General features: G+C 40.5%; 9 protein-coding genes and 5 long non-coding RNA genes across 26 annotated transcripts; 6 read left to right on the top strand and 8 right to left on the bottom strand.

The window, feature by feature from the left end:
• Window positions 1-7,494: 7,494 nt before the first annotated feature.
• On the top strand, window positions 7,495-9,362 carry LOC124260460 (transient receptor potential cation channel subfamily V member 5-like). Its single transcript, XM_046694786.1, has 3 exons — window positions 7,495-7,687; window positions 7,774-8,381; window positions 8,787-9,362. Exons 1-3 carry the CDS (start codon window positions 7,495-7,497, stop codon window positions 9,360-9,362), a joined length of 1,377 nt encoding a protein of 458 aa, XP_046550742.1.
• A 5,229-nt stretch (window positions 9,363-14,591) lies between these two features.
• Window positions 14,592-28,381, bottom strand: LOC124260459 (D-beta-hydroxybutyrate dehydrogenase-like). The gene is made up of 10 exons (XM_046694784.1): window positions 28,179-28,381; window positions 26,866-27,027; window positions 26,247-26,314; window positions 25,601-25,633; window positions 25,386-25,508; window positions 19,050-19,153; window positions 17,685-17,757; window positions 16,336-16,397; window positions 15,943-15,996; window positions 14,592-14,718 (listed from the first exon to the last, which is right to left on the bottom strand). The coding sequence occupies exons 2-10, from the start codon at window positions 27,012-27,014 to the stop codon at window positions 14,626-14,628; spliced, it is 759 nt and encodes a 252-aa protein (XP_046550740.1). The 5' UTR covers window positions 27,015-27,027; window positions 28,179-28,381; the 3' UTR covers window positions 14,592-14,625.
• Window positions 28,382-101,812: 73,431 nt separating this feature from the next.
• Window positions 101,813-103,578, bottom strand: LOC124260462. The gene is made up of 2 exons (XR_006894086.1): window positions 102,897-103,578; window positions 101,813-102,774 (listed from the first exon to the last, which is right to left on the bottom strand). It is a non-coding gene; the product is annotated as an uncharacterized LOC124260462 (long non-coding RNA).
• Window positions 103,579-105,331: 1,753 nt separating this feature from the next.
• On the bottom strand, window positions 105,332-114,385 carry LOC124260461 (transient receptor potential cation channel subfamily V member 6-like). The gene is made up of 2 exons (XM_046694787.1): window positions 114,251-114,385; window positions 105,332-107,585 (listed from the first exon to the last, which is right to left on the bottom strand). Exon 2 carries the CDS (start codon window positions 107,567-107,569, stop codon window positions 105,428-105,430), a length of 2,142 nt encoding a protein of 713 aa, XP_046550743.1. The 5' UTR covers window positions 107,570-107,585; window positions 114,251-114,385; the 3' UTR covers window positions 105,332-105,427.
• A 41,883-nt stretch (window positions 114,386-156,268) lies between these two features.
• LOC124260463 lies at window positions 156,269-157,490 on the top strand. Its single transcript, XR_006894087.1, has 3 exons — window positions 156,269-156,485; window positions 156,951-157,007; window positions 157,396-157,490. It is a non-coding gene; the product is annotated as an uncharacterized LOC124260463 (long non-coding RNA).
• A 33,655-nt stretch (window positions 157,491-191,145) lies between these two features.
• LOC124260455 (mid1-interacting protein 1A-like) lies at window positions 191,146-193,182 on the bottom strand. The gene has a single exon (XM_046694781.1). It carries the CDS (start codon window positions 193,040-193,042, stop codon window positions 192,554-192,556), a length of 489 nt encoding a protein of 162 aa, XP_046550737.1. The 5' UTR covers window positions 193,043-193,182; the 3' UTR covers window positions 191,146-192,553.
• A 33,547-nt stretch (window positions 193,183-226,729) lies between these two features.
• Window positions 226,730-282,157, bottom strand: LOC124260466 (LIM and senescent cell antigen-like-containing domain protein 1). 4 transcript variants are annotated; one of them, XM_046694799.1, is made up of 13 exons: window positions 282,059-282,157; window positions 252,032-252,142; window positions 241,625-241,738; window positions 239,029-239,074; window positions 237,388-237,454; window positions 235,076-235,268; window positions 234,089-234,166; window positions 232,868-232,963; window positions 232,522-232,576; window positions 231,214-231,306; window positions 229,844-229,892; window positions 229,093-229,168; window positions 226,730-228,659 (listed from the first exon to the last, which is right to left on the bottom strand). In XM_046694799.1, the coding sequence occupies exons 1-13, from the start codon at window positions 282,067-282,069 to the stop codon at window positions 228,545-228,547; spliced, it is 1,104 nt and encodes a 367-aa protein (XP_046550755.1). In that variant the 5' UTR covers window positions 282,070-282,157; the 3' UTR covers window positions 226,730-228,544. The 4 variants fall into 4 exon arrangements, with proteins under 4 accessions (XP_046550755.1, XP_046550753.1, XP_046550751.1 ...); XM_046694797.1 differs by lacking the exon at window positions 282,059-282,157 and adding an exon at window positions 271,963-272,101; XM_046694795.1 differs by lacking the exon at window positions 282,059-282,157 and adding an exon at window positions 263,554-265,513.
• LOC124260467 lies at window positions 246,577-250,058 on the bottom strand. 4 transcript variants are annotated; one of them, XR_006894091.1, is made up of 4 exons: window positions 247,497-247,656; window positions 247,213-247,234; window positions 246,861-247,088; window positions 246,577-246,723 (listed from the first exon to the last, which is right to left on the bottom strand). It is a non-coding gene; the product is annotated as an uncharacterized LOC124260467 (long non-coding RNA). The 4 variants fall into 4 exon arrangements; XR_006894090.1 differs by lacking the exon at window positions 246,577-246,723 and adding an exon at window positions 247,733-250,058 and having other exon boundaries at window positions 246,809-247,088; window positions 247,497-247,543; XR_006894089.1 differs by lacking the exon at window positions 246,577-246,723 and having other exon boundaries at window positions 246,809-247,088.
• Window positions 272,207-275,894, top strand: LOC124260468. The gene is made up of 3 exons (XR_006894092.1): window positions 272,207-272,535; window positions 275,222-275,400; window positions 275,835-275,894. It is a non-coding gene; the product is annotated as an uncharacterized LOC124260468 (long non-coding RNA).
• On the top strand, window positions 277,156-278,637 carry LOC124260469. The gene is made up of 2 exons (XR_006894093.1): window positions 277,156-277,190; window positions 277,769-278,637. It is a non-coding gene; the product is annotated as an uncharacterized LOC124260469 (long non-coding RNA).
• A 5,985-nt stretch (window positions 282,158-288,142) lies between the features above and the next one.
• On the top strand, window positions 288,143-357,067 carry LOC124260464 (sodium/hydrogen exchanger 9-like). Of its 7 annotated transcripts, none has more exons than XM_046694791.1 (19): window positions 288,149-288,432; window positions 292,319-292,563; window positions 294,294-294,371; window positions 295,321-295,397; window positions 296,102-296,199; window positions 297,695-297,800; window positions 298,184-298,322; window positions 299,061-299,166; window positions 301,125-301,213; window positions 302,272-302,391; window positions 304,512-304,623; window positions 304,847-305,000; window positions 305,755-305,815; window positions 307,086-307,175; window positions 314,197-314,276; window positions 315,340-315,448; window positions 317,192-317,329; window positions 351,821-351,839; window positions 354,875-357,067. In XM_046694791.1, exons 1-18 carry the CDS (start codon window positions 288,174-288,176, stop codon window positions 351,836-351,838), a joined length of 2,079 nt encoding a protein of 692 aa, XP_046550747.1. In that variant the 5' UTR covers window positions 288,149-288,173; the 3' UTR covers window position 351,839; window positions 354,875-357,067. The 7 variants fall into 7 exon arrangements, with proteins under 7 accessions (XP_046550744.1, XP_046550747.1, XP_046550748.1 ...); XM_046694792.1 differs by lacking the exon at window positions 351,821-351,839 and adding an exon at window positions 352,094-352,153 and having other exon boundaries at window positions 354,875-354,960; XM_046694788.1 differs by lacking the exon at window positions 351,821-351,839 and having other exon boundaries at window positions 288,143-288,432.
• Window positions 357,068-380,607: 23,540 nt separating this feature from the next.
• LOC124260458 lies at window positions 380,608-471,767 on the top strand. The gene is made up of 16 exons (XM_046694783.1): window positions 380,608-380,999; window positions 433,840-433,988; window positions 441,533-441,663; window positions 447,411-447,543; window positions 447,762-447,830; window positions 448,503-448,597; window positions 449,287-449,368; window positions 453,041-453,208; window positions 458,696-458,782; window positions 466,960-467,054; window positions 467,701-467,785; window positions 468,493-468,661; window positions 469,323-469,386; window positions 469,883-469,954; window positions 470,598-470,767; window positions 471,587-471,767. Exons 1-12 carry the CDS (start codon window positions 380,879-380,881, stop codon window positions 468,526-468,528), a joined length of 1,251 nt encoding a protein of 416 aa, XP_046550739.1. The 5' UTR covers window positions 380,608-380,878; the 3' UTR covers window positions 468,529-468,661; window positions 469,323-469,386; window positions 469,883-469,954; window positions 470,598-470,767; window positions 471,587-471,767.
• Window positions 471,768-495,829: 24,062 nt separating this feature from the next.
• LOC124260457 (ankyrin-1-like) lies at window positions 495,830-498,528 on the bottom strand. The gene is made up of 2 exons (XM_046694782.1): window positions 496,218-498,528; window positions 495,830-496,025 (listed from the first exon to the last, which is right to left on the bottom strand). Exons 1-2 carry the CDS (start codon window positions 498,299-498,301, stop codon window positions 495,905-495,907), a joined length of 2,205 nt encoding a protein of 734 aa, XP_046550738.1. The 5' UTR covers window positions 498,302-498,528; the 3' UTR covers window positions 495,830-495,904.
• LOC124260454 lies at window positions 498,360-504,446 on the bottom strand. The gene is made up of 5 exons (XM_046694780.1): window positions 504,290-504,446; window positions 504,182-504,253; window positions 501,405-501,458; window positions 498,528-499,422; window positions 498,360-498,396 (listed from the first exon to the last, which is right to left on the bottom strand). Exons 1-5 carry the CDS (start codon window positions 504,399-504,401, stop codon window positions 498,360-498,362), a joined length of 1,170 nt encoding a protein of 389 aa, XP_046550736.1. The 5' UTR covers window positions 504,402-504,446.
• Between the last annotated feature and the right edge of the window lie 6,392 nt (window positions 504,447-510,838).

Genomic DNA, 510,838 nt, shown 5'->3' with positions numbered 1-510,838 from the left:
GGAGGTATAGAAAGCTATAACGTATGGCAACATGGAGAGTGGTGGGATGTATAGAAGGCTTCAACGTATGGTACCATGCAGAGCGGTGGGAGGTATAGAAGGCTATAACGTATGGTACCATACAGAGCGGTGGGAGGTATACAAGGCTATAACGTATGGTATCATGCTGAGCGGTGGGAGTATAGAAGGCTACAACGTATGGTATCATGCTGAGCGGTGGGAAGTACAGAAGGCTACAACGTTTGGTACCATGCAGAGCTGTGGAAGGTTTTGAAAGCTACAATGTATGGCACCATGCAGGCGAAGGGAGGTATGCAAGGGTACAACGTTTGGTACCATGCAGAGCGGTGGAAGGTATAGAAGGCTACAATATATGGCACCATGCAGTCCGGTAGGAGGTATGCAAGGTTATAACGTAAGGTAGCAAGCAGAGCAGTGGGAGGTATACAAACCTGCTACATATGGTACCATGCAGAGCTGGAATGTATACAAGGCTACATAATATGGTACCATGCAGAGCGTTAGGCGGTATAGAAGGCTGTAACGTATCGTAACATGGAGAGCAGTGGAAGGTATATACGGCTATAACGTACTGTACCATGCACGGCAGTGGAAGTATACAAGGATATAACGTATTGAACCATGCATAACGGTAGGAGGTATGCAAGGCTATAATGTAAGGTACCATGCAGAACGCTGGAAGGTATACAAGGCTACAACGTATGGTGCCATATGGGAGTACCTATGGTAAGCATGCAAAGGCACTAACGTATGGCACGATGCAGAGCGGGGAAGGTATTCAAGGCTATCGCGCATGATACCACGCTGAACGGTGGGAAGCATACAAAGCCATAACATATGGTACCATACAGATCGGAGGAAGGTATACACAGCTATAACGTATGGTATCATGCACTGCGGTGGGAGGTTTTCAAGGCTATAACTTAATGTACCATGCACGGTAGTGGAAGTATACAAGGCTATAACGTATGGTACAAAGCAAAGCGGTGAAAGGTATGCAAATCTAAAACGTATGGTACCATGCAGAGCGGTGGGAGGGTATAGAAGGCTCTAACGTATAGTACCTTGCAGAGCGGTAGGAGGTATGCACGGCTATTACGCATGGTACCATGCAGGCGGTGGGAGATATACAAGGCTATAACCTATTGTACCATGCACGGCAGTGAAAGTATACATGGCTGTAGTGTATGGTACCATGAAGGAGGTAGGTATGGAAACAAGGCCACAACTTATGGTACCATGCAGAGCGGTGGGATGTATTCAAGCCTATACCGTATGGTTCCATACAGCAGATCAGTGGGAGGTATAGAAGGTGATAACGTATTGTACCAAGCAGACCGATGGGAAGCATACAAGGCTATAACGTACGGTACCATGCAGAGCGGTGGAAGGTAATTAAAAGGTTATCACGTATGGTACCATGTAGAGCTGTGGGAAGTATACAAATCTATAACGTATGGAACCACGCAGAGCGGTGGGAGCATACAAAGCTATTACATTTGGTACCATGCAGGCGGTGGAAATTATACAAAGCTATAACGTATGGTATCATGCAGAGCGGTGGGGAGGTATGCAAGGCTATAATGCATGGTACCCATATAGATGGGAGGAAGGTATACAAGGCTATAACGCATGGCACTATCCAGAGCGGTGGGAGGGTATACAAGGCTATAACGCATTGTACCATGCAGAGCAGTAGCACGTATGCAATACTATAACGCATGGTGCCATGCAGGCGGTGGGAGATATAAAGGTTTATACCCGTATTGTTCCATGCACGGCAGTGGAAGTATACAAGGCTGTAACGAATAGTGCCATGAAGGACGTTGGGAGGTATACAAGGCCACAACGGATGGTACCCATCAATAGCAGTGGGAGGTATACCAGGCTATACCGTCTGGTACGATGCAGAGCGGTGGGGGTTTTCAAGGCTATAACGTATGGTACCATGCAGAGCGGTGGGGGTATTCAAGGCTATAACGTATGGTACCATGCAGAGTGGTTGGAGCTATAGAAGCTTTAACGTATGGTGCCATGCGCAGAGTGGTTGGAGGTATAGAAGCTATAACGTATGGTACCATGCAGAGTGGTGGGAGGTATAGAAGGCAACAAAGTATGGTACCAAGCAAAGGGTTTGAGGTATAGAAGCTATATCGTATGGTACCATGCAGAGTGGCGGGAGGTATAGAAGAATATAACGTATGGTACCATGCAGAGCGATGGGAGGTATATAAGACTGTGACGTATGGTACCATGCAGAGCGGTGGGGGTATAGAAGGCTATAACGTATTGTACCATGCAGAGTGGTGGGAGGTATAGAAGGCTATAATGTATGTTACCATGTAGAGCGATGGGACGTATAGAAGGCTACAACGTATGGTACCATGCAGAGCGGTGGGAGGTATAGAAGGCTATAATGTATGTTACGATGCAGGCGGTGGGAGATATAGAAGGCAATAACGTATGGTACTATGCAGACTGGTGTGAGAATTATACAAGGGTATATCAGTATAGTACCATACATATGGCGATTAGGTATAAAAGGTTTAACGCATTTATTATTGCCATGGAAGAAGCGTTGGGGAGGTATAGAAGGCTATAACGTATGGTACTATGAAGAGTGGTGGGGAGGTATAGAAGGCTATAGGGTATGGTACCATGCAGAGTGGTTGGAGGTATGGAAGGCTATAAGGTATGGTACAATGCAGAGCGGTGTGAGGTATAGAAGGCTATAAGGTATGGTACAACGCAGAGCGGTGTCAGGTATAGAAGGGTTATAACGTATGGTACCATGCAGAGCGGTTGAAGGTATAGAAGGCTTTAATGTATGGTACTATGCTGAGTGGTGGGAGGTATAGAAGGCTATAACGTATGGTGCCATGCAGAACGGTGGGAGAGGAGATAATGAAGGCTATAATGGGAGATATAGGGGCTACTATGGTACCATGCAAGCAGCGGTGGGAGATATAGACAGGAAGCTAGATATGGGTACCTTGTGAGAAGTAAGGTTTTAATGGTATGGTACCATGCAGAGCGGTGGAAGGTATAGAAGGCTATAACGTATGGTACCATGCAGAGTGGTGGAAGGTAGACAGACAGACAGACAGACAGACCGACAGACAGACAGACAGACAGACAGGGTTTATTTATATGTGGGCCATGAGGCCAATAGTACAAAATGACAACTTAGATTAAATTTTTGCAGAGCGCATGGACATGATTTTGTTTACAAAAATTGCTTGACGGAGTATTATGTTATGGTTCTGGATGTATTTAGAAGATGTACAAATTTTATTTATTTGGGTTCATAATATAGATACTTGGTATCTAGTGAGTTCTTACCGCTGCATATAAAAGGACATTTCATTAACACATGATACTCATCTTCTGGTACATTTTACAATAATCGCACATAGCTACACTAATGTCATTGTCTTTAGATCTTCTGTACGAAACTATTTTCAAATTGGTGGAGCCGCATCTGAATTTTGTTAAGACTCTGCGCAGATGTAACGAAGAGAGTACGGTCAAATACAATTCAGGAACAATATCAGATTTAAAGGCAGAATAAATATGTAATGATTTTGAGTGTCTTATATCTTGTGTCCATTCTTTATAGTAAATATCTTTACAACGTTGTTTGAAAAGATTTAAAACAATTCAGAGTTTCCCACATTTTGATATATCCATACATAAGCAAATCCATGTTGAAATAATATTGATCTTACTGCTGAAGCCCAGTTAATATCTCCATTGTCGTCTAAACGTTTCAGCATATCATACGAGCGACGTGGGTAACGTGTGTCTGGTTGCCGAAGCAGACGTATCCAGAACGAAACAACTCGTGTCATATAATTTACATGTAAAGGGTATCTACCGCATTCTGCCTTGTTCGATGTGCGATAGCCAACGTTTAAAACGTTTTTACATAATTTTGAATGTACTTTTTCTATTCCATGGCGGATAACAGTTCCCCAAATTTCTGCCCATATAATAATATAGGTTGTATTTTACAGTCAAAGATTTTGAAAAATATATCGAACGGAATTGTTTTATATCTGTACATACAATTTCTTAATAGGAAATAATGCTTTCTCTGCTTGCTTACACAAAACACCACAAGCTTTTGTGAATACATTTCTACAAGATAACGTTAATCCCAGATACTTATAATAGGAGACAGTTTCTAGTTTCTCTGTTCCAATTGACCATTTTCTCTTTCTGCTAATCTACCACCTTTTAAAAAACTATGACCTTTGTTTTATTTGTATTTATTGACAATCCCCATTTCGTACAATACTGTTCTAAGATATCTATCTTTTTCTGTAGGTTCACAACGCTGTTCCAAATATAGCGACATCGTCCGCAAACAGAAGAATTGACAGTGCATTTATAGTCTCATCAATAAAAGCGCCACTATAGTCGCTGTTTATGATGTCGTTAACTAGTTCATCAATGTACATATTAAATAGGACTGGAGATAAGATACAACCTTGTCGTACTCCAGTCGCTGGGTTAAATATTTCAGTCATACTGTGCTTCGTACATCTAAGAGCTGCTCTTGCATGAGTATACATTGAACGTAAAACAGTGCTAATTTTACCATGTAGACCATTGTTGAGAAGTATATATAGGAGCTTGTTTCTGTCAACGGTATCAAAAGCTTTTTAAAATCAACAAAAATACAGTAAAATTTTCCACGTTTTTTCCTTATGTACTTGTGGATAATCGAATTTAGAACAAATATTTGGTCAATAGTACTGTAGTCTTCTCTAAACCCTGCTTGCGACTCGGAAATGATATCCTGTGTTGAAGCCCAAAGTTTTATACGTGTATCTAGAATACTTGTGAATACTTTGCTAATTATATCAAGTAGAGCAATACCCCTGTAGTTATTGGGATCCTCTCTATCCCCAGCTTTATATAACGGAACGATAAGACCAAGGTTCCAAGAGTCTGGAAAATTACCAGTGTTGAAAATCTCGTTGAAAAGACTTTGGTAGAAAGGTAATAATATCAAACAAGTTTCCTTAATTGCCTCCGTCGGAATACCATCAGCCCCAGGAGATTTACCATTTTTCAGATTCTTAACTGCATTCAAGATTTCATCATTTGAGATCTCGTCACCCAAGATATCGTCACAGTCTCTACATTGTTCACAATTAACAACATCATGGTTTTCAAGAAATGTTCGTACATGTATATCAAACTGTGTGCAATCTGTTTGAGGGTCAAAGAGGTTACTAAAGTGCTTGTAGCAGTTATCTGGAGTGATGTTTGTATGTGTGCTGGCAGTGTTACAGTACTTTTGATTGACTTCCAGAACTCTTTGCATGATTTACCTTTTGCTGCGTTTACAATTTCCTCCGCTATATTCAATATATAACAAGTTTTATGGATAACAACTTCTTTATTTTCGTGAGTGCGACGTTTCGATACAGATTCTTGTACCGTTGTCAAGCAAGAGTGATACATGAAGTGTAGGAGCTGCATATATATACTGTATATAACAATGAAACAACATAATAGACAAAGGAAACAACATAATTGCCATGATTGGCTAAGCAGTAAGCTGATGAAGCCAGTAAGTACATAAAGGATAGTGAATGGAAGCCAGAGATGTAGTTACAATGAGATGTTTATACAATGGATGCGATGTTTATACAATAGACTGGGCTTGGTGGAGGAGTGGATCATAAGCAGATGGAAATGAAGTATCCTTGGTCACGGTTGATGGTAGGCTTGTGGCGTTTGATGTGAATGGCTTCTGTGAGCTTGCGTTTAGTGAAGTCCGTTTGGTTGCTGGCGAGAATGGTGATGTCGGACCACTCTATTTGATGATTGGGGTTGGCTTTGATGTGTTTCTGATTATTTTGGCGATACCTTGGCACATAGTCCCGACACACAATGTCCTCAGGCCAGAAATATTCGTCATTGATCATGACGTCATAATCATTTAGTGGCAGGTTAACTTGTACAGTATATGTTTCTGATTTATCGAAGCGTGTCCGTTTCTTCATGAGGCGGACATACGTTACACGGACGTGACGTTCTTGGACATAGTGGGATATGACGCTCTTCAGTTCCTCAAAGGACTTGTCTACCTTGATGTTAGACAGAACAATCCGCTTCGTTCGAATATGCGACACACCTTCCAGAGTGTTATAGGATTTTGCTGAGAGATCGTATGGGATAGCCTTTGTTTTGTGGATTACTCACGATATTCCGTTGGATAGATTCCTTCCTTGATCCACGCGTGTCGTACTTGGTGGTCTCATTACAATCTCCATTAAATTCAAGGCCATGGGAATTCTCTGTGTATAGTTCCCATATATATTATATAAGTTGTGATTGCATGATGTCTGACTCTGAGCTTGACTTCTTGCGTCATTGCTGGAAGTTGTGATTGCATCATGTTTGGTTCTGAGCTCCATTTCTTGTATGGTATAGTATCATTACTGGAAGTTGTGACTGCATGATATCTGGCTCTGAGCTTGACATCTTGTATCATTGCTCGAAGCTGTGACTGCATGATATCTGGCTCTGAGCTTGACATCTTGTATCATTACTGGAAGTTGTGACTGGAAGATGTCTGGCTCTGAGCTTGACATCTTGTATCATTACTGGAAGTTGTGATTGCAAGATGTTTGGCTCTGAGCTTGACTTTTGTATTATTACTGGAAGCTGTGATTGCATGATGTCTATGATGTATAATAACAATACCCGACGAAAGCATCCTGTCCGATTAATGTAGACCAAGGAAGTTTCCTATGATTGAACGTTTTATTAATTTCTATTAAAGAGATCCACGACTGTATGCCAGTGTCCTCGGTCATCCTAATTGTCTGACGTGTGGATAAAGTTTTAACGGGATGTTTAATCCTTTGATATAAAAAGAAATGTCAATGGATTCGTTTTGTTTATGTTTGTTCCACCTTAGACAGTGAGTGAGTTTAGTTTTACGCCGCACTCACAAATATTTCAGCTATATGGCGGCAGTCAGTAAAAGATCGAGTCTGGACCAGACAATCCAGTGATCAACAGCATGAGCATCGATCTACGCAACTGGGATACGATGACATATGTCAACCAGGTCAGCGAGAGCTGACCACCCGATCCCTTTAGTTTTCCTCTCTTACCAGCGGGGCGGTGGGGTAGCCTAGTGGCTCGACACGCCATAGACCCGGGTTCGAATCCCCACATGGGTATAATGTGTGAAGCCCATTTCTGGTGTCCCCGCCGTGATGTTGCTGGAATATTGCTAAAAGCGGCGTAAAACCAAACTCAGTCAGTCAGTCAGTCCTCTTACCAGCATGGCCACAGAAAAATCTGTATTAGACATTTCTTCTTTCTGTAACCCTCACATGTGGGCAATATCCAATTTTCTTTCATGAACGTTAGGAAAGGGATATGACAAAACTTACCGGCTGCTGTTTGGTTTATTTCCAGAAATTACAACTCTGAACGGGAAAGATGTCACGTAAGGGAAGAGATTTCATGTCGGACTTTGTATCGGAATTAATGGACAAGACTGTGGAAGAAGAAGATTTGATTAAATCTTTAAGTCAGAATTTGGGGAAGAACAAAGAAAAGACTAAGAACAGAGACAGACTAACCAGCTACAGATTTAATGGTAGGGAGAAGAAAAGCATAAAAGACTACAAGAGTCAGATTCCGAGAGTCTGTGCTTCATATTGCCGTCAGCTGTCAGAGGAATGAAGTTGCCAAGAAATTATTTAAAATGTGATCCAGGTTTTATCAACTGTGATAGAAAGGATGAGGACTATCGTGGACAGACGCCTTTTCACATTGCCATAGCCATGGCCAATCCTTACACGGGTGATGGGCAAGATCTAGTGGAAGCCATGATTGACACACTTGAACGTAATGATATGCTCCGAGAGACGATGGAATGTAGAGTTTCCGGAAAGAAATTAAGAGGTACTATTATGTTAGGAGGGACGCCTTTGTCCATTGCTGCTTTGGATAATAATGCAACTGTAGTTGACCTTCTTCTTGGAAAAAAGGCTAATCTAATTGACACGGACAGTTGTGGGAATACAGTTTTTCACTCGATGGTCCTGTACGCATCTTTCCACCCAGAAAAAGTGCCTGATATTCTGAGTATGTTTGACAAGTTGGCAAAACACGATCAATCGAAGTACAGACAAAATGTACAACGAGAAAATGCCCGAAAACAAACTGCACTCCATCTTGCTGCTGAACTGGGTCTGGACAACGTGTTTAGTCACATCCTTGAACTGAAGGATGCATACAAGTTCTTCTTTAGTCATGACGGTGTTTTTGAGATCTACGAATGTGATATAACAGAGCTTGATAAGGCAACCTGGGATAGAGCCGTTCTGCAGAAGTCACCCTGACAACAAGAACACAGAACACAGAGCTGAAGGATTGTCTGAAGGCAAGCAGGACACATGGATTGTAAGCTATTGCAAGAATCGGGGACAAAATAAGAACCAGAGTATTTTGGAAAACATTTGCAGTTTAAAGTCAACCACGGCCTGTGCGTTTCTGAACAACTACACAGTCCGAGAAGTTTTGTTCCTGAAGTGGCAGCGGTTCTCCCGCGTCTACTACCCTTTCCTCGTTCTTCACCTGGCACTTATGAGCATCCTAACCTGGCATTTGGATCTGAAAGTTGACGCCATCATGAATCCAGACACGGCACAGAAACAAACCTTGGTGGGTTTGAGTATCTTCTCAATCGTCATAAGTCTCCTCTATATAATTCTTGAGTTCCACAGGAGTTGTATTTCTTGGCAACCCTTCCATCTAACAAAACTGCATCACAATGGAGTGTACCGATGCATTTTGTGCTATTTGGTTTTGCATTACTGATAGACGCGTCGTGGAATGTTGGAACTGTTACAAACAATTATTGTCTGGTAATAGCATTGATCCTTGGTTGGTGGTCAACAACCTTCTTCCTGCGTGGAATCAAGCCTTTGAGCTACATAACACTGATGTTACAAAAGGTCCTCTTTGGAGATATGGTAAAATTTATACCAATCATTTTAATAATGATAGTGGGATTTACAAGCGCATTGCACAGCTCGTTTGCGGAAACTCGTCCTGAGATGTTTGGTAACTTCTCTGTCAGCCTACTAACCACGTTCAGTCTGATGACTGGTCAAGGACAGTTAGAACAACTTGAAGAATCGAGCAAAGGGATCTGTCGTTGTTTTTGCTGTTTCGGTGATAGTCATCCAGATATTTCTCCTCAACATCCTCATCGCCATTATGTCCACCACATGCGAAAGTGTCGAGAATTCAAACAAGCTCTTGTGGCTTCAGAGATTGTCCATTGTCATATTCATTGAAGGGATATTACCAAAATGGCTGGAAGCCACCCATGGGGAGAGAGGGTAAGACAGATTATGGCAGTACCAGATATCTTCTCGAAATTGACCGCTTAAGAGATGAAGACTCCAATTACAACAATACCTTTGAGCAGAATGGCAATGCAAATATTACAGCAAAACTGCGCAACCTCCTGAACCAATCCAAAGTAGGGGAGATAACAACACGCCCTGACGACGGAGCGCCCCCTGTCCAGTATCTGGACATTGATATCTATGGAACGACTAAATGAACAAATAAATATAAAGGAACAGTATTGTAAACATCGTTCTGAAAAGTCACTAGCAAAGTCAAAATCAGTATCTGTGGGGAAAACCTTGATATGGCTGAACACATGCTCTGTCGGATCGTCGTCAAATAGAAGTTCTCCCAGCGATCGCGTACAGTTATTTGACTCTTACACATTCAATGTTCTGAGCCTATTACAATCTGATTGATTCCATATGTAGTATCATGGTTCTAGACCTATCATTTGTTTAGACATTTGAATCTCATTTTGCAAGTTATTTGTGAAAACGCCATGAGACATATGTTGTACTTCAGTATATTTACTTCACTAGATTCATAATGATTTCATTTAAATAATAAAACCTATGGTGGTTTCTTCAACTTAGAGTTTGAACCGGAAATTACCAATATTTGTATACTCTCCCAAAATGAAACGCATCATGAAAATAGCAATATCATGTAGCAATGAATTAAAACCTGATTCATTTTACAAAAGGTTTTGCTCTGTTTATGAGTCCTATGGTGTTGAGGTTTTGAATCCTCACAACAAAACTCACCATCCGTAAAATACCCGTATTTAACAGCATGATTCTCAATTTCGGCTCGTAGTGTCACAGAATACGCATGTGAAATGCATGTGAATGCATGTGAAAGTTGGGGATCAGATAGTCTCAATGATGGGTAGAAAGGGTTGATCGCTGTCTGTGGATTATTCACTGTATTCGAATATTGTTGACGAACGCAAAACGCCACGTTTAAGTGAAGCCATCCGTCATATCGCCATTGGTTTGCTTGAAGCGGGCCAGTCTCAACGTGCAGTTGCCTGACGCATAAATGTTCACCAAAGCACCATTTCACGGCTCTGGGAGATATCGCCGGCAGAATGCGATAGCAGATGCCCCTCGTAATGGGCGACATCGAGCGACCACTGCGGCGCAGGATCGCTACATCCGGGTACATCACCTGCGTCATCGAACAGCTACGGCGACCAGTACCGCTCGACAAATAGGAGGCTTTCTGCACAGACCGTTAGGAACAGGTTGAGAGAGGCTGGTTTACGTGCCAGAAGACCTTATTTTGGCCCTGTGCTTCGACAACATCGTCGACATCGAGTTCAATGGTGCACCAACGTTCAGGCCTGAACCTACCGAATGGGCGTAGAATCTGGTTCAGTGATGAATCACGATTTCTATTGGAACGACGCAATGCGGGTGTACAGACGTCGACGTGAACGTTTCGCCGACGCTTGCATTCCCAGGTGAACAGATTCGGCCGTGACAGTGTTATGATGTGGGAACGATCACCTGCCGTAGGAGAAGTGATTTGTTGATGGTCCAGGGCAACCCTGACAGCTCAACGGTACTGTGACGAAATCCTACGCCCACACCTCCTTCCAATCATTGATCGCCAGAGGGAGTTGTTTCAACAGGACAATGCCAGGCCCCACACAGCACGTCATACTAGAGACTTCCTCCAGAACCACAACATCAATGTGCTCCCCTGGCCCTCAAGATCACCGGACTTAAACCTGATCGAACATCTGTGGGATGCCCTGGACAGACGGGTGCAACGCCGTAACCCTCAGCCCCAGACACTTCAGCAACTCGCACAGGCACTAGGCAGGCAGAGTGGGCTGCGATTGGGCAACACGAGATTCTGAGACTTATTCGTTCGATGCCGAGGCAATGCCGTGCAGTTCTGGATGCCCACGGTGGTCACACGAGGTATTGACTTCAGCGCCACCACACGTCTCCATGTGACACTCAAACTGACTTTCCTCGAGTTGGTGCCAAAGACGGATAAGTCTGCATTCCCAGTGTGAAATTTCGCTGTATTTCATTGACTCATAAAGCCTACAAGATAATTCAAAATTTACATAAAAATACAGTTGGAAATTACTATATGAGTTTCTTTTTTTTGGGAGAGTATATATATTTGAAACAAGGGATCACAAACCATTACGCCTTCACTGTCAAATACTATATACTTATAAATACAGTGTTTTGCTAATACTTTAGGTTTTATATTCTTCTGTGGGCACAATGTGTGAAGCCCATTTCTGGTGTCCCCGCCGTGATGTTGCTGGAATATTGTTAAAAGCGGCGTAAAACCAAACTCAGTCAGTTATATTCTTATGCAGTTGAAAGAACTGAGTTATGACAATTATCACAATTATTATTGTCACTTTGGTGTTGGTTTGTACTATGCCATTTCAAAATGAATATATGTACACAAAGAATTTAATGAAGCACACCCTGTTTTTGCAATGAAAGGTTTTCAACACGTACATAAAACCTCTCGTGGTGACCCGTATAATCCTTTGACTCATTAAAACGACAACATGACTGGAATCCATGTTGATTTATGATAAAAATTGCTCATTTAAAAAAAAAAAAAAACCCACTGATTTTCATACAAAACCAGATCTCTACAAGAACGGCATTGGAATGCTTAATGTTGAATTTATTAGTGAATGTGAACATTCAAAATATTATTGTGCATGTCTTACACGATTCAAGGTCAGTAGTAACCTCCATTAGACTGTATGACAGCCTGCACTCTCCTCATAACCCTATGTCCAGCCTCCTGGTCCCTCTGAAGGGGCAGTCTACGCCATTCCCTAGTGTAAAGCAGCTTCCAGCTGGGCCAGGTTATGTACAGGATGATCCCTTCAGCTTTCTTGCACACGACGACCAATCATGTCCCAGATATGCTCCAAAGGGTTAAGATCGGGGCTCATTCAATCGTGAGATATCTCAAGGGGTGCTTAACTAAGTTCTTTCTGTATATATTATCGATAACAGCTGTAACTTCCTTGATTCCTGTAAATATGTATTTAATATCTCCTGCCTGGTCAGGTCACAAGCTCCAGTTCTGGGACTTTTCTGCCGTGTGTGGCTAGCAATAGTTCAAGTGGACAAAGCTGTGTTGAAGATACAGAAGGCTTCATTCTTTCGGGAAGAGACAAGGACACAGTGATCAGAATGCACTTAAAACTGTGATGGAATGTGGCTCCTTTGGACGTATTTCACATTTTGGAAACACAAGGACAAATTTCTCACAGTGATTGTTGCAGAGATCGGTATTGAATGAAAGTTGTCGCCATAGTGTTGACGCCTGTGGACTTTATATGACTTGTGAGCTATGTGCAAGTTCACGATGGGTATACTTTCTCCATGTAATGTTTGTACGTGAAACTTCGTTCATCGTTATGCTTGTAATGTGGTTAAGAAATCAAATATTTTTGAAAGACGTGGAATATGTTTTCAGTGTTATGGAATACGATACGATGATGTTTTCTTTTTAGATAGCTCCCAAGTGACTACATAATTGTTGATGATGCGAGGATGTTGGAAGAAGGGAAGGTGGAAGAGAGTTGTAGGGAGGGAAGAAAGGAAGGTGGAAGAGAGTTGTAGGGAGGGAAGAAAGGAAGGTGGAAGAGAGTTGTAGGGAGGGAAGAAAGGAAGGTGGAAGAGAGTTGTGGGGAGGGAAGAAAGGAAGGTGTAAGAGGAGCTGTAGGGAGAGAAGAGAAGAGGAAAGTGGAAGAGAGTTTGTAGGGAGGGGAAGAAAGGAAGGTGGAAGAGAGGTTGTAGGGAGGGAAGAAAGGAAGGTGGAGAGACAGTTGTAGGGAGGGAAGAAAGGAAGGTGGAAGACAGTTGTAGGGAGGAAGAAAGGAAGGTGGAAGAGGTAAGTGAGTTGTAAGGAGGGAGGGAAGAAAGGAAGGTGGAAGAGAGTTGTAGGGAGGGAAGAAGAAAAGGAAGGTGGAAGGGAGTTGTAGGGAGGGAAGAAAGCTGAGAGGTGGAAGAGGAGTTGGAGGAGGGGAAGAGATGGGAAGGGAAGGTGGAAGAGAGTTGTAGGGAGGAAAGAAAGTGGAGGAGAAGAGAGAGTTGTAGGGAGGGAAGAAAGGAAGGAGAGGTTGCTTAGGGAGAAAGGAAAGGTGGAAGAGAGAGGTTGGTAGGAGGAGGAAAGAGAGCCAGAGGAAGGAGTTGTGGAAGAGAAAGGAGGAAGGTGGAGAGGAGAGAAGAAAGGAAAGTGGAAGAGAGTCAGGAGAAGGAAAGGAAGGTGGAAGAGAGTTGTAGGGAGAGAAGAAAGGAAGGTGGAAGACAGCCTGTAGGGAGAGCCAAGAAAAGGAAAGGTGGAAGAGAGTTGTAGGGAGGGAAGAAAGGAAGGTGGAAGAGAGCTGTAGGGAGGAAGAGCTGTGGAAGGAAGGAAGGAACAACGGAAGGAAGGACACCAACAGCCGATAATGTGTAGATAATCACGAATGGCCCAGAAACACACAGGACACGAGAATGGACCGAGACACACGGAGGAAGAGACAGAACAAGGAAGAGACACACACCACACACACGGAGGAACAACTGAGCACGCACACAGACACAGGACAGGAAATCAACCCAGGACACACGGACACATGGAACACAGAACACCAGGAATGGAACAACCCAGAAGACACAGGAACACAAGACACACGGAGGAAACGACCAGGAAGGAACACACAGGGCCGAGTGAGGCACAAGGAAATATAAGGAAGGAGCACTGAGACACAGGCATGTAGAATCACAGAAGAACGTGGACAGACACACACACATGACAGTGGATGGCCACACACACAACCAACGTTAAAACTATACTACTATACTAACTAAACTATACATTCCCTCACTGAGATACTCAACAAACATTATACTTACCCCGAGCCGACTAGTCTTCTAGTTCTAGGCAAGGCAACGACAAGTGCCATCGTTAAACATCTTTGGTGTGACACCTACGGGGATTCGAACAACCTTCCTAGTGGTGTACTTGGTATCTAGATACAATGGAACCCCAATGACCCGTACTCTTAATGAACAATAATGACAGAAGAAGGCATTGCGACTGTTCAGAGCAAACAGGCGTTTCACCTCTCGAAACTGTTTCTTTCTAAAGGCATTGGTTGCCCAGGAATATCTAACTGAAAATATTCCTCGCTGGCAAGGGTTCGCGTCATCGTTGTCACTGTGACGTAAACCCTGCATCAACGAGGATGGGTGCACCGGTCATGTTGCAAGCTGAAGAAGAGCAGAGGAACTCCACTAGACCACATATCTGAAAGAAAACCCGGCGATCTATCAACTCAAGACTACAGCTTCAAAACGGCAAAACTCAACTAAGTGGTACTCATATCCAATGTGGGCGGTGGGGCAGCCTTGTGGTTAAAGCGTTGGCTTGTCACGCCTAAAGCCAGGTTCGATTCCCCACTTGGATACAATGTGCGAAGCCCATGTCTGGCGTTCCCCGCCGTGATATTGCTGGAATATTGCTGAAAGCGACGTAAAACCACACTCACTCACTTAATTCCAGTGCAGGCCTAGACATTCAATAAAACCACTGTGTCCCGTTGGGTCCGGGTTCGATCCCCAGCACCCTATATTGCTTGGTATAAGTGGTGCCACTACTGAATCAGGGGTCGGGGGTTGTGACTCGCCTGATAGCGCGTCATCGCGCCCAAACCACAGTGACGCTGCTCATAACATCAACCACTGGTTTGTCTGCCCAATGGCAAGCATGGGATGTTGCAGTTCTACATCCACGAGGCACTTCACAGGGTAGATGCCGTATGGGCATTCAAGTCGTGATACCCGTGAAGATCCGGGTTAGGATTGATCTTCAGTAACCCATGCTTGTCGTAAGAGCCGACGGATCGGGTAGGTCAGGGTCGCTGACACACATGTCATCGTACTCCAGATCGATGCTCATGATATTGATCACTGGATTGTCAGGTCCAGACACGATTATTTACAACCCGCCGCCATATAGCTGGAAAATAATGATGAGTGCGGCGTAAAACTAAACTCACTTTAAGTCGTGATATTACTTAGGACTTAACAAGCTGAAACTGAAAAGATGTCACTCAATGTCATCTTAATGTCATTGTTAGTGTCATTGTATAAACAAAATACATGGAACTTTTAAATAATTTGTGAAAACAGGTGTAAGGAATTATCTCCCCTTACACTGAAGTTGTAAGGTGATACAAATAAAGCCTGGTTAAGTTGTCCCCCTTGACTGTTGTTATATCATTATCACAACTTGAAATAATGAATGAGTGAGTTTTAGCTTTACGCTGCTTTAACCAATATTCCAGCAATATTACGGCGGGGACACCAGAAATGGGCTTCACCCATTGTGCCCATGTGGGAATTGAACCCGGTTCTTGGGCGAAGGCTAAGATCGGAAAAGCAGAGGCAAGATCGTGATCTTGAACATAGACATAGTCGAGGCCAGTAACATAATACACCGTGTGGAGATATGATCAGTAAACAGACGTACCTCATTAATTTCCACCGGTTTCTTGGTTGGGTTGTTCTTCTCTACAAATACTTGCTGAAATGGTAACGTAGATCTGTTTACAATCTTAGTTGTTATAATATATAGGAAATACCTACAGAGAGAGGAGAGAGAGGGTGGAGAGAGAAAGACGGGAGAGGGGACAGAGAGGGAGAGAGAGTGGGAGAGAGAGGGAGAGAGAGGGAGAGAGGGGACAGAGAGAGAGAGGAGGAGAGAGGGAGAGGGAGAGAGAGGAGAGAGAGGGAGAGAGAGAGAGAGATAGAGAGATACAGGGGAGAAAGAGGGGAGGGAGAGGAGAGAGAGATAGAGGGATGGAGGAGAGAGAGAAAGAGTCATGCAGCAAAGCTCCTTTGCTGGCGACATTTTAAGACATACCATTGCTTCGTCAAACGTTAGATTATTCTTGTTAGCGTAATCCCTTATCAGCCCGTGGCTCACTGAAACAAAACAAACATGCATCTAATCAAAGCTATACCATTAAACAGAATTGACATGACGTCTACCGTCCATGCTCAGAACCTGTGAACAACCGGGTTACAATTGGTCTTCAGTAACCCATGCTGACTTAGTTGACACATGTCATTGAATCCCAATTGCGTAGATCGATGCTCATGCCACTGATCACTGGTTTGTCTGGTCCAGACTCAATTATTTACAGACCATAGCTATATAGCTGGAATATTGGTGAGTGCGGCGTTAAACAACAAACCAGCCCTGACTTAATTCTCGACTATAGTGCTATTCTGTAGCTCCAGCTGATGACTGAGTGAGCGAGTTAGCAATATTCAAGCAGTATCACGGCAGAGGACATCAGAAATGGGCTCCACACATCGTACCCATGTAGGGAATCGAACCCGGCGTGACGAACGAACGCTTTAATTAGTAGGCCCTGCGCCCTGTTTGCGGTGAGAGTCGGGTTGATGGTACATGTATTCGGGTGTTCGGCGTGGCTTCAACCACTGAACTATCTCACCGCCCAACCACTGGACTACCTCACCGCCTACAGCTCCAGATGTACGTCCAACGAAAAATATTTCACTCCTTGATACAATAATAACACAGATTAAGGCTGTGCAATATAACCGGTTTACCGGTATTTACCGGTTCAGTCATGAAAACGATACGTATTGCGATACGTTGATTGAAAACCGGTATTTTGACATGCATTAGGAAATCTTAGTAACACTCCGAAATCTTCTGATATTTCCGTTTTTCACACCGGAAGTCATACGATTGTTGTAAAATGGTGACACCCAACAACGAACAAATACTAGGACAAAGGTGTAAGCATGGCAGCATTTTGGGTTGAAAATGTTCACGGTTTTTATTTTGTCATGATTAAAAGTTGTTATTAAAGCTTAATCAAGCATTGTGAATTTGTTGTGGTTTTGCTTTATAATAAAGCATTAACTCGATTATGAGTCATTTTTTGTTAAAAGAAACTTCATGCAATATATTGCAATACATATCGCAATATATTATTTCGCATCGCAATAGATCGCAATATGAAAATTCTCTGCAATACTCACCCCTAATACTGATCCAGGTTAAATCCCCCAAATGACAGGGAGTTATAATCCTATATCTGGTGAGTGAGTGAGTTAAGTTTTACGCCGCTTTTAGCAATATTCCAGCAATATCACGGCGGGGGACACCAGAAATGCCTTTATCTGGTTTAAGGCACTGGATCAGAAATACATTACATCATCATCACTATTACTTACTTGGCGCGTTGGCAAAGCCAGGACAGATGGCGTTGCATGTAATTCCATAAGGAGCTGCCTCCAGAGCTACGCACTATTAACACAGTCAGTATATATGGGTGAGAGGGATGGTGTTTATAACCACTTGTTAAGTAATTTGGTTGCAGAATTGGTTTGACGTTGGTAATTGAAGATGGTAAGTTATTCTCGCCCCTTTTAAACCATATAAACGTTACATTTGTATTGTAATGCTTCCTATCTGTTGCGCAACGCTATTAACATTTTTTTTTGTATATAGATCTTCGTGTGACAATATCATGAAGCTTTTGCGGACGGACTTTTAACACCTTAATAATTGACTACATCATATTCATGTGCATTAAATCAAGAACAAATTATCTGAACTTTTCTGCTGGCTAGTCGGGATAGCTTTAACAATATGTTGCTGGCCCGATTCACAATCAGCTAGCATTTGGCATTTCCTTAAGTGGCATTTAGAAGCTGGTATGATGAAGTGGAACACTTTTTATGGATAGACAACGTCTTTGTTGCAGTAGTAGTTGCGACGTTTCGGTGTAGATCCTAACACAGTCATCAACATCAAACGACTCAACCCGGCAATCAACAGAGATCAAGGTTATTACATCCCCACGGCTTACGATCAACTAATCAAGCCTAATCAAGAATAACCCACCCTTTGTCTACTGGCACAACAAGTCTCATGTCAACACACCGTACATCAACCTCTTCTATTGTATAAACCAATACCCGCCATGTATATATTTCTCCTTGTGCAAATGTTGTGTATCATTTGCTTGATAACGGTGTCAGGATCTACACCGAAACGTCGCAACTACTACTGCAACAGAGAAGTTGTCTATCCATAAAAAGTGTTCCACTTTAGCATTTGGCAGCTATTTCGAACGCTGATCAGGGGTAAGGCACAAACTGACAAGTCGTCGTAGACACAGTTTGGTGAAAGTCGCAGGCACAAGATAAAATGTTGCTCGTGGACATAATCCTCACCCGCCCTCAAACTTGTACACTAACCACTTGGGGGAGTGAGTGAGTTTAGTTTTACGCCGCTTTTACCAATACTCAAGCAATATCACGGCTGGGGACACGAGAAATGGGCTTCGCACATTGTACCCATGTGGTCAATCAGGTCTTCGGCGTGATGAGCGAACGCTTTAACCACTAGGCTACACCACCGACCTTTTTTATCTTCAGAAAGACAACGGGTAACGAATGATTATATAAAAAAAGTTTTGAAAAACAAAGCACCACAAAGCCTTGAGTGTAATGTCATGCAAACGTGGTAGCGAATTTTCAGTTCAATTTCTAATTACAAATCGGTGATAAGGTGATCACAAAACACGGAAATACCCGAGAAAGACCGATTAGTCCCGATCTCGAGGCGCAGTACGCCGAGCGACCAGCCAGACTGATGACCCCCATCTGTGACGACATGTTGATGATGCGTCCCCAACCTGCAACATCACGGGAACGATAACTGATATATATATTGCAAAAACCCAAACATCTTTTGTTGAATCTACATACAGAAATGTCCAGTTACCCCAGACTTGACCCCTTTGGGTGGATATCAATCGCACAGGTCTGGACGAATCGGAAGCGACAGTGAATCAATGTCGTAACCAATCCCTCTTACGCATGCGCAGTACAATTAAAAGTACAAGATTTTTGTGAACGTTCAGCTTAAAGAACCCTAGAGCCAAATTATAATGTTGAACTAAAGTGAGTTGAGTCAGCGATATTCCAGCAACATGGCGGCGGTATGTAAATAATCGAGTCTGGTCCAGACAATCCAGTCATCCACAGCATGAGAATCAATCTGCGCAGTTGGGAGTCGGCTCTTGACAAGCATTGGTTGCCGAAGATCAATTCTAACCAAGTAGTTATATAATGATGGTTCTATTACAGGGTACATTATAGGCTTATTTCTACGTAATTCCGCTCCCAGCGCCTAGTCATTTTCGAGCAGAGACATCATTCGATGTATAGCCGTGTTCGCTAGCCTAGCCTATACTTAGTCAAAAAGAAACTTCACATTTTTCTTCAGGGCACTTTTAAAGAACAAGAGATGATAAGATGGTTAAATTGTTATTATTTCATTGCTGATATCTGTGTGATATACTCGATACACTGACAGTGCCAGAATCAGTTTCATTAGGCTACACCGCCGTTCCAAAACATTGGTATACAGAATGTCAAGTCACAAGAATAAAAATGCGAAATTTCTCAGTTCAATATCGTATGGCCGCACCGCGCATTCACCACTGCCAAACACCGTCTCCTCATCGACTGCCTGATGCTTGTGAACACGCGGTTGGGAATTCTGCGCCATTGCTCTTCAAGGCAGCGCCAAGTTCCTGCAAATTCTGAGGTTGGTTCCTTAGACCACGAAGCCTTCACCCAAGTGCATCCCAAACGTGCTCTATTGGATTAAGGTCAGGGGACCTCGATGGCCAGTCCATGACGTTGATTCCAGCGTTTTGAAGGAAATTTCGTGTCAACATCGCGGTATGCGGCCGAGCATTATCATGCTGGAACTGTAGACCTGGGCCAGGAGCGGCCATGAAAGGAACAAGTTCAGGAATGAGCACGGTAAGCAGCAGCTGTGAGGTTTCCACGGATGACCAGAAGTCGGGAACGGTTGTTCCCACAGAAAGCACCCCACACCATTCAACTTTCGCCCCCGAATCTGTCGACTTCCTGTACACAACATTGGGCATACCGTTCACGACGTCGTCTCCAGACTCTATGCCTGCCGTCCGCGAATCTGAGGGTAAACCTGGATTCATCGCTAAAGACGACTCGATTCCAGTCTCTCTGGGTCCATCGGAGGTGACGTTGGGCCCACAGCAGACATTGACGTTGATGAAACGGCGTCAATATTGGCCCACGATATGGACGTCGAGAATGGAGATAGGCAGCCCGCAACCGATTTTGAATGGTCTGTGAGGACAGTCGACCTCTAAACATCTCAGCCCTGGTTCGTGTAGCCGGCAGAAATCTGTCACGTAGGTGACGTAGGACGATTTGACTGTCTTCTGCTCGTGACGTCACACGTGGACGACCCGACCTTAGGCGATCAGAAGTGGTGCCTGTTTGTTGTAGACGACCTCGCAAGTCATACACAGAACGACGGCTGCATCCCATTAGTCTTGCGACGTCAATAACTGATCTTCCTGCTTGCAACATGCCAACGGCACGTTCACGTTGCACATTTGACATTCTTGGCATTTCAAGTACCGTTAGAACTGTGGTTTAAAAGTGTTTTTCAATTCTTGAGGCCAATGTAAACACGTGCATATGAAGAAAACTTCGATGCGAAGATCACGTGATCGACTGCACGTGCAAAACCTGATTTGGCACGAACGTCATTTGCACGACGAATGGATGGGCTTGAGTGGGTTTTGCTAACGTTTTTCTAGAGTCGAAAGATAGGGATCCCATTTCGGATACATAGATGTATCATCAGAGAAAAATTATTCATTATTTTTCAAATTACATTTTGTGAAGTTTCTAGTTTGACTCAGTATATAGTTAAACTCGCAAAGTGTCTATCATATTTTCAGCAACCACTGACTAGACCTTGACATGCCAAGGTATATCCCATCCGCAAGCAGTAACATTCATTTAGACATTTGACTTTCATAAGCTATACAACATGTGGCCCTTTGGAACTTATGGTTGTAAGTGGGTATTGCTGGGCAAGCCCATGCAATACTGAAAACGCGGTATGACTGAATATTGTCACATACATGCCCAATGCGCGAGAAGAGGTCATGTCAATTACAGTGCAAAATATGCGGCATAAGAGTCAAAGGTCATTATGGCTTGTGTAAAGCACATGGGGCTGACAAAGCAAGAATGAAACCCATCAAAAGGCAGACAGATTTTATCAGTGAATGTAGGAGGCTCAGGAAGATTAACGTGTAAAACAAATTCATATAGTATACAATCAATTAGCGAAACAGCTTTCATATGGTATTCAACCATGTCTACCGTCGGGGAACTGAAAGCGTTGGATAAGAGTGAGTGAGTTAAAATTTAAAGTCACATCGGCAATATTTCAGCCATATCGTGACTAAAACTAGGTCTAAATGTATAATACATACAGGTAATATATATAAAACCCTGTCAACAAAGGACAGGGTTGGCTAAGAAGCGTAGTGTGATTGGTTATTCTCGCATGAGGAAAGCCGAATTGCTCACCTTGCTCGACATGAACTATGACAAGCCCCCAAATGTACGAGAGCTGAAAGGTCGAGCTAAAGAACGTTGATTGACTGGTTATTCTCGCATGAGAAAAGCCGAGCTGATCGAACTCCTTGAAGACACCGAGTCGGTTGAGTTGAGATTCGTGCCGATGGACCATGCGGTGGGTAAGTATCTCCGAGGTTGGAAAATGGTGGTCGATTCTAATATCGATACCGATAAAATCAAACCCTTAATCGACAATAATCTTCGCGAAGAATTAATTAAACGATTTGAAATGCATCAAATACCCTTTAAAATGTCGCTCCAAAACCTCTGTCGGACGGCAGTACCGAGTCCATCATGCCCTATTTCAGAGGCAAACAGGAAGTCCACATGGGCTCTGGATGGGTGGTAGACAAAATCAACACCGTTTATCTCGACATACCGAACTACATGCCGCTCAGAGGTGGATTACATACCGGTGCCCAAGCATTTCAGAGATAAAAGGCCCTCGTTAACCCCGAAACCAAAGGCGATGATGTTAATAATTATTGCCATGGGCACAATGTGTTAAGCCCATTTCTGGTGTCCCCGCCGTGATATTGCTGGAATATTGCTAAAAGCGGCGTAAAACTAAACTCAGTCAGTCAGTAATAATTATTGCGCGGTGGTGGCGGTCATAGCACGAACCGACGGGCAATCCGTGCAGGCGTTCCAGCTATCCCACGCTAGAAGCATCCGCGTTGGACCAGATTCGAAAACAAAACAAGACGGCTGTCAACGTGTTCGGCCACGAAGGCGACAAAACCATCGTGCACAGGATAAGCTCTGTGAGTGATAAAACCGTGCGCAGAATCAATTTATTCCTCGTTGAAAAGGCGACCAGTATCACTACACGGCGATTAAAAGCCTGAGCCGATTGTTGTACGACCAATCCAAACACGCCAGAAAGAAACATTTCTGCGAATGGTGCCTGCATGGGTATTCTAGCGCTGATTTATTAGAATCGCACCGTGAGGATTGCCGAGGCGTGGGAGAGACGACGATCAGAATCGATATTCCTCAAGAAAATTAAAACATCTTAAAATTCATCAACCACAAACATCAAATGCCTGTGCCCTACGTCATCTACGCCGACTTCGAAGCTCTCATCAAACAGGTGAACACCGTCGCGCCATCCCTGGAAAAAAGTTTCACGTACAAAACGCAAGAACACCAAGCCTGCGGGTTCGGGAAAAACTGAACCACCGGTGATTTACCGAGGTCCTGGCGCGGCCAAAACGTTTCTCACGTTTTACAACGCGAAGAGAGAAACATCGGGGAAGCTTGTCGGATCGGTGAGAGATCATTGTCACATCACCGGTCGATACCGAGGTGTCGCTCACAACGCGTGCAACTTAAAACTTAGAATCGATCCCCCAAAATCAAAATCCCGTGGTCTTCCCCAATTTGAGAGGGTACGATGCTCACTTGATCATGTAGGCCATCTCGAAGGTCGATGGCGATATCAAATGCATCCCAAACAAACATGGAGAAATATATCTCCTTCTCGCTCAACGGTCTGAGATTTATCGATAGTGCTCAGTGTCGTCGCTCGACAGTTTGGTCAAGGCCAACGATACCTTCGCCATCACCCATCGATACACCAATGAGGCGACTCGACCTCTGCTGCTCAAAAGGGCGTGTACCCGTACGAGTACATGGACGATTGGATCAAGTTCGACGAAACCCGATTACCCCCTCGACCGATTTTACAGCAACTTAACCGAATCCTATACCTGTCTACATTAAGTGATCGCAATTTTCGCAGAAAGAAAAGCCTCTGTTGTGCTATCCTATGTACACGATGTGAATTTGATTTCCATGAAGGTTTATTATCAATGATAGTACCCAGATATTTATACTCTTCTACTCTTTCTACTTCCGGTCGATCAATACAAACAGGTTTCAGTTTGTTTTTTTCCGCTTCGGAAGTCAATTATCATTTCATTTGTTTGATTTATGTTCAGGGAGAGGAAATTGTCTTTGCACCATGAAGTAAACGCATCAATATTTTCCTATACTCTAACCCGATTGACGAATAAACCCAATCAAAGCGGCATCATCAGCAAATTTGAAATTCAAACAGATGGATAAATGAGATATACAGTCATTTGTATAGAGAGTGAAGAGGACAGGGGACAGGACGCAGCCTTGGGGAGTACCGGTACTCACAAGATTAAAGTCAGAAAGCGTTGAATTGACCCGAACACGTTGAGGTCGGTTATTTAAGAAGGCCTCTACCCACTTTGATTATGTTACTATTATTCATGCATTCGGAAAACTTCGTACTTTCGGCAATCTTCGGATATTTCCGTTTTTCACACCGGAAGTCATTCGTTTGTTGTTGAATGGCGACCCCAACAACGAACAATGTATTGTGGTGCCAAATACTAGGAAACAACTTCAGTATGGCAGCATTTGGGGTTGAAAAAGTTCACGGTAGATGGAACTATTAATAAGTGTAAAGCGATATGTGATGTGTATTGAAGTGAAATTCTCAGGCGGGACGATTAAAAGTTTTTATTCAAGCTTAATCCAGCATAGTGATTTTGTTCTGTTTTTTGCTTTACAATCAATCATTAACTCGATTATACGTAGTTTCTGGTTAGAGAAAACCTCCTTGCAATATATTGCAATACATATCTCAATATATGCTTTCGCATCGCAATATATCACAATATGAAAATTCTCTGCAATACCCACCCCTACCAGAAACGAACACTCCATAACATGTAGGAATCATTGCAACATCCAGGAGTAAGATTACAAAAATCCACGCTATTAATTTTCAGGTTTTCTGGCCGAATCGGGCCTCAGATCAAAGTTACACCCCTTTACTTTTACCTTTGACCCGGAAACGAAAAAGGAGAATATAGTGCCTTGTTTAAATGGGCTGTTCTGTCTGTGCTAATTTTTTCAGGGCGATTTGTGGTAGCTTAAATGAAAGGTGAGACATTGTACTTTATTGCAAAATTTATTGGTCCACAATCTGCACATGGTATTGACACCAGCCTTCCATGATTTGACCCCAAGTTCATAGTTGTTTAGTGTGTTTCGGGCTCGAAACCTCCGGTGGCCATTGTTGACAGTGTATACAGCAATGAGATGTCGACCAAGGCCAATATTTTGCTTTTTAGTGGCAAGAGGCAGGTTGGTCAGCATGCATCAGGAGAACAGCCTACGACCGATATTAATTATGGTGGACTGGCATGTAACTGTAGATAGCCAATAAGAAAAATAACTGTGGTCTGGGTATCATCCAATTTAGACACACAAAATCGACCGGTAACGAGGAAACAAAGTTAGTTATATCAAAGGCGACCTTACATCCTCAATTATGCACATAAATATATATATTTATGGCAGTAAAAAGTTTTATATTTATTAATTTGGCTCAATGAATACTTTAAAAGGCTTCCGCATATTTAGGAAAGCTGTTATCACGATATTCACCTTTTTTCTTCATTCCCGGGAGGAAGTGTTTGATGAGGAGAAAGGGTGACGTCACAGACACCGCCATGACGTCATTCCACTTGTCAAGAGGTAGCTCCTCTACCGGCGCGTTGTAGATAGTTCCTGCAAGATGGCAATATGATTTGGGATATTCTAAAGAAAGTAGCTGTGGTAATAAGGTAACATTCAATACATTTCCTTAACATTACACAGACTAGACTTGACAGCGGCCTTGAGACAAAGGAACACTAATCGAGTCAACCGATATTGTGAGTAAGTGAGTGAATTTAGTTTTACGCCGCTTTTAGCAGCATTGCAGCGTCAATAGAACAGTGCATCAGTTAGCCCTTAATGAGGATTGTTAATTTAGGTCACCGACCCCGTCGCTATTATTAAATTTGGCATCTTAGAAAAGAAATACAGTTCGCTCTTCCCCGATGTATAGTGGAATAAAGTACACTTTTGCCCTGAACTATTATAGTTCTCGTGCTTTAACTATAATAGTTAATTGATGAAGTAATGCAAAAGTGTACATTATCGTCTGATAAAGAACTGTCGGCGACTTTGATCTTTCACCGAAGCACCAAACCGAAACATGAGTCTCATTCACCTATTCAGACAATGACTTATTTTTCAGCCGATCCGAATTTTCTCGTGTGAAAGTGAAAACAGACATCACAAACAACTATGGTTACACTGAATTTCAATTCCTGGTTTCATAAGAAAATGGTATTTACACATGAATTTCAATTGTTAACTTTAATAACATCGTAGTTCTATATTTTATGGCGAAGTGTAGGCAGCATGACCTTAACTAAGACGTCACAGACTGCCACAGATGAGGTCGTAAAATGATATCACAGAATCCCTGCACCGACTCGGCCATCCTGAGATCGACTGGGACAAAGTCTACTCTGCTTGTGTACTTACTGAAAGAGGCCAAACTTTGCATATACTGATCAAAAAATATTATATTTAAAGAAGTAAAGGACCGTGTAATTCTCTCATAATGCGATAGTTAGTGTGTAATGAAATGAAAGAATACCAGTAGCAGTATGAAACAGTCAGATGTTCCTTCATGCATTTTGCGTAGTGTTTAAGATCCGTTTAAGATCCGTGAAGATCTGGCTTAGTATTAGTTTTCAGCAACCTATGGTTGTGGTAACGGGATCGCATAGTCAGATTCGCTAACTTGGCTGACACATGTCATCTTTTCCCAGTTGCGTAGAACTATGTTCATGCTGTTGATCACTGGATTATCTGGTCCAGAATTGACTTTTTACAGACTGCCGCCATATAGCTGGAATATTGCTGAGTGTGGCATCATCTGAAATGATTACACATTCGTATGAACGTTTCTCATAATTTGAATAATGATATTTTGTTAACTTTGATATATAAAGACATTTTGATAACTTGTATAATATTTATACAATTTTTTAAGCGATGCTGTGTGTAAATTCTGGAGATTTTTATTCACCTTTTGAAATCGTTGACAATAGAGTCTATCAACTCTTGACTACCTAGTCCAGTAAGAATTATCGAACATCCTTTCGCTGCAAGCTGATTGGCTATGCCTAAGCCGAACCCGGATGTTGACCCGGTTACCAGCGCAACCTTGCCTTCCATGACTCCAAAAGTTCTGCATACGAAACAAGTATTGTGTGAGTATTTTGAGTTGGCATCTTATTCATTTCAAACAACGGACCAAAGGATGAAGAAAAGAACAGTATGCTACTTGCAAGATAACCGCTCCGGTTCTTAGTTAAGTGCCATGAGATTAGAATAAATCTCCTTTAACCAATGCGTGTCAAAAGAGACGACTAAATGGATCGAATGATCGGACTCAATTAAATGATTGTGTGGCTGACACACATGCTGACATCATGGAGCATTGTTTATAATATCACTGATCGGATTGACCTCAATACTTACAGACCATTAAGAATATATACTGAACAACATTAGAAACGCACCACACTAAAATGCACCGACGATGCTCAGATATCATGGGTACATTTCAGTCTGAAGGGGATATTTCATATTATATGGGTGGTGCGTTTTTAATGTTGTTCAGTATAGTTGTAGCTGGAGTGTCACTTTGAGTGAGTGAGTGGGTTTGGCTTACGCCCCACCCCACCCCTTTGCTGTGTGTGTGTGTGTGCCTGCGCGTGCGTGTGTGCGTGTGAGTGTGCGTGCGTGCGTGCGTGTGAGTGAGTGTGTGTGTGGAGGGGGTGCACTCTGTCTGTGTTCGTCTCTCTCTCTCTCTATCTCACTCTCCTCTCTCTATCTCTCTCTCTCTGTCTTCTAATATCAACCAGCCGATCACATTTGTCAGCTCTTACGACCACGGGGAAAAAGTAGACAAAACGAAAAAACGGTGTAGCAAAAATAAGCAATTATGAGTCAGTGGTTCCATCCCTGGCGGCATCATACCAATACACTTTTAGAAATGGGACTTGATGTTACCAGTCCTGGTGTCCGCCATTTTGGTGCTAAGATAACGACTGTTCGGCTCTGTGTCCCTGTACTGTGTTTGAGGGGGCTAGCACTATAACAACAGCACAAGTACAGACTTGTAAAACAGGTGCACTCACGTGCATGCACGTCTTGATATTAAAATAATGAAGTTGAAAGGGACGTGAATTATGTACCTCACCTTCACACATGAAGCATCGTGGACAATCAAGAACAGCGTGCCAGGGAAAATCACCCATCCTTCGTCACTCGCAGAAAGAAGGTTCACGAATCCCCTTAAATATTACTGAGACTTATAGTTAACGAAACACGTACCGTGTTGGCGAAATAACTGCAAAATGGATGTATTCCTCCCACAGTCAAAACGTGCCACCAAAATCAGGCCTTCAGCAAGATAGCGCCCTGACCTTTGATATCTTTGTCCGACTTTCTCCCATACAAATTGTTCTATATGTAAATACAAGTATTTAACGGTTCGCTTGTACAAACAACGTGCCTCATTTGCGTATATATTTACATATATTACTTCGAAAATGCAAGCGTTTTATCATTTCAACTGTAACGGAGATGAAATCTATCATCAAAAATTTAATTTTACTCCTGTACCGACAAGGTGGTATTTTAGCCTTGTATATTGGTGTATAGCGTTGCTCACAAAATTCATCTTGTTTACTACTATTACAATTAGTCGTCTGTCTATCCCTCTTGCAAGTGCATCACTGCGATAGTTTAATCAGGTTATAGGGAAGGCTCATTCTGGTTTTACGGGTAGTCAGGTTATACCATTTACGCGTCATTGTTTGACAGAATTACTGAAAAGCTCTTTGTCTTGAATTGACGATTTTGAATACATATGCCACAGCCGTGACCATGCATTTCAGTACAGATAAATACGGCCCCAGTTCTCAGGATTTTATCATGGGTTATCAAAACGTAGTCTGTTGTCTGAACGTGTATTGTCATGAGCAAGTGCACGGAACAGTTGTCGGTAATATACTATTTGTGACGCCGTAAACACTGGTTTCCTGAATGCGGATTTTATTGACGTGTTTGGTTATTGCAGAGAACATATATTAATAAACCTTTATTATATGGTATCTGGTTATTGTGATGAGTGCGTGTGTACTGTTTCAGTGTGAATGCAATTTGTGAACTTGATCTGTATGTTTAATATTATTAATAATCAGGAGTGTTACATTATAAAGCTATTGAGGAAACGTATATATTGTCTGCATTGTGTATTCGTGATCAACTAATTGTTTCACAGCATACAATGTAATGTGCCGAATAAGCTTATTGCACATACATTGGAGTGAGTGAGGTGGAGTTATGCTTGTCGAAAGCGGCGACTAACGGGATCGGGTGGTCAGGCTCGCTGACTTGGTTGACACATGTCATCGGTTCCCAATTGCGCACATCGTTGCTCATGCTGTTGATCACTAGAGAGTCTGGTCCAGACTCGATTAGTTACAGACCGCCATATAGCTTGAATATTGCTGAGTGCGGCATAAAACTCAACTCACTCACACTGACTCACTCACTCTTAATGAGCAGACCACAAGAGACTCTGACGTGATTCAGTTATAATGGAATAGAAATAGTACAAATAATTATCAATGACTTCTTCCGTGTCCGATATCTTGTTATTCATGAACAGGATACAGAACAGAACGACCGACTCCGTGGTGCGGAAGGTTGCGGATTCGATCCCCGACCGCGTCATACCAAAAGACGTTAAAATATGGTACTTGTTGGTCCCTTTCTGGCGCTCGGCATTAATGGGTACAACAAGGACTGGTCGGCTCGGAGTCAGTATAATGTGTCTGAGTGGGGTATTCATGCTTCACTGCGGCATGGTATCTCAGTGGGCTAGCACTATAAAACCAGCTTCAGTCTAGGCTACAGTCCGTTTGAGTCAGAAACGGACTGATGAATTGCAAATTTTATCATTGTACAAAATTGCCACATAAATATAAATAGTACACATGTTTATTATTTACTAATACCCAACCGCATTCTGGTATTTGAAAATTTTCCGGACTCACCAAAAAAGTTGTTAAAGAAACTATCATCACTGAATACGCAAAAGCTGTTACCTGTCGCGGCGGGGTGAAACCGCAGAAACGGAACAGCCAGTCATGGCGGGGGACACCTCAAAATCTATCCCGGTTCCTCGTCTGTCGTAGTGTCATAGTCACGACTTAAAGGGATGACAGGTGGTGCCACAGTTGCCTGTTGTAAGCCATCCCGAGACCAGTAACCTTGTTCAATGACGTTAGCTACCTTGTTGACACAGTTTTGCCAAGTTTCAGGCGTGATTTTGTTAAGGGATTCCTAAACCAAAACCTCTACGTCACGTAATCGAAAAGTTGTGTTTGATCTGGCAACATTTCCTTCGACAATACCCCATATCATTTCAGTGGGGTTAAGGTCACAGTGATAGGGTGGAAGTCGCAGAATATCGTGCCCCTTAATATTTATGCAACTGTCAACTTTGTAGAAAGATTCACCTTTGTGGGGTTTTATGATCTCATATAGCTGAGGCTTCGTTGCCTTTGAAGGGCGTGCGATCTGAAATTTGTCGAGCCATGATATCATATCACCTTTTCGACTGTTCGATGTCGGGGATTTACTGTCGGGGTCCTACACGCTGTGGTATGGGCCATTGTCCATTACGATAAAAGACTTCTCTGGTAGAGCTGGTACCAACTTGTTTTTAACCCAATCGAGGAAAACCGCACCATTCATCTCGGAATGGTAGTCTCTGATATCTGTGGACTTTGCCCTGAATACCAAGTCGCAGCCTGGGAGAAAGCCTTTGGTGGAGCAACCAGCATGGAGAATGATTAGTCTCTCTCCTTTCCCTAGAGGCAGCTTTCTACGTGATCCCTTATCAGCCCCATCGGGTACCCACTGACTGCTGGCAGTGTGCGAGTCATTGACCCAGATCTCGTCCAAGTACACTGGCTCGAACCCTTCCTCGCGCTTCTTCTTTATAACCCTGAGAAAATTATTTCTCAAGCGAACGATATCAGGGCGTTCACAGAGTACTGACCTGTTCTCCCCCGAAATTTTCTTATAACGATACCCGAAAGAGTGTAAGAGTCGCGAGAGTGTGTACTTTGATACTCTGAGGTTGTGTTCTTGCTTCAAATGCTTGTTTAAAATTTTCAGCGACATGTATTGGTTTTCAGAATAGAACTTGTTGATAGAGGATCTTTTGAAAGTTGTCCAAATGTTTTAATTTGTGTGATTTTGACACGACCCCTACCTGCTTCGCATCACCCTCACAATGTTTGTGTTCAAGACCATTTGTCAGTACCCTTGCTGATACTCCTAAAGCTTTTGCTGCCCGCTTACGGAATGTATTAATGGCATAAAATGGTTTGCCCCTTTCGGCTTCAGCACAGAAAAAATCGTACACTTTAATCATCAACTGTTTCACGTCAGCATTCAACTTCATTTTTCATCAGGCATGTGTATCCCGTGCACGACGAGATAGTGGCTGTTCCGTTTCTGCGGTTTCACCCAACCGCGACAGATAACAACTTTTGCGTTTTCAATGATGATAGTTTCTTAAACAACTTTTTAGGTGAGTCCGGAAAATTTTCAAATATCAGAATGCTGTTGGGTATTAGTAAATGATAAACATGTGTACTATTTATATTTATGTGGCAATTTTGTACAATGATAAAATTTGCAATTCATCAGTCCGTTTCTGACTCAAACGGACTGTAGTACAAGCAGCCGCACATACACATACACACGCATGTCGTCATATGAGCGAAATATTCTCAAGCACGACGTTAAACCCAATTCCACCACCACCACCACAGAACAGAAAAAACTTTTATTACGCCAACTACTGTCAGAGATCACAATAGTGATAGGGATGTATTTCTAGTTGTTTTACAAGGTACTAACTACCATAACAAATATCACTCCAATGTCTATTTGAAAGGTATGGAATATGATACAGAAAATCAAAGGCAAAGGGTCTAAGTGTAGTGTCTAGCATCTTAAGGACGGTGACAATGTTATAACAGACAAAGGTCAAATTGCGAATAAATTAGGCGAAACTTTAGCGAGACATTCTTCATCATCCAACTACACACCAAATTTTCAGAAATTAAAAGAACGGGAAGAAAAAAAGAATTTTATTTTAATTCAGATAATGGTGAAGAATAAGGTATTTTTAATGATGGTTCAAACACATATCTTCATCCTGCAACTGGTTCATACTCTTCTCTGGACTTATCTGTAGTTGATTCCAATGTATATTATGAGTTTGAATGGTCAGTCCATGACGACCTTTCTTGGAGTGACCATTTCCCCACTCTTCTCTCAGCCAGAAACCCCACTGATGGTCCACCATTAGCACGGTGGAACTTTACAAAGGCCGACTGGTCTTTATTTCATGCCTTATGTTGTGAAAGATTAAAACCTGAATTATTTATGAATGAACTTAATCCTATTCAAGTATTTTCTGATGAATTAAACATAATTGCTGATGAGTGTATTCCAAAGTCCTCTGTGGTACCGGATATACGTAAACCATGGTTTAACGTTGATTGCAAACAAGCTAGAAAAGCAAGGAAGAAGGCGGGAAAATATTTCCGCCGCCATCCAACAGTTCACAACCTAAATCAGTTTAAAATTTTGAATGCTAAGGCTTGCCGTACGTTTAAACAAAATAAACGACAGTCCGTAAATCATTGACTGATAAGAAATCTTCAAGTATCTTTCCTTTTGTATTGGTGTTGTTACTACCCCAAAGTGGGTTATGACCATTGAAATCCCCCATGATAACGCAAGGTTTGGGGAGTTGGTCATAGAGCGCCAGAAGATCAGACTGCCGTATAGAGGATGATGGCGGGATATAAATTGAACATAAATTAAAAACGATGTGTAGTGTTAATCGGACAGCAACAGCCTGCAGGGGGGTATGAAGCGAAATAGGACTGTGAATTGTGCCCTGACTCACCAGAATAGATGATCCTCCAGTAGCTTTATCACCTGGGGGAGAAAAACAGTGATAGGAAACGATCTTCTCAAATCGAATTTATCTGTGGATTTCAGCTATATTTCTTGTAAACATAGTGCTGATGATTTTAAATCTTGAATCAAAAGCTGTAAATCGTTGAAATTGTTTCTGAGTCCTCTGCAGTTCCACTGTACTATGTGCGAAGACATTATCTTTTCGGGGGATTAACTGGGGATCTACCCCGCCCTTTGTTTGAGGGCGACAAGCTTTGTCCTCTGATTATTGTTGTCAGACACATACTGTATGTCTTCAAGGGATCCGTATTTATTATACAACTGGATCTTGTTATTGGATCTTTTTGACACCCTGCCACTTGGAGGTTTTTTGGACAATTCTGTCCTTGGTTTGCTTTTGCCTGTTGACAATTGTTGTACATTTATTTCTGCGTGTGTGTTTTGAGATGATGGCTGATCTTCCGAAATGATTGTTTGTGAAGAAGTAGTTGCAACAGTTGTTGAATTAGGAGACAGCTGAATCATCTCCTGACAGTCTGTGTTTGTCCATGTGTAATCTGTTTGACATGCAACAGCTACACATGAAACAGGAACACGTTGTGGGATAGGCTGTGAAACACTTCCTCTGCAGTTCCACTGTACTATGTGCGAAGACATTATCTTTTCGGGGGATTAACTGGGGATCTACCCCGCCCTTTGTTTGAGGGCGACAAGCTATTTGTCCTCTGATTATTGTTGTCAGACACATATACTGTATGTCTTCAAGGGATCCGTATTTATTATACAACTGGATCTTGTTATTGGATCTTTTTGACACCCTGCCACTTGGAGGTTTTTTGGACAATTCTGTCCTTGGTTTGCTTTTGCCTGTTGACAATTGTTGTACATTTATTTCTGCGTGTGTGTTTTGAGATGATGGCTGATCTTCCGAAATGATTGTTTGTGAAGAAGTAGTTGCAACAGTTGTTGAATTAGGAGACAGCTGAATCATCTCCTGACAGTCTGTGTTTGTCCATGTGTAATCTGTTTGACATGCAACAGCTACACATGAAACAGGAACACGTTGTGGGATAGGCTGTGAAACACTTCTGGAAACAGTATCAGAGTAGGAATTACGAGTAGATTGTTCTTCATTTAGAACAATCTTCTTAGCATCCTGAAGTGAAATGTTCCTTTCGTTTTAATTTAACGACTCTACTCTCACGCTCCAGGAAGGACAATCTTTCGATGAAGAGGCATGTTTACCGCCACAGTTCACACAATATGGATCTTTAACACAGACAGCACTCTCAGGACATTCACCACCACAGCGATAACAAGCAGCTTGCTTGTCACATGTCCTTGAGCCGTGGCCATATTGCTGACATTTGTAACATCTCAGTGGATTTGGGATGTACATATCCACTTTGATTTACAATATCCTGCTTTTATAGAATCTGGAATTTTTGGAAGACCAAACGTAAACAGGTACATATTGGTCTTAATGACCTCACCATTTCTTTTTGAAGTAAAACGTCTGACTGATATTACATTTTGGCTTTTTAATTCCTCAAGAATGTCGTCCTCAGTCATATCACTCAGGAAACGACCTCTATCCCGAACTAACCCCTTACAACTGTTGAGGGATCGATGCGGCGAGACCACAACTGGAACGTTTGCTAGAGTTTTAATGGACAGAAGACTAACCGCTTGTCTGTGGCGCTTGCATTTTATTAACAAACAGCCACTGCGTAATCTTTTCGCATCTTCAACATCTCCAGCTATGCCTTGAATTGCCTTTTCCACCGCAAATGGATTCAGCTTCAAAGGAGTGCCATCTGAAGCAGAGACGACCAAGACACGGGGCCAGTTTTCGAATGTAACAGGAGTTGTCCTCGGACTATCATTCTCATTATCAAAGTGATCTTGAGATTCATGAGTACGTTTTTTTCATTGGGGGTTCCATGTTGGTAGTGATTATGTTTCACCCTCCTTACTTGCAACGCCATCTGTCCTGGATTTGCCAACGCGCCAAGTAAGTAATAATGATGATGAAGATGATGATGATGTAATGTATTTCTGATCCAGTGCCTTAAACCAGATATAGGCATTTCTGGTGTCCCCCGCCGCGATATTGCTGGAATATTGCTAAAAGCGGCGTAAAACTTAACTCACTCACTCACCAGATATAGGATTATTACTCCATGCCATTTGGGGGATTTAATATGGATCTGTATTAGGGGTGAGTATTGCAGAGAATTTTCATATTGCGATCTATTGCGATGGGAAATAATATATTGCGACATGTATTGCAATATATTGCATGAAGTTTCTTTTAACAAAAAATGACTCATAATCGAGTTAATGCTTTATTATAAAGCAAAACCACAACAAATTCACAATGCTTGATTAAGCTTTAATAACAACTTTTAATCATGACAAAATAAAAACCGTGAACATTTTCAACCCAAAATGCTGCCATGCTTACACCTTTGTCCTAGTATTTGTTCGTTGTTGGGTGTCACCATTTTACAACAATCGTATGACTTCCGGTGTGAAAAACGGAAATATCAGAAGATTTCGGAGTGTTACTAAGATTTCCTAATGCATGTCAAAATACCGGTTTTCAATCAACGTATCGCAATACGTATCGTTTTCATGACTGAACCGGTAAATACCGGTAAACCGGTTATATTGCACAGCCTTAATCTGTGTTATTATTGTATCAAGGAGTGAAATATTTTTCGTTGGACGTGCATGGTATACGTCTGTCAGGAGCTGTAGGCGGTGAGGTAGTCCAGTGGTTGAAGCGTTCGCTCGTCACGCCGAACACCCGAATACCCGAATACATGTACCATCAACCCGACTCTCACCGCAAACAGGGCGCAGGGCCTACCAATTAAAGCGTTCGTTCGTCACGCGAGGTTCGATTCCCTACATCGGTACGATGTGTGGAGCCCATTTCTGATGTCCTCTGCCGTGATACTGCTTGAATATTGCTAACTCGCTCACTCAGTCATCAGCTGGAGCTACAGAATAGCACTATAGTCGAGAATTAAGTCAGGGCTGGTTTGTTGTTTAACGCCGCACTCAGCAATATTCCAGCTATATAGCTATGGTCTGTAAATAACTGAGTCTGGACCAGACAATCCAGTGATCAATGGCATGAACATCGATCTACGCAATTGGGATACACTGACATGTGTCAGCATGGGTTACTGAAGACCAATTGTAACCCGGATGTTCACAGGTTCTGAGCATGGACGTTAAACGTCATGTCAATTCCCGATCCCGTTAGTCGCCTCTTACGACAAGCATGGCCATGGGTTACTTAAGGTTCATTCTAACCCGGACCTTCACGGGTACAAGAGTGAGTGAGTGAGTGAGTGCTGGTTCCCAACCCCTTTATTTCAGGCGTCCCACCTCCCTACAGCTGGAATATTGCTGAGTGTGGCGTTAAACAACAAACAAAACAGACAGACATGCCATAGCGGTATGTCCAGAATCAAGCTGGGATGCAGCAAACTGGTGATGGACAGCATGAACACGATTCATGAATACATGTCACTCGCACTGACACCTCCAGAGTTACATATATACATACATACAAATATTTATATAGCGCTAGTTTCTGGCATCTGCCACTCAAAAGCGCTGGAAATGAGTCTGGAACGACATTGGTCAAGTTCGGTAGGCAGCACTGAACAAATGAGTTTTCAGTTGTGACTTAAATGCAGGTAGATTCTCTTGCGATCTCAGGTGCATAGGTAGACTGTTCCACATTACTGGACCAGCTTTTGCGAATGAACGGTCGCCAAATATCTATGTTCGGGTGGTTGGTACCTCCAAGAAATACTGGGAACCAGACCGTAAGGATCTGGGAGGCTAGTGTCTTTTAAGAAGATTTGAAAGGTAGCTGGGGGGCAAGTCCATTCACACACTTGAACACTAACAACAGTATTTTGTACTGGATCCTGTATGTGACTGGCAACCAGTGTAGACGGTGGAGTACAGGGGTGATGTGGTCGTATTTCTGGTGACGGGTTATCACCCTCGCTGCAGTGTTCTGCACACGCTGAAGCTTGCCAAGTAGATGCTCAGATGTTCCAAACAGCAGCGAGTTGCAGTAATCAAGTTTCGACGTGATGAAGGCTTGGATAAGAGCTGAGGTGGTCTTGACATCGAGATACCTCCTGATCGTGCTGATATTGTGAATATGGAAGTACGCACGCTTGCAGACGCTATTGATATGTGATTCCATGTTCAGGCACGAGTCGAATATCACACACAGATTCCGTGCTTCCTTGCTTACAGAGATCGCACTATCACCAATGCCGAACTCTGGAAGGGTGAGAGAATTTTTACTTCGTTTGGAACAGAATACTAGAAGCTCTGTTTTTTTCCTCATATATCTCATTGATGTTATTAGTATCCGGGGACGGTGGGGTAGCCTAGTGTTTAAGGCTTTCGCTCGTCACGCTGACGACCGGGTTCGATTCCCTACACGTGCGCAATATGTGAAGCCCATTTCAAGAATACTGCTAGAAGCGACGTAAACCAAACTCACTCACTCACTCACTTCTAGTATCCGCTACTTTGTAACTTCGAGCGTCCGTCTGTGACGTTATGGGGCGGTTGGATAGTCCAGCAGTTCAACGTTTATTCGTCACGCACAAGCTCCCGGTTCGATCCCCTGTGTGGGTACTATGCGTGTACCCAACACATTTTTATTTAACTGGAATATTGCTCAATCTTCCCTTGCTCTCTCGACCCGTGAAGATCCGGGGTAGAATTGATCTTCAGCAACCCATGCTTGCCACAAAAGGGGACTATGCTTGTCGTAAGAGGCAACTAACGGGATCGGGTGGTCAGGCTCGCTGACTTGGTTGACACATGTCATCGGTTCCAAGTTGCGCAGATCGATGCTCATGCTGTTGATCACTGGGTTGTCTGGTCCAGACTCGATTATTTGCAGACCGCCGCCATATAGCTGGAATATTGCTGAGTGCGGCGTAAACCTAAACTCACTCACTCACTCACTCACTCGGTATCTCTCTCGGGTGTTTACAGAGAGTGGATGATTCATCTGCCTTGGCCATGAACGTTTTACTATTTTGTCCGTTGGGATCTTGTTTGCTTGTTTGTTGTCTCTTACCGGCTTTACAGTTAACAGTGGTTGATAACGAACTCGAAACGGAACGTTTTAATATTTTGTTCGTTATCTTGTTTGTTGTTCATTGTTTCATTTCGACTGAAAATATACAGCATGTGGCCCGAAAAAGTAATTACAGTTCGTTATAACCGTCACTTCGTTACATCTTCACTGTTACAGCATGTGGCCCGGGAAAGTAGTTCGCTATAACTGTACATGACATCGGTCAGTAAGTAATCGAGTCTTTTCGCCCCTCCTCCTTCATAATAGATGACTACTACGTCATAGTTAATACAAAACTGTCTCTTTTGAAAAAATATAAATGTCTTGGAGCAGGATCCGTATGATTTAAAACGTGACGTAGATTGTTTACGGGTCACATGATGAAGCTGTTGTCGCTGTTGTCGCAGACCTGAATAGTTGATTAATAACTCTCGGTTGTGAATAACCCACGTATTACTCTGTCACGTGACTCGACGAACAGAGGAATACTGATGATATCGAATACACCTGTTCTGCGTCACAATATGATGATACTGGGGCCCCATCGTGTTGATTACGAACCCTTAACATGTATTGTTATCAAGCTATCGGCCGACATGGCTTCTCATCGAAACGTAATCTCCCCATGTGATATATCAACATCACGGGACCTATGACTACTAAATGGCTGATACACATTTTCTAGGTATGTAAATCTCATACAGTTCAGCGAAAGGAATCTCCACACATCACGGCTTGAAATACAAGGTAAAATACTATAAGATGTTTTGTCGTAATTTTCAGGAAAACGGGATCGCTAAGTGAGATAACTTTGTTAGACATTATTTCAGTTACAGCACGACATGTCAGTAGAAGGAAAGTCCGAAGTGATGAACACAACGGATATCGGACAGACCTAGAAACATTCAGGGCAGTCTTGCTAATCATAGGAACATCGTCATTGGGACGCAACGTTGTCGACATTAACGTCGATGTTGCTGTTGCTGTTACTGCAGTTGTTGTTGCTGTTGGCTGAGAGGCATTGCCATAACTACTTCTAATCTTGCTACTACTACTACTACTACTACTACTACTACTACTGCTACTATTACTACTACTACCATGACTACTGCTACTATTACTACTATCATCACTACTGCTACTATTACTACTACCATCACTACTGCTACTATCACCACTACTACCATTACTACTGCTACTATTACTACTACTACCATCACTCCTGCTAATATTACTACTATCATCACTACTGCTACTATTACTACTACCGTCACTACTGCTACTATTACTACTACTACTACTACCATCACTACTACTACTACTATTACTACTACCATCACTACTGCTACTACTACTACTACTACTACCATCACTACTACTACTACTACTGCTACTATTACTACTACCATCACTACTGCCACTATTCCTACTACTGCTACCATCACTACTACTACTACTACAATCACTACTGCTACTGCTACTATTACTACTACCATCACTACTGCTACTATTACTACTACCATCACTACTGCTACTATCACTACTACTACCATCACTACTGCTACTATTACCACTACCATCACTACTGCTACTATTACTACTACTACCATCACTACTGCTACTATTACTACTTCTATTACCATCACTACTGCTACAATTATTACCACTACCATCAAAACTGCTACTATTACTGCTACTACCATCACTAGTGTACAACTACTACTACTACTACTACTACCATCACTACTGCTACTATTACTACTACCATCACTACTGCTACTATTACTACTACTACCATCAATACTGCAACTATTACTACTACCATCACTACCGCTACTATTATCACTACCATCACTACTGCTACTACCATCATTACTGCTACTATTAAAAATACCATCACTACTGCTACTATTACTACTACCATCACTACTGCCACTATTACTACTACCATCACTACTGCTACTATTACTACTACTACCATCACTACTGCTACTATTACTACTACCATCACTACTGCTACTATTAAAAATACCATCACTACTGCTACTATTACTACTACTACCATCACTACTGCTACTACTACTACTACTACCATCACTACTGCTACTATAACTACTACCATCACTACTGCTACTATTACTACTACCATCACTACTGCTACTATTACTACTACCATCAGTACTGCTACTATTAGTACTACTACTATTATTATCACTACTGCTACTATTACTACTACCATCACTAGTGCTATTACTACTACTACCATCACTACTGCTACTACTACTACATCACTACTGCTATTACTACTACCATCACTACTGCTACTATTACTACTACTACTACTACCATCACTACTACTACTACTACTATTACTACTACCATCACTACTGCTACCATTACTACTACTACTACCATCACTACTGCTATTACTACTACTACCATCACTAGTGCTACTATTACTACTACTACCATCACTACTACTACTACCATCACTACTACTACTGCCATTACTACTGCTGCTACTACCATCACTACTGCTACTATTACTACTACTACAGTCACTACTGCTACTATTACTACTACTGCCGTCACTACTGGTGCTACTACAACTACTACTGCTGCTAGTACTACTGCTATTAGTAGTACGACTACTACAGCTGCTACTACAGCTACTACTACTGCTAGTACTACTGCTTCTAGTTGTACTACCATTACGGCTACAACTAGTACTACTACTACTACTACTACTACTACTACTGCTGCCACTACTACCGCTTCTACTACTGCTTGTACCATTAGCATTACTATTTCTGCTAGTATTACTGCTACAACAACTACTACTGTTGTTACTACCACTATTACTGCTACTACTACTACTCCTGCTACTACAACTACTACTACTGCTACTACTACTAATTCCAATACTGCTGCTGCTGAGAATGCTACTTTAAGCTGTACACCACATTTCACTCTCCTTGTCTCTGTTATACAGGATGTGGTCGTGCCCTTTGGGATCTTGTCCCGGCATCAAGTGTCACCCGCTCCTGTTGTACGTGTCAATCATTGTCATCGTTTCTCTGACAGCATACCTCAACGTGTCTAGTTTCAAATTCGGTTACCATAGCAACGACATTGACGGCGTTGGTCAAGCGGCAATCTCTGACGTGGCAGGTGACTTTAACCCCGTCGTGTGCAGCACCTACAATGTGACGTCGGCGAATCCGATGAACATTTTCCTCGTGAAAGGAACGCCAAAACTCGAATATGGAAATATTTCCACATTAACAAGACAAACAAGTGATTTACTTCCAGGAAACATCGTGAACAGGAATTCCTTCTACCTTCTGGAAGGTTCAAAGGTTAAACTGACAGCGTGTATTGAGAATGGAATCGTGGATGAAGATGTACAGATTATTTTGTTCAAGGGAACTAACTCTTGGAACGAATGGACGTTAGGAATTGGTTCGTGTAGTGATTGTTCATTGCGTGTTATTCCCTTGAGAACAGAATGTAAAGACGGGAATTTAATTTTTCAGTATGATGTCGTTCACAGAGACACATATTATTTCACTATCACGAAGGATAACGACCACACTATTACCTCCCTTGACGTTTCTGCGCAACTTGAAGTGAACCGCACGACCTTTGACACCAGTCATGCGCAACAGGTATGTCTCTCGGCAACGCAATGTGTGCTGGATTTGACTGCCGGTGACAGCGAAGACGTTGTCATAGATTCTGACGAACTTATGTCCTTCGGCACAGAGTGTGGACAGCGTGTTGCGTTCTGGTTTGGAGTTTTTGCCGTGTTGCCTCTGGGTCTTATCATAGTAGGGGTCGTGGTGTTCCTCTCTTGTTGTAAAAGGAAACATCCTGCCACTAGTACAAGGGGAGGCAACTCCGAGTGTGATGACACCATAAAACTAGTCCAGGGAGACCGAACATTCACATACAATTCCGTTATTAAATCGACCAACGTTCAAATATCATGATTTAATGGTGCGGAATTTTAAGGGTTGGCACCCTCGTTTGAAACTGTTATACATGTTTCTTCTTGAATGAACAAATGAATTTTTTGATATTTCATGTATGTTGAGCCAGAAAAGATATCAACGAAATCGGAGTGTGTGAGTTTAGTTTTACGCCGCACTCAGCTGTATTCCAGCTATATGGCAGCGGTCTGTAAATAATGTAGTCTGGACCAGACAATCCAGTGATCAACAGCATGAGCATCGATCTGCGCAATTGGGAACCGATGATGTGTGTCAACCAAGTCAGCGAGCCTGACCCACCCGATCCCGTTAGTCGCCTCTTACGACAAGCATGAGTTATTGAAATTCAGTTCTATCACGGATATTCATAGGTCCAACGAAATCGGAACACGAATGGTGGGGTCTGCATGATTTCAGAAATAATTACAACAAGCAAAAGCTGAGACCTAGGTATGAAAGCTAAGATGTCTGCTGATAAATGCGAACCATGCTAGTATAAAAAAGTTGCATTTTTTTTCACTTAAATAAACAAATACTTGATGCTTATGAATGACCATTGTTATGTGGCAGTATGTGAAGTTCTAGCTGCCAAAATTGCCATAATCGTTTGAGTGAATGAGTATGGTTTTACGCCGCTTTTAGCAATAATCCAGCAATATCACGGCAGGGAACACCAGAAATGGGCTTCACACATGTGCGCATGGTGGGAATCGAACCCGCGGCTTTGGCGTGACTAGGGAATGCTTTAGGCTACCCATCGTCCCTGTTGTACAAGACACTACTGTTCAACTGACACAATTGTCCACCTAGATGCTCTTTTCCCGTCAAAATACAGCTCTAAATCCCCAATATGTAAGAAATGCATAGAACACGTTAATATTCCTTGACAAAATATACCATAGATTCCGCAGAAAGGTAGACATGAAAGTTGTGTATACCAGTCAGTGCATTGGGATGGAGATACAGTCAAACCCCGTTTGTGTCGAACTCGTCGGTGCCAAGGGCACAGTTCGACCTATCCGAGTGTTCGACACATCCGTCTGCCTAGAAATAATGATAAATATAAGGAAATCGGCAGGGACCGAGAGATGAGTTCGACACGGGTCATTGGGTTTCGATTGTATCTAGATACCTAGTACACCACTAGGGAGGTTGTTCGAATCCCCGTTGGTGTCACACCAAAAGATGTCGGCTCGGGGTCAATATAATGTTTGTTGAGTATCAATGTTAAACGATGATACTTGTTGTTGCCTTGCCTAGAACTAGAGGACAAGTCGGCTCGGGGTCAATATAATGTTCGTTGAGGATCAATGTTAAACGATGATACTTGTTGTTGCCTTGCCTAGAACTAGAAGACAAGTCGGCTCGGGGTCAATATAATGTTTGTTGAGTATCAATGTTAAACGATGATACTTGTTGTTGCCTTGCCTAGAACTAGAAGACAAGTCGGCTCGGGGTCAATATAATGTTTGTTGAGTATCAATGTTAAACGATGATACTTGTTGTTGCCTTGCCTAGAACTAGAAGACAAGTCGGCTCGGGGTCAATATAATGTTTGTTGAGTATGAATGTTAAACGATGATACTTTGTTGTTGCCTTGCCTAGAACTAGAAGACAAGTCGGCTCGGGGTCAATATAATGTTTGTTGAGTATGAATGTTAAACGATGATACTTGTTGTTGCCTTGCCTAGAACTAGAAGACAAGTCGGCTCGGGGTCAATATAATGTTTGTTGAGTATGAATGTTAAACGATGATACTTGTTGTTGCCTTGCCTAGAACTAGAAGACAAGTCGACTCGGGGTCAATATAATGTTTGTTGAGTATGAATGTTAAACGATGATACTTGTTGTTGCCTTGCCTAGAACTAGAAGACAAGTCGACTCGGGGTCAATATAATGTTTGTTGAGTATCAATGTTAAACGATGATACTTGTTGTTGCCTTGCCTAGAACTAGAAGACAAGTCGGCTCGGGGTCAATATAATGTTTGTTGAGTATGAATGTTAAACGATGATACTTGTTGTTGCCTTGCCTAGAACTAGAAGACAAGTCGGCTCGGGGTCAATATAATGTTTGTTGAGTATGAATGTTAAACGATGATACTTGTTGTTGCCTTGCCTAGAACTAGAAGACAAGTCGGCTCAATATAATGGTTGAGTCAATGTATAATGTTGTTGCCTTGCCTAGAACTAGAAGACAAGTCGGCTCGGGGTAAATAATGATTGTTGAGTATCAATGTTAAACGATGATACTTTGTTGTTGCCTTGCCTAGAACTAGAAGACAAGTCGGCTCGGGGTCAATATAATGTTTGTTGAGTATCAATGTTAAACGATGATACTTGTTGTTGCCTTGCCTAGAACTAGAAGACAAGTCGGCTCGGGGTCAATATAATGTTTGTTGAGTATGAATGTTAAACGATGATACTTGTTGTTGCCTTGCCTAGAACTAGAAGACAAGTCGGCTCGGGGTCAATATAATGTTTGTTGAGTATCAATGTTAAACGATGATACTTGTTGTTGCCTTGCCTAGAACTAGAAGACAAGTCGGCTCGGGGTCAATATAATGTTTGTTGAGTATCAATGTTAAACGATGATACTTGTTGTTGCCTTGCCTAGAACTAGAAGACAAGTCGGCTCGGGGTCAATATAATGTTTGTTGAGTATCAATGTTAAACGATGATACTTGTTGTTGCCTTGCCTAGAACTAGAAGACAAGTCGGCTCGGGGTCAATATAATGTTTGTTGAGTATCAATGTAAAACCGCGACATGGTATCTAGGTGAGGGAATGATGAGTATAGTTTTAAGATATTCCAGCAATATCACGACGTCCCAATTTCACAACCAGAAATGGGCCTTCACGTATTGTACCCCTCTTGGGAATCGACCCCGGGTCGGCGTGACGACTGAACGCTTTAACCTCTAGGCCACCCTTTCTATCTCGGTGTTCTGACACTATGAAACTGACATGAGCCCTGTGCAGGGTCCACATACTTAAATATTGAACGAGACCCATGACACCCTAGCCCATGTTTGTAGAAAACGCCGACTGAAGCGGGGATCAGGTATTCGGACTGTGACTTCTCTAAAAGTGATCACTGAGTATCTTGGTTTCTTGGTTTCATAAACATCACTCCATAAACATCACTTCATATACATCACTTCATAAACATCACTTCATAAACGACAATTCAGAATCTTCATATATTTCTGTTTATTCCTGTCGACAGTCGAGTTCATAGTCCTTATACAAGTAGATTCTCTTAGTAGATTGACTGCAATACAATCGAAATATAGCCAAATTAAGTAACAGCAGTAGATGTTACATTCGAATACAAGCTCTTCACTTCTAATATAAAAATTACAGTTTACCAGTTAGAAAATGAAATGTCTAGCACATGGAAAATATGCCTTATATCACTGGACATATGGAAGATGATAATTTAATAGTTTTGTAAATAATGACATACCGTTTATATGCTGCAAAGTCTAAATTAGCGTCTGAAGCATGTCGAATCGAAACGTGAGAAAAGACAAACAGAATTATCTCCCTTAGAGAGCTATAATGCATACCGCCAATGAAATTTGTGAATCGAAGGAGATTTTTTTGTAGAAGTAAATAAGATTAAATTCAAAATCCTACAGAGTACAAACAACGGATTAATTCTAATTCCCATTCACACATGCGGTCATCCGACGCCCCCTCCCCACAACCCCCAAACTCCCATAGCTCTACAGATTTACACAAGTCAAAACATTGATTACACAACAGTCTCGTTTCCTGTTGACTGGGTTCCGTCCTATTGCGAAACTTCATACAATAACCAGTATAGAATTTTGAGACCAATTCATTTAACTGGATACATAAATATCGATCAGTACTAAATGATACATCTAAGCACTTGTATAATGCAACACCACGCTCCTTATAATCCTTGCAAACATGTCGTGCAGCGAGCTCTGACAAACAGAAACCTGGAAATCGAGGAAATCTCAAAACGAGGCTCTGCCGCTAGAAAGGTTTGGCGGTCTGGTACGGACTTGATATTATATCAATCACATTGTGCCTTACAGAACTACACTGAATAAGCTCAAAAACACATAACAGGTGTAACCAGTGAGCCAGATGCATTGTGAATCATTTTACGACCTCATCAAACTGGGGCAGTCTGTGACGTCTTAGTTAAGGTTATGCTGCCTACACCTCGCCATAAAATAAGAAATACGATGCTATTAAAGTTTAAAATTAAAATTCATGAGTAAATACCATTTTGTTATGAAACAAGGAATTGGAATTCAGTGTAACCATGGTAGTTTGTGATGTCTTTTCTCAAAAAGTTGGTAATTGTCTGAATAGGTTAATGAGACTCATGTTTCGGTTTGAGGGTGTGGGTCTAGCTCTTTTGCATGACATCTACAACTGTGTCCAATGATACGTACACATTCCTTACTCTTAAGATGACATGGAACACAATCAGAAGGGATTCCACTGATAAAGGTTTATTTCCAGATGTTTTCCAGACACTAACTATTAGAAATTACTCCATTCATAAAGATGTATTTCTAGATAGTTAAGATGATATCAATTAAAAATCACTCCATTGAAAAGGTATATTTCTACATGTTTTCATAAGACACTAGCTGCTATTAGAAATCAATGCAATCATATGAATATATTTCTAGTTGATTTACATGATAACAGTTACTGTTAGAAATCACTTCCGTGATATTATACAATTATTGACTTCTAGTGAGGTTGATCCAATGATTTATCGACCTTGGACATGTGATATTCACCGAGGCGTTGATCATGATTTATCGACCTTGGACATGTGATATTCACCGAGGTCCGAGGTGAATGTCCATGGTCGATAAATCATTGGATCAACCTCACTAGAAGTCAATAATTGTTTTATTATATGACAATAGTACTGAATACTGACACAGTCATGAATCTTCGTAGTGTCGTGTCGTCTGCCATTTTGATACAGATGGGACGTAAACCAACACGGTCACAGGGACAAAGCGATGCCTATCGCTTCCTTATCTAGCGTTACGCACGCAGTCTTGGCGTTGTTACACGTGGACGTCCAGAACGTGGCCGATCGATGACGTCATTTGTGTTCTGGTAGCGTCTCACCAGTGCAGAAATGGTGTTCCGGTGGCAGTGGAAATGTGCAGCCACTTGTCGTTGAGACATTCCCTCACGGACCATCCCAATGGCCTCATGACGTTGTGCCGACGTGAGCCTTGGCATGCTATGCGTTTCAATAGCCGTTTAATTTTTTGAACGATCGAAAGGGCAGGGGTTGAGCTTTCCAAAGTGACAGTATTGTGTGGCATTCATTTGCTCTGTTTCTCTTTCCCGGACTGCACGTGCAACAACGTCTTGCACGTCTCAAGGACGAAACCACTGACATCACGGAACGTGGCACGTGCATGCATGTTGGATACATATCACTAATCTCTGAGTTTAAATCCCTATGTGTCTACACAGATTTGCTAAATTTAGATTTAAATTTTTGTATGCACAGTTTCTTTATGTGCCTAGTATATATCCTCTATATAACTCTAGATGTTACATATGACACAGTAACTACTATTAGAAATCAATCCAGTGATAAGAACATATTTGTACCTGTTTACAAGACGCTATTATAATTTTTACATGATATCACTCTATTGATAACGATACATTTTTGTTTGTTTACATGATAACAAGTATTAGAAATCACTCCAGTGATAAGGATATATTCTTTTTTGTTTATATTACACAACTACTGTCACAAATTATTCATGTGATAACGATTTATCTCTGCTTGTTTACATTGCGCTAAGTACTTTTAGAAAACCCCACCCCCTTGCGAACATATTTCTAGGTCTTATTTACACGACGCAAGCTACTATAAGAAATTACTCCATTGACAAGGATGTATTTCTAGTTGTTTTACATGACACAAACTACTATCAGAAATTATTCTAGTGATAAGAATATATTTCTAGTTGTATTGACACAAACTACTGTAATTATTCTAGTGATTGTTTTACTATGAAATTATTCTACATAACATGACAAAACTACTATCAGAAATTATTCTAGTGATAAGAATATATTTCTAGTTGTTTTACATGACACAAACTACTATCAGAAATTATTCTAGTGATAAGAATATATTTCTAGTTGTTTTACATGACACAACTACTATCAGAAATTATTCTAGTGATAAGAATATATTTCTAGTTGTTTTACATGACACAAACTACTATCAGAAATTATTCTAGTGATAAGAATATATTTCTAGTTGTTTTACATGACACAAACTACTATCAGAAATTATTCTAGTGATAAGAATATATTTCTAGTTGTTTTACATGACACAAACTACTATCAGAAATTATTCTAGTGATAAGAACATATTTCTAGTTGTTTTACATGCTTTTTTTTATCTGTGATAAAACGTTTTTATTGTTTAGCCTTTTTCTGATCCTTATTTTTTAGCCTTTAAAATATTTTATTCTCCAATTTGAATATGTCCAAAAGAGCCAATTTCCATCATATTTTAAAGGTCATTCTGATCAATGTGTCCTGTTCTGATCAATGTGTCCTGTTCTGATCAATGTGTCCTGTTCTGATCAATGTGTCCTGTTCTGATCAATGTGTCCTGTTCTGATCAATGTGTCCTGTTCTTATCAATGTGTCCTGTGTTTTCCCAAAAGAATGAAGTCTTCTGTATCTTCCAAAGAGTTTTGTCCACTTGAACTATTGCAAGCTAGCACTGCAGAAAAATCCAGAACAGAACTTCTGACCTGACCAGACAGGAGGGATGATATATATATTTACAGTAATTAAGGACGTTACAGCTGTTATCGATGATATATGCACAAAGAACTTAGTTAAGCACCCCCCTGACATATCTCACGATTAAATGAGCTCAGATCTTAAGGCTTTGGAGCATATCTGGGACATGATTGGTCGTCGTGTGCAACATGGGGATTATCCTGTACAGAACCTGGCCCAATTTACACGAGGAATGGCGTGGACTGTCCCTTCAGAGGATCAGGAGGCTGACAGGGGTATGAGGAGCAGTGTGCTGGCTGTCATGCAGTAACACGGAGTTTACACTCGGTTTTGACCTTGAATCGAGTAAGACACGCAAAATGACATTTTGAATGTTCACATTTACCAATAAATTCAACATTAAACATTCCAAGGCCATACTTGTGCAGACATGGTTTTGTATAAAACGTTTATAAGTATGGATTCCAAAACTCAATATGGATTCCAATCATTTTCTCGGTTTTTTTTATGAGTCAAAGGATCATACGGGTCGAGAAGTCTTATATACGTGTGGAAAACCTATCATTGCAAAAATACAGGGAGTGCTTAATTAAGTTCTTTGTGTATATACTCATTTTGAAATGGCATAGAAAACATACCACACTAACAAGAAAGTGACAATAAAAAGTGTAATAATTGCTATAACTCAGTTCTTTCAGAAGCATGTAGTAAATCTAAAGTATATACAAAACACTTAAATTTACAACTGTATTATTTGACACGGAAGTTGTAATGGTTTGTAATCCTAACTTCTGGCATTTAAATATATACAAACATTGGTAATTGTCAAACTCTAAGTTGAAGAATACCACCAAAAGACGTTATTTAAAGAAAAATCACTATAAATCTAGTGCAGTAGGATATATTGAAGTACAGCTTATGTATCATAGCGTTTTCACAAATAACTTGCAAAATGAAATTCTAATTTCTAAAAAATGGTATTCTAGAACCATGTACATAAACACCATATTTGGAATCAATCAAATTGTTACAAACGCCTCACAACATGGGATGTGCAAGAGTCAAATAACTGTACTTTGACGACTATCCGACAGAGCATGTGTTCCGCCATATCAAGGTTTTCCCCACAGAAACTGATTTTGACTTTGCTAGTGACTTTTCAGAACGAAGTTTACAATACTGTCCCCTCCTATGTATTTGTTTATTTGCTCTTTCCATAGTTATCAATGACCAGATACTGGACAGGGGTCGCTCCGTCGTCAGGGCGTGTTGTTGTCTCCCCTACTTTGGATTGGTTAAGCAAATTGAGCAGTTTACTGATCTTCCCAACTTTGGATTTGGACAGTGTTGCTGTAAAATTCGCATTGTCATTCTGTTCAAAGCTACGATTGGAGTCTTCATCTCGCAAGCGGTCAATTTTGAGAAGATATCTGGTATTGCTATGATCTCTCTTATCCTCTCTCCCCATGGGTGGCTTCAGCCTTTTTGGTAGTATCCCTTCTATGAATATGACAATGGACAATCTCTGAAGCCACAAGAGATTGTTTGAATTCTCGACACTTTCGCATGTGGTGGACATAATGGCGATCAGGATGTTGAGGAGGAATATCTGGATGACTATCACCGAAAAGACAAATATGGGGACAGATCCATGTATTGTTGCTCTCTCAAGTCCCTCTATCTCGGCCTGACCAGTCATTAGCTTAAACATCGTAATCAGACTGAAAGTGAAATTTCCGAATGAGTCAGGTTCAGTCATGGCCATCGAACTGTGCATTGCACTTGTAAATGCTATCATCATTATGAAAATGATTGGTATAAACTTCAACATATCTCCAAAGAGGACCTTTTGTAACATCAGTGTTATGTAGCTAGAATGCTTGATTCCACGCAGGAAGAAAGTTGTTGACCACCAACCAAGGATCAATGCAATTACCAGAAAATAATTGTTTTTAACAGTTTCAAAATTCCACGACGCGTCTATCAGTAATGCTAAACCAAATAGCACAAAAATGCATCGGTACACTCCATTGTGATGCAGTTTTGTTAGATGGAAGGGTTGCCATGATATGAAAATCCTGTGTAACTCAAAAATGATATAGGGGAGACTTATGAGGATTGAGAAGATACTCAAACCCAGCAAGGTTTGCTTCTGTGCCGTGTCTGGATTCATGATGGCGTCAACTTTGAGATCCAAATGCCAGGTTAGGATGCTCATTAGTGCCAGATGAAGAACGAGGAAAAGGTAGTACCTCTTCCACTTTTTGTGTACCAAAGTGTAGACCGTGTAATTCTTCAGAAACGCATATGCCGTGGTTGACTCCAAACTGCAAATGTTTTCCAAAATACTCTGGTTGGTATTTTGTCTCCGATTCTTCCAAAAGCTTACTATCCAACAGCCCTGCTTGCCTTTTGGTAATCCTTCAGCTTTGTGGTCTGTGTTCTTGTAGTCAGGTGACTTCTGCAGAACGGCTCTATCCCAGGTGGCCTTGTCAAGCTCTGTTATATCACATTCGTAGATATCAAAAACGCCGTCGTGACTAGAGAAGAACTTATATGCATCCTTCAGTTCAAGGATGTGACTAAACACGTTGTCAAGACCCAGCTCAGCAGCAAGATGGAGTGAAGTTTGTTTTCGGTCATTTTCTCGTTGTACAGTTTGTCTGTTATTTCTTTGGTTATGCTGTGCCAACTTGTCAAACATCCTCAGAATATCAGGATCTTTTTCTGGGTAGAAAAATGCGTACAGGACCATCGAGTGAAAAACTGTATTCCCAAAACTGTCCGAGCCATTTAGATCAGCGCCATTTTCAAGAAGAAGGTCAACAATATTTTAATTATTATTCAAAGCAGCAATGGACAAAGGCGTCCCTCCTAACATAACAGTACCTCTGCGATATATTTTAAATCATTATTTTTTATTGCAACTGAAAGAAATATTATTCTAAAAACCGTGGTCCTGGAATATTGCTCGTCCTGGAAACACTTGCTGGTGACGAATACATGCTGCAGAAAAGGTAAGGGACAGGATGTCGCAAGTTTTGTTCACACCTCAAATGACCTGCGAAACTAGGTTCCCAAATATAAACATTTTTTAAATATGAATTTAATAGAACATTTTGATGGAAAACCATCCATTTATAATCATCAGTAGCATGTGGCTACTTACATTTCTTCGTCAGACAACTACCATTGACATATCTGCAGACCGGATTCGTCCTAGAAAGAGAGTACCACAAGGCACGAGTTCCAGCAGGACACAGGAACCTGTTTGATTGTTGCGAAACGTAACATTCTGATATTTTCTATCTATTTGAGGGCTGTGGTACGGAGGCCTTTTAGGACCACTCGTTTTTTTATATATTTTTCTTGAAATTTCAACATACCAAGCTGATGCTAAGTTCAAATTTCAAGATACATAAACTAATGTCCAAACGACATACCACGTGTTTGAAAGGACATTAGAGAAATACAAAACGATACAGACATTTTAGTTTGGTATATACCATTTTGTTAATTTACCACATGTACCAAACAGCATTTCAATCATTAGGACACGCCAGCAAAGACGAGAGGGGCCCGAAATGGGCAAGGGCAAGAGTGGAAAAATGTCAAACGTTGCGATTCATCAAGGAGCCATTGTTCCAATTCAGATAGATTGACTGGAGGCACAGGGCGATTTCTGAGTTAGTGATTCAGATGTTCGTATAAGTGTTAGATTGGGTTCATATCCGGCGTGTCTCTCTCTCTCTCTCTCTGACATTATTGTCATAAGTTTAAATTTCAAGAAAATCATTTTGAAATTTCAAGATAACAAGTTTAAATTTCAAGTTAATATCATGGATTTTCAGCTGTATATCTTGAAATTTCAAGAAATAATTACAAAATAACGAATCGCCATAAAAGTTTCCGTAGTTTCGTACTTATGAAAAAGTGGGTGGTGGTTGAGTAATGCTCAGGTGTATAAAATGGGATAAGTGGTTAATAGCGAAATTGAAATGTCATTAATATGATCAACGCAGAGTGAGAGATAGTCGAAACAAATACTTCAAGGTACTGATATTAGATGATATATCTGTACCATTGCTAAGACTTGTGAGACGTTGAAACATACAGTCTTATACAATGTAGTTATCCCCTCTAACTTGCCATAATCAAACAGAACCTGTTTAAACTGCGCATGCACAGAAATATGTACCCACATGTTGCTTGTGGCAACTTGCCTAGCTGGGTCCCGGTAAGGTTCTTTGTTGGACACGCTTCATTCCCCGGGAGTGTACAGCATTCTCCGAGAATAGGTGATTCCACATAGAAGAAAAATGTTATCTGACAATACAGTCTGATCGGCCTTTACTTTCATCCTGGATGGGTTTCTGTGAGGTCCATGACTTGATTCTCCTGCTTGTATAACAGACCGCCGTCACATGGCAGAGAACTGCTGGTAAGTGCTATGCAACAAGCAAGCAAACAAACTCTTTATGCAAACTGTGTGGAAGGAGGTGAGAAGTACTGAAATTGAAAATAATCTCTGGCGTTGATGTTGTATATTTCTCTCGTTTGAATGTCGTTTTCTGCTGCATACGTCGTCTTTTTTTGCAATGTACATTCTCAATACTTCATTGATATTTCACTAACACGGGAAGATTGTCACATGTGGTATGGAGGAAGAGGAAATAAACGTTAATCAGGCCAATCAACGGGTTAACAGTACCGGTTTGTTTGTTTGTTTGTTGTTTAACAAAGCACAGTAATATTCCACTTATATGACGATAGTCTGTAAAAATCGAAACTGGACTAAACAATCCGGTGACTCACATTATGAGCATCCATACGATTACATCTGTCATCTACATCATCCAGCCTGACCAACTAATCCCGCTAGTGGCATCTTTCGATACACACGGGTTAGTGAAGACGAATGCTTACTCGGATCGTCACATAGATGCAAGATTTATTTCAAAACATAACACACGTATATGCACGTTAGTCTTATTCAAAATCAGATCCGGATAAGAATTGATCTTCAGTAACCCATGCTTGTCGTACGAGGCGACTAACGGGATCAGGTGGTCAGGGTCGCTGACTTGGTTGACACATGTCATCGGTTCCCAATTGCGCAGATCAATGCATTATTTGTACAGGATCTAATTTTCAATACTACACGGAAGAAATTCTATCGTTTTAGTAGCAAATCGAAAAATGTGACACCGAGCTCCTTCCGGCTGATACATGAATAACTGCCATAAACGGTAAAGATATGCAGTGTATGTTTAGCTCTGTTTCATAAGAGTATAGTGTCACATTAGGTGAAATGAATATCCTGTGCTCGATGCACAAATACTTGTCACGCAAGGAAGAAGAAAATATCTCTAAGGGTAATATAGCCTTGTTTATACATCCCACCACTCGGCATGGTACCATGCGTTATAGCCTTGTATACCTCCCACCGGTCTGCATGGTACCATACGTTATAGCCTTGTATACCACCCACCTCTGCATGGTACAATATAGCCTCTAGCCTTCTATACCTCCCACCGCTCTGCATGGTACCATACGTTATAGCCTTCTATATACTCCCACCGCTCTGCATGGTACCATACGTTATAGCCTTGTATACCTCCCACCGCTCTGCATGGTACCATACGTTATAGCCTTGTATACCTCCCACCGCTCTGCATGGTACCATACGTTATAGCCTTGTATACTTCCACCGCCGTGCATGGTACCATACGTTATAGCCTTGTATACCTCCCACCGCTCTGCATGGTACCATACGTTATAGCCTTGTATACCTCCAACCGCTCTGCATGGTACCATACGTTATAGCCTTGTATATACCTCCACCACCGCTCTGCATGGTACCATACGTTATAGCCTTGTATACCTCCCACCGCTCTGCATGGTACCATACGTTATAGCCTTGTATACCTCCCACCGCTCTGCATGGTACCATACGTTATAGCCTTGTATACCTCCAACCGCTCTGCATGGTACCATACGTTATAGCCTTCTATACCTCCCACCGCTCTGCATGGTACCATACGTTATAGCCTTCTATACCTCCAACCGCTCTGCATGGTACCATACGTTATAGCCTTGTATACCTCCCACCGCTCTGCATGGTACCATACGTTATAGCCTTGTATACCTCCCACCGCTCTGCATGGTACCATACGTTATAGCCTTGTATACCTCCCACCGCCCTGCATGGTACCATACGTTATAGCCTTGTATATCTCCCACCACTCTGCATGGTACCATACGTTATAGCCTTGTATACCTCCCACTGCCCTGCATGGTACAATACGTTGTAGCCTTCTATACCTCCCACCGGTCTGCATGGTACCATACGTTATAGCCTTCTATACCTCCAACCGCTCTGCATGGCACCATACGTTATAGCCTTGTATACTTCTCCACCGCTCTGCATGGTACCATACGTTATAGCCTTCTATACCTCCTACCGCTCTGCATGGTACCATACGTTATAGCCTTGTATATACCTCCCACCGCTCTGCATGGTACCATACGTTATAGCCTTCTATACCTCCAACCGCTCTGCATGGTACCATACGTTATAGCCTTGTATACCTCCACCGCTCTGGCATGGTACCATACGTTATAGCCTTGTATACCTCCCAACCGCTCTGCATGGCACCATACGTTATAGCCTTGTATACTTTCACTGCCGTGCATAGTACAATATGTTATAGCCTTGTATACCTCCCACCGCTCTGCATGGTACCATACGTTATAGCCTTCTATACCTCCAACCGCTCTGCATGGTACCATACGTTATAGCCTTGTATACCTCCCACTGCTCCTGCATGGTACCCTTCAATATTCCCAATGTTATAGCCTTCTATACCTCCCACCGCTCTGCATGGTACCATACGTTATAGCCTTCTATACCTCCCACCACCTGCTCTGCATGGTACCATACGTTATAGCCTTCTATACCTCCCACCGTTCTGCATGGTACCATACGTTATAGCCTTGTATACCTCCCACCGCTCTGCATGGTACCATACGTTATAGCCTTCTATACCTCCAACCGCTCTGCATGGTACAATACGTTATAGCCTTGTATACCTCCCACCGCTCTGCATGGTACCATACGTTATAGCCTTGTATACCTTTCCTGCCATCGTTATGCATGGTACAATACGTTATAGCCTTCTATATACCTCCCACTGCATGCTCTGCATGGTACCATACGTTATAGCCTTCTATACCTCCACCGCTCTGCATGGTACCATACGTTATAGCCTTGTATACCTCCACCGCTCTGCATGGTACCATATACGTTATAGCCTTGTATACCTTCTCCACCGCTCTGCATGGTACCATACGTTATAGCCTTCTATACCTCCCACCACTCTGCATGGTACCATACGTTATAGCCTTGTATACCTCCCACCGCTCTGCATGGTACCATACGTTATAGCCTTGTATACTTCTGGTACCTCCCAACGCTCTGCATGGTACCATACGTTATAGCCTTCTATACCTCCCACCGCTCTGCATGGTACCATACGTTATAGCCTTCTATACCTCCCACCGCTCTGCATGGTACCATATACGTTATAGCCTTCCATATACCTCCACCGCCTGCATGGTACAATACGTTATAGCCTTCTATACCTCCCACCGCTCTGCATGGTACCATACGTTATAGCCTTGTATACCACCCACCACTCTGCATGGTACCATACGTTATAGCCTTCTATACCTCCCACCGCTCTGCATGGTACCATACGTTATAGCCTTGTATACCTCCCCACCTCTCATATCTGCACCGTTCTGCATGGTACCACTACCCTCTTATAGTCTTCGGTATAGCCTTGTATACCTCCCACCTGCATACATGTACCATACGTTATAGCCTTCTATACCTTCCATCACTCTGCATGGTACCATACGTTATAGCCTTCTATAGCCTTTTACCGCTCTGCATGGTACCATACGTGCATTGTATACCATACGCTCTGCATAGCCTTAATCTTTATTTCCTCCAACCGAAGATCTGCATGGTACCATATGTTATAGCCTTACAGAGTATACGAAAACGTGTTAACATCTAGCATGTCAACTAGTGACTCAATCAAAGCGTTTCTACTACTTTGTATGAGAGTACAGTGTAGAAATACATGTTTTACAATATCATAGGCAACTATGCCACATTCACACTCAAGAGACTGAATGTGCTAAGTGTGCTGATATGTAAAAGAGCAGCAATATTATTGAAACATTCTGGCATTCATAGCATGCAGACCATAGTCTATGAACATTTTTTAGGATATCTTATAGTCTGATATCTTTCAAGGTTAAGTCTCAACCGCGTTACAGAAGCAACATGTTTATCCTCAGCTTTAAGTATCCTTTCTTTAACCAGTACAGGCCACTCAGCCTTCGTTAAGAAGGAAGATTGGTTTACATAGTTGTACAAATGCATATCTGGGTCATACATTGTTACAAGATTGAGCATATGGAAGATTGGCGATGACTTGCTATATCGCTCTTTCTCCAGTGATGAGGTCTGTCTGTACTGGCAGAGTCTATGCACAAGCACTTTCTTAAAGACAAATTCAGTATTGCTGTTACATAGTTTACCAAGAAATAGCAAGGACTTCTGGTGCATATGTCTTCGCAGTCTGACCAGGGCGAGACTGTCTCTAGCTATTGTGGATGATCCACGTTTTGAAAGGCCTTGGATACTCTTACAAAACTGGTTATGTACAGTTTCCAGCATATCATATTCCTTTTCAGGTAAACGGCCCTATACATTACAAGTGTACAAACCGCATAGCAGAATAACTCTTTCCCAAATACGGACACAACAGAGTGAGTTAAGGCCACCAAAACACAGGCGGTGGTTCTTATTTGCATTAAGGAGTATCCTAAGCCTTTCACATACAAACTGCGTACGTTCTATAGTTCTACCGGATGAATAGATTTGGAGATCAGCAAATTTTACATGGGTATTGGAAGGTATTTCCTTCTCGCCAATGTATATTTTAGGATGGACATTTCTTTTTGTATCTCCCAATACAAGAAATAAACATTTTGATGCATTAAAACTCAAGTGCCATGTATGCGCATATTTATGTACAACATCAAGCAAACTTTGAAGTCCACCTGGGTATGCACTTAACAAAGACAAGTCGTCGGCTAACAGCACCGCTGGTGTTTTACCCCATGGTAAACAAATGCCTTGCCCAGAGTCAACGATGCTGTGAAGTAAGTCGTTTATATATAGAGTGAAGAGCCAAGCTGAAAAAACACGACCCTGACCTATCCCTTGTTTTACACCAAATACAATAGAAATACAGCCACCAGTGCTAACACATGATTTCATTGATGTGTACATAGTGTATATAAGTCGCCACAGTTTACCTCGAATAACGAAATTGTAAAGCTTATAGAAAAGTCCATTCAACCAAACTCTGTCAAACGCTTTCTCATTATGAAGGAAGCCACAATAAACATGTGAATTTCTTTCGACATAGTAGGCAATACTTTCAGTTAGAGTAAGCGCTGCGTTGTAGCCTCGAATATCTCCCACCGCTCTGCATTGTACAATACGTAATAGCCTTCTATACCTCCAACTCCTGCATGGTATGGTACGTTATAGCATTCTATACTTCCACTGCCCTGCATGGTACCATACGTTATAGCCTTGTATACTTCCCACCGCTCTGCATGGTACCATACGTTGTAGCCTTGCATATCTCCCACCACTCTGCATAGTACCATACGTTATAGCCTTGTTTACCTCTTTTATACATCCCACTGCTCTCCATGATACTATTAGTTATAGCTTTGCATACCTCCCAACGTTCTGCATGGTACCATACGTTATAGCCTTTTATACCTCCCACCGCTCTGCATGGTACCATACGTTATAGCCTTTTATACTCCCACCGTTCTGCATGGTACCATACGTTATAGCCTTCTATACCTCCCACCGCTCTGCATGGTACCATACGTTATAGCCTTCTATACCTCCCACCGTTCTGCATGGTACCATACGTTATAGCCTTCTATACCTCCAACGTTCTGCATGGTACCATACGTTATAGCCTTCTATATCTCCCACCACGCTCTGCATGGTACCATACGTTATAGCCTTCTATACCTCCCACCGCCCTGCATGGTACCATACGTTATAGCCTTCTATACCTCCCACCGCTCTGCATGGTACCATACGTTATAGCCTTCTATACCTCCCACCGCTCTGCATGGTACCATACGTTATAGCCTTCTATACCTCCCACCGCTCTGCATGGTACCATACGTTATAGCCTTCTATACTTTCCACCCACTTTGCATGGTACCATACGTTATAGCCTTCTATACCTCCCACCGTCCTGCATGGTACCATACGTTATAGCCTTCTATACCTCCAACCGCTCTGCATGGTACCATACGTTATAGCCTTCTATACCTCCCACCGTTCTGCATGGTACCATACGTTATAGCCTTCTATACCTCCAACCGCTCTGCATGGTACCATACGTTATAGCCTTCTATACCTCCAAACACCCTGCATGGTACCATACGTTATAGCCTTCTATAGCCTTGTATATACTTATAGCCCTCCCACCGTTCTGCATGGTACCATACGTTATATCCTTTTGCATATCTCCCACCACTCTGCATGGTACCATACGTTATAGCCTTCTATACCTCCCACCACTCTGCATGGTACCATACGTTATAGCCTTCTATACCTCCCACCACTCTGCATGGTACCATACGTTATAGCCTTCTATACCTCCACCGCTCTGCATGGTACCATACGTTATAGCCTTCTATATTGTTACCAGCGGCGTAAATGGTAAAATACAGTCATAGCCTTCTATACCTCCAACCGCTCTGCATGGTACCATAGTTATAGCCTTGTATACCTCCCACTGTCCTGCATGGTACAATACGTTGTGGCCTTGTATATCTGCAACCGCCCTGCATGGTACCATACGTTATAGCCTTCTATACCTCCCAACCGCTCTGCATGGTACCATACGTTATAGCCTTCTATACCTTCCACCGCTCTGCATGGTACCATACGTTATAGCCTTCTATACCTCCAACCGCTCTGCATGGTACCATACGTTATAGCCTTCTATACCTCCCACCGCTCTGCATGGTACCATACGTTATAGCCTTCTATACCTCCCACCGTTCTGCATGGTACCATACGTTATAGCCTTCTATACCTCCCACCGTTCTGCATGGTACCATACGTTATAGCCTTTTATATCTCCCACCACTCTGCATGGTACCACACGTTATAGCCTTCTATACCCTCCACACCCTAATGCATGGTACCATACGCCGAAGAACCATACCTCCAACCCTGCATGGTACCATACGTTATAGCCTTCTATCATGTCCCCACCGCTCTGCATGGTACCATTGCTAAAGCGTTAACCAAACCGCTCAGTCAGTCAGTCATATATCCAACCGCTCTGCATGGTACCATACCTTATAGCCTTCTATACCTCCCACCGCCCTGCATGGTACCATACGTTATAGCCTTTTATACCTCCCACCGCTCTGCATGGTACCATACGTTATAGCCTTCTATACCTCCCACCGCTCTGCATGGTACCATACGTTATAGCCTTCTATACCTCCCACCGTTCTGCATGGTACCATACGTTATAGCCTTCTATACCTCCCACCGCTCTGCATGGTACCATACGTTATAGCCTTCTATACCTCCCACCGCCCTGCATGGTACCATACGTTATAGCCTTTTATACCTCCCACCGCTCTGCATGGTACCATACGTTATAGCCTTCTATACCTCCCACCGCTCTGCATGGTACCATACGTTATAGCCTTTCTATACCTCCCACCGTCCTGCATGGTACCATACGTTATAGCCTTCTATACCTCCCACCGCTCTGCATGGTACCATACGTTATAGCCTTCTATACCTCCCACCGCTCTGCATGGTACCATACGTTATAGCCTTCTATACCTCCCACCACTCTGCATGGTACCATACGTTATAGCCTTCTATACCTCCCACCGCTCTGCATGGTACCATACGTTATAGCCTTCTATACCTCCCACCGCTCTGCATGGTACCATACCTTATAGCCTTCTATACCTCCCACCGCTCTGCATGGTACCATACGTTATAGCCTTCTATACCTCCCACCGCTCTGCATGGTACCATACGTTATAGCCTTCTATACCTCCCACCGTCCAGCATGGTACCATACGTTATAGCCTTCTATACCTCCCACCGCTCTGGTACATACGTACATGGTTTCATACCTTATATACGTTATAGCCTTGTATACTCCCACCGCTCTGCATGGTACCATACGTTATAGCCTTCTATACCTCCCACCGCTCTGCATGGTACCATATGTTATAGCCTTCTATATACTTCCACCGCTCTGCATGGTACCATACCTTATAGCCCTGTATACCTCCCACCGCTCTGCATGGTACCATACGTTATAGCCTTCTATATACTTCCCACCGCCCTGCATGGTACCATACGTTATAGCCTTTTATACCTCCCACCGCTCTGCATGGTACCATACGTTATAGCCTTCTATACCTCCCACCGCTCTGCATGGTACCATACGTTATAGCCTTCTATACCTCCCACCGCTCTGCATGGTACCATACGTTATAGCCTTGTATACCTTCCACAGCCGTGCATGGTACAATACGTTATAGCCTTCTATACCTCCCACCGCTCTGCATGGTACCATACGTTATAGCCTTCTATACCTCTCTGCATGGTACCATACGTTATAGCCTTGTATACTTCCCACCACCTCTGGTATGGTTATAGCCTTCTATACGCTGTGGCCTCACATACCCCTCCCTCCCACCGCTCTGCATGGTACCATACGTTATAGCCTTTGTATACCTCCAACCGCTCTGCATGGTACCATACGTTATAGCCTTCTATACCTCCCACCCGCTCTGCATGGTACCATACGTTATAGCCTTCTATAACCTCCCACCGCTCTGCATGGTACCATACGTTATAGCCTTCTATACCTCCCACCGCTCTGCATGGTACCATATATGTTATAGCCTTGTATACCTCCCAACCACTATGCATGGTACCATACCTTATAGCCTTCTATACCTCCCACCGCTCTGCATGGTACCACACGTTAAAGCCTTTTATCACTCCCAATGCTCTGCATGGTACCATACGTTATAGCCTTCTATACCTCCAAACGCCTAGCATGGTACCATACGTTATAGCCTTTTACACCTCCCACCGCTCTACATGGTACCATACGTTATAGCCTTCTATACTTCCCACAGCCGTGCATGGTACCATACGTTATAGCCTTCTATACCTCCCACCACACTGCATGGTACCATACGTTATAGCCTTCTATACCTCCCACCGCTCTGCATGGTACCATACGTTATAGCCTTCTATACCTCCCACCGCTCTGCATGGTACCATACGTTATAGCCTTCTATACCTCCAACCGCTCTGCATGGTACCATACGTTATAGCCTTGTATACCTTCCCACCGCTCTGCATGGTACCATACGATTTAGCCTTGTATACCTCAAACCCCTCTGCATGGTACCATACGTTATAGCCTTTGTATACTCTCCCACCGTTCTGCATGGTACCATACGTTATAGCCTTGTATACTTCGCACCGCTCTGCATGGTACTATACTTTATAGCCTTGTATGCTTCTCAACGTTCTGCAAGGTACCATACGTTATAGCCTTGTATACCTCCCACCGTTCTGCATGGTACCATACGTTATAGCCTTGCATATCTCCCACCGTTCTGCATGGTACCATACTTTATAGCCTTCATACTCCCACCGATCTGGATGTACAATGCGGTATAGCCTTGTATACTTTCCATCGCTCTGCATGGTACCAAACGATTTAGCATTGTATACCAAACACCCCTCTGCATGGAACCATACGTTATAGCGTTGTATACCTCCCACTGCCCTGCATGGTACCATACGTTATAGCCTTGTATTATCTCCACCTCTCTTCGTGGTACCATACGTTGTAGCCTTGTATAGCTCCCACCGCTCTGCATGGCACCACACGTTTTAGCCTTGTATATTTCCAACCACTGTGCATGGTACCCTACGTTATAGCCTTGTATACCTCCAACTGCCCTGCATAGTACCATACATTGTAGCCTTGTATACCTCCCATCGCTCTGCATGGTACCATACGTTGTACCCTTTGTATACTTCCCACCTCTCTGCATGGTACCATACGTTGTAGCCTTCTAAACCTACCACCGATCTGCATTGTACCATACGTTGTAGCCTTGTATACCTCCCACCGCTCTGCATGGTACCATACGTTGTAGCCTTCTAAACCTACCACCGATCTGCATTGTACCATACGTTATAGCCTTGTATGCCTCCAACCGCTCTGCATAGTACCATACGTTATAGCCTTGTATACCTCCAACTGCCCTGCATAGTACCATACATTGTAGCCTTGTATACCTCCAGCCGCTCCGCATTGTACCATTGGTTATGGCCTTGTATACCTCCCATCGCTCTGCATGGTACCATACGTTGTACCCTTTGTATACTTCCCACCCCTCTGCGTGGTACCACACTTTGTAGAATTGTGTACTTCCCACTGCCCTGCATTTTACAATACGTTGTAGCCTTGTATACCTCCAGCCGCTCTGCATGATACCATACTTTACGCTATAACGTATGGTGCCATGCAGAGAGGTGGAATTGTACAAGGCTGTAAAGTATGGTACCATGCAGAGCGGGTGGAGATATACAAGGCTACCGCTCTGCATGGTACCATACGTTATAGCCTTGTTTACCTCCCACCGGTGGCAGGTATACAAAGCCACAATGTATGGTACTATGCAGGGCAGCTGGAGGTATACAAGGCTATAACGTATGGTGCAATGCACGGCTGTCGAAGTATAAAAGCCTATAGCATATAGTACCATGCAGAGCGGTCGCAGGTATACAAAGCTATAACGTATGGTACCATGCAGAGAGGTGGAATTGTACAAGGCTGTAAAGTATGGTACCATGCAGAGCGGGTGGAGGTATACACGGCTACAACGTATTGTACCATGCAGGGCAGTGGGAAGTACACAAGTCGACAACGTGTGGTACCACGCAGAGGGACGGGAAGTATACAAAGGGTACAAAATATGGTACAATGGAGCGGTGGGAAGTATACAAGGCCATAACTAATTGTACAATTCGGAGCGGCTGGAGTTATACAAGGCTGCAACGTATGGTACCATGCAGAGAGGATGCATGGATGTAACGTAGGGTACCATGTTGAGCGGTGGGAGATGTACAAGTCTTTAACGTATGGTACCATGGAGAACGGTGGGAAGTATAGAAGGCTATGATGTATGGTGCCATGCAGAGCGATGGGAGGTATACAAGGCTATGACGTATGGTACCATACAAGGAGGCGGGAGGTATACAAGGCTATAACGTATGGTACCATGCAGAGCGGTGAGAGGTATATAAGGTTACAACGTATGGTGCCATGCACAGCAGTGGACGGTATGCAAGGCTACAACGTATTGTACCATGCAGAGCGGTGGGTGGTATACAAGGTTAAAACGTATGGTACCATGGAGAACGGTGGCAGGTATACAAAGCCACAATGTATGGTACTATGGAGGGCAGCAGCTGGAGGTATACAAGGTTATAACGTATGGTACAATGCAGAGTGGTGGGATGTATACAAGGCTATAACGTATGGTGCCATTCAGAGCGGTGGGAAGTATACAAGGCTTTAACATATGGTACTATGCAGAGCGATGGGAGGTATACAAGGCTGTAACGTATGGTACCATGCAGAGAGGTTTGAGGTATACAAGGCTACAACGTATTGTACCATGCACGGCAGTGAAAGTATACAAGGCTATAACGTATGGTACAATGCAGAACGGTGGGATGTATAGAAGGCGAGAACGTATGGTACTATGCAGGGCAGTTGGAGGTATACAAGGCTATAAGGTATTGAACCATGCACATGGGTGGGAAGTATACTCGGTTATAAGGTATGGTACCAAAAAGAACGGTTGGAGGCATACAAGACTATAAGGTATGGTACCACGCAGAGCTGTTGGAGGTTTACAAGGCTATTCATGGATCCGCGCATCTTCGCTAAGCCCCGCGCCCTTGGATACTGTCGCGAGGCACCCCACGCTTTCTAACAAAATGGCCGCCGCCGAGCAAAGCAATTGTCTCGCATGCATTCCTGAAAACTTTTCTGTGTCCTTTTTACCGATTGCTGATCAAATATCGACTAGGAGCATGCAAAAGGGACTTAATTATTACCAGCAAGGCTACATTCATGAGGTGACACTTCAGTTCCCGACCGTATCCGCCAAGTGTTGGCCATCACTCAGGAAAAACAACTCGCCTCATCGACTGTCACTTGACCTTGATGTCGACCGAATCAAATATGCTTATTGCTCTTGTAAAGCTGGGTAAGTTGCTATTTTCGCAGATGATTTTATACCTGTTACAAAAATGTGTGCGTACGATTTAATTTATTGTGATGCATAGTACAGCCAATCTTGAAAGGGTCTAGAACGTAGAGGCCAGGCTCGTCAATGTCAAAATACCGTTGGTTTTAATTATTGTGAGAGGCCCTAAATCAAATGTTGTTTATGAAGCTTTAGTCATTTCTAATAATATAATTCTCAAAGTGAATTAATGCGAATATACCACAATTTTTTGCTCCAGCATTTTCCCAATAAAACCATGCTTGAAGAAAATCTTAAATATTAGGTTAAAACATTTGTATGGTCATGGCATTATTTATTAGAACCAGTCTACTGAGTATCAAGTAAACAAGGTAAACTATAAAATCTACTCATAATCTGCTAAATAAATTTGATCTTTGCTATTTCTCTTTCAGATTAAGTGGGAAGTGTTCCCATATAATAGGTCTAATCAAGACATTGCAGGGATTCAAGCTGCAGAAATTCCATCTGATTTGAGTTCCACATCCGTGCCACAACAATGGAACAAGCCAAGGGGAGACAAAATCTTGCCAGTGCCTATCAGCCAGGTTGTGGTTGCTAGACCAACTGAGCAACGCAAGCGGAAGCCAATACAATGCCACACCAACATGAATTACAAGTATAGTTTTATTCTTATTTCATCAGACATTTTGCTAAAATTGATAATTCAAGATATCCATGAAACATATGTACATTTTTACTTGATTACAAGTTAAGAATGAATGATAACTGCCCTTATGTATCAGAATGAAGGAATTCTCTTTTCGTGATAGAAAATCTGCATTTTTAATGATGTGTAATTCATGTTACAAACAACTGTAAGATGTTTTTTTGTATATGATCTGTATGTATATCTGTGTATTTCAGGCTACCAAGGGTTGATATGGCAAGTCTTCTCAAACTCTACAGGGCACACCACCTCTGCATAGAACAGCACAACATGATTTGCCTTCGGTGCAAACTCCTATGGGAGATGTGCCAATTGGATCTGCACTTCATCTTATCAGGTATATATCTACATATCTATGTCAAAGAGGTGCAACTAACTTAAAGACATTTCAGAAGAGTTTGAAAGTTTGTTTTATTACGAGTTGCTGTATACAGTAGTAGCTTGACCTCATTGAACAACTTAGATATGCACCATTACTTAACAAAACATCCTGAAATAATGTCAGGTGGCAACAAACATACCAAATCTTGTTTATCCTTGAGAATAGAGATGTTGGAACACAATTTGACAATAATTTATATTGTTTCACCTTGTTAATAAGTCTCCCAATGTGAACTCTGTGCTTTGCTACTTTTTCTGTACATGAATTTTCTCCCATGTTGAATTGTTTTCCTGTCTTTCCTTTTGAGGTATATTCAGTTTCAAACCTAGTTTTTCAACTTCATTCTTGATAGAAAAACCTTTGTCAACCATGATGCCATCACCTTCATTAATGTGTCCAATTTCTTTCATTGACTTAATGACATCTTTAAACCCAGACTGTTCAGTGATTGCTTTATCAGATATTGAACCAGTAAATAGTTCTGAAACAAACATTAAGCTTCCATTTGATCACATCCAATCAAACCCTTAAGAGTAGAAGAGGACTTGTAATCACTGTAGACTTGACTTTGCAAACTTACAGCAATATGGGGTCTGTGTTTTGACTTCTGTCCCATCAATGATAATTAATGTTGTTGGATAGTCTCTACGGTATTTACAGGCATATGTTGTATTATATCATCCCTGTGTGGCCATATTGGAATCTGCCCTAGCTTGAAATATAACAGATCAAGCCATGTGTTGAAAATGATACCTGCTGACTGAGGACTTAGTCCAAAGCGAACTGCAATGTCTTTAAGTCCAAACCCATGCCTTAACCGACAGAGAGCAAGCACATACATCCTGAGGTTTAAGTCTCTTGATGTCTTTTTCTCCCTGATGAATAATCAATGTCCTCTCCTGGGGTAGCAGAAATGTTATTAGTGTGAGAAATCTCACATATGTAACACCTGTATAGTGTTTGAATAAGTTTTTGATCATTTTACCCCTGGTGATCACAACATCTATGGAAAATAATGATGATTGTTGAAGCTCTCTCTGTAATTCCTGAATTGTCTTCTCATGTGATGCCACTTTGATGTTCAACTCTCTTATTTCTCTTGACTTGTCTTGTAATTGTTGCTCCAAATCATGTTTCTCTGCTGCCGGAGCTAGTATGTCCATTGCTGATATCCCTGAAACGACAAAATATTTGAATGATTTATTTATAATTTCAGATCAAACACATCAAGAATGCAACACCAACTACACACATATGTGGAAACACCAGTGTTATCTTGCCACCACCAGTGAAGCTTACCCAGGAATTTGCTCATCTAAATGATGAAGATACAATCTGTAAGGAAGTACACAAGGCTATAACTAATGGTACCATGAAGAGCGATGGGAGATATACAAGGCTATAACTTATGGTACCATGCAGAGAAGTGAGAGTTATATAAGGCTATAAAGTATGGTACCATGCAGAGCGGTGGGAGGTAAACAAGGCTATAACGTATGGTACCATGCGGAGCGGTGGGAGGTATACAAGGCTATATCGTATGGTACCATGTGGGGCGGTGGGAAGTATACAAGGCTACAACGTATGGTACCATGCAGAGGGGTATGCATGTATGTAACGTAGGGTACCATGTTGAGCTGTGGGAGATGTACAAGGCTTTAACGTATGGTACCATGGAGAACGGTGGGAAGTATAGAAGGCTATAATGAATGGTGCCCTGCAGAGCAGTTGACGGTATACAAGGCTGCAACTTGTGGTACCATGCAGAGCGGTGGGTGGTATACAAGGTTAAAACGTATGGTACCATGGAGAACGGTGGTAGGTATACAAAGCCACAATGTATGGTACTATGCAGGGGAGCTGGAGGTATACAAGGCTACAACGTATGGTACAATGCAGAGTGGTGGGATGTATACAAGGCTATAACGTATGGTGCCATTCAGAGCGGTGGGAAGTATACAAGGTTAAAACGTATGGTACCATGGAGAACGGTGGCAGGTATACAAAGCCAGAATGTATGGTACTATGCAGGGCAGCTGGAGGTATACAAGGCTATAACATATTGCACTATGCACGGCTGTGGAAGTATACAAGCCTATAACATATAGTGCCATGGAGAGCGGTCGCAGGTATACAAGGCTATAACGCATGGTGCCATGCAGAGAGGTAGAATTGTACAAGGCTGTAAAGTATGGTACTATGCAGAGCGGGTGGAGGTATACAAGGCTACAACGTATTGTACCATGCAGGGCAGTGGGAAGTACACAAGTCCACAACGTGTGGTACGACGCAGAGGGGTGGGAAGTATATAAAGGGTTCAAAGTATGGTACCATGCAGAACGGTGGGAAGTATACAAGGCCATAACTAATGATACAATGCGGAGCGGCTGGAGGTATACAAGGTTATGACGTATCGTAGCATGCAGAGCGGTGGGAGATATACAAGGCTACACCGTATGGTACCATGCAGAGCGGTGGGAAGAATACAAGGGTATAACTTATGGTACCATTTGAAACGGTGACATGTATGCATGGATGTAACGTAGGGTACCATGTTGAGCGGTGGGAGATGTACAAGTCTTTAACGTATGGTACCATGGAGAACGGTGGGAAGTATAGAAGGCTATAATGTATGGTGCCATGCAGAGCGATGAGAGGTATACAAGGCTATGACGTATGGTACCATACAGGGAGGTGGGGGTATACAAGGCTATAACGTATTGTACCATGCACATCGGTGAGAGGTATACAAGGCTATAACATATGGTGCCATGTAGAGCGGAGGGAGGTATACCTCCGACCGATCCCCATGATACCATTAGTTATAGCCTTGTATACTTCCCACCGCTCTACATGGTACCATACGTTATAGCCTTGTATACTTCCCACCGCTCGGCGTGGTACCATACATTGTAGCCTTGCATATCTCCCCACTGATGTGCATGGTATGATACGTTATAGCCGTGTATACTCCCACCGATGTGCATGGTACAATACGTTGTAGCCTTGCATATCTCCGACCACTCTTAATTGTACCACACGTTATAGCCGAGTATACTCCCCACCGATCTGCATGGTACCATACGTTATAGCCTTGTATACCTCCCACCGATCCCCATGGTACCATTAGTTATAGCCTTGTATACTTCCCACCGCTCTACATGGTACCATACGTTATAGCCTTGTATACTTCCCACCGCTCGGCGTTGTACCATACGTTGTAGCCTTGCATATCTCCCCCACCGATGTGCATGGTATGATACGTTATAGCCGTGTATACTCCCACCGATGCATGGTACAATACGTTGTAGCCTTGCATATCTCCGACCACTCTTAATTGTACCACGTTATGAGCCGAGTATACTCCCCACCGATCTGCATGGTACCATACGTTATAGCCTTGTATACCTCCCACCGATCCCCATGGTACCATTAGTTATAGCCTTGTATACTTCCCACCGCTCTACATGGTACCATACGTTATAGCCTTGTATACTTCCCACCGCTCGGCGTTGTACCATACGTTGTAGCCTTGCATATCTCCCCACCGATGTGCATGGTATGATACGTTATAGCCGTGTATACTCCCACCGATGTGCATGGTACAATACGTTGTAGCCTTGCATATCTCCGACCACTCTTAATTGTATCACACGTTATAGTCGAGTATACTCCCCACCGATCTGCATGGTACCATTAGTTATAGCCTTGTATACCTCCCACCGATCCCCATGGTACCATTAGTTATAGCCTTGTATACTTCCCACCGCTCTACATGGTACCATACGTTATAGCCTTGTATACTTCCCACCGCTCGGCGTTGTACCATACGTTGTAGCCTTGCATATCTCCCCACTGATGTGCATGGTATGATACGTTATAGCCGTGTATACTCCCACCGATGTGCATGGTACAATACGTTGTAGCCTTGCATATCTCCGACCACTCTTAATTGTATCACACGTTATAGCCGAGTATACTCCCAACTGATCTGCATGGTACCATACGTTATAGTCGAGTATACTCCCCACCGATCTGCATGGTACCATACGTTGTAGCCCTATATGCTTCCCACTGCTCCTTAGAAGTGCATTCGTTCAGGGTACTCTGAGATTACATCAGACAGTGGACCGCGATCCAATGATACTATTAAATTGATACATTCATATTGTATGATATTGTACAACCAGTGATATAAGAATACTTTATATAATTAACCAATAGAATAAGGACATATTTTAATAACCCAATGGTATAAGGAATCTGTATGTAATTACCCAATATTATAAGAACACCGGATACAATTACCCAATAGTATAAGGAATCTGTATGTAATTACCTAATATTATAAGAACACCGGATACAATTACCCAATAGTATAAGGTATCTGTATGTAATTACCCAATATTATAAGAACACCGGATGCAATTACCCAATAGTATAAGAAATCTGTATGTAAGTACCCAATATAATATGAACACCGGATGCAATTACCCAGTAGTATAAGGATTCTGTATGTAAGTACCCAACATTATAGAAACACCGGATGCATTTACCGAACAGTGTGAAGAAACTGTATGTGATTATCCAATATTATAAGAACACCCGATACAATTACCCAGTAGTATAAGGAAACAGTGTGTAATTAAAACAATATTATATAAACGCCGGATGAAATTACCCAATAGCAAAAGGAAACTGTATGTAATTACCCAATATTATAAGAACACCGGATGCAATTACCCAATAGTTTAACTAATCTGTACATAATTATCCAATATTATAGCAACATTGGATGCAATTATAAGAACACCGGATGCAATTACTTAATGGTATAAGGACGCCTTGTAATTACCCAATAGTATAAGGACACATTATAATTACCTAATAGAATAAGGACGCTTTGTAATTACTCAAATTAGGACTCTCACAAAAGGGTGTATCGAAAACCCTGCAGAGAGGTATGCTGAAATATTTTTTTAAAATCTTGCTCATACCTAAAGCGGTGTCCTCCCATTTGTGAGAACTCCCAGTTGTGAGACACATCAATTAATGGTTCAGTGCACATAGGGGGTGTTTCCACATCCCTACAATGAAAGTGGGATCAGCCCAGCCCAGTACCCACAGGAGGCATAGTTCATTGATGAGTTGATTAATGAAATTGATTATCAAAGATTATATTTACACAGATAAAATCCTACAACAGCTGTAACATTATTATTATTGATTAATGAAATAGATTATCAAAGATTATATTTACACAGAAGAAATAGTTCATTGAATATTTTTTCTATTCAGAAGAATATGTAATTATGATAACACATTTTTGTTGACTATTGTGAAGTTTGAAAGTCATTTTGGTTTAAACATATTTTACTATTAAAATTCTTTGAGACTGCATGACTCTTTGGAATTTGGTAGGGCATTCCATAAATTTATTGTGTCGGGTAGAAAGGGTTTGGCATAAGGGGCATTTCGACTGTAAATTTCAGAGTTATTTCAGAGTTATTTCTTAAACTATAGCTTGTAGTTTCGGGAGACGGATTAAATCTAAGTAGGTAAATTAATTTCTCTTTGATCACGAAGTTACCTACACAAAGTGTTTAATTATTAAAGACATTTACCTGAGTATGTTAATCAATTTATCTTATAAAGTTTCATTAAAGGTCATATGCAACCAAAAAATCAAACATAATTAAAACACAATTATCACTTAGTCATGACATATAATATACATTGCTGATTATGAAAAAACATATAAACAAAATTATAAGCGTATAATCGCAAATCAAAAGTGCAATATTGTGTACTTCGGTTTACTTCCCAAGAAACGAAGCAGCCGGGATACCGAACCCAGTCAGAGCGGGTGGGTGTGCACTCAAGTGTAACGGCTGGTTCATTTGCATATGCCCTCACGGCTTATTGTGTGTGTATATGTAGAGATGTTGGGTTTTGTAAATACATGCTCATTTTTTTGTGTATAACATTTTGCAATCAACAGACATCAAAACATGTCATGTGTTCAACTATCACACCTGCCTGTCAGTGTAATTACATAATGTGACAGAGACCGAACTGCATGTGGTCAGTGATAGCAGTTGTGTATTGAATATTGTCATTAGCAGACAGGCAGGCAGACACACAGGTGTCAATAAAACAAGACATTGAGTTTTGTCTGTGACAACGACATATCTATATCACAGTTAGAAATTGTGTCAACGCTAAATAATGACATTGCTTTTAAGTATCGAACTGAGAAAGTGACTCGGTAAGAAGAACGTGTGGTGAAATTATATAAACAGTTAATTTACTGTCATAACATACAAAAAAGCTCGCGCCTGTGAGATATCAACAAAACATTAGAAAAATAACTCACACCAAAGCCTTCACCGAGTATTCACCGGACAACCCACTTCCAAGCTGCGCGAACCTATTTCACTGCGCGCGTGCTATGAGCGCAGCCCAGCTGTTGAAACCCATTTTCCCCAGAAAAGTCTGGGGAAAATTAGTGAAACGTTTGAACTCCGATTTCGCGCGGTTTTTTTTATCGCGTTATTTTTCAACTTTATAAGTTCAATTTGCATTTTTGACGATTTGTTTTGGTAAGTCCATACCGAAAGGTATCAGAATCTGCAAAGTTGTGTTTTACGTTGCATGTGACCTTTAAGTTACCTCCACAAGATTCAGTTACATAGCAAATCAGTAATTAGCTAGGGTGAATCCATTCTATCAGACAGGGGAGTATGGTGTATTTTCGTTGTTAATTACCGACTCCACTGTCTCATAACTGGGAGTCTCACAACTGGGAGTTCTCACAAATGGGAGTAGACCATTCACTCAGCACCCGTGCAGCTCTAGCTGATTATAGGGATTGCCCTGCAGGTATGTCTTGATCAACAGGTGCTGTTTTCTAAAGTACCCGTTAACTTGCCATAACCATCGATATATGACCTGTCTACAAATAGACTACATATGTACCCACGTGTTGCTTGTGGCAAATTGCCTAGCTGGGCCCCGGTAAGGTTCTTTTTTTGAAAATGATATTCTTAACACACACTTCATTCCCCGGGGTTGTGCAGCATTCTCCGAGAATGGGTGATTCCACATAGAAGACCAATCTTATCTGACAGTCTGATCGTCCTTATTTCCTTCATCAAAGTCAGTCCCTGGATGGGTTTCTGTGAGATCAATGATTTAATTCTCCTGCTTGCATTACAGTCCACCGTCACATGGCAGAAAACTGCTGTTAAGTGCTATAGGCAACAAGCAAGCAAACAAACTCTTTACGCAAACAGGGGCGTTGGGCTAGCCTAGTGGAGGGATGGCCGGGCCAAAGGGTTATCTCCCAATTGACAGACACCCATTTGACAGACACCCAATTGACAGACACTGAACTAGAAGGTTAATTAGGGTAACACCTACGGGTATAATGGAACATTCCACTGTCTTGTGAGTAGAGCAGAGTGAGCCTGAAACAGGTTCGTTACTGAGAAATTTGATTGTGGGTATATAGAGCTTGTTATGATAAATGATTCTCTTCTCAAAATTGATACGACAGTGTCGCAATTTCTAATAGCTAAGCTAATGTTTTCAATAAAATGATGGCGACTCCCATTAGGCTAGACGGTTAAACCGAAATGTTTATGAAAATAAACTGTTTTTATATTGCAGCAATAAAAATTCAAATTACTGTCTTTTCGTCCATCTTTCAAATAAATAATATAGCTTCAGTTTGTTCCTGTGTTTTTATTTGGACTATTCCATTATAACGTGTAGGGAACAGGTAGTAGATAATCTGTTCACTGAACCGTAAATGTTGTTGTTTTAAGGTGTCTGCGAACTGGCTGTCTGCGTAATGGGAGGACACCGGCCAAAGCTGGGCAAATCTATTATTAGCTAATAAACCCATTAACGAAAACCATGCCTGCAATTGATTAATGCAACATACACTCATGGCAAAAATGATCAATAGGAAGCCACAAACGCGTACCATAATAAGTTTATTCCGAGTACATCGGCTAAAACTCAGGAAGACGAGAAGCCTGTGAACTGGCTGACCGAGGTTACGTCCAAAAGTGGAATCGTTAAACGAAAAGGATTTAAAACGTATAAATACTTCAGTCAATTCCGATACACATTTCCGTTGACACAAACCACCCCATAAATTCACTATTCATCGTATTTAAAGCATGCCCACCTTTAGATGATACGATCTCTTCCCCACACTCTCAACATTATCTCGGCTACAATTGTTCGGTCCAGCTTGGCTCAAGCCGTCAAAAGCAACTTAAACCTACCACACGTATCTTGAATTGTGTTTAAATCCATAGATTGGTATTATATCTACCTAAATATTACCTTTGTAATGTTATAAAATGCAACATGTAAAGAAAACTTCTCGGTTAAAGTGAAACCCTTATCTCTCATTTTTCAACATAGCCTAAATCAAAAGTGTTAAGTCTCTTTTCGGCCCAACTTGGCCCGAGCTGTCATAAACAACTTAAACTTCACACATGTATCCTGATTTGTATTTAAATCCATGGGTTAGTATTCTATCTACCTAAATACCTCTTTATTGAGTCTCAAAACGTAGTATTTGAAGCAAACACCTTGATCAAAGTGATGCCGGCTTGGCCCGGGCTCTCAAAATAGCTTAAACCTCACACATGTGTCCTGATTTGTATTTAGATCCAAAGATTAGAATTCTATCTACCTAAATCCCTCTTTATATAGTCTCAAAGCGTTGTATTTGACGCAAACACCTTGCTCAAAGTGAAGCCCTATTTTCTATACATTCTCAACAAAGACACAGTGTGACCAGCTTTCGGTCCGGCTTGGCCAGGGCTGTCAAACGCACCTTAACTCATTAAGCCCGAGAGACACTTCACTACTCAACACCCTGAACCCCTCGCTGATTGCCCACTCGCTGTGCCGAGACTAATTAGTGCTATTCACACCTGATTTCCCTGGCAGGTTTCGGGGATGACAGGAAACTGTCTAGTCGTACAATCAAGCTCTGATCGTTAAATTGTGTCGTAAAAAAAAGCAGGTGTGAATACATATCATGTATTGCAACGTTAAATGTAATTTTATTGCAAATTTCTCGTGTAGACCTTTGGCGGCGTGTACATTTATATTTTATCAACATATGTATGTATTTTTTTGTATGTAAGAGATGAGAAATACATAAACAAATTCTTTCTCTATATCATTGTGTGAGGTTTAATTTTACAAAACATCTATGACAGACTGTAAAGAAGATTTCTACTTACATGCTTTGTAATCACACATAAAAATTGTATAATACATATTCCAAGTATAGACATAAAACAAAGAGTCATGTGATAGGTCCCGAATAGAACGTTCGGCACCTCAACTGTTCAATATAGTGGCTGATCATTTGTTTTCTGTGACCTGTCGTATCATGAGATACCTGTCACAGAGGAAGGGACAGGTGATGGGGCGTGGGCGAAATTTCCGAAGAGCACGTTTGGTCACTCAACAGCTTGGATAGAGATTGATTATTGGCTATATCGTTGACCAGTTCATATGCTGGATTTCGGCTTTATCAACTCAAGCTGTCATGTAACACTTTGTATATTGTAAACATACATAATCGTAACGATCTATGAAATAATACACATAAGACAAATAGGAATAGATAGATCTCAGAGATCGAAAACGCATTTTAGTGTTTTTCGATAAGTAAAACAAAGTGATTGAACTCCAAACATTGAGTAGAGATAGTATTTATTTTTATATACATTTTACGCACAGAACAAGTACATACAAAATAAAGGTTTGCTGTACATGTAAATATAATCCTCACCTTGATACAAATGAATATCCAAATTAAAGTACACGTTTAAAGAATTCAAAAAGTGACACGATACTGAATTATTATAATGTAGAAATTTGCAATTTAAATCCCCAAATATTTATATGAAGATGGGCGTGCCTATATTATAATTACACCGGATCAGATAATTACAGAGATCACATATAAAAGTTTAGTACACAATGATCATGCGTAAATTGCATAGAAATATGAAATATCACTATGAAACTTTCAACAGCTTGAACACAATGCATGAAATACCTTTATATGGTTTACATGTAATAACATATTACATTACTTCTATCTATGTCTAAGAATTTTGAATTACCAACTCTGTTTAGTAACAAACGTAGAAAAAGATTTCAGTGTTGTAATAACACTGACATGTACATATACATGTATTATGTGTCGATGCAAAGGCGCGAGTTATCACTTTATATTTGATTAGGTAACATTATCAACTTTACATTATGAAAAGAAATAGTTACAATCCAGTCAGCTTTACATTGGTAACTTAATTCATGCCTAATCTATTCTATTCGAGCTTGCATGCAGATATTTGTGTTTACGATACATTATATAAAATATGACAACGTAATAATACCTAAAAATTAAATTCAAACTATTGAGTTTTGAATTCTTTTTATGTCCTTGAAGGTTCGTACCTTTTTTCGTATTTTTTAGGTAGTTGAAGAAAATATATTCTCCAGTAACCTCTAAACCTTTACATCTAATTCAATCAATGTGTATAAAAAGTATGTTAGTATCCCAGACATGTGTTCATTTGCCAAACGCTGTATAAGCCTGCTCTCAAACTCACCTTAAACCTCACACATGTATACTGATTTTTGTTTATATATAGACTAGAGTTATATTTACCTAAATACCTCTTTATATAGTCTCAAAGCTTTGTATTTGAAGCAAACACGTTGCTTAAAGTGAAGCCCAATTTTTTATACATTCTTAACAAAGAGACAGTATCACCAGCTTTCGGTCCGGCTTGGCCCGGGCTCCCAAACGCACCTTAAACCTCACATGTGTATCTTGAAATGTGTTTAAATCAATAGATTGGTATTACATCTACCTAAATATCACTTTGTAGTGTTATAAAATACCTAATGTAAAGAGATCTAGTCCGTTAAAGTGAAGCCCTTTTCTCTCTCCATTCTCAACATAGCCTCAATCAAAAAATGTTAAGTCGCTGTTCGGCCCGACTTGGCCCGGGCCGTCAAAAACAGCTTAAATCAGAATAATTCACGTTTAGATTGCTATGCTTATCAAAAGGAAATATACGTAAGAGAGTGGGCGAAATAAGCTTTGACGTTGAATTTACCTACAGATATTCATGTCAGTAGAAGAACAAACCTGTGAAATACAACAAACGGGTGACACAGTATTATCATTGATGCCTTATGTCTGTTACCATTTGTCCGAAAACAGAGTAGATATTTAAATACACATCTGTACTGAAAGCAAGTAGACGGTAAATGAAGGTTCTGCATCAAACCGGAGACTTGACCATATGGCACATTAATAAAGTAAGTATTGAATGAATGCAAACAATAATCCCTATCTGAATAATATACCACGGAAAGAGCACAGATAATATCTGTCGAAGCTAGCTGCTTCTGTCCTGCTGGTCTCAGGTGAAGCCATCGCAGGCAATGAACTCCTGCCTTACTCTCCCGGAAGACATGAAGTTAGGGTGGCCGACATAGGTCAATCCATTCTCACCACAAAGGTGTTTCACTTTCTAGTTGAGGGTGTAAGCCTTCTCGTTGAGTGCATCATGATTTCCACGGCCTTGTCGCCATCTATTCCGATATCTTGGGGTGACACCGGAAAGGGGTACCACAGCTCTGTGTAACATAGTATACAAACATTATGTGCATCCACCAGATCTTTTGCCCACCCGCTGAAATATGAAACATCGAATTTATGTAAAAAAATAATCTGTAGTCGGACACTGCCTTGGACTTTTGACCTTACTTTGCAACCGCTCGTATAAGTAAACGTGAGATTAAGAACAAACTTTATGGATAACAACTTCTTTTTATTCGTGAGTGCGACGTTTCGATACAGCTTCTTGTACCGTTGTCATTCTAAAATGCCACTCAAAGAAGTCAAGAAGAAGTTGTTATCCATAAAAACGTAACATATATTCAAATGTCAGATTGAGCTTCAAAGTTTTTAAACGGGTGCATAAAGCTAGATGACATACCTGTTTGATTGGCATTTAGAAGTTGGTGACTAATAAGAAAGTAAGAAAGATGAAAAGGAAGTATAGCATAGTGGGGCATGTATAAGACTGCAGGTAAGCTGCATAATTAGTATAGGGGGATTTAATAAAGAAAGAAAAATGGGTTAAGTTGGTGGGGGGTGGGGATTGGGGGTGAGGGAGCGAAGAAGGCTGTGGGTGACGGGCCGAGGCTGTAAGTGAAGGTTGGAGGTAAGCTGGCTTGGGTGGATGGCATTGACCTTACGTTAGAGGGGTTGGGCTGGTTTGTTTATGTTTTAGTGGACTGTGATTATTAGGGATAGGCGCGGACCTCGCAGCGGATTTAGAGCACCGTTGATGAATGAAATTGACTCCCAGGTCTAAATGTGTAGGCTTGTGCTGGTGATAGAGTGATAGTATGATTGAATTAAATTTTTGACGCCCGGTCTAAATATATAGGCTAGAAGTGAGTGAAAAGAGGGGTTTGTTTGGGAGGTTCTAAATTTTTTTGGATTGTTAGAGTTTACAAGGAAGGTGGCTATGGCTTGGAATATATTGGGCGGGTTGTGGGGTTGAGAAGGAGGTGGATGTTATTGTGGTATTTGGTGGGAATGTTGTTATGTAATTGCTTAATGTTTGTTTGTTGCAGCTGGCAGTGTGTGAATATGTGATTTATGTCTTCTTGTGTGTTGCAGTGAGTGCATAATCCGTGCGGATGTCTGTTTTGTTTATAGAGTGTGTAGTTTAAGTTAGTGATGCCTGTGGTTAGTCTGGTTATTGCCGTGTCAATGTTTTTGATGTTGGAATATGTGGGAATTTTTCTTATTGGGGATTTAATAATGGATGTGACCCAGGTGGATTTGTTTGTGTTGAAAGTTGGTATTTGATATGTTTGTTTTAATGAGTTTTTTTATTTCTGCTTTGGAAGTGTGGAAATTGAGGTTTGGTGATGTATGGGATGTGGCGAGTTTAGCTGCTGTATCGGCGGTGTCATTTCCTGTGATGTTTGAGTGGCTGGGTATCCATGTGAATGTGATATTTTTGTTTGAGCGTGTGAGTGAGTCGGTTTGGATAATTATATTGTGTATGAGGTCTGGGCGCGATTTAGAATGCATGTTGTGAAGTTGTTTGATAGAGTTGAGTGAATCGGATAGTATAAGGAAGTTTGTTTGGGGAAGGGAGGGTAGGCTGCTATTGCCCAGCTCGGCCAGTTTTATAAGGATACATTTGGAGAAAGTTAGGTGAGCTTTAGTGGATTTAATGAAAACATACTTCTCCCACTGCGCTCTCTAATACTTCTATTGTCTGTATGTGTGTTCAGGGAAACAGGATTATCTGAAACGCTTGAAGTTTACAACATCCAGAAACAGCATCTCCAAGTAACCTTTGCGTGGCAAAGCTCTCACAGTGACAACAAATCTCTCCTGAGCCTGAGCTGGACAACACAGTGTCATTGCCGTGGATGTGTTTTCATACTTTCGTATGTTCAAATTATATAACCATAACATCTCATACGGCAATTCCGTAACATGTCTCATTTTAGCTGATACTTTCTGATATTTATTAAGTTACTGATATGTATAAATCATGTCATGAATCGCTTCAGCCGGCTATCTATATCTGCAACTGTGGAAACTGTACGGAGAACATCCTGTATTCTGAACCACTAAAAAAAACCTCTTTCAAGCATTTCATGTCATATAATTGGGTATAATATCTACTGATATTTATTAAGTTAATTATATGTGTAAATCATATCACGAAAAGCTTCAGCCTGTCGTCTATATCGGTACTAGTATTCATCAATGTTTATACTCTGGAAAATGTACGGAGAACATCCCACATGCAGCAAAACACGAGCGGATGCATAAATAATTATATAATATATATATATAATAAAATAAATGTCTCATTTTAGCATTTCTAATTTTGTCAGTGATTACATGCCCATCTGTGAAAAACGTTATGAAGAAACGGTGGAGCAATCAATAACACGGAAGGCCCCTACCAGGTAATTAAGGGCAACAATGGAGTATGTTAATTGAATCACAGCACCTAGCTGATTGCAATTAGACAAGGGGCAATTAAGCAAGCTGGATACAGGTGTAATTTACAGGTGTATTAATTTCATTTGCCCGCGCAGAGCCAGACTGAACACTGGCTTCACTTTAAGCAACGTGTTTGCTTCAAATACAACGCTCTGAGACTATATAAAGAGGTATTTAGGTAGATATAACTCTAGTCTATAGATATAAACACAAATCAGTATACATGTGTGAGGTTTAAAGATCACATATACCCTACGGGGTACAAACACATAAATCACTAACTGGCATCGTTATAAATGAAACCCCGTCATTAAAACTACTCATTTCGACCTTTAATTGACTTAAATCGACCTTTTTGACAACAGTGCACAGTTCTCATCCGCGAACGAAATTTCAACCAATCAGAGCGGCGCGTCTCTGTGACGTCATATGAGGAATAGCTTTGAGGGCCGATGCAGAATTCATCTACATTTTAGGGGGTAAATTATCTTGTTTACAGGCTTGTATAAACCTGAAATCGTGAAAAGTGTTGTGGAAAATGAAAGCTATATGCTCTCACAATCTACTGTCATTTAATTTTGTCTCCTGCTTTGCCTAGTTTCCGAGTTACAACTTGTTTTCATAGACGATTCTGTCAAAATCGCTTGGTGTCGTTAGGCCCTATTTGTATAATGACTGATCTAAATTGATCCCATTTCTGTGTTTTTTTACCACGATATTTATTCATGTCATGTAAAAATCTGTTTGTATTCTCAAAACAGTGTCGGCCCATAAGTTTTCACATGTAATACATGACAGCAATTAATACTCCCTTGTTGTAACCCGTGTTAGGTGGTATAAACCTACACATATTATTTGTCATCATTCACTTGATGGTCAGTTAATGAATTTATAACAGGTATAATTAGTGGGAACACACTTAGATTACCCGACAAAGCTTCCCATTTGGCATTTCTTGTGTCTGGAGTAAATATTCAACATTATACACATCGATCAAAGGATTAACCGATAACACGCTGATTGATGAATTACTTTTATCTTACACAGCGGAATTGTCAAAAGGTAGTGTTTATGTATGTAGATTTACTAATCTATACTGAATACACTCTGTCGTGTCGGTGTCTGCGTAAAAACAACGTCCTTCTTTCAAAGGATTAACCAGCAATACATGGATTGATTGCCCATTATTGGCTATCTAAATTACTGTTTTCTAAGAAAGGCGGACATTATGCAATTAGTTGCCAGGTGTGCTATCTTGGGTGACCAATAAGACTATACACCAATACCTGAAAAGATTTATCACTTTTTCGTATATTAAACTGTTAAAAGACACATCATTTGGAACAGTTTTGTGGATATTAATGGATACATTCCTAGAACAAGGTAATGACCTGATATTGTTCCTATAACTTTAATCTGTTTTGATTTTAATATTTGCATTTTGTGTTTTATTCATTTGTCGTAGCATTCAACAGAATCATTGTTTTCGCCGTGAAGTGTAATGAGACAGACAACATACACTAGGGTGTGTGTGCGAATTATGATTCACATTGGCAAACTATAAAATGTCTAGATATTACAGTTCTGTTATAAATTCACAATAAGTATCAGCAGGGATACTCTACAACAGGGATAGGTCACTCGCTTGCTTTCTTTACCATTTGTACTAATTAACGTGTGCCTCGTCATGCTCCAACGCACACAGTGACTTGGTTCGGTCCCAGCGCAACTTCGGCTGCGTTTAACAGTACTTCAGCCAGTGTATTGTATCAGTCGGAATTGTACAATGAATGAATGAATGAATTAATTAAGAGCAAGAATTTTATGTGAATGAATGAAAGAAATTAAGGAAAAGAACAAAAGAAAAAGAACATATGTGAATGAATGAAAGAATAAATGATACACCACGCCCATCCCTCCCCAAACATGTTAAAGAACGCAAAATTATCGGTAGAACACATATGTTAACATCAGCTGTCCTTTTTAAAAAAAAAATTACTTTGAGACATGTTTTTACATTAGTAACTAATTCAGATATCTTATTGCATGTGTGGAATGATATGGGCATTGACAGAATGTTAACTGACACTGTCACAGACCCTCAAGAACAGAAAGTTTAGAACTATCACAAAGCGTTATAAACACCTTTCCAGTTTTGTCAAATACTAAGATCAACAAGAAAGAAAGAAGTTTTAGAACTATAACACTCAAGCATCACAAGCACCAATGGCGATATGTCATATTTTTCACACTTCAAATACACACTAACAAAAAAATAAATAAAATAAATAAAAAGTATCAATGTTACTTGCAAAAACCTTTCACCTGATGGTATATTCCCCTCATAAAAATTAAAGGTGTATGTGAAAGATGTTTTTGAACACTAACTAGAAACACTCAAACAACGCCCTGTAGTATTTCAATGGCAGATCGGCGATATGTCATATTTTTCACACACCTCAAATACACACTAACAATTTTTATTAAATTATAAAACTATCACTATTACTTGCAAACACCTTTCACCTGATAGTATATTCCCCATAAAAATTGAAGGTGTATGTGAAAGATGTTTTGAACACTAACTAGAATCACTCAAACAACGCCCTGCAGTATTTCAATGGCAGATCGGCGATATGTCATATTTTCACACACCTCAAATACACTAACAATTTTTTAAAAATTATAAAACTATTACTATTACTTGCAAACACCTTTCACCTGATGGTATATTCCCTCATAAAAAATTGAAGGTGTATGTGAAAGATGTTTTGAACACTAACTGAAACACTCAAACAACGCCCTGCAGTATTTCAATGGCAGATCGGCGATATGTCATATTTTTCACACACCTCAAATACACACTAACAATTTTTTAAAAATTATAAAACTATTACTATTACTTGCAAACACCTTTCACCTGATAGTATATTCCCTCATAAAATTGAAGGTGTATGTGAAAGATGTTTTGAACACTAACTAGAAACACTCAAAACAACGCCCTGTAGTATTTCAATGGCAGATCGGCGATATGTCATATGTTTCACACACTTTCAAATACACCCTAACAATTTTTTTAGTTGTAAACTATCACTATTACTTGCAAACATCTTCAACTAAAGGTATATTTCCTTCTAAAATTAAACGAATATGTGAAAGAAGTTTTTAGCGATATAATTTAGTCTTTCTTCGCTGTGTTCTGAGAATTGAAGCCAGTGAGCTACAACATGCCCACTTGAAACTTTACTACAAAGCTACTGTACTTATACTGACACTTATAACAATTATTTGACTTGAAATGAAGTGACAGAATAGGTAACTTATCTTCTACATGTAGGTTTCAGTTGTCACAACACTCAGCGTATGTAATCAGCTGTTGAAAATAAACCGGGCTCAATCTTAAAAACTACGCTGCCGCCATATTGGCTACACTGGTCACGTGACGAGCCGAGGCATAGCTTAGGAGCTTTCCGAGGAGTGACCACTCCCACTATAGAGTCTCCCTGGTATCAGCAGATCATCTGCTTTTTATTTAGTTTCAAAATGCATACAAGTATGATAATAAACTAATTAGGATTATAAGACCAAATATAAAGACGCACATTGACTAGTATCTACATACTGGTGAGTGGACATTAACCATGTGAATGTAGTAAGAAATTTATCGCGCAGTATTGTGACTTCGACCCCCACCTCGCTTCCGTTGAAGAAATCGTTATGTTATAAGTTGTGTCATGCAAAATCCGTTTGGTTATGATTCCAATACATATCTAAATACGAGTAGAATGTAGTTTTGATTTTCTAACTTGATGAAAACAAACTATAATCTCATTAATTCTAACAGACTTTACGATTTTCAAAAATGGCGGCGCCCTGTCGGGAACCTCCGCCAGTGTGAGGATAAATGCTATTTAGGTTTGTTTTCACCGAGTTACAAAATCAAAACTACTTCCTACTGGTAGTAAAATATGTATTTTATTGATGGCCAATAGGATTTTGCATGACATAGCGTATAACATAACAATTTCTCTCCTGGCAGCGAGGTGGGTGTCAATATAATACTACTTACAATATTATTGTTACTTTGACCACAACCTCACTTCCGAGGAAGAAATCGTTATGTTACAAGTTGTGTCATGGAAAATCTTTATGGTCATCAATCATATACATATTTTACTACAACTAGTAAGTAGTTTTGATTCTTTAACTTCCGTGAAGCGATCTGAACACAAGTAAGATATCGTTTCAGGCTTCCACAACGCTGGTTTCGCATGGTTTATGCCCGGACTGTCGACAACAAGAAATAATCCGTCCAAATTACTTGTCGACAATCCGGGAAAAGGGAGGTGATGTTCTCCATGAGTGACTTCACTCCCAGTGTTCTCGAAATTAACAAACCAATTACAACAGAGTGTGATATATATAGTAGACAGTATATTTATTCAGTCAATATAACAACATCATGCTTGTATCATATGTCACACAATATAACATATTTGTATATATATTTCATAAAGCTCACACAATATATTAAAGTGTGTGTTTTATATAAATAAGTGATTTCTGCAGGTGTATAAGTAATAAATATATAAAAGATGAGTCCAGGAGCCGTATTAATAAAGATTCTAAGAATTTTCTTAGAAACAATCTAAGAATCCTAAAAATCACACTTAGATAAAAGTTATTCTTAGGAGTGTAACTTTTAGCTAAGTCTGACAGACAACTCTGACAGACAGAAAATTCTTAACTTGCTAGGAGTACATGCTGAGGACTCCTAACTTTTTGTAAAGTTAAGAGTAATTCTAAGAGTAAAATCACTTTATTAATATGACTTAAGAAAAATCTTACATTTAAGATTAAAAATGGATGTATTCTTAGAATTAACCAGAGTTAAGAATTATTTTTCACTCTTAAAATCTTTATGAATACGGCCCCAGTTATTTCTTCTTGCCAAAACTCCTTTATATCTGCACTAAAGTAATCAGAATGCTCAGCCAAGATGGAGCAACTCTGACACATGGTCTGTGTAGTTCAAGTCAGTTAGTCTGTCGGCAAGAAGGTCGGCCTTCAAGGATCGAATCCTAGCGTCGATGATTCGTTAGCGACGTCTACGGACGGGATCTCTCTGCTGTCCTTGGATCTATATATTCATGATCTATATACCCAAATGCTAAATGTTACAACAGCATTTCGATAATCCTTCTACTCCCAATATCACAAAATAATTTGTAAGCTCTCTGTTTCTTTCCGGATGTTGTTGCATGTTAAACTCCAAAATGGTAATCCTTCCACGCGCATAACGCAAACTAATAGTCTGTTTTTGCAACCTTAATTCTCTTGCAAATTGTTAAAAAGATATTCTCTTTAATCAACTTAATTCATTTACTCGTGATACGAACATAGCTGTAGCCGCCATAGCCACTTGCAAACCACTAAGCAAACATTCTCTTTCATTAATTAACACCGTCACGGTATGTTGACCACACGATGTCGACACTCTGGGTTTTTTGTTTTGTCGACAGTTAGCAACATCCTATTGTTTATTTGTCGACAGATCGGGCTGACACCCTTCGCATTCATAAACATAACCCATTTAGCACGAACTGCGGGGTCCTGTGGAAATCTGTGCATGGTGACACCATCGCCCGACCCCTAGGAGCAATTGACGACAAAGCAACGATTCGGCCTGTCGTCGTTGATGTCGAGAAATCATCAAAATGATGAGCGTGCAACACATTTTCTATACAACTAACTGAAAATCGTTCCTCATATGACGTCACTGCAGTGCTCTGGCGACAGAGTTACGTAATCTGTCTGTGGTTTCGTTGGCGGGCGAGAGGGAAGCAGGCGACTTTTTGGCCACTTTTATTCGCTCGGTATTAATTAACCACAAGTTTTTAAAGAATAGATTGAGTGTTCCGCATAAGACTAACCACAAATCTTTCATATGTAATGGTTAAAAGAGTAACAAAAAACAAAGTTTATTGGTTCTGTAACAGTTTTGATTGAAGCTATGTTGAGAATGGAGAGAGAAAAGGGCTTCACATTTTACGGACTAGTTCTCTTTACATTAGGCATTTTATAACGTCACAAAGTGATATTTAGGTAGATATAATACCAATCTATGGATTGAAATACAAATCAGGATACATGTTTGAGGTTTAAGTTGTTTTTAAGAGCTCTGGCCAAGGCGGACCGAACGCTTGTGATACAGACTCTTTGTTGAGAATATGTTGAAAAGAGAGCTTCACTTGAGCAACGTTTTTGCTTCAAATACTACGCATTGAGACTCTTTGCTCATGTAGGTTGATATAATACACACGTCACAATTTAATTCTGGACTCACAAAAGTCCAGAAAATCTCCGCACTGTGGACACTTTCTGACAAGGGATTCGACAAAATTAAACATGCAGTTGTTATGAATATATGCAAAGGATGAAAAAATGAAAATTTTTTTTTTCGAAAACTCAAAATTTAAACTCGCTCGCCAATATCTAACAGTGGCCCATGGGCCTGCCCGTGGGCTAGAATGTTTAAATTCGCTCAGAATTCATGCTTTGGAGATTGTACATGAATGAGTGTATGTTTATAAGCATCATGACACAAATTTCAACTAATTTTGACTTAATTCGACTAACTTACAGCGATATTACAAAATCTCGCCCATGGGCGAGAAACATTTTGGCCCATGTGCGAGAATATTTACTTTAACTCAAAATACTTGTTTTTCCATGTTTTGAAGGTTGTAAATGAATGAATGTATGTTTATAAGCATCATGGCACAAATTTCAACTCATTTTGATTTAATTTGGCTAATTCAGAGCGATATTAAAAAATCTCGCACACAGATACTACCTTGTGTTGGAAGCTGTGTATCTGACATACTGCTTCAATGATACATTGATTCATGAATCAGAACAGAAATCACAGCAAGATAAACCTTAGTACAGTAGCTTATTTATTCATTTGTTAACGTACAACATTCGCAATAACTCAGTGCAATTGGAAATGTGGCTCGTCAATGGTATGCGTGTAGGTACAGATAATATCAAAACATACGAGTCGGAACAGTCAAAAGTAAGAAATTGTTGAATATGAAATATTACTTTTCATTTGCAATTCTTGTAACATAAACAGCATTGTGAGAGCTTTAACTGTATTGAAATATGTCTTGTCAATCCTAATGACATTCGCCAATAACCACTTCCAAATAAAATAAATAGTCTGTGCTGCTTCAGAACAAATACAGGTTATTTAGGGAGCCCCAACTGGGTAATTAAGGAAAGAAGTCAATACACTGTCACTTCCTGCCCAAGACGTCACACGTCACCACTCACGAGCTAAGGGCCTTGTCAAACGTTCTCTCAAAGGAAAAAAAAGTGTTTTTATTCTACGTGACACTCGGTATGTCGTCATAGTAGTCATTGTTGAATAAATTCTATCGCGGGCAAAACCCCACACTTGCGACGTGTACCTACCCAGGTTCGCACGTTTCGTTTTACTATTTTGTGATCCATTTTTTGTAATTCCCGTTTGCCCGTCACGGCTTTTCTTCGCTAGAGGTTTTAGGGAGTACCCCCACGTCCCCCAAACCCATATTTAAATAGAAAAAATGAGGTAATTCCACATAAATAAACATACAAAGTACACACAATATGGCACAATATGCTAACACTGAGACCATTCTGATTTATCGTGTAGAGTATTTAGTAGCTTTTTAGTTTAGAGTTTGAATCTTGGCACTATTTTACCGGTTCTGCCACTTTTCCACTCTACCTTTTTACCTGAGGTGTGCAGATTTTTGGTGCTTTTTAGTATTTCATTCATTTGTTTGGACTGGTTATTTTGTTGTTTTTAACGGCTAGGGCCCGCTGAGTGAGTCTATTATAATAATTGTATTTTTATTGTGGTGTGTAACGAGCTGGACATGGAGTGCTGTTATCATGTATGTTATCATATATTAGTGGGATGAAAACTTATAAGAAGATATTGTCCCTCAACATATAAACCTACTCCGATAACTCTCATCGTCACTCTCATGTCAATGCATTGTGACTGTTGCAGTCCTCATGTACATCCTGTATATATAAGAAAGTTGTTTTTTTAATTTAGGATTTATTATTGTTAAACACACATTTAACCGAGATGAAGAAGGGGGTCTCCAATTGCCCGTTTGCTGCTTTAAACACTTGCAAATTTATTCCATGTATCCTTTTGCTCTCATAAGTTAGACATCCCATTTGTCAGACACGCCAATTATAATGCAACTTTGGATCATTCAGGCGTGACTGTGAGTACAACCTCGTCTTACCCACTGACGTAATAGACCTATCCCATTGACAAGCATGATGTTTTCATATTAGTGGTTAGTGGTATATTTTAACACTAATTATGAGTTTGTTACTTTTTGTGCAGAAATACTTTGATCAGAATACTTATGTTTATTGACGGCTTCTCACAGTTTGTGTCCATAATGTTCACTTTGATCAAAACAGGATTATAGATTTCTCATGTAACTAATTGAGTTACTCCCAGAGGTACAGAGGTGGATACGACGGGCTGTTGGGCTTCCTCTGCTTACCCTATGAATAACTGACAAGAAACCTAAAACCAAGATCGAGGAAACTCAATGAAACTGCAAGTCTGCACCTAAACAATTAAAAAAATCAAAACAACACAAATATTTAGTAAGAATAAATAACCATCACTAAACTATCGATAGTCACACATACTAACGATGCATCGAGAGTTTTTCATTTCTACCATCGATTAAATGCTATCGGAGACTCAACAATTGCAATCTATCGATAGTTACAGCCATATTAATTATATAGCTTAAAATATTCTTATACATATGTGGCAGAATCAAATATATATATATATATGTACATAGTTTTAATTGAAGTTTGGAAGATTATATTAAGTATTGAGGTAGATGGCATTGTTTCCATTTAATTACTTATTCTAACATCTGTAAGAATATTAGGTAAGTTTTATATGGTAAAATGATGAAATCTTAGTTATGTTTTATACTTCATTTTATTCTCATGCCATAGCTCTGCATAGTAAGCCTAGTAACTCTCAGTCTAAACTCCACTAGTTGTCACACTACATGCTTACAACACTCCTTGCCCCAGCATTCAGTCAGTTCTGTTGTTTCACTGATAGGCCAAGCTGGCCATTTAAACTACAGTGTGAAGATTTTAAACTCACATGCTGTCCTGTACTTCGTAAGGAAGGTTACATTTACAACCAGGGGATCTTTATAAGATTTTAGGTAGGTTCATATTGTATAAATATATGGATGGTTTCTTGTTTACTACAATAAGAAATATAATTTTTTGTGTAAGTCAGACTTGGTTTACTTGAAATATAATGTATCTTATAAATGTGTATATTTGAAGATGAACTATCAGATCACTGTGTTATTGTGAGTTAATGTATTGAACGCAATTCTAAACATATCAACTAAATATATGGCAACGTTTAGGTAATGTCTAGTCAGTATGAATGCATGCGTATATGTTTGGTATGTGTGATTGATAAACACACACACACACACACATATATACATATATATATATATATATATATATATATATATATAAATATTATATATGATTCCATGTTTGATTAGTGTGGCGAATGCAATTGTATCTTATTTTATATCATATCACTTGTATATATATATTGTTCTCTTCATACATATTTATGTCAGGTATGTAACACCTGACCAGAAAAAACCCTATATGTATACCAGAAGTGTATTTACTATTAGAATTTCCTAAAGGTACCTACAGTATGTCTGTATGATCGTTGTATATTTGTATTAATATTATGTAACATTATAACTTGTGACATATCAGATGTATTTAACCAGGTGTATTTAATAGGCTTAACGAGTGATTCGAGCATGTACATGTTTATGTGATTCCATTTAATATAGTTCCTTATGTTCTTTCAGGCTTTTTAACACGTAGATCCAGAAAAAATGTATCAGCATCACAACCCACAGCCGTTTGTATTCTTTTGTATGGATGCAAACAAGGCGCTGTTGTACATATATGGCTTAGTGTGCTGAATAAGATCATGTTTGTACTGCTAAACATCATTGTTAAATTATCTTAATTAATGTTGTATCACACTGGGCTAGGTGTGAGATGTACAGGTGCTCGTGAGGGTATTTTGTTGAAAAAAACTGACTGCGCATAACGCGCAGCCAAATATCGCACATTCTAAGGATATCTCGAATTGACTGTTTTATAAGGTGTTGAGCTGACCAATTGGAATTCTGTTTGGGGTTAATCACTCACACATGTTTAACAAAGTAAACAAACATGAGGCCATGGGCCAAAATGTTTCTCTCCCATGGGCGAGATTTTTTAATATCGCTCTAAATTAGCCGAATTAAGTTAAAATGAGTTGAAATTTGTGTCATGATGCTTAGAAACATACACTCATTCATTTACAACCTCCAAAGCATGAATTCTGAGCGAATTTAAACATTCTAGCCCACGGGCAGGCCCATGGGCCACTGTTAGATATTGGCGAGCGAGTTTAAATTTTGAGTTTTCGAAAAAAAAAAATTCATTTTTTCATCCTTTGCATATATTCATAACAACTGCATGTTTAATTTTGTCGAATCCCTTGTCAGAAAGTGTCCACAGTGCGGAGAGTTTCTGGACTTTTGTGAGTCCAGAATTAAATTGTGCCGTATTAATAGTAATCTATGGATATAAACACATTTCAAGATACATGTGTGAGGTTTAGGTTGTTTTTGACAGCACGGGCCAAGTCGGGTCGAACAGAGACTTAACACTTTTGATTGAGGCTATGTTAGAATGGAGAGAGAAAAGGGCTTCACTTTAACGAACCAGTTATCTTTACATGTGACATTTTGTAACTTCACAGAGATATTAAGGTAGATATAATACTAATCTATGGATTTAGACACAAATCAGGATACATGTGTGGGGTTTAAGTTGTTTTTGAGAGCCCGGGCCAAGTCGGGCCGAAAAATGACTAAACACTTTTGATTGAGGGTTTTGTTTTCCGAGGACTTTTTTTCCTACAATCGTTGGGAATGGAGAGAGAAAAGGGCTTCACTTTTACTTTACTTTATGAAGCGGTATTTAGGTAGATATAATACCATGTTGTGTTTCATGTGTTATAGTAAATATAAGCATATGCATACGCGCTGGCTATCTGATTTGGGCTGGTATTGTTTACAATGAAAACACATAAGAATTTTTGCGTTTGTGAATGCATACTTTGTTTGATCCTTTATAACATATTACAAAGGTTGTGACTTAAAATATTCCTTTCAATATATATAATCATGTCATATTTGCCCATTGACACTCGCCAATATCCACTTCTCTTTAACATAAACATCCTGTGCTGATTCAGCATGAGACAATAAAGGTTAATTAGGGAACCCCAATATCTTAATTAAGGAACGAAAAGCAGTCAAAACACTGTCACTTCCTGCCCAGGACCCCCGGATGTCACACGCTAAGAGAAGTAAGCAACCTTCCCTCATAGACATATCAAGGAAAACACATAACAACAAGACGGTGTTTTTCTACGGGAATCTCGGTAGGTAGTCATTCTTGTTGTAGGTTGTTTTCATCGTTAACCAAACATTTTCAATCAAACTATGCATTTGTGAAGGCAAGAAGTGTATCTACCAAAATGTGCAGATTTCGTTTTAATATTCTACAATCCATTTTAGTATTAGCCGGTGGCCCGGCCCGGCCCGGCCCGGCCCGACGTTTCTTTGCCCGACTTTTAGGCCATCCCCCTAGTGGGTAAAGCGTTGGTTTTCGTCACGCCGAAGACCCGGGTTCGATTCCCCACTTGGGTACAATGTGTGAAGCTCATTTCTGGTGTCCCTCGCCATGATGTTTCTGGAATATTGCTAAAGGCGGCGTAAAACCAAACTCACTCACTCACTTTACGCGAACTGTGTGAAAGGAGGTGAGAAGTACACATGTACTGAAATTGAAATTAATCTCTGGTGTTGATGTATATTTCTCTCGCTCGAATGAAGTTTTCTGCTACATAAGTCGGCCTTATTTCCGTTATACCTTCTTAATGCTTCCTTACTACGGGAAAATTGTCACATGTTCTTCTCGAATTATGGAGGAAAAGGTCAGAAACAAGAGACACACTAATCAACTGGTTAACAGTACGGGTTTGTTTGCCTGTTTGCTTGTTGGTTGAAAATGAAACATACAACTTTATGGATGACAACTTCTCATTTATTGCATAGAGCGACCTTTCGAAGTAGATTCTTACATCGTTATCAAGCTAGAAGTGAATACAACCAGATGATGAGAAGTATATATGCACAGTATGTTTTGACAACAGCGGATTGACATTAACAACAACATGTAATTGAATAACAACTAGAACATAATTATGAGAGGCCAGTGGGAGACTAAGAACAACAAATGAGACTGGTGAATAAAAAGGGTGGTTAAGTTGTAATAACAAGCTGATTGGGTGCTTTTATAGAGTCTATAGTTTGATTAAATCTTCATAGGCCGATGGTATGTAGTATCCTTGGTCTCTGTTGATCAAAGGTTTGTGGCGGCGGATTTCGATGTCTTCCAAGAGTTTTCTTTTTGTGAAGACCTGATTCCTGGTTGATAGGATTTCATATTTGATAATGCGGATATCAGCGGGACGGGAGGTTTCACCTATACAGGAGTCACCACATTCACAATTAATCTTGTAGATCACTGCTTTATGGAGGGTAGGTTACGGCCATTGGCTTGGAGGGTGGTCCCGAGGGTTGGAGAGCCAGTGCAAATGGTGTCGATGCCTCCTTAGTGCTTTAGTGGGAGTGATTTGATGGGAGGTCTTGCCGATGTAGGGTATGGTGATTCTGATGGGGCAGATTCAGGCTTGGTCAGTTTGGGTTTGTCATGGAGGGTGGTGGGGATGGTCCTCTTGACTAAGTTGGTGGGATACTAGTTGAGGCTCGTGAAGACATTTGTTGGTTGGTTTAACTCAGCAGTCAGCAATATGCCAGCTGTATGACAGCGGTCTGTAAATAATCGAGTCTGGACCAGACAATCAGGTGATCAACATCGTGAGCATCGTTCTGCGCAATTGGGATACGATGACATGTAAACCAAGCCAGCGATCTTGACCACCCGATCCCGTTAGTCGCCTCTTACGACAAGCAGGGGTTTTTGAAGATCAATTCTAACCCGGATCTTCGCGGGTATGATGCAGTGAAACAACACATGCACCAACGTGCACCAAACCATACATGCATTAAAATACCCGCCACCTACCCGGTTGTGTAAAGATCATTATTGTCACTCTGAATATCAAGCCAAGGTGTTTTTTTCAGGCTGGATCATTATTGCTGTTGGGGAACATTATTATCACAGGCTTTATCGTTATTAACAAAATTCATTTGGCCGACATATTTGCAGACAGTCATATTCAATAAAAACATACGCTACAGAAGTGTGTACATGTGGACATTGTTCTTATGTATTATCTTGCATGAGCAATACTAGTAATTGTTGAACATGCTTGGCACATATTAGAACACATATTAGAACGCCACGACTGGCCATTCGTAGCTAATCGTGGAACTTCCCTGAAATTTCAGGTTTGGATACGAGGTGATGCGAGTCGATACGTTCTGATACGATTTGTTGCGCTTGGCTGCGATATTGTCACGATTGGTCAACTTAAGGTGACACGATCTATCACGATCTGGTCTCCCGTTCAGATACGATCACATACGTTCTGATAGTATTGTCCGATCGATTCCATGATTGGGTCGCGATCTGACACGAACATCACGATCCGGGTCCCCGATTTTGGACGATCTGTTCCGTGCAGGTACGTACCGATACATTCATCACGAACCGATGCGCTCTGTTGCGATAGGATACGAATGTTGTCACGATGTCGTTCGCGATCACGATCGAGGATGATCACGATTTGAGCTACAATTGGACCCCGACGGTTATATATACAGCCCGACTGACCATGGACTTCATTGCTTCTTGAACTTCTACAGGGTGAACACTACAACCCACAACCATTAAGGAAGGAGGAGTTGAAGATGATGACAACGTGACATTTGCAGCATTACTGTATACTTACATTATCGCCAGAGAGGCGAGAAACAGCCAGACCAACTATAACTCCAACCACAGGAGTGCCAGGAGAGCTGGGTTTGTTATTGCTATTTTACATTTGTCTATGGTTAGCTCCATCGTGATTATATTACCTTTATCATCGGTATGTGTACTTTGCAGTCTGGGCATTAAATAGCGATCCCTCTAGAGTGAGGACCTATTCGATTATGCTAAACTGGTTTTACTTTCTGGAAAACTATGAACTAGATTATGTCGAAACCTAAAACTGGGTTCTGAAACTTGGAAAGCATCTTAGAGGCAGGTTTCGCAGTTTCGGTTTCACGTTCTCTCACAACAAATAAACAGGGCAGAAACGAAGTTCAGCAGATCTTGGTAGCAAAATAGAGCAGCATTTTCTGAAAACTAGGAATATATACTTTTAAAACCAAGTCTATTGAACATGACTATTTTATGTAATTTGTATACATATAATTACTTGTAACAGTATAATTACATATACGCAAATATTTAACTCCAAAAGCATCTCATCTCTTTGTTATTTGTTAATTCCCTGATAAAACGGCAACGCTGTCATTCAATTCGTTCCACATATATAGTAGCGGAGACATTTGTTTTGTGTCCAGTTTGAAACCGGATGGTTTATAAAACAAGAAACTAGTTTCACTGTGACACCATGTATCCGAAACTAGATACACGTTTATAACAGGTTTATTATAACCAGTTTCAGAAACCAAAACCAGTTTCGCAATAATCGCCCTTACTCTTAAATGAAGGAAACGCACTGGTTATGACCCAACTCTTCCTTTACAGTTTGTTCCTCATTAAAGGCACAATGACAGACAATTTCGACAATAGTTTGGCCTATATTTTATATATTGGGGCATATGCACCCACTTTAGCTTCCTACTGATGCAATAAAAGAGTTTTTATCCCTTACGACTTGCCTGAAATCGATAATTGAAACTTCAAGGCGAACAGCTTCCAAACAGATAACACTTGCCATATATGGAATGTAAACGATTGCTCCGTACATTGAAAATGTCGCATGCGGTGTTGTCGGTCTCTGCCAAACTGGTTTCAATCACAAGTTGCGCGTAGGATATTCGTAAAGAGCGATCAACATTGCATTAATTCATTAGAACTTTTTCATTTAATACTGTAATCTAAATACGTAACATTTTTTGGAATAAATTATACGGCAGCCTCCCTGAGGGTTGATAGTTAGAATTATTGAGAGAAATGCATTATGTATTTTTTGAAAAACGTGGTATGACATTGGGCCTTTGATATGACTCTCATTAAAACAAGTCATGTATCAATGTCATTGTGATCAGCCCGGGACTGCCTAAATGGTTTCTATTAATGCCGCTCCATGACACATGAATAGGTTTACATTTATGCATAATGTTGTACACAATCTCTACACATGCATTCGTTATTGTGACGAAATTATTTGGCTAAATTTTGCAATAAATACTGTTGTTTTTTTATTAATAGCTTCTCAGAAAATCTAGTTAAAACCATATCAATGAATCTCACTTTAATAGAAGAAGAAGAAGAAGACAAAAAATTTTTTGGTGTCACATGTTATATATAAAACATACATAAACTTTAAAACATTCAGTAAAATATAACATCCGGCCATATGGCCTATGAGACACAAGGCACTACCGGTACATGTATATTATATCTAAAACAGATAGTAGTAAATAAAATATCACAGCTTTGTAAGCAACATTGGAGTGTGGTATATATATTTAATTACATGACTACAAACTGCGTTTACAAATGGTTACCAAGAAGAAAGAGTGTTATAATTTGTGTTTAACATGTTGCACCATAAGACTCTTAATATAACATCTGGCCTGTGAGACACAAGCCACTACATTCTACCTAAAAAAGAATAGCATCTCACAATTCTCTAAGCAACAGTAGAGTGTGGTATATTTAATTACATGACTACGTTTACGTTTACATTTTAGTAACTAATGCAGCTAAGGGTTTTATTAATTTAACATTACCTAGCATATATTTGGCCTGGTCGGAAGGTGGCAAGAGAGAAAAGAAGGGTTAATATTTAGTACATTTTCCCACAAATCATATCGTAAATCCGAATATAGTGGGCAGCTGACCAAAACGTGAACTTTGTCCTCAATCGTATTGCCATCACAGCATTTACAAATTCTATCGTCTAAAGGTGTTTTAGGGCGTGTAAATCTACCGACCTCTATTTCAAGAGGTAAGGTGCCACATCGTAACTTGCGAAATGTACTGCGATGAGATCTAGGCAGAAGTTCAGTGACATATGGTTCAGCTGTTAATAGTTTCTTAAAGAACCAATAAACTTTGTTTTTTGTTACTCTTTTAACCATTACATATGAAAGATTTGTGGTTAGTCTTATGCGGAACACCCAATTTATTCTTTAAAAACTTGTGGTTAATTAATACCGAGCGATTAAAAGTGGCCAAAAAGTCGCCTGCTTCCCTCTCGCCCGCCAACGAAACCACAGACAGATTACGTAACTCTGTCGCCAGAGCACTGCAGTGACGTCATATGAGGAACGATTTTCAGTTAGTTGTATAGAAAGTGTGTAGCACGCTCATCATTTTGATGATTTCTCGACATCAACGACGACAGGCCGAATCGTTGCTTTGTCGTCAATTGCTCCTAGGGGTCGGGCGATGGTGTCACCATGCACAGATTTCCACAGGACCCCGCTGTTCGTGCTAAATGGGTTATGTTTATGAGTGCGAAGCGAGCGTTGTGGAAGCCTGAAACCATATGTTACTTGTGTTCAGATCGCTTCACGGAAGTTAAAGAATCAAAACTACTTACTAGTTGTAGTAAAATATGTATATGATTGATGACCATAAAGATTTTCCATGACACAACTTGTAACATAACGATTTCTTCCTCGGAAGTGAGGTTGTGGTCAAAGTAACAATAATATTGTAAGTAGTATTATATTGACACCCACCTCGCTGCCAGGAGAGAAATTGTTATGTTACACGCTATGTCATGCAAAATCCTATTGGCCATCAATAAAATACATATTTTACTACCAGTAGAAGTAGTTTTGATTTTGTAACTCGGTGAAAACAAACCTAAATAGCATTTATCCTCACACTGGCGGATGTTCCCGACAGGGCGCCGCCATTTTTTGAAAATCGTAAAGTCTGTTAGAATTAATGAGATTATAGTTTGTTTTCATCAAGTTAGAAAATCAAAACTACTTTCTACTCGTAGTTAAATATGTATTGGAATCATAACCAAACGGATTTTGCATGACACAACTTATAACATAACGATTTCTTCCACGGAAGCGAGGTGGGGGTCGAAGTCACAATACTGCGCGATAAATTTCTTACTACATTCACATGGTTAATGTCCACTCACCAGTATGTAGATACTAGTCAATGTGCGTCTTTATATTTGGTCTTATAATCCTAATTAGTTTATTATCATACTTGTATGCATTTTGAAACTAAATAAAAAGCAGGCGATCTGCTGATACTTATAGTGAATTTATAACAGAACTGTAATATCTAGACATTTTATAGTTTGCCAATGTGAATCATAATTCGCACACACACCCTAGTGTATGTTGTCTGTCTCATTACACTTCACGGCGAAAACAATGATTCTGTTGAATGCTACGACAAATGAATAAAAACAAAATGCAAATATTAAAATTAAAACAGATTAAAGTTATAGGAACAATATCAGACCTTTACCTTGTTCTAGGAATGTATCCATCAATATCCACAAAACTGTTCCAAATGATGTGTCTTTTAACAGTTTAATATACGAAAAAGTTATAAATCTTTTCAGGTATTGGTGTATAGTCTTATTGGTCACCCAAGATAGCACACCTGGCAACTAATTGCATAATGTCCGCCTTTCTTAGAAAACAGTAATTTAGTTTGCCAATAATGGGCAATCAATCCATGTATTGCTGGTTAATCCTTTGAAAGAAGGACGTTGTTTTACGCAGACACCGACACGACAGAGTGTATTCAGTATAGATTAGTAAATCTACATACATAAACACTACCTTTTGACAATTCCGCTGTGTAAGATAAAAGTAATTCATCAATCAGCGTGTTATCGGTTAATCCTTTGATCGATGTTTATAATGTTGAATATTTACTCCAGACACAAGAAATGCCAAATGGGAACATTTGTCGGGTAATCTAAGTGTGTTCCCACTAATTATACCTGTTATAAATTCATTAACTGACCATCAAGTGAATGATGACAAATAATATGTGTAGGTTTATACCGCCTAACACGGGTTACAACAAGGGAGTATTAATTGCTGTCATGTATTACATGTGAAAACTTATGGGCCGACACTGTTTTGAGAATACAAACAGATTTTTACATGACATGAATAAATATCGTGGTAAAAAAACACAGAAATGGGATCAATTTAGATCAGTCATTATACAAATAGGGCCTAACGACACCAAGCGATTTTGACAGAATCGTCTATGAAAACAAGTTGTAACTCGGAAACTAGGCAAAGCAGGAGACAAAATTAAATGACAGTAGATTGTGAGAACATATAGCTTTCATTTTCCACAACACTTGTCACGATTTCAGGTTTATACAAGCCTATAAACAAGATAATTTACCCCCTAAAATGTAGATGAATTCTGCATCGGCCCTCAAAGCTCTTCCTCATATGATGTCACAGAGACGCGCCGCTCTGATTGGTTGAAATTTCGTTCGCGGATAAGAATTGTGCACTGTTGTCAAAAAGGTCGATTTAAGTCAATTAAAGGTCGAAATGAGTAGTTTTAATGACGGGGTTTCATTCATAACGATGCCAGTTAGTGATTTATGTATTTGTACCCCCTTGGGGGATATGTGATCTTTGAACTTTCTGTAAGTACGGAGTTTATTCCCGTTAGGTTTCCCTCGGTCGTTCCAAAGTTCTTTATTCCAGCCCTGACAATCTAATGATCGTATCCACACTGAGGCGTAATAAAAGTCCATTTTAGACATATTATATAGGTCAACCACGGGGAGATCCAATTTGTTAAGAATATTTACAACAATTTTATTCCAGGATTTTGGAAAAGTATGGACCATCTGCATACAGCACTAGGTATTCTCGACTGCTCAGTAGAACACAGCTTACTCCAGAACTGCACAATTTAAATTTTTTGTTTAGAAAATGGAGTTGTCCAACCTATCTCTCCCGGACCGCTAGATTTGGAGTCTTACTGCCAACGCCCAGGAAGAATCTACAGGCCTTGTTTTGTACTGCATTTATACAATTGAATTGTTTTGTGCCCCATATAGCTGACCCATAGGATAAGATCGGCAGGAAAAGGTTATTGTATAAAGTATTAAAGATATTATAAGCCAAACCACCACAAAATCTGAATTTACACATGATAACACCAAGTGCTCGACTAGCAGATTTAGCGATTTCTTTAGCTGTAAAGTTCATATCAATGTTTTCCTGCAACCAAACGCCCAGATATTTATATGCATTGGTATAGTCAATAGTGACATAGCCAATTTTGAATACAACTTGTGATCTATTGAAACAACAGGGTCGGTAATGAACGACATTAGTTTTCTTCTTAGGAATAGTTAAACGCCAACGTTTACACCAATTATCAACGCAATCTAACATCCGCTGTAGGGACAACTCGTCTCCTGCTATCAAAGCAATATCATCAGCGTACAGTAGTGTACTCAACATAACTCCGTCAATGTTTACACCACAGTTGAGAGCGTTGATTTCTTCTGCTAGGTAATTAATGTAAATAGAAAACAAAGTCGGTGACATTAGACAACCCTGCCTAACTCCGGAATTTAATTAAATAAATCAGTGAAACAGTTGTTTATACGTACACGAGCGTTAGAGTCATTGTACATAGATTAAACAGCATAAAGGAATTTCCCTTTGATTCCAAGTTTTAACAGTTTAAACCATAGACAATGTCTATCTACCTTATCAAACTCTTTCATTGAAAGATGGTAAACTGTGCCTGAGGGGTCTTCTTTAGATGTGGGGGTTGGTCTGCCATTGGCTTTTAGGAGGTTCTGTATAGTAGTACCTCTCTGGAACACAACCTCAATGTTGACTTGGTGTTTTAAGAGTCGGCTGATCTGGTGGTTGGACCAACCCCCACATCTAAAGAAGACCCCTCAGGCACAGTTTACCACATAAAGTGTGACTGTGGAGACTCGTACATCGGCGAAACCTCAAGACCCCTTCCTGTAAGAATCAAAGAACATCAAGCCTCTGTGAAGAAGAAAGACTCTAAATCCGCCATCTCTGACCACACCCAAGCTCACCCAGACCACAACATCCTATGGAACAGCATCAATGTACTCACCAGCAATCACACCCACTACAAGATCAGAAAGCTGCTAGAAGCCATTCACATCAAGAGACTCCAACCGACCATGAACAGAGACCAAGGATATTACATCCCCACTGCCTACAACCAACTCATCACCAAGCAATCTTAATCCTATTATTCTCCTGTCTGTCATATCACTGGCTTCCTCCCTTAATCCCCCATAGCTTACTATGTTTGTGTAACTATTGGCCTCTTGTGTAAACATCCACCACCTTGTACATCTACCTCATTAATTGTGTAAACATCAATCCTTACTGTTCAACTTTAAATATACCTTGCATCTAGTATTGTACATCATTTGCTTGATAACGGTGTTAGTAGCTACACCGAAACGTCGCTCATATCATATTAAAGAAGGTGTATATCCATAGAACTCTCCTTATTGTTCATTGTGTCTGGCCCTATGACCCATAACACTCAATGAAACGACACTTCCGGTCATGTGTGCAACTGCTTCTGTAGATGTGCGGCTGAAATTGGTAGATAACACATTGTTCAACTTTCAATATCTTGTTGTGAAGATATTAACTGGCAAAAATTTCGTGGTTTGGATAGACCCACAAAAAGGTCAAACAAGCAGAAAGGGACATTCATTCCTCTTCCATGAGCTGTGTGAGAAACAACGACACTTTCAATAATTCGGGCAAGATCCTTTCTATTTATAAGGTGTAATGCATATGTTTCCCCTTCTAATATTGTTTTATAACAGGAGTACTTACAGGAAAGCTAGTAACTTTATAATACTAAATTTGGAACCGTATATCATTACACGTGGTGCAAATTGCTGAATACAAAGTCTACATTTTTACGATCACAACGTCAACATTTCACGACAAATACATGACGAGACTATTATTTATTTCTAAGACATCACAAGCACAACAGCATGCAAAGGTTATGAGTACGCAAAGCCAATGAGTATGCAAAGTTAATGAGGCAATCTTAAGAAATAAGCAACAACAAAAAGGCCAGTGGCAACTTGCACTCCACATTTCTCAAACAGCTGGTAGCATTGCGGTTGTGCAGCAACTGCTCTGGTCAGATAGTTTACATGATATGAAATACTATTAAAAATCACTCAAATGAAAAAGTATATTTCTACATGTTTTCATAAGACACTAACTACTATTAGAAATCACTCTGATCATAAGAATATATTTCTAGTTGCTTACATGACACCACTGTTGACACCAATAAGGCGAGGAGACAGGCAATTCGGTACCATTCAGAGGGACCAAACACTTAAAGTTGTGTTTTTGAAGTTGTTATGGTTACCACATATCACAAGTGTATGATGGCCATGTCGGTTTGGAAGCTTAAACTCAGAGCGAGGCTAAATCCAAAATGGCTGCAAAACCCCCCAAAATGTAATTTTCTAGATTCCAAGCTTTAATCATGAGTTAAGTTCAACAAATAGGTTAGAAGTGAAAAACGGGATGTAAAATTGTGCCAACATGATTAAAAAATTTCATTTAGTTGATTTAACCAAGTTGTGTTATTTGATACCTTTACATCATATTTGTTCCTCTTTTTGTAAGAGTTATATTTCTGCATGTGTTATATGGCACCAACTACTATCATAAAGATGTATTTCTAGTTGTTTACATGATACCAATTACTGATAGAAATCACTTCAGTGATGAGGGTATACTTCTAGAGTTATATAAAATACCTATTACTATTAGAAATTACTCCAGTGATGAGGATATAACTGTAGATGTTTCATGTGACACCAAATATTATTAGGAATCACACCAATGATAAAGATATATACTAGTATCTAGTTATTGTACATGACACAAGCTACTTTTAGAAATCAATCCATTAACAAGGATATATTTCTAGTTATTGTACATGACACAGACTACTGTTAGAAATTAATCAATTAACAAGGATATATTTCTAGTTATTGTACATGACACAACCTACTTTTAGAAATCAATCCATTAACAAGGATATATTTCTTGTTATTGTACATGACACAGGCTACTGTTAGAAATTAATCAATTAACAAGGATATATTTCTAGTTATTGTACAGGACACAAGCTACTTTTAGAATTGAACCCATTAACAAGGATATATATCTAGTTATTGTACATGACACAACCTACTTTTAGAAATCAATCCATTAACAAGGATATATTTCTTGTTATTGTACATGACACAGGCTACTGTTAGAAATTAATCAATTAACAAGGATATATTTCTAGTTATTGTACAGGACACAAGCTACTTTTAGAATTGAACCCATTAACAAGGATATATATCTAGTTATTGTACATGACACAAGCTACTTTTAGAATTGAACCCATTAACAAGGATATATTACTAGTTATTGTACATGACACAAGCTACTTTAGAAATCAATCCATTAACAAGGATATATTTCTAGTTATTGTACATGACACAAGCTACTTTAGAAATCAATCCATTAACAAGGATATATTTCTAGTTATTGTACATGACACAAGCTACTTTTAGAAATCAATCCATTAACAAGGATATATTTCTAGTTATTGTACATGACACAAGCTACTTTTAGAAATCAATCCATTAACAAGGATATATTTCTAGTTATTGTACATGACACAAGCTACTTTTAGAAATCAATCCCATTAACATGGGATATATATCTAGTTATTGTACATGACACAAGCTACTTTTAGAAATCAATCAATTAACCTATTAACAAGGATCAATCCATATATCTAGTTATTGTTCATGACACAAGCTACTTTTAAAATTGAACCCATTAACAAGGATATATATCTAGTTATTGTACATGACACAAGCTACTTTTAGAAATCATCCATTAACAAGGATATATTTCTAGTTATTGTACATGACACAAGCTACTTTTAGAAATCATCCATTAACAAGGATATATTTCTAGTTATTGTACATGATACAAGCTACTTTTAGAAATCAATCCATTAACAAGGATATATTTCTAGTTATTGTACATGACACAAGCTACTTTAGAAATCAATCCATTAACAAGGATATATTTCTAGTTATTGTACATGACACAAGCTACTTTTAGAAAGCAATTCATTAACAAGGATATATTTCTAGTTATTGTACATGACACAAGCTACTTTTAGAAATCAATCCATTAACAAGGATATATTTCTACATGTTTTACATGACACCAACTACTATTAGAATCCCCCCAGTAACAAGGATACATTCATGTTTGCTTACATGCCACAAACTACTATAACAAAATATTCTGGTGATAACGATATATTTCTGTTTGTTTACACGACACACACTACTATTACAAATATTCTGGTGATAACGATATATTTCTGTTTGTTTACACGACACACACTACTATTACAAATATTCTGGTGATAACGATATATTTCTGTTTGTTTACACGACACACACTACTATTACAAATATTCTGGTGATAATGATATATTTCTGTTTGTTTACACGACACACACTACTATTACAAATATTCTGGTGATAACGATATATTTCTGTTTGTTTACACGACACACACTACTATTACAAATATTCTGGTGATAACGATATATTTCTGTTTGTTTACACGACACACACTACTATTACAAATATTCTGGTGATAACGATATATTTCTGTTTCTTGAAATCACCCAACCCCCTTATAATGATAAGAATATATTTCTAGTTGTTTTACATGGCACAAACTACCATTAGAAATCACTTCATTGATAACGTTATGAGGATTTGGTTTTGTTAATCATGTCACATTAGTTATCTTTTGGTTTGTATGGGTCACAAAATTTAAAGCGCTGGGTGTGGTTTTTCTCATACCTTGAACTTAGGCTGTGTATTTTCGCTCGGGAGTTACCTCCTCTTTGTTGTTGTTGTTGCTTCCGGCGGAGGGAATAATTGTGATAATTGTCATAACTCACTTCTTCCCATTGCAGAAGTACGTAGTTATAAAACCTAAAGTATTACAAAAACACTTTATTTACAACTACATTATTTAACACTGATGACGTAATGGTTTGTAATCCTAATATCTGGCATTCAAAAATATACAAACATTGGTAATTTTCGGTTCCAACTTTAAGTTAAAGAAAACCACTATAAGACGTAATTTAAATAAGAATCGTTACTAACCTAGTGCAGTAAGATATACTAAAGTACAACATATGTATCATGGCGTTTTCCCAAATAATTTGCAAAATGAGATTCTAATTTCTTAAAGATGGTTTTCTAGAACCATGTACATTAACGCCACATTCGGAATCAATCAAATTGTTACAAACGCCCTCACAACTTGGAATGTGCAAGTGTCAAATAATTGTACGCGACCGCTGGGGGAACTTCTACTTTGACGACGATCCGACAGAGCATGTGTTCAGCCATATCAAGGTTTTCCCCACAGATACGGATTTTGACTTTGCTAGTGACTTTTCGGAACGATGTTTACAATACTGTCCCCTCTTATGTATTTGTTTATTTGCTCTTTCCATAGTTATCAATGACCAGATACTGGACAGGGGGCGCTCCGTTGTCGGAGCGTGCTATTGTCTCCCCTACTTTGGATTGGTTCAGGAGGTTGCGCAGTGTTGCTGTAAGATTTGCATTGCCATTCTGCTCAAAGGTCTTGTTGTAATTGGATTCTCCGTCTCTCAAGCGGTCAATTTCGAGAAGATATCTGGTACTGCTAGAATCTGTCTTATCCTCCTTCCCCATGGGTGACTTCAGCCTTTTTGGTAGTATCCCTTCTATGAATATGACAATGGACAATCTCTGAAGCCACAAGAGCTTGTTTGAATTCTCGACGCTTTCACACGTGGTGGACATAATTGCGATGAGGATGTTGAGGAGGAATATCTGGATGACTATCACCGACAAGACAAATATGGGGACAGATCCATGTATTGCTGCTCCCTCAAGTCCCTCTATCTCGGCCTGGCCAGTCATTAGCTTAAACATGGTAATCAGACTGATAGCGAAATTTCCGAATGAGTCAGGTGCAGTCATGGCCATGGAACTGCGCATTGCACTTGTGAATGCTATCATCATTATGCAAATGATTGGTATAAACTTCACCATATCTCCAAAGAGGACCTTTTGTAACATCAGTGTTATGTAGCTCAAAGGCTTGATTCCACGCAGGAAGAAGGTTGTTGACCACCAACCAAGGATCAATGCTATTACCAGACAATAATTGTTTTTAGCAGTTCCAACATTCCACGACGCGTCTATCAGTAATGCAAAACCAAATAGCACAAAAATGCATCGGTACACTCCATTGTGATGCAGTTTTGTTAGATGGAAGGGTTGCCAAGAAATGAACATCCTGTGTAACTCAAAAATGATATAGAGGAGACTTATGACGATTGAGAAGATACTAAAACCCACCAAGGTTTGCTTCTGTGCCTTGTCTGGATACATGATGGCGTCAACTTTGAGATCCAAATGCCAGGTTAGGATGCTCATTAGTGCCAGATGAAGAACGAGGAAAAGGTAGTAGACGAGCGAGTACTGCTTCCACTTCAGGAACAAAACTTCTCGGACTGTGTAGTTGTTCAGAAACGCATATGCCGTGGTTGACTCCAAACTGCAAATGTTTTCCAAAATACTCTGGTTGGTATTTTGTCTCCGATTCTTCCAATAGCTTACTATCCAACAGTCCTGCCTGCCTTTAGGCAATCCCTCAGCTCTGTGTTCTGTGTTCCTGTAGTCAGGTGACTTCTGTAGAACGGCTCTATCCCAGGTTGCCTTATCAAGCTCTGTTATATCACATTTGTAGATATCAAAAACGCCGTCATGATTAGAGAAGAACTTATATGCATCCTTCAGTTCAAGGATGTGACTAAACACGTTGTCCAGACCCAGCTCAGCAGCAAGATGGAGTGCTGATATCTTTCGAGCATTTTCTCGTTGGACATTTTCTCTGCACTTCGATTGCTTGTGATTTGCCAACTTTTCAAACATCCTCAGAATATCTTGCTCCTTCTCTGGGTAGAAAGATGCGTATAGGACCATCGAGTGAAAAACTGTATTCCCAAAACTGTCCGAGTCCTTTAGATCAGCGCCATTTTCAAGAAAAAGGTCAACAATATTTTCATTATTATCCAAAGCAGCAATGGACAAAGGTGTCCCTCCTAACATAACAGTACCTCTGAATTTCTTTCCGGAAACTCTACATTCCATCGCCTCTTTGAGCATATAATTATCTTTGAGTGTTTTAGTCATGGCTTCCACCAGATCTTGCCCAGCACCCGTCTTAGGATTGGCCATGGCTATGGCAATGTGGAAAGGCGTCTGTCCACGATAGTCCTCATCCTTTCTATCACAGTTGATTAAACTTGGTTCACATTCAAATATTTTCTTGGCAACTTTATTCCTCTGACGGCTGACGGCAATATGAAGCACAGACTCTCCGGAATCTGAACCTATTCGTTTATCATGCTTGTTCTTCTCCACATCATTAAATCTATAGCTGGTTAGATTGTCTTTGTTCTTAGGCTTTTCTTTATTCTCCCCAAAGTTCTGCCTTAAAGATCGAATCAAAGTATCTTCCTCCACAGTCGGGTTCATTAAATCTGATACGAAGTTCAACATGAAATCTCTGCTCTTTCGTGACATCTTTCTCGTTTTAACACTGAAAATAAATCATAGAGACAAAATAAATCGTATAACGAATGCATTATTGTTACACCTGTTTTAAACAATCTGTAACGTGAGGATCCACGTCAGAATTGGTCTTCAGCAACCCATGCTCGTCGTAAGAGACGACTAACGTGATCGCGTGTCAATGGATCCCAACCGATCGATGCTTATGATATTGTCCAGACAAAAGCATTAAGAGCTTAAAACCATATTGCTGAGTGCGCCGTTAAACAATAAGCAAACATTTAAACAATCTGTAAACAAGATAATAAACAAAATACATCAAGTAAAATTAAACTTGTATACATTGCCGCCAGGTGAGGTTTCAGAAAGAAAGAAAGGGTATTTCTGTCCCAGGTGGATCGCAGACCAATCAGAGGTGTGTGTGTGTGTGTGTGTGTGTGTGTGTGTGTGTGTGTGTGTGTGTGTGTGTGTGTGTGTGTGAGAGAGAGAGAGAGAGAGAGTGTGTGTGTGAGAGAGTGTGAGCCATGGTTTGGACACTGACAATTTCTACTGGACGTAGTCCATAGCACACATGGTCGACGGTACCGGACAGCATTATCGGGACGAGATTTTGTCTCCTATAGCAGTACCATTCCTGCAAGCTATGCATGTGATGAAGGCAAGCCGGTTGGGTAGAATGACCTTTGCCCTTTGGTAACATGACAGCTGTGGGCTTCTCTTTGGTAACATGACAGTTGTGACCTTTGCCCTTTGGTAACATGCCAGCTGTGGGCTTCTCTTTGGTAACATGCCAGCTGTGGGCTTCTCTTTGGTAACATGACAGCTGTGGGCTTCTCTTTGGTAAAATGACCTTCTTGACCTTAACAACTACTGTGTGACCTACTTTAATTTGTCTGGGTGGGTTTGATGTAATTTAAGGTCATCAACTACATGGGTAGTATAAATACGTTCGATTTTTTAAATCAGTTTCAGCTGACAGATTTATATCGATTGAACTGGTAGGTTGAGACCCCTAGAACTGTGTGATTGTACTAACTGACATGACTAGGGTAAAAGACAAAAAAGAAAGTATTTAATCGAAATCTCCGAGAAAACCCCCAAAGTATGGGTTATTCTCCGACCCTGCCTCACGTATTATGTTGACTGTCCACGTCCGGGGTGACGCCTACGCTATTTCGAATGTAGAAGACCTTTACATTACACCTGACATTTTAAGAAATCAGTGGTTCCAAAAAACAGGTCTTATTTTGTCTTTTCGTTTGTATGTTTTCTTTTCTTTTCAGAATAGAGATATCTGCAAATTGAAATAGGCATACAAACAGTGTTTTGTTAATGAATGGCATATTTATGTAACACATGGTTTTATTTGTTTTCAGAGTTTTCAGGATTTGCTGTGGAACAATCGATATTGCCCAGAAACATGGGGTGAAGAAGTCCGTGCCAATGGTCGAGTGAACGTTGTTTTAGCACTGAAGATGGACAGAATGAAGGCAAATATGCATATATACGTGGGCTGGATGACCAAGATTATGATCAACCAAAACACAGAACTGCTTATGCTATAAAAGATGGATCAGTACTGACGATTTGGATGCAATAGTTCACAACTTTCCCAGGGGAAGAAAATGATCATGGAATATTGATAGATCAGCTGGTTTAATCCGGTTTTAGATTTTAAATCTAAGCCCTTGATTGTCCATCAATTCATTTCTGATTTCACAGACGGCATCAAGCTTTAATCTCTCGTCTCTCACTGTTGGTTGTTTATCTTGAAGATAGAAAAGGGAAGCAGTTCACTGTGATATTCTGAGGAAGAAAGGCTAGTGTTAGCTATGCAACATTTAGAAGATGTGGTCGACAAGCTGGTGCAGTTGGTTGGAGTCCATTCTATCTTTATGAAAGCTGAAATTATCGAAAAACCTCAAACCTCCTTTGACTGCGGCAGAGAACTCCTGTCTGTCTTACCTTGACGGGGACCAGAAGCTTACGTCATAATATGCAAAGATTTTGAGGAATGTGGAGAGACAGACACCATGAAATTATTAGGTCTTGAGACACCTGACTCTACTGACAAGTCACTGACAGAGTTATAGGATCAGTAGTGGACAGTAGCCTTCCTCTGAGTAAACCTCATACAAGGTTCCAACAATGGTTGAATTCCTTTCAGTCTTGGTCTGTGCAGATGAAACAGAGTCCTAGTCTATTGGCCCAGGCAGGATTTGTGTACTTAATCAGAGGGGGACGCTTGCAAGTGTTTCCAGTGTGGTCTCGTTCTAAAGAACTAGGAAGTAGATGATGATCTCTGGGTCGAACATGAAAAGTGATCCGAATTTGACACTCGTTGGGAATACATCAGAAAGAGGTGCCCCGCCGGGGGAGTCATGTGGATTTACATATAACTAAGAGTGTATTGTTCATTGTAAAATACCGTATATTCTCTATCTGTTATTGGTAATAAATCTGTATAAATACAGGTTTGCTCAAATGCTAATCTCATTGAGATCCTAACCACGATAGGAGTAAGAGCTTGTTTTCTAGAATTATTGCAAATGGCTTGAAACTTTAAGGTTTTAAGGTTCATGTTAATGTTTGAAGACGTTGAGAAGATTCAACAAAAGTTTTAGAAATGAACAGAGAACAGATTCTTGCCGTCGATGGTATTATAAATAGATGTTACGAAGATTAGTTCACCCCCTATGGACTACAGATGGTATTTGTAAGAGTCTTTTTGCCTGTTGCATTCGTTTTGAAACCACAGTTTGTCAATGCGCTAAGAGATGAGGCTATTCAATCAATTGTTATTAGATAAAGCATGGGCTTAGTAGTTTTTGTATAAATAGACCCGCCTTGACAACCCAGGTGTAGTTAGTCATTACCGTGGGAAGAGTATCTCCAGCGTATTATTATGACCCCAAACATCCTAGGAATGATGCCAGTCCTGTTAAATTGAAGCAGTGAAAGCAGACACTCAATTAAGTCTGTGGATAACTACATAAAGGGCCACGAGGGCAAACCAGATGGGATGGTGGCTACGAGGGAATTTGTCTGTGGACCAATGACTGTAACACTTCACCTCAACCTGCTCGCGTTTTGGTTTTCATCATGAATACCCCCCAGTGGAAACCAGTCATAACAAGTAGGATGCTACTTGAAATCTCAAGGATTGCTGGCGCCTTACATTCATCTGAATAGAAAGTATATATCCATTGATGCTATATTGGCTGCATACGATCATGGTCAAGGGATTCAAAACCAAAAAGAACTTTCATGTGAGCAACCCAAAATTGTCATAATATCACCCTCTGAACAGGTGCAGAAGACAATAAAAGAGGCATCTAAACCTTGAGAAATGGAAGATAAAAGCAGCTAGAAGACAGGTTCGCCATCATTTGACTCACACCGCCACGCAGTCAACAACAACGTGTCCCATGTGCAATCGGACCTTTTGAGAAGGGATGCCGTGCTCAGACATCTGAGGAATTAACACAGACGAGCACCACCACCACCACCAGACCTCCAAACCAAGACAATTCAGTCCCAGTTTGAGTTTCGGTGTTAGCAGACCTCTGACAAGAAAAGAGGTCTAACCAAGGAAGTGACAGAAGACAAACTGAAGAAATTGACATGGAGCACTTTTAAAGAGACGTATGCACAATTTATTGCTTATCTGTATCTTTTGCAGTGGGGTCCAAAGAAATACTGAAGCATGTACAAGACACGAATGATTTTAGAACTGTACTAGGGTGCGAAGACTTGATTGAAGATGATGAGGAAGGCATGATATCTGTTACAGAGAGTGAAGTATCTGGACAGGAGGGGGAAGAGGGATAATAAGACAATCACAAAAGAAGTACACTTTGGGAGTGCTCCTATCCTAATGTCAACTGACTGAAATGGAGCTGATAAATAAATATTACATTAAATCAGTACATCTTCCTTGTTTATTATTTTGCAGAATGTCTACAGATTTGTGTTGTTGTGCCTTATTTGTACATTAAGATTTAATGTGAATGAGTTGTTTTCACGTGGCATTGTCCGGTTTATGTGTTTGTAATTCTGTTAAAGCTCATACATAATGACTGACAATAAGGGAAAACTTTATTGACTCTTAGGTTCATGTTAATGTATACCTACCTTGATATTGACCCACTTGATATCCAATAGTGTTACATGTATTCAGTAAAAGACAATTATACCCTTTAATATATGCATTTTTTATGTTAAGTTGAAATGTTTCATTTTGTGAATGTTAAAATACATTATAGTTAAAAGGTATACACTGAACGGGTCAAATAACTCATAGTAAACCCATAAATATGTAAATGATATAATGAATTTGAATCATAAAACAATTTCGAAATGAGATTGAACTCACTCCCAATTCTTTTTATTTACCCTCAAGCACCGACAACGTTAGCTTGTTTCACAATCCCATCAAAGTCAAGAACATACGACTGGCGAACTGCGAGAGTCAGAGGCGAATTCCTCAGGTTTTATCGTTAAAATCAAAACCAGATTAAACAAGTTGATCTATCAATATTCCATGATGTCATCCTATTCCTGTTGCTATGCACCTGATTTAGAACAAATACCCCTGAGAAAGATCCATCAACATTCATAACATTATTTTCCCCACGGTCACACAGTTCAGGTCATTGTCCCAAGAGCAACGTCGGACACCCATGTACCTGATCACCTGAAATTAATCAAAACCCACCCTGGCAAAGTAGGTCACACAGATGTCAAGATCACCACAGATCAAAGGTCATTCTATCCAACTGGCCTGCCTTCATCATGCATGGATTTTATGGTCGACCCTCTTTGCTGCAAGGCTAGGCCATGCCTGGGATGAACTTGGTTCAGGTGTGTATACACGTCACCCAGCACCAGTGGATGTCCCAGCAACTGATGTTTGCTAGTGCTGTTTGAACTTTTTGTCTGTATGACACGATGTGTCAACATATTATACATTATGATGACACTCTTAGTTCTATTATTTCTGAGACTTTCTTCTTTACATGTGATATATATAATTTTACCCTTTACTAATGACGCCTAGTATATAAGAGCATGTTAAAAATTGAATAAGATCAGCGAGGCATTGCACGGGCATGTGAATCAGCGTCTGGGTCCACCAAAGCGTTTGTAGCGCTTAAACATTCGTAATTCTACATAGTTACGACAGGTCGTAACGTTACGAACGCTTTGTGAATAGGGACCCAGGTCTTGACACAGGTGGTGAACGGTCATTCTGTAGGGTTTTCTTTTATTTGAGTTTTTACAGATCTGAATAACATGAAACTGAGTTTCAGAAAAACATGAAAATTCCTAAAACTCATACCTGTATGGTAATTACTGATGGGGGGAAACTAAAGGCATTGGTTCCTGAAAGAGTGATGTCCTTAGAACTGAATTAATAACATGTACCTCACTGTAAGCGTTGTTTCAATTCATATTCCTTGACCACATTTACCAAAATGCTGTTCTTTAGAATGAACTTTCCAACAAACTGAACTATGCTTAGCAGAGGAAAGTATTGAAATGAACTTAAAGGGTTGTCCAGAACTCAGCACAAATGACCTTGGCGCACACCTACTTTTTGATTTGTCCTTTTTCTTTATTATGTCATTTCATATCTCGTATATATTTTCATCTGAAATCTTCTTGCTCCTTTCCCCCATTATATACGGGCGGTGGGGTAGTCTAGTGGTTAAAGAGTTCGCTCGTCACGCCGAACACCCGGGTTCGATTACCCAAATGGATACAATGGGTGAAGCCCATTTCTGTTGCCCACCGCCGTGATATTGCTGGAATATTGCTGAAAACTCACTCATTTACGCTTACGACAAGCGTGGGTTACGCAAGGCGAATTCTAACCGGATCTCCACATTTACATGCATGTCATCGAGACAATAAGGACATGGAATATCGCAACTGCTGGGAACCTGATCACCTTGGCAGGGGTCCCCTTCAACTCATGTTTCGTAGTTAAGTGAGTGAGTTTAGTTTTACGCCGCATTCAGCAATATTCCAGCTAGGGGCGGCGGTCTGTAAATAATCGAGTCTGGACCAGACAATCTAGTGATCAACAGCATGAGCATCGATCTGCGCAATTGAGAACCGATGACATATGTCAACCAAGTCAGCGAGCCTGACCACCCGATCCCGTTAGTCGCCTCTTACGACAAGCATAGTCGCCTTTTGTGGTAAGCATGGGTTGCTGAAGACCTGTTCTACCCCGGATCTTCACGGGTCTCGTAGTTAAGACACCATGTACATTTGCATACTACCAAAACAATGGGCAAGCGGACAGGGCATGATGGAGCTTATAAACTATCCAGTGATATACTCCAATAAAACGGATAAAGTTACAACGTTTCGTTATGCAAACAACATTTACTGAATAAAAAAATATTCAGGATGAAAAGACCAATGTCTTTATGTTTTCGTATGCACTGTAGCATATTTCCGAGTCAATATTGTTACGAATGGCAAGAAAAAGACATTTATCAAATTTCCATCAGCATTACGTGACAAGTGACAGCCATGGACTGTTGATGAAGGTAGAGGTTAGCTACCTACTATCTTGTTTAACACGTAGAAACATCAGGTTATAGCAGTTTTCTAGATCTAATACAACGCCAGATTTATATGTAAGAACCCAAGCTAAATGTCGTAAGATAAAATGCATACCTTTCTTGGATACGTCCGAGCGAGCGAACAGTCTGAGCCGATCGTGACGATCGTTTAGAAGTGGATCGTTAGCCTCGTTACGTAACTTGTTTATGTTGATATTGTCTCTAAGGCAATATCGATTTTGTCTCATATTGGTAAACAGGTTTTCCAGAGAAGCGCTGATTCCAAGAAACATCATAATTGGTTGTAACTAAAAATGTCACTGTTGCGTGTAACGCCACACATAGTTTATGGTTATTTGCCTCCGTTCCATTTGGGACGAACAGTTATAATCAATATTGCCACAGAAACCGATATGGTCTAAATGGTTGGCATCGACTGAAGTAATGAATGATTACTATCACAGGAGGGTTGTAAATGGTAACAGTCTTTTTGGACGACGGGAAATGCATCATTCAGGAACGACCAAGTAAAACATATGATATCATAATATTATGGTTGACAGATGACTTCAGTGAGTGAGTGAGTTTAGTTTTAAGCCGCACTCAGCAATATTCCAGCTATATGGTTTCTTTCTGTAAATAATCGAGTCTAGGCCAGACAATCCAGTGATCTACAGCATGGGCATCGCTCTACGCAATTGGGATATGATGACATGTGTCAGCCAAGTCAGCGTGCCTGATCCCCCGATCCCGTTAGTCGCCTCTTCCGACAAGCATGGGTAACTGAAGATCAATATTCTAACCCGGACCTTCACGGGTAACAGATGACTCCAGCTTAATGAGACATATTTTATTCATCTCCGTGGCATCATCTTTTGGGAGTCTGTGGAAAGGCTGGCATGTATCGAAACGGCTTGTTATTAAATATTGCTACGTCTACCTTTATCTGTATATGTTTGCAGAATAGGCAAAAGGATTTAGGAAATAAAACGCACAAAAAGCATAAAAATGTCAGTAAAACCATCCCGGTGAAGACAAGATCATGCAGCAAGAGCTGTAAATGAACGTGGTGTCCTGTATATATGACTGAGGGGCTGGTGGGGTATCCTAATGGTTAAAGCGGTCGATCTTCACGCCGAAGGCCCGGGTTCGATTCCCCACATGGGTACAATGTGTGAAGCCCATTTCTGGTGTCCCCCGCCGTGATATTGCTGGAATATTGTTAAAAGCGGCGTAAAACCCAACTCACCCACTCACTCACTCACTATATGACTGAGGGTATCTCTTTAACCCTGCGGCCATTAGTCAAGGGCCAGTCTGTCAGGAGTGTTGACTAACGCACCAGACAATCTGTCTCCTGCTATGGATTTCTGCCTGGGCTTCTGTATTGATTAGATAATTAAAAGTGACCTCGATCGTCAATCGACGAGCTTTGAAGCAATGTTATTGTAAATGGGCAATCACGCATCCTGGAGACCACTGTGTGCGATGATGTAATTATGTACTGCTTGTAACGCAAATGAAGTTACTATTGTATCTTTACTGATCACGGGACCACTGTATACAAATGTGTGCTTGTATTTGGTCGGATTTACACAGGTGGTGTGAATGAGTAAAGTCTTACGCCGCCTTTAGCAATATTCTAGCAATGCTGCGGACTGGGAAACCCGAAATGGGCCTCACAGACTGTAGCCATGTGTCCGTGTGGGTAATCGAATTCGGGCCTTCGATATGACGAGCGACAATACGTAACGTGGTAAGAAACAACAGATTGATTGATTGATTGTTTGATTGATTGATTGATTGATTGATTGGTTGATTGATTGATTGATTGGATGGTCGGTCGGTCGGTCGGTCAGTTGGTTGGTTGGTTGGTTGGCTGACCTTCGGTGTTTACAATCGTGGAATGGAACGTCTTCACCATTGGCGCAGTCATTGGCGCGTTGCCTTACCTCATCTCATTCGATCATTTGACCTGGAACTCCCTCAGAAGTAGTCTGCCAGGTTGATATCAACCGTCGGGATAGCGAACATCCCTGTTGGGTGATGCTGCTTCCCCAAATTTACGCCATCCTTTCTGTCAAAAACGCGGCGTTCTTTGCTTGCGCCAATGCTGTTGTCCTTCCCTAAACTGGTGACGTTTTCAGTATTCCCGGGTGATTGTCTTGGTGAGCTACTGCCAATATGTTAGAATGAGTATCAGTACTATTGTTTGTAAACTTTGCAGCTTCAACTATACGTCCAACATATTGTATTATATATGTATTCGGTTTATGATCACGGATACATGGAATGATCCCCTATGGTAAGTCAATAATGTAATTCCGTCAGCGCTCCCCGGATTAACGTTATTTCTGATTAACGGGGTTTCTGTGGCCATGGTCATGTGCCATTAGTCATACGCCCATTAGTCCTTCTCCCACTAGTCATACAGCAAATGAGGGATTAATTATAACAACAACAGGCATATACCCTTTGCGCAAAATGGACTAGCCCGCTAATTAGAGAGCTTGAGGTTAGTTTCATCTCTAACACTGAGAATGCCACATATTTGTTACGCGCATATATCCATGCTAAAGCATGCTCAAAGCACACAAGATAAAGATGAGATTAATGGTAAAGAGCTACAGTTCAAAGGCTCTCTTGAACATGTGTGCTTTTAGATTGGATCTAAAAGAATTAAAGTCACAACAGTCTCTGAGGCTCTGCGGGAGACTGTTCCAGGCTATAGATCCTGCATGGACAAAGGACCTCTTTCCATACATCACTGTCTTTACTTTGGGAACAACAAGCAAGTTCTTTTCCTGTGAACAACAAGCAAGTTCTTTTCCTGTGAGCAGAGAGATCGGGAAGGCGCATGTTTAAGGTTAGATTCCAGATGTATGATAGATAAGAAGGTGCAGTTCCAGTGAGACAGCGGATTATGTATGTACAAGGCATAAGATCAGATTATGTATGGATCCTGAACGCATTCCAGTGTACTTTGCTCAAGATATGTATGTACTGTGTACTATGCTCAAGAACAGAATATGCTCAAGATCAGATTATGTATGTGTACTATGTATGTATGTGTACTATGCTCAAGATCAGATTATGTATGTATACTGTGCTCAAGATCAGATTATGTATGTGTACTATGCTCAAGATCAGATTATGTATGTGTACTTTGCTCAAGATCAGATTATGTATGTGTACTATGCTCAAGATCAGATTATGTATGTGTACTTTGCTCAAGGTCAGATTATGTATGCGTACTATGCTCAAGATCAAATTATGTATGTGTACTATGCTCAAGGTCGGATTATGTATATATATTATGCTCTAGATCAAATTATGTATGTATACATGCACATATATACTTATAAACAGCTACATATGTGACGCCTAAGGCTTTCCATTTCATAGCTGTTTTTAAGCAACATTTATGGCTAGATTTTCCAAAATCAGTATTTTTGCCACCGTTACAGTAATGACATTTGATTGACAAGTTGAAACGTCACAATACATTTTATGGAAAATTCTCGTCTGCACTTCTCTGCTGATGGAATACACCAAAGTACTAGAAGTTTACATGAAGGCCTAAAATATACAAAAAATACAAATAAAATTTTCAAAAGCTGAATTGCCCTTTCCCGTAGAAAGACCATTAGCATGTATCATTTTATCTCAGAACATATGTTATCATATGTTAATTAAAAACATCAACGAGAATATAGAAGCTGCCCATCATAAAAATATGGTAACTAAACAAGTCACAAAAACAATTTCAATCCAATTGTGATCAATGGGTGACGCTAATTTGAGAAAACGGTAATGATTCCCTTACTCAGTGTGGCTTTCGCGGCGATTCGCGGCACCGAGGTTTGTACTTAAAATGTGGCTTTAGCGGCAATTGGTATTTTTCAAATGTGGCTTTCTCGGGTGGACAGGGCTGAAGACAGATTGTGAAAGTTCACTGATGTGAAGCTGTATTTTTGTTTCTTGGATCATTCCATTTTTACAAAGGTATTACAAAGGTAGATGTTGGTGCAGTCAACCATATCATATGTTGTTTTAACCCGTATGACAAGAGGGATGTATGACTATGGTGGCTGATTAGGGCCTCCGATTAGGCGAGAAAGCGATGGCCCTAATCAGCCACCATACATGACTAATGGGAGGACACCATGGCCATCAGTTTATGCATATTGACATGTACACTTTTTAAATGCACCATTCTCCTTCACTACTGTCATGTTCTCGGAGCGTATGTATGTTTTGGAAACACCAACAAATGATACTGATCGCATTTTGATGTGATGCTGCTTAGCAAAATAATTGTGAAAAATTTGATAAAAGCACCAAACTTGGCGCAAATATTCACTAATATGTAGTGATCATTTTAAGATAAGGAGGAATTAGAAATAATCATTGTTCTGCGCATGCGCAACATTTCAATAATAAAATGACAAATTTCACTGAAACTAACAATTTTCATTTCAAACATTTTCTTATGTTTTTGAAAAGACTTTGACTTACAATCACATCAATGCTGACCCTTTCTAACGCCTTGGCACAAACACAATAATGAATACTTAAGGGAGGCTTTTTGCAGGTACAGCGATTGTTGCAGTCTTTATTGTATTTGCATGAAACCAATTCTGGGCATGATTTGCTGCTTCTGGAAGTGTTGTCCCAAAGAGTTTGTAGAGTCCTTCGTCGTTCCTGATCCAACCCGAGCCAGTTGAAGATGGAAGTTCTGGCTGGACTGTAAAGTGTGCCCCCATACAAGTCCTCCTTGCTAGACGGCTCTCTTGATGTGCTGCTCAAGGACAGCGCGCTTTGGAGGTATGGTCGGTAAAGAATTATTCCTCACGACCATAGACTATCTGGTACTGTTGATATGAGTATCCTTGCTTGCTTTGCCATACATCTTGATGACAAACCTATCAAATGCTGGAGCAGATGCTAGTGTCAACAGGGCGTCAGTCAGCTCAGGCACCAGATTCCACGCTGTCAAAGCAGATTTCACCCCATGTCTGGCAAAAGATTATATTATTATTATAGGGTATTTATATAGCGCACATATCCAGGCAACTAGTGCATGCTCAAGGCGCTGGTATTTTTCCCCTCGATCATTGGATGTCAATCTCAACGGCACATCGTATTATCAATCTCAACACCCTGGGGAGTATACAACTCTTGCAGCCACTAGGCACACCATGTTATTGTGGCATTCTCATCCTAACGAGGTACCCATTCACAGTTGGGTGGACTGGGACACATATTCACAGTACTTTGACCAAGTTCACTGCACGTTGCTGTACCCGCAACTAGGTGTTTGGGTTCTTTTAACAGCACAGGGTTGTGCACTGTACACTAGTGGTCGTGACAGCACTGAAAGAGTCTGCACACAAAGCTGACACCCGGTCATAGGTAGGCTCGATCCCAACACCTCAACCTCGCTGGATCACTAGCCTGGCGCCTTAGCCAGCTCGCCCACCGCGCCCTCGGGCACAAAAGATGACACGGTGTCACACCTTGTGGGTGCATGGAACATCGGCAGGGTTCTTGATCTATCTGGTCCCAGGGAGGAAGACATTTCGTGTGCTGCCAAGTAACGAAAATGCTTTCCTGTCCCAAAGGCAATCCAGAGTTCAGAGCAAGGCTGGTTTTCATGGCAAAAGAATTCATATCGATTTCCATCACGTGTTTGGCACCCAGTGTACAATCGGGAAAACAGTTCAATGTCAGATTTCATTGACATCAGCTGATTTTTGCCTTTGTTTGCAGTTTCTGGCACTGTATTCACAAACAAAGGTGGCTTGTACCTGGAGATGACGTTGTGAATAGGTGTTGTTCTATCAATGAGACGCTCCTTGGTAAACTGGTCAAACTGGTCCTTGCCAGTTGAAAATGCAGATTTCATTGCTGATATGGTCACTAGCTCTCTTGTGTCCAAGACAATCAAATCCTTCCTGAAATCTACAAAGGGATTAAACAAGCCCCTAATGGTGAAGAGACATACTTAACAGAGGACTGTTGTATGCTGACAGTTTGATCGTGGTGTTGAGTCTTCATGTCTTTCTTGCCATGTTGTGCTTCTTCAATTGCTTATTCAAAACTTCTGGGCCATCATCTACCATCCATCTCCTGCCTGCACCAGGGGTGTCAGTTAATCCAACGGCTCCTCGATCTCCTTTGATACAAGCGTTGTTTTGTTCTTGACTTTCATCTAAAGGCATTGCAAAAAAGAACCGCTTAGTCTTTTGCACAGTAAAGTGGTCGGAACGGAATGCTTCTGCCACAGCAGGATCTTTGTGTCCAAGTTCACACATGCCTCGCTAATGCACGGGTATCCATCGAACATATATTGTGTGGTCCAAAGCAAAGAAACCCATAGAATAAGAGATTCAACGTACAAATCAAAGTTGGCTTCCTAATATACTGCACAAAGGTTAAAATGCAGAACTCCAATTCCAATACTGTGTCCGAGTAATGAAACATTGGATGACGTGTTCTGTTGGCAGCGCGCCAGGTTTCAACTACCTGAGGAACTTCACCATTGTCATGAGCTGTTTCAGTGGACATAGGCTTGATGTTGCAGGTTGTACGAAGCAGCAGTCTAAGTAAACTTAGGCTCAGTATTATTCGTTACACTGCTATGCTGAGTCTATCAAAACCTTGTATTGTGGAAGAAAAGTCCTCCAAGAAATTGGAATGCCCAAAAATATATTTGTGCACATAATATGTAATGTGAGGGATTTATTCAACATGTTTGCACTCTACCACAATTCGACCACCTCCTCCCTCCGCTCACGCACATACGCACAAACACATAACAAGGGCAAACAATTACAGACACACCTGCAGTCATACACACAGACAAACATGTTACTAGGCAAGCACATGTGTGTGTGCATGTGTGTGCTTACGTGCGTGTGCGAGTCTCTCTCTCTCTCTGCCTCCCTCTCTCTCTTTCTCACTCTGTCAAATAATACTATGCAAAAGACAACATGTCCCTCAGACTCTAACGCGTTCTTAATCTATGCATGAATATTGCAATACTTTTTAAGTGTATATATTATAATGGTTTGGTGGAGGATAATTAAGATGCTAAATACGTCTTTTGGAACGTGTCATTTTACTTTGCAGAAACCGCGATTCGAACTCGAAACTTTCACTGTCAGCCGTGTCGCAGCGAATAAATTTCCGTAATCTCACTTTGTTACTATAAATAACTCCCCTACCTGTCTGTCGCTTTAAGTTTTCATACGATTAACCACAAAATGGAAGCCTTGTTTGAATATAGGAACCAGTTGTTTATGTGATAGCATTGTCAAGATATGTACAAATCATTTAAATCACAGATGTGCAGATGTTGGGATGTAGGTATATACACCTACAATCTCGTCGCGTAAAGCTAGGTCGGCCCAGTCATGTGGATACTTCGGTTTGATATGGTTCAAAATAAGTTTCAGGCACTTACTCTAAAGGGTTCGAATCCCTTGAGATCCACAGGCACCATACGGCCTTTTTTCCATACCAGATTTGAAATTCCACAAAATAGATTTTACTGGATGGGTTGGACCTAGTTTAAATTGTATAACACTGACAATTAAATCTTATGAGAGAACGGAATATCCAGTAGTAAACAGATCCCCTTGGTTTATCTGATAGCGAACGATCTTGTCCACGGATTGTGTTTTCCGAGCCATGCCTCAACGTTGTACGCTTGCTTATAAAGTTGCTGTAGATATCTGCATAAAGAAATATTGGGCTTAAAAGGGAAATAGAAAAGAATTAGATCTGTAACAATATATGCATTACACTCTGTCACGCAATCATAGTACTCACAATATAAATTAGACGCATATTTTGTCTAGCTATGTATTGTGTTCTCACTCCATATAATTACTTTAATATCGGTAAATATCAGATAGGTGAACAGTTCATGGGATAACATGCGAATAGGATTAATTTAAAATATTACAAGTTTATTCTTTCAAAAAACATTTCGTTTGCAGATCCCGGATTCGAACCCACAGCCTTCACCATAAGCGACCACCATAGAGTAAAGCACACCGTCACGGCATGCGCAGTAGTTAAATCAATATGTTACTATAAATAACCCCATACCCATCTATCGCTTCAACTATTGTTCATCAAAGTCTTCCATGGCCTTAGTATTGGTTAAAAATGAATGATCCACCTGTTTATGTGATGACATTGTATATTTATATGTATTAATGTCACAGATGTACTTGTCTGGACTGGAAAAGTTAGCTATAGGTATATAGGCTTACAATCTCGCCTCTCGTAGCGAGGCCGGCCCAGTCATGTGGATACTTCGCTTTGAATGGTTCAAATTAAGTCTGTCACACTTACCTTAGAGGGTTCGAATCCCTTAAGATCCACTGGCGCCATCCGGCTTTTTGTAATGGTAGATTTTATGAAATTCCTATAATTACATTTCACTCCATTTTGACAGACTGAAACGAGTCGGAATGGTATTGATGCTGGCTTGACAAATAATTTGGGTTAGAGATGGCACTATCTAAATAGATACCCTCGGTTTATCTTGATAAATAATCAACTTTTTCGAATGTTCATTATTTTTGGAGCCACACCTGAATGTTTGCTGGCAATTTACTTCTGAAGTCGACAAATATTTGTATATAAATAGGTTCGCCAAACTCCATCGAAAAGAAATGTTTGCCTATTTGTTGTTCAACGCCGCCAGTACTCAGCAACATTCCAGCTATATCACGGCGGTCTGTAAATAATCGAGTCTGGACCAGACAATCCAGTGATTAACATCAAGAGCATCGATCTACACAACTGAGATATGATGACGTGTCAACCAAGTCAGCGAGCCGGACTATCCAATCCCGTTTGTCGCGTCTTCCGGCAAGCTAAAAATATAAGATAATCAAATATATTAAAATATATGTATTACACTTAGTGATACGATCATTGAACATGCAGTGAAAATTTGACGTATATTGTGTCTGCAGCTTTAAAGTATGTTTGTATTTTGTCTTTCTTCACATGTTCCCAATTGAATTTTTCATTTTAATATCAGTAAAAATCAGGTATTCCAGATTCACAGGACAAAAAGCACAGGGAGATTAATTTAATAAAATTGATTCGTTCTAAAAACCATTTAGTTTACAGACCCGCGATTTGAACCTCAACTTTCCCCATCATTCTGTTTAACTGTGCCCATATTCCCTTACCGCATGCGCAGAATCAAATCAATATTACTATAAATAACATTTGCCCCGACAGTCGCTTCGGATTGACCAGTTGGTATCGAAAGCTTGCACAGTCTGAGAAATTATTACTTGTGCATACACAACTTGGTTTCTTGGTGCTAGTGTCAAAGGTCTGGGTGACAGATAGGCAGTTAATTAGATGTCGATATATAAATTGTCAAACTCTCACATCAGATCGAGGCTGGCTCAGTCGTGTGGGGTACTTCCCCCTGTTCGGTACGAGATAAGTCTGTCAAGACTTACGATATGGGTTCGATTCCCTTAGGGGTCTTCCCTCAGGCGCCATCCAGTCTTTTACAATAGATCTCTTTAATGACTCGGTGACGTACACCAAGTTAATCATATACGGCAAAGTAACTGTGTTCACAAACAATTAGTGATAACTAAAACAAAACAACATTATTATGTTGCTGTTTATATGTGTTTTACAGTTAAATGTGATAACCGAGTGTACAGGAAGTTCAATAATGATTAAATCAAAACAAGGACAAGCTAGGTGATCGTCAGAAGTTGAATTTGATATTTAACATTTATGTTAAATTCTACATTATTAAGGTCCACTAAACCACCAAAAAAGAAGAAGAACACGTGGGCATGCAAAGAAAAGTATAGGCATAAATCAAATACATCTAAAAGACCTGCATTATATGCTTCTAAAAACCTCATCTCATGAATAAGAACACTGTTACTATGTTTAATATCATGAAAGATTAAACATGTCCAAATTGCATATGATCCTGTTTATAGTTTTCATTTATCACTTTCACATAATTTTGCTCATCCTCACAATACTTTATATGTGTGTCTGAAGGTGTATCCGTATGCTTGTGTTCCTACATTAATATATATAGTCTATCTTAAAAACATCTCAAGTGATTGGAAACAGTCCTCAGCAGTCGTAGGACTCACACTGGAGAGCGCCAAACGTACAAACAAATCTTCGACCACCTTTTGCCCTGAGGACATACAACCCTCATTCATCCACAAATAAACACAAACCATGATCATTCACAGAAACGAACACAGACACACAACGAGCGAACGCGAGCGCCCTGAGGGAGAGCGAGAGAGAGGAGAGAGACGGGCGTATCTCTTCTCTGATAGTGTGTGTGTGCCTTTGTTTCAGTTTTTATGCATGTGTTCGTGTGTACGTGCGCATCTCTCTCTCTCTCCCTCTCTCTCTCTCTCTCTCTCTCTCTCTCTCTCTCTCTCTCTCTCTCTCTTCTCTCTCTCTCTCCTCTCATATATTATATTCCATTAATCTTTTGGATTCCTCTCATATCTTCTTTTCTGATTTGTTTTTGCCATTTCGGTTTAATATTAACTTCGGTTTGTTCTTTCCTTTGAAAATCATCTTATAAATTTTCTGATTCATTTACATTTTAAAAAAAAGTTCTTTTGTTTTCTTTTTATGGTGAAAGTATATCTGTTTTATTCAGCCCAGATACAAATAATAATTCAGGATTCATCCAGTAGTAAAGTATGAACCCAAAGAATATGATTGATCGTAAACTATTAAAACACTCCTCAAAAAGCTAAGAATCACATTAATTCCAATTCCAGTTGTATGTGTGTATGTACGTCTCTGCCTGCCTGCATCTGCCTGTTAGTGTGTATGTATATATATTTTGTATCACTTTACGCCCATTCGCTCATTCCCACAACTCATCCTCTCTCACTGCCCCCGCTCCTCAACACACTCACAACACAGTTAATCACGGGTCCTAGTCAAAATGGCCACACGTCAAAATGGCCATAAAATATCCAAGTCAAAATGGCCACAAAAAAAGTCAAAATGGCCACAAACCCCTAGTCAAAATGGCTATATCAGAGAGTCAGAATGGCCATACAAAAAGTCAGAATGGCCATACTTTTTTTTTCTTCATAACATTTTCACATGTGGTATTATTTGATATCAAGGTGTAAAAGAAGTTATATCAGACAAATTTTGATGTTTAATACACATGAACAAATCATATTTTCAACAAATAACAAGACATATCAATATATAAGCGGCAAATCGTGAATCAAGCCGTCAAAATCATATCTGACCGTACTCACTACTTAAATTCGGAATACAGCCTCCTCCCTTCAGGCCTTCATCCTTTATTCCAAGTACCATATCTCTCTTAAACAAATGTGAAGATACCTAAATCAATGAATGAATGTAAATATATTTTGTATCGCTCTGATGTGTCAGTAACTCTGCTGATGTAACACAAATTCTTGAAAAGGCATTAAAGTATTATTCTATTCTATTCTGTTCTATTCTATTCTATATATATATATATATATATATGTAGGTTCTTCCTTCATGTACATGCACGTTTGTATTATTTACTACTACATGACATCCATGTAGATCAGTTACATCAAGTCAGAAACAGTTCATACCACTGGTCCAGTCACAGGGCTCAGCTTTCCGTCCTTGTAGAGACGCCAGGCTGAGAATACCTCCTCCTGGTTGGCCATATATTGCTGTGATTATGTTGCTGTAAATATTTCATGTACATGTTTATAATGATCTTCGGAATATAATCTGGAGGAAATAAAGAGACATTCATTCATTCATTCATTCATTCATTCATTATTAAGCACACGTTGTGGTGGAGCTCTGTATTTCTTTCCCTCGGAATATGCAATTAGATATGAATAATAATGACGTATAATCTCACCACTATGATTTCCTCATTTATTTGTATGTTTATAAGTGTAATCAGTATATCATGATAAAAATATCACCTTCATTCTGTTCTTTCATTTGGAAATCTTCTCTTTTGAAATATTCTAGTTGAGTAACTTTTTCAAACTAATTCAGTTTTATTCTATTTTTATTTCATAATCAAGTCAAAGTTAGTGATTTTTATTCAGGACAGATACAATTGATAATACATTATTCATCCAGTAGGGTAGTATGAACCCCACAAATGTGATTGGCTGTAAACTTTAATAAAGGAACCCGTCCAAAGCAAAGAATCACCATATATTCCTATTTCAGTCGATTGCTTCAGTGTCATATTAAACCTGTGCATATTCAAATTTTGGGTAATTAATCAGATTCCATAATTGTTTGCATTGCTCTTTGTATAATAGTGATATTTTGAATTTCAAATGTCCTCATCCATTAGCTTTAATGGGAAAATTTCAAAAATTCTTATGTCAAATCAGAAAGATAGGATTTATAACATGATAGAATATAACACATATGGAAGAGACTTTTATGGATGTCAACTTCTTTATTATGAGGAACACAACGTTTCGGGGTATATCCTAACTTTGGTGATCAGTGTTCCAGTGAGGTGAACATTACCATCAATGTCATTGTATCTATTATCACTGTTATTGTGTTATACTGCCTTAGAACTTGTACTGTCGCTGTAATTGGTTTAAACATACTTGTATTCATTAGAATGAATTGGTATTGGTGAACAAGCTTTACAGCTTATTTTAATCCCGCTCCCATACAACATATAATACAAAATGAAGGATGTGACGTCATCGATATTGACTATTATATAAATAATATATGTATACATATTACATCAAAATAAAACTATTCTCTAAGTACACATGACCCGTGAAGGTCCGGGTTAGAATATTGATCTTCAGTAATCCATGCTTGTCGTAAGAGGCTAACGGGATTGGGTGGTGAGGCTCGCTGACTGGGTTGACACATGTCATCGTATCCTAATTGCGCAGATCGATGTTCATGCTGTTGATCCCTGGATTGTCTGGTCCAAACTCGATTATTTACAGACCGCCGCCATATAGCTGGAATATTGCTGAGTGCGGCGTAAAACTAAACTTACTCACTCACTCTAAGTACACATAAATAGAGAATTACGGGTTTGTGTGTCCAACAAGCCATTTGTAGAAATATAAATCAATAATGAGAAGGTTTTTATTGAGTTGATTTGATTATTTACTTATTTAAAGCTGTGTGTGTCTTGATCATGCACTGCTATTGTGATACCTTTGTACTGATTTGTAGTTGCATGTAAACTTAATTAACTTTACAATACACTGGTTAATTACATCACAATAATGTTGTTTGTTTGTTTCACACCGAATTCCTTTAGGATTGATTTCCGGTTGTCTTTTAGTTTCCAATCTGGAATAAACACGTACCACATTAGGAACGTGACCGTTTAAACAAGTAATGTGATTATTTGGCTATTAATGTTTAAAAGTTCCAAAAACATTTTCAAGTATGAAAATCTATGGCCACGTTTCTGATCTTCATCTCAAGAACTATTTCCATAAGGAAATACTCTCGGGATTAATGCTCATTTCAACTATCAAATTTATGAAGGGCTTTAACGAAGTGTAGATGCTCAAATGATTTTAAGATCAATAGATCTAGATTAACCAGTGATTATAAACAACTTCGTATAAGTTATTTACCTGCATATTATTAGAACTACATTTATTTTCATTTATTACTTACATTTACATTTGCTCGTCCTCACGATACTTTATGTGTGTGGCTGATGCTGTATCCGTATGCTTGTGTGTGTAATGTGAGGAATGTATTCAACGTGTTTGCCCTTTGCTCAAGCACATATGAACAAGCATACACAAACACAAACACACAACAAAAGCAAACAATTACAGACACACATGCAGTCATACACACAGACAAACACGTTTGCTAGGCAAGCATGTCCCTCAAACTCAAAACATATTCTTAATCTATGCATAAATATTCCCATACTTTTTAAGTGTATTCATTTTAATTGTTTTCTGAGGACAATTAACATGCTAAATACGTATTTTGGAACGTGTCATTTTACTTTGCAGAAACCGCGCTACGAACCCGAAACTTTCACTCACAGCCGTTTCGCAGCGAAAATATTTCCTCAGCGCCTGCGCAGAGCGTAATCTCACTTTGTTACTATAAATAACTCCCCTACCTGTCTATCGCTTTAAGTTTTCATACGATTAGCCACAAAATGGTAAAGCCTTGGTTGAAAAAGTGAAGGAACCAGTTGTTTATGCGATGACATTGTCAAGATATGTATATATATAATCACAGAGGTGCAGATATTGGGATATAGGTCAGATGTATATAAGTATATAGGCTTACAATCTCGTCGCTTGAAGCTAGGCCGGCCCAGTCATGTGGGTACTTCGCTTTGAAATGGTTCAAATTAAGTCTTAAGAACTTACTCTAAAGGGTTCGAATCCCTTAGGATCCACAGGCGCCATCCGGCTTTTTTTCCATACCAGATTTTAAATTCCACAAAATAGATTTTACTGGATGGGTTGGACCTAGTTTACATGGTATAACACTTACAATTAAATCTTATGATAGAACGGAATATCCAGTAGTAAACAGATCCCCTTGGTTTATCTGATAGCGAACGATCTTGTCCATGGATTGTGTTTTCCGAGCCATGCCTGAACGTTGGTTTTGGCAACCCACGCAGGTACGCTTGCTTATGAAGTTGCTGTAGATATCTGCATAATTCCTTTTAAAATCCACCCTAAAGAAATATTGGGCTTAAAAGGGAAATAGAAAATAATTAGATCTATAACAATATATGCATTACACTTTGTCACGCAATCATAGGACTCACAATGCAAATTAGACGCATATTGAATCTGTAGCTATGTATCGTGTTCTCCTCCATATAATTACTTTAATCTCGGTAAATATCAGATAGGTCAACGGTTTCATGGGATAACATGCAAATAGGGTTAATTTAAAATATTACAATTTTATTCTTTCTAAAAACACATTTCGTTTGCAGATCCCGGATTCGAACCCACCTTCACCATAAGTGACCATAGAGTAAAGACCCGTCACGGCATGCGAGTATATATATGTTATATAATGTCACATCTATGTACATGGTTTGACAGGTATTGTCAGATGTTTGTGGTACATTTGTATATAGGATGTACTGTCACTGGAAAAGTTAGCTATAGGTATATAGGCTTACGATCTCGCCTCTATGATCCACCGGCGCCATACTTCGCTTTGATTGGTTCAAATTAAGTCTGTCACACTTACCTTAGGGGTTCGAATCCCTTTCCACTGTACCATCCGGCTTTTTGTAATGGTAGATTTTGCGAAATTCCTATCTCCATATTTTACTCCAGACAGTCTGAATCGAGTCGGAATGGTATTTGGCCTGACAAATAATGTTTGTAAGAGATGGCAATATCTAAATAGATACCCTCGGTGTATCTTGATAAATAATAAACATTTTCGATTGTTCATGATTTTTGGAGTCATACCTGAACGTTTGCTGGCAAGTTTGCTTATAAAGTTGACAAATATTTGTATAAAAATTGGTTCGCCTAAACTCCATCGAAAAGAAGTGTTTGTTTATTTGTTAGTCAACGCCGCCATACCCGGTAACAATCCAGCTACATCACGGCAGTCTGTAAATAATCGAGTCTGGACCAGACAATCCAGTGATTAACATCAAAAGCATCGGTCTACGCAACTGAGATACGATGACATGTGTCAACCAAGCAGCGAGCCTGAATACGCTACCTCGTTAGTCGCCTCTTCCGGCAGGCAGGGGATCTCCACGGCCTGAACTTTAAGGCTTAAATGGGAGATAAAAGATGATCAAAAATAATTATTAAAATATATGTATTACACTTAATGATACCATTATTGAAGATGCAATGAAAACTAGACGCATATATTGTGTAAATTATGTTTGTAGTTTGTCTATCTTCACATGTTTTCATTTGAATTTTGAATTTTAATATCAGTGAAAATCAGGTATTCCTGATTCATGGGACAAAAACCAAAGCGGGATTAATTGAAAAAAATAATCATCCGTTCAAAAAAACATTTAGTTTACAGACTACAGTTTCCCGCAACTATCCCCATCAGTCTGTTTAACTGTGTCCATATTCCCTTAACGCATGCGCAGAGCGTAAAATCAATATCACTAAAAATGATATTTGCCCTGACACACAGGGGATTGTAACGCTAAAAACTGCCATCAAGGTATGTACTGTCCCTAACGGGGTCTTAGCACTATATAAAAGGAAAGGGATGTAACGAGGTCAACACACCAAGTTCGTTTCAGGGCGAATTCAACAATGCTCACTGTATCTATCCCATTTAAAGTATGCACACATTTCAAACCAATAGATTTACCTACAAAATAAGACATGCACGTTCGCCATTGACGACCTCGGCCTTAACCTGCCCCGTACTGAAAGGTTGCACTGTCAGAGACATTATTACGTGTGCATACACAACTTGGTTTGTTGGTGCTAGTGTCAAAGGTCTGGGTGACAGATAGGCAGTTAGATGTAGGTACGTTGTATATAAATTGTGAAACTGTCACATCAAATTGAGGCTGGCTCAGCCATGTGGGTACTTTCCCTGTTCGGTATGAGATAAGTATGTCAAGACTTAAGATATGGGTCCGATTTTCTCAGGGTCTTCTCTCAGGCGCCATCCAGTCTTCTACAATCCAAGATCTCTTTAATGAATGTGTGTGTGTGTGTGTGTGTGTGTGTGTGTGTGTGTGTGTGTGTGTGTGTGTGTGTGTGTGTGTGTGTGTGTGTGTGTGTGTGTGTGTGTGTGTGTGTGTGTGTTTGGGTGTGAACATTTCTGTCTGGGTATATGTGCGTGATTCTGTGAGTTTGTTTGCCTGTGTGTGTTCGTGTGTGTCTGCCTTTAATGGTGTGTGTGTGTGTGTGTGTGTGTGTGTGCAGGTGTTTCTGTAAAGCTTTCTGTGTGTATGCTTGTGTTTATGATTGAGAGAGAGAAAGAGATCGTCACACACACGCGCGTCTATCTCTTCTGTGATAGCGTGTGTGCCTGCCTTTTATGGTGTGTGTGTGCATGTGTTTCTGTAAAGCTTTCTGTTGTGTGTATGCTTGTGTTTATGATTGGGAGAGAGAGAGAGAGAACGTGAGAAAGAGAGAGTGTGTACGTTAGGAGATATAGGTTTTCTAAACCTCAAGTGATTGAAACAGTCCTCAACACACTGGAAAGAGCCAAACGTACATACAAATCTTAAACCACCTTTTGACCTGACGAAATACAACTTTCATTCATCCACAAATAAACACAAACCATGATCATTCACAGAAACGAGCACAGACACACACACGCGCGCGCACGCACTGAGAGAGAGAGAGCGTCACACACATGCGCGTTTATCTCATCTCTGATAGGGAGTGCGTGCCTTTGTTTCACAGTTTTTATGCATGAGATTGTGTGTGCGCATCTCTCTCTCTCTCTCTGTCTCTTCTCTCTCGCTCTCTCTCTCTCTCTCTCTAACTGCACCTGTCGCAGTCTCTGTCTCTTCTCTCTCTCTCTCTGTCTCTCTCTCTCTCTGTCTCTTCTCTCTCTCTCTAACTGCACCTGTCGCAGTCTCTGTCTCTTCTCTCTCTCTCTCTGTCTCTCTCTGTCTCTTCTCTCTCTCTCTCTCTCTCTCTCTCTCTCTCTCTCTCTCTCTCTAACTGCACCTGTCGCAGTCTCTGTCTCTCTCTCTCTCTCTCTCTCTCTCTCTCTCTCTCTCTCTCTCTCTCTCTCTCTCTCTCTCTCTCTCTCTCTCTCTCTCTCTCTCTCTCTCTCTCTCTCTCTTTCTAACTGCGCCTGTCGCATGTGTGGTTGTCTGTGTTTATGTGTATTTTCGTTTAATGACCAACATCACTAATTAGACTTTCACCTTCCTCATATCGTTATATTCCATTAATCTTTTGGATTCCTCTCACATGTTTTCTGATTTTTTCCCCATTTGGGGTTAATATTAACTTCATTCTGTTCTTTCATTTGGAAATCGTCTCATGAAATATTATGATTCAGTTACTTTTTTAAAAAAAATAAGTTCTTCTTTTTTTTCTTTTTACGGTCAAAGTATATTGATTTTATTCAGGCCAGATACAAATGATAATACAGTATTCATCCTCAAAGAGTTTGTTATGAAATGATAATCTCAAAGAAGTTTGTTTGTGCCGTAAATGATAAACGCAGTGCGGTGAAAAAGCTAAGAATCACATTAATTCCAATGTGTATGTGTCCATGTACGTCTCTGCCAGTGTGTATCGGCCTGCTAGTGTGTATGCCGCAGCCTCTCTCACTTGCTCCACTCATGAACACTCTCACAACACAGTTATTCATGGAGTCACACAATCATGCGTCCATCCGTCACTAGACAAGACTTTAGTATGCGATGAGTATAAATTTATTATGTGTGTGCGTGCACGCGTGCGCCCGTGCGCGTATGTGGTGGGTGAAATTGGCTGCATCAGGGATAATCTACAGCATCTTCTATTCTCCCTGGCTGCATCAACCGTCATGCAGATGGCAACATTTGCCTTAAAGGCGGCTGATTAACGCGTTCGTTCGTCACGCCGAAGTACTGAGTTCGATTCCCCACATAGGTACAATATGTGAAGCCCATTTCTTGTGTCCACCACCGTGATATTGCTGGAATATTTCTAAAATCTCTCACACATTTCCCTAAAAGGATGTGAACACTCAAGATATGTACTGTAGTAAATCATTTACATTAACAGCGTATCATTTTTAAAATTACATGTAATAGTTTTGTGGAGGAAATTTAAAGTACAAAATACGTCTTTTGGACGCTGACATTTTACTTTGCAGAAACCGCGATTCGAACCCGTAAATTCATCATCAGCCGCCGTTGCCAACAAACATATTCCCACTGAGCATGCGTGGAGCGTAATCACATTATGTTACTATATATAACTCCCCTACCTGTCTGTCGCTTCAACGTTTTATACGACTGTCACAAAATCGTGCAGGGAACCAGATATATATGTGATGACACTGTCAACATACGGATGTATGTCACAGATGAGCATGTCCATTTAGGTATGGTCAGATGTATATAGGTATATAGGCCTACAATCTCATCGCTTAAAGCGGGGCCGGCCCAGTCATGTGGATACTTCGTATTGAAATGGTTCAAAATAAGCTTGAAACTTACTCTAAAGGGTTCGAATCCCTTAGGATCCACAGGCGCCATCCGGCTTTTTTCAGTATCAGATACTTTCAAGTCCATTAACGCTTGTTTTATCTTGATATTAATCGTATTTACGACTGTTCGTGATTTCCATTCTTTGAGCCACATTTGATCGTTATATGTTGGCAAGCCGTACAGGCAAGTTAGCTGGTTAAGTTGCTAAATAACCTGCTCGGGAAAAAACCCTGAATAGAGAAATATGGCTGATAAATAAAAATATATGCATTACATACCTGGTACGCGTCTACAGCAAAGAATCACCATTTATTCAAATTTCAGTCGATCACTTCAGTGCCATATTTAACCTGTGCATATTGAAATTTTTGGGTAATTAATCAGATTCCATAATTGTTTTATGTATTGCTCTTTGTATAATAGGGATATTTTGAATTTCAAATGTCCTCAACCATTAGTTTCACTGAGGAAATTTGAAAACTCTAAAGTCAAATCAGAAAGATAAGATTTGTATCATGATAGATTAAAAAGTCATAGCAGAAAAAAATTAGCTTTGCTTGTTGTCAGTGAACCAACTCTAACTTTTATAGTTTAGTTCCACGAAATCAAGGTTTTGCATTTTATAGAAATGTACATTATGGGTGACTTATAAATGTCCAGACTAGTTGAAGTGATGGAACAAATTACTGCAGCTTCTTTGTCATCACCATAGTGTTGAAGCGTGTGTTCTTACGGCAGGGTCATATTCAATGCATAATTCTGTCCTTCATAACTCGAATCTGTTACATTGTAATTTCCAGTTTGATATATTTTGTACCTTTTATTTGAATTTAATAACTTTTGAAAGAAAGTGGCCACTACCCTAGCATTAGTTGTATATGTGGAAATGTACTATATATTCCCTATTGATTTCTTGTTGTGCTGAGGCGGTGGGGTAGCGTAGTGGTTAAAGCATCCGTTCGTCACGCCGAAGACCCGGGTTCGATTGCCCACATGGGTACAATATGTGAAGCCCATTTCTGGTGTCCCCGGCCGTATTATAGAAGGAATATTGCTAAAACTAAACTCACTCACTCACTCTTGTTGTGCTGACGTCATCTAGTGCGTGTAGATACAAGAGGGGCAGGTATATATCTCCTCCCAAACTTCCTTATATTCACTTCACTTAACACCCCAAAAGCTTAAATAATTATTGGTTATTATTGCATACTTTGGAACTATCCTCTTGAAGAATATACGAATAGGAACACAGTGCATATTTCTGTCTCAACGACTGTGAAAATACAAGTTCGAATCCTGTGGGGCACACCGACGCCATACAAGGTTACTTGCATATATTTACAACTTAATCTTCAAAATGGGTATATGAGTAAATGATGGCATAATATGATTTAGATGATTTTCAGATTTCCACATTTCTCTTGACATATTTAATTTCGTAATTCATCATTTCCGTCGGACCCTGCCAGTAACGCTGAGAGGGGGTTGTGGCGACAGGGCCCCCCAGCATCTCCATACTACCCGCCCAGGCCTGCACCTGGAGAGGCCACTCCAGCTTCGCTGCACCAGGGTATATGAGTAAATGATGGCATAAAATGATTTTGATGATTTTGACATTTTCACATTTTTCTTGGTATATTTTTGTAATTCGTCATTCGATGTGTTATCGGTTAACAGTGTTATCGATTTAGGGTCACGGGATCGAAGGTCCTGCACCTTTATCGCTTCAAACTGAAATATTCTCTCCGCAAGAAGACTGCAAAAATACACAAATTAAGACACAGCAATTTGTATCCAGTGTCTAAGGCCTACGTAGAGGTCTTGAAAAAAAGACCATATATTACTGAAGTACGCCTGGCCTAAATGGTTCATACGTTTAGGTTGAATGTGTTCTCAAGAATAAACTCACTCACTCACTCACTCTCAAGAATATATTCACTATTTAGAAGGAGCAGTGGGGTAGCCCAGTGAGTACAGGGTTTGCTCGTCAAGATGGAGACCCGGGTTCGACTTCCCACTGCGGCACAATGTGTGAAGCCTTGGTATTCCTGGAATATTGCTTAAAGCGGCGTAAAACTACACTCACTCACTCGCTCACAGTTTAGAATGTTTATGTGGCAGCGTCCTTCATTGTGAGACAATATTCCTCGTTTAATACATTGTATATGCGGATAGCCATGTTTAGACAGAGATCTAGGATGTTCTATAGGTGGGACACTCCAACCCTGTGGGTTTCCATTACATTCTGACCCAAGCAGGTGGAGAATCTTTGGGAGCATTTTTCTATTTTAATGGGAGATAACTCTTGCCTCTCATCTCACATTTCATCTCAATTTACAAGATGACCAGCAATGAGATCATTCTTAACCTAGATATTCTGTCTACTTTGGGATCGTGATCAGTGTTACAGTGGGATAAATATTACTGCCATTGTCGTTGTAGCTATAATCACTGTATTATATACATGTACATGTATACCGCATTGGAACTTGTACTGCTACTCTGCTTTTAAGTGATATTGTAATACGGTATATAAATACCTTTGTACTGATTTGTAGTAACATGTAAACTCAGTTAACTTTACAATACACTGGTTAATAACATCTGTATAAGAATCAGTTGTTCAGAGACAGTAAGTTTTATCAAGTTGAGTGCAACTCGCTGCTCACAGTAATTTTGGTATCAAGGGGAATAACTCTAATAGGAGACATTATGAGCGGAAGTTGACGGTTGAGAGAAAGCCACGCGGTGTGCGTCATGAAGTGATATTTCTGAAGGTTTGTTTTGCTGAAAGAGGCAGGTCAAAGTCTGTATTCGCCAGTAAAGTTTCACCTAACGTTTCAAATCACTTTAATCTGTTACTCGCGAATGTTATGCTTGAGTTTCAACGCAGTTGCATCTAATTCTCATGAGTGTTTCATCACGTCGCAACTGACTTTCATCTACGTGTTGGAAGCGTGTTGTAACAGTGGAGTTCTGGATTAAACAATTGAGACTCCGAGTTGATATTCCATGAATACGAAGAGGCTTAGCCACACACCCACATCGCAAAGCAATACAACATCACAATGGTGTTGTTGGTTTGTTTCCCACTGAATTCGTTTACGGTTCGATTCCCGGTTATCTTTTAGTTTCCAATTAAGAAATACACTTCGCTCTACCACCATGTATAGTGTAATGAAACACACTTTTGCCCTGAACTATTATAGTTAAAGCACGAGGACGCTTGCGCCCGAGTGCTTTAACGTTATAATAGTTACAATATATGTATTTCTTTTCTAAATGCCAAATAAAATACTTTTTAAAGATAATTACGATTAATTTAAGGCAGAAAACAAACGACGGTGTCGGTGACCTAAATTAAGAATCCTCGCACAGGGCTAACTGGCGCGCTGTTCTATTGATTTGTCTGCCCCCTACGTTAAGACGAACGTTACCAGAAAAAAACAAATGATAACAGTTTGATGACGGTTTACGTTCGGATTAAATACCTTCTCTGAATTATTTTAATTACATCTGTCATTAACGTAAACCATGTGGGGCAATATGAACGTTGCATTTCTACTACCAGCGTAAGTTTAGATCAGTACATCCAGAGGAAGTTGAGTAGTCAAGCGACATTCCACAATTGCATTGTGGGAATGTAAACATTACGAACGTTACCGTGTCGCTGAAAACTTGTGAGTCAAAATGACACATTTTAACCGTCGTAAAACATGAACGTAATGTTTCCATCTCTGATGTTAGCTGCGTGAAGCAACAGCAAACCAAGAAACGGGATGCAACGGTGTAGTTTACTGTAGGAGGCCGTACGAGACGATGACAACTGACATGCATCGTGACGTCGCCTACATTGTGACGTAATGTAAAATGGTTCGATTACGAGGGGGCACACTAGAATGGCGCAGTGACGGGATAACGTCATTCAATTGTTACGTCATAAAAAAACTAAACCTTTATTGTCTTTCAGTGGCATTTAGAAGTTGTACATTGATGTCCAAGATATTTTTTATGGATTAAACTGCTTTTTTAATTTCTCTCACAACGTTTCGAGAATGGTTTGGAGAATGGTCTCGAAACGTTGTGAGAGAAATTAAAAAAGAAGTTTAATCCATAAAAAATATCTTGGACATAAACCTTTATTGTCTGATAATGTATTTATTTTTCGATTGTTCTAACCGCTAGGCATCTTAGAATTTGGAATAAACACGTAACACATTGGAAACCTGACAGTTTAAACAAATAATATGATTAAATTCACGATATCTTTAAATCTATTTTTCAAATTGAGCGTCAACATTCAGCCTTGAGATTACTTGACGATTACTGTCGAGTATCGGGTTCATAAAATTATTCATTTGAACCAAAAATGGAGGTATTTTCTTTGGATTGACTGGTCTGGTTAATTCCATTTTGGGCTGGTAACAGTAATTTTAAAGTTACCAGCCCTGATGTCTGGCTGGCGTTTTGGCATATTTCATACACTGTTACATGTCAATGTTTGTTTTAAAATTCCAAGAGCATTTTCAAGTATGAAAATCTATGGCCACGTTTCTAATCTCCATCTCAAGAACTATATCCATTAGGAAATACACTCGGGATTTAAGTTACATTAGGAAATACACTCAGGATTTAAGTTCAGTTCAAATTTAAGAAGGGTTTTAACGAAGTTTAGATGCTCAAATGATTTTAAAATCAATAAATCTAGATTAACCAATGGGTCTGATTTTACTGACGCTTTATGTGAATGTTGTATGGCGGGGGAAAAAGATGAATACCTTGTAATGCTAATATCATTATGATCACTGTACTATTGGTCTCACGGTCAAAACATCCGCAATCAACATCCGCAATAAATTCAGTGAGAATTAGTTGTGAGGATTAGTATTTTTATGTCTAGGTTATGTCATGTCAGCATAATGTTTGAGGTGAGGTGAAATAGGGTTGAACGTCGTACTTAAGAATATTTCGCTCATATGACGACCTGCATGCGTGTGTATGTGTATGTGCGGCTGCTTGTACTAGCCCAGACTTAAGCTGGTTTTATAGTGCTAGCCCACTGAGATACCATGCCGCAGTGAAGCATGAATACCCCACTCAGACACAGTATACTGACTCCGAGCTGACCAGTCCTTGTTGTAACCATTAATGCCGAGCGCCAGGCAGGGACCAACAAGTACCATATTTTAACGTATTTTGGTATGACGAGGCTGGGGATCGAACCCGCAACCTTCCGCTCTCCGAGCGGACGCTCCTCCACTACAGGTGGTGCATAATGTGTGGGGTCGGCCCGAAATGATAAAGGATGTGCAAGTTATTGTGAAACTCACAATAAGGATATGTTTGGGATTCGAACCCACGATGAGTGGTTTCAAGCACACCTTAGGCAAGGCCCCACTATAGAATGTTTCGCAAGAGCCAGATAATATATAGACCACCAGATCCACAGTAGAGTTGTATGATCCCATGGGAGTTGAGATTGATGATACAATGTGCCGTTTGAGTTTGACATCCAATGATCGAGGGAACATCAAAGCGCCTCTGAACAGCTGAGCTACTGAGATGTGTTTCATAAGGAAATGTTTCAGACGGTTATTTCCTAAAGGAGACAAAAACGTGATTTATCTTACTGTGAAGATATAATTCAGGAACCTGACAAAGTTAACATGACATTTGTTGACTGACATATTGTAAATATTTCCGTTTGCTGTCATAGATCACACAGTGGCAAATAACACGCATATTTCGTCTTCAATTGCATTGTGATGCTTGTATAAAACGGTTTGATCACCACAGCTTACTAAACCCATACGAACAAACTGGATACCAAGGGTGTTATGACCTCTTCTAAGCTGGCATAACTTTATGGATGATCAACGTCTTTATTTTAACAATGGCGACGTTTCGGTATAGATTCTTATACATATGCATATTCTTGAAAACGGTATAAGAATCTATACCGAAACGTCGCCATTGTCAAAATAAAGAAGTTGATCACCCATAAATTTCTGTCATCTCTATACCACCAACTTCTAGAATACCACTCAAACAAATCTTCTAAAGCTACCAGTCCTTTATCCTCACAAATGTTACTATTTAAAAGATAATGCTCACAAGTTAAATTACATTTACAAGACTTGTACTGGTGTGGTATCGAGCTATGCATGCCCGTATTGAAGAGCGTAGTCATAAACTCTTTTCCTAGATTAAAAACGAGTGACTGAGTGAGCGAGTGAGTTTAGTTTTACGCCGCACTCAGCAATATTCCAGCTATATGGCGGCGGTCTGTAAATAATCGAGTCTGGACCTTTAAAAACGAACATAATAGTATCTTCCATCCCTTGTGCAAACTAGCCATAGTCAAAAACATAAAGAAATAGCTTCATTGTTTCACCTAAGTTGACCAGTTTGGGCATTTTCTGTCCGCCGTTAACAATAACATTGTATGAGAGTGAACTTGATATTTACGCAGGTAATATACTCAGCCAAGCAACAAAAGTACTAGAATCTGTACTTTACTGAGAAAGTGTATTGCCTCATATGACATATATTAGATTTGACCACTTTTTAAATGGTATGGTGTATTCATAGGTGGTAACAATTGTGTGATCTGGCGGAATGTGTGTGGTTGTACACAGCTGCATGAACACTGCCAAAGCTCTTCAGTCAGGGCATGCTGCTCCGGAAATATCGTCTCCGGACAATGGAACTTCTAAATACGTATACGAGGTGACCTTGACCTCAGTAACCGTGATTCGTTCATCCAGACGTTTTCAGTGAGAATATTATACTATCTGGAATAACGTTGCCTGTCTACGGCCATGCGTAGTGTATCAAGTTTCAATTAAACACTATCGAAAGCAGGGATATTTGCGGGACATTTGGGTATTTTCATACGAAACTATCTTTTTCTCAAAGAAAGAATCGAATCGTTCCTCTTCGGGAAACTTCTTGCGATGACAGTTGCGTCTCACTGACTGTAAGCTAACACGTTTCATTCAATACATTCATTAACTGTATTCATGAATTGGGGTCTAACGAGTGCTCGATGCTTCTGTAGAATCATGCAGAACGTTATTTGTATACTCTCCCCAAAAAGAAACGCATATGGGAATTTCAACTGTACAGTGCACTCTGTCTAATTCGGACCAGCTTGGGACCGACTAAAAAGTCCGAATTATACAGTAGTCCGTAGTACACAGATTTCAATGGAGTTATGGAGTTATCTCTCTTTGACGAACATACGATCGTGCATGAAACACATGTTACATGAATGCGTATAATAAAGACGAAACACTGACAAAGTACATTTACATTTGTTTATTACATACAGCTTCAGTTTGTGAAGAAATCAGTCATCAAAGACTGTGACTGGCTTTTAAGTGATTGATTTAGAATCAGTGTTTCTGTACTGGCTTCGAGTGTAGCCACAGGGTTCAAGAGTTCAGGTGAGTTTTGCACCATGGCAAAATGTTTTATTTCCCCAGCATCTCTGGATATGTGAGGTTTGTAGCGAGTGAATCACTTGCTTCATTGTCATTGTCACACTCTTCATCACAGTCTTCCTCGGTACCACCACGAAGTTTCTTCAGAATTTCCGCTTCCCAGTCCTTACTATCCGGGTCCTCTGTCGGAATATCAGAGTCACAATTTACAAATTCTTCCACCTCACATGTGCTACTCGTCATGTTTGCAACAAGCACAGCCAAAGGAATGTCATCTTCTTCAGTGTCCGATTCTACAGAATCCAGTGCACATGTTGAAAACCCGCATGCACTAAAACACTTCCTGATTGTCAAAATTGTTGTATCCTGCCACGATTTGTTAATCCAGTGCACAGCGTCCAACACATTAATGTTTTGGAAAGTTTTATGTTTATTTTGAAAACATCTTGTAGGCTTTATGAGTCAATGAAATAAAGCGAAATTGCACACTGGGAATGCAGACTTATCCGTCTTTGGCACCAACTCGAGGAAAGTCAGTTTGAGTGTCACATGGAGACGAGTGGCGGCGCTGGAAGTCAATACCTCGTGTGACCACCGTGGGCATCCACAACTGCACGGCATCGACTCGGCATCGAACGAATAAGTCTCAGAATCTCGTGTTGCCCAATCGCAGCCCACTCTGCCTGTAGTGCCCGTGCGAGTTGCTGAGGTGTCTGGGGCTGAGGGTTACGGCGTCGCACCCGTCTGTCCAGGGCATCCCACAGATGTTCGATCGGGTTTAAGTCCGGTGATCTTGAGGGCCAGGGAGCACATTGATGTTGTGGTTCTGAGGAAGTCTCTAGTGTGACGTGCTGTGTGGGGCCTGGCATTGTCCTGTTGAAACAACTCCCTTTGGCGATCAATGATTGGAAGGAGATGTGGGCGTAGGATTTCGTCACAGTACCGTTGAGCTGTCAGCCCTGGATCATCACCAAATCACTTCTACGGCAGGTAATCGCTCCCCACATCATAACACTTCCCGGCCGAATCTGTCTACCTGGGGAATGCAAGCGTCGGCGAAACGTTCACGTCGACGTCTGTACACCCGCATTCTTCCATCGCGTCGTTCCAATAGAAATCGTGATTCATCACTGAACCAGATTCTACGCCAATTCGGTAGGTTCCAGGCCTGAACGTTGGTGCACCATTGAACTCGATGTCGACGATGTTGTTGTCGAAGCACAGGGCCAAAATAAGGCCTCTCAACCTGTTCTTGACGGTCTGTGCAGAAAGCCTCCTCAATCCGGGTATTTGTCGAGCGGTACTGGTCGCCGTAGCTGTTCGATGACGCAGGTGATGTACCCGGATCCTGTAGCGATCCTGCGCCGCAGTGGTCGCTCGAGGTCGCCCACTACGAGGGGCATCTGCTATCGCATTCTGCCGGCGATATCTCTCCCAGAGCCGTGAAATGGTGCTTTGGTGAACATTCATGCGTCGGGCAACTGCACGTTGAGACTGGCCAGCTTCAAGCAAACCAATGGCGATATGACGGTTGGCTTCACTTCGACGTGGTATTTTGCGTTCGTCAACAATATTCCAAATACAGTGAATAATCGACAGACAGAGATCAACCTTTATACCCATCATTGAGACTATCTGATACCCAACTTTCACGTGCATTGCATGTGAATTGTGTATTCTGTGACACTACACGCCGAAATTGAAAATCATGCTGTTAGATACGGGTATTTTACGGATTGTGTGTTTTGTTGTGATGTTTCAAAACATAAACACCATAGGACTCATAAACAGCAAAACCTTTAGTAAAATGAACAAGGTTTTAATTCATTGCTACATGAAATTGCTATTTTATGATGCGTTTCTTTTTGGGAGAGTATATTTTAACATCCTTAGTGGAATGGTTCTTTTGGGAAAGACCACACACATACCATACCTATATATGAAAACTCCAAATACAGTTTGCGTTTATTAAGTATTGGTTTGGTTGGTTGGTTCGTTGTTTAACGCTGCACTGAGTAATATTCCAGCTGTATGACATTTGTCAACCCAGTAAGCGAGCCTGACCACCGATCCCGTTAGTCGCCTCTTACAACAAGCATGGGTTGCTGAAGACCAATTCCAACCCGGATCTTCAAGGGTTTGTTTATGACTGTAAGCATAATAAATTAAAAAAACATTTATTCACAGTGAATATAACATGAGTGGTTTACTAGCGAATGAGTACATAAAAATGTATTGAAAAAAATTAAACCATCTCTTAACCAGAATGAAAAGAATTAAAGGAATTCGGGGCATCGATGAGCAAAGGGGATTACTTCGAATTTTGAAAAGATCCTAATCATAAATGACGTCTTGGACGCGCTATGGTCTGGCCGTCGGAGCATCTTTTACAGAGCGAATCTGTTGTTCTTGCACACACCATCACTGTCATCTGACGCGAAGGGGAATAACTCTGTTTACCCTAATGCTCGTAGCCGCCAAATGCTTACTGAACACAGGCGCTCGCACAGAATCTGCAGTAGTTCAATGCACTCTCAATGCGTGTCAGCTAAGTGTTTGGGGGAAAGCGAAGTGAATCAGGTCCAGGCCGTTTACCAATTGATTTATGATTTAGCAATACTGGAAACAGCTGCGAAATGTACAGATCCGTTTGGTCTGCCAATATATTTCTATTTATGAAGGTGTAACAGATTTATGTTTAATAATATAAGTGCCACGATAACGCAGAAATGATCGAGAGTTTACTTCATCTGAGCCCATGCTTTCCTAAACTAAAGAGTGTGAGTCGGATCTGACGTTGGTTGGACCACGTGTAGTATTAATATAGGAGGAGGGCCACAATCAGTGTGTGAAATAGTGTCCGAATTTTGCTGGCCAGTCTGGTTTGCTCTTCTCGCCTGAAGGTCACTAGCCCACAAAATAATTCACTAGCCCGAATGTTTTACAGATTACTTTTATGCATCAAAATATTTATACAACCCTCTTTTCACATTGATAGTGCCCCCCTTATTAAGAAAAGTTGACTACGGCCCTGGTTACAAAGAGTGCAAAAATACGTACCATTGTCCTCACCCCACCCCAACCCCCGCATCGTGGAACTGTTATCGATACTGGTTAATGCCGGTTTGTCCAATCCTTAGTCATTTTGTAATATTTCTGGTCGATCGTGAAACACTCACTCACGCACTCACTCACTTAACAACGCTCCCAAGCAGCGCCACCTGTGTCTATGACGTCACCAGACGGGAAGCGCCAGGTCGGATAGACTTCAGTCACTGAATGAAACGCCTGCACGTTCTTGGATCAGAGGCAAGAATTCCTGGAACTGAGCCTTCGGCCCAGTTCCACCTCACAAGTAATGCGGTTGATGCCAAACTTTCTCTATAATTAGACCTAAGTCTTTCAACACTGCACTCGGCTGATCTTCCTTTCCAGACGACCGTCGAAGTCTACAGATTTTCTAAGCACGTGTCTGAAAGTGTTGTTGAATCAGTGTCTGAACCAGCTGATTAGGTTTCAGATATTCATCTATGGTCAATTGAAATTTATAAAGTTCTAGCGTTTCGCAGTTGTCTCTAGTGGGTTAGGGCGCAGAGTTGCGTCCCTTAGCGCTAAATGGATCCTGTTAGAATCAAATATTTCCCTGATTCTCTGGTGATGCTTGCCTCGCTCACCACAATATCTAGCCTATGAAACGCTTAGAGTTGCGTCCCTTTCCCCTGCGAATTTCCGGGTTCGAATTCTAGATTTCTCCTCGATTCTCTTGTTCAGCTTGCTTTTTCACCAAAATATCCGTTCTAATGCATAAAAGTTGCACCCGTTGCGCAATATACCCAGGTTCGATCTTCTCCCTGATTGTGCCAGGTTGTTTTTTTCACATCAATATCCGTGGGTTATTGCTACGGTTTGCTGGGTTTGCTACGGTCTCCGTCCCGTTGGGTCTTCCTTCCACCTGAAGTCTAGCACGCCCTATGGACAAACGGCATTATAAACATTCACTTCATACAGGACTACAGGTAGATCCGCGGGATGAAACTGATCTTCAGTAACCCATGCTTGTCGAGAGAGGCAACAAACGGGATCGGTGGGTCAGGTTCGCTGACATGGTTGACATGTGATCGCATCCCAGTTGCGTAAATCGATGCTCACGCTGTTTATCACTGGATTGTCTAGTCCCTGACTCGATTGATACAGACCGCCGTCATACAGCTGGAATACAGCTGAGCGCGGCGTTAAACAACCAACCAACCAATATGATTGTTTGCGGAAACACAACATGTATTGTTTTCAGGAAAGGTTTCACAATGATTGACAGTAGCATCTAACTGTTACAACATCTTTGGTGCACTACAAAATAAGTTAACCGCCGATTGTGATTCCAAACCCAGCCACGTTCACAACCCGTGCATCCCGACCTGTATGTGAACATTGCCACCATTACTGTAACATATACTCTTAATAAAGTAGGGGGACCCGTGCATCCCGACCTGTATGTGAACATTGCCACCATTACTGTAACATATACTCTTAATAAAGTAGGGGGACCCGTGCATCCCGACCTGTATGTGAATGTAGCAGAGACATTTTCATGTTTTAATGAAATCAGTTTGGTTTGGTTTGATAGAACTATTTTACAATTATTGAATATAAAATGGTGTTATAGTGTTTTATTGTTTACAAGTAAAAATAAGAATAAAAATATTACATAAGTCATAAAAGGTCACTAAAAATATTGAAGGTTGGTGGTAGTGTTCTAAAGTTTGTGGTTTTATGCATATGTCAATCATATTGATATTTGGTTGTATTTGTCAAGTATTTCCAGCTGTATGACATGTGTCAACCCAGTCAAAGCGAGCCTGCCCCACCGATCCCGTTAGTCGCCTCTTATAACAAGCATGGGTTGCTGAAAGACCAGTTCTAACCCGGATCTTCAGGGGTTTGTTTTATGACTGTAAGCATAATAAATTAAAAAAACATTTATTCACAGTGAATATAACATGAGTGGTTTACTAGCGAATGAGTACATAAAAATGTATTGAAAAAAATTAAACCATCTCTTAACCAGAATGAAAAGAATTAAAGGAATTCGGGGCATCGATGAGCAAAGGGGATTACTTCCACCGAATTTTGAAAGATCCTAATCATAAATGACGTTTTTGGACGCTATGGTCTGGACGTCTGAGCATCTTTACAGAGCGAATCTGTTGTTCTTGCACACACCATCACTGTCATCTGACGCGAAGGGAATAATTCTGTTTACCCTAATGCTCGTAGCCGCCAAATGCTTACTGAACACAGGCGCTCGCACAGAATCTGCAGTAGTTCAATGCTCTCTCAATGCGTGTCAGCTAGTGTGTGGGGAAAGCAGAAGTGAATCAGGTCCAGGCCGTTTACCAATTGATTTATGATTTAGCAATGCACTGGTAGAAACAGCTGCGAAATGTACAGATCCGTTTGGTCTGGCAATATATTTCTATTTATGAAGGTGTAACAGATTTATGTTTAATAATATAAGTGCCACGATAACGCAGAAATGATCGAGAGTTTACTTCATCTGAGCCCATGCTTTCCTAAACTAAAGAGTGTGAGTCGGATCTGACGTTGGTTTGACCACTTGTAATTTTAATAATATAGGAGGAGGGCCACAATCAGTGTGCTTGAAATAGTGTCAGATTTTAGTTGGCTAGTCTGGTTTGCTCTGCCTGAAGGTCACTAGCCCACAAAATAATTCCACTAGCCCGAATGTTTTTACAGATTACTTTTTCTGCATCAAAATATTTATACAACACTCTTTTCACATTGATAGGTGTCCCCTTTATTAAGAAGAGTTAACTACGGCCCTGGTTACAGGCAAGAGTGCAAAATACGTACCATTGATCCTCACTTTAGCCCCCTCCCCCGCATCGGTGGAACTGTTATCGATACTGGTTAATGCCGGTTTGTCCAATCCTTAGTCATTTTTGTAATATTTCTGGTTGTATCGTGAAACACTCACTCACGCACTACCTCCTTAACAACGCTCCCAAGCTTGCGCCACTATGTGTCTATGACGTCACCAGACGGGAAGCGCCAGGTCGGATAGACTTCAGTCACTGAATGAAACGCCTGCGTTCTTGGATCAGAGGCAAGAATTCCTGGATCTGAGCCTTCGGCTGTGGTCCACCTCGCCAAGTAATGCGGTTGATGCCAAACTTTCTCTATATAATTAGACCCTAAGTCTTTCAACACTGCACTCGGCTGATCTTCCTTTCCAGACGACCGTCGAAGTCTACAGATTTTCTAAGCACGTGTCTGAAAGTGTTGTTGAATCAGTGTCTGAACCAGCTGATTAGGTTTCAGATATTCGTCTATGGTCAATTGAAATTTATAAAGTTCTAGCGTTTCGCAGTTGTCTCAGTGGGTTAGGGCGCAAAGAGTTGCGTCCCTTAGCGCTAAATGGATCCTGTTAGAATCAAATATTTCCCTGATTCTCTGGTGATGCTTGCCTGCTCACATCAATATCTAGCCTGAAACGCTTAGAGTTGCGTCCCTTTTCCCTGCGAATGTCGGGTTCGAATTCTAGATTTCTCCGATTCTCTTGTTCAGCTTGCTTTTTCACCAAAATATCCGTTCTAATGCATAAAAGTTGCACCCGTAGTCTTGCAATATACCCAGGTTCGATTCGAGATTCTCCCTGATGATTGTGCCGCTTGTTTTTCACATCAATATCCGTGGGTTATTGCTACGGTTTGCTGGGTTTGCTACGGTCTCCGTCCGTTGGGTCTTCCTTCCACCTGAAGTCCTAGCACGCCCTATGGGCAAACGGCATTATAAACATTCACTTCATACAGGACTACAGGTAGATCCGCGGGATGAAACTGATCTTCAGTAACCCATGCTTGTCGTGAGAGGCAACAAACGGGATCAGTGGGTCAGGTTCGCTGACATGGTTGACACATGTGATCGCATCCCAGTTGCGTAAAATCGATGCTCACGCTGTTTTGTAGCAGAGACATTTTTCATGTTTTAATAAATCAGTTTGGTTTGTTTGTATAGAACTATTTTACAATTATTGAATATAAAATGGTGTTATAGTGTTTTATTGTTTACAAGTAAAATAAGAATAAAAAGATTATATAAGTCATAAAAGGTCACTAAAAATATTGAAGGTTGGTGGTAGTGTTCTAAAGTTTGTGGTTTTATGCATATGTCAATCATATTGATATTTGGTTGTATTTGTCAAGTATTTCAGATGAATTTCATTCATCTGAAACGTTCTTATTATGTTTAGGATTCACAAAATATGCTGGATCTAGAGTATGGTCTCATTCTGGATTATTGTTTATCACATGACCCTAATTCCTAGCTTTTAATTGGCTAATTTCAAATTCCCATAATTCCCAAGCACCAATATGAGCACCCCAGTAGAAACACTTTAGCACAGCACAGCACCCAGGCAACAAGGCAACAAGGTCTACTAAACAGCATCAAACAGGTTAGTTAAATACTTTAACACTAAATTATGCTTAAGTGTATTTGTTCTTTGACATCTCCATTAAATTAATTGCAGTCTAAATGTTATTTGGTAATTTGTAATATATGGTCATGTTGTAAACCTACTAAACTTGGTTAATTACCTTAAAGCCAAAGTTCATGTTGTATTGTATTATAACTCATGTAAAACCAAATAGCATTGTAAGTAATGTTCTGTTTTTTACAACCATTTCCCTCAGTTTTCTAAATGTATTTAAGTGCAATGGTTTTCTGTGTGTTCTGTGAGTGGAGAGCAGAACAAATTGTGAAAGCATTGTCATGTTGGTGAATGTTCTGTATGAGCAACCATGGTGCTCAGCTTTCCCTTTGTATGTGCTTACAATGGTTTTCTTTGTATTGTGTAAACGGAGATCGTCAGTGACGGTGAATGTATTGTCACAATGATGAACGATGTTTGTAATTGGCAGGTCACATATGTATCAGCTCAACACGAATTAATCCGTAAGGCTCTATTCCACAAATGGGTAAGATGTATTTTAATATGTCAATGTATATCCTTTTTTTTATGTACACCTTTCGGGTAACCTTTAAGGGTTACCAAATATTTATCTGGTTGTATGTCATGTTAATTGTGAACTTTATTGTCTGTCAGATATGTGTACATATTTTTGTAATTTAACATTATTTGGGCAAATGTGTTATTTGGCAATGAATTATCTCCCTTGGTGTCACAACCAACGTTGTGCATATAGTTTCATGCTATTAATATTTCCTTTAACAGTTTATAATGTGGTATAATTCACATGTGTAAATGTTAGACTACAGAATTAATTGTGGTAAGCTAATTGTGATACCTATGCAAAACATTATGTAATGTGTACATGTTTCTAAGAATGTTATGTGTGTTTCAGGGCTTGAAGTATGATATATAGTATCTGAATAAACCGCACCTCACCCCTACAGCGAGTCATGTGATCCTTTGACATTACTTGGCGTTTAACCAGCTGTAACATTTGGAGCCCCCAGTGAGGATTATTCAGAAAGGACCATGAGCTGTTGTCTGCTGGAACAAGAATGTTGACCGGAAGTTGTAATTCAACTGCTACGGCTTGATGTGACCGTGAGTGACTTTGCCTTGTGCCATTTTGCCTTGTGATACCTATAATGTGCCTGTGTTAACGTCAACTGTGCTGTGTTAAACACACTGCTGTGCTCTTACACCAGAAACTCTGTCTACATTGACTTTTTATTCATTTTATACACAAGAATTTGACTTTTATATGTGTGCAGCAGTGAATCTACAGAGGTATTATATGGTGTTTGCAATTTACAGATTCTGTGATATTATACATTGTCTGATTTATAGCATGTTTTAATATATATACTTGTATCTCAACACTGATATTTGTATATTTTAGGGGTGGTGAAACACAAAATGAACTTAGTCGTTGCCCATGTGTGTCAATTATTGCCCATGTTTATTTTATAGGTTCATTTTTGTGCCTGTGTGATGTGTGGATTTTGTATGTTTATCTTGTGACATGATTGGGTGATTGCACGATGAGGTGACATGAATGAGTAGTCCTTGTGTTGTAAATTCCTTCAGTCATTTTTTTAGGTAACTAGGTTCCTACTGCTATATCTTATTAATTCAAATACCAAATCCAAACTAAGGTTATATTAACTAAATATTTAAAACAGTACTGAGTTAATTCAATTCTTAACTACATTTAGCATTAACTATGTAGTAACATAGCTTACTTCAGGTCAATAACTGCCTTAGTAAATTTGTTGTTGCACGTTTCTTTCTTCTCACATAGTTAGGTACCCTCTACTCAACTAATTCGTCACATTGCCCTCTAGTCTGTATAGTTGTGTCGACTTTTATTTTAAATTTTGGTTTCTTCTTTATAGCTAGTAGTTCTTTTTATAAACCATTCACATTGGTTAGTGTCATTTTGTGGCTAGGCAGTTGGGTCTGTTAGTCATGGAGGGAGTGTCGGCTATCAAGGAGGAGGATCCAGAACAGGGTGATCCGAAAGGGTCAGATTCTATGCCAGAGTTAGAAGATGATCCAGATCTCACTGGTCTTAGTGACACTTTGAAGCAGATGGGTGTAGTGCCTGTGGTAGATAGCCCTGAACATTTTCAGGATTGGATGGTTTCCTATTTACAGTCGATAGGGAAGTTGTCGGGTGATACTCAGTCTAACCCTGAAGGTACTTTGGGTGGAAAAGGTTTTCAGCCTAAGCCTGATAGCAAGTCAGTAGTTACTTTAAGTCAGACTCCTAAATTGTCATCTTTCTTTGGGGAAGCTGGTAAAGGTGAGGCTCCTTATGATCTGTGGCGCTATGAGGTAGAGTGTCTATTGGTTGAGAGTGCTTATCCTAAGAATGTCATATTTGAGGCTGTTCGACGTTCTCTGAAAGGAAAGGCTGGTAAAGTAGCTTCACTCCTAGGTCCACAGTCTACCATTGATTCATTGTTAGCTAAACTTGCAAGTGTTTATGGTAGTTGTGAGGAACGTGAATCCTTGATGGCAAGATTCTATAGTGCTAAACAGATGGCAGAAGAGGATGTTTCTTCTTGGGGTTGCAGACTTGAAGATCTATATGCTAAGGCTAGACAGAGTAGCAAGTCATCACCAAGTGAGACTAACCAAGCCCTTAGAAGTGTTTTCTGGCAAGGTCTTAAACCAACTTTGAAGGATGTGTCTGGTCACAAGTATGATGCTATTGAGGACTTTGATGAGTTACGTGTAGCAATTAGAAGGATTGAGTTTGAGTTGAATGAGAGGAAGCCCCAAGAATGTTCCAAGAAGCCCATCCCCTCTAAAATGGCTGCTCGTTCTTCTGACAAAGATTACCAGGAATTGAAAGGCATGGTACAGCAATTAACGTCAGAGTTTGGTGCCATTAAAAAAGCAACTAGCTGACATTCCTACCCTTACTCATAGTCCATCTCCTTCCGGATTTAGAGGAAGAGGCATACCTAATCGAGGCTCAATTTGTAGTCATGGCAGATCTAATTACTTGTCATCTTGGAACCATGTAGGACGAGGTCAAGTTAGTACAAGAGGTCAACCCAGATACAGTCCTATATACTTACCTTACAAGGGAACTGTTCCTCATGATGGCAGCCAGAGCATTGTTTGTTGGAAATGTGGACAAATAGGACATTTGTTGCGTGGATGTAGGGTTATTATGGACCATAACTGGACTTTAAACACAGGCAGGCCCATGGAGACTGGCAACACATGGGCCAACCCACAAGCACGCCAGGAACGACGTCCAGCCCACCTCCAGAAGGATTGATTGGAAAAGCAAATGAAGCCAGTGTCACAGTATGTGGTACAGTATGCACAGCTTTACTTGATACAGGATCCACAGTATCTACTGTAAATGAATCTTTCTACAGGAATCACCTTTCTCATCTTTCATTGCATCAACTGGAACGTATTTTGGACATTGAATGTGCAGATGGTGGAACATTGCCCTACTTAGGATATGTTGAGAGTGAATTGTTTGTCCCAGACCTTGATTTACCGGACACTTTACCTTGCTTACTACTAGTTGTAGCAGACAGCAGATATAACTTGTCAGTGCCAGTATTGTTGGGTACCAATGTCTTGTCAACCTTGATGGAAAGATGCAAGTCAACAATGGGTCCTAGGTTTCTACAGAAAGCATCAGTTCACACTCCTTGGTATTTGTCATTCAGGAATATGGTCATTTATGAGAAGAAACTAGCAAAGAATGATTGGAGATTAGGACTTGTCAAGAGTGCCGAACATAGGAACATAGTTATTCCAGCAAACTCACAAGTTGTTGTCCAGGGTTATGTTGATAAGGAACTCAATTATCCTCAAGCTCTTGCCACACTACAGCAAAGTCAGAGTGCAACTATTCCATCAGACATAGATGTTTCCCCAACACTCATGTTGTACAAATATAAGAAGCAGGATCCTATCCAGGTACACTTGTCAAATGTTACCACTCGTACTGTTGTTATCCCGCCAAGGTCTGTACTTTGTGAACTTCAGCCAGTATCAGTAGAAGAGACAGAGCTGAATCAGTCATCCAATACCGAGTCAATTTTAAACCTTATTGATATCAATGACAAAGGACTTACCCCAGAGGAGTTGGATAAAGGTGTTAAGCTCATTTCAAAGTACATTGATGTCTTTTCAAGTGGAGAATTAGATCTTGGTCATTCAACTGCTGTACAGCATCGTATTGAGTTAGTGGATGAAACTCCTTTCAAACAGAGGCATCGACGTATTCCTCCATCAATGTTTCAGGAGGTGAAAGATCATCTTAAACAGTTGCTAGCATGTGGAGTTATACGTAGATCTCATAGTCCTTGGGCTTCCAATATAGTTCTTTGTAGAAAGAAGAATGGAAAACTTAGAATGTGCGTGGACTTTAGACAGTTAAACAATTCCACTATCAAAGACAGTTTTGCTCTACCAAGGATAGAGGAAACGTTAGATTGTCTCGCGGGCAGTAAGTTTTTCACAAAGTTGGATTTAAAATCTGGATATTACCAAGTTGAACTTGCAGAAGAACATAAGGAGCGTACTGCTTTTACAGTTGGCCCCCTGGGTTTCTTTGAGTATAATAGGCTCCCGTTTGGTCTATGTAACAGTCCTGCAACATTTCAACGTCTCATGCAAGATTGTCTTGGAGATTTGCATTTGTCGATTTGTGTGATATATATTGATGATCTAATCATATTTGCTGATAGCTATGAGGAACACTTGGATCGTCTTGCCAAAGTTTTGGACCGCTTACGACAATGCAATTTGAAATTGTCACCTGACAAGTGTGAATTCTTCAAAGAGAAAGTTGCCTATGTTGGACATGTCATTTCCAAGGATGGAGTTGAACCAGATCCTACAAAAGTGGAAGCCATCAAAAACTGGCCACGACCTACAAACCCTTTTGAGGTAAGGAAGTTTCTAGGTTTTGCAGGATACTACAGACGATTTGTAGAGAATTTCTCCAAGATATCTAAGCCTTTGTCACAATTAATGCCTAGTCCAAAAGACAAGAAAGGAAAATCTACCGTGGAATGGATCTGGGGAGATTCTCAGGAAGCAGCATTTCAGGAGCTGAAAGATAGACTTTCATCACCGCCAGTGTTAGGTTACTGTGATTATTCTATCCCATTTGAGCTCCATACTGATGCCAGCCAACGAGGTTTGGGTGCTGTCCTATATCAATGTCAAGGTGCCAAACAGAGGGTCATTGCCTATGCCAGCCGTGGATTGTCAAGGTCAGAGCAAAATTATTCAGCCCACAAATTGGAATTTCTTGCACTGAAATGGTCAATTACCGAGAAGTTCCACGATTACCTTTTTGGGAACCAATTCACAGTATACACAGATAACAACCCGTTGACCTACATTCTGACAACTGCCAAGCTCGATGCAACTGGTCACAGATGGCTCGCTGCCTTGTCAGCTTACAATTTTGATGTGAAATACAGACCTGGAAAATCTAACATAGATGCGGATGTGTTGTCACGAATTCCAGATAAAACAACAGAACCTGAAGTTAGTCAGATTTCTTCTGAATCTGTTAAGGCTATCTGTAACTCTGTTTCTGCATCCAATTATGTTGAGTGTCTAAGCATGTCCCCCGAGTCAGTTGATGTTGGTGATATAGGTCATGATCTGAAGAGCATGTCACCTAAGGATTGGAGACGTGAACAGTTCCATGATCCAGCCCTTGCAGATATCATCAAATGGATCCGAACAGGACAAAAGCCAAGACATGACTACATGCACTCCAGTGAATTTACAGCCCTATCTCGAAGCTTTGACAACCTGAAACTGAAGCAAGGTGTATTATACAGAGTAACTGCTACAGATGATGAACTTACTGAACAGTTGGTAATACCTTATCATCTCCGTCCACAAGTTCTCAGAAGTCTTCATGATGATATGGGTCATTTAGGACGAGACAGAACTTTGGTGTTGGTAAGAGAGCGATTCTTTTGGCCTGGAATGGCAAGCCAAGTTGAGAAGTGGGTCAAGGACTGTCCGAGATGTTTACGTCGAAAGTCAGCAACTAATACAAGAGCTCCCTTAGTAAACATTGAGACTACATATCCACTGGAACTAGTTGCTATGGATTTTCTCACTTTGGAACCTTCAAAGGGAAACTATCAGCACATCCTTGTGATCACTGATCACTTTACCAAGTATTCTCAAGCCATTCCCACTAGAAATATGACTGCTCGTACAACAGCTGAAGCATTTCTGAACCATTTCGTTGTACATTATGGTTTACCAGCAAGAATCCATTCAGATCAAGGTGCCAACTTTGAAAGTCGTCTTATAGAAGAACTTTGTACAATTACCGGAATGAAAAAGTCAAGAACAACGCCGTACCATCCCATGGGTAATGGTCAGACTGAGCGCTTCAACCGAACACTTTTGAACATGCTTGGAACTCTTCAACCTGACCAAAAGAAGGATTGGAAAATGCATGTGTCTCCTCTAGTTCATGCCTACAATTGTACCAAACATGAAACTACTGGGTATTCTCCGTTTTATTTGATGTTTGGACGTCATCCACGATTGCCGATAGACCTTGCATTTGGAATTGACCGGGATCACACCAGCCAGTCATTACAATCCTACACAACGTCTCTTCGTGATAGACTGAAGAAATCTTATGAACTAGCCACTAATATCACTCAAAAGTCTAAAGGAAAACAAAAACAGAACTATGATCAAAGAGCAAGAGGAGCAGCTGTACATGTTGGTGATAGAGTGCTAGTGAGAACTCTTGCCTTTGAAGGTAAACATAAGCTAGCAGACAGATGGGAAGTGAATGCTTATGTTGTCAAAGGACACCCAAACCCTACTATACCTGTATTTGTTGTGGAACCTGAGTGTGGGGAGGGTCGAGTAAGAACTTTGCATCGGAATCACCTTCTCCCCATTGGAAGCGTGGATACAGGACCAGGAAAACCACAGCCAAAACCACGAAAAAAGAACCAAGATTCAAACTGTACCAAGTAACATGAATGGCATACAGCAACAGGATTATGATGACGAAGTCATTTTGTCTGTTTCAGCCAGTGATACTCCCACAGGTAACATGACTGGTGCTGAGGTTACACAGATGGAAACAAAGAAACAGGATGAAGGTAGTTTAGTCCTTGTTGATGACGTTATGCCAGATGAAACTGAGCAAGTAACTGGAACAGTGGAATATATCAGTGGTGATTCCCCACCAGAATCAGAGTCCACATTATTGATTGAAGATCAGGATACCACAGATCTTGTTGATGTCACTTCCATTAGAGATAAAACTGTCATTAATGATTCTGACGTCACAGAGCTTGCTGTTGCCCCTGACGTAGACAACGTCACAGATGTTGCAACTAGTATTGACAGTGTTTCGGATGATATTGACACAGAGACTAATAGTAGTCACGAGAATGCACCAGTGAATGATACAAGGATTCAAACTCCTGCTCAAGACATTCCACATGCTCAGATCAGACGATCAGAAAGAGCTAGACGGAAACCTGCATGGCAAACTAGTGGTGAATTTGTAATGTCACAAGCAGGTCGACCACCAGATTGGTTGGAGAAAGCAAGATTTTTGGAACATCTTGCAACCAGTGGAACTTACTACACATTACCTTCGAAAGTATCAGATGTTCTCTTGTCGGTTGTCAAGGATAACTGAGTGATGACAGGGACGTCATTTTTTGATAGGGGGGTAGTGTGTAGCAGAGACATTTTTCATGTTTTTAATAAGTCAGTTTGGTTTGTTTGTATAGAACTATTTTACAATTATTGAATATAAAATGGTGTTATAGTGTTTTATTGTTTACAAGTAAAATAAGAATAAAAATATTATATAAGTCATAAAAAGGTCACTAAAAATATTGAAGGTTGGTGGTAGTGTTCTAAAGTTTGTGGTTTTATGCATATGTCAATCATATTGATATTTGGTTGTATTTGTCAAGTATTTCAGATGAATTTCATTCATCTGAAACGTTCTTATTATGTTTAGGATTCACAAAATATGCTGGATCTAGAGTATGGTCTCATTCTGGATTATTGTTTATCACATGACCCTAATTCCTAGCTTTTAATTGGCTAATTTCAAATTCCCATAATTCCCAAGCACCAATATGAGCACCCCAGTAGAAACACTTTAGCACAGCACAGCACCCAGGCAACAAGGCAACAAGGTCTACTACACAGCATCAAACAGGTTAGTTAAATACTTTAACACTAAATTATGCTTAAGTGTATTTGTTCTTTGACATCTCCATTAAATTAATTGCAGTCTAAATGTTATTTGGTAATTTGTAATATATGGTCATGTTGTAAACCTACTAAACTTGGTTAATTACCTTAAAGCCAAAGTTCATGTTGTATTGTATTATAACTCATGTAAAACCAAATAGCATTGTAAGTAATGTTCTGTTTTTACAACCATTTCCCTCAGTTTTCTAAATGTATTTAAGTGCACTGGTTTTCTGTGTGTTCTGTGAGTGGAGAGCAGAACAAATTGTGAAAGCATTGTCATGTTGGTGAATGTTCTGTATGAGCAACCATGGTGCTCAGCTTTCCCTTTGTATGTGCTTACAATGGTTTTCTTTGCGTTGTGTGAACGTAGATCGTCAGTGACGGTGAATGTATTGTCACAATGATGAACGATGTTTGTAATTGGCAGGTCACATATGTATCAGCTCAACACGGATTAATCCGTAAGGCTCTATTCCACAAATGGGTAAGATGTATTTTAATATGTCAATGTATATCCTTTTTTTTTATGTACACCTTTCGGGTAACCTTTAAGGGTTACCAAATATTTATCTGGTTGTATGTCATGTTAATTGTGAACTTTATTGTCTGTCAGATATGTGTACATATTTTTGTAATTTAACATTATTTGGGCAAATGTGTTATTTGGCAATGAATTATCTCCCTTGGTGTCACAACCAACGTTGTGCATATAGTTTCATGCTATTAATATTTCCTTTGACAGTTTATAATGTGGTATAATTCACATGTGTAAATGTTAGACTACAGAATTAATTGTGGTAAGCTAATTGTGATACCTATGCAAAACATTATGTAATGTGTACATGTTTCTAAGAATGTTATGTGTGTTTCAGGGCTTGAAGTATGATATATAGTATCTGAATAAACCGCACCTCACCCCTACAGCGAGTCATGTGATCCTTTGACATTACTTGGCGTTTAACCAGCTGTAACAAACTAAAGAGTGTGAGTCGGATCTGACGTTGGTTGGACCACGTGTAGTATTAATATAGGAGGAGGGCCACAATCAGTGTGTGAAATAGTGTCCGAATTTTGCTGGCCAGTCTGGTTTGCTAGCCAACAAAATAATTCACTAGCCCGAAATTTTTTTACAGATTACTTTTAATGCATCAAAATATTTATACAACCCTCTTTTCACATTGATAGTGCCCCCCTTATTAAGAAAAGTTGACTACGGCCCTGGTTACAAAGAGTGCAAAAATACGTACCATTGTCCCCACCCCCACCCTTCCCCGCATCGTGGAACTGTTATCGATACTGGTTAATGCCGGTTTGTCCAATCCTTAGTCATTTTGTAATATTTCTGGTCGATCGTGAAACACTCACTCACGCACTCACTCACTTAACAACGCTCCCAAGCAGCGCCACCTGTGTCTATGACGTCACCAGACGGGAAGCGCCAGGTCGGATAGACTTCAGTCACTGAATGAAACGCCTGCACGTTCTTGGATCAGAGGCAAGAATTCCTGGAACTGAGCCTTCGGCCCAGTTACACCTCACAAGTAATGCGGTTGATGCCAAACTTTCTCTATAATTAGACCTAAGTCTTTCAACACTGCACTCGGCTGATCTTCCTTTCCAGACGACCGTCGAAGTCTACAGATTTTCTAAGCACGTGTCTGAAAGTGTTGTTGAATCAGTGTCTGAACCAGCTGATTAGGTTTCACATATTCATCTATGGTCAATTGAAATTTATAAAGTTCTAGCGTTTCGCAGTTGTCCCAGTGGGTTAGGGCGCAAAGAGTTGCGTCCCTTAGCGCTAAATGGATCCTGTTAGAATCCAATATTTCCCTGATTCTCTGGTGATGCTTGCCTGCTCACCACAATATCAAGCCTGAAACGCTTAGAGTTGCGTCCCTTTTCCATGCGAATTTCCGGGTTCGAATTCTAGATTTCTCCGATTCACTTGTTCAGCTTGCTGTTTCACCAAAATATCCGTTCTAATGCATAAAACGTTGCGTCCCGTAGTCTTGCAATATACCCAGGTTCGTTTTTTCACATCAATATCCGTGGGTTATTGCTTTACGGTTTTGCTGGGTTTGCTACGGTCTCCGTCCCGTTGGGTCTTCCTTCCACCTGAAGTCTAGCACGCCCTATGGACAAACGGCATTATAAACATTCACTTTATACAGGACTACAGGTAGATCCGCGGGATGAAACTGATCTTCAGCAGCCCATGCTTGTCGTGAGAGGCGACAAACGGGATCGGGTGGTCAGGCTCGCTGACTTGGTTGACACATGTGATCGCATCCCAATTGAGTAAATTGATGCTATTGCTGTTTATCACTGGATTGTCTAGTCCAGACTCGATTATTTACAGACCGCCGTCATACAGCTGGAATACAGCTGAGCGCGGCGTTAAACAACCAACCAACCAATATGATTGTTTGCGGAAACACAACATGTATTGTTTTCAGGAAAGGTTTCACAATGATTGACAGTAGCATCTAACTGTTACAACATCTTTGGTGCACTACAAAATAAGTTAACCGCCGATTGTGATTCCAAACCCAGCCACGTTCACAACCCTAGCATCCCGACCTGTATGTGAACATTGCCACCATTACTGTAACATATACTCTTAATAAAGTAGGGGGACCCGTGCATCCCGACCTGTATGTGAACATTGCCACCATTACTGTAACATATACTCTTAATAAAGTAGGGGGACCCGTGCATCCCGACCTGTATGTGAACATTGCCACCATTACTGTAACATCCCGACTCTTGAACATTGCCACCATTACTGTAACATGCACTCTTAATAAAGTAGGGGACCTGTGACCCCGACCTGTATGTGAACATTGCCGCCATTACTGTAACATTGCCACCATTACTGTAACATATACTCTTAATAAAGTAGGGGACCTGTGCATCCCGACCTGTATGTGAACATTGCCACCATTACTGTAACATATACTCTTAATAAAGTAGGGGACCCGACCTGTGCATCCCGACCTGTAATGTGAACATTGCCACCATTACTGTAACATATACTCTTAATAAAGTAGGGGGACCTGTGCATCCCGACCTGTATGTGAACATTGCCACCATTACTGTAACATATACTCTTAATAAAGTAGGGGGACCTGTGCATCCCGACCTGTATGTGAACATTGCCACCATTACTGTAACATATACTCTTAATAAAGTAGGGGGACCTGTGCATCCCGACCTGTATGTGAACATTGCCACCATTACTGTAACATATACTCTTAATAAAGTAGGGGGACCTGAACTTTCCATTTGGATTGGAAGTATAAGCGTTAAGAACTTTTCAAAGACAGACATCTTATGAACACGCCACCATTTCTATTTATCACCACCCCTAAACACAAAGCATGGGATGCAATGCACGTGCATGGGGTGTCATTCTTGATTTTGACGGTTTTCAAGAAGGTAGATTAATCACTGTAGACCATTAATTTTGACAATCATCTTGCATCACACAGTTGTTAGTGTTTCTGGTCGTTTATTTTTTATTGTTTGAAAATGAAATCGTACACATACAAATTTCACGTCAAACACCAATCATCTTTCAAGAGCGATTACTGTACAAACAACTATGGTCATAAGGAAGTGCAAGTGGTGATGCACTCTCATATCATATCAACATATATCTCCATTTTTTTAAATCGTAAATTAAAAATGATGTTCCCCTACTTTTTTAAAAGAGTATATATGTTTACCTAACGCCTGGCTGAACTGTCATGCTGAATAATATAACCACATACGTCAATGTTGACACTATAGTAACAAGAACTCGTGCGTTTCTGGTTCTTTTGTTGTGTCTGCTGCAATTTCTGTACCCATTAACAAGCCACCTCACGCCATATGTCACGTGATGTCACGTGACACCGGTGACAGGCGCGTTAATGACGAATCGAGCGTCTTCGGTAACAGGTGACAAGGCAGTTTATGAAGTAGTTAAAGTGACTGTCGTTTATGGCATAAGTGTTTCAAACTATCGAAGCATATGGTTTGGATTTCAGATAAATATTTGTATTTATTTTCCACACTTGATTCTAAAAGTGTGTATGTTGAAAGAGAATCGATTTGTTGCTTAGTTACATTAAAAGTCGTATATATTTGTCCGAATCTAGCACATGGCTGAAATAATGTTGTCACATTGAAATATTGAATATGTTGCCAGTAGTTGTGGTGGACAGTGATGGTTGCTATGGCAGCGTGGTAGATGTAGATAGATTTAATACAATTAAGGTCATCTAAACCAAGGTCATCTAAACCAGATTTATATTTGGTTCATTATAATGTTGTCATAATCAAAGTTTAACTTTTTTTAACTGATCAAGAAAATGGAGTGTGAGACAGATAGAGACTATGTTGCTCTCACACTTGCCCTCAGTGATACATTTCTGGAGTAAGGCCAAGAAAGATTTAAATGTTTCACATCATTGTGTTGGGGATTTTTGCCGGGCCTGTTGTCTGATGGTTGTTAATTGAAAATAATAATGAAAATCAACTCTTTTTTAATATTATTTTGAATTATTTGTGATAAATATAGACTTGAAAATTGTTTAGAAATATGCGCAATATATTAACTAATTGCATTCAGAAACACTTTATATTGTTTCTCGCGCCTACATCAAGCTGCTGTCCAGAGGTGTCCAACAGAGCGTCTAATTGCGTTGCTGTTTCATGGACAGAGCCCAAAGTGAATTCACCTTGAAGAGTGTATTGCTTGCTATGTTGAGCCAACGGTGGCCCGACGGTCACAATTACGTTGGCCCAACGTCAGAATGCTATCTGGGAAATACTACTGACGTAGTTGTTGCAGTACTTGTATTGTTCACGAATTGTGAGTTTGTACTAGTACGCGCAGAATTGTCATCCATTCATTCATAAAAACGTATTGATTGATTGATTGATTGATTGATTGATTGATTGATTGATTGATTGATTGATTGTTTGTTTGTTTGTTTGTTTGTTTGTTTGTTTGTTTGTTTGTTTGTTTGTTTGCTTGGTTGGTTGGGTTGGTTTCATGGGTTGTGAGTGAGTGAGTTTGTATTACGCCGCTTTCAATACGTTCCGTCGATTTTAATGTTCGTGTACGCGGAATGCTAAGTGAACGCTCGCTGTTCACACAGTACCTGTAAACAGTATTTCAGTAATACCACGGTGTGGCGACTCAATGATGGAGGATAGATTGAAGTGACGCAGCTGTCTCGTGTACCACTTCGGTGAAGCCAGTTGAAAAAGACGAAACTTTGAAAAACACTCACAGCTCTCAGCTAGTAAACTCCACATAAGATATTATTTAGAAATCGCCACCGGCACGTTGATACATTAAGCCTCGTCGAGGTAACGCAATGTGTTACAAACTGTAGCGGTTGCGCACTGGTGATAAAAACCCGTCATCTTGGAAACTCCTACATCGTTGGCGGTCATAACATATACTATCATACTTTACTTCCGATTGTAATGTGTTCAAAATGTGTTCATTATTTTCATACAACTATTGCTGTTTTTAGAAATTAATATCTGTTAATTTTTTGAAATATTAAGTTGTGTCCGATTGTCCCCTACTTTTTTTCGAAGAGTGTAAAAAGTAATGCTTGACCATGTATTCTTCTACTTAAGCCATGTAATAAAAAAGCACATTTCATCACCCCATCAAATAAAGAGAAACAACCGTCCCGTTGTCATAACAATTCACACCGGGTTATCAAACATGACACAAACAGGCCAGCAGACCTGGCCAATCAGGTGCCTTAGTCACCAGAGACCTGGTGCAAGCTCATGACGGTGAGAGGGATTCACTGTGTGTACAGCTTAGCGTATGGTATGTCCACCCACGCGACTGCTGGGGTCACAACCACGGGGCACATGACATCACAGGGGGTGTGGCTTTTCTTAATGGTCATGCTATTTATAACGGAGGTGGGAGTGGCCGAAGTACATCAAACTTGTTTAGTTTTATGTCTATGTTTTGTTAAACGACGATGAATTTTATACTTTATAATCTATATACTTGAAATGAGAAATTCAAAATGGAATTGAGTACGTTGCCTGTTTAACTATTGTAAGTCGGCAAGGTTTAAATACAATAATTTTTTCAGGGGAGCTCATGTTGAAAGTGCACTAAGTTGCCTGTTTAGGGGTTGTAAAATATAGTGCTTTATCATGTCCGTGGTTGTGAGGAAAATGATTTTTTTTTCTCGAAACAAATACGTTGACAACAGTGAGTGTTTGAGCTTGGTTTAAGTGTTTATATGCTGTGTTTCTAGGGTGCAAGCTTGATGGGGGAAAGCGTGTTTCTAGAGTGCTAGCTTGATGGGGGAAAGCGTGTTTTCTAGAGTGTTTCTAGAGTGCTAGCTTGATGGGGGAAAGCGATTGGGGATAGAACGGTTAGAGCTTTGGTGAAATCCACGTGTTATTGGCGGTGGGGTAGCCTGGTGGTTAAACCGTTCGCTCGTCACGCCGAAGACCCAGGTTCGATTCCCTACATAGGTACAATGTGTGAAGCCCATTTCTGGTGTCCCCCGCTGTGATATTGCTGGAATATTGCTGAGATCGGCGTAAAAATAAACTCACTCACTCAGCGTGTTCGGGTGTGATGCGGACAAACCTTGGCTGAAAGTATACACTTGGAGTTTGTTTGTTTGTTGTTTTACGCCGCACTCAGCAATACTCCAGCTATATTGCGACTGTCTGTAAATATTTTAGTCTGGCCCAGACAAACCAGTGACCAACATCATGAGCATCCATCTACACAATAAGAATGCAATGATATGTGTCCACTAAAGGAGTGTTCACACGGTACGACTCTTCGCAACATCGTTAACTTGTAGCATACAACTTGTTTAGTCTGTTTGCAGTGAATACGTACCGATGAATTCCAAATAGAGTGAAATTAAGATTGCGAATCCTCATAATTTTACCTTGCCAACTGAACATCTAAATCTCAGAATTTTATTCAACTTAGGATAAAAGTTGTTTAACATACGGTCATACATTCAAATCGCTATTATTGGTTTGTATTACATGGGTGTAAGCGCAGTAGTTGGAACAGTCAAACAAATGCACGTGCGGTACGTGATGAGCGTTAACTAAGACCAACTCTACTTCTTCTCGGTGTTTCATTTAATGTGTATACCCCCTTGTAATACAAACCAATAGTAGCGATTTGAAACTATGATCGTTTGTTAAACAACGTTTATCCTAAGTTGAATAAAATTCTGACATTTAAATGTTCAGTTGGCAAAGTAAAAATATGAGGATTCGCAATCTTAATTTCACTTTATTCGATTTACCTTTTTGTTTAAATTGATATTCATCAGTACGTTTTCACTGCAAACAGACTATAATAACAACAAAGGTGGTATCGACTGTTATTTGTGTATGGAGTCGCATACAACTCGTCTCTCGCGAGATTCTCACGTATTACTCGGCAACGTGGATGTGTCGAGTGAAGAAAAAAACGCTAACGTTACTGTCAGTCTACATATCGCAGTCACACGAAAAACCTGACAATTTATCTATGATAATGCACCTAATAGCTTGAGTTCATAGGATCGTATGATAGAAAAGTATTCCAATGAATGATGTAAACCTTAGCTGGCATTAAAAACAACACCGTACTAAACTCCCTGGGAAAAAACGGGTGGTAGTCGCCGAGTGGCCGCCATTTTGGATTTTGACCAATCCGGAATATCGGTGACCAACCCCAAACTGCCGGAGCACGCGAGATTCTCACGTATTAAGTGGCAACGTGGATGTGTCGAGTGAAGAAAAAAACGCCAACGTCAATGTCAGCCTACATATCGCAGTCACTAAAAAAGAAAGGAAAGTTTAAATCGAAGTTGGTCGGTTTCTTCTGTGGTAAGGTCGATTTGTTTCAGTCGTGTCACCGACATGATAGCAACATAAACAAAAAGGGACGTCACTCTGAGGTGGACACAGATCTAAGCGATTTGACTGGTAGAGAGCGCGCGACGTGTAGCAGGAATTAGGACAAATACTATGTATTACAACTCGGCTGCGTCTAACGAAGTTGGCGATCTTGACCACCCGATCCCATGAGTCGCCCTTACGACAATCATGGGTTGCTGAAGGACAATTCTAAACCTGATCTTCACGGGTGGTATACACTTCTTCATTCCTATGCTCTGTGAAATTGCAATGCCGTATTCCTTTAGACGTCATGTGCACGTCACGTGATATTCATTGATATGAGACCCGTGAAGATCCGGGGTAGAATAGGTGTTCAGCAACCCATGCTTGTCGTAATAGGCGACTAACGGGATCGGGTGGTCAGGCTCGCTGGCTTGGTTGACACATGTCATCGGTTCCCAATTGCGCAGATCGATGCTCATGCTGTTGATCACTGGATTGTCTGGTCCAGACTCGATTATTTCCAGACCGCCGCCATATAGCTGGAATATTGCTGAGTGCGGCGTTAAACTAAGCTCACGCACTCACTCACTCACTCACTCATTGATATGATGGATGTAATATCACCTATGGTACCCGTATCACATACAGCACCATGGAATACCCGTTAGTTTTTGGGATATATTTAGTGTCAAATATGGGTGCTTGCTTTCCTTTGCCCGGAAGTTCCGATACATATTCGGGACGAATCTAAGACTCGACCCCAATGTCATAGGTTCCTGGCACTTCTTTGGGAAGCAACTCTGCACAGAAAATTCAGTTGCCTGGGACGACGGGGAACCCTCGTCATGACATTCCCTAAATAACAATGGGATTTCTGCTTAAGACAGAATATATTTTCTGGTATCGGGCACGTCCAGTGGACATTTATAATGGAACAATTTATTATATATAAATATATTTTTTAAATCTCATCTCAGACGCAGGTTGTGACGGTGCCCTGACACTTGATTGTTTTACTTTCTGAGAGGAATGACATTGCTGGAATGCTGCAGACAATGATTCTCTTACACATCGTCGATGTGGCCGGGTAGCCTAGTGGTTAAAGCGTTCCTCGTCATGCCGAAGACCCGGGTTCGATCCCCCACATGGGTAGAACGTGTGAAGCCCATTTCTGGTGTCCCCCGCCGTGATATTGCCGGAATATTGCTAAAAGCGGCGTAAAACTAAACTCGCTCACTCTCTCACTTCATCAATGCTTGAATATGGGAATTAGGAAAACAATGCAAGAAGTGTAGGGACGTGTGAGTGTTCGAATGGATGACTCCAAACGGTGAAACTAGTGAATAGACGCCCACACTTTGGAGAGGTAGTTTAAGGTCAATAGCATATATATTTGACTGCATTTTAATATGGAATCAGCAACGTCATATTAATATCGTGCTTAACAATACAATAAAGGTACCGTTTGACAAGGGCTGACAAACAGTAACCATGCAATATATCATGGCAGGTTGCCTTTCATCCCTGAATAAAACTGTTTGTCTGTTGAAACAACTCATTGGACATATTGATATGATGGGGCGGTGGGGTAGCCTAGTGGTTTAGCGTTCGCTCGTCACGCCGAAGTTAGTGATTGAATGAGTTGAGGTTTACACCGCTTATAGCAATAATACAGCAATATCACGGCGGGGGACACCAGAAATGGACTTCACACATTGTACCCATGTGGGGAATCGAACCCAGGCCACGGCGAGACGAGCTAACGATTTAGGCACTGGGTTACCCCACCGCCCTCGTCACCCCGAAGACTGACTGACTGAGTTTGGTTTTACGATTTAGGCACACCAGAAATGGGTTAACACATTGTGCCCATGTGGGGAATCGAACCCGGGTCTTCGGCGTGACCAGCCAACGCTTTAACCAGTTACGCTACCCCACCGCCCCTCACCCCGAAGACTCGAGTTAGATTCTCTACATGGGTACAATACATGAAGCCCATTTCTGATGTCCCCCGCCGTGATATTGCTGTAATATTGCTAAAAGCGGCGCAAAACCTAACACAAAATTTTGAACCATCGGCTCAATTCACACTTGATACCTTAAAAATGGCGTAAAACCCAACATTCACTGGCTAAAGGGCCAATGTCATCCTGGAACGTTATACTTGACCTTGACCCAAGGAAAGTGCATCAGTGCATATATTCATGTAATGGGACTGTGTCGAAAGGCGTGACGTGTTCCGTGATATCAGGATACTGGCTTGTGATATGTATTGACATAATTACACGTGTCACTGGGAGTGACGAGGTCGTGTCAGTTGGATGACAAGGTCTTGTCAGTCATATCATAGTTGGTTATCAGAAAGTACAGCAATCAGAGTTAATGATTATTGACCTGGCTGTTTTCGTGTTTGAAAAAATCCTTTTTCATCCTCCAAATAACCAAATTTTAGCCTAGACATTCATACGTACAAAATGTTGTGATTTACAATCAGTTACAATCAAACACTGTTCGAAATCCGTACGTTATTTTTCGGAAAATATTATCAAAGCACCATGTGTGTACTTTCTTTTGCACGTCAGTTTAGTTCATTAATCAGTTACACCTAATTAGTTTCATTATTATACCCGGTATGCAGATTTAGGTTTTAATAAATATACATACTTACAGTTTCGTAAATGATACATATACAGAGCCATGTGTGAGTGATACCATCAACCTCAAACATGACTCAACCAGGACAAGAACTCAAACTGGACACAAACTGGGCATAAACAGTACTCAAAACAGACACAAACAGGACTATAACAGGATTCAAACTGGTCTAAAACAGCACTCAAACAGGACACAAACAGGACTCAATCTGGACACGAACAGTACTCAAACAGGTCTAAAACAGGACTCAAACAGTACTCAATCTGAACATTCAAACTGGTCTAAAACAGGACTCAACCAGCACTCAATCTGGACATTCAAACTGGTCTAAAACAGGACTCAAAAAGGACACAAACAGGACTCAATCTTGACTCAAACAGGATTCAAACAGGACTCAACCAGGACACAAACTGGACACAAACAGGACTCAACGAGGACACAAACAATTCAATCTGGACATTCAAACTGGACTCAAACAGGACACAAACAGGACTCAAACAGGACACAAACAGGACACAAACAGGACACAAACTGGACTCAACCAGGACACAAACAGGACACAAACAGGACACAAACAAACTGGACTCAAACAGGACACAAACAGGACTCAAACAGGACTCAAACTGGACACAAACACAAACAATATAAAACAGGACTCAAACAGGACACAAACAGGACTCAATCAGTACTCAAACAGGATTCAAACAGGACAAACCAGGACACAAACAGTACTCAATCTGGACACAACCAGGACACAAACAGTACTCAATCTGGCCACAAACAGGACAAACAGTACTCAAACCGGACACAAACTGGTATAAAACAGGATTCAAACAGGACACAAACAGGATTCACACAGAAATATAACAGTACTCAAACTGGACACAAACAGTGCTCAAACTGGTCACAAACAGGATTCACACAGAAACAAAACAGTGCTCAAACAGGACACAAACGGGATTCACACAGAAATAAGACAGTACTCAAACTGGACACAAACAGGACTCACACAGAAATAAAACAGTACTACTCACAAACTGGACACAAAATAAAACAGGACTCACAAACAGGACACAAAAATAAAACAGTAACAAAAACTGGACTCAAACTGGACACAAACAGGGACTCAAACTGGACATAAAACAGTCCTCAAACTGGACACAAACAGTCCTCAAACTGGACACAAACAGTCCTCAAACTGGACTCAAACTGGACACAAACAGTCCCAAACTGGACACAAACAGGACACAAACTGGACACAAACAGGACACAAACTGGACACAAACAGGACACAAACAGGACTCAAACAGGACACAAACAGGACACAAACAGGACACAAACAGGACACAAACAGTACTCAAACTCTGGACACAAACAGTACTCACAAAACAGGACACAAACAGGACACAAACAGGACTCAAACAACAGGACACAAAACACACACAAACAGGAAACATTACTCAAACTGGACACAAACAGGACTCAATCAGGACACAAACAGTACTCAAACAGGACACAAACATGACAGAAACTGGACTCAACCAGGACACAAACTGGACACAAACAGGACACAAACATTACTCAAACAAGACACAAACAGGACACAAACCAGGACACAAACTGGACACAAACAGGACACAAACAGGACACAAACAAGATACAAACAGGATTCACACAGAAATAAAACAGCACTCAAACAGGACACAAACAGGGTTCACACAGAAATAAAACAGCACTCAAACAGGACACAAACAGGGTTCAAACAGAAATAAAACAGCACTCAAACAGGACACAAACAGGGTTCACAGAAATAAAACAGCACTCAAACAGGACACAAAAAGGGTTCAAAACAGAAATAAAACAGCACTCAAACTGGACACAAACAGGGTTCACACAGAAATAAAACAGCACTCAAACAGGACACAAACAGGGTTCACACAGAATAAAACAGTACTCAAACTAGACACAAACAGGGTTCACACAGAAATAAAACAGCACTCAAACAGGACACAAACAGGGTTCAAACTGAAATAAAACAGCACTCAAACAGGACACAAACAGGGTTAAAACATAAATAAAACAGCACTCAAACAGGACACAAACAGGGTTCTCACAGAAATAAAACAGCACTCAAACAGGACACAAACAGGGTTCACACAGAAATAAAACAGCACTCAAACTGGACACAAACAGGGTTCACACAGAAATAAAACAGCACTCAAACAGGACACAAACAGGATTCACACAGAAATAAAACAGCACTCAAACTGGACACAAACAGGGTTCACACAGAAATAAAACAGCACTCAAACTGGACACAAACAGGATTCACACAGAAATAAAACAGCACTCAAACTGGACACAAACAGGGTTCACACAGAAATAAAACAGCACTCAAACAGGACACAAACAGGATTCACACAGAAATAAAACAGTACTCAAACTTGACTCAACCTGGACTTAAACTAGACACAAACAGGGTTCTCACAGAAATAAAACAGCACTCAAACAGGACACAAATAGGGTTCACACAGAATAAAACAGTACTCAAACTGGACACAAACAGTCCTCAAACTGGACACAAACAGACTACATTCATCCACTTCACGCACCTGCACATCACATAGAGCAAGTGTACAAGTTATTATCATAGCCATAGCCCGTCATGGTGTTCGCCGGTCCATGTCAAACTGACCTTACACTGATCCATAATTATCTATTCACAAAACTTCACGTACAATGTACCGCAACAACTCACTAATCTCCCGGATTGTCCACGTTAATCCATTCTATATGCCGCCTTGTAAATTAGCCTGTTTAAACGTTCAGTTAATACCGACTTGCTTTGAACTTCAGTGGTGGGAACGACTTCACAGTGGTTGGCTCCTAGTTAGCACCGTTCGTGAAAGGTTATGCTCGTCCAGTGCCAGGGTAGTGTGTGTTTATTTTCACATTTGTTCATCACGAGGACTTTGTTCTGTTTTGTTGATTGCATTGTTGTCTATTGATGTTAGGGTTAGAGTTGATTAATGCATGTTTTGTTTGTCGAAGGCCGTATGCAGGTTTGCCCAAACTGATGGCAACATGGAAATTATCTGCAATTTATCGTGATGCAAACATGAATATGGTGTCACAATATATACAGAGGGACCACAATGTCACATTTAAACACAGAGGGGACACAGGGTCATATATTATACTCATTGATACAGGGTCATATATGCACTCGTTGATACAGGGTCATATATGTACTCGTTGATGCAGGGTCATTTATTATACTCGTTGATACAGGGTCATAAATATACTCATTGATACAAGGTCATATATTATACTCGTTGATATAGGGCCATATATTATACTCGTTGATATAGGGCCATATATTATACTCGTTGATATAGGGCCATATATTATACTCGTTGATATAGGGTCATATATTATACTCGTTGATATAGGGCCATATATTATACTCGTTGATATAGGGTCATATATTATACTCGTGGATATAGGGTCATATATTATACTCGTGGATATAGGGCCATATCGTTATACTCATATATTATACTCGTTGATATAGGGTCATATATTATACTCGTGGATATAGGGTTATATATAGGATATAGGGTCATATATTATACTCGTGGATATAGGGTCATATATTATACTCGTTGATATAGGGCCATATATTACACTCGTTGATATAGGGTCATATATTATACTCGTTGATATAGGGCTATATATTATACTCGTTGATATAGGGTCATATACTCCTTGATATAGGGTCATATATATCATACTTGATACAGGGTCATATATTATACTCCTTGATACAGGGTCATATATTATACTCCTTGATACAGGGTCATATATATACTCGTTGATATAGGGTCATATATATTATACTCTTTGATATAGGGTCATGTATATACTATCGGATACAGGGTCATATATGTACTCGCGGATACAGGGTCATATAACAAACACACAGTAAGAAATGTATACAAGTAGAGACAGAAAGGGAGGGATGTACTTTCATTTCAGGAGAGGTTCGGCTGAGACTAATCCACTGCTTCACGTATAACGCGCTCGTGATGACATTGGATATGTCAGTATCACCTTGATATGTCAACATCTCGCGAGATTAACCGGTGTATGCGTGTGAGTGTTGTCTGGGCCTACTTCGCTGGCGTTCGACTCACTGACCCTCAGTTTTGTGGGTTTACCTCTCAGCTAGTGACGTCAACTTACCGAGGTCAAAGTGAATCTTTATATATCAGATTAAATACCACCAGTTGACCTTTAAGGTCTGTTTTTAAGTTCTACTTTTAAGCAACATATCAACATTCAGTTATAAGACGTGTGTTGTGTTATTTAATCAGCAAGATTGATTGCTCGCGGCTGCTAACAATTAGGGGGTGTAACTCCATAATACATCTTGTTGCTTCTTATTTCATTTTTCTTGTTTGATGATGAAGATGTGGCTGTGATAGTAACAATGATGTTGAAGACGACGATGAGTGAATGAAAATTTGACGTTGCATTGTGATTGTTTCAGCCCTATAGCGACACGACGACGATGAAAAAGAATAATAATAATAATAACAATAATAATAATAAGATGATGATGATGATGATATGATAAAAGACAACAGGAAGCAACTCACGTTTGGAAATGCTTTCACTTGGAATCGTAATCCTTGTTATTTTAAACGCTGTATGTGAGATCCTATTATTAATATGCACATTATAAAAAGACACAAAGTAGCTGGAAAAGACGATAGGCCATTAAATGAGTAATACCGCTGTTGTTTTTCAGCTTTTTCAGCACAGACTTGTTCCATTGTTTGACATTGTCTAGGTGATCTAGGTGCAGCTGATCCCCCTAACACTGCTTTAGTTGACCTCAACCAACAAGGGATCTCATGACAAAGTTTGATGTAAAGTCTTGGAGGCCCAGAGAAAACGTTGATAAATGAGAGAATATGCGAGTTGGGTTTTAACGCCAATTTCATCAGTGCTGTTTTCATGACGTGTCAGCTATGCGGGAGTAGCGAGTACCCATGTGGGGAATCGAACCCTGACCTTCGGCGTGATGAGCGAACGCTTTAACCACTAGGCTACCCCACCGCCCCTGTGTCCACGTACATACATATGACACTGTGTCCACGTACATACATATGACCCTGTGTCCACGTACATACATATGACCCTGTGTCCACGTACATACATATGATCCTGTGTCCACTTACATACATATGACCCTGTGTCCACGTACATACATATGATCCTGTGTCCACTTATATACATGCGACCCTGTGTCCACTTATATACATATGATCCTGGGTCCACTTACATACATATGATCCTGTGTCCACGTACATACATATGACCCTGTGTCCACGTACATACATATGATCCTGTGTCCACTTACATACATATGACCCTGTGTCCACTTACATACATATGACCCTGTGTCCACGTACATACATATGATCCTGTGTCCACTTACATACATATGACCCTGTGTCCACTTATATACATATGACCCTGTGTCCACTTACATACATATGATCCTGTGTCCACTTACATACATATGACCCTGTGTCCACATATACATACATATGACCCTGTGTCCACGTTACATACATATGATCCTGTGTCCACTTACATACATATGATCCTGTGTCTGTGTCCACTTACATACATATGATCCTGTGTCCACTCCTACATACATATGATCCTGTCCACTCCACGTACATATACATATGATCCTGTGTCCACTTATATACATATGACCCTGTGTCCACTTACATACATATGATCCTGTGTCCACTTACATACATATGACGCATGCCGTGCCCGGAGTTCGAAAACATGACCCTGTGTCCACGTACATACATATGATCCTGTGTCCACTTACATACATATGACCCAAACGATGTCGACACTGTGTCCATGATCTGATGTCTGCCCCCTACGTTAAGACGACGTACATATGATCCTGTGTCCACGTACATACATATGATCCTGGGTATATAGTTTTACGCCGCTTTTAGCAATATTCCAGCAACATCACGGCGGGGAACACCAGAAATGGGCTTCACACATTGTACCCATGTGGGGATTCGAACCCGGGTCTTCGGCGTGACGAGCCAACGCTTTAATCACTACGGCGCCTTTGATCTTTCACCGAAGCATCTTAGAAACAGATTTATTTTACCGACTTTCACTGCTTTATTTAAACTATTTTATACATTGAGAGGTTTGCACACTTACATATGATCCTGTGTCCACTTATATACATATGACCCTGTGTCCACTTACATACATATGATCCTGTGTCCATGTGTATACTATTATCCTGTATCTTCATGCATACATATAGCCCTGTTTCCACGTGTAAACACACGGCACTACTTGAGTCTGTTTCTTAAATCCTAGAGAAAAACAGACAGAAGGAATCAGAGTCTATTTTTGACTGGCAAGTCTAAATGACATAAAGCATTGGTCTGTTCTCAATCTGGATACTTTAATGTTGCAGATAGATAGTTTTAAACAAGATAACTCTATTTCTGGAACTAGAGGTTGGTCTGATATGATTCTCACTGAGTACTGGCATGCAGGGGGAGCCGCTGCAGGTCACGTTGGCCTGGTATTCTGAAGTTGCTGCTGCAGCAGGTTGGTAGTAGTTGACGAGGTAATCAGGCGTTCTCACCAACATCACGGCAGCCTCAGTACGCTGACCTTTCCTGGTGAGAATGTGGACCATTATAGTTGTTATAGCGGTTGGATAAGTGCCACTTATCTCGATCAGCTGCCTTGCAATCATGTCGACAGGGAGGACAGCACAATAGTTGTGTTTGGTTGTGTTTGGCTGGGTCTTCATACTTGGTAGTAACTGATGTCAGAGGAACACATTATTATTACCATAGCAACCGGTTCTACACCTGATAATGGTTTTGTGAGAGTAAACTTATAGATGTATTCACTGGTATTTGAGCCTGCTTTGGTGCTGTTCGAAATGACTTTAATGTTGTTTGTTGTTTGTGTAAAAAGGTAGACTCTGACTTGCTTTCGACTCTAAGACGTTCTACTAAAGTTCGTGTTTTGGGGTACAGGTTTACTTGGCTGTCGCCAGGAGGTACCATGAGGAGAGCCTCTGTACCGATATCAACTCCTACACGCCCCAACCTGCCAAGATCTTCTTACCCTACTAACCAACCACAGCCCTCACCACAACTAGACCATAGTTATTATGAATTACCAACTTACATTTTATACACACTCAACCCACATTCCATCACGACACACCACACCACACCACCACACTCTATAACGACATCGCCATACCATCAGATTTCACTGTAACACGACTACGCCACGCCACTCCATGCCATGACACGCCACGTACCATCTCGTCACTCTATGACAACATAACGCCACGCCACGTAACGACACCACCATACCATTTCGTCCCCCTATGACAACATAACGCCACGCCACGCCACGCCACGACACGACACGCCACGACACGAAACGCCACGACACCACATTACCACACTGCCACGCCACGTGGAACACCCACCATTGTACCGAACACATCAACATGTCCCCGAACCGATAACCCAACACAGTATCAGTGTACATCACCACGCCGATTATATGGCACAAAATGTTATTCAGGTTACCATGGCAACCACCAAGCACAACGTAATAAAACAGGTGTATTAAAATGTCCCCAGTGTGTCTGACATATAGTTGAGGTACAGATACAACGTACAACGTATCGCTAAATGGAAGCACCATCTATGTAATCCAACTGAAGCTACATAATACACACCTGATCAGTCTAAAAGGACGTGGTGTTATTTGCGTTGGGCGTCAGACAAATGAACGGGAAATGAATTGCAATGAAGGTTAAATCACTTGTCTGATGAACACGGAAACACATTAACAGGTGTCTCGGTATACTAACCCATTGAAGTCACATATATCTACACTCATTTGCATTTTTTTTTTAAATCTAAAAATGTTATTTCTTCATTGTGGTATTTGTCTGTCAAACCGATTTTATAGGAAGTCAAATATGCATCGTCTAGATTGAGTTCTAAGTATATCCATTAATATCCATGTTTTTGTTTTGTTTAACGCCCCACTCAGGATTTTCCAGCTGTATGCCGGTCTGTAAATAATCGAGTCTGAACCAGACAATCCCGTGACTGACATCAAGAGCATCGATCTACACAATTGGGAACCGATGACATGTGCCAACCAAGTCAGCGAACCTGACCACCCGATCCCGTTAGTCGCCTCTACGTCAAGCGGGTGTTGCTAAAGACCAACTCTAACCCGGATTTATAAGAGCAGTTGTGTTGCTGTGTGCTAATGTTCATATGCGTGCGAGTGAAAACGATATCGTATTATTCGTGCAAATTTATGCGTGCGTGCGTGCTCAACTGCGTAAGCGTACGGTAAGTACTTTTGTCCCTGTGTGTGCGTGCGTGCGTGCATGCATGTGTATTTGTCAGCAACATAACCCCAAATAGTCTACATCTGTATTTGTACGGCCAGGCGATATTCCCTTTTAAACAATTTATGCAGTCGTACAACGCGATATGTTTACACAAGCAGATATAGATATGGGTCAACACGTACCTTGTTTAAAGCTCTGAGCCAACAGCTGACAATACAAATCAAAAGGCAACGCGTGCTTAGATTAACAGCATTATGCATGTGTGTGTGCGTGCGTGCGTGCGTGCGTGCGTGCGTGCAGGAAGGCAGAAAGGATGGATGAATGGATTTAGGCGCGTGCGTGTATGCGTGTGTATGTTTGCGTGCGTGCTTGCGGGCAGGTGAGCGGGCGGGCCTGCATATTCTGTTCTGGATTCCCAATGGAGGGCCAGCTCAAAAGGATACGGACCTAGGTGCTGTTGTAAACAACCTTAGCGCTGCGACTACCTTAAGTCTATGTTACGGTATGGAAGTTACGGTCGACGTCACTTTAACGCTAAGATCGCTTTGTACAACGGCACCCTGTTCTTCGCCGGCTTCAGCCGATGCTTCCTTGAAATAAACATTAGACATTGAATATAATAAGAAACACGCTGTTTCGTGATGGTTCACAGTAAAACTGTACAGACGCAGGACGTTTGAGGACAGGTCTGTTTAATCAGAGAACCGCACACAGTTTGTGTCTGATGCACGACGTGACATTATTCAGCATTGTTTTGTTACCTGGGTTTCGATAGGTAACAACCTTCGGCCATTCCACGAAACTAAGCTACTGGAGCATAGAGGCGGTCCTTAGAGATGACCGTTCGTTGACCCTACTATGATAAGGTTGGGTAGACTTGATGGGAACAAGACGTCCAAGCGCGTTTGCTTAACACAGCGATCTTCGTTTGTTTTGTTGTTGTTTTTTGTCACGATCTTTTCACGTGTATTTTTCACGTGTATTTTTCAAACTAAACTGAAGACCAAAAGAAAGCATACACACATATGTGACAGTGGATTGAAAAAGCACAAACACGGAGCGCTTACTCGATGGTCATATGTATGATACGTGTCTCAGGGTCGTGTTTTGAACCTTAGATGTCAGTGTTTTCAGACTGCTTTCAACCTTGCAACCTGTTGATAAAGTCTGTAATAGTTTGTTAAATACAGTTTTCAAGTGGATAGTTTCTTTTGCTCGACATTGTATTGGATTAACAGAAATACGTTATTATAGTTGACACTGGAAATTGTGCCTGTCGTGAGATTGATTGATTGATTGATTAAGTTTAGTTTTACGCCGCACTCAGCAATATTCCAGCTATATGGCGGTGGTCTGTAATAGTCGACTCTGGACCAGACAATCCAGTGATCAACAGCATAGGCATCGATCTAAGCAATTGAGATACGATGACTTGTGTCAACCAAGTCAGCTGGCCTGACCACCCGATCCCGCTAGTCGCCTCTTACGACAAGCATGGGTTACTGAAGATAAATTCTAACCCGGATGTTCACGGGTAGCCTGTCATAAGAGCGAAGTGGATACGTTGACGAGGCTCGGTGACTTGCTTGCGTGTCATTATATCCCGTACAAGGCTTTGCTCATCACATCAACCACTGGTTTCTCCACTGTTCACATAACACGTCTAGATCTATACTCAAACTGACTTTACAATTTTGTGCCGCTTTTAGCAAAATTACAGCAATTTCGCGGCGGAGGACACCAGAAATAAGTCTGTACCCATGTGGGGAATAGAACCTGGGTCTGTAGCGTGACGAGCGAACGCTTTAACTAGTAGTACTCTACCACACCGTCCCATTTTCTGCTTGTACTAGTTCGGATTTATGCTCCTGCTGGCATACTGAGATTCGAGGTGTCACTGTAACATGGATAGTTAATTCAGATACATTACACTGGATCCTGGTGTGGAAGCCCTTGTTTTGACTTCATCCTACCGGGCGCCAGGAAGGGGAACAACATGTACCCTCCGTTACCGTGTTGGGGCGGTGGGGTAGCCTAGTGGTTAAAGCGTTCGCTCGTCACACCGAAGACCTGGGTTCGATTCCCCACATGGTACAACGCATGAAGTCTATTTCTGGTGTCCCCGCCGTGATATTGCAGGAATATTGCTAAAAGCGGCGTAAAACTAAACACTCCTTAACCGGTATGACGTGGCCCAGACTCCAACAATAGACCTTCCTCGCTCCGTGATAAATGCTCAGCACTGCTCAAAATAAGCAAGGAGGAAAAACGAAGAACTTACGTAAACATAGTTATCATTATAAAAATCCGCATTGCTGCACAAATTGTATTTGTTGTGTTGTTTGAAGCGGGTCCCAGTTACAGACCAGGGGGTCCTTTCACGAAGCAACCTTTACTAAGGTTAACCTTAACTCCCATTCTTTAACATTGCACTAAGGTTAACTAAGTGACTTACGATCACCTTAGCGCTTTGTGAAAGGAGGCCCAGTAGGATATGTCTCGCATAATGATGGGCAAATACTGTGGTTGGGTTGCTCTGACCCAGGACGTGAGTACATAACAACCACATGAATATCACGTGATTTCTCAAACTGTGTCAGATGACTGATACCATATATTATTAAGATAATAATAGAATATCTTGTTACACACTATGGGCAGATGACTGCACTCAGCACATCTACCCGTCCCATGATCAATAGAGTATCGGTTACGGTTACATTAGGACCACATATATGGTGTGACGGCGCTGAAACTCACCTGAATATGGTGTCTTCAGTTTATAATAAGAACGCCTGTCTGTTGTTTAACGCCGCACTCAGCAACATTCCAGCTATATGGCGGTTTGTTAATAATCGTGTCTGGACCAGACAATCCAGTGATCAACAGCGTGAGCATCGATCTCCGCAACCAAGTTAGCGAACCTGACCACCCGATCCCGTTAGTCGCATTATATGACAAGCATGGGTTGCTGAAGACCAACTCGGACCCGGATCTGCACGGGTTGCCATATAGTGATCGACAGCAGGGTGCAATTCCGGATCTTCGCGGGTTTAAAACATGAACAAAAACATCAACTTAACAGAAAATGATGTCAGTGTTGATATTCCTGTCATTTCTGCCATATCACTGAGGACAATCTGACATTAAAATCTGGGAATGTCGACATTAGGAAGACAATCATGCCAAACTTCGCCTCCTTCAGTACCACAATTTCACAGATGAAGTTCACAGAGCCAAAGATTTAGTTCCGGAGACTTTGACAGCAGAGTCAAGGTCAAAATTTCTCACAACAAAACGGGGCGGTGGGGTAGCCTAGTGGTTAAAGCGTTGGCTCCTCACGCCGAAGACCCGGGTTCGAATCCCCACATGGGTACAATGTGTGAAGCCCATTTCTGGTGTCCCCCGCCGTGATGTTGCTGGAATATTGCTAAAAGCGGCGTAAAACCAAACTCAGTCAGTCAACAAAAACAGTGTATGTGATTGAGATGAATCCCGTTACTAACTAATGTATTAAACAAAAATATATACAATCAGAGAGAATATTATAGCACAGTAAAAAGTCAAATTTATAATAACATGGATTTGAGTTAAATCTCACGAATTATGTTCTTAAACGTGTGTACCAAATTTACATTGAGAACAAAAATGAGTGATGTTGCGTGTAGGCTGAAAAATATATTCGAACCGCTTGAAATGGTTTCTTTGTGTCATTATTCGTGAGGGAAAACACGTGGAGTTTCGGCCTCATTGGTCCAGTGGGTTTAGACAAAAGGAGGTTTACCGTACAAAGAAATGACCTTTGATTGAATTTAGGATCGGGGGCAAATTGCAAAGGTCAGATAAAGGTCAGTATTTAGAATGTCGCAAAATCGGAACATATCAATATGTTTAGTGTCACTATTAAGTACATATTTAACAAATGCCGTTTTCTTGAACACAAATGGCCATGAAACGGCCATATTAAGTTTAAGTCTTATATGGACGAAGAGCAAAGGTCAAAGGTCAAATCAATGTCCACATTTTGAATATTTAATATGATATGAGCTGAAAACCTCAGACAACTACACATGTTTCATTCCTGTTGAGGTAGGGTGGTAGCCTAGTGGATAAAACGGTCGCTCGTCACATCGAAGATCCGGATTCGATTCTCCACATGGATACAATGTGTGAAGCCCATGTCTTGCGTCTTGTGCGGCGTTAAATCACACTGGGGTCATAAATGGAAGTTACATTTATCCGTACCTGTATGCATGAAGAGAAAATGTTGATAAAGTGCTCAAAGGTATGGTATACTGGTTGTCAGGAGTTATGACTTCGGCTATCACCGACTGGGAAATCACCACATTGAGCCGCAAGGCACAAGTCCTCGCATGGATTGGACACTCGTGAATCCGGACTGCTGAAGTGCACGGAAAACTGAATAACTGAAATGCGACTCCAGAACGATTACGAGTGTGGCTATCTGCACGAGGAAAACGTTTGCCCCGCCCAGCTAACACACAACGTTTTCGCAACGCTGTAGAAAGGTTGTAGATTGGTAACGTCATGACACAACGTTGTGGGAAGGTTGTAGATTGGTAACGTCATGACACAACGTTGTGGGAAAGTTGTAGATTGGTAACGTCATGACACAACGTTGTGGGAAAGTTGTAGATTGGTAACGTCATGACACAACGTTGTGGGAAAGTTGTAGATTGGTAACGTCATGACACAACGTTGTCACAACGATGGTATTACGTCATTTATTACCTACAAGGGCGAAAATTTCGGGGTTCATATTTAATAACGTTATGTCAAAACATAATAACAACGTTGCAAATTTGCGTTGAGGAAACGCTATGCTTTGAGATCCTCACAACGTTGTAACAACGTTTCTTATAACTCGGTGTCACGATAGAGTTTCACTTTGAGATTCCTTTTCACTATTCGGCTACAGCTTCAGAAAACATGCAAATCGACGGATTAATATTGAAGTGAATTTCTGTTTTGTTTCTTATGTACTGTTAACGTTGAATAGAACGTTAAGACAACGTAAAATACGTAAGCATCAAACAACTTTACCTTGTGGCGATGTAAAAATGACGTATTACAACGTCAAGCCACAACGTTGTGACAACGTTGTGACAACGTACAGTACAACCAGAAATTATTGAGAATTTAAAGATTGTAATTTTCTTAAAAATCTTCACTCATTACTCACGTATTAAATGTGAATATTAGCAGAACATAACTCCAGATTCAAAGACAGGTGAACAGTTAGTATTTTGTCAAGTCACCATTGGCAGCAATGTAGGCTTCAATGCGGCGGGGCATTCTACTGATCAAAGAAGTTAGAAAGTCGTGGTTCATGCTGTCCTAATATCGGACCACCTCTTCTTTCATTTCAGCTATATTTCAAATACACAGAGGGGCGTTGCCCCTAACACAGATTTGCCACCCCGCACGTTAAATTACTTTGGGCGCTGATACAAAGGTTTTTCAGTTTGTTTGGTCCAGAATTTCAGTGTATTAGGAAACAGCCACCGAGAACTTTCATCTGAGAAAATCACATTGTCCCAGTTAAAATTTCTATGCTGTAAGCACCAGTTCAGCCTTCGCTCCTTTTGTTCAGGTTCCATGATCGGTGACGGAATTCCACGACTTTTCTGCCAACCAATTGCATGCAGCTCAGTTCTAATTGTCTCCTAACAGACAGCCACAGTTCCTCTATCAATCATATCCAGCCTTAAGTTTTCCTCCTTCGTTTGTTTTTAGAAACAAGAATACAAAGCCACCTCCTGTCACCAACAGTCAATTTTCTGGGCCTTCCTGCGCATCCCTGGTGCTCAATGCCATATCCATTTGCAATATTTTTCAAAACACGATAAACAGTGGACAAAGGGATGCCTGTTCTACTTGAAATCACTTTAGCTGATCTGATGTCCTTGTTATAATACTCTAAAATCAACTTCCCCTTCTCTAAATCATCCATACTGAGGATCACTGAAAATGTCGTCTGCTAGCAAGTAAACAAAGGGGGATAACGCTTCACAAACTAATGAAAAAGGATTAACGGAGTTGTCTCTCTTGAATGAAACCAAGCACTTGATAGCTGGTCAAGGTTGTTTATACAAGAAATCAAATAAAACATATTCCTAAAATTCTCAATAATTTCTGGTCATACTGTATATGTGAGTCCACAGAATAACGTTGTAACAACGAAAGCATAATGCAATGACAACGTGAACTTGTTAGCTGGGCGAACAGGATACTGAAATAAGGTTCTGCGTGAGAAAACCAACACGCAGCTAACAAATCAAACTGAAAGATATCACCCCCACAAACAACATTTATGTATCACCTGTCAATGTTATCTCTTTTAACAGGAATGTTTAAACATAAACTATACACTTTAGGAGTCCGGTCGCAATAGCGTTGTGCAGACCTTATCGATAATTTATACATTTCCTGTTGCAATATTCGAACTAACTTCGGGTGAATGAACATGAATGTCTGTGCACGTGCTGCCATTCATCGCACGGGCTGTCACCCCACGCTCGTCAACAGGTGTTCACAGTAATGCACACTGAGACAGAGGCCAACAAGGGTGTGACGATTTTATCCATACCGAGCATGCGCTCGGGTCCTTCTCCACAGAGCGATCTCAGCAATATGACTGTCTAACTGAAATAACTTAACATTGGTTTGACAAGGATAGAGCTTAAATACTATGCGTTTGTGCGATGAAACGGACTTTTGCTGGATGTTAATTAATCTGACTTAACTCTTATTCGGGCCACATGTAATTGATTGAGTGTGTGTGTTTGGTTTTACGCCGCTTTTAGCAATATCACGGCGGGGGACACCAGAAATGAGCTCACACATTGTACCCATGTGGGGGTTCGAACCCGGGTCTTCGGCGTGACAAGGGAACGCTGTAAATATTACCCCACCGTCCCCCAGAAGTGATTGGGACAACATGCCTTGATATGTGATCTTTAGATAAAGTCAAGTGTATCGACGTCATTTATTCTGTACTACTCATAAGTATCGACAGTTGAAATAATATCGTAGGATATACGGAGTACACTGTTTCCATGGCAACTGTCATGCATTACACTGATCTCGTCGCATACACATAACGTAATGTCTGTGTTATGGGTTGTTGGTCAGTCGTCTATGTGCCACAGTTCGCCACGTCGCAAGCCGATCAATAGATCGTAGGTTCGAATCCCAAATTAGCCGAGAGGATGAATTATGGTTTATAAGAACATACTGGTACTCTTGGTCACTCACTCACTCACTCAACCACTCACTCAACCACCCACCCACCCATCCACCCACCCTCCCACCCACCCACACTCACTCACTCACTCACTCACCCACCCACTCACCCACCCACCTACTCACTCACGCACCCACCCACCCACGCACCTACTCACTCACGCAATTGTAAGATAACCAGGTCCAAAAGCAAAGGTGAAATCTAGTAAGCGACAAAACCTTCATTGCACGTTCATTGACATTTTATCATTCGAGGTCAGTAACAATTCATAATCGATCCTTCCATTTATTGACCTTTCGTTTGACAACCAACAGCTTACTGAGCGATAGCACTGACTATATATGTGTCAAGCATACTGAGTTGACTTCATATTCGATTATTTGAAAACCGCACTAACGGATTTTGCCGAAGTGGCCCGAATTCTACCGAAACATCGACATCGCAAACTGTCGCGGATATTGTGATATGAAAATCTGATAACAAATAACATTTATTAATGATATTACATAGTGCATTGTGATTGTACAAACCACACAGACGTTATAAGACGTATGCATTCATGCATAACACTGTATCCCAGAAACCCGCAGTTTCGTCATGATCTCACATCGATAATTATCGATTAGTACACATTCAACCTAGCGTGTGTGGTTTCACGTAGTGCACGAGGAGCACGCATTATTACGAGTTGCCTGTACCCCGGCCTCATTAGTACCGGGGCACAGTTGCCGATTGCAGTATTGTCGGAAAGTAGGTCGCGATGTAACTGTATATTACGGGCTTCGCAGATAATAGATTGACAAAGTCAATTACAATATCACGTTGCGTCTCCGTAGAGATTGAAATCGACAGTTGTCAATTTCAACATTCGTGTCTTCGAATGAGGTCTATTTCAGGATTGATGTAACTTGAGAGACAAGCTAGTAGTTTCTTGTTTTGAATATGACAACTGTTATTGTCAACAGTCGTATCTTGATATCTACAGTTGGTAACTTCTAAATATCTAGAGTTGCTAATTTCATAAATATGGAGAGAGAGAGAGAGACAGAAAGAGAGAGAGGGAGGGAGAGAGAGGGAGGGAGAGAGGGAGGGAGAGAGACAGGAGGTATGTACATACATACACGCACATACATACATACATACATACATACATACATACATACATACAAACATACATACATACATACATACATGCATACAAGCATACATGCATACATACATGCATGCATACATGCATACATGCATGCATGCATGCATGCATGCACGCACGCACGCACGCACGCACGCACGCACTCACACACACACACACACACACACACACACACACATACATACATACATACATACATACATACATTCAGCCTTCAAGCGTCTAAATATTTGTTCAGGAAGTTCAGGGTCAACATAACAGACTTGATAACACGCAATAAGACAAGTCACTGAAAACCCTCCAATCCTTTTTAGGAGCGGTAAGGTGGCCGAGTGGTTAAAAGGTTCACTCGCCACACCGAAGGCCTGGGTTCGATTCCCGACATGGGTACAGTGTGTGAAAGCCATTTCTGGTGTCTCCCGCCGTGATGTTGCTTGAATATCGTTAAAAGCGGCGAAAAACCCAGCTCATTCACTCCAATCCTCTTCAATGGCCTTCAGTAAGGTATTCGTGATAAACTTCCCGCAAGGGTTGATGACCGGGGTTGTGTCCAGATAAATCACAAACCATCTACCTGGGGGAAGGGAGTTGTTTTTCAGTCTGGAGTAAACAACATGATGTATGTTGACCACACTGAGCTGACTCGGTAGTAAACTATATACTTATCCCGTCTGTACGGCATTACAAAACATTACTTTATTGTTTTCTCCCGAGTGGTATATCGGCTACTGCTTGAGGCTGTCTGATAAGTAACCCACATAAACATACCGGGTACTGGTATATACGCGGTAGCTTCTGGGTTACTACCGAACTCAGGAAAATACCGACCATTGTGAATGTCCTCAGATTTAACAATATGACATGAATAAATTGTCAAGCTCTTCCTTGTAGCATAATTATGTTATATTTGAGATTACGGTTTCTCAGTAACGGAAACCATGGTGGCTGAGTGGGTTAGATGGCTGACTCGGAGAGTGTGGATCGAATCCCGGATGGAACCTGTACTTTACTGAGAAAGTGTAACAACAATTGCAACTATATCATATGTTACATTTGACCACTTTCTGTCTGACAATGTATATTCATAGCTCTTCCCTGTGCAGTAAAAAGCATCTTTTATAGTGTCAGTGACAACATGTCCTGCCTCCAAATATATTTCCCAACCCAACCTTAAACCCTAATCCATCCCTCAGAATACCAAATGGTGGATCCAAAACATGGCGCTCCAGGAAACTATTTTCCTAACAACATACACCTACTAACAACGAGTGTTTCTGTCCAGATTTCTGCGCAGTAACCTGTTTGGCCAGACTCCGGATATCCGATAGTTTAATTTTATAATCACTTTGAACAGGGAAAGGGAAATTGTATGTGTTTCTGTTTTGTTTTGCTTTGTGTTTTTCCCGTTACAGTACGTTATATTATATCCTTGTCCAAGCATGACCAAGCATCCGAGCCACAGTGAGTGTGGCTCTGACGGAGAGCAGGAACATGTTGACGATATTACCAACATTACTCTACGACTCTACTGTCACACCTGAACATCCAATGTCTTCATCTACTTGTGCGGGTTCGAATCCCGCGGATGAGGCTCACAAGAAATGGTAAAAGAAAAGAAAAGGAAAAGAGAAAATTCTTAAAGGTCACATGCAACGTAAAACACAACTTTGCAGATTCGCATACCTTTCGGTATGGACTTACCGAAACAAATCATGAAAAATGCAAATTCAACTTATAAAGTTGAAAAATAACGCGATGAAAAAAACGAGTTCAAACGATTCTCTAATTTTCCCCCGACTTTTCGGGGAAAAACTGGTTTCAACAGCTGGGCTCCGCTCATAGCACGTGCGCAGTGAAATAGGTTCGCCCAGCTTGGAAGTGGGTTGTCCGGTGAATACTCGGTGAAGGCTTTGGCGTGAGCTATTTTCCTAATGTTTTGTTGATATAATTTCATTTGTCTATTTCACCACACGTTCTTCTTACCGAGTCACTTTCTCAGTTCGATACTTAAAAGCAATGTCATTATTTAGCGTTGACAGAATTTCAAACTGTGTCGTTGTCACAGACAAAACTCAATGTCTGTTTTATTGACACCTATGTGTCTGCCTGCCTGTCTGCTAATGACCATATTCAATACACAACTGCGATCACTGACCACATGCAATTTGAACTTAACACCAATTAGGCTATACACCATAAACAAAATGCACTGATTTATGACCCGAGTTCGGTCTCTGTCACATTATGTAATTACACAGACAGGCAGGTGTGATACTTGTACACATGACATGTTATGATGTCTGTTGATTGCAAAATGTTATGCACAAAAAATGAGCATGTATTTACAAAACCAAACATCTCTATATATACACACACAATGAGCCGTGAGGGCATCTGCAAATGAACCAGCCGTTACACTTGAGTGCACACCCACCTGCTCTGACTGGGTTCGGTATCCCGGCTGCTTCGTTTCTTGGGAAGTAAACCCAAGTACAAAATATTGCACTTTTGATTTGCGATTTTACGCTTATAATTTTGTTTATATGTTTTTTCATAACCAGCAATGTATATTATATGTCACGAATAAGTGATAATTGTGTTTTAATTATATTTGATTTTTTGGTTGCATGTGACCTTTAACTGAGAAAATGTAATCGCAAATAATTGTGTTAGCAACCCATGCTTGTCGTAAGAGGCGACTAAAAGGATCAGTTGGTCAGGCATGCCATAGTATCCCAACAGCGCAGATCAATGCTCATGCTGTTATTCACCCGATTGTCTCGACCAGACTTGAGTATTTGCGGACCGACCTAATATAGATGGAGCGAATTTTTAAAACAAACCAAATTTGAATACTATGTCTCAATAAATCGATGTTCACCCGGACGATTTCAATGGGACGGTAATGTCTGTTTAACGGGGTCGCACACGCACACGCACACGCACGCACGTACACAAGCACACACACAGATAGATAGATAGATAGATAGATGTGTCAGAATCGCCTTAGGGGTAGACTAATGCTTAGTCTCTGAATATATATAATTTTATATACAAGCCCATTTAACTTGAAAAGGAGCCCCAGGGAGACCAGAGATTCAGAACCTTAGGAAATCTAGACTTGCCTTATTTAGGGCTTTAGCAGTGCAGAGAGGGCTAGGCAGTAGGGAAAGTAATGTGGTTCAGGGACTGTGAGACAGACTACCTTACGGTTAGTCTGTCGTACAGACCCTGAAGCAAATATATCCAAGAAAGCCCACGCAAGTCTAGAAAATGTGGCAAGTCTAGATTTCCTGAAGAAAGTCTCAGGGCTCCTTTTCATTACATTTTATGTTTTGTTACTATGAACTTTTTTCAGTAAAATATGTTCATTTCAGAGACTAGTTGTTAGTCTACCTTACGGGGTACATACGTGTGTGTGCGTGCGTGTGTGTATCCCCTCTAACACATTTTGCCAATAGCGTTTTAAATTTAATTTCATTTACCCCGACGCGTTTACTGTCACGATACGTTATCACGTTTCAAGTGTGAATTGAGGAAATCCAGCTCCTTTAGCCGCCTTGGTGAGGGTGACCTAGCTACAGCCTGCTAGCTTACAGGGGAATACAGCTCTTCACTGATCACCTCCCCAGCATGACTGTCGTAATCTCGGCGGTGTGGGCGGTTCGTACCTTCACCATCGTGTTACGGAATGCTCACAGAGGCGTTAAGTTATTTAGTCCCGTATGCCAGTGAGTAACGTGTTTTCGTTGTAGCTGAATCATCGTGTCATCATGTACATGGGGTATATATAAAATATGTCTTGACTAATAGTTTATTTTGAAAACCTGTTTCCCCTGTATTTTGTTGTGGAGATTGCCGGTGGTCCTTATGCGGGGCTTGGAAGGGGAGGGAGAGGCGGGGTTGATTTGATCTCTACCACGTTTGAAATGTTGTAAATTTGTGTCAAAAATGTATTTCTTTATTTTGAAAGACACCATTCAGCAGCCCTATGGAAGTTTTGGAACTTTTAACAGTTTAAACCAAACAATATTAAAACAAATAAAACCACGAGGAGGTATACTGTCTAATACACATATTGTTTCCATCAAATATTGCTGACTTTATTTTCAGCTGAGGAACAAACTTACTACATACAGATAATTACCACATTCCTTTCACGTACGGGTCTAATCGTTTCAGTTATTCATGATTAAAAATGAAACTTAAGATGCCTCAGAAGGATATCACAGATTCAAGTGTACATGCTGACCAGTTAAACGTCTCACGGGCTGTTTGGATTGTATACTTCCCAAGGAGTTGAGAATGCAATTTCTACATTCCTCCGTGGTAGTACTTGTACGCGCTGTCAGACACCATATAATATGGTCTATTATATGGTCTCTGGCGCTATGAACAAACTTTGCATGGAATTGCAAAGTACAAATGTACTTTATGAGTAATAAGTTTAAAACATATAGTCGTACGTGACATCCAAAGATACAAAGTGGGTCATGTTTGTTGGGTTGAAACGAGACGCGGCCCTTGTGTCATGAATTACCCGACAACCTAGTCCAGCGTATAACTAGACGCGACCCTTGTGTCATGAAGTACCCGACAACCTAGTCCAGCATATAACTAGACGCGACCCTTGTGTCATGAAGTACCCGACAACCTAGTCCAGCATATAACTAGACGCGGCCCTTGTGTCATGAAGTACCCGACAACCTAGTCCAGCATATAACTAGACGCGACCCTTGTGTCATGAAGTACCCGACAACCTAGTCCAGCATATAACTAGACGCGACCCTTGTGTCATGAAGTACCCGACAACCTAGTCCAGCATATAACTAGACGCGACCCTTGTGTCATGAAGTACCCGACGACCTAGTCCAGCATATAACTAGACGCGACCCTTGTGTCATGAAGTACCCGACAACCTAGTCCAGCATATAACGAGACGCGGCCCTTGTGTCATGAAGTACCCGACAACCGAGTCCAGCATATAACTAGACGCGACCCTTGTGTCAGGAAGTACCCGACAACCTAGTCCAGCATATAACTAGACGACTTATACCAAGGTGTGCTCGATGTAGGCCTTGGCTGGAATACGAGTTTATTCATATGAACTACCGACAACCTAGTCTGTCTCACAGTCCCTGAACCACATTATTTTCCCTACTGCCAAGCCCTCCCTGCAATGCTAAATCCCTGCAATGCTAAATCCCTGCAGTGCTAAATCCCTACATGAAGCAAGTCAAGATTTCCCCAGGTTCCCAACTCACTGGGGCTCCTTTTCAATTTTTAATGGGTTTATTTGTTACTATCAACATAATATATATTCAGGGACTAAGCATTAGTCTACCGACAACCCAATACAGGTGGAATCTGGTCGCTTCAAACAAATGTGACCCGACTGTATGCTACATACATGCGTGTCGGTCGCAGTGGTTGTACATACGAACACATGCATGCATCTAGAATGTCCCGTCATGCCATGGATTGAATCAGGGCTTGTTGTCGTTGTAACGATGACAGGACGCCCTCGCTATACCGCGCCCAGTTACCCGGTGTTGCATTGTGCATGTCTGTCGTTGAGGAGAGTTAAGACCTATGCTGTTGAGCTGTTTTAGTGTGCCGGGTTTCACCATCATCATCATCATCATCATCAGTTCAAGATGTAAGTAATGTAAATTTCCGATTGGAGATCAATGTGAACTTTTCATATTTGGTCGAATGCCAGATGTTTAGTTCAGTTTTTTAATAAAAACTATTCATCTGTCAGTACAGATATTTGCCCCTGATATTTTCAACCATTAAGTTGCCTGTCCACGACGTGTGTATGAAGTGTGTGTTGTTGTTGTTCATGCTGTTGCTCTGTAACCATGGTAACACGTTGGTTATAAATATAGGCGTCCTCTAAATAACAGTCTGCATAAGAGGTGAGGTGAAGTGAAATTGGGTTTAACGTCGTACTTGAGAATATTTCGATCATATGACGATGTGCATGCGTGTGTATGTGCGGCTGCTTGTACTAGCCCAGACTGAAGCTGGTTTTATACTAGCCCACTGAGATACCATGCCGCAGTGAAACATGAATACCCCACTCAGACACATTATACTGACTCCGAGCCGACCAGTCCTTGTTGTACCCATTAATGCCGAGCGCCAGGCAAGGACCAACAAGTACCATAGGTTAACGTCTTTTGGTATGACGCGGTCGGGGATCGAACCCGCGACCTTCCGCTCTCCGGGCGGACGCTGTAACCACTACACCACGGAGGGGGTTGCGACATGACAGACACATATGTAGCATCGACAGTCGAAAGTCGAATGAAACATTTACTCATTCAGATCAATACAGTTCTCAGGGAGTTGGGTTATCGGTAGACTAACCCCTTAATCTCTGACTATATATAATTTTGATAGTAACAAACAAACCCATTTAAATTAAAAAGGAGCCCTAGGGAGACCAGAGATTCCTGGGGAAATCTAGACTTGCTTCATTTAGGGCTTTAGCACTGCAGAGAGGGCTAGACAGTATTGAAAATAATGTGGTTCAGGGACTGAGACAGACTAGGTTTTAAGCTTATTTGAATGTTGTTCCAGTTATGTCACGGTGTGTCTGCTTGTGGGAGAAAACCCCGAAGTAATGCATGTCTTAGACTTTTGTCACTTTGGTAAAAGTGGCGATCACGTGTATGGTGTTGATGGACCTAGAAACAGTTGGGTAAACTGGGATTCGAACCCAAAATCATAGTTTCTGGCGTACCAAGGGACGCAACTCTGCACGTCGATTTCCGGCTTCTGAGGGAACTGGGCCACCCGTGATTAACACTGATTCATGACTGTCGCAATAGCTCATACCCATGATACAATCACTGTTTGCGGCGTGTTCGTGATTCATGATTCAGTGTCGGTCACATGTATGCTTGCCCCTTGATACAATCAATGACTAACTTCTCAAAATCCTTCAATAAAAGTCAAAATCCTTTCCACTTTTACAATGAGTGAGGGAATAAGGTTTTACGCCGATTTAGCAATATTCCAGCGGAACACTACGAATGGGCTTCACACATTTATCCATGTGAGGAATCGAACCCGGGTCCTCGGCGTGGCGAGCGAACGCATTAACCACTAGGCTATCCCACCGCCCCTTTGCACGACGCTTGTCGTATCTGCTTCGGTTAAACAAACGATGCTAATTTCGTTCAAAATATTTATTTACAAATGGAATTAATGAGACGAGTTGCGGCTCCACATCACCGGGATTGCACAAGCCTGAGATAAAGATACATCCAGAAGGGCGCTGGTCGCACTGACCAGTCCACACTGACCAATCGGACACACCCATGGTTCATAAATTACTGTATATGTACATACGACAGTGTAATACACGTTTACTTCACGACTGTCTAAACGGTTCAGTATGGCTGATTCAAACACGGACACATTAGTGAGTTCAGGTGTTGTGTAAAATATGTCTGCCCGAATAGTTAGTATGGTTTAACACCGCTTTTAGGAATATTCCACCAATTTCATGGCGGGGGACACCAGAAATGGGCTTCACACTGTACCCATGTGGGGAATCGAACCCGGGTCTTCAGCGTGACGAGCGGACGCTTTAACCACAAGGCTACTCCCACCGTCGTCTGACCGCAAGCTGTACACGAGTTACAACATATGATAAACTATTCAGTGAGATGGATAGTGCTGTAGCCATGGCAACGGTTTGAATCAAGTTGAAAACAACGAAATTTACAGCAATTTTCAATTTATAAACTGCTTTCAGAAACCATTCCAAACAAATAGTTACCATGGCATCGGTTTTAACACCGAACCATTTAATCCTCAATATATGCAAGTGTCAACTGTTCTCCTGGAAACTCTGCCAAACGTCAGTGTATACGAATCAACCATACCAGCAGTTGAGCATGTTCTAGACAGAAAACAGTTCAACCCGCCCTGTTCAACCAGTGCGGGAACACGCCTGCAGTGAAATTGTTCTAAATGTTTGTTCAACACACATTACACTATAGGACCGAGTCCATCTGGAACACAGTTCTGTGTCACGATTCTGTGTCGCCCAACACCACCACAGACACGACCTCGACTCCATCACAAAACGTTCTAGAAAAATACTTCCTTTACACCCGATCACACAAACGTGGGAATTTCATCATATCCGTTTCCAAATAATATACATAAAATGTTTCAAAACAATTCATTAATGAAACCAACTGCACGGAATAAAAAATATACAAATTAAGTTTTTAGATATTACAACACCAGTCCTTTGAATTATTTCGTTTCGTCAGTTCATAGGAGGAGATGTTCTGCTGGCTGCACACTTGGTTCGCGTCCTAAAACTATACCGAGATATCGTGGCGTGTATCTGGGGCGTGCCGATTGTTGATGCCGGAGTTAATAGCGGCGTTGCATAGCACCTCGCTACCATGCAGGACACATCGGGTGGCGTCTGTCTATTCAATTGCAATGTTTTGCATTTGTTCGCCTAGCGACGTCGCCCTCCGTCAGTTGCGTTCGATCGCCTCGCTTCCCATTATGATAATGTTCTGCAGATTCCAAACACACACATACCTTCCAAAATCCTCACAGCGCAAACGATGAAACTGACGAAGTTTGCGTGACATCGTTCTCATACCTGCTAGACAAATATCTAGCGGTTTCTGTCAAATGATGCAACAAATCGAACAGACCTTTCAAGTGATGTCTAAATGCAGCTGCCGTTTTTCTTGAATTGTTGCCATTATCGTCCGACTCGCTTTCTTCTTTCGTTGCCTCTTCGCTCACACCGGCCGGGGGGCCCGTGATTATCTCCTGTTTGATAGCGTTCAGCATTGAGTAGAAACTGTACAAGTCCGCTCCGGCAGGTAACGTGGGTAAAACAGCTTTGTTGTTATTTTCCACTGTTATTTCAGGCCTAGCTGTGACTTCCATGTCTCGAAGCCGGCATGGTATCATAACCGTGTCGTCCATTGCATTTACAGCCTGCACGAATCTATTGAGTGCCGCTAGCAGTGACTGCTGGTTACTGTCGCTAGAATGATACACTGTGTTCTCACGTCTGTCGTTCTCCATGGCGAATGTTTTCTCTCAAACGAACACTGATGAATGCTAGCAAATAGTCCACGATCACACTTTTATAAAGTATGTCTGTCGTGCTGCTTCGTACACTCTCAAGGTTGCCGGTATCCACTGTAAATTGATTATAGCAATACTTTGTTCCGGGTAGGTCTATCGCGGCATTATGGAGGGGTGATAGGTTGTATCAATATTGTTTCAAACCAATCGGTAAAGATACATAACATCCCTAAAACATTTACATCAAAGACAGATGTATTGTCGGACTAGTAAATAAATTTGATTTTACTGTGTGATTTGTTTGCAATTTTGTATCAAGAAATATAGATCGCCTCGCCCCCACAAAAATAATGGACTATTCGCTACAACAGCTGAGAGGTTAGGTCAAAGTACGGCGCGCCGATTGGCTATTGCTGATCATGTTCTCTTGAAGTGATTCAGCCTCGAAGGGCGAGGTTGAACGATCACATTGAAGCGGAATTCCACATGTTTGTGGAGCAAGAACGAGTAGCAGCTCGCGCATAAAGCCGCTGATGAAATCGCCTGTGTAAGCCGGTGCGTCGGCCCCCGAGTAGCTGCCGTAACGACCGAAGCGTTGCGACCAGCATTCCAAATGCACTCCTGTCACGGAAACTGTCGACTTTTCACGACTTTGTGTGGCATGGTCCACTGACGATGATCTGTTATGAATCGGACAATAATTAACTGTTTTCAAAAGTTGGAAGGTTGAGACCTATTATTAAGAACAAAGCCTTTCTTAAGCCTGCATTGCTTTATGTTTAATTCAATAAACTTAATAAGATGAGAATGAGTACTTAACATCACGTGCATTAGGTGTGATAAGATTAAGAGACGTGTTATAGATGTATGACACCATGCGTCATTAGTGTAATATTGATGTACTGAAAACATCAAGGTGACAACGCTTATCTTTTTTGCATATTTTCACATTTTGTACTTTTATTGTTTTTGAAAGAAACCGCTCATAATCTGAGGTTAATCAGTCTCATTTACCCATAACCCACCTACATAATATATAAAAACGTTTTATGAGTGAGTGAGTGAGTTTAGTTTTACGCCACACTCAGCAATATTCCAGCTATATGGCGGCGGTCTGTAAATAATCGAGTCTGAACCAGACAATCCAGTGATGAACAGCATGAGCATCGATCTGCGCAATTGGGAACCGATGACATGTGTCAACCAAGCCAGCGAGCCTGACCACCCGATCCCGTTAGTCGCCTCTTACGACAAAAAACGTTTTATGAATAATTATGCTATGTGAATACTTTTAAAAATTCCTACCACAAACTGCGTACCCATCAAGACAGATTCATCTTTCTTCAGCAATGTTTAGGGGGTGGTAGGGTAGCCGAAGACCCGGGTTCGATTCCGACATGCATGGGTACCGTACAATGTGTGAAACCTATTTCTAATGTCTCCCGACGTGATATTGCTGGAATACTGCTAAAAGCGGCGTAAAACTAAACTCATTGAGAGAGAGAGAGAGAGAGAGAGAGAGAGAGAGAGAGAGAGAGAGAGAGAGAGAGAGAGAGAGAGAGAGAGAGAGAGAGAGAGAGAGAGAGAGAGAGAGAGAGAGAGAGAGAGAGAGAGAGAGGAGGTATGTGCATACACACACACGCACATACATAGAGAGAGAGCCTCTTAATCAGTTACTAGACCTGTCCTGATTTTAGATATATTGGAAAGGATGTGAGTCAAATCATGTTTATTTTTGTGTATACACGTACTAGTATGTTTTGGTCTGTATGTGTTCTTGTGTTATCTGTGTTATTGTGTTATCTGTGTTATTGTGTGCATGTTTATTGATAAATGATTTGTTGTTTAACGCTGCTTTCATCGATTTTCCGGCTGTACGATGACGAGTCGGGCATGACAATCCAGTGATCAACATCAAGAGCATCGATTTACGCAACTGGGATACGATGACATGTATCAACCAAGTCAGCGAACCTGACCACCCGATCCCGTTAGTCGCCTCTCTAAAATGGTTTTCTGATCATTGTGCTATATGTCCTTCATGATAAGCCTGTTCTCCGTGTGTACGTTGTTGCCTGTATCTATATGTCTGTGTCCACCTGGATGTGTGTCTGGCTTCCGTTGTACGGTTGTCATTCATTATAAATCTTAGGCGAATATGTGAATTTGTTTATCTTGATATGTGTGTTCTTTACAATCATGTATTTGTGTCTGTTTGGTTAAAATATGTGTGTGATTGTATGATTGTATATTCGTGATTGTTGGTTCTGCAGCTTGCTGTCACGAGTTGTCTCCCTTGACGCTATGCGGTTCTCGGGACTGTTCCCTGGGCTGTTCTCGAGACTGTTCTCGGGACTGTTCCCTGGGCTCTTCTCGGGACTGTTCTCGGGACAGTTCTAAATAAGTAAAGGAATACCTATGACTTTACATACTGTATCCATGCGGGGAATCGAACCCGGGTCTTCGGCGTGACGAACGAACGCTTTACGGTGCTGACTCGGTTACCTGAAGTTTAATCTCCCTGACTCCTTCACTATTTTGTCGTTGCTATATGGCTGAAATAATGCCAATGGATGCGACGTTAGATTTTAACTCACTCACTCATATGGTTGATGCAGTCATCGTATCTCAGTCGCGTAGAGCGACGCTTAATCACTGGATTGTGTGGTCAAGATTGTTTACAGATCGCCGTCATATGGTTTCTAAAATGCTGAGTGCAAAGCTTAACAACAAACAAACACAAATGATGAAAACTATGGGAAAAACATAAAAATTCGTTCACATGTAATTATACTGATATTGGCATTCCGAGTAGACATGACTGACATTTGTGTATGTATCATTTCAACAATAACATCTTCCCCACGTGGGCGTCATAAGCGTCACGTGTGTTTAACAAGTAGGTAACAATGGCCAAACTCGAAATGAGGGGCAACATAGTGTGTTTATTTCACTTTGATTTGATGACAAATTAAAACATGACAATAAAATCATAACAAGTTATTCGACACCATACTGTGGGCTCCAATAGCACTCACAAACAACGCACCCACCGCCTGCTAGAGCTATTTGGCACACAACTAGTGTTTTATTAAATTGCTGACAATGCACAATATTATCGAACACCTGACCAGTCAATTACTGACAGTAAACGTTTCCTTGAAACTCTATCAATCTATTTTTTTTATTAGATTGCTCTGGCTTCCCATTTTAGACAGAATCCAATACAAACTCATCGTTCTTGTTTTAAGATGTCTCAGTAACCTAGCTCCAAAGTATCTATCTAACCTGATCACCAGATCTCAGCCCAACCGAAGTCTCCGATCTGAAGAACATGGTGTTCTTGTTGTCCCACACTTTGAGTCCAGTACCAAGTTTGTGGATCGATCATTTAAGATGGCAGGACCCACTCTCTGGAATCAACTTCCACCAGAAGATTTTCAAATCTAAACTGAAGACATACCTTTTTAAGAAAACATACAGTGTCTGACTTTTAATTCTCGAGCTGTCCGGAGAGTGCTACTGGGCGGTACTTTTGGACTGGAACTGGCGCTATATAAATCTTTTTATGATGATGATGATGATGATGATTATATTTTCCTGCTGATAAAACTTGGAAAATGAAACAAGTACATACAGCTAATTAATTACATGATAAATTGTCTATGAAAATATGCACTTAGAAATATGTAGAATAGAAGATAATAGAATTATTGTATAATTAGGAATCTATATACCTTTCCGAAATGATGATTACTGAATTGTAACAGTTAAAGTACATTTCAATGCCACATGTAGGTTTCATAAATATATATACACTGAATCTGGAAGCGTCAACGCTAAAGAATTATCAGTTTTAAATATCTGACAGATTCCAAGGGCAATACATGAATGGTAATATGATACAATTTCAAAAACGCTGGATTTGAATGTTTACCACTTTTCATGGGAGCATGAATCTCAAACACGTGTATTTTTTTTCCAATGTAAACAACTATCATGTGCTCAAATAAAAAAAAGGGTAAATAACGCTTAAGCAGTGTCACGGCTCGCCGCAAAACACACGTCTACGTGCCGTGGGTATGCTGCAAATAGAAATTGTTGAGAACGATGTAACCAGACAATGGAATGGTCATCGAAACACAACATCATTTCTTAGGACACAGCAGGGCAGCGCTCATGATTTGCCGCGGGCCGTTCATTCAGAAAATAACCATATTCTATTGGTGCATCTAGGGAATACAAACCAAACTACCACATTAACAGCTCGATCCACCCAATTTTGCTTCCACGCCACCTTAAAGCACGCCTAGCCCAGCATCAGAGATTCAGATTGAGTGAGTTTAGTTTTACGCCGCTTTTAGGAATATTCCAGCAACATCTCCGCGGTGGACACCAGAAAGTGTCTTCACACGTTGTACCAATGCGGGGAATCGAACCCGAACCCGAACTCTTGAACAACTAAGCTACCCCATCACCCACAGCAAGCAACAAAAACATTACATGTTGTTAAGTATCATTATTGGGTCAAGTTGACACAGACAATTATAAACAGATTCAGATACTGGTTATTTGTACACTTTCACAGATGACTCATGGTTTCATCTCTGAAACAGCTTGGTCGGTCATGCAAAGGTCTACTGGCATCCAGACGAACATTTTAAGTAGCGAATGTGTCAGTTTGGGGATCGAAGTGTAATGTTATGGGGTGGTATTACGTCTCATAAATGTAATTGGCACTAAATGTTTCACGCTACCTTACGTAAATGCACGGACGTTTGTCGGGTTGCGATGGAATGTGTCTAGGGTGAAATGGAACGACGTCTACGACAGGACCAGAACCAGCCGGTACCACTGACTCGTTTCGGCCAATGGTGTTTTCAATCGCCCAGAGTTAGCTGTTCTCCCCACCTATCACCCCATAACCTTTTTTTCAGAATGTGTCGCTCTGTCTCTTATTTCAGGTGTAGATTTTGTCAGTGAATTTGCTGTAATAAAACATTGATCAGACGAATGACCAAATATTCCGTGGTTATTTTCACAAACATTCAATTTTCATTACCTTACATGAAGCAGAGTTAATTATTTCTGTCAGTATAGATGAAGTTCGGGACATGATGAAATAGAGTAGGCGTGGTAATTAACCTGTTTCCAGGTGTATATTTTGTTTATAGGTCACATGCAACCAAACAATCAAACATAATTATCACTTGTTCATGACATATAATATACATTGCTGATTATGAAAAAACGTATATAAACAAAATTATAAGTGTACAATCGCAAGTCAAAAGTGCAATAGTTTGTACTTGGGTTTACTTCCCTAGAAACGAAGCAGCCGGGATACCGAACCCAGTCAGAGCGGGTGGGTGTGCACTCAAGTGTAACGGCTGGTTCATTTGCAGATGCCCTCACGGCTCATTGTGTGTGTAGATATAGAGATGTTTGGTTTTGTAAATACATTCTCATTGTTTGTGTATAACACTTTGCAATCAACAGACATCATAACATGTCATGTGTACAAGTATCACACCTGCCTGTCTGTGTAATTACATAATGTGACAGAGACAGAACACGGGTGCACGAGCCATAAATCAATGCGTTTTGTTTATGGTGTATAGCCTTATAGGTGTTAAGTTCAAATGGCATGTGGTCAGTGATCGAAGTTGTGTATTGCATATTGTCATTCGCAGACAGGCAGGCAGACACATGTGTGTCAATAAAACAAACATTGAGTTTTGTCTGTGACATATCTATATCACAGTTAGAACTTCTGTCAATGCTAAATGATGACATTGGTTTTAAGTATCGAACTGAGAAAGTGACTCGGTAAGAAGAACGTGAAATAGACAAATGAAATGATATAAACAGTTAAATCGGTAATCTACTGTCATAACATATAAAAAGCTCGCGTCTATGAAATATTAACAAAACATTAGAAAAATAGCTCACATCAAAGCCTTCACCGAGTACTCACCGCCAGCGAAGGTTTTCCGTCTTGAAATGTCGAACGCCTCACTGGTTGACACATAGCTGAGTAGTTCTAGATGGTAACCTCCCAAAACTTAGACAGCCATATCTTAGACAGCTTAAAACAACAACATTTCTGGTTCTGTGCACAACTAATCCTCAAGCTGATACCTATTTCATATAATGGATCAGTCCAGTAGAATCAATAAGACGAGACGTTATGTTCATTCAGCATATTTATTATAAGTTAAACAGAGATAAATTTTTTTTAGTAAATACTAAATCTGGTATGTTGATCATGTCCATTCTTGGCATATTAAGTAGCATTCCACCTAAGAATCATGCAGAGGTGGATAAGTCCAAAATTTCATATTCACTTGAAATTTTGTCATTATCTTTATTTGGCCTTGCAAAATGTCATGTCACTCAGAAATGTTTCTGTTCTCAATAGTTTTCGTTAATTAGCCGTTAGTTAAAGTTCTACGAAATTGACCCAGAATCGCATGTGAAAATGTACGAAAATATTATTTTTCAGTTGACAATAAACCATTCATGGTGTCAGAAGTATTATACTTTGTATGGAAAGAATACACACCCCTTTCACTTCAGTTATATATGTTTGAAGAGTTGATGAGTACAGCTCCATAGCAGCGGTTGTCAAGGTAACGGGTATTCTAACCCGTCAGTTGTTTGGTTGGTTGTTTGGTAAGTTGCTTAGTAAGTTTAGTTACTGAATTAAATAAATAATTGAACAAATAAATACACACTTGAGTGAGGATACTATGGAATACAGATATTGTTATAGTGACTAATTCAGGACAGCCATCGTCCAAATATTTATAAAGTCCAAACCTATGTACTCAAGACATGTGATACTTTATTGTAATATATAAATGACGCTAAGCTGTATTTTTAATCACTACTGTACATCCTTATCACTACCGCATTGTAAATTGACTTGTCAGCCCATTAATTATTGTATAAGAGTCTGACATTTATAACCTCCATTGGTAATCCCCCTTGGCCGTGTCTGCCATCACATCAACTGGTCAAGGAAGTACTATTGTTTTTCTGTCTGTCCATTGATGAGTCGTCGCCTGACCATTGTTGTCAAAAACTGTATATATATATACTAGGTATGCTCACATGTAGACAGTGAATGAGGAGAGTGAAGGAGTACGAGTTCGGTAGTTGGACTGTCCGTTCGGACGACCACGAGCAGGATAATGCCGCTCGTTGGAAACGCCCTGTGGTTGAGCAGGTACTCCGCTGTTTATGTATGTCTTGTGTATTTGTTTGTCATGTAACTAAAGAAGTTTGAACTCAACTATGCCTTCGTCTTCATCAACGCACACTTCATCTTAATTATGAGTTAATTCCCCAGTCGACGCGTACACCACGCGTTGACAATATTTACAAAATAGGACAATCATACATCTCCACGACATTTCATCTATGTGTTCAGTAACCGGTATTTAACCTCCAGAAAAGAGAGACAACATTTCATCTTCTGGCAGTAATTCTATTTGTACAGATGCATTGACATGAAAAAAGATCTAAAAGTTGGGAAAAGAACTGGTTACTGTTGTACATATAGCGTTCACAATGTAGAATTATATAGCAGTTATAGTCATTACATTTTGAAAATTTTGCTTAAGAATAAATGATTTGTACACAAAATCATCAGGTGAGAGTCCAGGTGATGAAGGAGTAGGCATACACTCCGAAACGTCGTGTTATTCACAATAATGAAGTTGACATCCATAAATCTTGCTTTTCTTATGCATTCCACTTCCAAATATCTTTCATACAATTACCCATACTTTACAGTTTCAATTGTTATATTTATTTACAAGCTAGGTCTACTCAGCAGGGAACACTAATTAGGACTGTTCCATTCCAGCCATGGGTGTTGTCTTAATTAATCCCCTTCATTAGAGTCTAAGTTATGGCAGTCTAAGATATGGAGGTCTAAGTTTTGGGATATAACCCTCTAGATCCTAACAAGGTTCTTTTATGTAACGAGTAGATTATTTACTATTTGTTTTGATTAGACTACTCCTGCTCACGAGCTTAAAATCCGGACATCCCGCTTCAAAGCTGCGCGAACCTATTCACTGCGCATGCGCTATGAGCGCAGCCCAGCTGTTGAAACCAGTTTTCACCCCAAGCTGGGGTGAATTTAGTGAATCGTGTGAACTCCGATTTCGCGGGGTTTTTTTCATCGCGTTATTTTTCAACTTTATAAGTTGAATTTGCATTTTTGATGATTTGTATCTGTAAGTCCATACCGAAAGGTATCAGAATCTGCAAAGTTGTGTTTTACGTTGCATGTGACCTTTAATATCACCACTCTCTTGCAATGAAAACCAATATGTTTCAAAACAGCCTTGGATACTTATGTGACAACACTCTGGGACAGACCAGTCTCGCTACCAGCAGCGATGGATTCCAGAACTAACATGTCCATGAGAGGTATTGTACTATCTCAGACATATAAGATACAAGAACATTTTACTTTTGTCTTTGTTGGTTTGGTTGGTTGGTTGATTTGTTAGCAATATTCCACCTACATGGCGGCGGTCTGTAAATAGTCGAGTCTGGACCAGACAATCCAGGGATCAACAGCATGAACATCGATCTAGGCACATGGGAAGCGATGGCATGTGTCAACCAAGTCAGCGAGCCTGACCACCCGATCCCGTTAGTCGCCTCTTACGACAAGCATGGGTTACTGAAGGTTTATTCTAACCCGGACCTTCACGGGTAAAGATATATGACACATCAATAACAATTTTTCGAACAACATTAAACATTTAATAGCAGAGACAAATAAAACGTAAAAAACCATATCGCACGTGCATGCAACAGACACATATGTTGTACCATAACGAAGACACTCAAACACAAGCCTTTGTGCAAATGCATTTCCTAGTTTGAGGCCTGTGCTAAACTAGAAGGTGATTTGGTCATTGCTATATGTTTGTTATATTGCGAGATTCATTGGGTACATTTTGAGGCACATGCATGAGTCATTTTTAATCTACATCCAACAGATTCTCTGCTCCTGGCCTTGGCATGGCATGCATTCAACTAGCATGCGCAGCCGCCCAGACATAATCCTTTTATGTGTATACTGAATCAGAAAACCAGTCCAGCAGCACCTACGACTGAGCATGCCCCAGTCACGCAGAGAAAGGCATCTGACAGCGCATGTGCAGTGACACAAGTAAGGTTTGTCCCGAAACTGTGCCATACCACTCGAGGTCCTGTCATTGTTAATGTCGTAATGTCAATTCCCCTATGTTATCGGCCTGACTGGTGACACAGTCAATACCCTGTGTGAGAAGTGTTTGGGTTCAATACTGTCCACGTTTGCTGCTCATGGGCACGATTAAAATAAATTGCATTCCTACTATATATGGAACTAAGGTCGACATTTTATATTTGTTTAGAGTTAGTATATGTTAAAGGCATAATGTCACACCACACTTCTCTATAATACATAATGAATTTCTCTCAATAATCAGACCTCAGGGAAGCTACCATATAATTTATTTTTAAAAAAACAACAAAAAAAAACAAAACAAAAAAACAAACACGTATTTAGATTACAATATTAAATTAAAACGCTCTTCTGGCCGAACATTATTTCAAACGAACCCCATAGAATTATGTCCCTTGGAGCGCTCTTTACGAATATCCTACGCACAACATTAGTTTATATAGAGGCCCTCTATATAAACTAATGAGAGGCCCGGGAACCAGGATGAACTTGTGGTTGAAACCAGTTCGGCAAACACCGACAACACCGCGTGCGACAGTTTTCCAAGTACGGAGCAATCGTTTACATTCCATATATAGCAATTGTTATCTGTTTGGAAGCTGTTCACCTCGAAGTTCCAATTATCGATTTCAGGTAAGTCGTAAGGGATAATAAGTCTTTTATTGCATCAGTAGAAAGCTGAAGTGAGTGCATATGCCCTCAATATATAAAATATAGGTCAAAATATGGTCGAAAATGTGTGACATTGTGCCTTTAACGCCAGAATCAGCAATATTTCTTGCAATATCACTGGACCCGTGAAAACCCGATTTAGAATTGGCTTTAGCGTTCTTTGTTGTGTAACGCTACACTCAGCAATATTCCAGCTGTATGGCGGCTGTCTGTAAATAATCAAATCTGGACCAGACAATCAAGTGATCAACAGCATGGGCATCGATCTACCCAATAAGGAAACGATGACATGTGTCAACCAAGTCAGCGAGCCTGACCACCCTATCCCGTTAGTCGCCTCTTACAAGCATGGGTTACTGAAGATCAGTATTCTAACCCGGACCTTCACGGGTATTTTAGCTTTTGAAGAGAGCTTTCATCTGACATCCATGGTTTGCTGAAGACCAACTCTTAACCTGATCTAAACGGGTGTGGGTTTAAACGACAAATATATAGCTTGGCCCGAAATAACCGGTCATCTACGTCCATGCCTACACCCACAGGTAATATCACGCCACACACGACGTCACGACGTCGCCAGCAAGTCACGCTCTAACATCAATCAGTTGTTTTTAGCGCCATTATATCTAAAAAGGAAAGGATAGACGTTAGTTTTTACAATTAAGTATTCCATTGTTTATTTATAAATCTCTTTGTCAACTGAACTCGCGTTATCGCAATATTTCCATGGAAACAAGCTGTTTCACCTGCTTCTACCTAACAACCAGTTTTAACAGAAGATGTGATAATTTACTGCTCTCAAAAATAATATACATATCTTATGTCCAAAATGTGTTTTATGCGAGTCAGTATAATGTCGGTTGTTTTCTACCTGTAAGAAGCATATCAATACTACAGGGCCGAGCAAAAGAAACTATACCAAAACCGAATTTATTAGAATGTGGATTCGAACATCAAAAGTGTTTTACACGTTTCTCGCTCTTCTGACATAGCGCCAAAGAAATAATTATAGAAAAAAACTTATATGCTATATGAGAACACGACCAACCCTCCAGCAAACGAGGTAGTGAGTGGGTATGGATTTAGCTATATTCAAGCAACATCAGACCGGAAAACTGAAGAACCTGGCCCTATGGGAGATGAGCGATTGCCACCTCCCGCTAGGAGATGGAACCTAACATTCTGGGAAGAAGAGGTGGGGTAGCCTAGTGGTTACAGCGTTCGCTCGTTACGCCGAAGACCCGGGTTCGATTCCCCACATAGGTGCCTTGTGTGAAGCCCATTTCTGCAGTCCCCCGAATGACATTGCTGGAATATTGTTAAAGGCGGCGTAAAGCCAAACTCACTCACTCACTCTGGGAAGAATGTCAACTCTTGAAGCCAATGTAAGTGACGCTGGCAACTTTGTCTGCGATCTGCGATCAGACCAATCCAGGGCCCCGTTCCTCAAAGCGATCGTAGCGCTACGACAGTCGTAAGTCTATGTTAAAGTATGGGAGTTACGATCATCTAAGCGCTACGACAGTCGTAAGTCTATGTTAAAGTATGGGAGTTACGATCATCTAAGCGCTACGACAGTCGTAAGTCTATGTTAAAGTATGGGAGTTACGATCATCTTAGCGCTACGACTGTCGTAAGTCTATGTTAAAGTATGGGAGCTACGATCATCTTAGCGCTACGACAGTCGTAAGTCTATGTTAAAGTATGGGAGTTACGATCATCTTAGCGCTACGACTGTCGTAAGTCTATGTTAAAGTATGGGAGTTACGATCATCTTAGCGCTACGACAGTCGTAAGACTATGTTAAAGTATGGGAGTTACGATCATCTTAGCGCTACGACAGTCGCAAGTCTATGTTAAAGTATGAGAGTTACCATCATCTTAGCGCTACGACTGTCGTAAGTCTATGTTAAATTATGGGAGTTACGATCATCTTAGCGTTACGATCGCTTTGTGGAACGGGGGCCTGTTCCACCAACACAGATCGAGTAAGATGTTTTAAACAATTCAACGACAGAAACTTATTAGGCTTGAGTGTCTGTAGAAATAAGTTCTTGAACGCGTGAAGGTAAAAACTGTGAACAATATGAATGGATCTTGATGCAACTTGGTACGAGTGTCCTGCTCAAGCTTTGCACGGGTATTTCAAGAAATTTCTTAAATAGAAGTATTGAAACTGCCTTGTGTTGTTTGTATAACAGTTACATTTTCTCAACAGTAAATCGCGTGGCAGATTTTTCCGTTTTCTCTATGTCTGTTTATATCAGAAGACAAAAAGTAAAAAAAAGCTGAAACATCTTCGCGCTGTTTTCCCGTTGCTTCGGCGTCGTCATGTACGTTCTTTCTACTCGCTCGAAGTGTTTTTAAGATATTTCAACTTTTTCTGTTCAAATCCGAAAATTAATAGCACATTAACTTTCAATCTTATTTTTGACACATTTCCCTCTTTTTAGACACATTTCTTTCCTTGCAGAGTTGTGTAATATCAAAGATTTACTGGCTCTGTGTGTTTTCCGACTTTGTACGTATACATGTCAACTTCGGTCTCCATCCTGATGAAGGTTGTAGATTGGTAACGTCATGACACAACGTTAGTATTACCCGAAATTCCCGTATTTAGGCCCACGCCAATTTAGCCCATGGGCTAAAATACGGGATTTTTTTCGTATTTAAGCCCATGGGCGTAAATTTGGAATTTTAATTCTTGGGTGTTTAGAGTGACGTCCCTTTCCAAACGCATGGCGAACCTCGACGTTTTTAACATTAGTATAGTGCCTCTGCGAGGTTATCATGTTTACAGAACATTTTGGACACCAGTTACAGGGCAGTTATTAGAGACAGAAATTAATCATCTTAACCCCTATGATGTGCATGCAGTTGCAGTTAAATTGAACCATGTGATCATTCAATTTTGAACTTATAGACCAGTTTCCTGATAACAGAGTTTTAAAAAACACCCGATTCGTTTTATTTTATCAACATATTGCGCATTTTCTAATTTAAGCCCTGGGCTTAAATATGGTTAAAATATTTCATCACTTAAACAGTGATTTGCCGTATTTAAACCTAGGGCTTAAATTAGGTAAGCCTAGGGCTTAAATACGGGAATTCCCGTACGTCAGTTTATAACGTTATGTCACAGCGTAATAACAACGTTGCAAATTTACGTTGAAGAAACGTTGTGCTTTGGGCTCGTCACGTTTACTTTAACTTGGTGTCACGATAGAGTTTCTGTAAAACTTTTCAGAGATTCTTTCTTTCACGACCAAAGCAACATGCAAAATTGACGAATAAACATTGAAGTGAAAATATTGTAAGTTAGAAAATACTGGTGCATGCAGTTTGATAACAAAATTGTTGACAATTGCCGTGTTTCACAACTTCATAGTAATCAGAAATGTATAAACACATACAATCACAGCTAACTAAGTTCGTTACGTAACTTGACAATCCGTTCTTACATTCTGTCAAGTCCTCTATGAACAAACCCGTGAAGATCCGGGTAGAATAGGTCTTCAGCAACCCATGCTTACCACAAAAGGCGACTATGCTTGTCGTAAGAGGCGACTAACGGGATCGGGTGGTCAGGCTCGCTGACTTGGTTGACACATGTCATCGGTTCCCAATTGCGCAGATCCATGCTCATGTTGTTGATCACTGGAATGTCTGGTCCAGACTCGATTATTTACAGACCACCGCCATATAGCTGGAATATTGCTGACTGCGGCGTAAAACTAAACTCACTCACTCTCTCCTCTATGAACACGCGAATGACCGGTAAAAGTGTTTTCCGTTCACAGCAGAGCGTTTACGGAAAGATGACACGTTGTGACTCATCACGTGATTCCCGTGCGCGTAGACCGTGATTCCGTGCTACCTGCACGTGATTGTCATGTGCTTCTTCCGTCCACACAGACTTGACTTTCAACTGAGAGCGATAAAGTGGAGCGTGACTTGGAGCCGGTCTGTTGAGCACAACCGCACACTCGAGGTCACTAACCTCGTCGTTGCTGGGTTGATAACGCTTCTGTTTTCTTTCAGTATTGTATTGCAGTAAGATTGACAGCTTAGCGATGGGTAGCTATACAAATCATATAAACCTGTAATGTAAATAAACCTTTCAATTTCTCACTGTCAGCTCCCTGGAGTTGAGTAACTCGTCACCGTTGTCCAGTCGATTAAATGACCGGTAAACTTGTTACTTCTTTACAGGTATCTTGTTAGATTTGTTGTGTAAACGTGAGATAAATTTATAATTTGCTTGATTAATTTTATGTCAAGGGGACTGAACTAGTTCATAATGTTTGGTGATATATTGCAGTGTCTCCAATACTGGCAAATATCCAATCGAACACGGACAAGAAGGTCAAATGTCGCATACCTGACGAGAGCGCAATATGGACCAAAGTAGGCTACGTAAAACTAGCCGCGGTTCAGATTTACGTTGTAGAAACATGAGAAAGGTTGTAGATTAGTAACGTCATTACACAACGTTAGTATTACGTCATTTTATACGTTACGTTATTTCACATCGTAATAACAACGTTGCAAATTCAGGTTGAGGAAACATTATGCTTTGGGCTCAACACAACGTTATAACAACGTTTCTTATAACTTCGTGTCACGATAGAGTTTTCTGTAAAAGTTTTCACTTTGAGATTCTTTCTTCACTATTCAGTTACAGCTTCAGAAAACACACGACCAAAACAACCTGCAAAGTGACGAATAAACATTGAAGTGAATTTCTGCTTTGTTTCTTTTGTACTGTTCACAACTGGGAAAACTATTAAACTATTAACGTTAAATAGAACGTTAAGACAACGTGAAATACGTTAGCATCAAATAACGTTACCTTGTCGCGACGTAAGAATGACGTATCACGTCAGACCACAACGTTGTGACAACGTAAATGGGAGTCTACAGAATAACGTTGTAACAACGGAAGCATAACGCTGTGACAACGTTGTGACAACGTGAAATTCTTAGCTGGGTTAAAAAAATCAAATAAACTCCAACACAGTTAAACGAAGAGTCATTATATTGAATGATCTGACAATACATCAATAAAGGTACATCAAGGTTGAATGTCAAATAAATCTGTCATTGTTAACTGAGCCCATATATAGCCGGAAAATTGTTGGGTGTGGCCTTAAACAACAAAGCACAAATTAAATCAGAGCCCGGGATTATTGGAGAAAATATGGATGCAAATATTTCGATACTAGCTTCTCCGAGGTAGATTATAATATCATATGTGTACATTTCATTGTCATGTACGTAGATGTAAAGTATCATCTGTGTAGATGTAAAGTATCATCTGTGTAGATGTAAAGTATCATCTGTGTAGATGTAAAGTATCATCTGTGTAGATGTAAAGTATCATCTGTGTAGAGGTAAAGTATCATCTGTGTAGATGTAAAGTATCATCTGTGTAGAGGTAAAGTATCATCTGTGTAGAGGTAAAGTATCATCTGTGTAGTATCATCTGTGTAGAGTAAAGTATCATCTGTGTAGATGTAAAGTATCATCTGTGTAGATGTCATCTGTGTAGAGGTAAAGTATCATCTGTGTAGAGGTAAAGTATCATCTGTGTAGATGTAAAGTATCATCTGTGTAGATGTAAAGTATCATCTGTGTAGATGTAAAGTATCATCTGTGTAGATGTAAAGTATCATCTGTGTAGATGTAAAGTATCATCTGTGTAGATGTAAAGTATCATCTGTGTAGATGTAAAGTATCATCTGTGTAGATGTAAGAGTATCATCTGTGTAGATGTAAAGTATCATCTGTATCATCTGTGTAGAGGTAAAGTATCATCTGTGTAGATGTAAAGTATCATCTGTAAAGTATCATCTGTGTAGAGGTAAAGTATCATCTGTGTAGATGTAAAGTATCATCTGTGTAGATGTAAAGTATCATCTGTGTAGAGGTAAAGTATCATCTGTGTAGATGTAAAGTATCATCTGTCTAGAGGTAAAGTATCATCTGTGTAGAGGTAAAGTATCATCTGTGTAGATGTAAAGTATCATCTGTGTAGAGGTAAAGTATCATCTGTGTAGATGTAAAGTATCATCTGTGTAGAGGTAAAGTATCATCTGTGTAGAGGTAAAGTATCATCTGTGTAGATGTAAAGTATCATCTGTGTAGATGTAAAGTATCATCTGTGTAGATGTAAAGTATCATCTGTGTAGAGGTAAAGTATCATCTGTGTAGATGTAAAGTATCATCTGTGTAGAGGTAAAGTATCATCTGTGTAGAGGTAAAGGATCATCTGTGTAGATGTAAAGTATCATCTGTGTAGAGGTAAAGTATCATCTGTGTAGAGGTAAAGTATCATCTGTGTAGATGTCAAGTATCATCTGTGTAGATGTAAAGTATCATCTGTGTAGAGGTAAAGTATCATCTGTGTAGAGGTAAAGTATCATCTGTGGAGATGTAAAGTATCATCTGTGTAGAGGTAAAGTATCATCTGTGTAGAGGTAAAGTATCATCTGTGTAGATGTAAAGTATCATCTGTGTAGAGGTAAAGTATCATCTGTGTAGAGGTAAAGTATCATCTGTGTAGATGTAAAGTATCATCTGTGTAGAGGTAAAGTATCATCTGTGTAGAGGTAAAGTATCATCTGTGTAGATGTAAAGTATCATCTGTGTAGAGGTAAAGTATCATCTGTGTAGATGTAAGTTTTGTTGGTTTGTTTAATTCTTCACACAGCAATAATCCAGACATGTGGCGGCGGTCTGTGAGTAATCGAGTCTGGACCAGACAATCAAGTGATCATTAGTACCGACCTACGCAATAGGGATTCCGTAGATCGATGGTCATGCTGTAGATCACTGGATTGTCTGATCTATCCCGACCCAGTTATTTACAGACCGCTGAAACATTGCTCAGTGAAGGGTTAAACAGCAAACAAACAAACAAACAAACAAACATGAGTCCACATGCACAACGTAATCTTAGCGCTGTCTAAGTTAGAATAGGGGAGTTACGATCACCGTAACTCTTAGATTGCTTTCTGCATGCTGACTCCGTTCAATAAACTGTTCTCACTATATGGCTGAAATATTGCCGAGGTGACGTTTAATTTTAACTCTCTCAATAACCAGGAAGAACCTAAACGTGGGACCCAGGGCCTAGATTTTCGAAGCTCTGTTAGCGCTAAGGTAGTCGTAAGTTAATGTTAATGTATGGCACCTACGACTATCTTAACGGTTAGGTCTACTAATGCCTACAGTGAATAATGCCTACAGGGAATAATAGCTACAACGTTTGCAGTGACAGCGATACGCTTACCTGCACACAAGTAGATTGTTCCACTTAGTGTGCACTATTGCCTACAAAGGGATTAGGGGAGGCCAGCAAGGAGAGTAAAGAGTAAGATCAAGAGTATTAAATCGTTAGCTAGCTTATGTTTTGATAATTCCATACGCATTTAGTGGACTCTACAAGCAGAGACGGAAGATGATGCCGCCACTTCCCCAGACGCTCAGCGAGGTTAATCTACCCGACTTCTTCAAGGAGACTACAGATGGACTGCCCTTCCTCTGCATTGATGACGGTGATGATGACAAGATTCTCTGCTTCGCCACAAGTGACCGCCTGACCCTCCTGCAAGAAGTGGACACCCTCTACATGGACGGCACCTTCTACTCCTGTTCTCCTCTCTGGGATCAGCTGTACGTCATCCATGGCCTAGTCGGAGGGAAGATGACCCAGTTGGTCTTCTGTCTACTGCCGAATCGTCAACGCCGCACCTATCAACGCCTGCTACGTCTCCTGAACGACAAGATCCAGCAGACAACGGGATCGCCCCTTCAGCCTGATGTCATCCAGACGGATTTTGAAATCGCTGCCATCAACGCTGTTGAGACCGTCTTCCCCAACTGCGACGTCCGTGGATGCTATTTCCACTACAGCCAGGCTCTCTGGAGGAAAGTACAGAACCTCGGCTTCAGCGAAGCCTACCAGCAGGATCCTGAGGTCCACAGATGGGTCCGACGAGCAGCAGCACTCCCCCTCCTCCCAGTGGCCATGGTACAAAATGCCTGGATAGAGGTCATGGACGACGCCCCTGCCATTGGACAGAAGGATGAGTTCCAGGACTACATCACCAGCACCTGGGTAGACGACCATGCACGGTTCCGAGCCGGACTATGGAATCACCACGACACCAGCGGCCCAAGGACGAACAATCATCTCGAGGGTTGGCATTCGCATCTCAACAAGACCGTCCAGAGAGCCCACCCGAACATTTTCGCTCTTGTGAAGGTTCTGCAGAAGCTGGAGAAAGCGGAGAGAAATAAGCTGGTGCAGATGGCTCATGGCGCCCGTCCCCCACCCCGCAAGAGGACGTACACAGAAATTGACCAGAGACTCACTCGTCTGAAGGCCCTGCTGACATCTGGTATCAAGACACCCCTGGAATTCCTGACTGCTGCAGGATATTTGATCAAGCTAGCTTGAAAACCAAATGACTATGTTGATGAATGTGTGAAACTGTGTGTATACATGTAAATTACTTTTGGTTACCACAATGACTTTATTAATGAATGTGGTAGTTGACTGTGTGAAAGATGTATATATGTATATATAATCATGAATCAAATTAAGTTTTAATTACATTTTAATCCAAATAAATGATTATGTTTATTTATGTAAATTTATTTATCTCAAAACAAACTACTATGTGAAAGATATGAATAAAGTTTAAGAAAATTAAGAAAAATATGACAACAATGTGAAAGATATGTATATGAATGTACATATGTATATGAATGACCAAATAAAATGTCTCTCAACATAGAAAGTTACTGTTTTCTATATACTGTAGGCATTAGTGCACTTTGAAATAGGACCATGCCACTTTATTGAAAGGTTGAAGGCAGGTGCAATCAGCAGCACTGGTGCGTAAAGTTGTTTATTTAACACTGTAGGCATTATTCACTGTAGGCATTAGTAGACTCCACCATCTTAACACTAAGAGAGCTTCGAAAATCTAGGCCCTGGGCCCCGTTCCTCAAAGCGATCGCAGCGCTCCGACTGTCGTAAGTCTATGTTACAGGGCCTAGATTTTCGAAGCTCTCGTAGTGCTAAGATAGTCATAAGTGCCATACATTAACATTAACTTACGACTATCTTAATGCTAAGAGAGCTTAGAAAATCTAAGCCCAGTATAGGAGGTACGACAGTCGTAGCGCTACGATGGCTATGTGAAGCGGGGCCCAGATGATGTGACGTTAAGCTGAAGCACTACGGTAGCCAACAATGCCTGACATTATGTGGACCGTCAACCTGGACTGGAGATTTCAACTAAATGTAAAGTAATTATGTTATCCTCCAGCCACTGATTCTTAAACGACGTCTTCACCAAGAACCCAGTCACTGACTTTTAAACGACGTCTTCACCAAAACCCCATTCCAAACATGTGGGTGTGTATGGTTTTACACCTCCTTTAGCAATATTCCAGCAATATCACGGCGGGGACACCAGGAAAAAGATAAAAACGAGGAATTGCTGCAAAACACATGAACGCTAAACTCAGTCATTACGTAGTGACATAGTTGATGCCCAGTCTCTAAAGTGGATGCATGTGAAAGCATTCAGACACATAGTCATGACAAAACAAAATCCACCTAAACAAATTAGAAAACTGTCTTTCATACTTTCCCTTTGATCGAGTACAGAAACAAGAATACTATTTTCCAAAAGAAGACTTATACATATGAAGCCACCTATTAGCCACATCAGATTTTTATTACACGGGTAATGTGTTTTAGATTCGAATGTTGTGTAAAACCCCAGAATTCACGCGTCTACACGTTGAACGTGCCCTTGCACATGTTGTAATATACTTTCAGCAGCAGCCTAACATTCCCGTGCTGCCATGGTCGACTGTATCTGTGACATCTCCATCTCTCATACATGAGACGGTGTGATCCCTACGACAGGATCAGACCCAGAAGGTAACGCTGGCTCCGTTTGGCCAAGTTGGTTGTTTTCTAATTCTTGTCAAAAATACCTACAAACACGTCATCAGAACAATTTCTAAAAAATGGTAATCCCTCTATGAATCATACTGACTACAATATTCTTTGATAACAAAGCATTTCCAATACAATCACCATGTACAATAAACACGGTATTCTTCATATCAGAAATTTGAAAGGCGTCTTTCTTTCAGTGATTTCTTATCATTTCATTTAAAGAAAAACAACAAATACTCGATGCATGGTATTGTATCAATGCAGTAAATATGAGTTAAAAATTGGCTTGCTGCGCGCCTGGCCTGTGTGAACGCAAGTGGTGGTCACATCCAATATTTGCTATGTTTGAGGGGTTGTTACATCACAACCCTTTAGGGGCGTGTCGCGCTGTCACGTGTTATGAGGTACTGGTTGAGATAAAACGTTGACTGGACTAATGACAAATACCATACTGATATTTTCAGTAACGTAACAGTAACATCACTTAATATGAACACAGTTTCATTTTTCCGTTAGCATACCTTTTTGTGTTTAGCAACGAAAATACATACATGTGATATTTAACTTTGCCTTTGAGCATATATAGCAAAAATTGCATCTGGTCCCTTAGATTACAGCAGCTGCCCTTCAACGGCCTTGACCTCCACCTTGATAACATTCTGACGTATCAACAGTCACGGCGTGACATGACACAAGCCTGCACGGAGGAGGTCACGTGTCCACAGGCGCACTGAGGGCTTCGCACTCGCTTCCTAATAACGTAGATATATCTGTTTTGAAGCACCTGAAACGGAGACGAGTATACCAATCGTCTAAAGTAACGCAACTCGCTGTGCAGATTTCCGTCGCTTCAAATGACGTACCAGAAACCTGTGATCGTAGGTGTTTGTTTGTTTGTTTAACGTCGTATTCGGAAATGTCCAACTACATGACGACTGTCTGTAAATAGTCGACCAGACAATCCCGTGATTGACATCATGATCATCCTTTTGCGCAATTGAGGTTCGATGACATGTGTTATCCAAGTCAGCGAGCCTGACCACCCGATCCCGTTAGTCGCCTCTTACGACAAGCATGGGTTACTGACGACCAATTCTTAAGGGTGGTTTTGTTTCTAGGGTTTATTTTTTCAGTACCATATTTTAGCTCTTGGGTTTTGCAAAATTGTGGTACTTTCAAATCTTCTTTACGTCTCAACGGCACATCGTATTGTCAATATCAACTCCCCGGGAAGCATACAACTCTTGCAGCCACTAGGCCACACTCACTCACTCACGAAGATATCTTCAGCGACACTCAGCAAGTATATTTCTGGCATGGCTGTGGGATTAACGCATGTACTACTCTCAAACCGATTTCTAAAATATTAATAATTTTATTTCATAAATAACAATTATCTACAAAATGGAACAGGTCTTTAATGTAAAACTTTGGTCCGGTAGAGAATTACAGATAGCGTCGTTGTTGATGGGAATCCATCACTCTGAAGGAGTTATCGTGACATGCGCAGTGAGAGCAGGGAGAGAGTGATTGTCGCAAATGACTTTCACGAGCTCCACGTGGAGTGCGATTGACAACCCTTCAACTGTGACGAGAGGATGCAATGTACAATGCCTCCAAATGCTTGTCACTGTCAATTGCCATCAATTTAATATCTTGATGTATTTATCTGATACCGACAATGTTCAATGCTACCAGTGTGCTCGAGATAGGCGTTTACTCAGATAACATAATCTTAATACCTTTGTAAGCAAACGTCACTTTCTAATGGCATTAAATATTGCAAGACTTATTTGCCATGTTTAATTATTAAGAAACTGGGTGAATAAATGCTCATGCTGCACACAATATTATTAAACCATATTAAATATCCTTGAAATACTGGCCAGACAATTTCTCATTGGCAACAATAAATATCTTATATCTACGAATTTTCCCAAACAGAAAAACACACTGATATTTTGTAAAATGGTAATATGAATTTTATTCTGAAATTTGCTTTTCCCCCTTAAATATCGATAGACAACTACGATATTTTTCAGTATAGTAGTTTTTTTCTGAATTATCAAAATTAATGTTGGTTCTATCCCTTCAGTTGATTTTATGGCATGTTAAGTAGGTATCTGATTAATATAACTTGTTGAACAGGACAACTGAAATATGTAGAAACATTTTACCCGTGACTATCTTGGTTCGAATTGGTCTTCAACAACCTATGCTTGTATTGTTCTCGATTACATCAAGACACAGTCATTTAGCTGGAATACTGGACATGTTTTAATCCGAAGCCGCTTCAGTGAAGCACATGGAGTTATTTTCAGCAAATTTAATCATCTAGGAGGTTTGAGTCATCCAGTGCACACAAAACTCTTTGATAGTTATGTGCAAGCAATTCTTAACTGTAGTGCAAGTGTACGGGGTATTAATATGTATAGAGAAATAAGTTATATCCAGACTAAAGCGTCCAGATTCTTCTTAGAAGTGAGAAGAAATGCCTCCAAATTTGGCTGTAAGAGGAGAAATGGGATGGAGAAACTAGGACACGAAGATAAAAATTGATGTTCTTCGAAGTTTCCATAAAATCCTCAGCTCCAGTGGGACTGACTGACTGACTGAGTTTGGTTTTACGCCGCTTTTAGCAATATTCCAGCAGCATCACGGCGGGGGACACCAGAAATGGGCTTCATACATTATATATTGTGGGGATTCGAACCCGGGTCTTCGGCGTGACGAGCCAACGCTCTAACCACTAGGCTACCCCACCGCCCCTCCAGTGAGACATCTATCTGTGTGTTCCATAGTTCATAAGTGGTCATATAAAAGGAAATCCTCATGGGATTATAGCCAATATAGGGTGTGTGAATTTGTGAAAAGATTAAATATTCATGGAAATTTAGATTATTGTGCCACACTAACCGTGTTGGATTTCTCAATTTATGCCTTGAAGTGTTGGATATTAGAGACAGGCAACAGTGGCACTCTGATCTGTTCAACGATTAAGGTAACCAAAATGGAAACAAACTGAGAACATATAGAACACATAAGCAGGACATCCAAACATCTCACTATGTGAAAATGTTTCTCCCTAGACAACAAAGAAGCCTTTTAGCATCGCTGCACTGTGGAAACCTTCCCCTCGGTATAGAGAGTGGCAGATATACCAAGTCTTAGTCTGTCGTACAGACCCTAAAGCAAATATATTCAAGAAAGGCCACGCAAGTCTAGAAAATGTGGCAAGTCTAGATTTTACTCAGCTTCAGGGCTCCTTTTCATTATTATTAAATTTTTTTACTATTTTTTCAGTAAAATATGTTCATTTCAGAGACTAGTTCTTAGTCTAACCAAGTCTGTGAGCCCCTTAGAAGATGTCAACTTTGTAAAACACAGTTGATAGGAGATGAGGTGCATTTTGTAGTACTCTGTGAATTGTATAATGATTTAAGGAATTATTTATTTGATATATGTAACACTCATTTCACCAATTTTTGTGGATTATCTGTGATGGATAAATATACATGGATGCTGGTCACTGAATGCATCCAATCTGAATTAGCTAGATGCATCCATGAGATGTATAATGAAAGGCTGCAAGGTATCCAGCAATTATAAAACATGTATTTTATATTGTAATGTATGTATGTATGTATGTATGTATGTATGTATGTATGTATGTATGTATGTATGTATGTATGTATGTATGTATGTATGTATGTATGTATGTATGTATGTATGGATGGATGGATGTATGGATGTATGTATGCATGTGTGTGTGCATGTATGTATGCATGTATATGTATGTATGTATGCGTGTGTGTGTGTGCATGTATGTATGTATGCATGTGTATGTATGTATCTGTATGTATGTATGTATGCGTGTGTGTGTGTGTGTGCATGTATGTATGCATGTGTGTGTATGTATGTGTGTGTGTATGTATGTGTGTGTTACTGTATGCATGCCGCTGTATGGGTGTGAACGTAAATGTGAATATAGCATATGGTGTGTATAACATTTGAAAGTTTTTAGTATCACTGTGCATTTATTTAACTGAATTTTTAATTTGCAACATTTTAAGGTGTCATTTCGACCCTCTGAGGCCCGGTGTTTGTACTGTATATCTGTACTGAATGTTTTGTACCATGTAACACATGGCACTGTAAGGAACTAATAATAATATAAAAAAAGTGAAGAAGTGTCGTCAATCGGACCCACGTTAATGTGGACGTGTGTCAATTACGCTAATCACGACATGCATTGATGCGTATCCTGGTTAATCCGGACACATGCTAATGTGGAGTGTGTTAATTATGTTAACAGGACATGTACTGATGCGTACTTTGATGCGTACTTTGTTTAATCCGAACATATACGAACATATATGTATTAATGGGCACATGTGTTAATCCAGATATCAATTAATACGAACATATCTAAAACGGCAATGTTTTTATTGGGGTTTTGGGGTTTGTTTTTTGTTTTTTTTTGGGGGGGGGGGTATTTTCCCCCCCACTGTCCTTATTAGCCAGGTTTTGCTGCATACAGTGTGCAATTAGAACCACGCAGGGACAGGTACGCAATAATTGATGATTGGGTATGTTAAAAACATTGTCACCATTAACATCACTGTATAGATAATAGTCCCATTTTCTGTTCTCAATGACCACTTCAATCTAATGAAATTGATACCTGTATTCAATAATTGTTTTGTCCTACGTCAGCATAACAGGGCAATAACAATTCGTTCACATAATATCAACCCAGCTCTATATGAGATGTTATCGAGCGGAGGCGAAATATTGTAATTGGCTTTTGTACGCAATTTCTGTTAAAAGCCATCAGTAGTTATTTGTACAATCATTAAGCCCACCTGTTTAGAGTGATTGTGATGACTCGGCAAATATGGAACACCTGATATTATTTGTTAGGTTGTTGTTTAACGCCGCACTCAGCAAGTTTCCAGTCTGTAAATAATTGAGTCTGGACAAGACAATCCAGTGATCAACATCTTGAGCATCGATCTGCGCAATACGGGTGCGATGACATGTGTCAACTAAGTCAGAGAGCCTGACCACCCAAAGCCGTTAGATCAATTCTAACCCGGATCTTCACGGGTCCTGGGCGTTGTTAGCAATAAACGTGGGTACACTGCTGCCAAAATGGTTCACAAGAATTCCAGACGCACAGAGGTACATCGATAGTTCTTTACCATTTTGTCCTCCAAGTTACCATTTCCAAACCTCCAACTATACTAACGCACACATAAAAAACAAATCCACATTTGTCATTTAACTAAAACATTTATCCGTGGCAGAAGCTTCTGACAAAAAACAATGGGACATGTTTTTTTCTGTGAGAGCCCGGTATGAATATTAAAGTAAATGTCAGTGAGTGAGTTTAGTTTTACGCCGCTTTTAGCAATACTCCAGCAATATCACGACGGGGGACACCAGAAATGGGCTTCATACATTGTACCCATGTGGGGGAATTGAACCCGGGTCTAGCGAACGCTTTAACCACTAGGCTTCCCCACCGCCCCCAAATTTCAGTTAATTTATTCCAGAGATATAATCAAATGACACAGGATCGTTCCTATCTGAGTTCGAAATATGACACAGGATCGTTGCTATTTAAGTTCGAAATATTCTGTAAAATTATTATATATTGCTAATATAAGTCGAGTAACGTTTTGTTTTTCTCAGAGAATGAATATGTCCAAACGCGGTTAACAGGTTGTGTATTTTGGTTCACCAGTCAGTGGAAAGCATGCATCACTATGTACGATATATACGTAGATTTCAACATGCTTCTGGTGTTGACAGTAGGCCTCCTGTGACAATGATATTTTCCAATATTAAAAAACAATCGTGATAAAGCCGTTATATACCCTATACATTTTTTGTCCAACATATCAGGAGGCACATTTGACGAACGTAGGCAAATCGACATACTCCAATCCACGTGGAGAAATATGTCCTTGGTATTATTTGTTGCGCAACAACTCATCAATGTTGCCATGGCAACGTTTCCGGGTTGTCATGTAGATTGAGAAGTGTTCATGTACACGCCTAGTTACGAAGTACCATTCACTGACGTTCCAATTGAACCTCGCTGTGGGTACAGTTTCCTTGTTGGTAATAAGAGCATTACCAGTATTGATCCAGATCTTAAAGGGCGCGCACCAGGTGTCAGTCCATGTAGTGTTGAGTGGACTCCTTACCCTCCATACATGGGGCGGTGGGGTAGAGTAGTGGTTAAAGCGTTCGCTAGGTCACGCCGAAGGCTCAGGTTCGATTCCCCACATGGGTACAATGTGTGAAACCCATTCTGGTGTCCCCAACCGTGATATTGCTGGAATATTGCTAAAAGCGGCGTAAAACTAAAACACACACACTCACTCCTTTTAACAGTGATGTCTTGAATACCTCGAATGAAGTGCGAGTATGTGTATCAACCCTAAAATACCCTTGCACAACTTTCAGTGAGCGAGTGAATATTCAATACAAATGGCAGACATCGAATACATACTCAAACATTCAACACATATACAAAACATTCGATTTACATTTCAAAGATTCAACACCTGTCCTAAACATTCAACAATCCTACCAACTCTTCAATACAAAATATTTGATACTCAAACATTAAATACTGATACCATAAGTTCATTACCAATACCAAACCTTTTACTCGAAACATCTAATACACGTACCAAACATTGTACACACGTACCAAACATTCAACACAGGCACCAAACATACAACACATCCACCAAACATTCAATACGCGTACCAAACGTTCAACACACGTAGCAAACATTCAACACATGTACCAGGCATTCAATATATACATTCCAAACATTCAACACACGCACCTAATGTTCAATACGCGTACCAAACATTCAACACATGTACCAGGCATTCAATATACATACCAAACATTCAACACACGCACAAAACATTCAACACACGGACCAAACATTCAAACATGCACCAAACATTCAACACACATATTAAACATTCAATACACGCACCAAATATTCAATACGCGTACCAAACATTCAATACGCGTACCAAACAGTCAACACACGCACTAAACAGTCAACACACGCACTAAACAGTCAACACACGCACTAAACAGTCAACACACGGACCAAAGAGTCAATACACACAGTACAACATTCAACACAAGCACCAAACAGTAAACACACGCACCAGTCAACAAACGCACCAAACAGTCAACACACTCACCAAACAGTCAACACAAACCCAAACAGTCAACAAACGCACCAAACAGTCAACACACGTACCAAACAGTCAATACACGTACCACACATTCAACACACGGACCAAACAGTCAACACATGTACCAAACAGTCAACACAAGCACCAGACAGTCAACAAACGCACCAAACAGTCAATACACGTACCACACATTCAATACACGTACCAAACATTCAACTGTCAACACGTACCAAACAGTCAACACACGTACCAGACAGTCAACACACGTACCAAACATTCAACACACGGACCAAACAGTCAACACACGTACCAAACAGTCAACACAAGCACCAGACAGTCAGCAAACGCACCAAACAGTCAATACACGTACCACACATTCAATACACGTACCAAACAGTCAACACACGTACCAGACAGTCAACACACGTACCACACATTCAACACACGTACCAAACAGTCAACACACGCACCAAACAGTCAACACAAGCACAAACAGTCAATACACGTACCACACATTCCACACACGGACCACACAGTCAACACACGCACCAAAGAGTCAACACATGAACCAAACATTCAACACACGTTCTAAACAGTCAACACACGCACTAAACAGTCAACATACGTACCAAACAGTCAACACACGCACCAGACAGTCAACTTAAGTACCAAACATGCAATACACGTACCAAACAGTCAACACACGCACCAAACAGTGAACATACGCACTAAACAGTCAACACACGCACCAAACAGTCAACACACGCACCAAACAGTCAACACATGTACCAAACAGTCAACACACGCACCAAACAGTCAACACACGCACCAAACAGTCAACACACGCACCAAACAGTCAACACACGTACCAAACAGTCAACACACGCACCAAACACCAAACACAACACACGTACCAAACAGTGAACATACGCACTAAACAGTCAACACACGCACCAAACAGTCAACACACGCACCAAACAGTCAACACACGTACCAAAAGTCAACACACGCACCAAACAGTCAACACACGTACCAAACAGTGAACATACGCACTAAACAGTCAACACACGCACCAAACAGTCAACACACGCACCAAACAGTCAACACACGTACCAAAAGTCAACCCACGCACTAAACATTCAACACACACACCAAACAGTCAACACACGCACCAAACAGTCAACACACGTACCAAAAGTCAACACACGCACCAAACAGTCAACACACGCACCAAACAGTCAACACACGGACCAAAAGTCAACACACGCACCAAACAGTCAACACACGCACCAAACAGTCAACACACGTACCAAAAGTCAACACACGGACCAAACATTCAACACACGCACCAAACAGTCAACACACGTACCAAAAGTCAACACACGCACCAAACATTCAACACACGCACCAAACAGTCAACACACGTACCAAAAGTCAACACACGTACCAAACAGTCAACACACGCACCACACATTCCACACACGCACCACACATTCCACACACGCACCAGACAGTCAACTTCAGTACCAAACATTCAATACACGTTCCAAACAGTCAACACACGTACCAAACAGTCAACACACGGACCAAGCAGTCAACACGCGCACCAAACAGTGAACATACGCACTAAACAGTCAACACACGCACCAAACAGTCAACACACGTACCAAACAGTCAAAACATGTACCAAACAGTCAAAACACGTACCAGACAGTCAACACACGTAACAAACGGTCAACACACGCACCAAACAGTCAACACAAGCAGCAAACAGTCAACACACGTACAACACATTCAATACACGTACCAAACAGTGAACACACGGACACGACAGTCAACACACGTACCACACATTCCACACACGCACCAAACAGTCAACACACGCACCAAGCATTCAACACACGTACCAACATTCAATTATGCACCAAACATTCAACACACTTACAAAACTTCAACACACATGCCAAACATTCATTACACGCACTATAACATTCAACACACGTGCCAAGCAGTCAATTAAAGTACCAAACATTCAAACACGCACTAAAACATTCAATACACGCACTATAACATTCAACACACGTACCGAATATTCAACCAAACCATTCAGGGCACCAAACATTCAACACATTTACTAAACCTCCAATACCGGATTTATTTCGAAACGTGAGTTGTACATTGCGCAACGACAGAACGCAAGTCACGAAGTGACGAAACAATGACATTACCTCCAACAGAAAAACACCCCATAACATCAAGGACACACTGTTTTATCTGGTGGATCAGAGAGGGCGACTTGCCCAGGAGCACGGTGACGTCAGAGGTACGTGTGGAAACAACTCGTCAGCTGGGACCTTCACCTGGCCGTGGTGGGAACGAACACTCTTACACCAGGGATAATCTACGCCTTCTATACTCATTGCTTACACTGACACCTGTACAGTCGAAGGAACTGGCAGGGTTCTCACAGTACAAGTTCAAGTATTTCCCAATCTTACTGTTATCGATAGGGTCTGGGCTGTAGACGGATTCTTTCCATAACTGTTTTATCCAGGTTTACTTTTGTTCACAGAACATTGTCCTAGGTGGAATATCACGCTGATTGAAGAGTTAAGCTACAAAGACAAATTATCTGTGAATGTTTGGTGCACCGTGTTCAGCCAGACATGTCCGAGTTGAAGATTCTCCACACTCACACATGAATCTAGACAACTGTAACATGGTGCTGATGTCCAAGTTAAGAAACTATTTACAATTGATATTTTGGCCACTTACACAAAATGTTCTTGTTTCATCAGACTTGAACTAACTGGGTAAGGAGGGAGGGTCGTGTTTGGTTATTTCACATACAAGTTGTCGGTCGGTGTGTGGTGCCCGCGTTCTCAGTTAAACCTGCGGATCAAAGGTATTTTATGGTCGCTTCTTTCGATACCGTCATCGGTGAAGAAATTGTTACTATTCACACTTGCTAATCATTGATTCAACAGAAAACTATTATGTGGGATCTAATTTGGTTTAAATATCTAAACCTATGGTAAGCATGGATCCAAGTTTTCAGTATGTCACTGCATCTTGTGGATCCCCTACCTGCTATTGACATGTGTTATGAACTTGTCAATGACCTGTGCAATGATTTGAAACATGGTTGATTGGTGCCATGAAAACCATTTTTATGGTTACTTGTGTATCAAGTGCATAAGGTTAGCTTAAAGTGGTTGTTTTCCTAAAGACGTGTTACCATATTATTTAAATAGATACAATTTCAAATTATAAATCTACGTTTAAGTAAAGTTGCGAATTTTTGTGATCCTTAGCAAAGTGTGAGTAGTATAGTTTCAATGATGTCCGTTTTTCACGCTTCGAAGTGTCGACAATGGGCCCAACTTCCCAACTTCTAAAATGCCACTCAAAGAAGTGGTCCTCCCTCGAAAGAAACAGCGAAAAGTGACAACAAAATAATGATCGTTTGTTAAACAACTTTATATTCGGGTGTCCAAAATTATGAGACAAATCAATAGTATGGATCATAAAACAATATACTGCCAATAAGTTGTCTACTTTTAGACAGACCGCCTCCGTGGTGTAGTGGGGTTAGAGCGTCCGCCCGGAGAGCGAAATGTCGCGGGTTTGACCCCCGGCCGCGTCATACCAAAATACGTTAAAATATGGTACTTGTTGGTCCCTGCCTGGCGCTCGGCATTAATGGGTACAAGAAGGACTGATTGGCTCGGAGTCAGTATAATGTGTCTGAGTGGGGTATTCATGCTTCACTGCGGCATGGTATCTCAGTGAGCTGGCACTATGGGCTAGTATACATACACACGCTGCACATAAGCAGCCACATACATGAGTGAAATATTCTTAAGAACGACTTTAAACCCATATCACCTGAACTCACCTGTCTTTATACACAGTTGAACCTGTATGGCAAGTGAGTGGATTATCAGTGAATGCAGGTGTTGTTGCAGTTTGCAATTTGACTCTTTTGTTTTGTTGTTTAACGCCACATTAAAAACAATTACAGCTGTATGGCGGCGGCCTATAAGTAATTGAGTCGGACCAGACAATCCAGTGATCAATTTCACTTTTAAAGCAAACGCACTCATTCAATAATGTTTTAGGGAAGAAATACTACATTTTACTCTGAATTCAGTCAGTAGATGTATCTAAATATTATATTTAAAGCAACACATTCATTTTCCTGAAACATCTTTGTGCATATATAAAGTTATTCCCAGGAGTATTGCCCTTCTTGGACTACTTTCTCAGACTGGGGATTGCGTCACATCTGGGATTCGAACCCACACTCGCAGCGCGCCAGCCACATTATCGCTAGCACCCGACAAGTGATCTAACCCAAATTGACTGTTCTTCACTGAGAAAATGTAATGCTAAATATGTTGCATTTGACCACTTTCTGTATGTCATTCTGTATTCAAGCAAAGTCATGTCTTGACCACTTTTGAGTGAGTGAGTGAGTTTAGTTTTACGCTGCACTCAGCAATATTTTAGCTATATGGCGGCGGTCTGTAAATAATCGTGTCTGGACCAGACAATCCAGTGATCAACAGCATCAGCATCGATCTGCGTATTTGGAACCGATGACATGTGTCAACCAAGTCAGCGAGCCTGACCACCCGATCCCGTTAGTCGCCTCTTAGGAAAAGCATAGTCGCCTTTTGTGACAAGCATAGGTTGCTATTCAAACTCGGATCTTCACGGGTCGACCACTTTTGACCCATGAAGGTCCGGGTTAGAATATTGATCTTCAGTGCTTGTCGTAAGAGGCGACTAACGGGATCAGGTGGTCAGGCTCGCTGACTTGGTTGACACACGTCAGTTCCCAATTGCACAGATCGATGCTCATGTTGTTGATCACTGGATTGTCTGATCCAGACTCGGATTATATACAGACCGCCCCCATATAGCTGGAATATTGCTGAGTGCGGCGTAAAACTTTACTCACTCACTCACCCTTGACCACTTAAAAGTGACAACTCCGTTTGCAAGTTGTGATCTGCAATGGCAGCTGGAGACCAATTCCCATCATCAGCCATAATGTTTGAATTGAGTAACTGTATGTATATGAACATAATTCGCAAGCTCCCAACAAACAACAAACATGTTACTATAGTAACAGCCCATTTATTCATAAAGCCATGCATGGGGTCAGAAGCAACATGTACAGGGGGGATAACTCTTGTCAGATCAGTGAAAGATATGAGGTAAGCATACATGTCCGAGTTGAAGATTCTCCACACTCACACATGAATCTAGACAACTGTAACATGGTGCTGATGTCCAAGTTCAGAAACTATTTACATTTGATATTTTGGCCACTTACACAAAATGTTCTTGTGTCATCAGACTTGAACTAACTGGGTTAGGAGGGAGGGTCGTGTTTGGTTATATCACTTCTTTTGTAGGCTGCTTTGAAAATAATCTGGATTCTATTGTACCATATTGGCTCTTCCATGACGTTTTGGTGGACTACACCTAAACTGTTACAGCATACATGGTCTACTAAAACTGTATTATAAAGCTAGTCACTCTACACTGTGTAAATCTGTTTCCTTCAAGACTAATACATTATAAAAATATTGCTGCTTAATTGCCCTCTTATCATAATTTATTCAAGTATCATTTCAATCAGTGTGCGAAATAATTTCCTAATTTTGCTAGCAATTTGGGCTAGTTATGCCTGAAAGTTACAAGCCCACAAAATAATTCACTAGCTCAAAATTTGAGTGTAGAAGCTAAGCAAAAGATTACAAAAAGTAAAATACCATAATTTATCAGGCCATAATCATGCATGATTTTAAAGTGAATTATAACTTAACAAGTCGGAGAGAGTGATATTTTTTTAAAAATAATCCCACAAAAATTCACTTGCCACTCGGGTCAGTGACCGTGGAGATATACTGGCCTGACTGGATTTTTACTAGCCACGGGCTTGTGGGACAGGGGCTATTTCACACACTGATTTCAATATTTTATAACTCAAATCAATGCTGAAACTATTTCACTGCTGATGTGAATGAACCCATGTAAACAAATGTCTCGAGTTGTTTCCTTGGAACCATCAAAAGCATGGACTCTAAAGCTCTAACAGCAAGTCTTAACTCTCCCCAGGGAGCTGAGAATACATACTTAATGTAAACTGACTAATAAACCATGGTTATAATGTTGTGCACCTTGGGTTGCCCATTGCTGGGTTTGGGCCACAGAGTTGACCTGTGATGAAAATGGTTTTCGCTGACAAAATTCATCACATTCATATAATCACAACAGAATTAGACAACAATGTAGATGATGCATTGACATCGACACTAACAGATGCCAACAAAGCCAGGTGTAGACTGTAACTGTCACACCAAGAACGGCAGGTACCATCGGATGAAGATGAGATTCATGCGGCCAAGATAACAGATGAATTCCAGAAACTTGATAATTTCACATTTAATAAAAAACATTTAAAAAACAAACCAAAAATAAACATAAACAAAAACTATCATTAAACTCCATGAAAAAAACATTTTTTAAAGTTTACATTATTCCCAAAATGATTTTATGTAAAAAAGGGATGGGCAATTATGTTATGTTTAAACATTCTTTAAAGTTTTTCTTGTTTCCAAAACAAATTTTTTTATACAAAAAGGATGGGCAATTATGTAAGTTTTTATTCTGTTATTATGAAATGCTTACAGATGATAACTTCCTCTATTGGCAGGATCTTAAAGGACTCATGCTGGTTCCACTGTGGCAAAGATGAAACAATGAGTGAGGTAGTGTCTGATTCATCGAATTTAATTTAAAAATCTTAAAACCAATGATAACTTCAAACCACACATCCCTATCAACACAAACAAGTCATGTCATGTTAATGATATTGATGATATTGATCACAGATTATAATATCTTTATATATTGTAAAGATTATATTAAACTAATGTCCAAGTATCACTGATAGATTAACAAGAACTTAGAGTTAGTTTGCTTCTACGCCGCTTTTAGCAATATTCCAGCAATATTGCAGAGGGGGACACCAGAAATGGGCTTAGAACTGTTCACTCCTGGATGAACTGAAGTAACAGAGACGACAGAAACAGGTTGATCAGTTCATCACTTCCATCTGGCCAACGCTTGTCGATTCTATTACTCTTACCCTCTACAATTGGGAGAAATTCATGCACATTCTAAAGTCAGATCTCAATTGCATAAAGTATCATATGAAAGACAAGATTACACAGCCTGACAATAAACAAGGCACTGATTTCCATACATTGACAAAATCTGAAGACTGAAAATGAAATGAAAATATTATAAAGTTTAAGAACTATCTATTTTACTGAATCATGAAATGTTTGTAGTACGGATTTCACAAAAAAAAAACCCCAAAAACATAACAGATATAACTTGATGCCAAATTAATCCTTGAGCAATAAAGGAGCTGAAATAGCATTTTCCTGTTCCAATATTTCCAGGAATTTTCCAACCAATTTAAGCTTGATATCAATCTAGCAAACCCTGGTAGCTCATGTGATGTAGGTGTTAAAGATGTCTCTGACAACAGCAATAAATGTTTCAACACCTATGTCATGCATGGATCGGGTTTCAATTCCCTCATTTCTTCCTGCCTTTATTTGTCTGTCTAACTTTCATAACAAGAACGCCAAAATCTCACCATGTGAATAGATAGTTTCTAACAATGAAATAACTTTCTGAAAACCATACAAAAAACAGATGTTTTTTCTTGGAATGAAATACCTGAGATGTTGCATATTCCTGGCAGGCTTGAAAACAGATACATTTTACCTCTAGAAATGTAACAATTTTTGAAAACTAAATTCATCACACTATTCTTACAATTTATGACAATTTTGTATCTAAATAAGCGTTTCTAAAAATGTTTGGTTTTCAATGTTGTAGAAATTAAAAGTCAATGTTGATGTGAGTTGATGAAGATTCTATAATGAGCACCTGCACACTATGAGGGATTTTACTGAGACAATACAATGATAGTATACTCGGAACATGCTTAAAAATACAAACATACACTTGAATACCACTGTACCATGTTTTTGTAAATGCTCCTTCAAATAAATAGCATAAAAATGTATCACATGCCATTATATGTTTAATCTAGACCTATATTTGTCCTTCGTGCTATGATCTGACTAAGATCAGTCTATTATGACATAAAAAGCTGACTGTCAAATCAGCTTTCTCAAAACCGAACTTGCATGCAAAGTCAGCAGAGTAGTCTCCCTTGACAAGGAGAGTGGTCTCCCCTTGTGAACGGTAGACTAGACATTGCTAAGGCATCCTCCTGATGATTGTGTAATGTTCACTTCTTCGCTGCCTCATCGTAAGCTTTCTTCAGCCGCTTCTTGAGTTCGCCCGGGAACCGATCGTAGCAAAATTTGCATACAGGCTTCAGATCAAATTCAAAGAACTTGGTTCTGAAAATAAACACATGGAAAGGTGAGACTTCTCCCTCAGACTGCAAATCAAGTAGGTGGCAGGGTTTCATATAATGTTTGGAGCCACTGATAATCCACACTGGGTAGTGATGTTTCCTATGGGTATATTCTAAAGGTAACAGATCTACAGGGTATGATAAACCACAAGGGTTTGCTGGTAGAAACATGGGCAACTCACAATGATGTTTCAATCCATGTTTTACAGAAATTTCAATGCTGACCTTGACCTTTGATTAATCTTATCAACGACATAAAAGTTCACAAAAGGTATGAATCCTAGAGAAGGAATATACCAAGATAAAAGTCAAATAAACTGTCAATAACTGAGTTGGGACAAAACAGATCCATGAATGACAGCAGGAACATGAACTGTAAAATGAACTGGAACTTCCACAAGATCAGATCTACTTACTTCTGACTCATCTTGCGGTCACAGATGGAGCAGGCAAAATGGTTGACACACCAGGCTTTGTTGAAGGCACTAAACACTGGAAACAGAAATGTGATCTCTCTAGTCATCATCCTCATTAATCAAGGTATTCTATTTCCCTTCTATTACAATAAACAACCTGGGCACTGTTCTGCAAACTGATCACTTTGCTTAGAATTTTTAAGGTTTATGGGAGTTATGAACATGTTAGTGCTAAGACCACTTAGTGAGTGAGTGAGTGAGTTTAGTTTTATGCCGCACTCAGCAATATTCCAGCTATATGGCGGCGGTCTGTAAATAACCGAGTCTCGACCAGACAACCCAGTGATCAACAGCATGACAATCGATCTACGCAAATGGGAACCGATGACATGTGTCAACCAAGTAACCTAGCCTGACCACCCAATCCCGTTAGTCGCCTCTTACGACAAGCATGGGTTACTGAAGATCAATTCTTACTCGGACCTTCACGTGTTCTTGCAGTCTTAATCTAAAACTGAAGGTAAAGTGTCCAGGGAACTGATTAAGTTAGAAGCTGTAGAAACTCGAAATTTCTCATACCCATCTGATGACTGAGACGTACAAAGATTCATTAGATATAATGTGCAATAACTTTTACTTCACAAATATGATTTCAGAATCTATTGATTAAAACGTCACAAACAAGAGAATCTGAATATGAGACGTTTACTTCACAAATTCTGAGAGTCTGATAATGTCTGTTTCCTCTTACCATCCCCGTTGATGATGTTGTTGCACACAAAACAAATGTTACCAAACAGCTGAAAAAACGAGAAATGACAATGAAAATGACATAGTCTACATATAAAAGTGGTAAGCTTTATAATGTTGGCTATAGATATAGCTCAAAGAGATTGATAATCGTTAACTAAATATCGACTGACTATCGATACATATCGGAGAAATAAGTTAGGACAAAAATCCCTGAAACAAGATATTCCACTGCACTGGTGAGTGGTTGCATGGATTAACAGCATCCTGAACATACACTAGAAGCAACCTTTGAATAAAGATATAAGTTTATGATTATTTGTGAAAATTAAAACTTTATTTCATATCATTACTTTAAGTGTGATATTATCGACGACACAATTTTCATATAAATAATCGTTGACAATTCTTCCCATAAACGATATTACCGATCATGAATCCTTTTAACCAGCCCTAAAGCCTGACATCCACAAAGCCTCTCAATATGGAGACAAGATACCTCTCAATGGGGAGACACAATGCCATTTAATAGGGAGACACAGCGCCTCTCAATATCGAGACACAATGAATCTAAATACTGAGACACAGTGCCTCTAAATGGGGAGACATGATGCCTCTAAACACGGAGACACGATGCCTCTAAACACGGAGGCACGATACCTCTCAATGGGGAAACAAGATACCTATTAATACGGAGACACGATGCCTTTTAATGAGGAGACAAGACGCCTCTCAGTGAAGAGACACTTTGGTGCGGGTAAAACCAGTTCACATCTCAGCCTGCTCATACAACAAGAACTACAATGGAGTATCCACAATGCTCTAGGGCTGGGACGATTCACCGATGCATCGATACATCACGACACATTTAAGTTTGATACAGCTATTGTATCGTCGACAGGTGTATCCATACAAAACGAGACACGACTTTTTTCAAAACAGTATTATCTTAAACATGTTAAAGTACTTATTTAGTAAAAAATATGCAAGTATGATAGAGTTACCTGTTTGTTTACTACAATAGTGTTATTGTTATACACAAATACCTTGAAATAAATCATTTTAAATCCCAATATCTTAATTTTCTCTTAAGGTGTATGTATCGGGATACATATCGTATCACAGGTAAAATATTGTGATACATATCATATCATGACATAGTGTATCGTCCCAGCCCTACAATGCTCCGTTCTAATGGTGATGTGAGATATCTCTTAATATGGAGACAAGATGAATCTCAATGGGGAAACAACATGCCTCTTAATAGAGACACGAATCCTTTTACACATCTCAGCCTGCTCATACAACAAGAACTGCCATGGAGTTTCGACAATGCGCCGTTCTAACATTGATGTGAGACACAGCACTCACTTGATGGTAGTGGAGTTCACAATAGGCCAGACCCTTCTTCTCATAATGCCGGGTACCCAGGAACGGCTTCTCACACTTGGCACAAACAAAATGCTGCAAGAAAAGGAAAACCCATTTTAAACTCGGCAAAACAAGTTACAATGAGCATGGATATAAAGTACCGGTACTAACAATTATTACTTAATTCCGAAATGCTGACTGCATATCAAATATCAAATCAACTGATATGCACACATGCATGATGGTTTGTTTCCTGCTTGTTTGAAGCCGCACTCAGCGATATTCCAGCAGCAGTCTGTTAATAATCGAGTCTGGACCAGACAATCCAGTGATCAACAGCATGAGCATCGATCTATCAATTGGGATATGATGATATACATGAACCAATCCTGTTAATCACCTCTTAAGACAAGCATGGGTTACTAAAGATCAATGCTAACCCGGATGATCACATGTCGGCTAGGCAGAGGGGAAAATATGGTGGTTCAGCGAAATATTCGCCGGCCCAGAGGCCCATCACCGGTTGTTATTATATCGGACCAAATATTTGCAGGCCCTTGTGGCCTTCAGTAAATTATCTGTAATTTGTTTTCTCAACTGAAATCTTTCCCATAATTTCTGTCTGTATTAATGTTAGGGAATCATCCATGATCCATCATGTTACGATAACTCATGTTTCACTTCCTGGTGTTTCAGCACTTTACGCATATGAATGTCAACACCAGTCTTCAACAACTGAAAACGTCTCTCCACGCCACTGGCTTCGCTAATTGATTTGTAGAAACAGTGTGAAACTGTGTACAGTGTAATCTATTTTGTTTTTATTGGTTTGACTTTAACAAAATGGGCCTGCAAGATTTCATCCAGGGCCTGTAGATTTTACAGGCTGCAGGCGGCAGCAGGCCCTGATGGCCACCTGGCAAATTAACCTGTTGCAAACACTGGTTCAGTGACTGTGAGACAGACTTGACCATGCAATCAAGCAACCGAAAGTGACCACTCCATTGATGATTGCAAGTTATGACAGCAATGGCTACTGGAGACAATTCCTACCCTTCCACCCTTCCGAAAGATATCAACTGCTGTAATGTTTGAATTGAGTAACTGTACTTGAACATCAATTGATCTTCAGTAAGATGACCAGTTCTAACCTGGATCTTCATGGGTCGCACACAAACACACATATATACATGATATTCAAACAGAATAAGCTTTACAACTTCAAATCAGCAACGATTATCACAATTAATTTCTAGTGGTAACATCTGGCTAGCAGTAGAAGATGTTTCCTGGACAGCAGTATCTCACCTCAACATGCCAGGACTTGCCTAGAGCATGGACCACACGCTCTTCTATAGGACGTCTGGAACAGAAAAATCAGTTTTAATGTTTTGTGTTGTATCAGATATTTGACAGATTTTGTAAAAACAAATCCTCTCCAGGGAAACTGGTAACCGTTTTCAGTCAACTAACACCTATAGTTTTCCAGTTGATTCACTGATTTTTCCCCAACAAATTCAGTTTGCTTAAAAACCTGAAATAAAATAGAAGCACATAAGGAAACATTTGCGCCCAAGACACCCACATGTCTGACGCTTTTCTTGCAAATGCCATGTGTGGTAAAGGCATGAAGCTACATCAAGAGACTACATACCTACAAGCTCCACAGATGGGTATACCCATCTTGTCATGACAGCGTAGACAGTACAGCTCATTGCCCTTCTCCCTGGCATCAGACTGGAGCTCCTGGCTGGAACAACAATCACACACAGTCACATACATGTTGGTTTGTTGTTTAATGCTCCACTTAGAAATATACTAGTTATATGACTGTGGTCTGTAAATATTAGAGTCTGGAACCAGACAATCCAGTGATAAACACCATAAGCATTGATCTATGCAGAAATATCACATTAATCTTGTACCGATATCCTGTTAGACTTTTGCTGTGTTAATTGAGTGCAGTCCTTATTACTATGGACAAAGCTCCACGCCGTCATCTATGATAAAGGTAATGCTATTTTTGAGGGCATTATCATTTGCAGAAGCCCGAGGTCTTCCATTAACTGCCCGACGAAGGAGTGCAGTAGAAAAAGACCGAGGGCTTCTGCAAATGATAATGCCCTCAAAAATAGCATTACTGTTATTATTGCTAAAATACATGGAATTTGTGTTGAAAAGAAAAAGGACTGACTGAGTTTGGTTTTACGCCGCTTTTAGCAATATTCCAGCAATATCACGGCGGGGGATACCAGAAATTGGGAAAAGAAAAAGGAAACAATGAAGGAATTTGACTGTAAGTTTACTCAAAACCAACTTCTGATGGGGTCGACTGACTGAATGCAATCACGTCATCGAACAATTCAAGTGACGTCACAACAGAAAGTGACGATATTCTATGTCAGTGTTTGTTTTGATCAAACAACAACATTAATAGTGCAATTGTTAAGGTTAGCACCAGCAAGAAGGCCAATATTACCGCTATTTAAAGCGGAAATTTGGGTTGCTTTGACTTATTTGCAGCAGAATATCTGCCAGTCCAACGCCAAAGTCGAATGAACCGACGCACCCACTATGACGTCACTTGACAACAGAGCTGATAGTGGCCCGTTGTTAAGGTTGAGTGGTCCAATATCATTTGCAGCGGCCCGCAAATTTCTGATAATAAGAGGGCCATTTCATGATAACTCCATGTGTTTTAGCTATAAAGACTATTGACCAAGACACCAAGAAAGGCCACCTGATCCATTACATCACCCAATCCATGACCAATTCTATCCGAGAATCCTCACAGGCTCCTAAATTAGACGTATGTTACAACAACCAGTGACATGCAGGCACCACCTGTCCTGTCCCCGTGGGGTTGAGTACGTACCCACAGGAGTGGCAGTTGAAGTGGTAGGGGTGATACGCCTCCCCCTTGAACTTGATGTGACCCTCCTCTATAATCGAGCTGAAACAATCAGAGCAAGGAAACATGTCACTGAGAAAGAGTCAAAAACAATTTTCAGTTAACAGTTTTCTCGATACCAAACAAAACAAAGCTCTTCCAAATACATGGTTCACTTTTTCATTCATCAAACCCAAATGAAATGAGGAAACAGTGAGTGAGTGAGTGAGTGAGTTTGATTTTACGCTGCTTTTAGCAATATTCCAGCAATATCACAGCAGGTGAGGAAACAGGGTTAAACAGGTCAAATTATTTAAATTTGTTTTGTCTGTTTCATCCACTCAATGACGTAATGGAAAGGATAGTTTTTGTTTTCAATATATTAATAAAAAGTAATTAACTTTTTAAAATTAAGCTATTTCAGTGTTTTTATTTTATAAAAGAATAAAGGTTTTGATTAAACATAAAGAAATAATATCATTAAATAGAAAATATTGAACTGTATGCTGTAGAATGTGCCTGATAAAAGCAATGGTACCTTGTTTGCCAAAGAACTTGCCCAATACTTTTTTAATTCATGGGATTTACATAATGTTTATCTCTTTAGGAAGCCAGGCATTTATGCATACTATACACAACTCAAATGATAAGTAAATCCAATGTGGTAAATATCTATTGAAAGTTATATTTGTGGATGTTATTATGCTTATCTCCTGTAGAATACCAGCATTTAGGTCAGTAAAGGGGGATAACTCTTACAGCCCTCAATGACTTGTAATGGGCACAGGTAAGGTTCTGTGCCTGAAATACCTTCACAAGGGTTTCAAGTCTTGTGGAATCTCCACATCAGCATTACAATGATAGATGTTTGAATCTGATTTTATATTCCTGGGTGGGGTGTGGGTGTTCAACAACCTAACAATTTGACTCTGACTTCGGACATTTCTGAAACTGCAAAATGATTCAACGTACTGGCATTTGTGGCAGACATATTTGCCAAGTCCTTTGGCTTTTTCTTTGGCATTACATTCTCGACACAGTGCCCGGTTGGCGTTCTTGACGAAGCCGGCATCAGCGAGAGGTCCAGTACACAGCTCACAGCGGAAGCAGTCCGGGTGCCAGCTGTTGTTCATCGCCTTGATGACGCGGCCGATGATGAACTCACCTGGAAGAGTATACTCCTCATGAAGCAGAAAGCGAAAACAGCAATTCTCACAGTGAGTTTAAAAGTCAGAGATAATGGTGTCAAATAAAATCAAACCGGTAAGATGTTCTTATTTTCAAACCAGTGGTTGATAGTGTGGACAACAAAACACCTGTCAAATATGGCTGACAGAATGTAAGCAATGTCATTGCCAGAGGTGGATCCAAGCCTTAAGGGTAGGTCTGTGTATTGGCAAATTAATTGTAATGCAATGTATTGCGATTCTGGTACCCGTATTACGATATGTATAGCGATTTATCATCTAATGGAGTGTGTTATCTGTGCAATACCGCTAGACTAACAACTAGTCTCTGAAATGAACATATTTTACAGAAAAAAAGGCTCAAATTGAAAAAAATAAAATATAATGAATAAGAGCCCTGAGACTTTCTTCATTTTCAGAAGCTGAAGCTGTGGAAATCTAGACTTGCCACATTTTCTAGACGTGTGTGGGATTTCTTGGATATATTTACTTCAGGGTCTGTATGACAGACTACAATATCGCAATCTGATAAACTTGGTATCCAAATCTGATAACTATGCAAAGTATGTCAATCCACGAACTACTTTCACAAAACTCCATACTTGCCATGCAAATCTTAAAATGTTTACTATTTCATGATGACGTTGTCGTGAGAAAGTGTTTCTGGAGTCGTTGCTGCAGTAATTGACTTTGGAAAACATGAAACAGAGTACTTTGTTCAAATTGAAGATACCGATTATGAGGCACGAGCGATAGACAGTCATCTAAGAAAGATACCAACCAAGGATTTCGATCTATCGATCGCAATAGAGACGATGAATCGATTCCGTCAGGTATCAGAAACTGATATTGATGAGGTGATTACCCGCCATGAAAATAGAAACACTGCCAACAAAACCCTGCCCGATATTGTTGCTGTTTTTAGACAGACATATCTTATTTTAAGCGTGAGTTATGTTTTAACTAAATTAGTGACTAGTCACAACCATATGCTGCTGCCATGAACGACCTTCACCTTGGTGTACCGCTCAGTATTCTCGCCAAAGGCTTGCATAATACAATTTTTATTCCTAATATATGATATTAATGATACGGAAACACACTCGGTTAATAATCTCTATATATTGGGAGCTTCACTTTTTGACAGTGAGAGACATTGATTATACATGCAGTCTATTTTCTACATATTAAAGCCCTAGGATAAATTTTATGGTTGTGATAACAGAAGTCTTGAATTTAAATCTGATTTTTAAGGATTGTATTTTCTTTTTATTAAATATATTGTATGTAAAATATGTTGTTTTGCCAATTAATTACAATGGAAAACTTCAGTGTGAATGAAAGTGTGGATTTTAACCTAGAGATAATCACAAAACTTGCAATACATTGCAATATGTATCGTTTTCAAAGGCGTATTTGGATATCAAGGTATACTGGTAAGACTGTGCAGTCCTACTTAGAGCTATATATCAACCAAGTGACCATGCCTGACCACTCAATACATCAGGAACCTCAAACAACCAGAGCCCTGTTCCACAAAAACACTTTAGTACAGTGAAACCTGTCTAAACTGGCACCCCATGGGACCGAAATACAATGCCAGTTGAGACAGGGTGCTGGATTAGACAGTTACGATCATTTTTCTACATGGCTGCCATTTACACTCGTCAGTCTCTTTATCTCTATAATATGGTGTGCCGAGAGGAGTGTATTGGATTAAGGGACCTTGATGCCGGTTTAGACAGTGTCAATTACAGTTAAAATTGCTTGTTGGGACTGGAAAGTCGTGCTGGAATACGGAATAGACAGGTGCTGGATTAGACAATGTTTTAATGATCATAATATCATTGTAAAATGGCGGGACCAAACTTTTATGCCAGTTTTGACAGTGTGCCGGATTAGGAAGATGCCGGTGTTGGCAGGTTTCACTGTTCTAAGGCTACCGTATGCAAGTGTTAAAGTATAGGAGTGACGATCACCGTAGCACTCAGATTGCTTTGTGGAATCATAGGTTCCTAAGATCTACTCTAACCCAGACACTCTACAGCATCCCCAAACACTGACCACTGCTACAGTGTCTGTGTATCTGTCACTCACCACAGCTTCCGCAGCAGGGAGCGAAGAGGACGTGGAAGTCATGTTCACAATACTTCCTGCCTTCGTACTGAAACAAAGGAACAAACCTGGGTCAACACTGGGTCAACATGCCTCTACGCTGTTGTCATTGTTCTCAAATTGTCACAAAAATCATTTCCGTTTAAAAAATGATACATACATACAATCAAGTGCACTGTTACCCAAAATAAGCTCTCGCTGTGACGAGCAAATACTTTACCCACTAGGCTACACCACCACGCCCCCAAACCCACTGAGCTGCCCTTGCTACATGAACACACTATTCAGACACAGCATACTGACTCGCAACTGGCATTCTATTCTATTCTAAGTATGAGCCTGCCATATATATCTTTTAATCGGGTATGAGCCGGATCTATATCAGCCATGGCAACAAAGAGTACCATCTTTTAATGAGTATGACCCGGCCATATATCAACCATGGCAACAAAAAATACCACCTTTTATTGAGTATGACCCGACCATATATCAACCATGGCAACAAAAAATACCACCTTTTATTGAGTATGAGCCGGACACATATCAGGCAGGGCAAAAAGATTACCATCTTTTAACAGGGCTCAAGATAAGGGCAGTATCGGCATATGTACGGATAAAAAATATGCAAGATACGGTAGGAAATAATTTAGAAAACATAGCAGATACGCACCACGGCAATGGTGTATGGTCTCAGAATCATTTATATACATATTTATCTGAAAAAAGCATTGTTTTATTGTTTATTGACCTGTTTACACAAGACTAGCAATGCTGTGGTGCATATATGAAACGAAACACAATATTACAGATACTCCATTAAATTCCATTCAGTACTCTAAATGTACTCTTACGGTTTTCCAGTACTCCCATATTGAACATAAGGAGTATGTACTCCTGATGTTGAAAAGTTATCTGGAGCCCTGTTTTAATGGGAATGAATCTGCCATATATCAGACAAGGCAACAAAAAGTACCATCTTTTAACAGGTATGAGCTTGCCATTGGACTGAACCCCCAACCTTCCACTCAGACATTGTACCCACTAGATGATGGAAGTAGAGATGAAATACCACAGACATTTAACGTTTGAACAAACTTTCCACATAGAGGGACGGCGGGGTAGCCTAGAGGTTAAAGTGACTCAGGTTTGATACCCCACATGGGTACAATGTGTGAAGCACATTTCTGGTGTCCCCCAGCCATGATATTGCTGGAATATTGCTAAAAGAGGTGTAAAACTAAAGTCACTCACTCACTCACTCATTTCAATTAAGGGACACAACTCTTCACAGCAAACTGTGGTTCCTAAGACGATTGTTCCCCTAGGCTAACAACAAACAGTCAATACAGCTCCAAGCAAACTGCAACAGGTTGCCGCAAAGTAATCCCTTGTCTTCTGATCAATTTAACACAAGTGGGTCAAACATTATTATTGTTGATTCACTTAATGGTCACATAACCTGTTACATCAGTTGGCAGAGCAAACACAATCAATTACTGTGCCAGACCGGCAATACATTCTGTGAATGCCTGTTATGGTCGTGATAAATCCACATAATTGCTAAAACATGTAGAGCCAGTCTGGTGGAGGCTATGTATTCATGGTAGAGGAACTGGAACCTACCTCGTAGAAAATTCCCTCAGGGAATGGCTGGAAGCACTGGGCACAGCTGACAAAACAAAAATATTGTAATTATTGATTTTATCACCATGGTTACAGAACTTCCTGAAACTAACAGCCTTGTGAGGTCATGCTGACATTTTGAAATTTATGCTTTCAAATAAATTGTAAAAACATCAGATACATTGCAAAATAAAAAATGTCTATTACATGTTTGCCTTCATGTTTTCAAATATATTGTCAAAATATCAGATAAAGGACAATTCTGATAAAAGAATTGCCTTTGAGTTCTACAAAAAGGCAAATACATACTATGACATTTAAAATGTATTTTATCATACCAATATTGAGTGTTTGGGTGATTGGGGTTTAAGTTGCAGCTACATCATGTGAGCATGCTAACACAAACCAGTGGTTGATAACGTGAGCACCGATCCATTTGCTGGGTACGATGACACAAAGCCACGTGACGTTAGAATGTCTTCCCGCCTAACCACCATTCTGACCACCCAATCCTCTTGTAAGCCCAGCACAAACATGAGCTACTAGGGAGCAACCTCCAACTAAAATCCCTCTTGTAAATCAAAATAGATACATTTTAAGTGATGACGCGTTTACTGTTCTTGACTGTTTGGTCCAGCAATCCCCACTAGTTTCAGTTCAAAATAACGTTAATAATCCACCGACAATGAGGGAGTGAGTGAGTTTAGTTTTACGCCAGTTTTAGCAATATTCCAGCATTATCACGGCGGGGACACCAGAAATGGGCTTCACACATTGGGCTTCACACACTGGGCCCACATTGGGGAATCGAACCCGGGCCTTCGGCGTGACAAGCAAACACCTTAACCACTAGGCTTCCTCACCACTGACAATGAAGCTGAGAGCCATGTTCAGGCCAGCTGAGGTTTTGGTGTGGACTATATTTCATATTTACATTTAGCATGGGTTGCAGAACCTCTCAGTTAAAGAACTTAGCTCTAAATGACTTTTAATGCAAGCCTCCTTACCTCAAATACTGCTTGCATTATGTTAATTTGTATTTTTCTACTTCCATCTAACTAGTGACATAGTTTCAAATATTCAAAACACACCATACATTCAAACATTTAGCATACAAAAACAATACGAATGTGCAATAAAAGTCACAAAAGATGAAGATCAGACTGTACAACACACATCGTCTTTAAATCTAAATGATACAGAATGGCACAATATGATGAAGACCATGACAATGTTTAAAGCAGTGCAGAAATGAAGCCAAGCTAGGTCAGCAGAGTCACCAGCACCAAACCAAAATCTAAAAACTTCTAAACGCCATAATCTAAACTACCATAAATGTTTCTTATCTGCATCTATCTTACACACTTAACACTACATCTGAAAACTGTAAAGGATGATGTTAATTTGTGAATATATATTCTCAGACAAAGATTAAAACAGTTTACATATTACATATTCAAAATTTACAAAATTTCATTTTGGGCAAGAATTGTAAATCTACAGAAAGTAGGTTGAGAGATTATGTGGGAAATAGATCGGGCTGATTGGTGAGTAGTGGGGAGATTACAAAATGTAATCTGGGCAGACAAGCCAGTGGTTGAAAATGTGAGCATGGATTTAAGCCACGCATGGTTCTGGCGTAAGCCAACACACCAAGGTGACTACTCAACAGTCAGCTGTTTACGGTCAGACATTGTGGCCATCCGATCCCTAGTCTTGCTGCCTATATAAACATGATAAAGCAGGATCTGACCGAAAACCAGCACAGATGCACAGAAGAATGCATCCTTGCTGGTCCAGGGTAATGTATCCATTCTATCAATATAAATACCCTGGATCCATTTGCAAAACTTAGCTTTAGTGACATTGCCATCTCCAACACTTTTTGATTGGATTAATGTAATTGTGAGTGGGTGAGTTTAGTTTTACGCCGCACTCAGCAATATTCCAGCTATATGGCCTCACTCTGTAAATAATCAAGTCTGGACCAGACAATCCAGTGATCAACAGCATGAGCATTGATCTGCGCATTTGGGATACGATGACATGTGTCAACCAAGTCAGCAAGCCTGTCAGCCAATCCAGTTAGTCGCCTCTTACGACAAGCATGGGTTACTGAAGATCAATTCCAACCTGGATCTTCACGCGTTGGATGAATGTAATAAACGCCACATGGTCTACATAAGATTCAAGGCAAAGTCCAAGGTATTTATCATGATGAAATGGCTGTATTACACCCTTGATTGGTGAGGATGAGCTGAATGCTGGAGATCTTTAATGTTCCAGGTCTGAGGGACGATAGAGACTGTATACCACTTGGGTTGGGGAAGCACACTGGGCATTGATATGAGTGTGGATGTGGAAGTGGATGCGGACGTGAACATGGACATAGATGTGAACATAGATGTGGATGTAGATGTGACTGTGAACATGGATGTGGATGTGAACATGGATGTGGATGATCAGTTGCACCAGAATACCCAGATGACAACTTCTGCAACAATCTGTCAACACAAACCTGCACCATAACATTTTGATTGGACAATCCAAGTGTTTTTTCACAAGGCTTTCAACCAATCAGAGACCAGGTACTTACACAAAACATGACGGATGCCAAACTTGGCCGTGGTAGTTAACCATTTGTTCCTGTGCCTCAATATCCTCTCCGCATTTAGAGCACATGGGCCCTCGCGGCTCACTGGATCCATTGCTGTTAGATTCAGATATGAAATGGGTGATGGCATGAAGATTACATTGTTACACAGCCCCAAGCCAGAGTATTACTAAGCATGGTCCAAAACCAACCCATAAATATGTGAATACAAGATGCATAAAAGATACAATGTTACATGCAAGTGGTGTTGAATTCAAAATAACTGTTTGAAAACCTTGAAATCCTCCATTTTGAAAAATGGGGAGATAACTCCAAATAAGAAATGGATACTATAAAATAGGGGAGCTAACTCTGACTCTTAACACATATCGTGTCATGCTGTGAGAATTAAGGACAGGTTTCAAGGTTCTCGTTTGAACTTCCACAGAATAACAAAACACTTATCAACTTCATGCCTTCATGATTTATAAGTGTTAAAAAAATATACATTCTAGACATTAGAATTGCATACAAGCACATAACATGTATACTGTCAGATATTTATTCAAAAACAATAATTTGCTTCACAGTAGAGACATTGCACAATCAGAAATATTTGAAATTCTTCTTCTGAAAAGACAATTTATTAAACTTTAAATACGTTCATACATGATCACAAAAGTCATGAAGACAGAGTTGTAAATTCAACTCAAATAATGCCTCTTTGTGCAAATTATTGTTTTTAATGAAAATACCTGGCAGTTATGAAATCAATTAGGCCTAAGGTACAACAGCTGCAGAGATTCTATGAATATCTACTCGTCTACAAAGGTATTACATCAAACAGTATGAGAAATGAATGGTGCGGCATGATGCAGAACAAAATAAGCCGATCAAGTAGAAACAAACACATTAAAATGCTACATGCATTAGAACGTTTATTGTCATTTAAGGTTGTTAAATGTTATATCAAGCTGACAATTCAATGAAAAAAAAAAGCCCTAAGAGGATTAGTATAATGCTTTTAATGATTTCAAAAATACTAGATTAGATTTTCGTGGATGCTTGAGCTGTGGAAATATGATCCATGGTGTCTTGCTTATGTATATATAGAATACTAAATTCCCTCAGAGTACAGTGTTAGTTTAGGTTCATGTTACTGAATGCAACTCATGCTTTTCATGCTAACGCAGTAGCCTTTTTAGGTTGGTAAGCTGGTCAGTGATTGTATAGATGATTTTAATGGATAGATGGCAGAATGGATGGATAGATGGCAGGATGAAGTGATGGATAGATAGCAGGAAGGATGGATGGCAGGATGGATTGATGGATAGATGGCAAGACAGATGGATGGATAGATGACAGGATGGAAGGATGGCAGAATGGATGGATGGATGAGTAAACTTATTTATTGACACTGTAGTGAATATTGCAGCATCATATTGGTGGTTCATATCAACACTTTGGACCAAACAAACCAGTGATTGATGTGAAGAGCAATGATCTGGCCATCAATCAGATATCAATGGACGGATGTCTGGTACACTTACTGAGCGATGGATGGATTTCAGCTTCACAGATGGTTTTGACCCTTAATTCACTTACTCTATGAATGGATAGATACAAGGTGCTCAACTGTTCAGCACGGGAGTATTGAAACAGACATAATTAGATGGGTCAGGTCACACAGGCCATAGATATTTACCTATTTGTCATCCCAATTGCATCTGTATGGGTTTAAAAGTCAGGTTCCCCTTCCACTAAGTGATTGTCGTGCTAAGGTTATCGTAACTCCCATACTTTAGCATAGACTTATGACTGTCGTAGTGCTGCAACTGCTTTCTGGAATAGGGTCCAGGGTCATAATCGGGGCATTCTGATATTCAAACCCTATAAGTTACAGGGCATTCCTCTGTTCAGGAAATTACATGGCCGCTGGATACCAAGTGGAGAAGCAGACGCCAACACCCTGGACAGATGAGACACTACTGGATAAGCAGACGTCAACACGCCGACAAGATGTGACACTACTGGATAAGCAGATATCAACACCCTGACAAGATGTGACACTACTGGATAAGCAGATATCAACACCCTGACAAGATGTGACACTACTGGATAAGCAGATGTCAACACCCTGACAAGATGTGACACTACTGGATAAGCAGATGTCAACACCCTGGACACATGTGACACTACTGGATAAGCAGACGTCAACATCCTGACAAGATGTGACACTACAGGAATAGCAGACATCAACACCCTTGATTAGCAGACGCCAATACCCTGGGCATGTGCAGCTACAGGATAGACAGATGCTAACAGCCTGGACATATGTGACACTCCTGAATAAGATGATGTCCAAACCCTGGACACATGTGATACGACAGGACAAGAAGATGTCAGGAAAACCCCGAACATCATTTCTGACAGCACAGATGATCTCTGTCAACTGTCTGCCCTGGCCAGACATTGATAAAAAATATGTGTCTTCTTTTCCAAGGAAATGGCCTTCAAATTCACCTTGACAGCATTGGTCTTTATTTCCCTATCTGTGTTCCCCAGTATTGAGGCATAGTGAAAAATTATAAAATAATGAACTGAACTAGCTTTCTGTTGCTGATGGCGTTACTTCAACAGATGTACTATGATGATCTGCAGCAACAGCCCAAGGCATCAGGTTCCACCAACAACATCAAGTTGTCGCCATGTTGACTGTTAACCATGATCTTGCAAACATGCAGAGTTAGACATCCAGTCTACTGTGTTCGGTTCGGGACAGGTATCTGTTACTGGGTATCTGTTATATGGTTAGCCCCTGATCTATGACCAGACTGGTGAGAATGTCAGTCACAACACATACTCATGCCAGTACATAACATATAGATATACCTGTTGTACAACACTACAAGAAACAAGTATTATCAAGTCCATGAATATTTACAATGAAATATACAGAGATGAACATGAATTATGGAAATTGATGTTAAGTTGTGAAAATGACATGAATATCAACTGATGTGAGATACTAGAGTTGACACAGTGAGATTATATCAATCCACTTAAACACAATGTGAATCTAACATTATTTCCAATCATTCTTTCTAAAACCATGCATTGACAGCAAAGTAATGATAATAAAGTTTGGGTGTTGGAATAAGACTAACTTATCTTTTTACATAAACACATGTTTGTTTTGTTTGCTGGTTGTTTAGCACTGCAGTTAATAATATCATGGTTTTATGATGGCGGCCTGTATAAACCACACAACTAATCGATGATGTCACAAGAACAACCAAGCTACCCAACAAAACCAGTTGCTGCATTTGGGGGATACTGAGGACCAGCATAGCTTCTTATAACCAAGATTCCATAACAGAGACCAGCATGGCTTCTTATAACCAAGATTCCATAACAGAGACCAGCATAGCTTTTTACAACCAAGATTCCATAACAGAGACTAGCATAGCTTCTTATAACCAAGATTCCATAACAGAGACCAGCATGGCTTCTTATAACCAAGATTCCATAACAGAGACTAGCATAGCTTCTTATAACCAAGATTCCATAACAGAGACTAGCATAGCTTTTTATAACCAAGATTCCATAACAGTGACCAGCATAGCTTTTTATAACCAAGATTCCATAACAGAGACCAGCATAGCTTCTTATAACCAAGATTCCATAACAGAGACCAGCATAGCTTCTTCTAACCAAGATTCCATAACAGAGACCAGCATAGCTTCTTCTAACCAAGATTCCATAACAGAGACTAGCATAGCTTCTTATAACCATGATTCCATAACAGAGACCTGCATAGCTTCTTCTAACCAAGATTCCATAACAGAGACCAGCATAGCTTCTTATAACCATGATTCCATAACAGAGACTAGCATAGCTTCTTATAACCATGATTCCATAACAGAGACCAGCATAGCTTCTTATAACCAAGATTCCATAACAGAGACCAGCATAGCTTCTTCTAACCAAAATTCCATAACAGAGACCAGCATAGCTTCTTCTAACCAAGATTCCATAACAGAGACCAGCATAGCTTCTTATAACCAAGATTCCATAACAGAGACCAGCATAGCTTCTTATAACCAAGATTCCATAACAGAGACCAGCATAGCTTCTTCTAACCAAGATTCCATAACAGAGACCAGCATAGCTTCTTCTAACCAAGATTCCATAACAGAGACTAGCATAGCTTCTTATAACCATGATTCCATAACAGAGACCTGCATAGCTTCTTCTAACCAAGATTCCATAACAGAGACCAGCATAGCTTCTTATAACCATGATTCCATAACAGAGACCTGCATAGCTTCTTCTAACCAAGATTCCATAACAGAGACCAGCATAGCTTCTTATAACCATGATTCCATAACAGAGACCTGCATAGCTTCTTCTAACCAAGATTCCATAACAGAGACCAGCATAGCTTCTTATAACCATGATTCCATAACAGAGACTAGCATAGCTTCTTATAACCAAGATTCCATAACAGAGACCAGCACAGATTCTTATAACCAAGATTCCATAACAGAGACCAGCATAGCTTCTTATAACCAAGATTCCATAACAGTGACTAGCATAGTTTCTTCTAACCAAGATTCCATAACAGAGACTAGCATAGCTTCTTATAACCAAGATTCCATAACAGAGACCAGCATAGTTTCTTCTAACCAAGATTCCATAACAGAGACTAGCATAGCTTCTTCTAACCAAGATTCCATAACAGAGACTAGCATAGTTTCTCATAACCCAGGATCCCCACCTGGACATTTACCATAGTCTGTCTCACAGTCCCTGAGCCACAATATTTCCCCTTCCTCCCAGCCCTCCCTGCAATGCTAAATCCTTAAATGAAGTCAAGTCTAGATTTCCCATTCTGACCTGTTCTCCTATCCCATTTGCACTGATTCTCCACTGGGTTGTAACTATCTCTTTCACTTTAAATGGGTTTATATTGTTACTGATCAATGTCATATATATTCAGGGACTCTAGGACAAGCATAACTTGATGGGGACCATTCTGACCTTGATTCTCAATGGGGTAACTATCCCATCTTGGGACCTATTCTGACCCTGATTCTCCACTGGGTTGTAACTATCCCATCTTGGGACCTATTCTGACCCATCTGATTCTGATTAACTATCCCACTGGGACCTATTCTGTGATTCTCCATGGGGTAACTATCCCATCTTGGGACCTATTCTGACCCTGATTCTCCACTGGGTTGTAACTATCCCATCTTGGGACCTATTCTGACCCTGATTCTCCACTGGGTTGTAACTATCCCATCTTGGGACCTATTCTGACCCTGATTCTCCACTGGGTTGTAACTATCCCATCTTGAGGACCTATTCTGACCCTGATTCTCCACTGGGTTGTAACTATCCCATCTTGGGACCTATTCTGACCCTGATTCTCCACTGGGTTGTAACTATCCCATCTTGGGACCTATTCTGACCCTGATTCTCCACTGGGTTGTAACTATAACCTATTCCCATTCTCCAGGGGGTTGTACCCCATACCTATTCTGACCCTGATTCTCCACTGGGTTGTAACTATCCCATCTGAGGACCTATTCTGACCCTGATTCTCCACTGGGGTAACTATCCCAGCTGAGGGACCTATTCTGACCCCTGATTCTCCATCCCAGCTTGGGACCTATTCTGACCCTGATTCTCCACTGGGTTGTAACTATCCCACCTATTCTGACCCTGTTGTAACTGGGTAACTATCCCATCTAACTATCCCAGCTTGAGGACCTATTCTGGACTCCACTATTCCCATCTTGGGACCCTGATTCTCCACTGGGTTGTAACTATCCCAGCTGAGGGACCTATTCTGACCCTGATTCTCCACTGGGTTAACTATCCCATCTTGGGACCTATTCTGACCCTGATTCTCCACTGGGTTGTAACTATCCCATCTTGGGACCTATTCTGACCCTGATTCTCCACTGGGTTGTAACTATCCCATCTTGGGACCTATTCTGACCCTGATTCTCCACTGGGTTGTAACTATCCCAGCTGAGGACCTATTCTGCCCCTGATTGCTCTATCCACTGATTCTCCACTGGGCTGACCCTGATTCTCCACTGGGTTGTAACTATCCCATCTTGGGACCTATTCTGACCCTGATTCTCCACTGGGTTGTAACTATCCCATCTTGGGACCTATTCTGACCCTGATTCTCCACTGGGTTGTAACTATCCCAGCTGAGGACCTATTCTGACCCTGATTCTCCACTGGGTTGTAACTATCCCAGCTGAGGACCTATTCTGACCCTGATTCTCCACTGGGTTGTAACTATCCCAGCTGAGGACCTATGATGTCCCTGAATCCCACAGGGTAACTATCACATTCTTACGTAAATTGACCAATGTGACAAGCATACCTATTCTGTCCTTGAAAGCCCACGAGTAAATCATGACAACACTTGTGTCACCCGTCTCAAGTTCAGGAGTTATCAGGTCAAATATCAGTTGTTGAAGGCCACATGGGCTCAGTTCATAATCACTCATTCTGTCTAATATGGGCGTGTCTTCACTACCCTACATGTGACCTTTAGCCCTCTCAGTGAACAAAGGTGTCAGTGTCTTAGGTGTGTTGTAAAATTAGAGTCAATCTTGAGGAGTAAACTATCATAATTTTATTGTTCAGTGCCGGAAGGTACACTAAATTCTAATACCCAACAGCAGTAAATGTTAGAATTTGTCAGACTTGATATATCACATTTGAGACGAATCGTAGCTGCTATATTTAACACGCATATGAAATAATTATGTTTATTTACTCATTTACATATTTATTAAGGAGATGAATTTTATGTGGTTGTCATTGAGTGTATAGGTCCCAAATTTTAATTTATTACCAATGGCAGATATGTTTATATTTTCAGTCGTTCTGATGACGTCTTAAGACAATGGATGAATTCACATGCACCCTGTCACATCACCTTGTCAGAAGAATGTAGGCAAAACTTACCTAAAGTGTGGTTTTTCAGTAAAATATTTAAAATCAAATAAAATCAACTCAGTATTGAAAATACAATAAATACTTCAATGCATTCAAATTTTATACATCTTAACCATTAACTATGATTTTCAATCAACCCAATGGTGGCAGAATCCACTGGGGCCTTTTAAACAAATTGGGTTTTTTAAATTCTACAGAACTCAAAATTATATACATGGCAATAACCATTTAACAAAACCCTGAACTAATAGTTTCATACTTCTAAATCATAGTGTTCATCATCATTACATGTTGCAAGGCGCATGATTATGCATGGTCTAAGGGGCTTGACTATTGTTGATGTATGGAGGGGCTCAGATAATCTTTACTAAGATGGTCCTATCAGATGACAGCAAGTGTAGCACACAGCCAATAAACAAGAAACATTCTTATATCAAATTTCGTAAACAGATTATCACAAGGGTCATGATACTGAAGTGGAATTTGATCTGATTTCCTGTAGATAGTTGGACTGGATGGTTGTCATTCCTGTCAAGGTCAACCCAAACATGACCCAACCATGGTTACGCTGGATTGACTTTTATGATGCAAATTTGTCTCTGTTAATTATTTTTCATGTACAAATCTGGTTTTGATACAAGTTAGTAAGTATAATTATTTGAAATATAAACCATATTTTATTTATATCATAACTGATTCATTATGGTGCTAAGAGGGAACATGTCTATGAATATGTAGACTAACAGTGAGTTTGTAAGATGAAAGAAATATTAGGATTAGTTAAGTTCAATTCTTAAAATTTATTCTTAAACAAAGGCAAAGAATTTTTAGTTTCTTTATATGACTATAGTGCATCTGTTTTTACACAACAATGCTAAAACAACAAATACCTACACCTTAATTACACAATCTACAAGGACCGATTGGAGTGAACATTACTACCTTGGCTAATTTTTCTTTGTAATGTTTTGTAATATTGGACATGTTTTATATTTCTCATTAATATTTTTCAAATGTCTCTTAATATATGAAAATAAAATAAACAAGAGGCTGAATTCATTTTCAAGTGAGAAATCTAGACTTGCCAAAGCATCAATTATAGACTTGCTTAGGATATGGATATTTCAGCATCTGCAAGGGAGACAGCTTAGTGAGCCCCAAACAGTGAACTTCAGTGTCCCTCAACAAGATATTTGTCTTCATGAAGTTAAATCTAAAGATGAGAAGTTATGGATGTCAACTTCTTTATTTAGAGGAACACAGTGTTTCGGAATATTGTCTTACCCCTTCATCATTCACCTGATGAGAAGTAAGAATATAATCCGAAACACTGTGTTCCTCTAACAAAATTCTCATCTTTATGTGCATCACATCCAAATGCCATTTAAATACTTTAAATCTGACTTAAACTATCCATAATATGAATCATTTAAAAATTAGTTATTAAACAAGAAGACAAAGTCATCAATATCCCCCGCAATGGCAAAATACTCTTCATGATTATGTCTACGAGTTATGATTATGTCAAATATTTAGGTGTGTATATAGAAAAGTGGAAGGAGAGTATTGAAAGGTTTTTAAAGTTCTGCTCCAGAAAGCAGCACTATCACCAATTTCAGTCAAACTTGTTGCCATGGAAACGTCAAAAATATTTTATTCAGAATTCCAAAACTACCAAAAGGCACCAGTACACCACCAGATCTATCTATGTGCCAAGTTTGGTGAAGAAATATTGAACGGTTTTAGAGTTCTGCTCCGGAAAAGAGCACTACCACCAATTTCAGTCTAAGTCGAACTTGTTGCCATGGAAACGCCAAAAATATTTTATTCAGAATTCCAAAACTACCAAAAGGCACCAGTACACCACCAGATCTATGCATGTACCAAGTTTGGTGAAGAAATATTGAACGGTTTTAGAGTTCTCCTCCGGAAAAGAGCACTACCACTAATTTCAGTCAAAGTCGAACTTGTTGCCATGGAAACGCCAAAAATATTTTATTCAGAATTCCAAAACTACCAAAAGGCACCAGTACACCACCAGATCCATGTATGTGCCAAGTTTGGTGAAGAAATATTGAACGGTTTTAGAGTTCTGCTCCGGAAAAGACAAATGTGCACGGATCGGATGATTCCATTTAATACCCCCGCAAAACGATTGCCCTGATGCTAATGTAATACAAACTTTCATTCTATAAGATGGGTGTGTCTAATTAAATTGCTGGGACTGTATTTTAAATTCGGTTGTTTAAACAACACCCTTTTCATTGGGTAATGTTCTCAGATCTACTTTCATCCTGCCTAACAACATACCTAACTCAACATACAAGACCTAATTACAATCAATCACCACAAATGTGTACCATGGAGAAGACTTGATTCGTATGTGAATGGGGTATCTAAGTGGATTTTTCAGTTTTAAAAATAGTTTGGAGAGCTCTGGAGTGTGACAAATACTTTGTCATGCATGTGTTGGGAGTGGAGTTTGGGGATATATCTGCCACAGTTTTAAAGACAGATCTGTTTGTCATAGTTTCTGACCTTCGTGAGTGTGTAACTGTAGCAGTCTTTGTTAACAAGGTTTATTCATTGTTTCTTTCACAGCTCTATTCCACAACAGGAAAAACATACGTCGGCTTCCCACTGTTCCCAGGGTTAGATGACGTTTGTGAAATAATTCTTTTAAAGTAGCAACAAATTTGAAATCCTCAAGAGACATTGTGAACTGGCTTTTTTAAATAATTCTAATTATGAAATTATTTCAAATTTGTATGCTTCATGGGAAATACGGTATTTATTGTCAAACTCAATGTTACTCACAATTTTAACAGAAATGTATTTGTTTTCCTGATCAGTTAAACAAAGAACATTAAGGCACACAAGAGTTACTTCCCTTGATGACACTGACCTTCTGCTATTGATTGTAACATGGAATCACCAGTGGGGTTGTGTTACAGATAAATTATGAACCCAAACTAAGCATTGCTAGCATACATAAATCGTGTCTCTTTTTAAGCTGTACTCTGTTTGCGATAACTAGAATCTTATCTAGCATAATGTTAAGTAGCTTCTGACAGTTACAGACGGCCTACTTGATAAGACAAACAGCAGCAGTCTTCATCTTTTTTATCATGTTTATCATTATAAGCGTTATCGGTGATGTATGATGATGATTAAACCCTGGGATTATGTGACACATCACACGTAATATTTCAACCCCTGTCCTGTGTACTTGACTATCAGTTATATTATTGACAGCTATTTTAAGTATGTCGCAGATTTGATAAACCAAAACTTGCCATCTTGATTATCTACATACTTTAATCATAGTAACAACATATGTGAAAATGTTATTATAACTATGCTTGATATACAGCTCTAGCCTATGCCTATTACCACGGTTACGCTAACATCACAACTCACACGAAACACTGGGTATGCCAGACTTCTCCATTGGAGTTGACGATCTGTTCCGTGGCGGAGAAGCCATCGCCGCACCTTCGGCATATTGCATTGCCCAGGGACATGTTCTGGCTGCAAAATAAACAACAATATTTAGTGTTGTCTGACTGGTCAAATGCAATACAGAAACAACAATATTCACTGTGGTCATTGGTCAAATCCTAGACATAATCAACAACAATATTCTCTGTGATCATTGGTTAAATACTGGCAATAATGAACAACAATATTCACTGTGATCATTGGTTAAATACTGGAAATAAATCAACAACAATATTTACTGTGGTCATTGGTCAAATACTGGCAATAAGTGTCAAATACTGGCAATAATGAACAACAATATTCACTGTGATCATTGGTTAAATACTGGAAATAAATCAACAACAATATTTACTGTGGTCATTGGTCAAATACTGGCAATAATGAACAACAATATTTACTGTGGTCATTGGTCAAATACTGGCAATAATGAACAACAATATTCACTGTGATCATTGGTTAAATACTGGAAATAAATCAACAACAATATTTACTGTGGTCATTGGTCAAATACTGGCAATAATGAACAACAATATTTACTGTGGTCATTGGTCAAATACTGGCAATAATGAACAACAATATTCACTGTGATATTCATGTGGTTTGGTTATTCACTGTGGTCAAATACTGGAAATAAATCAACAACAATATTCACTGTGGTCATTGGTCAAATACTGGAAATAATCAACAACAATATTTACTGTGGTCATTGGTCAAATACTGGCAATAATGAACAACAATATTCACTGTGGTCATTGGTCAAATACTGGAAATAATCAACAACAATATTCACTGTGGTCATTGGTTAAATACTGGAAATAAACAGTAATGCAGTTTCGGAGACCCAAGTCAGGAAAATGGAGGTCTTATGGTCTGTTTGTTTGTTTGTTAGTTCAGGGGGTTTAATGCCGCACTCAGCAATATCCCAGCTATTGGAGGGTAGTCTGTAACAGTCTGGATCAGACAATCCAGTGATTGACATCATGAGCATCAATCTACGCAACTAGGATACAGTAACTATGCAAAGTCTACAAAGTCAACAAGCTCGGCCACTTGATACAAATGTTTTGCCTGTTACAAACACAGGTTGCTGAAGACCAATCTAACTGACTGACACCCTGACGTCATGAATGACTGTTTATAACATGCAACATCTTGCATCAAGTAAAACCCAGTCACTGGGACATGATTATCAATTTGTCAGGCGAGAACATGCATAACCTGTAGAATATTTCCATCATGTCACAACGACCAAGTTTCATTCCCTGACTTGAAATGCAATTTCCTCGTTAGTCTCAAGCATGTTGCATCAACTGATGGTGCAAACAAATATTTGTCTCCCAAAACAATCATGTTTGCACATTTAGTATTATCTGTCCCCCAGAATTGACTCACACGAGATATATTGTTATATGCGCATAGATACTGGTATGTATACCGTAAGTAAATATAACCTACCTCAGACATGGTGGATAATAATTTGGGAATTACGGGGTATTGAATATATCACTTAGCATATGCTATCAAGCTCTTGAACTGTTTGTCTTGCCAAGTACCCGATTACCAAAACAAACAACGCGAGTAATCTCCCCCTTATCAGGAAGTGACAGAGGATTAGGGCAGGCTGAAAAGTGACAAATTGGAAACCAAAGGTGGCCATGATTTATAAGGCTATGGTGTTTATTTATTTATTATTTATTAACAGAGGGTCAAGAAGTTGTATGAAGGCGGTAGGGTGGTGGATGTAGGTTGATGCTGAAGGTGTGGGCGAGTTGTGGTGCTGTAAGGAGAGGGAGAAGGTGTGGATGTGGGTTGGGGTGAGGTGATGCTGAAGGTGTGGGCGAGTTGTGGTGCTGTAAGGAGAGGGAGAAGGTGTGGATGTGGGTGGGGGTGAGGTGATGCTGAAGGTGTTGGGGCGTTGTGGTGCTGTAAGGACTGACTGAGTTTGGTTTTAGCCGCTTTTAGCAATATTCCAGCAACATCACGGCGGGGAACACCAGAAATGGGCTTCACACATTGTACCCATGTGGGGATTCGAATCCGGGTCTTCGGCATGACGAGCCAACGCTTAACCACTAGGCTACCCCACCGCCCCGGTGCTGTAAGGAGAGGGAGAAGGTGTGGATGTGGGTGGGGGTGAGGTGATGCTGAAGGTGTGGGTGGGTTGTGATGCTGTAAGGAGAGGGAGAAGGTGTGGATGTGGGTGGGGGTGAGGTGATGCTGAAGGTGTGGGTTGGTTGTGGTGCTGTAAGGTGAGGGAGAAGGTGTGGATGTGGATGTGGGTGGAGGTGAAGTGATGCTGAAGGTGTGGGTGGGTTGTGATGCTGTAAGGAGAGGGAGAAGGTGTGGATGTGGGTGGGGGTGAGGTGATGCTGAAGGTGTGGGTTGGTTGTTGTGCTGTAAGGAGAGGGTGAGGGTGTGGATGTGGGTGAAGTGATGCTGAAGGTGTGGGTGGGTTGTGATGCTGTAAGGAGAGGGAGAAGGTGTGGATGTGGATGTGGGTGGGGGTGAAGTGATGCTGAAGGTGTGGGTGGGTTGTGATGCTGTAAGGAGAGGGAGAAGGTGTGGATGTGGGTGGGGGTGAGGTGATGCTGAAGGTGTGGGTGGGTTTGGGTGCTGTAAGTTGAGGGTGAGGGTGTGGATGTGGGTGGGGGTGAGGTGATGCTGAAGGTGTGGGTGGGTTTCGGTGCTGTAAGTTGAGGGTGAGGGTGTGGATGTGGGTGGGGGTGAGGTGATGCTGAAGGTGTGGGTGGGTTGTGGTGCTGTAAGTTGAGGGTGTGGATGTGGATGTGGATGTGGGTGGGGGTGAAGTAAGGTTCGTTGAAGCTGCATTAAAACACTTTTGTAAAAATCTGTTGTTTCTTAGTTTGCACTCAGCGAAATTCCAGCTATATGGCGGTGGTCTATAATAATCAAATGTGGACGTGACAATCCAGTGATCAACAGCATGAGCGTTGATCTACGCAACTGGGATACCGATGACAAGTGTCTGCCTCATATGACAAGCATGGGTTGCTGGAAATCAATTCTGACCAGGATCTTTATGGCTATTGTAAAAATGTTGGAAGTATCATACTGTATCAAATGTACTGAAGTTCAATTGTGCAACAACAGTGCTTGAAATTTAGCATCAAAGTTGGGGCAGTGGGGTAGCCTGGTGGTTAAAGCGTCCACCCGTCATGCAGAAGACCCGGGTTCGAATCCCCACATGGGCACAATGTGTGAAGCCCATTTCTGGTGTCCCCCGCCATGATATTGCTGGAATATTGCTAAAAGCAGGCGTAAAACCATACTCATGCACTCACTCACTCACTAGCAACAAAGTCACAGCAATTTTGTTGTCTATTGCCACACCTCAGAAGTTTTCATGTTTTGATGCCAGCTGGTGAATAATCAAACCTGGCCCAGACAAACGAGTGGTCGATATCGTGAGCATCATCATAATCATCTTGGTTTGTTGACCCGCAATCCACCAAGTCACTATGCCCTGACCATCACATCCATGATGTCTTGTCAGATTCTCCATTTACCAAGTAAACCTCTACAGACATAGCGTGTGCAAGGCAAGGTATCGGCTGTCAGTTGCATCGCAGTTGATTTCAACAGTATATACCGAATATTAAATTATATCTAAAGTATCTTCAGTCGGTTCAAAAGTTGGACCAAAACCTCCTCCTCGGTTTTGTTTGAAAAAGTAAGCCCTTGGACTCGGACTTTACTTTTTCAATCAAAACCGAGGAGGAGGTTTTGATCCTTCATGTCAAAAATAAAGCTTATTCAAGGTTTGAGAGATTTTAAGCATGATTGCAGAAAACTTCAAGGGCCCCGGACCACACTTACATGTGACCTCTTGTCACCAAATTACTATATATCCCTACTAAACCCATCACCACACTTACATTCAGTGAAGTGCCATGATTGATTGTGTACACTGTCCTGTACATCGATATCATAAACTTTCAGTTCCCCATACAGCTGACAGGCTTCTAAGCCTTTATCTCCCTACACTCTCCTGAAGCCTTCACATACTGGAGATTCCGACCCCAACATTCAAGTATTTCATGGTGACCCCGAGGTCACAGCATGGCAGCCGCTGTAAAAAACCTCTGTTTGTGGTTGACATAGAAAGATAGAAAGATTGGGATCCTTTTGAATAAACAATGAGTGAGCGGGTCTCATGCCTCAGTGAATCTGGTTATACACGCAACACCTCAAACATAAAAATCTCCTACAGAACCAATTCATTGGTCCTGTTGTCAATTCATGAAGTATTTTCTAACTGTCGTACATTATGTTGCCAACTCATGGATGATTAAACTACTCCCTATGACTTCTAGAAGTGTGCCTCAATATCTGCCTGCAGCTTCGGGAAATGCTTTCAGAAATTTTCAAATTATCTGATATAAAATAATCTTTGTAGAAACCCCACATCACCACAAAAATATACCTGTACCATCATTCTTATTGATAATGAGCATATTTATAACCTGCCTTTTCCAGGCCAGATACCCTGCTCAAAGTGCACAATCTGATCATTATTACCCCGGTTAGGCTCTAAATGGTTGAAAGTCTCACGAGCGGGTACCCATTTTCTGCTGGGTGAACAGAGGCAATATTAAACTAACTCACTTGCCTAAGGTGTGCCCACATGCATCACATGTCCTTTCTTGTGGGGCAGGACTGAAGTCCTAGAAACTCACAGGAGTCAAGCTGTCACACACGGTCACTCATCCAAGGACTCTCCGCACCCAACGGTCACTCATCCAAGGACTCTCCGCACCCAACGGTGCTTTACTTCAACTGATTGGTGACCTGAGCTCTATGCACAGGACCACAGTGACACCACCTTATTACTAATATGAACATATGTACAGACACCTCCTGTAATTCCTTTCACAAATTTGCTTGTCTTTTCTGAAAATGTCATTATTTGTTATTTTTGCACTGGCCCGACACTATCGTGGGTGCATGGTAATATCCTTACAGGGATTCAGAAATATAATGACAATTACAAGAAAAATATCTAAAATCTGGTATCACTTTACACAGTGGAATGCAGCTTAACGTGATCCCATTACACACCTGTATGTACACAAGCTGCAAAACAAAAGATGTAACAATTGAAAGAAAGAAGAGACAAGGGTGGGGCGGTTACATTCTTGGCAACAACAATTTGAAGAATGAGTACAGTGGTTTCTTAAAATGTCTTTCTTCTTTGTCTTTCATAAGTATTAAAGTAAGGAAAGGCTTGAATCAAACTGGATCGACATATGGTTGGAGCTGAATGTCTTCCTATGCCGTGCTATAGCCTCAACAACAATCACAGTTAGACTAATTATGTTCAAATTGTGAAGGCTTTAAACATCATGAGTGGTCTTGTGTACAGTACACACGTCACAAATCAAACACTATCATTCTGACACCAGTCATACTATATATGTGTATCTCTACAGGCAAGTGACTTTGTTTAACATACAATACTGTTCACCAAGCACTAAATGGGTACCCGGTGGGATGGGATGGCAATACCTTGCAGCATCTCCAAGGCACCTTGGGTTTGTATTCTTTAACTATCAAAGTTAAAGTACGAGGACGTCTGCTCCCAACACTAAAACGCATGTTACCAGAAAAACAAATGATAAACAATTTGATGACGGTTTACGTTCGGGTTCAATATCTTCTCTAACTTATTTTAATTGCATTTGTGATTAACGTAAACCATATAGGGCAATATGAACGTGGCATTTCTACCACCAATGTATGTTTAGATCAGTACATCCAGATGAAGCTGATGAGTATACAGATTCCACAGATGCATTGTGTACTGTAATTAAACATTGTGAACGTTGCCGTGTAGCTGTATAATTGAGACATTTTAACCTTCAAAAAGTATAAACGTAATGTTTCCACCAGTGATGATACTCGAGAGAAGCAACTGCAAACCAAGAAACGGGGTGCATCGTGACGTTGATTACCAAGGGTAAGTTTGATAACGATGGGGCAGACAAGAATGGCGTAGTGACGTCATGCAAAAATTGCACTTTATCGCCTGATAAAGTACTGTCAGCGCCTTTGATCATTTAGCGAAACATCTTAGAAATTACTATATGGGGTCCTCTCAGTTTGATAGAAAGAAAAAACATGCTCATATCTTTTCATGCAGAATATGGCAATTCCATCCGTATGATATAGCTTTACATAAATCTTGCCACAAAATAGATTTATGTTGCCATAACTAAAAATATTCAGTTAAATTAACACTTAAGTCCTATATGCTCTCATCCCCATGTTCACACACATCTATTTCACAGACAATGCACATCCACAATACAAGGCCAAGATAGCTGGGTCAGAGGTAACAATAATGGCGTTCACCAAGCCGTTCTCCACTCCAGCGTAATGCTGAATATATTCAATGTAAAAGTTGAAGAGCGAAGGTGACGAGGAGATCATATTTCATATCTGGTGAAAAAGCACAAACTCAATGGTGAAGCACTATGTTCACACAATGTAAGTTACTGCATGACGGGTATGTGGGAGGTATCACACTTTCATTGTACATTCTACCACTGATACTGAAACTAGATATAACAGGTAGTTCTGGGGAGTGTTTCTTTTATTAGAGAAGGATGTTGGATAATGGGCTCTAGGAACAATAGTAATGTGAAATTTTAAAATGAATTTAAACTTAGAAAATTGGGTTTAAACATTTTTCAGAAGAAATCACATGGCTGGCAAGCATGGTGTGAGAGAGTTTAGTTTTATGCCACTTTTAGCAATATTCCAGCATTATCACGGCAGGGGACACCAGAAATGGGCTTCACACATTGTACCCATGTGGGGGATCGAACCCAGGTCTTCGGCATGACGATCGAATGCTTTAACCACTAGGCTACCCCACCGCCCCTGACAAGCATGGCTGTTGTTATATTTTAGGAGTATTCTGCCATAAAACCTGACAAACTACTTCCTCGCTGTGATTAAACTAACAGTAACATTTTGAACATGAAGTCATTATATACTGGTAATTGACAGAACTTTGTATCAAAACAAGCATCCTCAGCTGAAAGATTTATGAGGAAAAGCAAAACAGATTTATAGAGCTATTTTCATCCTGAATTCATAATTCATGATTCAGGAGACAACAGGGGTGTGGGTATAAGAGAACATAAACTCACTGAGGTGTCGTTTTCATGGCAACATTGTCTCTGCTGTGGGTGGCTGTCAGTGTCAGGCACAGCAGGGTTGGGGAGTCTTGTAGGGGTCGTGACAGTGTTAGGTGACAGACTGTAGGGTGATAGTCCTTGTATCTGCTGGGATCTAGGGGTGGGGAGTCTTGTAGGGGTGGTGACAGTGTTAGGTGACAGACTGTAGGGTGATAGTCCTTGTATCTGCTGGGATCTAGGGGTGGGGAGTCTTGTAGGGGTGGTGACAGTGTTAGGGGATCTAGGAGTGGGGAGTCTTGTAGGTGGTGACAGTGTTAGGTGACAGACTTGGGTGATAGTCTGCTGTATCTGGGATCTAGGGGTGGGGAGTCTTGTAGGGGTGGTGACAGTGTTAGGTGACAGACTGTAGGGTGATAGTCCTTGTATCTGCTGGGATCTGGGGGATCTAGGGGTGGTGACAGTCTTGTAGGGGCTTGTATGGTGACTTGTAGGGGTGGTGACAGTGTTAGGTGACAGACTGTAGGGTGATAGTCCTTGTATCTGCTGGGATCTAGGGTGGGGGAGTCTTGTAGGGTGGTGACAGTGTGGTGAGGGGTGGTGACAGTGTTAGGTGACAGACTGTAGGGTGATAGTCCTTGTATCTGCTGGGATCTAGGGGTGGGGAGTCTTGTAGGGGTGGTGACAGTGTTAGGTGACAGACTGTAGGGTGATAGTCCTTGTATCTGCTGGGATCTAGGGTGGGGAGTCTTGTAGGGGTGGTGACAGTGTTAGGTGACAGACTGTAGGGTGATAGTCCTTGTATCTGCTGGGATCTAGGGGATAGTGGGAGTCTTGTAGGTTAGGTGACAGACTGGTGACAGTGTGGTGACAGACTGTAGGGTGATAGTCCTTGTATCTGCTGGGATCTAGGGGTGGGAGTCTTGTAGGGGTGGTGACAGTGTTTAGGTGACAGACTGTAGGGTGATAGTCCTTGTATCTGCTGGGATCTAGGAGTGGGAGTCTTGTGACAGGGGTGGGGAGTCTGTAGGGGGGTGGTGAGGGGGTGGTGACAGTGTTAGTGCTGTGGGTGATAGTCCTTGTATCTGCTGGGATCTAGGGGTGGGGAGTCTTGTAGGGGTGGTGACAGTGTTAGGTGACAGACTGTAGGGTGACAATGCTTGTATCTGCTGGGATCTAGGGGTGGGGAGTCTTGTAGGGGTGGTGACAGTGTTAGGTGACAGACTGTAGGGTGATAGTCCTTGTATCTGCTGGGATCTAGGGGTGGGGAGTCTTGTAGGGGTGGTGACAGTGTTAGGTGACAGACTGTAGGGTGATAGTCCTTGTATCTGCTGGGATCTAGGGGTGGGGAGTCTTGTAGGGGTGGTGACAGCGTTAGGTGACAGACTGTAGGGTGACAGTCCTTCTATCTGCTGGTTGTCTTGGCCTTAGTAGGAGTTATATGAGAGGTCAGGAATGATGAGGGAGGGTGACAGTCCCTTGGCCTAGTGTGTTGTAATGTGGGTATACAGGGAGGTGGTGTTTTTTCTGTGGATGGTGTATAATACAAGTTTAATGGAGGACTCAGACTGAGAAAATGACAGTCTTTAGTGAGGTGGGGATCTTGTCAGTGGTTGGAGTCAAATGATTGGTCAGGAATGATCAGGGAGGGGGTGAGAGTCCTTTTTCAAGGTGTGCAGTGTCTGTTTAGGCCAGGGGTAGGCTATCAGTGGTTTCTATCCAGATGAAGATAATGTTAAGGGTGGGTATCAGGTTTCTGGGGGTCAGGCATTAGAGACAGGGACATACTATGAAAAGGACAAAGTTAAATCCGAACTGCTGCTATCAGAGAGGGTCAGACCCTCCATATACCATGATGGGAGGTGTTCCTGTCCACCCAGGATAAATTTCACAGCTGATCAATCCCCCAGCTCAATACAGACAGGCTGTCCTATCCACACCCAATCTAATCCCTCAAGTAGACACTGTCCATACAACCGGGGTCATTTTGTATCCACTACTTGTCCCCCAGGTTCACACCCCACTGCTTCCAAATACAGTGTTTGCTGTTCAGATCACAATCAGGCTGATCCGACAAAAACGGCTATTTGATCAGGTATTAGGAATTTACCGTTAGGAAAGGCCGATCTCTGGCACAAAATAACAACAAACAAAAGCCTGGCACTTTCTTACCACTCAATCAAATACGAACAAAACGGCCCATCAGTATTTAGGATATGGCACTGCCTCTAGTCATTAGGCGAAATAAAGTAGAATGTTTGTGATATATTTTCTCCTCTGACCACCATAAGGATCTGCTACATGAAGTGTGTGAATACCACCAGAGGGTATTTACATTGTTTAAGACACACAAGGAAGGAATGGATATTAAATAGGTTGATAAGCTCCATTTATTTGTGTTGACATAAGTACTAAACACCCCTGGCATCTAATATGTAAGCCATCAAGAGTTGTAGCACTCTTTACTTTCCACTTGAAAATCAAATGGAACAAAGGACAGACAATCATAACTTTGAGTGCATGTGTGGGTATTTTCTGGTTCAACACAAAGTACTTTTTACACTGAATGATATTTTTAATTGTGGAAGCTGTGGTGGCTGAGCAGGTCAGGACCCCGTTTCACAAAGCTCTCGTAAGCCTAAGATCTCGTAACTTTCCTCGTAGCATTCGTACTTCCTATACTGTGACATTGACTTACGATAGTAGTAGCGCTACGAGAGCTTTGTGAAACGGGGTCCAGGCGTCTGACTTTGTGTGCTGGCAATTAGGTGCCAGACTGTGAGTGTGTGGGTTCGAATCCCAGATGGGACTCAACCCAACAAAAGTACAGAATGTGTACTTTACTAAGAAAGTTTTATGTCAAATATAACATATGTTATATGTGATGAAATAAATACGCTGATAAACAGGGTCTGTTTTTCCAACCTCACCTAGAGTTGTGAATTCTTATGGGCTTTCTTCATAACAATCACTATCACTATCACTATCAATAAGTTATTTTACATTTTTTACTTTGATCATGATACTCAGACTGGAGTCTGTTTTCTTAAGTTGTCTTCAAAAGTTTTTGTTGTTGCTTTTTCAGAAGATAAATATACCCAAACAGATGAAAACAAATAAACAAATAACACAAAAGTTCACTGAGTAACCATATTTGTCCAAATGGAACATCATAAGTATGTTTTCAATCAGCCTCAACATTTTTCTCAAGAACTAATGAAGCATCGATAATCCTCTAGTTGGGGAATTCCTCAACCCGTTGAGTGTCTTGGTACTATTTGTATAACATACCCAGGAGTATTTTCCAGGAGCAGATCCTATAGTTGTGTGTAAACAACCTATCTAGCATACCTATCTTAATCCCAGTACTTCCCAGGGATGAGGCGCCCCCTGGAGATGCTACAACCAGCCATAACAACAGACTCAACCCTCCAGGTAGAGATTACAACCAGGCGATTACACCCTCAGTAACACCCTCAACCTTCCAGCTAGAGACTGAGTGAGACTCCACTCCTGAGTGAGTGAGTGGTGTGCGAATTTTACGCTGGTCCTGTGGTCCCTGGATAGTAAAAATTCATCAGGACCAGTAAATGATCAGGTTTTAGTGGTTCTTGTGGCCAGTGAATTTTGTATTGATAGTTTAGTAAGTCTACAAATGTTATTTTGGACAGGTACAGTCAGGACCACTAAATATTGTCCACTCACTGGTCCTGTGGTCTAGTCGGAAATGGTGAGTGAGAGTGAGTGAGTGAGTGAGTGAGTGAGTGAGTGAGTGAGTGAGTGAGTGAGTGAGTGAGTGAGTGAGTGAGTGAGTGAGTGAGTGAGTGAGTGAGTGAGTGAGTGAGTGAGTGAGTGAGTGAGTGAGTGAGTGAGAGTGACAAAGTACATTGTGCACCCAACAATGCAAGAAATTTTAAAAGTGTTTTTACAGTTGACATTCAACAATAGAAGCAGCCGATTAATGAAGACCAAACTTTGTGTTTTGTGTGAGCAGACAAAAACTACATTTCATCACAAAAGTTTATGTTTGATGCTATTGATGCCACAATTTTCATTTTGATAATCGGAAATAATTCTTCCCATCAATGATATTTCTAATGATTAATCTTTTGAGCCAGCCCAACAAACTACTAATAATATAAGAAAATGGTCATACAATTCTATCAACATTTAATGCAATCATCAATGTACAATCATGGCTTCTGCTATCTCAATAAAAAATGTCTAACTGTGAAAAACAACCCAAAACACAATAATGTCATCAGCAATGATAAGTTTTACCTTTCTTTATCAAATCTCAGCAAGTTGAGGGTAGCGAGAGCCTGATCAAGAGGATCATCACTGTCCTGGTTGGCATGGATACGGCGCCGCTGGAACAAGTGACTGTCAGTCGTCTCGTTCAGAGACTGAAGCCGAAGCATCCTTGCAGCCATCGTGTTAATGAGCACACAAGCACGTAAATACTGACAGAACACGTAACAACTACCACAGAACTCCTTCTGGGAAGGAACACAGAATCCAAATGTCGCGACAAGAATGTTTCAACCTGTGGACACACCTGAAAATACCTGTGTCAATATATACTTGTAACCCCGGAGGACACGGGCAATGATCCCAACTCCTCCCACCTCTGAAACCTTCTACACAGCAATACTTAACACTGGAGTACACTCAACAAGGATGTGCTTCTTGTAATAATTACAAACATCATGTTTCTAGAAAATGCCAATATTCAAGCAATAACTACAAGTACATTTGACCTTGAAGAAACCTGCGTTGTTTCAAACCGGTCTGCAAGGTTTTGATGTGCTGCTTCTGTTCTTGGAGTATTTGATTTCAATGTTAGTGTTCTATTATGATTTCAACCAATGCTGATTGTTGGCAGCTATTTAATGTCAGATGAAAATTACTTTGTCAAATATACTCCAACAATGTCTTTGTACTACTTGCTATGGGTAGTAATGTTGAATGAATCGAACCCATCAAGTGGTATTGACAGACTGTATTAAAGGCTCTTGCTCGAGCATGTCATCTTAAACGCCCATTTCAGCAAATGTTGCTGTTTACTCTCAAGCAGCTAAGTGGGCACAAACAGAAATAGACCCTACAGCCTGACGTTCCTCTCACTGGCGTACAAACTACACCACACAAACATAAAAATGGGATGATTAACGCTCCAATTTAAAGTTTTCAAAAAAGATTTCTGAATGGCTAGCTAAGAGTGAGAGCTGGAAAAAACACTTTTAAAAACAGACTTATCGTATGTTTAAATCATAAACAAAACAGATCAAAATTTGAAAACTTTTGAGAAAAAAATCAATACTTTAATAATTTTTTTAAATTAAGATATTAATAAGTGGAAGTTTTTCTATTAGGAGAATGAAAACAAAAACAACATGAAAACTTTAAAATTAAAAGAAACATGGGGCAATTAGAAAATCTAAGCATGTACTCCAGGCTATACTACAATATATTGGGCAGCAGACACATCCAACTTGAGTCCGAGATCAAACTAATGACTGATGACAAACTCTTCTCTATATGAGAATATAAAATGACATCACATGGAGTTTTCAAATATTGCAAGTTACGAAACACCTTCAGTTTCCATGTAGAGACACCTCTCTATCCTGTTAAACACACTGACGCACAGGTGCTCTAAAAAAAATTCTACAACAGCAGGATCCCACGCCAGTATCATTCATATATATAAACCATCCACAATAATCAGTGAAAATCCATGCCTCTTCCTGCTCTGGAGTCTCGTAAACTTGTCCACATGCCAACCGAATATATCTCCACTTGATGGTAATCCAAATGAATTTAACACACCTTATAAAAACCTTTTCTCAAAGAAATGCAAACATGCCTGTCACAATGACACAAAAAACCTCCAAAACAAGAGAGTTATTCACAACCATCGGTCAAGCCCACTGAGCGTGTGTGCGTATCTCAACACCAGGTACACTACCATAAGAGAATATGTTCTAGGCTCCGCCTCCACCCGAGCTGACCCAGATATGTCTACCTGTCGTCTGTTTCACTGTTGACACCTGAGTACGTCAATTTCAGTTTGTAAATATCACTTTATCTGCAGCACACACGTGGGAAGTAAGATTTGATAGAGCTGTAGAAGCTGGCAGCTCGGTGTGGATCTAAGGTGATCTAAGGGTCTAACACAAGACCTGTTGTAACCAAAGCGTGACAGAATTCCTGCTATTATGAATAATACTGTGAGGACACGGTGTGGTGAAATACATTAGCATTACAATGTTGCAGGCCCATCTGCTGCTTGTTTGGCCGTTGACAGACAGCAATGTACGAGTTTTACTCATGTAACATATTCCTGTGACACATCTCCAATGAAACCGACACCTGAGCTTTTTTGAATTATGGAAACGGACAGAATCGATTGCATTATATACAGGAGATGGTGTCTGATTCGACTCTGATTCAGAGAGTGGTGAGTTGTCACATGACGTATATGAATTCATCACATGTTATCAAAGTCCAATGTTTACATGAAAAATATCTGTTTCAGGTTCATGTATGACATATATCATCCTTCATAATTCTGTAATCTGTCAGTTTTGACAAAGTTGTGAAGTATTTGAAGGTGACTGACATTCATATTTATAGTGATTGAAGTAAACTAAAACATTCCTGGCATTGTTTCAACAACTGTGCTGTTACTTATATCATTTGAAATGTACAACAGGTGTTGCTTAATGACTCTGACACACAGAGTGAGAGGTGTATTGGATTGTAACTTTATATGTAATACAATCACACCTGTCATTTTGTATCTCCACTCCTGGGGTCCGCAGATTATGTACAGATTATTGATGAGGACCGTATATTTGGGATGAAACTGCTTTAAGTGTTCTCAGTTGTATTTCTGTTACCTGAATTTCTGTTTCTAAATGCACTTAATATACAAAGATGATGTCACAGAGTCTGGAAAGAGTTTTTAGCTTTTTAGCTGTAATAAATACTGAACTTGCGAATACTGAGTGAGCCTTTCAGGATAGACAAATGTCAGACTCATGGGCAACAAACAATATACTTTGATAATTTCAGACCATTCAATCCAAATATTGTTTGTGAGAAATGGATGCAGTACTTCATACCCTTGTGAACAAATTACCCTTGTGAACAAAGTTGAGATGCAAGGGGGGTCACTTTGTACATAAATTTTAGGGGGGTCATTCACCTTGTACATGCTTCTCAATGAAAATCATCACTCATATTTGCATGAAATTGTGTACTCAAATAATATAACTCAAAATATTAAAGATTTATAATAACTTTGTCAAGTATATACCCATACAACATCATGCATACATTGAAAAATTTTCCTAGCTGCAGAAATGCCAACCCTAATTTAGTCCAAGTAGTATTTTGGCCAAAATCTGATGCAAAAATTAGTACTTTTTGGCCAAAATTAGTATAAACTTTTCCAAAGAATTTTCATATTTAATGAAACATATATAGGTATTCTAAGAACTTGTTACTAACATCGTACTTCCCTAAATCAGTAGAAAGTATCCACATATAGCTTGTTACTGAATAAAATGTGATTGAAATTTATTTTGTATGGTACGGATGCTATTTGATCATTTAATTTAATGTAATTTTTTTTAAAATCAAAGATTTTTACTGCTATTTACAGCTGGGGTTTTTTCGTAACGAATTCAAAAGCATGGTATGGCTGGCATCTCTGCAGTTGGTAATTATCAACCTGGGACCTCCTGTTTACTGCCTTGGACCCACACAGTTTCAACCTGTCATGATTGTCCTTTGGCCTAACAAATATATAGGTCATTTTACATCTTTGCCTTCATCCAAGCAAGTCCTAAAAACAACCAAATCCTTTAACTTGTTGAAAAAACCCACCTGTGATCTACTTTTTTAAATTTCACCACCTAATTTCACAATCTAATTAACAAAAAAAGGCTTAGCTTTAACCCTTCTTTCTCGCGTTACCATGGAAACATGGCAAATGATGTAAACCGAGGACAATGCTGTTTAGCATCATGCTGTTTTTAATTCCTGTTCACAAGTGGCAGCCATGTCACAGGATCATACCACACCCTTGAATACAGCCAGTTAGTTAGTTGTGTAGGATCAGCAGACTAAACCCCATGTTTAAATAGTTTGCATACGACCCTAATTTCAATTTCCTACCTGGTAGTGTTAAAGGCACATTTTATCAGTATGAAGAGCAATTTGAATGAAGTAATTTTGGCTGAAATTTTCATGAATTTTAATGTTCAAATTGACCCTAGTGTCATGATTGTCTTGTTTCTTGTGTACATACGGGGGATGGGGTAGCCTAGTGGTTAAAGCGTTTGCTCGTCACGCTGAAGACCAGGGTTGAGTTTCCCACATGGGTACAATGTGTGAAGCCCATTTCTGGTGTCCTCCACTGTGATATTGCTGGAATATTGAGAAAACCAGCGTAAACTCACTCACTCGTCTACATACCTTTTGTTAATTTGGCTCTAAAAAAAAATAAAATGCAATTGTACTTATAATATATCAAGAAATTAAAAAGCAGATTATATTTTGTTTTATGTGTTCCAGAGCAGAAGGTAAACGTGTATGCCATTTGAAATTGAAAACCTAAAGCAGGTCTCCAACGTTTACCACTTTGGTGAAATCCCAGACAAACATTTAGTCTCTGTCTGAAATGAACATATTTTACAGAAAAAAAAATCATTAACAATAATCATAAAATATAAGGAAATGGAGCCAAGAGACTTTCTTCATTTTCAGAAACTGTAGAAATCTAGACTTGCCACACATTCTAGACTTCCATGGGCTTTCTTGGGAATATTTGTTTCAATGCCTGTATGACAGACTAGTGAAATCTGGCAGAGTGTTGACATTATCAGGGAGCACAGGGATTCAAGTTCATGATGATAGGTTACTGTCATGTCCTGTTGCCGGAACTCTGTATAGCCAACTGCTGTATCATGGTGTACTGGCAATGAGGTATCAGGCGACATACATCAGTATGAGAGTTAACTCTGCTGTGATACTAGAGGAGTGAGTAAGTTTAGTTTTACTCCGCACTCAGCTATATTCCAGCTATATGGCAGCGGTCTGTAAATAATCAAGCCTTGATCAGACAACATAGTGATCAACATCATGAGCATCATTCTATGCAACTGGGATACGGTGACATGTGTCAACCAAGTACGCAAACTGATACCCGATCATGTTAGTTGCCTCTTAAGAGAGATGCAAGAGGATAACATTAGAACAGTTTAGTGTTGGGTTTTGAAAAGTAATTTAGTTTATCATGGCTTGACAGTTTTGACGGTGAGAGATAAACTCAGGTCGTATGTGACATATATATTTGCTATGTTAGTGATAACTGTTGGTATTGCTTATAGCATACTTCAACAATGGTCATTTGAAATTGTAAATGTTTAATTCAAATCCAAAAACATCAAGCCCTTGCACACACATGGATCTTACTATTGATGAAGTATTGAGTGAGCATAATTCAGAAAAACACTACTATTCCAGCAGTATCACTAGAAGGGAGTATACTGATAACTGCATGGCACTGAATCATTCCTTAAAACAAAACCTATTCACCTGAAGACTCTCCATAAACCATAAAACTGTTCATGTTAAATATGTTGCTAGTATTTTCAAACAAGAGGGGCAAAACATCACAATCTCATCCAGTCTTCAACTGTTTGGTCAGGTGAAAACATACTTGTAATCAGTCGTAATGTCAGAGGAAAAGAAATGTCTGGAATGGAGACCTGACCTTGTTAAAAACTAATAAATGAGGTCATTCCTCTCATTTGACACTCTAGGACTGGAGGGGCAATGTGAGATATATATCTGTTTGTTCCTGGGTAAGTGTACTGTTAATCATATCGCTCCTGGGCAGGAGAGACACTAGGCCCTTCATAACAGCAGTATCCTTTCACGTCAACTCAGAGATCGTCAATACTTCACAGGTAAATGTTTTGGTCATGCTTTTTGTGCTTTTTATGTTTGTAGATAAAACTCAAAGGTGCAAGACCACTAAATCTGTTCACATTTTTCCTAAAATGTTATGCTGGTCGACAAAATGGTAAAATGAATTAAATAAATAATCAGGATTAAGAAGGCATATTGGCACTCAGGTTACAGCAATCTTCATTCATATCTTGATACGTCATTATAAAAGTATCAGTAGCTTTCAAGTTAAGGATTTCCTTCAACAATTCTACTATTATCTAGTTCCTTAGAAGGATTTATAAGTTCAAGAATTGTGAAACATTTAAAACAAGTTCCTCACCATGTTTAGATGGATGAAATCAAATTCCATCATCTCTGATCAGACAAGATTTGGACCTCATTGAGCCAGAAGTAACAGTTAATTTGACATTTTCAGAGACTATATATTCATTTTCCTTCTACTGTATCCAGAATCAAAATTTGTCTTGGTACAGTAGTCTATTTCTAAGACCCAAGAGGATAAAATTATAAAGGAGTGTAACTCAGTCCAGAATGATTGACCAAGTCTATATTGCCTACGCTCTAGGAAATAAATAACTCCAGTGAGGGCACGAGCATTCGCATATTTGTCTTTTAGTAGATGTATATGTTTAAATATTATGATTTTATTCTGGAACAAAATGTCAGTCTATTGGTACTGGTCTGACCAGAGTAAACTGGGTAACAGTGTTAACAGAGTTACCTCCCTTGAGTAGGCTGAGGGCTGATATTTATTCATAGATTGTGATGCACCACAGCTTATTTCAGTGGTGGGATCCCACATGTTTACACTTGTGACCTGGTATAAATCTAACAACCTTTTGGGTGTAGAATACCAAGCAATTTGTAGAATGTATTTTGAGGTCGCAGAAGTAGATTTTATCACATCAATAAAGTTGGATATCCCACAGAACTGCCTCTGTTTATGCTGACCATTCTTTGCCCATCTGAAGATGAGGTCTGAATCCTGTTTGGAGGTACCAAATCAATACCAGATCTAGTAATGAAAGACCAGGGCTAGATGTGGTGGCAGTGGATATCTGTACTTATAAAGGTCAGATATACTCTATTGATGAGCTATGAGGATGGGTGGTGCTTGTGTACAGAGATTGGTCTTCATGTAAACCCTGAACTCTCATTGTGGGTATGTAATGCCCAGGAGATGGGGGCTCAGTCTTCAGGCTTGGGTGGAAAAAACCCCCAAGGGCTAGGGGACAGACTAAGGCAGGACCTAAGGTGGGGGTTGAGGCTGTTAGGCTGGAGCATGGGATAGCGGATGAGGTAGAGGTTTGGGTTTGGGTCTGGAGGCTAAAGGTTTGGGCTGCTCTGTGAGAGCAAGGGTTAGTGGCTGGGTGGCCACTAGCAGTGTGCGAATAACCACTGGCCCATGGCTAGTAAAAATCCAGTCGTCCAGTTAATCTCCACAGTCACTGGCCCAACTGGCTAGTGAATTTTCATGGGGTTATTTTGTAAATATATCACGCTCACTGACTTGTTAAGTTATAATACACTTATAAAGCATTTTAAATCAAAGATTATGGCCTGATAATGTTCATAATAGCAGCTTCATGCTGAAACCTGTGTCATCCCGACAATATCTTATTCTCATCTAATTTTGTAATCTTTTGCTTAGCTTCTTCATTCAAATTTCGAGCTAGTGAATTATTTTGTGGGCTAGTAACTTTCAGGCATAGCTAGCCTGAATGGTTAGCAAACGTTTTACACACTGCACTAGAGGTTAAGGGCTGAGCTGCAGGGCTATTGGCTGGTGCTGGGGTTTGGGTTTGGGTTTGGGTTTGGGGTTGGGGTTGAGCCTGGAGGCTGGGGGCTGCAGTGTCGGAGCTAAGGCAAGCGGCTTGGCGCTGGGCTGGGGCTGGGACCGGGTTAGAGGCTGGGCCTGCTGGGCTGGGGCTGGTCTGCACTGCTAGGGCTGTTGGACCTACAGCTAGGGCTAGAAAGGGAATAAGACAGGATTTCAACCTGCTGCCACACACACCTTCCCAGATCCATCAGTATATTGGGTATTCTGAACCAATGAGTAAATATCTCCTTAAAATTCAGTTAGAAATGCTGTTCACACTGACTTCCTATTTGCATCTGTTCATGTGGCGTTCCCTGTGTCACATGTTGCATCATGTCACACCAACATACAGGTCAAAGTTAACATATGTAAAGCAAGGCAGTTTTGTTCATTATTCAAGGTTGTGTGGATGACGGCCACAATACATCAATAAATACAAATCTGGATAGAAATGCATGTTCTCTTTACCCAAGCTGAAGGTAATTATGTAGATTTGAAAAATAATCCATGCATATTTGCAAGAAACTAAATATCGATTGGCAATAAATATTAGTCGGTATTTGTTCTGCATATCGTAATCAGACTCTGAGCAAGCCCCGACATCTATGAATGTATTTCATGTTATACATGTTTTAATACCACCAACTATTTTTATAATATTATAATATTAATAATAATTTAAACCCAAATGGCTAAGCCCGCTGGTGGAGTGATATTTCCTTGTTGACAAGCTAGCCTTTACAACTTTCCTTCACAAAATGAATATGCCTCATAATGAGACCACAGACCATGAAAAATTACCGACAAGAGCTTTCTTGAAAATACATAAGTATTTGATAATGACCATGATGGATAAATGTGTGCTGATATACAGAGAGTCTTACTTATACTCAGCATGGCTGGACTGGTCCATGGTGGCGTCTTTGAAGGAGCAGACGTCTCAGATTCAAATACTGAAATATCTACCAGTAGTGCATCTCAGTGGGGGCATTTCCTTGAAAACTTGCTGGTGTACATATCTTACTCTTGTCAGACCGGTAGAAGAAATCCCAGACAACATCATTGGTTGAGTTTGGGTGACTGTTCTGCATCCATGAACCTGTTTCTGGTACATATGTTAAGCTTTTGGTCTGACATAAGCTTTGATTGAACTTAAAAAATATCATTCTATCCAAGAATGTAATTTTTATGTATGTTTTCACTAAATTGTTTTATATTTGGACGGAAAATTGGTGGCTTTAAATATTCCTGAAAACAGACAGCTCTCCCAAACACAGCCATGAGCAACAAGTCGCCTGGTGTGTCCATTTGCAGCTTCCCCTGAGTTAATCACAGTCACACCAGATTGGGAGGAGGATGGTCATCTGAAGATGAGGGTCATCCTGTGAGGGTGAGGTGTAGCCAATCAATACCCTTCATCTCCATGCTGAGCTGTGCTGTCAGAACTATGGCCATGGGTAACATCAATTGATAGTGTACTTGCAAACACTCCATGTCTCCATCAAATGGAGCCTGAGTCACAGACCAGATACTGGAATGGACCTTTCTGCCAGGTTCACACAGATTATTCACAGAAATGCAATTTGAGAAACTATCCAGAGAAGAAACTTTGTTTTTGTATTTCTGTTTTTGTTTGTAAGTGTACTAAACACAAAGATGTGTAGATGTGCCATTTGGAATTTTAGTGAGCCAACAAGATGAAGACTTTACATCCATTTGCATATCTCATCATAATGTAGCAAGGATAACCTTACAGTAAACAGGCATGATGTCAGGGATTTAACTGGGATTCCAAACTAAGTGCAGTGTTCACGAATAGCGTCTGACCCTCTGACAAATCTGGCAGATTCGCCAACTGTCAGACAGAAGTCTACAACCAGCCGGCCCCAGTGTCTGACTGTATATTTCACAATGACTGTAACAGCAACAAACTGGAACACAATCATGAACTTGTTCAGTTTTATGATTTTATTGCTCTTAGTATTGTAAATTCTTAGAAACAGGGATATTCTCCATTCAAACTGGAAATTTTAACTGTGAGTTCCTGAAGGCTTGGATGGGGTAGATTGTTTTTCTGAATCTGTATGTCAAGTGTCTGCTTTTAACTTTCCCAAGTGCTTTTCAAACTCTCTGATTCTCTGGCTGGGCTGTGATGGTTCTTCATTGTAGACACTACACTGACACAGGCAACGATTAAGATGCTTCTATACGTCAATACCAAAGTTAATGTCACAAATGTAACAACCATTGTTTACTTTTAGAGAAGGAAAACATTATTAAAGCAGTTTTGAGACATGAAGGACATCATTATACGCAAAGTAAAGTCTCTTAGTCTCTTTGAGACAACACCCAATACATGACAAGTCTCATAGTCTCTTCGAGACAACACCCAATACATGACAAGTCTCATAGTCTCTTCAAGACAACACCCAATACATGACAAGTCTCATAGTCTTAGCCTCATCGAGACAACACCCAATACATGACAAGTCTCATAGTCTCTTCGAGACAACACCCAATACATGACCAGTCTCTTAGTCTTAGTCTCTTCGACACAACACCCAATACATGACAAGTCTCTTCGACACAACACCCAGTACATGACCAGTCTCTTAGACACAACACCCAAGACATGGCCAGTCTTTTAGCCTCTTCGATACAACACCCAATACATGGCCAGTCTCTTAGCCTCTTCGATACAACACCCAATACATGGCCAGTCTCTTAGCCTCTTCGACACAACACCCAACACATGACCTGAGTCTCTTAGCCTCTTCAACACAACACTCAATACATGACAAATCTCCCAGCATCTTCAACACAACACCCAATACATGGCTAGTATCTTAGTCTCTTCGACACAACACCCAATACATGACAGATCTCTTGCCTCTTTAAAGTTCAACACAACACCCAATACATGGCCAGTCTCTTAGCCTCTTCAACACAACACCCAATACATGACCTGAGTCTCTAAGTCTCTTCAACACAACACCCAATCCATGACCAGTCTCTTAGCCTCTTGACACAACACCCAATACATGACCAGTCTCTTAGCCTCTTCGACACAACACCCAATATATGACCATTCCCTTAGTCTCCTCGACACAACACCAAGTACATGACCAGTCTCTTTGCCTCTTCAACACAACATCCAATACATAACAAATCTCTCAGCTATATAAATTTTAAAGACTTCTTAGGAGGTGCTGTGAATGTAAACTGTGACTTTTATCAAAGCCATTTATCATGTCAGTAAAACCCAATATTTTTGCAATAAAAGCAAAACCTCCAATGATGATGGCAGCTGTTATTTCCGCTCTGCATATAAGCACATGTACAGAAGGAAGTTTCATCATAAGTTTATGGGATTAATACAAACCCAATGTGGTTTCTCAATAATGACACAACTTATGTATTAGACTAACATTTAGACCCTGAATACATATAATTTTGATAGTAGCAAATAAACCCATTTAAATTGAAAAGGAGCCCCAGTGAGACCAGAGATTCCTGAGCCTGAGGAAATCTAGACTTCATTTTTGGCTTTAGCATTGCAGGGAGGGTTAAGCATTGGGGAAAATAATATGGTACAGGGACTGTGAGACAGACGACTTATAGATCTCTGTTACACTGCATGTAGAAACTGACGGATCATAGGATAGGAAAATTCAACACTTCGGTCTGTTTTGTACACAACAGAGGTCTGAAGGAGCAATACGCCGCTATAATATGGTAGACTAATGCTTAGTCTCTGACAATATGTAACTCCGGGAGAAACAAATACAGTAATATTAACTCCATCTATATTGAAAAGGAGCCCCACAATACACAGAGGAGGTCTAAAGGAGCAATATGCTGCTATTATATGGTAGACTAGTGCTTTGTCTCTGTAAATATGTAACTCCGGGAGAAACAAATACATTAATTTTAACTCCATCTATATTGAAAAGGAGCCCCACAATACACAGAGGAGGTCTAAAGAAATACATTTAACTCCATTTATATTCAGAACCTGAGGAATTCTTAGTCTTGCTTCATTTAGGGCATGTGCATGGTGGGCTGATGCCAGCCGAGATGGTAGGTTCAAGGTTCCACTTCAAGGAGATGAACCTGAGGAATTCTTAGTCTTGCTTCATTTAGGGCATGTGCATGGTGGGCTGACCACTTCAAGGAAAATTCACATTTGGTTCAAGGACAGGGTTCCACTTCAAGGAGATGGTTCAAGGTGATGGTTCAAGGACTGTGACAGAGACTAATAAGATGGCTTCCTGTGTAGCAGCCAAGTCTGGAGCAAGCAAACCAACCCCTTGGGAGCATTGGTAAATTTGGGATGTAAATGTGATTATCTCCCTTTCCATGTAAGTCACCTTAATCACACGTGACTCATTGTTTTGGGGAGAGTCTTGGGTCCATGAGGTTATTGTTATAGTTTCTCAACATGGGGATCCGGCAATCTTTCCTTTTGCCTACCAACTATTCCAGTTTTACTCATTTCAGTTTTCATAAAACATCTTTGGGAAATGGTGCATCATGCTGGAATCCAAATAACCACATCGGCGACGTAAGGATCAGTGTAGGATCATTTAAACATTGATATTGATGTTTAATACTTGTTTGTTTGTGTCTTGGCACACTCAGCAATATTCCAGCTTTATGATCGAGGACTGTAAATTACATGAATTGTAGAGGAGGTGAAGTTGTATAACTGGTATTGTTTGTTTGTTGCTGTAATACTTGTTTGTTTGTTGTTTAGTGCTGCACTCAACAGTATTCCAGCTTTATGATGGAGGACTGTAAATAATCGAGACCATACAATCCAGTGATTGACATCATGAGCATCAATCTACGCTATTAGGGATATGATGACATGCATCAAACAAGTAAGTGAGACTGACCACCCAATCCAATTAGTTGCTTCTTATGACAAGCCCTTGAGGGTTGCTGAAGATCAATTCCAACCCACATCTTCACGGGTCTGATGTTTAACAACAGGGTGTGGTCTGCACCCCTTGCCTCGCCAAACTGTGGATGAACACGTTGTGTATCCATCTGGATTCTGGGTGCTACATAATGTGGCATGCCTGTCTATACACACTGCTATCAAATTCTCTCATTAATTCTTCCCTATGTCAGCCTACTAAGTATTCTCATTAACTGAGAATGTTATGGGGGGCATCTCAAAACTGAAGACACAAATTATTCAAGTTGACTATTCTTAACCTTGTTCCAAACTTAAAAAAACATCAACCTATGTCCCAAACTCACAAATTCACCACAATGAACATGATAAAAATATAGCCAAACAAACTTTGACACGGCCCCTCTGTTGGTGAGTCTATGCAGCATTCTACATACTTGTGCTCGGTGTATCAATATTGATCCCATTAGTCATGCTTCCCTATGGTGCTAAGGGCATCAGCAACCAGTCATCAAAGCTTCCTGTACCAAACATGCCCATATCAGGCCTCAATACATTAAATATTAGATGATCATCCCCAACCATCTCACCACTTAAAACACCCAACACTATTAAATAGCCCCCAAGTAAGTGAGTGAGTGAGTTTAGTTTTACGCCAGACTCAGCAATATTCCAGCTTTATGGCGGCGGTTTGTAAATAATCGAGTCTGGACAAGACAATCCAGTGATCAACAACATGAGCATCGATCTGCGCAACTGGGAACCGATGACATGTGTCAACCAAGTCAGCAAGCCTGACCACCCGATTCCGTTAGTCGCCTCTTACGACAAGCATGGGTTATTGAAGATCAATATTCTAACCCGGACCTTCACAGGTAGCCCCCAAATAACAACACAGAAAAACATGAACATGTTTATAACGAACTGACCGATAGACAAACTGCTTTTTTGGTCCTGACCATTTGCTACATAGTTCAAAATTTGCAGATCAAAGTACAGTTATAATGAACTAAAACTAGTGGTGATTTGAGTTCATTGTAACTGTTGTTTATGTATGTAGTTGGTCCTTTTTGGACAATCTTGACTTTGCATTGAAAAATTGTGTGGGACAACAATTAGAAGGATGCTGTATGGGTATCTCCATTCAGGGGTCAGGGTTGGTCAGGGTTGGACAATCCAGTGACTTATATTGTCAGTATTGTGTGAGACCAAGTATGTTGACATGCTGATGGGGTACATCCATTCAGGGGCTTGTTGGTCAAGGTTGGACAATCCAGTGACTTATATTGTGAGTATTGTGTGAGACCAAGTATGTTGACATGCTGATGGGGTACATCCATTCAGGGGCTTCACAAGAAAGCCTTAGGTTGATGGGTCCAGTTAGAACCCAAATGACCATGCACTGACAAAATCCTGAATAACTTTTGAGTCTGAAGCCCAAGTCGATTAAAAATATTTTTGGCCCAGCAAGTGCAGCCAGCAATATATGAAAATGCGATACAAAATATTGTTAAGAACTATGTTCAGGTAACAGACTGCTGAAAAAATTGACAATGAAGCACCTGTTCCTGATCAGTGCTTGCCAATACAATACATGATACAACAGATGTATCTGTGTTGGGAATACATCTGTCAAACCACAGCTGATACATAAAAACTTTTTTATTGAAATAATAACAAGTATATATTTTAATTGGAATGAAAATCTAACAGTTAAGGTATTGCGGCCTAAGATTGATTACACAGTGAGTAATTGTCCTACATTACAGAAGCAGGCCCAGCCCATTCATCATGGCGGCACTGCACTGAGTTGTAAACTGTTCCTGGTGCCTGTTTCAAGGCAATACATAGTTTTAGGAGCTGGCTAGATATTCAAAGGGTTTGCTAGCCATCAATTTATACTTTTAACCTTTCTAGTGTTTGCTGTTTTTGGAAGAAAAAATATATCCATCAATTCAACTGCATATAAGTACTGTTCATAATTTATGGCTAGGGGTGTGATGATGATTTAAAGGGTGGGGTCACGCACTTTGTTCTGGGGAAGTGGGTGGGGACTTCAGTTTTGTACTCATGTACTGGGGGAGTGGGAGGTCACTTACTTTGTACATAAATTTTAATGGGGGAGGGGGTCATTCACATTGCACATGCTTCTCCAAAACAAAACATCATCCTAGTCATAAATTATGAACAGTCCCTAAATCATTCAAGCTAGGGCTGGGACGATACACTATGTCAAGATACGATATGTATTGCGATATTTTATCTGCAATACGAAACGTATTGCAATACATACACCTTGAAAGCATGACACAGTAATAAGATTTAAAATAATTTATTTCAATATCACTCTTGTAATAAACAAACAAGTAACTCTATCATACTTGTGCATTTTGCTCTAAATAAACACTTTAACATGTTTAAGATAATAGTGTTTTGAAAAAAAAAGTCATGTATCATTTTGTATTGATACACCAGTTGACGATACGATAGCTGTATCAAACTTCAATGTATCATGATGTATCGGTGAATCGTCCCAGCCCTAATTCAAGCAGCACCATAGTCAAATTGTCTTTGTGTTATGTGGGAGGTATACATAAAGGACACAGCTGAGAAATAATAAATATATTTACTGCTCTGCTCTTAGAGTTGGGACATCTATAGCTTGGGATCTGACTGGAAGGGTTAACAAATGGGGCTATTTCCACTATTGTAATTGAATTGTAATGTTACCCACACTAATGTATCAGTATTCTGATTATAACCAATGTCAAACTCGGACATTTTTAAACACTAACCAAAGGGAAGTAACTCTGATCTTTGGTTGTCATACCCATGCTTATCAACAATTAGCAGATTTGAAATGCGAGAGTTCTTTGCTAACAACTAACTGCACCTATTGAAACTATCATCTATTGAACTGTTGACTATACTATAGACAACAGCTGGCTATCGATTATAGAGATTGATAATCGTTATCTAAATATTCATCAATTATCGATAAGCATCTTCGAGCAAAAATGCAAAAGGTCCAGCCAAAATCAAAATATTCTACATTGCTGAAGAGCAGTGTTCGAAATACCAGCCTGCCCAATCGCCGGGACAGGCTATTTTCAATACGGACTGCCAGATTCTCAATTTCACCTGCCCGACGGTCGGGTTAAAATATAGACATGTATATGAAGATATTTTGTGGACTGGTAAGTTTTGGTCAGGGCTGGCAAGTGGTCTGGCTGAAATTTTTGGGAGTTTCATACCCTGTGAAGAGTATGACACATTTTTGTATGGATTACTAACAAAACAGCTCTTCGAACATAATATATCATAAGCAGCCCATAAGACATAACTTTGAGTGTTGTGTCAATGAATTAATTATATTTAGTTACAATACTATGCATTATTGACGACACAGTTTACATACTGGTAATTGTTAAGAATTCTTCCAATCGACAATATTTTCGACTATCGATTATTTTAGCTAGCCCTAGACACTCATGTCTATCTTTTCAAATTATTATTGAGCTTGTACAATCATAGGGTAAACAATAGTGAAACACTGACAGTTCAATGATATATCATAACATTCCTACTAATGGGAGTATAACATTTCTGTGATAGTCACTGACACCTGTACAGACTGATGCAAAATCTGCATCTATGATGCATACTGATTAGTGAGTGAGTTTAGTTTTATGCTGCTTTTAGCAATATTCCAGCAATATCACGGCGGGAAAACCAGAAATGGGATTCACACATTGTACCCAAGTGGGGAATCAAACCTGGGTCTTCAACGTGACGGGCGGATGCTTAACCACTAGGCTACCCCACTGCCCTAGCTTGGCTAAGAGACACATCTCTACACAACACTGCCACCAAAACAAGGTACCATAAACACAAGCATTCTCTTTTAGCATGCTGACATTGACTTTTGTAAATTCTATAAAAAATGATTTTGTTTGCTTAAAATGATAGAAATAAATCTATTCAGATGTCCAAATGACCTTCATAAATAAAACCTAGTGACTTGCAACCATGGTAATAACCCCAAAAAATCTTCATCACTTCCCTCATGTCCATGTTAAATATTTCAACAACGCACAATATACATGTACTATTTTTACCAAGTAGATAGATTTTTTTCAGAAGTCACTCAAAATTGAAATCATTAACCATGTTTACATCATTTAGTTCTGAATTACCTGTTGATCATGTACAGCACTTATATCCATGCATGGACGTCTCCCCACCACTTTCAGAGCATTAAACATGTGCTATTGTAATGCTGGAATGATACAAAGGTCTGCCTATCAATACACTTCCATTTAGGCACATGTGTGCAACAGCTGTCAAGAAAATTTTGCTTTTGTAAAAACAGGAAGATGTTATGTGCCTGCTCATGATGAAGGTGGAAGAAATTTCATAACAGATATGCATTGTTTCTGAAAACGTATTGCAATGTCATTGTCATACATTAACATTAACTTATGACTATCTTAGCTCTAAGAGAGCTTTGAAAATCTAGGCCATGAACTGGAATAGCTTAACAGTGTTCACAAATGGTGTTTCAAAGTAATAGGACATTGGGTCCTGTAAGTTTCAGATGACTGTCTGACCCACTGAAAATTCACAGGACCCACAGAAGAAAAAATAAAAATAAAAGGTGAACAGGTAAATTCCTTTACAGTAGCAATATGTGAGTGAGTTTAGTTTTACACCGCTTGTAGCAATATTCCAGCAATACCGAAATGGGCGTCACACATTGTGCCCATGTGGGGAATCGGGTAAGAGTTCCGCGCATAACCCCCGCTTGAAGTGTATTCTATTTATTAGGATTATTTCAAGGGTTTATGATTAGATTTGGGGTTAGATTTTAGGGTTAGGTTTCGGGTTTAGGGTTAGGTATAGGCTGTTTATAAAAAAAACAGACGTATATTCTTGGGCATTTAATGATTTTTAAAAATACGGGGGTTACGGATGAAAATCTTTCCAGGAATCGAACATGGGTCTTCAGCATGATGAGCAAACATCTTAACCACTAGACTACCCCACCACCCAAGAGCCCGCCAAAGAAGATTTGCATAGAGATACCAAACTATGGTATAGATAAATATTTTAGATAGAAAAAGCCACACAAATACAAAGATAGAATCCGCAATCAGTTTGCATCACAACAATAATAAAGTGACATCACAGAAAAACAAGCAGACAACAAATGATCATCTGTCTGTTATTTGTAAGTTGTGTTGCCATACATCTATTCAAAGTGTGTACATATACAATTTCATGGATTTCTCCTTTGTAATTGGAGGTAACTGAAAGGGATAAATAATATCAATGTCTCAATGCTTCCATTGTTTTCTGATCATGTTGTGTTTGGACATCATATGTTTTCGAGCGGCACTGTTTACTCTCGCTGTAACAAACTGTGTTGCATCACAAAGACGAAAATAACTTGGATGATGTCTTGTGTTTATGAGAGAGTTGTCTTTTATAGGTGAGTGGGATGTCTAAAGTTGTTCAACTGATAATCCAGGAAAGGAAAACATTTCGTCCCAAATCCCATAAGGATGCTATATAGTGATGACTGCCTATTTGAGGGTTAAATGACACACGATGATCATTCCAAACTGATAATTGTGGTGTAAAATAACAAATAACCTTTGCATATCTACTCATCAACAACAAATCTCATCTGGAAATTAAATGACTTAGTTTGACAGATGCACAATGCAGTTCTCTCCCTTCCATTGTGACTAACATCAAAGATATTTAGTTTCGGAAATGCATCCTTCCGATCCCTCAAGTGGACTTGAGACTAAAGTGAATCACCATCACTTAAAGGTCTCAGGCTCAATGTCCATAGTCTTGATTTGAACAAAATCTCCAATTCTACTTACAAAAATAAAGAAAAGCTGAAAAAAGATTAGGGAACGGGTGCGAGGGGAGCTAATGATGCCAGTTTCTCATCACCCGAAGACGTATCGGTGAAAGATATCAGCAGACATTTGTGAAAAATAGGCGCAAAAAATACGCGGTAATTGTGATCTTTCAGTTTTACTTACCTTCCGGTCATATAGACAACTTTATGACAGTTCAAATCTGAGGGGATGCCTTGAAATATTAATGAATTCCAACCAACATGGTTGTCGGATGTGAAGTCACTTCCGGTAGTCAAATATGGAAATAGTATCAGGTTTCCTGCTATCGCGATAAGCTTTATACATTGTATGTTTTATCTGTTGTTTTATTAATATGTTTAGTGGTATATTGTGCACACCTAATCTGTTCTCTTCTACCAGCTCCAAGAGCTCAACTGAGCTGTTTCGACCGAGGGGTCAGTGATCTAAGGGAGGTAAGCCATTATTGCTTTGGAAAATCAGTTTCCGCAGCCAAACATGAATGGCAGCATCGTCATGATCGTCTAAGGATCGTATTAAGGGCACGTGTCTAACTTTTAGGACTTAAACGCTTTAACAGATTACACTGAAGATGTACTACGACAAAACCTAAGCGAATATCTTTTGAATTAATGCACGCTGTATATATACTTCGTACCTCATGATTGTGTAAACCAGGGATACTCTACAACCATATATAGTCTCCCTGCAGTGTAAACATATGAATTAACGCACTGGCGTACATTTAATTTAATGAATAAAGACATAAATGTCACGGATAACGTTGTTTTCGTGTTTATTTTCCACAATCTGGGTTATTTTAAACAAATTCTCATGCACTGACATTATTCTTTATTCAGCCCAACATTTAGTCTTTGAGTGAGTGAGTTTAGTTTTACGCCGCTTTTAACAATGTCCTAGCAATAGCAATATCACGGCGGGGGACAACAGTAATGTTTTAGTCTTTGAACTGAACTTAGTGTAAGATGTGTTTTGTTAATTGTCTTTCAATATGTAACAGAGAGGAGCCCAGAGAACCTGTTATTTTTCAGTCAGGAACAGAAGAAATCTTGACTTGCCAAACTAGTTTACAATTGTTTGTATTTTCCCTTGTGGTCACTTCACAACAAGTTGATTAAGTCTGGGCCTCATGCATGGATCCGGTCTGAAACTGGACTAAACTGGATGACACAATGCTTTCTTGAATAAACGTGGTTATTGTTCAACGCCGCACCCAGCAGTATTCCTCTTGGCAAATCCTATATTATTTGTGCGAAGGATGTAAAGATTATTTCATAACGAGAGACACAAGGTTTGGTTGTTTGTTGTTTAACGCCGCACTCAGCGATATTCCAATATGGCGACCGACTGTAAATAATCGAGTATGGACCAGACAACCCAATGATCAACAACATGAGCATCGATCTATGCAACTGGGATACGATGACATGTGTCAACCAAGTCAGCGAGTATGACCACCCGATCCCGTTAGTTGCCTCTTACGACAAGCATGGGCTGCTGAAGACCAATTCTAACCCGGATCATCACGGATCTCTTGAAAAAACAGGGTGTGTTCTCTTCTTTGACTTTGAAGTACCCTTTTGTGAGTGAGTGAGTTTAGTTTTACGCCGCACTCAGCAATATTCCAGCTATATGGCGGCGGACACCAGAAATGGGCTTCACACATTGTGCCCATGTGGGGAATCGAATCCGGGTCTTCGGCGTGTCGAACGAACGCTTTAACCACTAGGCTACCCCGCCGCCCCGTTCCATACGAAGGGTGTAGGGCACTCTGAAGATGTATTCATTCAATCTTTCTGTCGAACGTGTATAAATGGTTTCTTGCCATGGGCACCATGTTCTTGACTCCATTTGGATATTCGAGGCTCGAACCGGCCCCTCCTACAAAGCTAGGTTTGACTTAAGAGGCGATTCCGTGGATCGGATGGTCAGGCCCGCTGAAAGGGTTTAGAGCCGGTCATGGTACCCTGGGGTTGCAGATCGTCGTTTTACATATCAATCATTGGATCGTCTGGTCCAGACAATAACCAATAACAGTAAATACATAGGAGTTATTATTCATACACTGTGTCTGTTTTGTCACCCGTCAACGTCTGAGAAATGTCTCTGAAACAAGACTGCTTCATAGTACATTATTTACAGACCCCCTTCCTAAATGTGGAGTTTTGCTAGTATGGCGTCAAACTCTTTCAGGAATACAATATTTCAGTTGTAACTAAGAGTCTAAGACTGTACAGTATTACGGGTATATCGCACCACGTCTTTCAGAAGAAACGTTTTGCAGTATGTTTTCTCAGAACCGGTTTATTGAATAATAAAAATACCGTATTTCCTCCAATAAGCGCCTGGACGCTTATTTTTTTCTCAACGGAGTTCCAGACCCGGCGCTTATTAGAGGCCCGGCGCTTTTGTGATTACTGGGTCTAATTACCGTACCTGTTAGTGAGCTGCTTTACCCCGGACGCTTATGTATACCCGGCGCTTATTAGAGGAAATACGGTATGAAGTTTTGTGATTATCTCTATGGTTTAAGTTAAAATCTACACAGACTCTATTCACCCTGAAGTTTTCCATTGTAATTCACTGACAAAACAGCAAACTTTACATACAATAATTCTATAAAAAAAGAAAACACAATCTCTCAAAATGAAATCTTAATTGGAGATTTTTGTTATCATAACCATAACATGTATTTTCAAGGCCTTTGTATGTGGAAAATATGCTCTGCATGTACAATGAATGTCACCCACTATCAAACACTGAAGCTCCCAACCTATCGCAATACGTATGTTGTGCCCCTTAAACATACAATGTAGTATCGAAATATATTGCAATAGAATCACAATATATTGCAATACAACCCCATTTGGGGCGAATACATCGGTTCCCACAATAGTAAAACTAAAGATTCACAGGTACTCAAAGAAAATGGCAGAGGCCATAAAATCACTACAAACCTGGCTCGCTCTAAGATTAAAGAAATGGGGAAAAAATAACTGATTTTACGAGCGCTTTCTCCTTGCGTGTCAAATGCATTTGGTTTCGTTTGTTATTAATTTGACTGAGATAAAATACTCAAGGAAATCGAGACTGTTGATCATGATATATATTAAAGGGAGTGAGTGAGTTATGCCGCAGGTTGCAGAGTTCCGGCCATTGTACGACAGGAGACACCGAAAATGGTCTTCACACCAGTTGCTCCAATGTGTGGAATCGTGGTGGCGCGTGGTCCTTCGATGCTCATGTCACAAATCGGTGAAGTTAAGCAGCGTCGAGCTCGGAGAATCCTTGGATGGGTGACCGTGTTTGGCAGCTTGACTCCTCCTGAGAGTTTCTAGGACTTGAGTCCTGCCCACAACGAAGCACATGTGACACATGTGGTCTCACCTTAGGCAAGTGAGTTTGTTCAAAATTGTCTCTGTTCACCCAGCAGGAAAATGGGTACCCGGTGGAAAAATGACATATGACTATAACCTTCTAGCGCCTAGCAGGCAGCTTGGGTTATCCGGGGTAATAATGGCCTTGATTGTTAAGCGCTATGAGCATACCTAGTGTGGAGTTTGGCGCTATATAAATGGACCCATTATTATTATTATTATTATTAATCGAACCCGGGCCTTCGATGTCATGTCGACGCTGTAACCACAAAACTATCCACTGACCCTCGTGAACCTTCAGCCATTAGTCTACCCTATAAACCCATAACCTTTTCGTGACGTCACATGTACCTATAAGCACATCCTATATTATTTGTGCGAAGGATGTAAAGATTGTTTCAGAACGCGAGGCACGGCCTTGACATAAGTTCTGTTTGTTGTTTAATGCCCCACTCTGCAATATTCCAAAATTGCGGCGGTCTGTAAATAATCGAGTCTGGTCCTGACAATCCAGTGATGAACAGCATGAGCACCGATCTACGCAACCGGGATAGGATGACATGTGTCAACCAATTAGCGAGACTGACCACTCGATCCAGTTAGCCGTCTTTTACGAGTGAGTGAGTGAGTTTAGTTTTACGCCGTACTAAGCAATAATCCAGCTATATGGCGGCGGTCTGTAAATAATTGAGTCTGGACCAGACCATCCAGTGATCAACATCATGAGCATCGATCTGCGCAATTGGGAACCGATGCGCATTTTACGAGAAGCATAGGTTGCCAAAGAACAATTCTAACCCGGATATTCACAGGTCTTGACACAAGTAATTACCTTCAGTAAAGGTTTGTGTTCTCTGTATAAAATCTACCAAGACTCCCCTGCAAGAAAAGATGGAATAGAAATTAAATTTAACTGAGCCCAACCAAAGATGTGAAATTCCAACCAGTCTGAAATTTGACCCGAGAGTGAGTCAAAGTGAGTGAGTGAGTTAGGTTCTACGTTGTGTCTATCAATATTCCACTTTCCAGCGATATCAACTTGTACGGATCCATAGTGGGAATCGAACCCGGTTCTTCGGTGTGACGAGCGGATGCATTAACCATAAGACTACCCGTAAACCAAAGAACAGATGAATGACAGCGTAGAAGAAGTCTTTTCTGTTTCACTTCCTAATTGTTCACTGTTCTAAATATAGAAATCAGAACATCAAGGGGACCGTTTTTATCAGCCAAGACACTTTAAAAGAGCGTAAATCTTCAAAATCACACGTCAAACACAGTCTTACATGCAAACAAATGGCTCACTTTTGCTGGGTTACGAGAGACGGTGGGCGTTTTGATGGGAATAGTCTAATGAGACCTCACGTGAAGATGAATATAATACATTGATAATATCAGATCACTACATTGTGACGTCACAATACAGTCACTCAGGCAAGTGCCCGTCCTGTCTTGCTGTTTCGGCAACGCAATATTCTATTCATAGCGAACATTTGGATTTGAACACTATTACTGATCTAAGGTGACATTATACATTAAGATTTTTTAAAATCGGAATTTCACTATTTGGTACGTGACAGAATATATTAATTGTCAGAAAAAATATCAATGATCATTAATTACCGAGACTTAAATTTAGTTCGGACAAACGTTTTTGAAATATCGGACCTTGGAGAATGCTGTAATCAATATGAGAGTTGGGTTTCACCCGATGTAAACAATGGGCACAATGTGCGAAGCCGTTTTGGCGTTGTCCGCCGTGATATCAATTGCTGGAATATTTCTAAGAGCTGCGTAAAACAATATTCAGTCACAATAAATCCCGACGTGAGGGAAATACAGATGAAACCATCCTTGGAAACGGGCGTATAGGTGCTGGCAAACCAAGGATCAAAACCTGGCATTCGAATCCATGATCAACGGTTCCTGGTATCTGTAAGGGGAGCAACTCAGCTATGTTTTCTGATATGTTACCAAATGTTTCTGAAAGTACTTTAAATAGGTCTGTTTATAAAGCAGAAAGAAGAAACCACGACGAACAATATTGTAAACTACTCAAACTGATCACGGCATATTAAGAATTATAGTACATGGGCGGATCCAGGAATTTTGGGTGTGTGTGTTCAGGGGTTCGGACCACCGTAACCCCACCCCATTGGCTCCGCCAACGCAAAAAAAAATCTTCAATGTGGTCTTAAGTCATTTTCAAAAGGTTGGTGGTGGTGGTTCGTACCCCCTGACACACACACCACACCCCTCTGGATCCGCAAATGTAGTAATCCTTTTGAGTTCGTTATGACCAAAATTCTTTCCGCTAATATATTCAGCAAGTGGTCGGGACCAAACACAGTTCGTTATATCCGTCAGTTCGTTAGATTTCTATAAGCGTGTTCGACATTAAACGCAGTTTACTGAAAATAAACAAATTGCTTTAAGAGCAATGTTGATAAGTTCCCAGTAACGATCTATGCGCGTAGTTTGGGTAGCATGTCCAGCATCATTATCTTGGCTTGTCACGACTAAGCTCCGAACGTTCCAGAATCTAAAATGCCGCTAAGTGAATTGTTCTGGTCAATAACCCACATCAATCTGTACTCTGTCCCTGCTCTGAGCGGCTATGTTGCGTGTGAGCCTAACGGCACGCGTATTGGCACCGATCATTCCACGTCATCGGAATCAAAATGGCAAATGTACTCCCATTCACTGTCATCGGCCCTCAAACATACAAACCATACGTATAATTCATTCACACTCATATAAACACACGGAACAAGTTGTGTGAATATAGCCATTGAGTCACCATCTCGTGTTCACATGTCAAAAAATATTACTGTAGGTCATTGCGTTTTAACCGGAAGTAGCAAAGTGGGAGTGAATTCAGCATGGCGGATTGTAGAGTGATCGCTGTGTTTGTGACTGTGTGTTGTTGCATGTCTGCCGCGATGGCGGATCAACCGGCAACTATATCTCCTGCAGCATCTGATATTCAGAAAGAAAAGACTGTTGCGTTGCAACACACGACAGATAGTCTTACAATTTTGATGTTGCTGGGACTTCTAATGTTGACAATTTTGACAGTCTGGCTTTTCAAGCATCGGCGATTCCGTTTTGTCCATGAGACGGGGCTTTCAATGATATATGGTGGGTTTGTATAATGCACGAAGTAAATGTTGATGCTCATGTTGTTGAATATAATATTACAATATCCTTTCTGATCATATTTGTTATTTGGCTGTGGTTGTATTCTGTTTCGCATCATTTACTGTCCAATATCAGCTGATTTGACAAAACCACAAAACCGAGGGTGTGGCCTTAGAAACAGCAACCGCTACCGCTCGCATTTAGCTAAATGAAAAACATGATATGTTAACAAACATATATACCCACCCCCAATGTTCAAATTCTGTATGCTTCTTTAATTTAGGTGAACTTTGCATAATATTTCCTTGTCAAACGTGAAACACAAGTATTAGTTTTGTAGTATTTGTTTGAAGGGTGCTACTGGATACCGAACAGTTATCGCCATATTTTAGCGGTATTTACAAAGTTACTCCGTGGTTCGTTAAATTAAGGAAACAAAATTAATCATGATACTTAATTAGCTATTCACTGATGTGTCCAGCCCGTTTACTGCCACTGATTATGTTTTTATATAACGCGGCGTAAGGGAATCATGGCGGTATAAATAGATGTAACAGTTATCGCCATTTAGAATTTCTCATGCTATTTGTGAAGTAATACATATATTTATATCATACAGTAACCTCGAACTGATTGTGTGACTATTTGAGTGTTTCTTTTACAGTAGATTGATAGGGAATGAAACAATTAATGACTTGTGACATTGAACTTGCTATCATATAGGTCGTGGGACATCCCCCCGACTAACTTAAAATTTTTTTATCTGGCTCATAAACTTTATCTTTAATTTTTCTCTTATGTTACTTACTGTGAAGGATTTTCTTTTGCTGCCCTTTATTGTTGTCAAATACTGTGGGGAAAAAAACTGCGCAAGTGTGATAATCATACTGATGTATTGGCGATAACTGTTACGCGGCGATAACTGTTCACTAGCCAGAATAGATCCTATATGATACAGTGGCAGACTTTTCTTGAATGTCAATCAGTAGAAAGACAGTAACATATAGAACAATCTGATAGTGATTAAATGATTATTTCATAAAATAGGGAATAAAGTCATTGCAGTGTTTTATTTGCTGATGTAGTATCGAAAGGAACAAAAGAGGTCTGGTGTTGATTACTTGAAGACATCCTCATAAATGTAATTTTTCTCCAATTTAAATAGTGTTTGCTTGCTGATTGATTTAATTCTACTGCTAATAAATATCTGAATTAAGATCTGCTTCCTATCTATCTGTGTAGGGAAATGCATTACTGGTACTGACAAGGAAGGATAACAATATGGTGGTTTGTAACAGTGTTAGAACCTTCACGGAAACATCTGTCTCACTGTAATAAAGAAGTTGTTCATCACAAGTTGCTTGCCAAGGGCATTTATCTGTACCTTGGAATCTGAGATGTCCTTGGTTATTGCATAACCATGTGTGTACTAGTTACTTAAAGGTCACATGCAACGTAAAACACAACTTTGCAGATTCTGATACCTTTCGGTGTGGACATACGAAACAAATCGTCAAAATGCAAATTCAACTTATAAAGTTGAAAAATAACGATGAAAAAAAAAAAACGCCAAAATCGGAGTTCAAATGTTTCACTAATTTTCCCCGACTTTTCTGGGGAAAGCGGGTTTCAACAGCTGGGCTGCGCTCATAGCATGTCTTGGAGTGAAATAGGTTCGCGCAGCTTGGAAGCGGGTTGTCGGGTGAATACTCGGTGAAGGCTTTGGTGTGAGCTATTTTTCTAATGTTTTGTTGATATCTCACAGGCGAGCTTTTATATGTTATGACAGTAAATAAACTGTTTATATAATTTCATTTGTCTATTTCACCACACGTTCTTCTTACCGGTGACACTTTCTCAGTTCGATAATTAAAAGCAATGTCATTATTTAAGCGTTGACACAATTTCTAACTGTGATATAGATATGTCGTTGTCACAGACAAAACTCAATGTCTTGTTTTATTGACACCTGTGTGTCTGCCTGCCTGTCTGCTAATGACAATATTCAATACACAGCTGCGATCACTGACCACATGCAATTTGAACTTAACACCAATCAGGCTATACACCATAAACAAAGCGCGATTGATTTAAGGCCCGAGTTCGGGTCTCTGTCACATTATGTAATAACACAGACAGGCAGGTGTGATACTTGAACACATGACATGTTATGATGTCTGTTGATTGCAAAATGTTATACACAAAAAATGAGCATGTATTTACAAAACCCAACATCTCTATATATACACACACAATGAAGGCGTCATCTGCTAATGAACCAGCCGTTACACTTGAGTGCACACCCACCCGCTCTGACTGGGTTCGGTATCCCGCTGCTTCGCTTTTGAGGGAGGTAAACCGAGGTACAAAATATTGCACTTCTGAATTGCGATTATTCGCTTATAATTTTGTTTATTTGTTTTTCATAATCAGCAATGCATATTATATGTCATGAAGAAGTGATAATTGTGTTTTAATTATGTTTGATTTTTTGGTTGCATGTGACCTTTAACAGTACACTGTCCAACAATTCCATGAGTTCAGCAGATTCAACTTGATTCACACACAATTTAATTTGATGTACCGTTATAGTGTGTTAACCATTGCAAACCAGTTATCTGAACTGAATTTAATCATGATGCTTTAGTTTAGAATTTCAAGCCCTGTGAACATAGTATTTGTTAAACCAACAGTTTGTGTAAGTCAATACTCACTAAAATCAGGTCTGTTAGGAAGGATCAAATTCAATTTGTAATGCAGATGAAACTTGAAGCTAATGTCGCCATTCAGTGTTCAGGAATGTAACTCTATACAGTATGTAGGGTGTATTAGAGCTATTGTTGCAGTACAATTCATTACAGCTTCAGAGCATATATTTCATTTCAAAATCACCAGGTTTTAGTTATTAACTAGACACATGTTACAATGTTTTGTCTAGTCAGCAAAAACGGTGATATCTCAGAGATAAATTTGTTTGCTGTTCTACACCTCGTATTCCAGAAATATGATTGAGGTAATTAATACATCTGTGTTTTACACAGAAATGTGTATCCAGTATGCATGAATGTATAGAATGGGTGCTGAAATATACAACATACTGTGTTTCCCAGAGACTCACAATAATATTCACGGTGAAAGATTCGTGACAAGAAATATAAGTTCATGTAATTAAAGTAATCGTTAAACCTGACAGTACAGTCTACGTCTTCTCATTACCTTCCAGGACCCTCATGTTTCATACTATGGGCCAATATATAACATATACTATAGACCTTGTAATAACATGCTATGGACCAGGTAATAACATATACTATAGACCTTGTAATAACATGCTATAGACCAGGTAATAACATATACTATAGACCTTGTAATAACATGCTATGGACCAGGTAATAACATATATACTATAGACCTTGTAATAACATGCTATGGACCAGGTAATAACATATATACTATAGACCTTGTAATAACATGCTATGGACCAGGTAATAACATATATACTATAGACCTTGTAATAACATGCTATGGACCAGGTAATAACATATATACTATAGACCTTGTAATAACATGCTATGGACCAGGTAATAACATATACTGTAGACCTTGTAATAACATGCTATGGACCAGGTAATAACATATACTGTAGACCTTCTCATAATGAGCTATAGACCATGTGATAACATGCTTTGAACCAGGTAATAACATTTACTATAGACCAGGTAGTAACATATACGGTACACCACATAATAACATATGCTACAGACCATGTAAGATATATATACCATTTGGTAACAAATACAATAGATCAGGTAATAACATGTACTACGGACTGAGTTGCCCCCTTTCAGGTTTTTAAGAATAATATGTTTGGTTTCCATGGTTACAGGACTGATTGTTGGCGTGATCATCAAGTTCATCTATGCCACGCCCACACCCTCAGTTACCCCCGATGATTCCAAAGTGTGGGCCGTGCTGTCAAACAACACCAACAGTACGTTCTACTCCGGGAACGCCCCTCCTACATTGTACATCAGCCTCCCGGACAGCAAGAACTCCACCGACAATCAGACATTCAAGTATAACCTGACCAGCGATGGATCCGCCAAACCTGAACCCATGCTGGAGAAAGCTGTGAGTGGCCTTTCAGGGTTGTATTGATGTGAGCTTGAGCTGTACAGGGCAGAATAGGTCCCAGTAAGTCCTTGTAGAGAGCTGTGAGTGGGTTGTCTGTCAGGGTTGTATTGATGTGAGCTTGAGCTGTACAGGGCAGAATAGGGCCCAGTATGGCCCTGTAGAGAGCTGTGAGTGGCCTGTCAGGGTTGTGTTGATGTGAGCTTGAGGTGTACAGGGCAGAATAGGGCCCAGTAAGTCCCTGTAGAGAGCTGTGAGTGGGTTGTCAGGGTTGTATTGATGTGAGCTTGAGGTGTACAGGGCAGAATAGGTCCCAGTAAGTCCCTGTAGAGAGCTGTGAGTGGGTTGTCAGGGTTGTGTTGATGTGAGCTTGAGGTGTACAGGGCAGAATAGGGCCCAGTAAGTCCCTGTAGAGAGCTGTGAGTGGGTTGTCAGGGTTGTGTTGATGTGAGGGCTTGAGGTGTGAGTGGGGTTGTCAGGGCAGAATAGGTCCCAGTGTACAAGTCCCTGTAGAGAGCTGTGAGTGGCCTGTCAGGGTTGTATTGATGTGAGCTTGAGGTGTACAGGGCAGAATAGGTCCCAGTAAGTCCCTGTAGAGAGCTGTGAGTGGCCTGTCAGGGTTGTATTGATGTGAGCTTGAGGTGTACAGGGCAGAATAGGTCCCAGTAAGTCCCTGTAGAGAGCTGTGAGTGGCCTGTCAGGGTTGTATTGATGTGAGCTTGAGGTGTACAGGGCAGAATAGGTCCCAGTAAGTCCCTGTAGAGAGAGAGCTGTGAGTGGCCTGTCAGGGTTGTATTGATGTGAGCTTGAGCTGTACAGGGCAGAATAGGTCCCAGTAAGTCCCTGTAGAGAGCTGTGAGTGGGTTGTCAGGGTTGTGTTGATGTGAGCTTGAGGTGTACAGGGCAGAATAGGGCCCAGTAAGTCCCTGTAGAGAGCTGTGAGTGGGTTGTCTGTCTGTCTGTCTGTCTGTCAGTGTTGCGATGCACATGTAAATATTGTAAAGTGTTCCCACATGGTTTTTCTAGGCCCTTTGGTAACTAGGGCTATAACAATTCATCCAACTATCGATGGACTGCAATTGTTGAGTCTCCAATAGCAATTAATCAGTGGTAGAAACAAAAAAACTATTGATGCATCGATATTATGTGTGACTATTGATAGTTTAGTAATTGACTTGCAAAATACAGCTTCATTGAGATTGTTTTAACTGTTTACTTGATCTGGGTTTCAAGTTTCTTGTCAGTTATTAAAACAGACTGAAACTACTTCAAATTGTTTTTATTTCATGTAAATTATACATTCATTTGGGAAATGACTTCATATGAGCCAATTCAAGGAGAGTAAAAACTATTGCATTAGTATTGCATTAGTTGGTCTCAATAGACTATCGTTATAGTTGTTTCCCCCTCAATAGTCACCCCTATTGGTAAAAAGAGTCTTTATCTTGCTTTGTTCTTGGGTTTCTGTGAAGGATCATAGGGAAGTGAGGGCTTGATTGTATATGAATTGAGTCGAGTTAAACATGAGCTCGGCCCTTATTCTCAAAACGTTCGAAGCCCTAAGAATTCTTAACTTTGATCGTAGCCAATGTGTTAAGATTGGGCTTAAGAAGTTTGTAGGGCTACAAACGTTTCGAGAATAGCTAGCCAGATGAACAAATTTCTTTCTCTGAATAGATCAAGTTATTTCACTGTTTGAGATACTTATTTAACATGTATTCTTTCTACAGGTGACATTTGAACCTGAGCTGTTCTTCAATGTGATGCTGCCTCTGATTATATTTGAGGCTGGGTACAGTATGAAGCGAGTGAGTATTGTCCATCTGGCTCTGTGGGGATGATGATCATTATTAAAACTGTTGCTAATCCTTTCCTAACTGTTGAAAAGCAACCAGAAGTTGAGTTGACACTTCATTCCTCACAAAATTAATTTATCCAAGTGGGTGCCAATTGTTTGAGATGCAGAGTGAGTGAGTGCGTTTAGTTTTATGTTGAAATTCTTCAAAGGCATTTAGAAGTTGGTGTAGTAATACTAGACAAATCTTATGGATAATAACTTCTTGATTTATTTTACACAACTAGCTGGAAACGTTGTGTAAAATACATCAAGAAGTTGTTATCCATAAGATTTGTCTTGTATTAGTAGTTTTATGTTGCTTTTAGCAATATTTCAGCAAAATCACAGCAGGGGACACCAGAAATGGGCTTCACACATTGTACCCATGTGGGGAATCGAACCCGGGACTTCAGCATGATGAGTGGATGCTTTAACCACTAGGCTACCCCACTGCCCCAACTGTAATTAAATACCACTACTCGCAGTGAACTGGAAAAGTACTTGACTGAAAATCCTTTCAATCAATGATTACACAGTGCCATTTAGAAAGTGGTCAAATGGTACATATGTTATATTTGGGATTACACTTTCTTAGTAAAGTACAGATTCTAGTACTTTTGTTGGGTTGAGTCCCATTCATTCTGGCGATTAGGTGCCTGACTCTGAGGGTGTGGGTTCGAATCCGGGATGGGACTCTACCCAACAAAAGTACTAGAATTTGTACTTTACTAAGAAAGTGTAATCCCAAATATAACATATGTTACTTTCAGTCAATGGTGGAATAATATGTACGGAAAAGAAATCATTAATGAGCAACTGTTTATTAATCATATTCAAGTTGAAATGAAATGAGCATTGATAGCCGATAAGTTGACGTGTATGATTGTTGGCGAATGCATTTGTGTTGTTTTGTCTTTCAGCGTCATTTCTTCAAGAATCTTGGGGCCATCATAATGTTTGCCTTTATTGGCACCACAATATCCTGTTTAGCTGTAGGGTAAGTATACCAATCTCAAGGTGCACATACATTTATTTAGGAAATGACTTCAATTGAGACAATTAAAGGAGAAAACAGCTCAGAGCTACAGATAACTTTTGGGTCATTGAGTTATGTACTTCAGCTTGTCTTCATCTCACATGGGTATCCTAATTATCCTTTGAGTAATGAAATAAATTGTACTCACTTCACTCAAACTCAATTGGGTATTTTGCCATTTTCCATTAATTTTACAACTCTAATAAAGTTTTAATGTTAGTGTTTGTGATTTATATTTGATCTGTAATATGAGAAACGATAAGAAAGACTGCAAGTTGTCAAGTTCATGTCCTGAAATAGAACCTCTCAGTATACCTCAGTTATTTTATCTAACCACCGTGCATAAGCTCAGATTTGACATTTTGTGTGTATGCATGTAAGATCACATTTATTGAGTATTTACAAAACTTCAAGCATACTTATGCATAATAGACTTAATAGGAGTTGAGTTTTCACATAAATATTTATGCATTTCACGCAGACACGCGAGCTTATCTGTACCTCTGAAGCTATTGCAATAGTATTGTAATAGTTGGTCACAATAGACTATCGCTATTGCAATAATTGTTTCCCCCTCAATAGTCAGCCCTTATGTCTTTGTTGTAAATGATTTGAGGATCAGTCTGTGTTGGTGAAGGTTGTAAACTGGGTGTTTGTGTTTACAGGGGGACGATGTTTGGGCTGACGCGTCTAATGTCCTATACAGAGTTCACACTCAATGACTGCTTCTTCTTTGGAGCCATCATCTCCGCCACAGACCCAGGTATGTCCACAGGGTTCAGGTGAAGTCTAAACAGTGGGGTCCTCGCCCCATGACCCAGGTTGAGGAGTAGTCTTGACAGAAGGGTGTGAGACCTGGGTTGAGGGGTAGTCTTGACAGAGGGGTGTGAGACCCGGGTTGAGGGGTAGTCTTGACAGAGGGGTGTGTGACCCGGGTTGAGGGGTAGTCTTGACAGAGGGGTGTGAGACCCGGGTTGAGGGGTAGTCTTGACAGAGGGGTGTGTGACCCGGGTTGAGGGGTAGTCATGACAGAAGGGGGTGTAGTGAGACCTGGGTTGAGGGGTAGTCTTGACAGAGGGGTGTGAGACCCGGGGTTGACCTTGACAGGGTTGAGACCCGGTTGAGGGGTAGTCTTGACAGAGGAGTGACCTTGGTTGAGGGGTGTGTGACCTGGGTTGAGAAGGGTGTGAGACCCGGGTTGAGGGGTAGTCTTGACAGAGGGGGTGTGAGACCCGGGTTGAGGAGTAGTCTTGACAGAGGGTGTGAGACCTGGGTTGAGGGGTAGTCTTGACAGAGGGTGTGTGACCCGGGTTGAGGGAGTAGTCTTGACAGAAGGTGTGTGACCGGGTTGAGGGGTAGTCTTGACAGAGGGCTGTGAGACCCGGGTTGAGGGGTAGTCTTGACAGAGGGTGTGAGACCCGGGTTGAGGGGTAGTCTTGACAGAGGGGTGTGTGACCTGGGTTGAGGGGTATTCTTGACAGAGGGGTGTGTGACCCGGGTTGAGGGGTAGTCTTGACAGAGGGCTGTGAGACCCGGGTTGAGGGGTAGTCTTGACAGAGGGGTGTGTGACCCGGGTTGAGGGGTAGTCTTGACAGAGGGGTGTGTGACCCGGGTTGAGGGGTAGTCTTGACAGAGGGGTGTGTGACCCGGGTTGAGGGGTAGTCTTGACAGAGGGGTGTGAGACCCGGGTTGAGGGGTAGTCTTGACAGAGGACTGTGAGACCTGGGTTGAGGGGTAGTCTTGACAGAAGGGTGTGAGACCCGGGTTGAGGGGTAGTCTTGACAGAGGGGTGTGAGACCTGGGTTGAGGGGTAGTCTTGACAGAGGGGTGTGAGACCCGGGTTGAGGGGTAGTCTTGACAGAAGAGTGTGAGACCTGGGTTTAGGGGTAGTCTTGACAGAAGGGTGTGAGACCCAGGGTTTGAGGGGGTAGACAGTACAGAGACCCGGGTTGAGGAGTAATCTTGTGAGGAGTGTGACCCGGGTTGAGGGGTAGTCTTGACAGAGGGTGTTGAGACCCTTGGTTGTGAGTGCTAGTCTGCCAGAGGGTGTGAGACCGGGTTGAGGGGTGACAGAAGGGTCTGAGACAGAGGGGGTGTGCGACCCGGGTGGAGAGGTAACTATTTATTGGTTAGTGCTCTGGTAACTGCAACTTGTATCCAAAGTGGAATTTGCTGACACCATATTGAATATAACAAACTTGTGTGTTCACATCAGCTATGTTTACACTGTGTTTGATCGGTTTGTCGAACTGTTTCAGTAACGGTGCTGGCACTTTTTCACGACCTCCATGTCGACGTGGATTTGTACGCAATTGTGTTTGGAGAAAGTGTCTTCAACGATGCTGTGGCTATAGTTTTATCAGGGTAAGGACTTCCTTCAGGCTCAACACATTGGTGCTTCATGATAAGAAATTGAAATGAGAATTGTTTGTGTGCTATGTTTGATTGATTGTATATTTTTAGGGAAAAAACATGTTGAGTGTTTATATTACTCATACACACAGTTGTTTCTATTATTTTTCAATAAATATGTAACGTGCCTTAGACCCTATAATACACAAATACTATGGCTAATAATAATAGAGGAAATTGCATTCAATAAATATGTAACAAAATATGCCTTAGACCCTATATTACCACAATTCTGATTCTGGTTTATAACTGGAATATTTTAACAACAAACCCACCAACCAATCTTAAACTATTCTAAAAGTATTCTATGATGGTTGAATGATTTGATGTTTCAGATCTGTGGAAACATATGGACAACTCTCAGGAGGGAAAAAGTTTAATGCAGAGGCATTTTTTAAAGCTCTTGGCAATTTCCTGGGGATATTTGGTGGTGCCTTTGCCATTGGATCTCTCATGGGATGTGCCACAGCACTTGTATCCTTGCTGAACCATTATTTGGTACTTGTGAAGGGGAAGTAAATTGATCCTGGCAACTGTCCGATTCTACAACTTTATACTTCAGGACATGCTTAAACCCAACGCTGGATCAAATTTGAAAAGCGGAAATAGCGTAAAACAGACAATGAAAAATGGCAGACCACAGTGTCATCAAACGAGTGCTTTACAGCCACTTGAGTAAAAACGGATAGCGAGTGTTTGACCTGCTAAACACATTTGACACAGCAAGGTCCGAAGTTTGATTATTGAATGTGTGATTTCAGTGCTTTCATTTAGACATTTGTGTACTTACATTCAATATTCTACTTAAAAACATTATGATAGATTTTCCCTTGGCACTTGATTTCACTACAATTTCATTTCTGCTTTCAAATTCACAGTAATTTATTTTAACTTCACTTGTCCTAAGGATTTTCAGGTTATGATCAGGAAGCATACTGTTTGTCATTTGTTGTTAATATTTTCATAGTCTTTACTGTGTCACTATCATACCCTTGTCTGTGGGTTTTCCCTAGATGGTAAACGTGTAAGACTAACATCACCACGTGCTGACGTGCAGTGATGAAACTGAAACATTGATGTCATAGCATCCCACTCACTCAGTGGTGATCGAGATATAACGCTTTCAGTATATGGTGTACAGATCCACATACACCACCATTCACAACTATGACATTCTCTCAAAGGCACAGGATAAATCCTTGACAGATACAGATCACAAAGTACACGAAGATCCGTGACTTCCCGCTGCTGGAGACGGCGCTCTTCTTCCTCATGTCGTACAGCTCCTTCCAGACAGCTGAGGTGGCAGGGCTCACAGGTAGGACACACACCCCCCTTCTTCACATCCTTTCCCACACTTCCCCTTACAACTCCCCTTGACCCTTCTGGACCCCCTTATATCCTCCCAGACTCCCTTATATCCTCCCAGACTCCCTCCCAGACTCCCTTATATCCTCCCAGACTCCCTTATATCCTCCCAGACTCCCTTATATCCACTCAGACTCCCTTATATCCTCCCAGACTCCCTTATATCCTCCCAGACTCCCTTATATCCTCCCAGACTCCCTTATATCCACTCAGACTCCCTTATATCCTCCCAGACTCCCTTATATCCTCCCAGACTCCCTTATATCCTCCCAGACTCCCTTATATCCACTCAGACTCCCTTATATCCTCCTCCCAGACTCCTTATATCCACTCAGACTCCCTTATATCCTCCCAGACTCCCTTATATCCTCCCAGACTCCCTTATATCCACTCAGACTCCCTTATATCCACTCAGACTCCCTTATATCCTCCCAGACTCCCTTATATCCTCCTCAGACTCCCTTATATCCACTCCTCCTTATATCCTCCCAGACTCCCTTATATCCACCTCAGACTCCCTTATATCCTCCCCAGACTCCCTTATATCCACTCAGACTCCCTTATATCCTCCCTCCTTATATCCACCCAGACTCCCTTATATCCACCCAGACTCCCTTATATCCACTCAGACTCCCTATCCTCAGACTCCTTATATCCCTCCCTTATACCCCAGACTTTATATCCTCTCCCAGACTCCCTTATATCCACCTCAGACTCCTTTATCCTCCCAGACTCCCTTATATCCTCAGACTCCCTTATATCCTCCCAGACTCCCTTATATCCCCTCAGACTCCCTTATATCCTCCCAGACTCCCTTTATATCCCTCAGACTCCCTTATATCCTCCCAGACTCCTTTATATCCTCCAGACTCCTTAGACTCCCAGACTCCCTTATATCCACTCAGACTCCTTAGACTCCCAGACTTTTATATCCTCCCCAGACTCCCTTATATCCACCCACACTCCCTTATATCCACCCACACTTCCTTATATCCTCTCAGACTCCCTTATATCCTCTCAGACTCCCTTTTATCCTCCCAGACTCCCTTATATCCACCCACACTTCCTTATATCCACCCACACTCCCTTATATCCACCCACACTTCCTTATATCCTTTCAGACTCCCTTATATCCACCCACACTCCCTTATGTCCTCCCAGACTCCCTTATATCCACCCACAAGACAAGACACCTCTCCCCTTCATCTCCTGTCCACATGTTGAAGACATCTCTCCCCTTCATCTCTCCCGTCCACCTGTTCAAGACACCTCTCCCCTTTATCTCTCCCGTCCACCTGTTCAAGACACCTCTCCCCTTCATCTCTCCCGTCCACCTATTCAACACACCTCTCCCCTTCATCTCTCCGTCCACCTGTTCAACACACCTCTCCCCTTCATCTCTCCCGTCCACCTGTTCAACACACCTCTCCCCTTCATCTCTCCCGTCCACCTGTTCAAGACACCTCTCCCCTTCATCTCTCCCGTCCACCTGTTCAACACACCTCTCCCCTTTATCTCTCCCGTCCACCTGTTCAAGACAATTCTCCCCTTCATCTCCTATCCACATGTTGAAGACACCTCTCCCCTTCATCTCTCCCGTCCACCTGTTCAACACACCTCTCCCCTTCATCTCCTGTCCACATGTTGAAGACACCTCTCCCCTTCATCTATCCTGTCCACTTGCTCAAAACTCCCTTCCCCCAGACTCGGGTTGGTGGGGTAGCCTAGTGGTCTAAGCGTTTGCTTGTTGAAAACCCAAGTTCGATTCCCCACATGGGTACAATGTGTGAAGCCCATTTCTGGTGTCCCCCACCGTAATATTGCTGGAATAATGCTAAATGTGGCATAAAACCATACTCTCACTCACTCCCCAAGACTGTTTTCCTATGTGTTGTTTTGTTGTTGCAGGTATTGTTGCAGTGTTATTCTGTGGAATCACCCAGGCCCACTACACCTACAACAACCTTTCTGCTGAGTCTAAAGACAGAACAAAACAGGTATGCAACATCAGTGTAAGGGATTCACATTCAGTGTGGACCCATGAAGATCGCGATTAGAACTGATCTTCAGTAACCCATGCTTGTCGTGAGAGGCGACTAACTGGATTGAGTGGTCAGGCTCACTTACTTGGTTGCCACATGTCATCGTATCCCAGTTGTGTAGATCGATGCTCATTTCATTGATCACTGGATTGTATGGTCCAGACTTGATTACTAGTATTTACAGACCGCTGTCATATAGCTGGAATAATGCTGAGTGCTGCGTAAAACTAAGCTCGCTCACTCACATTTGGTGTGATGAAGCATCAGTGTGAGATATGGAGTGAGGACTGAGCTTGTAACATGAGGATAAACTCTACTCAAGTGTACACAAGTGTACTACATTTGGGGTGCGTATTGCAGAGAATTTTCATATTTCGATATATTGCGGTGCGAAAGCATACATATAATTGCATGAAATATTTTTTAACAAAAAACTGCTTATAATCGAGTTAATGCATGATTTATATAGCAAAACTCAACAAACTCACTATGCAACTATGATTAACAACTTTTAATCATGATAAAATGAAAATGTAAATAATATTTGGCACAAATGAAACAAGCAAATATCCGAAGATTTCTGAGTGTTACGAACTTTTCCGAATGCAAATCAACATACCGATTTTCGGTATCAGTGTATCGCAATACATATCGTTTTCATGTCTGAACCGGTAAATACCGGTAAACCAGTTATATTGTGCAGCCCTAATCCACATACTGGGTAACCATTTTCTTTCAAAACTTAATTATGGCAATGTTTGCTTCTTTTTCTAATTTTGTGACAGGAATGTATTGAGCAAATGCATTATGAAAGGCATTGTCTCGTTTCACATCATTCTTACTAAAGTAAATATGTAAGTGGTTCATCATAACACGTTATGATGCAATGTTTTAAGTTAAATGTGGCATTTTCATAACCCTGAGAAGTAAAGTTGAAGATGTAGGTGTTTCCAGATTCAAATACCAAAGGAAAATTCCTCCAGGGTCGCTGATGATGTGTTTTTTGTTCACAGTTGTTTGAGCTGACAAACTTCCTGTCAGAGAACTTTGTGTTTCTGTACATCGGAGTGTCCGTCTTCACTTTTCAAGAGAGCAGAATTCGCTGGGATGCTGGATTCATATTCGCTTCATTTGTATCCTTTATCTTTTGTATATGTGATGTTTGGAGGTTGAAGGTTGTGGTGTTTGGAGGTTGAAGGTTGTGGTGTTTGGAGGTTGAAGGCTGTGGTGGTTGGAGGTACAAGGCCGTTGTGATAGGAGGTTGAAGGCTGTGTTGTGGGTAGTGGTTGAAGGTTGTGTTGTGGCTGGAGGTTGAAGGTTGTGGTGTTTGGAGATTGAAGGTTGTGGTGTAGCTAGAGGTTGAAGGCTGTGGTGTGGCTGGAGGTTGAAGGCTGTGATGTTTGGAGGCTGAAGACTGTGATGTTTGGAGGCTGAAGACTGTGGAGGTTGAAGGCTGTGTTGTGGCTGGAGGTTGAAGGCTGTGATGTTTGGAGGCTAAAGACTGTGGAGGTTGAAGGCTGTGGTGTGGCTGGAGGTTGAAGGCTGTGTTGTGGCTAGAGGTTGAAGGCTGTGGTGTGGCTGGAGGTTGAAGGCTGTGATGTTTGGAGGCTGAAGACTGTGGAGGCTGAGTTGTGGCTGGAGGTTGAAGGCTGTGTTGTGGGTGGAGGTTGAAGGCTGTGTTGTGGGTGGTGGTTGAAGGCTGTGTTGTTGGTGGAGGTTGAAGGCTGTGTTGTGGGTGGTGGTTGAAGGCTGTGTTGTGGGTAGTGGTTGAAGGCTGTGTTGTGGCTGGAGGTTGAAGGCTGTGTTGTGGGTGGTGGTTGAAGGCTGTGGTGTGGCTGGAGGTTGAAGGCTGTGTTGTGGGTGGTGGTTGAAGGCTGTGGTGTGGCTGGAGGTTGAAGGCTGTGTTGTAGCTGGAGGTTGAAGGCTGTGTGGTTGAAGGCTGTGGTGTGAAGAAGGCTGTGTTGTGGCTGGAGGTTGAAAGCTGTGTTGTGGCTGTTGAAGTGTGTGGCTGGAGGTTGAAGGCTGTGTGTGTGGCTGGAGGTTGAAGGCTGTGTTGTGGCTGGAGGTTGAAGGCTGTGTTGTGGGTGGTGGTTGAAGGCTGTGTGTGGCTGGAGGTTGAAGGCTGTGTTGTGGCTGGAGGTTGAAGGCTGTGTGTTGTGGGTGGGTTGAAGGCTGTGTTGTGGGTGGTGGTTGAAGGCTGTGGTGTGGCTGGAGGTTGAAAGGCTGTGGTGTGGCTGGAGGGTTGAAGGCTGTGTTGTGGTGGTTGAAGAGGCTGTGTTCTGGGTGGAGGTTGAAGGCTGTGTTGTGGCTGGAGGTTGAAGGCTGTGTTGTGGGTAAGGTTGAAGGCTGTGTTGTGGCTGGAGGTTGAAGGCTGTGTTGTGGCTGGAGGTTGAAGGCTGTGCTGGTGAGGTGTGTTGTGGCTGGTGGTTGAAGGGCTGTGTTTGTGGCTGGTGGTTGAAGGCTGTGTTGTGGCTGGAGGTTGAAGGCTGTGTTGTGGCTGGCTGGTTGTTTGAAGGCTGTGTTGTGGCTGGAGAAGGCTGTGTTGTGGCTTGTGGTTGAAGGCTGTGTTGTGGGTGGTGGTTGAAGGCTGTGTTGTGGGTGGTGGTTGGCTGAAGGCTGTGTTGTGGCTGTGGTGGTTGAAAGGCTGTGTTGTAGCTGGAGGTTGAAGGCTGTGTTGTGGCTGGAGGTTGAAGGCTGTGTTGTGTGGTGGTTGAAGGCTGTGTTGTGGTGGCTGGATGGTTGAAGCTGTGTGTGTTGTGGCTTGTGGAAGCTTGAGAACCAACTGTGGCTGTGGCTGGATGTTGAAGGCTGTGTTGTGGCTGGAGGTTGAAGGCTGTGTTGTGGCTGGTGGTTGAAGGCTGTGTGTGGCTGGGGGGTTGAAGGCTGTGTTGTGGGTGGTGGTTGAAGGCTGCTGGAGGCTGAAGGCTTGTTGTGGGTGGTGGTTGAAGGCTGTGTTGTGGCTTGTGGTTGAAGGCTGTGTTGTGGGTGGAGGTTGAAGGCTGTGTTGTGGCTGGATGTTGAAGGCTGTGTTGTGGGTGGTTGTTGAAGGCTGTGTTGTGGGTAGTGGTTGAAGGCTGTGTTGTGGGTGGAGGTTGAAGGCTGTGTTGTGGCTGGTGGTTGAAGGCTGTGTTGTGGGTGGTGGTTGAAGGCTGTGTTGTGGCTGGAGGTTGAAGGCTGTGGTGTTTGGAGGTAGAAGGTCGTGGTTTGGTTTATGGTGAAACATGATCAGATAGTTTCCTTAACAATCCTCCAGCTTGCTATAATCATTGGTAGATTTTTGAATATCTACCCATTGTCCTTCTTGCTGAACCTGGGGAGAACCAACAAGATCGGCTGGAACTTCCAGCACATGATGATGTTTTCAGGTATGTACCCACTTTACATAGGAACTATATCTGCTGTCTGATATATCTGCCTCAAAATTATGAGTAATATAGTGATATAATTTACCTCACACATAAATGTCGGGCTCAGGGAACATAAACAAACATCGAGGGTACATCAACCCATGTCCCCCTCCTGACCACTGAACAACTTATAATATCTGCTTCAAGATCCCATGTAATTTAGTGATATATCTGTCTATAGGTTTACGAGGCGCCATCGCCTTTGCCCTGGCTATAAGGAACACGTCAACATTGCCACGGCAGTACATCGTGTCAGCGACGATGATCATCGTCCTGGCAACTGTAGTCCTGTGTGGAGGCCTCACTACTCCCATGTTGCAGTGGCTCAAAATAAGGTGAGACTTCATAGCTCTCCGGTTGTAAGTCTGCAGCTGTATCACATCATGAAATGTACTAAATGAACCTTCAACTAATGCCCTTGACTGGATTCTTGGGCAATTGAATTTGTTCAAAACTTCATCTGTTCACCCAGCAGAATATGGGTACCTGGTGGGATATGTCATATGTTTATTACTTTTTACACAATGTCTGTGTAGCATGAAGTTAAGTGCTATGTAATTGGCCATATTATTATTGAGAAAATGCCAATAAAACAGGGCTTATTAATATATTAATGTTTATTGAGGGCATTTTCGTGAACCTGCCAGTGGAGTGGTGGGGGAGGCTTTCCCCACATGGGCACAATGTGTGAAGCCCATTTCTGGTGTCCCCTATCGTGATATTGCTGGAATATTGCAAAAGTGGCGTTAAACCATACTCACTCACTGAACCTGCCAGGCAAGTTGTTGTTTACTCTGTTGGCCTATATATTGGTTTTACTGAGCCCAATTATATCACATTAACTTCCAATATGATTTAACTTTTTAGTTTTGACCTTGACCTCTGTCTCATAATGTGACCTTTGAATTTGATGTCATCCTGACCTTAGTGTTAGAATGACCTTCGAATCTGATTTCCCCTTGACCTCAAAAACAAAATTACCTGTGTATTTCATGTGACCTTGACCTCAGTGACATGGATAGATGATGATATACTGTGACTGCATTGACGTTGTTACCTTTATTTGTGTGACCGTGACCTTTCCTCCAGGGTGGGTGTGGATGAAGAGATGGAAATGCAGCAGATGCCTCCCTCCAATGCAGTGAGGAGTGTAAGTTCTTACTTACCTTACTTACCTTCCTACAGTATATACTCACATTACTGATGCACTAACTTTCTAACCTGAAGGCATATCGGCCTACACTTTTCATTAGTCACAACAATGTGCTTTGTATATTGAGGAGATATCTTCTAAAACAAATTCCACTAATCTGCTCGTTTCTTTTAATGTTGGAGAGATATAGTCTTATCTTTTTCTTTATTTTGAACTTTAATTTGTAAGGGTATGTTATTATTTGAGATAATGTGTGAAGAAAGTCTGTCTGAATTAATCCTAAGCTCTGGTAATACTAATACTGGGGTGTATGTATCATAATCTTGTCACACTGTGGGGAACCCAGTGTTGCGAGTGTCGGCTTGTCCAGCCGAACACCCAGTTTCAATTCTCCAAATAGCTACATTGTCTGAAGGGGCGGTGGGGTAGCCTAGTGGTTCAAGCGTTGGCTCGTCACGCCGAAGACCTGGGTTCGATTCCCCACATGGGCACAATGTGTTAAGCCCATTTCTGGTGTTCCCCGCCGTGATATTGCTGGAATATTGCTAAAAGCGGCGTAAAACTAAACTCAGTCAGTCAGTACATTGTCTGAAGCTCATTACCATTGACTGGAATATTGCTGAAACAATGCTTAAACATCACTCTGTAAATTAAAAATATGAACTGTTTGTTTGCATTAACTTTTTTAAATGGTGTTCTCTAAATTACTTTCATTTCTTAAATATACTGCTAATTCGTTTAACAACTTGAAGCTTGATTTGACTAACCAACTAATTATTGACATTATTGACATGTATTGGTATTTTTCTGTGTGAGATTATACTCTTGTTTATTGTTTTTCATTTTCCTTTGAGTTTTATTACAGGTGCTGCAATATTATTCTGATATGATTGAAATTGAAGATGATTCAACTTTTTGTTTCTTGTTCAAGAGTTTTCTTTCTTTATATTTGCTTGACTTCACTTAACTATTTCTTCTAAATATACAATGTAAGAAGAAAGTTGTAATTTCTGTAACTTTAATAGTAATACATCTTTTACTTCTCTTGCTAAATCTACAATAAATCTATGGTTGTTATCATTTGTTCATGCCTATATTATCTTGGAAAACATTAAGAATGATTATGTGTCTAAGAAATGAAATGTACTTATCAAAGTTGATGTTTTTTCCCAACTCTTTTTTATAATATGAATACACTCTGTCAAGATAGTCTTGACATAATGCAAACAGTGCAATGGTTACTCCCTATGTCTGTCTGTGTGTCTAGGCTATGCAGAACCAGCGTCAATACAGCACAATGAACAGTCCCTCCGATGACCAGCCTCCCATGCCCCATGCCACCACGGCAAACTGGCCGGTTGGTTATTTCCCCCCAAAACCTGTGCATCCCTGCTTGGTTTTCATGTGTCCTAGATAGTGTGATATTTCTTGCTCAAAATCTTTTCTGAGAGTTGTTTCCCTTAGTTCAGTTTAATTTCATGGAGTAAACAATTGGATCATGAAATACGTCCCTTGTGTAAATGTTATTCACATGTGTTCAGTGTATGCTTATTTGGAGTATTTATTTAATTACTGAACATGTGTTCAGTGAATATACACATTTTGTGAAATACCACAAGGGAGATAACTCTCGGACCACTTCTTGTTGGAAGTTTAATCACACATCATTCTTCATGACTCATTGAGAATTTTGAAACTTCGATTCATATTTCTGTCCGTTTTTGACATTCACTTCACATATATCTATTTCTATCCTCTTTCTATTTCCACATCCATTTTCTGTTTTGTTACATGTTTTAATTGCTGGTGTTTTAAAATTATTAACTCCAATTTTTGTTCTGATTAATTTTAAGTTGTTTTGTGTTTATTAATTCTACCCTTCACTCCCATATCACATTGTGTACTACAGGTGGAAATGTTCATCGTTGTATGTGGTAGGGTACTAACCAGGGGGTGTCGTAATGGTAATGGTGTGTTTTGCTTTTCGTGCTTCATTTCACTTTGAACCATCCTGCACTGCGCAGCCCATTCAATCAGCAAGTCCTCTTATGCTGTTTATTCCCATTTTGAGGTCATCATTAATCACCTTGACCTCACATGGGCCTCACCTTGACCTCACCTTGACCTCAGCATCTCTGACCTGGCTTTCATCCATGTTTGATCTTGAAACAGTGCTTTGTCTTTTTTGATTGGCACATCATTTGCCTTCACAGTTTGGAGTGTCCTTGACCTTTGATGACTTTAATCATGCTTCCATGTGTGCCATTATCAATTCCTCTGGTCCCTGTACAGCTTACTTTGACCTTGACCAAGTGACCCTTGTCAGTGACTTCTACGGGTTTGTTTGACCTTCACCTTGAGTTACCTAGGTTGTTGTATGTCTTAGTACCAGGGAGATGCCGATATTGATGCCACACACTTTTCACATTATTGTATATTTATTTATTTTATTATTTTTTTGTTCTTGAGTTTATTTACGATTTCAGTGACACAAACTTTTACTAGTGTGTCAGACCATTTTTTTCAAGGCACTTCAAAGACATAACACACTAGTTCATCAACACTGATCACCTTTGCATGAAGATTCCTTTCACTATTGGTATTCTTTCGGGAAAAGTCTGTCAAAAACAGGGAAAAAACACAAACAGGAAAACATGTCTGTCACAAGATTTTCCCCACAAACAAGGAAGATTGTTGCATTTGTGCATGCGGTTCATAATCAAATCTTCCTAGCACTCTTAATGGAACAGTGGCACTTCTGTGTGACGTTGTCAGTGTCTTCAGGGAGATTCTGAGTGACCTGGGGGAGATCTAGTGGTTAAAGCGTTCGCTCGTCAAGCCGAAGACCCGTGTTCGATTCCCCACATGGGTACAACGTGTGAAGCCCATTTCTGATGTCCCCTGTTGTGATATTGATGGAATATTGCTAAAAGCGTCATAAAACTAAATTCACTCACTCACTCTGAGGGTCCTGTGTCAGTATTACTGACCAGAAACACTTGGGGTTGGTTTGTGCCTCCATCATCAATGCTTCACAGACTTGTGTTGGTGTTCATTGCCCCGGTAACAAACAAACTATCATGTCAGTATCCAAGCCTACTTCCAGAGATTTCTAGGGCGTGGGAAATTCTGTGCTGTTCGTTTTGATGCCTGGGAAACACATGCCTTGAATAGAGATTACTGTATTCTTGAAGTGATGTAAACACAGGGAACTCTGAAGCATGAATAGCTACAGAAGTGGTGTTTTTATCACTTGGACCCTTAAAGGAGGCCCTATTTCACACCACACTTCTCTAATAATAAATAATGCATTTCTCTCAATAATACTAACTATCAGCCCTCAGGGAAGCTACCATATGATTTATTACGGAAAATATTACATATTTAGATTACAATATTAACTTAAAAAGTTTGAATGTATTAATGCAACATTGCATTAAATCGACTCTCGCGCCCTCTACTGGCTGAACATTATTTCAAGCAAACCCATAGAGTTATGTCCCTTGGAGCGAATATCCTATAACTCCTTTGGACTTTGAACCTGACCTCCTCAGAAACCACTGGACCAGTGCTGCTGATACTTCACATGCTTGTTCCAAGTAATAGAAATTCTAACAACAAGTTTCGTAGTGTCAGGCTTGGCATTATAAACTATTGACAGCATTCTTTAGACTTAAGAGCAATATTTGTTCAAACAAGCCACACACAATCTACAGTCTAAGGTTAGGAGAGCCATATATTGGGAATGTTATTATTACTTGTGGGATGGCCATACGTTGACAAAACTTGATTTCGGGGATGGCCTTACTTTGAGAGAGGTGGATTTGGGGGTTGGCCTTACATTGAGAGAGCTGGGTTTGGGGGATGGCCTTACATTGAGAAAGGTGGATTTGGGGATGGCCTTACTTTGGGAGATCTGGGTTTGGCTGATGGCTTTACATTGAGAGAGCTGGGTTTGGAGGATGGCCTTACATTGAGAAAGGTTGATTTGGAGGATGGCCTTACTTTGATTGAGCTGGGTTTGGGGGATGGCTTTACATTGAGAGAGCTGGGTTTGGACGTTGGCCTTACATTGAGAAAGGTTGGTTTGGAGGATGGCCATACTTTGATTGAGCTGGGTTTGGGGGATGGTTTTACATTGAGAGAGCTGGATTTGGAGGATGGCCTTACATTGAGAAAGGTGGATTTGGGGGATGGCCTTACATTGAGAAAGGTGGATTTGGGGGATGGCCTTACATTGAGAAAGGTGGATTTGGGGGATGGCCTTACATTGAGAGAGCTGGGTTTGGGAGATGGCCTTACATTGAAAGAGCTGGGTTTGGGGGATGGCCTTACATTGAGAGAGCTGGGTTTGGGAGATGGCCTTACATTGAGAGAGCTGGGTTTGGAAGATGGCCTTACATTGAGAAAGGTGGATTTGGGGGATGGCCTTACATTGAGAAAGGTGGATTTGGGGGATGGCCTTACATTGAGAAAGGTGGATTTGGGGGATGGCCTTACATTGAAAGAGCTGGGTTTGGGAGATGGCCTTACATTGAGAGAGCTGGGTTTGGGAGATGGCCTTACATTGAGAGAGATGGGTTTGGGGATGGCCTTACATTGAGAGAGCTGGGTTTGGGAGATGGCCTTACATTGAGAAAGGTTGATTTGGAGGATGGCCTTACTTTGAGAGAGCTGGGTTTGGGAGATGGCCTTACATTGAGAGAGCTGGGTTTGGGAGATGGCCTTACATTGAGAGAGCTGGGTTTGGGAGATGGCCTTACATTGAGAGAGCTGGGTTTGGGAGATGGCCTTACATTGAGAGAGCTGGGTTTGGGGATGGCCTTACATTGAGAGAGCTGGGTTTGGGAGATGGCCATACATTGAGAGAGCTGGGTTTGGGAGATGGCCTTACATTGAGAGAGCTGGGTTTGGGAGATGGCCTTACATTGAGAGAGCTGGGTTTGGGGATGGCCTTACATTGAGAGAGCTGGGTTTGGGAGATGGCCTTACATTGAGAGAGCTGGGTTTGGGAGATGGCCTTACGTTGAGAGAGCTGGATTTTGGAGACACATTCTGAGTGCTGTATTTGGGTAAGGGCCACACATGGAGAGTGCTGTATTTGGACACACTGACAGTCCGAGAAGTGCCACACATTAAGTGTGCTAGTGATGACAGCCACATGTCGTGTCGTAGGTCGACTGACACAAACCTTGCTGTGTTTCAGTTTGAAGCCGAAGAAGGCCAGTCCCTCGCTGGCTCCCCCCCTTTAGAACAGGTACACGTGAACCGAATGACACTCTAATCTTCCTGGCATCAGCCTCCTTGTATTTCAGTTTGTAGCATTTTTCAAGGTCTCACTTTGTATAGCACAATGTTTGTTCTGTTGTTTTGCTTTGATTTCAATGTAGTCAATCTTTATTTCCATGCAGTCCTTATTTGATTTTCATTTTGGAGGTATCACTTTTCTCTCTTGGGGCTTTGTCTTTTCAAGATTAGACGTTAACTGTAGATGGATGTTCTTTATTCTGTGTGAGTTGTTGGGTGGTAGTGGTATTTTGTGAGTTTTATTCCATACTGAGTCTTCGGAGTCGGTAAGTTTTTGGGTTTGTTTTTATCGATTATGTGGAGTTTGGGAACATTATAGACATTTTTTAATCTGAATATTATTGACATTGTTGATTGATTAATTTTATCAGGGACTTTTTTATCATTCAATGCATTAAAAGTTTCAGTTATGTTAATCAACAAAGTATTTCTGAAAATTGATGTTGAATTAGTCTGGAGCTCAGTAACTTTAGGTTGAAACATTCCAGAATATGAAAGACCATTGGTTGAATTGTTTAAGAATGTTAAAGACTTTTCGTTGAATCATTCTAGAATATGAAGTGTCCTGGGAAACTTTTAAAAGAAAATTATGAAATCTATAGGTTAAAACACTCATGAATGTGAAAGGTTTTAGATTGAGTTGTTCACAAACTTGAAAGACTTTTGGTTTTAACACCCAATAATATGAAAGACTTTAGGTTTACTTGTTCAGGAATATGAAAGATTTTTGGCTAAAAGTTCCAAGAATTGATACGAAAACAAATATGGTGAAAACATGTTTCCCCAATGAAGTTCATAACAGTTTAGAATAAATCCTTTGTGTATTTGTTCTGATTATTGTGGGACACAGTTTATTGTCATTCCAACTTTTATGTCTAACTCTGCGTCAGGCTTTAGTTGTCAGGCTTGTATTTGTATTTCATGATTATCATCTTCTGGCTATATATCCTGACATAATGATATATTCTCATATATCCTTGACTGAAAACAGTATATCAGTTAAATCATCATCATCATCATCATCATCATCATCATCATCATCATCATCCTCATCCCCATCCTCACTACTAACAGTGCGCTGACAGCTCAACTTTTATTTCGATGTCTGATACATTGGAGTTGAATGTGAATTTTAGTCCGTTTCATTATATATGCCCCATTCACCTCATGTATCAGATCTTGTTTCGGCTTTGATAAAAATCTTGGTCCCATTATCCACACCAATGTAATGTTTTTAGCCAAAAGACTCAAAGCAAAAAATATCCTTTGGAATGTTTGTCCATGGAGTTGAGACATTTTTGTCCTACAGTGTAATTTTTCAGAATTTGATTTTAGGAGAAATTGTGCAAACACAATGAGAAAATTGAGCTGTACAGTTGCGCCTGATCTCGTCTCTAACTTGTCTTCCCTTGTGGATGCTGGTATTGACATGCGATGTAGTGGATCTGTTGGTTTGGTGTATTTGGGCACTTGGTTTAAAATGTTCAGGAACAGACACTAAACGAGTGCAATGTTTAGAAACACAGCATCTGAATTTTTAGTCCTTACATTAAAATTTGAAAATTCTTATGCATTTTGTGATACCAATGTTGCAGATGTTACAGATTTAAAACAATGTTCCTGGAACGAAAGCGGATTGCACGAATACACCAATGTAGTGGTTGTTGTGGTGGATGTAATATTCTTTTGTAGTTACTCCTGTGGTGGCAGTGCTGTAGTCCAGCAATAATATCTGTTGTATAATGGATGTATAAGGCAGGGATTGCTTGCAGTCCATCCTGGGCACACAGGGTTACATACAGGCTGTCTTTAGTACCCTAGAAACAGGGAAAGCTTTTGACAATGAATCAATTCTGTTCCTATTGTCAGACCTCTCTATCAGTAACTTTGTGTCAGGCAATACAACAATGTCAGGTATGTGTTTGGTAGGTTTAAAAATGGTGCTATTTTGATATGTTATTTGATAGGTTTTTGACATTGGTAGTTGCTGATTTTATCAAAATTTCAGGGTTGCTAATTAAATGATTGGCCAGTTGACTTCAGAAGCAGATCTGTTCGACCTTATAAAGGTTCAGTATATATGTGTTTAAAATACCCCTGTGGACCAAGGACTGGGTGACTAATCTCGGCCATCGGCATGTGAATGCTTTATGATGAGCATGTGAAAATGTGATAAAATTTTAATCTCATTAGGGAGATTCTGGATTATTTGGGATTATTTGTTTTTAATGACAGGATGCGATTTTTATGTGTCCAACCACACGTTTGATTTTAGTACATTCATTGTACAAATGTTCATGTTTTTTTAAAACCTGGAACAAAATTTAATTTTAAAGTGTTTATTGAATCTTTTGTTTTGAAGAAAATCCCGTGTCGTACCCAGATAGAAAATGGTTCTGCACTTACAGTTTAAAAGAATATTTTGCGATAAACTAAAAAATATCATAATGCAGATTAGAGGTACATGTATTGACTTAATGGCTTGTGAACAGATATGGCAGATATGGCATGTTGATAAATAAACAGTGTTCTGTAACTTGCATTTGTTGCAAGCATTGAAGAAAGGTAATTTTATTGTAAGTCAAAGGATTTCAAGAGTTATTTAGTTTGCAATCTTAATCAGTGACTAAATAAAGTTCTGGTGGTAACAATCATTGATAAATGTCATTTTGGTTGTGACCAACAAGGGAGACCACTCTCAGCTTTGACCTCGCTAAGTGTGTGTACTGTTTATGAGTGATCTGACTCCACAGTGACTGAAACGTACCTGCCTACAAAATTACATATCTGCTGTGTCTGAAAAATAAATACAAAATTTTGAGAAAATTATAAAATGAAATATGAAGACAATAATTAATACCTGACAACTTATGTATTTTTGTTTGAATTAAGAAAGTAACTTCCTACAAGATATATCAAACTGAAAGTCATTTATATTTGAAGTTTGTATTTTATGACTGCTAGCTATGTTTAAGATTGGCTGATATATGATGTTATCATACATCTACATGTGTGGTCTGTTACTGAATTGTTTACAATGTGGGGTGTAACCATGGTGTTTTGTCGTATAGGAGCCTGGAGACCCTGTGGAGGTACCGAGGACGAAAGGGAAAGCTTGGCTAGTTGCCAAGTGGTATAACTTTGATATGGTGTAAGTATGTTATCAGGTTGACCTGTGTAAAGAGAGACCTGCGAAGATCCCGATTAGAATTGTCTTCAGCGATCCATGCTTGTCATGAAGGGATAAACCAGGGAATTTCCGGGTTAGGAATGGTCTTCAGCGATCCATGCTTGTCATGAAGGGATAAACCAGGGAATTTCCGGGTTAGGATTGGTCTTCAGCAACCCATGCTTGTCATGAAGGGATAAACCAGGGAATTTCCGGGTTAGGATTGGTCTTCAGCGATCCATGCTTGTCATGAAGGGATAAACCAGGGAATTTCCGGGTTAGGATTGGTCTTCAGCGATCCATGCTTGTCATGAAGGGATAAACCAGGGAATTTCCGGGTTAGGATTGGTCTTCAGCAACCCATGCTTGTTATAAGAGGATAACGGGATCGGGTTGTCAGTCTCGCTGACTTACTTACTGAGTAAAACAACAAACAAACAGTACAAAAAGGATGCCGAAAATCCTTTTTTTTTTCAGTAGCATTGCAACTTTGTCAGAGATCAGGCCAGTCACCCAAGATACATGTTTAACAAAGAAGTTTTCAATAATAATGTTGTAGAAATATTTTTTAAAATGTGAATATCACTTGCCTTAATGTTTTGTTCCTGGTAATTGTGGTCTACATATTAAGTGGATAGAAATTATATTAAGTGGATGGGAATTATCGACTAAACTGAGTTGTTGTTCTTAAAAACATGCTAATCAGTAGAAACCAAAGTAACAGGATATATCTCAAATTGCAGAATTTTTGGATGTCCTACTCTTTTTCACTTATGAGGACTATGTCAAGGATTTTGTTTCTGATATTTTATCAAGGAATTGTTATCATGTACTTTTTGTCGTAGTAGAAAGAAGATAAATTCAAATCTCTCATTTACAAATGTACATTTTCCTAAAACAGTTGTATTATTGAATTGAAGTGCATTGAGAAAATGGAAAATAGTTTGAAAATGTTTACACCACCAAACATTCTACAGCACATTCCCATTTGTGAAGTAGGGAACCTTTCGAGAACTTTTGTTTAAACCTTTGCATTTATTTTCAGGTTTATGAAACCGTTTTTAACAAATTGTCGACCAACGCTTATGGAGACATTACCAAAATGCTGCTTACCCCTTGCCAAGCTGCTGACCACGGAGGAGCAGATGACACAGGTATGGACTGCAGACTTTCTTGTTACCATAGCAACCATCATTAGCATCCATTTCTGAGGGTATTATGCCTATGTCCTCTATTAGAAAACCCAGATGACAGATAGTCACAGTTGTCTCCACAGACTATTCTCTGCTTTTGTTGGGAATATTCGAAATGTTGCGACAAACTTTTGACAAACCGTCTTATTTTTTAGACAAAATTATCAAGTTTGTCAAAAATATGAACTTTTTATAGTGCCAATTGATAAACACAAAAAGAAGTTTGTACAACTACTGACAACAGTGAGAGATTGACTTAAGTTTTACGCCGCTTTCAGCAATATTCCAGCAATGTCACGGCAGGGGACACCAGAAATGGGCATCACACATTGTACCCATGTGGGGAATCAAACCCGGGCCTTCAGCGTGACGAGCAAACACGTTAACCACTACAGTCCGTTTGGGTTTCAAATGAGAACGATGAATAATTAAATAACTCGAAATAGGGATAAGTGCACAAACATAAATAAGACACATGGTCCTGAAACCTCTGTACCCAACAGGATCTGAAATGTGGAGTGTTATGATCGATCACAGAAAAAGTTCATGTAATTTTGTTCTTTATTCACGCTTCGCTGCGAGGGGTGACAAACAGCTGGTGAAACAGAGCCGGCTGTTTCCTGACTAGTAATGGTCATCTCACCTGGCTGTGCTGAGCTACACCTGAAGTGCGTGGTGGCGCTGTTCCACCAGCCGTTTGTCACCCCTCGGTGTGAAGCGTGAAAATAGAATTATATGACATGAGAGATTCTTAAACAACTTTTTACGTAATTGTTTTACCTGGTAATCTTTGCATATAACTGTCATATCAAGGTAATGGTTGCCAGTGTGACACTAGGGAATGCTAAAAACTCTTTTACATGTTGATGTTTGTGAGAATCATTTGTAACTACCCCTCAACAATATTTCTGATGCTGCATTTGAGCAAACGGCATTGTACATATACATGTGTCGCGTGTTTTATGGCAATGATACCCTTCCGGAAGATGTTTTGCTCAATTATTTTCCTTTGGGAATGTACCTGACCACCTATGTGAAATCGCATCATGCCATTACTGTTTGAAAATGTGATGTTTCTTTTGCTTTTCATAACGATAACATACTTACGTTTTACATCCAAGACGGTAACTGCCAGTTGTCTTGTGGTCTGAGTTGACCGCAATTATGACCACATCGCGGTGGGTCGACTTATGTATGAAACATACCATTTTGATACTGATTTTAATGGTCAAGTTAGGGGGCGGTTTATCTATGAGATCGGCCGATCTACAGTAATATACGGTATATATTTTTTTCATCCCATGCAATGCGTTTTTTGGTTTTTGGGGGGTATTAAAATGCACTCCGTCTGTGCATGCATGCGTGTGTGCGCCAGTGCAAATTTGTCTTTTCCGGAGCAGAAAACGTTCAATATTTCTTCACCAAACTTGGCACATACATAGATCTGGTGGTCTACTGGTGCCTTTTGGCAGTTTTGGATTTCTGAATATAATATTTTTTTCGTTTCCATGGCAACAAGTTTGACTTACACTGAATTTGGTGGTAGTGCTCCTTTCTGGAGCAGAACTTTGAAACCTTTCAGTACTCTCCTTCAACTTAGTTATATACACGCCAAAACATTTGACAGTAACTCGTAGACATATTCATGAAGAGTATTTTGCCATTGCGGGAACATTGATGACTTTGTCTTCTTGTTATTTTCAGGGCGAGTCTCATCGTGACAATGATTCTGACACTGACATGATAATCGACCACAGTCAGCTGTCTATCGGTGAATCTGAGCTCTCCTCCATACCTTCGAACCATGCAGAGAATGATACCAGCAGAAAGCTACCCATGCAAGTAAGTACACTCTGTCATGTTGTAAGTGTGGTGTGAACAAACAGGCATGTCTGATTTCAGAGGAGAACTGAGCAAATCTGGCGTTACACTGAGACAGGTGTTATGAAGAATCTGACACAGTCACCTTGTATTATGAAGACAGTGATATTAACATGGCACTGACTGTGACATTGGCATTATAAGTTAGCTGGCAAAGGTGTCCTTAGTTATATTGACAATGGCATTATAAGTTAGCCGGCAAAGGTGTCCTTAGTTATATTGACAATGGCATTATAAGTTAGCCGGCAAAGGTGTCCTTAGTTATATTGACAATGGCATTATAAGTTAGCCCGTGTCCTTAGTTATTATAAGTTAGACAATGGCATTATTATATTGACAAAGGTGTCCTTAGTTATATTGACAATGGCATTATAAGGCATTATAAGTAAGTTTGACAATGGCATTATAAGTTAGCATAAGTTAGCTGGCAAAGGTGTCAAGTTATATTACAATGGCATAAGTTAGCCATAAGTTAGCAATGGCAAAGGTGTCCTTAGTTATATTGACAATGGCATTATAAGTTAGCAAAGGCATATTGACAATGACATTATAAGTTAGCCGGCAAAGGTGTTATAAGTTAGCCAAAAAGGTGTCCTTAGTTATAATTAGCTGGCAAAGGGCATTATAAGTTAGCCGCAAACTTTAAATGGTGTCCTTAGTTATATTGACAATGGCATTATAAGTTAGCTGGCAAAGGTGTCCTTAGTTATATTGACAATGGCATTATAAGTTAGCTGGCAAAGGTGTCCTTAGTTATATTGACAATGGCATTATAAGTTAGCCCTTAGTTATATTGACAATGGCATTATAAGTTAGCCAAAGGTGTCCTTAGTTATATTGACAATGGCATTATAAGTTAGCCGTCAAAGGTATCCTTAGTTATATTGACAATGGCATTATAAGTTAGCTGGCAAAGGCATCCTTAGTTATAATGATTCTGGCATTAGTTAATTGGCAAAGGTGTCCTTAGTTTTATTAACAATGGCATTATAAATTAGCTGATTGTCATTCTGCTTTTTAAGGAAAGTGGCAATATAATGTCTTAATAAGGCATCTGACACAATCATCCTACCTAATGATGGAAATAGTATTATCATGAGACTGTCATTATAAGTTAGGCAAAGGTGTCCTTAGTTTTGATGACACTGGAATTATGAATAAGCTGACAAAGGCGTCCATAGTTTTGAATACACTGGAATTGTTAGTTAGCTGACAATGAAGTCCTGTGTTTATTGAGAGACTGGAATTATTCTGGAACTGATATTAGTAAGCTGACAAAGGTGTCCTTCTGTTTGAGGTATCTGTCAGTGGTATCCTGCACTTTGATTAAACTAGAGTCGTCAGTGGTGATGGGGCGGTGGGGTAGCCTAGTAGTTAAAGCGTTCGCTTGTCATGCCAAAGACGTAGGTTCGATTCCCCACATAGATACATTGTATGAAGTCCATTTCTGGTGTCCCCTGCAGTGATATTACTGGAATATTGCTAAAAGCGACTTAATGGTGATAGCTTTTAAATTTTGATTCAACAACCATGATCTCACAAGGAATAACTTGAAAGTTTGTATTGGATCTTGTTCTTCCTTCCTTAGGGAAAATATCATGAGACTTCCTGAAGATTTGCTTTTATGAAACCAAAAAAACCCATCTCACACACACATAATGTGAAGGTCGATAACCAGTTGATCACTGGATTGTCTGGTCCAGACTCGATTATTTACAGACTGCAGCCATATAGCTGGAATATTGCTGAGTGCGGCGTAAAACTAAACTCACTCACTCTTCTGCTCAAATGTATTTGGGTGTCATGTGCATGTTAATTCAGTGTTACACATGTTGACTTCCTGAAGTGCTGCATGCATTAATAGACAGTTGATATTGTTGCCATCTGTGAATGGATAAGACAGTTGATATTGCTGCTGTCTGTGAATGGTTAACAGACAGTTGATATTGTTGCCGTCTGTGAATGGTTAACAGACAGTGATCTGAATGGTTAACAGACAGTTGATATTGGCTGTAATGGACAGTTGATATTGCTGCTGTCTGTGAATGGTTAACAGACAGTTGATATTGCTGCTGTCTGTGAATGGTTAACAGACAGTGGATATTGCTGCTGTCTGTGAATGGTCAACAGCCAGTGGATATTGCTGCTGTCTGTGAATGGTTAACAGACAGTGGATATTGCTGCTGTCTGTGAATGGTTAACAGACAGTGGATATTGCTGCTGTCTGTGAATGGTCAACAGACAGTGGATATTGTTGCTGTCTGTGAATGGTCAACAGACAGTGGATATTGCTGCTGTCTGTGAATGTGGATGAATCACTGATCAGACAAACACAGAACAAAGGAGTATCGATTAGCTTGATAATGGTGTAAGAATCTACATCGAAACGTCACTCCATGCAATAAACAAAAGGTTGTCATTCATAAAGTTGTGTGCTTCAGTTTTGACTCAACAACGTCCAGAATGCTTATCAGACAATAAGTATCGTTGCACAGGATTCACGAGTACTTAACTCTGCTGAAGGCGTCGTCAGCACCGGTTCTACAGATATGTAGCCCAGGTACCTTTCTCTACACAGAAATGGACCCTTAACAAACTCCAAGTACTGTAATGTACCCGGTACCCTAAAGGGGGACAAGTCCATACTCCACATCCCCAAAACAAAACTGTATGTAGTTATTCCCATTCAACTGACTACGAGTGGTATTGTACATCAAGAAACACTTGTTACAGTGAATGCTTCTTTCATATATAAAGCAATCAAATGCATATCACAAAACAGTATGACAGTTCCTATCAAGAAAATGGCATAAAGTGGAATGGACTTGCCCAAGGGTACATTTCTGTATTCTGATTTTGGCAAGGCTATGTTCCTGTATACACCGTGGGTACACATCTGTAGTACCTGTGCTGAACACTCCTTCAGCTGTATTAACAGCCTACGTGTGGATGTAAATTAACGTCCCAATGAGATATTAAGTGAATGTGCCAATGAGAATCATGGGCTGTTATTCATAGCACATTTCCATTACAAACTACCAGTGTTTCTGCTTTTACCAGTGTTGGAAAATGATAAAGGTTGTATGATAAAACTGTGCAGCCATTTTGGAAGGGAGATAATTCATAACTTAGATAAATTATCTCCCCTTATCTACTTAACATTAACCATCCTATGATGTGACACCTTCATGTAATCATCACTGCTACAACAAATGTAGTGATATGTATAGATTTGTGGATGTCTATAGGATGCCATTATTGTGAATTAGGAAGATTTACAACTGATTTGCTATATATTGAACTTGAATTTACGCTTGGCAGTGTTTAAAACTCTCCAAATTCCAAGGCAGACAGCCGGAATGGTAACTTTAAAAATTACCAGTCCGGATACAAACTTCCTGTCCGGTTTTCAACAGTGAAAAACAAAGGTTTCCGAATACTTTACTGTTTGTAGGCATCGCAATGAACAACATAGCACTAACAGGCAATGCACCGAGTTTAGGTAAACTGAAAGTACATGTGTTGTGATTGGTTATTGTAAAATTAACTGTCCAATCGTAAATAGTTTAACATATTTATCATAATACCTTAAACACCTCAAACTGACGACAAGAGACCCTGTCTAATATTATGAAATATTTACTGTTGGGAGTAAAAACATCTACCAGACCACCGGACAGGCTACTTTTGAAATTTGACCGTCTGAGATGAAATTAGACTGTTCCGGATGGTCGGCCAGGCGGGAATTTTAAACGCAGCGTTTGGTTGTTTTATCAGATTGATTTGTGATAGCACACTAACAGAAAGATGTGCAACCTTCCACATACTTTCTCACTGTTCCATGTACATAATAAGTTAAATTAACCAACAATCCAAACAAATAATGGGTAGGAAGTGTAGGCATCACAACCTCTTTCACTTGTTTGCAAACACAACAGTCTGTTGGTTGCAAGCTTGATTCCATGCACAGTAACAGTGGGGACTAGTGAATGGAGGCAGCAATAGTATATTAACTGGGCACTTGTCTAACCAGGCGGACAGACAGCTTCTGATTTGTGGCAGGCTGTGATAAGACGAAATGAAACATAACATTCATTGGTCCTCAATATTGATTAAAAACAAATACTGGACTACGTAATATACATAAAGTCATCATAGCATTGTGACGTCATGGGCACCGTTAACATATACTGTTCATTAGTTTTACCTTATGATGGGGGCAGAACAGGCCCCGAATTGTTGTATCAAAGGATAAAAAGATGAAATCAAGAAAATTCTTCATGTTAACCCAATAGCATCTTCTAAAATGCCAATCAAGCATCTACATACATAACATTTGTTTATGAACTAACAGACTAATTATTAGCCAAAATGTTATTGTAATTATTTCCACTCAAAACAAACTTAAAAGGTGAAATTTGCATAGCAATAATAACTTGGCGTTGATAATGAGGCACGTGTGGCCAGATATGTAGAGTTTTGTACCACATGTTTGTCCACAACCTATTTTCTGAAAATACTCAGCTTAAATACTGTACCAACAGTGGTGGTCTGTCTTACAGACCCTGAACCACTCTATTTTCACTACTGCCATGCTAAAGCCATAAATGAAGCAAGTCTAGATTTCCCTAGGTTCAGCTTGAATCTCCCAACTCACTGGGTCTCCTTTTCAATTTAACTGGATTTATTTGTTACTATCAAAATGATATAAATTCAGGGACTAAACGTTAGTCTACAACAGTGGTACCAGTTTACAATAGTGTAGAGAGCTCTGCAAGTGGGTTGTCATTGTGAGGAGCTTGTCGTCACATGTGATGATGTAGAACAGGCTATTTTTGGTATCTGTTAATTCTTCATCGTTAAGCTTGTGGGTCTTGATGTGGTTTTTGATTTGGGTGTTATTCCATGGTGTTGTTTCTTGGGTGTGGTTTTTATATAGATACTACTCAACTTTTGACAGGGATTATCAGGTATGTCTGCATTTAATAGAACACTTTGACGGGACAGTGTCTGAAAATGTTTTTTTTCGCAACATGAAAAGATAAAAAATATGAAAAGAAACAAAATCCTTATCGAAAGTGGAGTAGTATGTAAAACTTGATTTCTGAAACTGATTGACTATTTTGTCATTATCATTCGTCATATGTTGCTTGTTGTCCATTAATTTTTAGACAATGTTATATTCTTTCATATATACGACATGGGGTCTATCTGGAATTTTGGCAAATTGCAGTTATATGTACAATGCTATTAGCATGACAAAAAATAGTAAAGGCCCATGTTTCCGCTGACCATTTGAACAGAATTTCGAGGAAAGACGACACTTAGTGTCAAGTTTGGTTATGTCGTGGACAGTGCGTAGTGGGAGGAAGGCCCAATGTCATGTAGGGCTGGGATTTTCTGGTGAGCAGGGCCCCGATCCACAAAGCTAAGATCTCGTAACTTTTCTTGTAGCATTCGTACCTCCTATGTTACCCTGGGCTACGGTGCTGACAATCCTGGAAGGATAATCAGGGCAAACAGGGCTTCCAGCTGAGCTACAATGATCGTAACTCCCTTATCCTGACTTAGACTTTTAAGACAGGACCCATGAAGGTGGGATCTTCAGCAACCCTTGCTAGTTGTAAGAGGCGACTAAGGGGATCGGGTGGTCAGGTTCGCTGACTTGGTTGATACAAGTCATCGTATCCCAGTTATGTAGATCGATGCTCATGCCCTTGATCACTGGGTCGTCTGGTCCAGACTCGATTGTTTACAGACAGCTGCCATATATCTGGAATAATGTTGAGTGCGGCGTAAAAGTAAACTCACTCACTCACTCCGACAGAGTGATCATAGGGTGCTTGCATGCCCAAGGGACACAACTCAAGGGACAGTAGACTTCACAAAAATCAGACACAGTAGGTCAGAGTAGGGCAGTTTATTTTTTGAAATTAAAAAGAAACATGAGATTTACCCCTGTCTTTTTAACAAAAAAATATCTATTGAAGAAGTGATTCTTTTACCAAGCAACATATCAAGGAAGATAATGACAAATATGCTTACTTCTTGAGTTTTCGAAATGCACAAATTGTCATATTTTTAAACTTATCCTATCTTACGATTTTCACTTCTCTCTCTTGCTTTGCGTTGAGTGGAATGAATTTGCACTTCTCTCTCTTGCTTTGATTTTGAGTGGAATGAATTAAAACTTTCCCTGTAGGCCTCTCTTGTCCATACGCCCGTGTTCCCCAGGCTGTTCTCCTTATAGGACAGGTCCCTGGTCCCATGCTGAGCATGCAGCATGCTCCCCTATCTACCCACGTGACTACCTCAGAGTGATCATTCTTCTTGTCGCACGACAGAGTGGATGCTCTTGTCATAGAGTTTTGAGTTGCTTTTTGTATTATGGGGAAATCAGATCCTCCAAATATAAAGCGTAAGTTTTGTGATCAGTGTAAAACAATATTTTCGACTTGGGACCCACACATTTTGTGTGTTGATTGTGTGTCAATGTTCATGGGAGAAACGGTGTGAGAAATGCGCAGGCTTATCTACTGAGGATATCAAGGCTTATAAACGGGTCTGTGCTTGTAGAATTGCAGATAGGGCAAGGAAAACCTCTGCTGACCAAGGCCCCTCCCTGACCAAGAAACCACGCCTGGAGCGCCCCACCCTCACGGAGGATTTTTTTGACATTTCTTCAGATTCATATCTCTCAGAAGAGGTATGAAAGCGTTTTTGGTTGTTCCTTCACCTGGTTCAACATCTCAGGCCGGTTCTAGTAGGGTAGTTGTGGTTGATAAACCTCTAGTGTCACAGCCTCCCCTGACTTGCGGTCTACACTATTGGTTTCTAGGGCCTCTGGTTCATCTCAGACCGTGACTACAGTTGCTTCAGTTCATCGATCTGCATCACCTGCGTTACCAAATGAGTCCGTTTCTCCAAGTCATTCTAGACAATCTCGTTTGATTCATCGATCTATCTCGTTCCAGTTCTGCTAGTCGTTCGAAATCACCTCACAGGTTTGTTTCGAATCCATCTCGTAGATCGATTGAGCGGTCATGTTCACCCCAGCGGAGTGGTGCTTATCGTCGATCTGTTTCTATTGATCGTACCCTAATCACGGATTGATTCGCATGGTGGTTTCGGCACTCCCTCCCATTTGGATTCGCGCCAGCAAACTGATTCACCAGACCGAATCAATTCACCAGGTCAAATCAATTCACCAGGTCAAATCAATTCACCATGTCATAGAGATTCGCGTAAACGGATAGGTTCACCTTTTTGTGATGGCTCACGTCGCCAAACCAGTTCAGTTCACGGTTTGGTTTCACCTAGTCATTCCGAGGCGTTTTCTCGAACTTCTGGGCGAATTGATTCACGAGATCGAATCGATTCGTCTACCCGAACCGTTTCACCTCACAGATTTGGTTCATCTGCTCATCCCGGTTCATGCCACTTAACTGCTTCATCAGTTTGAAGTGGTTCACATATTCGTTCTGGGAGTTCTCCCCGGACTGGATCACTTCGGCGTTCAGGTTCACTTGTTCGCTCTATGTCATCCCATCGGGATGGTGGTTCCTTGGACCGTCGATCTCCTTCACGTCATACTGATTCTTCGGTTCATACTACTGGGGTGACTATTTTACCTGAATCGTGGAACCCTACCCAGGATTCCTCTCAGACTTGAATACAATGCTTCTGGCTAGGAAGCCTTCCCGTGGTTGCATCTCCCGCACACACACACATGCACGCACACACACACACACACACACACACACACACACAGAAAAAAAAGGCCGGTACCGATACCGAAGTGGCTCCTCCAAGCAGTGACTCACAGAGATTAGTGCCCGACTTGGTCCTACCGGCCCCATATGTCTCGATCTTCGACTCACTGGTGGGTGGGAGATTAGGGAAGTTTGCTCCCAAATGGGACATTCTCGGAGACCTGTACGTTTTGGCCATCCTCACTCACGGATATCACTCACAGCAATTATCCTCCGGATCAAAACTTGTTTCTTCAGGCCACCATAGACACACTTCGGGACAAGCATGCTGGAGAACAGCTCGACCTGCTCAGCCCATCTACTCCCCCATCTTGCTGGTGCCGAAAAAGAATTCAAACAAACTTCGTTTGATATTCAACATGAAACAGTTCAATGCCCGGTTTCTATCTCCACCACCCCACTTTCGGATGGTGTCAGTCAACCTTCTACGCACCATCTTCAAGAAAGGGGACTATCTCATTTACCTCGACCTGCAAGACGCCTATCTTCACATACCAATACATCCAGACCACCGGAAGTATCTTCGGTTCATGTTCCAAGGGCGTCATTATGGTACTGCCGTGGATGGTACTGCCGTTTGGAATATCTACGGCCCTGTGGCTTTTTACTCGGGTAACCAAACCGATAACAAGCTACCTGCATTGTCCGGGAATCACTTTCGAAAGCTATATCGACGACTGTGTTCAAGCTCAGCTGGATCCAGTCGTCCTTCATCTCCACAGGCTGTTCACCATCAAGTTGCTAACACAATTAGGGTGGCTCCTGAACCACGCGAAGTCGGAGTTAATACCGACTCGGAGATTACAATTCATAGGGGCGGTATTCGACACACAACAGGCCATGTTGTTTGTACCCCAGGACAGATGGGACATTCTACCTTCAGCATTGAACTCACCCAGAACTCTGCGCCAGTGGCAGGAGTTACTAGGGTTACTGACGTCGGCACAAGCACTGACTTACAGGGGCCAACTGCAACTTCTCCCTCTTCAGATGTTTTTGTGCTTGTGCATCCGGAACGACAACCCCAGGGAGTTGATTCGCCTTCCCGTGCAACTACGACCAGTTCTTCGTTGGTGGCTCGACGAGCAGAATGTTTGCACCGGAGTCTCTATGGTGCCCTTCACACCGACTCATCACCTGTACGTCGACGCATCCCTCGAGGGCTGGGGCTCCCACTTTCTTCATCATCCAGTGGCCGGGCAGTGGTCATCCGCAGAAAAGGCCCTTTACATCAACGAGTTGGAATTCAGTGCTGTCATGCTCGCCATTCAGCATGGGGCGGCAGAACTCCGGTCGTCCCATCTAATGATTCAATCAGACAAGTTGACAGTAGTATGGTACATCAATCATCAAGGCTCGACAGGTTCGGCAGCTCTGCTCCAGTGAACGTTTTGATCTAATCGATTCTCTCAACATTATGGCCAGAGCCCGACACATTCCCGGGGCGAGGAATGTCATAGCCGATGCCCTGTCACGTCTCAAACGGCCATCACCAACAGAGTGGAAGTTACTGCCCCTGATATTCCAGTCGATGATCTACCCGGTATCACAACCAGACATAGATCTATTCGCCACTCAGTACAACCATCAGCTCCCACGGTTTGTGTCCCCAATTCCGGATCCTCAGGCGTGGGACCACGATGCGTTAGCCATGTCATGGGAGGGTCTAAACACTTACACGTTTCCTTCCCAGGCTCTGCAACCCAAGGTAGTTCAAAAGTTACTTGCAACCAGCAAGATTCGTCTGCTTTTGGTTGCGCCCTTTTGGCCAGCGAGAAACTGGTTCGTCGCCTAAAAAAGCTAGCAGAACCAAATCCAGTACCGCTACCCGCCCGAAAAGACCTACTTCGTCATCCACATACGGACGTGTACCACGGGTCATCACAAACCCTCAATCTTGCATGTATGGCGCATTTACAGAAATCTCTGATAACAAGGGTTACTCTCTCAGAGTAGCTACAGCTATAACATCTGCGCATAGGACATCACTCCGATCATTGTATGACGATAAATGGAAGAAATTTGAACATTACTGTGGAATTAGGAGAATTAACTCTCCCACCACGGCATCACCTCAGGTTGTTGCGGAATTTCTACAGCATTTACGGGCTACGAAGAAACTCAAAGGTACTGCATTGTCAACCTATTTGGCTCCCAAGGTGTCTACTACTCCCGAGCTCCAGTATCTGCTTCGTTCGTTCAGACTTGCTGACCAGTCTAGGAGGTTCAGACCTCCTGCATGGGATTTGTCAGTTGTCCTTCGTCACTTGGTATCCACTACATTGATAAGGAGTTTGAACAGATAACGTTCAAAACTTTCTTTTTAGTAGCATTAGCTACTGCGGCTTGTATTTCGGAGTTACATGCCCTGGATGTGAATCGTGTGCATTTTGAACGGAAACGTCATGGCAGAGTTTTTCTGGGACTGCGTTGGGACTTTGTCACAAAGAACCAGTAACCAGGACAACCGCATAGAATGTTTACTATCCCACTGTTGTCAACCATTCTTGGGCCAGATGATGTTGAAGATTTGTCTCTCTGCCCTGTCAGAGCTCTACGGATCTTCCTAGCTGCCTCCCAAGAGCGCCGCCGTCTTCGTAAGAGGCTATTCATCCCGCTGTCTACTACATCCAAGGCTGAGGTCTCACGGACAACTTTGTCCTTTTGGATGCGTGCTACCATACTGAGGGTGTATGCGCCTTTGCTGGATTGCCACCCCCAGCAGCATCCAATCCACACGAGACCCCGGCGTTAGCATCTAAGATGGCTTTACACAGCAACAGTTCCCTGACAGCCATCATGGAGGGTTGCTTTTGGCGCTCTGATACAGTGTTTTCTTCACATTATCTGAGGGACTTATCGGTCACTGACGTGACCCCTTGTCTTGGCACCGCTGTGGTCTTACTGTGGTAAGTAGTGGAAGTCATGTGGTGTTGTTCTGGTACTGAACGTTAAACTTGTGAGCTTTCCGATTCAGTTTCCTTTTCCCCTCTTCGTGATGGGGTCTGGGGCCTGTCTCGAAGCAGATGCGGGCCCGATTACTAGTCGTAAGACTTTAATTATGGGGGTAAATCGTGACGAAGTGATGTGACTCACCTAGTTGCGTCCCCTTGCGTATGCGAGGGTTGCGGCCGGACACCACTTCGCTCGGGAGCACCCACTCCTTGGGAGCGATTGTGCCTAGTAAGCCAAGGGGTTCAGGAGAACCCATCACTAGTATAGGTACTATGCTAGTCGGATCCGGCCTCCCTTGTTCTTTGCTATCTACGGTTGTCATTAGCCTATACAGTGAATACTGTCAGTGCTTTTTGACTTAGGGTAATCTGCGACCCGCCGTCCAACCGTGGGATATGTGCAAATCGTGAGATAGGATAAGTTTAAAAATTTGGAAATATTAACTAAAAATTCTATATTTATATACTTATCGTATCTCATGCTACGGCGGTTATTGGCTCCAAGAAGAGAATGATCACTCTGAGGTAGTCACATGGGTAGATAGGGGAGCATGCTGCATGCTCAGCATGGGACTAGGGACCTGTCCTATAAGGAGAGCAGCCTGGGGAACACGGGCGTATGGACAAGAGAGGCCTACAGGAAAAATTTTAATTCGTTCCACTCAGCGTCGAATCAAGAGAGAGAAGTGCAAATCATGAGATAGGATATGTATATAAATATACAATTTATGGTTAACATTTCCAAAATTTTACAACGACTTACGAGTGCCTCATTATTGTATTGCTATCGAGTCTTGTGGGTGTCTTTGGTTTCCTATTTTGTTCTTCTTTTGTTTTTTCCAAAGATGGATGTGTTTGCGGTCGATAATGGCAGCGACGATCGACCAATCACACCGTAGCTTGCATCATTATGTGTTAGTGTGCTGGACAAAGTAAGTTCCTGTTGCGAGCTGATTGTCGTGGTTCCAATCTCAGACTCTGATGATACACAGACAGATGAAGTTGTAAAGATCTTTGGAAAGACTTTCTTAATATTATTGATATCAAATTGATTGTTTTGTAAATATTTTGTTTTGAAATCAAAATGTGTCAGTTTATAGAAGAGACTGGTCATTTATTATGATTGGAAAGGAGGACGGGATTGGTCTCAGGACTAGACCATGTTTTCATGTTGCCACATGAATGTCGTAGTTTCAAGGGGCGGTGGGTTAGCCTAGTGGTTTAAGTGGTCGCTCGTCACACTGAAGGCCCGGGTTCGTGTCCCCACATGGGTACAATATGTGAAGCCCATTTCTGGTGTCCCCGCCGTGATATTGCTGGAATATTGCTAAAAACGGCGTAAAACCATACTCAGTCAGTCAGTCAGTCAGTCAGTCGTAGTTTCAATCTCAAACTGTCATTTTACCTAGAGAGACAATTTAAGTATTTTTCGTCTTATTGATGACCTATTGATAATTTATGAATATTTTTTATGCCAAATCAAAAAATCAAATTCTGTTATTTTTTGTGTGACTGGTCATTATTATGGTGTGGGAAGGTTCATGATTGGACGTATCATATATTGTCCTGACCAGACTTTGTAGAATATACAGACATAATATTTGTTCCCCCTCTTCCACCCCACCCTGCTTCCCCATGCCACCCAACTCCAAACCCACCCACCCCCACCCCCACCCTCAAACAAACAAACCAGAAACAAATGACATTTTCCAATGTCCCCATGAAACCTGTAAAGATCCGGGTTGGAATTGGTCTTCAGTAACCCATGCTTGTCGTAAGAGGCAACTAACGGGATCGGGTGGTCAGGCTCGCTGACTTGGTTGATTCATGTCATTTTATCTCAATTGCGTAGATCAATGCTCTTGCTGTCGATCACTGGATTGTCTGGTCCAGATTAATGTGACAGTGACAGCAATGTTGCAGATCTGTTTTATCTGCCTCTTTCAGACTCGATTAATTACAGACCCCTGCCATATAGCTGGAATATTGCTGGGTGCGGCGGTGTTAAACTACAAACGGACATGTCCACATGCCCTGCTCCCCTCTCCACATGCAGTCACACACACACACCATCCTGTAATAATTGAACAATTCCCAAATAATGTTCAAATATATAGCTTATTGCAAATAGGATTGTTGTGTCATTTTTCAGTCCCCCCACGTCTTTTTAGTTGAGATAAATTTTGGTGACCCCTCATGCTGTTTTCCTATAATAAATGACCAGGGCCCCATTCCTAAAAGCGATCGTAGCGCTACGACAGTCGTAAGTCTGTGTTAAAGTATGGGAGTTACGATCATCTTAGCTCTAGAATCGCTTTGAGGAACGGGGCCCAGACCAATGATTGTAACTGTAAGGACTGAAGGTTTATTGGAGTGTGAGTGTACCTGTGGGTGATGCTGTTTTGTAGTGGTGTTCTCATTGGTGTTGTTTGATTGAGTTCACGAAGAGATTCATTTTGAAAGTGAGGTTTTGATATATTTTCATGAAATTATAGGTGGTAGCTATGAGGATTTGATCATTTTCTTTTGTTTATAGTTCTTTTATTTTGCATTTCAAAGATTATGATTAAATATGTGTGTGTAAGAAACATTCACAAGGATATTAATGAGACAGCAATGTTGCAGATCTATTCAATCTGCCTCTTAAGTGATTAACTGAAAAGGAAAATTAAATAAAGGCTCTCATAAACATGATCAATGAAATAAAGTAAAATTTCTTTTCCAAAATGATCATCTCATTATCTTATCTCAAAATATTTTGTCTACCCTAACAGTTTGGCTAGATGTTCAGATATTACCTGACTACCTCTTTAGTCTACATGGTACAGGATACTGAGACACAATAAGCTCCCCAGGACAGACTAGATATATAATCTTACAGGGTTCCCTCACGCTTGACAGCCTGAAATTTGGACAATTGATCCTAAAATGGCCCTAAATTGTGTTATCTTTGATAGTCCCTAAGACGAACCCCAAAATGTCTTATATGTACCTGGTACAAAGCCTAATAGCTTGAATGACAATCAAATAATACAGATATATTTGTGTATATCATTAAATCAATATCAATATTATGATAAAAGTTTAGTTCCATCGCTGTTTAAACAGAATCTGTTCTCCACTGACCCTGTGCATAGACCCGTGAAGGTCTGGGTTAAAATATTGGTCTTCAGTAACCCATGCTTGTCGTAAGAGGCGACTAACGGGATCGGGTGGTCAGGCTCACTGACTTGGTTGACACATGTCATCGGTTCTCATTTGCGCAGATCGATGCTCATGCTGTTGATCACTGTATTGTCTGGTCCAGACTCGATTATTTACAGACCGACGCCATATAGCTGGAATATTGCTGAGTGAGGTGTAAAACCTGCAACTGCTGGAAACGATGTAGGGAAACGAAAAAGAAAGGCATAAGCATGTACAATGTGAATGACCCCCCTAAAATTTATGTACAAAGTAAGTCACACCTCTTCCTCCCCCATCCCCCTGCATGTCATGTACAAAATCAAAAAGGATAAGGATATATGATCAGTGATGATAAACCACATTTATTTTTCCTTATCCTGACTCATGCTCTTTTGCTTGTCTCCTTCCTCTTGCGAACATAGTGGAACACTTGTATCTCCCTAATTGAAGTTCCCTTCAATGTAAAATCACTAATTAGTACACCACGAGTTACCTCCCTTCCACAAGCGCGGGAACGAGTGCGCCACCTCTACCCATGTGCCTCACTCTCTCCTTCTTCGCCCAGTGAGCTGGGCGGTGAGAGCTCTGTGTCTCCCACACTATATCCTTTGATTATATTTAGTTAGTTACCTTCGTGATAGAGATCTATAGAGTTTTAGCTAGTATCTTTCAACAATTATATATTGATATTTAGTCGTGTTTCTACTGTTTATGCAGCGCGGGCCGTGCTGTTGCAGTGGATTACGTTGATAAAAATTCTGTACTGTTGCACATTTCGTTTTTTTTATTCTGCTGCTGATCCGCATTTAATATGCCTAGCTGTACTGCCCATGTTTCATGTGATTCACGCACGTTGCAGTTCGCGCATACTAATTTATCCAATTCTACCTTTAATAAATAATTACTTTGCGTTTGAGACGCGGCGCAGCAGATAGGTCGCATTATGCAGAGTCTAGCATGACTGATACACCTGAACCCTCGCCAGTCTACTGCTGTTGGTCGACCCCCCCTCCCGTCTGGGTTTCGCTAGAATGGTGGAAGCGTGGGACGTAGTCCGCCGCTTCCAAGCCGCCCTGCTTCCCCAGACATCCCTTCGCCGCACTGAGGGTATTCAGCGAAGTCTACTAGAACTTTCTCAGCGAGATTGTTCTCATCGCAGGTTTGGGCCTGTATGATGATCAGCCGATCATCATTCCTGATGTACATCAAGAATGACTGATGTCGGCAACAGTGATGTCAGCGCGAGATCAACATCGATGATCTTCCTGAGGGTCCCGTCCGCTACCAACACTCAACGCAGACTTCGCGACCCCAGGGCAGCGTCGACCTCTGAGGGGAATTCAACGAAGTCTACTAGGACTTTCAACCGAGATTGTTCCAGCCGCTGAACTTGGCCTCTGATGATCAGCCGATCATCATCATCCTCGGCGATGAGACAAGTAGCGACCGTGACAGCTACAATGACATCAGCAGAGATCGCCATGCAGCCTGATGTCTCTACACTGATGTCAGACGACTTACCTGAGGGCCCCACCACTAATAGCGCGAGATGGCACCGACTACCGCCGCAGACCATCCTAGACGAAGCTACTACGGCAAATCATGGTGGAAGTGATGGAGGTCACTACAGACTGGAGAAGCAGCCAGCCCAGAGTAGCCTTGCCTTCGAAGGCTCCAACTTAGACAACACTCTAGAGGCACCTCCAGTCAACGTAGCAGCCAAGGCGATGCAGCCTTCCGAAGGAAGTCGCAGACCACCTTGGACGAAGGACCCAGATGTACAGCTTGGCGAGGCCTTGTGCCAAGGGGATAGATCATCACATTCCTGCGGCTTCATCCTTAGATGCAGACTCAGCCACCAGACCTCACGGAAGCCTTCGGGCGAAGCTCAAATCGCCGTTCCCCCGAGCAGAGGAAACGAAAGGAAGCGTTCGCTGGCGCTCTCGAAGGCGCTTTCGGGAAGGACGCCGAATACTGAAGGACACCAATGGATCGCCATTTAACAGAGTCAAGGGACTACTCAAGAGCTTCGCCAAGCTGTCAATAGTCTCCTATCTCCTCAGTGCGTCACCACCAGTCGCAAAGCCTCACAGGTTACCACGCAAGTCTGCACAAGTCTACATCACCTTCCTGGGAGTGGCGATGCAGCGCCAGACATACCTGATGAAGGAAGACAGCGCTTGATGCTATCACCCTACACTCCGATGCGACCCGATGGGTGGCACAGAATCGAGACGCGGCACTCCCATACCGCCAAAGTTCAGACACCATAGTGCCGATTTTTAACTAAGCAGTTTTCATGGACTGCTTTAAAGGCTTAGACGCCGACTAGACTACAAGTTGATCATGGTATCAACAATAAAATTTCTGCGTAGGTTCAGTTGAATCCATGACGCAGACGGTGATGTTCAGTTGGCCTAAATAGATCTAGAGCGATCATTGAGACGACTTATCGCCAGATTTGGTGACCAACCGACTTTGTGCGAAAATGATAAGATGATCCACTCCGCCCCACTTATGGCAGAACCAGCAGAGTCCCAGGTTCGCCTCGGGGAAGCTAGAGCCTCACCGAGCTACAAGGGCGTCATGAGGTGAAGGCCAATCTCCCCACATCCTGTTAAACACAGAGGCCGTTAAGCGAAGTTAAAGCGTATATATATATATATATATATATTCAATCGGACTTTGACTGATACCTTCGTAAGGTCGTGAAGAGCTAAGTGGCTCCAAGTCTCACTTCACCAAGTAGATTCTAGAGGATACTTCGAGAGCTTCATGAAGTCTCATGCGTCACCGAGGAAGCCTCCAAGGTCTCCATATACTAGCCACTTTCGTCATATATATAGCTACTCCTCAGTCCGTTCAAGACATCGCATAAGTTGTCTATCAACTGTATGCCAGATGCCCGTCTATAAGCCTCACAGCGAACAATTGCACAGGCTATTTACAACACAGAACGGTCGCTGTATTAATTTGTCAGCGGCGTTTCATAGATCTTCACAGAAATCAACTATTCCGTACCGAAATTGCTAGTATATGCAATCCGGACGTACGATACGATTATCTACATAAATGACCATTACATATCTGCAGACAATTCAATATCTCGAAATTGAACAGCAGCCTTGTTACAGCCGATATAACTCATAATCGTCAACATTTCTGAGAAATAGAAATATGTACAACAAATTCAGCTTTAATTCTACAATTATGGCCGATACATTCATGTATACAGTCTACAAGCTGACAACTTACAAGTTATTGTACCTTTATATATAAAGAAAGTAAATTATATTCAAACTGGAAGTACTTTCACGCGACAGCCAGGAAAATAACCTACCCAGCATTATATTACAGGCAAGGTATTTTTAGCTTGAAGCTTTTGTAGCGTTTACCATTAATCTACCTCGAAACACTCGTCACTTTCGGGTAACCGGGGAAGTTTTCTGATGAAGACCGATGATTGTTCTAATATCACTTGCGGCACTATATTATACAAGGTTCCTTTTCCTGCTACTACGGTGATATCACAGCGGGTACTCTACAGAATCATCAAAATGCCTTATTCTGATTGGACCCGATGAACAAACTTTACACACAGAAGGTCGAGCATAGTTCACAGTTCAAGACATAGGTTGCAAGTGACAACTTTATATCAATGAGCGAGCAAGCCTCCCAGCACAACCAGTTAACCTGAACCTTCATGATTAGGCTGCTTTCTTCTAGGTTAGAGACCTCCTGTCAAGTTTAGACAGGGCACAGCAGTCAGAAAGCGATTTTACATAAAGTTCATCCCGAGGACACAAACTCCGGTTGTGCACATACATGCGTCAAGGACATCATAGCGATTTACCTGAGCTGACGTGATACAAGTGGATCCCGAAATCCACAGCGTTTCAGACACACCTGAATTTCATCATCAAGCTACTAACAACTAGATGGTTAGTAAACCTGCTAGTTTCTGCTTTGGAGAATAAGCGGAAGTTTCATCGCACCAACTTGGGGGATATGAATATAGTGCTACAACACCTCACAAGTGAGGTTTATGAACATGCCTGGATGACATACTTGGACTCATGATCACGATGATGCTATCACGCTTCGGGCCCGGCAAGAGCACTGTAAATTTTATATGTGTGGAAATACAACAGGAAGAAAAAATACAACCAGATTTTTTCCTCTATCATCAACTACGCGGAGTGTAGTCTCACTCTACTATATCTCCGTTTTGGATCAGAACTGTCATACTACGTGCATACAAGACAGATGGGACCTAATCCCTGACCCCTCCATGAGCTATAATACTCTCTTGATATTAGGGCCTAACTTCTACAATTTTCATTCTACACAAATGTTATTTGAAATAATGGAGGGTTTATTACTTAGCCAGATCGATATATGTGGTTTGACCATTATCTGAGAGATATCACTCACTGAGGCACTTCTAATTATCCACCAATTGGGATCCCATGGTCCTTGCACAACAGGTGACAAGTTCCTCGGAGAAGATAAGTCAATCTTTACAGATTTTTACTTATCTTATAACAGTACTAAATAGCTTCATGCTATATATAATTTGCTTAAACTCGATTTTTTATCATCACAGTGGTTACATGATAAATGCATTAGCTGACGAACTCTACAGTGTTTGGCTTTGGCTAATATAATGTGAGCGGAAGTCATTATATTTAGGCTAGTTACTATACTCATATTGTAAAAATATATTAGCTAACAAACTGACGGAGTTTTCTTATTCATATAGGTAGCTTAAGCTCATTCATATGTGTGCTGACCGTATTTTATGAACATGTCATATAAGCTATGTTGGCTAACAAGAGCTTTTGCTATTTGGCTTAAGTTTCATCATATCTTAATGCAATATGGTTTTCATTATAACATGTATTGACTAACAAACTCTATGGAGTTTTTGCTTACATTATATGTAACTTAAGCTTATTCCTTATCTTGGCGGTACTATGTTTATAACATAAGGTATATTAGCTATCAAAGGCTCTAAAGAGAGTTTTTCGCACTATTATATATTGGGCTTAAGTTTTCATCATATTTTAAGCTTTATGGTTACATTATATCATGTATTAGCTAACAAACTCTCACCGGAGTTTTGCATACATATGTAACTTAAGTTTCTTCATATCTTAAGCTCAATACTATCATTGATACCATATAAGTATATTAGCTATTAAAACTCTAAAAGGTTTTTGCTATTATATATTTAGCTTAAGAGTTTACTTCATATCTTAAGCTCAATGCTAAGTCTAAATCAACATAATAAAATGTATTAAAGCTATCAAACTCTCTAATGGAGTTTTACTATTATATATATAGCAACTTAAGTTTAATCATATCTTAAAGCTCTAGTACTATCATTTATAACATAAAAGTATATTAAGTTAATAAACTCTAAGGAGTTTTTTGCTATATACATTTAGCTTAGTCTAATCATATCTTAAGCAAGTGCTATGGTTACATTATAAATCTATTAGCTAATAAGCTCTACAGAGTTTTGGCTATATTGTATATGTAGCTTAAGTTAATTATATCTTAAGCACAGTCATATACTCATATTGTAAAATATATTTAGCTAACAAACTTTACTAAGTTTGACATTATATCTGTAGCTTAAGTTAATTATATCTTAAGCACAGTACTTATATATATTGTAAAATATATTGTAGCTAACAAACTATACTAAGTTTTGGCTATATATATGTAGCTTAAGTTAATTATATCTTAAGCACAGTATTATACTCATATTGTAAACATATATTTAGCTAACAAACTCTACTAAGTTTGGCTATTATATATGTAGCTTAAGATATTATATCTTAAGCACAATACTATCTCCTTATATTGTAAAATGTATTAGCTAACAAACTCTCACACCAACCTTGTGTGTGTGGAACTACAACATGTCCTGCTGGTCGGCCCCACACCAACCTTGTGTGTGTTGAACGTCCTGTGTGTGTGGTGAACTACAACATGTCCTGCTGGTCGGCCCCACAGCAGTCCGCGTGTGTGTGGAACTACAACATGTCCTGCTGGTCGGCCCACACCAACCGCAGGTGTGTGTTTGAACTACAACATGTCCTGCTGGTCGGCCCCACCCAACCGTGGTGTGTGTGTGAACTACAACATGTCCTGCTGTGTGTGGTGTCCTGGCCCCACACCAACCGTGTGTGTGTTGAACTACAACATGTCCTGCTGGTCGGCCCCACACCAACCGTGTGTGTGTTGAACTACAACATGTCCTGCTGGTCGGCCCCACACCAACCGTGTGTGTGTGGAACTACAACATGTCCTGCTGGTCGGCCCCACACCAACCTTGTGTGTGTGTTGAACTACAACATGTCCTGCTGGTGGGCCCCACTTGTGTGTGTGGAACTACAACATGTCCTGCTGGTCGGCCCCACACCAACCTTGTGTGTGTTGAACTACAACATGTCCTGCTGGTCGGTCCCACATTTGACCAACCTTGTGTGTTGAACTACAACATGTCCTGCTGGTCGGCCCCACACCAACCTTGTGTGTGTGGAACTACAACATGTCCTGCTGGTCGGCCCCACACCAACCTTGTGTGTGTGGAACTACAACATGTCCTGCTGGTCGGCCCCACAGTGTGTGTGTTGAACCAACCTTGTGTGTGTGGAACTACAACATGTCCTGCTGGTCGGTCACTGCTGGTGTTGTTTGTCCAACCCCTGCTGACACCAACCGTGTGTGTGTTTGAACTACAACATGTCCTGCTGGTCGGCCCCACACCAACCTTGTGTGTGTGGAACTACTTATGTGTTTCTATAGTTCCCTAACATATTTGATTGGGACTTACAAGACCCCAAAAGGCCTAATTTTGATGGCTGATAATGTGTACGAACCCTGTCTTATATATACCTGGTAGAAAGCCTAATACAGTGGAAACTGCCTAAGTAAAGACCACTTAACTAAACAGACCAGATAAGTAAACACTTTTCTTTGGTCCCGGCAACTTTCTTCATTAATTATCACTATTAGAGTCCGGTTAACTAAGCTCGGATAAGTAAACAATACTGCTTAACTAAACGTCCTCTCACGGTCTCTGGAAGTAAATTACTTAACAAAAGAGACTGGATAACTAAATTAGCGATCACCACATCAGTCAAACAAACATCGTACTTACAGCTCGCTGGCGTCAAGCAGTTGACAATACACTGACAACTGGAGGCCAGCCCTGATAAGTGGTCCATTGTTACATATGCATACATATACATGCATATGGTTGTCATTTGCAGGTTTTTATAAGTTTGGATAAGTAAAATACCTGATAAGTAAACAATTTTGGCGAAGTCCTAATAGCTTGAATGACAATCAAATAATACAGATATATTTTTGTATATCATTAAATTAATATCAATATTATGATAAAAGTTTAGTTCCATCGCTATATTTAAACAGAATCTGTTCTCCACTGACCCTGTGCATATCACCAAATTTGTAGACCCGTGAAGGTCTGGGTTAAAATATTGGTCTTCAGTAACCCATGCTTGTCGTAAGAGGCGACTAACGAGATCGGGTGGTCAGGCTCGCTGACTTGGTTGACACATGTCATCGGTTCTCATTTGCGCAGATCGATGCTCATGCTGTTGAGCACTGGATTGTTTTTTCCAGACTTAATTATTTACAGACCGCCGCCATATAGCTGGATTATTGCTGAGTGCGGTGTAAAACCTGCACCTGCTGGAAACGATGTAGGGAAACGAAAAAGAAAGGCATAAGCATGTACAATGTGAATGACCCCCCTAAAATTTATGTACAAAGTAAGTCACACCTCTTCCTCCCCCATCCCCCTGCATGTCATGTACAAAATCAAAAAGGATTAGGATATATGACCAGTGATGATAAACCACATTTATTTATGATACCTTGCAAATTAAATCAAAACCAATAGCTGATATACCGGTATGCTCAAAGGCGCATTAATCAACTCACTAACTCAACATATTGTCTCAGTCTTTAATCTTCGGGTAAGTAATCATCAAGCCAATTGTGCAGTATATCTCTCAGTAAGTTATCAATACATCAGTAAATAGATGTCCAGTCATAGTCGATGTAAACAGAGTATTGGATTATCTATCTGAGTATGTAATCCCTTCGACAAATTGATCTTTGATTAGTTTTACTTGCCAGTATGTTTTTGCCAAAAGGAGTTTTACACCTCATTCATACTTTATGATTTATTAGTCATATTATTTTCAGATGTGTAGATAATAATACTTTTGATACATGAATGAATTTTGTGCCTGTATTTTCATGATTATCAAATTTTGTTTTTATATCCTTATATGGCCAAGATCTGAGGTACAATTTCAATGTGATCTCATGCATAACTAGCTTATGAATGGATTTATACTAAATATGTTTAGTATTTATTATATGAAACTTTGTTAAAAATGGAAACAGCTTTTCGAGTTTGTGAATATTTTTTAATTCAAATATACCCCTGAGTCTGTAATAGGAATACTGTAAAATGGAGGTCTGTAGCTGTCAGAGACTTCCAAATTATTGGTGGGACGGTGGGGTAGCCTAGTGGTTAAAGCTTTCGCTCATCACGCCGAAAACCCGGGTTTGATTCCCCACATGGGTACAATGTGTGAAGCCCATTTCTGGTGTCCGCCGCCGTGATATTGCTGGAATATTGCTAAAAGTGGCGTAAAACCAAAACTCACTCACTCACTCCAATTACTGGTGCATAATTTAATGTATTATGCTAGCATTTTTGGTGCATGAACATCCCTATCTAAACTTGAATGGTGTACCGTGTGTGGTTGTTGTGTAGTCAGGACCAACTAATTTTCTTGTTTAAAAATGACTTGGTTTTTGTGCAAATGGCAAACTGATCAGGTTAAAAATGTTGATTTTTAAGATCATGTTGCTATTTTGTTTCTTGAAATAATTTTTTCATGTAGAAATACCAAAATGCTTTAAGAAGCATGTTTCAATCAAAGACGACTTTTGTTGTATTTTGTAATGTTTTATTCCTTTTGCATAACTTATTTGTAAATAGAAAACAATTGGTCTTGGCAGTCAATCACTTTTTGTGGGCAAATCAATTATATTAGTGCTGGCTACAGAGATTGATAATCAGAAATATCATCAATGGGGAAACATGTTAATGATTATAAATATAAAATTGTGTCATTGATAATATCATACAGAAACTTGATAAAATATAGTTTTTATTTAATTTACAGTGATGGGAAATATGTTAATTTCTTTCAGACTTTTTGGCGGTTTTGGGTCAAAGGTACTGGTACTTTTTCGACATTTATCAATAAGTGCTTGATATTAATCATTATTGATCTCTTTGGTTTATATTAATAGCCAGCCCTAGATGATATCTTTGCTTCTGTTAAGTAAAGGACGTAGGTGGGACAATGTTCTATCACAGTGAACTATGTGGGGAGTTGCTTCCCTTTGTGTGCCAGAATACTAAGATCATGAATTCCTGGTCGTGATTCTTTGTTTGTCAGTAACAGACCTTAGACAGACATCATGTCACTGAAGTGAATATATTTTACAGAAAAAAACCTGTTCATAAAAAATAATCATTAAATATAATGAAAAGGAGCCCAGAGACTTCAGTTTCAGAAACTGTGGAAATCTAGACTTGCCCACATTCTAGACTTTCACAGGCTTTCTTGGATATAATTGTTTCAGGGTCTGTATAACAGACTATAGCCCCATTTCACAAAGTGATTGTAGCGCTAAGGTGATCGTAACTACCATATTTTAACCGAGACTTACGACCGTCGTAGCGCTACGATCGCTTTGTGAAATGGGTCCCTGTGCTCACATGTTTCTGGTGATTGTCTAAGACGTGCATCGGCTCGGGCTGTCGTCCCACATCAAGCTGGTGTGTCATGATATCAGGGGAATATTTTCAAAGTGGCATTAATCTAAACTGACTCTCATAAAGTCCAAACTGTGCAAATTTGATAAGAAACAACAATCTATTTCTCATTCTATATTTGAACATGTCTGAGGTTTTTTCATGACAATTTCAAAATGTTTTCATAGTTGTTTTCATCATGAAGATGTAGTTGGGCTGAATGACCTTTATCATACTCCATTCTCTACTCCTGTCATGACGGATTAACTACCACACTAGGAGAAACTTGGGGATGCGTTCACTTTATTCAGAAGTCAATATTTCATATGTGAACTTAATCTTCTTTCTGGAAGAATTATTATTTTGTATGTATAAATGAGGCCAGTATTCCATCCCTTCTGGTTAAACACATAATTCTATTATACATATTTTTATATATTTTGTGCTGTAACCATTAGTATCATGTCTGTCCATCTAATAACCATTTTCCACCAACTTACGGTTATTTTAATACGTTTTAGCAATTACTCTAATGAGAATATATTTACGTATGAATTTTACCAAACTCGGTGTAAGGGTACTCAAGTATTTGGTCAGATTCTATATCAGCATTTCTATGTGTGTTTCCATAGCAACAGCAGAGATGCCCGCCATACTATTCTGGGTGAATCGTTACAAATTTGGAAGAATGTTCTGCCAAAATGATTAACTGAAACATATCATGAATTTTGTCCAAATAACAACATTCTGCTTCAGAATGACACACCATGCTATAACTGAAATACCCGTGAAGATTTGGATTAGAATTGGTCTTCAGTAACCCATGCTTGTAGTAAGAGGCGATTAACAGGATCGGGTGGTCAGGCTCACTGACTTGGTTGACACGTGTCATCGTATCCCAATTGCGTAGATTGATGCTCATGATGTTAATCACTGGATTGTCTGGTCCAGACTCGATTATTTACAGACTAACGCCATATAGCTGGAATATTGCTGAGTGCGGTGTAAAACTAAACTCACGCACTACAACTGAAATGCTGTTTAAGCAGTGTACAACCCACCTCACTCACTCACTTGTTTGACTGATATCTCACAAAGTGTTTTATTTATCATAATGTTGTCATGGTTTGTAAATTGTAGTGTCATAAACATGGGTAAACTTGATAAATGTATGTATATTTGTTAAATGTTTGACAAATGATCTGTACTTTGAAGTGTGAAGTGTTTTCTGTGATTTTTTTATTTCCTTGTGTATAATTAGGGCCAGTAAATTAAATGTGGGAAGATAATTTTGCAAATTATGATCTCAAACGAACATAAATCCAAAGAAATCAAATTGGCAGTGGAATTACCACTCGAAACTATAAATAAATGTGTCATGAATACCATACTTCCTGATGGGTGCACGCGGGGCCCAATTGTCTAAGGGGCCTCAAATTGCTGTGCTGAGTTGTACCCCCTTTGGCACCTCAGAACCCTAAGATCGGGGGTTCATAGTTTGGTACAGCTTGATTTTTTTTAAAAGTTTGTTTGCACCATACCCTTGCATGAAGGGTTTTTTACCCTTGAAGATCCGGATTAGAATTGATCTTCAGTAACCCATGCTTGTCGTAAGAGGCGACTAACGGGATTGGGTGGTCAGGTTCGCTGACCTGGTTGACACATGTCATCGTATCTCAATTCCGTAAATCGATACTCATGGTGTTGATCACTGGATTGTCTGGAGTGTCCAGACTCGATTATTTACAGACCGCCGCCATATAGCTGGAATATTGCTGAGTGTGGCGTTAAACTAAACTCACTCACTGCTTGTAGGTTTCACCCCAGAGATAAACACTTGAGACTTGCATCACTCTGGGATTTCCTGTCACATTAACATGACTTACTGTGATATAACAAGAACACTGGGGCCGGGTTAGGATCAGGGTTCTTCAGGGTTGTTTTTCCTGAAATGAGGAGCTGAACAGTTGATTTTGTTTTTTTATAAACACTACATTTTTTTTCAAAACGACTGGTATGTCCAGACATCCTTGTTTTTAAAATAAAACCAGAGATCAAATGATTTTCATCTAGCCCATTCAAGCAACTTTTGTAGCCCCATCTTCCCAGAGACCCTGAGATTGAACAAAATGCAAAACAGTCCTTTACAATAGTCTTTTTGCTGGGATCCCTCGGGGGATTTATCCTCCCTAAAACTGAGATCCTTGGTGGTGTTAGAGTCGAAGATCTCTATCACTATGGGAAATATATATCAATATTTAACATATCCAGTTCCAGTCAGTGTTCAGGATAAAGTATTTTTTATGTTGGAACATTGTCAGACATTGATATGCACAGATTATCCAACTGAATAATCATATTACTCGTTATCCTGGAATGTTTGGATCTGATCACCACAGAATGTTCTAATCTGATCACCACAGAATGTTCTGATGTGATCACCACAGAATGTTCTGATCTGATTGATACAGGATCTTCTGATCTGATCACCACAGAATGTTCTGATCTGATCACCACAGAATGTTCTGATCTGATCACCACAGGATGTTCTGATCTGATCACCACAGAATGTTCTGATCTGATCACCACAGATCTTCTGATCTGATCACCACAGAATGTTCTGATCTGATCACCACAGGATGTTCTGATGTGATCACCACAGAATGTTCTGATGTGATCACCACAGAATGTTCTGATCTGATTGATACAGGATCTTCTGATCTGATCACCACAGAACGTTCTGATCACCACAGAATGTTCTGATCTAACTGACACAGGATGTTCTGCTGTTATCCACACAGAAGGGTCTGATCAGATCTTGTTTACATTTGAAACAGTTCATGCTGACGTTTTGTGCATAGTTGGAGAGGATATAACTCATATAGTGACATGTACATGTTTTCTGCAGTATTTGTTTCACTGTTAATATTTTAAACCTGAAATTTGTTGCTATGGATACCATGTACATCAGTAGGAAGTGGAGCTGCCTGTGATTGCATACGTATGTCATGCTTGGAGATAATACTTATTTATTATTTATAGAAAATAAAACAAATTGATAGTTTGAGTTGTTTGTTTGTATATTATCCTTTTTCATTTTCCAACACTGGGGTTACCATGGTTATGTGATAGGTATCACAAATGTGATCTAGGTGAAATAAGGCCTGGCTCTGGCTGGGATCATGGCAAACACTAGTGTTAGATCCGTGGAAGAAGAACAACTTTGTATTGAAGAACCGTGACTATTTATTCGGTACAGGCTTACATCCAAAGATACGTGCGCACACAGCTGCAACGTCTACTAACTGACCCCTCACAACTACCTGGATACCTAATGGTGCACAATACGTAATAATCATGGTTACGTCACAAATAGAACACAATTATCTAACCTCAGCATTCGTTAGTTCCTATGGAGACTGCCATGTTGGATATAAATCTCGCTTATGAGATTTCATGAGACTAGCAATATCATACTTTCCTAACTACAACCTAACACTAGTGACAGCTTGGTCAGTGTATCACAATTGTGATCATGGTAACGTGAGATCTTGTTTTGTATGTCACAATTGTGATCATGGTAACATGAGATCTTATTTTTTATTACCTACGAGGGCGAATATTTTTCATATGATGCCTTAGGGCAAAATATCACTTTGTCATGGTGACGTGACGTCATGAACAATGCTATGACGTCACGTTTCTTCTGTGATGTTGCGCGTTCTACATGCGGCAACGGCGGGTAGCCAGCCTTTGTTTAAAAGTAGATTTGGGTTTATTTTCCTCAATTTGACAACTTCGGTAATAAACAGAATATTATATTTGTGCCCATGTCATACTATGTTAACGACACTCGTGCCTAAATATTGGTATATACCTCGCTCTCGCTCGGGAAATACCAGCATTTAGGCACTCATGTCGAAAACATAGTATGACATGGGCACTCATATAATATCCTCTATGTATGTCACAATTGTGATCATGGTAATGTGAGATCTTGTTTTATTTGTCACAATTGTGATCATGGTAATGTGAGACTTATCTGCGTGTCACAATTGTGATCTTTGTTAAGTGAAATCTTGTTTTGTGTGTCATATTTTGTGATCATATCAAAGTGAGATCTTGTTCTGTATGTCACAACTTATGATAAACCCTGATACCTGACATCAGATAACATTTGATAACATGTTGTTGATCTTTGAATCACGAAGATCATCACTTGAGAACTGCCATGAGCAGGTGTCTTGAAGATCATGTAGGTATATCCTGGGGGTGTAACAGTTTTCAAAGCTTGTGAAACCTTTCCATTTCTCTATTGACATTCCAAGCTTGTGAAACCTTTCCATTTCTCTATTGACATTCCAAGCTTGTGAAACCTTTCCATTTCTCTATTGACATTCCAAGCTTGTGAAACCTTTCCATTTCTCTATTGACATTCCAAGCTTGTGAAACCTGTCCATTTCTCTATTGACATTCAAAGCTTGTGAAACCTTTCCATTTCTCTATTGACATTCCAAGCTTGTGAAACCTGTCCATTTCTCTTGATTGACATTCAAACATTCCAAGCTTGTGAAACCTGTCCATTTCTCTATTGTCATTCAAAGCTTGTGAAACCTGTCCATTTCTCTATTGACATTCAAAGCTAGTGAAACCTGTCCATTTCTCTATTGACATTCAAAGCTAGTGAAACCTGTCCATTTCTCTATTGACATTCAAAGCTAGTGAAACCTTTCCATTTCTCTATTGACATTCAAAGCTAGTGAAACCTGTCCATTTCTCTATTGACATTCAAAGCTAGTGAAACCTGTCCATTTCTCTATTGACATTCAAAGCTAGTGAAACCTGTCCATTTCTCTATTGACACAGGTTACAAATACACAACACCTCACAAGGAATGAATTTGATGGAGCATATGTGTAACAGAAGGATGTATGGCTTTGGACATCTCAATAATCAACACAAGTTAAGTGTGTTGTGAAGTACATGATGTCACATCATTCATATGTATTAGTGTTGGGAATTAGTTAACATCTCAAAATTGATGATTGGTTCATAACAACCGATCAATCATCGACAATAATTGGTTACCTTCATTTATCAAGCTTTTCCTGGTTATGTTTGTTATGCACAAAATATAAAGACAAAACATGAAGATCTTTCGGGTTTTGTTTTGCAAATTGCACACAATGCATTTGCAAATTTCACATCTTTAAAGCATGACCAGTATGTTAGGAACATAATATATCTGGAGTCTTTAAGATAAATTCAATCATGACTTGGAACAAGCTTGTAGTGCTTATGAAATGTAACAGACAAAACCAACCTTGTGAAAATATTGTTAATGCAAACAAGTGTGCCAGAATTGCTTGTGTTCGATTATGAGAGCATGATCGATTCCTTGGTTGTTTAGTCATTGCGACCAATCTTCGATTATTTCAATTAATCGGACCACCACTAATATGTATACTGGCCAGCTGACTTAAATGCCATTTTCAAAGATGTCACTGACCAGTCAGACAGCTGTGTCTTTTTTAGTAAGTAATGATAAATGCCACAGGTAAAGTTTAGCCTGCCAAATTGTAGTGTTCTTTTACAAAAGATGGCAGCTTAATTACCACACTATTCAGTGACAAGGTCCCTGTCATTGGCCGAATGTTGAGATATGGAATCAGATCATGCCATGATTGAAACACCACAGGTGCAGTTCTCAAGGACATGACCCTTCTTTGTTGTGAAGACTGGATTTGATTATAATTAGTGAAAATAATCTCAACTAGAATGTTATTGAAACCAACTTATTTCTCACACAGTTATTTGATATTTGATTGGTGAGTATAATTAATTAGACTGATCTACTTTGAGGAAGTTAGTACTAACATTGGTTGACGTGTTAGCATGATGACTGACTAACAGTTAGACGTAAAGGAAGGTGTGCAAGGGGTTGTCTCAAAACCAGCTGTGGTGTGACGTGTTAGCATGATGACTGACTAACAGTTAGACGTAAAGGAAGGTGTGCAAGGGGTTGTCTCAAAACCAGCAGTGGTGTGACAAGCTCAAGGGGTTGTCTGAAAACCAGCAGTGGTGTGACGTGCTCAAGGGGTTGTCTCAAAACCAACAGTGGTGTGACGTGCTCAAGGGCTTATTTCAGAACCAACAGTGCTGACTTTGCAAGTCAGAAGTCAGATGTGCAAGGTGTGTGTCAAAAATTCAGTTTGAACATTTATGTGGATGTTCATTGAACAATCTGAAACGTTTGACAATACATTTGAGACATTTGAGACAACCCCCTGCATGTCTTACTTCAAGCTGAAACTGTTGGTTTTGCACACACACAAACAAAATTGGCTACACCCACTCCATGCTTGAAATCCATTTAGTTCAAAATCATCATGATGAAAGACCCTATTTGTGTAAGACAGTCAGAGAATGATTATAAAATCATATTACTGACTGATTTTGAGAGTGGTAACCCTGTGCATCTGTGGAGACTGAGAGAACTACCAAGCCATAGCTGACTGTGACATGCGATGTGTTTGTTGTGTACTAAAACTGAATATACTGACATGATCTTACCTTGCTTACAGCATGGTCTTTTAACCAACAGATTACACTTTATAGCAGATCTGTTAGAAGTATAATAAAATCTTCTTCTTTTGAAATTGTTTCTTTTCAGTATAATTTTGACATTGTTACATGATACAGTGTTCTCCATCATAATCATCAGTCATTTGTTTCTGTAGAAGGGGCGGTGGGGTAGCCTAGTGGTTAAAGCGTTCACTTGTCACTCCAAAGGCCCGGGTTCATGGGTACAATGTGTGAAGCCCATTTCTGGTGTCCCCGCCATGATATTGCTGCAATATTGCTAAAAGTGGCGTAAAACTAAACTCACTCAATTTTCTGTGTGAACAAATCATTGAGCTGATATTGCAATGTAATAACATTACAAAAATTAAGTTAAGGAATTTTATAGCTGCTTGTGCATGTGCAAGATTGTGCATCTGTGTACACCGCAGAGAGTGCTTCACTGTATGGCAACGGACGTTGGATGGTTAGGAGGCTTTGTCATGTTAACCTTGCTGCTAAGTTGAGAGTCATGTTTGCCTAAACTCAAGCCCATTTACAATTTTTATCGTATGAAACGGTCACCCGTGAAGATCCAGGTTAGAATTTATCTTCAGAAACCCATGCTTGTCGTAAGAGGCGAATTACGGAATCGGGCTTGCTGACTTGGTTGTCACATGTCATCATATCTCTATTGCGTAGATCGATGCTCAAACAAGCAGGAATTGCCATAATGTTGTCAAATGTTAAGATCCGGAAATGCACAAAATGTTTGACAGAAAGCCAGATCAAGCCAGCAGCATCCTAAATTCAGAAGTGTATTATATCTCCACTGTTTTACAGTGAACCAACCTGTGAAGGTCCGGGTTACAGTATTGATCTTCAGTAACCCATGCTTGTCGTAAGAGGCGACTAATGGGATCGGGTGGTCAGGCTCGCTGACTTGGTTGACACATGTCATCGGTTCCCAATTGCGCAGATCAATGCTCATGCTGTTGATCACTGGATTGTCTGATCCTCGATTAGACTCGATTATTGGAATACAGTTGAGTCGCCGTAAAACTAAACTCACACACTCACTCACCCATATAGCTGGAATATTTCTGAGTGCGACGTAGAACTAAACTCACTTACAACAGTGAAACGGGCTGTGGGGTAGCCTAGTGGGTACAGTGTTCGCTCGTCACGCCAAAGACCCGAGTTCAATTCCCCACATGGGCACAATGTGTGAAGCCCATTTCTGGTGTCCCCCACTGTGATATTGCTGGAATATTGCTAAAAGCGGCGTAAAACTACACTCCCTCACTCACTCATGTTTATCACCATCTCAGTGTCTCTTATCACTCTCGTCGGGCAGGGTTTTCCTGGAGTATAGATGTCGTCATGTGATATGCTGGCAGTCTGTAAATAATTGAGTCAGGACCAGACAGTCCAGTGATTGACATAACGAACATCGATCTACACATATGAGATATGGTAACATGCATGAACCAAGTCAGCGAGCCTGACCACCCAATCTTGTTAATCGTTATCGTACCCAATCTTGTTAATCGCGAGCCTGACCACCCAATCCTGTTAATCGTACCTTGCGAAAAGCACAGGTTGCTGAAAATCAATTCTAACCCAGATGTTCACAGGTTTGACCATATATGTATTGAGACCAGACAATGTCATGCCATTCAGACCAAAAAGAAGCATTGGTAGTGAATGAGTTCTGGGTATTTATGAAAATGGAATGAGGTATTACTTTGGAAGATGGTGAATGAAGCAACAGAGGTCCACATGAATTAGTTACATTTCTGTGAATTATTCAGTTTGATGTCAAGCTTGGTTTTAGTCCTAGAAAATGCAAATATTTATTCTTATTTTACCATAGCCAAGGAAATATGATTTGATCTATTTTCGTTTCAGATAGGGCATGCAGCTAATGCTAATCTTTTATTTTTGTTATAAAAGTGTGAGATTGTTTTAATTGTGTGTGCAGCAATAATGGCATGTTTCACACTGCCGTTCACTGTTTACATGCTCAATGTACATCAATATATTCACCTAAACATTTACATGCAAAAAGCAAATCAACATAGCGATTCACCAAACTTCACATAAAGTACCATATTTTCTTATAGACTGTACCCATGCATAATGCACATTACATTATGTATATGATTCTGTTAGAAGGTCCATATTCCATACAAACACTTACAGCACAGGTTACATTTAGAAAGGAAATCCAGCACATGAACTTACTTACAGTTGGGTTGGTTGAGTTGTCTTACACCGCACTCACCAATATTCCAGCTATATGGCAGTGGTCTGTACATAGTCGAGTCTGCACCAGACAATCCAGTGATCAACAGCAGGAGCATCGATCTATGCAATTGGGATACGATGACATGTGTCAACCAAGTCAGTGAACCGGACCACCCAATCCCGTTAGTCGCCAAGCATAGGTTGCTGAAGTCAATTCTCACCTGGATCTTCACGGGTCCATTCGAAAGGAAAAGCAACACGTTAACAGAGGTTAAATAAACAAATAGAGTATGTAGCACAAGAAGCACATTAATATAATTACAGGTAGAAAATACTTCAAACGCAATAAACTCAAAGGATAATAAATACAAAACAGCACAACACACAGGTTTACAAAGGTGAAGATGTACATGCCATATGTAAATGTATGAAAATCAGCTCACAGATTCACACAGATGGAACACATACAGATGGTGATGATTAATTACACCTCACAGATGAACAGCGGTTAAGACATACAGAGTGTAAAGGCATGAAACACAACAGACAGCTTAACAGCGGTTAAGACATACATAGTGTAAAGGCATGAATCACAACAGACAGCTTAACAACAGTTAAGACATGCAGAGTGTAAAGGCATGGAACACAACAGACAGCTTAACAGCGGTGAAGACATACAGAGTGTAAACTCATGAAACACAACAGATAGCTTAACAACGGTTAAGACATACAGAGCGTAAAGGCATGAAACACAACAGACAGCTTAACAACAGTTAAGACATACATAGTGTAAAGGCATGAAACACAACAGACAGTTTAACAACAGTTAAGACATACATAGTGTAAAGGCATGAAACACAACAGACAGTTTAACAACAGTTAAGACATACAGAGCGTAAAGGCATGAAACACAACAGACAGTTTAACAACAGTTAAGACATGCAGAGTGTAAAGGCATGGAACACAACAGACAGCTTAACAGCAGTTAATTCACACAGAGTGTAAAGGCATGAAACACAACAGACAGCTTAACAGCGGTTAAGACATACAGAGTGTAAAGGCATGAAACACAACAGACAGCTTAACAGCGGTTAAGACATACAGAGTGTAAAGGCATGAAACACAACAGACAGCTTACAGCGGTTAAGACATACAGAGTGTAAAGGCATGAAACACAACAGACAGCTTAACAGCGGTTAAGACATACAGAGTGTAAAGGCATGAAACACAACAGACAGCTTACAGCGGTTAAGACATACAGAGTGTAAAGGCATGAAACACAACAGACAGCTTACAGCGGTTAAGACATACAGAGTGTAAAGGCATGAAACACAACAGACAGCTTAACAGCGGTTAAGACATACAGAGTGTAAAGGCATGAAACACAACAGACAGCTTAACAGCGGTTAAGACATACAGAGTGTGAAGGCATGAAACACAACAGATAGCTTAACAACGGTTAAGACATACAGAGTGTAAAGGCATGAAACAACTCACAGATCTTCGAAGGGCATTTAGAAGTGGAATGCATAATAAGGAGCAAGCATACACTCCAAAATGTGTTATTCACAATAAAGAAGTTGACATCCATAAATCTTGCTTTTCTTACACAACTCACAGCTTAACAGAGGTAAAGACATACAGATAGTAAAGGTGTGATTCACAACTCACAGATTAACAAGTTAAGACACAGACAATTTTGGCATGAAGCACAACTCACAGATTAACAGCTGTTGTGCAGGTAATGTTGTATGCTGAAGTACTGTATACCTGCAGGTGTTAACGCCTGTGGCTGATTCCAACCCGTAGTGATTTTTGTGTAATGTTTGTTGTTGTTTTGTTCCAGGAAGCAGTTGATGCATGAGGTAGATATTTGGTTTTGATGTTTAGCTCAGCTTCGGTTCACGGCACCTGTTGTTCTCTAGACTGTTTCTGCCTGTGTTCTTGCCTAGTAGCATGATATGTTGTCAGCACAAACATGTCTGTCTTGCCGAGATCTGTTTTCAGTTTTACAACTTGATTTATTTGAAATGTTGGGTGAGCTACAGTGCCTGTGTTTATGTTGTGTGAAGATATTGTGACACTGACAGGTACATTCCAACCTTGACCATCTTTACAGGCACACAGTACCCTGTAGTAGGCTTTGCCTTGTACTTTGGGAGGCAGTGATAGACCAGCGGTTAAGTGTTCAGCATGCAAAGGGTTCAATTCCCGACATGGATATAGCTCACTCACTCGCTGACTGACTGACTGACTCACTCACCCACCTACCTACCCACTCGTCCACACACTCACTCACCCACCTACCTGCCCACTCACTCACTCATTTGCTCACTCACTCACTCTCATCCACCCACCCAATCCACGAACTCACTCACTCACCCTCACTCACTCATTCACTCACTCACTGGGATGCTTTATCCACTCACTCACTCTGGGGTGATGACACTACACAGCCTGTGTAGCCTGTGTATTGTTCATGGGTGAAGGAAGGATGTATTCTGCTTTTCAGTTTGTCAGACTTGCCAAAACCCAGGTGATGGTTACAATGCAAACTAATGTTTTAAGAAGTTTAAATTAGGGAGAGTGAAAGATGAAATTAATGTAACATATTTTATAGAATGAAAATTTGTTTCAATTTTCTTGTTTCTCGCTGAACATTGGTCAGCTGATCTAGGTAGGGAATAAAATAAAATTTATATCAGGGCATCGTGGAAAAGCACCGCTAGATTCGAAGCACTCATATATATATATATATATTTGGGAATGTTCATAATTTATGACGGGGGGTCGGGAATGATGATTTTAAGGGGGGTGGGGGTCTCCCATATTATTCTAGGGAGGTAGGGGGTGTCATCAATTTTGTACACATGTACTTGGTGGTGGTGGTGGGTACTTGGGGGTAGGGGTGGAGTGTGTGTGGGTCATCAATTTTGTACATTAAAATGTTAAAAAATTATGCTTAGAAAGTATGGGGATGGGGTGTGGGGTCATTGATTTTGTCCATGACATGCAGGGGGGGTCACTTACTTGGTACATAATCTTTAGGGGAGGTCATTCACACTGTACATGCTTCTCCATAACAATCATCATCATCAAATCTTATCTCACTCACTCATTCACTCACTAACTCATCAGAGAGTTCACCTCATGTGACCTTCTATGCAAGTGTTTTCAGATTTGCATGCACTAAGGTAATGTCCCAGAGGAATCAATTTGCAATGAGATTGGTTTGATTCCAATTTTCATCCAAACCAGGATTCTTTCTCACCACCATACCCATTCTCATGGGTTGTGAAGTCCTATGTGTCTAAGACCTACTTCTCTTCAGGCTTTTCTTCCTGAAAAGACATGCTGTGACATTACTGATATAAACGGCCAAACTGCTTTATGGTGGGTGGTAAGAAGCAGTTTTTCTGCATGTTCAGCCTCCATTTCATCATTTTTCACAAGGGTGGCGGGTTAAAACGCCTGCTTGTCACATTGAAGAGCCAGTTCGATTCCCCACATGGGTACAATGTGTGAAGCCCATTTGCTGTGATATTGCTGAAATATTGCTAAAAGTGGCGTAAACTAAACTCACTCACTCACTCCTGATTGTGTACGGTTTGTCAGCACCTTGCCCATTCTCCTTGGTTGTGTCGGGGTTGAATACAGGTGTTACACTTTCCTTTCATCATCTGTCATTAAAGAATGTTTCATGGCACTCCTCATTGCACTCTTCTAGACACTCTTGCTGGCACACGCCTGGTCTTGATGAATGTTGGGTTGTGGTGTAGACAAATTGGTTGAGGATGAAATATATATATATCATATAAATAACAATGCATATGAATTCATGGTCCAAGTGATATGCTCACAAAAGACAAAATTCTGAGGATGATATTTAATGCATTGAATATATATATTTATTTAATGCATTAAAAAAAATTTTTAATGCATTGAATAGTTTTTCAAAAGTTTGGCCAACAACATGTTGGCCAATGATTTGTTCTATATCTCTGTAAATGTTTGGAAACTGATTCAAATTTGCTTGGCTATGTTTTACGACTCAACTTCTTCTCATTTGAAATGAAGTTAATACTTATATGCATTCATTATTTTGTTTTAAAGATGAGAATGTTTATCATGTGCTTCCTACATTTGTACAGTGTATCTACTTTTGCATGAAATGTTACATGCTTGATCTCACAAATGATGACATGTTAGTATTCTGTAGGATTTCCGGAATGATTCTGAATGTAACCAAGGAAACCTGAAGAATCTATTAATGGCTGTACAGGACCTTTTGGCTCAAAGTGAAAGGAAATTTGACCATGTTAGTTGGTAGTGGGCTGATATGTAGCTGATATTTCAGTGATGTTGTTTATATTGACTTTAATTTGACCTCTTCAATTTGATCATCAAACTGCTTATGGCAATTACAGAGATATTTCTGTTAAAAATGAAATTTGGTATATGCATAGTTAGAAATGGCACTGGACACATGTTGAAATGTGATTTTTTTGGGTGTTGACAGCCAAGTTAAAACAAAAAAGATTAAGGTCATATGTTTGTTATTTTTGTTTGACTATTTTTTTTCGACATTATAGTATGAATATGTTTGACCTTGTTTTTAACCATGGACTTATTCCAGAGGTACCTTCACTCTGTGATTTGACAGACGGAGAACACCAAACTTGGCATGTTCATTTCTTCTTAGGACGTATTTTCATGATTTTAAAAGTGTTTTTGTTGACATTAAAGACTGATGACTGCAGATCCAGGTGAGCTACAGCGAGCTACAGTGTTAAAAACATAACATGTGACAATACATTCATTGTTTCTTTGTAAAGTGTTTCAGTGAATTGGAATTACAACCTGCAGTTCAACTTGTACAATGCTGCCTTTCTGTTTCCAGGAACCAGAAACCTATGATCTAGGACTCGGTCACAATAGCCAGCCAATGAACTTAAGAGTTAACCTGCCTGGTCCAACTGGTGACAAGGTCTGAGAAGGGGGAGATTACTCTCACTATGGGAGATAACTCTTGTCTGTTGAGATTCCAATACTGCCCATATCTTTCAGCAAACAGGAATTCCATGACTGAGTCTTCGGAATGGAGTTTTCTTTGCCCGAATGCACAGTGCTGTGAAAGGTTATCTGTTGTAGTGGCGTGAATCTGTCTATATTCCTGTTTTGTGTGTAGCTTGTGTTTAATGTGACGTGCCTGCACACAGCAGTGTTCATACTGAGTAGATTCTCACAGTTCAGAAGAAGCTTGATGATGTATATGTTTCCCACTGACAATGTACAGTAGGATTTTGTGGTTGCTCTTGTCATGTAAATGATTATGTATTTTAGATCGTAAGTCGTAGGTAGCTTCTAAGTACGAAAACTGTTGATGATTTCACGGTAGCCATGTAGTCCCAGAAACATACCGCATGTGGGATTACCTGATTTAACTTTGGTTTAGCTGAATAATCGCACAAGATTTGACAAGTATATGACGACACAGATTTGAACTCGCCTGGATCTGTGGGGCATCTTAAAGATAAGGTGGGAAGGGGAGTTTATTATTTAAGCCTGTCTATGTTCATTAATTAGAAACTCTATGAAATAGGACTGCTTTAAGTGAATGTTTGAATTTAACCCTGTTTTTCTAATGAGAACTCCCTGGGGTAGCCCAGTTCTTAAAGCATTCACTTGTCATGCCAAAGGCCGGCGGGTTTGATTCCCCACATTGGTACATTGTGTGAAGCCCATTTCTGGTGTCCCCTGCTGTGATATTGCTGGAATATTGCTAAAAGTGGCATAAAACCCACTGACTCATAACCTAGGGGCAATCTTTCGGCACATGTCATGAGACAGTCAAGGTCAAGGTACCGGAATTGAAAACAAGACTTGAAGACTTGAACCTATGGGATGAAGGTACTGATGGGGATTGATTCGGTTTTCTTACCAGCACATCTAGTTATTCCTGGAATAATATTAATTTAGTTTCGACACTGATTGACTGAAATTTTGTCTGAAATTATTTTTTCATACGTCAGCTTTATTTCATACCACAGCCTTCACCAAAGCACAAAAATCTCCACACCTGTTTTATCTGATATTCTGTTTTAAGCATAATTAGGATTGTTTTGTTAGACTTTTCTGTGTGTGTTTTATGTTCTTTCTAACCAGCTGACTTTACATTGGTGCAGTTCCTGTTTTGTTCTTGTTTTGTTGAGGATTTGATTGTTTTGTTGAGCTAATTTTGTCAAAGGGTTCCTTATTTCTCTTAGTCTTTTTCAGTTGTGTATGATGTTTGGAGACATGCTGCTGTAGATAAAATGATTAATAAAGCATGTGTGAGAGACCTGTTTTTAAAGCAAGGAAATCCCATGGTTGTAGTGTTCACATAAACCTACAGGAATGATTTCAATTCCCCACATGGGCACTATGTGTGAAACGCATTTTTGGTGTCCCCAGGTGTGATACTGCTGGAATGTTGCTGAAAATGACATGGAACCAAACTCAGCCATATTTTGGCTTTTAAGAACTAAGAAATTGTCCTTTATGTTTTCTAAAAGTGTTGGGTTTTTTCACAAGAAGACTGCATCTCACTGAACTAGCTGGAACCCTTTGGCAAATATCAGTTGTAGATTTGATAACTTCTCCTTGTGCAATCTCACATCTTTTCTTTGTTGAGTTTTTCAAAATATATACATACAATGGAAGTGAGTGTAAGGAAGCTGAATGAACAACTCAGTTGTCAATGTCATGTTGTCCTTTGTGTTCACTGTTACATGGTTTTGAACACGGTTAGTCAATCTTGTCAGACTGAACTACACATGTTCCATAGATGACTGGAATGTCTCGGACGAGTAGAGTCTCTGCCACGGTCACTTGTCATTGGGACCAGCAGTCGCAGCGCCTCATGAATGACCACTCTCAAACAATATTCAATAAATGGAGAATTAGTTGTCTGTTTCAACTTGTCCCAATTATTGTGATATATAGAAAAATTTACTGTGGATACATGTCTGATTTGTTGTTGTTTGCTTTGGGCAGTGGGGTAGCCTAGTGGTTAATGTGGTTGCAAGTCTCGTCGAAGACCTGTGTTCAATTCCCCACATGGGTACATTTTGTGAAGCCCCTTTCTAGTGTCCCTCGTTGTGATATTGCTGGAATATTGCTAAAAGCTGAGTAAAACTGAACTCACTCACTCACTGTTGTTTGCTGTCATGCAGCTACGGCATTGACAGTGTCAACTTCAGCTGCTATTGTTGTAGTCCATGTGTGAAAGGTACTTGCATTGTTTGGTCATGTTTGGGTGAGCATTTATAGAATGCAGCTTTATGATTTTGAAGAAGTTATTTCCGAAATACAATGATGTATATTATCCTGTGAAACAGCAGTCCCATTGCAGAGAAACTGTTCATGTATAAATAAAGCTCTGTTTTTTTGTATTGTGAGTGAAACACAAGTTTTTGTGATTGTTGTCTAGTTTAAAAAACTTGGTACTGTGTACAAATGAGTGTAGTGGGAGAGTGTTCTCCTTGAAGAATAGGTAGAGAGTTCTTCCCCTTTGAAGTACAGCTTTGAGAGTGTTCTCCCCTTGAATGAAGTTTTGCTGTCTCTCATATATGTATAAAAGCAGATCTAAGAGGTGAATTTGCACCATTGTTTTTATTTTTATTTTGTACATATTGAATCTTTAACAGTTGGTTTCAGTTGTTTTCTGAACGGCCTGTCATTAGTTAGGTAGGTACTAACACGCACATGTTTTTTCAAATTTCTTAATTTCGCATGCAGTTTACCATGCATTACCTGTCCAAATCAAAATTAGGATATATGTGATCTATTTCTGTACATGTTATTAAGAAAGGTCTTCAAGCTGTTGCCTTTTTTACTTTTTCACAATATATATAGCAACTGGCTTTGATTAGGTGTAAGTGTTTGCACTTTTTTATTGTTCATCCTTAAATATCTTGGAAAAAACCCGGGACCCATTTTCAAAAAAAGGTTTCATTTCAGAAGTAACATCGCCATCACTATGACCAAATCTCTTTGTGGTACCCTCAATCATGTGATTAGAAACCTAGAACAGCACTCTGAGCATGCTGTAGTGCATGGATATGTGCGCTATATAAATATCCAATAATAAGAATAATAATAACAACAGACATCACATTATTCAAATCACGCATCAAAGCATGCTATAGTCAGAGATGCCAACCCATACGATTTTATCGCATTTCATTGCGAAAAATAACTCAAAATATGCAACTACGATAGTAAAAGTAAAAACATGCAAATTCATAAAAAAATACATTAAATTGAGTCATCATATAGCATATGTACCTACATCATATAGCATATGTACCTACATCATATAGCATATGTACCATACACAATAAATTTCAACTACATTTTATTCAGTATCATGCTATATGTGGAAACTTCCTACTGATTTAGGTGGGTACAATGTTAATAACAAGTTCTTATATTTATATTTATATATTTTTATTGAATAGGAAAATTATTTGTTCATACTAATCTTTGCAAGAAAATTCTCATTTTTGCATCAGTTTTTGGCCAAAATAATAATTGGGCTAAATTAGGGTTGGCATCTCTGTATGGTATTCAATGGGTTCAGGGAATTTTTCACGAGGCAAAGATTAAATTGGTGACTGGATTATCAAGGAACAATCAAGATCTAATTTGGAAAGGGTTTTGTCGCTTCTGTTTATTTCATCTTCATCCATGAAAAAGGAAGTCTGCTAAATAGCCTAATATATCATTGTTTCCGATACATGAAGATTCTTCTGTTATTTCCTTCTAACTGTTGGGTTTGTTTGAGGTTTTCATACTTTAACTTTATATATTTTGAAGTTTGTTACGGTTTCTTAAAAGTCACTCAGACAGTATAGCAGTGTTTCAAGTGGTTCCTTTGATGGATTTGTAGAATGTATGGGATTTTGTCAGGTAAATGTTTATTGTATCTCATACAACTTGAAGACATTCATCGATGGAGGTATTTTGTAAGTTATTTACAAGTATTTTGAGTCATATATCTGTCTTACAGTTTAAAACCGCAAAAGTTATTTATGAATTAATTGTGTATGCTTGTACTCCTTTCTAATTCTAACATCAGGTAATTAAGACTAATTATTTTACTAGTTTGCACCTTATATAATCTATATGTTTATTATGCAAATATTAATGCTGTGTGACGTGTATCAGTTGACAGATGGAAAATTTGATTTTGTTTTCATTAGGTAATATATTTACACTCTGTTTTAATTTTATTAAAATGTTGAAATGTTTGCAATGTGGGTAGTGTTTGTATTGTATTGGATTGTGTGTGTTATTAGTTTGATATTAGGTCCTGTAATTTAGCACTTGTAACGGGAATGTTTTCATGCTGTTTAACATCTGTGAATATTGTGACTAAAATCACTCCCTGGTGGCACTGGAAACTGTTAAAGGTAGTTGTTACCTGTTGATTGTCTGTCAGTATGTAACTGCAGGCTGTACTATTCCTTTTCTTTTGGGGCACTGAGGTAGCCTGGTGGTTAAAGCATTTGCTTGTCACAGCGAAGACCCGGGTTCGAATCCCCACATGGGTATAATGTGTGATTACTAAGCCCATTTCTGGTGTCCCTGCCGTGATATTGCTGGAATATTGCTGAAAGGGGCCTAAAAGTAAACTCACTCACACTCAACTAGTCTGAGATTACTGTGATAATGTCTTCAGATGGTATGGAGACCACCCCCATCCTGAAACAGAATTCTTCAGAACACTCTCATGTTACTGGCATCCTAAAATAAGTTGTAAAGAAACAGCTTGGATATATTTTTGCTGTTTTTGTTGGCCAATATTTGTGTCTTGGTTCAACACTGAGGCTTTGTTGTACATGGGGAATAAGTTAAAATGAGGATCAGATGGTTAAGATTGTTGATAGTGGAAGAATTCTTCCCGGATAGTGATGGGCAGACTTGATGGTATGAATGATACAGTGTACAAAGAGGTGGTTGAAGGGGGAGTGTGCTCATAACATCAACCACATGTTTGTTCAGATCGTTACCAATTGTTGTCAGGTTTGTTCATAATGAACTGATTGTAAAACATACTTGAATATTATTGATGGGCGTGAAATGGTATACCATGGTATTAGTAGAACTGGGGAATTTTGCCTTTGGTTCGATATATGATTGCAATAAAATAACTTCATTTTTGCGGTTTTCATACCATTGTTTTATTAACCTTTTTAAACCTTTTCTAAAATATCTAGAAATCGAATCATTTTGGTGTGACTTGTCAATTTTCTGCATTATTATTATATCTCATATACCAAAGCGTAACAAACTGAACCAAAGGTCTTGTACTGCAATAGGTACCATGGTAAGAGGGTACCGTTTCACTCCTAATTATTGACAGTATGATTTTATTGGTGCACAGCTTTGAGTAGAATTCGTAAAATTACTAGATATTAGTCACTTTGTTGTATTATGGGTGGTACTTGATTAAATGTCCTGTTATTAAGTCTTATAGTTTATGTGAAAAGTGTTGGGTTTTTGCACAGAATATATTCATTATAGATGCATTATGTTTAAAGAACAGAGGTGTCATATGTCAAATCAGCTATTATGTCTGGAAATACTTAATTCTAAAGAGGTCATAACTAGTAGCATTGTCGAGGCGTTAAACATTTACAGCTGTATGTTCTGTGTAAATATGTATTTCAGCTTCAACGAATAATTGATGGTATGACGACAAATGTCACACTGTAATACAAAATATATAATGGTGATTATTTTGTTTGTTTAAAACTTTAATATGGGTGCTGTAATGAAGTTATATATAGTCGAATCATTTCATTAAGAAATCAAAATACTAACTAACACTGAGATACGATGAATTTTCCACACTGTGTCTCATGTGATTCAGGTGGCGGTGGGGTAGCCTTGTGGTTAAAGCATTTGCTCGTCACGCGGAATGCCAGGGTTTGATTCCCCACATGGGTACAATGTGTGAAACCCTTTTCTGGTGTCCCCCACCTTGATATTGCAGGAATGTTGCTTAAAAACGGCATAAAACCATACTCACTCACTCACTCATGTGATTCATTGTTGTTTTAGGAGTTGCCTCCATTGGGCATGCCAGAATCCAATGAAGGTTTGTTGGCACCATACATGTGGTTGAGGGTTACCAAATTGGTAAATGTCTCAGACCGGCACCTGTTTGTGGTAAATGTCTCAGACCGGCACCTGTTTGTGGTAAATGTCTCAGACCGGCACCTGTTTGTGGTAAATGTCTCAGACCGGCACCTGTTTGTGTTTTCCTCCCACATCAAGCTGACATAACAATTGAAATAATGCTGAAAGTTGATTTTAACTTCATTTCACTCACTCATTCTCTTTAAAGTTCAAGATGAGAAACAGGATGGAGCACTTTTGAAACTGAGGAATTATGGTAAATATATTGAGAATACAAGGAAAAATGGCTTAAAGCGCACTAATAACTTGTGGGAATGTTCAGAGGAAAATGGAAAATTCACGAACAGTAAGTACAAGATAAAAACAGGCTAGGCTGTAACAACTGATAAGTTCCCCACGTCTATTGAATCCCAAGATTTAACCATGAGGATTTTCTGTTTTTTAATTAATTCTCAAAACAATGATTGCACTCATTTACAGATGCGCAGATTTGACCACCGAGTTTATTATTCTCCAGCACTAAAATTGTAAAACGATCAAAACTAGCAGTAAATATACGAAAATATATATTTTCAAAAGTTTCCTTAAACCCACCAATGCTGTATAATATACTGTTAAAGTAAATCCTGTGATGGGCAATCTTTGCAGCCTTCTCTTCAGTCAAAATATTATTATATTAACCTGTGTCAGTGTCTCATCTTTAACATTCCATCATTAAAACATTCATATGAAGGTGTTACTAACTACATTCTTCTTCGTAAATTGCACCTTCCCACCCTACCCCTAATCTATAAGACCCTGTTGAGAAACATTTTTTCTAATTACATTTTTAACTGATTCCGACATTTTGAACATGCCATGCCATTCACTATGTGTGAGATACCAAGGAAATATATAGTCTGGACACTAAAAGGTTGTAACCCATTTAATAAATAAAATTTAGAAAAATAATTTAAAAAACTCCTTCCCTAACGCTTTTGAAAAACAGTATGACAGTATATTTAGCTTTTTCTTTATATCTGTATTGTAAGAGAAGGAATGGACAACAAGAATGTTACCTTGTTGCTATGGAGATGTCTCTGGAGGCTGGCGGACCAACCTGTAAACTCTTTTGAACTGTTTAAAAGATGCGATACCATATTCCAAGGACATATTGAAACGTTAACACCAGTATGTAACTAAACAATCTGTCTTCATTTGACGTACTTGTATTTGGGAATTTTGGGAAGTTACATCCATCTTGTTTGACGGGGAGTGATATGTTTTGAACAAATGGATTGATCATTTTTTATCCTGGCCCGTTTTGACATTCATTCTATTGGAAATTGTCGCTGACCATTTTATTCAGATGGAGTTCAGGAATTCCAGAATACGTTGAACATGATGTAAATGCAATCACCCCATTTAACAGAAGTCTTGCTATGTAACTTCTTTGAGTCACACTTTTAGACGTTGGAGAGTCAGATAAGGACAACCTTTTATGGATGAACTTCTTTTTTGAGGTGATGCAAAGTTTCGATACAGATTCTTGTATCGTTTTCAAGCAGGAATGAAACGTCGCAACACCCCAATAAAGAAGTTGTTCATCCATAAAAGTTTGTCCTTGTCCTGCTATGTTAACATTACTTTGTGACACGTTCTTGTTTAAGTCCCTGGAAGCTGGAAGGACAATCATGTCCTTCGTCTTCAATTGTTAATTACTTCAGATGGTGTGGATGATGTCTGTTTTCATTTTGTTTGAGCTCATGGATCAATTGCATGTCAACCAAACCCTTTTGGTAAAATTGTGTGATAAAGTTAATTGTTTTTACTGTCCTTCTAAACCTTATGGAACACGGTGGGCTCCGCCATCTGAGTTGCTTCTTTGTCGTTTGCACCTATGATCCTGTGATCATGTGATTCAGAAACCTATGATAGTCGTGGTTCCGAATCCTGGATTGATCTTTGTCGCAGTGGTCGTGGTCGTAGGCTTCTCCAAAGTTGTAAACGTCCACCTGCATCACTTCCACCCTCATCAACCTGACATCTAATATGGCTGAAGAACTGTTCAAAGCAGCTTAGAACAAGACTCACTCGCCTCTTATGTGTTGCCATTTAACAACGTGTAATATTTCTTTTTGATCTTGTTTAGCTAATGTTGGTGTATGTGTGCAGAAAAAAAATGAAAATTAATATATGTATGTGTGTATATCAAATGCTGGAGCTTCATTTTGAAAGACCACCTACTGCCAATACAAAGTAAAAATTTTGTGAAACGGGTTTGTAGAATTTTGTATCGCCAGGGGATTAATTGACGTCCTCTGAAAATGACGTGAAGGCTTTTGACACCTCCCCTCACTTCCTGTGGTGTCGGCCCGGGAAAGCGAAATTTCAATATTCCCTATTCCCGGTAAAGCGAAAACCAGAGTTGTGCTAGAAGTGCCGCGAAAGCGAATTGCTATGAAAACATCGGATTACCGTACTTCAGATTAGCGCGACCCTAATACTCGACCTGTTAGCCTCTTAACTGAGATGAAGTTTCAGTTGTTTCAAGTTTAAGCATCGGTGTAGGAAAACCCTCCGAGAAAAGAAGTATTGGAGCTGTGTAGTAAAATTTATTTGTTGTTTGACTTATTTGACTATTTAATCCACCGTGCAAAGACGGTTGTTCAAGCAGATCTCACTAATTCTCATTTAACTGGGACAATTGCTGTCGCCGACATTTTGGCTGTCGGTGCTTTCAAATTTGATATTAAATCTAGGTGCAGGTATTCTAAATAACACTAAATTTACAATAAGTACCAACCTTCATCAAGACTGCAGCGTCAGAAGCAAACATTTGGTTCTTTGGCGGCATTTTTGCAATGTCGGTAGTGCGTATTCTTTGCATTTAAGCTTGCTGCAAAATTTTATCCAACGGAAGTTTTGTTATATTTAGTGTCATGAAAGAACCAACATACATATGGGTTAATTTGCCCATGGTAGCATGTCGATGGTTCACCAACCAAAACCCCAAACCCACGTTTAGATTATGTCGGTAGAGTCAGAGTAATGTACATTACGTTGTGTTTGTTTACAGCTTTTCTTGTGGTAAATCATCGCACAGACACACAAGATAATCTTGCTTGGTTGGCCTGTTCATCTATTCTCGATATCTAAAAACATACAGTCTGTGGTCCAACATTTATTGTTATTTATATGTTTAATTTCTACCATGACTATGGTATCAGACGACGACTCACACTTCTTTGTTTTTCTTGTGTATTGAGAGTCCCGGGAACGCGAAATTCAGTGTTAACTGTGGCTTGACCGTTCCCGCGAAAGCAAAACCTAAATTGAGGAGGTTTAGTCCAGATTTCGCTTTCCCGGGCCATAACCCTTCCTGTTCTACTGCGCACCCTCTCTCCTGCTGGAGCGCGATGTGCTCTCATTCTCACCGAGCCGCGTCTGCTTGTCGGCAGATGTTTGTAATAAACAATATTTTCAACCAGTCACGTTTGTTATTTATTAAACCGTATGTAATGAGGTGTTATAACATTTTCGTACTATTGAAACTTCGCACACTGGACATAGTGGTCCAAGGTGGCACATGCTAATTGCTTCCCATATCAGTGCCAGGATCCGCTTTATCACGGATATTGACGAAACATCTCTGATCTCTTGTAGGAAGAGGGCGGTGGGGTAGCCTAGTGGTTAAAGCGTCCGCTCGTCACGCTGCAGACCCGAGTTCGATTTCCCACATGGGCACATTTGTGAAGCCCATTTCTGGTTGTCCCCCGCCGTGATATTGCTGGAATATTGCTAAAAGCGGCGTAAAACCATACTCACTCACTCACTCTTTGTACGCAGAGGTTACCGTCATCATGGATGGATTTGATGTCCGGATGAGAACTAACCTTTATAAAACTATGTGGATTTTTGGAATCCTGAAAATGCCCAAAACAGTTTCATTGCTGGGGAAACTATTCTCAATCAGAGGAAATGTCAATCTGTGTCTTCTTGCTTGCGAATAAAGATAAAGAAATATATCATGTCGGATTCATACATATTACCCTGATGAAAACGTTTGTCTTGTTTTGTCCGAGTCAAAGTAAATCCCAGTAAGTTAATGCAATCAGTCATATCCGTCATCTGTACAGAGAGTAGCAACATGGGTTATTTTAAACTTTTACATTGTATGTCTATATCACATTTATATGATGTGTCGTGAAGCCACGTTGATTCTCCAATAATCAGTCCAATGCAACTCTGAATAGGTTCCCATTCAACCATACTCGAGAAAGCTGTGATACGGGGATCCCATGCATATAATATGTCACCAAGCCCTTAACATGCCATCTTGCTATCAACCACTATCTGGTTCAGATATGATTACTACCCTATAAGGGGCGGTGGGTGAACCTAGTTGGTTGGTTGACTGTTGTTCAACGCCCTACTAAGCAATATTCCAGCTATATGGCGGCGGTCTGTAAATAATCGAGTATGGACCAGACAATCCCGTGGTCAGCAGCACGAGCATCGTTCTACGCAATTGGGAACCGATGACACGAGTCAACCAAGTCCGTGAGCCTGACCATCCGGTCCCGTTAGTCGCCTCTTACGACAAGCATGGGTTACTGAAGATCAATATATCTAACCCGGATCTTTACGTGTTGTTCAGACTTGAAGGAGGAAGAAGTCACACAGCGAAATGTCGGTGTTCTACAAAGGCTGCGTCACACCAGAACACGCTAGAAGACTGTACTTGTTGGATCTCGTGATTCAGGGCATACACAGCATTGACCGGCATGCTGTCGCAAACTGTCCAATGTGCTGGCACTAGCATTCATTCCGGACAAGGGCCAGCGGACGGACACGCACGCACGCACGCACATGTACATCGCAATGTAAGTTCAGTTATCTCGAACACTGTGTTATCTAACATCAACACAAATGAAGGAAGGAAGGAATAAATAATGAATGAATCAAAACCAGTATTACCTGTAGCTACTGTCATATGGGAATCAAACCTTGTCCCCCACCTGCTGCATTTACCAACAACATTGGTTGTAGTTTCAGTTGGTTTCACATACCCCTTTCAAAGAAATGTGCACGATTTACTAAAAATGGATCTTTGTATCCAAATTATTTCAAATACACCTCAAGAAATGAATGAGTGTACAAAGAGGTATCGATCGATGGTAGTGAACGCTAAAAAATAAAGGACGGGGATAAGATGGTATTCAAGAGAACCTGTTGGCGGTGTATTGTAAACTGCAAAACAACCATTGAAGATATGGGTTGATGTAAATATACCGTTGATCAAATATTCCGTTATATGGAATGACATGGTCGGAATCAATCTCTACGTTGCAAGTTCAGGCTTCCTATTGTCCCAGACAAATATTTAGAAGACGGAATTTTCTTAAAAGCTGTTTATTTGCCTGTTATGAGAACGACCAACGTAAGGAAACGTTGATGTCTGTCGGCCGACAATTGATCGAGTGGGCCATTTCATGACGGACCTACTACAGCCAGATGGAAAGATCGTGTGTTCTTTAATTTTTTAGTGCTATTTGCGATGTTGACCTTCCCGTTGCTGTTCACATTTTTTGGAGAAGGTACCAACATCTGTACCAATACTGAAGGAATAAATAGATGACATTGATGCCAGTCTAGTCTTTACCACGTGATGCCTCAACGTTTTAATGTCTATCCCCGGATCTATATACGTGTAGGTACCACCAATCGTATCATAGATTAGTGGTCCAGTTTTTTATTTTAAATACAGGGGCAGTGGGGTAACACAGTGGTTAAAGCGTTCGCTCGTCACGACGAAGGCCTGGGTTCGATTCCCAACATGGGTACAATGTGTGAAGCACATTTCTGGTTTCCCCCGCCAAATGTCATGTGTCTGTTTAATTTAAATCTGTTTATGATCAGATCATAGCGCTCGCTCTTTGTATAGCAGTAGCAAGAATTAAGATCTGGGGTTTTAATGTTTTGGCTAATGAAGGAAATAGTTCATGTGTAAAAGTAGTGTCTGATTCAAGATTGGAAATTGAACTTTGTTACAGGAGAATATAAGAATGATTTTGCATAATAATCTAATAAAATTAATATATCCTGATCAAGTAAAAGGTTGAAGCGTTCTCTCGTCACGCCAAACCCAGCAGGCATTATCAACGTTGTTTCAACGTTGAGAATAGGTTGATCCTCAAAGTTGAAAATAGATTGAAAATAGGTTGTATATGAAAGTTTTTTGACGTAGATATCCGACGTGGAATCAACGTTGAAGTTTGACCGATTATCAACATTGAAAAAGGTTGATCCTCAACGTTGAAAATAGATTGAAAATAGGTTGTATATGAAAGTTTTTTGACGTAGATATCCGACGTGGAATCAATGTTGAAGTCTGACATATCGTGGTTGTGTCTGGGAGGTATTACGCTTTCCTGTAAATAGACTCGCACTTCATCTTTAAAACTACAATAAAGTAGCACCAAACTCCTGCATCCAGCTAAAATACCCAAAAGCTACCTGCAATAAACAGTGTTCAAACAGAAAATTGCAGTAAAAAATATTTACCTGATAAAATACTTGGTTAAAATTCCACATTCAATATAATGTTCATTTAAGTTTTATGTCAGTTGGACGTATAATTCCAGTAAGAAGAAAAGAGTATTCCAAATTAAGAAAACTATTTACTGTTGTATTGTTATCTTGAAAAGGTGGAAATTGTCCCGAGAAGACATTTTGTCTGAATTTCAGCTCTTAGACAGACCCCTGAATAAACACAATGCAATTACTTTCACCATGAAAGGGATCCAAGATGACCAGGAACTATACCTGAAGACAGCACATAAAACAAGTCACTTTTCATGAAATCTTTATGAACACACACGCACACAGAAAACGTGGTTTAATGCATAATGTAAAACATCACACATGACATAGTCTGTAGGTGATCTCTGTTGTGCTAATAACACAATATCATCTGCATAGAGCATCAAAGTGACATTTACGCCACCAATTTCAATACCACAGTTCAGATTTTTTCAACACAATTACAACTCCAAAACACAAATATCAGCTCCTCTTCTTTCGGCCACTCCCTGCCTGGCAGTCAGGTGGATACTTCAGAAACGTTCCTAACTCTTTCTTGAAATTTGCTTCGGATGCATTCCCATCTCATTCCCTTTGAGATAGGACACATTCTGAAATTTTATATTTAAATACATGAATAAATTATATGGAAGATATATTGTCTTAAATGATTCAAGTATTTGTTTAATCAATCACTTGAAAGGTTCATTTCACTGCTGTAACTTGGCATGTGAACATATGAACAGCATCAATACAAAATATGACGAAAAGTGTAAACAATTTATATTTTCAACCGAAGGAATGGAAGTTTTCTTAAACATTTGCAAAAGAAAATCCTCAATTGCAAGTTGATTATTTAATTAGACTATGAATTACCGGTAGGGTGAATTAGACGATGCTTTACTGTCATATATTATTTGCTATGGTCATGATGAAAATGCTGCACTTGGTAATTAACTTACTAGAGATGATAGAATACAACCTTGTATTCTTAGAAGAAAACTTGCCGTTTTGCCCATCAACATTCATTCTTGACATCAAATTGTTTGACATTGTCCTGCAAAACAATGGAAGATTGTTGTTATTCTGTCAGATTTAGTTTTCTTTAGGGATTCTTGGAAATGATTATTTCAAATTAATAGGAGTTGAACTGATGTAGCAATTTGTCATAAATTGTAACAAAAGCCATTTTACATTAAATGATAAGAAAACAAAATGGGTGGTGGTTCACGGGTCAAAGAACAAGTCTATTGTGGGAGGTCTCCCAACACCATTTGTTCCCAAACACAAGGAAGTATGCATCATTGAGTTCTGAAAACAATAATGAGCTCCTCATAAGTATACAATATATTCTCTATTATCTACTCTCTCTCTTTGTCATTTGTACACTCATAAAACTCAGATAAATAACTTTTTATAATTCATAAATGTTTACACTTAATCTCTTTATAGGAACGCTTAGAAAATCTCTCATATAATGAATAATGTGTGCGTATTATCTGCGACGTCATAACTATGCTTCTCTGAATCATGAACAATAAAATAATGAGATTAAACTCTACATTGCCAGAAATAATCTATCATACCATGAATAATAAGACATTGAATAACATCTCTTACAACTCCAATCTACACTCAAAAGACTTAAATGTACTCGTAAACAAACATCGCTGGCACACGCAAATTCTTGGAAACAGTGCATCTCGGACTCTCAATTCCAAGAAATGGAAGTCCTACTCCATTTGACCAAAGGGGTGACAGGTGGCCAAAACATATTGAAATGTAGGTCATACACTGAAAATAACTCTGATTTAAAACACTACAAATATACACCTTCTCTCTATTATACTCGATAGATGATCTTAACAAGGGAACATGTACATAAAATGCTGATATCTAACAAACACCTGTACTTTTAAATAATGGACTCTTCCAAATCTCAGTATGTTTCACTGCACACATAATAGATTGCAAATAATGAAAACCTACCCTTTGACAATAATAAAAACATCATATTCAAATTCTACAGCTGACCAAATACCTGAAGAGTGTGTTTCCCAGCAATAAACATCTCTATATATCTATAAATGTATGACTTCTGTCCTCTTGCGTGCTATCTTGCATCCAGCTGTTTACGTCGAAAAACAATATGGCGCCAAGCAAGGGAGTGCTCATTAAACTAAACATCTCCGGGAGAAATCATTGTCAATTTTTTTCTCTTAAATGATCAACCTTAATATATAAATGAAAATAAAGACCAACTATTATCACCAAAAAAGACCAAACATTATCACAAATATTCAAAACAGGTGGTAATGAAAGAGCATTATCATCTTTCTCTTAAACTTTGTGGTGGATATACTGGAAACAAGTGAAATGTTAAAAACGTGTTACCTTAGCCTTGCTCCTTTTTATGTGATCCACAAAATTGCTGCCACCCAGTCTTCGAAGATGAGATTTCTGCAAATTCCATTAAAATAATCTTATTTCATAATTAAATGTTCCTTACATTAAAATTACTTCTGTTGTATGTAAGATTTTAACCTTTAAGAGACATGAATTATCATATCCCTTCCAAACAAGTGTAAGAATGAAAGTCTGTGGGTGCAACGTTTGGTGTCCCATCAAAGAATCATTAGTGAAGTTACACTTTTGTAAATAAATAAAAGTTAAAATATATTATATACAATTTCATCCTTAACAAAGACTTTCACAAGACATTTTAAAGTGAAAATTTTCGTTGCATTTCCTTACACCATTCTCCACCACCCTCCCCCAATAATATACATATGTTGACAGGGTTCAGGGCGTGCTCAATGCATCATTTACTGATAGATCTAGAATATAAAATGTTGATTAATCCTTTCCGATTTTGTATAGCTGCCCTTAGGGACCGTTCATAATGTATGGCTTTGGGGTGATGTTGATTTTATGTACAATGTGAATTACACCCCACCCCCCACCCCTAAAGTGTATGAGTATGTACAGAATAAGAGACGGCCCACCCTGCATGTCATGTACATTATCTATGACGCCCTCTCCCTTCCCATAATTTCTAAACATAGTGCGTGTGTACAAAAATGCTGACCCCTTAGCTCCCTGAACAAAATGGGTGACACCCCACCCCACCCTCTCCAACCCTTATAATCAACACCCCACCCGCAGCCATATATTTAATTATGAACGGTTCCTTATATTGATGTACTTCATTGATTATTTGAAAATGTATATTTGCAAAATTCAAATCAGGTGATCGGTACAAAAGGGAAATCTTATTCCATTATATAGTAAAATGCCAAATATATGAATGGAAATATATTGAAAAATAACAAAAGAAAACATGGAAAACACGGCTTCCACTAAATTTTTGAGAAACATGTACTGTGACATACTGGTAACCTTGTGAGATAAAACATGAGCCCTAATTCGGAGTTTCTTGCTACTGCTAGATTTAAAACGGCATTCCTACGTTTTCATTATACATGAAGGACATACTTACCAAATAAACACCAGCATGCCGTGAAGATGGTGAAAATAGAACGATATTGCGTTGAACTTCGCCAAAGTGAACTGACAACGATCAGCTGCCTTTGCGCGCGCGATAATTGTGCGCATGTCCGGATATGGCCAAACGAGGCGATCGAAAGGTCAACATCTGGCTTGTGTTTGAAAGCAAATTGTCGGGAATTATACAATTTTCACAGTTTTGTGGGGAAAATATCAAATGTAATGCAATTTGGATAACTGATGACTGTATACCTAAAACTGCGATTTACGTAATATTTCCGTGCGTTGATCGATGCACAATCAAATAATATATAAGATTATATCTGTCACTAGCTCGATCTTGATCTTTTGCCAAGGAAACAATTAGTTGACATTTTGTTGGTTCCTTACGTTGAAACAACGTTGACAACTAAACGAATCTCGACTAACTTTCTTTGGTCGCATGATAAACGTTGAATCAACGTTTATGAAAGGTTGATCAACCAAACAACCAAAATTCAACGTTGATTCAACGTTGATTCAACGTTAATGTGCCCGCTGGGAAGACCCATGTTCGATTCCCAACATAATGTGTGAAGCCCATTTCTGGTGTCCTCCGCCCTGATCTTGCTTGAATATCGCTAAAAGCGGCTTAAAACTAAATTCACTCACTCACTCATTCATTCATGTTAATTGCTATTAAACAATTCTCACATAGGTTTCTATAACTGTCATATCCGACTTTGTAGGAGTTATTAAATGAACCTTTAAATAGTACAGGAACAGGATGTTTCGTCTTAACTTGGGAAATCTGGAAACCTTAACGTAAAATGGTATTGGTGAATTCTATAGCACTTACATTGTTATTAACCTCTGAGAAACAAGGTTCGGATATTTACTCAACGTCAGCTTGTTTAGTGTTCGACGGCAATTATCCGAAATAGACACTTCCTCCCACGTGACCGCCCTTGACCCTGCTTAACAGGAAACAGGTGGGCGTAATTCGTTTAAAACAAAGACGCTGTGTCCAACGAGTCTACCACAGCCATTGTTTTGACTCGATGCTTTTGTTTACGGTATGGACAGGGTCAACGGTCATGGAAACAATGTGTCTACAAATATACACTTATCGCAGTATGTGTTTGCTGTAGTGTGGGACTGAAATGCATTAAAACGCGTTCATGAAAACCCTCTAAGCACAAAAGTCGTGTTTTTGATCTGCCTTTGAGCTAAAAGCAAGTCGTTTATGGAAATAAATATGTGAAAAAAACAATTTGTTAGGTTGTTGCTTTAATTATGAATTGCTTACATCTTATACTTGAGCTATGCTTCAGAATTGTGGGAGTGCGTGAGTTTAGCTTTACGCCGCACTCGGCAATATTCCAGCTATATCGCGGCGGTCTGTAAATAATCGAGTCTGGACCAGACAATCCAGTGATGAACATCATGAGCATCGATCTGCGCAATTGGGAATCGATGACATGTGTCAACCAAGTCAGCGAGCCTGACAACCCGATCCCGTTAGTCGCCTCTTACGACAAGCATGGGTTACTGAAGATCAATATTCTAACCCGGACCTTCACGGGTCTTTGCTTCAGAAAGCTTCTTGATTGAGAATTTTGGGATATCATATTAGAGCTTGACCAAGTAAACAAAGATGGAGGTGACCTAATGGATCAGTGATTTAACTGATCACGGTTCATCGTACCCTCGTGGATCATGCAGCGTATATCGATGCTCGCACTATCAATCACTGGATTGTCTTGTCCAGACTCGATTATTTTCAGTCCACAGTAAAACAGACATAGATTGCTGTAAAAAGCACAATCCAAACAAACATAGGTAATGGTAGAAAGTGTGTCTGTTTGATAGTCAACAGCTACCCATATACAGTTCTCATTGTCGACAAACGATTGCAACACGATTCCTGCTGGACATGTCGGCCTGGTTGACTCTAACCTTGTCCAGTACCGGTTAATATAGAGCCGTGCAGATCCGGGTTAGAACTGATCTTCAGTAACCCATGCCTGTCGTAAGAGGTGACTATCGGGATCGGGTTGACACATGTCATCGTATCCCAGTTGCGCACATCGATGCTCATGCTTTTGATCAGTGGATTGTCTGGTCCAGGCTCGATTATTTACAGACTACCGTCATATAGCTGGAATATTGCTGAGTGCGGCGTACAACTAAACTAATTCACTCACGTCGTTTAATAAAACAACACACACACACACACACACACACACACAACCCTTTGTCTGTTACAAACTCCCTGTTATCCAACGGAATTGAACGGTGCTCATTCCAGCAAAATTACGGCGGGGGACACTAGAAAGGGGCTTCACACATTGTATCCATGTGGGGAATCGGACCCGGGTCTTCAGCGTGATGAACGAACGCTTTGACCACTAGGCTACCCCACCGCCCTATTACGAAAGAAGTGTACTTTAAGGGTGGTGTGGAAGTCAGAACAGCATTTGCAATCAGAAACCTTCAAATCCCCGTAGCATATGCAGTCCTTCATTATGACTTGTTTGGGGTTCTGCATATGAATATTGAACCAAGCTTTCTACAAGTGTGCATGTGTGTTGGTAGAGAGAAATCAAATACAGCGATCAGACGTCATGTTCAAGGGACGATCCGCTTTGCCAGGCTCACTTGAAATGTTCCTTCAGAACGCTGCTGGCAGCAATGGTGTAGGAATACTGTGTAAATTCAGTGTGAACCGCGTTACGCCAGATCCAATCGCATGTAGTCCGGACAATATGGTGGTCCTTTTCTGTGATAGACCAGACCTGTTCTAATTCTGTGAACAGGAAAGTGAAGTACCTTTTGATATGAGTGAGTGAGTGAGTTTAGTTTTACGCCGCACTCAGCAATATTCCAGCTATATGGCGGCGGTCTGTAAATAATCGAACCGATGACATGTGTCAACCAAGCCAGCGAGCCTGACCACCCGATCCCGTTAGTCGCCTCTTACGACAAGCATGGGTTACTGAAGGTTCATTCTAACCCGGACCTTCACGGGTCCTTTTGATTTGAAGACTAAAGGAAATTGAATCAATTTGAACTGTTGTATACATGGTTCAAGAATGTTGCTTGGTTGTGTTGTGTCCCGTGAAAGTCACGTGAACAAAACGACTTCCAAATGGATTCCGTCCATGTTTGGCCGAGTCAAGGAGGTGACGGGCCATTGGGTGAAGCGTCCACACAATCATCAGCTCCGTCCGCGTCTCGCCAGCGGTGAAGTTAACGTTGAGGGCTGCCGGGCCAGAGTGAGTGAGTGGGTAGATGTTACACGTCCTTCTCTCGGATGAACGTGTGGTGGAACCATTCGCAAACGATGCTTGTCATAAATACCCGTGAGGATCCGGGTGAGAATTGATCTTCAGCAACCATGCTTATCCTAAGAGGCGACTGACGGGATCGGGTGGTCAGACTCGCTGACATAGTTGACACATGTCATCGTATCCGTGTTGCGTAGATCGATGCTCATGCTGTTAATCACTGGATTGTCTGGTCCAGACTGGATTATTTACAGACCGCCGCGATATAGCTAGAATATTGCTGAGTGCGGCGTAAAAAACTCACCCACTCGGAGACAGATAACAATACGATGGGACCTTGTATTACGAATCCTCAGACAACTTGGCTGCGCTACGCATGACCGTAGATCACGGCACTTAGCGAGATCGGTGACAAACACAGTAAACTTGGTCTGGTCTATCAAAGTCATATTTGGCGGTCGCGCAATTTGGAACCAGAATTGGTTCTTGAAAATACGCTTGTCACGGGAAATCTAGTACCGGAAATAAGCTGGGGCCCGTCTCGCATATCGCAAGTTGGCGCGTGCAAAGGGAGCCGGGAACCAGCTTAGTACCGGAAGTAGCGCCTCGCGAGTAGCGCCGGCCCTATAATCCCTGTTCAGTCCGAGTTGCCATGGTTACTGTTTCCAAGTAGCTTGTCCTTGGACTAACCGGATCACAGAGAGTTTGTTGATTGCGTGTATTCTTATAACGACAGCTCGGGACGTTGCCGACAACATCGATCACTTATCAGGATGGCTTTGTTTGTTTGTTCACGCAGATTCGCACCACCATTTCTGACTCAGTGGCCATAGCATGTTTTCCATGCAGACTGGTTTGAGGCAGCATTTGCGTTGGGTCACCTTCATTATTTTTAGAAACTGATTCTCATAGCGATATCTTTCGATTGCCTTCTGGAGTTTTAACTTTGTCAATACTCGGGTAGTATCAGAAACCGAAGATTATAATAACAGGTTGAAAATAAGAAATGTATATAAATGCAAACCGGGTGATAATAAACATCCGTGTAAAGAGAAATAAACCCCTATATCCCCATAAAACGGGCAAAGAAGGAAACTCAGAGGTGATTCTTGGGACTTGTATCCATATATTGAAGAATATTGCTGAACTCAATCAAGGTATTATCGTGAGACAATATATTGACCCCCAGAAACGACTTTTGTTATATGAGATTCGCTGTCCACGTGAAAAGCAATTAGTCCACTATTTTCATCCTTCTTTTGCAGGAAATTAGCCCACAATACGAGACACAAGATGATATATATGACTATATGACTAATATACATGTCAGAGGCGTCTGGCTTTCCACCCACCAGACTGCGTTGATGCTACCCACGATGATACCATATTCTGCTGTTTCTGTTGTGAGGTGATCTGAGTTATGTGTCGGTTGTTTTAGCACTGAAATATTGTTTATGCTATTCTAACCTTTACATTAAGGCTATGAACGAAAATTTGTTTTACATATTGTTGGTAACTGTTTGTATCAATATATAATATACAGAAGCTTAGACAATCTCTTCCTGTTCCAAAACCTGTTTCAGGGTTTGTGAGTTACAGGGTTTGTGTGAGAGATGTTTGTTGCTGTTGTTACAAGACCACGTGCTATTGAATGCTATCTTGCTTGTGTGAGAGATGTTAGATACAGTGTTTGTGTGAGAGATGTTCGTTACAGTGTTTGTGTGAGAGATGTTAGTTACAGGGTTTGTGTGAGAGATGTTAGTTACAGTGTTTGTGTGAGAGATGTTAGTTGCAGTGTTTGTGAATGCTATCTTGCTGTTGTTACATGACAGTGTTTGTGTGCCAGTTAGATGTTAGTTACAGGGTTGCCAGATGTTAGTTACAGTGTGAGAGACATGTTAGTTACAGTTGTTTGTGATGACATGCTATCGAATTACAGTGTTTGTGTGTTACAAGATGTTAGATACAGGGTTATCAGATGTTATGTTTGTGTGATGGTCACATGCTATAAGATACTGTTTGTTATGCTTTGTGTGAGTTTGATGTTAGTTGCTATGTTTGTTGTGAGAGATGTGTCAGAGATGTGCAGTGTTTGTGTGACAGATGTTAGATACAGGGTTTGTGTGAGAGATGTTAGTTACAGTGTTTGTGTGAGAGATGTTAGTTACAGGGTTTGTGTGAGAGATGTTAGATACAGTGTTTGTGTGAGAGATGTTAGTTACAGTGTTTGTGTGAGAGATGTTAGATACAGTGTTTGTGTGAGAGATGTTAGTTACAGTGTTTGTGTGAGAGATGTTAGTTACAGTGTTTGTGTGAGAGATGTTAGTTACAGGGTTTGTGTGAGAGATGTTAGTTACAGTGTTTGTGTGAGAGATGTTTGTTGCTGTTGTTACAAGACCACGTGCTATTGAATGCTATCTTGCTGTTGTTACATGATCACATGCTATCGAATGCCAGTGTCCTGTTGTTACAAGGCCACATGCTATTGACTGCTATCTTAATGTTGTTACATGATCACATGCTATCGAATGCTATGTTGCTGTTGTTACAAGACCACATGCTATCGAATGCTATGTTGCTGTTGTTACAAGACCACATGCTATCGAATGCTATGTTGCTGTTGTTACAAGACCACATGCTATCGAATGCTATGTTGCTGTTGTTACAAGACCACATGCTATCGAATGCTATCTTGCTGTTGTTACAAGACCACATGTTATCGAATGCTATATAACTGTTGTTACATGGCCACATGCTATTGAATGCTATGTTGCTGTTGCTTCATATCCATGTTGCTTTTACATGTATATTGTGTTGTTGCTATTTTCATGGACACATTTCTGTTATTTCTCTCTCTCTCTTCTTTGTCTTTATGCATTTTTCTGTCCGCACTCTCTCTGACTTTGTGTCTCTAATATTCTAACCCGGACCTCTCTGAAGGTCCGCGTTAGAATATTGGTCTTCAGTAACCCATGCTTGTCGTAAGAGGCGACTAACGGGATCGGGTGGTCAGGCTCGCTGGCTTGGTTGCCAGATGTCATCGGTTCTCAGTTGCGCAGATCGATGCCCATGGTGTTGATCACTGGATTGTCTGGTCCAGACTGGATTATTTACAGACCGCCGCAATATAGCTGGCGTAAAACTAAACTCACTCACTGACTTTCTCAATCTCTTTCACCCTCTCTCTCCCCCTTTCTCTCTTTCTCCCCCTTTCTCTCTCTGTTCCTCTTTATCTCTCTTTTTCTCACCGCACAACCCACGCTCCAACAACAAATCTAACCAAACGCCGATTTCAAAGCAATCTCCACCGTTCCAAATCCCGCACAGATATGCAGGATCGATCTATGCGTGTCTTTGGCGTCTCCGGAACCTCGTATTGCCACTTTGGCCAGCCCAATTATCTTTTCAAACATATGAATTACCATAAGGCTTGGGGGATTGAAGCCAAACATAGTGCATCAGTTATATCAACAGTCAGAGGAATAATATCACGATAAAACAGCATTCTGACTTGAGATATCCTCCTCGAGCTGCGGTCGGAGATTACCGAGCCGACTGCACTGCAATGAGATCTAACGGGGGAAGATTCTAATATCTCGGTAATCTCCATTTTAATAAGCAAAGTTGCAACTAAATCGTTTGTACATCCAATAGTATTGAGATCACCATTTGTGTCGCCAGGAGGGGTTCTAGCTAACGATGTATATGCATGTATGTACAACCTCTCAGGTATATGCATGTATGTACAACCTCTCAGAAAGCAATAGCAAAGATGTTCTTTTACCAATCCTGTTACAATGTATTGACCACACCAGACGGAAGATGAGGAAGCATGAATTTGCATTGGGTTCGATTCTCAAAATATTTATGTCTGTGTCTTCCGGAGAAGTTATTGCCTTTATTCGTTATCTTGATCTTCAAGGGACATTGGACCCTTTCCTTACCAATGCTCCGGTTTGAGTGAGTGAGTTGAGTTTTACGACGTTTTTAGCAATATTCCAGCAATATCACGGTTGGGGACACCAGAAATGGGTGTCACACATTGTACCCATGTGGGGAATCGAACCCGGGTCTTCGGCGTGACGAGCGAATGCTTTAACACGCCTCCGTTTTGATTTCGAAAAGAACCCCCACCTAAATATACACATTTATATAAGCGAGATCAAACCTGTTCTACATTTATAGGAAAGAGAGGTGGAGGCGGTGTTGTTAAATACGGTATATAGCAACCATATACGGCATTTATTATACCAAACTACGGTTACAACGACTCAAAGCGGACGTGGGTGACTGTAATAGCCTGTGTATCTCCGCGGTCTACTACGCCCATGAAGACTGACATTGGATGTCATTGACTTGGTGATTTAGAGGCAGCAATGGTTGTTTCGAAGTCTTGAGTCCATCCTTAAGCCAACACAATTGCTTGCAATGAGAGAGAGAGAGAGAGAGAGAGAGAGAGAGAGAGAGAGAGAGAGAGAGAGAATCATGAGAGAGAGGGGTGGAGGTAGAGAGAGAGAGAGAGTTAGAGAGAGAGAGAGAGAGTTAGAGAGCTAGAGAGAGAGAGAGAGAGAGCGCACATAACAATTAATCACTACTAAAATCATGAGTACTACAATAGGAGTGAGTGAATTTAGTTTTACGCCGCACTTAGTTTTACGCCGCACTCAGGACAATATTCCAGCCATCAGGGCGAGCATCGTTCTGCGTAAATAATCGAATCTGGACCAGACAATCCAGTGAGTCAAGGGCTTAGAGCATCGATCTGCGCAGTTCTGAAGACCAATATTCTAACCCGGACCTTCACGGGTAAGTACAATAGGAACATATCCTAACATTAACTACTGTATAATGTATTTTCGTTTGCTATACCGCGTAAAAGCCATTTATCAGAAGTACAATTAAGAGTATTTCAATAACCTTTTATCTCTATATCACGGGTGTAGGATCAGCGCCATATTTCTCGCCCCTTGGATCTTGAACTCTAACCGTCATACATTAAGCGCCTTGGATACGGAGAAGGGCCTACAAAAACATTGTTCACATATGGAACCAACTTTTCAGGCATCACGTGAAGGCTTTGAGTGTCACTTTTAATGTGTTCGGGGAAGGGAAAATAAATGACTAAAGGTCTAAGGTCGCCATTTCAATTTCCCTGCTTTTACAACTGTGTGTCATTGAGCTATGGAGACGACGAGACACCGAACCACTTGGCCAGCGCGGCCAGAATGACCATTAAATTGAAAACATGTCCACTCGGATTTGTGATTTAGTTTGAACAATGCCTCTCTGAAGTCACTGGTACAATCCATCATTCAGTTTTAGACGACATGGTTTCGTGAACATTAAGAATTTTCTGGATTTCATCTTCTTTTTATTTTCATACAATGTTTCGGAGCCTGTTCTGGCCCCATCATCTGGGAAAACAAAAGAAAATGCCAATCAAACATCTGATATGATTTCGGTTTACCCTTTAAATAAGTTTCTGATTTGTTAAATTTTTCACATGTTGATTTTATTATTTTTGAAAATAATAACATTATTTTATCAATTTCATTTTTTTAGGAATTAATATTGAAATATTTACACATGCCAGTTTTGTGCAAGTTGCTTGTAGTTGCATAGCCATCTGTTTCATGTTCCACGATTAAAAATCAATTACGTTGTGAGGGACGACAGTGCTGTTATATTGAAGTGTTAAAATGTCGTCTTATCCTCCCTATGGTACACGTTTCCAAGACATGGTAAACGTCAAAACAAATTAGACGTCACTGTGACTCTCTATGTATATTTTTCTCTCAGTGATGAATGAATTTCTTGTTATTTTTATGTCTATCTATTTAAAAGGCAAAAAGATGGAAAAACAACATAGCCTCGCTTGCGGTTACATCGTTAAATCACAGAAAACTGAGACAAACTGTCATCGGGTCGGAAAGAAAAGTATGGAACGGTCAAATTCTTGTGTCACATTAGAAGAAGAAACTGTTAAACACAAATAATCGTGTTTGTTGGGTTCAAGATGCGCGTGTCTGTGCGCGCTCATTAGTAATGTCACTACGAATTCGAGAAACCAGCTTGTGCGGCGAGCAGATGAGACAGAAGCCCCATCGAGAAAGCTTCACCGACACATGTCCGATATCTGATCCTTCGCAACAACAGAACGAAACGAGAGGGCTATTTTTAGCACAACGCCGATATTCTTGAACAAGAAGCAAACACATAGCCTAACTGAAGGAGGGGCGAGAATTTCTCGTTTACACGTTTCGCACGGAACACTGATTCTGATTGGTTGAAGTTATAATTGACAGGCAGCACGTGCTGGAAGGCCCGCCCCTCGAGCGGCAGACGTGAAGTTTGGATGATGGAAGAATGAAGACAAAATGGTATTCAGTGATTGTAAAGTTCAGTCACGGTCTGCGATGGATAGACAAGGATTGTTTCCGTGTGGACTTGTAACAGTATTACTGACCTTGATAATACAGACTGTGCAAGCAGCGAAAGGTAGGTGATTCTTCAGCATATATCCAAATTGCAACAACTGCCTCGTGCAAACGTTTACATTTAACCATGTGGTCTTAGACAGGAGCGGTGATTACGCACCGTGCACCCACTTCACCTCTGTTGGCTTCAAGCCTGCGGATATCGGAATAATGTCGACATTTTTTATTCTCAATTAGCGCCAAAGAACAGATATGGATTTTGTTGTAAAATGGCCCTTTTAGCTGAACGCTTTGTATCGCACATGTAAACACTTCTTCGACAGCGGCTAGTGCACAGATATGTCATTACAGTGATGTAGTTCCTCTGTAAAAGTGCTTTGACTGAAATAACAATTGTTTGTTTGATTTAAGTAACACGGATAATATTTACTTATTTATTAATACGCTGTAAGAATAAAAACTACCATTGACCTAGGTATTTATGATTGTGTTAATTAGCACACATGGGCTTGTAACTGAAAAAAATACTATAACCAAGGTATATACAGTCACTGACGGGGTCTTAACACTATATATTTATTCTTTTTTGACCCCGTCAGTGAAATTATATACCTTGATGCCAGTATTTTGCGTAACAATCCCCTGTGAATTAACACACCATGGGATAAGCAGCTTATCAACAATTACGTCTACTACCAATGTTGTGTTCATTAACACACTGTGGTCTTGGATGGACGTGTTCTATACCTCTGTATAATCAATAAACTTTGGATCTCGAAATTTGCAATATTCGACTCTAAAGATCGTAAAATATACATGAAATATTTAAGGATACATCAATAAAATGCAATGCGAATCATTATTGTCAGAGTGATAGATTATCATTGATCATGTACATAAAAAGAGCTTTGAACGTCTGTCTGATTGAATAATAGAATCCGCTGCACGCATTGGCGTCTGTGAACCAATTCCACCATCTGGGTCATATGAACGAAAGTGCAAGATTGCATAAGGCTTAATTCTGTTCTCATAAATCTCCCCGTGCAGGTTTCCAGTCCAGTGTTAAACATTTATGTCGTCTTCTGTCGGTGAGAGGCATTTGGACACCCGTGGTCTACCGTCTACGTTTATAGGAGAGATATGTGAAATTTCAAGCTCCAGTTGCAAGTGTGATGCCTTTGTGGTTCCGTTGCCATAGGTACGCACAACTGTAACTTTTTATGTGATGATAAAAACTATCCGAAAAACAAACAAAAAATCCCCATAAAATCACCGAGTAACGAAGACGATCGGGCTGTTGTTGGTTCCATGACTCAATCACGTTCTTTCTGTTTGTCTGTAACACAACGTCCCCACATGGGAGGTTCGCAATAACCATGGACGCAAAAATTGGCATTGCTCGGTTGAGAAGGGAAGCCTTTTGCTGTTTAGTCATATCCTGATGTCGTGGATAGGTGTTCACTGTCTCTCTCACTGGCAGATTTTGTTAATGTGGAGGCAGTCGTGTTACAGTGTTGAAATATTGAAATATCTGGTGAACAAAACAACATCCACTCACTCACACAACTAAGTGTATTGTAAGTAGGTTTTCCTTTCGCCGCCTTCAGGTATAGGACACCAGAAATGAACTACACGCATTATGCCAATGTGCGGAATCGAACCCGGACCTTCTGTGCAACGAACGAACGCTTACGCTTGAACTACTGGGCTGCACGTGATGATGTCCCGCACACAAAATCAAATTACGCGCTCTGTCGAGGGACAGCAAACATCCACTATCCTCGTTTGTCGTAACACTCAACTGGTATCGGGAAGTTACTGGTAATTACTGGCCTTCATCTAGTCTGTCTCACAGTCCCAGAGCCATATTATTTTCCCTACAGCTTAGCCCACCCTGCAATGCTAAAGCCCTAAATGAAGCAAGTCTAGATTTCCCAGGTTCAGGTTCTGAATCTCTGGTCTCCATGGGGCTCCTTTTCAATTTAAATGGGTTTAGTTGTTAAATCAAAATGATATATATTCAGAGACTAAGCGTTAGTCTAGCCTTCATCAGCCCCACTCCCTGAAACACATTAGGTCCCCTTACACCCAGTCCTTTCTGGGCAAGTCCTAAATGTAACAAGTGCAGATTTCCACAGGTTCCGAATCTCCGTGTTCACAGGGGCTCCTGGACTTGCACAAGCCTCTAAGGTAATAATTAATGGCTTAAATGATAATTTCTATAACAAATATCAATAACAGACTGGGGTCCGGTATTGTCCGCTTATATTTGAAGGATAGAATTACCATACATCCATGTGGTTAGCACACAGTACAGCCTTGCTATAGGCGGCGTAAAACTGAATTTATCAGATGGCCATGTGGGTGACTTATCCCTCCCTGTGCACCGACGGGCGTTGCTCATACTATCAATCACTGGTCTGATCCAGACTCGATTATTTATTGGCCGCTGCCGTATCACTGGGATATTGCAGAGCGCAGTGTTAAACCACAAGGATCAAATCAATTAGGTTTGCTTCTTAGCTGACACAATGACTGAAGTCTGTTTCTGGAGATTTTCGGAGCCATGGCAGAATGTTACTTAAGAGGCGTAAAACCCAACTCACACACTTGATACAAGATACAAGATACAAGAAACATTGGCAATATTCTATAAACTACATTAACGAGATATATAATAAGTCAGACCCGTGAAGATCCGGGTTAGAATTCATCTACAGTAACCCATGTTTATCGTAAAAGGTGACTAACGGAATCGGGTGGTCAAGCTCGCTGACTTGGTTAACACTTGTCATCGGTTCCCAATTGCAAATCGCTCACTCTGTTGATCACTGGCTTGTTGGTCCAGACACTGGAAGATTGCTGAGTGCGGCGTAAAACTAAACTCACTCACTATAGTAAGTCAGCGTAACAATACATGTACTAATAAAATGTGTATAATGACCTGGTGATGTTCTAGATTTGTTTGAAGTTGTATATATGATAACAGATTATTTCTGCTCATTATTTGTAAACAGGAGGCGATGGTAAGGTTTTGAAAGTAATTAATTTTGGAATTAATGTCGATTTATTGAATCGTTCATTGCGACAGAGTTCATTGTCAGTTCAAGATACACAGTACGGTTGATAGGGCTTATTCCACACACACACGGCCTTGTTAGCTGCAGTGTGGTCAACACAAGACACAAGAAAAGTCAGTGAGTATAGTTTTACGCCGCTTTCAGCAATATTCCAGCAATATCACGGCGGGGGACACCAGACATAGGCTTCACACGTTGTACCAATGTGGGAATCGAACCAGAGTCTTCGGCGTGACGAGCGAACACTTTAACCACTACCCCACCGCCCCGGACACAAAGCCTCCCAATGAGGGTCACGTACGGCCATGTTTAGAACAGCCATACACAAGGCTAGTGTCGACCTAAACGTTGGTGCCAATTAGTCTTTCGCCGCGACGGAAGTTTATCAACACAATGCCACAAACATGTTGAAACAATCAGCCGTGAAGGAAATTTATCACACAGCAGTCTCGAACCTACTTTTCGAGAGAAAAATGTAAACTTAGCCAGCGAAGCTGAAAGTATGGGGGAGGTGTGTGGAGGGAGCTGTACTAGGTTTCTGGAGGCTGAACGCCAGCCGCTATACACCTGGAGATGGACACCTGTCACCATGTCCATCGCGCGCCTGCTGAAAGAGACGTCCTGTCCGTGCAGCTGTTGTGTAAACACGGGTAACTTTCATCTATATCAACATGTGTGGATGTTTGGATGAAAGTGGCTCGTTTTCTCACTTGGATCTATGTACGGACGTATGTGATAAAACATGTTATGATTAAAGCGACTCTTACCACTGTCGATTAAAATAAATCGTTAGAGGGAAATCATAATCACCCAATTAATACTGGTATAGGTTCTGGTTGTCAGGAGAGAGGCCCGGGGGTGTCTTGAATGGTGTGAGATGAGGTGAAATTGGGTTTAACGACGTGCTTGAGAATATTTCGCTCATATAACGACGTGCATGCGTGTGTATGTGTATGTGCGGCTGCTTGCACTAGCCCAGACTTAAGCTGGTTTTATAGTGCTAGCCCACTGAGATACCATGCCGCAGTGAAGCATGAATACCCCACTCAGACACATTATACTGACTCCGAGCCGACCAGTCCTTGTTGTACCCATTAATGCCGAGCGCCAGGCAGGGACCAACAAGTACCATATTTTAACGTCTTTTGGTATGACGCGGTCGGGGATCGAACCCGCGATCTTCCGCTCTCCGGTCGGACGCTCTAACCACTACACCACGGAGGCGGTCCTTGAATGGTGTGACCCTTCACAAAAAAATAAATATACTTCCCATCAAAAGTTTAGACTCACTAGTAAATATAGCCACTTACTTCAGGCAACAGTTCTAAATTAAATTTTGCAAAATATTCCATACTGTTTAAAGGTACTGTTTACACATGAACTGATGTATTGTACAACAAATTCGTAACGTTGAAAATGTTATTGTCATGAGTTCAAGATATGATAAAACTCACTGAAAATTGGCGAATTCTTAACAAAACTTAACACCAAAACGCAGCTGTTCACATGCATGATATTTGCACATGCTTTTCAGCAAGTTGATTCATGGTCCTCATGCAATTCATCTGCATAATGTTTGCAGTTGGTTCCCCCAAGTCAGTGAAGATATCAATCTTCGATGTGAGTCTAAACTTTTCATGGGAAGTATATAACACAAGGAATAACGAAGGAAAAAACACACCATCCCCAACCAAGCCCTTCAAATAGTTGCAGTTGTCCACGACCATAGTCTGCCTCACAGTCCGAAAACCACATTATTTTCCCAACTGCCTCGCCCTCCCTGCAATGCTTAAGTCCAAAATGAAGCAAGTCTACATTTCCTCAGGTTCTTAATCTGTGAGTCTAGTGGTTAAAGCGTTGGCTCGTCACGCCGAAGACCCGGGTTCGAATCCCCACATTGGTACAATGAGTGAAGCCCATTTCTGGTATCCCCCGCCGTGATATTGCTGGAATATTGCTAAAAGCGGCGTAAAACCAAACTCAGTCTGTCAGTCAGTCCCTTGGGCTCCTTTTCAATTAATGGGATTATTTGTTACTATCAAAGAAAAATTTGGATTCAGAGTCTAAGCTTTAGTCTACCCACGAAAAGTATCCCTTCTACAACATACTGGTACTGCCAAGGCCTTACTCTGTTAAATGGAAAGTGTCGTTCCTACAATACCTGGTCAAATGATGTTCAGTCACCTTTCACAAGGTATTGACTTTCAACAATCGGCGGTAATTGTTTCTTCATGAAATGTACAACTTGCCAAGTAGAACGTGTCTCGAGATCAATTTTGGGAAACGGTAGGCGTTGGAATTAACCGCATATATAAAGCCTGGAATATATATTTAGATTATCTGTCCAATAATCATTATACCATGACATGTAGACGGACAACCCACAATGGCAGTTGACTGGTTTATCGACCTTACGCGTATTTGTAACATTGCCCTGAGATTGGACATGGAAACGCTGAGGGTTTATTGTTTTGCTGTTAAATTTTGAAAGGTAAGATAATTTTACATAACATTCACATTTGCAGTTAGCAGGGGTCGCTTCAAATGAAATGAATCCTTCACGCACGTGGAGTTTTAACAAGAGAGTCGACAGTATTACAGAGGCATCTGACGTTGGGACTTAAGTTTCCATTTCTCGCTAGCGTTGTATTTCAGTGTTATCTTGAAATCTGCATATCTGTCACAATACCACTGGCGGATAATAACAGGAAGATCGGTCGTGATCGATGAGTGACATTATCTTTAAGAGACTGTAGGCGAAGTTACACACCACGAGCAAATGGGATGCTGTACTGAGCTGGAAGTGTCCAACGTGAAGTAATCACCGAGAGAACACATTGGGTATGCTTTGTGTGGCTTGTTATCGCTACTGAAGACTAGATAAACAATTATGATATCTTGTAGTCATTGCTACTTACCCGTCATGTCTTCCTCTTGTGTATCTTAAGATAAGCGTTTTTATTCATTCTTGCCAACCTCAAAATAGTTTGCTGGATATTCTAAGATTATTTTAAGATAAATTTGTTCTCATTGTTGCTTAAAACTGCTTTAGATTGCTTATGGTGAGTAAATTTGGTTAACTGAAATTGCTTAAGAGGACCCAAGTGGTCACGTTGCCCCAGTTACCGCAGTCCCAGTCGGAGTTAAGGCCCTTAGAAATGCAATGACCTTCCAATGGTTTGTTCGTAACCCAGGCGCCCCTGATCTCTACTACTGGTTCGACAGCACTGTATCTTGATCATAGGTTCCCAAAGTGGTACACGGCACAACTGACTTAAAGAAAGCTCATTCCGATAAGTGACTTGGCTTACGCAGCACAAAGGGTTGCAGTGAACTCGAATTTTGCATCATTCCAGGTCTAAGTGAGTGAGTATGGTTTTATGCCACTTTTAGCAATATTCCAGCAATATCACGGCGGGAACACCAGAAATGGGCCTTACACATTGTACCCATGTGGGAAATCGAACTCGGGTCTTCGGCGTGACGAGCGAACGCTTTAACCACAAATCTACCCCACCGCCCCATTCCAGGTCTAATCAATTACACGTAGACCATGCATTTGAACAAAAATCGGTTTTGCAATTTCCAGAATCGAAATTGATAGCTTTTGATTTGGTCGGGAATGAAATATCACAACGTCGATTCAAATATGTATGTCTCTGTGAGGAATTGAGAATCTTGTTTCTTCTTAGATCTGGAGGACTCAAGATATTTATGATATACAAACAAGGTTTACTGTTGTACAATATAGGCGGTATAAGCTGACATGGGGTGAGTGAGTGAGTTTAGTTTATGCCGCTCTCAGCAATATTCCAGCTATATGGCGGCGGTCTGTAAATAATCAGGTCTGGACCAGACAATCCTGTGATCAACAGCTCGACCATCGATCTGCGAAATTGGTATACGATTACAGGTGTCAACCAAGTCAGCGAGTCTGACCACCCGATCTCGTTAATCGCCTCTTACGACAAGCATGGTTATCAATCAATCAATCAATCAAATATTTATTGTGCAAGCGTTCCATACAGAAACAGTGACAATATTCTATAAACTACATAAACAAGATATACAATGAATCACATATATATGATGAGCAACAAAACATATAATAATAAGATCTTCTATATTTGTTTAAAGTTGTACATGTGGTAGCAAATAATTTCTATAGTATTTGGATCATTATTTCTAAAAGGAGGTTAAATTTTTCAGTGGTAGTAAGTCTGAGAAAGTTATTAATTTTAGAGGAAGGGAGTTAAATAAGGACTTTCTTGCATCTGAATGTTTAGTGCAACACATGAAATGGTTAACAAGATCAATTCTAACCCGGACCTTCACGGGTCAAGCTGACATGGAGTTATAACGGTTATACAACGGTGCAGTTAGACTGTTCTATGCATAACAGTGTCTCTTGGGTTGTAAATTTTATACAGGTTTTGTGAAAGACGCCACACATCGTTAAACATTCTTTCCGATTCAAGACAGAATCCAGCCAAGCGAAATTGGTTTTGATCCAGTTGACAAGGTCAATCACCATCAGAACCAAATCGAAATGTATCAATCGCATTATCAATGCCATCAGATCACAGATTTGATTGTTATCAGTACGAGCTCGTATTATCCAATGAGGAAGGGCTCAAAACTTGTCACAGCATATGGTGCTGGAAATTATCCTGAAAGAACCAGCCAGAATTTAACGGGGGCTTGCTGATTAGGGATATCAGAGAGCAGTGTGGCGTCAGGCCGGTAGTAGAACTGACTGACTGAGTTTTGTTTTACGCCGCTTTCAGCAATATTCCAGCAACATCACGGCGGGGGACACCAGAAATGGGCTTCACACATTGTACCCATGTGGGGATTCGAACCCGGGTCTTCGGCTTGACGAGCCAACGCTTTAACCATTAGGCTACCCCACCGCCCCCAGGCCGGTAGAAAGTAACACATATGATTGTGTCTTCACAGGTGGAAGGATTCAATTTTATGCTGTGTTTTTTCCAAAACAATCTGTCATTTTTTCGAAATAACCCAGTTTTGGGCGCAGGATTATTTTCTATAATATGAAGACGCTCCGATTGTATTTTATCTGGAAGAGATAAACCTAATTAAACCGGATATCGTAAATTGGTTATCCAGAAACAGTTCGTTTGAAACAATGATTATATACACTTGCAAACCCTTAGAATCTCTCAATCTCTGCCTCACAGTCCCTGAACCACATTATTTTCCCAACTGCCTAGACCTTCCTGCAGTGATAAAGCTCTACATGAAGCAAGTCTAGATATCCACAGGCTCTGAATCAGGGCTTTTCAATATAAATGGATTATTTGCCACTCTCAAAATTATATATATGCAAAGGCTAAGGTTTGGTCTAAATCTCTCACATCACAGAAGTGAACAGATCTAGACTTGCAAAGATTTTCTCGGGCATATTTGTTTCTGCGGATGGGAAGAACGATATTACTTCATAACTTCTCAACGAACAAGTGACAAAATGAAATACGTCGCGAATTAGGAAGTGTAAGTGATATTTGTTTCTGAAGGCCAACCAGCTGAGTTCTTGCTTGGGTGTGAGGTTTCGGACCACGGTAACACGGTAACTTCGACCTCTCAAGTCGCTGTCTGGTGTATGGACAATGGCAGGCCGAACATGAAGAGGAACGCCCCTGACATTCACCAGACCTGATCCCTATCTTAAAGTCTTTGAAGTTTTTCTGTTAGTACTCCTGTCCGCGGCTCTGGGAATCGCGTCTTAATTGTGCCTTTTCAATATCGTCAGTGTTTTGGCTGTTGGAACAGATGAAGAATCTACCAGTTTGTTCTTGTTGCAGAATCATCACATACTGGGACGTTCGAAATAGAAACGCTGACGTTTTGAGAGGCATAATCAGTTAGCAACTTTGTGTAATCTCATTATCTCCTATAATGCTTCCGGTTAACGCTGACAGCTTCGGCGACTGAAATGTGAATAAGATTTATGGTTTTGTTAAACGTTCGTTCGGTATATCTGTCTCACAGTCCCTGAACCACATTATTTTCCCTACTGCCAAGCCCTCTCTGCAGTGCTAAAGCCCTAAATAAAGCAAGTCTAGATTTCCTCAGGTCTAAATCTCTGCGCTCCCCGGGGCTCCTTTTCAATTTAAATGGGATTGTTTGTTACTATCAAACTTATATATATTCAGAGACTAAGCATTAGTCTAGGTATTGCGGTGAGATGCTGATATGGAAATATATAGGTTGTATTATCTGTCGTTTCATTTTGAAATATAATTACGGGTAAGCAACAAACGGAAATTCGCATCAGGAAACCTCGCGTAGAGTACAAGAGCAAACACTTGGTTGATCTTGATTTTCAGTGCGATTAGAGACCACGAAAGCGTGACCTACCGATCCTTAAGACAATACGGCAATTTACGAAGGTAGCAAAGCGTGCAAGTCGTATTGAGGCGACTAACAGGCTAGCTGACTTGGTTGATTCATGGTATCGCATCCCTGTTGTTCATTATATCAATCACTGGATTGTCTGGTCCAGGCGCAATTATTTTCATTGCTAAGTGTGGCGTTCAACAATAAACAAAATGTGAAAACCAGACAGTCAATTGAACAATTGTCAGACAGACCAGTAAGCTAATATGCAATCATATGCACTGTCACTTTAGTAGAAAGGGAACAATCTCATGTACAGATACGTAATTAGTAGGTGCTCAGACAGGTAGACAGACCGGCAAATGCGATTCATTACTCTCTCCTTTCGCATTTCTCTCGCTCTCTCTCTCCCCCCTGTCTATATGTGTTCTCATTCTCTCTTATATGTGTTCTCTCTCTCTCTCTCTCTCTATTCACCTCTCCCCCATTCTCCTTGTCTATATGTGTACCTCTTTTCCCATTCTCCTTATATGTGTTCTCTCTCTTTCTCATTCACCTTATATGTGTATCTGTGTACTCTCTCTCTCTCTCCCCCTGTCTATATGTGTACCTCTCATTTCCCATTCTCTCTTATTATGTGTTCTCTCTCTTTCTCATTCACCTTATATGTGTTTCTCTCTCTTTCCCATTCTCCTTATATGTGTCTCTCTTTTCCCATGTCTCCTTATATGTGTACTCTCTCTTTCCCATTCTCCTTATATGTGTTCTCTCTTTCCCATTCTCCTTATATGTGTACTCTCTCTCTCTCTCTCTCTCTCTCTCTCTCTCTCCCTCTCTCTCAGATATACTACTGACACTAGGAATTAGCATCAGTGTCTCCCTACTCCTTTCCCCTTCCAATAACCCCACACATTAGCATAGCATTGCAAGCAATTGTGTTGGCTCAAGGATGCACTCAGACTTCGAAACAACCATTGCTGCCTCTAAATCACCAAGTCAATGACAACCAATGTTTCAGTCACGCAGAATTCATTACCAAGAGCCTCGTAGACTAGATGCTCTATGACACAGAATAGGCCCATGTTGAATGCACTGCCATCGGTGTATCTGCTGCAGTCGGAATTACTCTCCTTGAGTTAATATGGCTGTAATGGCCGGAGTAAACAGCTCATTTTCTTCTGGACTGGCTAAGATTAGGGTATTGAGTTATGGGCCAAGGGAAGTCTTTACAGGGTTATTTTCCCCTCAATGAGAAATACAATATTGTATTAATGCTGCACGGAGTTCTCTAGAGTCGATATGGATTATCTGTGTTCACTGGCTGATGTGGTCTGCGAGGGAACTTAATGTAATAGTCACTTATATATGGTTGTATAATGTATGGCCATAGGTGAAGAATAGATAAATCAAGGCTAACTCCTTATGATTACAACTGCTTATGCCAATCCTGCTGTTACTGCTCCTACAACTGCTGCCAGTTTAAACCAGCTGCAGCCACTTCGTTGTCTCCGTTTATGATTGATACTGAAATCACCCTAATCTCTTCGACTTATTTGACTTTGTATCTAACTACCTGGCAATTTTCAATATCAAGCGTTGTTAAGGCTGAAAGGGTCGTTGTCGGCACAGGTACTACAGATATGTAGTTTCTGTGTACAGAAATGCACCATGAAGATAGTCAAAATACAGAAACGTACCCGATACCCTAAACAGGTTAAGAAACCGTATTTAGCAACCAAAAACCGAAACCGTATGTAGTTGGTCCCGTTCAACTGATAGCGAGTTATATTCTGCATCGCGAAATATTTGTTACTGTGTATGGTCGTTTCTTATATAACGCAATCAAATGCGTCTAATAAAACAGTATGGCAGTTTCAAACAAGAAAACGGCACATTGCGGAATGGACTCGTCCTAGGGTACGTTTCAGTATTGGATTTGTCTAGGGTACGTTTCTGTATAAACGTACCTGGGGTACACATCTGTAGTACCCGTGCGACAACGACCCCTTCAGCGTTATTAAGGTCACCGTGGAACTGCGTCGTTAAACATACTGCTTCGAAACTATTACAGATACTACGACGTCGAAAACGTCACTACCACCACCACTACTGATATTACCACTACGACTGGTTGTTTCCCGAACGTGTGTTGTGAGCAACCATCTATACTTACCCTGTCTGTCCACTCTCCCTAACAACATAACAACCTGCTCTTGGACTTCCTGTTCTACAACACCTCTGGTTTACGAGCACCTCGACCTACAACCACTAAACCTTCATAAATACGGCCAGTCGTGCAAGTTCTGGTATCCGCTTCAAAGGCACATCGCCCTAGTGGCCATCTGTTGACCACATCTCACCTAGCGTGGACACTAAACCAGAATGACCATGACATAAATTGGCGTTAACGACCTGATTACTGTCTTAACAGATGACTCTCCATCAATGCCGCTGAACTGGTTACTCCGCTCGCATGCGGAGCAAGCAACGCGCTATTAGATACGTCTTTGCGTAGAAGCCATGAAAATGCTTTTCGCGCATTTTCGGACAGATCTGTAATCTGGAGGCTCTGCAGCTCTCACAACAGATAAATTGAGTGTAAGGCGGGATTATGGTGTACGCTGTGTATACAACAACATCGCGAGATCAGGGACATGGCAGAGCCGAAAATAACATGGGATGATGGGATGATTATTAATGCGTAAATGTGGGGTCATGTGTTGGGGCTTTAATGCTGTAAATAATATGAAACATCCTTCGTTGTTTGGTTTGATGCCTCGTGGCTTAGAGCGTGTTAGCCACGTCGACTTAGTTTACGTTTACAGGAAGGAGGCAGTGGTTGTGTGGTTCACAAGGGCAGGGGGGAAACTCGACTTGCTCAAGTCTCTAATACAAAATACCTTTTTTGTTTGATAGTAATTTCCTGATTATTTATCTACCTAACTGTCTGTCTGTAAAACGTAGTGGTTACGGGTTCGTTTATCACGCTGAGACCCTAGGTTCGATTCCTCACGTGGGTAAAATATGTGACTCCCATTCGTCCCACGTCATATTACTTGAATATGACTTCAAGCGGCAATCAGCAATTACGATCACTCCTATTTCTTTTATCTATCTATCTATCTATCTATCTAGGCGTTCTAGACTTTGTTAGAGTTGGTGTCCCCACCGTGGTATTGCTGTACATGTGATGTCACTATAAGAGACGTAGAAACAAACATAACCCATTCTTTCCTCATCAAACAAACACTCTAGGTATTTCGTTAAGAAATGTTCCCGTTCCATAGTGTTCGTACGCTCGAAGACCCGTGTACGATTCTCTACATGGGTACATTGTGTGAAGTCCATTTCTGGTGTTCCCCGGCCGTGATATTGCTGGAATATTGCTAAAAGCAGCATACAAATATACTCACTCTCTAACTTCTAGGTTCTCCCACTGCCCCATGTAGGGCAGTCTGGTTTATGGTATTAATGACGACAGCGTTGACAATGATATTCGTATGTCAGAGGTATGTCGAAGGTAGACGTTGTAAAGGAGAATACGAAGACTGGTGGTGATTAGGAATACCACGAATGATCTAGGAGGATAATGATGGTGGTAGTAATGTTCATGATGATGACGGGAGGTAGACATGAAGTGAATTGCAACATGTACCCATTCCCCGTCTCTCCTCACGTTACCACTACTGCCACATAAACCCGTCCAAGTCACATACATACCTCAGCGACCCTGGGAAAGACGTTAAAAGAACATAAAACCAGTCCACAGCGCAGCGTCAATCAACGCCAATATGAAATCACGTAGCAGCGATTCTTCACTACAAAGTTTGCCTTTAAACCACGATTGTCATTTACACGTACAGAGCATGTGCCGGTATGCGACAAAACAGCCAGCGACCCCCCTCCGTCACCAAAGAACGCTGAAACTGACGGGCTTTGATCGTGCACCCCACGAACTAACCTAGTGTGTTTACAGTTCACTGTAACTCCATTCCTAACATTCTGCCGAAAATAAATTTATTAACTAAATATGACGAACAGCTGAAAAGATGTCTTCTTTGGCTGCATTTGAGTTCAAATATGTGTTAATCTTGATAAGATACGTGATGCATTTGTCTCAACACTTTAATTCAATTTTCAACACCTGCAAAACATTCAGAAACTAATTTGCGACAGTAATTTAAAACGAAAACAATGCTCACTGCATCTGCTTTTCTCTCGCATTATAAACGAAAGCTTTCTATATCACTGATAACAGCAATCCTTGGTTACTAAGGAAACCATTTAGACGTATCATTGGACTCTCATGGCTATGGTTGAGTCTGGACCTGGCAAACCGGTCACCGTTCTGTGTCTATTGTCCCTTTAATCCGCTCTTTCGAGAGCATATGATACTTGTGACTCATTCTTCCGATATCCTTAAACGACCTAGCACGATAGTGAGTGAGTATGGTTTTACGCAATATTCCAGCAATATCACGGTGGGGACACCAGAAATGGGCTTCACACATTGTACCCAAGTGGGGAATCGAACTGGGTGTTCAGCGTGACGAGTTGATGCTTTAACTATTAGGCTACCCGACCGTCCCATTCTAGCATGATGAGCGATGGGTACTTGCAATTAATATTCTATTTGAAATTCCAAACTCCCTGTAATCAGGACAGGGACCTCGCTTTCAGATAAATGAGGTTCCGCTGTACTTAATCATCTGGGCGGTGGGGTAGCTTAGTGGTTTAAACGTTCGGTTTAAGGTCACGCCGAAGACCTGGGTTCGATTCCCCACATGGGCACAATGTATGAAGCCCGTTCCTGGTCTCCCTCGCCGTTATATTGCTGAAATATTGCTAAAAGCGGCGTAAACCCGTCCGCATTCATCTTCCATTGTTGAACGAGCCGGACCTCATGGACAATCCTTAACTGCATAAGTCAAGAACACTTGTTGCCCTAATTATACCCACATGTTGGTCTGACCTAGTGCAAATGGCAGGATACCCCTAGTCGAAGCAACCGAGAAGACGATGCGCACCACGTGTGGAAGTAGTCAGGATCATTGTAGTTGCTGAAAGGCTAAATATTGGTTTATTTATGCATGTTTACGTATTATGATACACTTTGCCGACATACTTGTGGGTAGGATTCTGACTGTGAAATGCCGGATTTGTTTATCGTGGTATGCTTGCGGGTTTTGAATCAGTCTTCTATTGTCTTAGCTCTTTCAGTGGCATTGCAACGCACTTGTGTGGATATTTGTATATGTGAAAGAATTCCTGGAAAGGGTTGATAAACAGATGCCTCAAGTCATTGGTTGGGTGTTGGGGGTTGGGTGTGTTAGGATATCTGAGCATTTAGTGGGCACCGGGCAACATCTGCAAGTGTGGTGCTCAACGCTTCTGGGCCTAGATTTTCGAAGCTCTCTTAGCGCTAAGATAGTCGTAACTGCCATACACTAACATTAACTTACGACTATCTTAGCGCGAAGAGAGCTTCGAAAATCTAGGGCCTGTTCTTTAGGCTCTGTTCCTTTCACTACGGTGCCTCCTAATTACTAGTTAACAGTTGTGTTTTTCTTACTGTAATGTGATATAGAAAACATTAACCGATTTTCCTAGAGGTCAAAAAGACCCAATGAGCTGTTTCTACCAATGCTTACTCTATCATCACAATATCCAACAATTAAGAAATCAGACACATTTTTCAAATGGTGCGTACTAGCAAGCCTGTTAAGCTCCATTGAGTCTCGGCGGCTGAAATAATAGAACGCTTGTGTTGAGGCAAAAGGTCCAATGACTCCCGGAAATCCAACTGCATTAGCTGCCAACAAAAACAACTATCTTTTTAACAAGACGCAACAGCATTTGTAACGTTTTACGTGAATGTTCTGATGCTGTTTTGTGTGGGGCTTAACGGCACACTCAGCAACATTCCAGCTGCATGAAAGAGGAGGTCAGTATATCATCGACTCTGGACCAGACAATCCAGAAATTAACACCATGTGTATTGATCTGCGCAACAGACTTGATCTTCAGTCACCCATGCTTGTCGTAAGACAGTCACCCATGCTCATGCTGCTGGTCACTTGTCTGGTCCAGACTCGATTATTTACAGATTGTCGCCATATGGCTGGAATAACTAAGCTCACTCGACATCGTCTCCGGTTAAGCAGTAATTTGCTATGAACAAATGGAAAGGGGTCTGTCGCTTGTATTTATCTGTAAAACCTACCCACTGACTTATGATTCCATGTAGCAGCGTCTCACCCAACTCACTTATCTTTGCCTCCATCCCCGACCGCGTCATACCAAAAGACGTTAAAATATGGTACTTGTTGGTCCCTGCCTGGCGCTCGGCATTAATGGGTACAACAAGGACTGATCGGCTCGGAGTCAGTATAATGTGTCTGAGTGGGGTATTCATGCTTCACTGCGGCATGGTATCTCAGTGGGCTAGCACTATAAAATCAGCTTAAGTCTGGGCTAGTACAAGCAGCCGCACATACACATACACACGCATGCACGTCGTCATATGAGCGAAATATTCTCAAGCACGACGTTAAACCCAATTTCACCTCACCTCATTTTGCTTCCGTCTCTCAGTACTGTTCTACTGTTATTTGATCATATTTGAACACAGGCATTCCACCGTTATTTACGTAAAACATACACAAATGAGTCAATCCAAAACAGGATTAATTTAGTCGAGTAAATATATATAAATTACACATCCACATACCAGATCATACAAACGAATACAATTACAAGTTAGAATAGATAGATAAGCAGTAAAAAGAACCCTGTACACACAACACGAAGACACGAATCTGTCTCCCAAATATCATCAAGCCCTGAATCGTGTGTTTGCTTGCACCTGTTGGTTGTCCGACACGACACCGCGACATGGGCAATTACCGCGTGCAGCACGTGTGCCAGGTGCTCGTTGACGTAATCCGATCGCAATGAGTTATCAGTCTGATGTCTGACCCAAACTGCCTTCACAGCTTTTAGGAAGAGACGTGTTTAGGCTTCTGTCGTAAAACTGCAGATGTCAGTATTTTCCATTGAGAACAAAATCTGATTTAACCAGCGATGCTTATTATGATAAGTCTGTCATTCTGTCGCCCCCGTCTGTTGACATGTAACGCAATTCAGTACAATCACGTGACTACGTACATTCTTAGCGTCCAGTTTTCGCTGAGGATCAATCCTTCGTTGTAACATGCCCGGTAACGCGATCCTAAGATACCAGAGATTATTAAAAACAGAACTTGTATGACTGACTGAAGAGATGCCTGTGATCATTGGGGTCGTGCTGTTTGTTTGATGGTTGTTTAATCCCGCATTCAGCAATATTCCAGCTATATGGAGGAGATGTGTAAATAATCAAGTCGGGACCACACAATCCAGTGATCAATATCATGAGCATCGATCAACGTAACTGGGATACGATGACATGTGTCAACCAAGTCAAGCGAGCCTGACCACCCGATCCCGTTACGACAAGCATGGTTCACTGAAGACCAATTCCAATCCAGATGTTGACGGGTCACGAACGTGGTGGGGCTCTAGGACGCATCAGTGAATACCTCGCGCATTCACTGCAAAACCACGACAAGCATGGTTTGCTGAAAACCAGTTCTAACACGGATCTTCACTGATAAATACAGTCGACGAATCTGTCTCACTACGGATAACGCACTTCCGGAAACGTTCCGTGTCACGTACGAAACGTGATGGGTTAGCATGCTGGGAACAGTATTGTCTGTCTCCAGTCCCTGAAGTTGAACCATATTATTGTCCCTCCCGCCCAGCTATTACTGCACTGATAAAGGCTAAGGCCTAAATAAAGTGAGTGAGTGGGTGTAGTTTTACGCCACTTTTAGCACTATTCCAGCAATATCACGGCGTGTCCCAGAAATGAGCTTCACATATTGTGCCCATGTGGGGAATCGAACCCGGGTCTTAAGCATGACGAGCAAACGCCTTACACACCCCCCCCCCCCCCTAAATAAAGCAAGTCTAGATTTCCTCAGATTCTGAAGTTGACGGAAATTTCGTATATCAGCTGTTTTGATTCTCTCACGTGGCGTTAAACGAAAACTCGACAAAAACATTTTCCATGGACAGAAATATACACACTCGATCACAGTTCCACAAACATCAAAGGTATTGGTAAAGTCAATTTCATACACGAAATATTTCAGAAATAACGAGTAATGCACAGATGAAACGTGGAATGCTGTTTATGACAGGCTACCAGTTTGTTATCGCAGGAAGTAATTTTCAAGTCAAAACCAAAACCGGGTAGGTGTGTAAAGAATTTACCATGGCTCTCCTGCATCAGTTCTTTTGGTTGAAGAATATGAGAAATGCAGGCCGTGGGTGACAAAACCGTCTTAAAAAGAGAATGGCATTTCAAAGCTTAGATCTGATCGTGTGGAGATCACATGTATCTGGCCGTTATAATATGTCCTTTATTCAGATGATGAATATCAGTCACTGTCGTGAGCTTCTCTTGCAGACCCCAAAACAAATATCTTTTCAAAGAGGCATCCCACTTCCGTTGTCCCCTTCTCTGCTCCACCTGCCCGGGACCAGGCTCGCTGACTTGGTGGACGCATGTCATCGGTTCCCAATTGCGTAGATCGATGCTCATGTTGCTGATCACTGGATTGTCTGGTCCAGACTCGATTATTTTTATCAACTAAACTCACTCACTCTGCTCCGCAAGCCTAAGTACTCATCCTATAGATTGAAACACTTGAGGTTTTTTTTAATAAATGTGTTTTCATGTGACTTTATGTCCCTAGTATGGTGCTCTACCTCCAGTTGCTAGCGATTTGTTGCCCTTTATATTGTATTGTTTTCTGCAGTGATACAATTTATTTTGACATACTGGTTTTAAACCAAATCTGTGATACTCTGGGTTTGTTTTTAGCTGTCCTGAGTATAGATTGTTCTCGTCACGGTACCCCGGACGCGTCATACCAAAAGACGTTAAACTATGGTACTTGTTGGTCCCTGTCTGGCGCTCGGCATCAATGGGTACAGCAAGGACTGGTCGGCTCGGAGTCAGTATAATGTGTCTGAGTGGGGTATTCATGCTTCACTGCGGCATGGTATCTCAGTGGGATGGCACTATAAAACCAGCTTAAGTCTGGCCTAGTACAATTCGCCGCCCACACACATACACACGCATGCACGTCGCCATACGCATGAGCGAAATATTCTCAAGCACGACGTTAAACCCAATTTCACCTCACCTCTCGTCACGGTATGGCTGAAATAATGCCGATGTGACGTTAAATATAAACTCTCACTCACTCACTCACTCACTCACTCACTCAGTCAGTCCAATTCCGTATTTCAAGGCTCCATACAGAACATATGAGGCCCGTGAAAGTAATGTAATCGTGTGGTGGACTGTATGGGAAGATTTCAGAATTACTTAAATAGAGGACTTATGGTTTTGTCAAGAATTTGGTGCAATGAATATTTTGTGCTGTAGGTGGTTTGTGTTTTGACGCCGCACTTAGCAATATTCCAGATATATGGTGGCAGTCTGTAAATAATAGCTTCTGGACCAGACAATACAGTGATCAACAGCATGAGCATCGATCTACGCAATTGAGATACGATGACTTGTGTCCCGACAAGCATGGGTTACTGAAGACCAATTCTTACCCGGATCTTCATGGGTCGAATTTTTTGTGTGGGACCCGCGGGGCAAAATATATTTATTTAGGTCCATTCTATACGTTTGTGCCGCTGAAAGCACGTTCCTGCTTCGCATAAAACCCAGAACTGGAGCATTAGGTGGGTTCTTTTTGTAATAAACAGCTTCGATTTAAACCGATTGTTTGTTATGAGAAACTGCTGGTTGAAGCTACTGTTGGCTGATGTGACTAGTCGCCTATTCGTTGTCAAACATGCGACCCAAATGCATGAAACAGTAACTTAAGACACACATGTTAGCCTGACTGCAACGGTCGTGCATGTTGGCGCACCCCGAGCGATGTTTGAGTGATGACCTCTACTGCCAGCCCGGGGGAGCAGCTGGCAAAAACACTCACCCACAGGTATTGCTGTTTCATCTCCCAGCTATGTTTTTCTTCGAAGCGAAAATGATTTATTTGCGATCTAGCATTAAGTTACACACGCCAAGGCAATACGTTTAACATGGCGTTGGCCCTCGAGCTCTGTGTAAACATTCATAATTAAGCAACCGTCCGTGTTTTTTCAGAATGATTTAACCGAAGTGTTTCTACCGTATTTCTGCATCACGTGGAAAAGGGATGTACCGTTGGTTGTGAGGTTAAGTGGAAAATGTGTTTTACATTTGCGTCTACTTGAATGCATATTCTTATTCTGTGTTATTAATGAGGACTATTTTAATTATATGCGTTGAAATGAGTTTTGTAGTTGGTTTTACATTTTCCTCTTCCTCAATACTCATTCTTTTTCTGTTAACAAGGGCTATCTTATTCTGTACGTTGATATGAATATTATTGTGAGTGGTTAAATTTTCCTCTTCCTCGATGCTGATTCATATTCTGTGTTATCAAAGAGGACTATCTTGTACATATAGTCCTAACTGCCAGTTCACCTGATGAAGGGACTTGGAATGGTCTCGAAACGTCGAGAGAGAAATTAAAAAGAAGTTTAATCCATAAAAATATCTTGGACATCAATGTACAACTTCTAAATGCCACTGAAAGACATTATCTTGTACATGTTTGTATGAATAGTGTTCTGGGTTTTACATGTCAGTGTTTTTTCATTTTAAGAAAATGTTGATTCTTATTCTGTTATCTAGGTCTATCTTATTATAAATACGTTGATATGAGTTTTGTTGTGGTTTTACGTTTCAGTAGTTTAATGTTTGCCTGTCAGACTGCTTATTGTTACTCTTTCTGATGAAAAAGATTGTCTTGTTATAAGCTGATCTGGATGTTTAAGTGGATTTGGGGCAAGGCGTATATACGCATCCATGTGTAAGTATACACAACTTTAAGGGAGGGTACGCCATGAGTTGATGACGTGATACGATAACCTTTGAGTCTTTCATATACATTATGGGTGCGAACTAATTTCTGCTTATCATATACAATCTTGCAAGTGGTAGAAGTAAGATAAAATAAATTTGAGCAGGGCAGCGTGAATTACGCTTTCTTTACATGGGAAATAAAGAGAATCAATACACTCATTAAAACGCTACTTTACATCTTGTGAGGAGATTACATCAGAGTACGTTCCTACTGAACAGCAGCACCAAGGCTATTTACCAGCGCTGTGCCCCACAGCGGCTATTCATTATCCGTGTCTAACGGCTAGGAAACAGCCCGCATCTAGCCTCGGCTGGTCTTGTTGGGGAACATAGTAGCAGAACCATGCTTGTGGATGTTCTACTCCAAAGTATATACTGGCTGTAACGGGGAAAAGGTTTAACCACCTGGAACACTTTTACGGTTGGGTTGCAAGAGTAAACAATGACGCTGATTTACCAGAAAATACAGATGGTAGTGCACGCGCTTCGTCATCATCACCACCACCACTACCACCATCACCATCATTATCATCATCATAAGCGGCAGCAGCAGCATTATAATCACTCTCGTCATGATTCATCGTCATTATCAACGTCGATATAGTCAGCAGCCTCAGGAGAATCAGCAGCAGCAACATTATAATCATTACATCAATTTCGACATAGCGAGTCACTACTAAAGCTAAAAGAAGACGTCAGATGATTTTTTTCCAATTAGTGTTTTTTCCCGAAACAGTTGCGGGCGCGTAAATCTAAGAAGGTTTCACCTGTCAATACGAGTACTAAAGGCTTGGATAGAGATGTATTTTGTCATGTTAATTAGTTTGGCAAATTCTTCCAGTAGCTGGAGGCGCCGCCGTTAGCTCTGCAGAGTTCCATCCCTTACGCGTGACAGAATCCTATGATCTTGGTTTAAAATCACAGATTCATCTTCATTACGATTTATGCCTTCCCTTAAGACCATAAAATGTTTCTAAAATTGGTTTAACTGAAAACCGGCATCCATTAATTTATCGGGAACCTCGTTTACGTTTTATGTCAGATATTGTATTTTTTGCACTATCATGGAAGAACGGCTTTCAGCCCTAGCCGTAGACTAACGCTTAGTCTCTGAATAAATATCATTTTGATAGTAACAAATAAACCCATTTAATAGAAAAAGAGCCCAAGTGAGATGGGAAATCCTGAACCTGAGGACTTGCTTCATTTAGCTTTAGCATTGCAGGGAGGGCAAGGCAGTAGAAAATATAATGTGTTTCACTGACTGTGAGACAGACTACCCTAGCCGCGGTGATCTGTCATCGCACCCTGGTGTCGGAGGTGGTAATGATACATGTATACCAGCCCGAACTAGAAACGTTACAATCCACTGAAATATGACTCACTGCAATATTGCCAATATTGGCGTTAAGCCTACCCGAAGGGAGCATATTTTCTTCCGAACTCGTGTCTCTAACAAGGACAATATCGACCATTGTCTTTTATTATTTCAACGTTTAAATGTATCAATACTCGGATTCTCTTGGCATGTTCCGCTACGAACTGAACGCGTGTCATTTGAGCGTATCACTAGTACGCCGCCGCAAAATTGAACTGCAGCGTTTAACTGCTCCCAACTAGGTTCGTTCCGAGCGACCGGAGTTGATCTGAATGGGCAATTTTTTTCAGTTACACAGCGCAGTAACAAGCAGGAACCATCCCGTGTCACATGCCACACATAGCGCGTTACCATTCAGATTTTCTGATGTTACCCTAATAAAAGACACGGGCAATTAACGCGTCTTCACAAGTGATTTAGGGAACTGTTGGGGGGCAAAAACTGCAACGTACTAATATAAATCAGCTGTAGTGACAAGAAGCGCTGACAGCGACTGCACATTTCATTCATGGAAAAACGTGAGTTTCTTTTTTATGGCCTGTGTTATTTTCTTTGTTTCATCTTTTCAAAATGAAACGCTTATGCAAGAAAAAAAGGTCATTTTTGTACACATTTTCTCTGTTTTAGAATTGTAACACCACGAGTAAGCGTCTGGATGACGATCACTGTACTGTACGTGAGAACTAACCAGGCCTGACTCTGGTACCTATATACTCTAAGTTGCAGCCTCCCTACCCAAAACCCAACCCTGAGGTTGATACTTGGGGGTTCCGGGTTTCATTGAAATGAGGACCTGGTGGCGGCGAAGACAATTCCGATTGAGTAAATGAGTATGGTTTTACGTCGCATTTAGCAATAGTAAAGCTATATGACGGCGGGGGACACCAGGTATGGGCCTCGCACATTGTATCCATGTGGAGAAACGTACCCGGGTCTTCGAGCGTACGAATGAACGCTTAACCACGAGGCAACCCCACCGTCCCACACTGAAGGGACAGCAAGAGACAACAGCTCTAAGATCTCCAATGTTGGAGTATGAGAGGTGGAATGGACTTTGGGCTTTGTCCCTTACGACAAGCTGATGTTAGTACTACTACTGAATAGCACTACTGTTACTTTACCCTAATAAACTTCACACGGAGAATCAACACAAAATGATGATAGTTTTCTAAGTAACTTGTTTATTTTTGACACAAACGTTATGCAACTTTTTCAGTAGTTTGATGTTTTCATTACATTCTGTGTTGAATGTTTGATCACGAACCGATTTGGAGTTAGATTGTGATTCATTTGCATCATTTTGACCCATACAGACTGTAGCTATTGTCGTAATTTCAATACCCAAACCGACATACAGTAGTCATATATGCTGGCACCTTAGTGGAACAGGGGTTATGTGCCCTGGTCGATGTTCATATTGTCGACCTCCTATCTAGTCGGAGTTCTGTTTCCAACAGCAGTGTAGTATTGATTATAAACCATTCCCATACAATTCACAATTTGTCTGTTGCCCAAAGTCACGGAAATCCGCGGTCAGAAAGTGTTTTTGTACCAATCTAAAATGTTCTGCGTTACAAAACAGCTGACATGCAACATGACAGTTCTCGCAAAGCACACGCGAGATTTATCATGAAATCGCGTGACAGTTTTTCGGATATGGTAAATAATGGACATGGTAACAGCAGATTCCAATAAGAATTAACCAGGAGACTGGGTCACTAAGTTGAGTTGTTTGCCTGCAAAGCTAATTTAATTCACGTGTGTTGGAGGTTTACACGAATGTGGGTTACACGAGTATTGTGAGGTAATGGTGAGCGGGTTAGTGCTTGCCGCCATCACTTCCGGTTCAGAGATGACTTTATTGCTGCTGTGAAATGCAGTGCCGGTTTTCACTGATTGGATTACAGCACATCGAACTTTTACAATGATTTGAATTAAAGATAGTCATGAGTGAGTGAGGGACTAGTTTGTGCGCAGTTATTTTCCAGCTATATGACGATGTGTCAGTTGAATGTGAAAGTCACGCCGAGGATCGGTTTCGATTCCCCACATGGGTACAACGTGTGAAGCCCATTTCTGGTGTCCCCCCGCCGTGATCTTGCTGGAATATTGCTAAAAGCGGCGTAGAACTCAACTAACTCACTTACTAACTTTGAATATGAGAGAACGGGCCAATGTCATGCAGGTCTTAGACGTTCACAGATCGTATTCACAAAGCGTCTTTAGTGTTACGAGCTATCGTAACTATTGAGTTTAACATAGACTTACATATATCGCACTTAACTGGGCATGCGGACAGAGCTTGGTTTGTTTCCCTTATTATTCAAACTTATTTATTCCTTTGGCCAAAATCTCCCAATACCATTTTAAAACATGCTTTTGAAGAATCAATAACTATTGCCAACACAAAATTGGATCGTACAATAAACTTAGTTGCCTCTTAAATAGGTTTAATATCAAAGAAAGTGGTCTAACTTCTTCCTTTGTACTCCCACTCTTCTCCTCAAGATAAACCAAATACATTAAATTCAAGAACAAACTTAGAACATACAGAAAATTTAATTAGAAGTTAAACTTGAACCATACCTAAAACACTGTAAGAAAAAAAACACACTGCAGAAGAACAAGACCACCTGCACCTTTGGAGGACCGTCTCTGTGATCAGTGCTCAGTCATTGAGGATGAAGAACACTATCTCATGTCTTATAGTAAATATTCAGATGTAAGACACTCCTTATTTAATTCCCTTTCTTCTCAAATTAATTACTTTCAAAATCTTACCACCACAGACAAATTAAGCCGCCTGTTTACAAACAATGAACCAGATAGAGTAGAAATAATCTGCTACCATATACAACTTCAAACAAATCTAGAACATCTCGAGATTGTCCAAGGTCATTATACAGATTTGTATTAGTATACGTATTGTTACTCTGACTTATAATAGAGTGAGTGAGTGAGTGAGTTTAGTTTAACGCCGCACTCAGCAATAGTCTAGCTTTATGGTGTCGGTCTGTAAATAATCGAGTCTGGACCAGACAATCAAGTGATCAACAGCATGAGCATCGATCTGCGCAAGTGGGAACCGATGACATGTGTCAACCAAGTCAGCGAGCCTGACCACTCGATCCCTTTAGTCGCCTCTTACGACAAGCATAGTCGCCTTTTGTGGCAAGCATGGGTTGCTGAAGACCTATTCTACCCCGGATCTTCACGGGTCTACTTATAATAGAGCTCGTTTATGTAGTTTATAGAATAGTGTCACTGTTTCTACATGGAGGCGGTGGGGTAGCCTAGTGGTTAAAGCGTTCGCTTGTCACGCCGAGGACCCGGGTTCGATTCCCCACATGGGTACAACGTGTAAAGCCCATTTTTGGTGTCCAGGCCCCGACGTGATATTGCTGGAATATTGCTAAAAGCGGCGTAAAACCATACTCATTGTTTCTACAAGGAACGTTTATATCTTGTAACTGCATTGTATTCTGTATCTTGTGATAGAGCTACGAACGCCTTGCGGATCAGGGCGTTAGTGCAGCCCAAAACTGGGGATATAGTGCTGACCAGTGTGCGAAACAGCGACTGACCCGATAGCCCGTATAAGTCCAGTCGGGCCAGTAAATTCACTGACCCGACTGACTAGTGAATTTTCTCCGGCTTGTTAAGTTAAAACGCACTTTTAAATCATGCAAGATTATGGCCTGATAAAAACGTTCATCATATTTGCAGCTTAATGGTGAAACCCTACATTAAAATTTCGGACTAGTGAATTATTTTGTGAGCTAGTAACTTTCAGGCACGGCTAGCCCTACTGGCTAGCAAAAGTTGGAAACTATTCCGCACACTGGTGCTGACATTACAAGGATAAAAATCTGGGGTATCTTGGGTTCATACCACGACCGTAGGTTACTGGCACAGAGCCGCAAGCCTGTACAATGTTTTGCGTCCCCTAAGAAGACGCGATTTTACCAGCATCCCACAAGGCGGATCTTTAGCTGTCTTCATCACAGGCCGTCGTCCCCTTGAATGTCATCAAAGAAATAATACCCGAGTGCTCTCATTGCAAAACATCAAGGAGACATGGAAATGAGATATTATGATTTATTTATTTCCATTACTCGGTAATATCGGTAATATTTCGATTTGCGCGTAAAATTGCCCCTTCTTGCTAGCTCCGAGATGACGGATGAGTGAAGGACGCAGTTCCGATCGATGGGAACGTGACAAGAGATGTGATGATGATGATGACGTATATGATGATGGAAATGATGATGTTGATGACCACAACAGTGCTGTTTTTTCACAAGTGATGTTATTGTTTCTTGACATCTACATACCCAGATTTTATCGGTTTACTCAGCAATCGCATTTGAATAGCCCTCTTACTCCCCAGCATATGTGTCAAATTAAAATATCTTGAAACTTTGACGCAAATGTCACATTACTTTCACTGATAGGAAAACAAGATAAAATAGCAGAGACATTTCTCACGGCTTCAACTTTACAAATGTATATGGAGAATTCCTGACGGAACAAGTGCACGGTATAGATATAGTCGACTGTAGCATCTTGGACAAATCCCCTCAGGGTTTCAGGGATACATATGGGGAATATATACGTCATATTCCCCTTCAGTGATACATATGGGGGGGAAGGCGTACGCTAATAATCTCCTTCAGTGATACATTTGGGGGATGATATACGCCATATTCCCCTTCTGTGAGATGCTACCTTGCAATATTTATTTATTTTGGGCTTATCGCTTCCGAAGATATTGTTTCTAGATCTACTGTACCGACTGAAGGCTTATACAATTATGTTCAATGCTGTCTGCCGTTTGCAATCATAACTCGCACGTATGGTATCCCGAGTACAAATCACCAGCTGAGGGTCTTTATTTTACAAACATCAGTGATGGCAGTCATTAGGAAGCTAGTTCCATTATTTGGGAATACTGTCTCACGAAACCTGAAAATCTTTACATTAGAAACACCAGTAATGGGAGTCCTCAAGAAAGTAGTACTGAGGATAAACCGTTGTAATCATTGGCTAAAGTTACACCTCTAATTCTTTACAAACAGTAATGTGTTTTGTTTGGCGGGCTATTTTTTTCAGTTTCGCGTTCTGGGCAATGTGGTGTGTGATGTTCTGACATTTCCATGAGACGTTTGGTACACTCCTGCGTTGTTATATGAAGCTTCGCGTACTAAGGAGAGTATACTGATGTCAGAGAGCTGGCAGTACGGAGCATCAGTTCAACCGCCCGTGTTTTGGCAGTGAATGTGCGAGGTATTCTCTGATGCGTCCTAGAGCCCCGCCACGTTCGTGACCCGTGAACATCCGGATTGGAATTGGTCTTCAGTAACCCATGCTTGTTAGAGGCGACTAACGGGATCGGGTGGTCAGGCTGGCTGACTTGATTTACACATGTCATGGTATCCCAAATGCGTAGATCGATGCTCATGCTGTTGATCAACAGCTCTTCACGCCCAAGACCCGGGTTCGATTCCCCACATGGGTACCATGTGTGAATTTCTAGTATCCCTCGCCGTAATATTGCTGGAATAAAACGGCGTAAAACTTAACTCACTCACTCATTACAAGCTTCAGCTTTGTTAATTTTGAATTCAAATACAACTAAACGGTCAGGACAGTTCAGATGGAATAATGTAGACAATATTAATAGACCCTTGCCAAAAACAGACTCACCACAACGTAACTGGTATTTTTTGGGTCTTCTTCACAGATAATTACCTGTTGGAGTAGATTTGGATTATATATATTCAGCGTGTGATCATCGGGTCTGTCGTAATCAGCACATCTATTTGTGAAATGAAATGCTTTCTTCATTAGTGTTCATTTACTGACTTAAACCATGCGTGCAATTACACAGCAATGTTGTTGAACATTTGATAACGATAAGATGTAGATTGTCTGATAAATGTGATCTGGAAAACTTTCATTTGACATCAGCAGTGAATCCTTCCTCGAAATTAGACGGCGGAAATAATTCAACCCAGCATGAGTTTCTGTTTATCAAAGGGATAAATGACCAATGTTATCTTACAAAAGAGATAATTAGTTCCAGGAGGGTTTATGTCCCTTCCCTGCTGTGAAACTAGGCCGCTAGATGGCGATACTGCCAATAACATACTTAGCAAACATGGCGGCTGTAAGACCCAGTCGTCTTCACTGTCTAATTGTTGATGTCTGGGAGATAGTGTTGTCGGACACTCATTTAAAGAATGCATTTATTGAGATAGGCATCGAATTCTCAAAGTTAAATTGATTCGTTTATTGCATGTCTTTATGTCTGTTCAACGAGCGATGGGAATTTATGTCGTTTGTTATGACGTAATGTTCTCGTGCCAAACACGGCTACCCCTTTCATCAGAGATATTGGCTGTAAAACTCCTCGTTTCCAAACGTTTACGTGTTAATACTGTTCAAAAGTTCATCTATTTCCATTTTCCCAAAGCCGAAAGTAGCTCTTCAACAGTTTCAGAGAGGGTTTGCTTTAAAATGAGTTTTCGTTTTCACATTCAGCGTTAAATTACTTATGTACACCCTTGTGCAGCAAATAAAGAGATAAACTCGTTTTTCATGTCATAGACTTATCGGAAGAAGTTAAGGTACACCCTATTTTTTCCATATTACTTCGGTGAATCTGTGAAACTGTGGCAATAGGAAAGAATGAGGTGTCCTTCTACTTTTGTTGAGTAGTATACAAGGGAATTGTAAGTTATTGCTTTATGAAATTCTGCGAGATTTGTTTTATGTGGATTAAATGAAATGCTGGTTTCTGTTAATGGCCGTTAGTGTCAATTTGCAGGAATGGGAGGTGGTCGAATTAAATATTTACGTTTGAACATAACGTGCGTACTATTGACACTAACCCGAAACGTTGTTCATCTGGATTTCATTATGTAAGAAATTACACATGCAACATAACCTGATCACAGAGATGATCGTCTTACAAGATAACCACTGCTTCCCGTCAGATGTACGGCGTGCTGTGGATGGATGTAGAAAACGAGCAGTTTATGCACCGACATTTGCCTGTAAAACGCTGGAGTTTAAATTGGGATCAATAAGTAATGTCTCGGGGTTCAATTGCGTTTGTATGCAATTAACGTTATCAATAACTACATAGATGGGATCATACTGATTAGGACTGCCAAAGTGTTGTCCCAGTTCATCTTCCTTGATGGAATATAACTAATGTTTTTGTAAAGTTGTATTGTGAAACTATTTTGCACCACACTATTACAGGCGGTTATGAACAAATCGTTTGATATAGATTTTCTAAAGGAAATGCGTATGACTACTTTAAACAGAGACCATATACCGGTATATGGTCTCTGCTTTAAGACATACATATCAAAGAATGTTGTTATCGATTACTTAACATAATGACACAGACTGTGAGAAAGCGGAGTGAGTGAGTGAGGAAGGAGTTAGTAAGTGTTGAGTGAACAAAATTTCAATTTACATTGATAGCTCAACGGTGAAGGAAAGCCCAACATGATACAAGTCTTAAACGTTTATCACTTTGGTAAACCCAACAATAAGGGGTATGGCGATGACAAAGTTTCACACATAAATAGGGCGAATATTGGATTCTAGTCCAAGGTCATTAGACTAACGCTTATACGAATATATATAATTTTGATATAAACAAGCAATTCCTTCTAAGTTGAAAATTAAAATCTAGACATACTTCATTTAGGGCCTTAGCATTGAAGAATGGGCTTGGTGGATGGGAAATGCGGTTCAGGGACTGTGAGACAGACTACCAAGATCATATATTCGTTTTCTTCCGTATCTTGTACACATGGACAACACCGCACTTCGCAATAGGGCGCCTTTTTATGAAGAGTCTAAATGAGGATAATACCTGCGGCCTATTACATACAGACCCCCGCTGAATGGCATCGTTCCGTGCATGTACGAATTGTGCACGTAGCAGAGACAGTGATTGACATTAATGCATGTACAGTTATGATTTATAAGTCTACACACCAAGACAGACGCTGATGCGCATGCGTGTCTCAATGAAGACACCGTGTTTCAGTGTGAGGAAGCTGATTAAAGTGATACAGATACCAAGACCGTATGCTGTGTACGTTGACCCACAACATGACCCACTGGGAGGAATATTTAATGAGACCCATGTTTTGACTTTGATCCTAATAACTGGCCGCCTCCCGAGGTAGGGGGTCGTTTATGAGCATGGCTGGAGCATGCGATGAACCTTCAGTCTACTTGACCTTGAATGTATAATTGCAGTAATTGGTTAATTAATCACGTGCGACGTAATATGTGATCAGTAGGATGTAATTAGATAGTATCAACACTGATATTCATTATGTTTAATTCATTTACAATTTGTTGAGTTCGTTTATTTTTGTTTTCTATTTGGTGTTCAACGCAATTTTCAGCGATGTTTGAAAGCAGTGTTTGAATCATCGAATATGGGCCAGACAAACCTGTGATTGATATAATGAACAAAGTCCTACGTAGAACGAAACGCATTTCAAGTCACCGAGTCTGAGTCACTGACTCACTGAGTATGACTTGTCTCACAAGCACAGGATACTGATGGCCAATTCTAACACGCAATTACCAGATGGTGTATTACATTATATTATTACATTATGTATATATAACAATTCTTCTGAGAAAGCAAATTTAACTCCGGGCATAATGTAGCATATTACCCTCTTGCGTATTACATTATGCCCAGAATTAAATTTGTTTTCTTTTGAGAAATTTGTAACTGATTTGAGAAGACATCACGTTTACGTCAGGACAAGGTTGAAATTCCTTTTCGGGATCAGAATATCCATGATGTTTGGATTATCAAGATTAACGATTTAACATAGAAGACATGGGTATCTTTCCCTGTATGGTTGTATGAGGATATCCAAACATCAACACCTGCATGACCCGTCGGTAGTATGTACGAACCCAACTATTCATGTGCGGCCATTTCAGTAACTGTAACCCAGTGACCTGTCTGTTCAGGGGCAAAGTGTCTTTTACATTCAAGGCATCGATGCCACTGTCTAGACTTAGAATTGAAATGGGAACCAGACCGTGGAGAATAGCTTTAGAGATGGTATCAATGACTGACCAATCAGTTCCTTTGCAGTTAAGATTGTTTCGTAAGATGTGACAATTTGTAACTTATTTTCTTACTGTTTAAAATGGTTATGTTCATGCATATTGTGAGAGTAATATATGACACAGATATATGACTTACCCAACATTACTTTATAAAACGAGCCTATTACAAGTTACACGTGGGTGATAATTCTTGACAATTAGAAATGATGCAGGGTACTCATATCTCGCTCGCCTCCATACAGTGGACGCTGAAGTCTCTAACATTATTACCCCATCAAATGATCAGTGTGCACTAAATTTTCAATCATTTTTTTACTCTTTGGAGTACAACGTAAGACGCCTTGTCGGATGCTTGAAGGGTAACCGTTTCCATCTCATCCTGCCGGGTATCCATTCACTGCCCAAGTCAATTGCCCAAGCTGACATTTCATGTGCTATATGTGCTTCTCAGCTGTAGAATAACTGTGCCAAGATATGTTCGACAGGAGAGTACGTGCACAAGGCGTACATACAAAGGATTGAATGAGGATGGTGGCTCCACCACGGGATACTGGTACCATGGCACTGGCTTCACACAATGTACACATTTACCCGTAGGACCAGAACTAGCCCCAGCATTGTCTGTTGCTTGTTAATTGAAGGAGCTAAATTGGATAGGGTGGTCGGGCTCTCCGACTGATTGCATATTGTTGTAGTCCCGCGGTGTGGGACGTTTCTCATGATGACAACCACGTCTCACCATGCTTCGTCTGTATGACACAATCCGCCGCGACGTACACTGACCTTCAACCCACAAGATTACTCAAGCACTTAGTGCAAGAAGCCAATAGATCGGTGCTCATGTTGTTGATCACTAGATTGCCTGGACAAGACTCGATTATTTACAGACCGCCGCCATATGTCTGGAATATTGCTGAGTGCGGCGTAAAACAAACAACAAACAAACAAAACAGACCAATTACTTCACAAAGACGATGCCTATGGCCTATGCAGTGAAACTGTTTTGAACTCAAGATTGATTGGGTTAGGAACCAATTCGATCATGAATTGATTCTGATACACGAAGCCAAATGGACACGGATATTTATGCATGCTGTCCGTTTCCAATCACTGATACTGTCTATCCAACGACGATTAATGACTTGGACATCCTGAAGCCTTCCATATCAAACACATTTGTCCATGTCCCCATGCCAGCTGCAACAGTAAACGTTACACAAGGGCTATTACTGTCATCTCTGTGGGCAGAAAGCATCAGTTTTGTTACATAGCCTTTTATTCCATATCGACCTTTCTGTACACATGCGGGTATTGATATGGGAAAGCATCTACGATATTCAATTATGGTCGTCAGCCGACGCTAGAGAAAGGCAATCCATTTTGATGTACATCAACTGCGGTGACGTGTCGTAATCGGTCTGCAATTAATTTAATTATGTCGAAACATGCTTTGAAAGATAATTCATGGAGTTTTGTCATCGGTCGTGATTGATTTATAGGACGCTGTCTGACTTTGCGTTTATTCTAATTTCGAAGGATTTCCTTGGTAATAGGAGCAATTTTGTACTAAGATGTTTTTTCATCATGGGGTAGTACTTTACGCTGGGAATTATAGCTCAGTAACTCATACGATTAAACACATCTAATGGGCAATGATAATAAGCCCTAATCAAATAGCAAGCAAGAAGGGGTAATTTTACGTGCAAATCGAAATGTTACCGTGATTTCTGTGATAAATGGAATCAAATACGTCATAAATCGTAATTTTAATGTATCAATGACATTTTGCATTGGAATAAGTAGGGCACTTAGATATTATGGTTTGTCGATATTAGGGGTTAGGCCTGTAAAGAGGACCGCTAAAGTAAGATTGATCATTTTGTGGGGAGGGGGCACAGGTGGCAGAGTCTTCTAAGGGGCCACAATTCACTGTTCAGAGTTATGGCCCTTTGGTGTGCCAGAAACCTATGTCGACTGATTTGACCATGAGTTTGATTCTCTGTTATGCTCTCATTTTATGTCTTTGGGTTTCTCGGCACCCTGCATGTGCTCGTGGGTTTTACCTAAAGCGTAAGACCTGGGCCCCGTTTCACAAAGCTATCGTAGCGCTATGACTGTCGTACCTCATATACTCAGGTAACACAGATTTACGACAGTTTTAGCGTTACGGTATCTTGTGAAACGGGGCCCTGCTCTACCTCACCAAATACGGATTCAGCCCCCACATAAGATCGACACGTCGTGTTATATCTGATGACTGTTCATCAGGAGTTAGAACCACTCACACTCTCACAAACTCTTTATGACGTAGGTATTCCCACCCTTCTCGATCTGACAAGAATGTGAACGGAGAAATCATGCTAGATCTTGGCTAGACATATGTACACAGCGCAAAGCTGTACAAGTACAACAGTTTCAAAGTAATCACGTCTTTCATACTTTTCTCTGCGGAAGAACCATTTTGAGGATGTTTGTATTTATCTGTCGACTGCACGTGTTCGCTGGTCGGGGGATGACGGGATTAATCATTTCTTTACACTTCCGCTTCCGGCGGAAATTAATTTCTTCCTTCCGGTTAAGAGCAGGTTGTCGACAGATAATTTAGATATTGTCTCCAACTTCAGGAGTCTGGGTTTTTAACTCCTACGTAGCTTTCAGTATGGAGAATAAAACGAACAATACTTTATGTTTTGTATCTTGACAGTTAACTCGAGGTCCTCTGGTTCTGAAACTACATGGAGTTGTTCCTAACAGGCGGAGTGACCATATAAACCCACATTGAAGAGTCAACATCAAGAGTCACATCTTTTAACGACACATCGAGTTAATGATGTTCGTATTAACGACATAGTTAAACGGATTACATAAGCTCATTGTGTCAACGTCTGGTCCAGACTCGATTACTCACTGACGGATGTGGTGCGGTGGAGTAGCACAGTGGTTAAAGCGTTCGCTCGTCACGCCGAAGATCCTGGTTCGATTCCACATATGGGTACAATGTGTAAAGCCCATTTCTGGTGTCACCCGCCGTGATATTGCTGGAATATAGCTAAAGACGGCGTACAACCAAACTCATTCACTCACTGACCGATGTCGTCTTGCTTAAAACAGTAAACAAACCAACGTAAATACCAATATGAAAACAGTTATAAAAAAATTATGCTCAAAGTAAATTTACCCTTTCACAGAGGCCCGCTGTTAGCTCCAACGAGCCTCTTCAAGCATATCCTAGGGTATTATTCCATACAATGATTGTTTTACTAGATAAAATGTACGATACGAACTTTTTGTGTACGCAATAAATACAACCACTAAAGTAAATATCATCAAAATACTATTCTTCATATGCGAAGTGCTTTTTCTTTTGCAATAGCAGTTTTTCGCTGATGAACTCAGAGTGAGTGAGTGAGTGAGTTTAGATTTACGCCTCACTCAGCAATATTCCAGCTATATGGTGTCGGTCTGAAAATAATCGAGTCTGGACCAGGCAATCCAGTGATCAACAGCATGAGCATCGATCTGCGCAATGGGGAACCGATGACATGTGTAAACCAAGTCAGTGAGCCTGACCACCCGATCCCGTTAGTCGCCTCTTTCGACAAAGCATGGGTTACTGAAGATCAATATTCTAACCCGGACCTTCACAGTTGATGAACTCAGAAATAGAGAACAAGTTTTTGACATATGAAGAAGGCCATTTTGATATCATTGTCGTTCTGTGTTGTGTAATTGAAAATAAACTCATTATAGGAGATTTTCATGCATACAACGGATTAGGGATCTGGTTTCAGCTGGACGACCTTCACCGTGGCCGAATTTGGCGACTGATTTTTTGGGTCTCTCTTGCATACCCAAGGGCATATATTTTAAGAAACATTAACCCCATGGACTTTCCCGGCTACCAAAGCGTAAATCCTTCCCACGTTCCAATCCTAGAACTGAGAGATTTAAACGTTCCTTTAATGCTTTGGTCTTCTGAAGAATGATCTTACAATTAACACTATTTCTTAGACAGCGTCTTCGTCTAGTATCTGGAGGGTATTACCATGTTTGAAGTTGTTTTGTTGCTTTGAGTTGTTAGTACTGAAGTGTCAATAGTATATTGCAAAATATAATTAAATAAATTTGAGATCAGGAACCAGTTCATGATGCTGTTCATTGATGCTGTTTGCAACACAACTTATCTCCTGCTCTGTTAGGCATCTTGCCCTAGGCTCCTCACATCCCCGACACGCTCCGAACTCCGAACATCAAAGATGTGACGGTTATATATGTAACGGGTCGAGATCAAACGTTTGGTAGCGCATGCAAAATCGTTTAGTGTCAAATTTCGACATAACCGACAGGTTAAGCTATACTGTCACACTGAAAACGTATTTGATAATATATTTATTGCGTGCTTGTGTTGGCAGCTCGAGCGGAACAGGTTTTGCTCAAATGGCGCGGTGGTGGACTGGGTCCAGTCTAGTAATTTGATACGTGTATGATAGCGCACTCTTTCACCGCGGAGTTGCAAAAGCCCAGTCCGAATGGTAAACCATTTGAGAAGCTTAAAGTGTCGTGCTCGACAGAAATGAGGCACATAGTAACTCAACTAAACTTAACATAAAACATCACAGGGCCATCTAGGAACGTACTCAGACGTTCAGACGGTCGGGGCTCTGGTTTCCCATGGCCGACCTTCACCTTGGCTGAATGTACTTGAGGCACAGGAATCGGTGTAGGCTTTCTACAGACCTCAGAGCAGATATTTTAAACACTGAAAGTTTAATAAGTACAAATAAATAAAAAAGAAGGGTTTTTTTTTTTTTCATGCCGTCCTCAGCAATATCCCAGCTACACACAAGTGTAAACCAGTGATTGATATTGCGAGCATTGGCCACGCGGCGAGGTTACGACTACATGCAATCTCACCGGACCGGACCGTCCGATCAATCTAGTATCCCACAGCTTCACAAATGCGAACCAATGTGGTGAAAATAGTGAGTGAGTGAGTCAGGTTGGTTTTACGCCGCTGTTAGCAATATTCCAGCAATATCACCGCGGGGGACACCAGAAATGGGCTTCACACATTGTGCTCATGTGGCAAATCGAACCCGGGTCTTCGGCGTGACGAGCGAATGCTTTAACCACTAGGCTACCCAACCGCCCCTGTAGAAAATAGAGGACAAGTGGTTACACAGTTCCCGACCATGCTGAAAAGATGCTCGTTGGTGTATTGGAGGCGGTGGGTCAGCCTAGTAGTGTTTCAGTTCTGTTATATTGTTCATTTGGCTCATGTTGATTGTGTTTCGTGCACTATAGCTGATAACTGTGTGATTGTTCTCAGCTTCTCAGTGTAAAGGTGTTATTCATATGTCCCTTGCTGTTTTCTGCTTACATTGTAATCTGACAGACTGAAGGATGCAGGGCCGACATGTGAGTGACAGGGCATCATCATGTGGCGAGCATCCTAGAGTATTATACACCACTGTAGGCATAGTGTTACAGGTGTGGTGCCACGCGGGGCTTCACAGGAAGAGAACACACCTTCAACCCAAATATTGCTACAGTTTCGGTGTTTTCATATTGCTTTGGCCTCTTGGCACTGTGGTATTATCTACAGTGAAAGACGATATGACATGGATGCTTGGTCACAGCGCCGGAAGATTGAGGGACCGTACCCAGGCGCGGATCCAGAGAGGTTAGACATCTCACCGGTCAACCAGTGGCAGTTCGTCTCTGTCATGTAGTGCTCTCTCTTCAATTCATGAGTTTTGTTTTGAGAAACTTCGCATTTTCAAAAACCCTAAAATCACCTCTGAACGAATATGTTCACGAGGTGTCGGTTTCTAGGTCTGTTTGAGTCCATATCTACCTATCCGTTTGGTGAACTCAACTGTCCATCTGTCGATCTATCTTTAAAAGGACAGTGGATTGCCTAGAGGTTTAAGGATCGCTTACCACGCCGAGAGCTCGGGTTCGATTCATTATGGGGGTAAAATATGTCAGTCCCATTCATCTCATGTCTTATTACTGGAATAAGGCTACAAGCGACTATAAGCAACTTCCATCACTTTCATATGTGTGTGTATGTATATGTGCCACTGTCTATCTTAGTACGTGTTTATTATCCAACAATATCTCTTCTCATACGTCGATGCACATGTATGTAATATGTCCTCGTGCGTATATCTTTGGATCATAGATTGGCTTGATATGTTTTCCGTTGTTTTGCACACATTCACCCACACATTAACAGACAAACAATAGCGAAGTGGAACATCACGTACCGACGTTCGTAAAAGCTTTTGCTGGCATATCCTAAACCATTGGCTCAATTACCTCGCGATAAGAAAACCTTAAAATAATTTGCACACTTTTAACTATCAAAATTTCAGCCTCCTCTAATCGAGAGCACGTGTAACATAATTTACCGTTTAGAACGGCTCCACCCCATCCATCAACGTTAACAAAGTCGGTCACTACGAACAACTTCAAACATCGCCCTGTCTTTAAACTCCCCACCGCGTCCCTATGCTGGTACAATGAGAACAGGATCCACCATCGTTTATCTCCGAATTACAATAATCAGATCAGTAGACATTGCTTCTCTTTCATGTTCACAGAAGGTTAATGGGAACCAGTAGTCTCCCCATTACCGGTCGAGGGCGCCACCCTGATATTAATGCCCTGTACTAATCGTATTGCAAACGTAATACTGATAGTGTCGTAGAAATGTGTGATGCCTTCCATTTGAATTTCGTGTTAATAATCCTTGTCTCATTCGAATTCGACGTGTTTTCACCCTATGGTGTCATGGGTTGTTATAAGACCTATCTATCGCTTCTTAACCAATTCGAGGCTGTGGGGTAGCCTAGTGGTTAAAGCGTTCGCTCGTCACGCCGAAGACCCGGATTCGATTCTCACATGGGTACAATTTGTGAAGTAGCCCAATTCAGGTTTCACCTGCTGTGATATTGCTAAAAACGTAAAACTAAACTCACTCACTCACGCAATATTCCAGCAATATCACGACGGGGGACACCAGAAATGGGCTTCACACATTGCATCGATGTGGGGAATCGAACTCGGGTCTTCAGTGTGACGAGCGAACGCCTTAACCACTAGGCTACCCCACCGCCCCTTTATACGTTAGAAACCTTCTCTACCATAGCTTCAATTGTGGTCTGATTCAAATAACCGGAAGTAGTCGTCCGGCGCAAGAGTTAAGGTTGGACATTACTGATGAGAGAGATGGAAATGGTTTGTAATCACATTACTGGAACCCTATATAGAATAATCCTCCACAACGTATGCCAGTTTTAAGCGTATGCTATCATTACATCGGATCAGTGTGCACTCTGATTCTAATCTCACCTCCCCGGGGAGAATACAGATACTAGTATTATCAGCATGGAAAGGTGTCGAGAGACGCTTCTATGACCTGCATGGCTATTTACATTAACTCTAACTTTTCTTTGCCGATAATTTCCGACAGCATGTGGAATCCGGCCCTGTCGTGGTATAAAAGATTTATCTACATTTCATGCTGCTGCACTTCCGTATTGTCTTCCCACTGGCGTTACGTCACAGAACTCGAGATTACATTTGGCACATGCCATTCCAACCATTGTTCCTTTAAGATACATGCATTATCGCGCCACGTGATACGGACGCCACACATGACGTAATTGCAGCAATAAATATTTCCTTTGAGCAATAACTTCCAGACAATGCGTTCTGAACAGTTGGGGATACATTCTACTTGAAGAATGATTAATTTATGACGCCACAACCATGGAAATATGTCTCAATATTCGTACCTCAGCTGTTCAAGTGAACATGCTGGTATTCCAACATGCCTTGTTGGGGTTAACGTTGGTGTAATCTAAGGGGAATAGTCGCAGCTTCTCATCAAAAGTCGTTAGCAGCACTGTCTGGCATTGTCATTTCTGTTGTACTGCTGTGTTTAGTGATGCTCAGGGACATTCAGCAAGAACCTTCTACTAATACTACTACTACTACTACTACTACTACTACTACTACTACTACTACTACTACTAATAATAATAATAATAATACTAGGGTGACACACGTCATCGGTTCCCGATTATCGATTATGTACCGACCGCCACCATATAGCTGGAATATTGCTGAGTGCGGCGTAAAACTCAACTCACTCACTCACTCACTCACTCACTACTACTACCTTTACTCATACTTCTTCTCATTCTAGTACTTCATATTCTACTACAACTACTTCTACTACTACTACTACTATTATACATACTGCTACTTCTACTAACACCACCACTACCAAAAAGAAGGAATAGAAGGAGAAAGTTTATTTAGAATGTATGACCTTCATAAAACTTTAACACAAATATCTCAAATTCCCAGACCTTTCCATGGAATTGCCTTTTGTTGAGTGCTTTGGGTGTACAAAGTAGCACTTTATGTAATGTTCGCTGAGTAATAAAGTGCACATACTGTTCTCATCAAACATCCGGGCCTGTGCCAACCACACTTCCGGAACCGCCACTAGCGAGGTGGGGCTATGGTCTACGGACCATGTTTGCTTTCTTCTGGCACGAGCGATTAGCAGATCACTTTCCTTGCAATCCTGGGGGCCAATCTGCCGCCAGGTGAGACCCGTATGTCACGTGACAATATCGTTAACTTCCATCATGCCACATCCTTATCGTGTTATGTAAGGCGATGGTGTGTGGCAGAAAGGTAACAAACCGTTCCTTAATCAGAGTAACTAACACCCGCCTTTGTTGCCGCGTAGACGTTTGTTGCGTTAAACATACGAGATCAGTTAGACTAACAGGTAGTCTCTGAAATGAACATATTTTACTGACAAAAGTTCATAGTAAAAAATATATATATAATGAAAAGGAGCCATGAGACTTTCTTCATTTTCAGAAGCTGAGGAAATCTAGATTGCCACATTTTCTAGACTTGTGTGGGCTTTCTTGGATATATTTGCTTCAGGGTCTGTACGAGAGACGAGAGATCAGTGGATGAGTCTGTCTGTGTGATGCAGATCTGGTTCCACACTGTTCAAGAACAAAACAATATTATTCACAAGTTCTTTTAGCAGGGACGTGCTAGTCGTACATGTATGTGCCAGTTTCATGATAACGTACTGTGGCAGTTTTAGGATATTTTCCATAATGAGAGACATGAACATTTTGGTAGAGAGGCCACAAGACAAATACAGACATATTGAAAAGATTGACAATTCTGCCTCAACAAGTTTTTTTCAATGTTAGTATACCAAGACTCTCGTCGGTGAACAATCCCAGGAAGTTTGATTGATGTGAGAAAAAGATCCCGCTGTTTCTTTGCTTTATGAAATTTGTATCTCTTTAAAGGCAAACTACAACCTCCTTTGAGATAACCTCATTGTTGAGGGAGACATCAATTTTACGAACAGTTAAGATGGTATTTTATCTTGCATGGATGAATGTAAACTGGCTTCGCTGTGCGCTTACGATTTCTTCTAAACAGGAACCCAGTCAGCAAGACTACTCAGCTCCATCTGCCGGCAGATGACGTGTTCTTCATCTGAACATGAAACACAATCCCACATGCCTTCTTCCTAGGTGCATGTGCCAACGAACAAAAACATATTATCTTGATAAAAAATTATTAGAAAGAATACATCTGGTGTATTTCGGTGCTTTGATATTTCCCCTAACGCCTAGTTCATGTTTTATATACGAGTAGGAGAAAACGTGTTCTAATTTGTATTTGAGTAAGAAAACGCTATGGTTGTAGTTAGCTCGTGTTATTATGGCGTTGACTTGTTTATGATGATGTAACATGTCCATCCGTTGTGATTCATGAGCATTCTACGGTTATAGATGAGATGTGTTCTTTTCTATACACTCATGCTTATGTATCTACTATGTACTGCTACCACGCCACATCGACAGACAGTGAGCAGGGATTTACATGGAGTCCTGTACTTGAGGGTCCCTGGGACTCATACTCCTGGAGTCCTGGACAAGAAAATAGGGATCCCAGACACTTAAATATTATTATTAATATTGCTATTGTATTGTGTATCATGATCATCACATTGTTACAGTAATTAAATTGCAAATAATACCATAACCCAGCTAGTAGCAAACGCAGTGATAACTTATTGTGACTTGATTTAAATTTTTACAAAAAGTATTTGGACTTTTTATGAGTACCTGTGGATGCGCTAATAAATTTTGTTGCGTCTATTGTCAATTTTCATGCGTATAGGACGCAGGAATTCGAGTTCTGTAAATCCCTGAGTGAACAACACAGACAGTAAAGGGTGCACAATGGTGAAGCAAAGTGGTCACCCGCGGCTTGCAAATGTTAAGACTGAATCCCCGTAAATCCGTTCCCGGTGAAAGAATTCTGATAACAAATCTCTGGATTAGTAGTAAAAGGTAGTAATATCACATCAGTCATGAAGAGACTTACCCAACGATCAAATGCCAATCAAAGAAGTTACCCAACAAGTTGGTCAGAAAAGCTGAGTGTCCGAGCCGAAGAGTTTCGGATTACAGACGTGTTGCTGTGTGATAGATAATGTTGTGTCTGCTGAATGGGAAAACTATTGCTGGATTGTTTTGATACTTGGGAACCACCTTCTAATGGACAAATATTGATTATGATATTATTTGTTTGTAAGAATAAGAGCAATTTACAAATACAAACTTCGATACATTTGTACAACCAGTAACTGGAACAATGTTGCTCAAAATGTTTTCAAATTAGAAAACGGCTTCTTTGTCTGAAGGAGAGGTGCATTGAAAGGTTTGGTTTCGATTTTCTAATCATGGAAATAGTTGTAATCAATTTACATATTTTTGAACTTAAAGAACTTCAATCCAGCTCTGTCTGCAAAGCAAACACTCTGAATGAAGCAAGTCTAGATTTCCTTAGGTTCAGGTTCTCCCATCTCAATCGGGCTCCTTAGAGTAAATAGAGCTGTTTGTGTCTCTAAGAGTTAGTCTTCTCAGAGACTAAGCGTTAATCTTAGGTATCATGATATCAGACAAGGCTCCAGGTAAGGGCCGTCCATATCTGCGTATGTACGGATAAAAATATGCACGATATGGTAGGAAGTAATTTAGGAAACGTAGCAGATACGCACCACAGCAATGGTGTACGGTCTTCGTGTCATTTACAGACGTATTTATCTGAAAGAAGAATTGTTTTAATGTTTTTTTACCTGTTTCCACAAGAGTACTTATGTTGTGGTGCATATACGAAACGAAACATAAGATTACTGATGCTCCATTAAATTCCATTCAGTATCCTGAATGTACTCTTAAGATTTTCCAGTACTCCTGTAATGAAAAAATAAGCAGTACATACTCCTGATGTTGAAAAATGATCTTGAGCCCTGATGACACTTAGATTTACATGGCACACAACGTCGCGTCCTCTACGGATTCGTTACAACCTTGAACCAGCCAATAGTTCTTGGTACCCATGTCCTATTGAAACAAAGGAGTCCTACTCCCGAACGCAACACACAAGCTCCCTTGTTGGTATGTTCTGGCACGGCTGTGTTAGAACAACGTATTTTGGCGTGTGGCTGTTAAACCGTCACAGGTACAACCGTTTTTATGACTTATTTACAGTTTAAAGACTATCAACAAACAAAATATGTTTCTTTCTTTCTCTTCGTGTATTTTGCTTGATGTATGTTACTGCTACGAATTATCCAGACTGTTTGGAAAGCGAGCCAACATGCACATATCAAAACGAGGTAATCGTTTTTTTGTTTGTTTTGTATAAACACGCACTGCATGTACTGAAGAGAGGTAAATATACTCTTAAGACAAAAGACACTAAACACTGATTCCAAATATATGCGCAGCTAGTTTGGGGTGCAACTGGATGATCGTAGTTGTTGCATGTCTGTACAACCAAATGTAGGTCATGGCTTGTTCAGTAATCTATATTGTGGCCAATATGATCGCATATGTAATGGGTTGTTTGAGATATTCTCCAGAAAATACATTGCCAATATATCCTGATCGATATATTTGTATAAACGTTACACACGTATATAGTGTATTCGATTTGAAAAACGTTGGGGTAGGGTGAAAGGTTCAAGCGTCCACTCGTCCTGTAGAAGATCCAGGTTTGGTTCCCAGGTTTGGCAGGCAGATTATCATTATGATCGTCACATTAACTTTTTGTGTTTGACAGGAAATGTGTTTCCCTGATCTGTATAATTAGTTTTTATTCCAGCATATATATCAGACATATGTACAAAGGCAATAGTCGAAATGGCACCATTCACCCATTAACAGGAAGAGAGATCCGGGTCAGTTCTCAGGCACGTGTTTCTCGTGTAGCGCGGAACAATCCATTACGATATTTTAGGCTCGTGCAGGGAAACCAAATGTTTCTTTTCCGAATGTGCAAAAATATAGTCCATCTGGAAACCGTATAGTGATCATGCGCAAAGTCTGTGTACTGCTGTCGGGTAAGATAGAAAGGTGGCTCTAGGAGATGTAGTGTACGGGAAGCGTGTGGGGTCGATGGAATTGAAATATAATTAATCATACAGCGCAGTTCAAACAATGATTTGTTTTGTTGTTGTTTTTGCCTATCTCGCTTTTAAGGAACATCAATTGTAAACGAGTCTATCAATTGTCTGTTTCGGACACAAATCATGATACGCTTTATCATCTATTCTAAGATGTCTTTCCACAGAATATGATTGTTAAGAAGGGTGTGGGTAATGTCTGCGTGGTTTTACGTATTTGGCGTCTATCATTTTTTCTTTACAAACAAAGCGTTTTCCTGTGACGCCTAGACTAACGTCTAGTCTCTGAACAGTTCCTAAATTATATCAATAGAAGCGACAAAACCCTTTCCCTATTCGTAAGAAATCTCTGCCAAAAGCAGAGTCGATTGTACAATTGTGATCCTATCATGAGCAGATATTTGTTTCTGCAGTATTACAGCTGTGTGATGTTGTTTATAAACTAATCGGGTCTGAACCAGATAATCCGGTGATTGTCACCATGCGGTACGATGACAGAGCATGTGTTTATGATAAATGTTATAAAAAGGAACCCAGAAACTCTGGCACTTGCCACACATTCTAGACTTGCATATGTTTGTTTCAAGGTCTGTATCACAGACTTATTGACGCCCAAACACTCAATATGTTGTTTACTCCCAGTTCAGTTTTTGTGATACATTTGTGCCCTTGGGCGTGCGTTTGAATAAATATTCAAAGTTTTATATTGTTCGTATTTATTGAGTTGTATTCAAATATGTCAGAGATTTGTTAATGAGCGGGTCTTTTCAAGAAGACCCAGTGGTTGACATCACGAGTAACGATTGGGTTACGATGACATCAATTCAACCACCTTGTGACCACCTTGTCTATGTACAAGCCTTTTGCGGCCAGTAATGGTTGCTGGGGATTATATCTGACTAGGTTTATCCATGGGGACCACGTATTTAATGGCATGGGTTTCCCAGCAGAGTTACCTCTCTTAGACTTCACAGGATTTGCTGATAATAAGTTGGAGTTGGAATCTGTTGGTTATGATCCCGAATTCGACCCGATTAGGTTTCAGGGTTTGCGAACAACACACTCACGTACTAGTGGGTTTACCCATAGTTGTGAGCGTCCATCTGAAACACCCACCCCCCATCCCCCCTCTCTCTCTCACTCACTCACTCACACACACCGAAAGCTCTACCGAAAGGATTTCCCACATCACATTTCATGTATTCTTAACTGTGCGAGAACGTAATCAGAATGGTTTCATTTCTGGATAACTGTGTTGCAGTGTTAAGGTGAATCCTTTAGCGTCAATACTCGGATGATAACGTAAAAAGGGTTCTGTCTGTACAGTTCACACAACCCGTGTACCAAATGTTATCTGAGTTCATATGTTGCGATGGGATCTCGATGTTACGTACATAGAATCACTGCCGCCCCTGTGTTTACACGTGTTTGCGTAACTTTGACAGCTAACTTCGCTTACGATAAAACAAACGGACTTTGGGTGTCATCTTTGGGTTGACCTTGCGGTTTTGGCGGTTTGTTTTCGTAAACAGGAACATGTTTTGCAGATTGACAAAATCCCCAGCTCTAATGGTCTGTTGGCCATATTGGACATTCGTTCTCTCAGACAGCAGCGAATTTGCTGGAGACAAACGGCATCAAAACATGTTCATGATCTAATAGGTTTATGGTAGGACGTTCGTCCATAGCAATACAAAATATCCGTGGGACCTTTTTGGTGACATTCATTATCCTAGAAAATATACGGCTCTAACTCTCTGGACCTGGCCCTTGGTGCAACATTCAAATAGGCCAACTAAAGCTATATGTGTCCCGGTCGGGCAACTGTTGAGACTCAACCAGAAGATTGCCCTTCCAATTAGTCTCTAAAATCACCTTTGGCAATGAAGATAGAAAGCTATGCTTAATGTAGGAGCATGATCCTGTGGTGGCTCGCTTGGCGGCGTGTCATCGCACCCCGGCTGTGAGGGACCTCAGAACAATAAAACACTGGTCGTCTGGATTCGATTGTCGCTGTTGAAAGTGCGGCGTTAAGAACAAAGTAGTACAAAGCCGCATATATTCCAGATTTATATAAACCTTTTGCACATTAATGACATACAGGCGAGGCAGAGGAGCGGTTCTGAATAGCTGGGCTCCGCATAAGCGGGGTTCCGTTGCATAATTGTAATCGAAAGTCACATACTTGTAGCCTATTTTCGAGTGTATCGTCAGCCACTTAATTTGAGATCGGGTGGTCAGGCTCGCTTGGTTGACACATGTCATCGGTTCCCAATTGCGCAGATTGATGTTCATGCTGTTGATCACTAGATTGTCTGGTACAGACTCGGTTATTTACAGACCGCCGCCATATAGCTGGAATATTGATGAGTGCGGCGTAAAACTAAACTCACTCACTCACTTGATTTGAGAGTAATTGGTTCTTTTTCATATTGCCTAATATGTATCAAGTAAGAAGTTAACAGACGAATATACAAAAATATCCGCTGAAAGTCAATACCACCTGTCGAGATCACGCGTTCACAAGTAGATATAATGGTGATTTTGGATGAGTTGTAATCATATGTAAAAGGTTTTGATGATAATGAACATATTTCCAGTGTGTTATGAATTCGTTTGCCTTATATAGTATATCACGAATGTGTTGAGTTATCACATTGGCGAGCCCACACCAACTACTCACGTAAGCTATTCGTCTTCAGCAACCCAAACTAGTCGTAAGGACCCGTGAAGATCCGGGTTAGAATTCGTCTTCAGCAACCCATGCTTGCTGTAAGAGGTGACTAACGGGATAGGGTGGCAAGCTCGCTTCCTTGGTTGACACATGTCATCGTATGTTTTTGATCACTGGATTGTCTGGTCCATACCCGATTATTTACAGACCGCCGTCATACAACTGGAACCTTACTGAGTGCGGTCATACACAACCAACCAACAAACAAATACTTACGTAAGACTGGTGTTTCCACATTTCCACGACTATAACGTGTGCGCTTCCTGACAATAAAGTTTCATCACTTGTTAGATGGACTGATCTGGACCAGAATTATATTGGCACATTTCTCCACTACTGTCACGCTATTTCCCGCGACTGGCGACGTGTGCTTTACGGCTGTTTGTGGTTTACTTCACGGGACGATACGGGCTGTGGGAGATGTACAGTTGATAGCGGTATCTTATCAGAATATAATTTCAGTTTTTTTCCATCTGTTTTTTGGTAGTCGAATCAGTGATGATGGGGATTATATACAAAATATATCCGCTGAAAGTCAATACGACCTGTCGAGATCACGCGTTCACAAGTAGATATAATGGTGATTTGGATGAGTTGTAATCATATGTAAAAGGTTTTGATGATAATGAACATATTTCCAGTGTGTTATGAATTCGTTTGCCTTATATAGTATATCACGAATGTGTTGAGTTATCACATTGGCGGGCCCACACCAACCACTCACGTAAGCTATTCGTCTTCAGCAACCCAAACTAGTCGTAAGGACCCGTGAAGATCCGGGTTAGAATTCGTCTTCGGCAACCCATGATTGCTGTAAGAGGTGACTAACGGGATAGGGTGGCAAGCTCGCTTCCTTGGTTTACACATGTCATCGTATGTTTTTGATCACTGGATTGTCTGGTCCATACCCGATTATTTACAGACCGCCGTCATATAACTGGAACCGTACTGAGTGCGGCCTTACACAACCAACCAACAAACAAATATTCACGTAAGACTGGTGTTTCCACATTTCCACGACTATAACGTATGCGCTTCCTGACAATAAAGTTTCATCACTTGTTAGATGAACTGATCTGGACCAGAATTATATTGGCACATTTCTCCACTACTGTCACGCTATTTCCCGCGACTGGCGATGTGTGCTTTACGGCTGTTTGTGGTTTAGTTCACGGAACGATACGGGCTGTGGGAGATGTACAGTTGATAGCGTTATCTTATCAGAATATAATTTCAGTTTTTTCCATCTGTTTTTTGGTAGTCGAATCAGTGATGATGCTTCAGGAAAGGCTCCGTCTCGGTAGGTGGCGTGGTGCACGTGAGAGATATGTGTGTTACTTGAGAGATAAATGGGCACTGCATGAGTGAGATATTTGTGAATGAAATGCATGTGTGGTCTGTGTGATACATGTGTTGTGCTAGAGCCTGCCTATATGTGTGCTGTGCGTGAGTGTTTTATATGTGTTGTGGGGTGAGTGAGATGCATGTGAGACCCGAGGTGAGATGCATGTGAGGTGGTTTAGAACGTATACGTTCTCGATAGCCAACAGTAATATATCAATTCTATCTCCAACCGTGGTTTCAGATGAAGCTGTCATAACATTTCTTTTCTATTTGCACAGCCTCGTGTATTCACGAGAGTGACATTTTCTTTGGGAGACATTACGCCCCCAGCCACAAGTGTACATTATTAACTACAAGAAAACACAACAGTCGTTTCATACCAGCCATGTGAGGTGGCTTCTGTTTTAAACATTCCATATGTTATTGCCCCAACTTTCACCTGACACAAAACAACATTAAAGAATTCCGCGCGCGTCACGTGACGACTGACGGTATCCGATTAGGCCGAAAACTCCCATAATGCCGCTCGATCTCACGGCAATTGACGTTGTGTTGACAAAAACGCCTGTTTAGAAGGCTCATCAGTAACCTTAACCCCGCTGTGGGCGAGGTTATCGGACATGCATGAGAATGGCGAGGGCCGCAAATAATCTCAAAGCGGCTGTTTTGGTGAGTTATTTACAACGTTTTCTTTAGACGGCTCATCAACCGGCGCCATCTTGAATAGACGTCATGTTAGAATGGAGGACACTAGAACCAGGTGACCATAGACAAGAAAAGCAACTTGTGAGATAACCCAAAACAAATACGTGTGATATTAAATATCCGCCTTGGTTTGTGATTATTTGTGCGTGATATGGCTTGTTTAAGGTTACGTCGTGACTGTTTACGTTCCGATTCGGTTATCAAACCACTTGGCAGAGTAAAACAAAAATGACACTATCTATGAAATGGTGGACCAGGATTGTGAGTGAGTGAATGACGCTTCAAACAGTGTCGCAGTTCTGTAAGGAGGGATCCAAAATAAATAACCAATGTAACATATGTCGTAGACATTTATCTGTTTGTGAAATTCACGAGTAGATATTGTTCTGGTGTGTAAGGTCACAGCTTTGGCGATAAGGCTGTTCTATGTTGGTTTCGCTAACGATTTCAACTCAGTCATTTGGTTCAATGTAAGCCGTTGAGAAATACTTCGACTGTAAAACTCAATACAAAGTCACTTCTTTTATATAATTATTATAATATTAATAGACATTAAACCTAAGCGAGTGAACAAGCATGGTGTATGCAGAGATGCCAACCCATACGATTTTATCGTATTCGTTACGAAAAAAACAACACAAAATACGCGACTACTATAGCAGTAAAAATGGACGATTTTTAATTAAATTAAATCATCAAATAGCATATGTACCATACACAATAAATATCAACTACATTTTATTCAGTATCAAGCTGTATGTGGATACTTAATACTGTTTGAATGAGTACACTGTTAATAACAAGCTCTTAGAATATCTATAAATGTTTTATTTAATATGAAAACCCTTTGGAAAAGTTAATACTAATTTTGGCCAAAAAATAGTAATTTTTGCATCAGGTTTTGGCCAAAATACTAATTTGGCTAAATAAGGGTTGGCATCTCTGTGTATGATCACTCCATTACCATCCAAATCGTTGTGTGGTCGAGACTCGGATATATTTGTAGACAGCCATCAAATTGCTGAAATACTGCCGAGTGCGACAAATACTACAACTAGAAACAACTACAAACAACTACAAACAACTACAAACAAACAATCCAACAGTTCCATATCAACAAACAGATGACACTCTAACCCTACCGTACACCGAACCTCCGATCCTCGTACAAAACAAAACAAGCTTTCCCACCCAACCACACACTTGACACACACACACACACACACACACACACACACACACCAACTTAATCACCTAAGCCCCACCTCAGTTTTGATTTGAATAGAATAAAATAACCCACGAAATCCGACAACCAACTGATAAAAACAAACTTATATAATGCTAAAAGTAACGAAAGGATAGTTTTTGCTGTTTTTTCCTTTTACGTTATCGAAAGGAGATTAGTTTTCCTATTAAACAAACTCGCAACATCCATTTTAGAAGTGTTGTAAGAGAAATCTGCTGTTGTCGAATGTGTTTCCCAGGCCGGGGCAAAGTGCCTGTGCCCGGGGCTGAGAGGGTGACAGGCAACACACAAACACACCTTCCCCCCAGGGGTTGAACTTGATATGGAGCCTCACATTTATTTGCAAACATATCAAGCAAGCGCTTCTTGTTTTCAAAATTTGAAACTTGAAACAATCAATTAAAGGTCATCAGCGACCCCTAGGGTTTCAAGGTCATGATGTTGTCAAAGGTCAAGGAAAACAATGTGGAAGGTCAAATAAGATAAGTTTGTCAATGGATCAGATGAAAAATAGATTGTTGAATGTTGCTCTGTAGACGGCCACATCCCTGATAACACAGCATACCATGTTTACGTACTCTATCGTGTGAAATACAACAAGTATGTATAGTGAAGGTATAGGGACAGAGTGCACTGCTTGTGTATGTAATCGATCCAACGGTAGGGACTATTTTGTCTTATAGCAGTCAAAGCACAGCCCGTATGCCGATAAACTGAGAGATGACTACAGAATTGTTGACTGCCAAGCACATGTGACTCTCGGATCCACCTGATCGTACATGTGTGGGTATGCTCGCCCGTGGCCGCTACGCGTGGGAACTGCAGTATTTGTGTTAGACGAATATTAGCCTCTGAACTGAACATGCTTTATAGAAGAAACGGTTCCTGAATTGTGATAAAAGATTATAATGAAAAGGAACCCAAAGACTTGAAACTGGGGTAATCTAGTTTTGCCACATATTTCTAGACGTGCATTAGGTTTTTTAATATATTTGTGTCAGGGTCTCTATGACAGGCTACGTTTGTCTGTATCATTTAGACTTTGTTGCATGAAACAGATCTTAGTTCCCGGACAAAAGAAAAATTGAAGTGTGAAACTGGATGGGACCAAATTATTCCAAAACGGTAACAAAGCTGAAAACAGCTTCCGAAACACTGCAAACCAAAGTTAAAAATACAACCATGATGCCGGTGTCACATACATCACCACAGAGTAACCAGGTTTTGTTGGTTTTATGTGTAACCATCAACAAACATGCTTTCTTTGGCCGGGTAGTTCGTCACTTGTTAAGCTCAAGGAATCTGCTGAACAGTATACGTCGTTCTATGAACGGTAGTTGAAACAATTCGAGTTGAGGCTGTAAAGCGAGCGATCTATGACAACGTCTATAACTGTCCATAATTAGTTGGGAATAAATCGATTACATAGTCGTAACGAGGAAGTCGGGTGGTAATGGAACTACGGATTGTTCGTGCCAAGATGTGTGAAAGTCTATATTTCTATTAATTAGGTGTATAAATAAGTGCATTATTTGGTCCATGAAGGGCTTGGTTTGTTAACAGTCCTTGGAATTCTAAGAATAACTGAATTGAATGGGTCTATGGATGGAATTATAGCTTATTGAATTCTTTGAATAGGTACACTATCAGTAGGCATTCCAAATCTATAAGTAATTATTTTGGACCGGCTCGCGGGAATGGCTGTAAAGGACGGTATTTCATTGGTTCGACGCAGTGAGAGTAACCGTAACTGATCCTGGCTGGTCCTTGTGAAGTCACGTTCCCCACACAGAAGAGGTGTAGTGCCTGCAAGGCTATCCCACTTTACAAACGACCACCCATCTTGATTTAAACAGGTTCTGCTGTTGCATCGAGCATTGATCATACAGATACCAGATACGGCCACACAACACCATGGCAGACTGTCAAGATGCGGTGTTTGAGCCCGTTAATTCTTACATATCACATCCTTAAAGCTTCGTGGGGCGGTGGGGTAGTCTAGTGGTTAAAGCGTTTGCTCGTCACGCCGAAGACCCGGGTTCGATTTCCCACATGGGTACAATGTGTAAGGCCCATTTCTGGTGTCCCCGCCGTGATATTGCTGGAATATTGCTAAAAACGACGTAAAACTAAACTCACTCACCCCATAAAGCCTACTATGTGAATGTTAAAGGTATTCCCTGTCTTGTGCTCAAATATAGTATTGAGCATCGGTGATACACAGTATAAAGACACATTGTTTCCAAAATAGAACGTTCGATAAACTTTGTAGAATTTGTTTCCTTTGCACGCTAATATTATGCCAACTGTAAAGGGTTATCTCTTCTAATTACCATATTGGAGTAGCTCGAACTACTCTTAGAATTGACGTGTTTACATAAACACAAGCAATGCGAAGTCACAGGAACGATTCATCTGATAAATATCAGCTTTCAAAATCAACAAACTTCTGTAATCACGAATCATGAAGATATACATTCATCCCGCCTCACGTCAAACGTTTTTCTTTGAACTTACAAGTCCCCACGTTAGAGTTTCAATATGGCTGGTGCAATCGGGTATTATCGGAGCTCCAGACACTGTTATTCTTAACGACATGATGTTTGAAGCTTAAAGATAAGAACGCTCTTAATGATGATTGGATGCAACTCTTGAGGTAATTTTTAAAGAGGTCTTGTCAGGGAATGATTTGCCGTCTGACCTATGATGTGAGACTTGCTTGATTTTGGTGTATAGGTTTCTTCTGGGTTATTGAAAAGGAAGAAGTGAATTACATGTTTCACTGCTCTGGGTCTGAGTTGGTTGAGATAACTACAATGGGGGCTCTTGTTAGACATTGTTGACTTAACTCCAGTTCTGGTTGCTTGAGCAACAAAACAAAGGAAGTAGAAGCATCTTAGAAAGAACATCAATTACAACGCTGAGTTGAAAACCGTGTCAGAATTAGTTTACTTCACCCCTGGAATAGTTATTGAATGCGTTTGTTTAGTGGGCAATATTCCAGCTATGACAGTATCTCAAACCATTGATCCTGGCCACAGGGGATCTATTTAGTCCCGGAATCACCAAGCTATGATTCCCAAAATAATAACTGAAAGAAGAAAATGCTTTAGAGTTTTATCATATTTTTCAGGTTTTCACTTCTAAATATAATAATACTTACACAGTGAGGAGTTGTTAAGGTTGAATATGTAGTTTTATGAATTAATCAGCTTTAATAGGATCCCTTTGATATATATATATATATATTAGCCTTATATAGTTGATGGAGAATTTAACTTTATTTCAGCTCATTACTGGATAAGGGATATGTTTAATTTTATCAGTTTTATTTCATTTCGCTTTTCAGTGCACCCGTCCGTCACTCTGCAGCGCCTGCAGCAGACAGTGTATGACCAGAGATGGCAAGAATACCCGGAATACGCCACATTCTCTGGTCACCATGGTTACGATGATATCCTGGAATCCTTCACGTTAGAGTCCTTCAAACGGAGAAAGGTAGAGGCTTCTGATATGTCAGTGATTCGTGACCTCCCCTTATGGAGGCCTAATTAATGAACCTTAGTACGAACAAGGCTTCAAGGAGCGAAACCATATAATTGTAATGAAAAGGCTCTGTTAATCTTGTCAAAATTGTTCGTATTAGTTCAAGAGTTTTGATTAATATTTTATCTGCTAATATATTAATTTTGTTAGGATGTTCTGGATAATATTTTTGATGATCCAGATACAGTGAGTGGGTGAGTGAGTATGGTTTTGAGATGCTTTTAGCAATATTCCAGCAACAGCCCGGCAGGGGACACCCTATTGTACCCGGGTTTTCGGCGTCATGAAAGAACGCTTTAATAGCGAATTTGGTACCCCACCTCCCTTGGGTCTACTTATAACTCTGTGGATCTTCCTTGACTAAAAATATTGTACGTCTTTGAGCAATATTCTATTCAAAGATCGGTATCTAAGTACCTTGGAACCTATGTTCAGCTGGTTCGTGAACTATTGTTTTCAAAATTAAATGACATTTTATTTGACGGTATGTATTAATCATATGTTTTGTAATGCTGGTAAAACTGATGTGAATGTAAACAAAACTTGTTAACTTATATTGCCTCAAACATTTCTCAATCAATCGTCTTTATTTACTTAAGCAGAGTAATAATATCGATTTATGCAGAGTTTTGCCATTCACGTGAATTTGCCATGTTCCTTCAGTCCGGAACTTAGCGAATCATGCAGATTTTTTCCTATTCCTCGGAATTCCGATCTTTCAGCATACCGGAAATAACCGAATCAATATCGGATATCAGTTTCATCAAAATTACTTTTCCTTCTCAAAAATAAATAAAAGTGATAAAAAATTAAATTATAGCATTCAATCGTTCCCTAATGTTTCTGTCCTGCCGAGAAGGAACGACCGGATATCAGATCGGACTGTTCAGGGTACCAACTCACCACATATTAAAACGTAATATTCCTCCTTTATCTAGTACATCTGACTCAATATCTGGAAAACATGAGTCTGATTACACTGAAGGATGCACAAGTGCTTAGTCAGAACCCTTTGCAGATGTTAGCTTTTCCCGTAAGACTCATCTGACCTTGATATATCGGTAAGTGATGTAGCCGGCTAGTACACCGGCTCATATATAATAAATGAGGCCTACTATGAGCCCAACACCATCTCAAATATGCGCAGCATTTGCTGTGGTCTTCTCGATGGTGAGTGTGGAATGCTGGAACCTTGAACAGTGACAAGTGGTCGGAGGATGAGTAATGGTGTGTTAGATTAGGGACAGCCTCAGCCTCATCTGGCTGATGTTGGTTGGACAGGTAGATTGTGTTGTCGTGAAGCGTGGGATAGTGACGGTGCTGGCTTGTCTGGCGTGTGGTATGAATGATATTGGTTGGAGTATGGTATATTGGTTTGAGTGTGGTATTAATGGTATATTGGTTGGTATGGCGTGGGATAGTGACGGTGCTGGCTTGTCTGGCGTGTGGTATGAATGATATTGGTTGGAGTATGGTATTAATGGCATGCTGGTTGGTATGGCGTGGGATAGTGACGATGTTGGCTTGTCTGGCGTGGGGTATGAATGATATTGGTTGGAGTATGGTATTAATGGTATATTGGTTGGTATGGCATGGGATAGTGATGGTACTGACTTGTCTGGCGAGTGGTATGAATGATATTGGTTGGAGTATGGTATTGGTTGGAATATGGTATTAATGGCATACTGGTTGGTATGGCGTGGGATACTGACGATGCTGGCTTGTCTGGCGTGTGGTATGAATGATATCGGTTTGTGTGACGTGACGTCGTCTTGTAATGGCACTGACTTGTCTGGCGTGTGGTATTAATGGTATTGGTTGGTCTGTCGATGGATAGTGATGACATTGTTAATGGGTTAGAGTGGCGTGGGATAGTGATGTGTTCGATAGTCTGGCGTTTGGGCCAGTGGTACTTAATGTCACAGTTGGGGATATTCCTGATATGTGACAAATTCTTGTTTGGACGCGCAGGTTTTGTTCGATTCCCCACATGGGTACAATATGTGAAGCCAATTTCTGGTGTACCCCGCCGTGATATTGCTGACATATTGCTAAAAGCAGCACAAAATGTCACTCATCTGCCCTTCCGAATGGACGGGGGAGGTTTGGAAATGAGTGAGTGAGTTGGGTTTTATGCCGCCTTTAGCAATATTACCGCAATATCACGGCTTCACATCTTGTACCCATGTGAGGAATCGAACCCTGGTCTTCAGTGTGACGAGCGAACGCTTTAACCACTAGGTTACCCCACCGCCCCGGTTTGAAAATGTGCTTCAGCTGTGTTATGAGGCTATGATATCTGAAGTCCGAGAGAGGTTCCTTAAATTGAAACATAATGGTTATGAAAGGTTGCTTGGTTTATAGCGGCGGAATACATGATATATCTGGTCCCGACACGGCGCTCGGAATTTGCAATGTGAACTAAGTGCTAAGCAACTATGAGTTCTCTGCCGTTACGCGTATACTGTAGTGATTAATGAACTGTATCTGGTCCGCCTTTTTGATAACCACTTGATATAAGGTTATATAGTAAACTAATAAATGTTGATGTATGGTCCTCATTTGGCACATTCCTGGGATTCCGGGGCTAATTGTCTTCCAGCGTTAACTTTCTGTCGTCAAGTGATAAAATTGGGTATCGGGTGACCACAGTTGTGGTTGTACTACATGATGTCGTTTCATGCACATTAACACCCCTCTGACGCTGCTGAGTGCTGATTGGTGTGGGTATTTGTTCATGTCATCGATCTATGGTCTGTCGGATCCAGGTCCGGATACACAAAGATGCCCGTATTGACCTTGCATGAACGGGAAACAACTCACGATTGTCGCTTTCCTGATCTGAAGGCGACGCTGTGATTGGTCGGATAAAAGGTCTTCCTGACGGGACCGGAAATGAGATGTATCCAGGACTGTCCCGCAGCAGCCAGTTAGTGACCTTGTTAATGTAAAGACGGATCCAGTCAAATTGGTGACGTCATATGGCGTTAACTGACCAATCGACATTGAGACTCGCTAAAATGCACTCATCGGAAAGTCAGGGCACACAATCATCCTGACCTTAAGGGGAATAGTCATTGGCGGATCCAGAGGGGGATTTCAGGGGGTTCGACCCCCCTTTTGAAAATGACTTAAGACCACATTGAAGTGTTTTTTTTGCGCTGGCAGAGCCAATGGGGGGTTTGAACCCCCTGAACAACCACCCCACCCCCCCCCCCCTTTCAAAATTCCTGGATTCGCCCATGGTAGTTCTCATTAAACGATACATAACAACGGTCTTGATGCTTAATATAATTTGCAGCATCAGATGCATGATGGTAAAATGAAAGTATTCTTTTGTTAAAATACAAATATACTGTAGGGTATTGTGTGTGAGTGGGTGATTTTTATGTCGCTTTGGGCAATATTGCAGAAACGTTTCAAAGGGTTGTGGGACGAACGAACAATTGAACCTCAAAACAGGAGCTAAGCCAGGAAAAAATAATTGTTTTCAACACCTTCTACATAAAAGGTCTGCCTACACAGTTTGATCCAGGAGAGCCTACTGAACATTTCTAGGTACTATGTAAATTATGCAGGCAAGGAAATAATGAAAATCAGTCTAATGAGACTGACATTCTGAAACTGATATTCTGTGATTACTGGAAACTACAAATAATTATCGTAATGGGGACAAATATGATAATCATTCAACAAACCAATTCTAGATAGTAAAAAGGGTAAACAGAGCATACAAGTACTTAAAGTTTCACATGGCCATTCTCTAATGCGCCAATCAGACACCAAAGCAAGTGTAGCGAAACACAAACAATACTTCGTAAACTTGTTATTGTTAAGATCTGAACAAAGATTTGTGCAACAAATATCTATGCCTGCATGTACACGTCCGGGTAGCGATGGACTACAGGGTGTTGGAAATGTACATTTTACAAACATTACAATTTTTCTGAATAAGAAAATATGTTTTGGAAAACAAATTCAAACACTTAACACTTCTTTAAAATTTTCAAAGAGATGTATTTAGCTACATATGTCAGTGCTGAAGATAATTAAACTTCCTTGAAACACCAACATTTAACACATTAATGTCGTTTTACAAACTCCCGCCCAACCAGGGCCGGTTTTTAACAGGCGTTCTTTTCATACTGACACCGATTCCACAGTAATATTTTGTCTGAATGTCTTGAACTCTGGAGAATTCCGGATCCCCGACCCACCGGTGCCAAGGATCAAGAAACATGACCCCAACAGAGCCACTTAGTACAGCATCAACCGAAAATAGCCTACTTACCTTACCGTAAACGGTGCACGATAAACCTCGAGGAATTTGATTGGTCAATTAGCATGTTACACGTGATTGCGCATGACAAGTGGTCAATGGATGCGTCGTTTGATTGACAGAGAACAAATACCAGATAAATAGGGCAGCATGTAAAAGTTTCCAAATGAAATGTTATCTTGTCAGGTGATAGCTCTTTGCGAAAGTTTGGCTATTAATCGTGAACGAAGACCAGCAAGTGTGAAATCGCGTTTGATGGATTCGCTGTTAAGTCGGGCGTGTAATTGGTTCCTAATTAACTGAAGAACTAAGGTCGAAAAGAACAAGGTCACACTGCACCCAATCAAAGGATATTTTATATGTTAAAATGAGTCTCACGGGAACTATGCAAACAGTTCCTCGGATATTTGTACCAACGACTCCGGATGTAGTGATTATTGACTATAACGTATTACGGTCTAATCGACAAGAACCAGAACTTAACGTTCGTAGCGTATTTCAGTTTGGACAAACTTACTTTGAAGTTCCTTTTCGGTTTTTGGCATGACCCGAATAATGCTGCATGTTCGACTGAAGCCATCTTGTTAAGTAAAAATTAAGCGTTAGAGTTTTATGCTTATGCATACGAGAGGAAGAGTTATTATATGAGCGGTTTATAAGAAATGTCAGGGAGATAGGTAAACCTGTCTGCTGCATATAATTGGAATATGTATCTTTCATGGATACGCTTTGCATTACCTGTATTAGCTGTAACGCTTTGAGACATGGCTTTGAAGCCTGACTCTCAGAGGTTGATACCAGAAACTCGTTGAAACTTCAAACAGATCTACTTAGGTACGCAGTGTACTTTAAGTGCCATTGGGTCAAACTGCCACGAATGAATAAGTGGATTCTCTTACTTGGAAACTGACACTGGAATATAGCTTTTGGTTGATAGTTGTTCAAGTCATTACTTGGTGCCAGTTCGAATATGTGTGACCACGATGACGTGGTGTCAGCGAACAATATTGGATATCGCATTATACGCCACAGATTAGGTAATACACAAAGTCCCGTGTAGATCCTGGATAGAATTGGTCTTTGGCAATCTATGCTTATCGTAAACAAGTGCCCGACGGGGTCGGGTGGTTAGCCATGATGACTTGATCGAAGCATGTTGCCGTATCTCGAAGCTCATGATATCAATCACTGGATTGTTCAAGGCTCGATTACGAGGCGGTTGTGATATGGCTGGAGTATTGCTGAGTGTGGTGTAAAATAAGAAAACAAACCAGATTTGCAAACGTCAACATTCTTAATTTGCTGCTACAAGTTTCCCAAATAAAGGTTTTGTTGAATACATGTAAACAAACACATGATGGTCTACAGGTGCGGATCCAGGGTTTTGTGTGTGTGCGTGCGTGCGTGCGCGCATATAAATCATAAAGTCCAAAGGGTAGGGAGAAATGATCCCCAGGGATTTTATTGTTTATTGTGGCGTGTGTGTGTGTGGGGGGGGGGAGATACGCATCCCCGCACCCCCTGTTTTATAATCGGATGAACGAACATCTGTTCACGACACTTCTTTTCACGAATTGTACCTGTGTTTGGGTGTTGTGTTTTTTTGTTTCTTATTGCCATGGATGTGGGAGACGACGTAGCGTTAATTAACCAGATGGTAAGGGTGGGTGAAACTGCATTAACATGTGCTGAATGACTTTTATACCGGTGAGACTAGCGGTTATGACACCACGATAAACAGAGATGCTGGAAACAGATGTTGTGTAATTATCACAGCCTGGGGATCCTCTCAAACTCACAATGTTCTTTTTTGGAAAACTAACAAGGCTTTAAAACATCGCATCATTGTTTTTCTCGAATAAAGGATAAAATATTTAGGGAAGTGTATAGAATACTTGAATTATCAGGTAAAGAGCTTATGATTAAGGATTTTTCCCGGTATTGCATCAGGTGTTCGCGATTGCAATATGTAATGAAGACAATGCCATGTTGATAGGGCCCTTCTTGTTATACCTGTGAATGTATTCAGGTTAGATGTCTCGTAATCATATGGGTTACTGGAGCAAATGAAAGGCAGTTCAAAGGAACGAGATATACTTACATCCCACGTGACCCAGAAGTCTCGGAATATCCAGTTTATGTTTCCAACAGGTGCATTCACCTATCACATCTCGTCGACTGGAACATGTCGTATGACTGGTTTTATGTATATTCTATGATGCAGTTTTAATCAAGAAATACATGTGCAACATATGTTATATTTGGGATTACGCTTTGCCAGATTCCATTACTTTTAGGGTTGGGTCGCATCCGAGATTCGAACCCACACTCTCAGAGTCAGGCAACTAGAGTCAGCGATCTAACCAACTCAGCCTTCGCAGCTGCCACAAAAATGGTAGTCTTGATCACGTACTTTGTGTACCCCTCTGACAAGTGTAAATTAGCACGAACCCCGTGGAGCATGTCAGAGGTGTACACAAACTCCGTGATCTGGACTCCCAGTTTCTCAGTACTGGAATCATTAATCACCCTAAACATCAACTCGTGCTGGGTTCGACGCTACAGTCCCTTTGATTTCATTTGTGTCATTATTTTGGACACCCGAATAAAACAGTGAAACAAAACATCAGAGTTGGTCTGTCGATTTCACGTGACTGCAAAATTTGGTTTTGTTGCAATTATTGGATTTTTTGTTAGTAAGCAATTCGTCGGTCTCAAATGAAATTAGTACCGCCTCCGTGGTGTAGTGGTTAGAGCGTCTGCCCGGAGAGCGGAAGGTCAGCGGGTTCGATCCCCGACCGCGTAACACCAAAAGACGTTAAAATGTGGTACTTGTTGGTTCCTGCCTGGCGCTCGGCATTAATGGGTACAACAAGGACTGGTCGGCTCGGAGTCAGTATAATGTGTCTGAGTTGGGTATTCATGCTTCACTGCGGCATGGTATCTCAGTGGGCTAGCACTATAAAACCAGCCTAAGTCTGGGCTAGTACAAGCAGCCGCACATACACATACACACGCATGCACGTCGGCATATGAGCGAAATATTCTCAAGCACGACGTTAAACCTAAATTCTACTCACCTCACCTCACCTCACCTCAAATGAAATTGAACGGACTAAACACACACACCATTTTAGGTTACAAGCTTTTAGGCTACGTCAGGCAACATGCACAGAAACACTACATGTTTTCAGCAGCGTATTTTCTTATCTTTCAGGACAATTGCGAGGATATTCTACGACAGGCAAACGATCTTGATGAGACGCAGTTGTCCAAGGCAAGTAGGCGGGAGTTGAGAATACTGAAGTCCTACCTCACAGCTTACATTGATGGCTACAAGTGGCGAGAGTAAGTTGTGTATTTGTGTTTGTTTGTACGTTGTAAATCGAGTCTGGACCAGATAATATGAGCATGTTGTAAGAAGCAGACATATAGGCAGGTTTAATCACAGCAAAATGAAATACAATGTGGCAACCGTTGGTTTCAAAATGCATTTGATACTCGATATTGGGCTTTGGCTTCAGTGAGCTAGGTTTTATCTGAGCACTTCTCAAAAGGTTTCAGGGAAAAAACAAAGGGTGCAAATTCTTTCGCATGGTAATTCATAAACCAGGTACTTCCAAACGAATTTTCTCACAGAAACAATTATCATTTTTGTGAACTTCCAACCAAACACGTCTCATGCATCACCCAGAGTGGCATCGATCACGGAATGCACGCTCTGAAATTGACACGTGCACGCGCAGTTCGTTGTTTTGAAACGTCAAATGTCAAAACAGTCTCATCATACAAGCCACTTTTGTGCGGACACATATCTCATGTTGGACGTGCTGAAATTGACATCGGCACCGCATGCATATGGAAATCATTGCTTTGCGGCAACGAAAGTCAAATCACTCTCAATTCACAAGTCAGTACTGTGTAGTCCGAGCTTAAATGTTTTATGGCCTAAACATTACCCTCATCTCTTTCGTCTCACCTGTATTTTGTTCTTGATTTATAGACGAAGGTACATCTTGATGGCCGGGCAATGGCTCCCCTACCAATTCACCAGCCAGTTTTGTGTGGAAACGTTAAAAATGGTCCGACCCTAAAATGTTTCATGGCCCAAGCAGTACCCACATCTCATCCCCTCACCTGTATTTTGTGTGGCAGTAATTTGTTTCTTGGTTTATAGACGAAGGTACATCTTGATGGCCGGGCGATGACTATCTGGGATGGTGTAATTATGCAGAGAATATCCTGTTTCCGGTTATTTCCGTCTTACAGTTTCAGCATGTGCCGTGCTCTTCTTGACATGGATTCAAATGTACAAAATGTAAACGTGATAAGCGGAAAATGTTTGAAGTTGCTGCGAAGAATGTTAAGATCTTTAAGAAAGAATGCAAAATTAATGTTCCGTTTTAGTGTCACATGTTTTTACAACGTGTATATTCTTATCTGAAAGTTCCTGTTTGAGAACTAGTTATACATATGTAGATTCTTGTACTTGAATTTTAACCAGTCAAACAGTGGCGTTATGGACAATCAATAGGAACCGTGCAATCAACAATATCACACAGAATGACCTCCTGATTCCTGTTTAGATCTCAGCCCGTGAAGATCCGGGTTTGAATTGGTCTTCAATAGCCCATGGTTGTCTTGGCTGACGCTTAGTCCCTGAATATATCATTTTGATAGTAACAAATAAACCCATTTAAATTGAAAAGGAGCCCCAGTGAGTTGGGAGATCTAGACTAGCTTCATTTAAGGCTTTAGCATTGCAGGGAGGACTCGGCATTAGGGAAAATAATGTGGTCCAGGGACTGTGAGACAGACTATAATGCTTGTCGTAAGAGGCGACTAGCGAGAACGATTGGTCAGGCTCGCTGACTTGGTTGATGCATGTGAGACAGACTAATGCTTGTCGCAAGAGGCGACTAGCGAGAACGAGTGGTCAGGCTCGCTGAACTTGGCTGATGTGAGACGCACTAATGCTTGTGGTAAGAGGCGATTAGCGAGAACGGGTGGTCAGGCTCGCTGACTCGGTTGATACATGTGAGACAACAGACTAATGCTTGTCGCAAGAGTCTCGCTGACTTGGTTGATGCATGTCATCCCGTAATTGCGTGGATCGATGCTCACTTGATTGTTTGGTACAGACTCTATTATTTACAGACCGGGACCCAAGCCCCACAGGCTCCCACATGTATCCCTCAGCCTAAAACCAAACATCTGTCTTATATTTATTTTACTTCTACAAAAGTAGAAGTGTTATTCATATTTTGATAGAAACGTAGAAATTAGATAGCCGAGCGTCTTTGTTTATTTGGCAGACGTATTTTGATAGCAAAGAGTGTTTTAAAATTGTCTTTTTAAAAAGTTAACTTTTGGCGGAAGCCATTTGACAAAAAATGTTTTCCTTCATGGGAAACACCCAGTGTTTTAAGCAGGTCACAGTTTTCCTCTCAGGGCCATTGTTCGTTAGACAACGTGCTTGGCCACGTGCACTAATAAATGCCGTGAATTGTACGATTGCAACAATAAATAACAGTAAGAACACCAGTCTTGCTGGTGTTTTTTTGCGAATTGGTTTCTGACCTTGATCTGTCTGGGGTGTTCTCTTGAGAAATGTGAATGTGTTGCGAACAATGTGATGTAATATTTTAACTAATTCGTAACACAATAAGGTGAAACAGGAGAATTCTAATACAGCGGATATTTCATTGTTGCAATCTTTGTCGGAGATGACTTTTTGAAAAATCAACACGTGGGGACATTTTGTATGAATTCTAACATTTATGCTGGGACAATAGCTGGCATATGCTATTGTTAAACAAAACGCAAGCATTAACCAACCACACTCGAAACACATTTATATGTTTTAAAAGAAAAATATTCTGTTCTGGATTTGCAATCTGAAGTTGTTAAACTTATTCTCAGTTATATAACTTTTTAAGTTTGCTATTCATCGTAACGATATGGCAGGGATTTCTCTGGGTATGCAGTCTGGATGAAGCATTTCAATGAACTTTACCTTTTTACATTCTTGCTATTGTAGTAAAAGACTAATGTGGCTTCATACATGTGACATCTTTGTGTGGCATTTAGAAGTTGGTTTGATGAAGAACGTGGACAGATCTATAATAACCTCCTTTTTATGATGTAACACCGTTATCAAGCAAGTGCACGTTGTACAGATGTAGCTCATATTTCACTGATCAGAATGAGGAAGAGAATGTAATCGTTGTTTAGCTTTGAATATGATGTTAAAATTCAAAGATAAAGTTCATTAAGTTAGCGTAAAAATGCCTGTTTTGTTTACAAAATATAAATTTACTGTTTGGCCTGCCAATGGTACTCAGTTTTGATTCCTAGATAAATCCCAGGTTACTTTGAGCCCGTTCATTCAAGTGAAAAAAGAGAAAAAATGGATGGATGGGCAAAAGAGGAACGAAACGTCGTTTTAAACAATAAAAAATCATTCTCCATAAACGTTTCATTTCTTCAAACCATGCTCTGTTATGAAAATACACTGAAGCTACTCTCTGAATTTCGGTAGGTTCTCACAATAATCACATGCTTAATTCTGTTTGTTTGTTTGGAGCATTCGCGAAGAAAAGCTTGACTCGTGTGCAGCATAAGGAACCTTTCTATTAGAAATCTTGTGTGATATTTGTAATGTTGATCGCGCGGTTTCCCGTGTATATATTCCATTGAAGTGAGTCAGCTGTATTAATTAGAACCACGTGTAGCTGAAAACGTCAGGATACAAAGTGGTATTGTGTCATCAAATGCCTTTGAGAAGTGAAAACATGATGCATTCATCTTAAAGGTCGTCCAATGAAACATTAGGAACAGTCAGCGTAGAAATAGATGGACTTGAATATATTTTGATATGTTGACATTCGAAACTGTGCAAGGCTATCCAGAGAAGGGATATATAATTATATAGAAGACATGGTCAGTGTCGACGTAAATAGGCTTCCTTGCAGCTTTGTTCGCCTTTGGAATTAATTACCACAGCATCATCAGCATAGCACTTTACGTGACCCTTGGAGATCCGGGTTAAACCTGGTCTTCAGCAACCCATGGATGTCGTGAGAGGCGACTAACGGAATCGGGTGGTCAGGCTCGCTGACTTGGTTGACACATGTTCCCATTTCGCCTACATCCAATTTCGCCTACCGTCTTAAAACAACAATTTATGGTCTGGTGACTGGTATTTCATGCATGAGTATGACTTTACCCCCCTTCAGATATAAATGGAATCTAACTTAGTTTTCATTTAATTTGATTTTTAGCACATGTAGACAAAATGGCTTTTTGCATTTAAACAAAGTTTTTCTTTCATATTTTTATTCATAGAAAATGACAAAACAATACAATTCAATACAATACAATAATCAAAATGGCACTGGCTGTTAACTAGTACACTGTACTTGAGTTCATGGATGTCTGAGTTTATTGAAGCTTCATTAAGTGACCTGCTGCGTCCAGGAACTGAATAGACGATCTTCTTCCACTTTCAAGTCTCTGTCTCTGTAGTAGCAACTAAGTCCTTCAGGTGTGGGAAGATCCTGGTGTAGGTTACTGTGGTCATGTTTGGCAGAAGGGAAATCGCCATAGGGTGTATCTTGCCTTCTACCATACTGTGGATAGCATACACCTGGTGCCATAGACTGGGACAAGCAAAGAAAGTTCCATCCATATACAAAGTCTCAGCTTCAGCAATAGTGGCCATCTCAGTAGTGGTGAACAGGAGAACTCTGTCATCTATGCCGTCAGCCACCAGGAACTGCAGGAACTGCCATGCCGCCAGGTCAACCTCAGCAAGTGTCAGTCCATTTGTCCGCCAGGTCAACCTCAGCAAGTCTCAGTCCATTTGTCCGCCAGGTCAACCTCAGCAGGTCAACCTCAGTGTCAGTCCATTTTGTCCGCCAGGTCAACCAACCTCAGCAAGTGTTTTCGGTCAGCAGCATGGAAGGAAGAACCTTGGAGCGCTGACGGTTAAGTCTGGACTTGACACTGTTAACACTGATGTAGTTGCTGCAGCTCCTTCTACCATAGACTGTTTCTCATCATTGTAGATCTGCTGGACTGGGTATGTCTGTTCTCGTACGTCGTCGGAGGCGGCTGATAAATCTGGCCTGATCTTCATTCTCTACTGGCGGATGAGAGTGGGGTGTAAGGAATGAGATGTGATCTCCAATGGTGCTGCATCTTCCTTTGCATCCCTGGATCACACACTTCCAGTGTGTAGCTAGCTGACGCTCCACATTCAGGCGCTACCTGTGGCCTGCATGTAACACTTGTCTTCCTCCCATCTGTGACGTGACAAACTCTGCTTGCTGAATATTAGCCATTTTCGCTGACTTTCTAGCCTTTTGACTTTCCCATTTTATACATCAGTATGAGATCATCCTATCCCAATTTTAAACAAAGTAATTAGTTTTAACTTTGATCTTTTAATCTTATATTAAAAAGCTAATTAGCTAATTAAAACTATGTACACAATCCCTTTTACTCATATGCAAGAAAAAGATTAATATTTGTTTATAATCACAAACTGTTGTATTTCACTGCTACTTTTGATCTTCATAGCCGTAATCATTAAGCCAGTTGCTTATATAAACACTGATTATAAGTTGACTCCCTTTAAAGACAATGATATACTTATCTTTTTACTCATACGTTGTGAAACTGACCTTCCTTAATTCCACTAAGTCAAGTCCATTCTCTCAATAGGGGTTCATTTTCTATTCCCTGTTCGCCTTCATGTTTTCTGTAGGCAAAATGGGATGTAGGCGATATGGGACTCAACCCAGTTTGCGTAGAACGATGCTCATGGTGTTGATCACTGGATTGTGTGGTCCAGACTCGATTATTTACTGAGCCGGAATATTGTTGAGTGTGGCGTTCAGCAACACACAAACTAACTTTACGTATGCTCAATCAATAATACTGTATTCGTAGTTATGATAAATAGTAGGGGTTTAGGACCTGAGTCAGTCTGAGCTGTCGCTTCTCACTGGGATAACTCAGACACTGCTGCAACGCGCTTAAAACGCAACTCATTCACTCACTCACTCAACTCAACTGTTATCTGTTCACAGCTATGGAGCCCTGAATCCCGTCAACTTCCTGGAGGGTATAGCCAAGGGGAGTCACTGGACCTTCGATGCTAAGTTTGATACGGCAGATGATTTTGAGAAATACCTCAAACGTTTGTCGGCGTTCCCCGTTCAGGTGTGTGTCAGAGCAAACGCTCAATCATGTAGTCATCTGTTAATCAACGTTTTCCGTTAGCTCGTCATTCGATTCCCCACATGGGTACAAATATGTGAATATATTCTGGTTTTCGTTGTACTTTATTGTGTTGTGAAGGTGCCAACAGTGTAGGGTCCGATATAATCATTAAGAACACGTGAATTATGCTTTTTTATAGCGAAACCAATTTTTTCCAGATCGACGAGATGATCGCACTGATGCGGCGGGCCATCACTCTGAAAAGAACCAATCACAGAGTCTCAGTAGTAAGTTGTAGAAGCTGAGGAAAGCCGCGCTCAAGGTTTAATGTTGAAACCCAGGGGTCTTGCTTCCGTGTTCAGTAGTCTTGTACTTGACAGTTCTGTTCCATAACATCTTCGAAACAAGTGTAATTATTCAGAATGTGAGTGGTAAGGCCATATGTGACAGCAGCTCAGCGTTGTAAATCTTTTGCTTGAGCTTCCAAGAAGTTGCGCTGCGCCGCTGTCTCACGGCGAGCTGTGAACAATCAGTTGCGGACCAGGACAACTAGTGGTTGATAGTATGAGTGACGGACCATGCCTCTAAGGTTCGATCTGGTCAGGTTCTGTGACTTGATGTATTTCGGTTCCCCACGCAAGGATGGCAAGGATCGCTGTAACAAATTTATCAGGAAATGAATGGGACATTGTTGACGTAAAAGTACAGATTATTCATTAACAAATTGATCTTCAGTAAGCCATGCTTGTCGTAAGAGGCGACTAACGGGGTCGGTGGTCAGGCTCACTGACTTGGTTGACACATGTCATTGTATCCCAGTTGCGTAGATCGATGCTCATGCTGTTGATCACTGGATCGTCTTGTCCAGATTACTCACAGACCGCCGCCATATAGCTGGAGTGAGGCTTAAAACTAAACTCACTCACCCACTCATTAAGGGACCCCCGTTCATGTTTCAGGATCGTGTCCCGGATATACTGAAGGAGCAGGATATTGAGGAGAACTTCCTGCTGCCCATACAGACCGCCCTGGAGCTGGTGCCTCAGGACATCAAGTGAGTCTATGAATGTGGGTTCGAATCCCATATTCTTCCTGATTATAATCATTGGTTTGCCAGCACCAAACCCGAACTCGGCTGTTTCAGTGGGGCGGTGGGGTGGTCTTGTCGTTAAAGCTTTCGCACGTCACGCCGAAGACCCGGGTTCGATTCCTCACATGGGGCAATGTGTGAAGCCCATTTCTAGTGTCCCCCCGCCGTGATATTGCTGGAATATTGCTGAAACGGCGTAAAACTAAACTCACTCACTCACTGTTTGAGGAAAGTGGTAAATGTGTAGTACATGAGTGAGTTCTTGCGTTACTCAATCATTACGCCGAAGCGGCGTTAAAATCAAACTTGTTGTGCTCCTAAACAGAAACCTGCGCTGCTTTACGTATACAAACAAATCTGTATTTCATCCCAACACTGCCCGGGCCAAATGGGAATGTAGAAGACCATGAAATGCTCTGATACCAGACATCCCATAAGGCAACGATCCGGGTTAGAACTGTTCTTCAGCAAACAATGCTTGTCGTAAGAGATGACAAACAGATTGGTTGAAACGATGCTCATGTCAGTCACCGGGTTGTCTGGTTCAGACTCGGTTTTTTTCAGACCATCATATAGCTGGAACATTGCAGCGTTTACATATTTATAACACAACAGAACACAACGCCTTCATTTACTTCCCTTTAATGTTTCAGAGAGCTGGTTCTGCTCAAAGCAAAGGAGAGTCTCCCAAATATTTCAGCAGCAATCAGAAAACTGCAGAAATTCATTGAAACGGTTGGGTGTTTATTTATTGAAAAACATTTATAAGTATCTTGGGAAAGGTCACACTTTTTCAGTACATTTAGCTGGACAGATGCTCCCCACAATAATACACCAAGCCCTAAAAACACTTGGCATCAGACGTTCGGTATCTTTAGTTTTAAGATTTCTTTTCTGTAAAGCATTCTTCGCCATGGAGACAAGGATGTGATTTCCTCCAATTTAATAATCATACAGTGCATTTTATAGCAAGAGTCAGAAACACCTTTTATGAAAGGCTGTCATTTCGAGAGACTGCTTAAACATATAGATCCTCCTGCAACGCGATATCACACCACCTGTATGTAAGAAGCATGGTATATAAGGGTCCAACAACGAGGCGGCTCTAAGGCCACATATAAAATATTCTTGTTTCTCCTCACTTTTTAAATAAAATATGGGTCTGGCGGGCGGATTTTATTTTTATATTTAATTTTATTTACGTCATTAACCCCTTCATTTCTGTTGAAATTTACACCTTTTCCCCGGTAGAAAATCGAAATGTGAAGAAATCTTGCATATTTTGAGAGACAATGTTTTTCTCTAGTGTAAAAATCAAAACATCTTTCCATCGGGTCGAAATTTTGGGCGGTAATGAGAAACGAGCATTTTATATATGGTTTGACAAGGTCATACAACGTGTTATAGCTTCACGTGATGTTCTTGATAGATATTCTTTCGTCCATCTCACCCAGATACCATTACCTCTGTTTCCCGACAACAATAGCCTCTCGGAAAACAATGGCAGGTTATCACCCCGCCCCTCACACACGGTTCTACTTACATACCGCAGTATTCTCGTCACCCTCTCACAATACGAGGAGACTTCAAAAGCCAGCAGCAGCAGCAGGACGCTGAAGGCTTGACCCGCGGTACCTCCCAAACACCTGGCTATGGTGATACGTCTTGAATGGTGGCACCGATCTGCCTTCCACGGGGAGCCGATCTCAAGCATTGCCTTCTCACAGTGCTAACTCACCCTCGTCCCTCCTTCCCCCGACCCCCTGTGAAAACTCCGATATTGCCGATCAGAACCGTCATTGTGTAAACGTTATTGCTAACCTGGCTGTGTTACTCTTGGCACAGTGGAATATGTTTGACGCCGTGGGTAAATAGTATTTAGCATTCCCACGTTGAACCATAGAGGTATCCTGACCCTGATCAGATGAACAGGTGGCGGATACTGTTAGTCTTCACCCAAACCTTGAGGGTTGGATGTCATACTGGGTCAGCCAGGCTATATCTCTATGAGTTCCGTAATATCGCTGACCAGCAATAATACCCGTCCTCGTAATATCGGTGGTCTGTTCCTAGTCTGTCTCACAGTCCCTGAACCACATTATTTCCGCTACTGCCAAGTGCTCTCTGCAGTGCTAAAGCCCTAAATAAAGCAAGTCTAGATTTCTGAATCTCTGGTCTCCCTAGGGCTCCTTTTCAATATAAATGGGCCTGTTTGTTACTATCAAAATTATATATATTCAGAGACTAAGCCTTAGTCTAGTCTGTTCCCTATGTTTGAGCAGTTATACCGGCAGTAAGATCGCCATTCAGGTATTGTCATATGACCATGACTCAGTCAAAGAAGTACTACCATTCACTTGCTGTAATATCGCCTATCGGTCCAAGTTATGCAGTCAGTCAATTCCTGGAATATCGTCAGTCAGTCACATATCAGTTCCCGTAATGTCGCCAGCCAGTCCCCGTAATACCACCAGTCAGTTTCCACAATACCGATAGTCAGTTCCCGTATTGTTGCTAGCCAGCCCTCGTAATACCTGCAGTCAATCTCAGCAATTTCTCCAGTCAGACTACGTAATGCCACCAGTCAGTCCCCAAAATACCGCCAATCTGATCCAGTGATGTTGCCAGTCAGTCCTCGTAATACCGCCAGTCAGTCTCCGTAGTTTCTCCTGCCATACCCCGTAATATCGCCAGTCAGTCCCCAGTGTACCGATAGTCAGTTCCCGTAATGTCGCCTGACAGTCCTCGTAATACCGCCAGTTAGTCCCTACAATACCGATAGTCGGTTCCCGTAATATCGCCAGAAAGTCCCCGTTATACCGCCAGTCAGTCCCTACAATACCGATAGTCAGTTCCCGTAATATCGCCAGAAAGTCCCCGTAATACCGCCAGTCAGTCCCCACAATAATACCGATAGTCAGTTCCCGTAATATCTCCTGACAGTCCTCGTAATATCGCCAGTCAGTTCCCGTAATATCGCCAGCCAGTCCCCGTAATACCGCCAGTCAGTCCCCACAATACCGATAGTCAGTTCCCGTAATATCGCCAGCCAGTCCCCGTAATACCGCCAGTCAGTCCCCACAATACCGCCAATCAGTTCCCGTAATACCGCCAGTCAGTCCCCGTAATACCGCCAGTCAGTCCTCACAATATCGATAGTCATTTCCCGTAATATCGCCAGTCAGTTCCCGTAATGTCGCCTGACAGTCCTCGTCATACCACCAGTCAGTTTCCACAATACCGATAGTCAGTTCCCGTATTGTTGCTAGCCAGCCCTCGTAATACCTGCAGTCAATCTCAGCAATTTCTCCAGTCAGACTACGTAATGCCACCAGTCAGTCCCCAAAATACCGCCAATCTGATCCAGTGGGTCCTCGTATGTCTCCCAGTCAGTCCTGCGTAATACCGCCAGTCAGTCCCGTGACGGTCCTCCTGCCATGCCCCGTAATGTCGCCAGTCAGTCCCCAGTGTACCGATAGTCGGTTCCCGTAATATCGCCTGACAGTCCCCGTAATACCGCCAGTCAGTCCCTACAATACCGATAGTCGGTTCCCGTAATATCGCCAGAAAGTCCCCGATAGTCAGTTCCGTAATATCTCTGACCGTCCTCATACCGCCAGTCAGTCCCTACAATACCGATAGTCAGTTCCCCGTAATATCGCCAGAAAGTCCCCGTTATAACCGCCAGTCAGTCCCTACAATACCGATAGTCAGTTCCGCCAGTCAATATCGCCAGCCAGTCCCCGTAATACCGCCAGTCAGTCCCCACAATACCGATAGTCAGTTCCCAAAAATACCGTTCCCAGTAATAATACCGCCAGTCAGTCCCCACAATACCGCCAGTCAGTTACCCGTAATATTCTCCTCGCCACAGTCCGTATAGTCAGTTCCGTCCGTAATATCGCCAGCCAGTCCCCGTAATACCGCCAGTCAGTCCCCACAATACCGCCAATCCTCGTTCCCGTAATATCGCCAGCCAGTCCCCGTAATACCGCCAGTCAGTCCCCACAATACCGCCAATCAGTTCCCGTAATATCGCCAGTCAGTTCCCGTAATGTCGCCTGACAGTCCTCGTCATACCGCCAGTCAGTCTCCACAATACCGCCAGTCAGTTCCCGTAATGTCGCCTGACAGTCCTCGTAATACCGCCAGTCAGTCCCCACAATACCGCCATTCAGTTACCGTAAGATCGCCAGTCAGTCTCCGCAAGTTAAATTTACTTACTCAGGAGCAGCGTATTATAACTTCAAGTTGTATGCATGCGGGTTTAAATAATCCGGAAATATGAAGTAACTCACAGATCGGCTTGCTGAAATAGTATCTCACATTTACTTATGTATGAGTGTGTTTAAACATCCTCGATCATATAAGTATGCCTCCTACGTTAATCTTGCTCTTTATCTTAAGGATTATCTAAAGGCTACACGGCCGGTAGAGGGCGTCCACACGTTGGCAAACGGAAACCAGTACTACCGAGCCTGCCTGAAATGGTACCTGGGATATGACATCTCTCCGGAAGAGGTGTTTGAGCTTGGAGTCAAAGAAGTGGCCAGGATAGAGCGGCAAATGAAGAGAGTGAGTTATCTCCCTTGATGGCTCTTGAAATGCTCCCATCTTGGTTGACACACAGTAACACATACGTTGAAGAGAATGACGTTTAACGCACACTCAGCAATAATCCGGGTGGTGGGATAACATAGAGCTTGTAGCGTTCGCTCGTCAGGCGGAAGGCTGGGTTTGATTCCCCACATGGGTACAATGTGTGGTGTCCACGCCGTGATAATGCTGTAACATTGCTAAAAACGGTGTTGTCGAAAGCCTTGTTGTATTTCCCATGAGACTAAAGTGTCCCTCAAGCCAGCCCTGCGGGGGTCATCAAGTTCACGTCTGTTCTGCAGACGCTAGCCCCTCTTGACCACCACCTGGGCCTGTTTACCTGAAGGCTTGTCCAGGTGGTCGGCACAAGTAGGAGTGACTCGGTTTTGTTTGTATTGTACCACTCCTAAGTGACCATACGTCTCCCCGAGGCATTCTGGGCCACCATTGGAATAGCTGAACAACCTTCCAAACCCCCAGCTACAGCACTCCTTCTCTGCTCCCCCAGCACCAGTCTCAGACCTGTCTCGGACCAGATTGCATCAGATCCCAAGGCTTCTGTACGAGCCACGATTAATCTAGGTACCTATATCGGTGGTTCTCGTATCCAACCATTCGTTCATATTTCACCAGGGGCGGTGAGGTAGCCTAGTGGTTAAAGCGATCGATCGTCACGCCAAAGACCCGGGTTTGATTCCCAACATGGGTACATTGTGTGAAGCCCATTTCAGGTGTCCAACGCCGTGATGTTGCTGGAATATTGCTAAAAGCGGCCTAAAACCATACTCCCTCCCTCACATTTCACCAACAGCTGTTCAGTATGTAATAGTTTACCGGTTACACCAAGGAAGGTAACTTTACGTTATTTACAATATCTGAAAATGAATGCAACAGCTTAGTAGCCAAAATGGCTTATCTTAAATAGAGTATACTTTGAATATTAAGAATTCCAGTTACTGAAGGAAAATATGTAACCTACTTTAAAGACCAGATGTTGACTGGTTTTTGTGTTCGATCTGGAATATACATTTATAGGTATAAAGGTACAGAGTTACATGAGACCAGTTTTTCCAGCGTGCCTTTTGTATGGCAGTTGTGCTGTCCTTCTTTTCAACTTCTTTGAAAACGGTATCTGACTCCTTCAGGTTGTCTTGGAGAATGACTCGTGTCGATAAAATAACAGAGTAAAGAAGCATTCCAAAAAGAAATCAATGTGATAAACTTTGAGATGTTTATCTGATTCCTCGGATTCTGAAAAAATGGAACTGTTAAAGACAAGCAAACGTTTAATGGCTAAAGATGTTATTGTATATAATATTTAGCTCACTTTGATTCTACCAGATGAGCAACAGGGCCTCGACGCTCTTGTTAAACAACTTATCATTTATAGATATTTGAGATGCAGAAGGGCGGTTTTGATCCTTAAGAGAGTGATAATACATGACGGAGGAACGAGAACCTATATAACCTTGCTCCCTGGGCAGCACAGAACGTGGGATGGTCTCGAGGGAGGACAAATAGTTGTAGGGAAAATGTATCTGATCTCAGACCTTGTCTTTTGATGATCGCATCTTTACAGGAGAGAGTTTCTGCGTCAAAAGAGAGATAGTTTTGAACAAATGTGCAAGTTCCGGTGCCATCAAAGACCCTACCCACAGATGTATAAAATATGCTATTTGGAGAAAACGGATTTTTGTTATGGTAGTGCGTTGCGTTCTGAGACGAATTTTCTGCTCTTTAATGTCGATTCTTTATACATTGATGTATAATTTTGTCAAATAATAAATAATATGATGATAATGAAAGAAGAAGAAAATCAATATAAATGTGTTCCCGGAGTTGATGTTGTCGCACCAAACACCCGCTTATTAAAACAGTTCATGTTCTCATTCAGGGCTGTTGTTATATCGCCGATTGGTTAATATTGATCATACGTTACACACTTGTGGGTGGCATCTCTCTTGCAGTCAAAACAACACGTGCAGCACGAGAAAGTCGTTTCTTTAGATCTTGATTGCAGCCAGCTGGGAACACATGCTCTATTTCCACGTGCACACACGGGGCGGCATGGGGGTGTATTTGTATAAACTGTGAGGGTATGATATTCATTAAAATTATAGTACAAAGCAAATGATTCCTCAACTATAAAAAGTGCCACAGGGTCTATGACGAGTTATCAGTTTCTTTTAAGACGAAAGTTCAGGGTCTAAGTGAACGGAAATTGTTCTTTTTAATGAAAAAGTAATATTCTCATCACACTTCATACGTAGCAGTGGGAACATCTCAAATGCAGCTCTTCCACAGAAAATTCTGGCCTTTCCTGACCCTTAATATCAAATCTGGCGAACATGATTTTTCTGGACATATTTCAGCGGACTTTGGATGTCATTTGAGAATCCTTCAAAGGTTTATCTGATCACATAAGACATACCTACCTTGTAACATGGCTAATTAGTGCACAAACAACATCAACACAAAATACCTCCCTGTAATCAGCGACAGTTAGGAGGGGCGGCGCCGCGCAGTAGGGCTCGTTAAGGCGGCAGGGGGTGCGTCGTCAGCTTGTTGAAGAGAGGGGATAGGTGATATGGATTAGGGGATGGGTGAGGTGGTTCGGGTATGGCTGAGGTGGTTCGGGGATGGATGATGTGGTTTTGGGTGAGGTGGTTCGGGGATGGCTGAGGTATTTTCGGGTTCGGTGGTTCGGGGGATAGATGAGGTGGTTCGGGTTCGGTGGTTCGGGGATGGATGAGGTGGTTCGGGGATGGCTGAGGTTCGGGGATAGATGAGGTGGTTCGGGGATGGATGAGGTGGTTCGGGGATGGCTGAGGTAGTTTCGGGTTCGGTTCTTCGGGGGATAGATGAGGTGGTTCGGGGATGGCTGAGGTGGTTCGGGGGATGGCTGAATTTGTTCAGGGGATGGATGATATGGATTAGGAAGGTTAGTGAGGTGTTTCAGGGAGAAGTGTTAGGTGAATTGGGACGATAGATGAGGTGGTTTATGAAGACGGGTTACGTAGATTGGGAGGTGGGGTTAATGGATTAGGGGGATGGGTGGGGTTGTTTGTCAGCAATATTCCAGATGCATTATTCGCTGTCTGAAATTATTCGAGACTGGACCAAACACATGACATCATAGAAACATTACTAGCATTTAACAACTATATATTGAGTTCGGAACATGAGAGTGATTAGACGAGTTTGTAAGGTGGATAAGAGGTATGGTTGAGTTGGATATGTTTCACAGTCCGACAAGTGTTGTATTATACAAGATGTATTTAGCGTTCGGGGGCCCATATTCTCGAAACGTTCGTAGCCCTAAGCATTCTTAACTTTGATCGTAGCCAATGTGTTAAGAATGGGCTTAAAGAAGTTCGTAGGGCTACGAACGTTTCGAGAATAGCTAGCCAGTTCCGTACTTAAAACATGCATTGAGGAGACTACATGATAGTACGATTACAGAGTATTTGCCATTAAGTTCAATGACTCCGGTTGGAACTATGACATGCGTTTAGGATTGTAATAATCTTTTTTGACTGAAGCATGAGATAATGAACTTCATACTCTTTGTATTCTCAGGCCTATGCGTTATTTATGAGTGCGAGTGCGAGCATGGTTTTACGCCGCTTTCAGCAATATTCCAGCAATACAACGGCGGGGGACACCAGAAATGGGCTTCACACATTATAGACGTGGGGAATCGAACCCGGGTCTTCTGCGTGACGAGCGAACGCTTTAACCGCTAGGCCACATCGCCGCCCTGTTATTTTCAATGTATTAGACGTTCAATTATGTATAATGGCGTCCATAGTGTTCATGGATAATGGATTCAAGGATATGGGTTGAAGGAAGTTTGGGGTGGGCAGAGAGATCTTCTTGTTTTGTGTAAGTGGCAAGGGGTGAGAGGAAGGTGTTTAGTGAGAACGCGCTGTGACATATTTCCAGTCCATCATCTCTGCTCATGCATCATAACTGCCAGCCGCACATGTGTTGATGAGACAGCGGGAGTGGAGGTTGATTATCTGTTTCACAACATACAGCTGGGTGTCTGTAAGACACGCGTCGTGCATTCTTATAGAAATGAACAGCCTGCTGCACGGGTTTCACAAGTCAACAGGAATGATCTAATCTGGGATTCATTTTCTTTATCATCTGCAATTAAAACGGGAATGTGTGTCTCCAACCATGGTGTTCATCCAGTTAGAAGCTAACGGAGCATCATCCATAATATGTTTGTGGGACATTTCCTGCGCTAAGACAGTCGTAAGTGCCATTCATTAACATTAACTTACGACTATCTTAGCGCTAAGACAGTCGTAAGTGCCCTTCATTAACATTAACTTACGACTATCTTAGCGCTAAGATAGTCGTAAAGTGCCATTCATTAACATTAACTTACGACTATCTTAGCGCTAAGATAGTCGTAAGTGCCATTCATTAACATTAACTTACGACTATCTTAGCGCTAAGATAGTCGTAAGTGCCATTCATTAACATTAACTTACGACTATCTTAGCGCTAAGATAGTCGTAAGTGCCATTCATTAACATTAACTTACGACTATCTTAGCGCTAAGATAGTCGTAAAGTGCCATTCATTAACATTAACTTACGACTATCGCTAAGATAGTCGTAAGTGCCATTCATTAACATTAACTTACGACTATCTTAGCGCTAAGATAGTCGTAAGTGCCATTCATTAACATTAACTTACGACTATCTTAGCGCTAAGATAGTCGTAAGTGCTACTTCATTAACATTAACTTACGACTATCTTAGCGCTAAGATAGTCGTAAGTGCCATTCATTAACATTAACTTACGACTATCTTAGCGCTAAGACAGTCGTAAGTGCCATTCATTAACATTAACTTACGACTATCTTAGCGCTAAGATAGTCGTAAAGGTGCATTCATTAACATTAACTTACGACTATCTTAGCGCTAAGATAGTCGTAAAGTGCCATTCATTAACATTAACTTACGACTATCTTAGCGCTAAGACAGTCGTAAGTGCCATTCATTAACATTAACTTACGACTATCTTAGCGCTAAGACAGTCGTAAGTGCCATTCATTAACATTAACTTACGACTATCTTAGCGCTAAGGACTATCTTAGCGCTAAGATAGTCGTAAGTGCCATTCATTAACATTAACTTACGACCATCTTAGCGCTAAGACAGCTTCGAAAATCTAGGCCCTGGGGAGAATGATTGTGAGGTCCAGTTATCCTGATGTTTCTGAGTTTGTGAACCGTCAAGGTGACGTGTCGTGCCATAACTGAAATAGGTACAAATCAGCGTTAAGACCAACTCACACATGATTTCAGAGCAACCCGTTCAATGTTTACATGGATCATTTCATTTATTTGACTGAAATGGAATGTGTACCTCTCATTGTTTCAATTGAAACTAATAACATAACAGATTCACACGATTTGCTTGTAAGTTGTATCATTTCTATTTTCAGGTGATGGAGAGCGTCGATTTCCATGGCGACTTAAAGTCGTTCTTTCAATACGTCAAATACATTCCAAAGTTTTATAATCACACAAAGGTTAGTATTTTCACGCATGTAAACCGATAACTTATCGTTTCTTACGGTTTAATCAGCGCTTTACTTGGGTAAGTCCCGTGTTTTCAGTGGTACGTCAAAGTGATAAGTGAAGTGCTGGCTGTGGTATGTGAAGTGCTGGTTGTGGTATGTGAAGTGTTGCCTGTGGTATGTGAAGTGCCGGCTGTGGTATGTGAAGTGCTGGCTGTGGTATGTGAAGTGCTGGTTGTGGTATGTGAAGTGCTGCCTGTGGTATGTGAAGTGCCGGCTGTGGTATGTGAAGTGCTGGCTGTGGTATGTGAAGTGCTGCCTGTGGTATGTGAAGTGCCGGCTGTGGTATGTGAAGTGCTGGCTGTGGTATGTGAAGTGCTGGTTGTGGTATGTGAAGTGGTGGTTGTGGTAAGTGAAGTGCTGGTTGTGGTATGTGAAGTGCTGCCTGTGGTGTGTGAAGTGCTGTATGTGGTATGTGAAGTGCTGTATGTGGTATGTGAAGCGTTGCCCGTGGTATGTGAAGCGCTGGTTGTGGTATGTGAAGTGCTGGTTGTGGTATGTGAAGTGCTGGCTGTGGTGTGTGAAGTGCTGAATGTGGTATGTGAAGTGCTGTATGTGGTATGTGAAGCGTTGCCCGTGGTATGTGAAGCGCTGGTTGTGGTAAGTGAAGTGCTGGTTGTGGTATGTGAAGTGCTGGCTGTGGTGTGTGAAGTGCTGTATGTGGTATGTGAAGTGCTGTATGTGGTATGTGAAGCGTTGCCCGTGGTATGTGAAGCGCTGGTTGTGGTATGTGAAGTGCTGGTTGTGGTATGTGAAGCGCTGGCTGTGGTGTGTGAAGTGCTGAATGTGGTATGTGAAGTGCTGTATGTGGTATGTGAAGCGTTGCCCGTGGTATGTGAAGCGCTGGTTGTGGTAAGTGAAGTGCTGGTTGTGGTATGTGAAGTGCTGGCTGTGGTGTGTGAAGTGCTGTATGTGGTGTGTGAAGTGCTGTATGTGGTATGTGAAGCGTTGCCCGTGGTATGTGAAGCGCTGGTTGTGGTATGTGAAGTGCTGCCTGTGGTATGTGAAGTGCTGCCTGTGGTATGTGAAGTGCTGGTTGTGGTATGTGAAGTGCTGGCTGTGGTATGTGAAGTGCTGGCTGTGGTAAGTGAAGTGCTGGTTGTGGTATGTGAAGTGCTGTATGTGGTATGTGAAGTGCTGTTTGTGGTATGTGAAGTGTTGCCTGTGGTATATGAAGTGCTGTATGTGGTATGTGAAGTGTTGCCCGTGGTATGTGAAGTGCTGACTGTGGTATGTAAAGTGCTGGTTGTGGTATGTGAAGTGCTGGTTGTGGTATGCTGGTTGTGGTATGTGAAGTGCTGGTTGTGGTATGTGAAGTGCTGGTTTTGGTAAGTGAAGTGCTGGTTGTGGTAAGTGAAGTGATGTATGTGGTATGTGAAGTGTTGGTTGTGGTATGTGAAGTGCTGGCTGTGGTATGTGAAGTGCTGACTGTGGTATGTGAAGTGCCGGCTGTGGTATGTGAAGTGCTGGCTGTGGTATGTGACGTGCTGACTGTGGTAAGTGAAGTGCTGGCTGTGGTAAGTGAAGCGGTGGTTGTGGTTTGTGGAGTACTGCCTGTGGTAAGTGAAGCGCTGGCTGTGGTATTTGAAGCGGTGGTTGTGGTATGTGAAGCGCTGGCTGTGGTATGTGAAGCGCTGGATGTGGTATGTGCGGCGCTGGCTGTGGTATGTGCTGCGCTGGCTGTGGTATGTGAAGCGCTGGATGTGGTATGTGAACCGCTGGCTGTGGTATGTGCGGCGCTGGATGTGGTATGTGAAGTGCTGGCTGTGATATGTGAAGCGGTGGTTGTGGTTTGTGGAGTACTGCCTGTGGTAAGTGAAGCGCTGGCTGTGGTATTTGAAGCGCTGCCCGTGGTATGTGAAGCGCTGGCTGTGGTATGTGAAGCGCTGGATGTGGTATGTGCGGCGCTGGCTGTGGTATGTGCTGCGCTGGCTGTGGTATGTGAACCGCTGGCTGTGGTATGTGCGGCGCTGGATGTGGTATGTGAAGTGCTGGCTGTGATATGTGAAGTCTTGGATGAGGTTGTGTGAAGTGCTGGCTGTTTTACGGCAAGTGCTAGGTGTGGTATGTGAAGTGCTGGCTGTGGTATGTGAAGTGCTGGATGAGGTATATTAAGTGCTGGCCGTTTACGGCAAGTGCTAGGTGTGGTATGTGAAGTGCTAGCTTGACTTAATAATGTGGACAGCATCTTGCAATGAGCAAACGTAGCAGACTGGTAGCTCTTTGTGCTTTTCTATCATGGTAGGTCTGAGAGTACATCGCCAAGCTCTCGTCATCAGACTATTCCATATTTGAACAAAAACATTATTTGATTAGTATCCACGCTTCTGCAAAACCTCTCGTCTAGGTTATCAGCTTTGAATTCAAGTACATTACATTCTCTATCACGAGATATTGACTGAAATTACTGAAAACCTGGAAGCCTCTTTCGTGTCAAAACATTCAGATTTAAACTCGCTGTAATCTAATCATTCATGAAATCATCCCCTTGAATATTTACAAGGTTCATACTTTCATTGGCAACACATGAGATGAAGTCACTAGATTTGTGTGCACAGCGAGGGAGGAATCATGCAATCACGATCTTTCTATCCTGACATTTGACCGTCATTCATGTCGCTGTACATTGCATTAGGCCCCGCCATTGAAGTTATTGGAAGAGCCATTCAGTCATGCAATTATCTGGTCAATGGGCAACCGAACTACCTCAAATATTCCCGGTACTTGTGTACTTGTTCCTGATTCAGATAGAAGAGGTAAAAACTCTACAAAGTGTTTCTCAAATGTATTCAGTGGCAGAGGGCGATCTCAATCATTAAGTGATTTAATGTTAATGGCATAATATTTGGTGAATATCTCGTGTAGAAAGGTGTAGGCGCAGATACATACAGACGCTGCGTGTGCTGCAATGCACTCCGATTGAATATGGCGGACGTGGGTTGGGTTATTGTTATGAATAATAACTGCGGCTATTTTTCTTCCTGGTTATTTTGTCATGGCCATTGATAAGCCATACGCATTTGCAGAACTGCATAAAAAGTAACAAGTTATTCCTCATGGTGTTTATGGTTGTATTCCTAGTGTTGTTCATAGTGGTATTCCGAGTGTTGTTCATAGTGGTATTCCGAGTGTTGTTCATAGTGGTATTCCGAGTGTTGTTCATAGTGGTATTCAGAGTGTTGTGTATAGTTGTATTCCGAGTGTTGTTTATAGTTGTATTCCTAGTGTTGTTTATAGTTGTATTCCTAGTGTTGTTTATAGTTGTATTCCTAGTGTTGTTTATAGTTGTATTCCTAGTGTTGCTTATAGTTGTATTCCTAGTGTTGTTTACAGTTGTATTCCAAGTGTTGTTTATAGTTGTATTCCTAGTGTTGTTTGTAGTTGTATTCCTAGTGTTGTTTATAGTTGTATTCCTAGTGTTGTTAATAGTAATATTCCGAGTGTTGTTTGTAGTGGTATTCCTAATGTTGTTTATAGTGGTATTCCCAGTGTTGCTTATAGTTGTATTCCTAGTGTTGTGCATAGTTGTATTCCTAGTGTTGTTTATAGTTGTATTCCTAGTGTTGTTTATAGTTGTATTCCTAGTGTTGTTTAAAGTTGTATTCCTAGTGTTGTTTATAGTTGTATTCCTAGTGTTGTTGATAGTTGTATTCCTAGCGTTATTAGTAGTTGTATTCCTAGTGTTGTTTATAGTTGTATTCCTAGTGTTGTTAATAGTAATATTCCGAGTGTTGTTTGTAGTGGTATTCCTAATGTTGTTTATAGTGGTATTCCCAATGTTGCTTATAGTTGTATTCCGAGTGTTGTTTATAGTTGTATTCCTAGTGTTGTTTATAGTTGTATTACTAGTGTAGCTTATAGTTGTATTACGGGTGTTGTTTATAGTTGTATTCCTAGTGTTGTTTATAGTTGTATTCCAAGTGTAGTTTATAGTTGTATTCCTAGTGTTGTTTATGGTTGTATTCCTAGTGTTGTTTATAGTTGTATTCCTAGTGTTATTTATAGTTGTATTCCTAGTGTTGTTTACAGTTGTATTCCAAGTGTTGTTTATAGTTGTATTCCTAGTGTTGTTTATAGTTGTATTCCTAGTGTTGTTTATAGTTGTATTCCTAGTGTTGTTAATAGTAATATTCCTAGTGTTGTTTGTAGTGGTATTCCTAATGTTGTACATAGTGGTATTTCTAGTGTTGTTTATAGTGGTATTCCTAGTGTTATTCATAACGGTGTTCATGGTGGTATTCCTAGTGGTATTCTTAGTGTTGTTCCTAGTGGTGTTCATAGTGGTATTCCTAGTGTTGTTTATAGTGATATTCCGAGTGTTGTTCATAGTGGTGTTCATGGTGATGTTCATAGTGGTATTCCGAGTGTCATTCCTAGTGTTGTTTATAGTGGTTATCCGAGTCTTGTTTATAGTGGTATTCCGAGTGTTATTTATAGTTGTATTCCTAGTGTTGTTCCTAGTGTTGTTCATAGTGATATTCCTAGTGTTGTTCATAGTGGTATTCCTAGTGTTGTACTTTGTGGTTATTCTAGTGTTGTTTATGGTTGTATTCCTAGTGTTGTTTATAGTTTTATTCCTAGTGTTATTTATAGTTGTATTCCTAGTGTTGTTTACAGTTGTATTCCAAGTGTTGTTTATAGTTGTATTCCTAGTGTTGTTTATAGTTGTATTCCTAGTGTTGTTTATAGTTGTATTCCTAGTGTTGTTAATAGTAATATTCCTAGTGTTGTTTGTAGTGGTATTCCTAATGTTGTACATAGTGGTATTTCTAGTGTTGTTTATAGTGGTATTCCTAGTGTTATTCATAACGGTGTTCATGGTGGTATTCCTAGTGGTATTCTTAGTGTTGTTCCTAGTGGTGTTCATAGTGGTATTCCTAGTGTTGTTTATAGTGATATTCCGAGTGTTGTTCATAGTGGTGTTCATGGTGATGTTCATAGTGGTATTCCGAGTGTCATTCCTAGTGTTGTTTATAGTGGTTATCCGAGTCTTGTTTATAGTGGTATTCCGAGTGTTATTTATAGTTGTATTCCTAGTGTTGTTCCTAGTGTTGTTCATAGTGATATTCCTAGTGTTGTTCATAGTGGTATTCCTAGTGTTGTACTTTTGTGGTTATTCTAGTGTTGTTTATAGTAGTATTCCTAGTGTTGTTAATAGTGGTGTTCATGGTGGCATTCCAAGTGTTGTTCATAGTGGTATTCCTAGTGTTGTTCATAGTGGTATTCCCAATGTTATTCATAGTGCTATTCCGATTGTTGTGCATACTGGTATTTCTAGTGTTGTTTATAGTGGTATTCCTAGTGTTCTACCTACCGGTATTCCTAGTGTTGGTCATAGCGGTTTTCTGATTGTTGTGCATAGTGGTATTTCTAGTGTTGTTTATAGTGGTTTTCCGAGTGTTGTTCATAGTGGTATACCTAGTGTTGTTCATAGTGGTATTCCTAGTGTTGTGCATAGTGGTAATTCTGGTGTTGTTCATAGTGGTATTCCGAGTGTGGTTCATAGTTGTTTTCCTAGTGTTGTTCATAGTGGTATTCCGAGTGTTATTCATAGTGGTATTCCTAGTGTTGTTCATAGTGGTATTCCTAGTGTTGTTCATGGTGGTATACCTAGTGTTGTTCATAGTGGTGTACCTAGTGTTGTTCATAGTGGTATCCCTAGTGTTGTTCGTAGTGGTATTCCTAGTGTTGTTCATAGTGGTATTCCGGGTGTTGTTCATAGTGGTGTTCATAGTGGTATTCCTAGTGTTCTACATACTGGTATTACTAGTCTTGTTCATAGTGGTATTGCGATTGTTGTGCATAGTGGTATTTCTAGTGTTGTTTATAGTGGTTTTCCGAGTGTTGTTCATAGTGGTATTTATGGTGGTATTCCTAGTGTTGTTCATAGTTGTATTCGTAGTGTTGTTCATAGTGGTATTTCTAGTTTTGTTTATAGTGGTATTCCGAGTGTGGTTCATAGTGGTTTTCCTAGTGTTGTTCATAGTGGTATTCCTAGTGTTGTTCATAGTGGTATTCCTAGTGTTGTTCATAGTGGTATTCCTAGTGTTGTTCATAGTGGTATATACCTAGTGTTGTTCATAGTGGTATACCTAGTCTTGTTCATAGTGGTATTCCTAATGTTGTTCATAGTGGTATTCCTAGTGTTGTTCATAGTGGGATACCTAGTGTTGTTCATAGGGGTATTCCGAGTGTTATTCCTAGTGTTGTTCATAGTGGTATTCTTAGTGTTGTTCATAGTGGTATACCTAGTGTTGTTCATAGTGGTGTTCATGGTGGTATTCCTAGTGTTGTTCATAGTGGTATTCCTAGTGTTGTTCGTAGTGGTATTCCTAGTGTTGTTCATAGGGGTATTCCGAGTGTTATTCCTAGTGTTGTTCATAGTGGTATTCTTAGTGTTGTTCATAGTGGTATACCTAGTGTTGTTCATAGTGGTGTTCATGGTGGTATTCCTAGTGTTGTTCATAGTGGTATCCCTAGTGTTGTTCGTAGTGGTATTCCTAGTGTTGTTCATAGTGGTATTCCGGGTGTTGTTCATAGTGGTGTTCATAGTGGTATTCCTAGTGTTCTACATGCTGGTATTACTAGTCTTGTTCATAGTGGTATTGCGATTGTTGTGCATAGTGGTATTTCTAGTGTTGTTTATAGTGGTTTTCCGAGTGTTGTTCATAGTGGTATTTATGGTGGTATTCCTAGTGTTGTTCATAGTTGTATTCGTAGTGTTGTTCATAGTGGTATTTCTAGTTTTGTTTATAGTGGTATTCCGAGTGTGGTTCATAGTGGTTTTCCTAGTGTTGTTCATAGTGGTATTCCTAGTGTTGTTCATAGTGGTATTCCTAGTGTTGTTCATAGTGGTATTCCTAGTGTTGTTCATAGTGGTATATACCTAGTGTTGTTCATAGTGGTATACCTAGTCTTGTTCATAGTGGTATTCCTAATGTTGTTCATAGTGGTATTCCTAGTGTTGTTCATAGTGGGATACCTAGTGTTGTTCATAGGGGTATTCCGAGTGTTATTCCTAGTGTTGTTCATAGTGGTATTCTTAGTGTTGTTCATAGTGGTATACCTAGTGTTGTTCATAGTGGTGTTCATGGTGGTATTCCTAGTGTTGTTCATAGTGGTATTCCTAGTGTTGTTCATAGTGGTATTCCTAGTGTTGTTCATAGTGATATTCCGAGTGTTGTTCATAGTGGTATTTATGGTGGTATTGCTAGTGTTGTTCATAGTGGTAATCCTAGTGGATACCGACAAATACAGTACACTATATGTGTAATGAAAACAGTAAGTGAGTCTAGTTTTACGCCGCACTCAATATTATTCCAGCTATATGGCGGCGGTCTGTAAACCTGGACCAGAAAATCTAGTGATCAACAGCATGATCATCGATCTACGCAAGTGGGATACGATGAAAATGTGTCAACCAAGTCAGCGAGCCTGACTACCCGATCCTGTTTGTTGCCTCTTACGATAAGCATTGGTTACTGAAGATAACCCGGATCTGCACGGGTGTAATGAAAAGAGAAAATCATATTTGTCCATAATCCTGGAATTTCCTGGATCTACCTGTACCAGCAGAAACATCTTATTGGAAGTGACAGGAGACGAGGGCATTTACGAGGAAATGAAGCTCACCTCATCACCTCATTGGCTTCATCTGTTTTAGCCATGTGGCACACTCAGTTCTTCCGTAGACCCTTATTAATGAAGACATGCTGCTATTGAGCTTAAGAACCCTGGCGTTAGATAAAGATATTGTTTAAATATTCAGTCACACCTGCTTGTCATAAGAGGCGCCCAAACGGCTTGGTGACTTGTTCGTGTACCAAACTCGATGGCAGTGAATCAGAATCCATTATTCGCAGACATCAGGAATGATACTGATTAGTTAACGATCGAAAAGACTTTTTGAAAGAAAACCCAACACCGTTCCGCTGTATTTATCTTTGTGTGCAATGCGGTAACCAAACCGTTTCCACAAATGTTTTAAGATTGGGACCCTTCAGCCAAAATAATGTTAAACCCCTAAACGTCAAATAATGTACCTTATCTTCTACTTACACTGTAGTAGATATATCTCAGTCTAGAACAAGAGAGGTATTTTCTATTTCTGGTTGTTTGTATCTCTACAGGAAAGGCTGCTACATCGATATCACTTCCTCATCAATAAGAAGATTCTGCCTCGACTTCAGTATATGTTCAGAAACATATCACTTCCGGCACTCACGTGAGTAATGCAATAGCTCCATCGGGCTGTTCAGATCTGCTCTGTGGTATGGAATCTTTGAAGGGACATTGTCGCGTTGTTGCCCTCTCAAAAACAAGCAAAAAAGAGGCGAAAATTATCGAAAGTGCGACAATGCGGCAACGCGACATTTCGTCCATTTGTCCCATAGTCGCGCTTTGAATAATTTGTTTCTATTCATGCAAAGGGCGAAAATGCGACAACGCGACAATTTTCAAGGTCAAAATATGTCGCGTTGTCACATTGTCGTCCTATCTAAGATGTGTGAAAAAGCTTTAAAATGCGATTACGAGACACAGTGAATATATCTCATTGTCGCCCTTCTCGATTACTGGTGGGCATGTGTAGAAAGTCAATCAGTCTATGCATGCGCAAAAAAAGTTATTCTCTGTTTCAGACTTCCGTGGTCTTTGTTACCTCCAATGGTTTTAAAAATGAAATAGTAATGGCAATGGGGGGGCTGCTCTTCTTGAACTTATGCGAATCTTTCATTGTTGCTTTGAAATTTATTTCATATATTGTAAATGTCAGTGTATTTAGCCAATCAAACATGCGATCAAGGGTAGTTTGAGTGCTGTAACGGTTAATCTTATGACATGACCTGTGTGTAGAACGTGTTCTGTTTCAGCATTGTCCCTGTTGACACGGACGGTCCATGGGGATCGTACGGGCAGAATGTCTTCTACGCTAATCTCAAAAGAGCCCCAGAAACGGTAACATGGTTTAGAGTAATGATTTGTGCGTGCCCCTCAGCCTCTGACCACTGCAACTGCGACTTGTCTATGCTACACATGGCGTACTGTCCTGTCACTAACCCATAACAGAAGACGATGTAGGAGTGTAGGGGTTGGGTCTACCAGAGTGAGTGGGTGAGTTCAGTTTTATGCCGCTTTTAGCAATGTTCCAGCAATATGGCGGCGGAGGACACCAGAAAAGGGCTGATCACATTGCAGTGATGAGAATAGTTTTACGCCGCACTCAGCAATATTCCAGCTATTCCGGCGGTCTGTAAATTTGACTAGACAATCCAGTGATCAACTTTGTTCGCCGAATGACATATGTGCTGTCACAATAAGATGCACATGATATAACTCATTAACACAACATATTGCTTTAATCAAGGTATACGAAATCCTTATTAATTTGTCGATACGAAATCCTTGTAATTTGTCGCAAAATAATTAAATGCTTCCAAGACTCCCCCCTCCCTTTCCAACTTAAATAAAAACAACAACCTATAAAAAACCCAACAAAACAAACAAACAACATCCGTCCCCACCAGCCAGAAACAATGAATTGCGGCATGGACATATATATTGTTTAAATACCGACCAAGATATTAACCAACAATACAGAAGGTCTTGTCACTGACCAAAGTTGCGATGATATGTTGCTGATATAGTTTGACTCGCCGTTGCAGATCGACGTTCATGATGCTGCCGCTGGCGCTGCATGAGACTGATCCAGGGCATCACTTCCAGGACGCCTACTCCAGCCTGTATGGCATCCCCTCCTACAGAGCGGAGACACTCAACAGCAAACTGTACTCGGTACCATTCCATTTCCCCTTGTACAGCGCATACGCAGAGGTGAGTTCCACTAACTAGCAAACGGTGAAATTTGTAGTTATCAGGATCCAAGAAGCCACCAAAACGTATAATTTTACGAAATTCTTCCTTTTTGTTTCAAATACATGGGAGAAATATCTGATGTTTGTTATTTCAGCAACTGATTTACCAAGATCTTGTTTCCGGTATCAAAATAGGTACCCATGATGAATTGTTTGTAAGGCCTGACTAATGAGAGTCGAGTGGTTTTGTAGGTGATTGCTCGTCATCTTACAAGACCGTATGGATCGTTGCTCATGCCATCGACCTCTGGTTTGTCTGTGCGGGGTCAGATTATTGACAGGCGGCCGCGGCACAGCAGCGGTATTGCTGACTGGCGATAAAGTCATTGGTACCATCAGTCTTTCTTGTCTGGTCTAACAGCCTTAGACAGAACTTTGAACCTCTTCTGGCATAAATGTCCGCTCGTCACGCTGAAGGTCCGGGCTCGATTCCTCACATGGGTACAATGTGTGAAGCCCATTTCTGGTGTCCCCACAGTGATATTGCTGGAATATTGTTTGATGCAGCGTAAAACCACACTCACTCACTCACTCTTCTGACGTAACGAAGCTGCCGGTTTGTCTAATATTTCCACGTTTTCAGACCTGAATGTGACGTGTGGCCATGTTCTTTGTTGCAGGGCTGGGCGCTGTATGCTGAATATCTCGGGAGGAGATGGGTCTCTATGACTCGCCCTATGATCTGTAGGTTCAAAATATAAGTATCCAAAGCCATAACGAAAACTTTTCATTAGAGATAAATGACACGCGGTCACTGCAAAATAACACTGTTTAGGAATCGTTTGATAATTATGTTCGGAGAGCCATTTTCCTTTTCGACTCGCACTGTGCCATTTATGAATGTTCAGCAAACAGATAAGCAAAGAGAAGTTTGCGCTGTCTTGAGTCAGTTTTAAGGCATGGCCGTTAAGATCACCTCATGGAACGTTGATACATTTTGTGTATCAGTCTCATATTTTTCGAAACAATCATGGGGAATCGTTTCCTAAACAAAACCTCACTTCTTGCCATGTGGCCATATGAGTTATCTCCCTGAAATGAAACACTGACAATTGAAGCGTTTCACTCAAGGCTGTTTAAACACGCCGTCATCTCTGAATTTACGGAACAGAACACCTGTTTGCTTTAAATATCCATCCATGAAATATCCTACTCATTTTGCTTTTATTCTTAATTACAGCTTTGGCAGATATTGTTCCGAGATATTCCGTGCCTGTCGTCTTGTAGTGGATACTGGCATTCACGCGTTTGGGTGAGTTGACAACAGAAACGGAAATGTGATATGGATACCGTGACTCCCAAGGAAACTTCTCCTTCAGGCCGATTTCATAGTGAAACGATCATTATAAAATGGCAAAAGACATGCAATTGAAAAATGTGTATATTTTACGGACGTTTCGCTGACTGGCGCGCGCTCAGGACATTTACGTCAATAGTAGAGAATATCCGAATGTCTTTGGTGTACCTCGTCATGGAGAAGAAATTACAATGGGCTTTGTCGGTATAATCAAACAGGTGAAGAAGATGACATGGGGGTTCACAGTACCTCTGCTGTCTGCAAAGACCCCTGCATCATTTACTTCATCCGTCTTGCTGCTCGTGCAGCATATGGACGGTGGGGTAGCCTAGTGGTTAAAGCGTTCGTTCGTCACGCCGAAGACCCGGGCTCGATGTCCCACATGGGTACAATGTGTGAAGCCCATTTCTAGTGTCCCCGCCGTGATATTGCTGGAATATTGCTAGAAACGGCGTAAAACTAAACTCTCTCACTCACTCACTGGGGCTAATGGGGCGATCTGTCAGAAACATATAATTATAGCCTCAGTGTTGCATGACCTAGAACTAGCTAACCCGCTTCGTTTGTGGCAGTTAAAGGAACAGTGTTTCTTCCACAGATGGTCACGTGATCGTGCAATCCGCTTCCTGACCAATTACAGCGACTTCCCCGACAGTCAGATCCAGTCCGAGGTTGATCGGTATATCACGTGGCCGGGCCAGGCTTGTTCCTACAAGGTCGGGGAGATCAAAATAAAGAAATTGAGGCAGGAAGCAGAAACAAGCCTCGGTAGGTGTCTAGACGTGACGGAATGGCGTCCAGTTTAGATGTGACTGATTTGGTACATGACAAGCTTTCATACTTTTCAAACAAGATATATTATTGAAAACAATCGTTTCTGCAATTTGATATCATCACTCTTCAGAAAAAATATAATCCAACATGGATGCCCATGCTGTACTCCTTTAAAGCCATAATCTGCAATTCCAGCCGTATGACGGCATCTGTAAATAATGAAGTCTGTATCAGACAATCTAGTACTTGACACAATGGGTATCCATCTATGGAACCTGTAACTGGTTGTCTAGAGTTTACTGGGATTACATTATTGAGCTGTTCGGGACGCACGTTTTCCTCCTAGCACGATTCCTAACGATCTGATCTTTGCAGGATGTGAGACCCATGGTTTGGTAACAAGGTCACGTGGTTTGTGCGTCTTCCAGCCTTTGCCTCCTATCGCTAATTGTTGCCATCAAAGCTTAATGTCAATAATGTCAATCACTGGATTGTCTGGTACAGACTTGATTATTACAATACAATACAATATAGTCTATTAAGGTTTCGCAATTGTACAACGTGGGTTAAAATACAGCATTTTGAATATTAAAACGTAAAAGTACAATTGCCACCCAAAAGGCTTACGAGAGATTATGTTTTACAAAATGAAAAAATACGGTAAAATGATACATATACTATATGGGTAATATTTTAAATATGTAAATGTATATTTTGTGATATATATGAAAATAAAATAATTAAATATATGTAAAATTATACCTAAATTAATTTACATATAATTATTTACATATGCTACATATTTCTTTCTAGGCCGAAAGTTCAACATCCGGGATTTTCATCACGTGGTGTTAAAGCTTGGGAGTGTTCCGCTTGACATTCTGGAGGAAGAAGTTCATGACTGGATCGACTCGGAGCTCACTGAAGAGAAAATAGTCACTATTCCTGTCTTTTCGTCCGCCATTACGTGTATATATAATAATGTCCTCATGGCTACTTTACAATAGTTTTATTGCTTGCAAGCAGATAATATTTATTATATTTATGTTCTGTGTAGTGTACAGTGTTTTTGTATGGTAGAGAATCTTTGTCTGCTGTAAATAAATTTGTCCGTTGTGTAAGAAGAGTATTGTTGTGTTGTCATTTATCTATTCTACAGCTGCAGTGAGATAGGTGTTGTTCGTCTAACCAAGGTTCGATTCCAGCTTGGATGGTATTTGAGAAGCCAAGTCTTAATGTCTCCTAAATTTGTGAATCAAATCTCAATGTCCCCCGAATTTGAGAAGCCAAGTCTCAATGTCCCCCGAATTTGATAATGCCAAGTCTCAATGTCGCCCGAATTTGAGAAGCAGAGTCTCAATGTCTCCTGGATTTGAGAAGCCAAGTCCCAATGTCTCCCGCTGCGATGTGTATTTTTAAGCCAAGTCTCAATGTCTCCTAAATTTGTGAATCAAGTCTCAATGTCCCCCTGATCAAGTCTCAATGTCCCCTAAATTTGAGAAGCCAAGTCTCAATGTCCCCCTGAATTTGAGAAGCCAAGTCTCAATGTACCCCTGAATTTGAGAAGCCAAGTCTCAATGTACCACGAATTTGAGAAGCAAAGTCTCAATGTCGACCGAATTTGAGAAGCCAAGTATCAATGTCTCCTGGATTTGAGAAGCCAAGTCACAATGTCTCCTGCTGCGATATATATTTCAAGCCAAGTCTCAATGTCTCCTAAATTTGTGAATCAAGTCTCAATGTCCCCCGAATTTGAGAAGCCAAGTCTCAATGTCTCCTAAATTTGTGAATCAAGTCTCAATGTCCCCCGAATTTGAGAAGCCAAGTCTCAATGTCCCCCGAATTTGAGAAGCCAAGTCTCAATGTCGACTGAATTTGAGAAGCCAAGTATCACTGTCTCCTGGATTTGAGAAGCCAAGTCTTAATGTCTCCCGCTGCGATGTATATTTCAAGCCAAGTCTCAATGTCTCCTAAATTTGTGAATCAAGTCTCAATGTCCCCTGAATTTGAGAAGTCAAGTCTCAATGTCTCCTAAATTTGAGAAGCCAAGTCTCAATGTCCCCCCGAATTTGAGAAGCCAAGTCTCAATGTACCCCGAATTTGAGAAGCAAAGTCTCAATGTCGCCCGAATTTGAGAAGCCAAGTATCAATGTCTCCTGGATTTGAGAAGCCAAGTCACAATGTCTCCCGCTGCGATGTATATTTCAAGCCAAGTCTCAATGTCTCCTAAATTTGTGAATCAAGTCTCAATGTCCCCTAAATTTGAGAAGCCAAGTCTCAATGTCTCCTAAATTTGAGAATCAAGTCTCAATGTCCCCGAATTTGAGAAGCCAAGTCTCAATGTACCCTGAATTTGAGAAGCCAAGTCTCAATGTCCCCTGAATGTTGAGAAGCCAAGTCTCAATGTCTCCTAAATTTGTGAATCAAGTCTCAGTGTCCCCCGAATTTGAGAAGCCAAGTCTCAATGTCCCCTGAATTTGAGAAGCCAAGTCTCGATGTCTCCTGGATTTGAGAAGCCAAGTCACAATGTCTCCGGCTGCGATGTATATTTCAAGAGAGTAAAGTTTCACAGAGTAAAATTATCACTCTTATCTCACTATATTCCACGAATTTGGATATATTCAGTATTGTGAGAACAGACATAATTAGGGAGTGTGGGTTTAACTCGCAGTGAACAGAAATTCAGTTCATCATTTGGTGTCAACTTGAGGTTGGCTGAAGAAAAGAAACGACAGTCTAATCACTTTTCAAATGTCTAATGGTCATTCGAAGCAGGCAAAGTTTGTTCCACCACCTACGGCTGTTCCGGGATTCCACTGGAACCTCACTGGTATGTCGATGCAAATATATTAAAGACGTATTCAAGCCAAGACGAGGAAGCCTTTCCGTGTGATCCAGTCGCCCCGACATCAATATGATGAATTTGGCTTCAATATCAATATGACAATATAAAAGACACAAGATATATATGATATATGTACGACTCTACCTAGTTGGATATTAAAGCTCAGACGAAAAATGCACTTGAGGGGTGACTTCACAGGAGGAAATTGACGTTTAACAATATTCGTACAAAGTACAAACTGTATTTTTTAAATGCAGACTATAATTATTCATATAGCCTCAACTAATTAAATTACATATTTGATTGGAAAAAGTGTTTTTTTTACATCTATATGTGAAAAAGATGGAACTCTTGTAGTAGTTGTATTCAAAATAATTTCGTAAAAACGTCTTAATTCAAATCGCATAGATAATCGTGTTCACCCATAGAAGTTTCACTTCGTGTATGAGCACTGAACTGGCAACATGCGACTTGATATCTCTGCAGAACAATTAATTTCATATTTATACCAGTATTTCATACTGGAGAAACAAAGGGGGAAACCTCTCGTCAGCTATGACAGGCTTTACTGTAGAATGTGTAAAGCCCTTAATTTGACATATAGTCAGGAGTACAAAGTTGTAAACAAATCAGTTACCTCAGGGGTCGTGTCAAAATCAAAACCAGGTAGGAAACACAAACTGGATAGCTTTGATAAGGGTATCATACGCCGTGCAGTTTATAAACTGTATGAACGCAAAATCCCACCGACGTGTGCTAAAATTCAAGATGCGATCAGAGATACAATAACGGTCTCGAAAAGAACACTTATTGTAGCTCTGGTAGAAATGGGGTTCAGGTACACCAAAAGGGGAGATGACAGAGCTGTGTTTAGAGAAAAGTACTCAATCCTCTCCATGCGATCAGCTTATCTCAGACACATTTTAAGAATACCCCAAAAATCCGGCAGCACAAAAAGCCAATCCAGTACATCACTGACGAACTAGCTGCAAAACAAGGCCACATAGTTCTGTGTACACCAGTACGGCACTGTGAGCTCAACCTCGGCTAACTGTAAGAATATTATTGCTCGTAATTATACCACATTCAAGCTTTCAGACGTTAAAGAGCTTGTGTATGCTTTTTGCGAGAATTACCCCAGAAGTGTGGCAAAAGGCTGAAGACCGTGTTCTCAAAATCGAGGACGAATACCGTCAGCGGGACGGCGTTAACGTCAGCCGAGTTGCACCTGTTGTAATTCCGCTAGAGTCCTCGACCATCAGTGATACTGACACTTGATATTTTGAGACGGTCCCCGACATGCACTTCCCGTGCGTTTCATGAACGCTGTCACCTTGTGTGCCTGCCAGGTGGGTCACAGTATTGTTTGTTTCTTAGTTTCGACAGGGTCTTAAAGTTGTTTGGAAACAAGGACATCACTGCTCCGGAACGTTGATTACATAAAATTAACAAATGCACAATCAGCGAAATATTCACTAAGAAAATCACACGGACAGCAATGAGCGGAGCTTCAGCTCAACCTTATGGCGTTTCCTACTAGCGATCACATGGTCCAGACTGGCATATAGCTGGCATGTTGGTGTATGGAGCTCTTAACAGCTAACACAGAATGCATTAATAATCTGAGCATGTCTTTATACTCTCTTGCAACATATACAAGCAGTAGAGAGAAACCATTGTAAGACAATACATTCATGAACAGCGACTGTAGCACGACATTGGACGTCACTAGAAACACCCGTGCTGATGGAGGTGAGTCGTCTTAGTTTAAAGGTAGCATAGTTCTCGCTTCAGTCAATAAGCTTAAGACGAGGAGTATATCTATTGTTTCAATTTGTTATTAATATGTGCATCCTATATACATTGAAGGGACAGTCTTGGAGTTTATGTTTTTGGATAAAGCTTTACTATAACTTATTGATTACAGCATCAAGTATGATATCCTTATTCCGTTCTGAGAATACGTTTGGGTTGATTTCTCAATGATATCCTATCATCGTCCTTTCCCTGTGTAGCTTTCTGAACCTTTAAAGACACCCTGTGTGACTTGGCTAATAAGTTCATTGCAAATATGAACATGTTGCCATGAAATGATAAACTAAATTTGCATCTAATTGATATATTGATTTATAAATACAATTTTAAAATTAGGTTCACATACATATTGTCTCACTGTTCTATATTTACATCTAACTCGAACCCAAATTCAACGAGTTCAATGAGTCCCCCAAAGCTACATTCAGAATTCTACAAGACACATAATGGCTACCTATGAATGATTTAATCTGTGCCCGATTATTTTGTTACTGAAAATATGCAACTATTCAACAGGCAATGTGACACCAAACTCTAAGGCACATAGCCTGACCGCCCAATCCAGTCGCCCATAGCAGCAGGATCAGTGTACATGGGACATATCCTAACCCTGGTACCAAGGCATTCTATTTGGCCATCCACCGTGAAATCTCGAGCTGTCGTTATTGATATCGGCACTCTTTACTTTTCGTACCAGAGAATACCTGGTGTGTTTCTAAGTGTTTCTGACGTGCGCAATCGATGAAGCAGGATACACTCATGAAACCTGGTATGATTACACTTTGGTAGTCATCCGTAAACATATGCTCATGATGTAGTTGGAATTGTGAGACCAACTCTGCATCTTTTGCAGAGATATTATATTCTTATGAATATGGAAAGGTTTGACGCTTCGTTTTCTTTCACAATATGAAACCTATTTCATTTCAACTCAAACGACTGGCTAGTTTTCATTCCTTCAAAATAAGAGTATAACTCTTCTTCAAAGCAAGCGTATTTTTTCCTTCATTCATAATGTTTGCTGCTGCTCTACATCTGATTATAACGAAGTAGAAACAATATTAAGTCAGCATATAACTGTGTAAACCATTACAATAGATGGTTTGGTGTTCATACATAAATGAGGTGAAATTTGTCTGTTTTTGTCAACAATGGACCCTTTGAAAGCCGATCACCCGAAAAACAATGCCCTCCATTACGCCTACCTAACGGGGAACTGAAACGTGTGAAGAACATTTTGTCTCTGGTTGGGAATGTCAACGCTCGTGGAATGCTGAATTGGACACCAGTGATGTCGGCAGCATGGAAGGGACAAAGAGAAGTATTGGAATTTCTGTTGTGTGAAGGAGCTGATGTAGGTCTGGTTGATAGTCGTGATGACAACATCCTTCACTTGGCTAGTGTTGGAGGGGATGGGTACATTGTAAATCTGATCCTCTGCAAGTACACCACACTTGTGAACATCGATGGCAAAGGCAACTATGGAAATACCCCAGTTATGGATGCAGCATATGCAGAGCATCTAAACGTGTTACAACAGCTTCGGTCCAAAGGGACCGATATGTCCTTGGTTGATGATGGAGGTGACAACGTCCTACACTGGGCATGTGTGGGAGGACATATTGAGGTGGTCAAGTATATCCTCTCCATGACCTGTTTTGACATCAACTGTCGGGGAGTGTGTGAAAGGACTCCACTGATGGAGGCAGTTGTCAATGGTCATGAGGAAGTATTTAATTTAATCGTGAGCAAAGGAGGAGATTTTGTCCTAACCGATGCCAAGTGTAGGAACATACTACATCTCGCCTGTCGTGGAGGGAATGTGGAAATTGTGAAGTGTCTCTTGTTCAAGAATATTTTCGACATCAACAGTACAGACCATTTCGGAAACACGGCACTGATGGAAGCAACTGCACAACGACAACGAGAAATGGTGAACCTACTTCATTGCAGAGGGGCTAAATCAAAATAAGGACATTGTGATGATTATTTGTGGACACTTTGATGCCAAACCATAGAGATAGCGATTACGTTTCATTGTTTAATGATTAATGTGTGCAGAGACATAGCTTTACGACGGTATTGTATTGGTTAACATGGATACGGGTAACATGGATACGGGAACTGGTGCTACCAAGCGAGCGAGCGAGTGAGTAAGTGAGTGAATGAGTTGGGCTTACCACCTCTTGAAGAGTTTTTCAGATACATCGCAGATTACCAGCTTAGTGTGTGAGGAACGTCTAAAATAATGCCCTTTGGTGAAACCAACAAGGGTGTGTATTGTGCTGACAAACATTGAAGTATAATAGGAAACCATATTTTGAATCATAGGTTCCTGGCGTACCCAAGGGACGCAACCGTGCAAGGCAACATGTGACAACACCGATATCCTCTTCAGTAACGTTGGTACAGGCTTACATGATATGACAGTGTTCTTTGTTCACACGTAAATATACACGCATGGTGTATGTATAACACACTGAACCTTGTCTCAGTTTCAGCTAGTTTCGTAATGTCGTGTAGCTGGATACTTTGCGCTACGTTTGAAAATTGTAATGGTATAATAAACCAAACAACCACATACTTTAGAAAAATATTTAAGAAAACTCGTTTCTTTTAATTCAATTTGCCATTGTGGTACAGCTAAAATGTTCACTGTCCATAAATCAGTAATTCTGCATCACTCACCCTCTGTCCTGGTTGAAGGACGTTGATCAGGACTATAGTTTTATCATGTATGTTTAGCATATATTTATCAGTTTTCCCGAACAAATCTAAAAGTTTCAACCATTATTCATGTCATCATATGATACATTTGGGGTTACACTTTCACAGTGAAGTATTAATCCAAGGGCTTTGAACGGCCACCCACAGAGTGAGGCGCCCAGTCACCAGCATAAAAGTCAACGATCCAGTCAGGGCAGCCATCATCGAGGCTTCCATACACATGGACGTCCGACAACTGGTTGTCTAGACAACGTACTTTGTGTTCCTCTCTGAAACTGGTGCCTCATTGTAAGTATTTGAGTTGAGCATCCTGGACTCGTCGTCAAGCAACCCATGCTTGTAAGAGGCGATAAACAGGATCGGTAAGTCAGGCCTGCCGACTCGGTGAATCCATGTCACCGTATCCTAGTAGTATAGATCAATGCTCATGACATCAGTCACGTGACTTGGTGTTAGTCACTTGACTTGGTGTTAGTCACTTGACTTGGTGTTAGTCACGTGACTAGATGTTATTCACTTGACTCGATGTTGGTCACTTGACTTGGTGTTAGTCATTTGACTTGATGTTAGTCACTTGAATCGATGTTAGTCACTTGAAGTTAGTCACTTGACTTGGTGTTAGTCACTTGACTTGGTGTTAGTCACTTGACTTGATGTTAGTCACTTGACTTGGTGTTAGTCACTTGACTCGATGTTAGTCACTTGACTTGATGTTAGTCACTTGACTCGATGTTAGTCACTTGACTTGATGTTAGTCACTTGACTTGATGTTAGTCACTTGACTTGATGTAAGTCACTTGACTTGATGTTAGTCACTTGACTTAATGTTAGTCACTTGATTGCTTGGGGCGCGGTGGGCGAGCTGGCTAAGGAGCCAGGCTAGTGATCCAGCGAGTTTGAGGTCTCGGGTATCGAGCCCACCTGTGACCGGTTTTAAAACCTTGGAGTCAACTTTGTGTGGGGACGTTTTCAGTGTTGTCACAACCCCTTGTGTACAGTAAACCCCTAGTGTACAGTACACAACCCTGTGCACTTAAAAGAACCCACGAATCTGTTGGTATATGACCAGATGGTGGCCACATGAACACGTGCAAACACCTAGTTGCGGGTACAGCAACGTGCAGTGAACTTGGACAAAGTACTGTGACTACGTGTCCAAGTCCACCCAGCTGTGAATGGGTATCTCGTTAGGATGAGAAAGCCACAATAACTCGGTGCGCCTAGTGGCTGCAAGAGTTGTATACTCCCCAGGGAGTTGAGATTGATAATATGATGTATATGAGTTGATTCACATCCAGTGATCGAGGGGACAAAAATACCAAATAACTTGATGTTAGTCACTTGACTTGGTGTTAGTCACTTGACTCGGTGTTAGTCACTTGACTTGATCTTAGTCACTTGATATTAGTCACTTGACTTGGTGTTAATCACTTGACTGTCTGGTCAGCAGTTTGCATACAGATTACGTCATAAAGCTAAATGCGGCTCTAAAAAGACAGAAATAACTTCAAACAAGTTTAATTTCTTTTTACTTAAATGGCAGCAATTTTTCAGCAAGGTGAATAGGTGTATATTATGCAGTCTGGACCAGGCAAATCAACGATTAAAGGAATGAAGTCGGATCTTTCTCAATCGGTCCCACTTGGCTTAATTATTTCGACAAGGTATGAAGGAGTGTGATTTTACCCCGCTTTTAGCACATTTCGTGCAGTATCATCGACACAAGTAATTGGTTTCGCTCATTGTACCTATGTCTGAAATAAACCCGGAATTTCAGCCTCAATTTCAATTTCAACGAACTACCAGTTAAACGACCTCTTGCATACCCCACTGCCCTGACAGACGACAGAATAAACTAAGATATCGAACAAGAACATATTCACACTTGCAGAAGAAGGCTTCAATAAATGTTACGCTATGAATTTGACAGACCATTATCGATTATAATTGCCCACTGTGTCAATAGAATCAGTAGTGTACAGTTCTTTCACAAAGAATTCTCTTCGTGGTATTGAAAACCGGATCTAGTTTATACTGCATTGTGAGCTGCACAACAACTGCCGACAAAGAAGTGTCACGTGCTGGGAGGTTTTATTGGCTGTCGAACACAGACACCTCTGACCCGAGTGTCGATGTCAAAGCTCGTTAAAGCTCGTCCATTGAGGAAAGTAGGGTGGTTGTGATTTACACGTTTGACGGCCTCGATATGGTTTTATATGTATGTGTCAGTAACACATACAACAGACTTATTGTAAGTATATCTTATCACATCACAATTTAATTCTGGAAACCCATTTGTCCAACTCTCCCAGCTGTGAACAGTTTGTGTCTCACAAAATACAACACGATAATTACATGGATATATACTAAGGATTATATTGATCATACATTTTATCGAAAACACAAAATTGTGCATGTTCAAAAACTATGTTTTTTAGCTAACAATTAAATGAAATCATGTCGAGGAGTGTCATGACACATAATTAATTCACTTTAATTCAATTTTTTAATATCTCGTCCATGGGTGAGAACAACTGGTCCATGTGTGAGTGAGTGAGTTTAGTTTTACGCCGCACTCAACAATATTCCAGCTATATGGCGGCGGTCTGTAAATAATCGAGTCTGGTCCAGACAATCCAGTGATGAACAGCATGAGCATCGATCTGCGCAATTGGGAACCGATGACATGTGTCAACCAAGTCAGCGAGCCTGACCACCCAATCCCGTTAGTCGCCTCTTACGACAAGCATGGTCGCCTTTTGTGGCAAGCATGGGTTGCTGAAGACCTAGTCCATGGGCGAGACTATTTTCCCTTGCTGAAAACTCCTATCTTAGGGGTTGCAAATGCATGACAGAGAAGTGGATCTGAGAATTGCGTGTTTGGGGGGATTGGAAATGCATGAAAGAGAAGTGGGTCGATATTAAGACATAAACTTCAACGTTTGGTATATTAAATACTTTGTCAGAAACTGTCCACATCGCTGAGAGTTTCTGGACAAATGGGCTTACAGAAATGGATGATGACGTGTTATATTGGCAGTTGCAACGGTATAACGTTCATTGTCTTTGAGATATCTAAAATGATTCTGTCAGTGAGGGGTCATGTGAACGATCGGGTCAGCAAAAAACAACGAGTGTCGCTGCTCAAACAACATCACAGTTTAAGTCTCATTGGATTGGATTGACATGCATCTAATGATCACATTAATTACGCATGCATATAATATAACATGACTCATACACATTAAAGAATATACCACACATGGGTGTATTACAGAACGCCATTGTTCACATTAATACAAAATGCATAATTATGAATGTGTAAAGATATTCAGCAACCCATGTTTGTCGTAAGGGACGACTAACGGGATTAGGTGGTCAGGCTGGCTGCCTTGGTTGACACATGTCATCGTATCCCAATTGCGTAGATCGATGCTCATGCAGTTGGTCACTGGATTGTCTGGTCCAGACCAGATTATTTATAGACCGCCGGGAGACAGCTGGAATATTGCAGACCAACCACCCAACCAAATCCATAAGAAAGCATGACTCACACACATGGAATCATATACTACACAAGGGTGTATTAGAGAACGTCATTGTTCACATCAATACAGTATCCATATAATAACATGACTCATATACATTGAAGAATACACCACACAAAGGTACATTACAGAATGTCATTGTTCACATCAATACAGTATCCATATAATAACATGACCCATATACATTAAAGAATACACACACACATTGGTATATTACAGAACGTCATTGTTCCCATCAATACAGTATCCATATGACTCATAACATTAAAGAATACTCATATATTGCATTGAAGATCCATACACCACACAAAGGGTATATTACAGAACGTCATTGTTCACATCAATACAGTATCCATATTGATTGATTGATTTTATTTCGGAAATGTAGGCCATCCGGCACATAATTCACATACATAGTCATATAATAAACTTGACAGAGTACCTTGTTATATAAATATTGACATATGATTATATTTGATTGTTTTGCCAACATTTAAATATGTTTACATGATACATTTACAATTATTTTCAATCCGGTTTTGTCTTAATTTAAAGCTGTAAAATATAAATACAGTATCCATATGATAAGATGGCTCATGTACATTGAAGAATACACTACTCCCAGATTGTAACACGGATTTCTCAACAGGGGTATACTACAGAATGTCATTGTTCCCATCAATACAGTATCCATATGATAACATGACTCATACACATTAAAGAATATAACCATACAATTGTATATTACATAATTCCATTGTTCTCTTAACTACAGAATTCATATAAACCCGTGAAAATCCGGGTTAGAATTGATCTTCAACAACCCACGCTTGTCGTAAAAGGCGACTTAGGGCATTGGGTAGTCAGGCTCGATGACTTGGTTAACAAATGTCACCATATCCCAATTACATTGATGTTGATCACTGGTTTATCTGGTCATACTCAATTGTTTACAGACCGCCGCCATATAGCAGCAATATCATATGATAACATGACTCATACACATTAAAGAATACACAACACAGGGGTATATTACAGACAGTTATTGTTCACATCAATTATCCATATGATAACATGACTCATATACATTAAAGAATACACCACACAGGGGTATATTACAGAACATCAGTGTACACATCAATACAGTATCCATATGATTACATGACTCATATACATTAAAAATACACACACACAGGGGTATATTACAGAACGATATACATTGTTCACATCAATACAGTATATTATAGAACATATGATAACATGACCCATATACATTAAAAATAATACACACACAGGGTATATTACAGAACGGCTTGTTCACATCAATACAGTATCCATATAATAATATGACTGATATACATAAAGAATACATTAAAGACTATTATAAACACATTGGTACATCACAGAATGCCATTGTTCACCAATACAGTATCCCACATGATATGTATACATCACACCACACATGGGTATATTACAGAACGGCTTTGTTCACATCAATACATTGTGCATATAACGGTAAGTTAAATTAAATATATAACGTCATATCACCAAAATTTAAGCCATATTGTAACGAAAGCAATTTTTTAACTTATGGGGAATACTTTTGAATCGTGAATCTTAGATCATGTTTATGTTTGCATACCTGTACTATTGTACTTCAATGTCAATTGTTGACAGGTTGTTATAGTTTTAGATTCAAGATATAGTATACAAGGGTTCTGGCCCAGAGTAAAAACATGTGTGCGATGGCGAGATGTTGATAGCGAGGAAGAATCTATAACTATTGTTTTGATAGCCTGAATGTGCCTGTTGTGGAGGTTTAGGTGTACTTTGTTACATCTTGTCAATTATTGTACGGCCACCTGAATCATGTCTCTGTAAAACATAATAATAATAATAATAATACAGAGTTATAATATTGTGCTGTCAGAAAAACGTTATTTAAACACTGAGGGACTGGGTAACAGCAAGATTGACCATACTATAAGTATTAGTATAAGTGACAAGTGGTTGTCCCCCCTTAACTGTTAATATATAATTGCTGGCATCTGTACATTTCACGATCTGCAAAACTGTGGATTCTTATTAGCTAACCACTAGGTTACTCCACCGCCCCTGTTAGTCATAACTTTCACTAGCTTGTCAATATTACTTGTGTTGATTGTACATAGTGTGGTAAAAGCGTGTATCTGAACTGGCCGTACAATACTTGACAAGGTGTAATAAAGTGCACCAAATTCTACACAACGGAGACATTCAGGTTATCAGAACAATATTTACAGATTCTATCTCTCTATCAACTCCTTGCCATCGCCAGTTCTTAGATTTGTACTTTTAAAGTTGTAGAAATCAATTTCTGCTTCCAACACAGAGTTAAGCTAGGACAGCATAATTTCTAAGTTTACTGCTCTCATTTACAGGGAGTGCCGGAGTGTGCCTCCAACAGTCCTGTAGCCTTTCCTTGGAATTATTGAGAAAGTAGGAAACATCTCCAACTCCTTGTCCAACCTATACTAAACCAAAACCTAATTTGCTTAACCAATATTTCAGACTTGTTGTCCATTAGATCTACCAACTTCTACTAGCTGATACAGGATCAAATAGATTACATTAATAGATTACTAGCACCATAGAGAAAAAGAAACTTGGCATTGATTGGCAAAATTACTGTTATTAAAACATTGGCTCTCTCAAGATTGGTGCATATCTTCAATACTGTACCTAACCCACCAGAAGAATTTACTACTTCACTAGGGAGATTACTTTTTAGATTTATTTGGGATGTTAAATTGACAAAATCCAACGGAGCATCTTGAAAAAATAAGAAATGATATCAAAACTTCCGTTAATGCCTTGAAATAATCCACACTCTAACACGATGTCAGAAAAGCAAATGTAAGTAATATGCAATTTCCAGTTAAAAGATATACCATAATATTATTCGTTATACATTATATTTTCGGAATATTGTTGATATTGACATTCCATTTTGAGGGATGTCTTTAAGGCTTGGAAATCATATTGTACCATAACACCATTGAAGATGATAACATAAATGAAATCTTATCGCAAGCCATATGGCTGAGTCATAACTTTGAAAAACGAAACCACTTTATCAGACACTTAGTCCAGCGGATAATGGCATGATTTGTATGCAACTGTGCATTTACATGTTACAAGTGAAATTTTAGTTAAATTACTAAGAAAATAATATTCTAACATGTTTAAGATAGGGAGGCACTCAAAATATGTGTTTAATTATTTTTGTATGAAGCTCCAAAAATATTGTTAAAAATTTGAGCCACTGTTATTTGTTGTGTGGAAAGTACTAGAAATGAGGTGAAGTGAGAGTGATCTCCCCTTTGTTATGACTTTGCTATTATGTCATCAGTCAAGGTTACAATGATGTAATCAGTCAAATAGTCCTGTATAATTGGAAAATTTTACATTCATTTTACCAACATGGCAAGAAGAATGTTCATTGTTGCTGAGGAGACATGAATGGTGAGTAAAACTCTTTTCACTGTGTTAGTTATGTGCAAGGGGGCACCTAGGGGTTTCATCACTAACAAGTTGCAGGGACATTAAATACTTGACAAGACAAATAATGTATATCTCCTTGATTGGTATATAGTTTCAGAATTGTCTAAAACAAACAAATACCCAATTTACATCATTCAGATTACTTGGTATTTTTAAAAATAATGGTATCACAGGCTATGCAGAATTTACGTGTAATAATACTTCCCTTCCACTGATCTTATTTCTGTAGATGGAGGGACTTCTGTTGAAAATGTTTGTTGAATTACAGTTTTGATGGTATTTCACTACCAATTAACTAAAAGCCATATGTGGTTTATTTTCTAAAGACAGAATGGTTTATAAACAAAATAATGTCACTGTTATTTGGAAAATTTTAGCTTCAGATTTCAAAATCATCTAGGTGTACAAGTTCAAATCATGTCCATGATAATAACTAATTAGTGTAATATTTCTTTTATCAATATAAATACAGCAGGTTCATAAGTTATTCAAATTCTCAAAATATCAATCATGAGGATTAGGTTATGACAAGGACAGTTCATACTATCATGTCATGAAATTAATTTTTATTTTGGTCATTTCTCCAGCTTTAGCTTTATTATTTTCCAGATTCCACGGATGATGACTAGTCAAACACAATCCACAGATGCTTCTAAGATGGATTGGGTTTGTGTGTATTTTGCCAGAAATGCACAAAGGATCCTGTTATCTACCCTGCCAATGCTAGGAACCAATCAGGAAACGGTTACGCCACAATGGCTAGTAACTTACAAGTCTTTTCTGAACTTGGACAGCTGCCAATGGACATAAATTTGAGTTGTTTTGGAGGTGTTATGAATATTTTCACCACCTTTGTATCTCACAGGGCACGCTGGCACAAGTCATGTAGTCTCAAATTCAACAATAACATGCTGCAGAGGGCAAAGAAAAGACGATTATCCAATGAACTTGAAACTTCAAACAGTAAAATGCGGTGACTGCCTTTCCTCATCACAACATTGTGAAAGAAAAGTCGTAAGAAGTTCACCTCATGACAGGAACAAAACTGCCGATAACGGCAACCTTTGCTTTGTTTGTGAGCAGTCAGGACTGCAATCAGAGTTAAGATGTGTATCAACCTTTCAAGTTGACAAACGTGTACGCGAATGTGCTTTGAAGTTGCAAGATAGTCAGCTGTTAGCTAAGCTCAGTACAAGGGATTTGATGGCACAGGATGCAAAATATCACCCGAGATGTCTTTCCAATTTATACAGAAAAGCAACCCAAAGCGAGGAACTTATACAGTCAGATGACATCAGTCATTCCCAAAGACTTAAAGAAGGTTTAGCTTTCGCTCAGCTTTTGCTCAGCTTAAACAATATGTTGACGAATGTAGACAAGAAAATCTCCCTGTACTGAAACTGTCAACACTGTCTAAAGTGTATTCAAGCTATTTGAAATATCATGGCCTGAAATATGACATTCACAGCACAAGACTGAAGAACAAGTTACTAGATACGTTTCCAGATCTCCAAGCTCATTCAAGTGGAAGGGAAACACTTTTGGTCTTCACAGAACATGTAGGGGAAGCTCTGAGAACTGTTCATGATCAGGACTTTGATGATAAAGGTCAGATACTCTGTAAAGCAGCTCAACTTGTGAGAAAGGACATTTTGGCAATGACACACAAACCTTTTGCAGGAGCGTTTGATGTAAACTGCCAGACAGAGTCTATTCCACACTCTCTACTTTCTCTTGTTGAAATGATTCTGGAAGGAACAACCCCTAATTCACAGACAACTGCTAGGAAACAAACTGCCTTATCACTTTCTCAGCTACTTGTTTACAACTGTAGTAAACGCGCAAAGGAAGGAACTACATCCCTTCGGCACAACAAGGATCGAGAGACACCACTTCCCTTGTATATTGGAATGACACTTCATGCCAAGACACGGAAAAGAGACTTGATTGACTTCATGTATGACTTTGGAATGTCTGTATCATATGACAGAGTGTTGGAGGTTTCCACAGAGGTGGCTAATGCAGCATGCCGGAGATACATTGAGGAACAAGTTGTCTGCCCATCAAAACTCAAATTCAACCTCTTCACAACATCAGCAATAGACAACATTGATCACAACCCAAGCTCAACAACTGCACAAGGGTCCTTTCATGGTACAGGCATATCCATCTTTCAACATCCAAGTAAAGACAATCAAGGGGTTGACAGAATGAAACCTTTAGATGTAAACTCCAAACCACAGTCAAAATCTGTGAGAGAGCTGCCTGCTTTTTATGAAGAGGTTCCACCAGTTATCCTGAAGAAAGATGTTTCATCCTGTCCAAAGACACCATGCTATCATGCTTCTACAGTTGTGAAACTTGATGACTTCATGCAGCAAGAAAATGAGTAAGTCAAGTTAAGTTCTTTCAGAAAAACCTAAATTATGTTTCAATTATCATAAGCTTCTTCAACCTTCTAATAATATAAATATCATATAAATACTCCCTGACATCTTAATTGGTAAAAGTAGGAGAAAAACTTCCTTTACTTCTTAACTTGTCACTGTGAAGACTGTAAACTTGATCAAACTTTCACCTTTATATACTGTATATACATATCCACACAAAGTATGCATGATAATTGAACATAAAAAAATATATTCAAGGCTCATTTCTATTGTTTTCAGGTGGTTAACACATGTGGACACACTAATTAAAGAAAGGCATGTTGATCATCCTGATGTTTCATGGGCTGTTTACCATGCAAAGAAGCAACATTCAGATCAGATCATCAAGTCCATTTCTTCTCTCCTTCCACTTTTCACAGAAAATGCGGACTCTGCTGCAATGTTGAAACATGGCATGGATGTGATTGCACAGGCAACATCTCACCTCAATCCCGGGCAGACTCCAGTCATAGCTGCAGACCAACCATTGTATGCCACACTGAAGCAGATACAGTGGCAGTATCCAGCAACACATGGTGAGGACAAGATGATTATAATGATGGGAGGATTGCATATAGAGATGGCGTTTCTCAAAGTGTTGGGAAACTGGCTCATGGACAGTGGATGGACAGATATGATAGTTGCAGCCAAGATTGCATCTTCTGGCAAAGCTGATTCGTTCCTTCGAGGATCACATGTCAGAAGGACTAGACGAGCACATGAAGTCACTGTTTGTGCACTTTATCATCTTCTTCTTGAGGCTCATGGAAAATCTCTAGCAACATTTGAAGACTGGATCAACACCAGATCGAAGATATCCCCAACATTCCACTTCTGGTTGATGGTTCTTAACTTGGAACTATTGCTCTTGTCATTTGTTGGATGTTTAAGAAGCGGAAACTTCTGTGAGTATATCAGACTTCTAGAAGCCATGACACCGTGGATGTTTGCCTTTGACCACACAAACTATGCAAGATGGATGCCAGTGCATATTCGAGACCTAAAGAATCTCAGTCATATTCATCCAAACACAACTGAAGAGTTCAAAAAGGGAATTTTGTTGTTCAAAAGACATAGAGGGCTTATTCTGCAATACCATTGGATCATGCTCATGAACAGAATAATGCAAGTGTAAAAGGTGATGGAGGTGCCATCGGTCTTACAGAGAATGCATCTGCCTTGAGAGAAGATGGACAGTTGGCGGTCCAGAAGTGATGCCTCTTTGAATGTTCAAAGTATTTCTTCTGTTTCACACCATGAACAGAGTAGAGGAATGCAAGAATCATTTTACACAGATGTTAGTACTCTTACAGATGTAATCAGAGGGTTTGGAAGTCCTTTTCTTGAGCATGGACATGATCTTCTTGTAATATCAACAAGGGACATTGCTGCATCAGCTGTTGTAGAAACTCTGAATAAAATTGAACGCCTTGGGAGAGATCAATATGAAGACTTTATCAAGGAGCGGTTCATCAAAGGTATTGCACTTTCAGAACCTATCAAGAAGAACAAACTGTCGCTTTTGTCATCACCTCAAATAAAATCACAGTCATCCTCAAAGATGCAAGCTGTCAGCCTAAAGAATGACTGTAGTCTGTTCTCTCGCCTTTACATATCCTGTCAAACTAGAGAAGGCAATTTAGATGAGTTTTTCAAGCATGAGAGTCAAACTTGTCCACCATCACTCTCACATCTTGGTATGCTTCGATCATTTGTTAAATCACAGCTTCTTCAGTGCCTGGAAGATGTTTCCTGTCCCACAGTGAACAGACCAGACGTTGAGGTAACAATACTAGATGGAGCAGCAGTTGTGAATATGATGAAACCTGGAGAACATAAGACATTGTCATCTTTCAGTGAGGGAGTGTTTACTAAGTATCTGGAAAACCAGCTGGAAAACACAACAAGACTTGATATTGTCTGGGATGTGTACAAGAAAGATAGTCTAAAGGCGAGTGCAAAGAAGTAGGAGAGGCCATGGACAGAGAAGGCGAGTTGAACCACATTCCTTCATTCCTCACAACTGGAAAGAGTTTCTTAGAAGTGACAACAACAAAACAGAATTGTTCCAGTTTCTTGGAAAGAAGCCATGAAAACCAATACTGACAAACTGATCATCAGTACTGTGAATGAAACAGCTCTCTCAAATAAGCCATATGATGTTTCAGATCTCTCACCATGCAGCCATGAAGAATCAGATACCAGGATGACACTGCACTTGTCAGAAGCCAACAAGAAAGGATTCCTGCGATGTATGATAAGAACAGTGGACACAGATGTTGTGGTGTTAGCCATTTCATCAGCAGCAGTTCTTGATATCTCAGAAGTATGGCTTGCCTTTGGTACAGGAAAACAGTTCCACTACATACCTGCGCATGAAATAGCCGCTTCATTAGGTCCAAAGGAAATCACTGTGCCTCCCTCTCTTCCACAGTTTCACAGGATGTGATACTGTATCTATCTTCCTTCAGTGGATGTGGTAAAAAGAAAGCTTGGCAAGTCTGGTTTCATCTCGAGGAGGCAACTGATGCATTTGAATGTCTGTCCAAGCATCCTGATAAAGTTACAGATTCTTTGATCAGCACACTTGAACGTTTCACAATATTGATGTATGAAAGAACAAGTGACCATGTGAATCTGAACGAAGCAAGAAAGTACATGTTCTCTTCGAAGGGTAGAGCAATAGAAAATATACCTCCAACATCTGCAGCTTTCAAAGAACATGTTAAGAGAGCAGTTTATCAGGGAGGACATATATGGGGACAGTCAACCATCCGTTGTCCTGATCTGCCTGATCCATCCAAATGGGGTTGGCAACGCAATGCATCCAACATGTGGAGAGCTCTTATGGTCAACAATATCAGACGTGTCAAAGACCTGTCAAGAACTGTTGAAGTGTCGCTGCACCAAAGGATGTTGTGGCAGATGCAAGTGTCTCAAAGCTGCCCTCAAGTGCACTGCACTGTGTCTTTGTGGTGGAGACTGTGCCCAATAATGTGGTCATATGTTGCTCTGAGTAGGTAAGTGAAGAAATCCCCAGATGAATATTATTCATGGGAATCTGGATTAGGTTTACGCTGACTCCCAGTATCATGGAAAATGGTGGCCAATTAAGGTTTTCAATGTTCCGACATGTATCGAATGGTACAAGCAACATACATTTATCTGCCAAATTCCATGTATATTGTATGAAAATTGTGGAATTGACATTGAATCTAAGTCTCTGATGGTGTAATTTGAGTGGAAAATGGTGGCCATCTTGAATATTCAATGTCTCCCTCTTATCCCTCTCCCTCTATATTATCTTCGTAGTACAAGCAACACAACTGCCAAATTTCATGCATATTGTATGAAAATTGTCGAATATACATTGAATATAAATCTCTAACGGTGTAATTTTGAGTGAAAAATGGCGGCCTTCTTGAAATATGGCGGCCATCTTAAATTTTCAATGCCTCCCTCTCTGTATATTATCTTCATAGTACATGCAACATAACTGCCAAATTTCATGCATATTGTATGAAAATTGTGTAATATACATTGAATCTAAGTCTCTAACGGTGCAATTTTGAGTGGAAAATGACGGCCATCTTGAAAAATGGTGGCCATCTTGAATTTTCAATGTCTCCCTATCTGTATATTATGTTTATAGTACAAGCTTTATTTCTGCCCTAATTCATGCATCTTGTATGAAAAGTCTGGAATTTACATGGAATCTAAGTCACTGACGGTGTAATTTTGAGTGAAAAATGGTGGCCATCTTGAATTTTCAACGTCTCCCTATCAGTATAATATATATTTTTAGTACAAGCATCATATCTGCCCTAATTCATGCATCTTGTATGAAAAGTCTGGAATTTACATGGAATCTAAGTCACTGACGGTGTAATTTTGAGTGAAAAATGGTGGCCATCTTGAATTTTCAATGCCTCCCTATCTGTATCTTATTTTTATAGTATAAGCAACATATCTGCCAATTTTCATGCTTGTAACATGAAAATGCATAATTATACCATTATCCGCTGGACTAACTGGGCAAAGAAAGGAATTTTGACTACTGTACGGTGAACAAGGTTTGGTCTCTTTTGAAGATTTGCGAAATACATATTGGATAACGGGTACATATTTAGATCATGAATAAATTTTATATATTTTACGTGAATCATGGAAAAAGACCTTAAAAGGATACAGATATATTTATACAATCACCTTAATATCAACCATTTACAGAAAGATTTCATTATTTCAATAAAAGGTTCAAGAAAATTTTATGATAAATTGCTATCTGATAGTGTTATACAATATATCTGACATATATGGGAAAATTATTCAAAGATATTGATCTTGAATGGACCTTGATCTTTAATCGATATAGCAAAAATTGCATAAGGTCTTAAACTTTTAGATTTTCAATCTAAGTTTTTGCATGGAATTGTTTATACCAAAAGGAACTTTTAAAAATGAAACTGGTTGACGATTTAATATGTTCTTTCTACAATGAAGCTAATGAAAACAGTTGTCATATATATAGGGACTGTGAGGGTAAGAAATTCGAAAGAACGTCGAATTTAGATTAATCAAAACATACAGGAAACGCAATTGATAAAATTTCACGTTTTGTTTGGTACTTTAAGTACTATCCTTCTACTTTACCACATAATATTTTCCGCTCAGAGACACTTCTAAATTGCACCCTAGAAAAATAATTGCAAACTTAAGAATTTTTTTTATAAAGATTGTAAAAGACATATTCTTGTTGGAAAAACATATATCCTAAAGAAATATGGCTTTGGATGAATTCTCAAAACATGGTCTCCTCTATTCCCAATATTTGATCCAGAATTACCATGGTTAACCTCTGAGAATTGATATGCAATATATACATATATTTGATGTATCAGCAATGTATATACACATATAACTATACATGTACTTGCATTCATGGGAACAATAACAAGAATGAAAACAAAAACAAAATAAAAAAATAAAATAGCAGGCCTTGGGGTATGTCATTGCGGGCATTTATGGAACTTTAACTAATATTTTATAAGACTATACATATATGATACATATAAAGGATACCCTCCTAGCCCACCATTTCATGTTCAAACATCGTCGTCGTCATCATCATCATCAACTAAGAACGTATATAGCGCAAGAATCCAGTCAGTATAACTGCTCTAAAGCACTTTGAGAGGATGCATGTCACAAGTATCAACAATAATGAAGTAATAATTTCCGCAAACGCAATGGCAAAAGAATCCTTACATTTGTTAAGTTTGAAATTATTTTTAAATAAAGACAAAGTGGAAAACACGAGACTAATTATGCATCCTTGTCTAGGTCCCACTTGACACGTAAAATACTCTGATAGTGAATGTTTATCATCCAAAACAGAATATTTAATTTGACGACCAAGGATGTGATAACTTTAAATTTTGTATTCATATATCATTTTGTAATGACAATGGCAGTGTCCTTCTGATATTCATTGCAGATCAAACATACTGTCTGTAATATTTAACCTCTTCCGTTTGCCACTTTGATGCTCACAGCAAGTAATTTCTGTTTCCCACCAGTCAGAATATTTTAGTAAATATTTCTAAATTTCGGACAACTGAGAAATGTCCCTACAATTGTTAGGTTCTCAGCTTTCACTTGTTGTATGATAAGGGAATATCATTGACTCCACCCATGCAGAAGGAAAAACACCAACGACATCACATTGTATGGTTGGTTATACATTGCATCATCGCAACAAGAGCGTATTTCCATAATAACACGATTAATGCATCACACAGGGCCACATTACAGAACTTCACTGCTCACATCAATAGACTATCTACGAGACTCCTATATGACATGGTTCAGATGTATAGCAGAATACATCACGCAGTGGGATATTAAAGAACGTCACTGTACATATACATTACAGAATACACCACGCAGGAGTGTATTACAGAACGTCTCTGTTCACATCAATACAGTATCCATATGATAAAATGACTCATATACATTAAAGAATACACCACGCAGGAGTGTATTACAGAACGGCATTGTTCACATCAATACAGTATCCATATGATAACATGACTCATATACATTAAAGAATGCACACACACATTGTATATTACAGAATGCCATTGTTCACATCAATACAGTATCCATATGAAAACATGACTCATATACATTAAAGAATACACACACACATTGGTATATATAGAGAATGTCATTGTTCACATCAATACAGTATCCGATATGATAACATGACTCATATACATTAAAGAATACACCACACAGGGAGGTATATTGCAGAACGTCATTGTTCACATCAATACAGTATCCATATGATAACATGACTCATATACATTAAAGAATACACCACACAGGGGTATATTACAGAACGTCATTGTTCACATCAATACAGTATCCATATGATAACATGACTCATATACATTAAAGAATACACCACACAGGGGTATATTACAGAACGTCATTGTTCACATCAATACAGTATCCATATGATAACATGACTCATATGCATTAAAGAATACACCACACAGGGGTATATTACAGAACGGCATTGTTCACATCACTACAGTATCCATATGATAACATGGCTCATATACATTAAAGAATACACCACACAGGGGTATATTACAGAACGTCATTGTTCACATCACTACAGTATCCATATGATAACATGGCTCATATACATTAAAGAGTACACCACACAGTGGTATATAAGGAACGTCATTGTTCCCATCACTACAGTATACATATGATAACATGTCTCACATACATTAAAGAATACATCACAAAGGGGTATATTACAGAACGTCATTTTTCCCACCACTACAGTATCCATATAATAACATGGCTCATATGCATTAAAGAGTACACCATACGCAGCGCTATGGAACGTCACTGTTCGGAATGTTCACATTAACACACAGGGAACGTCCAAATATGTCGCAAAGTCAACGTTCAACAGAGTCTACAGAAGTGATGTCTGTCACTACAGACGTAGCTCGTCTCACATCACTCTCTCATCCCAGTTGATGACGATACTTGGTCGTGATCACGTCTTTCTGCAGCCTTCCACGATATTCCATCTGAATCAGGTGCTGTGCAGGCACACTAATGAATACATCTCCCGGAATATTCAGTTTAAAATATCTGTCTCAGATGTGCAGTCACTTGTCCGACCCAAGGACATTATATAACAGATTGATAGTAATCTTGGAACAACCATACATGAACAGGTATACAACATACAATCGAGCATGGACATTCTCAGAATAACCAACATCAAAGGCATTTACAACAAATTGGTACATCTAACCAATAATCTTCTAAATAATTTTGTCAATGACGTCAGGATCAACTTTACAAACTGCAGAATGGTTTGACATAAACATAGCAATCCTTAGTACATGCGACTAATCAGGCAAACAAAACAATTTTTAGATGCATGAAAACACTTATTTATTTTTTTAAATGTGGAATAGGTAACTCACATTAAAGAATTATTTTTCACATTTTGTTACTTCTCAGTAAAGTCACTTTTCTGTAAGCGGGTGAAGTGGCGTGAAGGCACACGTGGGTGACCGTCCCGTCATAAACCGTGCCCTGCTGTGGTTTTCTTCTAACAAGAGAAAATATTGTCTTTCCAGATCTTGCATTTCAAAGAATGGTCACGACGACTCACTGAGCTTGGTTTCACGCCGATTTTAGCAATATTCCAGCAACATCACGGCGGGGGGACACCAGAAATGGGCTTCACACATTGCAAGACGAAGCTTTGTTGATTACAAATCATATTCATCCTTCAGAAAACAACTGGCTGTAGGTTACGGTCCTACCCTTCTCTCTTATTTTAATGTTAGAATAGACGCATTGCAACCAATACACTAATATCACCGCTGCTAGTTAGAATGAGACCAGCTTCGTAGGCACCAAAAAGTCTATAACGTGTTTTGACCACACAGAGCCGTCACCATGACTGGGGTCCGACCATCACGCCGTCTCTTGTTAATATCACAAACTTTGACGAAAGTGTTAAACAACAGAAGTGTTACAAACCTCAATAGCATAATATAACACACTGTAATCTTCATGTGAGATCGGCTGCATTGGACACCAATAAGTCAAAACGTCTTTTTCACCACACAGAGCTGCCAGCATGACTGGGGTCCGACCATCACGCCCCCTCTTGTTAATATCACAAACTCTGATGAGGTGTTGAACAATAGACCCGTTTCCATCTTGACACCTTCACAAGCATAATGTAACACTCCGCCATCTTTATCATCAACCAGGGTGAGATCAGCTGCATTGGACACCAGTAAGTCAAAACGTCTTTTGACCATGCAGAGCTGCCAGCATGACTGGGGTCTGACCATCACGCCTCTCTTGTTAATATCACAAATTCTGATGAGGTGTTGAACAATAGACGTGTTACCACCTTGACAAGCATAATGTAACACTCCGCCATCTTCGTCATCAACCAGGGTGAGATCAGCTGCATTGGACACCAGTAAGTCAAAAACGTCTTTTTGACCACACAGAGCTGCCAGCATGACTGGGGTCCGACCATCACGCCCTCTCTTGTTAATATCACAAACTCTGATGAGGTGTTGAACAATAGACGTGTTACCACCTTGACAAGCATAATGTAACACACCGCCATCTTCGTCATCAACCAGGGTGAGATCAGCTGCATTGGACACCAGTAAGTCAAAAACGTCTTTTTGACCACACACAGCTGCCAGCATGACTGGGGTCCGACCATCACGCCTTCTCTTGTTAATATCACAAACTCTGATGAGGTGTTGAACAATAGACGTGTTACCACCTTGACAAGCATAATGTAACACTCCGCCATCTTTGTCATCAACCAGGGTGAGATCAGCTGCATTGGACACCAGTAAGTCAAAACGTCTTTTTGACCATACAGAGCTGCGCGCATGACTGGGGTCTGACCATCACGCCTTCTCTTGTTAATATCACAAATTCTGATGAGGTGTTGAACAATAGACGCGTTACCACCTTGACAAGCATAATGTAACACACCTCCATCTACGTCATCAACCAGGGTGAGATCAGCTGCATTGGACACCAGTAAGTCAAAAACGTCTTTTTGACCACACAGAGCTGCCACCATGACTGGGGTCTGACCATAACGCCTTCTCTTGTTAATATCACAAACTCTGATGAGGTGTTGAACAATAGACGTGTTACCACCTTGACAAGCATAATGTAACACTCCGCCATCTTCGTCATCAACCAGGGTGAGATCAGCTGCATTGGACACCAGTAAGTCAAAAACGTCTTTTTGACCACACAGAGCTGCGCGCATGACTGGGGTCTGACCATCACGCCCTCTCTTGTTAATATCACAAACTCTGATGAGGTGTTGAACAATAGACGTGTTACCACCTTGACAAGCATAATGTAACACACCGTCATCTTTGTCATCAACCAGGGTGAGATCAGCTGCATTGGACACCAGTAAGTCGAAAACGTCTTTTTGACCACACACAGCTGCCAGCATGACTGGGGTCTGACCATCACGCCTTCTCTTGTTAATATCACAAATTCTGATGAGGTGTTGAACAATAGACGCGTTACCACCTTGACAAGCATAATGTAACACTCCGCCATCTTCGTCATCAACCAGGGTGAGATCAGCTGCACTGGACACCAGTAAGTCAAAAACGTCTTTTTGACCACACACAGCTGCGTGCATGACTGGGGTCCGACCATCACGCCTTCTCTTGTTAATGTCACATACTGGGATAAGGTGTTGAACAATAGACGTGTTACCACCTCGAGAAGCATAGTGTAATACACCTTCATCTTCGTCATCAAGCAGGGTGAGATCAGCCTTATGCTCAAATAATCTGGAAAATACACTCATGAAACCGGTCAAAGCAGCTTCCATGATGGGTGTCGTGCCGTTTTTGTTTCGGCTGTTCACAAGGATACGCTGTTCAGTGTATACCAGTGCAACATCTACTATCCCGATATTATTTCTTCTAGCTGCTACATGGAAAATGTTGTCCTTATCTTCATTCGTTTTTGTTATGTCCGCCCCTTTCTGCAGTAGAAACGTTACCATTTCAATGTGTTCCCTTTCTGCAGCATCAAGAAACAATTCGGAAACAGTGTTTTGAGGTATCCTGTCTTCAAACGCAGTGAACAATACCTCCATTACTGCCATGCTGCCACTCAATATTGAGGCATCAAGAGCTGACTTGATTTCTCTCTCTGAGAAAATGTGATCTGTAAGCTGTATGACGGTCCTCACTATGTATTCACTCTTTGAGAGTACTGCCCAGTAGATTAAATGTTTATCATCACAATCCGGAGAAGGAAAATCAGTTGTCTTAACCCATTGTTTAACATTCGGATCTTCAAGAACTCTCTTAGCAAACGGTTCATTTTGTAGCAATGGATGGGAAATACACCATCTGTATTCACCTCTTAATACTGATTCTGCTATTCTTGCAGCTACTATATCATAGTAGTGTTCTGACACAAAGATGATGTTAGTGTAGGTGTCTATTGCTGTGGCTGGTACTGGGTTCGAATTCACCCTTTCATATAGGAACTGCATACTGCAGTTGGTAAGAACAAGAGTCGGATGGAGATCATAAACAGAGCATAGGCATGCATCAAGAATGGATGGATGAGAAAATGCTGTTGTGTCTCCTTCAAGAAAAAAGGTTCCTCTTAGCCTTTTAGCAGATTCGTAGATTTCTGCCCTGGTGATTCCTGGGAGAATGGTTTCCACTGCTCTTAGGTTTGCCTCAAGATGGTGGTCGTCAGATTTCTTCTCCAACTTTCTCAGATCGAGCTTTTCATTATACAGGACCATGAGGATGAGGGCCGCTGATTTCGTTCCTTTGTATCCCATGATCAAATCTATTTCTTGCCGCAAGTAGGTCAGAAGATTAAGGAAAAATTGAAGAGGATCACTTTGGTAGTCAAGCAATCTAGCATACAGGGAACATGTCATAGGAAAGCCAAACAAGCTATCTTTGGAGCTGCATATTTGGTCTAGGTCAACCTGTTTGTCATGTCCCTTACTCTGTTGGTGCTTTCTAAATATTGCCTTCTTTTCGGCCACAGAATATTGATAAAGAGGCGTTCTAGTCACATCAACAACAGTCTGTGGCTTGAAGAAAGTAAACTGTTGTCCTCCTAGCCGAGGTACTACTTCTTGAAAGTTGTATGATTTACTCGTAAACACAATGTATAGGTTTAAATGTTGTTTCACCTTTACTTGTGGAAGCATGTCATGATCTGGTCTAACACCTCCTAGTCCTAGTATGTGACCTTGCCCTGTCTTCATTTGCTGTCGTGTCATCTTTTTCGTTTCAGACGACCGAGTCAAGTGTTTGATGAATTCGTCCAGTGATGTCAGAACCTTTCTAAAGTTTGAAATCTCTGCAGATGAACCGGTTCCAAACAAATCATCAAAAACAATGAACAGTGGTTGTCCATCTTTGACGCAGGCAGCAAGATCAAACTTGTCAATATTGTCAACAAATACCAATTTAAAGCCTTTCTTCTTGTACTTATCACCAAGCATCAGAGCCATGCTTGTCTTTCCTTCTCCTGAGGCGCCCGTGATAGTCAAATGTCCATGTTCAATCAGCTTCGACTCCACCTTTTGGAAACTGTCAGTCTGTACAAATACTTCCCGAGTTGATTCTATTTTCCAGTCCGTGGCTTCTGGAACATGTATATATGATATTGTCAATAATTCGTTTCAAACGGACTGCTCAAGGTTATTTGAGTACAGGTCATATCGTTCTGTATACTCATACGGATAGACATGTTGCTGAAATATGCCATTGTCATGTAGCAGTATGTTTGTAAAAGGGATATTGTTAGATTTTAAAGCATTGTCATAGTAAACTAACATAAATTAAATTAATAAACTAAACCGTAATATTTAACATATATTTCCTTAAATACTTGTGTTCACTTCAAATCTTGCATGAATATTCTACTTCATGTTAGCTTGTTTCTGTAGATAGCTTGGGTAGTTCAGCTATTTAGTTTTTTCAGTTCATGGTTATTGCCACTGGGCTGGTCACAAACTTGGCCTGTAATTTGGTTTCTGTTGTTCTCTGGTTTTGCATGATCTTTTCAAGCATGTGTTTACACTGGTCAGAACATTTGTTGACCACTCGGCACATTGCCTTTTGACGTGTAAACAGCACATTCTCTGCGCTGAATCAGGTAAGTTCATTTAATTGTTACTTTATCAATATGGAAACTTAGGTTATGCATGTTAAGCATTGTTGTTACATATGGTATTTTAGCTAGCATTGTATTGCGATATTGTTCTCCATCCAACGTATATTTGACAGAGGCATAAGCCAAGTGTACTTTGTGTAATATACATACAAAAAGATTACATAATTTATGTTGTTTGTATTCCAAACATACGAATGTAACTGTGGCTATACTACACTTGTACATTGTATATTCATTTGTGCAGCATAATCACCGCGTATCTGTGGAAACGTTGGAGTCAGCGTCCCTGAGACGAGGTAGGATAGTTATGATTTATGGCATGTGCATGATATATAAGGCGTGATATGTTTTATCTGATCGAAGGGATTAGTTAAAGCATGTTGCAAACAAGGTATGAACTGTGAAGAAAAATGTTAGTATTATTGTTATTTAGTGCCGTTATATTGCCCCTACCAATGATGTTTATTATTTCATCATGTATGTTTAGGGCAGATCCAGACTACCCTGCAGTACGCCATTGATCCCTTTGAAACCCTACAGGTGCTCCCTTCTTATTTGAGGACAGTGGGTATTGCCGTAACAGTAAGTAAACAGAGGAACTTGTATTGGAACCTTCACCTTTTTTACCCTAAGTGAAAAGAATGACCTGATATTTTCTCAGTAGGTGATGTAAAACTAATTTCAAACTTCATGACCACCAGCAGTTTTTGCCATACACAATATAAGCAGTAGTGTAACCCACCTGTCATGTTTGATATTAATTCCAAAGTATGAGCTCTATTCACACATATTGACCGACTACTGGTTGATATAAGCGAGATATCGGGGTCCTAGACCAGATGTCAGTCTTGGAAACTTTGATCAGCTAACACTGGCATTATATTTAATGCACGTGATTGATACAACACGTGCCTTAAATCGCTGAAGTATTTCCAATAAGCAAAGGGTCTTTGTGACGGAAGGTACATAGATTACAACGTGTCAACCTCTATCACCACCTATCTCACCCCATCTCACTCTAATCGCAGGAGTGGTGGTTCTTTGTGGTCATCAGAGAATTCCGAACATTGGCAATGTATTTATGTTTGTTAGGATTGTTGACAAGGCTTGTTTCCATTACATAATATAAGATGGCATCCATTGAACTTTGTAAATTTGCTGAAAGGAGTTTTATCGTCATGTATAACACAGTTACAACCAAATTAACAACTGACTGTCTTTTACATTGTGGTATTCTTTGGGAAGATTGAGGTTGGTGTTACAGATAGAAATCAAAAATGCCATCTAAATTTACACATGTACATTTCTATAAGCAAATACATGAAAATAGTAAATAACATCAACAAGTATCACTCAAACACTTAACATTCCCTCAGACTTATTGTAAATATTGAAAAAACAGTCATATGTTATCCCTAACGTCACTGAGCCATACAGAATGATCTTCTCACCTGAAGACATGGTTCCACCTCCAGAGCCAATGGCGACGTTCACGTCTCCCAGCACTAGGAAAATAGAATATGGAGGTAACAAGCAGTGAGAACAGCCATGCAGACGATATCCGTGCATTCACTCCTTTATGATAAGAAAATTGAAAGCATAGGTTTGATTAAACTGTAACAGATAAAACCAAAGCAAAACCTGAATAGAATTAAGCCACGGGATGTTGAATGATTCGCGATTCCTATAGGAGAAGAAGAAGAAAATTATTTTATTTAAGTGTTGCATGCACAAAATTTATAATACTGTGGTACGAACATTAACATGAATTATATAATACATTAAAACAGCACCAGGCCAATTGTACGCCTACGAACACGTACACTACATTACTTGAATATATATATGAAAAATAAAATAGTTAAAACATTATTTACGTACGTTCGATACAGCAACTGATACATACATATACATACGTTGTCACAGACAAAACTGCATGTCTTGAACACGTGTGTCTGCACCTGTCTGCTAATGACAATATTCAATACACAGCTACTTTATCACTAACCACATGCAATTTGAACTTAACACCCATCAGGCTATACACCATAAACAAAATGCATTGATTTATGGCCCGAAGTTCGGTCTCTGTCACACACACAGACAGGCAGGTGTGATACTTGAACACATGACATGTTATGTCTGTTGATGCAAAATGTTTTACATTGAGCATGCATTTACAAAACCCAACATCTCTATATACACAATAAAATGAGGGCATCTGTAAATGAACCAGTGTTACACTTGAGAGAAAATTGCCCACTGGGTTCAATCCCCACCCACCACACACAATGAACCTACATGCGTGCATGCATCCATCCATCCATCATGAACATGTCTGCATACATACTTGTATGCATAGTTGTGAGAAAATTCACATACTGCTGCTTAATTAAAGGAGGTAACGTATTCCCATTAATCATATTTTTAAATCGGACGCTTATATAAAGTCATGAATGCTAATGGACTGTCAGAAAGTGGATTCATTGATCTCATCAGACCAATCTTCGATTACGTTACGAATCCACACACATTTAAAGAGGAAGGCGGGGGGGCAGTCTGGGACAAATCCTTTCGTCCCTCAAATATCATACGATAACCTACGTCGTGAGAATAACAACAAGAGGCTGGGAATCTCAAAGAAGAACATTACAGACGTCAGGAGGCAATCTATTTCACATCTGATGTTTAACACCATGACTAGCCGCTTCTACATTTGTACACTGTATATAACGATGCTAAACTATACAACAGCAAGAATCACATATTCCCGTTGTCCATCATGATAAATGTATCAAATTTTCTGGGTTCGTTGTGTTTATAGTAAGAACACTACTGAGTGCACTTCTCGGCACCGATCACAAATTAACGAAAGAATGGATAATCAACAGGCGTCAAGAACTGAGGTTGAAGGACAAGGTAAGATTTATATTTCTGATTTTTTCAGCTCTTAATGATTGTAAACAGGTACATGACAGCTGTTACAAAAGCCTATCAAAGTGGGCAACCTACACGGCACGTAGAAAAGCTAGAGGGCATTATTGTCGGACAACGCCTTTCATTTGCAAGGCCTCAATAAATCCTTTTCTGTTTTTTTCGACCCAAAGTCGCAGTGGACATCGTTAATCGACATTGCCATACATCAGACGCCATCTTGTATTGTCAGCGTTCGGCAGTCTGCCCAAATCTCAAACTTCAGCAGAACTAAACCCGTTTAAGGTTTAGTCTTGGTTTAATAGGAAGGTCGTCAAATATGTATTTTAGTATTATGTTATAATGAATAACGATATTTCTTACCAACACAGCAAAACACTGAATTACGAGATAACGATATTCATTATTTTAATTTCAGGATAATTATAATAATAATTTCTGCACTGCTATAAACTATAAAAGATACAAATAGGAAATACCAAAGAAATATGTTATGATGCCTAACTATTTACAAGCTTTTAAAACTTATACATTTTGTAATTAAAATACAGGAATAATATGTAAATCTTCGTGATGGCCATCACAATATTCTGGATCGCTCAAACCACTTAAAGGAATAAAATACCATACTTGTGGGGCCTGCAGGCTCGTGCGCATGTTTTCACCGTTCGTCTCTTTACACAAATTACATGTCTGTGGGTTGTTTTCTTCAGGTCTACCCGTTTTCAGGAAACCAGTGCTTGAATTTGACCACCTCGTTTGAAAGAGACGTCTTTTTCCTGACATATTTGTTCCGGTTCATTACAGTCTGACTGTTATAGTGCTTCTCATCTCTTAACACGATTGGCAGTTTCTGTGAACCCAGGTTTGATGCTACTCTCCGTTGACTGGCTACTGACTTTGTGGGCGTGTCAAGTTATGTGTATACATTACACAACCTTCTGATACACGCCACGCCACAGTATGCATTCCTTTGCCCAGTATGCTTATCAGTCTTTGAGTTTCCTGCTATTTTTATATTATATAATTGTTTCTATGTAGTTTCCGTTGTTCAACTTCACTACAAGGATTGATCATGTAAGTTTTGGTTCTTTAAGGTATGAATAGAAACACTGATATGCAACCTTTAATAAGAACCCACCACGAGGATTCATGATAGTTTGTACATTGTATTTCTTTCATTTCATATCATACTTTAATTACCGAAACCAAACACGCATTTATGCTATATTTTAGACAGAAAAAAACCCGACTAAATAATAAAACAACACCCATAATAAAAAAACTACTGCACCTGTAGTTGACACTGCTGCATTTGTTGCCTGTTGTTGTGGATGTTGTTGTCGCCTCGGGGACACGTCCAGGTGTTGGACGTCATCGTCTTCCATCCGATGTACCTGGTCAACATCAGATCCAGTCTGCGTCTGGATGAGACTACAAATAGGTTCTGCAGTTTGTTGGTCCCTTTGAAGTGTCTTGGAGTCTCTGTAACTCTTGCCTAGCTTTTGCTCCATGCTGGCTTTTTTGTAAGCTGGTACTGAGACTGATCTGAAAAATGAACAGTTTTAAGGAAAAGATACAATAATTGTTACTACGCATTCTGATAGACCAACCTTTCAACTAATATAATTTATGCGTACAAACTGGCTTCACCGAAGTGCTTGAAATGTCGAGTATTAGTTTTACAACTTACGTTATGTGTGTAATTTGAGTAGTCTGAAAATAACGTGTCCAGTTGTGATCCAAGGTAATAAGAATTTTCAGTTCAATAAGGGTTTTCATTGTAAGCATCAGTAACTGGTAAAACACAAAATATTGCCAGGGGACTTTATCTCTTCTGACTATAGTTCATCACAAGTTTAAAATGCAAACAAAACAATGACACAGGCAGACTTTTCAAACACTTTACGCCCTCATCACTAATTCTGCAGCAATTTCCTGTAATATTCGATAGAAATTAAATTTAGCCCAACATACAATAAAAAGAGTGTCAATCTTGACCTTGTATATGTCTTCTGAGGCTCTGTCGTGTGACTTTGTCGAAATGTCATGGACACACTTTGCACACTTTGCATGGACACACTAAACCAAGTTTCAGTTGTGGGACGTCGAAAGTACAATTAACACTGCAGTCGTGCGTAGCCAATTATAGTCATTTTTAACAAAACACAGGCAACTCGCAGTGTGATTATATTTGTATTTACATAAACAAGGTATGGATACACTGATTAAACTAAGAACTAAGTTATTTTCAACGCAAACAACAACTTGAAACAGAAAATAGAAACGACCAAACTCTTTCCTTGTCCACAAGAAATCTCTGCTCAGTATGTATTTGTTTGAAGCCGCATTCAGCAGTATTTCAGCTTGCGACGTGGTCTATAAACAAGAGACCGATCCAGTCTGTCAATCAAAACTGGCGGATGCGTCAGTTTTGGCCAATCAGCAGGCCGGGCGGGCTTTGTGGATTTGTCAGACGTATTTCCGGGATCAAACGATGCCTCAGAAGCGATGTGCTTCGAATTGTGCCTCACACTCGCTATATCTACCACATATTGCTGTGATTTCCTGTGTACATTAAACACAGCCATTACGACCAAGACAAAAGATTTGAGGCGGATCAAGGCGTGTGATAGTTCTCACGATCAGTTAAATGTCGTCACCATCGCATGCTCGAAGGTGAGAATTTGCATGAATTTCCACACTTTCGCACATACGTGCAAAATCATTACCAATAGATGACAACAAACAGCAGTTTAAGATTTTGCAAGTCTTGTAAACAATGTAAACAAATCTGACAGCGATCTGATTTTGGCTAGGGTCGACCGAAATAGCAAAACTTGGTACATTAGAGAACAATGTGGTTGATATTGTTGCCTACATTTGTCACACATTTTAGGATGTTTTAAAGTTTCAAAAGCACAATCTGAAGGCCTTGTACATTTTAGGAGTAATAACATAACTGTCATTTTAATCAATTCACTGGAAATGATGGCAAAGTATGTTTTAAGAATCTTGCGTCCTTTAGTAAACGTGGAAAGGTAATAAAATAAATAATAATAATCTAATCAATTATAAATAATTACTTAATTGACTGGCATGTGATTTTAAAAGGCAGAACTAGGAAATCAAATACTATATCATGGCAAAGAATCACTTGGTACTAACTAACTTGATGGCTCCTGCTTTAAGATATCTTTGGTGATTACTAGTATCATAACTCATAATAAATTATTTCAACATCCAGAGAATTTGAAAAACCAAAAGGCTTATTCGGTCTTGGAACAGAATAACTTAAAAATTCTCAGTTGACTTTTCATCTAACTGGAATGAATAATGAAATATATATTTTAACCAGATTTGATGTAATACTTCTTAGAAATCATCAGCTTTTGAGTTGGTTACCAATACTTGAAGACTGAGCCAAAGTAGTAATGATTAAGATGTTGGTTTAGGACAAATTGTCCAAGGTTTGTTGATGGTTATTTGGAAAATGAGCTTCATATTAAATTGCACACTGGTTTGCAGGAGGTGAAAGCTTAAGGACATTTTCATGTGGGTGTTCCTAAACTTTTGTTATGACTTTTACCAAATTTTGAAACACCTTTAATATATTTTTGATGACACTAGTAAATATCTGGGAAAAGGAAATAGATCAAAATTTAGTGTTATGTCCTTTAGGGACATGGTCACAGCTCTAATAAGACAAAGATTATCATTGTTTAAGAAGCAATAATGTCAATGAGTAATTTTATTGACAAAAGCTTTGAACATAGGATATATTCTTTGTACCTTACTACTTTAGTAGTTAGCAGTTAAATATCTCTCGAGAAAAAAAGCAGTAAAAAATGTAATTTGTGTAACATTCTATTTCAATCTTAGTTAATTGTTTGGATAACTGCATGTGGATCATCTGTTCAAAGATTTTGCATCACAGGTTTCCTATTTCTGGGCGATGGGTCAGTGTACAGGTGCTGGATTTTCTTTATGTTCTGGTGCTGTGACATACCTGTACATAAATGCTGGCAGTTCATGAAGTCCAGTACTGTGGAAGTTTGTACATTAGGATTCCACAACAAAGTACACATAGAAAAATAAATTGTAATGGGTGATTAAAAAGTGGATTTTCTTATATTCAGTGTCATTTTAGGATGGTGTATAGATTTTGAAGAGGGAAATTTTACTGAGAATTGCTGCAGATTAGCTGCTGAATATTTGCTTCTGGGTATGTCCAGATACATCCATGGAAACATACTGTATACTAGCCCAATAACCTTTCCCAGATTCCAAAATAAGATCAAATAGGTCATGCTGTGATTGATTTGTTTTACATTAATATATATAGACAAATAAGGTGCACAAAGTAGTAGGCGGGAAATATTTTTTTTTCTGCTGTGTTCATTAAAAGGTAGAGTTTTTCACATTATTGATTTAACTAAATTTGAACAACGGATAAATAAATACAGGCGCCGCGAGCAGTGTAGACAATGTATTTATAGATACCGACACGATCTGCAAATTGAACATGTGTTTGTGTTCAAGGTTTTTATTAAATTACGATGGGAATTTTGAGAGACAAAACCCAAACAACATAATTCAGTTACCCTTCCCCTGCTAGTATCTTAGACGGAGGTGAATTGCCAGATACATTATTTGGTTCGAAAGAAAATACGCTTCCCACTCTAAGAGGCTGAGGTCGAGACGATTTTTCATCGTGCATGTAACTCATTTTCACTCGCCAATTGCAATCTGTCAACTAAAATATATTAAAAATAATGTACGTACGTGGTATAACTTTCCTCTTTAAATATCATTAACAAACGACAAATACCAAAGTACCACAAGCAGAATTCATCAACAACGTTCTCAATCACGTACGTTTCGCCGGCGGTGACGCCATTGTGATTAGTCAGTGGTTGTCCCTCCCCTAACGTCAAAAACGAAGTGGGCGGGGCTTATCAGCAGGGACTGGATTGGTGTATTAAGTCTGGACCAGACAATCCAGTGATTGTCACCACCGATACGATGACAGAGCATGTGTTTATGAACCACTTTCAAAAAGTGATGATACCAGGTGTTCTTTTCATTTCCGGGTCGCTCTGTACAGCAGACAGATTGTGTAGTGACGACTGAAGTGGGTCAAAAAGTAACATAACAGAACAGTAAATCGATAACCAGGAGCCTGGCATGTATCGGTTGACAAACAGTGCTTGAACATGTTACTAATGATATTGTCAAACGGAAACACCTCATATACCCATATCGTTCCCGTTCTCTTATTAGACATCTCAACTGCTCACTCTGTTAAGTAACTTTGTGCTCCTGTTTGAGGAGGTTTATTATAGAAACAGTATCCTGAATTTTCAGCTCTGTGTATGAGTCATGTTAACCTGCATTTATAATAAAGTAAAACTTGGACAACCACCAGATTTTGTCGATAAAGCTAATCAGATATATTACTGAAAGTTTCCTCTATAAGTAAAACTGCCTTGGATACATATTGTGTTGAAATAGCCACAGACACAACATGTTTGATGAACACAGGCTTGTTGTCAGGTTACACATTATGCCAACAAAAAAACACGTGGGCAATAATCAGTCACTCACTCGTCAAAATGAGATCATCTTAACAAAGGTGACAGGTTAAAAAATCACAAAACTAAATAATGCAAAAAGTGCTGCAACGCCTCTCTAACCTTTCAATGATCAACATGTAATTAGTTCAGTTTTGTCCTATCATGTCTTGTTAATACTTCAACTTTGGTTGAGAGTAAAGGGCGAAGGTGTATGTAGCAGAACAAACTCCCTGTACATGGCTTTAACGGTTCCATGCTAGTTTTCCCCAGAGAAAACAGTTCATGAGACAAATTTCACTGATAAATTTTGACAGTATATGGGAATAGTGCGTATTTTGTATTGCACCCGACGTTTGTAAATATGGGTCTTATTAAGCATAACTAAGTAGTTGGAGCAAAAGCAAACCGAGTTGCGATAGTGTACGCACTACAACGAGGTGCTGTGGTTATTTGTCGAAGGACAATTTATTTATCATTGGACTTTGTCCTAGTAATCTACACTGTTCGTGCACGTAGCAAATGAAGGTCAGAAGTGACCAGAATAACGGACTCCTTTAAGTTAAAACTTACGTATTTCATTTGTTAATTTAAACATTGTGTGACAAAATAATTTGGAAATAATCACTGATCGTCACATCGGTAAGCAGTGGACATATACAAAGACCACACAAACTATCCATGGCGATGTATGTAGAATGTCCACTTTATTTGTACCAAGAGGAAACTGTTGACATGTGAACTTGAAAGCAAAGAAATACTGTCACATCTTGTACTTACCAAAGGTGGCTCAGGAGCTCATATTTGCATGTTTGCCCACTGTTCTTGAGCGGATTTCATAAAACGACGTCCTTATGCACAAACGTCTTGGGCGTATCTAAGTCGTGTCATCACGTGACGTGAAAAAAAGCTCAAGTGGTTGTTATCTTAAGCACAAACTGCTATGTAAATAAATGTTCCCGTCAGCCTGTAGAATTAGGAGATTAAAGAGGCAACGACGGAATGAGCACAGCGATAAGCAAATTTGTACATTATGTTTCCTTTAGACCTTATAAATTAATACATTATTACGACGTGTTCCTATTGGTTTGAAATAACTACCATTGTAAGAAGATATATAAAGCAGAAATCTGAAGTCAAATAATTTATATAACATGTAAAGAAATATCTTGAAGAATGTGTTTGTCTTAAAGTCAACATTTGTCGCAAAAAACAGTTAAACAGAGTGTTTGCAATACGTGACCTGACGCCATAGTGGGGAGTTGACTTGCTGCTTCAGTGCAGTGTTTGGTAGATTGCTAGCATTCGCCATGACATCACCAGGCAATAACACCAGTAAACATTGAATTTTCGCACAATAACTACACACATTTGCACATATCAATAAAAGCTGTGAACAAGTATAGACAGCAGAGCTGAACACGAAGTAGATTGATCAGGTGAAGACGATCTATGCGAAATTACTACAGGAAGACACAAATTAAATTTGTAATTTACAAGCATATACCATTTATTCTCGATTTCCGAAACTTAGTTATACCGTTGTTACTTATTTCCTATATAAATAATCTCCGATGAAAATCATGAAAAGATTGCAGATTTTCTTCAAGTAATTGTGTATTTATGTTTTAGGTGTGACTGTTGGGCGTGTCTACATATGTCTTCATAGAAGGTAATTCACGACTCGAGCATGCGTTCAGAATTGTTTATATGTGCATATACACATATACTAACGAATAATTTATATCCAGGAGTTTATAATAAAATCATGAATTTGATTAAGACGCTATCCTCGCGTTTCGTTAAAACAAGACCATACTAAAATATATTATCAATGTTATTCGCGAGAAAGTTATAGTCATGTGAATTGTGCAAGGTGAAGACTGAAGCTTACCTTTGTCTCAAAATATTGCCATTAGCCAAGAACTAAGGCTAACTTTGTTTTCTATTACAAATTATTGGTATGTATGAATTGTGTATTGTTGAGTGATGGTTGGTTTATTTTTTTGCTTATACCGTTGGTATTTAGCTAACAATAAGCACTTTATTGGTCTTGACTAAACCACACCATCATTATATCACAAAACTACCATATGTTACACACACACAATCAATCATAACCAAAGAAGGGAATAAACTGAAAAAAGATATATTGAATAGTTTTATTCCAAAATGTACGCTTATTAATAAGTCTATCTCCGTCATTCATCTACAAAAGTAGTTCCCGAAGCAAAAACTTGTACAGAATATGTTTTATCATTCTTGTCAAACACATCTTTATTAAAATGATTTCTGCTGTCTTAAAGGTGTGTATCATGTACATTGTTCTGAGTGCTTACCATGGATACCATTTATGTTGTATCCGACATTTCCTGGAA

The sequence above is a fragment of the Haliotis rubra genome, unplaced genomic scaffold, assembly GCF_003918875.1.
Source record: "Haliotis rubra isolate DU_JTF1 unplaced genomic scaffold, ASM391887v1 Scf764, whole genome shotgun sequence".
NCBI lineage: Eukaryota > Metazoa > Mollusca > Gastropoda > Lepetellida > Haliotidae > Haliotis > Haliotis rubra.
The sequence above is the reverse complement of the archived record's forward strand: the minus strand, read 5'-3'. Positions and strand labels throughout refer to the sequence as shown.

Excerpts from the sequence above, each read along its gene's own strand:
- LOC124260460 (XM_046694786.1), top strand. The coding sequence starts at position 7,495 with ATGTCACGTAAGGGAAGAGATTTCATGTCGGACTTTGTATCGGAATTA. Across the intron at positions 7,688-7,773 it reads AAGCATAAAAGACTACAAGA|GTTTTATCAACTGTGATAGA; the intron begins GTCAGATTCCGA and ends AATGTGATCCAG. Across the intron at positions 8,382-8,786 it reads AGGCAACCTGGGATAGAGCC|GAGTTGTATTTCTTGGCAAC; the intron begins GTTCTGCAGAAG and ends TGAGTTCCACAG.
- LOC124260459 (XM_046694784.1), bottom strand. The coding sequence starts at position 27,014 with ATGGAAGGCAAGGTTGCGCTGGTAACCGGGTCAACATCCGGGTTCGGC. Across the intron at positions 25,634-26,246 it reads CGAGTCGGTGCAGGGATTCT|TGTTCCTTTGTCTCAAGGCC; the intron begins GTGATATCATTT and ends TGACTCGATTAG. Across the intron at positions 25,509-25,600 it reads CAAGGCCGCTGTCAAGTCTA|GAACTATCTACAACGCGCCG; the intron begins GTCTGTGTAATG and ends GCCATCTTGCAG.
- LOC124260461 (XM_046694787.1), bottom strand. The coding sequence starts at position 107,569 with ATGTCACGAAAGAGCAGAGATTTCATGTTGAACTTCGTATCAGATTTA.
- LOC124260455 (XM_046694781.1), bottom strand. The coding sequence starts at position 193,042 with ATGGAGAACGACAGACGTGAGAACACAGTGTATCATTCTAGCGACAGT.
- LOC124260466 (XM_046694795.1), bottom strand. The coding sequence starts at position 263,705 with ATGGCTGCAAGGATGCTTCGGCTTCAGTCTCTGAACGAGACGACTGAC. Across the intron at positions 252,143-263,553 it reads CTGAGATTTGATAAAGAAAG|CCAGAACATGTCCCTGGGCA; the intron begins GTAAAACTTATC and ends TTTATTTTGCAG. Across the intron at positions 234,167-235,075 it reads TATGTCTGCCACAAATGCCA|CTCGATTATAGAGGAGGGTC; the intron begins GTACGTTGAATC and ends TGATTGTTTCAG.
- LOC124260464 (XM_046694788.1), top strand. The coding sequence starts at position 288,174 with ATGGCGGATTGTAGAGTGATCGCTGTGTTTGTGACTGTGTGTTGTTGC. Across the intron at positions 299,167-301,124 it reads TGAGGTGGCAGGGCTCACAG|GTATTGTTGCAGTGTTATTC; the intron begins GTAGGACACACA and ends TTGTTGTTGCAG. Across the intron at positions 314,277-315,339 it reads TGGTATAACTTTGATATGGT|GTTTATGAAACCGTTTTTAA; the intron begins GTAAGTATGTTA and ends ATTTATTTTCAG.
- LOC124260458 (XM_046694783.1), top strand. The coding sequence starts at position 380,879 with ATGGTATTCAGTGATTGTAAAGTTCAGTCACGGTCTGCGATGGATAGA. Across the intron at positions 433,989-441,532 it reads AGTCCTTCAAACGGAGAAAG|GACAATTGCGAGGATATTCT; the intron begins GTAGAGGCTTCT and ends CTTATCTTTCAG. Across the intron at positions 467,786-468,492 it reads TCAAAAGAGCCCCAGAAACG|ATCGACGTTCATGATGCTGC; the intron begins GTAACATGGTTT and ends TCGCCGTTGCAG.
- LOC124260457 (XM_046694782.1), bottom strand. The coding sequence starts at position 498,301 with ATGCAGTTCCTATATGAAAGGGTGAATTCGAACCCAGTACCAGCCACA. Across the intron at positions 496,026-496,217 it reads AAGACGTTTTTGACTTACTG|GTGTCCAATGCAGCTGATCT; the intron begins GTGTCCAATGCA and ends TTTGACTTACTG.
- LOC124260454 (XM_046694780.1), bottom strand. The coding sequence starts at position 504,401 with ATGGAGCAAAAGCTAGGCAAGAGTTACAGAGACTCCAAGACACTTCAA. Across the intron at positions 501,459-504,181 it reads TGCAGCAGTGTCAACTACAG|TGCTGGGAGACGTGAACGTC; the intron begins GTGCAGTAGTTT and ends CTATTTTCCTAG. Across the intron at positions 498,397-498,527 it reads GAAAAGCTCGATCTGAGAAA|GAGACACAACAGCATTTTCT; the intron begins GTTGGAGAAGAA and ends TTTTTCTTGAAG.